Source organism: Hippoglossus stenolepis, chromosome 19 (assembly GCF_022539355.2).
Source record: "Hippoglossus stenolepis isolate QCI-W04-F060 chromosome 19, HSTE1.2, whole genome shotgun sequence".
Lineage (NCBI taxonomy): Eukaryota > Metazoa > Chordata > Actinopteri > Pleuronectiformes > Pleuronectidae > Hippoglossus > Hippoglossus stenolepis.
The window spans coordinates 6,110,678-6,686,721 of record NC_061501.1 but is presented as its reverse complement, the minus strand read 5'-3'; the positions used below and the strand labels follow the sequence as shown (position 1 = coordinate 6,686,721).

General features: G+C 40.9%; 26 protein-coding genes and 1 non-coding gene across 48 annotated transcripts; 8 read left to right on the top strand and 19 right to left on the bottom strand.

The window, feature by feature from the left end:
• Window positions 1-12,688: 12,688 nt before the first annotated feature.
• rnpc3 (RNA-binding region (RNP1, RRM) containing 3) lies at window positions 12,689-28,730 on the bottom strand. 2 transcript variants are annotated; one of them, XM_035142992.2, is made up of 16 exons: window positions 28,631-28,730; window positions 28,062-28,244; window positions 27,932-27,979; window positions 27,669-27,778; window positions 27,124-27,213; window positions 24,761-24,872; window positions 24,034-24,102; window positions 22,153-22,298; window positions 21,285-21,410; window positions 20,732-20,880; window positions 17,844-18,029; window positions 16,908-17,002; window positions 16,686-16,744; window positions 14,843-14,975; window positions 13,167-13,244; window positions 12,689-13,038 (listed from the first exon to the last, which is right to left on the bottom strand). In XM_035142992.2, the coding sequence occupies exons 2-15, from the start codon at window positions 28,212-28,214 to the stop codon at window positions 13,176-13,178; spliced, it is 1,545 nt and encodes a 514-aa protein (XP_034998883.1). In that variant the 5' UTR covers window positions 28,215-28,244; window positions 28,631-28,730; the 3' UTR covers window positions 12,689-13,038; window positions 13,167-13,175. The 2 variants fall into 2 exon arrangements, with proteins under 2 accessions (XP_034998883.1, XP_034998884.1); XM_035142993.2 differs by having other exon boundaries at window positions 12,689-12,753.
• Window positions 28,731-47,393: 18,663 nt separating this feature from the next.
• Window positions 47,394-122,482, top strand: col11a1a (collagen, type XI, alpha 1a). 8 transcript variants are annotated; one of them, XM_035142942.2, is made up of 67 exons: window positions 47,394-47,779; window positions 52,370-52,531; window positions 52,793-53,006; window positions 55,659-55,821; window positions 63,325-63,450; window positions 65,624-65,713; window positions 67,022-67,120; window positions 68,658-68,942; window positions 70,057-70,122; window positions 70,304-70,345; window positions 70,449-70,511; window positions 71,859-71,933; window positions 72,021-72,104; window positions 73,048-73,104; window positions 74,263-74,316; window positions 74,435-74,488; window positions 75,354-75,407; window positions 75,545-75,598; window positions 76,761-76,814; window positions 77,212-77,256; window positions 77,472-77,525; window positions 77,626-77,670; window positions 78,722-78,775; window positions 79,532-79,576; window positions 79,883-79,936; window positions 81,787-81,831; window positions 82,218-82,271; window positions 82,399-82,443; window positions 83,975-84,028; window positions 84,123-84,230; window positions 85,878-85,931; window positions 86,870-86,923; window positions 87,469-87,513; window positions 87,654-87,707; window positions 87,920-87,964; window positions 90,118-90,171; window positions 90,802-90,855; window positions 93,850-93,903; window positions 94,022-94,129; window positions 96,390-96,479; window positions 97,649-97,702; window positions 99,956-100,063; window positions 100,169-100,276; window positions 101,092-101,145; window positions 101,339-101,392; window positions 101,758-101,865; window positions 104,733-104,786; window positions 104,868-104,921; window positions 105,116-105,169; window positions 105,688-105,741; window positions 107,512-107,619; window positions 108,013-108,066; window positions 108,206-108,259; window positions 109,301-109,354; window positions 112,079-112,132; window positions 113,443-113,550; window positions 113,854-113,907; window positions 114,298-114,351; window positions 115,261-115,368; window positions 116,844-116,897; window positions 116,993-117,028; window positions 117,131-117,184; window positions 117,284-117,530; window positions 118,293-118,405; window positions 118,648-118,716; window positions 120,413-120,646; window positions 121,123-122,482. In XM_035142942.2, the coding sequence occupies exons 1-67, from the start codon at window positions 47,665-47,667 to the stop codon at window positions 121,267-121,269; spliced, it is 5,430 nt and encodes a 1,809-aa protein (XP_034998833.1). In that variant the 5' UTR covers window positions 47,394-47,664; the 3' UTR covers window positions 121,270-122,482. The 8 variants fall into 8 exon arrangements, with proteins under 8 accessions (XP_034998833.1, XP_047193852.1, XP_034998832.1 ...); XM_047337896.1 differs by having other exon boundaries at window positions 52,790-53,006; XM_035142941.2 differs by having other exon boundaries at window positions 52,367-52,531.
• A 21,617-nt stretch (window positions 122,483-144,099) lies between these two features.
• On the bottom strand, window positions 144,100-145,662 carry LOC118098957 (tubulin alpha-1C chain). The gene is made up of 3 exons (XM_035143251.2): window positions 145,472-145,662; window positions 145,231-145,379; window positions 144,100-145,123 (listed from the first exon to the last, which is right to left on the bottom strand). The coding sequence occupies exons 1-3, from the start codon at window positions 145,590-145,592 to the stop codon at window positions 144,146-144,148; spliced, it is 1,248 nt and encodes a 415-aa protein (XP_034999142.1). The 5' UTR covers window positions 145,593-145,662; the 3' UTR covers window positions 144,100-144,145.
• Window positions 145,663-148,100: 2,438 nt separating this feature from the next.
• On the top strand, window positions 148,101-170,386 carry olfm3a (olfactomedin 3a). The gene is made up of 6 exons (XM_035142604.2): window positions 148,101-148,368; window positions 165,479-165,622; window positions 166,130-166,285; window positions 166,934-167,153; window positions 168,809-168,915; window positions 169,133-170,386. The coding sequence occupies exons 1-6, from the start codon at window positions 148,300-148,302 to the stop codon at window positions 169,808-169,810; spliced, it is 1,374 nt and encodes a 457-aa protein (XP_034998495.1). The 5' UTR covers window positions 148,101-148,299; the 3' UTR covers window positions 169,811-170,386.
• A 40,121-nt stretch (window positions 170,387-210,507) lies between these two features.
• tecrl2a (trans-2,3-enoyl-CoA reductase-like 2a) lies at window positions 210,508-220,418 on the top strand. The gene is made up of 13 exons (XM_035142913.2): window positions 210,508-210,704; window positions 214,129-214,179; window positions 214,511-214,562; window positions 215,024-215,068; window positions 217,040-217,143; window positions 217,568-217,683; window positions 218,387-218,492; window positions 218,681-218,753; window positions 218,833-218,876; window positions 218,970-219,027; window positions 219,204-219,292; window positions 219,384-219,429; window positions 219,595-220,418. Exons 1-13 carry the CDS (start codon window positions 210,681-210,683, stop codon window positions 219,720-219,722), a joined length of 936 nt encoding a protein of 311 aa, XP_034998804.1. The 5' UTR covers window positions 210,508-210,680; the 3' UTR covers window positions 219,723-220,418.
• LOC118098777 (retinal-specific phospholipid-transporting ATPase ABCA4) lies at window positions 220,408-252,724 on the bottom strand. Of its 2 annotated transcripts, XM_035142909.2 has the most exons (51): window positions 252,613-252,724; window positions 252,066-252,177; window positions 251,178-251,271; window positions 250,916-251,057; window positions 250,499-250,638; window positions 247,828-247,955; window positions 247,191-247,388; window positions 244,726-244,815; window positions 243,408-243,642; window positions 243,098-243,237; window positions 240,296-240,412; window positions 239,410-239,607; window positions 236,856-237,061; window positions 236,594-236,770; window positions 236,200-236,422; window positions 234,435-234,656; window positions 234,109-234,313; window positions 233,881-233,958; window positions 233,565-233,759; window positions 232,779-232,956; window positions 232,530-232,661; window positions 232,243-232,382; window positions 231,910-232,047; window positions 231,461-231,639; window positions 230,821-230,923; window positions 230,174-230,379; window positions 229,905-229,959; window positions 229,702-229,782; window positions 229,101-229,276; window positions 228,794-228,918; window positions 228,551-228,649; window positions 228,265-228,454; window positions 228,027-228,121; window positions 227,717-227,749; window positions 227,427-227,532; window positions 227,238-227,312; window positions 226,944-227,113; window positions 226,521-226,698; window positions 226,304-226,419; window positions 225,507-225,654; window positions 225,285-225,408; window positions 224,520-224,649; window positions 224,047-224,167; window positions 223,885-223,947; window positions 223,687-223,793; window positions 223,304-223,445; window positions 223,055-223,189; window positions 222,787-222,890; window positions 222,033-222,125; window positions 221,642-221,891; window positions 220,408-221,296 (listed from the first exon to the last, which is right to left on the bottom strand). In XM_035142909.2, the coding sequence occupies exons 2-51, from the start codon at window positions 252,129-252,131 to the stop codon at window positions 221,177-221,179; spliced, it is 6,966 nt and encodes a 2,321-aa protein (XP_034998800.2). In that variant the 5' UTR covers window positions 252,132-252,177; window positions 252,613-252,724; the 3' UTR covers window positions 220,408-221,176. The 2 variants fall into 2 exon arrangements, with proteins under 2 accessions (XP_034998800.2, XP_034998801.2); XM_035142910.2 differs by lacking the exon at window positions 229,702-229,782.
• Window positions 252,725-253,864: 1,140 nt separating this feature from the next.
• arhgap29a (Rho GTPase activating protein 29a) lies at window positions 253,865-287,556 on the bottom strand. 4 transcript variants are annotated; one of them, XM_035142608.2, is made up of 23 exons: window positions 287,344-287,556; window positions 285,432-285,832; window positions 271,131-271,274; window positions 268,282-268,378; window positions 267,503-267,575; window positions 266,967-267,027; window positions 266,334-266,480; window positions 264,915-264,979; window positions 264,728-264,838; window positions 264,511-264,591; window positions 263,665-263,847; window positions 262,871-263,008; window positions 262,587-262,777; window positions 261,035-261,204; window positions 260,704-260,832; window positions 259,135-259,233; window positions 258,720-258,883; window positions 257,747-257,935; window positions 257,053-257,190; window positions 256,518-256,753; window positions 256,114-256,402; window positions 255,910-256,018; window positions 253,865-255,738 (listed from the first exon to the last, which is right to left on the bottom strand). In XM_035142608.2, exons 2-23 carry the CDS (start codon window positions 285,730-285,732, stop codon window positions 254,795-254,797), a joined length of 4,059 nt encoding a protein of 1,352 aa, XP_034998499.2. In that variant the 5' UTR covers window positions 285,733-285,832; window positions 287,344-287,556; the 3' UTR covers window positions 253,865-254,794. The 4 variants fall into 4 exon arrangements, with proteins under 4 accessions (XP_034998499.2, XP_034998498.2, XP_034998497.2 ...); XM_035142607.2 differs by having other exon boundaries at window positions 253,865-255,741; window positions 255,910-256,015; XM_035142606.2 differs by having other exon boundaries at window positions 253,865-255,741; window positions 287,344-287,555.
• A 3,255-nt stretch (window positions 287,557-290,811) lies between these two features.
• On the top strand, window positions 290,812-328,603 carry prkdc (protein kinase, DNA-activated, catalytic subunit). Its single transcript, XM_035142133.2, has 86 exons — window positions 290,812-291,032; window positions 292,708-292,784; window positions 292,869-292,973; window positions 293,799-293,873; window positions 294,064-294,172; window positions 294,265-294,377; window positions 294,812-294,911; window positions 295,156-295,211; window positions 295,527-295,557; window positions 295,642-295,799; window positions 296,554-296,700; window positions 296,929-297,093; window positions 297,230-297,398; window positions 297,741-297,790; window positions 297,905-298,027; window positions 298,198-298,347; window positions 298,751-298,860; window positions 299,276-299,432; window positions 299,642-299,728; window positions 299,840-299,959; window positions 300,060-300,219; window positions 300,304-300,413; window positions 300,946-301,033; window positions 301,167-301,330; window positions 301,472-301,624; window positions 301,972-302,079; window positions 302,794-303,020; window positions 303,212-303,306; window positions 303,598-303,700; window positions 303,894-304,027; window positions 304,163-304,393; window positions 304,943-305,169; window positions 305,248-305,456; window positions 305,623-305,755; window positions 305,965-306,123; window positions 306,996-307,199; window positions 307,280-307,468; window positions 307,667-307,771; window positions 307,896-308,063; window positions 308,240-308,367; window positions 308,567-308,774; window positions 308,984-309,162; window positions 309,254-309,422; window positions 309,563-309,628; window positions 309,709-309,772; window positions 309,987-310,135; window positions 310,317-310,457; window positions 310,600-310,719; window positions 310,825-310,968; window positions 311,178-311,329; window positions 311,898-312,029; window positions 312,276-312,387; window positions 312,637-312,758; window positions 312,861-313,010; window positions 313,529-313,702; window positions 313,901-313,999; window positions 314,144-314,354; window positions 314,465-314,639; window positions 314,819-315,022; window positions 316,089-316,204; window positions 316,321-316,452; window positions 316,552-316,728; window positions 317,166-317,374; window positions 317,834-317,972; window positions 318,078-318,266; window positions 318,962-319,186; window positions 319,332-319,440; window positions 319,628-319,730; window positions 319,828-319,990; window positions 320,079-320,253; window positions 320,715-320,908; window positions 321,112-321,295; window positions 321,953-322,113; window positions 322,524-322,735; window positions 322,833-322,920; window positions 323,001-323,144; window positions 323,725-323,932; window positions 324,037-324,104; window positions 324,197-324,417; window positions 325,109-325,201; window positions 325,610-325,690; window positions 325,868-325,939; window positions 326,029-326,230; window positions 326,664-326,852; window positions 327,141-327,280; window positions 328,155-328,603. The coding sequence occupies exons 1-86, from the start codon at window positions 290,870-290,872 to the stop codon at window positions 328,357-328,359; spliced, it is 12,330 nt and encodes a 4,109-aa protein (XP_034998024.2). The 5' UTR covers window positions 290,812-290,869; the 3' UTR covers window positions 328,360-328,603.
• An 851-nt stretch (window positions 328,604-329,454) lies between these two features.
• garem (GRB2 associated, regulator of MAPK1) lies at window positions 329,455-338,676 on the bottom strand. Of its 2 annotated transcripts, none has more exons than XM_035142135.2 (6): window positions 338,146-338,676; window positions 336,663-336,803; window positions 336,105-336,235; window positions 334,645-335,838; window positions 333,797-333,951; window positions 329,455-333,524 (listed from the first exon to the last, which is right to left on the bottom strand). In XM_035142135.2, the coding sequence occupies exons 1-6, from the start codon at window positions 338,264-338,266 to the stop codon at window positions 332,663-332,665; spliced, it is 2,604 nt and encodes an 867-aa protein (XP_034998026.1). In that variant the 5' UTR covers window positions 338,267-338,676; the 3' UTR covers window positions 329,455-332,662. The 2 variants fall into 2 exon arrangements, with proteins under 2 accessions (XP_034998026.1, XP_034998027.1); XM_035142136.2 differs by having other exon boundaries at window positions 329,455-333,521.
• A 960-nt stretch (window positions 338,677-339,636) lies between these two features.
• Window positions 339,637-344,740, top strand: ncf2 (neutrophil cytosolic factor 2). The gene is made up of 15 exons (XM_035142683.2): window positions 339,637-339,890; window positions 340,112-340,194; window positions 340,370-340,478; window positions 340,681-340,815; window positions 341,146-341,253; window positions 341,438-341,497; window positions 341,827-341,870; window positions 342,255-342,396; window positions 342,512-342,577; window positions 342,987-343,041; window positions 343,210-343,253; window positions 343,394-343,542; window positions 343,633-343,744; window positions 344,357-344,480; window positions 344,568-344,740. The coding sequence occupies exons 1-15, from the start codon at window positions 339,717-339,719 to the stop codon at window positions 344,657-344,659; spliced, it is 1,497 nt and encodes a 498-aa protein (XP_034998574.2). The 5' UTR covers window positions 339,637-339,716; the 3' UTR covers window positions 344,660-344,740.
• On the bottom strand, window positions 344,741-350,561 carry dph2 (diphthamide biosynthesis 2). 2 transcript variants are annotated; one of them, XM_035142684.2, is made up of 7 exons: window positions 350,328-350,561; window positions 349,295-349,471; window positions 348,170-348,282; window positions 347,179-347,399; window positions 346,404-347,093; window positions 345,530-345,712; window positions 344,741-345,376 (listed from the first exon to the last, which is right to left on the bottom strand). In XM_035142684.2, exons 2-7 carry the CDS (start codon window positions 349,442-349,444, stop codon window positions 345,249-345,251), a joined length of 1,485 nt encoding a protein of 494 aa, XP_034998575.2. In that variant the 5' UTR covers window positions 349,445-349,471; window positions 350,328-350,561; the 3' UTR covers window positions 344,741-345,248. The 2 variants fall into 2 exon arrangements, with proteins under 2 accessions (XP_034998575.2, XP_034998576.2); XM_035142685.2 differs by lacking the exon at window positions 350,328-350,561 and adding an exon at window positions 349,616-350,301.
• Window positions 350,562-350,834: 273 nt separating this feature from the next.
• Window positions 350,835-356,187, bottom strand: mcur1 (mitochondrial calcium uniporter regulator 1). The gene is made up of 9 exons (XM_035142686.2): window positions 355,822-356,187; window positions 354,243-354,359; window positions 354,046-354,149; window positions 353,088-353,189; window positions 352,665-352,706; window positions 352,499-352,570; window positions 352,243-352,296; window positions 351,973-352,087; window positions 350,835-351,668 (listed from the first exon to the last, which is right to left on the bottom strand). The coding sequence occupies exons 1-9, from the start codon at window positions 356,090-356,092 to the stop codon at window positions 351,613-351,615; spliced, it is 933 nt and encodes a 310-aa protein (XP_034998577.2). The 5' UTR covers window positions 356,093-356,187; the 3' UTR covers window positions 350,835-351,612.
• Window positions 356,188-356,952: 765 nt separating this feature from the next.
• Window positions 356,953-361,568, bottom strand: LOC118098642 (regulator of G protein signaling 9 binding protein). The gene is made up of 3 exons (XM_035142664.2): window positions 361,002-361,568; window positions 359,572-359,878; window positions 356,953-357,903 (listed from the first exon to the last, which is right to left on the bottom strand). Exons 1-3 carry the CDS (start codon window positions 361,095-361,097, stop codon window positions 357,527-357,529), a joined length of 780 nt encoding a protein of 259 aa, XP_034998555.1. The 5' UTR covers window positions 361,098-361,568; the 3' UTR covers window positions 356,953-357,526.
• Window positions 361,569-362,188: 620 nt separating this feature from the next.
• On the bottom strand, window positions 362,189-369,446 carry zgc:56231 (uncharacterized protein LOC406257 homolog). 3 transcript variants are annotated; one of them, XM_035142984.2, is made up of 18 exons: window positions 369,048-369,446; window positions 368,799-368,894; window positions 367,908-368,027; window positions 367,116-367,254; window positions 366,838-367,022; window positions 366,620-366,713; window positions 366,303-366,458; window positions 366,092-366,203; window positions 365,938-366,000; window positions 365,235-365,381; window positions 364,808-364,973; window positions 364,522-364,701; window positions 364,236-364,375; window positions 363,902-364,067; window positions 363,591-363,690; window positions 362,929-362,999; window positions 362,706-362,825; window positions 362,189-362,503 (listed from the first exon to the last, which is right to left on the bottom strand). In XM_035142984.2, the coding sequence occupies exons 1-18, from the start codon at window positions 369,135-369,137 to the stop codon at window positions 362,288-362,290; spliced, it is 2,361 nt and encodes a 786-aa protein (XP_034998875.2). In that variant the 5' UTR covers window positions 369,138-369,446; the 3' UTR covers window positions 362,189-362,287. The 3 variants fall into 3 exon arrangements, with proteins under 3 accessions (XP_034998875.2, XP_034998874.2, XP_034998876.2); XM_035142983.2 differs by having other exon boundaries at window positions 366,303-366,461; window positions 369,048-369,445; XM_035142985.2 differs by lacking the exons at window positions 362,189-362,503; window positions 362,706-362,825; window positions 362,929-362,999 and adding an exon at window positions 363,330-363,512 and having other exon boundaries at window positions 366,303-366,461.
• Window positions 369,447-370,708: 1,262 nt separating this feature from the next.
• Window positions 370,709-372,834, bottom strand: rps20 (ribosomal protein S20). Its single transcript, XM_035142986.2, has 4 exons — window positions 372,677-372,834; window positions 371,792-371,891; window positions 371,533-371,606; window positions 370,709-370,929 (listed from the first exon to the last, which is right to left on the bottom strand). The coding sequence occupies exons 1-4, from the start codon at window positions 372,677-372,679 to the stop codon at window positions 370,747-370,749; spliced, it is 360 nt and encodes a 119-aa protein (XP_034998877.1). The 5' UTR covers window positions 372,680-372,834; the 3' UTR covers window positions 370,709-370,746.
• On the bottom strand, window positions 371,678-371,745 carry LOC118098974. The gene has a single exon (XR_004694231.1). It is a non-coding gene; the product is annotated as a small nucleolar RNA U54 (small nucleolar RNA).
• Window positions 372,835-373,291: 457 nt separating the features above from the next.
• On the top strand, window positions 373,292-384,600 carry LOC118098575 (ankyrin repeat and SAM domain-containing protein 6-like). Its single transcript, XM_035142552.2, is given in 20 exon segments — window positions 373,292-373,956; window positions 374,655-374,873; window positions 374,986-375,184; window positions 375,389-375,539; window positions 376,425-376,469; window positions 377,032-377,236; window positions 377,414-377,520; window positions 378,219-378,370; window positions 378,499-378,736; window positions 378,890-378,939; window positions 379,672-379,866; window positions 379,964-380,126; window positions 380,246-380,319; window positions 380,322-380,396; window positions 380,436-380,477; window positions 380,573-380,765; window positions 382,180-382,247; window positions 382,499-382,615; window positions 382,896-382,992; window positions 383,120-384,600. Coding segments are annotated over 20 exon segments (2,772 nt in total). The 5' UTR covers window positions 373,292-373,624; the 3' UTR covers window positions 383,170-384,600.
• Window positions 384,601-391,767: 7,167 nt separating this feature from the next.
• Window positions 391,768-457,478, top strand: ahrra (aryl-hydrocarbon receptor repressor a). 2 transcript variants are annotated; one of them, XM_035142109.2, is made up of 10 exons: window positions 391,768-392,121; window positions 392,496-392,588; window positions 394,395-394,576; window positions 440,150-440,265; window positions 445,603-445,692; window positions 448,492-448,636; window positions 449,001-449,134; window positions 450,651-450,862; window positions 453,380-453,708; window positions 453,811-457,478. In XM_035142109.2, the coding sequence occupies exons 2-10, from the start codon at window positions 392,521-392,523 to the stop codon at window positions 454,524-454,526; spliced, it is 1,992 nt and encodes a 663-aa protein (XP_034998000.1). In that variant the 5' UTR covers window positions 391,768-392,121; window positions 392,496-392,520; the 3' UTR covers window positions 454,527-457,478. The 2 variants fall into 2 exon arrangements, with proteins under 2 accessions (XP_034998000.1, XP_034997998.1); XM_035142107.2 differs by having other exon boundaries at window positions 453,380-457,478.
• Window positions 457,479-464,035: 6,557 nt separating this feature from the next.
• pigm (phosphatidylinositol glycan anchor biosynthesis, class M) lies at window positions 464,036-469,343 on the bottom strand. Its single transcript, XM_035141862.2, has 8 exons — window positions 468,963-469,343; window positions 467,743-467,916; window positions 467,488-467,608; window positions 467,169-467,409; window positions 466,831-466,934; window positions 466,060-466,214; window positions 465,667-465,768; window positions 464,036-465,512 (listed from the first exon to the last, which is right to left on the bottom strand). Exons 1-8 carry the CDS (start codon window positions 469,131-469,133, stop codon window positions 465,345-465,347), a joined length of 1,236 nt encoding a protein of 411 aa, XP_034997753.1. The 5' UTR covers window positions 469,134-469,343; the 3' UTR covers window positions 464,036-465,344.
• A 2,671-nt stretch (window positions 469,344-472,014) lies between these two features.
• LOC118098621 (leukocyte elastase inhibitor) lies at window positions 472,015-480,397 on the bottom strand. 2 transcript variants are annotated; one of them, XM_035142631.2, is made up of 10 exons: window positions 480,273-480,397; window positions 479,410-479,591; window positions 477,116-477,235; window positions 475,975-476,115; window positions 475,621-475,738; window positions 474,652-474,794; window positions 473,677-473,754; window positions 473,310-473,399; window positions 473,047-473,227; window positions 472,015-472,908 (listed from the first exon to the last, which is right to left on the bottom strand). In XM_035142631.2, the coding sequence occupies exons 2-10, from the start codon at window positions 479,584-479,586 to the stop codon at window positions 472,679-472,681; spliced, it is 1,278 nt and encodes a 425-aa protein (XP_034998522.1). In that variant the 5' UTR covers window positions 479,587-479,591; window positions 480,273-480,397; the 3' UTR covers window positions 472,015-472,678. The 2 variants fall into 2 exon arrangements, with proteins under 2 accessions (XP_034998522.1, XP_034998523.1); XM_035142632.2 differs by lacking the exon at window positions 477,116-477,235.
• A 338-nt stretch (window positions 480,398-480,735) lies between these two features.
• LOC118098625 (leukocyte elastase inhibitor) lies at window positions 480,736-486,380 on the bottom strand. Its single transcript, XM_047337926.1, has 8 exons — window positions 486,230-486,380; window positions 485,015-485,107; window positions 484,781-484,897; window positions 483,980-484,122; window positions 483,006-483,083; window positions 482,639-482,728; window positions 482,376-482,556; window positions 480,736-482,213 (listed from the first exon to the last, which is right to left on the bottom strand). Exons 1-8 carry the CDS (start codon window positions 486,378-486,380, stop codon window positions 481,984-481,986), a joined length of 1,083 nt encoding a protein of 360 aa, XP_047193882.1. The 3' UTR covers window positions 480,736-481,983.
• Window positions 486,381-489,393: 3,013 nt separating this feature from the next.
• LOC118098624 (leukocyte elastase inhibitor) lies at window positions 489,394-496,547 on the bottom strand. Its single transcript, XM_035142635.2, has 9 exons — window positions 496,437-496,547; window positions 495,601-495,782; window positions 493,189-493,329; window positions 492,848-492,965; window positions 492,015-492,157; window positions 491,043-491,120; window positions 490,701-490,790; window positions 490,438-490,618; window positions 489,394-490,275 (listed from the first exon to the last, which is right to left on the bottom strand). The coding sequence occupies exons 2-9, from the start codon at window positions 495,775-495,777 to the stop codon at window positions 490,046-490,048; spliced, it is 1,158 nt and encodes a 385-aa protein (XP_034998526.2). The 5' UTR covers window positions 495,778-495,782; window positions 496,437-496,547; the 3' UTR covers window positions 489,394-490,045.
• A 3,264-nt stretch (window positions 496,548-499,811) lies between these two features.
• LOC118098626 (leukocyte elastase inhibitor) lies at window positions 499,812-507,980 on the bottom strand. The gene is made up of 9 exons (XM_035142637.2): window positions 507,846-507,980; window positions 507,450-507,631; window positions 504,199-504,339; window positions 503,853-503,970; window positions 502,918-503,060; window positions 501,944-502,021; window positions 501,585-501,674; window positions 501,322-501,502; window positions 499,812-500,891 (listed from the first exon to the last, which is right to left on the bottom strand). The coding sequence occupies exons 2-9, from the start codon at window positions 507,624-507,626 to the stop codon at window positions 500,662-500,664; spliced, it is 1,158 nt and encodes a 385-aa protein (XP_034998528.1). The 5' UTR covers window positions 507,627-507,631; window positions 507,846-507,980; the 3' UTR covers window positions 499,812-500,661.
• Window positions 507,981-509,294: 1,314 nt separating this feature from the next.
• Window positions 509,295-516,170, bottom strand: LOC118098622 (leukocyte elastase inhibitor). Its single transcript, XM_035142633.2, has 10 exons — window positions 516,044-516,170; window positions 515,549-515,730; window positions 514,036-514,137; window positions 513,035-513,175; window positions 512,530-512,647; window positions 511,984-512,126; window positions 511,259-511,336; window positions 510,869-510,958; window positions 510,606-510,786; window positions 509,295-509,961 (listed from the first exon to the last, which is right to left on the bottom strand). Exons 2-10 carry the CDS (start codon window positions 515,723-515,725, stop codon window positions 509,735-509,737), a joined length of 1,257 nt encoding a protein of 418 aa, XP_034998524.2. The 5' UTR covers window positions 515,726-515,730; window positions 516,044-516,170; the 3' UTR covers window positions 509,295-509,734.
• Window positions 516,171-516,511: 341 nt separating this feature from the next.
• LOC118098623 (leukocyte elastase inhibitor-like) lies at window positions 516,512-522,721 on the bottom strand. The gene is made up of 10 exons (XM_035142634.2): window positions 522,565-522,721; window positions 522,053-522,234; window positions 520,445-520,537; window positions 519,755-519,895; window positions 519,237-519,354; window positions 518,449-518,591; window positions 517,692-517,769; window positions 517,409-517,498; window positions 517,148-517,328; window positions 516,512-517,004 (listed from the first exon to the last, which is right to left on the bottom strand). The coding sequence occupies exons 2-10, from the start codon at window positions 522,227-522,229 to the stop codon at window positions 516,775-516,777; spliced, it is 1,251 nt and encodes a 416-aa protein (XP_034998525.1). The 5' UTR covers window positions 522,230-522,234; window positions 522,565-522,721; the 3' UTR covers window positions 516,512-516,774.
• Window positions 522,722-523,330: 609 nt separating this feature from the next.
• Window positions 523,331-530,837, bottom strand: LOC118098619 (leukocyte elastase inhibitor-like). 2 transcript variants are annotated; one of them, XM_035142628.2, is made up of 10 exons: window positions 530,684-530,837; window positions 529,023-529,204; window positions 528,048-528,188; window positions 527,216-527,377; window positions 526,690-526,807; window positions 525,907-526,049; window positions 525,200-525,277; window positions 524,330-524,419; window positions 524,061-524,241; window positions 523,331-523,971 (listed from the first exon to the last, which is right to left on the bottom strand). In XM_035142628.2, exons 2-10 carry the CDS (start codon window positions 529,197-529,199, stop codon window positions 523,745-523,747), a joined length of 1,317 nt encoding a protein of 438 aa, XP_034998519.1. In that variant the 5' UTR covers window positions 529,200-529,204; window positions 530,684-530,837; the 3' UTR covers window positions 523,331-523,744. The 2 variants fall into 2 exon arrangements, with proteins under 2 accessions (XP_034998519.1, XP_034998521.1); XM_035142630.2 differs by having other exon boundaries at window positions 527,216-527,356.
• Window positions 530,838-533,690: 2,853 nt separating this feature from the next.
• snx16 (sorting nexin 16) lies at window positions 533,691-552,677 on the top strand. Of its 3 annotated transcripts, none has more exons than XM_035142433.2 (9): window positions 533,691-533,852; window positions 535,317-535,829; window positions 536,442-536,528; window positions 539,864-540,012; window positions 541,471-541,540; window positions 544,121-544,257; window positions 544,468-544,590; window positions 547,878-547,918; window positions 550,083-552,677. In XM_035142433.2, the coding sequence occupies exons 2-8, from the start codon at window positions 535,458-535,460 to the stop codon at window positions 547,894-547,896; spliced, it is 957 nt and encodes a 318-aa protein (XP_034998324.1). In that variant the 5' UTR covers window positions 533,691-533,852; window positions 535,317-535,457; the 3' UTR covers window positions 547,897-547,918; window positions 550,083-552,677. The 3 variants fall into 3 exon arrangements, with proteins under 3 accessions (XP_034998324.1, XP_034998322.1, XP_034998323.1); XM_035142432.2 differs by having other exon boundaries at window positions 533,692-533,852; window positions 547,878-547,923; XM_035142431.2 differs by lacking the exon at window positions 547,878-547,918.
• Window positions 552,678-576,044: the final 23,367 nt, after the last annotated feature.

The window sequence follows — 576,044 nt, the reverse complement described above, 5'->3', positions numbered from 1 at the left end:
TCTTTAGCCTCTTTTAGCTCTTTAAGTTGTAATGCTTGAACTTTCCACAGGAACCAGGAACCTTTGCAGGAACTCCGCAGGAACCAGGGTCTGAATTAAATTCTGTAGAAATCTTTTAACCCAAAAGACATCCCTGCTCAGGGGGTAGAGTGCTTTATGAAATTACAGGAACCTTTGGGGTGGGGCTTACAGTGCTCAAGAAATTTTATTTTAGCTGGGCAATCTCTGCAATCACTCGTAAAATAGGTTTCATTAGTTTAACTCCAGCATTTTAGGTGTTTTGAAGATGCTTTGATACCAGTGTTGACTCAAAGTCCCATTTATCAAGCTTTTAAAAATGTCTCCATTTTTATTTTGTTGTAGTTGCTGGTAGTGCTGCTGGATTTATATAGCGTCATTGTTCTTGTATAATTTTCTGCATTACTACCACTGGGTGGAGTGAAGTACAGCTTGTTGTACTAGTTGTTTTTTTGTTTAATCTCCTTTGGTCATTAGACCGCAGTGGCAAAGCAGGTAAACAGATGTTCCAAGAGCTAAAAGTTCTGTCTGTCCTGTTTGTGTAATGAGGTTGAGTTTGAGCTACTGTCCTCACCCCCCATAGACACATACAGCACAACATAGCATACAAAGCGTACTGGGGTGGAGCATCAAGCAGCCTCGCAGGACCTAGATGTTCCAAGAGTTGGTGGAGAGCAGAGTTCAAAGAGGGAATATTGAACTTACATTTGTCAAGTGGTTAAAAAACACGACTGCAAACGAATGCTAATGTCTCGATGTGTGAGTCGGTGGCTCTTGGCAAACACGTCAGCCATAAAAACTTCACAAGCTGTTGAAATGCGGTGGTGGCTGTGGTTTTGTCGGAGCAGTAAGTCCCACTTACTGCAGAGCAAGTCACAGTACTCGTACATATGTTTGTTCTCTGCAGCATGCTTTTTAAAAATAATTGTTGGTCTTTGTAGCTACAATCTCTAAATAAGCCAAGGACAAAATGTGACACCCACACACACACAAACACCCCCACGACTGCTGAGTCAGGTCCCTGTTGGGTGTTGGCTAATGATACCAGCTCATAGTAGATGGATAGCGAGGCAGCGTCTCACTTCAGAGGCGAAGGCCAGCTTGGCCGTATTAAAAGCACAACAGTGTCACCATAACGCTCTTTGGCATGCTGCTCGGCCTCCGTGCGTTAGTCACACAGAGTCACCGGGGGAATACTTTCTACCTCCACTGATCACCGGCCTGCACCTCCTGGCCCTGAGAAATCAGCGGCCAGGATTTATAGATTTACCTTAGATTGGCTGTCCCACATTTGTACCCCCATAAATACTTTTACAGCTTTGCTAATGCCACTGTTGGGAATAAACAAGGTTACGGCGGACAAGATGAGGCTGAGATTTAGTTGGCACCTCAGACAGCACAGGGTAGAGCTATGAGAAAGGAGGTGTAATGTCAGAAAAGGGAGGAAGCAACTCGCAGCGGGGACGAGCACTTTACAGCAGGCGTTGTTTTACATACCGATGGAGGCTTTACAGCGCTGACGGAGATATTTCACCACATCCACTGCATAAACTCAGAGGAGACGAGTCTCCGATGAAAAAGCATCAACATTAAGAGCTCTAATGGGAGAGCTGGATTATTTCATGTCATTCCATATGTACCAATCACATTTCCATGCATACGGCTCCATATATAAACAAACTATATATGCAATTAAGATTTATAAGTAAACTTCTCAGCTTAAATAAAACTGATGACCTTGGTCACATTTCTTATCAAAGACATTGCGGTTAAATTATTCAAGCACATTACTTCACTTCAGTTTTAAATGCTACTCATTCGGACAACTTCATGAAACTTGCAGGGTTTAAAAGCATGAAATATGAATGGTCAAGCCATCACCTTCTTCATTATGAATAAGCATACCTTAGAATTGACACATTTGCTCTCGGAAAGACTTGTTAGATTGACGACCATATACACACTCTGGAGTTGACTAAGCACTGTGTGTCTTCCCCCACTGTCCCCCGCCCCCCCGCCTTCAAAGTCAGCAAAAGCTCAGAGTTAAGTAGGTCCGGACAGGAAGCAAATTCGGTGAAAACTCTGCGACATTAATTGTTCATACTGGCTTCGGCTTCAGTTCAAACGCAGGTCAACTCGTCAGTGTTTCAGAAAGCGCCTCATGTGCTGTATATACCATGATCTGATGCGTCCTGACAGACAGCCCGTTCTGTCTGCCTCTGATTTAATTTAGCCTCTGATGAATTGCATAAATAGCATCAATAAAAGTATCAGCAGGCCGTCGAAGCAGCTGCAAAGCGCGAGGCACATCTGCAGCAGCATTTCTCAAGAGGAGGTTAAAGTTTATCACCGATTCCCCGTCAGTCGCCTCAGACGAACTGTAGTCTTGAATGTGCATTTGAGTGCAGACTCGACCGACACGCTGATGACACGCAGTGAATACAATCCTACCTGTCAGCGACCTCTGTGGCCGCGGCCATGATCAATGTGTAGTAAACCACCCCCCTCCCCCAGGATATTCATCATTTAAAGGTGAACGTGTACAAAAGCTTTGCTGTTTATTGATGTCAGTGTGCGGCCGGGGATTTAAAGCCTTTCAAGTGAATGCACCTTGATTACGTCCCAGCCACAGAGTACAGAATGTGACATCTGTGTTTTTCTTTGTTCATCATCACACCGTGCTGACTGCTCTCCACTCATTAAATGTTCAGACTGTGCTGACTTGTTTTGTTTTTCTACAAGAAAACCACTTAATTGTTTGGACGCAGAGCCCCGACAGAATTAATCAGCATGTGATGCTGCAGAGGGCGCTGTTGCTCAGTAAAGTTTACATAGTGTTGCTTTAATTCCGTGTAAGAGGCAAATTGTACTTGATTCTATCGTTATTTGTTGATTGAAGATTTTTATTTTGTCATTTTAGATCTTGTGTGCTTCCTTTACATATATTGATATTACTCCCTCTGGTGGCCACATTTAACTTCTTTGCTCTTAACTAAAATGTAATACTTTGTGCTAGAAATATTTGGAAAAATTAACAAATTAATAGTGATTCCATGATGTTTACTCCACTGATAAATAACCATCAGACTGACTTTCTACTGTAGAAAACTAGTGGAATAAATGGACTTTCTCCAAATTCAAACTGATTTATATGTGACAAATTAATCTACACGTAAAAACATCCATTAGTTGCTTATATGAGTTCTTGGCACAGGCATCATGTAGCTGAAGTCACCTCTTTGCTTAAAATCTTCCATCTGAGCCAAATCACAAACAAATGTGCACAGAGAGCGTTTTATATTGACAAACTGAAATATGAATATATCTGAGGTTACACTAGATCTCATTAGGCCTTTTAGAAACATGGGGTTCACACTGAATGTCATCTGCTGTGTACACAAGCAGAGATGTGGATAAATTAGACTTTTTTACAGCAACTTCAGACTTATAAGACTTAAGAAAACAGAATACGAACATCAGTCAGCAACGAATGAATGTTAAAGCTTTGTGGGACCGAGTATTTACTAATAGACAGTATATAAAGATGGACGTCTTTGTCCCACTAAACAGAAATCAAGCCAAAATATCCCTGATACAAACTTGAGATGCCGTTTGGGGCCACAAGCTGTTTCACCCCATTTTTACACCATTAAATAACTCATTAAATGTACCATTAACCATAGATTATATATAAAGATGGATGACATGACCACCCACCAAAAGTTAAAGTGTCTCGATTGCCACCTGGTGGCTGGCTACAGTACAGTCCAAGTCCGGCCTCCTCTATGTTAGTGGATGGGATAATTTTCTCAAAGACTGTTTCTATCATTTTAGGTAGGTCTTATCACACTGATATGTACATCTAGTGAGTTTGATTTAATTGGTTTGATGTTATTAGTTAGTTTGATGCTGTAAAAACTTGAATGATTGATGGCTGACACGTGATTATTCGAGCATGTGTGTCATTGGGACTTCGCTATTGCGGCTCCATCCCTCGTTCACTACTGTGCAGATTCCAAATGAGAAAAGATGGCGGCTATCACAACTACCTAAAATGAGAGAAATCAAGTTTGAGAAAAAATGATTTGACTTTTCAGTGTCTCATCAACTAACATATAGGAGGCCGGCTTTTGGAACTATACTACAAGCAACCACCAGGGGGTGATAGAGACCCTTTGGCTTCACTTTTGGGGAGTGGTCGTGTCGTCCATCTTTATACACACAGTCTACGGTTTTCCTTCGTTTAATAAAACGCTTCCACTGACCAGTACGATGGGATGAAACACTCAAATTAACCTTTGTTTTGATGATGTAACCCCACCCACCAGACAGAGAAATAATTTATAATAAACTATGACTCATCTGATGAAATAATGTTTCATTCATGCATCATAGTCACTGGCTCATTCACAGCTAATGTCTAATCACATTAGCAGGTGTTAGCTGATGCCATCTCCGCCTGACTGTTTATTACTGTAGTGACCGTTGCTGCTGCAGCTCCCTCTGTCCTCCGGCCTCTACTTTAATTAATCTAATTGAACCAAAATTTGATTCTCAGAATTCTTGATAGCCAGCATCTTTGTGTATAGCCACTTGCTTGAAATGGTCAAGTTGTCGACATGTATCCGATAAAGCCTTTCTCCCCGATGTGACCACAGTGCCTCGCCAACACGTCTCAACCAAGGGGCAACATCCCGGGCTGAGCGATGAGGCCAATACGGAAGTGCAAAAAGCTGCAGTTCACTGGGTGGCCACTTGAGGCTGGCTCCAAGAAGGAGTCAATTCCCATTGACTCCCATGTTAAAAAGCCCGACTTTAGAGCAGAATTAAACCTGTTTACATCCTGGTTCAAAAAACGGTTTTAGTCTCAATCACTAAGTTCTTCCTTCATGACAACTCTGACGGGGGGTGAATTTTTTTCTAACTCACTCGTTTAAATTATATAGAGGTTTGAAATTATGAATAATTATCACTTGATGGACATCACTTGATGGCCGACCCATTTGACTTGACTACGTTACACCGATTATTATTCTGCAGAAACCGATTTACTGTGATCAACTGAAACGTGAGTATTTAAAGTCACATCTGCATTTTAAGAGCAGCTGTTTAAAGTAGCGTTACGTCTCCTAAAGCTCTTTATTCAGAGTATTGGTGTTGATGTGTTGTAACGTGTTAGTTAAAACTAAACCTGTCGGCTACATTCAGTTTTTACATCGTTAATCTTAGGCAGACTTTACTGAATTATTGTGTTAAATAAGTGGACATGCAGAATAATGTATTTTTTTGTCACATAAATAAATTATAGGAAGTGTAACTTTACTAGAATAGACATTCACATGAACCTGAGGCTGATTTCCACCACCTATTTCCTAAGCTGAAATGATTATGATCTGATGCACTTTGAAGTAATAAACTTTTATTTTTACCATGTAAAAGTCTGTTGAGGAGTTAACCTGGCACATGTATGACTTTACGTATCTGTGTATTTGTGTTGAATGTTCCTCTAGGTGACTCAGACAGCCTGCACCTGTGGATGTCCAACATGAGACACAACTGGAATCCATCCAGACTGAACACTGAGGGTCATCACTTCAACACTGACTCCAGGTACAGACCTGTTTTCATAACTTACAAACAATCAAAGCAAAGTATTGCACATAATACATAATGTATCAAATTATGCAATACTATTAATGTGGAAGAACTCCATACTGTACATTCATTGTCTTGGTAGTGCACTGTTTAATCCAAAACCATATTCAAATACATAGTTGAATATCCACAGAAAATAAGGATACAAACTTTGTTCATAAGTAACACTTCCTCTACAATAATGCCATACTTTTATGTTTCCTGTCATTTTATTAGGGACGGACGAGCCTGAAGGACACAGCTGTGCTGACCGTGTTCTGTCTCTTATGGCAAAGAAGAAAAATAAAACACTGGGTTTTTATCTAAAGTGTATCAAATCAGAAAGTAAAAGATAAACATTGTTCTGATAAGTGTTCATTTTTTTAACCAACCATAATGAATATAGAAATTAACTCTATTATCCATGACACTTAGCAATGACTCTAAACAGTTGCAGGCCATCTTTAGTTAAGGGAGGAAAACATGAAGTGTTGTGCAGATGAAGCTGGTGCAGGTCGTCCTCATGTTGACCAGCCTGAAGCTGCCGATCTCCACCATGTTGCTGCTGCCACAGTGGATGCTGAGGACATCAGGTGCTGCAGTGCTTCATCTAATGAAAAGAAGAAACTCACTATAAAAGGATGTTTTATGTTGTGTATGTTCCAGCAAAGACTGGTTCTTACAGTTTATTCTGTGTTCAGCAGGTGGAAGCACCACCGATTTCAGACAGAACCGATGTACTGGGCTCTGGGTTTGTACCCTCATGGTTAAATGCACATATTGTCGCTTTGGATAAAGCATCAGCTAAATGAAATGTACTGAAAGAAATAAAACATTGTACAAATAGATAAAATGTCTTTCTACCTCATCTGTAATATTCAAGGTGATAATCTCCCACAGAGCTGTTGATAACAGTCCACATCAAGTCTCTCCACTTCTCTCAGTGTGAAAACATGATTATATAATAAATATGAGAACCAACAGTGGTGTGTGGAGATTATAATCATATCTAAACTGTCTAATTCACTGTAAATTCCATAACAGGCTAAATAAACAAGGTGGCAATAGTAATGGTGGTTATACCAGCATGTATCACAACATTTGTGAAACATATAGTTACTATCACATGCAACTTACACATGTAGCGTATTCATATTAACTTATTAAAATTAAAATCAAGTCACAACCAAACACACGACTGTAGTAGTGTAGTTAATTTGCTTCAATCTGTTCATTACACGTGTTAAATAAACGGTACCTTTTATAACAATTACATATTAAAAACCACTTGAGGCATGTAAGCAAATGATTATGATAATAGATAAAGCAATAGGTTTTGTTGTTGTGTAGTTTCAAGGTTACTTACCTCTAGTGAGTTCGTTGTAAACATCGCGACCATCCTGAAGCAACAACACCGCAGCGCTAGCCGGTTAGCAGCCGCGGGTAGCATGTAGCCTAGCTCCTTAGCCTGAGCTAACCAGGTAACGTTGAGCTCCTCCTCTTTGCCCATTTATTGGTTAGCCAGGAACTAGGAGGAGTCAGCACCGGCAAGATGGCGCCGGGTGAACGCCTACTACTAGCCTAATTTTCACTCTTCAGAAACCAACGGGTGACGTCACGGACCCTACGTCCATTATATATACAGTCTATGGTGTGTACACACACACCAAAGAGAACTAAGCAGCTAGTCTGACATCATAGCACCAGGCTTTAGCACCAAGTTCTCTTTGGTGTGTGTGTTTCCTTTGGTGTGTGCTATAATCTCATTTCTGATATCTCCTTTGTCCTAGTTGATCAGTGTATGGTAGGGGTAGTACACGGAGAACAGAGAGAGCACTTCCGACAGGAATACTACGATTTTTAAAAACTAAGCCAATAAGTTTGAAAAACAATATCAGAAACATGAAGATGGACATCGACAGCATTCTGCCCATTGTGACGTCCTTTTTCCAAGGCATGACATCAGAACAATGGAATCTTTCGAAAAAAGGCAAACCTGATGTGCCACAATGACCATACTCGGAGAGAAACTGCTGGAAATTGTCATTTTGATGACACAATCCATCCTAAAGGATCTTGAGAGCACAGCTGTGCCTGTGTCTGAGAAGAGTGTGATTTGCTCTTTGGGCAACACACTTCCTCAGGTTTTTGCTCAGGCTCTTGACGTTCCAGATGAAATCAATCTTGTAAGTTCAGAGAATTTGACCCAGTTGACTGCTAAAGAGATTGCAGAGTGTGTCAACTCTGTCCTTTCCATGGGCGTGGACAGTGTAAAGGCAACTACTCCTCGTGTCACACCTCCAAAAAGACTACAAGGTATGATTCAACAGGCCGGCAAAATGATCAAGGGACTCATGAGGAATCTGAAACGTATGTGTGCACCTTCTAAGAGCAAAAGAAGGTCTACCAACTGGCCAATGAAGATGACAGTCAGTCATCATCCTCATCCCAGAAGACAATCTCAGAAGACAGGAAAGTCTTCTGTCTGCAACATCCACAACTGTCCAGGAGATCATTAAGGAGGAGGTCTCTCAATACACAGAATCTACTAACGATGAAATATCCGACTATGATTATGATCAGTTGGAATCTGGCTCCACTCTGGAGATTAAGAATGTTGCAGATGACGTTGCTGAGGTGATTGTGGATGAAATCATGTCGCAAAACAAAGATGATCCAGAAACAGCCCAGAGCACACCCTCTCTGAAGAAAGTGTCTGAAAGGATTAGGACAATCGCTGCAAAGCAGTTTGCCCAAGCGTCCATTTGTCGTATTGTGGGCAGACTGAATAACAAGTACTTTGACAGCCTTTACAACCCGGCCTTTGACAAGGTTTTGGGTAGGCAGGTCAATGCAATCTGTTACGAGTGATATTGACGCTCTGCTTCCAACAGCAGTTGGTGAGATACAGCAGGGGCAGAATGGGTCTCAATGGATGGATGATATTTTCAGTGGTGAAACCTCGAGTTAACCAACGAGCTGAATAATATCCTCAGCAATCACATTGATAGGATGAGATTTAAGATGAGCTCACGACCAAAAGCCTCACAAGCACGGTGCACAAGCATAACGGTTTGTCCGCCACGTGCTATAATATCAGCTGACATCCTTGCCATTGTGTGGTGTTTCCTTGAGTAATGAGGTGGTGGCTTCACACACAGTCAGAAACTCTCACTTCCACGGTGATAACACATAGTTTAGAAAAAGCTGTGTCAGAGGGCCCGATTGGTGGATCTGCCTTCTGCACCGTGGCAACGGGTTGGGCCAGAAAGCAAGGTGACCACTCCTGAATTCAGTGAAGAATACAGAGAAGAGCAAGAACCAACAGTGGAAGGAAGGAAATTACCCATCAGGATAATTGTTCTGAAGCTGGTTTGGAGGATCTTTGCTAAAGCAAAGTTGTCGAACACTCTCAGATCACCAAACACCATCATCGATCTACTCGAAAACATATGGGTCGAAATCAAGGATGAAGATTTTGAGATCACCCCAAAAATGATGAAACAACTTGACAAAGCCGTTTTCAAAAAAATCTGCAAAAAGTGGCAGGGGGTTGTAAGTCTAATGTTAGAATTGGAAATGGAAGACCCAACACTGGACAAATATATTGTCTCTGTCGTCAAAGATCTGCTTGTGACACCACCATCAAGATCCAGCGCCATCAGCAGGTTCTTCTCCAGACTGTGCAACGCCTTCTCCAAACCTTTTTAATCAAGAATCTTGTTACCAGATTACCAGAATGAAAGTGTGTAACTTGGATAAGTTTTAGTCTTTAGAAAATAAAAAAGAACAATCTATCAATAACAGTGACCTGTCCTCTGTCTCGTGATTCCAGAAAGCTCTGTCAGTATGTGACTTGTATATCTCGAGAACTGTTCTTCTTATCAGCTACACACATGTTTCTTCAAAGGCCGATTGAAGAGCAGTTTTTGTGACTGTTGTGATTTCTTTTTTAATAAACTTTGAATAAACAGACAACCAGCGCTGTGGCTGATGTTTGGTCCACAATCAAAATGATGAAAACCAAACATTTATATGTAAAAAAAAAACTAAATATCTATTTATATTTTATTCCTTTGTATTTTAGCTGGAAAACACACATTCTCCGCAGCACTATCCTTTTATTAGATTTAATTATATTATTTTGAAAGACACTGACAGACTATGTATCTACTTAACTAAGGTATGTTTATTTAGTTTTTCTGCTTATTATTCTGCATCAAAATATACAGAGGCTGTACATCACGTAATAACTCCGCTGCTGAGATCACATGGTTTTGTTGACACCCCATCGACACCAGTGTCGGCTATCCTCACAACAAACTCTCTTTACGTCTTCATCCCCTATGGTCTCAACCCAAAGCAACACAGCACAACAAGGCTCACAGCGACAGTGTCTCAGTGGCACAGGGAACAGACTGACGGACCGACTGACTGACAGTGAGCTACACCAGCTCGTGGAGGCATTCAAATTCAGTTTCCGTGTTGCACAGAAGCCCACAGGCAAACTCACACATAGGTGTTGTCACTGGAAGTGTCTGGAGAGACCTTATGGCCCGAGGCATGTTGATGTTGCCTTGAGTTTTACTGGCATTTTTTTAGAAAAAGTTTCATCAGGATTATGAGTAAACATTGCACTCAATTTGTACAGGTTACCCTGTATAAAGGCAGAAATGAATGTGAAGACAGAAAAACAGGCCACGTGTTTACGGCCTGAAACTCTTCAAACACTGGCTCTATCCACCGAACAGTCCACACACCTGCTTGAACCCAAAATAAGAAGCGGATTTCCACGATTTTACCTCTGGGTATTACACATGAGAGACAGAGCCGGAGCAGGGACAAGGCAGAACATACATCTTTATCTGCGTCCACTTACAAAAGGTTATCTTTCATATTGCTCAAATGTTGCCTGATAAATGTCCCGGTAACTCTCAATATCTCCACTGCGGGGGGCCCATTTGTCATCGTTGAGATGGCGGGCAGAGTGGGGCACAGATGGGAACTCCTCCCTCACACTGGCGTTGACGTACGAGCTGCGGGTCGGAGCAGACGAGCACATGTGATTAATAACCCGCCGTGTGGATGGTAACCAGAGAGAGGCCGAGCTCACGAGCAGAGCTGGGACTTAATGAACTACAAACCTATTTTGCACAAAAATAAAAAACGGTAATGGATTTGTTTCCCCCAAACCTGAATCCGACTCATTCTGTGAACCGTCGTGGTAAATCAGTGGATGAAAGCTGCAGCTCTGTGAGAGGTTAATGACGAGGTTTATGAGATGTGAAATAAACACCGACACACTTTCAGCCCTCAACTCGCAATTAAAGGACGCTCAGATAATTGTTTAATTACAGTGATTTCCCCTTGAGGATGCCGGGGTCAATCGCAGCTCGTTAACCCGTCATTGTTGCATCTGCAGATTAAAGCGGCGTCAAATCAACGACATCATCGCCACATTAGAGGCCAGATGTGATCCAACAGTGTGATGCATGCACGATGAGGTCTTCAACAGCACGGAGCTCATGATCTGCAGAGGAGGAATATTCAGGACAATTAATACTAGTAATTAAATCCATTTTTTTTTTAACATTTCTTCTTCAAAATAAAGCCCTTTTACATGTCAGATATAAACATCTGAACAAACTGGGCTGATGCTTGTGTTTTATCGAGGATGTCCTGTGGTGTCATGGCTGCCTTCCCACAAGCTGTATTTCAGGGTGCTAATATTCTGAATGGGATCCAAAGTGCTGCAGCTCCATCACGAGTCTTGACACCTGGAAGTCAGTTTGGGTTTTCCAGCCACAGAGATCCCTCAGCTGAAAAGTAACTAAAATGTGAATGGAATTTGGTCAAACTTAAAAAAAAAAAAAGAAAAGGGTATTTGATTCAGAGAAGCTTCAAAGTCTGATGCATAATGAGATAAATGTGCTGATGTGTGAAATCTGGAGATTAAAACTGTCTTTGTAATTTGAGCTAAAATGGGTTTTCCAAAATCGAATTTTTAAAAAAGCCCCTGAGCCCCACTACTTCAACTGAAATTTCAATTCCCCGAAATTACATTATAAATAATTCATATACAAAATAGACTTACATTGCAGATCCTACTGACTTACACATTATATATTGTGTTTCTGATGTATAATTTAGTAGTTTAGCTTTTGTGAGTATATATTTATTAGGACGAACGATACAGTAAATAAAGACAGGACACAGGACACAGGAAGGGAAAGAGAGAAGGGGAATAGTGGTATTAATAAAGTAGTAATAGTAGATAGGCGTAGTAGTAGTTTAGTAGTAATAGTTAACAGTCTGGCCAATAAATAATTCCTATAAGACTCCATGTCCGCTGCTTTTGTCATTACCTCTGTGCGACAACCAGCTCAACGGGAATTGCAAAGTATTAAGTTAAAAATACAAACTCAAGGACACGCTTGTCTATTTGTATACATGCTATTTTGTTCTGTTTCTGAGGGTTTCCACACAGTGTTGTCTATGCACTGTGAACCTGTCATATTTGCCTTCCAAAATAAAAGCCTCTACAAGATAGTACTGTAGGTTTACAAGCAAGCATCGTCACTCCTACTCTGAGAGTTGTGGTTTGGTTTCAAGGACCTGATGCACTATAGATACTTGCAATGCCATCAGTGAAGAAAAGCGATCCTGAAAACCCACAGACCCCACAGAGCTCTGACTGACACACAGCCAGATGTGACGATGCCGAGGGGCGAGTCCACCCCCTGAGGTTTACTCTATACAATCACACATATGGGGCCAGGCAGGGATTGAAAAGGCAAACTAACCCAGTCCCATCTATTTCCCCACACACTGCGGTGTGTTAGGTTTGTTTGTCGTCTCCTCAGGACTGTGGCGTTACCATTGTGTTGACAGCCCACCATCTGCCACACAGCCAATCTACAGCTCGGTCGGTGTTTCAGGACTTGAAGTTTGAGACTTAGGATAATCAGTCATGATTGTGTGGAGTGTACACACATAAATTGTGACATATGTGGACGTAAAGAACACACGGCACAAGTTATTTTAATAAAATACTTTATTAAATAACAAAAGAAGAAGAGGACGACGGCTGACGACCATCACCTGAAATTCAGTCAAACAAGGAACATTGTAAAGACACGTTTATAAAAGACTCCTAAAATAGCACAAGTAAACAAAACGACAAGACAATAACACAATAGAACGAGACTCGGGAACAAAGCTCGGCGCTGAGTCCTTAAATTTAGACTGCTGTTTGAAATCCAACTGTGCCGCAATAACTAGAAATAAACAGCCCACATTTCCTTCTGATGGTTTTTATCTTCCAAAGGATATGCCACAATAAGGATACAAATGCTCCTGCAGGGCCACAATATCAAGCCTTGGTTTCTTGAATACATAAAGTGTAAACACAAACGTAAAAGAAAACACCATTACAATGATAATCAGGGCTGGTTCTTTTTCACATACACGATGGTACAGTGGTAAGTTTGTTTTGCTGTTGTGGTAAAACTCACCTGTTGAGTTCATCGCTGCTTCGGGCCTCTCTTGGTCTCCGTGTTGTCTGGTTTTGGTCGTGCAGATCTGGCAAATTGCTGTGGATTCATAGTTAAGGTCTTTTGGCGTTTACATTGAAGAGATACTGCACAACTAAATCATATGACTGTTATTTGATGGAACAGATTAATGCTGGTTTTAATATCACATTATTTTAAATGTAATAACTTTTATGGGTTGAACATGGCTCAAAACGCCACCTAGTGTTTCAAACCCTCTTACACCTTGCAGGGCCAATGCTTACATAGAGTCAACCTTCTGAGATGCCTCTGCGTCGTGACATTTATATACATTTAAAAACCCTCTGAACAAAGGTGGGCAGCCCCCCCCACATCACCAGAGACCGCTCGTGAGAGGGACACACACACACACACACAACCCACACACAAAAACACACAAGAAGCCTTCCTTTCAAATCAAAGCTTAAAACCTAGTTTTATCATTCTGCATTCCCTAAATTTGACCGGTCTACTTTTTATTATTGTATCAGGAGCTCATGCTTATATTTCTGTCACACATTAAGTGTTTTTATTCTTTTATAACAGTTTTATTTGTTTTTTTTGTCAATTTATATCTATTTTTACTTGTGTTTTTATTTGTGAAGCACTTTGTAACTTTGTTTAGAAAAATGTTATTGAAATCAAGATATTTTTATTATACATTCTATGTGTGTGCATTTACAATGATGTAGTTGAAAGACATGAGGTTTCTTTTGAAAAATTATTTGCTCCCATTTATAAATTCACCTTTCTTTCTATAGATGTAATTCACCAGAGGTATTACAGAAAATACAAACCCCGACCACACACCAGTTTTTCTTTCAGCACAGCTTCACAGACTGATCATTTATACTCGTATAAAGTCATGTTTTACTCCCGCAGCAGCTTTCAGCCACAGGGGCCCGCTTTCTTTTCGACACTCGCCACCTCACGTGAACTTAACTTGAGAAATGGTGACAGCTGTTTGCTCATAAATGCCACAGGACTACTGGCCAAAATGGACCCTGTAAGAGTCTGACCTTTGTCCAATGACAGCGACTGTTGTTCACTGGTTTTTTAAAAAGTGCTCATCCCTGCGAAAGGTTGAAGAACAGGGGGGAGGAGCCACAAGTGTGAGGCTCCGCGGCTGAGGAGCTGTTTGTTAATAAAACCTTTACACTGTAAACTGGTAGTTTTTATCTTCCAGCTCACTGAGGATGCACGGCAGTGTCAGGCCGGCACTGAGAAAATCATGACAGGGAATCTAAATTGGGTCTTGCACAAAGCAGAACGCACATTACGGTGCTACCTGCGCAGCTGTCAGAGCTTTTTTCTGGAAATCTAACCCCAGGTTTGATATTTTCACAAGAAGCCATTTAATGTCTGTATTCTGAAATTACCTCTCTATCTAACAGTTACTGGTAATGGTTTCAAATTGCTTTCCTTCCTGTGAGGGATGCACAGGAAACGATAATCTAGCACAGTTTTTCTCTTTGATACGTTTTCTTTGGCCCTGTGTGTCAACTAAATATCTTTTTATATTAGATTTTACAAATGAACACCTGATTGTGTGACTAATATACAAATATGTCAGCAACTCAACACACTAAAAACCCCAAACCTTCGTCCCAGTTTCATCTGGAGGGATAAAAGGATACGACCACCAGGGGTTTGTCAAAAAGAATGTAGCCGTTGGTTTCCCGCAGGGCTTTCTCTGCGCTCCACTCGCTGGGGAGTCCTACGAAGGCCTGGCCTTTCATCCGCCCCTCCTTCATTAACACGACGTCAAACCTGAGGAAGAACAGTGAAGCAGGGACACATCGTCATCATCACCACACTGATTCAACACAACAGATCCACAGATAGATGCTTAATCAATCCCGAAGGAATTTCAGGCATCCAGTAGCTTCCAACACATGTACGGGGCAAGAGTTAAGGACTTAAGCATAATGAAGGTAAGTCAAATTGTCAATGATAAATAAAAATATAAAATACGGAAGAAAAATGTAACTAATACAAGGACCAAACACATTGTTCATAGGATTACTGAGGTAAAAGTACATGTCTATGAGGGCTGTGCAAAGAGTCAAATCATTAGATTATTTTTAATACTAAATTTAAATAATAAAAAATACGTTTATGAAATACGCGGATTTCATTAGTGTTTCCAGGTAAATGTCTTTCTTCACCAACAAAAACAATACGCCAATATTCACAACATATTTCTCATTTATACTTTTCTGAACAGAACAAATAAAAAAGGTTATTTTATAACTGTAATGTCATCTGAATGTCTGTACATAAACATCAAAGATTAGCTGCGATGGAAAGACCCTGTTAACTCTGCTCCTGCACGGCCCCCCGACCCCCTCCTCCCTGAGCCTTTAGCTTTTTATCATCAGCACTGAAACAGCAAGACGGCATTTCTAAGATTTATCCACTCTGGAGACCATTTTAGAAAAGCTACTGTGTTGGATGAGACAAAAAAAAACAATTATTTTAGGTGAGGTTTGGAACACAGAGGAAAAACTATATATATATTCTTTAATTTAATAGGGTTAATGTGGAGCCAGAGTTTATAGATTCTCTTAGGGCTAATACTTTGAGCACTATAGTTTTCTGCTAAATAATAAATAACACTGGACAATAAGAGTGTCAACATTGTGCAGTATGTGCAGAAGTCGCAGACACAAAAACTACTTTGCAACATCACCAGTGTGTGTCTATTACTGGTGGAGCAGGCGAGATAACAAATACCACAGGTTTGTTTTTGGCTGCAGATGTGAGAGGACACTGAGCTGTAGAAAACAGAGGCGTGAAGCATGTGCACAAAATGGTTTAGGCTTGTTATAATGTTCCTTCACATTTATTTGGTTTCCTGACTGAACCAAAAACTACAAACCTTTGAGACGAAGACGTATCCAAGCATGAATTGTGAATTGTGAGTGTTACAGCTCTGTGCGGTCTGCCTTTGTGTTTGGAGGACAAAATAAAATGATTTTGGGGTTGGGGTAGGAGCTGGTATTGTCGAGGTTATGACTTCTACAAACATTTGTTTGCGTATAAGTTTTATGAAAATAAAATAAATTGGAGTAAGTCCGAAAGGGTCAAAAAGACACAATTTAGAGTCAGGTTAGCAGAGGACAAGCTGTTTCTCTGGCAGAGCTACACCCTCCTGTTTATCACCGACATCTGAGTTCAGAGTCTGGCCTTCTCCCAACATAAGCGCCGTTTGATGACTCAGGTGGACGATTCATTTGAAGTAGTGCTGATGCGCAAACATAAAATGTCCCTCATGATCTAGACGTCAGGTTAGATACTTATTAATAACACAACACACAGTCAGCATGAATTACTAACATCTCTCAAGAGGAGGCGACAAATTGCTCGAGTCAGAAATAGCTCCGGAAGAGAAAATGGAGCAAAGAGACACGCAAAGCATGTCCATTAAAAAAAAAAAGGAAAAAAAAGAAATAATTTCATCAATTTCTGATTACGTACATTTTTCTCTCGTCTTCTGACAAAGGGTTGATGAATCTCCCGTATATGTACTTCAAGTCCTGGAAGGTAAATAACGCAGAAATTAATATAAGTGCATTGTTGATGACATTTACATACAATTTCAAAATATTACAACACAAAAGGTCTGAATACGTATAATGAATTTAAGCAATAAATAACAAACATTAACATACAAGTGGGTCAAGTTCTATAATAACCTACTTTCTCGTCCACTTGCTTCGGGATGTTCTTGACGTACAGTCGGCAGGTCGGCTCGCCCGGTTCATAATTTTTAAACACAGACATGCGTTTCATCTCTGATTTAAAGAGAGAGGGAAAAAAAAGGTGCGTTTCAAAAACAAGTACAAAAGGATCACAGAGCTGCCTATACACACAGTACACACAGTACACACAGTACACACAGGTAGACTCAGAGCCACTGCAACTCAGTGCTTTACAGAAAGAGAGACTGAAGACGTTAAAGCCGATGAAGTGATTATTGATCTCGGCAGCAGCCGTCCTGTTTAATTTTAGACGTGACTTGGACGTATCCGGTCTCAGCTGATGTGTAACACTATTTGTATGGAAAACATGTCTGAGCGATGTGTGCAGGAGGAAGGACAAAAAGTAACACAACCCATTACTCTTAAGCTGATACTGCAAAGATGCTACCAAACAGATGATACACATCCAGCAGTTCCGTCTCGGGTCACCTGACACATGTAAAATATTCCTTCTTCTTTTACCCTTGTTTTGCACTTCTTCATCTCCTGGGGAATACATGCATGTGCCTATTTAGCTGCTGTATGTTTTGTATTGTTCAGCCTCTTTGATACACGACAACATTCATTCAAAGGTCATTATTCTATTCTACAACGAAAATCCCTTTGTAATGTTTCTCTGCACAGAACCAATACCTTTTAGTGGTTATCAGGGTGACTTGTTTAAACTGCATTGTGCTGTACGGCTGTTGAGGAGGTCCTCCATTGTGTCGCCTCTGCTTGTTTACACTTAACTAAACAAAGCCGACATAATGCAGCCCCACTGTGTGATCGCACAACAGTGTTCCAAAGACGACGGACAATTTTCATTTAGCCAAGATTTCACCCAGGTTTGGACGTTTTTTCAAAGTCAAAGCAGAGTCCTGCTTTTATTTACCGTCTCTTGACAGCCGTCCTTTCTCCAGCTCCTTTCTGGAGATGACACCCGAGGTGAGATCCTGATCGTCGTCGCTCTGCTCCTCCTGCTGCTGGGACTCCTGGGCGCTGGGGTAGAGCTTCCCAAAACCTTCAGTGACCTCCCGCTCCTCGCCGAGAGAGGGAGCGACCTCCATCTCGTCCACTTCTGAGGGCACAGAAGATGATTTAGGAGCAGTTAATAGCACAAACAAAAACAATTCATTATATTTTATGTACAGCTGAGTTGGTTTAGTGGGGAATCCGGTGGATTGTTTGACACACAACAGGATGAGGACTGTCTACATGCAGCCCAAATACAGATGGAAGTTTTCAAAGTGTCTAGAAATAGCAGATGGTGAAATAATCACTTCCACGATGTTTACTCTCTTCAGTAAAAGAAAAAAAGAAACAAGCTCAGGATGGTGGAGAGGAAGAAAATCCTCTTGGTCATAATTAGTTCAACATGTCAGCGTTTAAAATTTTAAACAGCATTATTTAAAACTGAGTGTAATGAAAATAATCATTACGTCATGTGGCTTTAATAAAATAAAGAGAGAAAAATGTTAGTCAAAAGTCAACATTAGCTGCATTACACAGGCAGTTAACGTCAAATTACAAGCAGTAATCAAATCAAACACCTCATGTTTCACGCAACTTTCTTGATTAATCAATTAGTTGTTTAATCCATAAAACAGTTTTAAAAACACATCGATCTGTGTTTCCGAACCCCAGAGGTGGCCTCTACAAATGTTATGGCCACAAACCAAAGATATTCTTTAGTGTCAATAGAGGCGTAAATAAACCAGAAAATAATAATAATAATTAAAAAACACTCAAAGCAACTAATCGAAGATCAAAATAAAATAACTTGATTACTGATCAATGAATCGATTACTTGTGTACAAGTTTGAAAGGCGGAGTGACGGAGAACTCTGGCCGACTTCTGAGAAGCGCATGCTCGTGCACACACACACACACACACACACACACACACACACACACACACACACACACACACACACACACACACACACACACACACACACACACACACACTAGATGGAATTACGAAGAGCAGTGAGCCCGTACAAATCCAAGGAGGGGTGGGAAAAAAAAGCTTGTCATCCACATAAGGTGTATGTGTGTGTGCAGTGGAGCAAGAAGTGTTGGGGAGCTTTCCTGATACACTCTCGGCAGAGAACTAGACCACAGCTTTCAAAATTATCCTCCTCCTTATCTATCCCCCCCCCCACCTCCCCTTTTCATTTAAATAGCTTGTTTATCGGATCCCACACCCTCACTTCTGCAAAACAAGACTAATCCAAAAAGCCACCTGTCATAGTTTATCTTTCCCCCTGCCTTTAGGAAATCTTTTGTGTTTGACTTTGAGATCTATTTTACTTCTCAGGGGCTTGCCAGGGAGTGAAGTTGTAGTTAGAGAGAAGCGAGATAAGGCGAACGGGGAACTGCACAGCTGACAAGTAACACAGGCTGTAGCCCCAGTGACATTTCCTCATACAGATAATGGTAAAGCCTTTTTTGGTGCAAGTTTCTGCTGTGATATACCGCTGTGTTAACACTCTGCTCAGGCCACCCCTGGTAAGGGCTTTAACTTATGTCAATAGGAGTATCAAACCACCTCCTGCTTCAATGTGATAATAAACATGATGTACAGTAACAATCAAATTCCTACAGTGTCTCTCCTGCTTCCACAGAACTTTTTTTATACGGATTCCCCCACCCATGTGTTTGTAGATTACAGTATCAGCCTGATTTATTTTGACTGGCCAATTGTGAGAGTCGCAGTTTTGTTATATTTGTGACTCAAAGCGACCAAATTTGTTTCCACGGCCGCACTTCATTAGAGGATGGGAGATAGTGGATATTATTATCACAGTGTTTCCCACACAATTAAATTCCATCTGTGGTGGTAGCTGCCCCCGAGGGTGGGGGGAGGCTGATTAGTGAGACACGGCATACTCTCATCCCAGATGACTGCAGGAAGACACGCAGCTAAAGAGGAAACTACCACTGTTGTGCCAAGAAAGAGTGAGAGAGAAAAAGAGGAGAAAAAGAGAGAGAGAGAGAGAGAGAGAGAGAGAGAGAGAGAGAGAGAGAGAGAGAGAGAATAACATTTTTGCAGTTCATTGTGAAACTGTGGCGAGACCATTGACTGTATATAAAGATGGACGACATGACAGCTCCCCCAAAGTGAAGCCAAAGCAACTCAATCACCCCCTGTTGGCTGGGTGCATTAAAAGTAATGAACCCTGCCTCCTCCATGTTAGTGAGTGGGACATGGGCCAAACTAAAGAGTGTTTTATGTTTTGCGGGGGACCCCAGGAAAACTAGCATCAACTGTGTCCTTGCAGCAGGGAAAAATGATCTATTTCTATAACACAACTGTCACTATAACATAGTGACAGTACGTGAAATAGATTATATAGGTCCTCCATATAGGACCTATATATATAAATTAAAAGAACATATAAAATATAAGCAATAATATTCCTATAATAATAACAGACGAATGGTGGGGACTTAGATGAATATGTATGTGGTTTTTGGAAACCCACACAAGGCAAGTGAAAAAAGCAATCTCAGCAATTAGCCTTCTCTCCTCCCACAGAGTGAGCTCCCATGTCCCTGTCTGAACACACACCTCTGGAGCTCTTCCAAATACTGACTGAGACAGGAGTGACAGCCTATGTGTAGAAAGTGAATAACATTTTTTTATCAACAGTCCTAAAATTAAAACCACAATGCATCACTGAGAATTAGCTAGAACTGTGGAATCAGTGCATCAAGGGGTAAACAACGAATCGACTAATTGTGAACTGAAGGAAGTGAGTGTGAGGGAGCACTTACCTCGGCCCTCATCAGCCGGCGCCTCGTGACCTGGCCCACTTCCCTCCACTGTGGACGCTACCTCTGGAACCGAAATGTGGAATTCAATTTTCCTGGGCCCAGCAGGGTGGGGCTGCTCAAACACATCGGAGGGCTGCAGCACCGGAGCACTGAGGAGAGCAGAGACAATCAGCGCTCCCCTCCACAGCAGCCTCTAAAATGTGCCCACAATAAAACCTGGCTCCTGAGCGGCTTAAGGGTTGAGATATTTCGCTCTGGTCAGCTGGAGATATTTCCCAGTCCACAAACAAGAAGCCAGGAGACACTGAGGTGTGTGTGTGTGTTAGTGTATTTATAGTTTAGAAACAGAGTTTGTGGCCTGTCATTAAGGCAGAGTAACTGTGTGTGTGTGTGTGTTACTGTGGCACTGAAACAATAAGAGCCACACAAGGCTGTCTTTATGAGGAAGATTTATTGTCTAGAGGGTTTCTGTCCTTTTTTAGCAGCCTATGAATACTGTCTCGAGATGAGCTTTGCGTGAGGACTGTGACATGCATGAGTGCCTTTGCTGTACCTCTGAGAGTCTGGTTTGGGAGCATAGAGTAGATCCTTGATCTTGGGCTTCTTTCTCTTTGAGGCTGTTTTTGGTCTCATGGGTCTCTTGCATGCTTGGTTGACCAGGCCCATCAGACGAACAATCCTGAAATAAAGCAAGCATAAGGAATAAGGGAAAATAATGTCTACCTTGGAATGAAGAAAAGAAACAAAACCTGCACACCAATGGAAATTTAAAGACATTTCCCTTCAAGCCACTTCTGTGTGCAGCGACATTATTACTGGTAAATGAATCCTGAATAGAAAAGTCAGTAATGCAGGAGTATGACACGTCCATGAGACAACCAATCAACCTATCACCTTTTTTGTTCATAAACTTTTTGTTACTGATAGCTATAAAAAGAAAACACAAATATAACTAAATCTATTGAACTGAACAAAGAAAATACAGGATGAAAGGCTTATTTTGGCCGACTGGTAATCATCCTTTTGTTATAATGGAAGAGGAGAATATCAACACAAAAATGTGTGTGATGCATCAACTTCATTAACATAAACATTTGTTCAAGTGTTCTAGTGGGATAAGCTGATGGTGCTCTGGACTGAGGCGTTAAAGAAGATGGTGTTGTGAAAACTAATGCATGCGTAAAAATCTTATTTTGAGACAAAGTCTTAAAACATTACAACTGCTTTTTTTAAATTAGATTTCACTGGTGGTTATATACATGTGGTTTGTATGTCCTGGTCTCCACTGAAAGGGCATCTCTGTGTAATGTAGTATACAAATACAGTTGGAGCCTGGTGTTTTTAGCCTGAAATAACAGCCCTGGGCATTGCCGAGAGGCTACACTGGTCTAACTGGACTTTGGTGGTTATCTGCGCCTCACCTCTCCTTGTCTTCGTCATCTCCGCTATCGTACTCTGACTCCTCTTCACTGGACAGCTCCATCTCCTCCTCTGGTAAAGGGGGGTAGTCGGGAGGGTAGGGAGGGGGCATGGGGATAGGTGGTGCGGGAGGCAGCCGCTCAAACGGCTGCAGACAACACAAGTTGGATTACCTTACAAATACCTCAGGGTTCAAATGCTTTCATGTGCATCTCTGCACCAGGTCCCTGGTGAGAGCAGGTCGAAGTCAGGATTCATTTATGATCCTAGTTGTGGTGATCGATATTAGGTTTAAATTAAATCACAAGGTTCTGAGACTTATTCCAATGGTTCAACTATTACCCACAGCAACAACAAAAAAGGCTCAAGCTCAACATTATTTTCTTTGTTGATTAATCTGATGAAACATTCCTAAATTAATCATATATTTAATAAAATTGGTTTACAACAACCTAAAATGATTTCTTTAAACTGTTTATTTTGTCAAAAAGTGGGAAAGCTCAATATAAAAAATTTAAACAGATGAAATAAACAGCAAATCTTCAACTTTAAAAAGATGAACTAGAACATTTTAGGCATTTTTGCCCAAAATGATTAAAACTATTGCAGAATACTTTTCTGATGATACACTTATCAAGTGACTCTAACACTTCAGCCCTGTAGGTAAGAACATTGATTTATTTTTTTACTTAGAAGTGGTGAAAATCAAGCTCTCGTTAAACAGACTCTCACAGAGTGTCTCCTCACATTTAAGATGACTCATTATGTCTGCCTTTCAGGCTTACTTGAAAATTGAAGAATAGGATTTTACTGTTGAATCATAACTCAGATAATAAAAAATGGTTTAAAAAAAAAAACTATTGTAGCAGAAAATATATAAAATATGTCTGCAAAAGAGTGAAGTGAGTGGCTTTGTGTCTATTGTAACACACGTCTTCAACGAACATCGATTTGTTTTTATCATCATATTAAATGCCAAGGAATTAAAGTGTGAAGTGTTTGTTGCTCTTTGTTCATTGCTAGGATGTTTAAGCACCACCTTGCAGAAAAACATATGTGCAGCTGGATATTAGACGACTATTAAAGGTGGAATGTTCCTCTGTTCGTGTTTGTTCAAGCAAGGAAGTTGTGACAATTTAACTAGGTAAAAAAACTATGGTCCAACATGCAACACAATGCAAGAAAGTATTTTTCTTTTCAGCAAAGTTTAAGAGATGAACTCGAAAATGTCTTTGTCAGGAGTTTTCCTTTAACATATGAGCAGGAGCAGAAGATTCTCCAGTTAGATGACAAGGAGCGATCAAGCGAGGGGTGGAGCCGTATGCAAGAGGTAGGACACAACATATAAATTCCTGCTGCAGAGATCACATATTTTTGTTTATAGGACATTACACCTGGCGTCAGCCATAATAACCAAAAGCCCTCAAATCTCAGTGGCTCTCCAAGTTAACATCTTCCTCAAGATGTCCTCTTTTCCATCTTGACATATTTGCATTCGCATATTTGCATTCGCTCGCAGTTAATCAAGTATTTACTAAGGGACTGGCAGGGGAAACTCCGAGCCTCTGAGTGGGACAGTTACGTTCTCACATACAGCCCCTCCAGATAATTTTAGGAGATTAAGCAGAATTTAGTGTCTGACAGCAGCTTAAGAGATATGTCATGTTCGCACTGCATAAAACTTAGTATGGAAATCAATAAGCTGCTGATTTCAGTGGACAAACTTTGAGCTGGTTCACCGCCTCCCTTATAGGTGAAATATACTCACATTTAAATACTAGTGTCCTTATAAAAACACAGCTTTTCTTGTTCTATGTCAAAGACTTAAACAGGCCATGATCCTGTTCTTTTTCTTCATCTAAAGATCATGTGTTCCAGCTTACCAAGGGGGGTCTGGGAGTGACATGGCCAAACGGACACGGTAAATTCATCTTGTTCATCAGATGAAGCACCTGTATAATTGGAATAAAGAGCATTAGAACAGCAGCGGTTGCATCTCAAGACTCTTACCAAGAGCTGGTAATATAAATACACTGCTGCCTACAACCCGGGCTCCATATGTAAAACAGATTGCATGGCTTCTGCATTTTCATTTAAAATACATGGATCAAGGTGAGATTGAGGCTGAGGCGAGACACCGAGGGCTCCTCTGCAACACACCAGCACCACCAAGATGTTGCCACTGGAAGCAGCAGCAATGAAAATGCAGGCAGCGCAGCTCCCAAGGAAATGTTAAACCCATAACTCATGCCTCCCACTTATGGTTTATTATTAATACTTGCTTCCCCAAATTGAAATTTAAAAGGCAAATGTTTGCGGTTTGATCTTTAGGAGGTTGGATGCAGTTCAAAAATCTCTGGGGCACTTAGTCCAGAATTGTATTTCCATTCTACATGCTCAATCTGAAGGTTACACATGCTGTCAACTCTGCATTTCTTCTGTACAGATTCACACTTTCCAAAAAACGATGAGTATGAATTCAGGGACAGTAAAACATTTTAAAAAAGACTGAAAGATACAAATACATACACACAGATGACCGACATCTGCCTATCAAAGGTGTGATGGTTCTGGATGAAAAATATGATGAGAGAAGCCGCAGTTACTCACTTGAACGTAAAACTTTGGCACGCTCACGAGGGCGTGCGATATATTTGTCAGAATGCCGCCAGAAGGTGGTGGGTATAAATATTTCAAAGTGGGATTGGGTTGATATTTCAACCTGGAGGAGAGAAAAGACAGAATTACTTAAAAGCAGATTCTGCAGCCAAAACTCGCTGCCTTGAACACAACAACCCCTTCGCTTAACAACACACAAAATAAGTCAAAGTAATGGAGACACATGAATATGTGCTTTAGCTGGGTAACTTATTCTTTATGACAAGCACTCAGCCAACAAAATGTAAAATCCAGCCATTAAGGGACATTGGGACCGGCCTGCCACGTCAGCACCGAGGCTAGTCCACATATAATGCTAACTTTTATAAGGCAGGACTGAGAGGATAAATCTTAATATTGTGGCTTAATAAGGAAAGGTGAGGGCAGAGTGTGTGTGTGTGTTCTATGAGCTGCCGGTGCTGCTGGGACTGAAAACAACAATCAGAAATATTAGTCATAGCTCACTTGGTAACAAAGTTTACTTTTCTTTTGATGTTGTAAATCTTGATTCTATTCATTGCCTGTGAAGCCCAATTCATGCGTCTGCGTCGTCCGGCGTAGGCTACGGCGTAGAAGCATGAGTTGGGCTTTAGACTAAGTTGTAAAAAACATGTTAAGACAAATACATCACAATTATTAAAAAGGTATATTAACAAGTAAATAGAAGAATACAATGTTGAATAGTTTTCCCAGTCTAAAACTTTAAAAAGCGAATGTGTCTCATCAACACTGTGGTTTTTGTACGGTCCGGTGTTTTGAAATTAGTGATGTGCAGCTATTGTAGTTATGTCTTGGCCTGTTGTCTTCCTCTTGTCCATCTTAAATGTCAATCAACCAACTATTTTTATAGTCCATATTAACATATCACAATTTGCCTCATAGGGCAGAACAATCCGTACGAGGTGCGAGATGCATTTTCATACACATTTGGAATTAGTTTGTTACCAAGAAATGCATTAAGATTTGGCTGTTGTTACAAATCAATGAGCAGGACTTATTTTTAATCTTATAGGAGTCACTGTATTAACATGTATTAAATGCCTGTCCTGTCAATTTATTTTCCAGAAAATAAATTTGCTTCTACATCTGACAGAGTGATTTAACCTGCATCACTCATCCTAAAATCAGTAACACTGATGCTAGAATTAGCAAAACTGCCACAGCTTTTCCATTGTTGGCTGCTCACTGCTGGAAATGTTGTGTGGCCTCTACAGAGGGATGGATACAGCAGCAGAGCTCCTGCTGTGCTTCAGTGCAGTTTCAGATTTTACAAGAAAGCCCTGAAGATTAAAACTCTTCTGCTCGGTGTGTTTACGAACCACATTTTTTTCTGCAGTGCTGCTGACATTAGACATCAGCATGGTGACAACTGGGAAGACGAAATCCCACTGAAAATTGATATCGTTTCTAAGAATCATTGAGTCAGTTTTAAAGAGTGCAGTGCTAAAAACATTTAATACACAAGTTTTGGAGGTCATTAAGAACAGTGTTACTTTTGGACACCTGGATATAATTCCACTCTATATTCTCATCAGATCAAAAACATTGCTTTTTAGTGATAAGATGCAAGAACTCGCAACTGCAACATGAAACAGGAACATTTTTTTCCATAATCAATTTGTGTCTGCAGAATACCAGGGGGTTGTTGACACTAGTGAATGCAGCCTTTATTAAGAAGCCAATACAGGCTCAATATATTGATCTAACTATAATCAACTGACACATTTCCACACTCAGCATATTATAACTAACATTAGAATATGATGCTTTTGAATATGAAGCGAGGTGAGAGTGGGTTGCAGTACTGAAGGACAAGCTCAGAGACCACCTGGTCCCACCAACTGGCAGGAGTGACGCTCTGTCAGACACCCTGTGGCAGCCTGACCATCTAATTGGACATGATGCCGCTGCTCTCAGATTCTCACCCAGGTTTACTGTCAGTTGGCCTCCAGGCAGCTTCTACCCGACTGAAGTGACAGCACTTTGGGAAGCATGTGTCACACGTGCATATTTTATAGTATGAAGTCTAATTTGAGTGCGGAATGACCTTCACCAGTTGTCACCAGGAGTCATGGGGAACTGCTTGTTACCAAATCACAATGTAATACAATATATATTTTTATGACATGAGGCAGGGTGAGAACAAATCCTGAGACGTTTGAAGAGTAACGCACTAGAGAATGACAGTAACACACGGACTAGCTGATCCACTTAAGTGTCTACATTTTAGAAACTCAACATTTAAATTAACAAAAGGTTAAAATCACAAATCAACTGTACAAAAAGCTGAATAATGAAATATATTCAACACTTACCCGAGGCTCGGTGCAATGCCAGTTTCTATAAGGGGAATATTTGGCTTTCGGGTCTGTTTTTTCTTCTTCTCTTCTTTCCCACCTTTTCCACTGTAGAAAGAAAAAGGGAGAAACCTGGTTCTGCTCTGCAATGCTTACAATTTCGATCTTTAGACCACTCAGACAGAGGCCAGTGTCTGGCTACAAGTCACAGGCTTAACATGGTCCAGTATATTACTGCTGCCAAACTGTGTGTTTGTTTGTTTGTAAGCAACATTACATAAAAACGTAAAGACAAAACTTAGAAGGGTGCGGTATGGGTCATGGAAGAACCCATTAAATTTTGGTGCAAATGCGGATTTGAGGAATTTTTTCACACTTTTTAACATTATTCATGATTTCCCTGGGAATAATCGATAGATATTAACAAATCTGGCATAGTTAGGGGACTGATATCTATGAGTGTGCAATTGGGTGCATATTGAATTTGGGGGCACTATTGGGCCTTGGCAGAGATATGTTCTCCCCTGAGCATTCTAGTTTTACATAGAATTCAAGCAACCCACCTGTCAGACACTGGTGGATCCTTTAATACTGTCACATCCTCTTGGTCTTTGGCAAACTCAGCAACAAGCGTCTGATCAAGGACCTCTAACTGGTGGAGCCTGGTAAGAGCCTGAAGGAGATGTGATGGATATTCATTACCAAACAGGGAGAGAAAATCAGATCATGTTGAAATTTCTATTAGCTTGTATCTACAAATCTAAACATGCACGACTTTCTGAATCTTTAACTGCAATTGCTTTTGACAAAAAAAAAAAAAACTCACCTCTTCTGCTGACTTCTCACTTCGAAAGGTGGCAAAGGCAGTGTGTTTCTGTGGGAAGCGAAAAAAATGTCATAAACCTCAGCGTGGGCAGAAAATCCACTGACTGTGACCATGTGACAACACCACCTACCAGACGACCCCTTTTGGAGAAGACCCTGACGGATTCAGCCCCGAAATACTGCAGCAGATCTTGCTTCTCTTCCTGGCTGAGCTCATCTGGCAAGTGGCGGATGAGCAGAGTCTTGCTGACGTTGGTCGACACCGGGTCCTCGTTCGTGTCCATTTCCCCGCAGGACAACAGCCTCGGTTACCTCTTGTTGAGCAACACAGTGTAAACACACGTTTAGGAGCTTCACAGAATGCAGGGAGGACCAGCACAGCAGAAACACATACTGACGAACTCAAGAAGAAGTCCTGCTGATGCCTCAGATAACACCGGGCATTACGTGTCATTTCTGTACGTTTCTAAACAGACGAGGCAAAGTTTAATTTTGATTTCTTCAAAAGAAGGATCGTGGTAAGCTGCAGGGGGCTAGCTACAACATTAGCTCAGGGCTAACTGACGTCAATGCACCACTTCTATGGACCGCTGTTGTTTGTTATTGAGTGAATAAAGCCAAAGCCTTTAAATGACCCAAATAAGTAAATCTTTACGCATAAAAAACAGCGCTAAACGAAGATATTCCAGCGCACACTTACCTCCTGTAGCATCAACCAGTGAACAGATACACTACCGCTTTCTGCGTCTTCTTCGTTGGAAATTACATGTGACTTCGAGCTTTACCGCCCCCTGACGGACTGGAGGACGGGAGCGCTAATCTGTGCAGTGACCAGAGGGTCAGAGAGTTCGGTGTTTGCAGACTGGATGAAGAATTTGACATCTTTACAGCTGTAACCACATTACTAAAAACTGCAGTTCCTGCACTTTACCCTTGGATAATCTATTCTACTAGCAAACTGTGGTCTCTCCACTTTCTGATCAGTTTTATCCTTTGTTTATTTAAGAAAAGTACATTTGATTATTAATAGTTTATATATAACTGACAGAAATCAATTGAGTTGCTAAGTTATTATCTATTAAAGACTGTTTATATTCATTTTTTAAATAACATGACATATTAATGTAATAGTATTACTGAAAATCACAAACAATCACTGGAGTCATAAATCAAAATCAGTACACTTATACAACTCCTGAAAACAGTACTGTTAGTGTCTATGGCACAGGGTGTTGAGTGCTACAACTCACAAGTAAAGAGCACAGGCTGATATTGCTTCCAAGTATAGTGATGACTTCTGAGTATATACGTAATAATGTAGCAGTTACAGCTGAGTACTCATGTAATAATGTAATGACTGCTGAGTACTCATGTAATAATGTAATAACTACTGAGTACTGGTGGGTTGAAACCGTACTGGGTCTCCAGGAACTCTATTATTATTATTATACTTCATTAGTATTAAAAAGGTATTAATGCTCATGCATCTATTTCAATAATATTTATGATGCACATTTTGTTATCAAGCAATATAATCTCGTGCACCAATGTAAAGCTTTCTGATTAACAGCCGGCCGACACATGGACAGGCTAGTTGCTATTTGTCACCAGCAGGTGTCAGCGTAACCATATGTAATAACAGCTGCTGCAGTAGTGATCAATGTGATATTTCCCGCTCCTGCATCTCTGATATGAAATGTACTTTTCCCCTCTCCAGTCATAACATAGTGTTACACAAACAGCCATACGTTAACCCAAATTAAGAATATTATGTTTTAAGACTAATTTGAAAATGTCCCTTATAATTCCGATTTCAATGATGTAAAAAGAATGTTCATTTAGATTTGATGTAAAGTAGATTTAAATGAATCACAAATATTTTCCTTCTAGTCCTGAGGTGATTTTATTGTTTGATACTAATCGATCAGAATCACATTTTATGAAAACCGGTTTCGGGGTAAGGCCTGACTTCTGTCCAGCCTTAAAGAAGGCCTTCAGCTGACCATCCCAGCCCCCGAGAAAATCCCCCCTACACTTCTCGAGATGCCTCCAAATTCCTGGCCAAATGAAGCCTTTTCTTTGAGGAGCGACGCAAGGGCATTCCTCCTCAGGGGGACACAATACCCCCTTTCACCGTGGCCTGGTTCTGAAATTTCACAGGTGATAGGAGGAACGCTGGACACTCGATCCTCCTCCCTCCATCCCTCCATCCCTCCATCCCTCCATCCCTCCATCCCTCCCTCCCTCCCTCCGACGTAACACATCAGACTTAGGGAGAGGAAAAGGGAGAGAGAGATGCTGATCGGAAAGAAATGAGCTGAGTGCGAATGGACGAGTGACTCAGTTTCAATCAGATGGGCTGATAGGAGGCTTTGGGGGGGATGAAGCTGCTGTAAAACATTCAGATTTGATGACCATACCTGGAAAGGTTGATACTAACGACAATAAATCTCATTCTTATTAAAATGCCAATCCCAGTGCAAATCTCAGTCCAATAAAAAGAGCTGAGGGAAGAGGAGTTGGACCACAGCGGAGAGGAGATGAGTAAAATCTGAAAACAGACAGGAGAAGTGATGTTACCGCCTCCATTGGCAAGACGAGGTAACGATAGAGGCAGAAAAGGGCCTTTTGCTTCAGTCAACGAGACCTTATAAAATACACTGCAGCCGCCATGATGAATATTGATGTTTGTATTGTAGTCACTTAGCTGATGCTCTCACCCAGAGAAGCTTAAATCAATTGGCAACGGATTCTTATCCCAGTCAGCAGGACTTTTGATAATTCATTAGAAAAACGAATGGAGTCGTTAGAGAAAGGTTAACACACGGTGTTAAACAGCTTCCTCCATTCAGGTGGCATTCAGAGACACACAAACAGCAAATCATTTTTGAAATATCTGTCAATAGTGCTCATTCTGCTAAATACCTTGTTCCTCCAGGTCACTCCCATGTTTGTGAATGAACATCGTGAGGTTTTCATGTATGTGTCTTATCATTCATACCTCAACAGTCACTATTCTATAGGAAACCCAAATTTGGGCAGGTGAGGATGGAGTCGGGATAAGAGAGAGGAGGCCTCCGTTCTTCTTTCCTTATCTCCTTCAACATATACACTGGACCATCCTTTATAAATAGAAAAAGCCTCCCCACAGTCATTACACCATATAAAGCAATACATTTGTAGTTTCTCTACAGCAGGCCCTCGTAAATATAGAAACAACAAAGCATCGGATTTATTTCTCGTGACACGATCCAGAATTTATGGTAATCTTTGTGTGGTTGGCAGAGCTCCAACTCCATAAATTTAGATTTCTTCTTTCATATGTGTCCAGCCAGGAGTCATGTTGAAGAACAAGCATATTGAATGTCTAGCTACACAATGTCATCATCAAAACAAAAGATGTTATTATGTATGTTGTTTCACTAAATCTCTAGCACAGACACCAAAAATAATTTTCTCTGACAAATGTATAAATAGGTCAAAGAAGCCACAGCAACAAACTCTAATAATACATTTTCATTATTACTTTAATGAGTCAACCGTCTCTACTTGTATGTTCTTCATGTTACAATGATTTCAACTTTCAGTCCTTTTTGTTTGGTTTTTATTTTGTTTTAACTTTCTATGGATACTCTATTGAAAACATCCTTTCTGGACTTGGATAGGAAACCTTATTTGAACTGTAGTTTGTCACTGAACTTATCTTCCATGTGCTATAAATGAAGTTGGTTGAAAAAAAACCTCTTTTTCCTCCTGTTGAATTCTCCATTGAACATCTTTCCTCTTGCTGTTTTGCATCGAGTTCAAAGAAAAGTGTTGAGGACATTTTTCTGACTTTACGACCGTAGCCCATCACTTATTCTGCGAGAGGTTTTAGAGCCTACCTCTACTGGCAATCAGTGGTACTGGCTGCAGTTAAGATCATAAATCTCTTCTCCTCCATGTTTGCGACGGGGACCTGAGCCAAACTACATTTTTCTCAAAGTTTGTTTCTGTCATTTTTGGTACAATGTTTGTTCAAGTGTTAATTTTTACGGTAAGTTTGGTTTTAATTTGTTAAGCAATATGATAAAAATCGGGTGGAACGTTGATTGACAACTGAGACTGACTCACGATTGGTCGAGTGGATGTATCAATGGGACCTGGCTGCCCTTGGCTCCATCCCCTGATCACTACTGTGTCAATTCTGGCTCCACTGTGTTCCTATCTGGGATATTTTTACTTAATTTCTGGATAGTGGGAGGAAGTGGAGATGCATTGCCCATCTTTATATACAGGCCATCGTATAAACAGTTACAGTGAATAATTCAATTCATTTAACAAAGCCACCACTTTAGTGCCGCCCCTTCAGATCGGGGAACCTGGACAGGAGCTGGGATCGAGGACAGATTTTATGAACCTTTCCGACATGATATCTTGGTCACACATATAACTTGCTCTGGTAAGTGTTGAAGTTTCCACACTTTCCCACCTGTTTGTTCAAAATGGCTGCCTAGAAAAAACAAGGTCAACACTCGAATGCTGCTCATGTCTCCCCAGCCTTTCATCTCCTCTCTGATGTTGTCCACAGGAAAACTTTCAAGCTAGGTTCAAGCCTCAGAGGAAGAAAAAAAACCTGGCACCTACACACGTCTCTTCCTGTTTGTGATTTTCAGGGATTTACCAATAAAAAGAAAATTGCCCGAAAAGTCCTTCATAGATTTGCAGCATGTGACACATATGAGGATAATTACTGTCATAAGCAGCTGGAGTTTAGTGTATATTGGGGTAAACAATATGGAAAGTAGACTTGCAGAGGTTTGGAGAATCTCCTCGGACTCTGCACTTTCAACAGGGTCCCATACAGTCCTGATCATAGCCTTTGCTTTCCCAGCCTGGCCACACAGGGAAGGCTAAGACACACTAGACAGTAAACCCAGGTCAGGTCCAGCTCGCGAGGCTATAAATTGACTCTTTCATGGTTGGAGCATTGAATGGAGCAGTGGTAAAGTGTGTATTTCCAGTGTGGCCTGCAGGGAAACTACGTTGAAAACCTCCATACCTCCATTGTGCCTCTACAGATTTGGCAGAGAGAAAACATACATTATGGGGTTAGCCCTGAACAAAAGCAAACTTTTTACACTTTGCTTTCTGTACAGTTGAAGAAACAAGATATAAAGTGTTTAGCAGTGAGCTTTAAGGCCCGTTTATACTCAACGGTAGTTACGTATACAGGAACAGACAGAGCCTTCTGTCTATACTCTGTGTTTATTTTGTTCGTACTTGCGCACGTCTTCCGAAAGCTTACCTATATGGAAGAAATCAACAAAATCAAGCAGTACCACATGAAATTGTTGGGGAAAGTGTAGCTCGTAGTTCAGGCAAGATGACTGTAACACATGAGACAGAAATTTGGCAAAATTTTTCAAAAATTTTGAGGAGAGACTTTAGGAGTTTGCAATAAGCCACAGAAAAGTCTGATGTGAATGAGGAATCTATTTGCTCGTCTCACTCTGGGGAAGAAAAGAAACACATTTCCCACAATGTTGAGCCGAGACCTTTAGCTGCATCAGCATGCAGAAGCCGCATCCCTTCCTCTTCCTGTCTATCTGTTAAACACTGTGCATGTGTGAGTGTTTGACAAAGTCCATCTCTCGGATTGGTGTGGAATGCTGGTAGTGACTTGGGCTTCAAGTCTGTGCTCTCCTCTCTCTCTCTCTGAGCAGTGCACTCATGATTACAGACACATACAAGCCAAGCTAATTGTTTGAACAGCCTATTTATACTGTATGTTTGCACAAAGTAGGTTGTGACTTTCACTGGGACTTTCACAAATTCAGGGACTCTCCTGATAGATGAGCCCATGAAGGGATACAATTCAGTACACTCTTGCTATGTCTATTTAAGTGGTTTTCTTAACACAATCTGCAATATCCTCCCAGACTGTGCAGATGAAAACTAGAAGACTATGTTCATTTATAGTTACTGCTCACATACATGGAAGATTGACTGTTTCATCACAAGTCTTCTGGTAGGAACTCATACACAGTCACGCTTGCGGCTCCGAAAGGTTTAACTGCACAGCTGAACACTACATGCTTATGTTCACCAGGTAATATCTACCAGTTTCACCACCTTATACCCCATTCAGACCGACACAGTGATGCAGGTTAAATCAACTGATCCTCCCTCATCACCCTCCCCTCCACCAGGGTGGCTTTGGATGCTGAATTGCTGTTGCTATCGGGAATAGAAATAAACTAAGTGATAGTAAAATGTTTGGATGATATTTAACTGACTCAGAGAGAGGGGGGCTTGGGGTTTGAAGGAGGTGGGGGAGGCAATATGTATTGGTTTATTTAGATTTTTTTTATTTGATGTGTTAGGAACACCCAGGGTCCCTACTGATCTGATGTTTTTGTATATCATAAGTCATGATTTATTCATCAGGTATGTTTCAATCGCACTTTGTTGCATTGTGCTTGAAAAAATTTGGCAATTTGAATAAAAAGGGATCAATACAGCATCAGCACAAAAGAATCATCAAACTGTTGTCTGTTTATTTTCTCGACATAAATCATGTTTTTTCAGCTACGTTTCTTGTTTCACTGCATATTATTTCCCTGGTGCATGCACATCAACCAAACTGTAGTTATCAGATATATTTCAACCAGAAACAGACACACTATGCTGTTTGTATTGTGTTTAATTCATGTCTGCGTGGATACCAGCCAACAAAGCCATCTGAGTACTGAAGACGCATGTGGCCAACAGATGTTCCATATTGTTTGTATTAAGCTGACAATGTCATTGTTATTATGCAATACGTTATTGATAGATTTTGCTTCTATCGGGTAAAAAGATTTATTGGTCATTGTTATTATGTGTCCTCAGTTACATTCGCACAGTTACTCTTTGTCACATGAAATGACTCAGAGACCTTCGGGGATAAAAAAGATAATTTCTGTTTTTGTTTTACACTAAACAATGCTTAGAAAAGGGAGATGGGATGTGCAAACGTAAAGCTGCACATTCTGGATAAGACAGAGGCTGATAATCATGGCATGTGGCAGGTTCGTGTACGGAGCTAGCCTCTAATTCTGGGGCGTCCCCGCAGCTGATCAGAGTCCAGGCTAAGTCAGAAATAACAAAAACTGTGGTTAGTCTCTGTTTAATCAGAGCTTACCAGAAAGCATTTGATAGACGGTGATGTAAAGGAAATGGCCAAGTTCAGCCTGTCCGGTTCACATGATATGTGGGTTCAGCATCAACCCAAACACGCACAAAATATACAGTAGACATAAGACATCCCACTGTGGTGCAGGCTGCGGCTATGGTCACTGCAGACATCACCTCAAGCTTCTGTTTGGTGCTAGCGTCAAACATTCCGCAAGCACAGGTTCAGAAGTCAAATGCTTCCTATTTTCAATCACTGTCTGAAGCAGAGTGAGGAGGTATCTGCTCTTAGCTGCTCTCTATGATTAATGGTAATGAGGTCCTGCGCTCCCATTGGACAGTCTCAAACCAGTCCTCATGTTTATCTCCTCCTGGGCACAGAGGAGCAGGCTCGGTGGAGAAAGGTAAGAAGTGTGCAGAGGATGAAACACGGTGTCGCCAACCGTGGAAGAAGACTGCTGAGGTTGAGGGGAGGTCAGGAATCCCAGGTTGAGGCAGAATGTGAGGAATGTTGCCTGCAGACCTCAACAGTGAAACCCAGTGACCACAGAGAGATACCATCTAAGGATTTGCGGGGTAATGGCTCAGGGTCAAAGTTACAGGATGAGTGAAATTAGTCCAGGTCAAAAAAACATGACAGATGTTTTGCATTATCCAAGACGCCATAAAAATTGTATCCAGCAAATTATTATTCCACTTCATGACGTGTAATTTAAATCACTTGCACAGTAAATTGTCACTTCAAACATTTCCTGCCCTCTCATCATCTTGCTTTGACACTTTTACATGTCCTCAGTCTAGTCTGATGGTTATGGCACCACAGATGGTTTTCCTTTGCACAAGCCTTAACCAATCATTATCATTATGATTCAATCCCTCATATAACCTGGGATATGACTTATCTGGTATAACCAAGTACAGTACACAGGAAGAGGAAACCTTTTAATCGCCCAATATGTTTTCCTTTAAACTAACTTTAAACTTTAGCAGGTTCCTTTGTTTTAACAAGACTAACTGGTTGCAGCCATGTTGGGGTCTCTGTGAGTCTATTATGCTGAACTCACATTAATATGTTCTACGCATTAACCATCTGCTAAAAGGAGGCTCTAGCCAATCAAATCATGTTCAAACAAACTGTGAAGCAAATCATGTTTGCTGGTTAACCTGCTGTGTTTGTCTGGCTTTGGTTTTCTCCTAAGGGAAACAGGCATGTCAAAAGGAAAACTGTTATGATCACTAGATTAAATAGTCGTCATAACTCAGAAACCATGAAACAATACACAGGAATCCATCTGATTTCTTTTGTGCCAGTCAGTTGAGTTGAAGTGTTGACATTTCCCTGGATTCTTTAAATATTTTACTTTCTTTTGGTACTAAATAAAAAGTTAGGAGATTGCCAAAGTCATTAAGATTATTCCTCTGGGCACCATATGGACATCTGTACCAAATGTCATGTCAGTCCATCCAGTTATTGTTGAGATACTGGCATGACTAGTCCTACAGGTAGTGTGAAGAATCCTCCTAAACATTTTATAACCACCCTCTCTCCAGAGATGAGGGAATACATCATAAATGAAGGGTTGCTTCATTTATATACAGTCTATATTTGAGCTTCCTGTCAGTGAAAGTACACACAAAACACACCCATCCGTAGAAATGCAGCCCCTTTAAACTCAATGCATGCTGCTCTGTACAATTGAGTCTTATATGTTCTATTCTTTTCGGTGTTTCATCTCTCCGAGTCACTCCAATCCACCCGTTCAGCCAGACTGCCCTCTCCAAACTGCTCATTATCTTTCTAATGCAGAGGCACCTCCCTGAGTTTGATGCGACCATGTGGAGAATGGAGGCAGACAGATGGACTACAACAGGCGTCGTCTTATTTCTTTGGGAGAAATAATGTTTTCTGGCAGCATTGCAGATCCTTTGAAGTCTCTTTTATGCAGAGCTGGCTTAACAGCAGTGGATGCATGTAAGAGTTATGCTTTTTGGTCTTGTTTGGACACTATGAGAGAACTTTCCATGTAAATCAACGATTAATTCGACTTTATTTACTGTCAACACCTGTATGGCTTTTCTCACGCCTTCAGATCATTTCTCCAACTGGATCTCCAAAGGGACACTGACTGCTTTTGTGTTAATCTCGTATTAAACAACAGAGATCTCTGTATGAGAATAGTGATAAAGGAAAAACTCCACATTATTTTGATGGGCAAGCCATAAAAAATGCCCTCTGAGTGTGAAATGCCATCAGCAACAAAAGGCTGCACATACGGAGACCATTCACATCTCTAAGTGATTCCAGACAAAGCTCTGCTCACACCATCATCACCATAACCTTCAGGGAGGAGGATTTATTGCAGGACTGTTGTCTTGGGCGGCATCAGTTTTAGCGATGTGTTCCTAATAAACTGAGTCTACATCGTGCATAGACTCACTACCAAAGATTGGTTCTCCTAAGATAATGACTTTCTTTAGCCTCACTGTTAAGCTTCACCCTTTGCTTCCAACCACAAAGGTTGGAAGCAAAGGGGCCAAGACTCCATCTGCTGTTTGCTGTAAACTGACAACAGTCTAACTATATTGTTCTCCAAACAAAACGTGTACAGTGTTACTTTTTGTCGATGTTTTAGGTCCAGACGACATTTTGGCTAATCTCTATTACCAGCTGTCTGCATATGAATACAGATCATTTAAAAAGCCCATAGCCGTTACTTTTCGCTCAGTGTGTTCCATCTCTTCTGTTCTCCACACGTGCTGTTTACCTACAGGTAACCAAAGCCTGCTCAAATGTGATGTCAAACAATCAATGGAAACCAGAAGGCTTCGATCCCCAAAATCTTGTCCCACGCAGATTTTGCACATTCACATGCAGAATCTGTTTATGGAGATTACATCTGTTTTCATGTATCACCAAGTCTGAATGCAGCTTAATCGGTTTTAAAGAGAAGAATAAATAAGGTGGCGGTATTATCATCTTACATCTCAAGTACTTCTGCTAATGACAGGTAAAGTACAAAAAACTGTTGTTGACATTTTCTGACATTTTTCCCCCGCAGCATACCTGAAGGGGGGGGGGCAAACCTGCCTCAGCCTGACGGGGTAAAGGAAGAACAGAGTTCTGGCCGGAGGTGAGTGCTACATGACTCGTCTTGAGCTATGTGATGACCTCTTCACCAAGCTCCCTGAGGGGTCGAAGGTCAAATGGGGCAGCTGTACTCAACAGGAGCATGACAGCTTTTTTTCAATTAGTCCACTGACAGTGAGTTAATGATTTTCTGCGCCAAAACTAGAAGTGATTACACAAACAGGAATTTAAAATGTAATTATTTTGCGGTCTGAAGTGATAAGAGCAACTCCACCAAGATGAGTTGTGAGTTTTCATGTAATTAAGTTGTGCAAAGACTTGCTTGAGCTCAGTGGATTCTGTAAAGATAAATGATAACTGGAGCAATGTCAGTTTTTCTCACTTATAATTTTAGAAAAAGTATATATATATATTTTTGATATACTGTAATACTTCACATTTTTATGGTAACTATTTGTTATAATGATTTGTATATCTATATTTGTGAGGCACAGTTTTCTCTGCTAGTTTCTGCCTTTTCCTGACTGACTGACTTTACACATGATTAGGTTGGATGCCTTCATGTCATGCTTCTCTGCAGATTTGCTTGTGTTTTCTAGTTACATAATACATTTACAAATGTAATGTGACTACATGGTACTGGTATTTAGGTACAAGTCAATACATTTTGATACTTACAATTGTTCTAAAATTTTAGAGGGTTAGGCACAGTGGCAAATTTTTTAAAACTAAACTAGCCAGTGATTTTCTCTATCTTCCAAGCTACTGCTTACAGGGCATGAGTGGGTCGTACATGCACTCACTTGCAGATACATGTAAGAGGCTTGGGCTTGACATACAGTGGGTGATCTATCACAGTGAAAGCTCGCTGTCACTTTTACTTCATGTCAAAAATGTACCCTCATTGCATGGAAAGGTTTGGTGCTTTCAGGTGTTACTGGGGTTTACAACATCCCAGTCTAATGAGATGCTGAACAGAACATTTTTGGGGTAGAAGATGTTCCAAATCAACATTTGAAATGTCCCGATTAGAAATGTTTTGTCTTTGGAATGAGGAAAGAGGTGTAAGTCAGAGTCAGTTGCTTTCCCCCTCTTAAGTAGAGCAATTCAAAGTGGTCTTTGTTATTTTAGGTGACGTGGAAGACGAGGGACCAGCAATGTAACTTCAAACTTGAAAATGGCAGAAGAGGAAGGAGCACATGTGATTGGCGCTGATGGGTGTGTCCATGACACGTGAAGGGGGGACACAATCTACACACAATCTTAATTTAGTGTGAGTGTGCAAGGGCTGCATGTCATTTGAGACACTCAAATCTACACCACAGTACACCATGTTCACAGTGTACTACATGTGAGTGTACTGTCTGAAGTCAGAGTGGACCGACTAAGGATCCGATCTGAGACATCAATGCAAATGGTTTGCATTTATACACAACTTATTTTGGAAGCAGCCTAACCCAGCATTATACACTGTATAAGGCTTCTTGAATAAATGCAATTTTATGAGCTAGAGCTTTTGCACTTGTTTTAGTTTGGAAATAGCCTGGAAACCAGACCAATCATCTAGCTGCTAGCTTACATTCACTCACGTTTGGACCAATCACAGCCAACCAATCAAGTAGGGTGGGTTTTATATAATGATTGACAAAGGAGAGCATTTTATATTACACAACCCGGTTTGGAGAGCTCTGTTGAATTGGTTATTGGGACAGTGTGACAAAACATTTTCTGTAAAAGAAGAACAAAAACCTGCAGAATTTAATGATGAGAAGGATGTGTTTTCCGTATGACGAAAAGGAAATGGTTTAGGTTTTTCTGTACTTCTGTACCATTGGGAGCTGTGTGGTGAAAATTACTCAGTGCTAATGGATTACCATCTAGGATACAGGACATACAGTAATTACAAGAGAACATGAACAAGGACCATGTGATGATGAAAAAAACTTTGGTAACACTCATACACTCCCTTACAATTACAGACAGGCAGACGTTCATCAAACCTCCATCCAGACTCTACCACATCAGATCCCTACAGAAGCAAACACACCCTGTCATTTTGGAATATGAATAGTGACACACATTCGCTCAGTGCTGCTCCTGTGGGTGCACACTGCTCCAGGACGGAGCTCAACAACCCACTGAGAGGGTGGGAGGGAGACACGGACACATATGAAAAGGAGCTCTGTGAGCGAGGCCTGGCCTCCAATGTCCACACAGCAAACCAGGAAATGTGAGAAAGAAAATTTTAGTCAGTACTGGCTGAAAATAGCAAACCTCTGTTCTATATTGGTAACATGAATGTTTTATAATTGCTTTATAACAGTATTCAGTGTGTAAAAATATTACAAATTATACAGGACATGTTGTGTTCATCACGCCACATTTAGCACAGATGGCCTCACATGTGTGATATTGCAAAAATTGATATTTGCAAATCATCTCCAGTTTATCGATACTGTAAATTTAGTCTCAATGTGTAACTGTCAATATACTTTCCAGTTATTGGTCACATCTATGGACCTTGTCAACCTTCACATGTTTGTACTGATGATAATTTATTATTACGGCTATTTAAAGCTTAATACTTTCCATGCAGGTCTCAGTGTCAGTGTTGAATCAAACGAGTAACAGTGTGTGGCTTTCTGCTGGAAACTTCAGCCTTTAAATCATGAATCTGCATGTGCAGGAGTCATGATGACTGGCTCTGTTGTTAACCTATCAGACCACCAACACACACACACATGCACACACACGTTTATCTATCATTTTGAGGACACTCAAGCTGCTTTCAGACATGCAACTCAAGTAATTTCCCTGAAATAATCTGGAGAGGCTGTATGTGAGAACGCTAATGTTCGAGTTAGTTGTTCCTGACCATTTCCGGAAATTCCCAGCGAGTGAGTGGCATTCAGTGGCATTCCCTAGCTATCACAGCTACACACCTAACCCAAACCACTACCCTAAGCAAAGCCAAATTCGAACCATAACCCTGAAACCCTAAAAAGTCGAGTCAAACAGCTCTTTGAAGTTGTGAGTAATGGCCAAAATGTCCTCCCAATGACTGTTTTGAACCAAAATTTGTACTCAACACTATAGACTAAGACACACAAACACGCTCATATTTGGTTAAATTACATACACCTACATTTATTCCCTGGAGACTTCCCCTAACTGTAACCACTGACCCAAGAATGAGCTTTTTCCCTCATGGACCAGCCATGCCCATTTCACTGGCTGTGAGTCCCCAAAGGTAGGCTTTGGCCTATGAGTGATACTCACACACACACACACACACACACACACACACACACACACACACACACACACACACACACACACACGCACAAAGAAAGCTAAAGAGACTTGAGGCCACCCACCCTCATTTCACAGTAGCCCTTCTATTGTCCCATTCAGCCTACGTATTGCCCTGCTTTCTTCTCCCCTGCTGCAGCCACTTTCACCTTGACACCTGTAATAAGGATGCTGCAACAGAGTCTGTACAGTGTATTTGCTGCAGATTATATCTGCTGTCTGTTTTTTAACAGCTCCACATACCAAGGTCATGCAACTCTCCTAACTCAACATTTTCATCCTGAGGGCTCCCTGGAGATCCGCCCCAATCAGGTGGTTAAAACACATATTACCTTCAGTACTTTCATGATTGGCTCAAAGCAGAGCATTGCAGTTGGTGATAAATTGTTCTATTATTGGAGGGAAATTGGTTTAGCAGTCAAACTGTCCATGAGGCTATCATATAGAGTTATTGGGCTGTGGGTGCACCACTGCATTTTTTCCAAAATGTAATGGCTGAAATGTAAGAAATTTGAAGCTTAAGGAGCACAAAGTGAGAAAGTTCAATGGCCCAAAAATGTTCTCATAAATATACTTACCACAGATCTGGTTACAGCCTGTTGGTATTGCTGTGGCTCATGTGCCTCATACAGCATCAATAAGAGTGTAATTACAACATCATCTCGCATAGGCGCATCACAGCAGCCTTCAAATCACACTTTTACTGGCTGAAGCCATCATAGATGCCTCTCAGCTACGATGTGCTCAGACAGAAGGACATTCCTGACTTTTTGAGACATTTAAATGCCTTGTTGCATGTCTGGCTGCTTCCTTTCTCTAATGCTCTGAAGCATTGGGCTGCTTCCCATTACAAACACCTGTAGCCCAGACCAGACTGACTTCAGTTCATGACATAGTCTTTTGGCCCCGTTGAGACAGTCCTGTGAATTTAAGTCAGTGTGAAGAACATAAAACTGCTGGGAGAAGCTTTCCCATGTACAAGCTACAGTCATATTAGATCTGATGATTTAAGTCGATGGACGAAATTACTGCTCCGCAAAATGTGAAGCCAAAGTGCCTCGATTGCCACAAAGTGGTTGGCAGTATAGGTAATAAATCCCTCTCTCCCATGTTAATGGATGGGGCATGGACCAAGAAGTCTTAAGTAAATGTCAAATTCAACTTACTCAAAGATTGTTTGCATCATTTTAGGTAGTTCTGATCACTCTGATTCACAGTGTTTATGTTTCAGGTAATATTGCTTTGGTTAATTGAGCATATACATGGCATTCATATCCAGGATATCTTAGCTTCATTTCTGTATAGTGGGAGGAACTGGACAGTCTATGATACAAACATAAAAAAAATAGCAACAGGTTAAATACTAAAGAATGTTTCACAAATTCGCCTGATCGAGTGTTCAGATTTATAAAATCAGAGAATATGCCATCTGAACCAACACAAGTACTTGCTCTGAAGTCACAGATTGCTGTACAATAAATTACTTATGTAAATGATGTGTAACAAATAAGTGGAACTAGTCAATGCTTGACAATCTGATACCCGAAGCATCAGGTCTGCAGCTGCAGCTCATTTCTGTCTTATTTCTCCTGCACGAGCCCTCTGAAGATGGAGACAGCATTTAGCCAGATGGTAATTCTGGTGTGCCACATGGTAGACCACATTGAAAATAAATGGTTGTCACTGGCAGGGCATGACATGAAGTGTCATTTGAATGGCAAAAATATATTCCTCAAAAAATCCCAAACCATGGCACAGTAACCTCAAAACAAATGAAGCCCAGGTTTTCCGCACATTACCTCAAATTAGCCAATACCAGGTTAAGCTTTGAACAGATGCATTTCAGTGCCACGATGACTAAACTTACCAAGTGATACAAGATTATAAAGCGTATTCATGCCACAAAACTGTGGTGGCCAAAAATAATGTCAGCAAAGTCAGGGACCTTTCTCTTGCTTGTCTTAGACAGAGGGCTGGAGCGAGTGTGAAGAAAGAGCTCTTTATGCTCCTGTGTAGTGTGTAAACACTGACAGACAGTGGCCGGTGGTAGGCTCGAGTGTGCCTGTGAAAAGTGCGTGTGTTTCGATACCATGTCACGTAAAACTCACTGCACAGAACAGCTCTTCTCATTTTAACATTTCGGCTTATATGACAGCCAATAACCAGAATCTGAAACCAGCTGTCTTTTTGTAGCACATTCTGTGGGTCCTGTGTGTTTTTGTTTTAAAATGCTCCCCTCCGACTGGGGCTCTGTCAACAAGTATTTTTAATCCGTGTAGAATCCCGACCTGTGGTCCCTGCTTTAATGAATTAAAAACGGCAAAAGCTCATATTTTCTTGCATTTCTGTTTGACTGGTTTTGACTCTTTCTGGTAAGCCAGTTGTTAATGATACTGAGTCTACCTTCTGTACACCAACAACAAGACATACTTTCCTGATGTCTTGATTCCACCATTCAGCCTCTTATTTGGTCCATCTTGGTTGACTAGTTTTCATCATACAGCCTAAATAATGTAGCTCTGTGCACTGTGTAAGGTTGAGTACGTTGTATGGCTGCTCATTGGGCACTTGATTCTTGTTTACTTGATTTCAGTCAGATAACACAGAAAAACTACCCAAACACTGCGGCTTTTAATCCCTCTTAATCTGTTTGAGGATAACCTCAGTATATGCTGCTTTTCTTCAGTTTTCACTCAAAGTGAAAGTAGCTTGAAAAGAAGGTGGCTGATAAATCTGCCAGGCTTAAATGTAAGCTTATTGCAGATATATAACAAGAAACTGAAGTATGTAAATACCAATTATGTCCACTAGAGGTTTATTCTTCAACTGTAAAATGCCTAATACAATAGTCACAACAGTTAAAAGTACATGAAGGGAGACTTATAAATATTTGTTAGAGGTTTTAAAAGGAAAATTATTATCAACCAATATATCACTATCTGATTAAATAAACCTCCTAAACATCGATATCAGCTCTGGACATGGACGCTGTGATGAGTATGATCTATGCATGGCTGGAGAATGCAGTAAAGTATGAGAAATCAGATGGCGTTCAGTCATCCTAAAGTCCGACCATAAGGAAAATGAGAATCACATCCTAGTCATGGTGGAGAGCTTCTTGCTTTGATCGACGTGCTGAACAAACTTGACTTTTTTTCCATCCCAGATGAAGAAACCAAAAAGAGGAGGTGCTAAAGGAACTACATAGTGCAAGACCTGTTCGATGATGCTGAATGTTGTATCAAAGGCTGTCAGTATTCAGGGTAACTTAACAGATGAGCTAGCTGCAGCTATTAGCTGAGCTGGACAAGCACAAGGCTTCTTTGAACAGAAAGCAGTCAAAGCAACAATCTGTATGAACTTATATAAGGACTAAGAAACTGTCAGTTTGTGCTTTTCCGTGCCCCAACAACATGGGACAGGAAAGATAAACACCTCTGTCCCAGCATCCCGATACTGAGAGCAGCACAAAACCAACACTTTTGTGGAGTTGAAGACTTGATACTCAACAACGTATGGCTTAATCAAGGCTTTGCACAATGGTCTTCAAGTAAAGGACCTGCCCACCATTATGGTGCAGAATGTATCTGCGGAGTTGGCAACATAGCAAAAGATGATTCCTCACTCGTATGGCAGCATTTAGTTGGTTTTGTTATCTGTTAGTTTTTAGACCGTCTCATCTGTGGAGGCAGGACAAATTTTGGACGAAGGCTGATTGTTATTAAAGTCACAGCTGCTAACACTTACATGCACATGTTCTCAGGAATCACAGGAGAACATCAGACTCACAATATGTTTGGTGAATCATCAGCGATTTCTCCTGAAACCTGACTGGTTATCACAAAACTTAATTTCTAAACCTGTAAAAATACAACATAAAAAATGAAAAGTTGTTAGCTGTCATAGTGACCTGCAGCGGACATGTTTGACTCCAACTACAATTTTACCCTGATGCACAAATGGTTGCTGCAGCTGTGAGTAAAACAGCTGGAGATGCTGCTCTTACCACTGATACTGCCACGTTCATAATCAGCTGACTCAGCAGAAATAGTCTGTGACTGTACAACTGAAAGTTAGTTGTAATTGCCCACACTGTACATTATAGTTATATCTGCGGTTGGTCTTAATGCACCTCTCAAAGAATTTAGTGTGCTGCAGTCTTTCTTGAAAGAAGAGGTGCTTTTTCCAGATTTCCTCCATCTGGTGGGAAATCAAACTGAATCAAATGTGTGCCTCAACATCCCTGAGGCTACCATCTGCTGCTGCCTACCATCCTTCAGTTGCATCAGTCATTAATGACCAATATTTTCTTTTGCACCCTGAGCCATCTCAAGTAAAGTCTGTCAATGGTTTCATAAATTGAAAAAGTCAGGAAAAGTCGAAGGAATGCTTAGCACTGCTTAATTCATTATTTGGAATAATTTCCTGGGAATCAAAATCAGTTTTTTACTCATTTTAAAATGACCTCTACAAGAATCAATGGACGACACTGAAGCCCAATTCATGAATGAATCTTTCTGAACCATGAGGATGAGAGCATGAAAACCGGCTCGGCTTTCTACCGCTGGGCATCCATGAGGAGCATCTGATACGGTTTGTCTGGAAACAGGCTGAGTCTGGCTGCCTGGCTGGGGAAGGACGAGCTGGCTGACAGACGGAGCCTGGTCAGGATCCATGCTTTCACTGGAGTGAGCGCAGAGATACAAGGAGCTGACTGTCCTCTGGAGTGACCCCTGCCTCTGAAAGGCCATTAGATGAGGAGCCCTGGAATCCTTCATCCCCTTGCAATCAGCCTTTTTATGGTTCAAAAGTTTGTTTGTGCGTGTCTTGTTTCAGGATGTTCACACAGTAGCAGCAAACTACTGAGAACAAGTGGAGTTATCTCACACTGTTGGCACATGACCCCATGTGTTCTGTGTGCAGATGGATTTTAAAAGCATAGTGACCCTGTAGACCTATTGTAAAAATAAGATGTTTTACAAGCATTTTTGTAGCCATGTTATAACTGTATAGTAATGACACTCAGTACAACATGGCTCACTGATATAAAACCAGCATGTATGATATATATACATTAGTTTATCCTCATTTTATCTCCTTGTCTGGTGGTATTTCTTCCCTGTAAATACAATACAGTACAATTTTATTATTTGGTTTAGGGCTAGTAAAAATAGATAAAAACAAATCCCGACTTGCACTGACAATAACACAATAAAACACAATAAAATATATGATCAGTTGTGTTGAGCTAAACATGCCATTTCTTACAAATAGTAAAGGTCATAATATAGAAAGAATTTCACTTATTATTCTTGTTATTATTATTATGACTACAGTGAACTCCCCAGAACAGATTCACTGCACCAGGAAAGAGTCTGAGAGGGATGGAAATCATTCATTTAAAAAGATCATGATGATGGTGATGAAGAGCACTACCCACAATCTTCCATAAGTGTTCAACTATAGGTTTAGATATGGTGAAAGTGAAGTTCACAGCACTGTGTGAATCACTCAGTCATCCCTGAATGTCCTGAATGGAAGCATCTGCATTTGAAATCTGCTCAGCTGTTCCTGCAAAATCTGAATTCTCATTTCTCTGTCCCATTTAAACAGTTATACTGCAAGTAACACTAATCTACTACTAGTGTAAGAGCAGTGGACTAAATCGGATTGCTATCAGTGTTACAGAAACACCTTGCCTGCGCCTTTCTGCCATTTCATGGTCCCCAGGTCGTCTCCAACTTTGTCCCTGCTTTACTCCCCCCGCCCCTCCTTCCCTGAGACGCACCCGGGAGAGACCTGGGGGCGCATTACAGAGCGAATGGGTGGACCCGAAGGAGACTTTCCAGCCCCGTGATTTGCTAATCGGGGGCTGGTTCCCTTGTCATTCCTCTGTAATCGTGGCTCTGGTTTGTGGAGCCTGCCCAGCCCTCTTGTCCGCGGACGCACCAAGTGTACCGACTGCACTCTGCGCGTTCTGGTTAAAGCCCGACTACCTTCACTGTGAAGGCTGGGCACTGGGAAGGTGGATCGGGGGCCTCGTGGCTGAGAGAAGAGGCTGAAACACATATGGCTATTTTGTAGGACAGTTTCCATCGTCGTTTGGGATTGTGGAAGGGACGTCACTGAGATTCACCTGAAGTCGCTGAAAAGTTTTATTCACTTGTTGGCGCTCGATCATGGAGATGCAAAGGTGGTCCACAAGGTGGAAAACGAAAAGGTGGCATATGGATTCCACTGTAACCGCATTCATCACTTTAACCCTGGTTCTGCAGGCTGCCATTGTCACAGCAGGTAAGAATATTAGGGGCCAAAACTTGTCTAACGAACTTTATCTGCTCCAAAGGGAACGCAGCGGCTGGAAACTCGGGAACAGATGATGGAGATTGAGGGATTAACTCATATACCTGGAAACAGCGGCGTCATACTTTATTTACAGTCAAATATACACGATTCTTCCTCAGCCAATTTTAAGGCTGCTCTGCGTATTTGTGCGTTCGAGCACCAGCTAAAAAGCTTGGCTGCAGTAAAGCTGTACCCAGCTCACACTGTACTGCAGTGAAGTGGTCGCTCAAACTCTGGTCGAGAGGCAATTTAGTCAGTGCACACTCTCAGGGGTAATTATTTGAGGTGCGCACATTTTATTTCTGGCCAAAAACACTGTAACAATTTACCGCGGGGCTACTTTTACGCATGAATGGAGAGGGTCGAAGATGAAACACTTCGCCAAATTTAAATTGGTCCTAAACCGCTGGTATGTGCTCTGCAGAGATCAGGACTAGAACTCAGCAGTGATCCCTGCGTTTCTTAAGATTCCCTTGTAGGCTGAGAAGAAGCTCTTTGTTTGAAGTGGGGTCCGCTGGGTGGATGTGGACACGGTTAGCGGGGTGGATTTCCTCAGCGAGATGACGCCGGACGTTTTGTCGGACCCTGGGCTTTGCCTGGGCTGCGCTGAAAACCATGGTGTTTCTCACGTTAACGTGCAGTGAGATGGTTGAAGGGACACTGCGTTGTGCTGAGACTTACACTTTTAATGCTGACCCCGGTTGTCAGCGCTCTCAGAAAGCAGCTGTCTCTTCAGAAAGGATTGCAGTGAGGGTCCATTGACCATAGATGGGGGGGGGGGGGTTAATTGGAGATTATGAGGTACATAGAAGTTTTTTGCAGACATGAAGATGTTCTGTCAGTGTGCAGCTTTAGTGTGATATTAAATAAGAATATGTAATGCACATTTTTTGCAAAGGCCTCCTCACTGGATCTCTTAACTGTCAGTGCATATAGCGCAGAGCCCTGTGTGTGTCAACAGGGGGCTGAGTGGTCAGGCAGGTTCACCCTATCTCCACAGTGCCCTGGTCCACACTGAAGCCCAAAGGCTGACCCCCCTCACCCCCCCCTCCCCACGCTCTACCAACCCCCAGCCCACCGGGTGCCCACAGCCCTCACCCTCAACTTTGCACTTGTTTGGTGAACTGCAGGAGCGGAGTGCAGTGTTGTGTGAGCGGTGGGAATGCTTCCTCTCCTAAGTACTGAGCAGTTATTTGATGATGGTCCTTGTTGCACTTCCCTATGATTTCAGAGCCTTCAAAGAGCAGGCCCAGTGTATGGGCCTAGCCTGCAGCCATAATGGTTACCCGTCACAGGGTCCAGGATTACACAGGCCTTATATTTTATCCTATAGACAAATCTGCAGGGATTTATTGTTATACACACAGGTATAGGAAAAGATTTAGGAAACAGTTTTAGGTCATGAATGATGGAAATTCAGTCTTGTATTTTTTATTAAATGCTGTGTTTTAAAAGGGTTTCTTGAGCACATTGGTGGTTAGATGTCTCAACCTTTTAACCAAATAATTAGTGATGTTATAGCAAGTTAATAGAGTTTCATTGCTGTTGTTTATACAGCACAAGTCAATTTATGTCACTTTTAAGGAGTTAGGATTACAACCTGCTCAGGAGATACTGGACTGAAGTACTTCAGATTGTAAATCTCATCTTCACAAACTCATCATCTCCTGCCTCTATTTTTGAAAGTATTGTGCTGCAGGCGCTGTTTTCCAGGGACTCAGTCAGTTTCTCCTGAGCTCTTTATGGCAGTCGAAAGCTGTTCCTGCAGGGTGCCCTCTCCATCTTGCAGTGTACAGACACGTTTTCTCAGCCCCCCCCCGGGCGCAGGCTCAGATGTGCATTCCAGGAGACAAAGCTAGCGTTTTCAGAGTCCTCTCCCCAATGTGCTCAACCAGGAACATCAGCTAATCAGCTCCTTGCTGGACCTTTGTCCTGCTGAAGCTGTCACATATTTATATTCATCGTTGGATCATTTGGTTCCGCAACACAAAGCTGTGAAATCACGCGCAAATTCTTAAATTGGGAGGAACACAAAAGACTTTCGAGTTTGTGATAACATGACCTTTTTTTGGGATTTTGAAAAAAGTATGAAACGCTGTGTGGCAACATACACGTATCCATATGGAGGGATAGAGTAAAGGGAGTTAATGAGAGTAAATACAAGGGGAGGGGAAGAGTAGAGGGGAAAAATGCTTTGAAAAACATGGGTAGGTCTTGGTGAAGTTTCCTTGGAATGACAGTAGTATAAAGCCGTCTTGTTTTAGCCGCCAGCATGGTGAAAGTTAAAAGAAGGAGAGAGGGAGACAGGGGGTGGGTGGGTGTATATATTTATATACACATGTATAGAGAGGGACTTTGTGGCTGAAGGTATTTTTGGAGTCTCAGGGAGCTGCAGGTGAAAAGGTCCTCCTCCATTTACCAGCCAATTTCACCTTTGTGTAAAGATATAAAGGCTGAAGATGACACAGCAGGAGGGGGTTATAATATCAGTATGCTTATGTCTTACACTGTTTGATAAAGAATGCTGAGACTGTTTTTGGCCTCTGTCCTAAGAATGGTGTTACATAATCTCTTGGAACACACTGGTTACACCTGTGAACATGACGGAGATGCTATCAGATTATTCCATCTATGTATTATGGTAATGTACAGTACTGCTCCTCCTTTCTTTATGCTTCTGCATAAAGATCCAGCAACCGAGCATTAGAGGCGGTCTCCGCTGATTTAAGGCTTAGCTCAAATTTTCGGTCTCCTCCAGACTTTGGAAGGTCCATCTTCCGTGCCACAGTCAGTTCTGCTGGTATCCACTGTATGTGGTCTGTTTGCTTAGCCCTGAGGGCAAACTCACACCAGCTCTTCAGATGCACTCTTTTAAAACCTGTGCACACTCATTTGGTCACCTTAATGGATGGGCCAGTATTGACGTTTTCTCAGCGCCCTGGTGTGAGGGTCATAGTCTGGCCAATTGGCCACATCTGGAACCTATGAGTCCTGGAGTTTGAACTGAAAGCAGCTCCACAGGAACTCACAATGAGGTTCTCAGTTCACTCTCCAAAGTAAGTAGCCGATTCATCCTCACAAGCTCCAAAAAAAGGCCAAGTTGACTTTAGTCATTCCTATAAAGCAACACTGTGTTCGTGTCTTATATAAAATTGCTTGTCTTTGTCTCCTCTGTGCTCCGCTGAAATGGGAGAGAGTGGGATTGTGGTGAGTTGACAGTGTGTGAGGACGCTCAGTTATTCTAGCTGAGCTCGATGGTCATTTATATTGGTGGGCTGCATACAGCTCGGAGTTTAGTATGCTCTCTCTGTCTTAATTATAAAGTGCATCGGTCTGAATATTGTGCCCAAACCACAGTATAATCAGCTCTAATTATTTTTTGATCTCGTACAAACATTTGCACGAGCAGTGCTTGCGGCAACCTTATATTGGGAATACATTCATGTTAAAACAGGGACTTATCCCCAAACCAAATGCTTCTCTGAAAAGAATGAAACAGGTCTTAATTTGCTTTTCCTTGCCACAGCTGGAATTTTGACCAGAGTGTTTTGAGATCAACATTTTTTAAGGTCCCCTTTTAATAAAAGAAACTTTTATCATGATTTGAACTCTACATGCTAACCAAAACAGTGGCTTTAGAGCCATCAGAAAAGGGGCATTGATGCCTTCAGGCACATTGGCATGCTCACTTACCTTACAAAAACAGATTAGTGAGATTTAACAGTCTGCCATTGTGTTCAGTCAGATGTGGGTCTGTATGCTCTGTCCAATGGGATGGCCTGATCATGTTCACCAGGCTAATGTATGACACTGAGAGGGTGTTTTGAGAGGCATCATTACAATCTTTTCCCATGGGTTTCCTTTATGTCAAGTGTATCAGACTGAAGAGATTGGGAAACCCAGAGAGGCTCTGGTGAGGTAAACCTATCCAGGTGTTATAGAACTAGACCCCAGTTTGTTCATTATGCTCTTTGATTGGCCCTTGATGGAGACGTTCCCAGTTAGAGGAAGCTGTAGAGCCACAGCAAGGCAACATTCCCTGATTTAATCTTGACTTTTAGCGGGTACAAGAACACATTTAGAATAATAATATATTCCAAATTGTAGAGTTAAACACAATGAATATGAGGTGTAATTTGTAGATTTATTTATATTTGCTCCAAGCTAAAGAAATACACAATCTATTTGGGAAAAACTTGAATTTGAATAACGGCAGATTCATTTCACCTGACTCCTACAACAGGCCTGGACCACTTATAAATTAGGTTGGAATCTTCAAGAAAACTCGAAATACGACAAACGTACGACAATGAAATTACAGTAATAGTTTACTGTTGTGTGAGAAAGGCCCCTCCATATTAATGCCTTTCAATGATATTTGTATTGATCATGCAGTGGTTGTCGACAAGGATTCATAAATGTATTTAACATTATGGAACAGTATGAAAATAAGATTTACTGTGGTCATCCATGTGCTTGATCACTGTGATGAAGTACCATGACCTAACTGATGTTCTATTTTTGCTCCCTGAACAGCAGAACCAGTGGATGTCCTAAAAGTATTAGATTTTCAAAATTACCCCGAAGGAGTGACGAAAACCTCAGGATTTTGCACAAACCGAAGAGCATCACAGCCGGACTCAGCTTACAGAGTTGCCAAGCAGATCCAGATCAGTGCCCCCACCACGCAGTTGTTCCCCGGTAAGAGAAACCTCTTGGCCTTTTCCTTGGTCACTATAATGTGGTATTAATGTGTTTCAAAGTGAAGACATGCAAAAGTTTTAACTTAATTTACAACCATGATTTGGTCCAGCCTAGTTTCATGAACGTGAATGTGTTGTAACCAAAACACGACATGACAGTACAGTTTTAACTAGTTAGCCATGTTCGGAGTGTCCTAGGTCGCAACAACTCCATCCCATTCACGTGTCCTTTCCACTCTTCATCTTCCTGTCTTAGCAGGAAGTGTCTTTCCTGAGGACTTCTCCATCCTGACAACAGTGCGCCCCAAGTCCGGCCTCCAGTCTTTCCTGCTGTCCATCTACAACAGGCAGGGAGTGCAGCAGCTGGGAGTGGAGGTGGGACGCTCACCTGTCTTCCTGTATGAGGATCAGACTGGTAAACCAGCTCCGGAGGACTACCCCCTGTTCCGCAGTCTCAACCTTGCGGACGGAAAGTACGTCAGATCTCAGATGTGCACTCGTGTACTCACATACTCATAACACGCCCACGCAGCTTCAGGCTCATGGCTGAAGCTGATTCAGAGGGAAAGGGTGTTGTAGCATGCAGGCAGGGAAGTAAAATCCTTGTTGGTGAATGAGAGTGTTTGAAATGGTAAATGGTGCAGAAATGAGCGCACCAAGTTTAATCTCCCTGGATTTAAAATTTGACCAGGCCGTCCAGGCCCGGCCAATCTGCAGCACTGAATGACATGATAGAAAGTCACCCTGCATAGACAGATGGTCCGAAAAACTGCCTGTGGTCCTATTATTGATCATATATTTTTGGATGCAATTGATCTGTGTATTGGTTGTCAAAGGAAAACCAGCATGGGTTGTTCTGTATTCTCATTGAATTTGTTCTGAGAGGTGGATTTCAGTGGCAAACACTTGTTAACTAACTAAATCAACTGAAACATTCAAACAATCAGATATAGTCTTATTACCACCAACTCGTTCTTCTTGATAAAAGCAAGAAAACAACCTAGATCTTCCCATTGTTGCACCACAGGTGCTCATCACCGGATTATCCATCTCATCAGGGGTCCGCGGGCACAGAGACAGGTCAGAGACAGGGAGACACTGGATTATTGGGGCACAGCAGGGACTGCTATGGGCAACCTGACCTCATCCATGAACTCACTGCCTCTGTTATTTTAGAAAAGGGGGGGAAAGGAAGGAGGAGGAAATGGGGGCGGGCCTAAACTTCCTTTTTTACCCCCTTGGATTACCTCACCCAACCAGAAACAGAACTGCTAACCTTTTAACATAAACCTGATTATCTGCTCCCAAATTCAGAAATCCCTGAATTCTCGCTCAGAGCTTCAGCTTAGCTGACATGAGCCTGTGTCCTGGGGCAGAGGGGAGAAAATACACGAATGGGAAAATACAACATGTGAATTAGTATTTTATGGTGTAATATTATTGACGGTTTTCTCACTCAATGAACATGCTAAGAGAGTAGTATAATAGAATAGTTAATTTTTACCTTTCACAATATTTTTGTGTCCTCAAATGCTCTTAGATGAGATCTAGTGTGGACATGATTAATAATGATGGAAGAAAGCTCATGTCATGAATAAATCCTTTATGTACAGGTTATGACAAAGAGAACGTGTTTACAGACAGTTCTGTGTTAGTTTCTTTGCCTGTTTTGTGTAGTTTTTGTGACACACTCTTGAAGAGGCAGAGGGGATTTTTATCACCTCTCGGCCTGGATCAGTTCCAGCTCCAGGCCTTGTCTAAATCTTCAGCTCAGGCTTCGTACAGTGTGCAGTCCCTGTGGATGTATTGTTACTAAGAAGCAAAGGCCAAGCTTGAAAAGAGAGGCACAAAGATGACATTGATGAGGTGAAAAAGAGCATAATCCCTCTCTTTACAGGGACTGGGAGGGCTTCTCGTTAACTCTTACACTGTATACAGTTGGGCTTATAAACTCTTGAAATATGTTTTCTGGAAAGACCTGTCTTACATTTTCCTTTTCAAACACAATGTTACTCGACTTCTTCCGATCGTAATGCGCTTCAAGAGTTTGAGATATTCTTCAAACCTATTGAAGTCAGCATTTGCTTTTCTGCCTTACAGTACGAAGTGACAAGTAATCCTTCCTGCTGTAGCGCTAAGCCCACAGAGTTTTGCATGCTTGTTTTCCTCTAAGCTTCACTGCCTGCGCTGGAATGTCTCTCTATGATCTAGCTGTGTTCAAGGGAGTCGGGCATTTCCCTCGTCTGATAACAACATATAGCACCATAGAGAAGTAAAAGAAGTATCAGATCTGTGATACTCGCTTCCCATGCAGCCATCTTGGGCTACAGTGGTGCCAGGTCTCATCTTCCACCTCAGAACAATGTTTTGACTGTGTGTCTCCTGCTCTGGCAAGGCAGGCCTTCCTGGATCCTGACACACACTTTCCACAATGTTCACCACGTCTGTCATGCCGAGTAACCCAGAAGGAGGATTAAGTTTGGAGTTTAATGAGTGTAATCCCGTGTTAAACAGGGCCAAAGTGTGGGGGCAAGAATGTGGTCCACTGCTGCCTGGTATGCAATAGTCCTTCCTTAAGTGCAGTGGCAAATGGTCCAGAGGCGAAGGTGTCAGACTCACGTGTGACCTCGATTAACCCTTTGCGTCCATGGGTGTTGTTGATCCAAATGTGTCATTCATAACTCTGTTGTTTCTTTTCGCGTTTCGTCCTGTAATAAATGCCATCATTGCACAGTTGCTTTCTTATTGAGGTGATTTGTAATCATTAACATGATTAGAATCCCATTAGAAGTGCTGATAAAGTGCCATTATAATCAAACGCTCAAACAACATGTTATTAACTTGCTGTTGAGATGACATCATTATCACACAGTTTCAATGTGCAGTTGCAGTGCCTCATGTGCGCCACAGTAACTAGTGTTTCAGGATTATTTAGTGAAAGCAGCTGCGGTACTTTGATGTAAGTGTGCGATTTCATTTGAATTCCTGAAAACAATTTGAAACAGGATTAACTCTTCCAGCTCTGCTCTGCGCTCCGTCCCAGTAAAGTTCTTCCTCTGATGCACTGAATGACCCAGTGGCCTCTTTTTGTATTGCTCACCTCTCCTCACTGTGTCCTCGACCAGGTGGCACCGCGTGGCCATCAGCGTCGAGAAGAAGACGGTCACCATCATCGTCGACTGCAAGAAGAAGATCGTCAAGCCTCTCCTCAGGAGTGACCATGCTTCCATCGACACCAACGGCATCACCGTGTTCGGAACCAGGCTCCTGGACGAGGAGGTTTTCCAGGTAAAGTTGTCGGCTGTGGATTGTGAGGTCATATCATTTAAGACAGAAGAGGAAGGATGAGCTGCGTATTTGGCCTTATTGCTGGTCTGCTTTTTGCCACATGAAATGAAATGATGTAGGCTCTACAAAGGCTTTCCCAGCAAGCAGTGTTTTAGTCTGTTCTGAATTTAAGTCTTCGTGTGTTGTATAGCTTTTATCTTTGTGTACATCTAGTCATTCAAAATAATAGCATTTATTGTGTCCAGATTTCCCCCTCTGCCAAATATTGCTTCAAACTCTTTGACTCGGGGGGGGGGTTTCAGTTGAAGTCCCATGGAGGCAGCACTGGTTCCTTTTGATGCTGCCAAAAAGGAATGTGGAGATGATAGAAACCAGGGAGGATCTGGAGCTCCTCACGTCTTTTGATTTTATATGCATCTTCTAGATATGACACATATATCATAGATATTACAGCGCAGAATGACCCTGCACAGACGTGTTCAGCTTTCCTTGTTGTAACTTGGTCAATGTGGTGCTCTTAACTTCCACCTGCGAGCAGTTCAGATTATATGTGGAGATCAAACGGACGCATAGCCCAGTGTTGCTGCTTGGGTAGCTTTTTAAAATCAACATAGATTGAAAGCATGCACTACTACTTAGAGCTTAGTTTTAATGGCATGAATGTTGGGAGATGTTGTGTTGTGGCTGTGTGTCTTGGAAACGAAGGCCTATGGAAATGTGATCTGGATGAGTTTGAAAAGATCAATTCTCACCTCCACACATCAGCTGAGGTGCAGCGTCTACCCATAAAGTCCCAGCAGACTCTGACAGTGAACAGATGGTGATGTAATGGTTTCTGGGAGTTTTTTTTAAAGTCATCTTTATCTGGTTACCTGACTGCATTTTGTGATATTTTGGGATTCGGACCTAAGTCACGTGTAAGCATTTGAATGTCTTTGCCATCTTTTGTATGTTATCATTGCCTAATTGATTTTTTCTACAAAGCACACTTAGGGTTTTGCTAAACCTCTCAGATCCTTTGTTGAAGCTTCTCTTTACCCTGTAATTAGAGACACTTAGAGGCAAAGGAGCCCCCTTTCCTGGCCAACAGCTAATTGTTGGAGGTTTACCTAAGAAGGCTTCTTTTGGATCGACTGTTAATCTGATGATGTGCAAGTGAAGTGGTTGAAGTGGCCAACCAATGGATGGCTTTCTAACTTATTTTGGCAGCCATGTTGTATTTCACTGACAGAGAGAAGTGTACCATAGTCAGCCAGTTTTTAAATCCCTGCTTTTGACTACAAAGCTGTCGGTTGTTACTGTCCAGCAGTGCAATAGCAGTCCAGCAGTGCAATAGCAGTTATGTTGTATTTGTCCTTTTTATTAACTTAAATGAATAAAACAGTAGTTATAAAAATCTTATTATCTTCTCATGGAAGTATATGATACTTGGCACTGGATGAGAAAGACACTTAGAGACTCTTACTTTTAGAATAGGTCAGATGTAAGGTGTCACAGTCTGAGTCGTAAGATAGAAAGAAGTGACACACCATCTTTACCAGCCATTCAAATCCTGTTAAAACAAATCACATTGATGTGAAAGAGGAAGCAGAGGCAGCTGGTGAACATGGTGTGATTTCATTTTCTGTGTTCCTGTCTTTAGCATTGCATTGGTAGCTAGTGTGGCACATTAGCACAAAAGCTTTGTTTCGTGTCCCAAGCATGATGATCAGGCAGGCACCAAGCTTTAGGTACACCCTCTCTCAAGAGTTAATAAAACTGAGTCCTACGTAACTGCAATAGCCACATTATATACTGGCATTATATACTGGAAACACTGCGCCCAACCAGTTGGCACAGATGATCACTGCTCCATCCACCAGGTATCAGAAATGCAGGTAGACAGAAACAGTCAAATTTCCCCCAAATCCTTTTACTGTGTCTCTAGCAGAGAGCTAAAACTGAACTAAATGACCTATTAGCTCTAAATAAGTGGTGAACACTGAAGTGACGCCTTTAAACAGAGCTGCTGCTGTTGTGATTTGGTTGAACAGTGGTTGAATCCTTGTTGTTTCTGTTATTAGTAGTTTGTGTTGTGCTGGGAAAGTCTTCACCTTGAAATTAAATGTTTGAATTCTCAGTCTTTTTTTATCCCAGACTGTTTCTCACTATCATATCTAAGAGCAAATTGATATAAATAATACAAATACAAATCTTTCTGCCAACTTTTTCGCGATGTTGCTGTTACTCCAGAGGCGGATGCTGCCATAGGATCAGGCAAATGTAAATAATTACACACAATGGCTGAATTGACCTGACAGTCGTGGTGTGTGGTGGGAGGTAAAGGTCACTGGAAGGCTGTATGGGGGCTGCGTTTGCTTTGGAGAGAGTGCTGGATTGTTTATGGGCAGTGGGAATGGCTGGTCATTATAATGATGAATGGCTGCTATTGTTTAAAAGAGATATATGCATGTATAAATAGTTTTTGGCATCCCTTGTCAACGCCACAGGGACAGAGCATCCTGCATGTTTGTGCACATGTCTTTTGTATCCTCTTTTTTGGGCATTAGTTGCTCTGTCTCACCTCAGGCTATGCTGTCATTTGGTTTTTGACATGCAGGTATTTGCTGATGAAGTGTTGCATGCAACCTTTGGTATTATCATTTTAAGTCAGACAACAAAATGAAAGAAATATCAATTATATTTTGGAGAAAGCACTCATTTGTTTTTGTGTTGCCATCATACAGGACATATAAGCTATATCAGTTGGAAACTTAGATTTTTGTTTTGTTTCATTCAGTAGTAAACTGACTGGATTATGTTTAATCTACAAATTTTTAATCAAATTTCAGATATCTGGATGTTGCTCAAAATCTCTGCATGAGATTACTGTGTCGTAATGCTCGACAATAAACGAGTGAGAATCTGTGGACTATTGTGCCTTAGCTGCAAAGTTTTATAAACAGATTTGTTTTCATATCTCCTGGTTAGGAACCAGCGTTCATATGAAACAGTGTGTCCAGTCAGAGTTTGGCCAGTGGAAGTGCTGAAAATAGGAGCCATAAGTCGGCTTAACAGGGTCTTCACTGTGTGGTTTTTGGAACAGCTCTCCTGTCTGTTCTCTGTCCCCTGCTCTCCTCTGAGATCCACAGGGACCGGTGCATGCTGGGACATACAGGGGAAGGAAATACCTCGGCCTTGTGCATTCAGGCCAGTGGTTAGAATGAGAAAATAAATGGGTCCGAAATGTTAGTTTTGCTGAAAGGTTATGGGACCTTGGCAGACTTTCCAGTATTTGATTTCAGTACAGTGAATCACCTGTAAGACAATTTTAGGAATGCAAGCAATGTTGTACCTTGGAAGGTACGTTTTTGAATTTCAAGTGGGAATTTAATCATGACTTTTATTTTCTCTGATATTTAAAGTCTGACATTTGTTTTTGCTAGTTGACCTGCATTTTGCATAAACGTCTATTCATGCCGTACCTGCCCCAGGTTGGAGGGCGACCACCGTCGCAAAGGGATCTGGGTTTGGATGAATGGGAGTCTTTCATTGCCCCGTCAGGCCTTCCTCATTTCCTCATCCCCCTCCCTGCATATTCTCCCCCTACCTCACCACCACCACCACCTACTCCTCCCTCTCCACCCCTCCCCATCCTGAGGCCTCCCTGCCCTGTCAAAGCCATAAGACTGTCTATTCATGCCTGGTTGACATTACCTGTCTGAACCGAGCACGCTCACACATACATACCTGCGTGGCCCCTCTATTTCTGGGTAGCAAACACTCATCAGGGCTCAGTCAGGCTTAGCTGAAGGGCTAAATGGTGCTGTGGTGTCTGTGACATGGTGTTAGTTTTGCCAGACGGTGCATCTTGTTTAAGAAGGTGCATCCGTTTGTGGTATTGCTGGGTATTTCTTAGCGTCTGGTTTAGCCTAGAAAAAATAGAGCAATATTTGAAGTGGACAGATGAGTTATTTTACTGCCTAAAAGTTACACATGCAATTAATAGTCTGCCAGTGAATTATGCTGAACACATTTTTATATTGATTTCACTTCCACTTATAATTTAGCTAAACTTATTGTAGTCAGATCTGTGTTTACCTGCATTATAATTTGCTGTTCGTTATAGAACAGTGGCTTAGTGCACTGCTAAAATGCTGAACTTGCTAATTGCTCCTTTAATGTCATGTTTTGGAGGCTCGGTCGTCCAGCTGTCGGGGGTTCAAGCCCATTCTGCCTTTTCTTAGCTCCCCTCTGCTCAGGCCCACTCTACTGTATAGACATTGGGGGAGTGGCTAATTGTTGTGCGGGGCTGTCTAATTACAGTTAGCTATGGCAGGACTAAAGGTATGTTCCCCTAGGCAAAGGTACGTCAAAGGACCCAGGGAGACGACTAGTTGCGTTTTGATTCGGCCAGTGTTGACGTGCGCTCACCCTGTAATTACACCATGTAAGACGAAAGAGCAATCGAAACATTCAAAGCATGGATGTTGTCTTCATGTAGGAAACGTGTGCTTTAACCTTTGACCCCTTCCATTTACATTCATATTTATGTTTGTAAGGTGTCTCTGACCCTGTTTGCACAGCCTCACAGATCAGTGATGGACAGACACTTGCAGCGAGCTCTCTAGTAAAAATGAAGATAGGACATTGTACTAATGCATAGTCACACTTCATATTGTTTTTCCACATTACCACTGAATGTTATCATCAGCACATTAATAATTGTCATGCACTAGCTTGTCTTTCAAATGTTAGCGGTGCATTTAAACACTTTGTGAGCTCCACTGACCAAGAATCCCAACACAGTGGATAAAGCAGGTACAGATTGTCTCAGCTGTTGATCTTGACCCAGCTTCTCTCTTTCAGCCTCTCTCTTCTCGTTGACCTCTGACACCCCGGCCATTAACACACAGCCTCATGGGCCTGTTTCTGTGCTGTGCGATGCTGTGCTGTAGGTAGGAGGGGCATGTCTTTTTGGCTCCGTTCCGAGTTGCCAGAGGCTTTTATCTCAGCTGTCCACAATGGAAGACAGGTTCAGGGCCTCGGCATAACTCTCGCCAGGTGTTTCACAGCGCAAAACATATTTTACCATCCCAGCTGCTCTCTGTAAAGCCCTGCCTGTCTGTCGCTGGATGCTGCGGGGCGTCACCTCACTGAGCTGACATCAGTGTCTCACTCGGCTTATTGCGATCATATTAATTTGTCATGTTAATGCTGCAAATACTATACGTGATCCTGACATGTCGATATCGGCGCCCATCTGTATTTCCATGTGGACGCGTCGGCCATGTTGCTCACGTCCCCCTACGAAACGGCCCGAGGTTTCCTGCTTGTGCTGATCTGATGTGATCTGGGAGTTGAGCACCATGTCTCCGCAGCCTATTTGTGTGCAGACGGGTGGCTCTCAGACGTGGACTAATTAGAGCTGACTCTAGGCAGGGTTCAAGCGTTCAGTGTTGGTCTTTGGGTGACACATGAGGTAATACATGTCAACTTGAGTCAGGGCAAGGTTTGATCTCTCTCTTTCTCTGTCGAGCACACACACACGCATGCACACATGCACACATGTGCATATGCACACAAACACACACTGTCCCCTTCTCATTTTTTTTTTTTCTTCTTTTCGTTCTTTGTAGCATGCAAAACTTTTTGGGGAATTTCTACATGCTGTGAATTTCCACTTCTCTGCTAGCTTAGCTCACTTTCACTGCTAAAACCTAATTTATGTATATGACCATTATTATATAATGAACCGTCATTACCCTCAGTTGTCGAGAAGCTTTCAGACAGAAGGAGTGAGCTGGTTACACTGGGACTCTCGCTACTGACAGTGTAATACCTGCAGTGTAAAAACTTACTGACTGGCAACCCAAATCAGAGGGCTGGAATTATGCATAACAATGAGATAAGATCAGATACTTGGCAGGAACAGGCTAGAAATCCTGATGAAAGCATAGACGATTCAGGTTGTAACTATCCCAGTTTAAGGTTGTCTGCAAATCCATTGTGTTTGTGTAGTCAGAAAAATCGAGGTCTCTTGAAAAGAGTGTCCACCCAGCCAATGTGCACAGAGATGTTGATGGATGGTTACACAGAGAAGGTTTCAAGGACGACTGCTCCTTTTTTTCCATGGGACAAGCATTAACACATGAATGTTTATTCTGAGCTGCATGTTGAGGATCCATAGATCTAGTTGTTTTAAACAGGGAGGACTGACACACCACAGCACATTCTCCTGACAAGTCGCAGCCTGCTTCTATTCACTCTCGTTTCACTGCCAGTCTTCTCTTCTGCTCTTTAACGTATGGTGCCCCCGCTGACACAGGATTTTACCTCTGGGCTTAGTAAAGCATCTCGGTGCGCTCCCCTGCCAAACACCCTCACCGAGGACATGCCTGTTCACCCACCTCACACAAGCCCCCTGAGCTTTCTGTGCAATGTATGAGAAGGCTCAGCAAACCTGAACGAACACGGTTCAAGCAATTACAGAGTGAAAAGAAAAATCCAGATGCTTTCTCCTATATGTTTCACTGTCCTGCAGTGAGCTGTGTGCTTTGGCTGTTGGACTGACAACAAGGCGAGACAGAGCTGCAATGGTGTCGAGCACTGTGGTGTCCGGTCCCCACCACAGAGAGAACAATGTGGTTTGAGGGACTTTTCTCAAACCATGTCTGAGGAGCGCTATTTTAATGGTTTCCAGACAAAACCATAATGCATTGTTACATTTTTAGAGATGGCTTAATTTTAGAACAATCCCCTTTGACACTAATTGCACCTGACACCATCGGTAACCATGTGGGCTTGTGGGATAAGCCTTCAAATTGAAAGCTGCTCACAATCAATTTGATTCAGCGCTTGAGTGACTTTAAACAATATTTTTAGTGTTTGAGTGTAAAGAAAAAAAATTATATTTGTCTTTTCTTACTTAACAATTTTTGCCACTGAGTTTCTGGAAACAAGAAAACAAAACATGAAATACTTATGAACTTATTTCAAGGTCGTATTTCTTCATGCATGTCGAACATACTGTATACTGACATGATACTTTATATCTGAAATAAGAAATATAAGCCAATAATGTGGTCTCACCAATTGTTAATAGTAAGAATGAAATTGTCTCGTGCCAGGTGATAACACATGTTTGTTTCCGGAGGTAAACCTCTCTGCTGATAATAATAATTTCCCCAGTTTCCTCCCCTAACAACGTGAAGGACTCAGTGTTGAGGCATTTAATCATATGAGGGGGGAATTTACTCTGCCAGACTCTGTAAGTGTATGGGGCCGTAAGAGATCGCATCTGTAATTTAAGATGTACATTTATGCCACTTTGCCCAGCGTGTGTAAGTGGGAGAGCAAGATGAGACATGACGCTCTTTTCGGTATGTCTGCGTAGCCGTATCTCGTCTGTGAATAAATCTTCAAAGCGGATGTCTGATGTGTGATCTTTTAAACTGGCATGGGAGTTTACATGTGGGAGAGACCGGAGAACCAACTCATGTTTCTTTTTTCTCTTTTCCGCAGGGAGACATCCAGCAACTTCTGATCGTGGCTGATTCCAAAGCCGCGTACGACTACTGTGAACATTACAGCCCAGACTGTGACACTCCCCACGGCGAAACCCTGCAGGCCCAGGAGCCAGAGGAAGAGGTCAGCCAACCAGGGAGGGTGGGAGGGGGTATTGCAGCAGTTGAAGGGTCCTGATTTATTGAGATTCTCTAAGAGGAGGGATTGAAGAGCTTCACTTAAATCCAGGGCCTGTTGAGGCTTTTTACTTGGTTTTATTTGCACATTTAAGTCTGTGTGTTTAGTCTGAATTTGGACGGAACCCTTATAGGTGGTTCAATGTGTTTACATAGAAATGGCTGTAGCATGTAAGTAAGTAATAATACCTTGGGAAGTTTGCTCCAGGGATAAGTGTCGTTTTCTTGGAAAGCGTCATTGTGCCTTTCTTGTCTTAGGCCAGGCTTTTCTCTCAGTCCGTTCCACAAATACACTTCAGGCTTTACACTTTGGGAAATCTATATGATCCTAGTGTAACTGTACATTAACTGACAGCTACAGAGTAATCCACAGTACTTCAAATATTCTATACAATATCAGGAGAATTAACATATCACATATCAGGTGTGGTAAGAACAGACTTGTGTGAGTGCTGTTTATCAATATCAACTGATTCATTTGATCCAATTGTATAGCACCGTCCTTATTCAGTGTACTACACATGAAGACAACGCAACAAAGAACAGTATTTCAGCATTGTCATATGCTCTGAATTGCACCACCACCTCTAAAGCGTGAAGAAACACTAAACCAATAATTGAAACTTCAACACATGGTCCCCACCTGGCCACACCCTGAATCACATGATGTCACAGCAGGTGTTTTCCATCGAGTAGGTAGGTGGAGGTAAAACGCCTGCAGTGATGTGCTGGACTGGAGGTGTGGCCAGATGTGCACAGAGGGCAGCGCAGCAGCTGTGACCCGCTGTGCCCTGTCAGATTAAGTGTGTCTTCACACTTCAAAGTTTCACCGTGATGACATAATGATTTACTGATTGCTGTGCGAGCACTCAGGAGTTCGATCATGTTATGAGCGCGACACATGACAGCGCAAGATTTTAATTTAAAAGGTTATATTGAAAGGAGCTGAGAGGGTTACGTATTCTGTTCTTCTCATCTCTTCCTCTGTACCTAAGTTATCTATTAACAGCTTAAGGACGCAACATAAAATTCTATTAACCCCAACTGTTTGCTCACAGTTCTTATTGTTGTGCAAGCAGCAGCCAAGGACACATACATCTTAATTGATCACACATGTAAACATGTCTGACTTAGTGCTTCAAGTTAGTCCTGCTTCTTATATATTTGTCCATGTATCATTAACATGATTATTATGGGCTCGCTGAAACACTCTTGGACACTGACCAGCTGTAAAATAGTTTTGTGTTAACTTATCCTATATCAGGGCCAATTTAGTTTAGATACAACTACTATAATTAATTAGATAATTTGGTAGCACACATGTTGCTTGATACCATGAGCTGTGACTTTTAGGTAAGCATGGTATCATGTTCAGCATTTAAGCATGATAAACTTCATGTTGCTATTATATTAAATGGTTTAGTTTTTGCCTCCTTGATAAAGGACTGGTAGAGAACTACATGTCTAAAAAGAAGAAGACGGCGAGGAAGCTGCACTTTGTTTAGATCCGAAACCTTTAATCTTAAACACTCTGAGGTGTATAATTTACATGCTTGCAGTGAGAAAGTTCCATTACCATATCCCTGAAATGCAGCTGGTGATTTTGTCTTTGAGGTTTCCCTGTTGTTTTCCTTTGTTTTATGAGCTTTTAAACTTCCCATCTGTTGAAATGTTTGTAGGCGAGGGCCCACATGTCCTGTTTCAACGTGTGTTTACTTGTTTGTTCTGCGTATGAGGAACATTATCTGATTTAATCGCACTTGGCTTGGATTACTTGAGGGTAATGATGATGTTTTTTCATCATCAATGAACCATAATATGTTAACGTTTTATTAATTATTTATTTATTAATACATAATAACATTACACTTTGCAGCTTGTAGCATTTTGTATGATGCTATGGATATAATATTATTAATACTGCACTGTTTATTCAGCCTCTAACAATAATAATGTGTTTTATCTTTAATGCTCAAGCCATATTCAAACTTAAACTGCTTGAAGGATGATATGTGTATCATCTACTTCTTCTGCATCCTTGATGCTAATGCTAATGCTAACACCAACACCTCTCTTCATCCCACCCTCTCTCCTCTCTCTCTCTCTCTGAACCTCTCCAGTACACTACTGATTTAGATTACTCTCAGTTCTATGATTACTCTGAGGGAGCCACAGACACCGTTCCCACCGATGAGTATTCTGAACCGCAGGTAAATGAAAAAAGGAAAAGAAAAGAAAATGAAAGATGTTTTCCCTTTTTTGTCCACCCCACCCCACAAGTTTGTCCTGTGTGTTGTCTGCGTCTCAGTGTTATGTTCATGTGCACACGGATTTACTGGGAGTAATCTGCTTTACGAGAATAAGAGTCCTTCAGATTTTCGAATTGTTTCTGCAAAATGATCAAAGAATCAGGCTGGAGTTTTGAGCTGATTATGCTTTCTCCGATGACCTTACAGTGACACAGCAGAGCTACAGTAGACTCTGGTGTGTGCGTGTCAACATACTTGTTGTGTCAGTCCTTCTTGTGTCTGTTTTTATGAGGCTGCTGCTTCCTCTCACTGGGAATGCCATTTGCTTTGAGTGCGTTTTTGCATTTCAGCATGTCTTTAAACTGTTCCTATATATTACGAGATATCAGCAATATTATACTTGACATTTTGCAAAAGCAAATCTAAGCTCCACTGCTGCTCTAAAGTGTTGCTGAAAGGCAAATCCTCTGTGTTTTGTGTTTGTGTCAGTCCCAGATTGATTAGCATATACAGTATGTCCCTAAAAGTCTCCTGTGTGTCACATGAAAGGCTCAGTCCCCGGCTGTTGTACAACACCCTTTCCACCCAACTGTCATGTAATCTGAAGGTAGTGTTAATATGACCAGCGCTCCAGTTCCAGCCCTTGTAGTTGGTTAACATGGTGTCATCGGGAAAGGACAGCATGCAAACCAACTACTGTACATGGGCTGCTGCCGGCAAATGGAGCATGTGGTCTTTTGGCAGTTGGAACGGTAAAGATTCTGTGCAAAAGTCGCAGACTGTGCCTTTAAAATCGTCATTTCCACTTTTGAATGTTCCATGTTTGTCTTGGTCTTCTTTGTCGCCGAAACCTCTTCCAGAGAAAGAAACGTAGTGTCTCCATGAAAAAGAAGAGGACCAGAAAGTCCCTCAGTAAAACTAAGGCCAAGCCCTTAAAGTTCTTGGCTGCCAAAAAATCACCGACTAAAAAGTTTGCCGCTAAGAAGAAACGACAGATGCCTGGCTACCAGGCCACAGCGCCGGCACGACCCAGAGGCAATTTTAGGGTAAACGTTCACGTTCAGAAAAGATCAAGTCCCATCAAGATCTTCCCGCCCTGAACGCTGAAGGGAAAATCTGTGATGGCCAACGTAGAGCTCCCTAACCTCCTCTGTGTAGAAGTAGCTCAGTCTGTAGCCAGCTTGAGAGGAACCCTGGCAAATAACCTTGATTTGAGCCTTTGTGTTAACCCTCGCTTTATTCTTCTTTCCTTTTTTCAACATGACTCAGCTAAACAATGTAGAAGGAGATTACAATACAGACAATGACTACGGAACTGTAGATGGTTCTCAAACTCAGTCCCCCTATGGCACGAGTGGACCCCACGAGGTAATTTTCATCTTTATTCTCATCTACTTTTAAAAACCAGTGGGTTCTTTGGGGGAATGTGAGCAAGGAAGAGTTAACCAAGGAGGCATCTGGTATGAAATGTCAAAGACACAGCCACTCAAGTGAACGGATGTGTCTTTTGACTTAATTTTGGTGTGGACAGGAGGAGTTTTTATTTAAGTTTCAAAGCTACAACCCACTTGTTTCACTGCAGACACGCTGTTGCATGCTTAGAAAATAATGCAATGGACACTGTGGAGTTCATTTGTGGCATTATGTTGACACTCAATTTTGGCCAAGGCTGCAGATTTTATTAGTTTTCAAGTTAACATCAGTCTTTAGTGATTAGTGATGGATTGTAATAGAAAAGACAGATGAACAAGCAGTTTCTGCCATGCATAGTGTACGTTTATTTACCTGGAGCCAAAAATGTGTCCAGAATTATTGTCCCAGTCACACCAGCTTGTCTGCTTTTATTACCCATGCACACAAAGAGAGGAGAGTTGACAAGACTTGCAGCCTCATCCAGGACTAAAGGACGCTGTTCATGGCAGAGCGTCTCTTAGCCAAGTCACTGACAGTAAATGATACTGGATTTAAAAAATTAGATATGCCCTGTTGTCCATCACATGAGTTTGGTTTTGATCAGTAGTTCTGCTAATTACCTCTAAAAGAACTATGATCAACGAGGATGAAATCTCATCACAGCCAGCTACAAACATACACTGTCTACTGCATCTGACAAAGTGGATGTGATTACACAGGAAGTTCTAAATACATGATTCGGTGAGATGGGAAGTGGGAAATCCTGCCAATTGTAACTGTGTAATTGCATCCATTCTGTCGCTCTCTAAAGCTAAATCCAGAGTGATCACAGTTTGGAGGGAAAGACAAAATTGTGGTTGCAGCACTTGTGCCAAATACAGAGCGTAACAAGGGAAAGTGCCTCCAAAAACCAACAAATTCAAATTTAAGTGGTTATATATCATGATGCACTCTGTGTATCTGCACAGCTGCAACAACCTGGTGACTGATGTGATGTTTGTGCAGATGCTGCTGGTGTCAGACGTGTGTTTCAGCCTTTCTTTACTGTCTGTGTCAGTAGACAAGAAAGCTGAAATAACATCACGTCTGTCCACGTGTTGGAATCACAAACTTTTGATCATCAGAGTCAGCCAGACAGTAACACTTCATTTATTCCATTGTGTATTTACTGAGCTTGTGTTGCTTAAAGTAACTACATAATATAAGTAACACAATTCAGTACTTAATTTGGCTAAAAAGATAAAAAAGCTGCTGGATTTAAAAATCCTAGTTACAATCATGCATCACTATCAGGTCATCAAATTTCCTCTTTATACTTGGAATAAATAAAGTGTTGCTGCTTTGTTTTCTGCATAATATGCTGAATTCATTTGCAGTCTGCTTTAATAACATCTTAAAGTACACTGTTCACCTCAACTGCTTAATTAACATCCCTTTCTCCTTGGTTGCTCACCATTCCTCCCCCCTTCCTATCTTGGGTAACGCCTGAAAGGCTGCGGAGGAGGATGTTGTCGGTGCGTATGTCACCGACGCTGCTCCCATTGCCGCCGAGCCCACCGCTGTCCCAGAGACGGGGGACAACTTGGACACTGGTGCGGAAGCATACAACTTTAAGGAATATGTCCTAAACGAGTATGACTTGGGCGATGTTGACAACAGGTTGTATGATTACGGGGCATATGATGAGTACGGCCTGGCCCCGCCCAAGCCCACGACAGCCTACGAGGATGAGGTGGGGCCCGGGGTTGCCGCGGAAACCGACGTTTCTGAGAGCACCGTAAGTATCACACCCCGACTCTGCTGACCGAGGGGTGTGTGCATGAAGGGCCCGCATCAGGGACTCACTCTGTCCTCCAGTGCACGCCTTACTAGTGGGTTGCTTGTCATGGGATACGTGTGGAGTCAGTAAATGCATTGTGTGTGATTTCTGATTTAATGACTGACAGTTGTCATAGGGACAGTGCATGCATCTGGGTGTAACTGATTTTTTATTTGGTAGTTTTCATTCTGGCTGAGAAGCACAGGAATGATTCACACTCATTATTTTCTTTCTTTCTTACAACTCATTATCCCCACACACATTCTTTATTAAATTAGTGTATGTCGGCCCAACCTGCAACCCTCTCAAACATACCCAACAAGCCCCTCCCCCTTTGTCTATACCTCCATTTTGACAACATGACAACCCTCCCTGCATACACTACAATTATCCTATAACTCATAGGCAGCTGCCTGCACAGTGAGTGCACACACATAAACACACGGTTGTATTGAGGCTGTTATAGATTCCTTTCACTCTCTTTCATGCCCAAACTTTTGAACCCTACCCTCACAGCTCATCACAGTTTGTCGACCAGTTAGTGGAAACATCTCACTCACATCCTTCTCCACACTTTGTCTTTATCTTTATTCATTTGACCCCAGCACTGTTTAATTTACCTTTTTTGTGGGGTTTTTGCATGACAGTAATAACCTGCTGGTGTTGGGTGTGTTTTTTTTTTTATCTGGTCACCTTCAGCCACACTGCACAATGGTAATGCAATGACAGCACTGCTCCATTTCAAGCACAGCACAATGTAGAGGTCCATTCTTTCTCAACGTGACTACTAACTCTATGTTGCCTGTTTTGTTCCGTAACGTTATCTCACTTTTGGTGCAACTCTTCACTCACTTTTCTGTCTCTGACAAAGCTGCAGTAGTTACAACTAAGTATGTGATATTGATTGATCTCTGTAAAACATTTCGTTCAAGCGTTCCCACACATTCTTTTCCCTGGCTGAGCTGCCCCCCCCCCCACAGTTGCCATTGCTCATCGCTGCCATTCATTCACCTGTGAACTGTGTGACTGCTGTGTGAAGAATGCCACCTCTGTGCTCGCTCTGTAACTGCAGGTCGCTGGTGCCGCAGGAGCCTTCGGAGAGAAGGGAGAGAAGGGCGAGCCGGCAGTGATTGAACCTGTAAGTCCAAGAGTCAATGCTGATACGTGCCTGTCATTTTTTCTAAACATGACATGTCCAAATGTCTGCAGTGATATAAAACACTTAAAACTTGCATCAGAATTTGACTGCTCACTCATCTTTGGCTGTGTAGGCCAGCATTTGTGGTGTGAAACAATGTGTTTGTTTTATTTTTTTAAAGGGCATGCTGATTGAAGGACCACCAGGACCTCCTGGCCCAGCTGTGAGTATATTGATTTAAGTCCTGAGCGTCATTAATACACGACCTTTGTCTGGGTTTAAATGTGCTGGCGTGCCGGTGGTCTGACTTAGCGGCGTCTTTTCAGGGTCTTCCAGGTCCCTCAGGCCTACTGGGACCCCCAGGCACTGCTGGAGATCCCGGTGACAGGGTGAGTTGAAATTTATGTCTCCAAAAAACCCACTGTTTTGTTTGTGTGTGTATGTGTGTGTAAACTGTTTATATAGTGATTGATGGTGCAGAGATGGCTTATACCCCTGAATACACAACTATGAGAGCTACATATTAATACTTACGAGTACCTCATGCCTCATGGGAACTTAACCTTCGTCTACTTCATTGCATATGCACACAGTATTGTAGAATAAATTCAAAATAAACCAGCCTCCTAAAACGAATTCACCAGCCCATCGGCTAACATGTCAAATGAAGCAAAGTGCAACTTGGATCTGCTTGTGCCAAATGTAATCACATGCTGCTCCTGTAAAGATCCAAACAAACCCCAACAGTTTAACCGTCGCTACAAATCGGTGCGCTTAGTTTTTTAAACAGTAGTAAACTAAGCAACACTATTTGTGCTTCACATGATGCGGTGAAACTGAGCCGACCATTAAACTGGTAGATGGAAATTAGATACCAGTTTACACATTAAGACCAGAATGAATCCTAACAGGTAAGTTATTAGGGTCAAACTGTGGAAGTTTAGAAGCTGGAGAATATTTGCCCTGGGTTTTCCTTCAGAAGAAGTATCCATCTCTGTTCCGCAGATGTGCAACCCACTCCCTCTTTCTCTCACACGCATGCATACACACACACAGACACACACTCAAACATGGGCACCAGAATTCATGGAAAGGGATGTTGGTTTTGGACTGTAGACAGTAGCGGGGTTTACAGATGGACAGGCTCAGTCTATGTGTGCTGCAGGAGGAGGAGCACATATTAATGAACCTAACAAACAGCACACCTCCAGCATTTAGTGCCCCAGCTGTGTGGTGCGTGTGTGTGTGTGTGTGTACTGTGTGTGAAAGTATGTGTGGCTCTGTTTGTTTTTCCCTCCACATTACTGCCACTGTTAATCACATAGGAGCATAGCACAGCATCAGGTACATTTTTCACAACGTCTGGATACGTATGTCTGTACATTTTGTCTGCACAGATTTCCATAATGATCAACGTCATTTTAATTCTCAACAACATTTACATCTGGATTAAATCTTCTCTTAAAAGCACAACACAACATTTGTGGCGTGTGACAAAGCCTAGAGAAAGGGCTTTAATTTAAACAACACATGTCACTAATATAGATTAACTTGTCTTCTGAAATTCAGAAATTTTAATATGATGATATCTGCATTACTTTGATTTTTATTTTTACTCATTATTGAAGAGTCACTGAAGGAAGAGAAATTGTCTTTATTCCCCTTAAACATTTTCTTTTCTTCCCTGTGTCCCAGTAAAACTTAAAGTTGATTTTTCTGTCTCTTCTGTGATACAGGGTCCTACTGGTCGTGGTGGACTGCCTGGTGCTGATGGTTTGCCTGGACCTCCTGGTACCATGCTGATGTTGCCAGTAAGTGCTCGATATAAGAAAAATATTTTTTTGCGTAAATTCCAAACAGAGTGAGTAACGTTTTGTTTGTGTGTTTGCGTTCAACAGTTCCGTTTTGGTGGAGACGGTGAGAAGGGTCCAGTGGTGTCTGCCCAAGAAGCCCAAGCCCAGGCCATCCTCTCCCAGGCCAGAGTAAGTACACAAGGACATTAAACAAGCCCCCACGTAGCAACCCCCACCCCCCCCACCCCTGCCTGGCTCCCTACACACAGCTGTAGGGGGAAAGGAGGGGAAGGATGAGGGAGGCAGCATTTTGGTGGAGAGGACAGGGGAGGGGAGGGGCGCACACTGAGTTTAGTTGACCTTGCGAGGCTAAAAGGAGACGTGCCGAGCAGGCTGAAGTGCAGCAACATAAAAAGGCCACTTTGAACAGATGGACAGGAGAGACTGTTAAAAATACTCCTGTGGCTCTCGACCTGCGGGTGGGCTAAACCGACAGGTGTAGGAAGTGTCTCTGTGCATGTGGGAGAGGAGAAAAGATACAAATCTAGACTTGGTATTTTGAGAAGCTGTCGGGTTCTCCGCGAGATCCCACATTAATTACGCCCTCAGACACCACAGTGAACCAAGAGATGAGGGTCTACTGCGTCATAAGACAACATTATAAAACAGCAGTTAGAGAATGTATACAGCATGGAAATGAGCCAAATACATTATATAGAAAATGCGCAAAATGAAAAATGGTTACTGTCATGTATATTTTGCTCTGCTGTAGAAGTATTTGTTGTGTAATCAAATATGCACGTCATTTAGAATGAAAACATCTTAGTAAAATGTCCATAACAGAGATTGTTACTCTAGATGCTCATATACAATAAAATGAAGTAACCTCCTTACAGTGATGATTCATTTTATTGATTTGAATTTAATTCTGTTATAAACTCCTGCCAAATATTCATCACTCAAGGCCAAATGAAACAAATCAATCTATATAAATCTGAAGCATGACAGAGGATGAAATCAAAGCTAAAAATACATGCAAACTTGGTTCAAACGTGTGTGTGCTCTACGTACAGTGTATAGATGTTTGACTGAGTGGAATCTGACCTTGTTCTTGCCTGTGTCTGGCCTGCAGCTGGCTATGAGGGGACCCCCAGGGCCGATGGGCTTGACAGGAAGATCAGGGCCAGTGGTGAGTCTCTCTTCTTTTTTATTTTGTGGTTGCTTGTAAATTTGGGTACATAACTTTTCCACCTCATGCTTACTGTCCAATCTATTGTGTTTGCAATTGATAATTAAAGTTGTCACATGTGCACAAACTCCAATTGGATCAAATTGAAGATAACTTCAATCAAAGCTTCATGCTGTGGTGTATACTTTTCTGTGACTTTCTACAAACAGCAATGTTTCAACAAGTTTAAAATGACTTTCAGTATATTTCCACTTATCTAATTGTCAAACTGAAGAAAGCAGATGATTAGTTTTGTAATGTGCTGTTGCATCAACACCTGGTGGCTCAGTGGCCACACTGCCTGTCTGCTAGGTGTAGTACCTGCCAAGAAAATGTCATTCTGTCCCCCATTCCCCTCCCCTCCTCTCTCTGGGGCTTGTTGATACACGATCCCCTATTTATATGCAGGTAAAGGCTCGGGGAACTTTCCCAAACTGCTGTTTGCAAGCTAAAGGGCCAAGTGTATTGATCTGAAAATACATGGCAATAATCAGATGCAAAGAATAGTGGAAGACATTTTAAATTTGTAGCTGAAAATATATATACGTTTTTTAAAATTACATGTTGAAATGTCAGTGTTTCAGACAGTAAAGCTATGTTATGATTCTAAAACATCTGTCTGTAACTGCCAAATCACCAGCTTCGAATCCATGCCTGTCTGCAGACAGATTACAGAACACAGTGTGCCCCACATCTCGGCCTATACCGACAATTTAGGATCGCACTTATAGACTTTAAATATATGCCATAAGGCTCCCAGGGGAGTTAGTGTGCCTGCATGTCTCTGATGATCCTTTTGAGATATATCAGGGTAACGTGATATGCTAGAAACAAAGCAAAAGCAACGTTTGTGTCAGATGCACACAATCCAGAATAAAAAAAACAATCTTAGTGATTACTAAGAACTTCATCATGTCTCCGACTCTCTTTGCAGGTACTTCATGCATTCGCAGCAAAAGGAATGTGTGGATCCCTTTACTTCCGATGAACTTGCATAGATAATCTGCATATTAAGCTAAACATCGCCATCTGCTGTTTCCTTGAAACTAATTTTGCTCATCAAAGTGCATGTGTGACAAACTGAAGGAACTGTATTTGGTGTGTCTTTTCTCTGTTTAGGGTCTACATGGTTCTACTGGACTGAAAGGTGAAGGTGGAGACCATGGTCCTCAGGTGAGAAAAAAGTGTTTCCACTGCTCTAAGGCATAAAAATATCCCTCACCAGCTACTGTGGGGCCAAATTCAAACTGTTTTGTCTGTCGTTCACTAAGTGATCCTTGTGTCTTTGCAGGGTCCCCGTGGCGTCCAGGGGTCTCCAGGACAAATGGGAAAAGCTGGCAAGAGGGTGAGTGAACCCAATGACGTGTGTGTGTGTGTGTTCACATGCCTCTGTGTTTGTTTTTGTGTGGTTGTTTGTGCTTGTGGCCACTGCTCAAACGCTGAGAGGCTTACTTCCAGTTCAACAAACAATTGTGTGATATGTGCTTAAAGGCCTGCGCAGCCTCCAGTTCTCGGATCAATGGCCGGTCAGCTAATCTGTCTGAAAATGCCCAAATGGGAAAAAACTACGGATGTGGGCCGCAGTCAGTGTCACAGGGCAGACCCAAGTGGTTAATTAACATAAACCAGTCATAGGCAAATAAGTAATTCAAGCTTGATTCATGGGTTAGTTGTCAGCTGATTTTAATGTTGAAAGCTTCACAAGGTTTAATACATCTCCTCCAGTGTTGGAAACTGAAGAACTGACTCCCTGTTCCTCTTCTCAAGTGACCAAATACCAGTTATTTGTGTTTGCAAAAATTGACTTGACTTCTTGCTCTTTCATTCCAACTTAACGTTTACTGCTTCAGGCTTTATATCCTCCATTTGTCTGCCGCTTAAAGAAATATTAAATTTTTCTTATTACTGATAAGATTTTACCTGCACCCCAGGAAGAGCAGGAAGAGCAGCTTCCTTTTAAATCAATAAACACCACCATTGCATAATTGTTTTGATAAAATGGTCACATTTGAAATAATCATACTTTATAATTTGACTTTATAACTGTTTTCTAGAAAAAGTTAGATGATGCTTCACCTTTATGTAACAACAAGAAAGCAGAAAAGAAATGCTAAAAACTGTTTGTATTTAACATCCATGGATTTTCTTGAATTTCAAGGTTGTTAAAATACATAGATCTTGATATATGTTTAACTTTTTTTCTTTTTAAGGGTCGTGGTGGAGCTGATGGTTCTCGGGGGATGCCCGGAGAGTCAGGTTCCAAGGTAACAACTATCAGCACGCCTCATTTCATGTTTGTCACTGAATTCAAATGAGAAATAGGAAAAGCCTTTGTGTGCAGGCCATGATGAGTTTGATGCTGTGATTTACTGGTGACACTGTCTGCTCTTCTTCATCACAGGGTGACCGAGGCTTCGATGGACTCCCGGGACTGCCTGGTGAAAAGGGACACAGGGTGAGCACAGGGTGTTCGATGCCACCACTTCACTTTGTCAGATTCCCGCTGTTCGATTTCCATACTGGAAGAATAACAAAACAGATTTATACGGAATCCTTAACAACAACAAAGTATTGTTTTTATAACTCTTGTAAACAAGCTTAAGAGCAAAACACAATTTCTTTGTGTGATAAGTCACAAAACTGGCATCAAAACAAAATCCTCTAGTTATTGCAGATTTGTCCTCTTAGTTTATTTTGGTTGTCTTTTGTAGATGGCAAAAAAGATTGGGATGTTTTGGCTGCAGTCGAGACACCTCTTAAATAGTGTGATGAGAGAATATCTGCAATGAGTAATTGAATTAGACGTTTAATTTGTCTAATTCCACTAATGTGCCTGCAGTAATCAGACAACTTGGAAAGATTTTGTGAGGCTGTTGCACAGAGGCTATGTCTGTAGAATAAACCACATTATTTCGAAAGTAGAAATTACATCACTGGAGGGCAGGGGAAAACAAAACAAAGTTATGTGGGATATAAATTTAGACTGCAACAGTCTGGTGCACTGCTCTGATAACTCTAAATGAATATAATGTCTCCTATCATTATTCCACCAGCCTGTGGTTTTAGTTTAGTTTTTTACGTTAATTTAAGTGTTATCCAAAAATAAAAAAACAAACCAACAAAACAATACACTTATTCATTTATAAATATTCCATGAATAAAAAAGGAGCAGGAAGAAGAAACATCTTTTACTACCTGCTCCTTTCATATAAATAGTATAGTTTTTTAAGTATATTTTTTACTTTTACAGCCTTTATTTAATCGGACAAAGTTAATCTAGTGATGAAAGGGGGGCAGGGAGAATGGGAGACGATACGCAGCAAAGGGCAGCAGCTCTACCAGACCGAACTATACGCCGCCCCATGAATGATACATTATTCATCCTCATTATATAGGCATATATAACATATTAGTTTAAATGGCTCTTTAGATTTGAGAGCTGCATAAGCAAATAACAATGTAATACAGCAAGAACAAATAGAAGAGTGGAGAAACAAGGTTTTAACTTAAAGTCCCCAAGAGGAGCAGTGTCAGTGAAAATCAGTGGTGGTTTATCCCATATCTGTCGCTTTCTCTCATCTTCTCTCTCTTCTTTTCTTCCACTCTTTCCATCTCAGGGGGAGCTTGGACCAATGGGACCCCCAGGTTCCTCTGGAGAGGATGGACAGAGAGTAAGAGCTTCCTCTTTTTACTCAACATCCACGAACAACTTGTTGGAAAACCGTACTGAGCTTAAGTGAACCACCGACATATACGTTTACATCAGCTGTTATCCACCAGCTCAGCCCTCAGGCTGCAGCAGCAGGGTGGAGACTATTAACTGGGGAGGAGGGTGGTTTATGATGAACCTTTCCTCTCCATGAAACTAACTATACCCACACACCCCCACAACTAAGCTGCTACTACGTTCAACTATGTTTGATTTGATGGAGATTAAGCCTTCACTAATAAGAGCTTATGAAACTTTGGATTCTCCATGGTGATAGCTGATATTAAATGTGTTGAAAGCGTTGAATGAATCCCAGTTCAATAAACGTCTCTCTGACTGGTGTCTTTTTCTTTCCTCAGGGCGAGGATGGAGAGATCGGGCCAAGAGGATTAGCGGGCGAGAGTGTAAGGCTTCTGATGGTGTTATACCATCGCACCTTCCTCAATGTATAGGATTCCAACAAGCTGCAACAAGATCCTCTTAAATCTTCCTTTCAAGTGATACGTGATCACTCATTGACAGCCGTGTCCACTAGGGGGCAAAAGTGGCACACTGAAAATGTAATTAGCATTGAATGATTTGCATTTTATTTCACGTCATTTCTTCTCACCCTTCTTAGGGTCCAAGAGGTTTGCTGGGACCCCGTGGTTCTCCAGGACCTCCTGGATCTCCTGTACGTACCATCAACTTCACCTTCACCTTCCCTTTTTTGACATCACTTCCTGTAATTGATATGTGGTAAACATGAATCTTCCCTAATCTGTCTCTCTTAGGGTGTTGCTGGAGTCGACGGGCCTCCAGGTTCCAAAGGAAACATGGTATGACGTCCTGTCAGTAAACTGTCGGAAATATTGCTCCAGATCAGTGCACACTTTGAGTCGTACCTCACTGTTTGTGGAGGCTTGAACAGTGTAGATTACTCTGTTAAAACCCCTGTAGGAAGCAAAGCTGTGAGGTTAAAGGCCATTCCTAGGTCTCAGAGGAGGTCAGAAGGAGAGTGACCGCTGAACGCAGTGGAGGATCAAGTGCTGAAGTGTACCGCCGCCCTATTTCTGCCATATTATAATGAGATAAATAAAGTTTATTGACAGGGTAGGTTTAAATTTCGCAACAGCTCCTGAAAATAATCCTGATTTAGGGGCACTGATTTACCATCAGACACATTTTATCAATGGCCTGTATCCATTTGTTACAATCATTATCTTCCCACCACAACTGTAGTGCAGTTTGATACCAGAACGGAATGAACACATCCTTCTGATGTCCCTCAGGTGCTGTCTTAATTGAGCTTCTAATTTGGCTCTAATGTTTTACACTCAAAAATCTTATTATGAGAGACAGATCTTTATTCTCTATATTCTGGCAGCCCCCTGTGTGAATCACTATCTATAGCAATTACATGATGTGTCACTTAATGTAATGGAACACAAAGGGTTCACGGCACAGTTCGTTAAGAGGCAGGAGAAGATGAGGCAGGGCAGAGGGAGAAGTTACATCACTTCCTCAACAGGTTACTATAACTACCACTAGGACTACTAATGCTCCTGCAATGACTGAACCTAAAACTGCTACACTATACCTCCATCTGCTTTACATTAGTCATAAAGGTAACATAATGTGGAATTAATAGGCTGCTTGTATCTGTTTAAATAAGTAATTCAATCAGTGTAACTTATCCTCTTACAAGTAAAGTTTTGAGGCCACTTGTGACTGTGCACAGCAAATACAAGCATGTTCTAGTGCCACAGTCTTGTATGCTGTTGCTGGGCAGACAGCTGGTGTGTAGTCCGGGGTAATACTTGGGAAAGGGGTTTACTCTGGGACTAGTGTTTATTGTTCTGTTTTCTCAGATTCTATCTTATTTTTTAGGGACCCCAAGGAGAGCCAGGCCCACCTGGGCAGCAAGGAACCTCAGGAACACAGGTAAACAAAGAAATCATGCAATGTCACAGCTCCCCTTGACAGACACAAAGTGTGTAGGAATAGATGCATGCACTGCACATGATGTGTAAATACAGTGCAGGGGCCATTTACACCCTGGCTTTAGTGCATTGTATCACCACAACCTCCACGCACAAAGAAAAGCTGATTTACGTTGGATTGACTGTTCTCAAATACATTAAAATGCTCCTTCCTGCTGGGTTCCCACACTTCCCTCTCTTTTGCAGCAGCCACCTCTCAAGATACACAAACACACACACACACACACACAAACACACACGCAAACACACACACTTTTCTGAAATATTTTTACTTTTTTTTTTTTTGGGGGTTCAGGGTTAATCATTTGAAAGCATCTTATTCATGTTGGTGGAATTCCTGCGAAGCTGCCGCACATGCTGGAGCAAGTTTCAGCGCCTCAAATTACACTGCGACACACACACATGCACACACACACACTCATCAGGTAGCCACCTAGAAATGTATACACAGAACATGTCCACAAATATTTAAGTGTATTTCCACAAGTATGCTAGATGCTAATACGCCTTCTGACCCATCACACACACAAACACACCAGCTTAACATTCCTTCACAAGCTCAACTATTTACAGCTCTAACAAACTTTAGTTTATCCAGCCTTTGTGTGTGTGTGTGTGTGCGCGCACGTGTTTGAGCATGCTTGGTGTTGCTATGGCAACAGGCTCTCATGTATATCTATCTGTCTCTTCCTCACAGGGTCTTCCTGGACCACAAGGCCCCATTGGACCACCCGGAGAAAAAGTGGGTTCCTTTTTTTGGTTTTCCATAAGAATTTAGAACAATATGTGCCATTCTAATAACGCAGAGGAAATATCATGGTTTCAGTTAAAGAACTCATATTTCGTCATCAGAAATTATTGATTAGTCGCTTTTGCTTGTTTGACTTTTACCTTGAGTTGAATTTGTATGATTAAAACAACTTTATTTGCCTTCGATCAAAAAAATGTCAAATGTTCAATAGTGCAGAATAACTGTGCTGCACTGGAATCTAGTTGACATTGCCCCCTGACCTCTGACCTTTTTTTTCATCATCTTTTCCTCATGCAGGGACCTCACGGCAGGTCGGGGTTGGCTGGATTACCTGGAGCTGATGGGCCTCCTGTGAGTACTCCTATTTCCCATGTACACACAGTATGAGTTTAACAAACACAGAAATGACACCACTTTACTCACAGAGGGTCCCACACTTGCACAGGATGTGGTATAATGTCCCTGTTGAGCGAATAGCTAAAATGGTGGAAGTAAACGTGGACATAACCTTTGCTCAACCAGCAGGTCTTAACACAGATCAGACCTTTGAATGACCCTTTTTATATTCACTTTGATGGCCGATGATATCCTCATTGAGCTTTTAACACAATATGTGTGCTTAGGACTCAGGTCAGGTAGTATGTGACATTGTTTTCTCTACAGGCCGAACTGTCATTTTTACATATTCTCAAACCCCAGATTATAGATTATAGAAATAAATAATAAGTGAACTATAATGGCAAGATAAAAAGCCAATGTAAAAATAAAGGTTATCTATGGATATAGATGACTTAATAGAGCTTTAAAAGAGGACACCGGAGTTGTTCGTCTAGTGAAAGGCTAAAGGTCAGCGCCTGACTTTGTCTCCACCCTGAACCTGGGGACAAAAACAACTGGTCATCGGATCTCAGGCTACGAGCTGGCGAACAGAGGGGAGGTCTGCAGTGTCGGATGGGGCAATATCTATCTGTGCTTTTAAAGCCACATGCGGCCAGTGACAGGAAGCCAAAAACAGTCGGAATATGATGATATTTTCTTGTTTTTGTGAGAACCCTGGCAGCATGACTTTGTGCAAGCTGGATATTTGAGGCAGCCACTGAATTTGGAATTACAATGATCCCATCCGCTGTAAACAAAGGGCTGCAGTATCCTTGAATTAAAGAAAACAATCCTAACCATTCTCCTGAGCTGTCTTTGTTATGTTATGAAAATGAGAAGAAAATAAAACTTAAGGTCAGAATCAAGAATCGCATGGGTAAGTTAGTGACTTCATTTATGGCCAGACATATCTGACTATCTTCAACATAACAGTGAAATTAAATATTGTTTTTTCAATTATACCAATGACATTTTTTTCGATTGATACATTTTATTTTAAAACAAATTTTTCATTTTTAAACCATGACTATTAGTGTCAACAAGAAACTTGTCTGTACCCTTGAGGTGCCTGACACACACTGACCTGTAACATACTGCTGCACTGTGTGTCAGAGATCCCTCAAAGCATTTATGGGGGGTTGTTATTCCAGACCTGTAGTTTCTCTTGTCATTCCTGCCTCTGCCCTCAGTGTGAGAGGTGCGTAGGTTGAAGAAGCAGGCAGCCCTCAGTTCCCCTCAGGCCCCTCAGGCTGGGAGTGCCAGGTGTTTGCAGCTACACATATATATGTGTGTGTGTAGAGGAAGAGGGGTGTATTGAGCTGTTCACCTACTTCATCACTCAACACTGGCCGCCACACAAGTGTCTCAAACTGCCACAGAGACAGTCCAATTTCCTTTTCTTTACTGACATACACAACATCACTTATCCTGCTATGGTGCCCCGATAATCACATAAAAGTGCAGTGATGTGTCGGCTGTTTGTGTGCACAACAAACAGCAAACAAAAGAAAAGTGTGCACAACAATCCTTTGTGACCTGAATTTGTGCAGTGGGAACGTACTGACCTGTCTCTCACTCAAAGCATTATGGGAAATCCTGTCTTGTTGCTGGATCAGATAAAATATTTAAGTTTCTGACCATGTTTGCTGTATTGGATTTATCACAGCTGAAAATATAATGCTGCTCTGCTTGTTTGCAAAGATGCTGCAACTGTTTCATTCAAAAGTTGAATAAGACAGATTTGTTTGCGTCCTTATGTTCAGTTTAAATGTTTCTCTTGCAACCACCACCTTAAACAACTGTGTGACTTGTTCTTTTTACAGGGTCATCCTGGTAAGGAGGGGCCAACTGGTGAGAAGGGAGCACAGGTAGGTTTATTGAACGTGTGCTGATATCATTCTATCCAAGTAAACATGATGTTTTAAATAGTTGATTATATACAGATACAAATCATTTATAAAATACAACTCATCTCACTCCAAAGATAAACCATGTTTGTTTCGATAAATCCAATTACGTTTTATCAATCATTCGTATTGGGAACAGTAAATAACATTTTCATTCATCAGAGGTTTTATCATACTGATGTGTCTTTTGCTACTACTTAAACTAGTCAGTATATTTAAAACATAATTGCAGTTAAAAAGAAAAAAAAAAACTAGTAAAGAGTACTCCTCTCGGCTACAGTAGCTGAAATAAATTGAACCTACATTTATATTCTGATAAAGAGTTCTCATTTGTTTCTTCTCTCCAGGGTCCACACGGTCCACAGGGTCCAATCGGTTATCCCGGCCCTCGTGGTGTGAAGGTACGGTTTCTGTTCGACCATGTTGCCATTTGATTAACAAAGTGACCCTTTAAGCAAGTCCTCTCTTTTCTCATGTCGCACATAACTGTAAAGTGTTTCTCATGGTTGTATGTTTCTTTTTCAAAAGGGAGCTGATGGTGTCCGTGGTCTCAAGGGAGGAAAGGGAGAGAAGGTAAAGCCATTGTTTCTTAATTCAGCCCACCTTCACTGGGCTGAAGCCATTGAGCCAAAAGAGGCCATGAATCATATGTATACTAATGTCCTTGCAAAATAAATGAACCTTGTTGACAGAGAGTTCTGCGGTTGTCAACACATTTTCTGGAAATAATTAACTTTGAATCAAAATAGTGTACAAACATAGCAGATGCTTCATTCTGATTTGTGAACTTTGCATTTCCCAGCCTCTAATATTATAAATCTACCTGAGGTCTGTGTCTTGTGCTCTTTGATAAAATTGAATTAGCCGACTAAATCAGACTTACTTCAAAGGGTTCATTTCTGTCAAAGACCAAAATTTTATTGCGGTTCAGACAGGATTTGTCGAACTTTGAAAAGAAGGTGAAACGGTAAAATAAAAGTTTGGGTATATTAGCAGTATATGCATGTCCCAGTTGTTCTTTCTCTTGCTGTGGCCACTACTTGCACTCCCAACTTTGTTTTGAACCCTTTGAGCTGCAGAGAGTGGCTGAAAGCCCCATGCAGAGGTCAGTCGATAGTAATCTTCAGTGGAGACAGAGACTTTCTTAGCGTGACCCTCAATCGGTTTTTGAAGTTTGTAAAGCTGCAATGATCGGGACTTCAAACAACACTGCGATCCATCTTGAGCGCTTTTGAAGTGTTTGCGCGTGTGTGTCACCATGTAGAGATTAATCCAAGCTCCCTTTTAATATGCCTGACGTTTATGTAAGATCAATACAGTTATGCCGCTGTATAAAATCAATTATCTGACTTAGGGGTGTTGTTCTGACTGCGGTGACAGGTATTCATATCAGTTTTTATTGAATTATTTATAGCAAGAGGTTCAAAAGCCAAAACCTTGAGGAGAAAGGGTTTGTTATGAATAAAGGATGTGCCTTACCTCAGGTGTCTCCGCGTGTGTGTGCGCATGTGTGTATGGTCTTCGTGAAGCGAGCTGCTGGAAACAGACATGCTCAGTGCTGCATTATGCATAAGATAGGGTCTCAAACATGGACAGGTGACAGACTAGAAGCACAACGTGTCAAAGAAAAGAAAGATCAAGCTGAACTTGTACAGTGACCTTCAGCATCCATTTGGTTTTGTTTGACAGAGCTACGAACTTTTTAGTTTTACTTAAAAGAATGTAAAACATGTGCCTTTGATACAATTTTATAATTAAATAATATAATCCAAATCCCAACTAAGACTAATGCTGGTGCTTAATGTAGATCATGTTAATACAACACAACTCATCGAACAACAGCTAAACAGGAGGGCCTAACACGTGCTATTTTACAGTCTGACCAGCAGGGAGCAGCATCGATCCTGTGATACACAGAGGGAACATGAGCAGGCTGAATTTTTAACAGATGCTTAACAAACACAACATGTCGTAAAATAAATAAATTTCTGTTTCCCTGTGTGATGAAGAGATGTGATGAAATTAATAGATGATTTGAAATGACAATGGAATGAAATACCCAGTTCCTTGCAAATGCGTCAACTTCTTCTTTGTCTGATTTTAGGGCGAGGACGGTTTCCCAGGTTTCAAGGGAGACATGGGAATCAAAGGAGACCGGGTGAGGAGCTTGACTGAAATAACATCAACAGTCTCATGAATACGCATGAAAACATTGACGTCAACTCAATGTTCTTTCCCTGTTCGTGCTACAGGGAGAGCTCGGCATGCTTGGGTCCCGTGGAGAGGACGGTCCTGAGGGTCCTAAAGGTCGATCTGGACCCAACGGAGAAGCAGGGCCCCTTGGACTTGCCGGAGAAAAGGTAATCCAATTGTGTGTGTAATTGTGTGCTCTAATTAACTCAATAAATATCAACATTAATAAGTCAACAACAAGTGAGTATGTTCCCCGCAACTGTAGCAACACAACATTTCATTCAAAATGATGACATTTCAAAATATCAGACTTCAAAGCAGGAGTGAAGTTCTTGTTTATCCTTTTTACAATATAAGTTAGTCCCTCCAAAGTTAGACAGGCTCCATTGGGGTGCAGTCAAATCTTTTTGGCTTGTGACTGTGTAAAGTCATTGAGTAGCAACTGCTGCAGACCTCAAATAAAGTGTTCAGGGTATATTCTGATTACTCAGAGTTTGGCACTTAAAGGAATTTTATTTCCAGTTATAAGCCTTATAACCTTATACAGCCCCATAATAAATAAATTAAAGCAACTTTTCCCTCTCAGCACTTTCACAAATATCTGGAACATTAGGGCAAGTTTGACATAACCCGTTTGAATTAAGCACTTGTATTGTTGTTTTCATTGGATATTATCTTTTATATCAATTCTCCATGTCTGGTAGTTCTGCAGTTTCAGACAGTGGAGGTACAGTTTCTTATGTGTGGATACGTTATACGATTCTGTTGCAGAAAATATATATATTTTTAAATATTATCTAACTCCTCGCACATGTAAAAACATGGCAAGATAATTTCTTTCTTTAGACCCATCTGAGATCTTCTCCACACCACATCTTTAATCAATAACCTGCTCACCTGGGTATAAAACAAACGTTAGAATGCAGCTGTACACCAACATGCTGATGCACGGAGTCCAACTCAGATGGGTTTTTCTAAGAAATTGATTCTTCTCCTGTTTGACTTTTTAACCTTCGCTGAATATACAGTAATTGCAACTGAAGCGGAAGACCTGATGTTATCAGCTCGAAAAGGAGCCACAGAGAAACTGTGTTGCTGATCTGAACTAGGATTATCATTAACCCTCCTCTTTCCTACTTTAGATTTAATAGCCTTAGTTGGAGTCTATCCTTTTTATTATTCCATTTGTTGAATAGCTCATCTGGCATTTATGATATTTTGGGACCATTCATAGACTTAGACATTTGGATTAGTCAGGTTAGCATCTCCTTGGAAACCATTCTTTTCACCTCAGGGCTAATTTTAATACATGCTGACTTGAAGTTGTTTCTATTGTACATTAGATTGCATTACATTGTGGCTAATACAAATGAAGTCAATAAGTGATTATCCTTTTTAGCTGATTGCTAAAAAACGTCAATATTCGTCAGTATCCCAGCAGTTGGGTTTGTGTACAAAACTACCAAAACTCTGAGGCACATTAAAAGAATAGACGCTGCAAACTAGATTCCTTTTGAGCATGGATAATCAGCATCCCTATATATCTTCTACACTGATCAAGAATGACTTCAGCAAATTGTAGTTGTATAGATTGTGTGTATAAATACAAGTACAGCCCTAACATAATTATTGTATTGGAGCTGACATGACCATCTTTCTTACAATCTAGCTACTTCTCTCAGCTCCCTAAGTTTTCAGTTTGTAATTCTCATTTGAGATATTTACATTTTAAGGGAAAAGGGAACATAGCTAAACTACTAAGGATGTTTTCTATTTTCTTTTTTGTACTGACGTGTGTTGTTTGTGTTTCTCAGGGTAAACTTGGTGTCCCAGGATTACCAGGTTATCCAGGAAGACAAGGACCAAAGGTGAGTAAATCTGCATTAGTGTTTTTTTTATCACTAGACACAAAACAGAAAAACGTTCCCATTGGACAGTTTACTAATTGCGTGTAAATGGATTTTAGAAACAATATATTTTACCATATAAAGTATCAGTACAAACTGCACAGTGGGGAAAAAACATTGATCGATCAATCAATCAAACAATCAATCAACTTATTCTGGTGGGAATAGTTGATTATTTGAATTTTGTGTTGTTCTAAGGGCTTTTAAAATCAACTCCTAATCTCAAAACATGATGACAAAAACGTTAAAGATTTACTCATTTATAGAGACAATAGTTTATTAGACAAAGCAGAAGAGTGATGTATTTTACATCTGGAGAAAGTTACTGATTTGAGTCTTACTCAATGTTACCAATGCAACATTTGGTGAGGCGCTGCACAGTAGGTAAGCCCTTTTTAAAATCCTATGTTCGGCTAAAGAAAAAATGTCACCTTATCTTGTGTTTACAGCGGCCCTGTGCTAAGCGTTTTGTCTTAAAATCCTCCTGTGTGTTTGTGTGTGTGTGTGTGTGTGTGTGTGTGAGAGAGTGAGTGAGTTTGGGAATTTGATGTGTTGTCTATGGAAGGCAGGAAATATCATTTTGATTTAAACTTTTACCTGCAGGTATATTACTTAATGTGTTTTTTGATTAGAACATTTTGACTCCATTAAAGAGAGCTTTAATAATCTCAAGAGGAAGGAAAGTGTTGAATTTGGTTTAATATGACAAAGCTTGTTCTAAATTCAAAGGGATTTTACATGGTGTTGAATGCGTGAAAGTGACTGGGGATGACATCCACCCGTTCAATAATAGTGCAGATAAATACAGGAAGAACGCTCATTATCATGCATGCAGTGACCCACCCAGCCTCTCGCTTGATTTTCTCATTTCCCTCCATATCTCCCTCTCTTATTGACAGGGCTCGAGCGGCTTCCCTGGGTTCCCTGGAGCCAACGGAGAGAAAGGAGCCAGGGTAAGTAAACACACACCCACACACACACACTCTCTCTGCCTGTTTGTGTATGAAAGTCACCACTCCATCATATTCTCCCAGAAAAGAAAATGTATTCCCATTATGAAGGACAAAACAAAAGACGTGGACACAATCATGCCTCCATGAAACACCCGGATTTCTAGACTTGGAAAAATCAGTGTTGAGTGCCGAGAAATGGTTCAAGGCACAGGTTTGACTAAAACTATTGATTATTGGCAACTGAGTACATCAGAGTATTCAGGGACACTTTGAAGAACATCTACGAAAGTATGAAATACATTTTTCTCAATCAAATTTCGTCCGGTGTCGACTCAGAGGCAGAAAACCATTTCGCAGTGAGTGTAGAAACGTTTTCACTGGTTATATTTGGCGGCTGTTTCTGCTGCTGTCGTCAGCCGAGCAGTGGAAATATTACCTCCATTCAAAGAGTGCTTACTGTAGCTGTGAAGACACAACTCTGGGACTTTTTGTTGTCATGAAGAAATTAACTAAAGTGTACTTTTTTCCAACAATTATTCCAATAGGGTGTTGCAGGTAAAGCTGGTCCAAGAGGTCAAAGAGGTCCAACGGTATGTACTGTACTGTGATCGCATAGTGTTAAGTCATCTTTTAATGTTTATCCACTTGAATGATATATATATACACTGACAGTGTTACGGTTTGACTTCATTATATTACACGGTTGTAACTTGTATTTTTTCCTCTGTAGGGTCCTCGCGGTGGACGAGGAGCCAGGGGTCCGACAGGAAAACCAGGTCCCAAGGTACAATTTCTAAAACTGTCACACTGACTTCGGGCTTCTCCCTGGGTTGCACTAGTGAAACACTGTATTCAAGATAAAAGTGAAACTTAAATTGAACATTGTGACATACGTATATCTGAACTTCAACTGCTTCCACCAAGGCCTTCGCCACATATGCAAAATGTAAAATTGAAGCTAAATGTTCACTGATGATATATTCTTGTGTGTTTCAGGGGACATCAGGCCACGATGGTCCTCCAGGCCCGCCCGGTGAGAGAGTAAGTCCATATTAACACACAGTCTGGGATGGTTCCAATGCATGTGAAAACAAACAAGCATTTTGAAATACGTTTTCAGTCCACGCTTTAAAAAAAATTACGCTTACAGTGGCTCCATCTCTACTATTAAGATGTCAGAGTGTGAATTCTCTTCAATAGAGGAGCTTCTATTCTGGTCAAATCCTCCAGCTTTTAAAGATAATGAGAAGGATTTAAAAATGACCATAGTCCCACTGTGAGTTCCTAATCAATAACGAAAATGTTTTAGCTGCCGAAAGTTTTTTTTTAGGAAGAATAACTTTTTATTCTGTGATTTGGGGTTTATCCTAAATTTCATGTTCCTATCTTCCTCTTACAGACAGCAGTATAACTGTTCTTTCCCTTCGGCCTCAGTCCTCAGAGTTTTAATTAAGTACATCTCTCATCCGAAGCGTTTTGAACTGATGATCAAACAGAAGACAAAAGAAAATGGTCCAGAGTTAGATTTACAGGATGATTTCTTCGTAGTGTGGAAGCCCTGGGTGGCGAACTCAGTGGCAAAATTAACAATCTCTGCAGTTGCTTCACAGTAAAAGCCTTCCAGCGGTGCCAGCTTATTTAATACCCGTTATATTTCCAGTGGAGTTGTAGAGCAATTCGATTTTTTTTTTGCTGCCTAACAAAGAAAATCCAAGGAAGACATGAAACAAAACAGGCAGCTGCAGCGTGAGCTCAGTTTGTGTTCAGGCTACACACGGAGAAGCAGATTTTATTACGACTCTGACAGAGCTCGACAGGGAGCCTGTCAGAGAACATCCTCCCCTCTGTTAGATAAAACACATAACAGGGATACAAGAGTGTAAGCAAACACTGTAAAGGCACCTCTTGCTTTCTATATTGGCCGCACAGCCAGGTACAGTAACTCAGTGAGGACAAGGTGACTCATCATTTAATAAAAGTTTAGTCCCAGTAGACTTAGAACCACTCATCTGCAAAACACTACTGAGGTGGTGTTTGAGTTGGTGCCTTACGCCTAGACTATCATTATCTCTTGTTTTGAAAAATATAATATCAAATCTGTGCATATTACTCGATATCAATCAACCCCAATTTAAGTATCAGGGGTTAAACGTTCTCCGGGAACATGTGGCTAAAACGTGTGGAGCTTCTTATAGAGTTCAGGTTTTCACAGGACTTTCATATGTGATTTATATTGCACCCCCCTAGATGCCAAACTCCTCAACAATATACTCTGTACCTTTCCAGAAACACATTTTCACATCATCAACATATTTCACCGTAAAACAAACTTCAACACACAACTCTTGAATATGAACATCTCGTCAGTTATGTTGTGTAAGTTTCGCACTGACCAGTTTTTCCTCCTGATCCAAACCTTCGTTCTGTGTGTCGGATATTTTATTGGTTTCTACTTTCCTCTCTTTTTCTGTCTCGTTTTCACTTGTTTTCTATCTCTCTGCCGCTTTAAACCTAATAGCTATTGTGTATGTATACAGTTTGCAATGACATATATAATTGGCCCTTCTTAAAACGTCACAAGTTCTATTAGGTGAGGAACTTACAAGATTTATAAATGTATTATTATTAACAATATGTTAGAATACAATACGATCATTCTGGGTCATTTAATGTGAAGTACACGGGAAACACATCCAGTGATTCCCTATGATTTGGTTTATATTACATGATCACAGCCCTTTGCCCTTTGATATTAACCTGTGGATTTGAAAGAGGCTGACCTTTACCTCATCAAGCAGTACTCGCTTACTAAGGACGGAAATCTTCCCCTTAAAAAAATATCACTCCTCAGGCATTTGCTAACTGTAAGATTAAACCAAGTTGGACTAATGAAAAGACAGAGAGACCTTATGATTCCACACTTTACTCTGCAGCAGGACAGGGGATGAAACCTTTTCTTTTATGCATTGTGCCACTCCAGCGTGCTCCCTGTAATGAATCAGTATTACGAGCATAGACTCCGTGGGCTGATGAACAGTGACTCACTCACCCTTATAATTTTGGTTCATTTTCTGTCACAGTCACCACATCCACACGATGTCCATGCAGCTCCCAATCTTCTTGGTACATTTTGTGTTTTTGTGTTTTTCTTTCTTTGTGCATCTCTCATATATCTGTGTCTGTGCTGATTGCAGGGACCTCAAGGACCCCAGGGACCCGTGGGCTTCCCTGGACCAAAGGGCCCCCCTGTGAGTATTTCTCCTCCACCAATATAAGCCATCGACAGCTCAACATAAAAAAAAAAGAAGCGTGGAAATTATGCAGTTTGAAGCTCATTCCTGGGGCACAATGTCTACACTCTCACTTCCTTTACTGTATTAATAGCAAATTAGCCTCATTTGCAAACCTTATAAGTCACGATTGATTCAATCTAAGGAGTTCATTGGGTGCGATGCAGTAATATATAGCAATATCCATAAATCTGTGCAGGGATCATTAATCTAACTGTTATTGAAGCAGAACCCATTTTCTCAGTCTCCAATTGAGGCGGTAGACAAGTGGTAATTTCCACCTATCGATTCAGGTTTAGATTCATAGCTTCAACCAGTGATCTGGTTCTTAAAAAAAAACAAAAAACAGAGCCTGTTATTTTTCCATTAGTGTTCCGTTAGTCTAACTATAATTATGTTTGTACTGTATATTGCGCCCAAAGCATTTGCACAAATTTGCAACAATAAAATCTCATTGCTCAGAAAAATAAACCTTTAGTCCAACACCAGGGACAATTTCGAGGTGCCATCATTCTCAACCAGATATGAATGTGATGATAGTGAATGTACTGGGTTACATGGTAGAAGTGACTTTTAATTTCTACACAGGGACCAGCTGGAAAAGATGGGCTGCCCGGACACCCTGGCCAGCGAGGAGAAACGGTGAGTATCCTGTGTGGCCTCTGCCTCTAACCTCTCACCAAGTCTGGAAACATAGGACCTCACGTCGCGCTGGGAACTCAGTGTTATTTTTCACACTCGGGACAGATTCATTATATTTCCACAGCGGTTGCAAATAAAGGATTGTATCTCCTCCTTTATAGGTTTTAGAATTAGTTTTTCCAAAAATGAAAGTGAAAAAAAATGAAAATTATTCCCACACACACACACACACACACACACACACACAATTACACCACAACACAGACACACTCCTCCTCCACTTCTTAACTCTATTGCTCTTGTATCCAGGAGATTTGAATCAGCGATACACATGGGGCAGAGCGGCAGACATGTCTACCAAAGACATGAAGTCTGATGATATAGCCCCTTGTGAACTATCTGCTTGTCTCCATAGACTCACAAACATGCACACTCACACACTTCATTCTGTCTGAGGAAAGCCAGACAGTTCAGACACTGATGGACAACAGGAAGCTGGGGAAACATCCTTCTTCTGTGTTATTGTTAATTGGCAAGTTTACAAATATCCACTGGCAGGAAACTGAACTTTTTGTCCCGTTGCAACAAGGCTCTGTGACAATTCCTTCTCTAAAATATCTGAGCAATAACAACACTAAGTAATATTTGTTTTACGACAGCATGGAGTTTTTTTTATCAAGAGAAATGGTTGTGCTAAATCTGCACCGATGATGCATAGACGCCGTATCCAGAAGACACAGAATTCATCAACAACAAAAGAAAACACCAAGCAGAGTTTGGTTTGATCACACCTAGTTGCAATCTCCTGCTCTCGGATTCGATTCCCCCTCACTTGGTATGCATCGGTGCACCTTGGTTTGATGAGGCTCAGAGGGAAATAAATTCCACTAAAAGCTTGACAGATCATCGCCTCTATCATTAAAGCTTCCCTTACCGCTTGCCTCTTTCCTATAGATAACGTAATACACCACACACACACACACACACACACACACACACACACACACACACGAGTGCTTCCCTGCCTCTGCTGCTATACAAGTAGCAACGCAAGAGTCTTCATTAAGGTGTTTATGGCTGTAGATTTATGGTCTGATGAGCAGGCTTCACAAGCATGCAATATGAGAATTGATCACAGCAATAAAGACGCTCAAAGCCCCGGCAACACACGTTGCATTTGAGGAAGTGCAGATAAAGATTTGAGTTGCTGTCTGTGAGTCAGGGTCGATGCCGTAACTGAACGGCCTGAGGGTTGCATCACCATAACTCACAACACGCACTGATCAATGAGCTTGGAGTAGTAAGTCAGTCAGGATCGGCCTTCTCAGAGCTGGGGTTTAAAGACTTTGATTGGCTGTGGGATAACAAGTTACAGATGAAATGAGTTACAAAAGCGGAACATGTGGGGTTTGATGACCAGGGGATCCAAAGATCAGTCGGGAATCAGAATGAAAAGTCAGCGTACAACCGGCACTCTGTCCATGGAGCATTAGCTCAATGCTAATCACTGTCTGTCATCACTAACCAGTTACGTGCCTGGAAATACACTAGCATTTAGCAGATTGTGATTGGTCTCCATTGCATTATGAGATCTCTGTTAAGGTTACCAGTCTTTCTTTGTTTCATCTGTAGACTCTTGCTGTATTGATTCAGTGAACTTCTAAGCTTCGTGCTGGGTTGGCATTTGGCGAATACACTGTAGAGTCATTGGATTGTAGATACTGTAATTGGAGAAAAGACTCAAACCAATGCAGATTGAATTGCTCCGTTCCCAGAAGACGGAAGTTCATCTGATTTGTGCTACAGTGTTGAGTCCTATAGCGTTTTTGCCTTGTCCTGTTCTGCTCTTTGAATCACAACATATCCATAGGAAACACTGTAATGCAAATCAGGAAACTTGTAGCATAACTTTATCATTCAACTTCTGTGATTTACCTTGAAGAACGCTGTGTTAACTCTTAAAGGACAATCATTATTATTATTAGAGTCGAGCAAGCAGGGTATTGTTTTCACCCGTCTCTGTGGTAACTCTGAGACCACTTCCACAGTCCCAAAAATTACATAGTTCAAAATACATTTTACAAGGTATTTCTGTAACCTATAGGACTAGAGACACCACCTGAAGCTTATAGAACCAAAAAGAGTGTATGATTATATAGTAGGAACTTGCTATGAAATCAGAAAATTCCGTAACATAGTATCATGCAATTTACTTTTGCAACCAATAAGAATTGAAACAAGATCAATATTGTTTTTAAGCTTAACCAATCACTCGTCTTCATATGGTATAAATTACACAATTACATCACTATGAAATGCCATTATTAGACCTACAATATTAAAAAGTTAGCATTGCCTAATAAGGATATATATAGAGTGTGTCACCTCTCTGAAACTGAGCAATAACTAAATCTAGGTCTACAGTGGCAGAATGATAATACCACTGGCTTATGAAGTTGTGGTTTATGAGGTAGCTAGCAGATGCATAATTACACATTCAGAGGAATCTGAGCATCATTATCGTCTCTAAGGAGTCAGGTATCTGGATACTAGGCTTTTTGCTCTGGGTTGTTTTTGTCAACACTGATTAAAGGAATCTGGTGCTGTTAGATGCTGTATGTTCAGGTACAGTAAACAAGATTAATATGCATCGCCTGAACGTCTGGTTTGATTCCACCTCACGATCGTTGTCTCATCTCCACGTTTCCTATTTCTTTCAGCAACTTTCTAATGATTGCAGTTTTTAGATAATGAACAGTACCTGCAGCGGTTTATTGCCCAGAATTTCAATATAACAGAATCTGTCCTTGATTTGTGAACATAACCTGAAAAAGCCTCTTGATCCTACATCAAGGAAAAACCCACAACCTAAATCACTGCTTATCGGCTGAAACAAACTCAAGTGGAATCAATATGCTTTCTTTATTTTTGACTTCATTAGATACACTGTGTGTTTCTGTTGCTGTTATAAACCTGTTGTCATCTTTCTCTCAGGGTTTCCAAGGCAAAACTGGTCCACCAGGCCCAGGAGGTGTTGTTGGACCCCAGGTAATGTAATGTTACATTTTAATAAGAAGGATTTCATGTGCCTTTTTATCAAGGATTTATATGGTATTGTTGATATGTTGAACCGTAAATAATATAAAACTGTGTGATATCCTCTCAGGGACCCACTGGAGAGACCGGTCCTGTTGGTGAGAGAGGCCACCCTGGACCCCCAGGTCCACCAGGAGAACAGGGTCTTCCAGGTGCTGCTGGCAAGGAGGGAGCAAAGGTAGAAAAAAGAAGACTAACATTTATTGTTTAGAGCTTAAACTGATCATATACATTTCCTGTACTTAAGGACAGTAGTTAGCTGTCTCAAAATTATTAATCTGAAATAAATGCTCATTTATTTTATCATAGTACCACAACATCCCCTTCTCTCACCCACTGGCTCAAAGATACACATCGTAATTCATAAAAAGAAAAAGAGCAAGCTCAGCTTTTCTCATGAGCTATAATAAATTTGTGTTAGTTACACAGAAGAGACGGAGCCAGTGAGGTTGATATAGAGATCAACAGCATATAGGCAGGCTGAAAATTGAACTTATGCAGTTGCAATTATTGTACATGATTTGATTTTGCAGAAGTAACCTGCTGCATTCGCAAGCAGTTATGTTTCTTGAGGGCATGCAAATCTCAGTAGACTACTGGATTGCTTAAATAAAACGGGGAGAAAGCCGGAATAAATCTGTAGCAATAAATTCACCCAGAAACGCCAAAGCACTGAGTCTCGCCATCACTCTCGCTCTGGCAAGCGACTGTGGAAGATACAGTAGCTGAGATCCAGGGAGCATCTGGCGACATTCCCTCCCTCCCTGGATCTATCTGCCCGGCAATTGAGTGCTCATTAGGAGCAGACAGTGGCCATTTTGTAGAAGTATGGGCTGCTCCAAACCACCACCCTGACTCCCAGGAGCACTCAGCATGGCCCCGCTCCCCATCCCCTCCTTCAGATCCTCATTTTCTCCCCGTCTTCCCCAAGCAGACAGTTTAATCAAGTCCATCGGCTAACTCCAAACCCTCCGCCACTCACAGACCCTCTTCCCTCCCCGCTCTGCTCAGGCCGGTGCATCAGTATGCCAGGGACACTTTGTCGAGGTCTTGGCAGCGGAGCCCAAATCCTCTTATACCTCTCAAGCCAACTCTTCTGTGCCTCCCTGTTTGCAGATAAAGTCAGCCTGCCAACAGAAAAGAAAAGAGAGAGAAGTCAGGAGTAGGTTTTTCTGAAGTCAAATGTCTTGGTTTTAGAAATGTGTTGTAGAAAACAAACCAAGAACTAAATAAAGTTACCTTGCAGCAAAGTGTTGGCATGGTTCCTTTGAGGAGGCAGAAAACAAATGGAGTTTTTAGAGTTTAGTCTGTGAGCTGAAGGAAGATGGAGGAGTGTGCGAACAGCTGCAGAAGCTGACATTTTTATACATTTTTTTGGTAGTAAGCATTCAGAAGTTTCCTTCCACATATTTTTGGAGTCGCCCCTGAACTTTTATTTATTTTGAAACCTCTTACACAAAAAAAAGAATCTGTCTCCAAACACACATTGAGTGTAAAAAGGCCGTCATCTGTCTGCTTCTTGTTGTGGCTGATTATGTGAACGTATAATCAGCGCTGAGGCTTGTGTATTGACTGTGGAGACGGCGCTAATGATTCCACGGAATACCTACATACTTCAAACTAATTGCAGCTAATGGCCCATTAAGATGCATGTCAGCTACAAAACAAGTACACATCTGTTGCTGGTGTGATGTACAAAGCCATTAGTGTATATAATATTTGCTTCTCATATGCTTTTCAATCTGTATTATTATTTTTTAGAGCCCTCTCTTGTTCAGTTACCAGCTGTGCATGGTAGTGCTTCATGTTTAATACATAAATGCTGGAACATGTCTTCATATACACATTTCGCCAGGGGGGCTCAGAGGAGGCAGACATTTCTGAAGTTGGGTGTGCTGCAGTTTTCAAGAATTAGCTGTCAAATGCTTTGCATCTCTAAACCCTTATCGACACCGTGTCAAGACCAATTTATCATTTCACAAGAAAAAACGTCACATTAAAATTGAGTTTGTAGATGACTCAATTTTAAATAATAAAACAAGAGAGTACTCTAAAGAGGAAAGTTCCAGTCTCTGACTTTGAATTTGAACATGGTAATGACTGATAGACTGTCACAGAGTGAGCAGAGAAACAAAGTGAAAGAAACAAACTCAAATTTGTAGTTATTCCATAGAAAGTACCTCTGTGTGACCAAAGGTAACATTGTTACAGCAGTAGATGACAAATAGTCTGTATTTATATAAATAACATTCATATAAAGAAGATTTGAACTAATCTTATCTTTTCTTATCTATCTTGGAAAAAATTTTGCTCATCAGATATATATAAAAGAAGTTTTCCCTGATATATAATATCAGAACATAAAAGTGTTATGATATTGTATGATGCACCATGTTGTGAACCACACTAACCCTGACTATGTGTGACTGTGTTATTAGGGAGACCATGGACCACAGGGATCCACAGGTAAAGACGGTCCCCCTGGTCTTCGAGGCTTCCCCGGAGAGCGAGGTCTACCTGGTGCCACGGTAAGCGCTCCCCTCCACCTGCACTTCTTCATCATTGCTTCCCGTTACATGCATCTGCTAATAGAAAGTGACAGAAGGTTGCCACATTACACATGAGCCAGGAACTCTGTAGAGCCACTGACTTCATTAGAGACATCGGCCTTGGAATTCGCTCCGAGCAATCAATCCGGTGCGGGAGAAATCTGAAGCGACATCTTACAAATGAATAGGCGTGCCTCTGCATCGCTCCAACGCCACTCACACCACTGTTTTAACCAAAGTAATGCATCATGGGCCTCTGTTATGGAAGCAGGCAGTTGTTTGGAAACGAATTGTTAAATCTTTCCCCGAGTTTAGGTCAAGGTCTTGAATTGTTTTCCATATTTCAGTGCCATTATTTTCTCGGGTCAGCAAAGATATTTGTTTTTTCCTTGGTATGCATTATTTACTTAATAAATTATTAAATGGGACACATTAGCAAATAAACTGTGGCGGCTGTACTGTGGGGACAGGTAGTGATGTGTGGAGCCTGGATCCTCAAGGTCAGTCAGACTCCGCAGGGCAGCAGCACCCCTGATTGTTTCCTGCCGTTGTAATTTACTCCAGCACACAGCCACGGCCAGCAGAGACTCATTACCCATACTGCCATGCGCTCTTTTGTGGCCCACAAGGGAGCAACACACACACACTCACACACTCTTTGGGTATTGACAAACAGGAAAACTCACATGCATGAAATGACACTGTACACGCAGCTGCATGAAAACCACAGGTTAGCATGTGCAGAACAAAATAAACACTGTATAAATTCCACATACACACAATCATGTTTATCCACCACTTATGTGCAATGAAGTCCCCCCCGCCCTCCAGCTACAGTATCCGCAAGAAATGATTGATACGCCTGGAGGGATTGTTACCCATCATGCATGTGGGTTTTCCATGTTGTATGTTTTATGGCCTCTGATTTATGCTGGTGGTCTCTCAGGATGAAAGTGACAAGGCAATGATATTTCCTAGGGAAGTGCTCACAGGTGGTGTTTGGCTGAAGTGACAAAACAGTAAAGGAATACAGGATTGGTGCCTGATGATGGAGCTGTTGAAATGCAAGGCTGCATGGGCACATATAACATATTTACAGCTCTGCCAAGAAAGAATACTCACGTCTTTATTGTCCTTCTTTTCCTCAGGGTCCTGCAGGTCTGAAGGGAGGAGAGGGGCCCCAGGGTCCATCCGGTCCTGTTGTAAGTACACTGTTACCTGAAGTCAAAGCCCCTTCGGGAAATTCACTAAAAAAATGTCCTTCCTCAATGTATTGGATCTTTAGATTTGTGTTATTGCTTATTGCGGGTGCTTGTTCAGCATATTTCAAGTTGTTGTGACCTCTGCATGTGCCAAGAAACAGAGATAGTTCACATTTTGGCAGAAAAAGCTTTAAAATAGGAATTTAATTTGCTGTAAGAATTTATTTTGGTCTGCCATACCCCACTAAAAAAAGAAAAGGATAAAACCTGCTTAGTCATCTTTATGTTTGCTGGGAGGTTTTTGTCTGTATCAGGCAACACAACAAACAGTAAGTTATTTATGTGTTTGAGCCTTCGTTGCCTGGGGTAAAGCTGGATGAGACGTATGCTCTTTTTCCGCTGGCCAGTGTTGCCAACTCTTAAATTTATACTCACTCGCACATTCTTCAGATGTCCAGTGCATATCCCACTGCAGCAGATAGATTAGGTGTTTTGCTTGAGGACATCACAACTGCTGCTAAACAGAAAGACATGCCTGACATATTTATTTTCAGTAGGAATCAGATCTGATGAAGGAAAACAAGGGCAGAGACAATAAAACACAGTAAATTAATTAAATTGCAGCAAGTGAACTAAGTACACGTGTAACACTTATATAAAGTCATTTAGCCATTGTAGTCACGTCACCTGCGGGTAATTTACAATTTTTTATTCATCATTTCATATCATCTCGTCCCACTGCACACAGCGACTCCAAAGCGATGTGCGAGAGTGGCTGGGTATCAACACTGTTTGCTTCATTGCCTCCTGGCACACGGACCCAAACAAACACACACACACACACACACACACACACACACACACACACACACACACACACACACACACACACACACACACACACACACACACACACACACACACACACACAACCAGGAGAAAATCCATATGGTGAGTCACAGTGTCTAGTCATCCCGGGCGTCGCTCCAACACATCCCTCATCAGTCCCAGCAGGTCGCATCCTGGCACTTAGGCATCAGATCGTCACAGGGAGATTCTTCATGAAACACATTGCGTGGGCAGCATGATGTCTCAGAGTGTTTCTGTCACAACAGTTATTTCTTAATCCCTAATCAGGACAGGTGTTTGCTTTATTCACTTTTCAACCACGTATGTGTTTTGTGAGCAACCGAAGTAATAAAAAACTGCAAAGCAGCTAAAAATAGGACTTTGCATGAAACATCTTTCAGGAAAAACATGTCACGTTGTCAATTAGCCAGAGGTGTTACATACAAATTGTAATTGTACATTAAACAAACAACAAAATCAAATATAGGGAAAGGTTAATTGCAGGTCAAAGTCACGTTTCACACCTTAAAGTAGATTTATTTGCCTCCAACATTTACCAGGGGAAACTTAAACTCACATTCTGTTAAGGATAGTTTTGTGATTCACGTCTTCAATGACTTTATCATAGTCTTTACGTCAGGAATGCATCTATCTGTCTACTAATACAAGAAAACACTGTGTGTATTTGGAACACAGGTCACTTTTACAGTTTCAGAAACAAAGCTACATTTCAAACAGGCAGGCTTAGAGCGGGAACTGCACTAGTTAAATAAAAAACATAGAACTGTCTATATTTCTGCTTTGGTTCTGCTTTTACAGTTTGCAGGTAAGGTTGTCTCCCCGGTGGAGATAAAAGTAGTGTGCATGCAGGTAAACAGAGTGTTGACATAGTGCAGCAGAAATAAGAAATGCTGAGTGTCATTCTCCATGATGTTTTATGGATATTGGTGAATACTGAGCTCCTGTATGAGAGTACTGATACACTGCAGCAGCAGCAGCAGCAGCCTCTTTCTTTCTTTAAGAAATGCATTTCCAGCAGCAGGAGCGAGAGAGAAACCGGGACGTCATTTTGCCAGAAGCAGATAATGCCGGCTGCTTTCAAGGAGCATCGCTGCTTTATTAGAACTTAAAAGCCAGGTTTTACTGTGTGTGGCCCCTGCTGTTTTTTAATTATTCCTCTGGAAATGTTTTTTCTTCGGAGGTGTGTTGATCCATTAGTGGACGAACTCAGCTCGCTCTAGCTTTGTAGATGTCTAATGGTTGTTGTCCAGGATACAGGGATTCTATTTCAAACAGCCTTACTAAACATGAAATATGTGTCGTCTCTACAATAAAGAAAAACCTGCCTTCTGCATTCTATGGATTAAACTTATTACTCATCACGTCTCTTTCTGTCTCACACAGGGTTCTCCTGGTGAGAGAGGTTCTGCTGGTCAAGCTGGTCCCATTGGCTTGTCTGGTAGACCTGGCCCTCAGGGTCCTCCAGGTCCTGCTGGTGAGAAGGGAGCACCTGTAAGTATTTGTTTTTCTCTCCTAGTCCCCTTTCCTTCCTTTGAACTTCACATCTGCTGTTTGTGTTTTCAAAATATAATTCAACAGATGTCGTTGTTCCTCTAGGGTGAGAAAGGGCCTCAAGGTCCGGCTGGTCGTGACGGTGTCCAGGGTCCCGTTGGTCTGCCAGGGCCTGCTGGACCTCAGGGTCCACCCGGAGAGGATGGTGACAAGGTCAGATCAACCACACTATAAATAAATATATAAAGATGAAAATATACAAATGTACAAAAAAAAGGGTCTGGAGCCTAGCTACTATAAATATACATTCGTTACTATTAACCCACAATTCCACATCCTACAACTCCTCCACATCTATTTTTCTGCTCGGGTCCCTTTTAAAGCACATTTATGTCTAATATCCAACAACCATTTTTTTTTATTTGTAGTTTTTTTAATCATCAAATACCAAAGAGAAATAAAAAGCTGCTAGTTTTCCCACCATACAATTATGTGATGTCCTGGGTGAAGGCTACCCATGTCAGACTACATGACATGTCTCACCCCCACCCATCAGTTACTGCTTCTCCATCCCCAGACTGGGATGCGTTTTAGGACTGAACAATTTTACCAATCAGTTACCCATGTTACCCAGTTTACCCATGTCCTCACTCAGACCATCTGTATGGAAATCTGTTTCTCTCTTCTCCAAACTGTTCCCAACCCCTCCTTATCACAAAATGTGCCAGTGCAAATTGTAAAATGTGTCAGAAGAGATGTAAAAGTAAAATACTGTTGCTTGTTCCCTGCAATCATTATGTCCCTTCAGGTTTCGTACCCAACCATATGTCACTGCAGTGGTTTGCTATGGAATTAACTAGATGATAAAAACAACAACATTTTCCATAGCTGTGCAGATAATGGTTGTTAGTGTTAAAAATGAGGCTTTTCTGTGATTTTACATAAGCTGTTGACATTTAGAGATGAAGCAGAGCTGATCTGAGATGGTTGACTGTGTGTGTGTGTGTGTGTGTGTTTCTCTTTCCCAGGGAGAGGTTGGAGAGCCCGGTCAGAAAGGAAGCAAAGCGGACAAGGGAGAACAGGTGCGTTATGGGAAGCAGTGTCCATTCATTTCTGTGTCACGCACACATTTCAACCCTTTATTCGCTGTAATTAAAGAGTCACTGATGTGTTTTGCTTACGCATCACAAAGCAATGCATGATTGCTGTTACTTGTGTGCGACCATTCTGGGATGTTGTGGGACCAACCTTTGTTTTTTTGTTTCTTATGTTCAGGGTCCTCCCGGCCCAGCTGGTCTCCAAGGTCCCATTGGTGCCCCAGGTCCTGCTGTAAGTCCTCTACAACTGTCCTGTACTGCATGGATGAACCTGCTGTAACTGGCCATTAATGTGTTGTGTGAATAGCGAGACAATCCTGACAGAAAGACAGACAGGACAACGTGCAGTTGATAGTATTTCCTAATAGGAGACACTGCAGATAACTGAGATTTGTAATTAATTTACACTTACTTCTCCACGAGTTGTTTTACATCAGTAAGCATCACACACATATTCTCTATATATGAGGATTTCAGTGGCCATGGGATTTTATGCTGTATTGTTTTGCCAAAAACAAATTAAAGGTTTGTGGTGTGAATAAACAATTCAGTAATAATGTTCAAATGGAGAGTAAACGTGTGTATGTGTTTCCTCAGGGAGGTGATGGAGAGCCTGGTCCCAGAGGTCAGCAGGGTATGTTTGGACAGAAGGGAGATGAAGGCTCCAGAGGTTTCCCTGGACCACCTGGTCCCATCGGTCTGCAGGTTAGTGCCGGTCACATGTGTACAGACCTACAAACACATGCTACATACTGTTATTACAGTGGCTTAGCAATGTAGTATTCCTGTTTGTGTCATATAAGCACTTGTCTCAGTAGCAGTTCGACATTTTCTACACAGCAAATCCTACAGACTGGTCCTTTAATGTCATATAATATGAAATGAGACAAAATGTATCATTTAGATGATTTATATATCATGAAACTGTCTAGAGGGAGACCAGCTAATGTAGAATAATTTATAAAAATGGTTTTATCCGTTTCACCTACATTTATTTCCAACAAATATCAGCAGCATATGACATCAAAAAGATAACAGTGTTTATTTTCAGTGTGGCGATATACAGGTGTTGGGAAAGCACCCACTGGCCCCCACTGTTACCACACGTGCCACCATCATATTTTCTGTCTGGTATAAAGAGGAGTCAAAGCTCCAAAGGTTTCCTCAGACTTGCTCCCACTATGCTGCAACCATATTGTAACTGGTTTACTGATAGCGTGTCTTCTTCTGTGGTCTCGCAGCAGTCACAGGGGATGAGAAACTCACCACTGAAATATAAAAATACAGGGTCCTCTGTAAGCCACAGACTAGGCTTTCTCGAGATAATAATAAAAAGACATTTCCTGTGGAGCTACATGTAGCTGCTGAGATTGACTCTTCAGATGAGGAATAGCACACAGCAGGAAAACATGAATCCAGGGCATCACTTCTAAGTCATTTGATATTCTCAATATTGTGTTTCATAATCTGTTCTATCCTGTTGCTACGCATCCGGTTTGTGCTGTAGGAGGCACATGACGTAGAGCTGAATATAAAGTGCTGTGGACCTTGATAAACCAAAAGTAAAGGAGTTAAGCATTCACCCTTATGTCATTTATTCTTAGCCACAGCAGTTTTCATTTTGCCCATAGTCGAAGCAGCATCTACAAGTTATGAAAAACATTCATACATTCAATATGGGCAAAAACACGCAGTTGCCTGCTCAGTATACGCTGCTTTAATAGGATCTGTAATGTGCATTGTATCCTGACCTTGCTTTGACCTTCAGTGATTGCATCTCTCTCTCTCTTTCAATGGCATCCTCCTCCCTCCATCCCCTCCTGGGATATGGCTCAACGTCAAAATGTCCACATGCCTCGTTGAGAATTCACACACACAACAATGAGCCTTTGTCAGAGTGAATGCTGCTTCAGAATGAGGCTATTCTTCACTTTTATAATTAGCTTTTTGATATGCAGCATTTATGTTGGACAAAATATCCAGAAATGCAGTCTTGGCAAGACAAACTTTTTTTTTTTGGCACACCAGGATGCAGCACACTAGCAAACCAATCTACTCTACAACTTTGTTTTACAGTTTTGTAGCAATGTAACAATAATCTACGAAGGTAAGACCTCCCCTCAGTCCGAGTCTATTTATTAGTAATCATCTGTTTATTACTGATCAGCTCCTTGAGCTAAACACTATAAAAGTTCACTGCAGAGATTGAGGTCAGTGTTGTGATGAAATTAGATAGACGACCGCTCATCGTACCAAGGTGCTATTCTATCTCTGCGTGATTGTGTTCAATGGACTTTTAATTGGAAGTAATACACTTCCCATTGCTATTCCATTAATTGCTTGGACTGACCTGCTCTGATAGTCAGTTCCTTGTCGAACACATTTACCGAGCTGCATAATTAGTAGCACAGCTAACGATCTCAGACTAGAGGCGACCTTTACACAGATGAGATTTCTCAGCACGGGCGGAATCAGCATGAAGCTACACACACTTTGTAGCATAGAAAATAGATGCAAACACGAGCACGAAAACACAGTGCGCTTTAGACATAGCTCGATGCACACAAACACACTTTTCCTCTGCGTTGTGAGTATTTGGTGTCAGCGCATGTAGAGGAATGAATTGATTTAGATTTCTTCCCCGATAACCTTCCACCTTACACTGATGACAAACTGCTTCTGAATCAAGAGCAGACACACACAGAGGGCAAAGCACACTACAGCAATTTAATCACAGCAATTACCGGTAGAAATGTCAGGGATCAAACGCACGTATGAGGCCCTGACCACGCTGCTCATTTAACATGCATCGGTGAGCAGGACCTGCCCGGATGTCTGCACCTCGCAGTGAAGATGAACAAGTCACTGACGGCAACAAGGAGAGCAAACAGACAAGGAGGGTTGCGCTACATGTTTGCTGAGCTGGGTGCAGAATTGCTGAATATAATCATCTCAGCTTCATCTGAGTATTAATACAGAAGATTAAACTCCCTGCTGTGCTCACACTCTGGTGTGGAGATACCTGCTACCTGTACATCACAGAGTCCCTCATGTAAAGAACCTATTGATGAAAGTCAAATATTTTGATGCAGTTCTTTGAAATGTTTAACATATTTTCTTGTGTTGCCACTAAGCTGTAGTGCGTATGATACTAATAGTGCTGAGTTGTGTGGTGTATCCACTCGAGAGTGACTGATTTGAGGGTCTACGCTTCATCTGCTAGTAGACGTGTTGTTGACCTTGCTCAGCACAGGCTCACTAGATATAGATACAGATAATAGGACTAGGCCGCAGTTAAAACATAGATTCACATGATTCATTAATGCAGATTCTGGCCCAAAGATATGCAATGTTTAACATTTCAGTACGCCACTACAAATTTATTCTAGCAATCAAATCCAATCTCCAATTAGATCTCAAAACAGGAACAGCTGCTGTGAACGCACTTAACAGCAAAAACAAATTCAGATCATTAATAACGCCATTGCTTATTCATGCAACAGCACCTTGTGACTTGTAACATGATTATTTTCTTTTTTGATAACTTGCTTGTTCGTTTCTCTCATCCTCAGGGGCTTCCTGGACCCCCTGGTGAGAAGGGAGAGAACGGTGATGTTGGCCCCATGGTATGAGACACATCTGCTTCATGTGCGTCCTCTTATGATAGTTTAATGCACTTTAAACAACACTGTGTCTCTCTTCTGCAGGGCCCTCCTGGTCCCCCTGGTCCCAGAGGTCCTCAGGGTCCTAGTGGAGCTGACGTACGTATGGCTAATTGATAAAAATCCGTATTCCCAAATTTTACAAATACAATCAGTTTCATGTAGGACTGTGAGGTAAGTATAGCTACATGTTTAATGGCTTTACCTCACCTATCTTATTTTGAAAACCTTGGATATGATCATTTGTCCTCTCCCAGGTTATAACTAATCTCTTTCCTTATTTCCTGCCGCAGGGTCCACAAGGTCCTCCAGGCGGCGTGGGTCCCATGGGATCTGTGGGTGAGAAGGTAAGCGCCATTGCACAACAATGCACCCAGGGTGTTCTGCCTGCCTAGCATGATGTCGGGCACTGGGACTGAAATACTGCTGGGAAACCCCATCCAGCTCTCTCTCTCTGTTACCACCTGCAGTCTAATCACTTCACACGCTCAGGCATTTTGTCTCAGTTAGTGAGTTGACACTATTAATGTCTATTTTACAACACTTCCAACAAGATTCGTCCATTTTTTACGGCCATTTGGCAGACGGCTGCACCATAAATACTTAATGCTGTTAAAATGACTGTGGAATATGAAACATGAAAAGCTACCAACACTTTAAGAGGGCACTTGGAGTTACTGTAACTTTTAACAGCCTTGTAATCAACTAGAGTTTAAGACTTGGTTTTTCTCTGGCTCCTGTAGTGGTGTGTAAGGACATTTCTTGTAGTAGATGTGACGTTAAATGCTTTGCCTGAGTGTGGAAGCTCTGCGTGTGTGAGGTTGATGGTTAATCTGTCCAGACACTGACATTTGTTTAACCACAGGGCGAACAAGGTGAGGCTGGAAACCCAGGAACACCTGGAGAGCCTGGAACTGGGGTAAGTAAACTCTGTTCTTGTGTTACTAATGTGTAAAGCTAAATATTTATGTGCTATGCTTTACGTTTGAACATCTTTATGTATTTCTTTACATTTGGTGCATCTTGCTCGTATATTCTCAGTCTTTAGCATACCACCCTGGTAGCTGTAGCTGAAAAAACATTTTGAAAAGTCATTTCTCTTCACCTTAATGTGCACACCACTAAGGTTGGCGGGATTTATGTTTGCTACAGTAAGACAGGTCACAGTATCAGCCACATCAGGTTATCCCCAGGAAAACAGTTTCTTAATGGATAGCTTTAGGCAAATATAGAACAAAATCCCATTTAACGAGACAGTGACACTGTGTATTCATCACAGAGAAAGCTCATCACATTGAGGCTGGTAGTTCATCTCAACTTGGCTCTCCTGCTTTGCACACCATGTTCACATGGCCTGCCAAATGAAGTGTCTTCCCAGACTCTTAAGACACAATTACCAGGGGGAAGTGACTGGTGCTTGTGTCCTAACGAACAATGATTGCAGACACCGTGAAGCAAGTTGGCGGCAACACATCAGACACCCGTGTTGCTGAGCGCAGCCTTTAGCTGTAATTTGGCCTGTTTTGATAGACCCACTGAGGCAGTAGTAAACTCCAAGTTTTGTAATTCCTCTCATATGTCAGAGTTAATTATAGATTGATTAATTAAAATTTGTAATGATTTATCATATCCACATGCTTGCGTTTGTTATTGCCAAAAAGAAATTCACGACACTTTGATCAGCCTTATGTTTTTTTTCTCTAAACTTTTACTAAGCACCCATCGCTCATGGCTTGATAAGCGCTGCGGCCTCGTTTATCATTATTGAGGTACAACAGTAGATTGTAGAAGATGGCCGAGTGGCAGAGGAGCCTGATTACAGACTTTTACATTGTTCCCTGCTTGTTCCCCGTCACACTGCTGGTGTCAGTGACATCTCCAATGTCAGTTTGCCATTTAGGTTTCCATCGTGAGCCCAGTAACAATCCAATGTGTTTCAGGTTTTCCAGGTTTTTACATACAAGTGCTACATTTAGTATTGGAACAAACAACTAAGAGAATAAATTAATGGAATTAGATTTACTTTTAACCATTTTTTGGCTTTATTTTGTTATTTTTGAAGGAAATATGTAGAAAATTCAAGTAAATTGTTGCTGTTATCTATTTTTTATATTTCAGTAATAACATTTAAAGCCACACAAAGGATTAAACTAGATTTTGTCTATGTGAACATTGGAATCAGTAGAAAAAGCTTCCCCTGTTGCTGCAGTGCAATACAACACAAATGTCCTATTTAAAACATCAGCTTTCACACCATATCACAATTTTTGAAATTTACCAGATTTTTTCATGCCACAAGGAAAATCATATAGAACAGGAAGAGAACTGTGTTTTATCAGCACAAATTAAGCTATAGAAGATGGAGAGAACAAAGTTTTCGACCGATTAATATGAAAATCACGTCCAAAATATTAATTGTAATTGGGGAATATGGATTCATTGGTTTTGATTGTATAAAGATGAAGCTGTGTGTTTGTATCAGCTCTGTCGAGTAACAGGAACATCATATTTAAGAGCTTTTGGTGCTGAAAAACACCTGTTGACTTTTCCCGACACCATTCTCCTTTTGTGACACACACTGAGATCTCACCACATGACAGTTTTTATCCCCTATTCAGTTCAATGTTAGACTCTTAAAAGGCTGCCCTCTGTGGTACTGGTGTAATAAATGTGCTCCCGTCCACCACAGGGACCCAAAGGTGAAAGAGGAGAGAAAGGAGAGTCTGGCCCCCCTGGAGCAGCTGGACCCGCTGGCGCCAAAGGACCCCCTGGAGACGATGGTCCAAAGGGCAACCCTGTAAGTCAGCCAAATCTGCAAAGGAGGTTTTCAGTCACACAGACTAAAACATACGGCTTTAAAGGAAAAGCCCCCCACCCCCGCACACCCTGGAGGCAGGCGGCAGTTTTATCTTAGAACATATTTGAGGGGTAAAAAGCCTTTTTATTACAGGAGATTATATTTTATGCCTGCATGGTAATGGAATGCAGTGAAGCCTTTTTCTCATGGATTTGCAACATCATCATTAAGTCCATCAATTTGCCTTCAGTGGCTGTTAGCAGGTACACCAGGACTAAATCACTGTCTAAATTACTAAGCATGCTCTTAATGCCTGGACCCAGGGAGATTAATTCTCGGCAGCGGCGCCTTGCATTTCTTCTGCTAACCTCATGCATCTCATTTCTCTTAAAGGGTCCCGTTGGATTCCCTGGAGATCCTGGCCCTCCTGGAGAGGCAGGTGTTGCTGTAAGTACATCTTTAATCAATTATTACCCCATAAAATACCCATGTTTAGTAAATTGTGTGGGTCTTTGTGTTAAATCCATGAATTAAACAATCTATTTTTCCAGTGTCATAGTCTAACCTGCACATCTGTCTGTTGCAGGGCACTGATGGTGAATCGGGAGAGAAGGGAGAGGATGGGGAGTCCGGTCAGGCGGTAAGTTGTGTTCAGACTGAACAAATGACTAAATGAAAGTAGATCATGTGCTTTTCACACTTCATTGGAGGGATGTTTTACAAAGACATAAACAGTAATCCAATTATCTTAATAATCAGTCACCTTGTCTTTCTGTATGAACGGGTATGAATATCTCTTGTTTTTGTTTATTTTATAATGTACTCATCTACCACCAGTTTCCCTGCAGTAAAAGCTGTAATTATATTTAGTGAGTAAATAATATACACTACAGCATTTTAATTTATGATATTTGCCTCATTCTCTTGGGTGTGAGGTAAATGGACTTTTACTATATGCTTTGCAGATTCATTAAGTATAATTAGAAATAATAGGCAAATGGTAATGTGCTGACCCTGTGTAAAGTGCAGTGAATCACAACTCGCCGACATCGGGTAGATTAGCAAGCGCTTTAGTCGAAGCTAATGTGGATCGGAATAAGGGATTCTCATTAACATTAATGAATTTAAATTAGCCAAAGAAAAACAGAAAATGTTTACTCCATGAGTATCACATTTTTGAGTTGTTGTTTGTGAACTCTGATTGCATGCTAAAACTCTAAAATGGAAAATAGTGTTTAGAAGGCAAATTAACATATGTTCAGTTGTTCTTGACAAGAAAACATATATATGCTTTGGTTTTTCCCTGCATACAACCATGTACTCAGCTTATAAATCTCTTCTTTTCCTTTTTAATTTTCGGGAATATTTACGAATGCAAATGATTAAACAAAACCTTTGATTGCTTGCAATTAGCCCAGAGATAATTGGATGACAGTGTCCCTGGAAGCACAGTATGTTATTTCAGGCACTGCAGTGTCTTATCCATCTGTGGGTTTGGCCTGAACTCTTTCGACTATTCTGTGTCCGAATATTCCCTTAAAGTTAATGTCCTTTTACCACACAAAATGAGAGGTTTGGTGAAGCAAGCTGAACACTCATCAGAATTCACAGCTCTGATTTGTTTGTGAATACAAATTGTTTATTTTAATGGCACATCTTGCTTGTCCTTGCTTGTTTTCAGGGACCTCCAGGTCCATCAGGAGAAGCTGGCCCACCTGGACCACCAGGCAAGAGAGTAAGTATTAAATCCTATTTTATTTCAGTATTAGTGTGCGTGCTCCACTTGTGTGCCTCCAGCTATAATCCAAAATTGACCAGTCCAATTGTCGTCGTTGGCATTTCTTAATTTCAAGTTGTTTGACATGAACTCTCTTTCTGACCAAAGCTTTTGTCATGATGAAACTACGGCTCGATAAGTTCATGTGAAATGTCGTAGCCCTATTTTAGAAATAAATGAATGTCTGCCTGTTGGCATTGCCCACTGAGGCCTCAGCCAGTGGACCAGTTTCCCACCTCCTCAACAACTCAATCTTGGCAGTAAAGCAGGAGATTCGTTTTTGTTAAAAACAGAGTGAGGCAAACAAAGTGGAAATTTAAGCGGTCAAGGCGAAGAAAAGCTGTCTCAAAGACGACCCAGAGGTGAACGTCGAGATGTAAAAAATCATTCACCTTTTTTTTCCCCTAGCAAGAAATAGAAAAGACTTACCAAAAACTAGCTGCGGAAAAAAGGTGCTGTAGGTCCCAAACTCATTTATGTCCTCAGCAGTGGGAAGAAAGCGAGAGAGATATAGCAAGTCTGACACGTTATTGATCCATGGCTCCCTGACTGACAGCTGGAGCACAACAAAGGCATAACATGGACGGGGTAAAGTTGTTAAGAGGTTATGAGAAGAGAACGGCAGGCTTTCGGAGTGACCAACAGAAAAAGGAAACTAGAATGGCACTGCAGTGCAAACCTCCACCACGGCCCAATAACCCTCCAATGATAGAACATAAGTGCAAACAGGCATTGGTTATCAGTCCCAAAGGAAGTTGTTAAAACATTCTAGAATCTATCCCTCTTAACAGATCTGGCCCAAAAATTGATAGGTGCTCTCTTGGCCTAATCCCTAACTGGTTGTGGACATTGGTTGAGTGGTTTTTAGATAAAACATTTAATCTTTGTGTTGATAGTGAAGTGGTTAAAGTCGGTCAGCCGTTACTTCTACTTTGAGCAAACTTATCAAGGTTACAAGTCTTAAAACGAGACGTAAAACTTTTAACACATTAAAAGCTGACGTGTCTTTGATGTGTCTTCACCGTACAGTTGATGATCACTGAGACACAGAGACACTGAGATATCAAAGCAGCCGCTCTTTTTTTAATGCATATCTGAGATGAAACATTAACATTTCTTCAATCTGATGTGAAAGCTCAGTCCACATGAAAACGACCAGCCATTCTCCTGAATTTCAAAGAAAAGTCACAATATGAAGTGAGCGGCTGTGTTTCAAAGGAAGACTTGGCGGCACAGGGAAACATGTCTTGCATTTTGAAACCAGAGTTTGTTCATTTTCTGAGGAATTTTGCATTCGGAGCATTTAGCATGGTATCAGCATATGTTCCAGCTAAATGGCCTCGGGATTATGGTTAGGAAAAGGGCTATTTTATCACACATGGCTCTTAACCCACTTAGAAAATAAATGGGTCTGTTATGATCCGCCACAGGTTGCTGCCCTGAATACATAATCACACAGTTTGGATTGTATATGATCGGTTGGCTTGTGGGTCCTTTCAGTATTTTGTTGAATTTAGCTCCAGTCATAATTTTCTCCTGCCCAGGTCCTGATTCTGAACCATTTCATTTTTAGCGTAGCAGCGGATTTAGTTTCATCTGATTTGATAAATGCCTTGATACTGGAAATGTATTCAACCTTGCTTCTTGAATAAAAGAAATATGAAAAAGATTATTACTCTCATTCAGCTATAATAATATATTTTTTTGTTCAGGTCGCGCCTTTGTTTTTTTGTACGTTATTTATCTTTCCTCAGTAGCAGGGAGCAGTTTAATGCAATTCAGAGCAATAATAAACAGTGTCTCATACTGTTGATGCTGCAGAGCCAACACAGAAAGATGGTCTGGCAGCCTTGGAAAAAAATGAATAAATAAAGAGCTTGCACACTCTAATTTTCACTCTCTGATGGCACCACTGCTCTTCATCGGCCCGCTTTGTTAAGAAGAAAACACCTGCCACACTAGCTGCTGTATATCGTGCTACAATTGTGCTGATCAAGAGGCTGCCTTTTCACCACCAGTAAGAGGCACGTATCAGGAGAAGATGAAAGCTCGAAGACAGAAGGTGCACTCCCACTACGGGCTCTCAGTCAGCAGCACACTGGCCGCGGATCACAAGTGGAGTTTGGATGGAGAGCGAGTTTAAAGAGGGACGAGTGGAGGTGGAGTTGAAAGAAATCATTGTGGGCCTGAAAGATCCTGACCAGAAAGAAAAGATGGCCTGCCAGCTCCGGGTGTGACGGATGAAGGCTCTGTGTGTGTGTGTGTGTGTGTGTGTGTGTGTGTGTGTGTGGCTGTGTGGTTGTATGTTTTCACGGGCAGACAAAGGCTTGTCCAACTCATTCATATAGATCTTGACATAAGTGAAGTAATGCGCGCTCAAGGACAATGGATTACCTTTCTTCTTCAAAGGCAGCACCCACCATGTATTTATCAGACAAGACTACTGGTCAAACTGAAATCTTTAAACTGAAGTAAATTGAAACGCTGTGGAGACGACCTGGCAGCTCTGCAGCGACTCCATGTTTTCATGAAACAAACCAACATGTAAACAGATCCATAATGAATAGATCTCTGCTTATTTACATCCTGGTGACAAAGGTCAAAGATGAACGTTCACCTGTACAGTTTTGTTTTATTTGCTATGTGATGAAATACTAACGCAGTGTCCCGTCTCTTCCTCAGGGACCCCCGGGAGCTGGAGGTTCAGAGGGCAGGCAAGGAGAGAAGGGCGCTAAGGTAACACAATCAATTCATCCTTTGCACATTTAACGGCAGCGACTCCCTCTGCTGCCCCCACCACCCGCACCCTCACATTGTTACCCCTCTTTAATTAAAAGCACAAAAAAAACTCAAAAGTCATTTCACTTGCACCATAGATGAGATGGAAATTTATGGACGCAGCCTATTTGAGTAAAATGAAGATTCATTTGTTTCGTGCATTGTGGTGTGGCTTAATTTCAAGGCCGACGAAAAGGAGATGACGCTCTTTATGTCGAGCCCTGGGGTCTTCAGAGTGACTGTGCAATTCTATTTTAGTGGGAATGGGAGCTCAGGGAAATTTTCTCCCCGTAGTTCCCTCTTGTTTTACACAAATCTCCATGTTTCTAAATCCATGCATTTTTTGCATAGATTTGCATGTAAAATCAGTTAGCATCAGACAATTCATGTTTTATATAAGTCATACATACTATAAAATGACTTCTCTTTTCTTTGAAATAAAACCTAACATTATGATAAACAGCTTTATGCCAAAATAGCCGTTGTTCTGTTCGTATCTGCTTAATGTGAACGCATTTAGACCTGTAAACATGTTGCACCTCAAACATGACAATCATCTTTCCATGAGCTCTCTGCGTCAATATTGACATCGTTCAGATTACAGCCGGTCAGCACTGTCACTGTTTGTCTTGTGGCCATGCTGATTTTTTTCATACACTAATGTGGATTAGCAGGAGCTCTTTCCCTCATTTGGCTCTTGTTTGCTTGTTCCCATTTACCGGATCTGCATACAGCAAACTGTCTCAGCATAAATTAAAGCTAAGAGCCGCCCGCTGCTGAATTCTGATAAAAATATCCAGCGCTGCCGAGAGGCTCTAAAGTGCTGCAGATTTCATAAGTTGGAGCTGATGTTTAATTCTGTACCGTTACCAAACATTACAAATTATTATTATTTTCAGCAGGTTTTAATGTTGCCTGTGCACAATCTATTTTAAAGTTTTCAAGTTTTTAATCCTATTTAACCAAAGTTTTTGTTAAAGACATTCATAACTTCAGGGATGTCTTGTTCAATGTCTTCCATTACCGGATGTTTTCTGCCACCATGAGAGAGAAACTGAAAACTAAATAAATAAACTAAATAAATTTGATGCTTCTCAAAATGTCAGTGAAATATCAGCATCTTTGATCCGAACATGTTAATACTACACTTTAGGTAAATTCTACTGTTACAGTTACAGATTTATTAGTAGTATTTCAACCCCATTGGACTCCTCAGATATTGTTTAGCCTTTGTCATTCTCTCATGACGCTTGTATATCCACATACAGGGCGAGGCTGGTTCAGAGGGTCCAGCAGGTAAAACAGGACCAGTTGGGCCCCAGGGACCTTCAGGAAAGCCCGGTCCAGAAGGTCTACGTGGAATCCCCGGTCCTGTTGTAAGTCTGATCTTTCCCTCTTAAATGCAACATATACATTCAGCTGCACTCTCACACAGGCTGAAACTGAAGCACACTCAGTGTGTGCACACATAGAAAAGTCCTGCTAAGGCATGATGATGGACTTCATGGAATAATCAATACTCCCATTTGGCTTATAATTTAGTTTCACTTGTTTATTCCAGCACACTTTTTCCCCCACTTTGGGCTATTAATCATTGGGCTGAGCACAGAAAATCAATGGGAAGCGGGAGAAAATACAGCAGGCTATAATGCTCACTACAACTGAACGGCTCTTTACAGGGTGAACAAGGACTACCCGGCTCCCCAGGACAAGATGGCCCACCTGGTCCCATGGTTAGTATGCATAATCTCTCTCTCTCTCTCTCTCTCTCTCTCAGTATTTATCTATCCAACTCAAATTGTTCTCCTTAGGAGCAGGTTCCCTCTCCTAGTCCTTAGTTTAAACTAAACCTACAGTGTCACTGTACTGAAAATGTTGCTATTGGACAAATAAACAATCTTAGAAATGTTCATTCATGTGTGTTTATATGTTTCTTCTTTTCTGTTTCCGTTCCATCTCATTAGGACTCTTTTTGTCTTCCTCTCTTGTCCCTTTTATGTTTCTTTGTCTTTATTGTCTCGATCTGTATTTCCAGCTTCTTTTCCTGTGTCTTTGCCTCACACTTCCCTTGCTGCCTTTCCTCTGCAAAACTGACTTTAACCTCTGATGTTGTTGTTGTTCAGGGTCCTCCCGGTCTTCCTGGTCTCAAAGGTGACCCCGGATCTAAGGGTGAAAAGGTGAGTGTCGACCTTTCTTCCCTTTCCTTTAACCAAGTTCCACATCGGCAGAAATATACACCTGAGAACAGCGACTGGGACCTTTGGACACTGATCCTGAGTCTGCTGTCGATTGCACACAGCCTCTGTTACATAACACATCTTTTGGAATTACCAAGCAGAGTTAATACCAATGCAGGCTTATGTTAACATTTAGGAAACAGAATTAGTTTCTGAACAGGACTGGATATGAAGCACAATTGTGATATATAACTCTATAAACCGTCTAATCTTTTCTTTGCTGCCTCTGTCGAATTTGCTGGTGAAATATAACTGCACAGGACATTCAGACAGCACACATTACTCTATCTAAATTGCCTCCCACACACTGACATGATGGCTTGAAAGAGAGCAGTTTCAAAGCGCACAATACAGGCACCATGTTGGATGTTTTTAATGCTGTCAAGCCACCGGGCATGGTCGGGGCTTTAATTTTTCAAAGTCATCATCCTTGTGATGTGAATTGAGGCGGCTGTGGCCATGGAGGTAGAGTGGGTTGGGAGTTCAATCCCTGACTCCTCCTGTCCACGAGCTGCAGGGCCCAAAGACACAAGACCCCAAGCTGCTTCTGATGGCAGATTGAGTGTATGATTGCATGTGTGAGCGTATAAAGTTACTAAACCGAAGTCCAGTTTGCATTTCTTCAGAATCTTTTTGTTTTACTTTTTCTTTTGCTGAACAGACATTTCAATTATAAAGCCTGAGGATTTGTATTGTAATGAAACGTCACCGTTCATAGCTCCCCGTTTCATTTTTAGCTCTGACCTTGTCAGACTCGTATGCAGTGGCTTTAAAGTTTGACTGCACAAAGGGACATTGCTGTAATCTTTGCTTCTTCTCTGTGTGTTTACATTTGTTTTCATCCTGCAGGGTCACCCAGGTTTGATCGGTCTGATCGGACCCCCCGGAGAGCAAGGAGAGAAAGGAGACCGAGGTTTGCCTGGACCCCAAGGTTCTCATGGTGGCAAGGGCGACGGTGTAAGTGATTGATGGCTCCATTCCCACGCTGGCCCTCCACCTCTTGCCATCTTTTCGGCCCCTTTGCCCATTTCTGTGGCCACAAGTCTTGCTATGGTCATTTGCTGTTGACTGAAACCTATGTAGTGCATTTGAGTGGTGCAGTGCAGTGCACATCTGCTCCCTCAGCATATTCACAGAGAGCAAACATTCTGTTTGTTCTAGCTTTTGACAGACTGGTTTATTCATTCAAATTGCTCTAATGCAGATGAAGCTTATACACATGCCTCTGAGGTATCTTGTTCTGAACTCTTCACTTCCTTACTTATTTATTTTTGTATTATTTATTTGTATTAACTTTATTTCTAGTTGTCCACTATCGGCAGGTGTCCAACCATTGTTCTTTGAATATTCCCTGTTGTCCAGTGAGCAGTGCTATAACAACTACTACAACTACTCAACAGTGTTGAAAGAAGGTTAAACCTCATCTCGACAGAGCACTGATGGCAGCCTTCATCCATTTTTAAATAAATGTTGCAGAATGACTGAATATCTGTCCTGCTGTGTCCTCAGCCTGCCCTTACTCAATGATTTAAGGTGATGGGCGCGATGGAGCGTTTTGGGATTAACCCGAATGAAACTGTAATGTCGCATTTTGTCAGAGCACAAAGGGGCTTCAAAAAAGTTTATCAAGCAGTTTACCATTTCTGTTTTAGGGCCTCGAAGTAGGAAATCTGTTGTTATGCCTCCATTTATGTTTTCAGATAGTCCGTCCCTTGTGAACAAGATATCTTAGTAATGAGTGACTTTCTACAAATTTGATACAAGGATGAACTGATGACATTTTGGTGGTCAAAGGTGAAGGTGACTGTGACCTCACAACACTGGCCACAACAATGGCTGATACAAAACACTCATCTTATTGGAGGGACAAAAAGTCATGACCACACCATCATTGTTCTTGCCTCCCTACACTCCTTCCCTGTTTTATTTAGATTTCTGGCTTTTAAGGCCTTAAACAGTCTCGCTCCCAAATACTTTTTTGATTTATCTGGTGTGTGCCCTCTCGATAATGGAGCCCTGCTGGTTACTCCCAGATCACAGCTTGTGTCTAAGGGTGACCCAGCTATTAATGTTGATTTGAATCCTATTTAATGGATCTTCTATCTATTGTATTGTTTCTAATACGCTCATATTTCTCTAACATCTAATAATAGATAATTGCGATATTTCTAGTTTGGCTTTATTTTCGGACAAAATCTAACCATGAGAGTAGAACTGCTGAGTTCAAGGAAACAAGTGCCGGGCTTTTAGCCATCCCTTAATGGCTAAAATAATATTATCTCTATCTCAATGAATAAATAATTCAAAATGCCATTCTTCTTGCATTTTGCAAAGGATTATGATCCTTTTTATTCAAGCATCATAATAATCTTTTGTCTCCAGTGTTTCTTTGATTTCTATTTGACTCCAGCTTTTATCTCATTGTACAACAGGGTATTGGTGGATCTGCCGGTCCTCTCGGCCCCCCAGGTCCCCCTGGTCTGCCTGTGAGTCTTTTACCCATTCTCTCACTCATTTAGAGTCCACACCACATATAGAATGACTTTGCTAAATTGCTGTGCTTTTGTCCTGTCTAATGCAGGGTCCTCAAGGTCCCAAGGGTTCCAAGGGTTCCTCCGTGAGTAGAATCATTGTCTTTTTGAAGGTGTACTGTCACTGTGATAATACGTGTTGATGTGAAATCCAGCCCGGATAATATTTCCATTCATGTCTCACCTAGGGTCCTTCTGGTCAAAAAGGAGACACTGGTATAATTGGTGCTCCTGGTCCTCCTGTGAGTATTCACTACTCTTCATAGTATCACTGTGCAAACATCCCCTCTCTTCCGACTTGTATCAGATCTAAAACATTATTTCGCATCCCCACTCTGTAGGGCCCACCTGGTGAGGTGATTCAGCCGCTGCCCATCCGGTCACCTAAGAAGACAAAGCGCTCGAGTGACATGCAGTCAGACGCCGCAGGCACCATCATGGACTACGGCGAGGGCATGGAGGACATCTTCGGCTCACTCAACAACCTCAAACAGGACATTGAACGCATGAAGTACCCCATGGGCACGCAAAACAACCCCGCCAGAACGTGCAAAGACCTGCAGCTGTGCCACCCAGAGTTCCCTGATGGTAAGTCGAATCAAAACAGGAGAGTTCTTAGCTGAATGACTCGTTTATTAGTGTTTCTTTTTGGTATAAATCAAGTAAATCAAATCAAGTCAGTTAGGAGGAGCTTGATCAAACATACACAAGTCCAGACATTTTCCCGAGGGGCTGGATATGAGAACGCAAAAGAACGAGTTGTATGCTCTGGACTTTAACTGCCAGCCCCCTGGTAAAATGTCTGTAAAATGTCTGAGTGAGCCCATGTGAGAATACAGCGGGAAAATGACCATAAATCTCAGGATGAAAAATAGGTGTAGAAGATTCCGGCTAAGATGTCCACTTGGAGAGACAGCGACATTCAAGAGCTTTTGGTGACAAGTACAGACGCTAGTGTCCATTGTAGTAAATATCTGCCAACTGTTGACACTTCAAGTTTAATGCAGAGTTTTATATAACTTCTGGGTGCTCAGTACTGCAACAGGCAAAGTGGAGCAATGAAGCTGTTCAGGACAAAGATGACTGTTACAGAACTATGGATTGGTTCTCTTTGGAGGAAAAAAGCAACTAAAAATGTGTTGCTCACATATTACAACCTGTTTCGGGTATAATAATGACACTTTATCCATCAGCGTGTCAGCCAGGAAAATGAGTAGTAAATTACTCCTAGGCAGAAAAATCCGCCCCAGATCAAGGAACCCATCACACTTCTCTTTGACATGAAGCTTTGAGCCATTTTCTGTGACATCAGTAGAACAGCGTGTTTGAGCGTTTCTTGGTTCTCCTCAGGCGAATACTGGATTGATCCAAACCAAGGCTGCTCGGGGGATTCCTTCAAAGTCTACTGTAACTTCACCGCCGGGGGCGAAAGCTGCATCTACCCAGATAAGAAGTCCAATGGAGTAAGTGACACTGGATTTGACAAACACTAGATTCATAACTGCCTCTTTCTAATTAGGATTTCTCACCAAATTTTGGGCCGTCGTGTTAAGCTTCAGGGCCGAGCTTGGAGACGTTTGATATCTGCTCTGTTGCTACACAAAAAACTACCAAAAGGCAAATTTCTATGGTTCCCTTGAGGCTGCGCTTTAAGGGAACCATGTTTGGTGCATTATTCATAAAAAATGTATGTCTGTTTCTACAGGTCAGAATATCTTCATGGCCCAAAGAACTTCCTGGGTCGTGGTTCAGTGAATTTAAGCGTGGAAAAATAGTAAGTCGTCTTTTTTTCCTCCCTCTCTCATCCACCTCCTTCCTTCTCCTTCACTCAGAGGTCTAGTAAATGGATTGAACCCCCAAACCCCCACCAATGTTTTTCCGGCTCTCTCCCATGAACCTGTGCAGGGATTCCGCATAATGCCAAACAGATTCTAATAGCATCAAATGGCAGCACCACCCATGAAATTGTGGGGGAGTGACACAAAGTCGCTCCCCATAAAGAGCCACCTAATGGTTTGAGGGTGTTCACTCATTCATTTTAGGCACAGCCAGAACAGAGAGAGTATCAGTGCACGATTGGTTTTTAGTTAAATAATCCACCTCCTTTTGAACCACTGCCCCATTTTCAGTCATTGCAGGCACATTACAATTCTTAGAGCGTTCCATATAAAGAACAAAGCATTAAATAAAACATTGCAGAGGATTGGAGCAGAATACCTCAGCAGTTCAGCGTTCCAGCAGTCAGCCCTCACTCTGCCCTTGAACAGTTTCTCTGCAAACATCTGCTGCTGCTTCTTTCTGTCGGGAATGAAAGACGCACATTTGTCGCGCTCCATCAGACAGTTGTGTACGTTGATGTACAGAGAATACACAGGACGTCACACAGCTTTGTGGGATCAACAGTACCGCCCTCCTCACCATTCTCTGAACTGAGGGTGCTTTCAATGCACATGTTCACACAAGGTTCACATTAAGTTGATGTCAATATCAGGGTCATCGGAGATGTAGGGACCTTGGTTATCCAGCTTCAAACGTTGTAGAAGAACTGAACAGGGTGGGAAAGTCAAGATTTATTATATATATTATATTCAACTGAGAATCAAGTTGTCAAACTTCTGCACAGTATAAGTGTACATACACAAATTACAGCGTGCACACCCGACATGAAACCCCCGACCGGTCCAGACGGTCTGGGCAGGGTCCGGACAAAGATGTTGAAATGATATTCGGACTCGGTCCCATTGGCTGGGCTGTCTGAACATCTAAATCGACTTGATGTTTTGCGCTGCACGTGCATGTAATCGGAAAGAACACTGGGTTCGGTTCAAGCTTGGTTAGTTGTCTCTGACTCAGTTGGGTTGGAAGAGAAAAACGGCGGAACCAGCTGCACTCCTCCACTCACACAAGCTTTAACAGTCTGTCCCCCAGTTTTTCTGTTGTTTAAACTCTCACACGCCAGTTTGTCCTGTCCTCTTCATTGTGCATTAGCCTTCTAAAGAAGACTCTAAATTGAACGTAGAAATGAGATAACGTTGACCATGATAGAATGAAAGAACTAATTACTAAGACTAATTAATTCTTTAGAGTAAGTCCCTCATGTGGCAGTGTCTCCTCGTGCTGCTCTGCCGTGTGGAGGTTGACGAGATGCTTGAATCAGATGTCAGTAGATGAATTGTGAGCAGAGCGGATGGTGGTGCTGACAGTTTATTTAGTAATGTTTTAAGTACCCGTGACAAAGTGACTGGTGTTGCCTTGCAAAAGCTATGTGTGCATCAGATGTTTACTCTATATGGTAACTGGCTAAATTACTTCAATACAATCATCTTTATCCGTTCATGAAATCATTGCTTTGTTATACATAGCTTTATTATTATGTTTCAGTCTTACTTCTTATTTGACATGTCTATCTTACAGTTTCTTTTATTATGTGGATGTTTGCTTCATATATTAACTCTCTGTCTCTCTTTCAGCTTTCCTATGTTGACGCAGACGGAAACTCTATCAACATGGTGCAGATGACCTTCCTCAGACTACTGACGGCCTCGGCCAGGCAAAACTTCACCTACAGCTGCCACCAGTCTGTGGCATGGCACGACGCCACCAGCGGCAGCTACAACAAGGCGCTGCGCTTCCTGGGCGCCAACGACGAGGAGATGTCCTACGACAACAACCCTTACATCAAGGCTATCTCAGATGGATGCGCGGTAAGAACCGTTCGTAGATCTTGTTTGTCTAGGAGAGCAGGGAGGGATGAGCTCGGACTGTTACCAGCATTATTCAAACTGAACAAGTTTGTTACTGTGTACACTTTTTGCTGTTAGGTTTCTTTCAGGTTTGCTTTTTTGGATGAGTAAACCTCGTTATTGGGAGATTTTAAGAAAAAGTTTTATGCATTTAGAGATTGTTTTCCACAAACAAATCAGGCAAGATCGGACCCATTTGCCCCTGTGATATTTCAAATGAAAGTTGAATAGTCCTAAGTGTCTCATCAGAAGTGTTATTCCTTCAATTAAATCACATTAGTTTTGCATCAAGGAGCAGTGTAGAGCTGTGATTTGAAAGCTTCTGTTATTGAAAGGACTGACCTAAAGACAGTTAGAAATGTGCCAGTGTGTGTATTTTTTCTTGGATGTGCTGTTCTGACTGTTTGCCTTCTCCCTCTGTGTCCCTCTTGTTGCAGACGAGGAAGGGCTACGGAAAGACTGTGATGGAGATTAACACTCCCAAAATCGATCAGGTTCCGATCGTCGATGTCATGTTTACTGACTTTGGGGACCCTAACCAGAAGTTTGGGTTTGAAGTTGGGCCCGTCTGCTTCCTTGGCTAAATAAAAATGAAAAAAAGAGGGAAAAAAAGGACTTGATGGGGTCAGCAAAGAAAGTCAAGTTGAGACGTTTCGGGTACCACCAAACCCCATTTCTAGCCCCCCACCCTTTTCTATGCCACATGCAAGTTTTGAATAAGAGATGGTGTAGCAAACATGTCTTTCCATGTATGTACGTGTAAACCCAGGAAAATACTTGTTGCCCTTGTAGGGCTCGAACCACATGACTTAACCACGTTACGGAGAAAAGGTGAAGGACATCAGAACGCGTGGCAGAGGAGGGTGAATCGGAGGTAACCAAGAGAGGGGGTCAGGTGACACGAGGGGACACGGACCTCCTCTCTGGATCTCCCGGTGCTGTATGAAAACGACTACAATGGTGCTTGTTCAAAACACACAAAAGTATAAAGAGGTGCTAAGAAAGAAGGTGTATTTTGATAATTATAAAAAAAAACTGTAATTATTATTTTGTACAATACTGTTATTTCTGAATCCACTTTCAAAACTTGCATGTGTATCAGATTCTGCTTCTGGCTCTTTAATTTCAATGTTGGCTCAAAGATTTACAGTGTAAGTTTAAGACATCACGCAATCAAATATATTTCTCAAGGTATTTGTTATTGTTCAACACATAACTGTGTGTACCTGTCACGAAGGAAATAAAGTGAGCATTCAAACAATTCCCCATTGCTAAATTAGACTGTATGCCCTTTGTATATATTGACAGTCCAAAGCTTGAGGATATTTGCTGTTTCGCCCTTGTGACCAGAGGCGAAACAACCGGAAGTATCACACCAGCACGCGTACGGCAACATCTCCCACTAATGTTGTGATCCTGTGCTCGTAGGAAGCGACCATGGCATTCATCTTCCTTTATTTAATTCTATTTGTCGTTTTTTTTTTTTCTGTTTTGTTTTCCGACAGGCTTTTTATTTTGGTTGTATACCTCAAACTTTCTTGATAACCTTTAAAATGCAAGGATGCTATGCCCTGTATATACCTTGGTTAAACAATTAAGTTTATATATTTTGGGTGGGGATTTATTTTTTTTTAAAGAGAGAGAAAAATACATTACCTGTTAAACATCCACTGTTCAAATCCTTCTATGAATGCAATGAGAAGCCCTTTAGGTGACCCATTTTTGTAACTAAAATGAGAAAATGTTTTAATGTGCTTTTTATAGTTCATTTAAATATTAAAAACTGGATTCAGTGAACTTAATGTCTCGATGGTTTGTGTGAGATGACGTTGGGGGGGGGGTGGTAGATCAAACTACTGTACATTTCAAATGCTTTAAAATTGAGGATATGTTGAGTCGAGTTTCTGGTTCTCTCTCTTGAAACCAATAAAGAACAATCTTACAGTAATTTGCTTTTCATTCTGAGTACATGAATGGAAACGTGAAGAATGACGACAAAAATGTCCTCTTTTCTTTGTAAGAGAAAGAATGGAAGAAAAATCACGTTACTCTTTCACTAGTGCCACATGTGCTGCTTATTTCCATGTGTGTCTCAGAACCATTAGCTGTGGTTTAATATGTAGCTGGAATATACTATAAAAATATATATATATGTATCTGAGTGTAATATATGTCACAGACACACACACACACACACACACTCACAGCCGCTCACCATTTTTTAGAAGAGAATAGAGGAAAACACTGAGGCTCACTCCAGTAATCTCAGCATGTGTGTGACAGAGACAACTGTGAATTATTTTCAGTGACTCAAGTCTTTTCTGCAAAACCTGAATTACAGTAGTTAAAGAAGAACTAGGCCTGTAAGTGTTTTCTTTGTTTGCAGCGTATAAAGCAGAGAGAGCATTGTCTAATTTGTAATGTGTGATCGTTTTCTTCGGCTTGCGGGAGGGTGATAACACTCCAACACGTGTTCAGTAAACAGTGGTTTCCAATCGGGACTAGGCCGTCCCCTTTCAGAAAATATGTCCATTCATCCTGAGCAACAAGGGCTCCAACAGGTGGATCCTTCTCAGGCCAACCTATCCCAGAATTCATTGCACTCCAGTTACTAACTGACCAAAGTGTCCGATGCCTACATCGTCTACATAAAACGTTCTTGGAGTGTCCAACTGCAGCTCTGTTGCTAGGCGACAGCGATATGAGGGTGGGACAAGCTGGCGACACGAATCATGGAAATTCTTCGTAGACCAGAGTGTCATTTCAGATCGTCCTTTGCAGTCTATGCGGCCCATGAAGGCCGACGGATGCCTCTCTGACTTGGAACACAGCGTCTATGTAGCTAAAACACTAAGCATTAATACTGGAGCAGCACCACTAGAGGTCACTCATGCACACATGGCTCCCTAAAACCATACAAAAAGCAACTATCTGTATTTTGTAGAGGTCTCTTTGGTGGTTTGTTGCAGGTTTGCATGTTCGTCTCAGACAATTGAGTCAAGCAAAGGACCATTTATTGCAAATGGCTGTATTGGAAGAGGCTCTACTTTGGTTTCAAAGTGCAGAGCTAATCCCACTTAATAATTACACAAATGAAAATTGACCTTGGTGAAATCAACGAAACAAAAACAGCACACATGAGCTCAGGAGGACAGAATATTGATGAGTCCTTTTCTTCCTTAAAATTCAAAGAGGACAGAGGAGCTGCAACACAGTTTTAAAAGGATCAGAGTTAGAAATAATTAGCTACCTCCATCCCAGTTCAGGTAAACAATCGATATGGAGGATTTGCTTTTACACACACACACGCACGCACACACACACACACACACACACACACACACACACACACACAAAACGAACACCATGTATCTTGTTCTTTTCAACTTTTTAAAAACTGCCAAGACAAAAATTCAACTATTTAAAGGACATTTTGTGTATATTTTCTCCACAAGAATGGAGTGAAACAGAAACTGACACTGTTTTTATTATATTATTATTAATTAAAAGAGCAGATGCAACTTGGTTGACAAACTGTAATCTCCTTGTCTTTATTGCTGCTGAACTCTTATATTTAAGTATTTTACAGATTTCTGGGACCCGTAACATTTAGTATCAGCAGGTTGTATATCTGCTCCCAGCCAAGATAGACTGGTGCATAAAAACAATTCATTATTGGATCCAGTCCTTTTGCTAAGTGGCTGTCGGCTGTGTGTTCATATTTACTATTCAGATATTACATCTGAACATTAAGTTTTGGCAAGAAAGCCAATACTGTTAAACAGTTTCTCTACTTCTTTCATCTATGTCATTGAATTAATCCCGTGTTTTAAATTTCATTTCAACATTACACATTGTTGCAGCCACATCACTGTAATATTCTGTCTCTTTGAAAATTAAGGGAGAAAAGCAAAAAACAGGACAAATTAATTATTCACTATACGTTCTTCCTGTGTCTCCTTGAAACAAATGTCGACGACGGCCCCGCGTCACTTCAAAAAGCACTGACCACGGCGGAGCCTTTCATTTATTCCTCGAAGAGCGCAAAAGGAATCCACATAATGACAAGTGACAAGTGTGTGCGGAGCGGCAGAAGAACCGGGCTTTGTATTGTCTTTTTATCTGCCTTTCTTTGGGGAGGAGGTCTTTGTGGAGAGGCAAACCAAAGCGAATACTCATGTGGAACCACACACAAGGAAAAACATCAAGACACACTCCCCGTGGCTTCAGAGGAGGATTCAGCTCCGCAGTCTTCTTATGCTTTCAACTCGCTTTTGAGTCCTTTGACAAATACTGCGTTTGTCTCGGGAGATTACTCGCATCCTTAATGGCTCTTTTTACCCATTCAAGGGCGCTCTCTTCATTTAAATGAAGCAATCAACATTACATGAGCTGTTGTGAGAGATCACAGTAATAATCTCCCACATTACCATATTAATAAGTGTCACTTTTGTTACCAACTAAAACACAATAGCCATTTGAAGTGTATGCACTTTTAAGAGCGTTTACATTTGCTGTTGTAAACACTGTGTGATCAGTCCTTTCTGTGCAGCCTCCACTCCACGGGAAGAGGTGTTCGTCACTTCTTTAGCCAATACAACCACCAACACTGAAGCTGTGTCCCAATGTCCTTTGGAGGATACGGGCTAAGCACGGTCAATATAGGGGCGGGGACCACGAAGGCCTTAGTGCTTTCATTATAGCAACAGAGCTGCAGTTGGAGAAAACAAGAACGTTTTAATGCCCGTTGCTTTTTAAACATGTCTACCGTAAGCTGTTCGGTTGAGTTGAAGCGCAATATTCAAGCATTGGATGTGTCAGTGCTTGCCGGCGCCATAGCTTCTGCGAAAAACAGTTCATCACCGAAGCGCAATGAATCCAGGGACAGGTTGGGTGGAACCTTCATTTCTCGGGGATGGAAGGATGCATTTCCAGAATGCAGCCCCTGAATTGAGACACAGCGTACACATCATCAGACCATCACTGCCCTGTATGACTGACATGACAGCTGAGAGGAGCGGAGCAGAAATACCACGACTGTCTGTCAACAACAAAGAGCAGCTGCTACGTTCAAATGTCAAGAGGCAAAAACCCATGTTGAGATTTCAAAAGGAAATCGCACGCCAAGAGATTTTCTTTTTTATTACATTTCTGTCCCTGAGTGGCTACCATCCAGGTCACACTGGCTCTAAACATCTACACTTTTATAAATGCAGTTTATACATTACAGTTACTGTTGCTATCCGTTTGCAGTATGTACATAATTACAGGGACGGTAACTTCCAGGGAGCGTTTAAGCTTTAGAAAAACTCCATGTTGCACCAACATAAAAGAGGAAGGCAAATTGCTCCTTGGTTCCTCTGGATCAGAGGATGTGAAGAGATTATGCAGCAGCCCAGGATCACACAGTGACTTCAGAGTCACACAGTGGCCTTTAAGAGAAGCTGCGATACTCATCGGAGACAGGAGAGCTGCAATTTTTCTATTTGGAGACATCAAAGAAGATTTGAACTCACTTTAAATCACCCTGATCTACAGCAAGCAGGTTCCTTTTAATCTCAGGTCAAAACTAATTTTACTAAATCGTAAAAAAAACAACAACAAGTAAAAGCCAGTTTGTGTTGTTGAGTTCCTCGGGTAAAGTTTTCTTTGTTGATTTTGGTGGTAAAACGGGTTAATTATTCACATTCTGCTGCAATGAGCTTTGCTTGGCTTTGCATTTTTTCTAATATTTGAAGCCTCTGTTGCTTATACTCTTAGTAGCGAATCCCCCACGACCTTCCTATGATAAGCGGTACAGATGATGGATGGACCTTTATACCCCCTCCCACCCACTATGAGGTACAACAAACTGTATTCTTCATTATTCCAACATCACCCTTTCAAGAGATAATTTTTGTTATTTGCAATTAGTGAAAAAAGAGAGGCCAGCAAATACAGTGCACACAGCCCAGGGCGCTTAACGTCGGGGGGTTTATGTCTCACTGGGCATATTGGAAAATTAAATTAAATGCTTTGTGTTGCTCAATTATAATAATTCTGTTTTCAAGTAGAACGAGAATAATGCTCTTCATGATGTTCCACAAATAAATGCAATTTAGTTAAAAGGGGTTTAATTGAATATATTTCTAAGACTGGGGAGTTGTCACAGTCTCAGTCCCAGTAGTTGGCTCGCATCAGTCGATGGCTGCAGCTGCTCTGGTTCACATGAGGCCCAGCAGCAGCCGAGAGGAGGCTCCCACTCAGCTTTAATCCAATCTAACTTCTCTGGTGACAATCGATATCAAATTGTGATGCTGCTGGCCGGAGCCTGAGAGTAGCTGGAGACACACAGGATGTTTGTCACAATGCAACGAGTGGCCTTTTAATGTCTTATTCAAACTTATAGGAGGGTTTTAACTTCTATAATGCACACACACACACACACACACACACACACACACACACACACACACACACACACACACACACACACACACACACACACACACACTCTGCTCCCTCACTCAAAAATAAAATAAAAAGCCCTCTCATATGCACTGATGTACAGTATCCATCTCCCCGCGCCACGTTTTATACCGTCCATATACTTTTTAGATCACCTTTGCTGCACAACACATACAGCAGGGAGCCTCTCTGCATAACACATGGCTTTTCAGCATCTGTCATCTTTACTATTCCTATACGACTGGCCAGAGCAGTGCATTAAACATGCAGGCAGAGTGCTCGGTCAGCACAAATCAGGAGCTGGTGGCAATCCACAGGGCTTCTCAGAAAAGGGAGCCTGGGAAACCTGCTCAATACACTGACTGCATGGTCGGGAAACATGGGATCCTCCCTTCTTAACTCCCTTGACTTGACAATTATGTCACGGTCACATCCATACTTTACCAAATGCTGTGTGGATTTAATAAGCTCTTTCTGAGATGCAGTTAAGTAGCAACCTGATGATGCTTTATTGTGAGCCAGAGAGATTGAAATTAATTCTATAACAACTCACAATTACCTGTGTGTACATCACTGTCATGTTTCTGCCGTGGGTCTGTACAGAGTATCTGCTCTTCAGACTCTTGTCACTCTCCGTCCTCTGTTCAGACTGACGTTAAAGCTGTTCTCTGATCAGACAAGTGAAAAGCAGTTTGCGTAGTGATTCATACTTCTGTCCAACTTTGACAATTTTCGTAACAATTTGAAACGTCCTGCTGAGAGGAAACTGAAATGTGAGACGCAGTACGTGTCAAAAACATTGCTTTTGTCATCTAAATATTCTCATCGCATACTGGGCGCATCAGCCACAACAGGATGGAGCGAACGTCAAACACAAAAGTACGTGGGATTTCCAAGGATTTAAGTGGATATGCATTTTTCCCATCAACACTTTACTCTCTCTGTAAATCAGCAGTATGTAACATGCTGAGGTTAAGTTTTAAATGGAAATGCTCCTTAGTTTTCTTAAAGCATAAACCTTCAGATAGGAAACCATATTGAAGAGAAGTTTGAGTTGAGTTGTGAGTGTTTATAATCTGTTGTTCTCTGACCCATGTACATCCATTCACATTCCATTCCAGATCAACAGGTTTTGTGCAGTTGGTGTTGTTGTTATATTTAACATGCACGTTGCACATGTGGTAGCTGGGATATATGCTGGATCCTGACCTTTAAGTGTTATTTCAGGTGTGGAGGACCAGACCATAGACTTTGAATAAAGATGGACAACTTGTCTCCACCTCCCCCCACTAAGCAGAAATGAAGCAAAAACATCACCGATATGAACACTGCCATCTTGGGCTGGTTATGTTATTTTAAACCAGAGTCTGTGCAGTTGTGATTTTGGAATGGAGCTGTGGTCCCACAGATACATGTGCTCAACCAATCACGAGTCAGCCTCTGCTGTCCATCATGACAATTCACCCATTTTCTATAGCATCAAATAAACAACCAAACTTACGAGAAAAAAACAAACATTTATTTAATAATAATAATAATAATAATATATTTTTTTAAATGAAGTGCCTTTCAAGGGACCCATGGACGCTTTAGATATTTACATGTACTTTGACTTTTTAATCTGGTCCATGTCCCATCCACTAACATGGATGAGGCAAGGTGTATGGCATATACTGCAGCCAGCCACCAGGTAGCGATTAAGAGGCTTTGGCTTCACTTAAGTGGAGCTGTCATGTCATCCACCTTTAAATAAAGTCCATGGACTGTATGGTCTCAGCAGTGAGCACAATCAAAACCAGAGCTGTCAGTCACCACCTGCACTGGTTCAAGCAGAACTTTTTAAACACTATTTAAGGTTGTGATGCTATCGTCGATATGTCTGATAGTTAGTTTGGTAACATAAAAACTGAGTAAGGAGAAGTTGAGAGTGCAGCCTGTAGCTGTTTCCTGGAGGCAGAACGTTCTAATGGTAACTCTATTTGTATCAAATTCACAAAAATTCAAATCAAATACACCTTACGTTAATGTCAAGACTGGAAAGAGTTGGTCTCGCACTGTGGAGAATTAAAAACATGATTCACCAGCACCTCCTTATCACTAATCACCATGTCATAGCTCCTTTTTTCCTCCGTACAATATCATTTCCTCAGATTCCTGCCTTTGTGCTAAACTACGCTGACCAGCTGCTCCCAGCAGCTTCTTCGCTGCACAATGACTTTGTCTCTGCTGACATGACCTCTCATAAAACCACAACTACTGTTCTTACACTTAAGACATCTGTAAAGATTAATAGCTCCCCCCTCCTCTGTCAGTCTTTGTGCTGCACTGAGCTAACATCTCCTATAGCTCTAGCTAATGTTAAGCATTAGAGATATGAGAGTGACATTGATCTTCTCATCTAACTTTTGCTAAGACTGAGAATATTTCCCAAAGTTTTTCAAGGGTATACTTATTATACTTAAACAATTATGGTTACCTGATTGTTAATAGATGGTATCATCTTTTTCTGCAGTAAACTGTCAAGTAATATTAATCTCCCAGTGGCTGCAGGGGTGATAATAAGATAGATTATGACTGTCAGCGGTGAGTGTGTAGGGGTTTTCTGAATCCTCTGTAGCAGCCAAAGTGGACTCCTGGCATCAGTCAACCCCAAAACATCCTTGGAGGAAAATCCTTGCAGTCATGAATGATTCAGCGGACTACATGACACTCCTGTGGTAGTGGTGAACCTCCACCTAGTGTACACAGCCCTGTTCTGTGTTTGCCTTTCAATATCCTCCAGAGGACTTCAAGGCCACGTGTAAGAGTGGGGATAAAGAAGCGCGAGGGAGTGATCAGAGATGCACACCAAGTGATTGTGAACTGGCCCTGAGGCACATGCCAAGACTCCTCTCATTAGAAAACCTGAGACTGTCAACAGCACAGTCCACCGGGGGCCCAAAACAAAGCTCACGCCTCGCCCTGCTTCAAAGACACGCTCTCATTTGAATATACGTTCAGATGAGCCCCCGCTGTGCACTCTTCCCCATCCGGCGGGTGAGGTGTATCGCGGCCACGCGGGGGAATGAATCCTGAACAGGACAGCAGGCTCTCTGACCTCCCAACCAATAAATCCTAAAGTGCAAATCCACCCGGGAGCTAGTGAGCCGCTGCGCACTTAAATAGCAGGTAAAGGGACAAGCGTGAAGATTGTGTTTACCAGCCAAGGACAAGGGAGGCAAATCTCCCAGGGCGGGGAGACGGCGCAGGATAGATCTTCGCAGCACCTGATAAAACATTTAACAGGTATACTTTTTAAAAGCCATTTCTTCACTTGAAGGTGGTGAAAGCGGATTCAGAGGAAAGTGGAAGCGGAGGAAGAGGAGTGGGCAACACAAGCAGGGGATAGCTGTCCATGTTCACGTTTAATGAATCATGTTGGAATGGGGATTAAGTCCAACAAATCTGACTGTGGGGAAAAGCTGTATATACTGAAGCAGTGTAATAACAGTGCTTTGGTTAAACTGGCACCTGTGGGTGTATTTTGGATGAAAACACATCGAGTGAAGCTTGTTACGGACGCTGCGCGTGTCTCTCTCTGTGTGACCAGCTGCACAATTGATTGGCTCCCTGTAAAATTCAGAATAGAATTCAAGATCCTGCTCCACACACACAAAGGCCCTAACAATCAAGCCCCTTCATATCATATTATCCAAATAGATCACTTCACTCCCAAAACACAGCCTCTTTTGTGGTTTGTAAATACCCTGAAAGAGTAGAACGGGAGGTAGAGCCTTCAGCTACCAGGCTCCTCTCCTGTGGAACCAGCTCCCACTCTGGGTTCGGGAGGCAGACACCATCTCTACATTTAATGTTAAACTTTAAACTTTCCTTTTTGATAAAGCCTAGAGTTAGTTCTGGATCAGGTGAGCTCTGAACCATCACTTAGTTATGCTGCTGGGGGTCTAGACTGCTGGGGGAACTCCCATCATGCACTGAGCACTTCTGCCCTTCTTTCTGTCTCTCTGCCCACACATTTATTTAATTTACTACACGTCACTAACTTTTAGTTTTTTCCATTCCGTAGTCTCTCTCTCTCTCTCTCTCTCTCTCTCTCTCTCTCTCTCTCTCTCTGTGTCTCTTTCTCTCTTTATTATTTGAATTGTTGCTGCTATCATTATCATTGAATTGATTTTGTGAATCAAGTGTTCTGTGAAAAGGCTGTGGCTGGTTGGATGAGCAATAATCTGGTCAGTGTGTGTGTGTATGTGGGATATTCCATTTCCCTCTTTTGTTGCTCTCTTGGTTTTAAGATTTCATCAGTATATTCTTTATGAGCAGTGAAACCTAATTGTGTTTTGTTTGGTTTTACATATTCACATCCCGGTTTTCCAGCTCATGAATCTTACACAATCAATCATATCCCTGTTTATAAGCTTGTTAATGAGTTATGAATCTTATATATGTTCACATTCTTATTCTGTACATTAACATCTGCTTCAACTGGTTTATAATTTGTTTCTCAGCCTGAGGGATTCTCGGTAGCAGAGGCCCCATCCACACTAATGTGGATATTTATCATAATGAACTTTCCTCAGCGTTTGGGCCTCTCATATTAAGTGACTAAAACTGGGATTTTTACAAACGCCTTCCAGAGTGCAGATTTAAAAAAAACTCTGATTTAGGTGTGTACATGTGAAACAGAGCACTTTGGAAATGATATCGTCACAGCATCCTTCGTGCATGCCCACTGTTGCATTGGGTAATTAGCGTGAGCCAGAAACAACAACGACAATAGCAATTGGATTGGAACAATAATATTTGTAAAAATGTGTTCCTTACTGTGAAAGTGTACCATCTAAAGTCCAAACAATAACTCGGAAAGTCTGCGACTTTTTATCATTTAGTTGCTGATGTCATCATATATAAACCATTAAACATAATTTTACAATAAAGAGCTCTAAAATAGAAGCTTTTAATGTAAACCTGTCAAATATATTTTTTTTACTATTTATTAATAGTCACTTACAGACTTTATGTCCTTCACTCACATGTGCATGATCAAAGTTTGTTTACAGCCACACTGCGACTTCAAACTACACAAACACAAGTCAGAACGACCACAACTTGATGCATGGGACCTTCACAGTAAGATTACTGAACGTGCTCCCTATGTTCTTCTCTGGTATTTTCACGGATCGTAGACTTTATCGCCACCCACTGACCTACTTGAGTGTCTATAGTCGTTTTGTATACTTGTCTGGAGACATTTTGTGAAAGGAAGGTCGTGTGGACGGAGATTTTTATTTTATTTTTTTAATTTTTGAGCAGCTATTCATAAAATAAAGTAGTGTAGATAAGGCCTGAATGTCTTCGGTTATACCGAAACATTACACAATGACTTTGGCCAAAAATAAAATAGACATGAAGGTGAATCAGACAGCTGTAAAGAAAGTGAAAGAATCAAAGAGTAATTCATCCCTGTTTCCACCTTAACAGATGCTGCTCTGTTGTCACAGATATGAGAAATTGGTCACCTCCGAGACAAGTTGGAAGAAGGTTCTACACAAGGTCACAACTATCGACCTGCCTCTGATGGATTTGATATTTAACCAACGTCTGCTCTACAGCCGTGTTCACATCAAGGCCATTTGAAGTCCTGTCACATTCAGAGAGAGGAAATATTCCACCTGAGAGATTGGCATTTTCATTTGGAAACAGACGATACCCCAGGAAAGAGCTGTCATTATTTTGAAGCGCTCACATTATGTCCACACCGCTTTTCTTCCCCCCCACCGTTGAACATTATTAGCATTTCTGGTTCCCATTAACTTTTTTTACCTTCGTTGAAATTGCGTTGATCTGCAAAGGTGACCTCAGCACAACATTCTGAAATAACAACATACGGTAATAAATAGCACATTATTACACTGCAGCTCCAGTCTGCAGCCTCAAGACTCATTCATCTGACTTACATGATAAAAATCCATATTCAATCCATAGATTCTGACAAACCGGTCAGAGCCGACATATTTAGAGGCAGTGGTCGTGCACCTCTATTTGACCAGGCGATGGAGCGCTTATTTAAGCTAAATCCCCTATTTGAAGTGAAAATTGATGATGTCACACATCAGTGGTCTAATCCTTTGCGTTGAAGAAGCCCTCCGAGGCCACACAGTGTGGTCTGTAGGCTTCTGGTTGTACAGTACGTCCTGATGTACCGTTTAGCCCACAAGTGTTTATACCAATGCCAAATTTAAATTTATAGTGAATTTCTATTTTGCCAATATGATTCATGTGCCTGAAAATGACAGAGACAAGTGGCAGAGGACTAAAGGTATTGTGTTAGAGATGTTCATAATATTATTTTACAATTTCTATGTTTTTACTCAAAATGCAAAACTGATGCAGTGGTCCACTGGTTCATTAATATTCAGTAGCTAAAACAGAGGCGGATCCAGCCACGGAGTCAGGGGGCCACCAGCCCCGCCCCTGGCCCTGCATTGGCCCCAGAAGTGCACCTGTCCAATCAGTAATCTTTAACAAATAAAGGGTTAGGGTTAGTATAAATATCTTTGGGTAAGGAACAATTCTCAAAATATATTCAGTTGTGGCTTCGCTCAAAGCTATAGAGCGACAGTAAACAAGGAATGACTTAAAGTAAATGACTTACTTATTGGCCCCTCTTTGTTAATTAAGGCCCCTTTATGGCCCCTTAATTCGAAAAATCCTAGATACGCCACTGTGCTAAATTATGAAAGACTAAAACCAAAGAATATACTAAAGTCAAATTCCACACTGTAAAAGCCTAAATTGACCCCTGACATGGAACCAACGGCGGTGTGAGAGGTTAAAAAGAATCTGAGAATCCCCACCAAGGCCACTCTGATGAGTTGAGTAACATCTCATCCTAAGGTAGACACTCCAACAGACACTGCAAGGAGTGTGCACAATGGATGCCGACCAAGACGGGCAGAGGAAAGCTCATCTGGCCTTTGCTGAATCTCACCTGGACAAAGAGGAAAGCGTTCAGTCATCAATTTCATAGTAGCATGAGACGAAAATGTAGTTTTTTAGACACAAGGACAAAGCTTTTGTTTGGCGAAAGAAAGGTGAAGCTTTAAACCCCCAGTGACAGCCTCCCCCATGCAGGGTCAAGCAGTGATGGGAATGTAATGCTACAGGGGGTGCTTTTCAGTGGGCCAGGCAATCTTGGCAAAGTGGAAGAGAAAAGAGGACACTTCTAAATCTAGAACGTCAAGAAGCAAATCCCATGGAGAATTTATGGTGGGAACTAAAGACCAGAGTGATGGGGAGAATGATTCCAACCATAAAGACCTGGAGATCTTCACAAAAGTTAGATAGAGGTCCATAATCCCAGAGGAGACGTGCAAGAAGTGTGTTAGCAGCTACAAGAACTGTTTAAATGTGGTAACGCCAGAAAAAGAATGAAAAAGGTGAAATTCAACACATTTGCAATTGTTCAGAACAAAAATTGGTATCATTTTGAATGATTTTGGGCTTAACTGCACATATTGATTGCTATTTTCAGGTTTGGACACCTTTGAGTTACTGCAATTTGGTGATAGTGCCACAGTATCAGCTTGTTTTTCTGACTTTTAAAAGCCAGAATGTGTAATTAAATGACATGATGTAATCTAACCTCATTCAGCGTCACTCTGTTAAATGGCAAGTCATTTATCCGAGACATACTGCGATGTGATGAGGAAAACTAAATGTGGCTTCGAGTGCCACGAGAATCACTTTGCATTTTATTTCCATCGAAAGTTGAGAAGTGAGGCCACGGAGCTGCTTCCACACATTGTGGAGTTTCATTTCATCACATTTTCAACAGCCTGATCACTTCAGGCCTTGTTGATTAAAGAGGGGCAGCGCTCTGTGCCTCTCAATGTAGCTGTATTCATTCACAATAAATTCCAGTAATTGAAGATGGCAGATAGAAGCAGAGACTATATATCTGCGTTTAAATCTAAAAGGTTGATTTTCTATTGTGACTGGAAGAAGGGCTGATGGTGAAGTGAAAAGCTTTGACTGCAGAGAGATGATGAATTCACTTTTATCGAGCGTTTGACCATCAGTTGGCCAAGCTGACACTTTAATGGCTCATTGCAAGGCTAATTTTCCTATGGTCAAAGAAGGAGTCACAGAACCTTTGTCCTCATCTGCCCCTCACATTAATTACACATACTCATCATTAGAAAAAAGTGTGTGTGCCCTAAAGCTTTGAGATAATGAGGGGGTGACATGTGCTGCTCTCTTGATCCAGCAGAACCGAGCTCACACTGTGTCCAACCCCAGATGAACAGGACAGAACAAAAGATTTATTTGAACTCCGTTTTCTCTCTGCAGCATCAGAAATATGATTGGCTGTTTGCTAATCCCCACCCCCATTAGTTATATATAGCACATCTGTGTATTTGCAATGACACCTTTTGTATTTTTACCACGCAAAACAATGTGTGACTCATTTAAAAACCAAGCAGTTTCGAATTTTTTGTGACAATGCAATGGCAATTCAGGGTTACTAGTAAAATAATCCTAAATCAAGAAGACCAATGCCAGTGGGGCAAGACATTTTTCGTTAAAACTGTAGCCACATCAGGCGGCATGAGGTCACAGCAAGGAGGTTTCTGGCTCTAATCCCAGGTCCCAGTTTGTGGAGTCTCGTGAAGTTTCAAGTCATTGAAAAGAATCACATTCTAACATCACAATATCAGACTTACTTTAAATACAGTTTGGTATCATTCAAACAACCTCACAAGTGTGTCGACAGATCTGCCTCCTCACAGGGTGGAAATTCTTCGCAGGAAATGTGCTTAACCATCTGTGGGGTAACAGCAGGAGTCCTGCATGAACTTCTTTCTGTCTTACTTAGGTATATTTTCTGTGTTTTAAGGTTTCGACCTGGTCTAATTGCAGTTTCAGAGGCTTTTCCTCCGTGACAGGAATGAACAAGGATCAGAAACAAATCAATGAGAACGAGGAAACATGTCGGCTGATTCTCTGTTCAAATATTAATTTGATGCCAACTTGAGAAAGTTGGAAAGTCCAGCTGCCATTACTGTTCAAATTAAAAACTCACGAATCCACTATACTGTGCAAGCATGGACCCAAAAAGCGTTACATTTTTCTCCTGCCAAACCACAATACATCAGAGCCAGAACAACGGGTATTTTTAGAGCAGAAAATCCAACAGAGATGAAAGTTTTGATTAACATGAAGAGAGAGGCAGCTCATAACAATTTGATGCTCAACTGTTATGAAATAATCTCTGCATGAAGATGAAGGCGTTTTGTGCAAATGTCAGTATCAGCCCCAAAAAATATCATAATGGAAACATCTATCCTCGAATAATCTCAGGCTTTGAGGTTTGATCAGCCGATGATAATCAGTGTATTCCAGGAGTCGCTGTGGAATGAAATGTTGCAATTTACTCTGCAGTCGCAGCCTCTTTCTATTTACTTCTCTTCTCCTAATAATGTCCTCTGTTTTCCCAGGAGGACTTCAAACTATCCCCAGAGAGCAGGCCTAGACTTTTTGCATCCAGGTTTTGATTAGAAATGCAAGTAGAAAGTGCAGGACTGCGGCCGACGGCACAAACAAGCAAATGAGACTTGTGGGTGGGAAGTGTCTGAGCTTCTCACCGTGTTGACTGGATTCAGATGTGATGGAAGTGGAGAATCAGGTGCTCAATATGCATTAGTGTTTGACTGATATATGGGGCCAGTGCTGGACCATTAATTGCTGCCTCTGAGTCAGTTATTCAGTCGTTAGATGGAGTCAGTGATGGCTGAAGGTAGCTTTAATAAATAATGTTTCTGCTTTCAAAAACTTTGGCTGAACCTTCATATACAAAGACTATGAAGCAGCTGTTGTTCAGCATAGGCAGACAATAGAATAGAATGGAAATCTTTATTGCCCACTCCTAGTGCACGACTCCACCAATCGTCTCTGGGGGCTCTTTATAATCTTGTGGTCTGTATAACCTTAACCAGACAAACATTTTCCATAAGTCTTGAATAGGTAATTAAAAAAAAATTGTATCACCTTAAAACCCTGGGTCCCTCCACTTTTCCAAACTTGCGAACTGGAGCTTGGAGGCTGTAGATGGAGGTTGTGTTACATTGACAATTTTGTAATCATTTATCTTAAAAACAACATGCCATTAACACCTGTATGTCAACAGAATCTGGTAGTAATGGTTGAAAGTGCTGCAGAGCTGTTGTATTGCATGTAGCTCAAACACTTAAAAAGTGCCTGAGCTTATAAAGAGAAATGGAAATGAAAACTTAAAATCGAAAACCTGAAATCAGTTTGTCAATTAAAAAAAAAAATACATAAAGAATTTCAACATATAAAAGAAATTCATGAAGTGCAATTACTACAAAATATATAAGCATAGATGAAGCCACAAGATAGAAAAACTCTTATTAAATTGTACATTATCTCAATTGTGTGCATACTTAGTGCAATCTATATCTCTTAAGTGACATTCATTTGTATGCACTGTAAAATCAAACAGATCTTTATTTCTAGGAAATCCAGTGAGAGGATGTGATGTTTCCTCTCAGACATGAGTTTTAGTTAGTTATTTGATGGTATAAAAATGGAGTGAATCGCAGGGTGAAACATTATTGTCAGCTGAGACGATTAGCGATTGGTCAAGCACGTGTATTGGTGGGACCTCGATACTTTGCCGCCATACCCCGATCGGTACTGTGCAGACTCTGGCTCCTTAATGTCTTAAATGCGAGAAGGCCATGTTCATATACAGGATATTTTATCTTCATTTCTGGACTCGCATTGTTCATCTTTATATACATGGTTGAAACATATCTTATCAGTCGGAAATAAAAATGGCAGTGTGGGTGTGTGTGTTCTTTCAAGTCTTACACACATTCTGACCAAATCTTGCAGCACCTTTTTTTGGATGTCTTTAAATGTTTTGGTGGCGGCAGCCTCCAGTCTTCTACCTCTTCACTTTAACGACGCTTTAAAACCTTTTACAGCCGATTGCTAACACCAGCTGTCGATACACACTACTGACGTCAGCAGTCCTCAGAAATCACTCCTATTATAATGGAGTGTCATAATGTGCATCCAAGTCACTGTGCAATTGAATAACAATGATAATAAAAAAATACAGGGAATCATCCATCAAAGATCAATGCTACATCACCACGCGTGTTGAGAACCTCCACAGGGCACCATTAACCAGCATCAGGACCTTTTTAATCCCAGTTCCACTCACAGACCCAAGTGCTTTTCAGGTCAAAGGACCCCTCCCAGTGAATGTGCCGTTTCTTATGTACCATCACATACCACTTGATGTTGCCGGGCAACTAATGCCAGAAAATAGCAAGGGTGAGAATGGAAAAGGGAAAGTGCAGCGCAGGGAATGACAGAGGAAGGAGGAAACTGCAGCAGCACATAAGGTGTCTTTTTTTTTTTTTAATGAGCTGAGCAAAAGGGCAGGAAGGCAATTCTAGAACAAAATGCTTCAGAGAAGAGAGGAGCAGAGAGAGCAGCAATGGAACCATTTTCATGCTGAATGTAATGTCAAGCCCCGACAGGACAAACACTGGCTTATCGGCTTTTAGGATATATGGGTGGCAGCCTATTGTCTGTCACTCATTGTTTTAAGGTAGCAGCAGCAACAGCAGTAGGAGGGGTTCCTGTATGTAATGAAGTCAATTGATCCAAAAATCAATGCTTTTCTTACCAGAGCACAAATGCATTATCATATAATAGTTCACATAGAGCTTCACCATAAAGTTCGTTATCAAATAAATGAATAAAAGCTGTATCTGGTTATATTTTCGTAAGTTTATGGTGTCTGTTTTAGCTTTGTGCAATTTTCCTTCATGGTGTGTATGTGTGGGAGCGTACATGCATATGTGTGGGAGCGTACATGCTATGTGTGTGTGTGTGTGTGTGTGTGTGTGTGTGTGTGTGTGTGTGTGTGTGTGTGTGTGTGGGTGTGTGTGTGGGTGTGTGTGTGTGTAATAATTGCCGATGAGAGCCGGCTTATTTGTATTCTCTGTAGGTGATGTGGGGTCGAGAATATTTGAAGAGTGTCCGATGCAGGACAGGTGTATGTCCATCTGAAATCTGTTAATGTGGAATTCTACCCCTGAGCTGAAATCCGAGTGTAGAAGCGTGTCTTCATAAACATCAGTTAACCCGGTTGTGCTTGAACCCAGCTGGGATGTTCTCATGTGTCATGTCACAGCAGAGGAGGGGAACTTTTGAACGATTCAAGTGCATATCTCGAATTAACCCAGCTCAAAGTCCAAGTGGCCCTCTCAGCTTCTTTGGTTGCCTCAGATTTCCCTCTGGTTTGCACAAGTACTGCTCTGCTGGTGGCTTGCAGCACTTTTTTCTCAGAAGGGGTATCGAGAAGGGACACTCGAGTCAAGCTTCATTTTCTTTTCATCTCATCTCATTCAACATTCTCTAGATCCCATCAACCACCGCCTGGGGTTTCTAGAGTTTCCTTTACTACGCAGCCACACCCCCTTTCAACATTGATAACATCACACAGGGTTAAATGCAACACAGACTCTCATTCATATGATCACTCCAATCTCTTACTATGGTTGGCAATACATTTAGTTCATTTTTTAAATGAAATCTCTCCTGATTTAATATGTGATGGTGCAGTATTACACCCAAATATTTTGCAGGCAGGATATGGTTCTGATTGATTCCATTATGTGTCACCACTGTGACTAACTGCTGCACTTTCAGGTGGCTGTTCCAGTGTGTTTGGTGGGATTTACAACATGTGGTAAAACCTGCAATGAAACCTGCCTTTTAATAAGCAGCTAAGCCACCTAAAAGATTTTTACTGACACTGCTTTAAGTGCAGTTTGACAGAGTCATGGGAGCATCTGATGCATCAGCAGTTTCCTGCAAAACTCAACTATATACACAGAATCTCCTGTCAACCGACAGTCTGTCTGTGTTTGTGAAGCATTATGCCAGTGACCCAGATCATCCTGCTGAACTGGTCCTTCAGTAACTGTGGTGTGCAGGGAGATGGGGAGGTCATAGACGCCTCTCCTTGAATAAGCTGAATGCAGATTAGGGCCATGCTTTGCAGATACTTGATACCTCGGGGATATGTGATGTTTTTCAAAGTGTTCCACAGCTCATTAACATATGTGACAAGTGTAGGAGCAGAAACTCCCGAGGCAAAGGTTGTGTTGTCACCAAGCCTGTTTGGACGGACGGACATGCTTCCTCTCAGCTGTGTGTTCTTACCAGTTTGGAGATGACAAATAACATTAAACAGCAAGTCCTTCATGCTTATTTAAAGCTGCAGGGGGTCGTGTTTAGAGCAATAGCATTGGAAGACAACACTGTGGTTGGTATTGCTAAATCTTGTTTACCAAGACCCAGATTGACTCCCTCATGACACTTCTTTCTCCCCAGACAACTCATTAGACGTCCTCATGGGCAAATTAATGCAGATGAACACACATGCAAAACACACACACACACACACACACACACACACACACACACACACACACACACACACACACACACACACACACACACACACACACACACACACACACACACACACACACACACACTTATCCCTCAGTGATGCATTAACCTTTAAGCAACAGCTCACGTCTGATATGTGAAATCTGCTGCCATTAATGTCCTGTGTTTCTTTAAATAATGGACACATTATAGACCTAAGCTCTTTTATGAGTCCGCTACAGAGCGACTGCTGTTGAGGACTCCTGAAGAGTCGGAGCCCTTTCCAGGTGTGAACAAGCAGAGATGAGACAGATGTTTAAAATTAGCAAGATAGCACTCTCCATTAAATGGCCTATAATGGAGTGTTAAATAATGCAGAGGCGTTACACATAGATGGACATGTGGGTGAAACACAAACAAAAGTGTCTTAGGAAGGTGTTGTTGCCATCATGAGCCACCAGAACAGCTTCAGTGCTCTTTGGCTTTGATTCTACAAATCTCTGGATGATACTGGAATTAAACACACTGTTATTCTAAAACATTTTTAATCATTTTGTCCTAATTGTGCTCCAGTTTTGAACTTTTTATGACACTTATTGTATTTAGACTTTTTTTGCTTTACCTTTGTGAAACGTTCTGTTGTAAGTACTGTTTACATTATGCACTTCTGATTTATCTTTGCATTTTTAGTTCATTATTTCCTCTTTTATTTTTACTTTTTATAAACTTGTATGTCTCTCTCTGTGTCTCAATTCAATCCTTCAGAGGACGTTGTCTATGCAGCCCATGAAGCCTCCTTCTTAGGCCCCATAGACTGTGAAGGGCGAACCAAAATGAGGCAGTCTGGTCAAGAGACAGATTATTGGCATCAACAACTTGTCCTATCCTTATTGTTGTCGCCTAGCAACAGAGCTGCACATTAGGATTTTTTTTAATTGCCCTTGGATTTTTAATGTTTCCTGTTAGTTGTCTGGTTGAGTTGAAGTATGATACTAACTCTTACCGCTTTGATAATTCATTTGTCAACGAGGTGCAATGAATCCCTGGCATGGGTTGGAACGGGAAGGACCCACCCGCTGGAGCCTTTGTATCTCAGGGTGGAAATAATGCATTTATTGGCTGCATTAGAAGGAGCTGGGATAGCCTAGTTGCACCACTGTCACACAATCGGTCTTCAGGATGCGGCCCATGAATTGAGACACACCTAAGGTCTCTGTGCTTACCACTCTCCTCTGTCAGTCACTTTAAGTTTGCCTGCTTGCTTTATCAAATACCTTGGCCTACGGAGTCTGAATTTGGGTCTTCATCTTGCATTGGACGTGACACATTTGGTGTTTTGATGGTGTTGGGGGAGAGCACCGTCTAACAAGTCGGTCCTAAATGGTGTTCAACTGGGTTGAGATCTGGTGCCTGTGCCACGGCATGGGATTCTAATAATTTCCTTCTCATCAAATCATTCAGTGACATCTGCATCTGCCATGTTTCTGCACTCATTTATTTTTAGGATTTTTCCTTTAACTTGTCAATGACTGTATGCTAAATGCATTACACATGACAAACAGCACAGCCTGGAGTCCTCAAACACAATCTTCTGAAAGAATATAGAAATTAGCCCATTGGTCTCCTCTAGTAGGTCTATTTAATTTTAATTCCCCCAATTTACCTGTCTGAAGTAGCTCTATTAAACCTGCTCCATCATACTGCTGTTAAGACATGGCATCATTCCCAAATCTATTTTATAGTTTGGATTTAAATAATTCCTTTCATCAGTTCACCAAAAACTAGAGGCCATGCTTGTCTAATTAACATGCAAACATGGATGTAAGCCTATTTCCTTTTGAATGCCAAAGATTCCTTTCAACTCTAAAGCAGGATGAGTCGAAGGATCTCATTGGTAGGCACTGCCTAAAGTGATTTATTGAAAAGCTGTTTCATTCCCTGTAGCTTTAAAGTATGACAGGGGATTTTTTTCCTACCTGCCATGGAGGGAGCGCTGTGCTGTAGTCTGAACACAGCATGTCACCTGAGAACAGCACACTGCTTAAAACATAGCAGATATAGTGCATGAACTCTCAACTAAAGTAAAAGACCCATAACTTTGCTGCTGTGAGTAAAAATGGGAAGTAACAAAGAGCATAAGAAAATGCAACAAACACCAAATACAGCAAGTATCTGTGGGTTAAGAGAACATGAGAAGAACTACTGTCAAATCCTTCTAATAAAGTTTTTAGAAATAAAGTTTCTATCCTACACCAGTGGTAAAAGTTACCTACAGGGGAGCGTTATGATAAAGTTCTGCATTTAACTGGCATCACTACATTCAAGAACTGATCTTACAAAAGACAAGTTCTTTGAGTCATAAAGAGTTTGAGTTCCACATACAGAGTACGCTAAAAGAAAGCCTGGCTACCACTCCAGTCTGCTTCATCACACATTTACTTAGAAAACACTATGCAACAACTTCCACACAAGAATTCTTTGCAACTTTTACTAAGGATATTCTCAAGTACTTGTAAACTTTTCTAGCATTTTTCTCCCATATTCTGAGAATATACTCACTCTTAGATGGTCAAATTTACTCAGACTACTTTGTGTTTTAGGATTATTTACCTAACTTTACTTAAAATAAATCAAATTTAAAAGTGCAGTGTGTCGGATTTGGTGGCATCTGGTGGTGAGGTTGCAACCAACTAAGTATCCCTCGGCACATCTCCACTCCGAGCATGTAGGAGAACCTACAGCAGCCTTCAGGTAACATGAAAATAGCAAAAGGCCCTCTCTAGTTTGGTTTGTCCATTCTGAGCTACTGTAGCACGGTGCTGCAATATGGCCGATCTGTGGAGGTGGATCCAGTCCAAATAGACAGAAAGAACTCATTCTAAGGTTACGGATTTATTTCCAGGTGATTATGCACAAATGAAAAAATAATTTGAATATTATTTTCCATTTCTGCAAAAAAATTCCCCAAAATCCGACAAAAATTGGCCTTTAAGTAATATTGACATATGATGCTTAATTTCATCTGATGCAAACTCAGCGACCTGGGTGAAGCCATGGATTTCCTACAGAGCAAAAGTCTTCTCTACATGAAGGTGCCTAATAAAAACATTATAACAGCATATGTTGAAACAAACAGTCAACATCTACACCAAAATGAACACAATCCATTCTATGTGTGTTGAAACAAATGACAGATGAAAAGGATCGTTAGAAGAGTCATCAGGATTCATCCTCTCGGGAGCATGGATTAGAGCCGGGAGTGTTATATTCCCTTGGTATGTATTAATGGGTGCCGACCTCTAAAGTACGATGTTAAACTATATATGTTTATGGTTTTACTGTGCGTTAAATGTAGCTGTTGAGACAAATAATTTGCAGATTCAATGTTGTTAAAGCCTCACTGACACTTTATTGAAAAAATTTTTTTAAATAAAGGAAACAATACTGCAGTCAACGAACACAATTTATTAAGAACAAAATGACAATGCTCAGGAAAATACAAGGGAATGCATGTGTTTAATAATCCCCTTCCTCCTCATCATCCTCTCCCAAACTATCAGCTCCGACCTCTTCGTAATCTTTCTCCAGAGCTGCCATATCCTCTCTGGCCTCAGAGAACTCTCCCTCCTCCATGCCCTCACCCACATACCAGTGAACGAAGGCACGCTTGGCGTACATCAGATCAAACTTGTGGTCAAGGCGAGCCCAGGCCTCAGCGATGGCGGTGGTGTTGCTCAGCATGCACACAGCCCTCTGGACCTTGGCCAGGTCTCCACCAGGAACCACAGTGGGCGGCTGGTAGTTGATGCCGACCTTGAAACCAGTGGGGCACCAGTCCACAAACTGGATGGTGCGTTTGGTCTTGATGGTGCCGATGGCAGCGTTGACATCTTTGGGCACCACATCTCCACGGTACAGGAGGCAGCAGGCCATGTATTTACCGTGGCGAGGGTCACATTTCACCATCTGATTGGCTGGCTCGAAGCAGGCATTTGTGATCTCAGACACCGTTAATTGCTCATGGTAGGCCTTCTCGGCAGAGATGACAGGAGCGTAGGTGACCATAGGGAAGTGGATACGGGGATATGGCACCAAGTTGGTCTGGAACTCGGTCAGATCAACATTGAGGGCACCATCGAAACGGAGGGAAGCAGTGATGGAGGACACAATCTGACTCATCAACCTGTTCAGGTTGATGTAGGAGGGATGCTCGATATCGAGGTTCCTGCGGCAGATATCGTAGATGGCCTCATTATCTACCATGAAGGCACAGTCAGAGTGCTCCAGGGTGGTGTGGGTGGTCAGGATGGCATTGTAGGGCTCCACCACAGCGGTGGACACCTGGGGGGCTGGGTAGATGGAGAACTCCAGCTTGGACTTCTTACCGTAGTCGACGGACAGACGCTCCATCAGCAGTGAGGTGAAGCCAGAGCCGGTGCCACCTCCGAAGCTGTGGAAAACCAGGAAGCCTTGAAGACCAGTGCACTGGTCAGCCTGAAGACAGAGAGGTTGACGGATTAAATATGAGAGACAATATTAGGATTTAGTCTGACGTTTGTCAAAATTAATAAAAGTTTAACTCCTGATGTAAAGTTACCCACCAGTTTGCGGATCCTGTCCAGCACCAGGTCAATGATCTCTTTGCCAATGGTGTAGTGTCCACGGGCGTAGTTGTTGGCAGCATCCTCTTTACCAGTGATCAGCTGCTCAGGGTGGAACAGCTGGCGGTAGCTTCCAGTGCGTACTTCATCTGAAGAGACAGAGTCAGTCAGAAATGACTCAAGAGTTATGATTTTAAGGAAATCAGAGTAACCGTGGTTTCTACTTTTCACAACAGTTTACCGATGACAGTGGGCTCCAGGTCGACAAAAACAGCTCTGGGGACGTGCTTTCCAGCTCCGGTCTCACTAAAGAAGGTGCTGAAGGAGTCATCTCCTCCTCCAATGGTCTTGTTGCTGGGCATCTGTCCATCCGGCTGGATCCCATGTTCCAGGCAGTAAAGCTCCCAGCAGGCATTGCCAATCTGGACAGCGGCCTGACCAACGTGCACGGAGATACACTCACGCTGCGGAAAGAAGAGAAATATGATTCAACCATGTGCATTTATTTATTTTCTTTGAAGAATTGTTCTCACACTTTTAAGGACTTGCCTCCGCTGTATCATTAGCTGCATTCCTCTCTGACATTTTTCAAACATTTGCTCCAGAGAGGAGACAACGTCGTCATGCGAGCGAAACAAGGCACAGGATTGGCTGGTTTACTGCCCCACCTTAGGAGACGCTGCCACAGTGCGTGATGTGTATTATATGAGACCAGACTAATTGATTATTTTTATTTTTATAATCGATTAAATCTTTTAGTTGTTGCAGCCCTGTATTCAAAATCACCTGACAGATTCTGTACATTCATTATTTACCCACTGAACAGATAACTCTGCATGGACACACAGCAGCATGGAGGCATTTAGTTTTTTTAAACTTGAAGACATGCTCGTCATTTACATTAATTGTATTGGATTTGGCTGCACAGAAAAACACACATTCTGCTACTTTAGTCACTCGGAGCGTCGCCATGTTCACTTCCTGTATTAAAGCTGCAGCTGCTTCTTGAACTGAGCTAAACTAAACTCCAGATATTTTTGATCACATGATTTAAAGAGTGTTTTCCTACTCACCATGTTTCCTAGGACACTGAAGATTAAATAACGAAGATGTTGATTTGCTTCTGGCTACAAGACTCAATCTGTCCTGTTTTTTGGATCAACTGAACCAGTGCAGCCGTTACACAGAGCTATTTATTACTGGCGTAAGGACAAACTCAAATCGTGGCAGCGGTAGCTCGTAGAGGCACTTCTGTTTTCAACAGAAACTGCCACTGATGTGTAAAGTCAGCTGCTTTTGATGCCACACTGTTTAGAGGCAGTGTTTTGGGGCAGTTGTCACTGCTGCCCACTGTCTGAGAGCAACTAGCGCTGTTTGGATTTATTCAAACATATACCAGTACTAAACCAGTATACAGATATATATATATATACTGGTTTATGAAAGTTTATTTCTGCAAATGCAGTTCACAATAACTAAATTAAAGCATCAAAAATATCAAAGGTATTGTAGAAAGGACTGGGTTAAAGTGACTTTAATATTAAAAAATCTTTGAAGTTCACAAGGCACAAACATTAATTGGCTAATGATACATTAATAACAGCTTCTCACCATCATCATTTCAGACAGAGGAGTAAAGTCATAGTAAATACGAGTCTTTTTATGTAACTCATTGAAAAGAAAGCAGTGTTCCAGTTTCAGTCATTAAGCATCATGTTCCATTGACATCACTGCCAAGTGTGTACCAGATTGTTGTACATCGTTTTAACAACAGCTCAACTCCTTGTCAAGATCTAAAAATGATACCTGGATAAAGGTCATTACGCAGAAAGACACACCATTCCCGTTGGCATCAGAAACTGGTTACATCACCAAGGCAGTCTTGACATGATTTGCCCAGAGACTGTTCTGTGGATTGGAAAAGTACAACTGACTTAGTATTTGTAATATAAAACACTATAGGCTTACACACCTTGAAATTGTCTCTACCGCGAAACCTAAAGCTGTTAGACGGTTTGCTGCACGTAATAAGTCCACAGACGTATTTGTCGTCACCGATTTGTTTCTTGAACATAAATTCCTCTAAATTGATGTCGACTTCACCTCATATGAAATGCGGCTGGACAAGGCTGGGTAGTCAAAGTTTTAAACATAAATTTGATATCCACCAAGACTTTAAACTTTTCCGGCTTTTAGATTTACAGAGACTGGATTGGATGTTTTATTTAAAATTCTTATAGCTTTGTTTGTTGTGCATTTCCCCACAGTCTGTCATTTATTGGAGTATGAAGAAACAGTTTGAATTAAAGCATCATCTCATCAAAGCATATTACATCTTTTAAATGGTGACACATTTTATTCTAGATGTTAAGTTGTGTAAAACATCTAACATGTAAAACTGATTAAAAGGATAAAGTGAAAACACACTAGTTCTGGTTGTAGTCTTCACTGAATAGAGGTGTTGGTACTGATATCAACAGGATTTCTTGGATGGTTAAATTCAGAAGGTGAATGTGAAGGTCACCAAAATGTTTCATATTGATATAGAGATGAATGGATAGAGTTATAGAGTGACAGACAGACAGACAGGTAGACAGATAGATGGAAAGATAGATTGATGGATGAGTAGTCAGAAAGATAGATAGACAGATAGATAGATGGATGGATGGATAGATGGATAGATAGATAGACTGATAGACGGACAGATAGACTGAAAGACGGATAGATTGATAGACAGACAGACAGATAGATGGATAGATAGATAGATCAGTCATGTGACCCTCCCCTGCAGTGTGCTGGATCTGGATGATTTGAATATTTTTTCTCCACCTCTCTCCAAACTTTTCCTCCCCGGCTCTGCCCTCAGTCAGTCCGTCAGTCAGTCAGTCGGAGCACCGGGCAGCGCTGGGTGTGATGCCGGAGAACGTGTGGTCGCTGTGCCCGCCGCCTGAGGACTCCCTCTGCGGTTCGACGCGCTGAGGTTGAACTATAAAGGAGAATAAGGAGCTGTGTGTGTATGTTATTTTTGAAGGACTGCGCTTCGGAGAGAAGTGGCCGGAGCCCGTCAGCATGCGACTCCTGTTGAGCGTCCTGTACCCCGTCCTCTCCCTCACAGTCTTCGGATTATATCCCTCCATGGTGAGTTTGGTTTTCTGTTTTATTGCCTCTTGTTTGCTTTCAGCCCGGGCTTCAGCTGAGGACGTATAGTTCTTCATGCAAATAGGCTTTAGTGCCGAACTTCACTCAAAAGCCCCTCAATTTAATGTTGTCTAATTTACCCGCAGAGATAAGGGAAGTGAATTAAAATAGATTCAAGGGAATTTACACGCCCACAGGAAACACTACAAATCGGGGTAGGCTTAATTCATCTACCTCTTACACTCAACTATTAATTTAAACTTGGAATAATAACCAGTATCCCTTCAAAAAGCAGCAATCCTGAAAACGTCTGACTTTTTATAATGCAGTTCTAGTAACTAGATTTAAGAGTATGCTTTTCCTCTAAGCTAAAACATCATTTTCATCCACATTTTCAATGCAGTTTCGCAACTGTTTGGTCCTGCATCAGTCCAACAATTATAATAACATGGATCCAGCATCCATAGATGTTTTCTGCCTTAATTATAATGCAGCAAATGCAGGGTTATGCTGTATTGTTGTGACAAATCCCCTTTTTTTTTATTCATCTATTTTCTTTCCCAAGTAAACTGGTTATATTGAATGCAATTACATACAGCCACGAAGGCATTTCTGTCTCAAAGAGGCTTCCATTTGTGATGGATGAAAATATGTTGAGCGTGAGCGGTGATATAACCTCTTCACCCCCCCCCTATTTCTGCATTTTACATCTGCAGGTTTTGCCTTTGTGCTTAAACTTCAAGCAGATTTGAGGGGACATGGACTTGAATGTGCATTGACTTGTAGCTTTGCACTGAGCGGAGGATGGACCAGCGGCGAGTGAAGCTGACAACTGGGCTCACGGTCTCATAATTCATGGATAAATCAGTGGGTCTCTGGCGGTGGAGCTGTCCGCTCTCTAGTGCTGAAACTTCAATGCACACGAGTCTGTGGCTTTGCAGCAGCTTATAGAGGAGGATATAAAAGCTGTCCATCCTTTTACATGCAGGTTCAGAAGTGAGTCTGTGTGTATTATGATCATAAAGGGGAGAGTTTGCTCATCGGTGGTGCTGGACAATAAGAAGCCTAACCCTAACCCTAAAAATAATTTATTAGTGACCACTCAACCAAGTTGGTGGAATCCCTTTATGTACAGCATGAAAATAAGCTCATCTCAATATGAAAAATAACACGGACATCGACACAGACAGTAGTGACACGTGAGTAAAGAATATAAACCGGACAAAATCGCATGCACTTACATGAAAGTGCAGATAAAACAATAACATTATAAGTTTAACCAATAGTAATGTAACAAAGGTTCAATATACAGTTTCTAGCCTAGTGATACGTTGGTTATGCATTTTGCACAGTGAGGAGGGATGAATCAAAACTGACCTACCTCAGATTTGTAAAATGTTTTGCTCCTTGTCATAAAGGATAGTTTAAACCCACAACCTTCACACAGGAGCAAAAAAAAAAATCAGTCTTTAAATTTAAAGCTATTATTTGTCATTATATGACCATGTTGTCCAGCCCTGCTCAACAGCACACAGTGCTTCATTCCTAGGGGTGAGGTCATTGATCCAGTCATAGCCGCAAAACAATCAGATAATTGATCAATTTGTTCATGTGCAGAAGGTGAACTAATGGCAAATAGAAGTATGAAGTCTCTCCTGTTAACAGCTCCTTAAACGGGAGGATTTGCTGCTTTGTCTGTTTCACATTATGTCAGATGCGTAGCACGGTGGTGCAGTAATTCGCACGGTTGCCTCACAGCAAGAAGCTTCATGCTTCTGTGTGTAGTTTGCATGTTCTCCCTGTGTTTGTGTGGGTTTTCTGCGAGTACCCCAGCTTAATCCCACAGTCCAGAGACTTGCAGACTGTAAAATGATTTTAGGTGTGAATGTGAGTGTGAATGGTTGTCTCTGTATGTTGCCCTGGGATGGACTGGTAACCTGTCCAGAGTGTATCCTGCCACCTGGGATCTGTATAGATAATGGATGGATAAATTATTTCAGATGATTTTCTTATTTGTCTGATTGGTATAGAAATGGATCAATCAATTCATCAGTGAACACAATCAACCCTATAGTTGACATGTTTTCATCATTATAGAGCTCTGGATCTCCTGTCTGTGTCTTTTCAGTTATGTTTTATAAATGTGATCCCGCAGTGTTATACCTCTGATGACTATTGCTCTGTTCACTTTCTGTCTTTCATCTGTTTGCAATTATGTCAATGAATGCGGACGCGGCCATTGAGGAATTTGAGATATTGCTCGGATGAGGGCTGCATGCAAAGTGGTAGCTCGGCCCCCAAAGGTCTTTTTCTGCTTCAGTGTTTAAAAATTATCTGGAAAGGCAAACCTTTCATGGTATTACACTAAGCTGGAAATTATTAAGCTGTCACTCACTGGCTGTCAGGCCTTGTACACAAGGCTTTGCTCATTCCGGTAAAGGGAAGCAGCCGCTGCCTCTTGGCATTTAAGTTTATGCTTTATGGCTGCCTCCCCCCTCCCACTCAGTTTAGCACCATTGACACAATCTATCATCAATCTGAATAAAGTGGTTAAACTGAGGGCTAATGGTAAGGATTTCCCTCCATCGACAGGGTGGCATGATTCGCGTTTGGCAGATACCTCAACTGATCCCTAGTGAGCCTTTCTGAAAAAAATTACATATTTGCATAGTGTAGTTTTCCCTTATGGTCGGTGCCAGCCTAGTAATTACACAGTGGTTTGCTGACGGCACTCTGTTACACTCATCATAACCTCAATGATGACTGGAATTTGTGTTTTATGATGACACATTATATTCTACACCTGGAGGACATATCGATTGAAGGAGAGACTTAATAGACTTCAGGAGGCTGATGTCACAGCGTTGCCACTTAAAATTCTATAGGCACGTCTTTGTCTAGTTTTAAGCTAAGGCTCAATTTTAGGTTGAATCACAGTTATTTTACATATCTATTATAACTCGTATATGATCTGGTAATGTCGGTATTTAACAAGTTAAAACTTGTATTCATTTATTTGCTTTCTGTTGGATATCATTAGGGTTAGGTTATATTATTATGTCAAATCAGTGCATCTCCACATCTAGGACTACAGTATCTCCAGGGTGATGAGTTTGCTCATTTGAAGTCTGGACTTAAAGGTAGGGTTGGTAATCTTATTTGTTGAAATCCTGCTCACATCCCAATAGCCATCAATAAATAAAGTCGTCTGAAGAAAGAAATAAAAAAGCTGGTGTTTCTGTCGGCAGTTGTCAGACAGAGCAGGTTCAGGCTTAACTTCTACGAGAGGGCCAATGGGAGGGGGTGGGATAAATCGGTTGCATATTTTCAAAGTGTACCTTGCTTTTGCTAGCTTCTCCAGGATTACCAACCGTAGCTTTAAAGAGTGACTTAAACTATTTCAGCTGTGCTAAAACAACCAGTTTACATTTGTAGAATCCAACACCAACAGCAAAGAGGTGCCTTTTGCCTTTTCTTATAGTCCATCAATCAGTCAGTCAATCAATCACTTTGTTTGTATAGCACTTTTCATGCAAACACAATGTAACACAAAGTGCCTCTAATAAAAACATGCACACAGCAATAAATTACGTTATAAATAAAGACACCAAATAAATACTTCCTGTATTCATTGATTCTTTTTACTTTGGTAATAAAATGCCATCATAAATCTTCAAAGGCAGGATATAAAATAAAATGAAAAATAGCAAACCTACCATAAACCTTGATTCCTCGTAATATGTATGAGTCTTTTTGGCTCAACAACAAATAACATGCACGCTCTTCACCAAGGGCAACAAGTTTGTATATATTGTTAATGTTTATGGATAGTTTAATCTTGGGGATTCGGCTGTAGCACCAGTGGGATGGAGCTCTTGTGTGGGCACTTGGCCTCTGTGTTGTAATGTGAGTAGGTGGCAAGCACGCATACACACGCCCACATGCACTCACACCCGCAGTCCAATCCACTTGTGCTGCATGCGGCAGCTCTACCAATTCACTGAGGTACAGTTTTCAAAGAAAGAGAGGTCTCAGGTCAAATAATTGGACTTTGATCACTTTGATCATAACATGGTTAGAAATGTGAGCACAGCTGCAGAGGACCTGCAGATGAGATGTTACTTGCTCTCGCTTAAATGGCATTCTGTTGATCATTAATCATATGAGAACACCAAAAGGCATTCTTTGAAGTTACTGTTTATCATCCGTTTCAGCGCTGCATTAGCATTTATGTGGACGGCACACTTAGGCTTGGTGGGGAAATCTGCCTTGGCACAGATGCCGTATTAAAAGATGAGAGATGCTGCGGGCACACACCTACACACAATATTTAGCGATTAAATAAAAAGAAAAACATTCTGGAGGTTTCATTCTTCACATCAGCAGGGGCTTAATGAAAGATGACACCCTCTAACTATGTGTCAAGCCAAACAAAGCAAACGTGCCAACGGGACGGCCGGCAAAGTCATTACAGCCGAGATGCTGCGTGTTTCATGTGTGAAGCAGTGAGATGTTTGATCAGAGCTGATGGAGTGGAAATAAAGACAGGAATTCCAGTGACGGTGACATGTGTTCACTCAGACCACCACCACCACCACCACCACCACCACCAGCGACAGCAGCAGCAGGGTGAATATTTGCGCCGTCCTTCTTGACTGTTTGAGCCTGCTTGATGAGTTTTCTGTCACTTTCTTGGAGTTGGTGGTCTGGGACGTGTCAGTTGTATGTGGGCACAATTTTTGAGTCCAGCTTACTTTTGTCAGAGAAGGGAATTCATCCTGTTCACGAGTAATAAGATGCCTACGTACTGACTGTGACAGATAACCCCCAGTCACCTCGGCACAATTTTCTGCTTTCACTTTGAGCCATTTTGCCCATTTCTGCACATTTTGCTCCAAAAAGAGATTCATTAAAACAAGCACTATTATTACTATGTATAATGATGAAATGCTTGAAATTGCTGTCCTTTTTACATATGATTATCATGACTTTAAAATGACTTTCCAGCTCTTTTTCCTCCTCTGGGTGAATGCAGCTCAGTTAATAAGCATAATTACAGGAGTAGAGACATGATGTTAAAACTACCAGGGGCATAGTTAGGGCCCTCTCTCTCTCTCGGTTTCCCTTATGATTACTGTAATTACAGCCCAGGCGTTCACAGCAGACACATATCAGTGGATGAGAGCTGAAAGGCTGGTCCTGAGAGGGATGGTAGACATTGTGGTCTCAATAAATTGATACTGTACTCAATCAACCTGGGAGATCATTACAACCTATATGCTTGTTAAGATCTTATAGCGGAGATAAAATGCAATATCGCTTATAAAGTAGCTTTAAATGGCAGGCTGAGACGGATGATGAAGTAGGTAGAGTGGAGTTTAATTAGAGTTTGATATGAGTTCCCTTGAAGTTAAACATTTGATTTAAGATAAGGTACATCACAAAATGAAAACTTACTTTACTGCTTCACTGACAAATCTAAAAAGTGGAGGCAAAACATCTGGAATACCCCCTGGTGGCTAGTTGCAGTATAGGTCATTAGTCCCACCCACTCCATGTTAACTTATATTTTAGCTAGTTTGTTCCAGTGTTGTCTTTTCCAATAACTTTGGTTTTAATTAGATATTTGCCATAAAAACGGGGTGAGACATCATGATTGACAGCTGAGATTGACTTGTGATCGGTCAGAGGGCGTATCCGCAGGACTTTGATGCTATGACTCAACTCCCCAATACTCGGGCTCCGAATGATTATAGATGGAGACAGACCAAAACTGGTGTTTCATTCATAGGTGGCAACAGTTTACCCAGTTCGGCTAGCAGAATTAGCAAGATCATTTTGTAAATCTTTCTAGGTGACCCACAGAGATCTAAGGGGTTTTCACCAACTGCCACAGAAAAATAAGCACAACAAACAAATGAATCAGCAACGTTCCTTTTGTATTTAAACAATATATCTGTCAGAGGACCTAAAGAAAGAAAAGACAAGTGAGGCTAGTGTTAATGTGAAGTAAATTATAAGATATTAACATATTTTTTATTATAGGATTGTTTAAGGTGACATTTGGACGTCTCTGCTGGTTGCCTTAAGGTCTGATGTTAATGCCCCAAAACAACCTGTTGATTCTGCATTGACCTCTGAAGTCGGTAGGCAAAAATTCTGGTTGTAAAGATAAAACTATTTGGATGCAAAATTGCAAAAATGTCATTCCACCACTCAATCTGGCAATTTCCTTTCTGCAAAATAAAGAATACAATTATTAAACCTTCAAAACAACCACATTTTATCCTTTTTTTTTTTACCAAACACACAAAGAATTCACTGCCAGAATTTCATGTCATCTGTCTGACAGGGAAAAGTCACTTCAAGAAAAACAACAAAAAAGGGGAGAGGTACAAAATGGAGCCTGGCACATTCTCAAAATGAATAACACATGAAACATAGCTGGAAGAACATGGTTTTGCTCATGACTAGTGATTCTTACTTCAATTAGTCAATATCTATTCATAAAATCCCAAGATGGAAGTTTGCTTTTTTGCCTTTTCTCCGTAAACACATCTGCATACAGCACGTCTGTAGTGAGTAATTTAGAGCTACATGATGTGCAAAATGTTTAATGCAAGTTATTTTACTGTTATAGAAATAAAATTATTATTTTTAAAGTAGATGATAGCTGCTCCTTGAGAAGCCTCATTATAGATCCAGGCTGTGTGTACCCGCGGCGGTTTACAGGAACGTTGTGACTCAGGGTGGTGACCTGACACTGGACAGCGCCTGAAAAACGTCAGTGTGGCGTTTGTCCCTGCTGCGGAACAAACAGCAGCTAACAGCTGTCTGCAGATAACTGGCTGTTGTGTTGTCAACACAAACAGTGCAGGTGAATCAGTGAAGAGACGCGCAGTTGCCTTACTGTCTGTGATAATACTGATCATTAAAGTGGACGTCTGTACTTACTTGAATCATGTGCTGCTGACAGCCCTCAGTACTGTACTGCAGTGATGCTCACTTCCTCCGGCTATCCATTCATTCAATTTAATTAAATAAACCTTGAACGTTATGTAACGAACAACGTCATCTTGCACACATGGAGACAGAGCGTGCGCAGTTTAAGTCTAAGTTGTCAATCATGACATTTCACCCCATTTTTATAGCATCAAATAACTAATTAAAACCAAACTTTCAGGGAAAACAAGCTCTTGAACAAACAGACCAAAAATCTTATTAAAAAAAAAAGTTATTGTTAAAGTTATTTGACGTGCACTTTGATTTTTTTGATTGGTCCATGTACCACTCACTAACATGGAGAAGGTAGGATTTATGACCTATACTGCAGTCATCCACCAGTTCATAGTTCAGCTCTGTGCTTCATGTGGCAAAATCTAAAACTTGACCTGCTGTGGTCGCTTACTTTTGCTAAGCTATGATAGGACCATCTCGTGTTCAGGGGAGGGGATTAGCAAACTGTGAGCTGTAGTTTTCCTGGAAAGCCATCGTCCACAAACTACTACCAACTAAGTTCTGTATATTTACAGCCCATACCCATTTATCTTGCTGGTATTTGAAGGTGATCTGAGAGAAGTCATTAACTGAAGAAAAAGTATAAAGTTACAGCAAATACATTTCAATGTAACTTCAAAGGAGCTCCTGGAATGCACTGAGCATTTTAATGTGACCGTATCTTAGACTTTAGAGCTGCGTTCAGATAGTATAACTTTTATCCAAGTAGATCTTATAATTGCAATTGTTGCAGAGGTGAAAACTGAACCAGAGCCAACACAAGTTATGCATAATCAAATTTTTCTTCCTTTAGTCTCAGCAGTGGGTTCTCGTTGCTGCAGCTTTAATATCAGAGCATGCTGACAACACTGCTGAGCATAATTAAAAGGACAAAATTCAAAGGTTACTAAAGAGCAAGAAATAATCAGGAGAACTGCACCTGCTGCAGCAGTTTGTAACACGTGACCTCGTCCATGTCTGTGGATCCTGTGACGTTAATGTGGCAGCAGTGTCCTTTTTATACATTTGAGTTTCTTATGCAGTACTAATGATCATGCTTCTAATTTAAAATCACATACCCTGAAAAGAGGACATGTGCACGTTGATGCACAGATTTGTGAGCATCGATTAAAGAAGGGTGCTCATCCCAGTAGGCTGCTCAACTAATTACGATAATAAGTATAGATTAAAAGTACAGGGCCTCCTCTGGTTAAATGTATGCCAAAGGAGTAAAGCTTAAAATTAAGGTGGTTACATTTTTATAAAATACATTCATATGTTGTAATATTGTGTTTTATTTTTGGTTACACCGATTTACCCCATATACACAAATACAGTGGTGGGCGATTCTCGCAAAAGTCCTTTTTAATACAATCATGATTCATGTTCGGAATTGTGATCTCTCTTCAAATATTTTAGTAAACTCAATTTCTACCTTCAGATGCTTCCTTTTACGGTAGTTGAAGAGATTTGTTGCAGTGTCGGCCGTCATCCAACAAAGTGTACAGATAACTTTGCTTTGAGAAACATCTGACTGTGCAGAGCCAAACCATTGACACGCTCCTGACACTGCATCCTTCTTCGGCACCTCCTCCTGACCTGAGCTGCTGCTAGTTCATGTTGAACAAATTGGTTTCGTCATGCTTGATAGACCCTGTAAGATGGACACATGATATAATCTATCTAATAATTCCACATATCTCTGTCTGTCTTCAGCAAGTTGTCTTCAACGTAAAAGCACAACATACATTTTGTGGTTGCTTTATATCGAGCTGAATTACAGAGCTTTTATTTGGTACTGAAAATTGGGTTGCTTGCCAAACAAGCCTTTGAAAATGTTGACACAAGCTGACATGTAATAGCGATGAACACAACAGTGCATTTCGCGACAACAACAAAGACAACTGAGCCGTGGCTTCGGATAGAAAGCTGCAACCAGTATCACCACAGGCCAAGCAAACAGCCCATTCCAAACAGGCAGGTGCAGAACAGACACTAGGCACTAGTTTGTCTAGCTGGACATTGTTTTGAATGTTGTGTGGATCCACGTTATCAGGGTTGACAGAGGGATGTCATGAAATGTCACAAATGTTTCTGCAATTTGCTTGAAACATAGATTGTTGACAACGAGCATTAGTGGTAAATATAATCAGTGAAGCTTTAGACATGGCTGAACCTGGATTTATCTTCAGTATAAACACTGTCACAGCTGCTTAGTATTCTGCCTGTGTATGCATGTCCATCCACTATGTGGCCTGCAGAGCTGTCCACTGGCTTTACTCCACCGATAATGTTCGATGACTGTTTCATTATCATCCTCCATGATGCCTGTGACTGACGGGTTGTGTAGTCGAGGCCCATCGGAGCACACACCCCAGAGAAGAAGCACAAGGGTGTGAACAAGATAATGCCGGAGCTCATTCAGAGACAGTCTGGGGCAGGACGTGCCGAGCTCCTGTGCAATTATCTATTCAATCTTTTCTTCGCCGGGGTCAAAAAAGGCAGGAAGGTAGCACGCCTCTTGGAAATTAATCTCCCTGCAAGTCTTTCATCACAGTCACATCTGAGAGAAAAGATGGCCCTCTCTTTTTCTACCTCCCCTCTCTCTAGCCTCAGAATCTTTGTCTGGGACCTTCTCGGTGTCAGGATTAGTGCTGCCCGGATTGCTGCTGCTGAGTTATGGGGTGTTACCATTTGTCATTGTTGTCCTAGACGTCTGCATCAGTCTGGTTGCAGAGCTGGCTGCACATGCGAGTTCATCTTCCTCTGCCATTACAGCTAAAATGTTAACTCATTTAAGCCGTATGATCATCAGTTACAGTACTGACATGCGCATTCCACTTCACTTGCCTCCAATACCCTGGTGGCTTTTTGTTTGGACAGGTTGATAGATTACTGGATAGATAGCATCTGTTTAGGTCTTTGTCAGTGGCAGGCAGTGCGGAGGTATTATTGTGATATCAGATTTAGCTTCATTGGCACCTGGATTTGCTTTCTAAAAGGCTTTTTTTCACATAACATCGCAAAATTCAATTTTGACCTGCAGATCCAGGATAAAGAGCAGATTGACACAGATACAGGACTAATTCTTAACACATTTAAGCGTTTCTGAAAATGTTCAATGTAAACAAACAGAGCACAGAGCAGATTCTAAACACTGGCTACAGCATGGTGAAATAGACTTAATTGCCAGTTCTGATGCAGTATTATCTAATGGACAGGTAGTGAAACGAGGTGTGACTTTTGAGAGTTACTTCCATGCAGTGCTGCAATAAAGCTCAGCATTTCCAATAGATGATTTCAATCTATGGTGGTAACAGGGTGCACATGCGCGTTCCAAAGGTCACTCTCACGTCCAACAGATTCCGAGTGACAGGTACACAGAGTAAAGAGAGAAAGATAAGTTATCCTGTGAGAGAAAGAACTGCAGCGATGCAACAAGTGCAGCTGAAACTATAAGTCTGACTGTCTGCGTGGACGGTAAAAATGTTCTGGACAAGAACAGGAACACGTGGTAGCTGCTCATTCGTGGCCTTTCTCGCTGCAGCTCCAGATGATGCTGTTGAGGGTGTTGACTGTCTTTCGTGCTACTCATCTAGGCCTTATATATAAAATATTGATTTCTAACTATTTTTTATTTTTATTTATTTATTTTCTAAACTCCAGCTTCTCACCTGTTGTTTCCCTCCAGGGAGTTGCTTATACTGCCAGACTCATACTGCTGCAGTGTAGCTAATGGAATCAGACATTATGAGGCTGGCAAAATAAATTAGATCAAAAGACCAAGGCGACACACAGCAGGAAGGAGAATGGTGAATCCTGGCAGTGCATAAAACAGATCCCATTAGCACTTAATAGAATCATTTCCTATGCCAGACACCAACTAGTTTGAGAGAAGAAAAATCCTCTATCGAGTCATAAGTGCTGGGATTTTACAGACATGTTATTCAAGTTTAGTAAAAAACTACCCAGAACATCCTCAGAATGAATCTCACTGAATTATCTAAAACTGGAAACAAAAATGAAAGAAAAGACCAAACCTTTTAACGGGAACCAATTGTATGCCTTCTAATACACCCCCAACCAACAACCCCTCCATCCTCTTCAACCGTCCTTGACGAGGGCGAAGGACGTGGTTTTGAACCGAGGACACCAGCTAATTCTCCCTGCCATCATTTATTAGCTCAGTATTAAGTGTATTATACCAATATTGACCCATTATTTTAAGGGCCACAGAAGAAATGGGAAACTCAACATCTTGTACCATATCAATCCAATCTACGACCTACACATTCAATCGTAATACAGTCTTGGAGATATACAAACTACATAAGTAGTTCTGTAATTTCCACTGAAAGTATATTCTTATGATTTATAAAACACATTGAGGGCTCTAGAGAATAGTACAAAACATATTAACGTCTCTTTATGTATATACAGATGTAACCCGAGTCTTAAATCTTATTTGTAGGGAATTTTTAAAGAAAAAAACATTAGTATCAAGGCTATAGAGAATAGACCACTATAGCCAACCTATACATGATTACCATTACGAACCATATCCTTACTGTAACCAGACACATTTCTATATCCCACTTTTGAATGCCTTAAAATCTATTATCTCCTGAAAACTAAACAGTGTGGAAGTGAGGCTTTTGAAGAACTAGTTTTGCAGATGGACGACACCAAACAAACCTTTGCCTGGAGACAAGATAAGAAAAATTAGCATTTCAGGTCAGATTGTGTTAATACCACCTCAATGACTTCCTGTCATCTGGTTGTTTCTCATTGGCCCAGTCATAATGTACATTACTGTAAATGTCACTCAGGCATGTTTCACAACCTGGCTCAAGGCTGGACAAAGTAGGGAAGGCCACACATGATTTTAAACTAAAATAAGTTTATTTCAAGAAATGAAAAGGACGTTTAAATGAAATCCAATCACAATAGAAACCAAATGCTGTGGAAGCCATGGGGGAGAGGGAGACTGGCTGAATGCCACCAGCTCATAACCGCAGCCAGACCAGGTGAGGTGAATCTACCTGACCACCAAACTCCTCCCATCAGGCTCCTGAGGGTCATCATGTCTGCACAATGTTAATCATATTTAATTTAGTGTGAGTCAAGTTTTTTTGTTTGTTTGTTATTTTGTTTGTTCATATTTTTATTTTGCACATGTCACATAAAACCACTTTTGCATAATAAACTCACTTTTGTTACCTGGAAACTGTTTCTGAATCTGCCTCCTACCAGTTTTAAAGGCCATTCTGGTCCGCTCCTCACCCTGACCTTGTGCTGCAATAAATGTAACAAAGTCAGGATCATACATTATTGGTGGCCTCTGGACTGTTCCAAGTCTGTGAGTTATGTCATAGTCGATTATATAAGAGATTATATAATAGTATTTTCCATTAATGGCCAATTGTAGATAACTGTGTTCGATATTTGGAACATGAACAACCATCACAACTTTGGTCAGTGCTTATTTATTACTCCATTATCTCACAAGAGGCTGAAGTGCACCTAGTCTAGATAGAACTAAAAGCATTAATTTTTCCCGGTGATTTAAAATTTCTCTAAACTACTCTCTAATCTGCTCTTTATAATGACCTCATGAATCTAAGTCTTTTATGTGTTCCTCGACACGCAGCTGTTGCTTCTTCTGCAACACTGAACTTAAAAGGGCAATCAGCATGTGTGACGATCTGCAGTGAAGGGCTTCTCTCCTGCCTCAGTGGGTGTGTGTGTGCTCATCTGTCTCACTCTGCTCTCTGCTCAGACACTCAGATCTATTTTCTTAGTATTGGAAGGTGGCAGGATGCTGCTCTGGATTGTTGTGACCCGCTTTAACTTCTGCTTGAATCCACGGACAGATTGGAAATGAATGAGGGGGCAGAGGGTGTGTGTCAGTAGCAGAGAGACAAGAAACACTGCAATATGGATGTTTTTTTATAAACTACCTCAAGTCAATATCCTTTGTGTGTGTCAACCACCTCCAGAGATAATGGGGGTCACACGCCTCTGACATCATTTGTTTTGGGGTCGGGCGGGGGATGAAACATTTGAGAAACCCTATTGGAGATAGAAAGAGGACAGAGTAGTACATGTTTCATTTACAATATAAGATAGAGCCTATGTATCCGTCTCAGTTTGTTACAGGAGGGCGAAAGGCCTTTTTGTTTACTTTGTTGTAGAAGAAACTTTGTAAAACTCCCCAGGAGGTGAGTTTTGATATTGCAGGGCTCACTTTTTAAACTGCCCTAAACTTTATCTGGCAAGTCTTTGCTTTGTTGTGCAGCCATCTGAGTACTTCTTCCTAAAAAGCAAGTGAAGTAAGAGCTGGGGGTGCAAATTTATACAGATATATTATATACGTTCCCCACTGGCCACATGTGGCTGGTCTTGTGTTTCCTCCCTCAAGCTCGGCTCTTCTATAGAGACCTCAGAGCCTGAGGGTTCTGTGCAGTAGCTGTTCTTAGGACTGAGCTCTAATGGACAGAGATCTCAGATGTTGTTTCTGGAACCTGCTCAGTTTGGGGGTTATAGCCCCAAGTACTCATACTTATTTTTCAAGCTTCTCATGTCCCTTCTTCTTGATGTTGCTGTCGCTTAGGATGGACAACATCTTTCACTACTGCCTTCTTCTGCCGATTATCAACCACCACAATAAAAAAATATATATATATAATATTAAATCGCGACAACATGGCGTTTGATTGTGGTTGTAGCACATTTTTGAATGGAGTGACTGTAAAGCAAAGGGATACTTCTACTACTATCCACTATCAGCTGTGGTAACGCATCTCAGTGCTGATTGGGCAGTTATTTTGTTTCATTCATGTGAAGCATGAAGAAAACGCAGCCTCAGCACCACAGGGTCCCGTCTGTGATGAAACGTTTTGCTGCTCTTTCTGGTTTTGACTGTAAACATATTGAGCAGTGGCTCCAAAAAATTGCTTGTTGGCAACTTCACTCCAACGAAATATTGATGAGTGCTGTATATTAGCCCTCAAAAAGCCATGAGTCAAACCTTGGCAAAGAGAGACTGGGAGATCAAGAATGAGCATCTTGGCAACTGGTTTGTGTTTGTGTGTACTGTATGTAACCACTCAAGCGTGTGTGTGTGTGTGTGTGTGTGTGTGTGTGTGTGTGTGTGTGTGTGTGTGTGTGTGTGTGTGTGTGTGTGTGTGTGTGTGTGTGTGGTGATGCGTGTGCAGAGAGCAGAACCCTGCTGGGTGGCTGGGGAGAGCTTTGAGCTGCTAGATGCTGTTTTGTGGGGATGATTAATGACCAGACGTTGGCGCGCAGCTCTGTGAAACCATTGTAGCCTTGGAGCCCGATCGTTCTTCTATCTAACATAGATAGAATGAATTGAAAACTAAGTCCTCACCTCATCAACAAACACAGATTTACAAACAAAATACTCTGTACGAGATCAGTTAAACACTACAGCAGTTTACGTACAAGGCTAAAACAGGAAAAGGTATGAACCAGTCTTTACATTAATCAGATCAGATCATGGCTGCCAGTGCTTGTATAGAACTGGTTGTGTTTTTTTATGTCTGTGCTTTTGTGCATTAATAAGGCGAGGACATTTTATTCATAAAGCAATATTCAGACACAAAGCAATTCGAAGTGCTTTACAATGGCATTGAATTGCATAAAAATACTTTCAGAAGACGTTAAAATTGCACTTAAAGAGAGGCCTTTACAGAAGTGCAGAATAATTAAAGATATCATTTAAAAATAAAAAAGTATATTAATATAACTGAGATGGACTTTACTGCTAATGCTTTTTCTCTAGTACATGCTGCTTGTAGTTATATATGCTGTCTCTGTACTTCTCTGCAGTGATATATCTGCCTGCATGCCGACGCTCGTAGCTCCGTCTCCCTTTCAGTCACATCGGCTTTCTTTTTCTTTGTCCTCTCCTCTTGTTTCTTCTTTTATCAGCTTCTGTTTACTGTATCCACATCACAACCTCCTCAACTCAGCTGTCTGTTCATTAACTCTTCCCTCCTTTACATTTACCTACTATCCTTCTGATACGCCACTCGGATTACTACAGTGGATGACAAGGTTTACCAGCAGAGTGCTGCAGTGGCAAGGTACATAAATATTTATATGAATACAAAGCGTCCCAGAGCTTGTTTGTCTCTTTTTGCTTGATTGAAGTGTCAGTCAAATCTCTCTGTTGCTGGGAAAAGTGCGTGGCCACATGTCCTATGAATAATTGAGCAAAAGCACTTGAAGTCACATAAAGTTACTCAAAGTTCACTTCTTTAGTTTTCAAAGTTTTAAAACACTCACAAGACTTGGTTTGAAGCACAGTCTGTGGTAAGGGAGAACATTGATTCTGACTGGACAGAACCTGAATATCATTTAAAGAGAACCACAGTTCTCACGGGGGGCTGGGGCCAATCCCAGCTGATGTTTGGCGAGAGGAGGGGTACACCTGACAGGTTGTCGGTGTATCACAGGACCAACAAACAGAGACAAAGAGCCATTCACACCTATGTTCAATTTAGAATCTCCAATTAACCAAACCCTAATCTGCATTCGACTGTGGAGGAAGCCAGAGTACCCGGACATAACCAATGCAAACACGGGGAGAACATGTAAACTCCACACAGAAAGACCCTAGCCAGAATTTGAACCAGGAACCTTCTTGCTGTGCACCTGTAGTGAATATTATGAAACTTAAACAAATGTTTCAGAAAGATTGTTGCCTTTTAAGACTATTATGAAATTAAATTTGGTAAATTTATGTTAAAATATATAATTTAAAAAAGGACAGTATATATGAGATCCATGCAAAAATCCACCCGCCCTCAGTGTAACTAACTAATCCCGCTTCCCTGACCAGTGATGGTTGAATAACAGTTTAGCAGTGTCCTGCCTGGAAAGCTTTGGATTCATTGTAGCACACTGTAGTGTGTACAGGCTGCATAAAGATGCATAGCATATAAATATAAAAGTCTGTATGGTGGTGTCTCCTTCTTTGACTGTCCATATATGTATTTCCATATATGTGTATTCCCATTTGTATATGTGTGTGTGTGTCTGCTCTAACACTGCACATATTTGCATGTCCAGCTAATTGTAGTAACCTGATCCAGTTTTTAAGGCCATGCAGTGTTTCATACTTATATTTAATAAAAGTCAGGTAGTATCTGGAGCCTTAGGTGTTTTATGTCTAAAGATGACAAGATAGATGTTCATGGTGTATGAGCCAATCCTGAGATCAAAAATAACCTCGGCCTCTCGAGGTAGTGAGAGGGCTATTTTCAATGAGACGTGCAATGGCTGCCTGTTACAATTCAAGTAGAGGGGCAGGCGGCCTCCAGGTGTTTTAGAATGGAGGCAGCCACTTCTTTATGAATTATGCCCACAATCCAGAGCTGAGCTTGGCTTGACTCCTCGTAATGTTTTCCAAAAAAAGTCTTCTTTCAGTTTGTTACAGCAAGTTTTCCCTGCAGCTTTTTGTCAAGTGTATTCCCGATGTGCTTTGAGAGAGAACTTGCCAGAAATCCAGGTGCCTAAATGTTTGTAATAAGGGTAAAGCAGTAGCTAAAATATTCATCTGAGGATAAGACTAATTAGTGTGTTTAGCCACAGTGAGAAACTCTGTGTTTATCTGTGTTCATCTTATAATCATCAGACATAAAAAACATGGGCAATTTAACATGGTTTTAATAACCACATCATTATATGCATCACAGATACATTTACTGTATGATTGGTAGCTGAACTGTTACTAAAATACAATGTGGACCCAATACTGAACCATGGGGCACACCTTTGTCTATGCATAGGTTTCTGTAGTAGTAATTTTATAAATCAGACCTGGACATTTTACCAAAAAAATAAAGTTATTATTGTACTATAGCATTAACCTTGAAACTATGATAATTGAATGCAGTGTGTGTATCTGCAAACCACTGATGGAGTCTTCAAAGGAAGAACTTGAACCAGCGTGTCTGTGCTGCTATGCTTAAAATTACTTGAGTTTCACAGCCTCCAAAAGAGCACCAGTATCACATTAATATGAAATCAATGACATAGAAAGTCATTCATAGGTCCAACCTAATTGTGTGTTTGATTGTACTTGCAGACTATCGGCCCAAAGGAGGGCTGGCAGGTGTACAGCTCTGCCCAAGATGCTGACGGGCGCTGTATCTGCACAGTGGTGGCACCAGAACAGAACCTGTGCTCCAGAGATGCCAAGAGCAGACAGCTCCGCCAGCTACTGGAGAAGGTAAAGTGGATTTTGCAACACTTCCACATATAAGCACACACACTCCTTTTAAATATGGGAACAAAGAAAAACAAAGCTTCATTCTTCTTTTCAAGTGTCAAATTCACTCTAGTGCTAGTTGTTTTAACACGAACATTTAACATAGGTACACTACTGCAAGGATTTGTCATGTTTGTTCTTTTTCAACAATAGCCTACTGCACATTCAAATACACACACACACACACACACACACACACACACACACACACACACACACACACACACACACACACACACACACACACACACACACACACACACACACACACACACACACACACACACACACACACACACACACACACACGTTCACCAGGGAGAAGCCATCAAAGAGCCTTTCAATTAGCTGCAGTGAAAGGAAGCAGAGAAAGGGAAGGCATCATCTACTCACATGCAGGCTTAACTATTAAACATCCAATTTGTGCGTCACATTTTTTTTTTTTTATCACGGCTTGTTTCATTCTAGGTGCAGAATATGTCTCAGTCCATTGAGGTGCTGAACCTGCGGACTCAGAGGGATTTCCAATATGTCATGAAGATGGAGAACCAGATGAAGGGCCTGAGGACCAAGTTCAGACAGATTGAGGATGACAGGAAATCCATCATAGCCAGGAACTTTCAGGTATTGTACAGCAATGGTTTATCACAGCCTGCTTTAGTCGAATGCTCAGTGGACCTTTTCTATTTAGTTTCTACTTATTTCAGCACCAGAATCTGAATGATGTTTGGTATATATATTATTATTTATTTTCTTATTGAGTATTGTTGAGAAATGAAAAATACAGAAAATACATACGTAAATGCACCATGGGCAAACGTTCCATTAATAAAGTTAGAGAACAACTCTGAAGTTAAATTCAATAAATACCATTTTATAGTTGCTTGAGTCGATGATGAAGGATTAAATCATAGACTGCATATGATGGATGGCATGACTTCTCCCCAAAAGTGAAGCCAAAGTGTCTTGATAGCCCTGTGGTGTTTTGCTGCAGTTTAACCCTAACACTGCTTTTAACTTTCAGCATGTGCCACTTTACAATTTGTGCCCCATACTGGTGTGGCAAAATGATTGACAATGAACTGACAAAAAGAACTGAGCAGGGAGACACATTAGCATGGCAGGGGCAATCAAAGCCATGGTTAACCACCAACAAATCTGAATATTGCATTAACAGTGTATCATTGTATGACAGTGTACCACCACAACTCTCTGCTTTTTGTTCACCTCTCTCTGTTTTCCATCTCTGCCGCTGTCATCGCCGCTTGGCAGGAGCTTAAGGACAAGATGGACGAGCTGAAGCCTTTGATCCCCGTGCTGGAGCAGTACAAGATGGATGCTGCGCTCATCACCCAGTTCAAGGAGGAGATCAGGAACCTGTCGGCGGTGCTGACAGCCATCCAGGAGGAGCTAGGGGCCTATGACTATGATGAGCTCTATCAGCGAGTCCTGCGATTGGACAACAGGCTCCGCAGCTGCATGGGCAAACTAAGTGAGTATAGTGAACAACACAGGCAGCTATTAACATAAGTGACAATTGATTTTACTGTTATCTGAGTTAACTGATATATTCTAGTATTTCTATTAATCAAGGTGCATTATGTCACACTCTTATTATTGCACTAGGCCACAATATTTACGTGATATCATGAATTGTCACAGTCATATTGTTGTCATAGTAACAGTATTTTTTTATCCATGATATACTGTTGTTTTTCAGCCGCAGAGAAAAATAACCATAGGGGAAATGCAAATAAAAAGTATTGTATTGTAGATCTTGACAGTTCCTTCCTTTGAAGCATGTGCGTACAAAAACGTCTTTGTGAATTCAGAGGCACCATCCAGGTGCCCCTTCAAATCCTAATGCTTTTCTTTGTTATATTGCCTTAACATCGCACTGCAAAATAAATGTTTAATAGAAGTATTTTTTCACCTTACTTCACCTTGAGCAGGTGAAGAAAAGTCTCTGTTCTCGTGGACTGCATTTGGTGCATTGACAACCTTTCGCTGTTCAAACAGGACAACGTGCCTGAATCTTAAGGAAAAGAAAGCTGCTGAAAGTAACAGGCTTTACCTCATCACCTAAAAGGAGGCTGTTTGTTGCTTTAAACATTTTTTAATCACACCAGCTGTCCTTAGGTTATTCATCATGTGAGTTTCCCACAGAAAAAGGGGATAAATAATCACACAGCGAAGACACGGTGAAGAAAAACCCCTAGAAAAAGATTTCTAAACTTTATGAACACTAAAGATGGAAAGTCTGGTGTATTTTGTATAATTCAGGCGACTGTTTTACACAGATTTATAAACACTGCTGCTGGACCACATTTTTATTTGACTGTAATTAAAGACTAATGAACATTTCATCAGCTGGAACCAAATCTGTGGCAGTTCACCAAAATGTCTTCTCATTAATCGAGACTTTGGTCAGTACACACATGGAGCTCGTTCCATTTTTAAGACCCTGTCCATACGAAATGCAGATATTTTGGAAAAGAAAACTTTTTGCTCTGCATATGGGCTCCTCCTCCACAAGCAAATGAAATTCACTTAAACAGAGATTTCCAAATTGCAGATTTTCAAAAACAGCTTTTCTAATTATCCGTGTGTACATGTTAAACAGAGTGATGACGACACCATTTACTTTGCACATGCCGGCTGTTTGCGTTGTAAGCATGCGCCAGAAACAACAACAATGGTGGATACATACCGGTTGACAAGAGAATATAAGATCATTGAGAATCCTCACAATGTTCTTCTCTGGTATTTGTTCGATTGTTTATGTAGACTTTATCCTCACCCACTGGCCCAGCATGCTTGTTTGAGTGTTAGTTGTCATTTTGAGACATTTTTATATCTTTGTTTTGAAAACAGGTGAAAACATTTGTGAAAAAAATATCCACAGCAGAGTGGACGAGGCCTGAGTCAAGGCTTATGGGATTTACATATAGGAAAGCTGAGTTCTGCCACAAGCAGCAGTGGCACCATTTTGCTTCAAGTTAAATAAAGCTGCTTGCTTCCAGACCTATGTTAGTATGCACAGAGGACAGACTCTCTGGTGGCACATGCATGAAATTGGCTTGAGAAATCTAGTTAGAGACAAAAACCACCACAGCACATCTTATCGCTGCATTTCTTTATCAACAGCATGTGGGAAATTAATGAAAATCACTGGACCTGTTACAATGAAGACATCTGGAACCCGGTTTGGGGCATGGATGACTGATCCTCTAGCATCGACCAGAAACAACAGGGTGAGTTATTAAAAAGCAGCGGCTGTGCACTGTGCACAATGTCTACGTTGTGTTTACAGAGGAGGCAGAATATCACAATAGCTGAAGATAGGGCCGTTATCATTTGATGGCTTTTTGTAAAGAGTCATTGTCCTGTTTGATAATTTTTGGTGACTGTAAGATTAGTTTTGGCAAGTATCACATAGGAGCTTTGTTCTTTTTATCCTCTCTGCTGCAGATTTGGTACATGGACAGTTTCACCAACAGCAAGATCGTGCGCGAGTTTAAGACAATGGACGACTTTGTAGCGGGCGTCGTTTCTCGAACCTACAGTCTTCCATTTAAATGGGAGGGAACCAATCACATTGTGTACAACGGATCGCTTTACTACAACAAGTACCAGAGCAACATTATTGTCAAGTACAGCTTCGAGACGGGCAGCGTGCTGGCCCAGCGAGCTCTGGAGTTCGCCGGCTTCCACAACATGTACCCATACACGTGGGGCGGGTACTCCGACATTGATGTCATGGCGGACGAACTGGGAATGTGGGTCGTGTACGCGACCAATCAGAACGCGGGAAATGTCGTGGTCTCTCAGATCGACCCTGACACCCTGCATGTCCTGAAGACTTGGAACACGGAGTACTCCAAAAGGAACGCGGGTGAGTCATTCATGATCTGTGGGACACTGTATATCACCAACTCCCACCTGTCAGGAGCGAAGGTTTACTACGCTTACTCTACCAAGACTTCATCGTACGAGTACATAGACATTCCCTTCCACAACCAGTACTTTCATATCTCCATGCTTGACTACAACCCCAGAGAGAGAGCACTGTACGCCTGGAATAACGGACACCAGGTTATATTTAATGTCACCCTCTTTCATGTCATAAAAACTGACGATGACTCATAGACATTGCTTTATAGCCAAAACACCACCGTGCGTGATACAAGGATCTCCATGTTTCCCCAAATAACCATATTTTCTTTTGTCAAACTGGTCTATGGTATCGTCGTTACTTGAACTTTTCTAATTTGTGGCTCTGGATTCTTGGCTGAATTGAGCATGGACACCAATGACTTGATACCTTTCTGGAAAACACACTTCTTCATTGCTGCTGCTCGGACTGGTATGCCTTATTTGCTGTGTGGGGTCTGTCAGCCAAAGACTCTTGATGGCTTTTGCATGTTCACATTTTATCTGCAGTGATTTCCTGTAGTATAGATGTGTTTTCGTTGCAGATCTGTTTTGCATTTTTGTCTATTTAAAGCCTATTTAAAAGTATTTAAACCTCAAAGGCATTTGCTACCATGTAAAGTTAGCTGATTATAAGATGTTGTATGCAGTCTTTTAAAGATGGGCCTGTAAAATATTGCTGTTATGTAAGTCTCTGTGGAAGAAGAACATTTGTATTTTTTATAAAACTAAACCATAGAATATCTGTGCATTTTCATTAAAATAAAAAAAAAACTATACATTTCATTAAAATGGTCTTGGCTGGTAAAATTAATATCTGATCTTTTGCAGTGATGAAACGTTACTAACATGTTGATCATTCTTTTTTGTTTGCCTGGTTTTTGTTAATAATTGATGCATGGTCTAGAATAGACATTCTGCTGCTTGGAAAGGCACACAGCAGAATGTGACATACATATCCATGTATTCCCATTTCTAATAACACCCTATGAACTATGGATAATTTCTTAAATTTAACTGGTGTTTGTAAGAGTGAATTGTGAACTGTGGAGGTAGTTTACTGAGTTAGTTGAGAGTAGAATAAGTTACACAGAGGCTGCACTAATTAATTTAATGCTTGGGTATAGCTGTGTGAGACATAAACTGAAAATGAAAAGTATAAGTAATAACTGAGTCAACAACACTGTCTCTGACCTCCACCATATCAGCGAAGTCAGACTGTTACCATCAAAGCACAGATATACTGTATGGTTCTAACATGCAACAAGCTCTTGTCCTCAAATTAACCAGAATAATAGTAGAGTGCATAACTCCGCCAATTATTTGGATCTGCCCCAAAGTGCACACACACATAGATATTTGTCTCACTAATATAGATTTTTCATCAAGATCCATGAATTATTCTTTGACAAATCAATAAAAATGTGAAAAAACACCCTGTCTCACAATGTTAAAGAAAGTGAAAAAAGAAATTCGGGATCCATCCCCCTTATTTGGATCTGAACCAAAATAGTATGGGTACTTCCCTGACTCATACTGCATCCTTCCACCAAGTTTTGTGATAATCCATCCAGAAGTTTTTTTCATGATATGCCAACAAACAAACATATTCTACTTGGCAGAAGTAAATATGGCTTTGAAACAAAAAACATATACACATGAAATAAGATGAATTGTGATTTTAATGTTAAGTCACATGGTCATATCTTTGTGTCTCATCAGATGTGGCATTACAAATGGAGCTGTGTTGGAATAAATCATCATCACCATCACCATCATCATTATCATCACCACCACTGTCATTAATATATCAAAAGAAGGTAAGTCCAAAAGAACTTAGCTCTCTTGCTGCTTTTATAAAGTCTGGTCCCAACACCTTAAACAAATCGTATTACTATGGAAATAAGCCTCAGAGCTTTTCACCTTTGGTAGCACTGGAATAAAGTAGCTACACATGCCCCCCTGTTATTCAAAGCAACTTATTCAGGTCATACTCTCCTTGGTTGTAGAAGGCAGAAGAGATCGCATTACTCCATTTAAGGCATGACAGGTTGTGTTACCACATTATTAATTTCATGGTTAAAAAAAAAAAAACCTCTTAAGAACCAGCAGGCGTTGCAAAGTAGCACCCATAATTCTCCTGGGGCTAACAACAACATGGACATACATAATAAAAAAGCCTCTTCCTGAGGATGATGGAGAAAGGAAGGCATTTGTGATGACTTGAGAGGCATCCTTTGGCTTTTCAATCAGCATGAAGGGGCATATAACTGCTGGAATGATTCACTGTAATTTCCATCCTGTCTCTATCGTCAGCATCAAGGTGACATTCACCTTAGGGCACCTGATGGTTGGTTCCGAACTTGTCACAGTGTGGCATCTCTCTTTTATGGGTAAACACACAGTTACCATCATGCGACACACAACGAACATGCCTGAGGCACACAACATTTGCGTGTTGCCTCATAAACAAACACAGACACACAGCAGGAGGTGGACTGTAATCTGCAAATTGAATCAGCCTCCATCAGACATCACAGGATACTGCTGGAGCCTCTGTCATGACCTTCAGGGGCCTTTGGTTCAAATTAGAGTTACATGATCACTAACTAAAGCCGAAAGTAAGCTAATAAGGGAAAAGAGAGAACAAAAAGATAATTTATTACCGAGATACCTGCAATAAAAAAAGCTTTGTAATTAGCTTGTTTGGATGAGAATGAAGCTTTTTAGCCTCTGTAGTGAGACACTAAAGCATCACGCCTGAGCCACACATGGAGGGTATGGCTGCTACGTGAGGTTTCTCGTACAACTACTGTATATACTCGAATAAAAGTATGTGCTCAACTAAATGCCAAGAATTTACAGTAACAATAAAAATCTTGTTTAAAAAAATAGAATGGATTCAGTCAACAGAAACACTTTAGTGCTTTTACTTTGAAAGAGGTAAAGGAGGTGCTGTAAATACTTAAATATGTGACATATCCGACAGACATAGACATTGAAGCTGTGGTGAAAGATCATTTTCACTTGGTAAGTAAAACATTCTAAATCCCTAATAGGAGTTCTTTATATCACGACCTAAAAATCAATCCAGGTGTAGATTTATTACCATAAATACCATCAAAAGGTACAAAGAAAATAAGAACCCTTTGATACAGACTATAATTCGGTCAAGTTTTAAGATGAAAAAGCATTAAAGCCTGCTATTTAACAAAACATGATTGTCTATGAGAAACACTCTGGGACTTGATCGATCCCAGCGGGACCTTCCTCTGGTGAGGGTGTAAAATGATAATGGAGCCGAAACATCCTATGATCCTGAGGTTCACTACTAACGATGTGCCCTAAAAACTTGAGAAAGTTCTCCTCCTCCTGTAGTCTAGAAGTAAGCGTCTACAGTAAGTGTAACTTAGTAGATTTCAGGGCCTGTACCTTTATACTTTTACTCAATTTCATTTTTTTATCATTTTAAACACAGAATCTGTGTACTTATATATATATGCTGACTATGTGATATATACTGACTATGCGATTTGGTTCTATATTATCCCTCAGTGCTGTCTTCCCTTATTGATTCCGCATCTAGGGATCCCCACAGTAACTCACACGCCTCCCCACAGTAACTCCACCGCTAACAACAACATTAAAAAAAAAAGAAAACAAACAGAAAACTTCCCGTCAGCGGATCTTAATTGAATCAAGAAATGGCTCATGCAGAGAACTCAATTAGCATTGATCGGCCCACTCCTCCTCCTCCTCCTCCGTGTACACAGCACATAGCTGATTGGATGGTTGGCTGCTTATTCATACAGCCAGAGCATTGGATCGAACTGTGCAGGTTTCGCCACATACATCTTCATCTGGGTATGCTCCAGCGGCCGCTCTATCGGGCTGTACCTGAACATGGGCTGTTGGACTCACCTGGGATGTGTTTTTGATTGCACGCATTTGGATTCTTTTAGGGTCAGAGCTTGAAATAAAGGTGCTGTGCAAAGTGTGTCCAGGCCAAAGCTCTGGCATGTCTGCAGCTGTCTGAGTAGAATAGTGTTGGGATTAGTTGATGTTGGAGTTGGCGCCATTAAGGGAACAGATTTTAGCAGAAGAACACCATTATTTAAACAACAGGAGGAAAGCAATGGGGGATAATTCATTGATTCCTTAAAATAAAAACCAAAATATGGTAGACAGTCCTTTCTTGGTGAAACAATAGACTGTATATAAAGATGGACGAAATGGCTGCTGCCCAAAAGTGATTCTTAAGTGTCTCGATCACCACATAATAGCTGGCTGTGGTATAGGTTATAAATCCCACCTCCTCCATGTTAATTGATGTTGAAGTGTTCATTTTTCTGGTAAATTAGTTTTTAAGTAGTTATTTGATAACATTTAAAACAAGGTTGACTGAGACTCGTGATTGGTGCATGTATCAACGGGACGTGGTCGCTAATGAGCACACTCAAAATTAACAAGATGACCGTGCACATACCCGAGATATTTTAGCTTAATTTCTGGATAGCATGAGGACGTGGAGACATGTCGTCCATCTTTATATTCAGTCTGTAGGTGAGACTGTCAGTGTATATTATATGCCAACTGTCATGCGTTTGCGCTTATGATTTAAATGGTGGGAAACTTGTGACCTTGGTTTGAGAGGTGTTATTCATAAAACACAAGTAATATCAGCATGTTGTAAATTTTAACGGCATGTCAAGTACTCTAGATGAGGACTATGTTAAAATTAACTGCCACCACATTTAAAATGACCAAGTGTAATGTCACTTGCTGTAATTTTAGCTCCTTTAGAAAATCCTATTAAATTACAGAGGGGAGAGAGCATTTGCACTGCTCATTACAAAAGCCTGTTAACACTACATACATGCTGCACAAACAAAATACATGCACAGTAGATAATGCCCATATGATTATTTCAATTACTCTATATGCACATTTCTTCATATATAAGAGCCTTGCTTTGCTCCAGAAATGCCAGATATTGACATTAATGTTCTTCACATGTGTTCTCTGTCGCTCTCTCACAGTCGTTAATCCTTATCGAGCATGTTTTGCACCGTAACGCTGCCTTCTTGTGTATTTTAGCCCAGGGGATCAGTTGGGACCTCTCTGTGGTTCCCTTTCATTGATCCAGCGGCAGCCTTGCAGGGCTGCTGCACTGTTCCATTTCAGATCATTTAATGGAAGTTCCCAAGAAAAGTAATTTTGCTCACATACTGTAATGACTCAGTGGTATCTGTCAATAATCCTGCTGAGCTCATAATTAATTTCTAATTCACCTGATTGTGGATTAGGCCTATACAATCCAGGGTGCCTTGAAACTTCTCCCTCAAAACCACAGTAAAACTTTTACTCTGATGGGCTTCCACTCTCAAGCTTTAGTTTTCACTTCGCTGTGACATCTGCCCAGATTTGAGAGCTCGGGGCCCTGTGATGTTTGCCAGTTCCCTCTGAAACTAGGAAGCTATAGCTATAGTGTGTGCTGTATCTCTGTGAGACTGTAATTTCCTTATAGGAAAGGGGGCAGGAAAAAGCTGCCAGAACCAGTTTACGTTCACGTAACAGAACACAACTTCTATCTCGGCTGACACGTCGACAGACGATACTAAAGTTTCTTTGATATATTCTTATTGTATTGTGAAATCTCACCCCTCATCTCCCCAAAGCCCTAACGTAATATCCATTTTATGAGAGACATCCACATCCACTCAGAGTTTCTGTGCCATAGTAGGAAGGCAATCAAATGAATGCAAATTTTTTTTGCCTTTTGGATAGCTCTCTCTCTCTCTCTTTCTCTGTCTCTGTCATTTAAGTTTCATCGCTCTGAAAAAACACTGGAAAATTAACCACCAGACGAGAATAGGCCTCTCGGCACTGGTTGGTTGCTGCAGTAGATAATTATCATGTCACCCAAGTAAAGGTTGCGTCTCTTAACATGACGTGCCTCGTGATGGAGTGAGAATCAGTCTTTAGGAGGGGGCCGAGAGATTGAGTAAAAAACCAAAGAAATGATCATATTAAGCTTACATCACTCTGCGTATTAATAGACTGTCAGCCTTGAAATGGTTTCCAAAGCTTTTTAAATCACCATCACTTCTTCTGAGTACATGACTGTAGAAGTCCTCGGTCCATAATAATTACATGAACACACTCTTTACTTTCTTTGGCTTCTCTTTGATGCTCACATTTACAGTTCACAGTTTTATTGCTAATATACAAGGTGTGATTAACCTTGTAGAATTCATGTGAAGGATCAAACTAATAATGATTCAGTAAGGAGTTTGAGATCTGTGTACGAATAAGTAAAGTGACGAACAAACATAAGTTGCAAGTCTTTTGAGAACCAGTTTGTTTCATAAATATACATGGGTGTTAATAAAGAACAAACAAGGTTCCTATCAATGGTTCAGTATGGTGTCCTCTTGTAGTAATGGTCTGTATTCATGTAGTACTTTTCTAGTCTTGACCACTTAACGTGTTTCAAAGTACAGTTTTGCCATTCACACATGCACACACACATTACTCACACATTCATACAGCGCATCTATGTGCAGCACTTTCTTATCACGCATTAATCACACACTTCCAGCACAGCCGTCAGGGGCAATTTGGGGTTCAATATCTTGGCCAAGGACACTTCAGCACACAAGAGGGGGAGACTGGGATTTAACTGCCGACCTTCTGGTTAGAGGACGACCTGCTTCAGCACAGCCGCCCAATTAGTGACCCCATTATCTTTGTTCATATTAAGATCCTGGGATATAAAAGATCGCACTGACTTAATTCATATTGAATCGAAACCTGAATAAATAAATGTAACTTCATTCTTTCGAAAAAAGTTATCAGCCAGTGATTCATGCAGTAGAATGTGAATTGCATTGCTAGAAGAAGCCCTTGACGAAGACATACACTACCCCCGGTAGATATCAGCAGATCCATGTAGACGAGATGGAAATAAAGAAGAGGAGATGTTTTTATGTTGCACCTTATTTTTTAAGAAGAACAGGGAAAAAATATAAGATCATAGACCAAGCTAATATATGCTGCTCACATTAGAGCAGACAAATATACTGTTTAATCCATCCCTTGCATTTGCTCATGTCGAGCCTCTGGTGTTGTATGTTTCAGCCGGTGGACGTAGTCAAAGACCTGTGCCCAAACCTCATCCTGATTCATGTTTGAATTTTCTTTTGGGGTTTTGCGTGTGTATTTGTGTGTGAATCCTTGTTCCATCTCCGTATATACATTATCCAGGTTATTGCATTAATCTGCAGGATGGTTGTAACATGACCTTAGCTGACTCAAGATTTCATCCAGAAATCTACAGTCCCATAAACATCCTTGCAGCGAGCATTTATTAAAACCCCTTAATGATCTAATGAGTTGAGTCTTGTGGGAATGATGCATTATGTCTGGAAGGGTTCACGATGGCCTTGAAAGTACAACCACAAGGTTAAGATGATTCGGTTCACTCTTATTTTATTATCTTTTGCTCTGAAGATTAAATGAATGAGCTTGTTTTGAACAAACCACGTCCAAGTGGAGCTGAATACCATTAATCTTTTTTTATTTTTTTTAAAGGCAGCCTTAAAATATATTTTAATGAAAATGAATGAAAACAGTAACGTGTGCTTGAAAAGTAATGTCTCTATTAGGGATTCTTGCAATACAAGAAGAAATAAAGAAGTGAGTGAAACAAGTGAGACATGTTTGTTTTTACATTTTATCATTTTCTTCTGGCCGCTCAGAGAAGAGAGAAGGTATCCATTTGTGATTCAGCCTCACTAAACTAAAACAAAGGTAACTGAAACCTCATATCGGCACCAAGGTTCCATTTTCATTTCATGTCCACATCTTGTGCTGATCTCCATATAAATCACAACAATCTAGGTTATTTTGCTGTTGTGGGTGTCCTATACACAACAGTTGGCACTGGTATTTGTATTTCCCCCCTGGCACGCCCCGAGTGTGTTAAGAGTTGAAGCACCATGTGGAAATAACTGGGATGAAGTCTGTCCCCCGGGGGAGGAATTTGATCACTGTCATAGAAGCCGATTTTGGAAAGTCTCTGGAAAATAATGCCATCTTATTACTTTACTTTTTTCAAAGCATCCTAAGTAGTAAGCAGTTGTCACCTGAAAGGAAAGTAAGAAGACAGAAAAAAAACACAGTCACTGAACATGGAACTGCAAGGCAGCAAGTACACGTAGCTTGTTAATGACTATGTTTACATGGACAACAATATTACAACTATTGACATTATTCATTTCAAATATGGTGTTTACATGAGTCGCTAATACAATATTCCATCCATGTGACCGAGCACAGTTTGATTAAGACCCATTGCATTATATCCACTACTCCGTTACTTCCGTCATTATTCCACCAGTAAAGTTTTGCCGTTCACCCATTCTCTCTCACACTCACGCACACACGCACACACGCACACACGCACACACGTACATGTTGTTTACATGACTGTTCCGTATTCATATAATTGTCTTAATCGTGTTAATATCAGAATATTGGTTTCCATGTAAACACAATCAATGACATTTCAGTATCATGATGCATATGTCCAGGGTGTGCTGATATTCCAGGGTGTGCTAATACTCTTCCTCTATGTTAGAGACATTCATATTCTCCTGCCAGAGTCGCCATCAACAAAGCCGCAGAGCAGCCCAGCGAGGGGAATGAGTGTTTACCTGGCTCCTTGTCACTTCTGCCGACCGAAGACAAGAGATGATATTGAGCAAACACAACAGGTATTACATCTTCAATTACATCTCATCACAGCAAACAAAGGCTGCGTCTGAGCTGATTGGATGGTGCAGGCAATAAACAGAGTCATATTAGCTCAGTTTCGCAATAGCATTTTAATGTGACCATTAAAATGACACATACTGTGTTCCTTTGGTGACAAACTGGTGTAGACACTGGTTCTAGTATCGCAGCCATTGATAATCATGCTTTACAGGTGACATGAATTTGTGAAGGAGAACCGACTAAACCCTGAACTGACAGACACACTGTGAGATGCAGTGAGTGAGACATTTAAAGATCTTAGACCTCCAGACATGTGAGACGAATGAAAATAGCATGATAGCGTGGGATTATGGGAGTTGCTGCTATTTTTGCAGTCTCCTTGTTTGGATTCCTTCACTTTTCATGGTTTGGGAGGTTTATACCAGAATCTGAATGATGTCTCCGCTGCTTCAAAACAATAGACCTGGACCTGAAGTTTTCTCAGCTTGTTTCTCCGATAACTCAAGAAGCTTCACTCAGTTTACTAAATAAAATCTGAAAATTATTATATACATGTGATGAAAAGTGAAGGAAGAAAGAGGGTATGAAGCCAATGAAACACTGTTACCTTGATAAAAAAAATGTACAAATTTTCAAGGAAAGTACACAACTCAACAACATGTGTAATGTTTGAGACATTTTAACTTGGAAAAGTAAATAACCTTTGAATAACCTTGTTAAAATCACATCTAAGAATATGAAAATTGTGTATTTCAATGTCTCTTACTTGACAAAGTGCACTGAAGGGTTCAAGTCACCACATCACACGTACAGTATATAGCTTGCATATGGGTTAAAAAACAATCCAACTCATGATGTCACACAATCTGCCTTTCCACCGACGGCGTAAACTCAGATAAGGTGAGCGCAGAGAAAAAGCCTAGTGCACAGACATCTAACAACAAAGTGAAGGTCAAACATCCGAGGCAACAATAGGATGACTTTTAAAAAAGCATGTATTAAATCAAAAAAACACCACAAAGAGAGGCTGTAACAGGAAGTTGTCCCATTCATCATAAATCGTAAGACATGCCGTAGATTCATTTTGTTTGCCGGAATGAATCTAAGACAAAGAGTCACAATAATTCAGAAAAGGGAACCAAAGACAAAATATCAAAGCCCTTGAGTAAAAATTTTGCATCATTCCTGATGCTTACACATTCTCTCAAAACAAAGTAATAAATCTTTCAGGGATGTTGTCATCATTTATGGAGCTCAGTTTGCATTTATTCTCAGAAATGTCATCATTTATTCCTCTTTGCATCACTAGAAATTTCACCTTCATTTCATCACTTGTTTGATCGCTGTTCTTCGGGCTTCCCCTCTGGAATAAAGATTGACAAACATTATTTCTTACAATCCAAACCAAAGACACATTCATAATTCCTCCGTTGCTGTCTGTGGCGTTGCACACAAAGCACGTCGCTAATGTGCCACTTCATGAGCTGTCGTGACCTCACCTGTTGTTGTTGTTGTTGTTGTTGATCAGACGATGAAGGACTTTTAAATCCGGTTAGTGGCGTGACAGTGATACGCAGCAGGTGATAGGATGTACATCATAGCAGAGTGGAAGTTCACAGAAGAGTGCGTGTCTCTAAAGCCAACAGCGCTATAGCTTTCTCCGATTACCTGTTTCATCTGCTGCTCTTTCCTCTTCGAACTAAAATAGTGTTACTTTCATTGCAAATCACAGCAGTCTGTAAAAAAAGGACTCCCTCAGAACACTTGGTGTAAAAACCAAACAAGTGTGAGGATCGCTTACTGAAACTTGAAAGATGAGCGATCACCGTATGATTTCCCAACAATTCAATCCCATAACAAATGAGCAGCTGTCATTGCCAGCATTGATTTATTCCCACAGGTGTGCATTAGTTTCAGAGCCGGAGCTTCTTCATGGACAGCTGCCAAAGATGAACTAAGACGCATCAATATGTTTCCGAACGGGGAGATCCTCATTAGATTGCTCTTACTTTGCTGTCTCGGCTACAGCTCTGCTTTTATTACATTCTCTTAATTTCATTCATGGGCTTTGAGGAAGGGTAAGCCTGCAGTCAGCATCCCTGTCACTTACTGTGGCTTAACTTTTCTTCCACAGAGTCCAAACTTCATCTGTAGAGCCACTTCCAGGAGGAAATGCAGGCCAGTATGGGTAATAAAGAATTGGATGATTTCAGTCTTTTTTTGTTGTTGTTTGTGTCACTGATATGCGGGTTTTCAATAGGCGCATTTTATTTCTGTGAGCACAGGACGATATCTTGACTAATCTCTATCAACAGCTATCTGTATCTGAATACAGTTGATAGCCAATGCAACACAGACGATGTGTTCCGTCTCTTTTGCTCTTGGTTTACCTGCAGGAAAACAAAGCCTGCTCCAACATGATTGGTCAAACTACAAATGGAAAACCGAAAGCTTCCATAATCTTGTTCCTTGCCTACAGAGTCTGCATATTCACATGCAGAGTCTGTTTATAAAGATTACTGCAAAGTAAGCCTACAAAAATGGAATGAGACATATTGTGCTTTCACAGTTTGTCCCTTACTTCAAGGAGGTTGTTTGTGTATGTTAAAATCTCCAAAGATAAAAAGCCAAAAGTCCCCTGTAAAGGAACCGCCTTTTCCCCATGCAAAAAACACTGCTCCTGAAGGTCCTGAAGCATCTCTTCAGTAATCCACCCGATACTTCCTGGGAATCATGATGACACATGACATCACAATACACCACATTTGCATAATGCATGCGAAATGGCTCATCTAGCACCCCCCCAAACAAAGCCAGATAAACCAGAGCTTCCCTTTTCCCACACATGCTGGAAGCGGTTAACCAATCACAACTGATTGGGTCAACCGGCCAATCAGAGCAGACTGGAGTTAAATTTCACTCACCGACTAAAAAGAGGAGCTGCAACAATGGACACTATGAGGGAACGTATGTGATTTCTGAACATTAGAGCATTTAAACATTTTCAAGTAATAACCCAAAGTAAAATTACCGGTATATGAGCATAATACTTCAAATCAAAAATAAACTACTCTATATTAGAACCTATAATTGAAAAAGTAAAGGGATTTGTGAGAATAAATGAATGCAGTAAATTAAATTAAAAGAGTAATGACGTGATGTTTGATAAGTTAAGCCAGAAAAGAATTATCCCTCAACAGAGACACTACTGGTGACAGTGAGTGTCTGAAAATCAAGTCTTGCCATGTTGTCAAACCTTGTCATTATGTCCTCATCGATGCATCGTGTAGAATCCTAATCTGCTGAAGGACTGCAATTCCACCTTTACTTTATTGGGTCCCCTGATGCAGTACGGTATAGAGATACTTTAATGTCGGCCCGACACCTTTCTCACACACAAAGTGTTCTCTGGACGTCAGGATGATTGACACTCAAATCATGTGCAAATGAAATGAAACCCAGAGGATGGACTCTTCAAGGATGCATAAAAACAACAGGGATTTTAGGCTGAGAGTAATACTAGTGCTGAGAGAGAAAAGGTGCCAACACAAATGTTGGGGAAGGAATTAATACAACAGAATGCTCAATAATAATTACACTGACACTAATTACATTTTCTCCACAAATGCTGAAGAAATAAATCTTTTGGAATGGGCCCCAGTCTGTTGGTGCAGGGTTTGGTGCCCTGCAGGATCTAAACTCTGATGACTTGCACAAAATTGTGCTGTGTTTTCTTGATGAACTGAACTGTTCAATTATACCCAAATAACACTTACATTAATTGACAAAGGAGCTTTATTTACAAAAACGATAAGAGTAATAGGCTCAGCTTTTGTATTTAATTTTTTTACGTGAAAATTACCCCATTGCTTTTAAGGTACCAGATTACTTATAAGTGTATAACCCTCTTTCCAGATTTAGCTTAATGTTTATTTGTTCCCAAACAACACTGTTATTCTCTAACATTGGACTTTAACACTTATGACTTTTAACTATGGATCTTCTGTCGTTGTGCGCATTTCACTACACTAACTCCACACTTTAATAAGTATGCACTAATTGGATTGTAATTGGTGAGCTATATCTACAGCCGTATCATTCCTGTCCTTTACCTTAATTCCCTGACTTTGTTCTGTAGTGTGGTCACTTACATTTTAATAATTTAATAACCTCAAACCATTCAGAGAATAAAAATGGTATAACATTTTTTTTTTAAAGGATGATAGAATGAAAAATATGGATGCATGTATGGGACCTGTACATAGACAAAGAAAAAAGACCTGCACGTGGAGTTACTCAAAGAAAATAATAAGAGTGATGATTATAATAAAAACTTTGAGTTCATTTTTATCTAAAAAGTCCTTTGGCTATTGTTTTGCAGCGGGACAATGGTGATTGTCCATATCTTGGAAAGCAAGGTAAGATAGTGAGAGCAGGAAACTGTGACAGGGAGAATGTTGAGTTGCAAGTGTGAAATTATGACTTTACACTGAATATTCCCTGAGGTGATGGAATAAACAGTTGAAAGATATACAGGATTTAGAAATTAGACCCACCTCCAGTATGAATTCCTGCAGATATGAAAGTGTGAACAAAAATTCTAATTCTAATTATTAACTGTGTTGATGTTTTTGGTCGAATAAACTGCATGTACAGAGCTGCAGTGTTGAAGGAGAAGAATAGTTTGTTCTGCTGGATTACTTTAATTAACCACTGCATGAGAGGATTCATTAATTAAAAGACTTTTATGACAGCGTGCACTTCTTCATGGACTCAGTATAAAGCCATTGTCATTAAGAAGCTTAGCAAATAAACCTTTGCTGGATAAAATATTACAAAATTTATAATTTTGTAAAAAAGCTACACACAATTTAAAGAAGTCCTCATGTGCTACCGTTTGCAATGTTATTCTCAGATATACTAAACACAGTGCAAATACTCTAATGTAATTTAGCCGTCTGATTGCAAAGTATGGCAGAGCAGAAGAGCGGTGGATAAGTTCAGCAACCTCGCGGCTGGTCTTTATCGCACTCATAAAAACAGAGGAGAGAGTAATTCCACTGATAATGAAATGTGACTCCACATATCCACCGGCCTACTTGTCATTCCGCACACACTCGGCTCAGCGTGTCACTTTTTGGGGTAAATGAATCATTCCAGCTGTTATTTACATCCAGCGTGTCCACAGTTGTATCAGCCAAACGACTGTCATAAATCTCACTGAGGCTGGACGCGGTCTCCGGTTTGGACGTGTGACAGAGCTGCGTGAACTTGTCCGCATCAAAACTTTGAGTCTCCAGATGTTTTCTCCTCTTATTTGCAGCAATAAAAAAGTCAACTGTACTGATACGAGACTTCACAAGGGCTTAATGAACCTCCTCTTTACAAAATATCCCTGATGATTAAACACAGCTAAACAAGCTCAGTGAAACACTATAAATGCAAATGTAGGTGGCTGAAATGCAAATGGGGCCCAATTTGCATGGGAAAAAGTCACATCCAGACTCATTTCTTGTCTTTATTGAAAGGTCTCGCATTGTTTCTCTGCTAACTGGGTGAAGTGGTGAACATAACAGAGCATCGCTAACAACGCCACTCTTCTCGTGGGCATCTTATGATGCTTTGCACATGATAACAGACATGTTGCTGCAGATACTGCACCAGACCAGGGCTTGTAATCCAGCATGTCTGCTCCTGAACCGATCTTAGTGTTTTACAGGTATTTGATGAATATTCAGCACTAGATTAACATGCATTCAAATTTACTCCTGCAACCTGTGTGTGTAATTAGCTCCAGATTTACTGAGGTAGCAGCCAATTTTGCAGTCTGTGTCAGGGACTGCCCTCTGGCCACACTCTGAGAGTGAAGGCGAGTTTAAAAGGTTCAGATTAGCACTGGGATTTACCTGAGTTCAAGAATGTCGGACAGGTAATATCGCTGCATAGAGATACTGATTAATGAAGTAATGAGAATTCAAAAACATTTACAAAAGCCACCTGAGAAAACTTACCTCTGTGTCGTGTTCATAGGAAAAAGGAGTCAATAAGCCACCGACTTTGAGCTAGGATATGGAATACAAACTAAATTACATGATAAGGTTCATAAATATGAAAACATGTAGGTAAAAAACATTTTTAAGTGCATGCAGCAGGTTGTGAAATGGTTGGTAAACGTGGTCAGACTGGAGAGGTTGGATGATTTCATTAATAAAACACAACACAACAGCATGAGTCCAGCTATGCCAGTAGCTCAGTTGGCTTTTACACAACTGGTCTCTAACATCCCCATTTTTCTAGTAGTTTCTGAATTGTACAATGTGTGATGTTTCAGTGTGAAATTAAAGCATAGAACATGTAAATAAGAAATATTTTGAAAGTTTTGACTCCAAAACCTGCAGAAGTTCACACTTCTGTGTCGCACTTGTTCGCTTTGTTTCTATCTTGGGTCAAACCAGCTCCATGTCTGGAGACTCTGCTCCTGTTCATCATGTGAAGCCTCCATCTGGTTCTGTTCTAATGATGTGGCTCATTATGTTGCTGCAGGATTGAACCTCTGACCAGTCTGTCTTCATCTGTTAGTGCTCTTATTCTCACCATTCTGACAGAAACACACAGTTCTGCTTCCTGCAGTTAAGTATTGTCCTTAAAATGCATCAGAGGCTGTAGTAACACAGTTTGTGAGTCGTCATCTGAAATGAATACATTTAAATTAAAATGGGGGTGTTCTAAAACTCCAGACAAACTTAGTAACAGCTGTACTAGCTGATATCTGGAACATACTTACAATGACAATGCCACCATGTTGATTTATAGAAGCTAAATGTTGACCATATTTACCATTGTAAATCTCTCTAATGAAAGTTTAACTGAGGCTGATGGTGGTTACCTTGTGATTACAATCATCCTGAGGTGAACATGAATTTCTAAAACCAGGTTTTATGTATCATGGGAATCAGTCCAACAGTTTTGTTTCATTGGATTAGTGAAAACTTAAACTTCTGGAGCTGCAAAAAGGAAAGGTCAGAGACTCACTAAAGCCAATAAAGTTCATCCTTTGGGGACTAAGAATATTGGAACCAAATTACAATTCATCCAGCTACTGTCAATACAGCTATCTAATAATTCCACAAATCTCTGTCAGAGTGTCTGTGGCTCTTATATCTCGAGAACCATCTTAATAGTTTTACACTTGACATGTGTATTGTTCAGGGCACAAGGAAGCGCAGTGTTGTATTTGGTGTGATTTGGACTGGCAATACGTTTAATGTTAACAAATGTATTCATAATTTATTAATTTATTATTATTTGAACAAACAGTCGACCAGCTCTCTGGAGCAGCAGCGGCTGGGACTCATTTGCGTAAGTGACAACAACAGCATGTTTATGACGACTGATTCTCCACTTCGAGGTCCTGTGTTCTGAGCCGAGCATCAACACACTGTATGTAAACTGGTGAACAGCAGCGGTGGCTTCAGGGCCCCAAGGACTGAGTCCTGCAACAGGTCTCTACTTGCTGCGGCTCAATTGCTGCTGGTCACATTTTACATTTTCAGAAAGAAAACTGCAAAAAGCATTACCACAGGCCAAGCAGAGAGCCCAAGCCAAACAGGCAGGTTTAGTACTGGCTCTTTACTAGTTTCACTAAAAACAGGAATGTTAAACTCAAAGGGTCATTCATCCTTTTAGTAACATTGATGTCTTTTCAAATTACATCAAATAGCTGTGACATTTCAGTCAGGACCAAAAGTCGGGGCAACTGACACGCTGACACTGCAGCATGGCTGAAAAGGTATTTTCATGAATTGACATATTTAACATAACAAATTCATAACAGTACAGCTCTGGTTAGCAGTAACTGGCAGTAATGTTGGAGCACTGTCAGCGGTGTGTGTCCAGTCCACATCAGGCGTGAGCTCATCTATTAAACTGGATGTGTGGGTGTAACTTGGGATTGAATACAGCCTGACCGCATCCTGTGCTAATTCTTTAAAGTGTCTATATCGCCCAGAATGCTTTGACTTCGAGGAAAAATGTGTCAATCACCTGAAAATCCTGTTGAACCCACTCCTCTCCCCCAGCTCTTTAAGCTGTCAGGAGCGTGTAAGAAAACACTTGATCTTTTCGTGTCCTCTGTCTCCCACAGAAAGCACTTGTCCACACTTTTAATTTCCATTTGAACAGGTTGAACAAAGTGCATATTAAGGCTGTTTGAGTTGTTCTCCTATGTCTCACCCGCTATCCATGATAAATATCCTTGTTTAGCATTCAGGACATGACTGAATTGCATTCTAGTGAATCCTCTTGATCAAGAACTCTATCAATTCAAGCTGCCAACACTAACCATCAGCTGGAGCTGAGTGATAACAATTTGAGTGGACAGGCTCTGATGTGAAGAATCCCGCAGGTATTCCAATGACACAGAATAACCCACACAAGGCACGTACAGCATGAAGTTCAAGAGACAACACATTTCATTGGACAACAAACAGAATAAACATGATGCCGCCATCAACAACTGATGATGCTGCCAGTGGAAAAAAAGTTCAAAGAAGATTCTTGTCCCGGGTTTGGTGTCATAAATGAAAAACCCTGTGGTGTGATTTTACAGTTATCTCACAGTACATGTAACCTCACCAAAACAGAGGACGATATAAATTAAACGATAGGAAGCTGAGAAAATATTTCTATACGCTCTAAAAAAAAATAAACTTATGAGTGTTTTGCATTTGTGTTTTTGATTTACACATGATCAACGTTTCTCAAAATATGTACACTTTCTTCCCAAAACTAAAATATGTTAAAAACTGGCCAAATACTACACCAATAAGAGATTTGGTCTATGCTTTCACAAATACATTTCATTTTCTGTGAAATTTTGAACGGTATTGATTACTGTGAGATCAAATGAAAAAATGAAAAAAAAAAATTTCTGTGAATTTCCCATGTGTGTTTGAATGGCTGACTCCATCTGTAACAATGAACATCATACAGGACGGTAATTACAGAAGGTAATGAAAAGCATTGGAGGGGCGATGCTTACACCCTGCGCCCATGTCGTTTATTCTCCAATCAGGCAATACCCATAAAACTATTTCATAATAATGGCGTGTCATAGTTGTATCATCAAGATGACATTCATACCATACGATGATGAATGATTGGTTAGTCTAAATAAGCTTCAAATTGTGTCTCTAATCATATTTGTTATTAATAATATGAATCTTGTCATCATATCATATAATCATTATAGGTTGTGTCTATAGTCCTATAGGATGCAGAGATATCTGATATGTTCAACATCATTTTATTACTGATTTGTGACGACACAGGTACAAATTTAACCTCATCATTCTCATTGTAGATGTATGATGTGTGCCGTCTTCAGCCTGCTCCCCCCACATGCGCACATAGAGGAAACTTCAAAAAACTATTTGTTGTGTGAATGTTGCTTAAAGCCAGCCTCCTTCCGGAAGGCCGAAATGCAGTATACAATAACCTGCCCTGAGGTGTGTAACTCATCGCAGATTCCAAAACGGAGCTTGGAAACTCCTCTGGTTTCATAGAGCTGATTTGCATTCAAGTGTGCAACAGCAACACACCATTGAGGGAGCACACAAGGCAGAACATAGAGAGAGGAATACAGAGCAGCGAACGGCAGCTTAACAAGGAAATAAGATGAGGATATGTTGGACCCGGCCACGGGTCTACCCACACGCCTTGGGAGCCATGTTGTTCAGGTTGCTCTCCCCATCCATGTTACAGCATGTATGGTCACCATTCCTAAATGTAACTGCCACAGTTACACGGCATTACGCTCTCTGGGCTTGGATGCACTGAAAGATTCTCATGCATATTGCATCTCACATAACCATGTCACAGATTGTCATTGTCGGTTTTTGTCATCCACTCCCTAGATGACAGGGCAAGGACACGGTGTCATTATCACATCATTATCACTCATCACATACCTCATCTCTGAGGCTCTACCTCTCAAGAACTCACAAGATCCAAATTAAAGTAATCTTTTTTGATAAGAAACTGTAGGATGCCTCTGTCTCCATCAGCTTTTTTGGTCTGTCTTACATTTGCAGCTTCCTTTGCAAAATATTTTTTGCCAACATCTTCCATTCAAATAAAATGTTAATCCATTCTACCAATCAATTACTCACAGTGCAAAGAGCAGTCAAATGCATGGCAGAGGCTCCCAGGTACTCACAACTCACCTTGTGTAATGTTTTAGTCAGGGGGCTGCAGTGCCACTGCGGTACGGGTGAAAACATGTCCTTGATTTGGAGGGATACTCTGTATTATCAGCGGACTCAGCGATGGCATCAAACTCAACCAATCAATAGCTATAAAGGTTCTGCACACCAGGCCACAGGATTCAAGGGATTTTGTAAGGAGACTGGTGACCTTGTGTAGAAAGTGAGTGAATGTAGCACAGAGGGGAGAACACATGGTTACTGTGTTACTTTGCTACTCCATGGGAAACTACAAGTAGAGCTGTTACCTCCACCAAGGCCCAACAGTCCCCTTAAATTCAATCAAAACACATTTCACACACTCATGGATATCAGTTCCCTATATGTGCCTGATTTCTTTTTTTTTTTTTATCCATTTTCATTTATGTTGAAAAACAGCCTATGTTAAAAAAGTGTAAATAAAAACCTGGATCCACACCAAATTTGTATGGGTTTTTCCATAACCCTTACTGTATGCTTCCACCAAGTTTCATGGTAATCCGTTTGGTTTATTTTCTGTTATCTTGCTGACAAACCAACAAACCAACGGACAGGGGTGAAAACATAACCTCCTTGGTGGAGATAACTTTTACTGCAATTGGGCAGCTTCTGACCTCTGTCTCCAGAGATCCACTGTGAGCTTCATACTTTCTGACTTGTCTGTAGAACAAGTCAAGATCAAAAGGAGAAGAGATGCTGCTTAAAATTGGTTGGAATCACCCAACATTTTGATGAATTCCAAGGACTTCCTGTGTCTTAAGATGAATGCTGATGCTAAATTTCCATTGCATACCATCGCCAGCCAACACACCCATGTACAAGGGGCTGTACATCATTCAACATATGGATACAAAGATACCTTTCCCTCTCTCTGCCTGTCCATACAACGCTGCATCACTTCTTTAGCCCACATTCATTTCCCCTGATTTGTTTGCCACAAAACAACCTGCTGGGTCAGAAGAAGGAACCAACCAGAGCTGAATCCATCCCAACCAAAACTGCTCAATGAACCAAGACATTTACAGAGAACAACATAGTGGGTTTATTCACATTCACAGCCAAAAGAAGAGGAGCAGAGGTGGGGGAAAAAAAGTCCAGTCAGGCCTTAATTCCTTTCGGCTTAACCAGATCCAGGTTCCTGGCATTGTGCAAGCTTAGTCACTGACCTGCTTTACAGGGACACATAAAAAGCCTCAAAATGTGTCACTTTACTTTCTGCTACAGCAAGTCAAAGAATCTGCTGTGAAAAAAAAGGTGTTACTTGGTATTCAAAAGAAATCCTTGACCACATCCCATTAACTTCGCGACATCTATGGAGACAGTTCATCCTAGGTGAGGGCGGAGCACAGTGGAGGCATCTACCACAGAGAAATAGTGCTGGCAACATCATGACTTCTCATAGAGGAAAAAAAAATCCCCTCTATCTGTTGTATATCTCACCAATCTGGGATCTTCAGTGGCCTCACTGACTTATTTTGTGATGAAGCGTTGTAATTTACTTTCCTGGTGCCTCATCCTCTCCTATTTCAGTTCCTGATTTTCTATATTCTCTCAAAATTACCACTTGGGTCTGTGTGATGGAAAGTTTTTGTTTGTGCTGAGAAAAAAGTGAGGGAGAAGAGAGGAAAAATGCACAGTGGTGTACCCATTTGTTCAAATCACACGAACGCTGTCAAAAACAATCTTGTTTCCCACATGCTACTGATAACAGATCCTCAAAGCTGCAGTTTAGTCAAAGACATTAAACAATCACATCTTCATCCTCGTGGAAAAAACAAAAATAGGTTCTTATTATTGTTTACTTGGTGAGTGTGATGTGCAACAATCATAAAATATTAATAATAAAGTATATCTTTGTTACAGAACTTTTAAGAAGTTGCTCTAAAAGACAATTTTTCTTCGTTTAAATTTGTCTCTCACCAAAACCTGACCTTTTACTGTTTATGTTTTAGATACAGGACCCACTACAGGATTGCTGCTGAAATCAAGATGCTGCCAGACATAGGAACAAAACAAGAACACCAGTCTGCAGGCGTACTTTACAGTGTCCTCTATCTAAGTTTTGTAAGTTAGGATGCTGGACCACCGCTGTTAAGACTAAATCGAAGCTGATGCAGATGGAGATGTGGGAAGTACCAAAGGACTTTCTGGGCTTGATCATGGGTTAAGATAAAAAGTAAATTTCACTCAAGACACAAATGTATCCAGTGATTCACTTTTGTGTGTGTGTGTGTGTGTGTGTGTGTGTGTGTGTTTGCTGCTGCTGCACCCGGTGCCTCAGCTCCAAGTAAGTGTCCTCCAGTGTGTCAGCATTCAACACCAATTAACCACGTTTATTTGCCTGTGTGCCCATTTTGGTCAGTGATTAAATGTGTTTCTGTTGTTGAAAAATGAGCTGTATCATGTAACATCACTGTGTGAAATGATTGCTGTGACCTCTGTGATAATAACAGGCTTGTGAAACTTCCCGCTCTCTGTGAGGAAGGGGAATCACACATGCTGCATCCACACTATGATGTTTTTGTTTGCTACGGATTCACCTGGCATCCACAACACTCCAGAGTTATAGAGCTGCTAAAACAGAGAAAACGTTAAAATGCTGCTGGCTTCATTTCACTTTGAAAACTACGGGACTGCGTTTTAGTCTGGAATGGCAGAAACTGAGATGTTTGGAAATGATGATGGAGACATTCACAACTGCTTGCTGATTGGGTCTTTTGGGTCACATGCCTGCCTTCTCGAAGACAACAACCAACACTAGACTCAGCTACCAGTGTAAACCACAACATAGATAAATCAATTACAAGAGTTGCTAACCCAGCATTTGTGCAGTAAAAGTCAGAATTTTAAAACGACTGCTTACATGTGTAGGAGACAAGCTATTGTTCAACAATCTAAGCAACTAACAACGGAATGCTTCCTGTGTACACCAGCATGTGGATGCCCAGTGTGCGGGCAAATTAAATTATAAAAAATATACGCAGTCGTGTGGAGAGAGATCATTTAAATGAAAATGGATGGATGGAGTGTTGGTGTCCCTTATTGTCCTTGTTGTTACAGATTGTTATAGTATGTTTGGGTAACCTTTTAATTTACAGGCCGTTAATTACGTAGTAAAATTAAGTCTGTATGACGTTTGTCTTTATAATACAATAAGGGATGCATATGGTAAATATTCAGTAACTACCAAAGTATTACGTTAGCCTCTATGGCAGCCTGAAACAACCCCACTGTTTTACCCCTTAAATGTGGGCTGTGTTATTGTAACAATTAATTCCCATAGAATTACAGACCGAACCCCTCTATTCTGCTTCTATTTTACTATGTAATCATCCGATAATTCTACTGCTACAACTTGACATTAAAATGATTTTGCCGATTTGACTTTACTGTTACTTAACAATTTCTTCATATTACTACATAATTAACGGCCTATAAATTATTGGGTTTCCAATGTTTTCATACAACAGTAAAACAGGTAACTGGAATGCAGCATCACTGTCAACTGAAATGCAGCATCACTGTCAAAGTTGAGCCTTGGCTCAAGACCAAAGTTGATGAAGTCTCGTAAGTCCCAGGACTCTGAAACACCCTCTTTTATCATTTTTAGGTGAAGTAATCCTTTCTACAATAAATCGTATTAAAGCCCACTTTGATAAAATGCTTCTATAATCTCTTTTTTTCCCATTTACTCCTGCTACCCTATTCTCTACTGCTAAGCCCACACCAGTCACCTTGTGGACAGACAGTCTTTTCTGTCTCCTGAAGGCTCCAGGTTTAATGTTCCAACAATCAGTGTCCATTAACAGACGTGTCCTGAGGAAAAGCGACAGACCCCCTGCCTGATCTCACATTGTGAACCACCAGAGTGCAGCCAAAGTTTAAGTGTACAGTACTTCTCAAAGAAACAGTTCCTCTCTGCAACAGTCGAAGATGAAACAGCAACGGAGACATCATTTTAAATAATGTATTTCTCTTAAATGATCAACTAGGGGGAATTTCTGCCTTTGGCACGACACAAGAGAAAAGGGAGTTTTGTGCTGCCTTCCACCCAGCACATGGTATGCTCCTTGCATTAACCCAGACACCATTTCCTATTGAAAGTGCAGTGAAAGGGGTGTACCTGCAAGTTAAGGACAGTGACAAAAAAACGAGTGAGCCCAAACACCCCAGGCCATTTATCAAGGAGTTATATATGTGAACATCACATTATCTCTCCATCTCTGTATTTCTCTGCCTTTTGTCTGCTCAGTCCGGTCTCCTCTCGCTGTCCATTAGTCTCCCTTTGTAAGCATGCATTTGGCATTTAGAGAAATACACAATGTGACATTCGTATAGTACACACTGAACATTAACGAGAAAGGTCACTCTGAGCAAAAAGGGGTAGGGAAGGGTGTGGCCGTAGGCAGGGAACAAGGTGAAATCCAGTAGCCGGTTTAAGTCAGCACATACTGTACGTTATCTGAAAGCAACACCCGCTTCTTCAATGGAAATCCACCTCCCCTGATCGTTACGGAGCGGGATGAGGAAGTAAGACGTTTCCCCATAAGGAAATCCATATTCTGTGGACTGAAATGACTGAGATTTGCTTGGTCTGCAGTGACATTTTTAAGGGTCAACCATAAAAGACGAGAAACATGAGATGGAAGAAAATCATTACTCTCCCGGTCTGCACTTTCTTATCATGCACCAACAGCCTATGCTTGGGAAAAGAGAAAGAAACATATTCTTGTGCACATGGGGCGTCTAGGCTGCAACTCAAATTTCATCTCACTATTCCCCCTATGCAAATATAAATTACCTACTCATACCAAAAACTTAGATGCTGCCAGTAGTTGAGAGATACATATGATATGTCTGATGCATCTGGCAGGATGCGAATAGATCACACCACGGGACTGTTACATTTTTAACTGCTCTTAATAAATCAACTCAATATAGCGCTGAAGAGATTATTCAAATGATCTGATGATAAGTGTATATCATCTACATCGAGGCTTAGCAATAGAGCATAACAGTCACAAAACAGAAAAATAGGTTCAAGACTGTGTATGTAATTATTATTATTGTTATATATATATGTTTGTATATTATTGTTATTAAAGAGTGAAGGAACTACGTATCCCATTAACCATTGCAAATGATCCCTTTCCAACAGTTCTTTTCCTCATCTCTAAAAACTGCTGCATGTTAGAAAGGGAAATCACGGTTGCTCTCTGGTAAACATAATGTGATGCTGAATGATCTGATCGCAGCCAACAAAATTTTCATGGTTGGGATGAACATTTCCATGGTAACAACGAGCATCGCTAATCACAGACATCGCTATTACACCTGAGGATTGTGGGTAATGTGGTACTTCTCCGAGACACTGCGAATATAAATGTTTTGCTTAAAATTTTGTTGACAGCGTATAGACTTGTGGCTTCTAGGAGCATATAACATTGTTTCACAATCTAATGTGAAAAAAAAGTTGTCTCTATACAAAAAAATAATAGGATTTTTATTTCCTGACCCACGCTGTAGTGCTGTGTGTTGGTCATGGAACAGACACATCTCATTCAAGACACATATATACTATAAGTTTCATGCCCATCAGAGGCCTAAGGAGTTGTGGTCTTCAAAGAGCTAACCAGCTTGTCTTCACACCATACATGCTCATGCTACCAAGCTGGAAGCATGAGAAAAATAAGGATGAGCCTTTTCCATCCTTCTTTACTGAGGCAGGCTTGGCTTTGCCTCTAGGCTACGCTTTGTCTTTGCCTCGTGCTCCCCCACATCTGACAGTCCTCTGGGGTTGGTGTGCATGAAAAAGTAAAGGACTGATTGAACTTATGGAATACTGCTATATGCTTAGTTTCACTGACAGACACTAGCATACAACAACTGTGTGAGAACAGCAGATTACTTCTCTTCGGGCTAAAACATGAAAAAGGACGCATATATAATGGTATACCGCAACAGAGTGTTGTATATTATGGATTCAGTCGACTCCTTTCCTTATCGGCAGCAGCTCTAAGAAGAATGGCAGATTGTTTGTGGCAGCATAGGCAAAGTTTTTCTCACCGTTCTCATTAGCTGCCTATAGTAGTGCAGGGCTTTTAGCTCTAATACACCAGGGAAGAGTTTTCATCAGTTTAACTGCTGCACCTCTTAGTGGCTCGGTTTGGAAATTCGTGTGAAATATTGGTTATTATACCTCGCACACTGACCCTGTGGGATAACAGTCAATTTGGGGATGCACACAGATCATTTAGCCTCAGGCTAGGTCACCTCCATCCTATATACATAGAGCTTTAATCTGACTTCACTGAGAGAACAATAGCCTTCAGGTCACCTTTACTGTCAAGACTCTCCTCCTTGCTGAAAAAGTGACAAGAGGAGTTCCGTTTGATGAGACTTCAAAGCACACAAAGTTTAAATAATTGAGGTATTTCATAATCATATTTAAAACTTGAGAGCAGACTTAAAAGTGTGTGCTGAAGCCTGCACTGTTTTGGGGCTTCCAAGGATGTTAGAGGAGCGAGGCTTACATTTTTAATGACCCCCTACAGGTTCGCCATTATCTAAGGCGGGAATTGCAGAGACACTTTTCTGTGGATTTCGGAAAGAAACTCAGCTCAGGCTGTGACTGGCAGTGTGCAGCAAATTAGAGGTGGTATCACAAATCACTTCCCTGATCCGAATTGGTTCAAATGAGCAAAGAAAAAAAATGATTTGAAATCGCTGACTGTGTGGTGCTGTGCTTCTATTGAAAACATTTTTTACGCTCCGAGACTGGGCTCGGTACTGAAAATCACCACATAAATACAAAAAAAAGAAGATACAATACTACAGCACTTTTTAGAAAGGAAGCAAAGTGCTCTACACAAAGAACAAATGGAATAAAAGAACAGCAATCAAAAAAGACAGATCATCAGAGTGGATCTATTCACTGTATGATGTAAGGATTAATGGCACTTTATAGTACTGCTTCTTGTTCTTTTTTATGTTTGCATGTATGGTATGCAATGTGTATGACATGTGTTATATCTTGTCTTTTTCTTTATATGAAGTGTTCCTATGCACAAGTGGATGGTGCTCTAAATTCCCTTGTATCATAATACAATGACAATCAAGGCTTTCTATTCGATTGTGGTTAAAGATAAGTGAATAAGGGGGCCTTAAAGAAACAGGAGCTCAACACAAGCATTTCAGATGGAGGCTGAAAAGAGGATCTGCAGCAATAGACAGTATGAAGAAAGTGATGTGTTTTCTGTACATAAGAACATGTAAACCTTGTGAAATAATAACCCAAATTAAAATTCTGAATCTTAATATGAGCATAATACATTTCCTTTAACTCATGTCGACTGTTGTAGCATGAGATCCTACAGAGGCACTGAAAGCCATCGCTGCAGCTGTCTGCAGGGTTTAATATCATAACCATATCCTGACCGGAAGACAAGTGTCAAACACCCTGACAGTGTATCAAGTACAAGAATCTGGCGTGATGAAAACACTCATCCCACAGAGATATCATTGTCGTTTCATCCGCTGGAGAGAAGAAAAAAAAAAAAAAGAACAGGGTTCCTCAGCTGTGAGCTATGAGTTTAAATGTGTGGACAATTTTTGCTTTATGCCTATAAGACAAAAGTTTTGATTCAATCAATGCTGACAACAAGCAACCAGATCAGCCTTTAAACTTACATGTGTATGGTTATTGTCAGCTAAGCAGTTCATATGCAGAGGGGAGAGCTAACAATTAGCATGCTAATCAGCGCTGTCCGGCTGAGCATCACTTTCTAAATACTCACGTTGGCAGTCTCATAGCTCAGCACAACTCAGAAAGCACCTCAAGCACTTTTTGTAGCTACAGTGCAGTTAAAACAAACCCCAAGAAAAAGATATGGATTTTCCAAATGTATGATAATGCCTCAACTGCATGTTGCCTTTTAGGGAAAGTCTGATGAAATCTACAGCAAGCGTAAGAGCAGTCCTTGCATGTTCCTAAAGTGTGCTGGATACTTCATCTGCTTTTTTCCCCCTGAAAAGTAATTTTGAAGCGTATAATGAGAGCGCCAGGGAAACAATTTCAGTGCAGCAATAGAGATCATATGAGAGTCACAAGGAAAAAAGGCCTTTACCAAACTCTAGGAGCAACTCGGCATCAAAAAGCTTTAAAAAGTGTCACTGCAAGACACACTGAAGAGGCTCCGTCACAGAAAGAGCAACTAACTTTTAAACAGACAGGAAACTCAATTCAAGTCTTTCAACCAAATCCAACTTTCCCATTGAAAAGACTTTGAAAAACTTTTAGGCTAAGATAGAGACCATGAGTTGTTTACTGTGATGGATTGCCTAGGTTTATTTAAATTAACCAAAACTAGCAGGTAGGAATTCTTGAAATCTAGAAACTTGGGGTGTAAGTTTCTTATTGTGACACAAACCGGTTTTGGATTCGAGAGGTTTGTACCAGCATCTTGCCATATGCTTTCCAAAGCATATATGCAATGGAAAAAAACTTTACAGTCGTATAAAGTGATTTGCAGATTGTTCTCAATGGGCCAAAAAATTCTAAACGACAAAACAAGTCTTTTGAATCCACCAGTCTGACCCAATATTAATGAGACTGACAACCACAGTGTCGAGATTAGTTGACGTTAGTTTGCATGTATTGCCTTTGAGTGAGATCCTCATTCTGGATAAATAAAAAAGGTAAATGTTGATTAAAGGATGGGTTCGGTAGTGTTGAAAGATTTAATAACGCAAGATTAAAATCTCCAGCTTTGTCTTACATTTAAGAAATAATCAATTCACAGTGGGGATTATGGGAAAGGAGTAAAAGAAGACTTTCAAAATGTCAGCTTTAAATAAAATCAGAAATTACCTTTAACGTCAAAAACATGGTTTTATCGTTTCGGACTACAGAAAGAGAAGTCGCTGTAATGCGGTTTTAGTAGTTTTTATGCCCTCCAGCCCAATCAGAGGAATTTCTTTTGACAAAAAAAAAAAAAAGGATAGATTTCCAGATTGTTTACAAAGGGATTACAAAAATAAGCTCAATGAGAAATATCACATTTCTGCAGTGATTGGTTCGTAGAGAGCACAGGAGACTCTAAAGCCCCAGAAGCACACTGTGTGAGTCAGTTGTGTGAAATGGTTTTGGAAATCACATGGTTGGGTGATCCTAGAATATGTGACTGCATCTGTGCACCATCCCCGATTCCTTCTGATTTATACAAGATTAATTGCAAACCCTTCTGAAATGAACACAACTTTAACACAGTTCACAAGGCACATTTTTGCACTTATTGCGATGAACAATACTATATGTACATGTATAACTTTAATTATTTTACTTTTTTCAATGGACTTGATGACCGAGAGAACATTTCTATAAAGCAATGTTTAATTCTGGCTACCCTGTGGCCAACTATGTGGAAGACGGATCATGCAGGTATTGTTCAAGTTGTTCGATCCGTCTCAGGCCAACCTATTACAAGATTCATTGCCAAGGTGGCCAAACTGCAGCAAGCGCAGTAGCAATAGGCAACAATTAGAGCGGAACAAGCTGATGACATAATTAGGAAATGCTCTACATGGACAAGACTATTCCATTGCAGTTCAGGACTACTCCTGGAACCCCCAAATTGGAATAGAGTTTATATCTTTTTTCCCTCCACAAAAAAGTAGACATGCTGTGGTTGTACAGGAGGTTATGTGCTGGACTACTTGGCAGTTTTTTTTAAATAATCCAGTGCAATGGGGGAAAGCCCCTTTAAATGTAATCTATACCTTAGGAAAAGCACTTCAGTAAGAGAAACAGCACAGAGCAAACCAGGATGAATATTTACAATTTGTTTCTACAATTCCATAACAAGGAACCATATAAAATGCTTTGTTTCATAGGCCTACTTTCGCACAGTGATTTTACAACATAGACTGACAGAAAGCAGGAAAACCAAATGTTCCTTTAAAAAAATCAAATAATCCCTAAAACAGGATGAAAATTACAGTAAATGTTTAGAAGCAAGGCTGCAATAAAATGACAATCAAATTACCACCATACATTAACATGCATGCATGTAAATCAAGAGGTGTCCCAGAGTCAACAAGTGTGGACACTCTGTCTCAGTGCAGGAGGAAACTCTCTACTGCTCAAAATACCACAATTCCCACATCACACATACAAAAACAACATCCCACAATCAAATCAAAATTTACACCCAAGATTACAAGACCACCAGGAGAGTCACGTAGCCTCCACCTCACTCGCAACTGGAAACACTGGAGTCCTTTTATGCAAGACGCTGACATGGTTCACTAATTGTCCCAATTCACCGCAGCTGTATGGTTTGCACCTTGCAGCTCACCAGGAAGCCAGAGGAGAGAGAGAGCGGGTGATCAGACACTAATGCTGTGTCCGAAATCACTTACAAATCACTATAGTTCGCCATTTTGTGGTGGTGTCGGAATGTTTGGTGAAATGTTTTATCCCCCATATAGTGCACTTATTTCCCATAATGCATCATGAAAGTAGTGAACAACAGATGGTCACTAAGGGAGCAATATATGCCATCATCTCGAGACATGAGGGAGGGAAGCAGGAACAGCCCGACCTGAGCAGAGCAGCGCATCACTGCAGCACAAACTGCGGCAAACAAGTTTATTTCTACATTTAAAGATGATCATGCAACATGTTATTTACATAAGGGCATTAATAATAAGTGTAAAATAATATATTGTAGGATTTTCCACCAGCCAACGTTATTGTTGTTGTACGTCATAATCCTGCGACAATGACGCCATTACCGGCACAGATAAATTGTGCAGAGTAGTGTCTGAAAGCATTTTTTCATTTTCTAAAGAGCTCACTATCAGTGCTCTGTAGAAGACTATATAGGGGTTGGTCAATGAATGGATGATATCGGACACAGTGTAAGATTATCAACACATTATCCCACTTTACTCCTTACAACAGTTTGACTGCTTCCTCTGTTCAGAACAGAATAGAGAAGAATCTATCTTTATTGTCCACCAAGGTAGAAATGTGTCTTCGGCTCACCAAACACAAAAAAAACAACAACAGAAAAAGCAAACAAGCAATAAGTAAAACTATGTACAAGGTTATATGATACATAACAAAAAAAGTTCATGTCAATGTATGGGGGTACGTCTCATCGGTCACTTTGTAGAGTTCAGGATATTGATGGCAGCTGAGTTTCCTGAGGAGATAAAGTCGCTGTGAGCATCTCTTGAAAATATACATTTTCCAGTCTTTATGACTGCTGGCTTAATAGAGACATTATAGATTTCTCAACTCTCTGCAAGAAACACCATAAGCCCATTTCCCAAAAAATCTTCCCAACACATGAATGCACCACAGCACAATATTACAAGTCATTGCACGCAGACAACACAACATCCTGCATATTGTTACACATTATTATCGGAGATGCATGAGTAAAGAAGAGGCAAATCTGAACTCACTGTTCTGGAGCCAACAGATCAGATGGACAAGGAGGTGATAGACTAAATGTTGTAGGTTGTGTCAGAGCGCTCGGCTCACCCCTGTTGATGAGGCTACTGTGTTGTCCTGCTAAAAGAAAACACAGGACAGATGTGGCCGTTACATGCTGTGAACCACATAAAAGATTTATTTCATGACAGTAAAATCACTATGGCAAAGATTCAACGCAGCAGCAGAGAAGTTTAGGACTGAATAGACCACTGGTGTGAGGACGCGGGGAGCCATCTGTTCACACAGCATCAATACGTGGCTCTTTTTGTTGTATTTTTGGTCGCTTTAGGATAACAACACAAAACATCGAGAGGAATGAGAGGAACATCGTAATAATAACAAGCACTATTATTATTATTATTATTAGTAGTAGTAGTAGTAGTAGTAGTAGTAGTAATTTATTTCCCCTAGTTTTTCTTTCCAATAACTCATTTTATTTCTGGGAGGCTTGCACAAAAATTATAATTTATGATCATTATATATAAAATAATTACCAGTGAACATCAAGTAATACAGATGAAAAAGACATGAGAAATTAAAAACATTTCACCTTCAACATTTTCTTATTATTAATTCACCCACGTTATGCTCCAGTTGTCTCGTTCCAGTTTTTTACCCCACACTCTAATCTCCTCCGCACACTATTATTGATTTTTATCTGTAATTTGTCTTTTTCTTCAAATACTTTGTCCTTGTTCCGTCTCGTCATTGTGTTCCTCCTCTAATAGAATTCTGAGACTATCCATTAAGGTGCTCTTGTCTTTCTGCCTCTTATCTGATGTCTCTCGCTGCAGTTTTCACTTCACATCTGCTTTGGTCTTTTTTTTTTTTATCTGCTTCCATGGGTGGCTTGTCATCGTCTCTCAGCTGTTGCCGCTCTCACTGTTTTCGGCTTCTGCTTTCTACTTGTGCCCGAACATCCCGTGTCAGTGGCTTTCACTTTTCTTTGTCTGCTGTTCCACTTTCCTGCTCTTCTGACTCTGACCTTTAACATACTCTGCTTGTGATTGCCCAGAAGGTCAATTCTATTTCCTTTTTACTCAAGGCTCTTTTCTTACGGTTTAACACCTAGATTTCTGCCTCAGGTGGATCTTAGTCAACAAGGCTGTCAGAGGAGTGCAACATCTCATTCACAATAAGCCCAAGGATTTGATGTTATCTCGAAGCCCCGCTAAGGTTACCAATTATTTAAATATAGACGATACGTGACATGTCATATAGACCAGTTAGTGCTCTTATATAAATACAGTAAAATATGGTGTTAAGGTTTTTATTTTATTCTATTTTACATTTGGGAGGTGGGTAATAGGGTTGGGGACTGTTCCATTAGGTTGTTTTAATAACAATATTAATAATAGTAGAGTAGTAATAATAATAATAGAGATAAAAGACCAATACTAGCCTGGCACTCCAAGTAAATTCAGGAATATCCCTTCTGGAAAAAAAAGGATGTTTTAAGAAGACACGTCTGAGACAACTTTTTTTCCTCAGGCAATTCATTCCAGAGTCTTGGGGCCCTGATGGCAGATTTGTGTATTTTTTTTTTATATACAGTAACTCAAAAACATGTCTTGGTGCTGTGATCTCCTGCACTACTACTGCACTCGTGATACCTCCTGTAAACTGTATGTCAACTCACGTCAATAAAGTGTTGAAACTAAACATAGAGTTAATCCCTCCATCTGGTGGCAGGTTTCCGTTGATCCGGTGATCTCTCCACCTGGGGGCTTACCTATGCTTAGTCAGGGATCTCCCCCTTACAAGCACAGGAAAGTCATTTGTTTATTCACATTCAAGCCTGATCTCCACATCACCATCCATCCCTCATGGTGCTTTTTGTTCTAATCATGCCTCCTTGCAGAATTCACTAATTCATGACGTGTCAAACATTTTTACAGCAAAATGTTGTTGATACTACAGAATATAATGGCAATGTGACTAACTGCTTTATTGTTTACAATGGGATCATCCATCCCGGCCATCTGTGTCGTCCCCTTCATGGATGAGTGTGAGTGTTGTTCTTTTGGCAGTAGTCTTGGGCGTGCCTGTTTATGCATATTATGTTGTTTGCTGTGAGTAAAAAACAATAGCCATTCATTTTAAATTGATTGAAGTGTTATACATTTACAACACAAGTACGGAATACTTTGTGGTGTTGCTTTATCAAAAAGTAATCCTACTCAGTTATAAATAAACTAATATGTCCATAGTTCATGGTCGTCAGCACATTAACCATGGAGAGAGCTGAGGCTAAGATCTGCACCAGAAGTGCTGCTTCACAGCTCCCTCGTCCTGCTACAGTCAGCAGTGACCTGATGGAGGACATGTTTGTCCAGGTGATGCTGAGTCTCAGCTCCTGGAACATGCATCATATATAATTTCAATTCAAAGGTGCTTTATCTGCATTAAAGTTTCAAAAACGGTTCGCCAAGTGGTTATGGTTAAAGTTAGCGCAAGTCTACAGGAAATGAATGTGAATGTGAATGTGAATGTGTACTGTCCTCTGGAGTCATGGAGGACAAACAGAACACAAGTGATATTAATGGATTTTGGTTAGAGGTGTAGGACAGGACGTGTGTGTGTGTGTGTGTGTGTGTGTGTGTGTGTGTGTGTGTGTGTGTGTGTGTGTGTGTGTGTGTGTGTGTGTGTGTGTGTGTGTGTGTGTGTGTGTGTGTGTGTGTGTGTGTGTTGTTACTCTTACTGTACATTAGGATGAGCCCAGCACATATGGACCCTCTCTCCAGACGTTGCCTCTGGAATTCCATTATGACTGTTATTAAGGACAGACAAGCTGTGGTCCTCACCTCACAAAGACAGTGTGTGTGTGTGTGTGTGTGTGTGTGTGTGTGTGTGTGTGTGTGTGTGTGTGTGTGTGTGTGTGTGTGTGTGTGTGTGTGTGTGTGTGTGTGTGTGTGTGTGTGTAATACATAATACAGCTTTGTCTTTTACCTTTTTTTGGGCTTGAAACGCTTAACAAAACAAATGCATCACTGCAGAACAGTGAAGCACCAGATGAAAATGTAAAAAAAAAATTTAAACTCTCACCTTTTCCATCCCCACTGAGGAAAGGTCACAAAGTGAGTTTTGAAAGTCAGAAAAGCCCTTGGCCAGGTAATCACTGAGTCACTGGTATTGATCGACAACTCTATCAAACCTGCACAGATATAATATGATCAGTTTGTACTTTGGTACGTAGAAATCTTTACTGCACCCTTTCTGAATTTGGACTTTTGGGAATTTGAAGGATAAATGTGTGAAGGAGTGTAAATTGTAGCTTCTGTTTGATGTGAAGTGCTTGCACTGATGCAGTCACATTACTGGCTGTCACTCGAGATTTTAGTCTCCTGGGTACTGACTCGTTTCCTCAGGAGTTTTTTAAAACCCTGACTACGGCCCTGCATGTAGCCATTCTGGAGGTCACGAGGCACCGTTTTATCCAAGTTCAGAACTCCGTTAAAGACACATCAAGGTAGGAATCAATAAACTGAGAAATTGCTTTCGAAATTTAAAAATCATGGTCGTGGGGTAAAACGAGGATCAGAGGCTGTCAGCGATGACCCAATCAACAAATACAGAGACGTGAACTGAAAACATGGAACGTCAGAAAACGAGAGGGGCCAAAGACCCTGAGAGACATTAGTCAAAAGAAATTCTCATTGGTGCTTGTGTCAAACTGAACCCGTATACACAAGTAAGTTACGGTTACACTTTACTTTCTGAACTACCAGAAATCATTTATGAATCCTCGAGAGAAGACTTAGATTTTCAGTCAAGAAAATTAACTATAAAATGGTCTGGTAACTATTTGAGAAATCTACCTACTAATTCCACAAATATCTGTCTGTCTCTAAGTGAAAAGCATATTTCACAAACAGTTCAAGTAACTGACTTCACACTTGGCATGTGTATTCTTATTAGTACAGGAAAGTGCAGTGTAAAATTTGGTGCGATCTAGACACGTGATGCAATATTAATACACAGATATGTACATATGGGAATAAAGCAAATTAAGTTTTATTTTATGAAGAATATTGACCATAAAATTGGAGAGAAGTTTAATTCATCATAAGCCAAAAACACAAAAACTGCTGCATGATCTACAAAAAATGTAATGGATGAAAAGGACAAAGATGGACAGGATTCATCATGGGGGGTTGAGCTTGTGGTTGTTTCCACTGTCTGGAGGCTGCAATAAAACTTTCCTAATGGCTTCCACTGCAACTGACTGCTTTACCATCTGTCTATACAATGACAATAGCATTACACAAGTAAAACTCATGAAAACAATGATGTGTGAGGTGGCGGTGACATTTCGTAATATGTTGACTGATTACTCGGCATCTCTACCGCAGTGGTTAATATCTTCTCCCCTTAGCACTGACGGAGAGGCGACACAAAGCAGGAGCGGCATCCCACCTTATGAGTGCCTCGGATCTGCAGTTAATGTGGCGAAAACATTCCCTTCATCTACGTTGTGATGCAGAACTCTGTGTTGTTAGCCACAGACATCGTTGTCATGGTCTCAATTGCTTATATGCTGCAAACTCATTGATGAGGGCAGCTGATGATCGTGTGCATCAGAGTGAAACATTTTACTTTGTGTACTTGTTACTTTTAAACTTGGTAATAAATATAATGAATAAAGACGCCGCGGTAAACACGTTTTTATTTTAATGTTGCATTGAGGGTTCGGTTATTTTTATCAGAAGAAATACTATTAGTGGCTAGAGTTACAAAATACCAGTGGTGGATCTTGGATTTTTCTAAATCAGGGGCCATAAAGGGGCCACAATTTACACAGAGGGGCCAATTCTATGTCCAACACTAATGCACAATTCCTGATTCAGTAAGAAGCACATTTAAGTCATTCATTGCTTACTGTTAGCTCTATAGCTTTGAGAAAAGCCACACATCATTGAAAACATTTGAAAATTTGTATACACATTGTAAACTTAAGAAAAGCTTAGAAAATTAAAATTCATGACAACATATCATATTGATGGTTTGTATTGTTGGTAAGTGACTAGTTTATTTTTAAAAAGACTACTGACAGGACACTTCAGGTGCCCCCCTGGCCCCACCCCTGGAACCACCCCTGCAATGCCTGTATAATCCTCCAGTGTCATTATTAGATCAGGTACATTATTCATGTTCATATTTTACCAGGTTTTATTTTATACCCCATATTGACTAATTTTGAATTGATTTGGTCTGAGTTAGATAGTGTCAAATCACTTCACTCATGTTTAACAGCAATTCCACTGTTAGAGCAAAAATCAATCCATCTGACATTGAATGCTTGAGAAGGAGATACTTTTCCTCCCCGCTAATGGATTTTAATTAAGGTCATTTTAGCGATATTTTCTCAAAATTTAAGTGAAAGGTTGTTCTTACCTTGGAAGGTACATTAGTGCTTTTCTTCCCTCAATTTATTGGTTCTTCACTGATAAGGAAGTATTAGAGGAAAATTCCAAGTAGGTTTATTACACTATCCTGTGGAACAAATAGGGGGAAAAATGTACCAATCAAAAATATTTATATTTACATTTGATTATATTTATGATCAAAAATGTCTTCCATGTGTTAATGGAGTAAAACCCATAATTCATGCTAAACTGTTAATTATATGATACAACAACTCATATGTCCCAAACTCATTCATAAATCAGGGGTAGATCCAGGGGCGGGGCAAGGGGGGCTCTGACCCCAGCTGAAGTGCCCCTTTCCTTTCAGTAGTCTTTCTTTTATATATATATATATATATATATATATATATATTTATATATAAACTAGCCACTTACTAATCATAAATATAACAATTTGTTAAGGATTTTTTTGAACCACATAATGTAACTCAGTAATGAGTGGCTTTGCTCAAAGTTAGAGCCAAATAGAAATGACATAAAGGTGCACCTTACTGAATCAGGAATTGTGCATGGATGTTGGACATTGTGGCTCCTGGGTTAGGGTTAGAAAAATCCTAGATCCGCCACTGTCATTAATTATCCTTCAGCAAAACAGCACCTTCCTTCACATTATTCGAATCTGATCTAATTCACCTCCACCCGCAGCAGACAGCTAAGTATCAGTTCACTAGTCTCCTTCATGAGCTACAGACCTGAAGACAAAGCCGACTCTGTGAAAGATCAAATGGACAAACATGAAAAAAAGCAGTTTAAGAATGTAAGAGATCCCTTGTCTTGTCTGTCCAGTAACAGATTCTGCTGCCAGGTCACTATCTCCCCCTACTGGAGACACAACAATTGTACTGGTGTACAGTCCAATCAAATAATGTGCAGCAGACCATATTAGCCTGATATATATTACTTAATAGATTGAAATTTCTAGCAGGTGCACTGCAGATCATAAAAAGGCTGGTACAAAAGTGTAAGACTCTCATGGTAAGTTTTAATGCAAAGCAGACTGTTGTACATCAGGCAGAACTGCCAGGATTGTTTGTATTCCTGTCCATAACCTTTCAAGAGGCCCACAAGGGGCACCAGGTGGAAGAACTGGTGCAGGGTGACTAGCCCTTCTATGTCATAGAATGTGTGGACAGCAGTTCAGTGCAGGAATGAGCTTTTGGTTTTTATTGATGAATATTTCCTCGGAACAATTACAATTTATCAGAGGATAATATGAACATTTGGAAGAGAAGGACCAAGGAAAAAAACCTGCCTGTTAAACATAACAACTCTAAACACAGGTACAGACCCAGAGGTTAAATACCTGAAACCTTCCATTAGTCAGTTGAACAAATGTCATTATTACAATATTCAAAAGTTAACAGTGCATATACGATGAATTTGCAGGGTATGCATTGCCCCCTTGATGTTTTCTTTTCTTTTTGGGGGGGTGGTCTCAGGTTTTTGCACGAGCAGGGTCTGAATTTTGTACATTTTATTCCAGCCTGCCTTTGCTGTGTATTACGTCGTCATATAGGTCAAATTACCAGCTGCCACTTGTGCCATGGTTTTTAAAGGTGCACATTGCGAAATCCAGAGCACAGCAGTTAATTATCGATGTGTCAATTGGTGACATACATTCTTAGTTCAATTAAGAGATTAAGGAATAAAATAAACATATAGTCCAATTTAACATTGTTATATTATTTTGAAATAGTCAAGATAAGCACTTTAGGGTGCCCACACTGTCATAACCATCATTGCACATGTGTCTCGCCCACAGTGCATTTTTCTCCAGCATCATGACAATGTCTCCACCACATCAATACCAATCTTTACAAAGTGGAAGGAGACTTCAGCCACTGGGACATGCCCTCACCCTGCAGTGTGCCGATTGGATTCAGCTACAGCTTCCAGCCCCTTTCATCTAAACTCCACATGTCGACACCACATTGCAGTTTCCAGCAACAAACAGCAAATACAAGAAAAGAAAATAAAAGCCCCCAAGCTAAGATGAGCTGGCACCCTCAGAGATTAGATGGTGATGCAGACTGATGGAGAAGTCAGTGATTGGCCTTCTATATAACCAGCAGGAAACAGACTCTGACTTTTGATCATTGAAGGCAAATGCCAAGAACTGCTTGAATCGAACAACATTGTGGCTGAGTTCCTCAAACCTTTTTTACCATAACTCAAGAGGATCTTTGTTAAGAAATAAAAAGAGACCAAACAAATGAAAAGGCCCAGTCTTGGGTACTTACGGGTCGCAGTGATCCAGGGCTGGGCCAGAAAAAGCCTGGGTCCTGCTCCAACACTGTGTCCAAGTTCACTGGAGTCAGAAAAGCACTTAAAGAAAAGCCACTGGAGCTGTTCAAAGAATGTTGCAGTGGAGTTTAAGAGTTTCTAGAAGACAGCAACCAAAATAAACCTGAGCCTGAGTCTTTTTCTTAAGTTTTGTCGGACTGGTTCTTTTGTAATGGTGTAACATCACATTGAAAATGATATTGTTTTTCTTCCAGTTTACAAGGAAAAGCAAAATATGCTTCCTCCCAGAGCTGAATCCGTGTAAAGGATGTATTTGTCTTGAAAACAATCAAAGAGCTTGGCATTGTGGAGTAAATGCAGCACAGTATAGAAACATATATAAAGCAGTCGACAATAATCAGCACTAATTTCACCCAAAGGTGCTGGCCACACTGACCAGTAGAGGACAGTGTGGTCCCTCATGGAGGATGACTGAATAATTGATAACGTTAGATCCCAGTTGCTCTATGACTGACTCACCTCACTCAACAACAATAAGACACCATTTAGAACTACAGTTATACATTCTAACTATAGCATTAATGGTTGAGAAAGAATTTGCTTATGCTTTATACATAACATTTAGAACTTCAAACTTTTGTAACTGACCCAAATAGCTGAGAAGAAAGTGTGAAACCCATGAGCTGTTATGAATGTATATCCAACATCTATAATTCTATTAGTACCAAATATAAAGGGAACACCTGGCACCAAGACATTGTTCTTCTAAAGGACTCATGACTGATCTATAAAACATTTAGCAAAAGATTCATTAAAAAATAATTTATTAAACACTAAAAGAAAATACCTACCTATCTCCATTACAAATACAACTGTCACTCTTCTGCATCTTTATTTTCTGTGCATGAGTCAGACCTGTGTATCTCTTGCAGTCCTCTAATGCCTCCTCATGGGATGTCTAAAAAGAGGCACTGTTCATCCTCTGGAGAGCCTGACTGTGACATGGCAGTAATGAAAGTCTAATAAAATCTTCAATTTTTTAATACGATTTTGGCTTGATGGTGACGCAAGAGGAAAGATCATGGTTCATCTAATACATAGAAGTCTTTGTAACAAATGAATGTCAACAGCAACTTTGGTGGTAATCTGGTGGTATGGATCCAGATATGGAAACTTGACATTGAAAAAGTGTTATGGAGATGTACAGTGTTTTGTGTTCATATTGACAGTGGTGGAGGAAACACTCAAACATTTTACTTAAGTAAAAGAAGAAATAAATGGACACCAAATGAATACCTCACCTTTACCTTTTGTAGTGCGTAGAAGAACACACAATGGCCTTCAGCTAACATAAAAACATAAAAATACCTATTAGGTTTATCTATTCTGGGCTACTGTAGAAACATGGCGGTGCAACCTGGCCAACTCCATGGAAGAGGTACCGCATTCATTCTTTATGTTAGGTGATTATACACAAATGAAAACAACACTATGAATATATGATACATTTCTGCATATGGATCCACATACTTCCAAGAACCTTTAAGTACAGAAATGAATGCATGTTGAACAACCATCCAATGTTCAACTGTAGACAATAGTTCTCACCTTTTCTGTCATTCAGTACGAGTTAAAAACTTAAGTATGGGATCAAGCAGAGAGTATAATGAGCTGCTATCCTCAAATATCATCATTATTCTGTAAAAGCTGCTTAAAAAACAAGACAGTTCATGGGCACAGAAATAAAATCAATCCAGAGGACATCACTAGAAAGTATATGAGGTGAGTTTTAGATGATAAGGAAACCGTGAAGTAGGAGCCTTAGAAATCTATTGTTGTGCTCGAGGGAGTTGGTTCAAAGCACTAAAGCAAGGACACAAGGTATAAGGTTGACGGGTTCATCTCTAAGAGAATCACTTTACACAGAGTTTTTTACCTTCCTCTTTTGTAACTACATATTGTCCCTTAAAAAACAGGCACCCTTGAATAATCTGTATGTTTAACCTTTATGCATGTGAAGTACACTTTGTCCCGAAAGATATTTTGGTGCTCAGCCCTGCCCTGGTGGGTTCATCTTCTGCTGACACGGCTAAGAACCACAGCTGAAGACGGAGTTGGTCAGAGTCATAAACTTTCCTGCTGGCATTTGGTGAAACACATCCCATAGAGAGGTGTTTTGTTACATGTTAAATGGGTATCAGTATTTTTGTACTTTTCAGGGGTGAATATCAGTTGGCTGCTTGTTGTCTAAGCACTTTTTCTTTATTTTTCAGTTTGTATTATTTTTGTCCTCTGCTGCTCCTATTACTTGGAGCTCCTTTGCCGGGCCACTTTCTCCACAGAGGGTTTCCAAGTTTTGTGTCATCTTGTATATTTTATCATCCCCCATATTCTCCTGTGTTCTTCTGTTCTTCACATGTTTCAGTCTCAGGTGGACTCCACCAAAGATACCTCAGCAAACAGAAGCAAGGAAATAGAAGGGAAGGTGGAAAAGAGAAGCAGGAGGGTGAGCATGTGCAGGGTTTCTGGAGTGCCTCTGGAGATTCTGTGTCCCAGCACTATCTCAGATGAAGACAGAGAGCAAGAGAGTGAGAAAGTGTGTGCGTGTAGTGTGTGTGTGTGTGTGTGTTTGAGGGAGGGAGAGAGAGAGAGAGAGAGAGAGAGAGAGAGAGAGAGAGAGAGAGAGAGAGAGAGAGAGAGAGAGAGAGAGAAAAGGAGGCAGGGAAGATTAAGGGGTCAGTGCAGGGATTGTCCAGGAAAGGAGAGGAACTATGTGCTGGGAGGAATGAGTGTGTCTGTGAGTGTGTGTTGTGTTTGCTTGCACTGATTTTGAACGTCATTTTTGTCATCGTGCACACAGAGGATATAATAATAATAATAAGCCACCCACAGCCATGAGCCGGACCACCTTCTTTGAGGTAAGTCCACTGTATTTAGGCGACAGAATGAAAAGGTCAACTGACACTTTTGAGTTCTGATAGATTGATGTCATCGTATACTTTGTTTCACAAGGTCCACTTGAGCAACACACTCATTAACACACATTTAGTAAAGGTCAAGCAGAGATAGGGAAATCAACAATAAGTTGACATTAATAAAAAAAAGAAAAATTCAATCATTTTGACTCTTTGAAACATCCTCAGAAACCTGTATTCTTTGCAAAAACTCTTAATTGTAAAAGTTGGAGCATCTTTTATTTACAACAAGCAGGATGAACTTTTGGACAAGTTTATAAGTGAATATCTGTCAAGCTACCAAAACACACGGAGGGATACTTCAAGAGCTTAAGTAAGTTCAACTTTTAGAAAGTGTCAGTCTGACGTTGGGGTGATCTTTCTGCTTTGCAGCCTAATGGTGAGTTACAGAGACAAAATTATTTCTGGCTGATACAGAAGGTTTCAGGTAAACAAAATTAAGCCGCAGCTCCTTTCATGATGTGTCTCAGGCTTCCAGTCTTGTCTCTCAGGGCCCATTGAGCACTGAGGTAATTCTCTCTAAGTGCAGCAGGCCTGTGGGATGCATGTAGGGTCAGACTGAAACAATCATTCAGTTCTGTTCACACAAACCAGCAGGCCACTAACTTCTTAAGCTAACTTTGTTGACGTATAACAACAGTTTAATTTAGGATGGTTAAACATAACCATCCAAAAATTGAGTTTTTAAAGTACAGTTTTTAATGACTGTTGGTGAACCTTCAAAAAACTTATTGGAAAACTGCCTATGACAGCACATACACATGCCAAACACACAGATTAATGAGCCTTCACTTTATTAAGATAATGAGAATCAAAATGATTCACACGCACAATAACTGAACCTGAACAGAAACAACAGTTTAGTCAGTTTAGTGTTTTTGACTGATCTGGTGAATATTTTTGCTAGATTTTGCAGCATTTAGCTGCATCTGTAGCAGAGGCCTTTCTCTTTTTCATTCTCTGGCTCCACCTTTCCTCGTCTTCTGAGCACAACAACTGTTCAAAAATCACAGAAAATGTTATCGAGGGGGATTGAGAAGCAGGATGGTAGCTATGTGTCTCACTGAGAGATGTGACGATGTGAATTTTAGCATGTGCGCCTGATTTGTGGATTCTGCTTCCTACTTGTTCCTGTTCATCGCACAAATGGTCACAATGACCCTCAGGACACCAGGATATGTCCGGTGTCAATTGGATGACATTCACCAAATAGTTAGATCGATGGTTCCTGAGAACGACCAAGGTCTCATGGGCAACTTGCATCCTATTTCTAAAGATATGTCTTTTATATTGAAAAGTAGTTAAAGTTTTTCCATTCGTTTTGTCAATCAACCTTACAATAATAGATTTGCATTTTGGGAAATAACCTTTTTCATATACTTGCTGAGAGTTAGATACCATTCACACCATTCTAGTGTTTGTAATCTTAAGATACTTGGAAACATATCTATTTATCTTTAAGGCAACACACTTGTATAGCCCAGTGAAAGTGACACTGATGGAAACCAAGGTTAAGACCATTTGTGAGCACTACAGTCGCTGGGGGTACAATCTTTTTTTCTGAGAGTGTGCTGGAACAGATGCTTGTGGAAAATTTAGGGCCAGCTGTCAATTGGCAGCGTGCAGAGAGACGGCTGAGTGCTTAGTTGATTACTTTCCTTGATTGAAAGAGAAATTCTGTCCAGTTTGAGCGAGTGTGAAGGCAAAGGGGACGATGGTAAACAGTGGCCAGTCGTATGCAGCTAATCAGCTTCGATGGTATAATGCTCAGAGTTTGAAGTAATGAGTCTGTGGTTCAAGATCAGCCATTACACTTGTCAGTGACCGCATTAAAGAGTGGCCACGCCTCTTAATTATATAACAAAAACAAACCGTGCATACAAAAAATAAGTGTATGTTTGAAAAAGAGACTTTATTCCCTTCACAGACACAAAGCTCAAAGCCTCACAAGCACGCTCTGTACATGCGCTGTATGACCTGTGTTGTCAGCAGGGCTCCGTATACCCACGAGAGGACTGGGGCGCCTGATAATCACATTTACAAGGGCACAGCACAACTGAGTGCACAGCGCTTTACAGCACACAGTCGTTATGACACCCTTGATGCTCCTCGCTAAAACAACATGTGCCCCGAGAACGCAGCTGCAAAGGTTAGCAGATGGAGAGCAAAACAACCGCATCTCCCTGGATGCCCTCCACTGGAAGCATGAACACACACTGCAGAGACTGACAAGATGAAATTGTCATATTTTAAATCTAGAACTGGGACATTGATGGATTCCATAATATTAACTTCAGGGGGAAAGATATTTGTTTTTTTTGTTTTTTTTAAAAGAATGCTAATTATTTGTTTGATAGTGTTGATGATCTAATGATAATGAAAGCGCTGCAAACACAAATCACGAAAGAACAGAGTTTGGACACAAATTAAATGACAAATGTGTATTTTCTGCAGTGCAAACAGCTGATGTTATGTGTGTATAGCTCTCTCTCTCTCAGCTGTGCACTCAGCAAATCTTTAGCTATCCATTAGCAGGTTATTACACTGTCCAGTAAGGGAGCCAATTTAGCCGGGACAGCTCTGCTGAGCAGCACAGTGTGGAGGGCTTTCAGGGCAAATTGTGGGCCTCCGCCCACCATCCTCCATGCGTACGCTGTACATCACTATTGACACGGACTAATTAAGATGAAAAAGATGTGTGCAAGCAGGTCTGCAGGACAACATGGTTCCTGTTTCTTTCTCCAGATTGAGAATGAGGTTATTGTACTGGAGACAACAGAGAACTGATGAGAATGTCAGCTGTGCTTTATCACATCTGCAGATTTTAATTGTTTTATTCTTATGTATGAAATCACTATAGGAAAGTGTAGAGAACTGAATAATCATATCTTTTTGAAAAGATTTTGTCAGAGAAGTGTTTTCTGCAAGAACATATTCCTTAGTCAGTTGTCTGTATTTTCCCCAAAGGTGTTGGGATATGATTTAGTGTTTTTTATAACGACAACTTTTCCATCAAATCTCGAATGTGTAGATATGCCGTGAGTGAAACTTGGACGCTATCTTTATTAGAATTTTTTTTATCTGTATGTGTCCTTATCAGTATATGAATGTGTTATCATGTCAACATTTAGAGACTTTATCAAGGTTTGCTGGATGGCATTTAAACTTTATTACAAGAAAAGATACTCTGAGATACAGATGAAGTTGAATGTACTTCCAGTCTTATAGCCCAGGCTCTTAAGGAATGGATGGATGGATGCTCTCTGTGGCTTAATTTACCACATCCTCAATTTCTATAGCATTTGAAAAATGTATGTGTGTGTGTGTATCTTATTCTTTCTAAACGTTACATGTTGTGTTTCTTCAGGTGGAGGTCCTGGATGCCAAGACAAGAGAGCAGCTGTGTTTTTTAGATAAGGTACATTGACAACGCTGAGGCCTCAATGACAGCAGTGAAGAAATTTGACTGAGACAGTACTTTAAAATCCCTGAACATAAAGTTTTAAAAGTATATGTTTAACATGTTCCATGTTTTCTGGCTGCACAATCACATATGCACATGGTACCTTTGATATTTCCATCTAGAATTTGAAATTAGGTTTAATGGGTTTAAACAATGTTTGGATGCACAGCATGAAGTACACACTCATTGTAATGACAGTGAATTTCATTTGGTTTTAACACACACAATCAACTGCTTCACTGATATTAAATCAAGGTTTCATTCTTCATGTTTCTATTGTATTCAGGTGGAGCCCCACTCAACAATAGGGGACATCAAGAGCCTTTTTAACAAATCATGTGAGTTTGGTGAGCCTGTGTAATTTTTATTTTATTTTATAATGTGTCCTTTATATTTTGACATTTGAAAAAATCTTGTGTAATATTACTCTCATTCACTTAAAGCTATATATTAAGCTCATTCGTTTAGATATCTGTTTGCTCAGATAAAGCCCAGTTTTAGTATTATTATTATGTTGAATCTTTTATTACACATTTACCACAAACTAAACGTGGCATTTCTGTGTTTTTAGCTATACATGATAATCCTCAGTGGATCCTCTGACAGTACACTGTGCACTTTTAATAGAAGCATTTTCATGTTCAGTCTGAAGTCTGCAGTGGTTCTGCCATCAGTAGGTGTTTGGTCAGAAAAGTTACAGAATGTATGCCAAGCCTCAGGCCGGTTTTCCATTGTGTTCAATTATTATTGGGCCTCAAGACAAACCCGGTGTGTGTGTGTTTGTGTGTTTTCTACGCAGATCCTCACTTGTATCCAGCAAGGCAGGCTCTGAAGCTCGATCCTAGTAAGTAGCCATGTTCTGATTATGTAGTGATTTATGTATTAACATTACTGCACAAATCAGGGTGGCTCCAACAAAAACTGGACACCATTACTCACAAATACTGTGAGGGGGTACCAGTAAACTGTAAACAGAATTTGGATGTTTCCATCCAAAATGAAAGAGAGGTGCAGAGGTTTGGGCTGACTGGTCTCTGAGCTGTCGATGATTTGACCTATGAGAGCAGCCTGTGTGAGAATGTGATGCTGTTACAGCTTCAGTATGAGGTGAAGGCTGAAGAGGAGGTTCAAACACTTGGCCTGTGTTCTATGGTGTGTTTATTCTTTGGCTCTGAATGAAGGAGCTTGTTGTGATTTCGCTGGAATCATCATTAGATGGGGAACGTGAGGTCAATTTAGGCATGAAGCTGTTTAGGAATTCAAATGGGATGGGAATGGTGGGAATGGTTCTATGTTTTTCGATCTTTATTCAAGAGCATGGCCTTTCAGTTTGAGAGCAGGACTTGATTGATTTTACGTTTCAGATTTTGTAATGCTTTCACTCAAAAACGACATAGACCCTGCTTGTGCTATGATCTGCTCTGCCTTTGCCGTCTTTGTTGTTGGTATGTGAGCTTTACTTCTTTGAGAGTACCATACGGACGGTTACTTTAACCGGGTTCACGCACTCCCGCCCTCTGCGGCTTTATTATTAAACCGGCTTCCCGTTGCTGCGCTCGAAGACAAAACGATGACACCTTCATGGAGCAGGTGTCCAGCAGATATCTGGTCAACATGGAGTGGCAAAATCAAGGGTCTCAAGTTATTTATGTCATGGGAATACTGTTGCTGGCAACTATAAAAACAAAATAGATGCCGCCCTGTTTCTTTTCCTCCTATATTTTATGGGAACAGTACCAACAGCAAAAGTGACCAGAATGAGGGTGGCACAATTTCACTCGTTGACACTACACAGCTGGCATTCTATTCTATTCTTTATTGTGGCACAAATAAAGTCCAATCGCAGAAGAAAGAATCCAATCACAGAGGAGAAATCCGAGAGCCGACTGAAGGCTGAAGCTGGAGCACGGGAAATATGTCTAAGCAACAGTTTGAGCACAAGCAGAGCAAATCCAAGTACAAGTAGGGACTATTTGTAAAAATCAACGTGTTCTGCTCTCAAACTGAAAAAACACGCTATTGAATAAAGAGGGAATAAACCTCCATACAGTCAGCAATAGCTTTGGATATATGTGTATAAATAGTCCACTCCACAGAAGGTGTCATGTCAGTCCATGTCCCTCAAGGCTGCTGGTATAATTTGACATTGAAGCAAATTGGAGTATCGCTCATGTTTAAAAAATATATGCAACATCCTTTCAAACCCAGATCTAATCAATGGGTAAATTTAATAGAGGATTTTGTAATTAAATCACATTGAAACCCACTTTCCTTAACATTTACATTGACCTTCACTGTGAATGGGCCATAAACCGCACTGCACCTCTTCACAGAGCCGCATCACTGTGGAAACCATTGTCTGTTCTGTCTTTGTTTCCACCATAGAAGAGAAACTATTTAACTTGGATCGCATTTACATTTATTTTATCTGAAATTAAAACAGGCAATCGCAACATCTAAAAAAAGAAAATGGCATGAGGCTTTGTTTTGAACGAGGTCTATCTTGTTACTGAAAAGCACAGAGAGGAGTTTTGGGTAAAAGCTATCTGGGCCAGTTTCCCCCTAGGATGCTCTAAAAATGTCATCCAATTAGTACGGCCTATTATCTGTGGCTGCACCCCCATGAGCGCTGCCATGTACAGAGAACGTGTGCTGAAAATCTGATCAGGAATTCATTAAAAACATTCTGAAACAGTTTCAACCACTGTGCAGAGCTGCCAACAAGCTTGATATTCTATAGAAACCATTAGGATCATTATTTTACAGCAGTATGTCAGATGGATGTATCTGCATACGTTTTGTTTTACATTTTCAGAAGGAAAATTACTGAGGGAGGATGAAATCTTACAGAATCTACCTGTTGGGACCACTGCCACCATGTACTTCAGAGATCTGGGTCCACAGTTAGGATGGACAATGGTGAGGACCACAACAGAATCAATGATCAGTGTTCTGTTTTGCTTTTACATATAATTAATGTTACCTGACACGATTTTGGAGTCGGATTCTCAATTAGTTTCAGGCAGGGGCCGATCCAGGGGTTAGGGTTAGGGTCAACCATGGAGGGCACCGGCCCTAGCTGAAATCTGAGTGGCCCCTAAAGTACCCCTGTTCTGCCTCTAGTCTACTTCTTTTCTGAATTCCTGAATCAGGAATTGTGCGTGGATGTTGGACTTATAATTGGCCCCTCTTTGTAAATTGTGGCCCCTTTATGGCCCCTGGATAACAAAAATCATTTGCCCTTTAATTTGGGTATCACTTTTTACATCAGAGATTTCCATATAAAATACAGTAATATAGTGATAGAATGAACTCTCCGCTTTTCCTCTTCTTTTGTTCTCAGGTGTTTCTGGCAGAATACATCGGGCCCCTTCTCACCTACCTCCTCTTCTATTTCCGAGTACCGTACATTTACTCGCACAGTTATGCCTTCACCTCCAGTCCCCACACTGTTGTCACGTAAGTGGGAGACAAAAGTGAACTACAGCGCAGATTATGACAGATTATGGCTATAACAAACCCTGAGGCTCAACATTGCTTGCTGTATAAATAGATTTACAGGGAGAGGATTGATTAATTGTCTACAAGAATATCCCAGTTGAACTTTTGGAGTATTTATTGAAGTCCAATTCTTCCTTCTGGCGTAATGTGCCTCACAACAAATTACCTCTATTATGGAGCAAAAGTCTCAGGAATATTAAATCAGGAAACATGTAATCTAATGTCAGTGTACAGGCTTCTATAACGAGTTGGGTTGGTTACAACCATCACTCTATTGATGCAACCACAAAGGCATTATCGAATCCTCCAAATTTTTATGTAAACTATAATGTACTTTTTTCATTATCATAATTTAATAACATACTTAATCTATGTAATTAATCTTGATATTCTGGTCTTGCATTTATCTGCTTATCGTTGGTTTGTTCTGTTATTTACTGCACTTTCTATCTATCTATCTATCTATCTATCTATCTATCTATCTATCTATCTATCTATCTATCCATCTATCTATCTATCTATCTATATCTATCTATCTTCTTTCCTGCATCCCAGACCTTTTGTTGCTGCACATTGGACCAACAGTAATCGTTTAAGTCTCCTTTTTTAAATCTGCTGTGAAAGTTGTGAGATGAAGCCTCTCCTTCCCTCTGTCTCTCAGACGAGCCTGTGCCTGTCACACCTTCCACTACATGAAGAGGTTGATAGAGACTATCTTTGTCCACCGCTTCTCTCACGGGACCATGCCCCTCAGGATAATAGTCAGGGTGAGGACATGAATACCCTTGAAGCAAAGAGCATCGCCTGTGCTTCCCTAATTTAAAATGTGTGGCCTTGTTTTCTCCCTCTCTGATAAGGATTTTAGCCCAAGCTGCTCATATCCACTGTATAGGCTATATGTTTCATTTATAAATATTCATTGTTTGCATTCTGTACTGTTTGTGCCTTCTCTCAGAATTGTGCCTATTACTGGGGTTTCTCAGCTTGGTTGGCCTACCACATCAACCACCCTCTGTATACACCCCCATGTAAGTTCTCTCATGCAGAGATTTTGTTTCTCTACATTCTGCTGCACATTAATTCCAGACTAACCAACTATCTTTACAGCATACGGTGAACTGCAGGTCAACTATGCACTTGTCATATTTGTGGTGCGTATATTTTGAAATTATGAATTCATGTGATTATGCTGCATATGACACATGGTGACTGTAAAGAGTGAAATGCATACATTTCTGCTCCAGATGTGTGAACTGGGAAACTTCTCCATTCACGTGACTCTGAATAATCTCAGAGGAGATGGTGAGTTGAGCTTGATTCTGTAGTTACCACTAATCCATGCATTTAGTATTCAATGTTAACACTATACTGATCCTTCATAGAAGCGTGGATGATCAGGGTGTCTATATTTACAGCATTATGAGAAATGCTACATAAAATCCAATTTAAATGTTGTGAAAACCAAAAACATTTCTCAGGACACAGGAGCAGAAGGTACCCGAGTCCAAATAAGAACCCCTTCACGTGGCTATTTTTCTTTGTATCCTGTCCCAATTACACATATGAGGTAATACAAAGTATTTACAGTGATTTAGTGAATGTCACAAAGGTTGTGTATTTATCTCTTTGTCTGCCTGCATATCTGAAACATGCTGCAGGTTGGAGCATGGGTGAGCTTTTCCATCATGACGCAGTGTCTACCAGGTATGTACACTGCACTATCTTCACACCTCTGCACCAGTGTAGCATGTGCATACTGTACAAACTTGCAGGACCAAAAACAGTGATGAGAAATACTGTTTCAAGCCTCTGGCAGTTTTGATATTGTTAACATACATGTATATGTTATTCTCTCCTCTGTTCTTCCAGTGGCTTTTTACACATTATTGGGCTTCATTCAGATGACCATCTGGGCCAAATGGAAGCACAAAGCCTACAGCAGGGAGTTCAAGGACTACCCCAGCCTCCGGATGGCCATTATCCCCCTGATCCTCTGACAGTGGCTGAAAAATCATAGCATATAAGAGCTGCACATTCTCTCCCTACAGGTGTGCCACTTACAATGAATATGCTGCTGCGAAGTCCAGCACTTTGCAATTTTTTTTTTTTTTACTACTGAATGAAGTGAGAGGGGTGGGAATGGGAGCAACAGTATCGTAGCAATATAGTGGAGCATTTAAAAGCAGCTGGCAACATTTTAATTGCCTGTTCAATTACAACAATGGGCTGTAGTTTCTTGGTATGAAATAAAGAAGTAGATTAGATATACTCTCATTGCGGTTATGTATCCACAATGGTTACACATAACAATTGTTTTTTTGATTTTTTGGAATGCTTAAAGTGATCAGGTAAAGTAAGAGAATTGAAATGAACTCTCATAATAAAGTGCCTGTGGCAGAAAACTATTAGATTTGAAATGTCATGGCATCCATTTAAGAGTGCAACTTCACTTTTGAGCTCTCAGGAGGAATGCTGATGACATTTCATTGTGCTCATAGTGAGCTTCTCCACTGTATATGCACAATAGTTTTCTTCAGAGAAAATGCTATGGTAGTGTCCTTTATCAGGTAGACAGTGATAACGACTGTGGTTCTCTTGCTCTTTCTGTCTAATCTCAGGTTTTGAATTCAACTGTTTTCTACGTGAATGTGAGGTAACTGTGTCTGAATAAAGCTTTACATCTTAAGGAAAAATCCAACTTTATTTGACATGGTGCTTCCTTTGAAAACTTTCATGACATTGTGTCTAATGACACCAGTAACTGATGGAGTAATAAAGCGCAAAGATAAAACAAGACATTAGCAGCACAAAAATATGAAATGGTATCGAAATGAATTTCATAGCAGCAAGAGGAATTTGTAGAAATGATTATCTATACAACACTAGCAGATGGCCAAACATCATTCAGTCCAAGCTGCATAAATAAAGTGCTAAGGATGCTATGCTTCTCTGAGTGCTTCTTTCACTCATCTATAGAAGGCAAAACCATTTAATCTTGCTTGGCATCTGAAGCAAAAAGTAAAACAGGACCTATACTTTCTTTACAAATTGCGTCCAAATCTGGAACAAACAATCATGTCAAGGTCCATGGTCCTCGTTGTACATCTAGTGCTATGTTGTGTTACGTTTGGAAGGCCTACAAGGTGAGCAGGAAGTGGAACATGCAGCAGGCACATAAATGCTCCACACTCTCCAGATTCAAAGCCCGTTAACCCTGTGTACTGGCAGAGCACTCTTGTCACATGTCAAATCTTCAGTCAAACCTGACATTTGTCCTATTTGTCCCTCCCTTGAGGGAAACATCAACTTTACCCTCCATGACCTTTACTAGTCCAACCTGGTTATATGCACCTGGTGCTTGTCTCTATGAGGCCAGTGTCGGGACTTTGTGACGACACTCCAGTGAAATGAAAACCAACGACTCCTCCGGGTTGAGCTTGTTGAGGTACGTTCACTTCCCTAAAGACTTGATGGGTGTTGCGTCGACGTATAGCTGTGCACCAGCAGCTTTTGGATGCAACACTATGGTGTCATCCTCTCCTGACTGTTTCTTGGCGAAATTTACAAACACCTAGAGGGATGTCAAAACATTAAAACAAATTAAATGTCAGTTTGAAGCAGACAAAAAAATCAAAGACATAATGTAGAAAAAGATTCACAGCTGATGATGATTTTTTTGTTTTTATAAGAACATTATTAATGTTATTAATTGGTGCTGGTATTATTGCTGCTGCTATTATTAATACCATTATTAAAGGTATCACTATTATTTTATAGTTTTTGTAATTATAATATACTGTAACTATAATATTGAAAGGTCTCAAGATGCACTTTGTAATTGGCTCCATGCAAATAAAATAGAACTGTGTGAAATTCCCATTTCATGGTGTTTTATGTTGTGTTTTTCTCTGTGTACCTGATCGAGAGTGGTCTGTGATACTGTGTAGTCCTCTATGTTCAGCTTGTCTTTGTTGGCCAGGACCATCTGAAAGATGCGAGCCAGAGAGGAGGAGGGGATCTTGTACTGCAGCGTGTTGTAGTGTTTCTCACTCTGGATGCAGCCGGGGAACGTGCTCTCCATGAAAGCTTCAGCGGGATTCAGGTCCGGGGTGAGGCCGGGTTCCGCTGCCCTGATCTTCATGGTCACAACGTAGCCATCGCCAAATCTACGTTAAAATCGATGCCCGTTAAAGTAAAAGCAACTATCAGATATATTGATTTGATATATTGCATTCAAGTATATTTAATGTAGAAGGAAAAAATATCATATATTGATTAGCAATATATGTTGAGGTAAGAAGACTCACTTGTATTTAAGATGCTGAATGGTTCCCAAACACTTGAAAGACCCATTGACCATAATGGCCAAACGGGTACAGAGCGCCTCACATTCCTCCATGCTGCAAATATGAAATCAAATGATTATAATCAATTATCAAGATCACATCAATGTAAAAATAATCCTTTGCAAGTAAAATGTCCTGCATTGAAAATAACGCTCACATTTAAGTATAGTAGTAGTATTTGCAGCTAAATACTAAAACTACTCATTGTACATTAAAATGTGCCCTGTAACAATTTTTTTGATATAAATGTGTGACAGCATTTTACTGTCATAGCTGCTCAAGATGGAGCGAGTTTATACTTTACAGTTAGCATACAGTTAGCTAGGTTAACACAGTGATCCAGGATGACTGGATACAATATGTCTGAGAAGATGTGAGAATAATAATGAGAGAGAAAAAAGAAGAAAAAAGAAGATATGAATTTTTCTCTCCTCTTTTATCAACTGTAAGATTTGGATAGTTTTTTCTCATTGGATCTAAAATATTATAGAAAAACATTTCAAGAGTTAAAGAAATTACTATATAATTTTATATAATATATATTATGTTATTTGGTGGAACTGCTAGCAACTTGGACAAAAATAGCATGGAACTCCAATGAGACACTGTGTTTTTTAGACCTCAAAAGTTCAGAGACAATAGTTGAATCATCGCCTCTGCAATGTTTTCATGAAAAATGAAAAAGTGCACTACTTTGCACAGACACACAATTTACCTGTGTGAGGTGAGAACCACAGCTCGTTTGTCCTGAATAACGCTCATAATGGAGTTCCAGAGGAAGCGTCTGGAAAGAGGGTCCATACCTGTGGTGGGCTCATCCTGATGTCCAGTAAGAGTAACAATACATGCATTAACACAAACACCCACACACACGTCTTGTCTCCTCACATCAAAATAAAAATGCATAGTCAATGTCCAGCAACTCTGGTCCTTGTCCTAAACTTCTAACTCAAACCCATGAATATCACTTGTGTTGGCCTCACCAGCAGCACCAGAGCAGGGCAGCCGATCATGGCAATGGCTGTGGAGAGTTTCCTCCTGTTACCTCCGCTGTAAGTCCCAGCACTTTGACCTGCACACTCTGAGAGACCCAGCTTGTGGATGGCCCACTCTGCAACCTGAGCGCGAGGAGGAGAATTGCCTCAGTATGAAACATAAGTAAAGGAAGGTGAAAGTATGTGCTACTGAATATTACTATAGTAAAAATATTGTTATTTTTAATCATAACTCACCCTGCTGATCTCAGACTCTGGGACTCCACGCAGGCGGGCGTAAAGGTGCAGATGTTCTCGACCCGTCAGAAGCTCATCTATGGCGTCAAACTGTGGGCAGTATCCCATGTTCTGGTGAACGTCCAGGATGTTGGTTAAAATGCTGCCGGGACAACATAAAACAACAGTAAAACAGTTCACTCTGAGATGAATTTTTAACAAATTTATTTTGTCTTACAGTTTGTCATACACTGGATATTAAGCTAATGATCTGGATTGAGTGAATTCCTACTTTGACATAAGCTTTCATCTTAATCAAGATTTAGAGGGAAATTCTTGGCCTTAGTATTGATATTCAAGTCCACAGTGTTGCTTCTTATTCCTAATAACATTGTTTGACTAACCTGTGACCAGCAACAGAGGCTTCTCCTGAGGTAACATCAATGTCTCCTGTCAGCATCTTAAACGTGGTGGTCTTGCCTGCTCCGTTCACTCCGAGGAGACCAAAGCACTGCCAGAAAAACAAGCATGATAAAATGAATATAATGTGACCAGGAGGACTCCCTCCATGCTGTAAATCATATCGATTTCACCTCACAAACCTCTCCAGGGGAGACTCCAACACAGATTCGGTCCACTGCAGGGATGATGGTCCCTGTGTACGTCTGACAAGGCAGGAGAAACATCAGGAGAAAAAAATGATGTTTAAGTATTTTGTCAATTGTACGTGATTGATCGTATTTTGACCAAGAAAAATGTCTCACCTTAGACAGTTCTCTTGTTCGTAAAATATCATTTGTATTTCCGTTCTGGCAGACTCGCCCTCTCTCCTCAGCAACATCTACATCTTCGTCCAGAATTTGAGGCTTTGGGCAATCTGATATCCTGTTGATAGAAAACCAATCAGCAAATCAACCTTTTATATCAACAATTACTTTAATTACTTTCATTTTCTGTGTATTATTAATATATATATATATATTAATATATTATATAAAAATAGCACCCTTGTGAATCCTTGACATACTGAGAAAAAAAAGTCTGTATGTGTTTTTAAACCCTGTGTACTTGGAAAGTGATGATTGTATTCTATATATTTGGACTGTATTTTGTAATTTATTTATTTTATTTTTATACTGACATGGACCTATGTCTGAAATAAAGCTTAACTAACTAACTAACTAAAAGACCAGAACATAAAGTACAAATAGTGAAATCTTAATTCAAGCCCACTCACCAGTGATCTAGGAAGAAGCGATACTGGAAGAGAATGTTAAGGATGAAATAGACAAATCCTTCAACAGCCATGCAGAACAGGTTCTTCCCGATAAAGTTCCATTGATATGGATCAGGACTGTAGTCCTCACCTGAGGAAACATATAAACACAACACATCTGTGACCTTGTGAAAACATTTACATTTTCAAGAGCTTTCCCCTTTTTTCAAGAAGAAAGCAATCAAAAGTTTGTTTCTAACCCTAACCCTAATCTTAAGAAAGAAATAGAACAAATGCTAAAGAACATATATTTCATATTTTGTCATGTGTCAGGTGTTATGTGCCGACATAAGTAATGTTTAGACATGACCTGCGGGTAAAGTCCGGAGAAGTGGACACAGAGTTTACCCGCAGTTTGCTTTTCACAAATGCACAACAAATGGGGAGGTTCTCTGCAGAGACACATTTACAACAGTATCAAATCCTCCTCTCGCTCGCAGTGAATCCAGTGGGGGATCCCCTGCTGTGTTCTCACATCGAATTCTCCTGAATTTCTATGGACTTTATACTTGAGGGACAGGCAGAGAAAGTCTGCAGATAATCCGGAACCTCTCACTCGACATCTGCATTCACATATGCACGTCCTCCGGAGAAAATATGGAGGATCTGTGGAGTTCAGTGCATGTCCGAAAGCAGCTTTCGTGGCTGACAGTTGGTGGCTCCTATTGCTACAAGTGTTTGCTTGTTGGCCTGTGGGGGATGTGAGTCTGTGTGCTGTGTTGTTACCAAAGCGAGTGTAGATATCTGTAATGGCCTGGTTCATAGCCATGTCTATGAGACCTCGTCCCAGGCAATAATGGGGGAAGATGAGCAGCACGGTCTTCAGCAGCTGATTTAACTTGTACAGAGCCTAGAAAAAAATAAAACAATCTGACGTGAATGAATGAGGATGACATGGAAGAAAGATAGATAAATGGGCATTTAGAGACAAAAGAGGCCTGGTCTTACAGTGGTTCCCTCAAAAAGGTCCAGGATGAAGGTGATGGCGCTGCTGTTGATGCCAATGAAGAGGTTGATACATGACAGAGACACATAGGCTGTGCTCGGTACGTTAAACATGTAGGACATGGGGTACATCATGGGTGTCACAGACCAGCTGAAAGAGAGAGATCAGAGCAAGAATCAGTAAAGCACAATGAATGTCACAATCTGATGCAAGACGTTGAACATGAATATATACATAAAAATATAAGACACATGAAGTTGGGAGCTCTGAATGCTAATCAACATATTAAATCCACCTTACATAAGAGGGGGAGATTTAATTTAGAATTTAGTGTTTTGAACCTCTTCTTTATAGGCTAACAAAATACTAATTGCTACCTTGATTAAACAGCTGAGTTTACATACATACTGTAAAATTATCTACATTTATAGGATATATTCCAATGCTGATATTTTGACTGTTGTCATTAATCGGGTGGATCCAGCAAGTGTGAGCTGGAGAGTAAACTCAACCCTTAATAATGACCACTGACAGTAGGTTGCATTAAGGCATCTGACTGTCTACCTATTTGTCTTAATTCATATTTTTGTATTTGTTCAGATCCAGTGAAACCAACAGAGGTGAACTCAGTGTTCATTTATGTCCACTTGCTACAGGATACAAATGTGAAATTATTGATTATTGGCCGTTATTTGCAGTCTCACTTTAAAACTTTAAAACACTTACAATTAGTCTAAATACAGCAGCTTTATGGAAATTTTGCTTATTAAGTTTTCCATAGTTTTACCCATTTTCTTACCCATAAAGCAAAAGCAGGGCGACAAGCGGCTGGAGGTTGGTTGGTGAGGTGAAGCACTTCTTATCAAAAAAAAGGAAAACTTCCACCACCATCGCTGCACTGATGGAATAATTCACCTGGAGGAAGACCAGAGTCACAGACCTTTTCATTACATCCCACTGATACAGCTAACATAAACCATTGGTGCACATCTGTGCAGGTAAAAGGGTCACTGTACCATGTCCCAGAGGAAGTTGGCCATCCAGTAAACCAGTGGACTGACACCGCTGACAAACTGCAGGTGTTTGGCTTGGGTGACCCTTTCCTGGATGAGATAGAGGACAAAGCTGGCCGGGACAAAGGACATGGCGAAGATGACGCAGATGGCCACCACTGCATCCACTGAGGTGGTCAGGCTGCAGAGAAAAGGACAAAGAAGGACAGAGTTTCCATAGCTAGTATAACTGAAAAATCATGCTTTTCCAGAACTAACCACTGTGAGCAATGTTTATGAGAGACTGACTCGGATACAATAAAACTGTTCCTGCACACGTGTCACACCAGGGTCCTTCTCCTCAGGGGTTTTCCTGTTAAACACCAGGGGAAGTTTCAGGCCTTGAGCTGTAATTGGATGAGGACTATGTGGCTACTGGTCACTCACACTGTGATCTCAGAGAGTTGCTCTTTGGTGAGGTTCAGGGGATGGTTGATAGCGGTGATTCCATATTCGTCCAGGGTCGCTCCTTTGGCCAGGTTTGCACGGAGGATGGCGTTGTTGGCTACGTTCATGAAAGATACCATGGCGTGCCAGCCCTTATTGTTATACCACACCTGTGGAAAGACAATAGTTGATAGAATTTGACAACTGGAGATTTTAATCTTTTTCCTACTTACTTACACTACCTGTATACAGTCTATTATATTATGTCATACATTGACGTTTTGGTGGACATACCTTGACATTGTTAGGAGTCTCCATGTACCTGAGGAACGTCCCGATGTCCTTCAGTGTTTGCTTAGAGTGTTTGCCCTATGACCAACAATCCATTACAACAGAAACCACAGAAGAAGGTGGTGAACATACACAAAAACAAAAGTGCACATAAACATAAGCCACACATAATGTTGACTTTTACATCCATACCCCAGTAACATTGAGCAGTCGTCCCAGTTGCGCGGCCACATCTTGTAGGGTCTTTGGCTGCAGCTCTAAAACAGGAAGCTTCCCTCCGACTGATATACCTCCATACCTGGACACCCCAGAGAAAAGCAGCCTCAAGGTACATGTATGTGTAACTTAAAACTTAAGGTTGTAGTACATCATAATAACCACTGGAGGGAGAACTGCACCACTACATAAACACAGGTACAGGTAAGTAAGGTACTGTATATCCCTACATGGACAATTGGCCTTTTGGTACAAATTGAAATTACCTTTGTTCATTCACCCAATATTTGCTCTTCAAGCTGTAAAGAGATCAAGGACAGAGATGGAATCATAATCCTTTCTCATGTTGAAATACATTTCAATTAAAAGCATTCATTTATATGTGTATCTTTTACTAAAATGTCAAACTTTGTTAACAATTTCTAAACTGTTTATAACATGTAGGTGTCTTGTATTGAACTACACTCTAATTCATTTCAACATTGTATTGTATCGTAAACACAAAAGGTTTATGTTAAGATCTATGAAGTATCTATTAAAAGTACGTTTTTTCAACTGGTGCCCATGAACAAATACCTGGTTCTGATGAGGCTGGGGTAGGTCTTCACCAGGTAGTCAGAGATGTTCCTGCCTGTTAGGTCCAGGAGAACGTCTCCTGTTGACTGGATCCTCTAGTGCACAAAATGAGCACTCATCAGATACTCGTGGGAAGCAGGTGACCTATGATTGTATCTATCTGAATACATGGGAATGGGAAGAATCTACAGGTTAAAATATTGTGATCATGTTTAGTATCAGTGACCCAAACGCCTACCTGTGGAGGTGGCAGGCCTCCAGCTCCCTCGGGGCACACAGGCAGCATGGTGAGTTTCCTGGGTGTGCTGCACTGACAGTCTGGTGACGGGGTGAGGGAGTTCCACTCTGGACCAGCCAGCATTTCTATCAGGGCAGGGTTAACCAGGGTCATCTCCCAGTCTGTGGTGATGTTGTTACATGGGAAATCTCTGCCAGGCAGGGAAAGCGAGCCATGTCGTCAAACAAAACACACAGGGGACGGTTGACGGAAATAAAATACATCTGAAGCCGTGGAGGTTACTTACTCCAGTGGTTCATCCACCATGCAGCGAGTCCCAAAGCCAGGCTTGTCCAGCAACACCTCACCAAAGTATCTCATCTGAGCATCCATAGGTTGCTCATTACTGCAGTGGACGGAATTAAGAAAATACAAGATTAACCAAACCAGATAAATCTTACAAAAAAAATACATTTAGACTTTTTAGCTAAATTCTGTTAAAAGTATTGTACTTATTTTATTAAACCCACTGAAACTCCTTTATGCTCACCTGAAGAAGGTGTACTGTCGTCCATACATCCAGGGACTGAGCGTCAGACTTGGATATTCTCCAAAAGGTGGAACGATCAGAGTGAATGTCAATGCCAGGAAAACAAAACTGGCTGGCAGCACAATCTACCACAAATAGAGACCAGGGTTAAAAATTAGATTTAATGAAAAAAGTATTACTTCAGACAACTGAAGACAACTTTGCGGTCAAAATCAAAATTTCAGGCCGTAACTAATAAATGGAAAAACATATCAACACTTCAACCTAAAACATAAAATGCAGGTGTAATAGATTATACATAGGATACCTGGGCAAAGAAGTCTTTGAAGGAGCGGGTGGTGTGATGCAGCCTCTTTATCAGCAGAGCGAAGAACTGTTTGATGGTCAGACACAGGCCTCTGACCTGGTCCGACCCCCTGCCTGCGCTACCGTCTGAGACATCACACGGGCCCTGGCCATTGGCGTGCGAAGCTCCATCCGCCTCTGCAATACAGAGTTAGGGTCAGGTCGCACAGCCTGACTTTCACAGACAAAGTCAGCAAGTGTGAAGAGGCCAGCCAGGGAGCCAAGCATGTTCGGCGTATGCATTTTCAGCATTGCTCTACCTGCCTATGTGCATATAATTAGGCATCTGTTGCGTGTTACCAGTGCACAAGTGACAGCTCCAGACCAGAACATTTGTTTAAGATAATCCATTTAAGCTGAAGCTCTCTGCATTACACTGTTGTCAAGAATAACACTCTTGCCAAAATGTGCTGTCAGGAATTTAAAAAAAATGTTTATCCTACAAAGGAAGTTTTTATCTTTCTGAACGTGTCAACCCCCTGTAAGTTCCAGAAATCCATTGTTTTTTCACAACAGCAGCATCTGTCCCAAGCTCTAAACTCTAAGCTGCAAGCCACTGTCACCTTTTCGTGGCTCCATATCAACAGCCACTCTGTTTAATCCACAGAGACTAGTTCGACAAATCTGCTGCAATGTTTTCTTGTCTGGGGGAGTTAGAGAGTGGAATACAAAGGATGTAACTCACAGGAGGAGAACACAGGGGTTGTAGAGATACAATTACACAACAAATCAACGTGTTGTGACGCCATTATTCTTTTCTTTTTACCTTGTAAACATTTCCTGTTGGTTGCATTCCCATCAGCAGTGACCTTTAGGAAGATCTAAAAGAAAAAACGATGCTCTTCTTAACAAAGCTTGATGAAAGAGTGCGCAGTAACAGTGAAGGTGAAAGTGAGGCAGTGATGTATGACAGATTGCCTCACTCCTATTGTTTTCTTTTTAAATTGCTGCAGCAATGATAATAAATATATATATTTGTACTCTTGCAAAATGTTCATTTGTAAATGTAAATATTTTTGATTTATCTTTGTGCACCTCCTCCAATGATGTGTCTGACACGCCAAAGCTGCTGAGGCCGATGTCCCCCAGGGTTTCCTCCAGCTCCCTGAAGAGGCTGGCGTAGTCCCGGGGCTGGAAGTCGCGGTTCGGGAGCAGGTAGGTCAGCTCTTGGCCGATGGCCTCGATCAGACGAGCCTGCGGCACATGATGGTGGATCAGGGCTGTGATTCTTTCCATGTTACCTGGAGATGAGTGGAATTAGCTGATTATTCATACATTTTCATATGTTCCTACTTGACATGGCATCTGTGAAATTCGTTAACTCTTTGCTGCATCTTATTATTATATTTGTTGGTGTTGCAACATCTCAAGGTTCTTCTTGTAATGTCTTTCTTGCCTTGCCTTCAAGGCCTTATTGTTTTACGCCCTAAAAGCCCGAGGTGTTTGGCTTTTAATAAAAACATAGAGGGCACACATGTGACAGAATACAGTGTGTAGTGGGTGTTGCTAGGTGTGTGAAGTTTAACAGCAGGTACAGAAAGTGGACTGACTACAATCCAATGCAAATGCACTAGTCATTAACTAGTCTCATTGTTTCACTTCCTTTGCAAATGAATAGACTTTGAAGAAAGGGTGACGAAGAACTTGGCATGATACACTGATATTTGAGGCGTTGATCTTACCGTCCATCTGTCTGCCTGCAGCCTGCGTCTCCTCTGTGTTCATTTTGAACTTAGAGCATTTGGAGCATTTACAGTAGCAATCCTCTGTGCAGTCGCAGCTAACCTGGGGGAGAACAGGTGACTTTTTTAGTATCATCATATCTCATTCATCATTTTAATATCTCCTTATCACAAGGACTCATTTACAAACAAACTACATTGTTAAAACCATAGTATTAATCTGATGTTAAATGTCTTTAATTCAATAATTAGATGTTATTTCCTCTGCCATGTGGATACACCCACTTCAGTAGGGATACATATGAGTTAATTGTTTTCTGTGCTAATTTACTTATTATTCTTAACAAGGGTTTAAGGCCAGAATTTGCACATACTGGTAAATGTGAGTGTGAATGGTTTGTCTCTACATATTAGCCCTGTGAAAGACTGGTGACCTGACCATTGTGTACCGAACTTCTCCCAATGTAAACTGGGATTGGCTTCAGCCCCCCCTTGACCCTCAAAGGATAAGTGGTCTTGATAATGATTAGGTGGCTTTCCAAGTACTTTGTTTTAAATTCCTTCCTAGACCTACCTACATTTTAATATAACTTTCACATTTCTTGTCATTTTAACCCAAATACACACCAACATTGCTCACCTTTAGAGCGTCATGTTTCATTCGCCGTACAAGAGTGAGGTAGAAACCGGCGCCGAAGCAGTTCTTGAGGAAGATTGGGGAACCGCAACAGAAGAGGCGACCCTGTGAGATGATGGCCACCCGGTCACTCAGCAGGTCGGCCTCGTCCATGTGGTGGGTGGACATTATCACTGTGCGTCCTGTGAATCAGGAGACAGAGCGGCACAATGAAGAAGTGAGGAAGAGAGAGACGTTACATAAAGAAAGATGTTTGATGATTCTGTAATGTAAATACCAAAGAAATCCGACCAAAAAATAAAATAAAAACAGGGATCAATATATGTTGTAAATGCAGGGCAGTGTCTAGTTATTGTTTTTATTTGCAGATGACAGCTATTTTTGCAACATGGTAAAACCTCTGCAGTACCATGACATGAGGACCTCCACTAGACCGCAGGTGTCTTTGTTACCTGCACGGTATTTCAGCAGCAAATCCCAAATGGAGCGTCTGGAGTAGGGGTCCACCCCTGAAGTGGGCTCATCCAGGATCACCACTTTGGCCCCACCGACAAACGCCAGGGCAACTGACAGCTTCCTCTGCATGCCTCCTGAATCAGAACATGATACAGTACTGATGGTGTGTGTGTGTGTGTGTGTGTGTGTGTGTGTGTGTGTGTGTGTGTGTGTGTGTGTGTGTGTGTGTGTGTGTGTGTGTGTGTGTGTGTGTGTGTGTGTGTGTGTGTGTGTGTGTGTGGAAACAGTTTAAACAATACATTCATGTGTACACCTGCATCTAGACAGACCTGAGAGGTTCTGGGTCAGTTCGTCTCTCTTGTGAGGGAGACCCAGATCCTGCAGCATGTTCTCCACCTCCTCCTCTGCTTCCGCTATTGGACGGCCTTTCAACAGTGAGTAGAACAGGATGTGCTCTGCTACTGTCATACTGACAGACAACAAGAGAACAAGGTGGAAGCAATGACCGTGTTACCGGTGTAAAACAACACATGACAATTGATGTGCAGCGTTGAGGCTTTTGGCTTTTTTTGCCTCATTATACATGTTTTGATGAAACATGAGGCAAGTTACTTACTGTTGAAAAAGGATGTTGTGTTGGGGACACATTCCCAGAGACAGGCGAATGGTATCCATGTCTGTGCGGATGTCCTTGCCATAGATGGTGGCCGTCCCAGAGGTGGGAGGGAACATGCCAGTCAAAATAGACCTGGGAAAGAGAGGGAGACACAAAGGGAGACAGGCAGAGAGAAGGAGAGAGACATTATAGACAATTTTCTAAACATGGTCAACATTTAGTGTTTAGTACAGCGTCTGTGTGACATACATGGTGGTGGTCTTCCCAGCACCATTGTGGCCCAGAAAGGCAGTAATCTGGCTCTCGTAAAAACTGATGCTGAGGCCATCCACTGCCGGTCTGGAGCTACTGCCAAACACCTTGACCAGGTTGTCGATGCAAACCCCCTTCACCAGGCCGGCCGGCTCTGCCTCAAAGAACAGCTGGCCTGCACACACCAAAGAAAAAAGCATACACTGCATCTTACTACTTTATCTGGACTGGGAGTGAACACCGCTTCTGGAGAAAAGCATATTTAAATACATCACAGCAGACATACTGTACCGGTCAAGCAAACAAATGAATCAAACTTTATTTATATAGCACCTTTCAAACTAATCAATTGCAGTTTAAAGTGCTTTAAAAGTAATTGACAAAATATATATGCATATATCTCACAAGTGTTAGGGTCAGCAGAGGCTCAGGGATGAAAAAGTTTTATCATCTCAAACAAATAATCAATAGTGACACTATCAACATCTCATATTTCTTCATACTATTCTTTTCAGAATATAACAAAGGTGTCATTTTATGTCCTGAACATTTTTGCAAGAGCAGGACAGATATGAGGTCGAGGTATTGGAATGCAAAGAAAGCAGCTTCCATCACTTATTAACTAAGCAAACTGAGAAGCTAGTGCTTTGTGTATTCACATATGCCAGCAAGTGCAAATACACACAAGGGCATTGAGTTCCCACACAACGAAAATGGCAAAGTAGGAACAAGTTCCCAGACACAAAAGTTACAAAGATTTTTCAAATATAAAAGCTATTCTACCCTCTTTTTCTTGGTTCTCCTCGCCCTCAGACTGGTTCTCCTTCCCAGGCCTCTCCCGCTGGTGTTCACATGAGTTGGCCTCCTCCTTTGGTTTCTCCTGTTCCTGGCTTTCCTCCTCTTTTTTCTGCTGCTCTTCTTGCTTCTTGCTCACTAGGTTATCAAAGCCTTTTTTATCCAACTCAAGCTTGTCGTTGCCTTTGAGAAAAATGGAAACAAATTAAAATGGACATGCAGTCTGGGAGCTCTGTATTTTACACATGTATTACACATTGATTTCATGATGAACCTGAGGGTAAACAGTGAGTGATGCACTAACTTGAAGCTGGAGCCACAGTGTTGAGCCAGTAACATGGCAGGAAGGGGAAGTAAAATGGACGGCCAATTCCATACTGTCCTGTGAAGGAAAGAAGAAAAGATTTAATCCCTGAGCTACTTTAAACATGTAAATAACTCATGCATCTTGTATCCCAGAAATTATCTTTAATAATTACAAATATCAGCAAAAGTTGTAACCAAACCCTTCATCTGTCTCTAATACACTGACCGGGGAAGACATTGTCCAGGTACCAGGCCAGTACAGCGTACAGGACAGTGTCCAGGCCCATCATGCAGATGGAGGTGAGGAAGGAGAACTCGTCCCCCTCCAGAGGACTGGTCTGGATGTTGTCCCACTGCAGACCCAGACCCTGTTCTTCGTACCGTGACAGGTACTCCGTCCCAAAGCCAAACGCCACTTGGGACAGCAGACTCTGAGGAAGGGGGCATGATAGGGTTTGAGACTGATACGGTAATAATGGACTACACTCACTTTGATTATTCAATATAATATCTAGTTTTTATGCCTTTTACTCTCTTATATTTCACACCCACCACCAGGATCTTCATGTCTTTGGTGATGCGGTCTTGCCAGGTGAAGAAGAAGATGTGCGGCAGGTAAAGGGCGAAGTAAACGATGCCGCAGCAGGCCGCTGCCAGGTTGGCATGGTTGAAGAATACGCTGAGGAGGAAGCACTGCATGATGGTCGCAATAGTGAAGGTGAGCAGAAAGAGGAAGAGGAGGATGGGATTGGTGTAATTCAGCACCCTCCCTCCCTGTAGGACAGAGAGAAACAGACAAAGTGATGTTTTAATTACAGGAGAAAACCAAACAGAAGTCAACTTCATAAATGATTTTGTATATCACTTAATAACGGAAAGTTGATTGGTTTTGGGCAAGTTGTTGATACAGCAGCTAAGCTTGTTAACACAGATTTTCCCTTTGAAACAGTTCCTTAAGTCCTAAAACTAAGAAATTGCATGTTGATCTACACTATATGCAAATTTTATATATATATGGTATTTGATCAAATTTATTAAACGCATTTTGCACCAAACTAATTCCGATAAACCATATTGAACAGAATTTAAAAATATTGTTTCTTAACCCCATTCACGTCACACTCATATACGTGACATAAAGCTCTGGATTATAATGATGTTAACCTGACATGTCGCCAGACCCCTGATGTACCCTCATCCATACGTTTTGGTCATGACTGCCTTAGATACGTATTGGATAAGAATCTCAAACTGAATTTCAGATTGTGTTAGGACTCAATTTGAACCAACAGTAATCACAGGATTGTTTAGAACTGAGTTTTTTACCTTATTTAGCCAGATCTCAGATTTTACTGAGATGATAATCACCTGTGCCTTCCACAGCAACAGCTTTAATTGAATGTCTGAGCTGTCAGTGTCTGGAATGTTGGTAATTTATTTTTCGCCATTGTATAAAATCTGTAATTTCTTTTAATCATTATTTGGTGACAAATGTGTAATTTCTTTTTTTTAGTATTTAGATTTAAATCTGATTTCTATTGCACTGTTCAAATTAATTTGTACTGAACATCATAGCTTGGTAAGTAACCTTTTAGACACTTACATGCTGCCTAAAATGTTATGAACAAATTTGGGGTACAAATTATTTAAAAATAGTTCCAAGTAAATTCACTCACTGTAAATAAGGATAAAAAATGAGTGTCATGAAATACACACCTCTTCAGGGTAATCATCTGTAATCCATGGGGTAATATCATTGCTTTACACAAATACACCACTAGAGGTCAGAGCAGCCCACTTTACCATAATGAGAGGAATTTGTGACTTTAACAAGGTAGAAGTGTTCTAAGTTGACAAGCTCAGTCCTGCAAGGTCACCGACAGACATCCCATGGTGTCATGGTATTCACAGTTCTTTCATTAATGATTCATAGGGTAAGTATGAAGTCAGTGAGTCACCATCATTAATCATGCCATTCAAGGGAAAAGATAGATTTGCAGGAAAACTGGTTGATTTCTTGATGTTTATAGCCAGACTATCGACTGTATACTGTAGTTCACATGAACAGAGACACGCAGAATAAATGATTAAGGGGCCTTAGCATTGCAGGTGGATTAAGTTTATAATTTGAAAATGGCAACTAAATTCCATTACAGCGGAAAAAAAATGTATTAAGTTATTTTGAAATGTGATGGAAAATTGGGGAGCAACATCTACACACATTATGGGAGCTGATATACATATACAATACATTATAAGTACACTTTCCTAAATGTAATATTTCAATATGAGATAGAGAGAAGAATTTTTTCCTCACCATGATGATGGCAGTAAGGAGAGCAGTGCTGGTGCCCATCATGATGAAGCTGTCAATAAACCAGGTGGACCAGATGACGCCATTGGTGACCCCCGTGGCCTTCAGGGTCTCCTTCAGTCGGAGTTCCTTCTCGAGAACGATACTCTTGACTATCATGGACACCGAGTAGACCCAGGCCAGTACCATGAAGATGGGGAAGCAGCGGTTAAGAGTCAGCATGAAGCTGGATGGATGAGGGGGAGAGGAGATAAAACGCATGAGAATAACATAGCAACCAGAATGCATGTAATGACAACCATCAGCTTCATTACCATAAAATGCTGTGGTTATGAATTCTGCTATGGGTGTTAAATGTGCTCGAACTGTGTGACCAGTGATCAAGTATTCCACTCACAGGTCATCCACATAACATGGGTAGGGCATCTGCTGAAGGTAAACACCCAGCGGCCACTCCTTCCCCGTCTGAGTCTTGATGATCCCATGCTCTATTATGTCCTGGAGGTAAGCGAAGCCGCCCCACACATAGCGGAGGTCATCCATAGGATCAGCTCTGGGGCCAGGGTCCCAATACCTGAGCACATACACATTCATGTTTAGTGTCAAAGTCTATCATCATTGTGCTAAACCCATTATTTCCACTTGACTTTGATTCTAACCTGTCTTTGACCTTGTTGGTGCGCTCCACTGCATCGATATCCATACGGATCTTGAACTGGACATGAGGCGGGACACTGGTGGTCCAAGGGTACATATTTAGAAAGACGAGGCCTGCCCAGAACTTTCTGTCCTCCAGCAGGTCCAAGGCCCGATGGGTGATGCTGTCCTCATCACGCAGAGCCACAAACTTATCCAGGATCACACACTGGGTGAGGGAGAGGGAACAAGACAGAGACTGGTGTGTTAAATGAACTGATCTCAGACCAGGGTCAATCCTGGGAGTCAGGGGAGGCTCAGAAAAAACAGCATTTTGCATGTAGTAAGTGGTGGGGTTAAAATAAAACTGTATATAGTACAGCAAAGAATTTTGATTTCTACCCAAATTTCTATAATTGGTGAGTCAAATCCAATGGCACTTAATGCAACAAGAATGAGTCCCCAGCCATGCTAGTGGGAATGTGAGGCTGCAGAACAGAGCTCAAATGCAAAGAGTGATAACACTAACATGCTTAAATATAGCTGATAAAGTTTTTACTGTATTCACCATCTCAGTTTAGCTTGTACCATATTGTACCATACAAGTGGGTAACCTGACCTGATGCTGGTGCTAGATGTACAACTCACATTAGGATTCATCCCCTGAGAACCAGGAACGTCTGTTAAAATGTAGGTGTTGAAATAATTCACCAGATTATAGTGAAACTTCTGAGAGCTATGCTGCTGGCGTGGCTAAAACCGTATTAACTAAAATCTTATTTTATTCTTAGGTCAGTATAAAAAGGGTGTCAAATCCCTATGGGCCACACTCTACTTGCACATTTCCAGTGAAATTTGATCAGTGGTTGTTTATCTCCTGTAAAGCATGTCTGGTCCAGCCATTCACTGTAGGCTAATGCAAATAGGGAGGGCTTTGATCCAAGAGGAAGCAGTCCAAAAACAACAATTTAACACTGAGATCCCACGCACAGATACCCACCCAAACACAAAGCACACACACAACTTGCCGTGCAAACAGAGACATGCATTCAAAATACTGCATTTTACAGACATGGTATAGTCTAAACAAACACAACAAATGATTCAAATCTTAAAGGCCGTCCTGTAATTTACCCAAAGCATTCACTTCTGCCCCACTGTGCATGCATGCCACCAACATGCAGCCAACCAGCCGTCAAGCCCACGGTCATTGTTGTTGCTCTATAAAGGATGGTGGATGGAGTGGCAGCTGTATCTAATCGGCCTCAATCGTTCCCACTCTCCCTGTCACACTCAAGTGCTGTAAGCTTCAACGTGGACAAAAACAAAGAGCACCAACCATCCACCCAGCCATGCCCCCAGGTGCCCCCCGTGTCACCCCCCAGAGCGATAGGCCTCTCATTCAGATTAGCCCCTGCAGTGAAACGGGTGATTTTAACTTGTTGTTTCAAATGAACTGGCCCACTTTAAATGTGGAGGGTCTTCAGGGGAGAAGGTATGTGATGTGTTTTTTTTAACCCTCCACTCCATCAGCAGTAAACAAAAGCGACTCGACAGCTAGTGTGTTTCTGTGGCTCTCGCCCACCTGGGTGGATTTCCATGTCTCTGGACAGGGAGACAAATTGCAGAGCGCAAAGCTGACATCAAGAGTGCTATTGCGCACACAGTGGTATCGAAATCAACAAGTGACAATACCTGTGCCTAACTGGATTATTTCGTGAATAGACCTGCCTTAGAGCTTGACATTTTAGGTAGAGTAAAATGCGCAAAAGCAGTCCACATTCTTTCTGTCCAACAGGGGATAAGATAAGAAAAGAAGAAATAATTATCCTGACACCTTATTTTCACCTGGATATTTAGAGCCCTCTTTGACAAGTCAGCAAAATTTGGTACGCTGGTACAGACACTCAGCCATTACACTACCATCACAAGGCAGGTTGGGTCCAAGAATTCTTGCTGTTGACACTAAACTCTAAACCAACCATCAGCAGCCTCGACGGGAATCCAGACTCATCAGACCAGGCAGCGTATTTCCAGTCTTTAACTGTCCAGCACTGGTGAGTCTGTGTCCACTGCAACTTCATATCTCTGTTCTTGTCTGTAGAACTTGGCGTGGAACCTGGCATGTTCTTCTACCGCTACAGACCATCCACTCAGATGCTTTTCCCATTGCCACAGTTGTAAAGAGTGGTTATCTGAGCTACTGAATATTTGTGTCATCACCAACCTGCTGCACACTGGCTCCAATCTACGTAAAAAATTGTGAGATTCCAGGAGATCTGCAGTGTCTGAAATACTCAAACCAGCTCATCTGACACCAACAATCCTGTCACAGTCAAAGCCACCTATTTTTTATCATTCTGATGTTGAACTTTAACTGAAGCTGCTGACCTGTATTTGCAGGATTTTATGTATTGCACTGCTGCCACACATTACTGGCTGAATAATCTGGTTAATAGACATTACTAATAATGTACATGAATTCCAGCCTGTATTTGAGAAGCACAAACATGATTTGCACAAAATGTTCTGTCCTGCACACACAAAGTCTCAGTGTTTCTAGTAATTTCCACTCACATCCCCATATTGGTTGAGCATCCGAATGACACGGTCAGTGAGATTGAAGATGTGTCTCCAGTCAAAATCAGGCATGTCCTCTGGGCGGTCCTCTGGTGGGCCGTTGTACAGGAAGTTGAGTATGTGCTTGGAGGAGAAGGGCGCCTCCTCAAGACTTCTGTCAATGAAATCCATTACTGATGGATTACAGATGGAGTCCTGAAACAAAAGGAAGCAGGAGAATCACCTTTATCAAGGAAAAGTTCCATGTTGATGAGACACCTGTAAGATCACAGTAACTTTTCATACACAGTAATCTAAGTAGTAAAAAAAAAGACAGAAAGCAATAGTGAATAATTTAATTTAAAAAGTAATCAAAGTGATGATAATGTTACTAGGTTTGTTTAGGGATGAGTGGTCATCCAAGTATTGATTTGTCCTATATTTATTTATTTATTATATCAGATAGAAAAAATTGAAAGGGCTGATAGCAAAGCTTAATTAAAGGTAAAGGAGAGTGTTACAAACAGGGTGATAAATAGAAAAAAAAAAAGGTGGCATATTTTGCAAAGATAAGGAAAACTTGACAAAAATGATCGGTGAGTAAAATATCAGGAGAGTTGTTAAACATTGGATGTCAACTGAATGGCAACATGGAGGTAGAGCCTGATCATATATGCTGTATTTGGCACAGTAAGGCTGGTATGTAGGTGTCATTTTAAACCACAACTTAAGTTAAAGTGATTTAAATGCTGTGATTTTGCATAAAATCTTGTGTTTTTTTTCACAAACTATTCCAATATTGAACAGAAAGTTTCTACAATTCAGGCAAAAGGATTGATAAACTGTCCCTGTCCCCTCTGGAGTACTGTTTAATTCTTCGATGACACTACGAAGATTGTCCTACCCGAATCATCTTGACTTGGATTCCATCTTGGAAAAAAGCCCAAATCTGAGGAGCGACTTCCTCCCACGCCTTCCCCATTGTCCTGAGCCTCTCCAGCTCCTCAAATGTAGTGTTAGCCTGCAGGAGAGATGGGAATACGTGTGTGTACATGTGTGCATGTGTGCATGTGTGCGTGTGTGCGTGTGTGCGTGTGTGCGTGTGTGCGTGTGTGTGTGTGTGAAAGGAGAGAACGGGAAAGGAGAGAACGGGAAAGTTTTATCAAAAACAATCATTAACCCAAAACTGTTCTCACAAGTGTCCTCACTTGGGTGCACAACAGTTGCAAATACACACGATTTGGTCACATAGATAAAAATGAACATCAAACCCACACATGTATACACGTGCACATGTGTACACAACACTCTCGAACTCAAACACACACACACTGTCACTGTCCCTCTAATCTCCCGCTACATACCATTCCCACATTAAAGTCTCTGTGAAAACAGGCTTTTGAAAAGACAACACACACATTCTCACACAAAGAATTCCCGCGGGCCTGTTCAGATAACCAGCAACAGTGCAACAAATGCAACCAGTGCCAAATTGTCAAATATTTACTGCACGCTTATCGTTAAAACCCTGGATGTATGCGGGTACAGTGCTTTGTGTGGCAAATACCAATCACTGGCTGGTTCAGTATTCAGTCATGTGCAGTGGGGGATGAAAGCGCTCAAGAGTACACCCAATTAAACGCCTCTTGTGTGTGTCTGATTTTGGGTGACAATGGGGACAATGGTGCCGGAGTGATAATGGAGGCCGTTGGTGACAACTGGCCGAACGCATTCAGCCTGCCCAGTGAATCTCAGTCAGGTTCCCACAAGTGAGCACTTCCTCATTCCCCCGGGGCAGTTTAAAATAGCAGGGGAAAGAAGAAGGAGGAGGGCTGGGCAGGGTGGAGGGGGGGCAGTCGGAAGATCTTGTGGCTTTAGCCAAGATGTAGGATGTTCTTCGCATACGCACACATACACTTAAGTAAAAAATAACATTGCAACAAATTGAGTCACTTCAACAATTATCTGCTAAACCAAATATTAATACTGTTCATCTCTGACACACTAAAGCATCTTAGCCTCAAATCAGCCAGTGGCAAACACATCAAGTGGCTGCTGCCTGATTGTGATGCTGCACTTGTTGTGTTATACTAATGTTTCATACCTTGTGAGTATTGTAACAGTACAACAACACAGTGAAGCCCAGGATACTCTACATGAACACAATGCAACTCCATTAAAAACTAGAATGGCACTCAGTAGAGCGCATGCCTCATGCCAAGGCCGAACAGTGCCCTAATGAAAACACATATAATATCACTACATAACAGACAGACAGACACAGACCAACACAGACGCATAACCTCTCTTGTGGAGCAAATAATCTGTGAGACAACCTGGTCATGAAAAGTGACTAGGTCTTGATTCCCAGGTAACTCCTAAGTTATCACAGAGGACTTTCATATTTCCATATTCGATAAAGTGCTGGACAGCACAAAGAAGGATGCTCAGTTTAAATTTAGTTTATTATTATTGGGATTATACCATTTTAAGTGCAAAACAAGCAATAAAGTCTAATGTATCTTACAGTAAAATTACCTAAAAATTTCACTTATTGAAAATCTTAAAATTTATCAAACTCAAATGTCAAGCTTGATGATTCATTGCAAAACTAAACGTCCTGTCGTAACTTCCTTGTCCTACCAGTGTTTAGGAAGAGTAAGGAAATACAGCAAATAGCTGTATAGCGGAAGGATGCAGATAAGATACTATTTTACATTACACAAGAGTGGCCACATAAGGCATAACAACATATGTTTAAAGCCTCTTTGAGGTCTCATGAAATGCACTATGCATGACAGAGTCAAGAGGAAGACGACAAATGGCCTGTTTAGGTTATATTTTTGGTCTTGTAAAGTAAAGTAATGGATTAACCCCCTTGGTCATTACTTTCTTAGTGCAATTAAGATCCCAATCTACGGGAAGAGGAAAACAAAGAGGGCATTAAAGGTCAGGAAGGAGGAAGTACAAGTGTGTGTGTCCCTTTGTGTGTGTGATCACACGTCTATAAGGAGAGACCCTTGCTGCTTCCATAACACTGAAAAAGCCATGGCGCCACTGGACTGTGTGGTAGTCACCACAGTCGATCGGCTTGTGCTCTTCCATTGCAACCAAGCCATCCATGACTGCTGCCCCTCTGAAGGGCTTTGACCGACTCGTATCTACATCTAGATACAAAGGGCTGGACATGACATGAGGAAAGCTGATCCTCTTTTGAGGGGAAATGCTTTGTTCACTGCAGTATGGCTTGCATGTTCTAAAGCGAACGATAGGGAGGTCATGGAGTTATCGGGAAGTGGTGATCTCTATAATCTTGTTTATTTATTTTCTTAAACAGTTTTCATTATCTCTCCATTTTTAGATGGTGCTTTTGACCTTATAATCCACATACTTATAACCCTCTTATATTCACTTAAGCTGCAAAAGCTAAAAAAACTAAAGAAAACAGTAAAGCACAACACCTGTCTCAAAAACATTCCCCCAGAGAGTCGTACGGCAAGCAAGTTCTTCCACAACCCCTCATTGTGTTATATCAATCAACAATAGGCAGAGTCCTGGCCAATTGGTTCAACCTGTGTTGCTCTGCAGAACGTGGTATTAACAGGGTTATGAGATTTTGATTTCCACTATATCAAATATGTATTAAACCATGCTACTATACTTCTTCGGTTGCAGATATATGCTTTCAACAATATGTGTTGCTTACATTTCGTATGATCTGTCTGACAGCGGGCGAGTCAGGGGCGTACAGTATCTGTCCCATCAGCATGGGCTTCACAGAGTTCCACACAATCCTGGTGGCAGGGTTGGACTCCAGTTCTCTCATCAGATCATTGCAGAAAGGAGCTGGAGGGAGAGACTGAACATTACACACATATACAAATACTACAAATACTACTATCCGAAAATGCTAAATGCCAGAAAAGACTGGATGAAATGTGTTGGACATGAAACAAATCCAGGAATTATAAACCTGAAAAGCTCCTATAAATGTCCTCTCAATGGTCTATACTCACTGGTGCTGTTGTCATATGTGTAGTGGCCCTGTGCCCTGCTGCTGCTGATACCCAGGAAGGCCTTGTAGTTATTGTCTTCATACCAGTTAAAGGAGGTCACTCTGGAGAAAGCCCCCTCGGTGTAGCCACATACCAGGCGGGAGGCAGCGGCCATCACCTCCCTGAAGGACAGATTGTTCTGGAAGAGAGGAGTCATGACCTGGAAAAGCTCCCTGGTGCTGCTCCTCTGGAACAACTGTGGAGAGGAAAACAGCGCTCGTGAACATAGCGGGGAACTTTTAGATGAAAGGCCACAGTTCTGTTATGTAAGAGACATGTTCTTGGTGTGGATTTACACTTCCAGAACCTGCTGCCCTGAATGCCTCTGTCTCTACACAATGAGAAAAACCTTTCGACATATCGGACATTAGATATTTACAAATGAGAAAAATAGGGTGATACAAGGAAAATGTGGATTTACATGTTTAAGAACACTATTTTTAAACCTGTGTCTTATTTTCACCTGTTTTGGAGTAGAGATAGGATGTGAGCGATAGGGACAATAATCTTTTCCATCCTGAAAAAGGACAAAGCTTAAAACAACTCTTGTTTGTTGACTTGCTTTTTTGCAAGACAACAATGCTCCGCTAGCAACCATTCATACTTTTTGTCCTTGTCATCTTCCAAAAGTCACATCTGATTTTTATACTGTATAACGTGAGGTATGACCGGCGGCTTACGTCATCTTTCCCGACGACAGAGACAAGTGTCTCGCCAACAGGATGTCAGACTGTCAGCGACATTAAATATCCCATGGAAACATCCACAACAAACAAAGCAGAGTTTCTACTCATCCACGCGGTGTTAAAAATGCAGGTAAGCCACAAATTACACGGATAACTGCACAAATACAAACCTACACTGTAAAACACTTCACACAAGTGAACACATGGTCGCACTGATGTGGGTTATCCAAACTAAATAATGAGCAACGCCTTAATGTCACTGAGAGACATACTGACAAATAAACAGATCATTCAATCATCGCTGCTGTTTTTTTCATTAACCTCAATGTGTGGAGGCTTCACCTGTTCATGTGGCCTCCTTGTTGTTTCCATTTGGGATGGTCCCAAAATGATGATGTATCTGTTTTTGAGGCTAAATTGGCCTGTGCTGGATTTAGCCTTCCTCATACGCACTGAATGATATCCCCCCACTGTCTGTGTTTGCGTAAAAACTCTCGAGCGAGAGGAAGCAACTGTTTCCTGATAGCTAAAATTAGTCGGGTAGTGAACTTTTCAATGGAGCAGCACTGGGGCCGCTACGGGCCGCGTCTTACCTCGTGTAGTTTGTCAGAGACGGCAGAGATGACCCGCACCCAGAAGTGAATGTCAATGCCTTCAGAGTGGTTGTCCAGAACAAGAGGAAGCTAAAGAGAGACATTTATAATTTTAATGTGAATACTATCACTCATATACACATTTTCCTTTAGATAGTAAAAATTTCGAAACTTTCTTCCTGACACAAAGCTGTTATTAATGCCTCCACTCACTGGTGTCTCTTTGTTTTGACCTGAGACAAGGAGCTGATACCGGCCCTTCATAACACCCAATATGCAGCAGGAGCAGGTAACATGATAAAGCTGAAGGTATTTTTGATGAGTAGTATTCTCAAATTTAGGTTTCCTGTTGTTTTCGGTCTCACAAAATAAAAATAACGTTTTGTGGCATAAAGCATCATTTACAGTATTTGTTCTGAAGGCAACTTTGCTCTGGTAAGTTCCTGTCTGTCCCCTGCAGTATAACAATCTAAGTCATGGTCTTGTTTCCTTTGTTTTTTGCTATTGAAACATTTAATAGTCATCATTGTCAAAGCAATTTTATTATAAACACTAAAATGGCACTCAGTAGAGTTCATACATCTCGCAGTCCCCTTGTGAAACTAAATTCACTAGATCCAGATTTTTTTTTGGAACTGCAACAAATGGCACACACTCAAAACATCGGTCCCCTAAATTGAATGCCTGATTGAATTATTATTATTGTGCTGAAAAGGCCAATCTCACAATGTTGCAGAAAGTGAACAAATTTGACATGTTTTGGTATATTCAGTATGTTTCCATAATATCTGCTGAGCACTGCTTTTTCTTGAGGATCTGCTAAGGGATCTTCCAGCCTGCTCACAACACAATAGGCACAATAATCAGGAAGTAGCACACGGCCAAGACACAGAGCTGCCAGAGAAGACATCCTTCCTGTTTGGCGTGTCTCCTTATCCCTATGTGTGTGTGTGAGAGATCTACATAGGGACAATGTGTGTGTGTGGTTTTCCTGTTACTTCACAGATAGACAGACTAAGAAACAGAAAACTAAATACACTTGGCCTGGGATTGTGCCTGGACAGAGATGAGGCAAAGGGCAGCCATTGTTGCCGGCTGTCTCACTGTGGCCCGTGTTTACTCTCGGTGCCCAGTGATTACTAGTGAGAGGAGTGTCTCCTTGCTAATCGAATTACATAAAGAGGCCAAGTCTGTCTGCCCGGCTAATGCTGACGGGCTGCCTCAAGTTCTCGCTGCTATTTGAAGAAGCACGTAGACAGCCTCGGAGCGCTGTCTTAAGTTAGTTGTATAAACTGTAAATGAGGCCCTGCTTTTAAGTTATGAAGAAGAGCATTTCCACAACTTATAGATGTAAAAAAAAAAAGAATTACTCTGAAACTGAACAAAAGTTTCAAATTTTATGTATTTTCATATTTGTAGTAACAGATAATGGATGCATATTGCTATTACATTAATATCGCAGCCTATTAGAAATTTGCGCCAGTTGCGCCTATAATTTATCTTTCATGCTAATCTGTCAAACACACCTTTCCGTTTCTCACAATGTTTGTGAGTTTCTTTGACAGAGAATGATGTAGTTGTATTATTAGTTCACTGGAAGTTCATGAATTTATTCACTTGAAAAGACAACTACCATTTCCCAGAGACATATTTGTTCCAACCTATGAGTCAAGGCTCTAACAGCTGTTAATCCATTGTGTCTCCTGACTATAAAGATGCTGCATGTCACACAACAGCCCTGTGTCAACTTGCTGTGATCAGAGCCCATACATTATACTGTGTGTAAAGAAATTAAAGGGCATCTTAATTTTTTTTTTCTATGGGACAGTTACATCATTAATGAACTTGACAACCTGATTAATGCATTCATCAGACACATGCTGTGTCAAAAGGTTAACACTTAAACAACCCTGCTGAAAAAGGCAACCATCCTGCCAAATCCCGTAATGCCTCATGCCAGCATATCCTTAATGCATTCAGCCAGCACTTGGATCCGCCTTATGTAACTGACCCCTTCAGAAATAAAATAAGTTAATAAACATGGCAACATCCAAAATTGGACCTGATACAGCCCTACAGGCCTCCACTATTCATACACTCATTGGATCACTCTATCAATGCCATATGTATGCATATCACACATGTATGAGCTTTGTATTGTCAGTGAATAGCTTCATCGTGCCAAGAGAAAGACTCTTGGCATGAGCAGTGTGTAATTATAGAGATGGAACTACAAGTCTTTTTATGGCAGAGTTTTGATCGATTACTTAGAGGTTAAGTTAATAAAAACGCAAACATTAGATGAAAGGGAATTATTTAAGATGATAGTCATCTGAGGAAGTTGATCAAAAACAGCATTTTGTCCAAGTCCATAGCTGTGTACCTTTGACAAGATCAACCGTTTCAATCCTATAAAACTAATGTTCTTATCAGCAGTCTAAATCCCAGGACAAACAAGCACTGACCAGCCGGAAGAGCTTGAAAAAGTCCACATTGGTGTAGAACTTGTCCTCGATGATCTGCAGCCGCTGCGGGGTCAGGATGCACATGGCGTTGCGAACAGCGCTGAGTCCCCGACGGCTGGGGAAAATGAGGAAGCGCTCCAGCAGGTTCAAGTTGCAGGCGATATCTTTTAAATGCAAGTCTGGGACACCAGAGGCGAACTGGAAAAAGGGTGGAAATGTAGGTTACGGGAATGTCTTTTATACAGGCTTACAATTACGGGTAAAGTTCGTCTTTCATCGAACGAAACCCAAAGCACTTAAACTCCTGTCAATCTAATTCCAGTGAAAAACTAAAAGTAAATCAATGCCAGGATGATCAATAAAGTCTTGCATTAAATCTAAACTGAATGTCAATTGCTTTCTTGCGTTTTAATTTTACATTTAAAATTTGCCAAAAGCTCTAAAGGCCTTCGATTAATAACAAAGGGGAAACACCCTGAAGCAGCTGCAGGATCCAACCTAGTACCATGCAACACTGACAGACGTTGACACTGTTTGTGTTTCCAGCGCAGGTTGTTATTAAAATGTTGCAACATGTACCTCGGTGATTCATCCCCATCATGTAGGTGTGTGTTTATGCAAGTGTGTGTCTGTGTACCTGTTCAGGCCTGATTTGAGCATTGACTAACTGATAGACCACAGATTCCGTCAGAGGAATGTCTCTCAGCAGAAACGCGGTCAGAGTTTCATCGTCCTTCAGGATCGTCTCCACTCTAACTCCTCGGCCTGTACAGAGAGACACAGGCAGATTGTGGGATGACTGGTTTTTAATTACTGTACATTCTGCTGTTTCTTTAACGACTGTTTGGAATCAAAGGTCCGTTTGAGTTGTGAAGTAGATAAACTGGATATAGTGGAAGACTCTGGAGACTTAGTGGCACATATCTTGAGCAAGTTGTGACATATCTGCAGCATTAAAAGAGATACACACAGGATGAAGACACTCCACCTCTGCACTGTGTCATTGTTTCCTGTGGCCTGTCTGTGCATGAATAAAGTTTGCTTGGCTACACGAAGAGTTGAACTGCACTCAGTAGAGCGCATACCTCTGCCAATGCCAAACAGTCCTCATGCTGGATCAGTATGAAATTGCACACACACATCAATACCACACCCATAAATGTGCTTGGGTGTTTCCATCAAGATTCACACCTAACGTCCTGAGAAATCAACAATTATGTGGAAAAGAGGAAAAAGTTGATTTCAGAAGCTCAGAAGAAAGAATGTAAAATCACATCGAGCAACATTTGATTACTGTCAAGTCATGGACAGCATATCACTGAGTTTCAGGGCATATTTGTCATCAGCCGCGACATCTGATAAGTGGCTTCAATCTTCAATCATTTCCCATCCATGCACTTGTGCCTAATAACCGGATTTTAAATGTGAACATAAAGTCCACTCCAATATTTCCTGTTTATTATGACCTGTCATGAAGAGGCAAATCTATCAGTTACATAACTTGATGCTCAACAGGGTTCATTTTTTCACAGGGCCCCTGGGAACTTGTGCGGAATGTGGATGCGTATCTCTCTTAGCTCTGTTGGTCCATTTACGTATTTCTCCATGAGAGTGGCCGCACACAATCATTCACAGGCGGGAATTCTCTTGGCCTCATTCCACTCCCATCATGAAGATTTTCTTCGTCAGCAGGGAAATGTGCAAGCACATTCAGTACAGATGTACTTACATGGCTCATAACAGGAGGCAGCAAACTCTGAAAGGTATATGATTGACAGGGGTTATGTCAAGTTACCTGCATTTTTACACCACATAACCTCTCGCATGAAAAACAGCCACCTGCACTCGTCCAGACTAGTTAGACCGAGGCTGCTATGAAAACCAAGAATTCAGTAAATAATTGGGTGGAGCAGGACAGGAAATAATTATAAGAACTTGAAATTATATTCATAGAAATATTATGTAACATGAAATGGTAGCGTGTGTCATCTTCAAACAACGACAAACCATTCCTATGGACAAAGTCCCAGCACATCACATGAATTGGATAATTAAACCTGGTTAAAATCTCTCATTTATTTTCTGTTCTACCCTCATATACTGTGACCCTTATAACATCTATACCGATGCATAGATTTCTCAAGTGTAGTCTTTATATAGATGCCAGATTAGATTAGATAGATTTTTATAATAGACCCTGGAGTTGCAGAGATACACATATTTATTGCAGGCATATCATTTGCCAGCAGGGGCCTGAGAAAAGGGCATATAGTCAATAAGAGGTTCAGCAAAACATTTAAAATTATGTTATAGATCTAAATTTCAGGTCATGATTTTCGAAAAGACTTGCAAACCTGGGAACATGTTACTGGAAATGTGTCTGCTCATGGTGTGAGAGGACAGGCGGGTGAGAGGAGAGACTCTGCTGACTACTCTGAGCAGAAAGCATGGTAATGAAACAAATGACAATATCACAGATGAGTGTTCATAATAGCTGCTGCTGCAGCGCTGTGTTGCTTAACAGGGTTATCAGATGTTTTAAAGGATTGCTGTAATGTCAAGTTTTGCTGTAGTTTGGCTGTAGTCAGTGGACAAAGCAGGATCAGTCAAAATATTAAATATAAATATAAATAAAAGAAATAAACTAATTGAATTAAGAAAATGCCCTTGCTCCACTTGCTATGAAGCTCAGGCACCTGTCACTACATGTATGGGTCATGCATGTATTATGGTATAAGTACACTTGGACAGAGGGTTGTAAGCATGGTGTAGTCTCTTCTGTATGTTCTGTCACGGGGGGAGGGGGAAGTGTGAACAAGGCGCACGTGAATTTGCTCTCCCACCAAACAAACAGCACACTGGTGTTGGAAGTAAGCAGCTTATGTTACGGGCCTTTCTTAAGTCCATGTGATGTAATCCTGTTACACTGCACAGACACACTGACTGACGGGGGAAAGGTGTGAGGTGTGATGTAGACTGACATGGTTCTCCACCAGATGACGGTTCCAAGCTTTCATCTATCAGCACGCGTTCAAAATGAAAAGTGCAGCTTTTTGCTCAGTTTGTTTCCTTGCTGCTCGTGCATCCACTTTCTACTAAATGTGCAGCCGTGTTTTACAAAAAGGCATGACTCTAATTTGCATATGCCTGCAAAAGTGTGTTATTTAGGTTTATCTGAATAAAATACAACCGCAATACATTCAGAAACGAAACTTTGCCCCTCGAGCTGCACAAGTGACCTGGAATATGTAGTCAAGCTGTTTGAAAGTATGGTTGGCAGCATGTTGACAAAAGTCTGGAGCTCTGACCTGAGATCTGTTCAGGATGTGAGCGCAGAGTATCCATGAAGTTACTCATGGTGTTCAGTTCCCTCCAGAGGCGCCCGAGCTGCAGAAACTGTGGATCGCTGACAAGAAGCTCCTGGGCATCTGAGTAGAAGCGAGCCAATCTGCAGGAGCGAGGGTTATTAACAGATCACACACATTTAGTACTGTTTAACAACACGCACACACACACACACACACTTATGGCAAGTACATTAAAGTGTGTGCACACATAGACTGAGGCTTAGGAACGAGTGAAGCATAATCCAGAGACATTTGAACAAATTCTCTTTGAGTCCATTACATAAGTCTACCTTTTCATCTCAGATCAAATGTTTCATAAGGAATTCATCATCTCTGGCTTAAATTCACCTCCCTGTACAAGCCCAGTGTGATGCTCACATGGAGTTGTTATAGTTGGACACAAGACCAGGAGATTCACCACGGGTGGGGTACTGGAAACAAGGGTTGTTGGCATTGCAGAAGATTCCCTGGATCCAGGGCAGGACCCCCGTGGAGGGCATGGCCTTGTTGGGAAAGTGGCCTGAGGGGAGAGGAGACTCTTGTTGGCTTTCAGTGCTTTGCATAAGTCACAATCAACATCAATAGGATGCCATATGGACCACAGAGGAAATCACTCTTGAGGACAGAACTGTCCACTTACATTCATGTTGACGGTAAAGTGGATTCACCCTCCTTAGCCACACCAGTCCCATGAACAGCATTACAGGCCACATGATCTCCATGAAGAATCGCACCTGATTAAACAGCAGCACATTCATTTTATAAAAATGAACAATGTGGACTTTGGCAGAAGTGAGTAAGTCATTTATTTAACGTGTCAACACATATTAACCTGTGTTAATATTAAAATTGTTTTTGTGTACATCAGATATAAACATATCATAAATAAATGCAATAGGCCATAAATTAATTAATTAAACTCAATATTTTGAGTAGCACTAGCAGTTGTGAACCGTAGACTGTATATGAAGACTGACCACAGCACTTTTAGTTATAACTTAAACAATGAGTCTAATACAGGTGAGATCGTAGTAATAGGAAGATAACAGATATCAAAATCAAAAGGTCCATAAAATATTATACTGAGAAAGTATCACAAACTCTTGATTAAAGGTTTAATAATTTATATGATGAAAAACAATATTGAGTAATGGACAAATATAATTAGACACTTTAGGATTGTATTTTACTTGGAGACAACATTATTACTTTCAAAATGTTATGACTGACTCCCCTGATCAACTTTCCTAAAATATGCTATAGGCTTGTAAGATATTTTTGTGAAATCTGAAATTTGACTGTCATATTTTTCAATAGTCAAATATCAACTTTGCAAATTCTGCAAACTTGGAATCACTGATAATGCTTTAAAAATCATATTACTTCTTCAGTTCGGTCATATGTTGTACAGACTCTGGAGCCCCCTGATGCAAATTTGAGGGTTCCTTGTTTTGGATCTGTAGGAATTGTAACTAACTGCAACACTCATAGGGGATAAATCCAGTGTGTGGTTGATAAATGATTTTACCCTCTGCCTCCTGCGGATGGTCCAGTTCTTCCACAGCAGGAGTCTGACCTGTCCTCCTGCCCCCATGGCTCCTCCGTTTCTCCCCCGCAGGGGCTGGCACCAGCCGAAAAACCTGCATTTAACAAGCCTGCTATTTTACTATGATCTATATGAAGAAATGACTTATGTACTATATTAAAAAATGAAATGCAACTAGGGTAATTTGTATTTTTTTTAAAGTATTTTTGTGAATAAACTGTGCTGTCACACATTCATCCAAAGAGTATACCCCATATAAAAGTTAGCTCTATAATGAGTCTATTAAGCTACACATTTCACATGGTTACCATAACAATTACAGAACTTTCCACATTATACAAACATACCCTCTGGTTAGTGTTAATGGATAATGTCACTGTCTGAACACACTGAATATTCCACGTTCCTGGTGCATATAACACAAAAAGCTTTAATCTAGGTCAGTCGCAGGTGTTATGTAATCTGTTTGGCTACATTTGGCTAATAGCATACTGTGACTTCACATAAGGCAGCAGATCATATCACTTACCTCAGGAGAACACTTGCACTGCAGACAGAGATCCAGTAACTAAAGCATAACACCACATATTCTACTGAGTTGCTCCTTGAGGTTGCAAACACAGCTTGTTTCCAGACCTTGTGAATAGTTAAGCAGATTGATTTAATCTTCTTTCAGTGCTGGGAGACTGAAAACGCCTCTCATCCGTTTGTAAAGGCCTACCTGACCTAACCACCTGGCCCTCATTATACTGCGTAATCCTGCCACTGTTATAATCCTCTCAATGTTAAAGAGGAATATTTCTGTTTTCATTATCTGTTCACAGGCTCAACACTGCATAAACACTGGTTGTCATGGAAATGTTCAGAATAATTTTAAATAAAGTTTTTTTCCCATGTTTTAAAAAGCTAGTACAGTGCCCACTCTTAACGGGTTAATGCTCTGGAGCAACTCCAGAATTATTGCTTGTCATTAGTGAGTCCTCCTCAAACAGTTCTACTCTACAATATACTGTCACTTTTTTTGTGTGCTGGACGTTGTGTGCAGTTTTTTTGTAAACAGTCTATGATACAGAGTGAAGTTAGAAAACTTTGTTTTCATCCTACCAGGTTTGTTTGCAATGAAAATGAAATAGCCTTAAAACTGTTTGTGTGTGGCTTATGTATATATATATATATAAGTTTTAATGATTTACTGGACTTCCATACATTGCATGTCAGTTATTTTAGAGGTTTGTTGATACAATCTTTAGAGCCAACTTCACAGCTTTTCATGATGGAAGCTCTGTAATTCAGCTATATAAATATAAAGCCTTGCGGCAAACAAACAAACTCTGGGTTGTAACTTTGAAGATAACTTGACAAACAGGAAGTGATTCTTTCAATGTTGTTATAATGATGGAGATCAGTGTCAGTGACTACTTGCTTCAGTCCGGTATGGTGAAATAAAATAATCAGATCATCTACAGTAAATGATCTGGTGAGACAGATTATTGGCCCCAGGCTGCCAGTTTCCAACCACTGCTGTAGTTTATCTGAGGATGTAAAAGACTGAAGGTGCACTGCCCCCGCCCCCGCTGACTGCTAAGGAGCGCTGGTCGCCTGTTTATTCAAATGTTATTAATAGTGAACATATCGCATGTCCAAACAGAATCAAACTCGGCACTGCACTTTCTCGAGCAATTTACAATAGACATGCCAAGTGTGAGGTCGATTAAAGGAACGGTTCACGAGATATGTGTTCCACAGACAGACAGACATACAGATACAAACCATCCCAGTTGGAAGTTGTCAGATATATTTTAATAAGTTACAAAAGGGTGTTTGATTTCATGTACCTGCTTTTTTTCCTTTTTTACATTGACCTTTTCAACATTCTGTCAACCTTGTACATTACCATGAAAAACAGATAACATTTAAATAAATGATGCATTCACTATTAATTACAAAGAACCTGTACGATTTAGCTGACTGATAAAACTACTTCAGTTTAAAAAAAAGAAAATTAATAAAACTTTGGCTATTAAAAAATGTAGATGTTATATTAAAAAAAAGGAAAGATAATTCCTGGGCATTTCTAAATGCTTTGCAGGACAATTAGAGTTGATACCGTACAAGTTCAACAGTATAAAATGGATGTACACCCTTTGCAACTGGTGCTTCTTAGCAAATGCCAATACAGATATTCAGTAGAGCAAAAGGGTCATTATACAGTGTTGCTTTATACACAAGTCATTAGCATGATTAATTATACCCTAAATGTAACGCTTTAAAATATTCTGACTCACAGAGGATAGAAACATGTGGAAGAGTTTTGATGTCAGGTCAGTGCACCAAACTTTTTTTGCAGTATAGTAATAAATCAAAAAGTGTTTTTGGTCTATAAACATACAGAGATAGTGAGCGTGTAAGAACTTTATACAAAATGGTCAAATAAAATGTAATTGCACAGTTTAAAAAAAATATATAAATATTCTGACCAAGTGCCAGAGTGTACAGAGCAAGTGATCGGTAAATGAAATATAGTGAATCATATTAAAAATATACAGCATCTTAAGTGCATCCTGTTTGTCTTCTGAGGACCAAAGGGTACATTTAATTCTCCACACGTTGCCCACAGTCTTAGTACACCTGGAAATTGTCTTTGCAGAGACTTTTCTTATTCTTTCTCCAAAAGAATATGGCACACACTGTTCACAATCGAGCACCGTCTCTCAGACAAAATGAGCCTCTCGATGCTCGACCTCCTGGAGGCGTCGTGGCCGTAGTCTCTGGTACACAGGTTTGCCCTGGTTTTGGCCCAGTTCCTCGGGGCTAGAGCTGGGAGACTGAGACATGGCCACCTGCTCGGCCTCGATGTCCTCCTCAAGAGGCTCATCCACAGACACTTCTATCTCAATCCCCAGCTCCTCATCATCGTCATCCTCTTCCTCCTCCTCGTCCTCCTCGTCCTCATCTTCTTCCTCTGCGCTGTTGGCTGATGCACAGTTCGGCAGTGCTATAGCTTTGTTCCCCGATGGGGGCTTGTAGAAGGTTCCTGGGGGGGGCTGGAGAGTCCTGGGAGCTCTGAAAGCTGTTGCAATGGGGCTGTACTTGGTTACATTGTCCTCTCTTCTTAAAGTCCTGCTTGGTCGCACTGCGACTGTGTAAGGTCTATTGGGGAACAGGGTGCTGAGAGTGCTCCCAGAAGTTCCCAGGGAGAGGGTTGATGGCACAGAAGCTGATAAGTTGCTGATATCTTCTGACGTGCTCTCTGTGGATGAACTGGCCACGATTCTGACAGTCCGAGAAGCAGCATCCTGTTTGTACTGTTTGTCCCAAGTTCTGCGTAATGTCTGGGTGTCAATAAATTTACTCCGGTAATGTGTGGCCACGCGCAGTTTAGCATTTTCGGTTTCATCCACCTCTTCGATGGACTCGTCAAAACTGCTGCCTTTCCTGACCTCTTGGTCGGCGCTGTTCCGAGTGTTGTTCTCGTCGACTCGGCCTCGGCTGAGAATCCGCTCTACCGGCATGCTGACCGGCCGGGAGGAGAGTTTGTTGCGAGGGTGTCGCAGCTGGACCCTGGAGACAGTGATATGCTGGGGGCGACAGAGCCCTCTCTCTCCAGGTTTTGGGACCTCAGGGACCCCATTGAAGGTCTCTGAATCCACTTCATCTGCTTTAAACAGAGAAATAATAAATAGTTTAGACATTAACATAGGAAGTAAAATGAGGTAGACTTCATAGACAATATCCTGCAGATTGCTTTACGAAACAAAATAATTATGGAGTAATATTGGCCTCATTATATTGCTCTTTAAGGATTATCTATCTTTGTAACACTGACCAGGTTCAAAGTCACTTCCATCGAGGCTTGGTGTTGTCTCCTGAACCTCAACCAGTAAGTGGGAAGAAGGATTAACTGAGGAATGCCTCTTATACACCTTTGAGGACTGCTGTGATGGGAAAGAAAACGGAGGAACACACTGAATGATTTTTACATTCAATAATATTACATGCCATGCAAAGTTTTTGCATGAAAGCTAATTACCTCCTTAATGTCTCCCAGCGACTTGGAGTGCCTGCTCAGTTGGGTGTCATGGCGGGGGTGGGTAACCGCCTCTGTGGGCGAGGTGCCGCTCAGGGGACCGAGGAGGGTGTCAAAGACCATCTCATAGTGTCTGATCAGCAGCTCCACAATGAGAGCCTGATAGGGGTAATCCACCAGAGAGGAGAGGGAGACTTCAGCGTCCGCTTGCCTCGGCTTGATCAGTGTCGGGCCGAAGATGATACCCAGGTTGCTGGCTGTCATCTTATTTTCCTCTGACCACTCTGTCACCCTGGAGAGGAAGGTTCATTTAATTATCACTTATCACATCCCTCATTGTTAAATTAACATGTTCACTGTTTGCACTCAGCAGAAATGGGATTATGGATTATGTGACTGAGGCCTACCTGTGCAGATGCTCGATCAGGAACTGCAATGTCTTGTAATGAGTTGGCGGCAGCTGCTTCAGCAGGTCCTTGATCTTGAAGAGGACCCGGTTGAGCTCCACGCTGACCTGTGCTGGGGTCACTGGGGTGGGACTGAGCCGCAGCGCCTCCAGTTCCTCCACTATGATACTCTGGCTTTCCTTGGCCAGACCGATAAAGTCGTTATAGAAGCGGAACAGGATGAGCGGCTCTGGAAGCTGCCACGGAAAGCATGGATGACAAAAAGAGCAAGTAAAACAAATGAAACAAGGAAGTTAATAATAAACAGAAACAACCAAAATATATAAGAAAAACAGCAGGGGAATCAGGGGATGAGAAGTGGGAAATATGGTCTGGGCCAAAAATAAACAAAGACAAATAAACATAACTGCAGTGAATGTGTTCTGCAGAACTCACTTTATTCCAGCTTGTGTCTTATTTGGGCGACAATCAATGTAAATGTAAAACACCTCAATATTGCTTATATTGAGGATAATGTTTCGTAAAAGCAGCCCACCTGTCTCAGGTAGAGTTTGAGTACGTTGCTAATGTCGTGGGGATAAAGGTCGGAGAGCTCCACCAGGTCCTTTCCATTCTCAAATGCCTGGCACAACTTTTCAACCCGAGACTTGGCACCATTCACCCGGTAGATACCCTTCAGGGCACAAAAACAAAATGCATTCAACTCAAGAAAGATTATGCAATTTTCTGGCTCACCATGGTGACACTTTGTAATCACAGTTACTGAATATTTGGATACTCCAAAGAAAAATAAATGACTTGAACTATATTATATTTACTTCAGAGCATTTTCTTTTTCTCCATTTTTAAATGGTCATTAATATTAGTTTGGTACAAACACCCATATGTAGCCAGGTAACGAGTACATCATAATTATTTCTCAGAAATTAAGTTCAATTTGAGACTTTAGAATAATTAAAGTCAGTTAAAGTTAATGCTGACAACACCAGCAGCCTAATAGTCAAAGTTTTATATTCTAAGTCACCGTAACCAAATTCTTTGAAGTGAAGCCTAATAGAAAACTTGTAGCAGCAACATCCTCTGTTCAAATGGAGCCAACTGTTTTTTTAAAGTAATATTGTCATGAACAAAACAAATGGTATGAGGTATTATTATTATTATATTTTTAGCAATTTATTAATTCAGTAAATTGAAAGTAAGTTGATTTAAAAATAATCAAATCAAATTACCTTTATGTTGAGCGCTCTGTTCTCGATTTCCGACGTGCACTTCTGTATGATGAATGGGATGCCGTCCCGGCTGTTCTTAGCCGCCTGCGTGAAGTCGATGCCGAAGAGGTGGAGCTTCCCCTGGAGCTTCTTGTGGCCACACTGGATGGCTAGGGTTTCCAGACACTTCTTGTGACAGGCCAGCGAACACTGCACACAAGTTGACAAGTATCTCAGTCACACAACATTTCCACTATAAAAACTAAAACAATTGCAGCATGTGATCCTACAACACACAATTACTGGGACTATTGGGACATCCCATGATCCTCTTCTGAAGTTAAGCTGAAATTGCATGATGATGGGGACCAATAGACTCCCTGTCTCGATCTCTCTCTCGAGCCATTAAATCCAGAGGGTACTGGGTTTGAAATGTGGATACACAGATATGTTCAAAGTAAACCACCATTTGAATTACTAAATGGAATGATTTCAACACACTGCAGAGTTATTTTTTTATGTCAGCTTCTCGTCTGTGTTTCCCATAATTACATAACCAAATCTTTCAAAGTATTTTTTTCCAGCACCCCTTTTGTTATTGTCTTGTTCGTTTTATGTTATAAATATGGAAAGACACTGGATCTAAAATAAACAGGGGTGGGGGGTACAGGGTTGATGGAGGGGACTCCTCGGAAGACAAACAAAAGGTCTTTGGTTTCCATTGCCCGTTCCCCAACTGAGACCAGTTGGTGGATTTGTTCTCTGGGGAGAGCTTGTGGCCAAATTCAACTTTCCCCTTTATTTGCTGAGGGGAGAGGTGGTCTCTCTCTCTTCTGTCTTAGTTAGATTTTTTTTTCTTGCATGCCATTACTGATAAAGAAGCCGTTGTGAAACTTTGGCAATGTTCAACCCTGTTCGCTGTGGGCTCACCACATTTTCTGACAGGTCCAAACAGAGGATCGTGGACGGGTTGAAAAAAAGAAACCAAGGTTACCTCCTCGCACTCTGCTCCATGAAACACCACCAGGCCGTCACACTCTCGACACTTGGAGGGCGCTCTGAGCTTCCTCAGCTTGTGGGTTTGAGATGCCTTGGACATCTGGGTGTTTCTGAAGGGACCTGGGGAGCTGGCTGTCTCGATGACCATCTCGCTTAAACCTACGGAGTGAGAGGGGAAACAGCCTTTAAAACCATCATCTTCCATTCACTAATATAGTGTAAGAATGCACTTGAGAATAGGGCTATTCTCATACAGAAAATAAAAGAAATAATAATAACCCTAACTACAGTAATATTACTGAAAGAAGTTATATATATGTGACGTACATAAAAGGAAACCGTAGGAACTAATTAACAGTTAAAACATTTGTAACAGTGGTCAACAGTTGTCAGTGTTAAGTCTGAATCACCGTTATCAGACAGCGACGGAGGCTCTCTCTCATCCAGGTCATCAGCAGAAGACATGGTGCCAGTGGATGGGGTTCTGGGTAATCTCCTCTTGAAGTCTCCTGAACAGTAAGGCAGCACACACCAGTAAGTCCACATCTCCACAGCTGTTCTTCCCTGGTCTGTTCCCTGTGTGCTATTTACAGTGTGATGCACTGAGACAACTTCCAGTGCAATGCACCAGGTGAAAGGGTGTGGTCCACTTGCATGTTGTTGACCCCCGATTGTCAGGTGATTCGCACACCCATTGACTGATTAATGGGTTCCTATGGACCTCAGTTAAATAAGGTTTTTGACTTATTGATGAGCTGATCAGGAGGCTCGTTATGAGGGATAAACTCCTGCAGCGTTAACACTCTGGGGGTTGGTAGGTGGAGGTGTCAGCATCACACACTTCACCATTTGCTAAAAGTTGACTGGTGAGCTACCACGCTCCCTCATCCAAGAACACATAGCAGAGGGAAGAAAAGAGGAAACCATTTTCTACATTCTACATTATTTTATCTACAGGATGTGTACCGTCAAACTGTCAGACTTTAATTATTGAATAAGCTGTAGTAACTCACCTAACCTATAGGTAACACATACCTAAAGGTCTTACATAAACTGGCACAAGTTTTAATAAATGTTTTTATCTACCAAACACTTGTTGGTGGTTTGATAGGTCCTGATTTACAATCACAATACATTGTGACACGTATAATAAACATATGTGCAGTTGCACAGCAACTGAGGAAACACAGAGAAACCTGGCCACCAAACCTGCTATTTTATGAGTGTGTGTACATTGTCGACTAATACAGTTGCATAATGTTAAACAAAGAGGCACCAGTGTCAGTGGTTGCTAAGGTCCTGGATTCCCAGATAACATGCCAACAAAGTTGGATGAACATCAAGTTCATAGGAAAAAAAATGTGCGGGCCCCAGGGGAGTTTCAGACAGTCAGTGCTGAGAAATGCGCCTCCTGTCGATTATCTGCACCATGCTGCTGCTATATCAATGACATGAGACAGACCCAGCTGATATTTAAATCTAGGTGTGGGGAAAACCTGGTTTATTTGGCAGTAAACATGATAGCCTCACAGGAAGTAATGTTTTTTAAATTGCAAATATGAAAGTAAGAGAAGATTTATGCAGAATTCAAATGATTACATCAAGCTGTTGGATATTTATTGTAATGTTAATTAGCAGATACCTTGTTGATTTAGATGGAACCTATGACAGCATAGTTAATGCAGACAGATGTGCTAAAAGAAAGTGGTGGAGCCAGTGATCTGGTGGGGAAAGCTGCTCATGGGTTTATTAGCAACCTGACTATTAAAGCAAAAAAACACTTAGAAGACATGTTGGTTATATCCTTTCTTTGAGAACGCCCACACATCAGGGTGCAGACCAGAGTGAGCTCAACCACAGTACACCATGCTCAAACTTGTACAGTGTGCGGAATTTAATTTAGCTGGTAAATAGAAATGAATTTAGGCCCATTTGGAGGTAATGGTTGTTAAATGAAGTGTGTGTCTCTGTGGCCCTACCTGGGCTTGCAGTGGGCGAGTCCATGGACCGAGACTCACTGCTGCCTCCAGCACTTTCTGAATCGCTGCACATCCCTCCACCCTGGCTGGCTGAGGCCCAGGGACGAAATGGGGCCTGAATCCGAAGTGCTGGATAAATAAAAAAAAACTTATTTGAGCTTTGAAAGACTAAGATGAATGAACTTTTACATTTATTTTCTTTTTAGATTGCACATAAAGTATCACTGTAACCGGACTACATGTCTAACCATTTCAACAGGTACTTGTTCAGATATTATGAGACACTTTATATAAAAGCAGCTGCTCATATGCTAACTTTAAACCTGTGCACCTTGGATGTCTGTGCTACTGTTGGAGCGCCTTTCTGCAATCTTGGCGTGCTGGGCATTGATGGGACTGTCCACCTCCTCTCCACTCAGGATGTCGGAGGTCACGGACGCTGACGACAGGTTACTGTGGGACGAGTGGCAGCCACTTAGCGAGCGCTTGTTGAAAGGCATCCTGGGAAGGGAAGATGGTTACAAAAAAAGATATTGTTTACGACAACCCTACAATGCCTAAAAGCCACAGAGGTTTGAGCATCTATTTTAACTTTTGGACACTTTAACTTTAAGTAAATTTTGACAAATTACAAATTGGTCTCAGTGAACTCAAACTATATAACCTACAGTTCCCTCTGTCAGCAAAGCCCTTTCATTTAATTAAATCTAAATTTCTCCTTTCTTGGTCCATGATAAACTGTGAAAATGCCATCTAAAGATTTTTTAGTGACATAAGTCTCATATTTGTTTAAATCAGATCAATATCTGTAATTCCTAAAGTGTTGGATCCAATTATCAAGTATGTGTGTCAATAGTCAGTAATGAGAAGTTACCTGAATGATCATGATATCATGAGATCAGCCCCACTTCCCCATCAGACAGCAATTAATTACATTGTAACGATGATTAACTGACTCAGATGGGTGAACCATGCCAACCATTGTTAATGAAAGTATCCCGCTTTAATTCTCAATATACAGTATGTAGGTCAGTGGTCTATATTTAACCTTTTGAAGACCAGTGTTGCATATGAGCATTTGTGTGGGTTTCATTTCCTCTCAACCAAGTTGAATTCATTTGATCAGGCGGGGATCAGAGTTGGGGGAAAAAACTAAGTGAGAACAAAGCACTCTCTTATTTCCATCTCTCTCTCTATGTGTGTGTGACCTGTGTCAACAAAACTCCCTTAAAAAGGAAACTATCTTTTATTAAGTGATTGGTGCTAATAATCGACTCCTAAATATAGAACGATCTCTGTTTTTTTCCCTTTCAGATAGAGACGATGTGCATCTAATTCCAAAGCTACTGAAAAACGTTCAAAGAGGTTCAGTGAAACCGACCGTGAGCCCACTGCCGCAGCTCCTCTCTCCCGTGACCGCAGTCATTTCCGCAGGAAGCCCCGGCCTACCCAATTGTTTTATGGCTTCCAAAACAAGCTCTATCCACCTCAGAGGTCTACAACCACTTGATTACCATAAATAAAAGTTCTTCCTCCTACAGAATCCTGTGGCGCAACATTTAAGCTTCTGATGCTGTATTACAATAATAGATAATTGTAAATACAAGTAGAGACTTAACATTTCAAATTAAATACATGAGAATGAAATTAAAAATAAACTTTGTGTGTGACTGTTAACCCCTCCGAGAGCTCATTATCTGTCAGTGATAAAATCTGAGTAAACAAATACTGATAACAGAGGACAGAACATTTCGCATCACATTTCCATTCAATTCAAAAGGGAATATTCCATTAGGGTTCGTGAACTGTACATCTATAAAAAGAAACATGCAGAGGGTGTGATCAGATCAGACGGTGACAACAGAACTATCTTGATGTCTCACCCTATGCTTAGTGTAACAGGAGAATCAAGCGAGAGCGACTCCAGACGAGGCCCGTCAGTGGGCAGACTCCTGACAAAGTCGATGTAGCGCTGGCCGGGCTCGTACAGCTTGGCATTTTCACACAGAGTCTGGTGGTTGACGGGGAGGGAGACAACCTGAGCCTGTTGGAGCTGGAACCAATTGACCGTCACCTATGAAAAAAAGGAAACACACATTATTATCATTCTTCTGCACATTTCTGACACATAAATTGTGGTTTTGTTTCTGTTATAGTCTAAACTCACAGCTTTGAGGGTGAGGTCGCACTGAGAGACCATCTCTCTGATCTGAGTGATGATCAAACTCTTGGTTTTGGCGAGATCCACTCTCTTCACTCCAACATCGATCTGACAAGCTTTGCAGTGCTCCCTGGCCTCCTCCGCCTGCCGAACAGAAGGAAGATCAATCATTACAGCTCTCTGCTCTCTGAACTGAATCAGTGTCGATGAGTACGATGGATTTCAGTCAAGACTGAATTTAGCTTCAACTGCTGTGCACTGAACCCCAGATGATCTCCTGAAATGATCTAGATGGGCACTATGTGAGAACGCAAATGTTTCAGTCAGAGGCTACAGATAATGCTCGCAAGCCAGTGGGCACGTTGATTATGTTTCTGACACGAAAAGGACACAAAAACAATAACAAAATATCTCAGGATGGAAAAGAGGTGCCACACACATAGAAGATGCAGACAAAGATGTCAACTTAGAAAGACAAGAAGGATTTTGATGATAAAGGCTGCATTATTAGTATGTGAAAGGCGAACTCTGGAGAAAGTCTGGACCTCATTGTGTGGATATTTTCTGGAATTCATGCCTGAAAACCAAAGATTCTCATGGGGTATGTTTTCACATTTGTCTTCCCCCAATTCCTTTTATCTATGGCACTAAATAAAAGGTGAACTGAGAGCTGATAACAGCCAGTGACGTCATATTCATTTGCTGTTGTAGACAAATTAGGCTAAATTAAACCCTGTGAAGTGTACCACATTTCTGCACTTTTGTGCCGAGCCATCAACCCAACAGAGGAGCTGCTGTACCTTCTGCAGGGCCTCCTCTTCCAGCCTGCGCCTCTTCTCTAGCTGTTTAGCTGCAGCTGCTCCTCCACCTCCTCCGATCTGCTCCTCCTCCAGGCGGCTAGTAGACACCTTGGCCTTCTCATATTCCTCCTGCCGCTGGACCTGCAGCAGCCGAGCCTTCCTCAGTGCACTGTCCGCCTCATGCTGGAGATGTACACATTTTAAGTAAATACACAAAGATAAACAATAATACCTCACATACAGCATAATTTCCACATTTTCTCCTTTATCCTTCTTCCACTGAAATGAAAATCTGATTTAAAAACACATAACATAGAACAGATCAAACCAAAAGCAGGTGAGGCTTATAACTCCAACAATGATAACCAAACAAAAATTTGGCTTGTGATGTTATAGCTTTACAGAATTATTCAATAATGTAATTTATAGAATATTACATAAATAATTAACTTTTAATGGTTGTTTCAGGATTGAGGGAGATAAGCTAGTTGTTATTAACATCAAAATGTTAAAAGACAGTTCATTTTCCATCGATTAATCAAGACCAATCATAGTGTTATTAAGTGTTATCAACTAAATCATCCATTAACTTATTTCTGAGAAATCAGCGCAAATGTTAAAAATAGCCCTATCTCACAATATTTTAAAAAGTGAAAAGAAAAAAACATCTAAGATGCAAACAAACAAATGTAGAATAAAGTATAACCTCCTTGGTGGAGTAACAAGGCACTAGTATGGATGCTTTGGATGCTATTATATCATTAGGCAATCTCAGACCAAGTTGAATTCTGTATATATTTGTGAGGGACCCTCTTCAGAGTGCAACCTCTGTAACAGTCGACTCACCATCTTCTTTTGCTCTCTCTGCCACTGATCCTTGACCTCTTTTCGCAGTTTGTCCAGCTCATTCTTTCTGGTCAGGAGAGGCTGGAAAGAAACACACCCCCAAACAGACACACACACACACACGCACACGCAGTAAGTTCTTTAGTTTCTATTAAACAACCCAAGGCAAAGTCCCATTTCTGTAATGTATTGGGAAGTAGTCGCTTTGCTGGATTACCTGCATGAATTTGTTGCTCTGGAGCACAGCTGCAGTGTGAAGCACCAGCTGGCTGTATTCAATGTCATGTTTGAAAGCAGTCATGTAGATCTCACGGAAAGGCATGAATTCCTTAAATGAAGAGGAGAAAGTCTTAGTGCTGATCCTTAAGAGCATACAAAAAAAATCAGCAGCAAAATCTACTCACCTGCTGACTCGCAAGCGTCTTGGCAGACTCGGCCATTTTGGCGTAACTCTTCGCACACTCGATATCTAAAAATAGATAAAATTACTTGAATTTAACATCATAAACAGAGTTTCCTGCTGGACTGTACATTGTCATTTATGTGTGTGCAAATATTTGTTTTGTCTGAAGGAGCTATTTCTGTTCACTGTTAAATCCTAATTAAACACACATAAATGATTGAAAATCATTTAAGCGATATCTGATTGAATCGCACAATGTCCTTGAGTCATCAGACAAATTGACATACAGCATTAGTAAAAGTGTATGTGTTAAACAAACACGCCGTCTGTTTGCCTGATAACACTCGACTCAGTGCTCTGTCACTCTGTTGACCGAGTATCATTGGGTACGCAACAAAAGCTCTCTCACTGCATATTCAACCTTGAGTCTGGATAAGACTCCCATTGTTTTCGAGTTTACTTCAGGTGATCGAGTAAAATTTTATCAAAAATTGGCCCCTAATTAATTGTCACATTTAACCTGAGCTAAATTCTCTGTGTCTAGAACATACACATGTAGACAAGTTAATCACATTTTCATCCACCCTGTGCTTCCTAGTGCTACTGTATGTTTAAGATCAACTGAATGTATGAACAAATAAATACTTTATGTTCCGTTAAACAGCTAATGAAACAACTTGTAAAAAGGACATTTGCATTCAAACAACACCAGGAAATTAATTTGATAATGAAGAGTATCCCCAATGGAATCGATAAAAGTAGATGAACCCGAATGTACAGTGAGTACAACTGTCGAGTGCCAGTCTAATTTCACTGTGTGTCTTGATGTCTCTCTCTGTTTGTTTGTCTGTCTCTCTGTTATTTAGCAGCATTACACAAAAACTAATGGATGGATTATCAGGAAACTTAAAAGGAAGGATGTGGTACGGGTCAGGGAAGAAGGCATTACATTTCGGCTGTGATCTAGATCAGGGGGCAGATCCAGGATTTTGTTCTTACTATCTTAAACACATTTTTTTGACGTTTCCACTTATTTCCCAGGGAATCATGCATGAAAAAAAAACAGGCATACTTAGGGTACTGATATTTGAACTGATATCAACGAGTGCGCAACACTATCCTGAGTGCTATTCTAGTGACTTTTATTTTCAAATTCTGTTTAAATTGAATTATCAGTTGATTTGTTTTTCGTCTAGCATCATCACTTGGATGACCGTAACCATGCAGAGTGATGACGACTGTTTGACGCAGGAAAAAAAGCTAAAATGTTCTCTGTCACCACATCTAGTCTGGAAGCCAGTTGAGCTCCACTTTGCAGCTGACTTTTGTTCTCGAGCTTGATAGATGCTACTTTACTTCACTGCTGCCTCCCTACATGTCATACTCTTGTACTTATGCCTCCACCTGTGTCCTGACTCACCCATATTGAGACGCTTTTCCACCCATGCCAGCAGCTCTTTGGTGTACTTGGACCAGGCCTTGGCGTAGTGCAGCGCCGACTCCACCCCGTTGTCCTGCCGCTGCAGCGTGGCGTCCACCTCTTCGGGCCGAACCGGCGGACACGGCCCTGTAACAACCGCAGGAAACCCATGGTGGAGATTGATAAAGTTGGACTTACAAATGACCGGGGGCAACCAGCCCCCACCTAACATTCCTCCCACCACTGCTGGAGGTGTTGCATGTGTGCTGAGCTAACAACATCTGTTACTGAGTGAGTCAGTGAGAAAAGCGCACAGTGACCTTGCCTGAGTGCGATATGGGTTAATTCCACTTGAAGGTAAGTAATGCTGACATAGGCCTGACTGCTGGATGTATTAATAAGTGGTTGACTGCTCATCGTGACTTAGGACGTAGTAGTGCCATAACCACAGATAACCAGACAGACACTGCTCTATGGCAGTGAAGCAACACAGACAAGGCCAAAAGCAGCAACAGTAGCTCAGCTCAAGACAGATTCCCCCCCCCCAATAAATTAGAAGGATTAGTTACCCCACACACTTGCAAAGAGCAGCACCAGAGTACAGTAGCTGTGTGTTACAGAGATCTGTCTTACCTGGCGGATCATCTTTCTCGGGACCGGATCCTCCAGATTCCACAGAGAGATTCTCAGAAGACTGAAAAACAAACAGATGAAAAAGAAAAAAAAAACACCAAGGGGGGTGAATGAATTTCCTACTCAGAGCACAACACGTTCTGCAAACATCGGAAGCTTATCAGAACCTTGACTTCCTCTCCTTAGAGCTCTTATAAAACCTGCAGCAGGAAAACAACAATACGTAGAATTAATTTATCATCTGCAGAGATCATTTCAGGAACGTGCGTCAACCTGCAAGCAGCTGAGTGATTTCTTTGAACGTTTTGCTTGACAACTCAGGCAGTAGACCACATCCTGGCGGAAACAGGACAGTGAATGAACTAATGATGAATGTGTGTTTAAAAAGAATGAATACACCAATATTAGCCTTTTCGTTTTGATTCCAAGTGCAACTATGAGGGGATTGATTTGATATTTAATTTGCACTGGATTAAAATTATGTGTTTGATTGTTATGGATGTTAGAACAGAAAATAAATATTGCACTTTTCTTACCCTGCTTCTCTTAGTCAGGGGGAGCCCCAACACTGATCCATTCTCTACATCTCCCATAAGGAAGTCAGACACTCTGGAGGAAAACACAAGCCAATACACTGGGTTAGGTAACACATCAGATACAACATTTGCAAGAGGTTTAAAAACATAACTGGAATTATGATTGTGTTTTAAAAGGGATACTCCAGCACTTACATTAAGTTGGGACACTCACAAGAAATGGTTAAACCAGATACACTAATGGCCAAGATATCCTGACTTTAGCCAGGTTCAAGCTTCAAAAACATCAGAAACTACAGTTCCCATAATGCAACTCAGTAGTGACTCTCCTCCTGCCTCTTAAATGCCTACTTTCTTTCAAATTCCAGTGTAAAATGCCAGACTTCCATGTCAAAATTATAAGTTTAAAGATAAACCTGATGATATCATGAGGGTGTTTATTTTGTTTTTATAAACCTTGCAAAACAAAATTAAAGTTGAGATCAAATTTGTACTATTGAATTTGTTATCCTATTAGGCATAGATAGATATAGATTATTTTTGTATTATTGTTATTATTATTATTTATCTCTGGACCTATTATTCCTTTTAATTCCTTTACTTTGAAGGACATATTTTTCCTAATTATCCCATTTGCTTTTGTGATGATAGCCAATTGTTGATTTGTGCTTTCAGGTTAACAGATTTAGTGATTTACATTAATTATGTGCTCTTAAAAATGGTCCTTGATTGACAATAATAATATAATCAACTCATAAGCAATTTGACATGATACTTACACATTGCCAAACGTGAATGCCAATGTGTCGATCGCACTGTAGATATCCCTGAAAAGCTTCTGCTTGTTCTCTTCTTTCACCTCCTTAAAGTTCACTCCTGTCAAATTGTGATGAAGAGGGATAGAGTCAAGCTTTGGTAGCAAACCACTGAAGACATCCTGTGATTGAGGCACGAATCCTACGGCATGATTCATCATCCTGTGCATGACGTCAAATGCAGAGTCAAAGAAAAGTCTCCTCTGAGTCATGCTTTACTCCTCAAATCACATCGGGAGCAAAGGAACTGTTCATTTCACAAAAGTGCAGACATTTTCAAAATTCAAAGGTCCCTCACAGGCATCCAAAAACAACTGTGTACATTAAATCAGAAGAGATAAGCAAAGACTGCAAGTGTGTATATTTGGCTGTAATCTGGAAAAGCAGTAGTTTCCTGCTGTGAGTCTAAACACAGTGATGACTGAGGACAGAACAGGGGGGAAAACACCAGTGTAAATACAGCTGTAATCAGTCTTCACAATAAACTTCCTGTCCTGACTGAGCTTAGAGAAAATAAATGGGGAGAGAGAGATGATCTTGAAAAATTGAGACCAAACACAGAGCAATAAAATCTGATAAGTCCAAATGGTGTTGAGCTAATTCTAAATTAGAGTTTTCAAATTTTAAAGGAAGGCTCAAACAGCATCCTCACATACACTCCAGGCCACATAATGAAAATCAGAGAGCACACTCCCACCAGTGCCAACCAAATACTAAGATATTTCTTTGGTAGCTATTACACAATGTCAGATAAATATATGTACAAAAAAAATACCCACCTCAATAAAGCTTTTCTTCTCCTCCTGTTAAACTGAAATAAGACTTCCCGATCATAAGGTCATCATTCAGGTAAATTTTCTGTCAAAACACCAGAAATTCACCATCGAAAAAGTTACCTCTTTTTAGGGGCTGTGGCAATTTGTATCTCTATCCAGCAAAAGAAAAAAAAAAAGCATAAAGAAAAATCCAATCACCTAAAAAATCTTCTGACTTGGGTACAGGAAGTGTTAAGGTTTTGTTGGAAGGGTTCAAATAAAGTATATTTGTATATTTTATCAGGTCCAGAGTCCGCGGGGTCCTCTGAGCCTCTAGTCAACTCCAGACCAGCTACTGTGGCCACCACCATTTAAAACACACAAATCTCTTGTGCTTTTACATCTCCTCTGCTGTCCAGCCCCCTACCCCCCAACAGGACATCCTGAGGCTTGCTGGAATACAATGCCAGTACTCGCTCAGGCCCCAACCAGTGGTCCAAACATGGAAGTTACATCATCGGGGAAAAATGGTATTGTTTCACTGGAAAAGCACAACACTCTCGAGACCCTTGTCAGCTGTAAAGCTCCTACCCAGAATTTAGATCTTGGAGGAAATTTGATCCTAATAACAAGAAATATGGAGGTATAGCAACGGATGTGATTGAATATGAAGCATCACAAAACAGGGAGAAAGTCTGCATGAACAACTATTTAATCTAGTATTGGGATATACAGCAGCTCAGAGTGTGATGAAGTAGAGATGTAACACAAACTCCACAACGAAAATATCGGTCTTCTCTCACTCTTGCAGCGAAACTGTAAAAAAACTTTCTTAGTGAAAAATTAAGATCAGAACACAATAAAACTTCACATGACTTACTTCCATATAACCACAATCAATTTTTCCAATTTATTGTTGCATGGCGATAAAGTTTTCGGATTTAGTTTCTGCACAGCTGATCACAACTTGTTGCTGTGTGGGGGTCATGAAGCGAGCAATTCTGGCCACCTAGTGGCAGATAGGCATTATAGCATGCTTCACTGCACATACTTACAAAAGGAAACATAAACACAGCTACTGTAGATGTCAAATCTGTTACAATTACTTTCAACATAGGCACTAGCTGAGAGGTACAACTAACAATGATTTCCTTAGACCAATCACTCTTAATAATACAGGCTTAAAAAACTGCTCCAATTATTTTACCGCATCCAAAAGAAAACTTGATGCTTCAAAACCTCTATAGAAGCTGTCAAATCAAAGTTTCTCCTCTGTATGTCCCTTCAACATGTTTGAACGCTACCACAATAGTGAAGTTCCTCCATGAAAGAGGGAACCTGTACGCAGCTTATAATTGTTTATGACACATACGCCCAAGTGTGTGGACTCCTTCTAAATGTTTCAGTGAATCTAAGCTACATTCATATGCACACACTCCTCAGACTTTGCTCAGCTGCCTGTGTCACTGTTCCTTATTAAATAAAAGCCCTTTTCAAAAAGCTTTGCAGCCCCTCAATGCCCCTCTTTGCAATGCAAATGGAGACGAGGTATACTCTGGGGATTCTTGTGTGGCGGCCAAGTTAAGAATTGACCTGCATGCCAGATCATAATCTCACAGAATGAGAGATTGAAAAGGATTCCTCGGTGTAGTTCCCTCTGGACTGGCAGACGAAGCACAAAGGACACCCGCTTCCCTCTGCCCCCTTGAATCAGGTATCTGACTCCTGAATATTATTTTCTTGCTCTCTGTATGGGGTCTGAAACACATGCTGATGCATTCTAAGCACTTGAGTGACTTCTGAAGGGCTGCATTGCTTTGAAGCTGAAAGAAACCTCCTCAGAAACCTTCCCAGGGGAAGAACTTTTTGAGACAGTGTGAGAGTGTAATAGCGAATGTCCAGGAGAGAAAACTGTCAAAGGAGGGGGGGGGGGTAGATAAGCAGAGACAGAAAACAGACCAAAAGAAGATTGGAGGAGTAGCTGGTGTGTTTTGCAGGATAGCCGTGAGGTATGTGTGTGGATCTGTGTGTGCGGGAGAGCTGGTCATCACAGCTCACCTTTGACCGTGGCGATGACGGTTCCAGCTGTACTGAGGATGTCCACAGAGTTGAGGCTCTGGTGTTTGCTGATAATGGCCTTTAGGACTCGCAGCAGCTCCCCGAGTCGCTCATGGACCGCCTGATGGAGACAGTCCTGGTGCTCTGGAAAGGGATACAGGTCGTTTGATTATGACACGTGATGTATGCTCATCTTCCCACATTAAAAAATAATCATAATTTACGTTACATTCAGTTTACCTTGTAATAAACTGGTAGGGCTGCACAATTAACCGTATATACATCTTGATCTCGAGCACAACAACCCTGCCCCTACCTTCTCCCAAAAAATCTTTGCTTTCCCCCTCAGCCAGTGACAACACAGCCTTACCCAACAGGATGCTTCGTTATTCAAATTTTTTCCTGACTTACCATGTTTTATTTATTCAGGGTTAATAGCATACAGCTGTCGGTTACAACATTATTATGGCATTGGAATTGCAATGATTATTTTATTATATTGTTAGTTCTTCTAAATTTACTGATGTTGCATCGTTACTTGATATCGGCTGATGTGCAAAGTTCCACATATTGTGACTGGTATTGGGAAGGGAGTTTTAAAAGCTCCAAGTCTGATCCATCATGTAATATTGGTAATTTGGAAATGTTTAATCCCCATCAACAGATGATCAATCATTTTAATTATTGATAAAAGACTGAAAACATAAACAAACATCATGTAACCAAAATCCCATGGCTGATTCAACAGTGTGCTGTGTTCCTATCTGCATGTCATTACATAATATTTCACTCTTTGTTGACAGTTTCAGTTTGCTATCAAGCCCTGAGATCTCAATGACAGCTTCTACGTCATCCATTAGCCTTGTTAACCTTTGACCAATAAGATGATAATAGATCAGTATGATCTGCCACAATGACGACAAGTCACTTCACAACTAAGCTTAAATGTGGGCTTCAGAGATACTACACACGTGCACGATTTTACGAGTCATGTAGTCACTTTTATAATTCATTAATTACAGAACATGTCCGGTATTTTAACACTGAGGCTGAATGATAAACAATTCATCGTGTGATATAAATCCTGAACAGACTAGAGGGCAGCTATTTAAAAATCTCCCTTCTTTAGATGAATGGTGCAACTTCACTGGCAACAGAATTACTACATGACATTCCAGCTTTGTTGGTTGAAAGGGTGACCATGGCAGCCATGTCAGACTGCTGCCATCCATTCACGGCAGCTCTAGTCAACACTGTAGCCGCTAATGGTCTGCCCGGGCAACTGGACCATACAGCAGAGATAGCAGAGGCATCATTGCACACAACTCAGCAAACCTACACAGAGAACTGAAACAGTGCTAACCTGACCACCGAGCGAATAAACAAACATGACCTACTCTGCTCTTTCTGCAATTAGCAGTTAGCTAGTCAGTTAACAGAGGAGAATATGGCATCTCAGGTATGTGGCTCTGTGTACTCGATGGGCCTTTTACAAACAGTGAGTCATCGCCATTTGCCAAAGCACAAAATGCAGTTTGCTATCAATTACCTTGGGTAATGTGCTTTTGGCATGGTCAAGGAGTGAGGTCATGTGTGAGTAAATGAGTACAAGAACTAAGGTTTACCCTAAGTATTTTTACGACTTATAGGAAAACGTACAGAGTGACACAGAGAAGTGTGACTACCTTCTGACACAGCTGGCCCAGGTGGCTTTCACAAGGATAAAAGATACGAGAGGGAAATGATGAAACAAAGGATCTTGCATCTCTGTACCCCCTCTCTACTCCTCTTACACACACATACACACGCACACACACGCGCACGTGCACGCGCACGCACACGCACACGCACTTGTGGCTAAATGTTCCAGTCCTGTAATCACACAAAATACACTGTGGGCTGACTGGCAGGTTGTTGCTCATTCTGTTTCAAATGTGTCACATGTGTTGTCACATGTATAGACAAATTAATTGTAATCGTCTTTTCTAGGTCACATTTTTTGCTTGCAAAGTCTCTCTTAAAAGTGAAATAAAAAATACACACACATATGCATATACACACACACACACACACACACACACACACACACACACACACACACACACACACACACACACACACACACACACACACACACACACACACACACACACACACACACACACACACACACACACACACACACACACACACACACACACACACACACACACACACAAACACCCACAAACATAATGGATACAGGCAGTCAAAGCCACATTTTGTGCTGACGATCACCCCTGGATTACCCCTTCATGGAAGAGGGGATCAGAAAGACTTTAGCTGTCTCCCATTTTTTCTTTTATTCGTCAGCCCTCTTTTTGGAGTGGGACAAATAGTGCCGCCAGTGAGACTAATAATGCTGGGTCTGTGTTGCCACCATGACAATGCTAGCTGAGGCCTGACCCGGAAATCCAGCCAACTGACCAGCAGGTGACAAGTTCACATTGGCCAGCAGGTCACAACAACACCACAATAGTCCAACATTATGAAGCGTGAGAAATTAAAGTGACTAAATATGCAGCCCAATTCACCAACTGTCAAAAAAGTAGTGACTGCATTTGTGTGTTGTCTGTATATACATGTATAATTCAAGCTTTCCTGCAGGACTCTGGCAGACCCCCATTTTTCCCCTCGTTGAATGAGACACAGCAAATTGTGCCAAATGGCCAAACATGCTGCTGCTTTACTGACAACTTCATATCAGCAACGGTCCACTTAAAACAAACCGAAAGACCTGGAGTGATCGGGTGATGTGCGGTAATTACAGGAAATAACAGCACAAGGAGGTCGAGAGACAATTCCAGGAGACAGACGCAGCAAAATGATTAGAGAAGACAAGCACAAATTTCAGATTGTTCCCCCAATACTTTAAGTACTCTTTGCCAACATGCCCTGCTGCTTCTAGCTTGCCAAAAGCTTCTCCACAGGACCTGGAGAGTCCTACCCCTCTCCGTAGTAACCATCTTCATCCATCTTAATCAGATGTCATGTGCAGCTCTTTCCAGAGCCGAGGACCCTGTGGCGTTTTGATGATGAAAGCCTCTCGTGCTTTTGTGTCAGCTGCCCAACTACCCACGAGGCAGGAATAGGGCCGGTGGTGTGCTACTGGCACAACCACACATCAAACTCAATACTTCTATACAATCCATGCACATGGGTGTATACAGACAAGGTTGTTCCCACTGATTGTAGCCTGAAATATTTTGCCGTTTGAAAAGTGACTAAAAAGAGTAAAAGGGAAAAGCTGTGATTTGTGATTTTGTAGTGGTGTGGCACATTCTCACATAGTTCCCACCAGAAATCACTGAACGTTGTCAACATTTCCACAGGTTCTACGTAAAAACTCTCAACTGTGGCTGAGAGGTAGAGCGATGGTCCTCCAACCAGAAGGACGGCGGCTCAAATCCTAGCCCATGCCAAAGTGTCCTTGGGCAAAATGCTGAACCCCAAATGGCCCCTCACAGATGTTGAATGCACTAATTTGAAGTCGCTTGGGATAAAAGCGTCAGCTAAATGACATGTAATCAATCAAAATACTGTAAGGGGGGTCTGCATTAAAAAAAACATGTCATATATACTTTTTAATAGTGCAATAAATAGAACGTTGAATATCAATCTCTTATCTTTTTTTTTTATCCTTTACTGTTCATGGAACGCAGTTTTCCCAAAGACCTTATCTCTCGTGGGGACCCCAACCCACAATGATTTGATAAGGGTCAAAGTTTACAACGAGCTGCTTCACCCCTTAAGCCCTTAATTGGTCCTGGTCAGTTTAGATCCCATTTATGGGCATTATGTGTTGAATGACAAAATACACACAATAGCCTAAATCATCCCCACACAGGCTATACACTCCATTCAGTGCCCGAGTAACTGGATCCTGAGTCCTGGAGGCATCAAGCCTGCACAGGCTAGAGGTTTATTAAGGACAAGCCCAAATCATGAATGCCCACGAGACAGAGGGTCTTCCTTTGCAAAAGCTCCATAGGCTTCATTCTTCAATGGCGGCTGTGTGGCCTATTGGACCATCCTAAATGGAGGCTAATTAGCAAGACATTATGATGCGTCCACCAGCCCAGCAGGACACAGGATAATGTACAGAGACTGATTATTTAACCCCTAAACTGCCATTCTGGGACACAAAGAGAAGAAGACTTGTTCCCACCAGAGAGAGCTGGTTAAAGGAACATCCAAGTATAGCACATTAGTTTCAGCAGGGGCATAGTCCTTTTAAAGGTGGGAAAGTTCTGAGAGGTCTTCTTTTTTGCAAAAAGCGGCAATGACAGAGCATGTTTCGGAGTGAAAATATTAGTTGAGGCCACCTGAAAACTGACAAAAACAAGCAAGTTGCGGGGAAGATCATAGTGTTTTCCCCAGGGAAGACCACAGAGGTTTAATTGAGGACTGCCGAGAACTCACCGTTGTCCCTGGGGCCACTAGCAAACAGTGGGACTGGTCACCTCATGGGCCTGCCACATGAAGCATTTATTGAACAATAAATCACATCGGCAGCTTTTCACTTTTCACGGGAAAGGATTGTGTGTGTGTGTGTCTTTGTCCATGTGAGATGGTTAGAGGTGGGAGGATTGTAAGGAGTGACAGGGGAGGAGGAAGGGGGTTGTGTGTGATTTGGGGTAGTACTCTCCCTTGGGATTTGTCCCAAATTTACCCCTGCACCCCACATCCCTGCCTCAGCGCGGGTTATGAGAGAAGGAGAGTGAGAGACATTCCTGGGCATAATAAGCCATGGTGAATGAGGGCTACAGGGGGATCAGACTCTGATCCTGATGAGGAGGAGGCCGCGGATCAGGAGCTGCTCAGAGGCTGCCAGCAACACATTGCCAGGTTTTTACTTCATTAGCGTCATGGAAACCCAACATTCCAGCCTCTTGTTTGGGAGCGGGGACGGGAGTTGAAGGAGTGAGGGGTGGAGGGGGATCCATAATGAAAACATTGTCAGATCATTCACCATCGTGATGACACCTCAATACCAAAGCATTCTGATGCCGCTCTGGAGCAGAGACTCTCCAACACTGGCATGTCAGAGACCTCCTGACATTATATACTAACACTTTTTCCTGAAGAACTCATACAGATCGAAAATGTTGATTTGTTGTTGATTTACACAGTCTACACAGTTGTTTAGTAAAATGATTTCTGCACCAAAGTTCAAGACCCTATGACATAATGGTTAAGCCTGACCAGTTTAAATCAGATAGTACAGTAGAGTTAGATTTACTGATGTCATACGACAGACTAAAAAAGAGGGAGCTCTGTTCTGACCTGCAATATACACAAATACCAAATATAATAAATGGAAAGTGTAGCACAGTTAATAAAAAGTGCAACATCTGGAACCTACAGACACTCCGTACCAATGGGAAGCTATGCTCATCCATGCTGTATTTTTAGGGTTTTGCATTGGGTCTTTATATTCTTGGTTAGCTTACTGGATGGGTCATAGTTAGTTGCACAAAATTAAAAGCCAGGTATTTGCGAGGAGTCAAACTATTTTATAAGTGAAAAGTTTGGTAATACTCCTACAACATTTGCTCACGTTGTGCACCATAAGGGAACGTCCCTCACTTTGACTCTCTGATGGTCAAACCTTCCACTAGGGCCTGACACAATATGACTTGGCAACATTCCTTTTGCTGTGACCCTAGCTCTGCTCAGTCATGCATTGCAAATAATGTGAGCAATGTGTTATTTATGCTTCAAAACATTTGAGAGAACGGAGGGGTGCTTATTGCCACAAAGCAAGTGTGAAATCACTAAACATGTCACAACTGGGTCCGCAGAGGTCCGATCAAATGGAAGCAGCTCACGGCAGAGGGGGCTAAATAGGATGTTGGCCAGGCTAGCCATGACTAATGTCAATCAAAATCTCTCCATGTGTCCTATTGAGTCAGACCACAGCTGGACATTCCAGCCACTCAACCCTGAAATAACCAACCAGGACTCTCTAGTTGTTTCAAAGAAATTGGGCATTCATCAAAAGCCATGGTGTGGGTAAGTTTCAAGGGGCTCCTTTGAGACTTGCCCCCTCTTCAAAAGACCAGTAACCAAATGCTGGTCTAATAATCAATCACTGTGTGACTCAGTAACCTTTGTTTTGTTCAAATGAATTCTTCTTTAATTGGCTAGGGTGAAATGCCAAATTCTTTCACATTTCCCTCTTAGTAGTATGACATCTCACAGCTAAAAGTGACCCTAAGGTTTCAATCCAAAATTCAAACTATTTGGCCAAATATAAGGGGGTCTTGCAAAATGGCTCCACTTAACCTTTAACTCTTGGGCAGGGTCACTGCATTGGGTGGCCCAAATGGCCTTTGATATCTCCCTCCTCAACATACTTCTTGTGGTCAGTGGTCCTGGTACACCTCTGTCGACAGACCACCGGCGATCCACTCCACGGATTAACAGATTACACGCAGCTGGTAAAAGGCAGTGGAACTTTGCCTTCCCAGAATCCTGTGCTCATACCGAGGCATTCCCTGTTGATTCACCTTTAAAGCTCGTTTTCCCATGACTGCACGCACAAAGACCTTCCGTTTAAAAAAGAGCCCTAGGCTAGACACGCAGCACCTTCCATCTAGGTGGGGGGCTTTTATGTTCCTACTCTGCAGGCTATTGCCTTTGTCAGGCTTGTTAGCTGTTAGCTCAAGAAAACAAAAGCCAATGGAAAATTATGCTCAATAAAGGCTTAAGACAGGAAATGCAGAACATTAAGGTATGACATGATAGAAAGGACTGCATGATATAATCACATATTCAAAATGTTAATCATAAACCAGTTGGCTTAAATAACAAAGATTTCATGCAAAGACATTGACAATTACCCTGAAATCTGGGGGTGAACGGTTCCAACATCTCTTTCTAGTCAACAGACCAGTCTACCCTTGGATATTTCTCTCTTTAGTCATTTGCATATAAATGAGATACCCAGTGGAGAATGAAGAATTTTCCCCCTCTTTCATTTCTCTTTGGAGCTGTCTGTCACAGTGAGGAAAGACAGGCAACCTTTCCCTCCCGATATCGCCACACATCACCACCACCACCGCCTACTGTTGATGCAAAGTTATGAAAGCTGGCATTTCAACTATGCTTTCTTTAAGAGAAACTGCAAATCCTCCCACAGTGCAAACTCCAGTTGGCATCCATACTGCTCAGGCATTATCCTGTAGAGACTATAGCCGCTCCACAAACTGTGTAATGCAGGCAAAGAAACATCAGCAGGCCAGAGAGTTGGGGAGATCTGTCCAACAACCGCGAAGAAGGGCCCCTTTAGTACACCTGTCAAGGGGCAGTACTGGGATTTGAGGGGGCAGAGATTGGGGAGCAAACATAGCATTGAGAACAAGAGGACACTGTTCAGCTTTACTAGCATCCAAATCCTGAGAAAAAGGGCTTTGTGTGCATTAGAGCTTGCAAGGAGACCTTCAAAACAATATTCTCATAACTGTCAAGGCATTAAATTGACTCAATTGTACTGAATAGGACCAAGTATCTCAGAGGGTTTGAGGATGTTTCACTTTTCTGTAAGAAAAACACCAAAACAATTCAGGGCTGTAGCGGCAATGCTGATTAACACAAAATACTTCATATATTACTGCTAGGGAGCCTCCTGCATTAATGGAACCCCATGCAAAATATGCAGATTCAGAGGCTATTGACTTCTGTGCTAGCAACTGGTGAGATGTAAAGAAAACATTTGTTCTAGGACACCATAATCAGATCCAAGAGATAGGTTTTAAACAGACATACAGGCATTGCTGCTGTTGTGCCATATTCTTTGGCAGGTTCAATCCCACCATTTCTACACCTCAATGGGACATAATTTGAGTCTCACAAGACAGGACAGACCCCAGTTGGTTCAGGCTATGCTTCACGCTTAGTCTGTTTACCTCAACATCAAACAGGGGCTCTCTTCCTTTCACTGAGCACAGCAACTGAGTTCCTAAACTTTCAGGGTGTTTCAAACAAAGACAATGGCTGGTTATCCTCCTCTCTCTGCCATCAGCTCCTTTGGCCTTGAACAAGTTATGAGCTGTACCCAGCACGGGGCTGACCCGGTCACATGCGAGCCTGCCCCAAGGTTGTCTCCGGCAGAAGAACAAGGCCAATTACAGCAAATTTAGCTCTTTTTACAACAAAGGGATTTACAACAACAAATAATGGAGACAAATTGCAGGTGTGAATAAAGAACATTTAAAACCTGTTTCCCCAAAAGATAGATGAACAATAGGCTGGGATACCTGCGCTGTGTCATGAGTAGCCTCAATCAATTCTTGTGATAAGAGAACTGGCCAAGTGAGCTTTTCTCTGAAACAAGAACAGCATTGTAAAAGTCATCACTGACCTTGATGCCATGCTGTAACTGAATAAGCACCTGTCACCTGCAGTTTAGATTTGCTCATGAATGCAAAGCACACAAATCTGGATATTAAATCCCCCCCAAAATTACATTGTGTTTTTTTTAATTATTGATAATAAATGTGAATTAATTACATACATGGACAAAATTAACTGAAGGTTTTTTCATACATTTTGCAGCTTTACTTGTATATTCACATCTTAAGATCGTATTCGTGGATTTATAATTTGCAACAAATATTTGTTTAAAAGGAAAAGACTTCAAATAAATGCAGCCTTGTCTAATCCTACATTATTTTAATCCAATGCAGGAATAGACGCCACAGATTCAAGGGCCACTTAAGCTTATACAGGGGATAAATTTCCCATTATTGCTGCAAAGCTTTAATCCAAGAATGGCAAGGGGAGGCCGTCTGATCACTCAAAAGGGGGGCAATGGTTAAATCTGGCATCTAGGAAAACAGTCGGACATTAGTATTGTCTGCAAAGTTCCCCATCTTTTCTGTGTGTGGAAAAGACAATGCAGTATGCCAATTGCTTTATAGTTGGATAAAGAAAAACTGAGCTGTGTATTTAAGCAGACTCCAGTTCTGGGGTTCCAGCTCCTGCCCACAATCCTTAGCTTTTCATGTGTATTGTGGGAATCCTGGAGTTCCATCCTAGTGTGTGGCAGACATCGGCAGCCTCCTGTAACAAAGCTGCCCCGGGAAAAAAAAAACAGTGCCCATAACCATAAATCTCTGCAGGGGGAAGCAAGGAGAGACACACAGAGAGAGAGCTCCAACTTGAAAACAACTTACATATCTTCTAGTGGATTTACGCCATTAAACTTGACATGTCAGCATTGTTTTGCCACCTGTATACAACATGCACTCGTTGCACACACTGTGGTTTGCCAAAAAAGGGCAGATTTTCAGCTGACGATGGTCGGTACAATATATCATTTCATCTTTTGTTTCCTCAGGCAGATGGATATAAATGGACCTTCCATATGTCACAATACTCTGCACTTTAATCCTGCTGGGTAACAATCCAAAGATCTAACCCTAGCATGTCAGCTAATGCTAAGACAATGTCTGTGCTATTAAACAAGGATCCCCCCAAAACAATTAAGGTAATGTAATAAATCCTGTGAGACAGCTTAGTTGGCAAGATAAGTATACAGCATTAAATCAAGATCTTTGGGAAATTTAATTTGGGACCACTGGTGTAATTTGATCTTCAAGAGATGACTTTAAAGCAGGGAAGGGTAGTTGTCTCGCTCTTGGGATAACTTACAGTGGCTTTAGATATGGGCACAGCAAAAGAACCATAAAAGGAACTTTTTGGAGGCAAGAAGAAGCTCACAGTGCTTTACAGTGGATCCCAGACCCGGCGGGACAGACTGTCTAAACAGAGCACAGTTACAGCTATTAAGAAAGTCTGGAATGGTTAGTGAAAAGCCCAAGTAGGGCTAAATTTAGGCTGCTATTTCACAAGGGGTGATTTAGAATGCAAATCACTAAAATAGCATTTAGGCTTTTTCTCTGAGGACCCAGAGCAAAATCACTTTCCCACAAAGCTTAAGCATCATATTCAGACGTCCAAAAAGAGAAGGGAAAAAAACACTTCTTTTCCCACATTTTACAGCAAAGGCACAAAAACAGAAGGAGAAAAAACAAAGTCAAGCTTAACATCAATATAAGAACTGCACTATTTTGTATAAGAAGAATGACTCACTTTTTTGATAACATTTTTGGTTCCCTGCCACGCGACCCTTACTCACTCAGTGGTCAGGTACATTACAGTGCATCATTGTACATTACACAACACCTGTGGAACATTTTTAGCAGCTACCTGTTAATCATTAAATCCCCAGAACCTCACGTTCAGTGTGACAAGAGAGGCCTCAGAAACCAACACTTATTAACTGAGGACACTTATGACTCGAAGCAAAACACACAGCTGACTAAGAGAGCTGAGTGCACACACGAGTCACACATTAACACTGACAAATTAAAGCTGTGAGTAATGAAGATGGTGCTGTAACCTCGCTCCCCCAGTAATCCTTCATAGAAAGACTGACTGAAAATATGCAATATATGAGAGTTAGTCAGGCAGAATGACAGAGAGGTTAAAGGTAGTAATTCGTGTGTTGGAGGAGGCTGCAAAGCAACAGGTGGGTGTTCTGCAGGAACCAAACCCAGAATCACAGGGAAATGTATCACTATGCATACAACATGAGCCTTTCACAGACATATTGGTGTCTATGTTTATGTTTGCACAGATATGATAGATGCAGAAAGGATTTGTGCTTTCATTTTACGTAAAAATGCTGTTATAATAAAGTTAATGGTTAAACTGTAAAATATCAAGCCTCAATTGCATGTCTTTGTCACGTAACTTCATCTTTTTAATATATCGGCCAATATAAAGGTATCATTATAATTAACATTATTCCCCAATATCAGTACTACCCCCAGAAACGCCATAATGGTCAGCCGGCCTCTAGTGACAATATGTCAGCACAACAGCGATCAACACACACAACAAAAACAGACTGTCTGGCAAGTGCAAATTAACAAGGAGCTGATACATGAACAGGTAAGCAGGTTCATGTCTCTAAAGGAAACAGCATTAAGTTATTACAGTCTTTTATAAAAGCCTAAATGAATGCCATACATCTGTCCTCCTTAAAAACAACATCAGTGTTGTGCAATTACAGATTTTGATTTTGATTACTGTTCGTTGTATACATGCAGTGCAGCATTCAAATTAAAAAGATTTCTTGTGGTGTTCAGCTTCAGTGAGTCACCTGCTTGCTGGTGCAGTTTTCTTTCTTAAGCAGCTGACACACAAAAACTGGCCATCATTCTGCTTGGCAGAGCCGCAGCACGACACAACCGATGACACACCTGTCCTCGCCCGCCAGACAGCCAGCCGCGGTGATAAACCCTCGCTCTTCAAAAACACGAGGAGACGCACAACAATCCACTGCAGAGCCTGTTGAGTAAATGGCGAGCCGGGGCAAAATGTTTGTTACGCTAATCTTGTGATGGAGAGCTTCTGAGGCCCCGCTCACCATCAAACACAAAAGCCGCCTCCACAGCTCAGCTGCTCTCCAGACGTCCTCAGTGACCCTCAGGTAAGGACCAACCTTCCAAGACAATAATCCCCTCCAATTATTCTCGCGAGCAGACACTGGACAAGGTTGTGACCTCAGGAAAGAGTGTGCATATCTGTCCCGCGGTGAAGATGCTGTGACAGGTCGTCAACATTGACCAGAAGACGATGACGGCACATAAAGAGCTCTTCTCAGACATGAGTAAAAAATTTTTTTTTAAAACTCAGTCATGCGTCACTGACCACAGCTGAAGAGACATGTCGTAATAATTACCATGTAAGGCAACCCTTGAAGAATACACTTCTTCTGTTATAAATAGAGCAAGGCATTGGTTAAGAACCCCCCATCCCATACCCCACTGGGACTAATCCCGCAGACCGCAGCTATTCTCAACTTGGGAAAGTAAAAAACTCTGTAAAAGCTGCCAGTTAGCAGCAGCATGCGAATCCAGAGATGCCTCCTGGGACAATGGGTGTCAGACTCACATCGTTGACTGTGAATACAGGCCATCCTGAGAGGGGCACAGGGTCCTGAGCTGAATATTGCACCTGATTATTGACCCTGTGTAGTAAAAAAAAAAAAAAGGCCGGGGTAGTGAGAGGTCTTAACTATTGTGGAGAGGCACTGCAGACACAATAGGGCCATAAATTATCGGGGGACTCAAATTCCATCCAATCACAGCACAAGTCAGCGCCTCCCAACAATCTGTTAGCATGCTCTGCTAAAGAGGGCTAAACCTCAACAATGACACTTTGAAGATTTTCACTGACGAGGTGCGACCGACATATAAATAATTTAAAGCTAAACGTCTGTATTGGCTGAAAAGTAGGGTGTTGGGTGCTTGTAACATATAGGGACATGCGGGGAACTCATTTCTTTAGTTATTCCCACATCAATGCACAATTACGAGTGAAAAAAAACAGTCAGATGTTTTCTTGGAGTTCGGAATCACTTGGAGACACAATGGCCTCTTTGCTACTTGAACAGCTCTACATTGTATTTAGCCAAAATAAGACATTTAATGGGAATACTCGGTGACGGCATTTGCATAATTTAACCTGTGCTTACTGGACCTGTAAATGATGTGCAATAACACAAGTTTGTTTTTAAGTACATTTAAATTATGATGTTACCTCTACACACACAATCTGTGCAGGTATATTTTGTCGACGAGACAAATTATAAACTGGTTTCTCAATGACGAGGAACAAAGGCAGAATGTCTAGTATGACAGCTATGCAGCCTCATTACACAGCAGAAACCGTATATGCACGCTGTGTCACCATTAAACACACAAAACATCACAGGTTGAATTTGGTTGATCACACACCAAGTCCGATTATGAAAACGCAGAACTACACAAAAGTATATTTCTTATCCAAAACACGTCTTTTCAATGAAACAAAAGCACAGGCATTGACGTGTTGCACAGGATGATTGTCCACCTTGATCGGTGTCGTGTTGACAGGTCACAGCGAGTCCTGCTCTCCACACTCCCGGCCAGTCCAGCCAGGTCAAGCACCTTTACTGACCTCTCCAGAGCAAGAAAGAAAAAAAGAAAAGCCTGGGATTCCTTCCTCCTAGACTTGGGTGTTATGACACAGTACTAATGGAGGGGGGTAAGGGCACAGCCACCCACAGAAATAAACAAGTTTGCACAGAGAAGCATTATGTCTGAGCCCGTCTATACGCTGGAACCGTCCATGTCATCACTGACAAAGTGAAGCCTATTCATTTATGATTTAGAGAGTATTTTATTATCTCTAAAAGGTCAAATGTTCCTGTTGGAATGCTGCAGCAGCAGTAACACACCCGAATGTTTTGTTTTCACCAGATTATTACCTCCGCCAAGCAGGTTATGTTTTCATCATGTTTGTTTGTATGTCAGTTGTCAGCGTAACACAAAAACTACGGGACAGATTTCCAAGAAACTTGGTAGAAGGATGCAGTGTTGGTCTGAAGAGAAACCATAACATTTTGGTGCAGTTCTAGGAATTTCTTTTTTTCTCTCTTTCTTTAATATGGGGAGATAGTGTGTTTTTCAACATTTTCACTGATTTCCCATGATTTTCCCAGTAGGGTTTTGTTTATTTCTCAAAAACCTCAAAAAATATAACTAAAGACAAATGAATGCACATAATTTTTCTGCTACACAGAAAAAAGCCGCGGGTTCAAGAACAAAACTAGAGATAGAGAGATAAGGTTGGGTGAGTGACCGACCAGCCAAGGCCACAGCAGGACAAAACAGATAGACAGGTCTGCCACTGTGTACACTGTGGTGAAAGCAACAGTGTGTGCACAACAGCTGACTGGCAGCTACATTATAAATGCACCTTACAGCATTCCATGTAATGGTTTTCCTGCCAGAGGTTCAGACTTTAAAATTAAGTATGCATCTTTTTTAGGCGCCAAAAAAAATAAAGAAAAATACAGGAAAAGCAGAGTTTAACCACAAAGCTCATTCAGGTCAGTGAGGGAAACCGGGAAACCAGATGATGTTCCTAATATGTAGAAGCACTCACATGCGTAACTTATTGAAAAGCCCACATGCACAATGGTTGATTGTTGTGGCCAGAAATCATTAACAGGTTCCACAAACAAAAAGCAGCTCAAGTAAGTAATTGAATCTTTTTCGTGTGAATAAATGTAACTGACAGGAGAGACATCAGAGCCACACGTTCTGTTTAAAGATCACTTTGTGATCGCCACTTTCTACCATCAACAGAAACTCACACAGCAGAAATTCACAAAAAGACAGTGCTCACTCTTTCCACACTTACCTTTGGAGTTGAACACTTCTTTGAGTTGTAGAAGCACATCGGCAAACTTGCGCACGTCGCTGACCAGCTGCATGATGTAGTGTGGGTCCGAGGCAGGGATGTCTGGGCTCTCCGAGCTCTCCAAGCTGCCTTTGGACTCCCTGGCGGAGCCTGATGAACCCTGGCTGGAGCCGGAGAGGCGGGAGATTCCTAGAGGGAGTTTGGTTCCACCGCCACCTCCATCCGATCCTCCACCCGATCCTCCACCCGATCCCCCACCCGATCCTCCACCAGTGCCCTGGCGCAGCATGGCGGCCAGCATGTCTTATCGGTCTCTTGGCCCTCAGACCTGGTGACTGTTCTTGCCGCTGTTCGGCTCCGTTCTCAGGGCTGGCACTGCACCACGGAGGAGATGATGGACGCTGCGAAGGAAAGAGAAGACTCTTAGTGCTGAGAGCATGCAACCACAAACACATGACATGACTGAGTGTAACTGGATGTTATGTTTGTTGGTTTGTTTCTATGTAAGCAAGATAACACATCTATTTCTCAGGTAATAAATCATGGATCTTGATGAAAAATATCTTGCACACTTATGGGACTGACATGTATGCGTGTGAGTAGGTTTGGTGCAGCTTGATTGACTTTAAGGGAACTGTGGGCCATGGCTGAGGTATGTGCTCTTCTGAGTGTCATTTTAGTTTCATGTATGACAGTTGTATAACACACACATGCACGTCTCTCTATAGTTGTTAGGACACTCATTGACATAATGCATTCCCCAGCCCCTTATTCTACCTTAACCATCATAACTAATTGCCTAACCCTAACCTAATTCTGACCCCAACCCTAAAACCAAGTCTTAACCACTCAAACAGCCCATTGGATCAGCCAAAATGTCCACACAATGATAGTATTGAACCACAATTGTCCCTCATAACTATAGATAGACATGCACACACGCACACACAGCAGCAGACCTGGACTATTCTTGATCATGGATCAATTTGAGGTTTCTCCAACAAATGGCTTCTCTCTCTGTCAGGTGTTGGCAAAGTTCAACAAGAAGCTCAAATGTCCCTATAAAGTGATTCAAAGTTTGGTGTGTAGTTGTGTCAGTCAGATCCTGAACAGTGTTGATGTCTGTCTGTCTGTCTGTGTGTGTGTGTGTGTGTGTGTGTGTGTGTGTGTGTGTGTGTGTGTGTGTGTGTGTGTGTGTGTGTGTGTGTGTGTGTGTGTGTGTGTGTGTGTGTGTGTGAGACCATTTCAAAACTCAGGGATGAAACACAACTCAAAGCATAAAGCTCCACCTCTTCATTCATGTTACAACTCCCTTGATGTACATTTTCTTTAAAAGACTTACTGTCAACATTTTGCAGATGAAAGAGGAGAAAATGAAAAGTACAATAGATCTTTGATTTCTTCGTCTGCTTGTTTAAAGGTCTATAAACAGCAACACCACACTTCTCATTAAAAAACACCATAACGGGATTATTTCGTGCCGATTGCTGAAAATAATTAGATTAGTTAAACCCCCTCTAATCCCTCTGATCATTAAGGTCGGTTTGTTAATTCGGCTTCGATCAAATCTACCAGGCTTCAAGCTTTTGATTTAAAATCTCTACTTTAAGGAGGAGGTTGTCCAAGCGAGCGTTTCGACTTGAACTCGAATAAAAGTGTGAAATCATGACTCTGTGGTGAGATTTAGAAACTTGACGTGTATTTAACACGAGCCGAATGACTGTGGCCAGAGGCAGGAACAGACCAGAGGTGAAAACAACACAAATCTACGGCTGAACAAAGCGGCAGCACCGGAGCGAACTTTAATGTGAGCGGAGTTCAGGCGGAGTTCGTTCTCTGAGAAACTGGTCGGTAAAGTTGGGGTCTGGTAAAGTCTGGTTTTAACGAAACAAAATGTCAGACTCTCGCTCACCTGCCGCGGAGTCCTGGAACATCGCAGCCGAAGAAGAACGAGCTCCAGAAGAAGAAGAAGAAGAAGAAAATGAATCCACGAAACCCGGAGCTGGCTCCTGCTCCTCAGCTGATGATGTCCGCTCCTCCGGAGAGTTTCCTCACTCACCTCCGCTCTGCGTGTGGAGCTCAGTGTGGGAGTGTGTGTGTGTGTGTGTGTGTGTGAGTGTGAGAGAGAGAGAGAGAGAGAGAGAGAGAGAGAGAGAGAGAGAGAGAGAGAGAGAGAGAGAGCTCAGTGTGTAGGTGTGAGTGTGTGTGTGTGTGTGAGTGTGTGAGAGAGAGAGAGAGAGAGAGAGAGAGAGCTCAGTGTGTAGGTGTGAGTGTGTGTGTGTGTGTGTGTGTGAGAGAGAGAGAGAGCAGTGAGAGAGAGAGAGCTCAATGTGTGTGCGTGCGTCTATGTCTCCCCGCGTGTGTGTGTGAGAGAGTTCAGTGTGTGTGTTTGTGTGTGTGTGTGAGAGAGCTCAGAGTGTGGGTGTGTGTGAGAGAGAAAAAGTTCGTGTGTAAGAGAGAGCTCAGAGTGTGTGTGTGAGTCTGAGAGTGTATGACTGTGTATGTGTGTGTCAGTGTGCGTGGGACTGAGGTGGAACAGGTGTCTGGAGTTTTTAAGTTTCAAGCTTTCCATTATTAAACGATTAACTTCCTGTTATACCCTTTCAAAATATTATCATTATTATTACTATTATTATTATTATTATTATTATTATTACTATTAATATTGAGACATGATTTAAACATTTCAGGACTGAGGTGAATAAGAGAATAAAGTAATACAATAATAAAGTAAATTAGAATAATAATGGCGAATAGTAATATGTGTGCCTGATGGTGTGTTGCACACATAATAAAATAAGGCATTAAACAATAAAATACTCAAAAGATAATAGGTAATAAAATTCCGTACTAAAATTAATAAATAGCTTTTTTTTATAAGTTTTATTTATGTTTGTGAGAATGATTTGTTATATTTAGCAATTCCATCTTATCCAGAACAAAACATCATCACTTGTTATTTTAGCCAAGTTGTACATTCATGATATGAAACTTCTGTCATTTCTAAACAAACAGATTTTAGTGTATATCTTCAAACTATAACATATCAAAAATCAGTAATAAAATATGAGACATGAACAAATATATTAACTAATAAAAACATTATTCATGCCTGGTTAAGGAAACCTCATGTGTGTGTTCTTATCTATATCATTTAGTGTACTTTTTTTTCTTTTTGGTTCAATTATTGCTATTTATCGTATTTTCATTTATGTATTAATACTAAATGATTAAAGCATGCTACTAATTTTTCCTTAAGCAGTACGTTAGTGTTTCAACTGAAAAAGAAAAACTACTGTGCGTCAGTAGAAAAGAAAAAGTAAAAAGATACTATATGTATGTATATATATATATATACAATAGTTGTAGTTAATTTTTCTTATTATTTTAATTACATATTAATTTAAATTATCACAAATGCTACTGTGTCTCAGACAGGTGGGTAATATTGTAAAGTAACATGGGGGAAGATGTTAAGATGGAAAAATAACAATGAAGCTTTTTGTTATTGTCAGATGTTTAAATCTATGACAGGAAACAGAGTCAGACTTTATTTTCACTTGGACATTCACAGGTCTGTGTCTTTAACACTTGTTTTGCCCTCATCGGATTAGGAGCAGAGCTACAGCTGAATGTCAACAAGTACAAATGTTAACTTCATGCACCACAAGCATCATTTCCTCTGACGCTGTGAAGGTTTCATAACTCTCATTAAAATACTGAATTTCCATATCTGAGCTTATATTTTAGAACATGAACATAACTCTGCTCTATCTGATGTTTGGAGAAGCTCTGAAGATGGATCCAGTGGTGGAGCCCTCAGATGACACAGTGGATATAACTGCCATCTGCTGGTGAAATGTATGTAGTGCAACCAAATAAATCAGACTCACACAGCTTGTAAATAAATGAATAAATATTGTAAATGAGGAACTGGTCGTCAACATGTGCTTTTTACATTTTACTGCCATTGTGCTTTTTACATTTTCAGATCTTATGCCCAAATATTATCTGTGTAAATGTGAGAGTGTGTGTGTGAGTATGTTTGTCCGCGTGTAAGAGAGCCTGTGTAGGTGTCCCTGTGTGAGCGTGTGTGTGTGTGTGTGTGTGTGTGTGTGTGTGTGTGTGTGTGTGTGTGTGTGTGTGTGTGTGTGTGTGTGTGTGTGTGTGTGTGTGTGTGTGTGTGTGTGTGTGTGTGTCAGGCCATACAATAAATCACATGCTGCATATTTCTATATTTCACTAAAACTTTATAGTTGCGATGTCAGATATTTTTAAATGACTTCAGTCAGAGCTAAAGACATAAATATAGTGTTGCATATAAATACTGAAATCTCTGGTGAACCACAAACAGCTTCACACATTGCATCAACCAATGAAAATGTATTTTACTGTGTAAAACTGTGTCGTTCCCATGAGCAGGAGTGATTAATACAAAAAAGCGAAGTCGTCCACTTATGTGAGTGTAATTGTTTTCGATTTAAATTACAAGATTTCTTTCTAAAACTTTCGAATTTGATTATGTTTTATTTTGAGAGACTGACCGGAAGCCTTAGTGTGTGTGATATCTGCCTTGACAGAAATGAGTATGCACTGCCATCAAGTGGCCACTTAGTGTAATTACAGGTTTACTTAGTTTAAAGATTTTATTTTGAAGGTCTTTACCGGATGTATCACTGTGCTATTATGTCTAGTTTTGCGTGTGGTTGAAGTTCACAACTGTTACCACGAGAGGGCGGTAAAGACTCGTGATTTTTTTGAATTTCTGAATTAAGAGTCTTAAGGCGGTAAAATCAGGAGACGGGACTCCCCCCTGTGGTCAAAGTGGAACTGCAATATGTCAAATTTAATCAAACTAAAATTATTGCAGACATAGTAACGCTTCCGGTCAAATCTCCCTCTCCTGCCTCCGCATCCTGACACATCGCAACCGAAGAAAAAAGTGAAGGTTGTGTGTGTGTGTGTGTGTGTGTGTGTGTGTGTGTGTGTGTGTGTGTGTGTGTGCGAGGTCCACTTTTAATACAATATTTTAATCATCATTATTATCGTTGTTGTTGTTGTTATTATTGTTCTAATCAAAATGTAGACATACTAGCAGAGTAGCACTTCCGGTGTAAAATTTAACTAAATAATAATTACTTTTATGAATTTCATAGACTGAATCATTCACAGATTTTTATGATTATACTAAACAATATGCAGTTATGGTGTGTATAGTCCTGTACAACTATCACTGCATGCTACTATTGCTGTGTAAAGACAAATAATGCATTGAATCTGTATATGAATCATATTTTGACTTAACTTTAGAGGAGTTTTACTTTGAAACTTCCTCTGTTTCTGCTCATGAACAGTACTTCCTGATGTGTTGACGGAGGAACCGCCTCCTCGGTGTTGTCTCTGGCCGCTGTGTGGTGAAGTGTGTTCGCTGTGTGGTGATGGATTCCCTCGGTGGAGTCTCCGGGAGGATCCATGGCCTCCTGCTCAAACTTCATGAGGGTCTTTCAGAGGAGGACAGCCGAGCAGCGGCTCTGACATGTCACGACACAGTGACGGACCTGGGGCAGGAGTGCATGTTGACAACAGCCCAGAATGAGCTCGGTAAGACGGTGGAGTTCATCACACGCTCCGCTCCTCACTGGGACATTTTGAACCCGCGCCAAACTCCATTGACAATCTGTCGGTTTTAAGGTGAACCGCGCCTCTGTAGGTGATGAGTGATGAACACGGTGCAGGATGTGAAGCTGGATTAAGTTTTGTGAGCCGCGCATTAGTTCGTCTTATAGAAAGTAGATAAATAACGTTGGTGAGTTTCCATCAGGTTCTTCCGCCAAAACCATCAGTTGGTGGGCGGGGACGCTCGATCAGAACGTGTTATCACAACCACGTGACTCTGACAAACAAACCACAGCTCACAGCAGAACTGTCATGGCTCCTCTGCAGGTTTGCACTCTGCAACCATAGACTGTATATAAAAACTACTCTGCAACTCTAGACTGTATATAAAAACTACTTTGCAACCATTTATTATATAAAAACTACTTATCAACCATAGACTTTATATAAACAGTACTTTGCTACCATAGACTTTATATAAAAAGTACTCTGCAACACTAGACTGTATATAAAAACTACTTTGCAACCATTTATTATATAAAAAATACTTATCAACCATAGACTTTATATAAAAACTGCTCTGCAACTCTAGACTGTATATAAAAACTACTCTGCAACCATAGACTGTATATAGAAACTACTTTTTACCCATATTACAACTACAAAGTTTGTCCCAGTATGTTAACAAGCGAGTCTTTAAAACTGCACACCCACATTCGCACGTGAAACTGGTTTTCTCATTGTGCAGATGTTTTTGTTGGTTTTGTCCCGCTCAGACAGGAAATAGTGAGGTGAGACCTGATAATTATATTCATTATTGACAATTGAACCATTGATTATTATTATATGTCGTTTAGAAAACACTCCGCAGAGAGTAGACCTCCAACAAGGCCAAACAATCCAATTTCTTAGGAGTAGAAATATAAAAGAAAATAGGAAGTGGAAAAATAATTCATGGATCTGCACCCGCACCAAAATCTGATGATTTTTTCCCTCCACCGAGTCTGGTGGAAATCAGTTAAGTAGTTTTTGCATAATCCTGCTAACAATCAAACCAACTAGAATGGCACTCAGTAGAGCGCCTACCTCCACCAACAGTCCCCTTAAATTCAATCAAGCTCCACCAAATTTCACACACTCATAAATATCAGTTCCCTTAATGTGCCAGATTTTTTTCATCGAGATCCAAGATCAAAATTATTCTCGGAGAAAATGGTGAAAAAACGCCCCACAATGTTAAAGAAAGTAGAAAAAGAAAATTGCAGTATCCACCCAGTGATACAGATCGCCACCAAATTCAATGTATTCCTTCCTGACCCATGATGCATCTTTCCAACAAATTCCGTGGTAATCGGTAGGTTTTAAGTATTGCTGCTTTTAATCATACAAATCAACAAACAAGGGAACAGGATGGTGGAGGTAAAAACAAATTATGAGGTCTTTAATTTGTATGCTCGTTTTTATTTTTGTTTTGTGTTTTGACTTTCTAAAACCTAAAGATTTCAATTTTACCATCACACGTGACAAAGAAAACAAGCAGGTGTTCACATATGAGAAATTGAAACCGGAAAATATCTGGCTTCTCTGTTTTTGTCAAAGGACCGAAACGATACATTTTCTGACGATGGTCTAATTGTTTCCACATGATTCCGTCTGGCAGTTTTACAGATGTCCCTGCTGTTCTCCAAAGACTATGGACTGCTCAGTTTCCTCAGAAAGTCGCTGTCGTCAGATGAGGTCGGTATCGAGGAGCATCTCGAGACAAATAATGCAAAGAAAATCAAAAGTCCTTATGTTTGACACAAACCTTCTGTTTTCCAGTTCAGGGAAACCAGAGAGAAGATCCTGTGTTTTCTGGGGACGTTCTTGGACAAGGTTTCACCCAGAGTCAAAGGTTGGGAGAAGACCTACGCCACTGACATCAAAGTAAGTTCTCTGGTTCTACAAGGGGTACATGTTTTTCAAAATGAAACACCTGTTGACACTGGTAGTTCAGAGTTGAGCTACAGTTCCTTCATCCAGCAGATTCATCAGTGTTTAACGTGTGTGTGTCAAATGACTGTATGACAACAACTTAAGACAGGGAGAGTTTCACTGTGACGACAATGAAAGCAAAGGAGACGTCAACACATGTAAAGATGTAAATGGGCTGTTTCTACAGCACGTTTCTAGTCTTATCTGCTAAAAGCTCAGTATAGTATACGTCACATTCAAACACTCATTCGTACAGCGCCTCTATGTGTGGTGCTTTTTCTGTCCTTTACACACATTCATACAGAGCTGTCAGGGGGCAATTTGGGGGATCAGGGTCTTGCTCATGGACACCTGTAATAGTGAGCCACAACCGCCCATGTAGTGTTATTGAGTTTCCAACAAAGCAGCCTCTACAGGTCCTTTTCCAACTGACGGTTCAGATCTGCATTCACTCCCAGGTCAAATGACTCTGCTGCAGACATAGGTTTTTTCAGCAGTGATGAAAACACGAGGCCATGGTGAACGTTCGTGACGTCGAACATGACGCACAGGGCGAAAAAAACTAAAACTCCTCTACCGGCAGTGGGAAAGAAGTTAAACATGTTTTTTACCCACATTCAATAAACCCACATGTTCCCACTAATTTCGGTATAAAAGAGCATGTGTCTGCCAACTTCTCAGTATAACACACGACAAGTCAGCAGCACCACACACTGACTGTACAAACCTTTGCATGTGCACACACACTCTAATATTTGTATTCTCTCTATCATGCAGGAAACGTGCATGGTCGTGTATACAAAGGAGAAAGTGGCCAAATGTAGGACTCTGGTGCTGGAGCTCCTCATCAAGGTTGGTGTTTCCTATAACATGAGAATCATGATATAAGCAGACTTTATAAACAGGGTTTCCTCTAACTATAATCTCCACAAGAGAGTTTGTTTGATATTTTTGAATTTATTCTTATATCTGATGCTGTGTTTTAGATGATCATGTTAAAAGCGAATGGTCGGAGCTTATTCTTGTTCAATCCTCTCTGCAGGTTCTCCAAACTACGAAGTCTTCCAGCGTCGCTGCCAACTTCAGAATCTGCGAAATGTTCAACAAATTCTACAGCGAGCTTTGTCAGAAGAGCAAACTGCCAGATTCGGGTGAGAGTTTGTTTTATATTATACGAGGAGAATAACATATTTTCTGGCTCTGAATCATAATTTTTTTTCTGTTTTTTAAACTTTTGGAATAGTACTCGGAAAAATCTACGAGTTGCTGGGAGTTCTCGCAGAGGTTCACCCCAGTGAGATGGTAAACAACTCCGACAAACTCTACAAAGCCTACCTGGGGGAGCTGAAGGAGCAGGTTTGTAGCACAGACGATAAATCAGTCAATCAAAGATCAAATGAAATGGAAAGAGCTGGTGGCAAAATCAAGTATTTTGTGTTTTTTAATAAATCACTAATACAGCCAGAGGAATCGACTGCTGTGGTTTTTCTTGGGAAGGTTCATCAGCCATGATAAGAGCTGCTCCATTTCTCTAAAGGCTGAGGAAAGGAGCTTCTATCCTTCTTTTCTTATCTCCTTTAACGTAAGAATCACTGAACCATCCTTTATGAAAGGAAAAGAGATAATGTCGTCCCACAATTCCTTACAGTAGCAGCATTTATAGACCCACATCATGCATCTGCAGTGTAAGTGCAGTCTGATTCTCTTTTCATGGGTCCTCATGAGTTCTCCTTCACGAGTTCCATTGAGGTTTTGTAAAAATTGTGACTTCTTGTCTTTCTTTTTTTCAGATGACATCTTCAACAAAGGAACCAAAACTTTTTGTTGTTGCTGGATGTTTGATAGGAATCACCGCTCTGATGGTCAACTTCACTAAAACCATGGAAGAAGGTGTGTTTCTCTCCCTCGCCCCGAGTCTGTGCATTGTCTTTCCTGTACATATGCAAATTAATGTTAATGTTTTGGATCTTATGGTCCGATAACTGATGTTGTCTAAACGCTCTAAACATTTGCCTGCGCTGCTGTCGCATCGAAGGAAGACATCCGATGGGCTGCAGTGCAACTTGGTCCTCTATCCAACTTTTACAATGAAAATTAAACGAGTATTGTGTGTCTAAGGTTGTGTCTCTTGCAGATCCAGCAACGTCGAAAGAGATTTTTCAGTTTGCCCTGAAGGCAATCAGCCCACAGGTAAATGTCTCCCAGTCGTTAATAAAGGTGGAATACTGGCTAGTATTCTCCTCTTGTGGCTATGCAAGTTATGTTTACATCTGCGTTTTTGTTTGTTTGTCTGTTCGCTAGCAGAATTTAGTTTGAGATTATTAATAAATTCAAAGGACGGAAATGTGGCTTCCACGTTGAAATCATGGAGCATGTGACTCATCCTATTGACTCATATTTGAGCTGTTTCGCGACTACTTAAACATTTTCCATGTCATGTAATGTTGTGTAATGTGACTGTGACTCCTTGTTTTTAAAAAAAAAAAATTTCAATTTCTGTTGTAGATGGAAATGACTCGCTATGCTGTCACGTTTGGTAAGGCACGCCGTTTCCATAGCAACACGAAGACAAAAACCTCCTTAAGATCTAATAACATGGAACACTCTGTGTCTTAAACAGCTGGGCTGAGGTTATTTGCCAGACACGCCTCCCAGTTCAGCAGCTGCCTGATGGATCACTACAGGGCTTTGTTCGAGGTCATGTCTAAGCTCTGTGGACACATCAACGCCGAAATGAAGAAGTCCAGTTACTTTGCACTTGAGGCCTTCCTCAAACAGGTAAACACTCAGAGGCTCGTTCACTCCGGCTCAGACACAGTAGACAATCAGACTGACCAGTTCATACCAGGAGTTAGGTAAAACTTATAACCCTGTACGCTGCTGTTGCAATAGACAGATTTTTACCAAAAGTTCAACAAAATATTTTGTCGGTCGATATCTCCAGATGATTAACTTTTTGAGCTCATAGGTCAAAGTTCAAGGTCAACAAAAATATGGTCATTTTCAACTCAACAAATAATTTAAAGAAAAAGTATCATTATATAATAATAATTTTATATTGATAAGAAAATGATTCCCCATCATATCAACCATCGATCTTCTATCTACTAATTCTGCATATCTCATGAACCTTTCATCTTATCAGCCTCACGCATTTGTATTGTTAAGGGCCCAAGGAAATGCAGTGTTTACTTTGGTATGTTCAATTTTAATATAAATTGAATAAACATTCAACCAGCACTTTGTAGCAGCAGCGGCTGGGACATGGGTGATGTCGATCAAGACAACAGCGCGTTCACAACAACGACAACTGATTCTCCAGGTCAGGGTTCTGTGTACTGAGTCGAGCTTCACTGAACTTAGAATGAACAGGTTAACAACCATTTGTGCAGCCGGTCTTTATTCACCACGGCTCAATTACTGCAGGTCACTTTTGCAAACTGCATTACCACAGGTCATGAAGCCAACTGAGTAAAAGTATTCCTGAATTCAGATGCCTCTGCTAGACACTTCTTCTACAATCATTTTTCAGGTTGCATTGCTGGTGGCCGAAAACACAGAGGAACACAAAAGTAAGCTGAAGTTCTTCATGCAGAAATTCTGCGGCATCATCAAGACAATGGACTCGACACACAAAGAGCTGTCCATTGCCATTCGAGGATATGGATTCTTTGCAGCTGTATGTTCTCAGCTTCCTTTGCTCTGACTGCTGCAGTAACATAAATGTATTGTTGTAATCTACAATTCCCTTGGTTGCTTGCATATAATGTCATGTATCTGCATTGTTTCACATTTAGTTTCCTGTACAAGCCATTGAACAAACTAAAGTTTTGTCTTTGAGCTTCTTCTACTGTTCAGTTTCAGCCTAGACATCTTAATACGAAATTTAACTTTTTTTTCTTTGAAGCCATGTAAGAAAGTTTGCCCACAAGACGTGGACCTGATGTACACCGAGCTGATTCAGCGCTGTAAGCAGATGTACCTGACGGAGTCTGACGGGGAGGAAGACAGCTTCTACCAGCTGCCCAGCTTCCTGGACTCTATAGCCAGTGTCCTGATTCACCTGGAAAAGGTAACAAGCTCACAGGCTGTCAGCTACTTTGACCAACTGTCGGACAGCAGTACCCGAAGTACCCCAGATGGAGAAAGACACACTGCACCCTAATGATTTTCTCATTTGATCCCCTGCTTTGTGTCCCTGGCCTCAGGTCCCAGAGGTGTACACACCCCTCCTGGAGCGTCTCCTCGTGGTGCAGATCGACAGCTTCCCCCAGTTCAGTGAGAGAATGCAGACGACTTGCTGCAGATCCATTCTGAAAGTGCTGGTAGCCATCGCCTCTAAGGGACCTGTGCTGTTGAGTTTCATCGGCTCAGTGGGTACGGTGATCTTGATGACAACATTATAGCTGAATCACATGGCCAAGGTTTTTTACGCCGAAACATTTGGAATAGCTGCTACCAACATCTTTAATTGTTGCAAACAACAAGCAGCAGTTGCAGCATTTGTAGAGAATCCATTGTGTTCACTGAATTTCTAAAAACAGCGGGTTTCATATACACATTGCTCCTGGTTGGGCAACATGTCTGACCCACCAACCAAATAAGAGAAAACACAATAGAAACAGTTGTTTTCAAAGTTATTTTCAAATCATCCAGTGTGCTGTTTGTGTCATGGTACTCAACGTCTGCTAATAAAATTCGCTTTTGCTTCTTTGTCAGTTCACCAGGGCTTAATACGAGTCTGTTCGAAGCCCATCATGGTCTCTGAGGTCAGAATCATCTTCTCACATAAAGGAATCAATGCACAGATCTGTTTTTTATTATCATGGAAATTCATTTTGTGATCGATAGAAGAAATATGACCTTTGTCCTTGTTTTCCCAGAACAATGAAGGTGGAAATGATTTATCTCAGTCTTCCCAAGTTCGAGTCGGAAAGTGGAAAGTTCCATCTAGTCACAACTACCTTGGTCTGTTTAAAGGACTTTTAGACTGTGATCGTTTGAAGGTACAGTTTGTAAAACTTTGGGGAATAGAGGATTTGTTTGGCATAGTCTCTTGTATGATACTGTTCATTTAGCCATCTAGCATTGTTTTACATGGATCACCTGCTGTAACTCTACTTTGAAATGCAGGTGCTTTAAATCAGCTGCTTTTGATTCTCGTCTTCCTGTGCAGGATTCAGGATACTTTGACGGAGCTTTTCAAACCCAGAACGCTTCTCTTGTGTCATTGAGCCGTCTCATTTACGACGAGTTGGTGAAGTCGATTCTCAGAATTGTGGAGAAACTGGACCTTTCTGTGCAGAAAGTGACAACAGGCGAAGAGGTGAAATCTCACTCTGATATAGTTCATTGACGTTGGTTATTGATTGGCTAGTGTGTAATTTTTGGTAATATTGTTTACGTCACTATGACGATGTCAAAAAACACCTTCACTATTAATGATGAATAATAACATATCAACTTTTGGATTTCATTAAAATATATAAGGTAGGGATGCATGATAATTATCGGGGAAAATATGTTCTTTTTTATTATTCCCATAATGAAATTTAAGCCTCTAAAAAAAGCTGATAATTACAATTAGATCACTAAGCCAGCGGGTGGCAGGAATGCACTGTATTGTTTTAACACAAAAGAAATCTTAAAAGATTTTGTTTCATTTCTATCGGCAGCATCCTCAAATTCTCACAATCCTTTCTGTCTATTCTTGCCTCCTTGTCTGTCAGGCCCTGGATGACACAACACACGTCCTGCCTTCTTCTGACCCCACAGCTCATTTGTTGCCCAATAAAATCAAAGACTTCACAGCCTTTATCAACTTGGTTGAGTTCTGCAGGTGATGGACACACAGCATGACACAATACTCTCAGCTGTGCAGGATACACCTCACATCTGTGACACTGTTTATCCTCCCGTTCACATCCAATCTGTGTGAGCGAGGAGGTCATGAAAACATTTGTGGCGAAGCAAATTGCATCAGAGTTCAGCTTTGGAGAACTTTAACCTGCGATATTCGCTTCGCATTCATGTATATGTGACCATTAGTGAGGGATCCCTCTCCCAACATGGACAGAATTGCAATACATGTTGTGTATAACAGAGCACATCAAGAAAATAACAATATTTAAAACATTCATGAGAAAGACTGAACCTTGCCGTTCTATTTGCATCCTCATTGTTATCATGCTGGAACTCTCCTTTATTCTTCCAAATATTAATCATTAACAATATCTCTTTTCTTGTCTCTGCAGTGAGCTGTTGCTGACTAAACACGTGGAGTATTTTCACTCCTGGATGTATCCCCTAAGCCACGAACTTATCCTCCATTCCATACGGAATCCACTCGTCAGTGGCTTTTACAAGCTGCTCTCTGTCACCATGAAAATCACCAAGAGAATAAACAACCAGGTAATATCAGTGCAAAGCTTTTTCTGTGTCGTCCACTTAGCAGGGATATCAAATGGTGTATCCCAACTACTCTTACAAATTCAGTGCATTACATTAGGTTTTTAGAGCATTTAATGTGAATCAGAATTATAAGTTATAATGTCTTGCAGTGCATTCCTCACATTGAATATACAGCAAAATGAAAACAGCAACATTTTGCCTTTGAACAGGGAGTTGGCCTAAGAAGCTCTACCTCCGCCCAGAGCGATGCAGAGAAAAGTGCTTGTTTCGCACTCTTCTCCAAGTTTGGAAAAGAGGTAGGAAGCTTCTCTCTCCTATTTCATGTTAATGTAGAAACTTAGGAGAGACGAGACATACCAGGGAAACTAATGTGCAGAAGATGTGAGTGACATGTGGTTTCCTACTAGGTGTGTGTGAGAATGAAGCAGTACAAAGATGAGCTGCTGTCATCCTGCTTGACATTCGTCCTCTCGTTGCACCACAACATCGTAGCTCTGGACATCAAGGCCTACTGTCCTGCTCTTGAGGTGGGATTCTCCTGTTTGTTTCATCATGTGTTTACAAGCCGAGCTTAATATGGTTGAATGCAGATTAAAATATAAATATGTGTGTAAATCTGTCATCTAGGCGGCTCTGAAACTGGGTCTGAGCCATCCTCCTCTGGCCAACGCAGCCCTAGATGCTCTTGAGGACTGGTCCTCCCACATTCCTCTAGAGACTCTGCAGCCCTGCTACGTCAACATCCTCCCTCTTCTGGACGGATACCTGAAAACCACGACCAGTGACAGTAAGCCATTCCAATTTCACAGACGCTCAAGCGCTTTGATAGGGTGATGGGTCTAATGTCTGATTTGTGTGTTGTTGACTTCAGACAACGACGACAGCAGCTGGGAGGTGATGTCTTCTTTGTCTTCAAGAAGTGACAGAGGATACAGCAAAGTGATGACGAGGCTTCTCAAGAAATCCAATCAGATCTCTACGGTAACGGAAAACATGTTTCAGTATTTTGGATATTATTTTTTGGTTCACTTTTTAAAAGGATCAGTCTTGTTTTTAGACGTAAGTTTAAATTTCGTTTTTTTTTTATTATTATTTAAGTTAATTTAGTAAGGGCTCCAAGGATGCAAAAGACTGAAGCATAGGAGATCCAAGTGTTTGGCCAGCCTCAGGCTTCAGCTCATTCAACATGAAATAAAATGATGTAAAGATAAATAAATAAATAAATAAAACACCTCTTTAAGTCAAAGTAAATCTTACAGATATTATTCATTGATCAGTTTGGTTGCAGATACTGTAACAAGGATAATGTACTGTATTCACATAGGTCCATCAAGCACAGTAGAAACACCAATGTTTCTAATGACTGCATGGATTTACACAAAGCAGAAATGACTGGGAGGTTCCTGCAGGAGTGATTTCTTCAGGATTTTACAAAACAGAAATTGATCTTAGTGCAGTAAGCTTATGTTTGTGAGAACACTGTATTTTACTTGTTACTTGTATCTGACTGTAGGAAGATGCTCCTATTGTCATGGTGAGGCTGCGGGTGGTGAAGTTGCTCGGCCACCTGGGAGGAGAGCTGAACAGGAACCTTGTGACCGGTGAGGACTAACACAGCCGTCCTCCTCATTACCTTGTACAATGACGTTTTGTGTGTTTGGTCCATGATGTTCCAACAACACTTTGAAAGGCTGGCTGTTTTTGTTGACCCGATGTCTCTGCTTTGGTTTTCAGTGGTCTCATCAGAGGAAATGATGAAGAAATTTGTGGCCTGGGACACTGAGAAAAGGCTGAGTTTTGCGGTGCCATTCACCGATATGAAGCCGCTCATCTACCTCGACCCATTTCTGCCTCGCATCAGTGAACTGGCTCTGTCCACGAGTGACAGACAAACCAAAGTATGTCATCTAAAATCAGACAGTTTCCACAGTCAGGCAGTTCACAAAATATATTTGATGCAAACATCTGATAGAGACTGACACGTCATGCAATAGAAGCAAGTGAATATTGTAATCCAGTCGGTCTGGTCTTTGATGCAGGTAGCGGCCTGTGAGCTGCTCCACAGCTTGGTGGTCTACATGGTTGGGAAGAGTGCTCAGATGGTGGAGGGAAAGAATAGTTTGCCGCCAATGTACAAGCTCCACAAGAGGCTGTTTCCTGTGTTGCTGCGTCTGGCCTGTGATGTTGATCAGGTACGTACCTTCATAGATATTTACTTCAGTTCACACAGGTCAGAACATGTCCTTCAATGTCATTGACCTTTATTTCTGATACTTAAAGTAATATTTGTGATGACACAGACTTCGGATCTTACCATTTTCAATTTTGATGCAGTACTTGTACTGCTGTATGTTTATTTATATAGACACTGAAGTAATTGTTGGACATACTTGTCGACATAGCAGCTTCACGTGTAAATAGTTGCTGCACGTCGTTTACAGTGCTGGTTAGTTCCACACAAGCAAATGAATAAACACACGGGAAGATTCTGATGTGCCCAGGCTGAAGTAATGTCTCCATCTTTGTGAATTTCTTCCAGGTAACCAGGCAGCTCTTTGAACCTCTGGTCATGCAGCTGATTCACTGGTTCACTAACAACAAGAAGTTTGAAAGCCAAGACACAGTAGCTGTTCTGGAATCCATACTGGTAAGGCTTGATTTAATCATTTAGGATCAACTTTCAAACATAAATGAAAGGTAAAATCTGTAACTTTCTCATCACAATGTCAAAATACAACTGACCAGTGTTTATATATTTTGTTGAGTTATGAACTTACATTATCCCCATGTTTCCAGTAGTCTTCAAATCTAGAGAAAACTGTAATTTTTAATCAAGGGAAAGGTCCACTTCCTAAGGTTGTGTTTGTTTGCCAGAAGAATGAAAATACTTTTTTAATCCAATTATAATTCCCATTTTTTACAATACATTTTAGATCTTTGTGGTTTTTAACTACATATTTTAACCAGATGAAGGCTTTTAGTTCTCGGACATCTGCATCAGAGCAGAGATCACAGCCTAACAGCATCGGAGAATCACTGACTTTTAACACAAAGCTGCTTTATTCAGTGTTTTTACTGGATTTATCTAGTGGGTTTATTTGGAGTGGAGGAGACTTCTGTGAATAACTCGGCTCCCGATAAAAACCTCCTTAACAATGAGAACTGAAGGAATCCTAACTGTGACGGCAATGACTGCAACAACTCTCATGATCTCACATTCCTTCATGACACCACCAAACTGTCTTTTGTTATTGTTTTGACTGAGAGTCCCCTACTGTCCTTTCCACCATCTGAAGTATACATGTTGTTTGTTGTTTAACTGACTTTTTCTGCTTCACCTGTTTGTTTGTCTTCTCCGCAGGATGGTGTGGTTGACCCCATGGACAGCACCCTGCGAGATTTCTGCGGCTGCTGCATTGAAGAGTTTGTCAAATGGTCAATCAAACAAACCACCCCCAGGCAGCAGGAGAAGAGCCCCACTAATATGAAGTCCCTGTTTAAGCGGATCTACAGCCTGGCACTCCACCCCAACGGGTTCAAAAGACTCGGTGCTGCCTTAGCATTCAACAGCATCTACAGACTTTTCAGGTACAATCCTGTTTTGTTACATTGGATACTTAGTTTTCATCCAACCCAGACTTATTTGCCATTAATTAAATTCCTGCTGATATTTAGTGATTGGCTGATTTAGCTCAGGATCTTTAGAGAAATGGCTCCATATTATAACCATGTGGTGTTCTAATGTAATCGTCAGAGCTGCTGTCTCTCTGTCTCTGCAGGGAGGAAAAATCCTTAGTGGAGCAGTTTGTCTTCGAAGTTCTGGTCATATTCATCGAAAGTCTGGCTCTTGCACACTCAGATGAGCGCTCTATGGGTAACTGTTCTTCCACTTCAGCTTTATAGATAAGTAGATTCAAAATCTTTGACAACTGGATTGATGTGATATGTCTGAATTATTTCTATCAACGGTAGTTTAACCTTCAAAAGAAGCTCTTTCTTTGACAATGATATGTGCATTTCAAATTTGGTTTATTACATTTATAAATTGTCCTGAATCTTTAATTGAGCTTCCATTGCAGTTAAAGGAAAGTTATGCGGTATTGTCGGCTCATTTTAAATTAACAAATGTATTATGAAGCTGCTTCTGCCACTCCTCCATCCTCAGGTACACTGCAGCAGTGTAGAAGTGCCATCGACCATATCAAAAGAATCATCAAACAGAAGGCCCTCAGTCTCAATCAGCACAACGCTAAGAGACGTGTCCCAAGGTTGGTCCTCTGTGTACATGGACAACAGTTTATCTGTTAACTTACATCATAACTTAGGCTATATTACAAGATAGAATAGCTTAAAATGAAATCGAGTAGTCAGCATTACTTTTCATGTAGCAATGTTAATGATAAGACAAATAGATGTAAGATTTTCCCATCTTTTTCCTCTTTTATTTCTCTCGTATGCCAGGGGCTTCCCTCCTGATGAAAAGCTTCTTCTGTCAGATGTGGTTTTATGGCTTTTGGAACAATGCGGCCGCCCTCAGGCCGAGTGTCGCCACAAATGCATGGAGCTTTTCTATGAGTTTGTTCCTCTCCTCCCAGGTGAGCAACCCTGCACAGTGCTACATCATGAAAAGAAAACCAATATCACCATAGATGTGATTATAGGATAAAGAACACTGTCATCGATCCTGCTATTCTGAATTTACATTTGACTTTGTTCATGTTTGAACTCAGCAACGCCGTCTCCACCTCAGTGGCTGGATGGCATGTTAAAGGATCACGGCGTAAGCTTCCTGATCTCACGGTTCGAGGGTGGAGGGCTCCTCTCCCAGCCCACCCTCAAGGACCTGACGGGCCCTTTCAGCGTCAGAGCCACGCTCCAGTGGATGGACCTGCTGCTAGCTTCCCTGGACTGCTACAACACCTTCATCAACTTACACATCATCAAGCTTCAACACATGCTTAGTAAGTCCTGTTTGTGCAAGACGTCATATTTTATACTCTTAACTAACTCTTAGTTACTTTTAAATTTAATCAGGCTGAACCAAATTGCACACACTCGTAAATATGCCTGATTTTTTTTCAGCAAGATCTTGAAATATTCCTTGGGAAATCAGTGAAATGTTGAAAAACCTCCTATGCTTCCGTATGTTAAAGAAAGTGATTTTAAAAAGAATAAAAATGTAATGGGTTCTTTTCTGACCCATACCACATCCTTTCACTAAATTTCGTGGAAAGCCATCCAGTTTTGATATTGATAATTGCTGTTGCTAACAATAAATTACATACTTTTTAATCTTTAACTAATTATTTTCTTGCTTGTCTTGTAAATGTTAGTGTATTCTTAAATTGTCTTGTTTTGATTGTATTTCTGTGCCTTTATTCGAATTGCCTTTGTCTGAATGTTGCTATATAAATGAACTTCCCTTGCCTTACTAACATGAAAGTTCTTTTGATGCCATGTTGGCCGTGCTGTGATCTCTATAAATGTTTCTTTTTCACCTCATTTCAAAGGCTCCAAAGACGAGTCGAGTTTTCTGAAAGCGACAAATTTCTTTTTGACTGAGCTGGCAACCCATGATCTGGCGGCAGCAGAGAGCTGTTTCCCTCTTGGCGGGAGGAGCGCTCATTTCAGCCCGAGAGAGGTTGACCAGTACAACTACAGCAAGGGCACCATCATTGTTCGCCTGCTGGAATTTGCCACAATGATTCTTGTAAAAGGAGACCAAGAGTTTTGGAAGGTATTTGTTTAAGATGCTCAGACTTGCTCAGACAAAAAAAATGTTTATTTGCTCACTATCTCCTTTTTACATTCACAGTTTCTGGAGCAAGATTTCTTTTGCAAAGTTTTTTTTGAGTTGACTGCGCTGGTGGTGTGTGAGCCATCCGCTGTTGGCTTTAACATGGCCGATGTGGAAGTAATGAAGAACCTACCAGAAGTGTGTGTTCCTCTGCTGAAGGCCCTGCTGAACTCAACGTACCGTGCTAGTCTTGAAAGCAGCTTGCGGACAAAGATCTCACGTACAAGGTCTGTAAATCGCCTTTTATTGCTCTCACTTTGAGTGAATAAAACCCCTCATATTTGTGGTCTTCTACCGAGACATTACACTTGATCACATTCTCTGAAACCTCCATCATCATGGATACTTATCAGTTTTTCCTCTCCTTCAAACTTTCTTTAATGATCTCCATAGTGTGGAGGAGTTGTGCACTGTGGACCTCTACCATTTAGGCACTCTGAGCCTCCATGGCCAGATGGAAATGCTTCTGTCTTCCTGTAAGCAAATCCACAAAGCCGGCTTCCTCAGCTCCATCCTGCACAGTGAGGTATTTGTCCTTAAGTAACCCAACAATAAGCTGAATATTTGTCTCATAAATGTTCTGCTGTCCAAATGTATCATGTCATTCAGTTCTCGTGACCATCGAAATTATTAACCTAAAGCTATTGTTTTTGACTTGTGTACTGGTGGAATGTATTAGTATTTGTTCTGTTCACATAGCCACCACACGTTTATTTGTGTTTGTCATTCTTAAAGGATTCAGCCTATGCCAAGTCTCTTGGGTCCCGACTTCTGATGACGGTGTATAAAGGCATAGCACCAGGTGAGGAGAGGAAGGCCCTTCCATCCATGGACATAAACACCAGGAGGGTAGCAGATGGTCTGCTTCAGCTCTCCTTCTCTCTCAGTGAACAGGTCAGTGCTTCCACTCTTTGCTTAGGTTTGATAAAATCTGCTGTTGACTGACTGCAACAGAAAAGCTCCAATTAGACTGTAGCAAATGGATAGTGGATGCCTTTAACATAATTAAACTCACAGTTTAAAATATACAGATTACCAATGTAGGAGAGAGTATTAGGGCCATATGAAAAAATATATGAGATTTTATAATGTAGTTTAATTTTCAAAAGTCACATTATAACATTAAAGATGTAATTAAATGAGGAAAAAATACATAATATTAGAATAAAAAAATAAGTAAATAAGCAGCAAGGAGAACTCATGCTCACCATTGTTTCTTGATAAATTACAAAACCTCTTTGAATATCACACATATGTAATCAACGATAACCTCACAGTCGACCACTACCAAATATGTGACAAAAGTAACACCTTCCTCCAAGTCTGAGTGGTTCTTTCTCTGGAGTAAACACAGTTTCTTGCACACTCCTCCTGATACTTATGATAATGTGGTGCTGATTAGCCAATATATATATATATATATATAAAATATACAAAATATTTTGTTATTTGTGAAACCTATACTAAAGTATAACTTAACAAGGTGCTACACATCATTAATTATTATTGGTAATTATTTTCACACAGGCAACAGGCTGATCATCTCATATTCATCCTCTGAAAATACACATTGCCTAAATAAAGTCATAACATTATGACTTTATTCTCATAATCTCAGATTTCTTCCTTTAAGTTGCCCTAATACTGTCATACAAATGCATAGTTTGCAAAAACATAAAATCTGCATAGACCTCTACATAAAGTCCAAGAATCACCAGTGTTTCAATCTTTGCTGCCTCCTGTTGTACATTATTCATTCCCTGCAGAGTGAGCAGCTGGTGGACTTGCTGTTGAACACCATCATGCTCTCTGTTCCAATATCTGGAGGCCACAGCAGTAGCTTCCTCAGCTTCTCACATGGCGAGTACTTCTACAGCCTCTTCCAGACGACCATCAACGCCGAGCTGCTGAGAAGCCACGATGCCACAGTTCCACGCCTCATGAGAGCTTCCTCCCAAAATCCCGGCATGGTAGCTCTTCCTCATCTTATCTCACACGTTTAAATTTGTTTCAGACGGTGTTTGATGGATGGTTTTCTGTATTTCATCAGGTGAGTGTGTTGCTGAATGGCATGCTGGACCACAGCTTTGGAGAGCGCTCTGTGAGGAAGACTCAGGGAAAGCAGCTGGTGGAAGAGGTGCTGAGAAGGTGGAGCAGTCTGCAGCCGTGGTGGGAAGGACAGTCTTCCACTCCAGAAAGCAAAACCGCTACTCTCTTACTGCTCTCCAAGCTCCTACAGGTATGATGAAGATGAAGTTACTGCTGTATGACCTCCAGCAAAACAAAGTCTCTTTGTAAAGGAATGAATTAACACACTTGAGTCATAAACATAAGAATCAACATAATTTTTAAAAAACAATAAAATGCAAGCTTTCCCACTGTTTGTCATAATTTGTTTTAATCATTTTGTATGTTTTTTTGTTTTTTTTTACATCAGATTGACTCGTCGGTCTGCTCCAATATAAACCATGAAGCATTCAGACCCGTGTTTTCCACTTTCACTGTGCTGCTGGTTGACATGAATCTGCAACTGAATCTCAAGGTAACTTAGAGGGTACAGTAGGGTAAAGTATATTAGATTACTTCATTTAGCTGAACAATTTTAAGGAAGTAGAAAATATGAAACTGTATACATTGTTTTTTTTGGGATGTTTTTATCTGTTCAGAGTCAGGCCCTGTTGGTGTTGCCCTTCTTCATAACCCTCCCGGAGGAGCAGCTGGCTGAACTGCAGAGAGCCCTTGACGCCCTAGTGGTGTCGCACTTCCCCATGCAGTCTGATGAGTTTGCGAAAGGCTCGCTTCACCGCAACAACTACATGGACTGTATTCGAAAGGTGAAGTGTGATACAGCTTTACCACAGGCAGACACCATTCAATTTTAGTAAAGTGTAGAGTCAGCATTAAAGATAATATGTAAAGACAGGTGAAGACCAAACTCTCTTTGATTCAACATGTTTTGGCGTTTATAATTTTGCATGAAGATAACAAACTTAAAATGTCTGCCTTGTAGTTGCTGGATGCCCTGGAGCTTTCTCAGAGTCCACTCCTGCTCAAACTGATGTCAGGGATTCTGTGTCGAGACAGAAAACACATCATGGAGGAGCAATTCCAAACCTGTTTCCAGAGACTTGCAAAGCGGTAAGTGAAGCCTTCACTTCACAGCTATTCTTCATTCATGTGAGTTTAGGTGTCGTGTTTTGGAATTGACGGCTTGTTGAGCATGATAAAGTTATCACAGTTATCAAGTACAGTTGTAGATGCCCATATACAATATAAAGTGTGTATAAAAATGGACAAAGATGTCAATTTAGCTTGGTGTATTTCGATGTGTGATTAGATCCAGCAGTGAGCGGCAGCTGCAGCTGCTCTGTGCAGTGTATGGGGTGGTCCAGCAGGGGGATGTGCCGGTGAGCTCCATGCTGCAGGCCATGATGGAGAGGGTTGTGCTGCCTCTGGCCTCTGACTGCAGCACCAAAGCCCTGACCGACTTCTTTGTGGCAAATGTCTGTGACATGATTGCTTTTCTGCTCAGTCGCTTCACCAAGGTTAGCTCCCACATTTAAGGATTTATTTGAAGAGATAAAGATAATTATAATATATAAAATAGATCATCCATATTAATCTTTTACATTTACTCTGGTAACTATGAAATTATTGCTTTCCGTGTCCTACATTTGTGCTATTAATCTGGTTTGTTTAGATCAGAGAATCCTCCTGGAATTCAATAATAAGCTAATTTATGTATTCATTTCAGTTAACTGAATCAACATTTGAGATCCAGTTGCTGAAGAAGATCGGCTATTACAAGCTGATGGAGCTACTGTATTGTCGGATTCCCAAAGAAGAGGTTTACTCCAAGGAATCCCGCATCAATCAAGCGTACTGTCGCTCGGACAAAACCGAGGGGAATGAGTTGTCCAAGACACTGATCAAGTATGACTCTTGGCTACTTGAAATATTAGAAGTGACACGACAGTGATGTAAAATGAATAATGGCTCTTGTATTTTATTAATTTCACAATAGGTCATGTTTTGAAGCTTTCACTGAGAACATGGCCGGTGAGACTCAGCTCCTTGAACTCAGGCGACAGCATCACTGTGCTGCGTACAACTGTGCCATCGCGGCCATCAGCTGCAGCTTCAGTGAGGCCAAGTTCTACCAGGGCTTCCTCTTCAGTGAGAAACTGGAGAAGGTACAGACTAAGGTTTCCAACTCACTCTAGTCTGAATCGATTCAATCAATCTTATCCTTCATCTTTAGAATGAGTTTCATGTTTTCTCACCAGTGGAAACAGACCTCACCATTTTTCTTTTTTTTTCTTGTCTTGCACAGAATCAGTTCATTCTGGAAAATATCATTGATGTTGAAAGGACCTATAACTTTCCAGTTGAAATTGAGGTATGTTTTATGTGTCTGTGTAACAGTTGTCTTTGGGTTCCAGATGTGGTTTATTCATTTGCTGTTTTTTATCAATGTAGGTCCCACTTGAGAGAAAAAAGAAATACATCATGATTCGAAAAGAAGTGAGCGAGGAGAATGGAGGTATGAACTATGAGTTGCACACAGCACGTGACATTTTTACTTTACAGCATGCTCTGACTCAACCCCACATTGTGCAGAGTGAAGGAAATAAAATGTGATCGGTCTGACTTAGATAGTACACAAAGACACAAAGATCGAACTGCAGTGACTCACACCAGCGTTTTTTAAAAGTTGGTGACGTGCGCTTGTGTTTTTTATGTCGTTGTTTCCATAGAAGCACCAGTTTACCTGTCCTCCCAGTCTTACATGGCCGACAGCAGCTTGAGTGAGGAGATGAGTCAGTTTGATTTCTCCACCGGTGTCCAAAGCTTTTCCTTCAGCTCCCAAAACCCCGAAGGACAAAGACGAACCGTGGTGAAAAGAGTTAGTCACACGATTTTTAATGCATATTTACACCCACACTTAATACCTGCAGTTACTTACTCTAGGTTCTGCACATGATGTATATATCTTAGTGTGTTCATTTCATTTTGTCGTATTCATATATATACTCCCCACTGTGCAACGACAATGAAGTTGAAGCTAATCTAATCCAAAAATGTAGGAGACAGAGGAAACAAATCCTTCCCAGGATGCAATGGTGGATCTAGAAATGGATGAGCTGAATCAGCATGAATGCATGGCGACCATGACTGCTCTTATTGGACACATGCAAAGGAACAACATCACTCCCAAAGTTGAACAGGTCAGTGGTACTGAAAAAGGGCAAAGCAGGTTTTTGAACTTTCTTTGAAATAAATAAGATCACATGAAATATATTCTGTCATCAAAATGATCATCTATAAATATGACTGTTGACTGTTCTGTGTTCTTTGTTTATGAAACAGGGAAACATGTTGAGTGAACTTCCTCCATGGATGAAATTTCTACATGGAAAACTTGCAAATCCAGCGACACCTCTGAATATCAGACTCTTCATCTCAAAGCTGCTCATCAACACAGAGGAGGTGAATGATTTCATATACTCTCGGCGACTATACAGTTTTTTTTTTTTAAATATATGATACCATGTCTCCCTGTACGTTCACTTTTTGGACTTTGCGTCTCCTCAGGTGTTTCGACCATATGCCAAGCACTGGCTGGGGCCGCTCCTGCAGCTCGTTGTCTCTGGAAATAATGGAGGAAAGGGGATCCATTTCATGGTGGTGGATATCGTGGTCACAGTGCTCTCTTGGACAAGTCTGACCAGTCCCAAGGTTGTAAAAGTTTTTTTCATTACCTACGCTCACATTCCAATATATGTGAACAAATCCACTGCACTTTAGTTAATTCTGATTGAAAAATCTGTAACTGTGGCACATTTTTAGGAGTATAACCAATTTCCTTTTTCATTCTTGCATTGTATTACCGTATGAAATTACCAATTATCACTAGTGGACGATCATAACAGTACTGTGTGTCTCAGGGTAACCCCAGAGATGAGGTGCTTGCAAACCGACTGTTGGAGTTCCTGATGAAGCACAGCTTTCACAACAAGAGGGCTGTTTTCCGACACAACCTGGAGATCATTCGCACTCTGGTAGAGTGCTGGAAGGACTGTCTGCATGTGCCTTACAGGTAATACTCTCAATGACACATGTATTGTGGCCGTAGTTATGAAGAGAAGAGGCAAACGAGTGGTACTGGTTCACTTTAATGTCTGTGTGTGTTTTCATATGAATGTTGTGTTGTCATTGTGTAACTCTGAAAGAGAAAATAGACAAGATTGGATGCATCTTTGCTGGCCCACACAGTCTACTCACTACTTCCTGGCTGCTTTGTTACCCTGTGCCTAGTCCAGTGTTGCCAACTATTTTCAATGAAAAGTATTTAAAACATGAATAAATAATATATACATATAAATGCATGTTTAAAAAGTATTTAGTATTTTTAGGAAAAAATAAAAGCCATTCTGACCAATCCCCAAGAGAATCTAATGGAAGAAGTAGAATTCAACCTGTGTCTATTTTCAGACACAGGTTCAATTCTTAATTGTGTGTCATCCCTCAGGAAAAACAAGAAAAAATAGTCCTGTCTTTAAATGTTTTTGGACATTTCAGCCACCACCTTTAAGTAAATCTAAGGAAGAGTCAGAGTTTGAAAATTATGATGATTCTTCATGGCTCTCTCTCTCTCTTCTTTCTAGTCTGATATTCGAGCGATTTTGCGGCACCGACTCAAACAGCAAAGACAACTCGGTTGGACTTCAGCTGCTGGGAATCATCCTGGCCAACAACCTCCCTGCTTACGATGCTTCGTGTGGAATTGAGTTTGAGAGGTACAATACACAGGGCAGCTAAATGGCAGCATGTGAATCCCTAATTTCCCTTGTTAATACAAATGATTTTGTTACTTTTTAAAGTTGCAAGCTGCAGGTTCAGGTAACGGCCATCAATCGAAATGGAGAGTGGCAGTATATCCACACATTTATGGTTTCTTTACAAATGTGGGTACATGCTTGTTGTAGCTGTTGCCATCTTGTTGAGCAGGCTAAATAATTTTTGGTTGGTGTTTTTTCCTACAGGTACATCCAGTCTCTCACCAACAACTTGTCCTTTGTACGGTACAAAGATGTCTACTCAGCTGCTGCTGAAATTATCGGCCTTATCCTGAAGAATACAACCGAAATGGACAATGTATGAGCTTAGTTTCTTTTTTTTCTCTTTCTATCTGATGAGGACTCAAAGCAACTTGTACTAGAAAAATCTCACTTGGAAAATCATTTTTAATCATAAGTTAAAGCTTGAATAAATTCAGCTGATGTGGATCTTGGTGATCAAATTCTGTGTTATTTTCTTATATTCGTTTTTCTTTTATTCATTGCATTTATTACATGAATGTCACAACCTGACAACATTTTCTCTGTGTTTTGATTCTTATTTCAGCAACATCAAATCATCAGTCTTGCTGCAAGTAAGATAACAAATCTGAGAAAAACGGACAGGGACGACAAGTTCATTATTTGCTTGAACAAAGTGTCAAAGCACTTTCCCCCATTTATGGATGGGTGAGTTTGTATTTCGACTGGATAATATGAATCATCTTTGTCATTTAATGTATATTTAGTTTTGTCCCTGCCAGAGGCTTAAACAGAGGCTTTACTTTTCAGGTTTGTCAATCATGTGTTCTTCCTGCTGCCAAAGTTGCACGGCATCTTAAAGACAGACTGTTTGGAGTGTGTGCTGAGCCGAGCTGACTTGATCCCAGACATCTTTCTGCAGCTAAAAACCACAGGCTTCATTCAGATGATGGGTCACAGGTAGGTCCTGACTCCTGTCCACACTCATCTACATTTTGCGCAGGTTTATTTCGTCTATGAACTGATGAAACCTGTCAGCACATACAATGCATTGCCCTTGTTTTAGATAGACATGCTTTGATGCACATGGTGCTAAGGGTTTAAGCTTCCCTGGTAACTACATGGGGCAAAAGGGTGATTTCACTTCCAACATGTTTATCCTCTGCAGCCAAAGATTGAATGATATTAAACAGGTATGTGATACATTGGGATTGGTTTTAAAAAGCATTGATTCGCTTTTTTGTTCCACTCTCTCCCACTTTGCTCTCATTTGTGTACAAATGGGTACGGCTCTAACAATCAGATAAACATTTTTCTACACAAAATAAAATGTCAGCAAATGTACAAAAAAAACTAAAAGAGATTGACATTTGTGGCATTCTATCTTTAGCCTTCGAAAAACAAATGTAAATGAATAATTCAATATGAATGTTTATCGTGCTAAATCATGTTTCTGCGTGTTGCTGTTGTTCTCTCAGGGATGAAGCAAGACAGAGAATGTGTCTGGATATCATCCACAAGATTATTGGCCTGCTGACTCCAGTTCAGCTTCAGGAGCTCCTGGGAGCTGTGATGGCTTTTGTCTCTCATCCATCACCAGTGTGCAGAGAGAGGATGTACGATATCCTCATGTGGATCCAGGACAACTACAGGTCGGGACTTCATATCCCACATGCTGCTGTTATGAACAAAATGTATACGTTGATTTAAAAGTGCAAACTAGCAAGCAAGACTAGGAAATAGTGCAAATTCTTTTTATGGCCACCAAACTGCATTTTTTAATGGTTGTAATAGACGTGGTGTTGCTAAAAGTCTACATTTAATGTTGCACTGTATCTTTATTCTTCCAGTGATGCAGAGAGCATGGAAGACAACATCTCAGTCGAGGTTTTGAATGCAGCCAAAGAAACACTACTTCAGGGACTGTCTGAAGAAAACCAAGGCCTTCAGTAAGAACCTACTTCACCCTGTGTTATGCTTTATTTTTCATACACTGTCACTGTCTTTATCTTATGTCAACCTTTCTTGTATTGTGCAGGGAAGTGTGATCCCCATCAGTCACAATATAATATCCCTGTCTATTTTGTTTTCAGGCTTTATGTTCGTAACTTCTGGAGTCAGGAGAAGCGCCTTCCCACTGCGACCCTTGACCGAATGTTGACTGTGCTTCGCTCCCTGTACTCGTGCCAAATAGAGAGGTGTTTCTTAAGCTTGGTGACCAATCTGCTGCTGGAAATGACTAGCCAGAGTCCTGACTTCCAACGAAACATGTTTGAGTATCCTCTTTCAGAGTGCACCTTTCAGGTAGGCAGCATTTATTCCTCCCTTCCTCTCTGGGTGAGTTTAAATGATCAAAATGATGAACTTGGTGTGTTGATTATGTTTTTCCATTCTTTTTTTTGTTTTTGTTTTAGGACTATGTGATTGATTCCAACTGGCGCTTCAGGAGCACGGTGATGACTCCTATGTTTGTCGCAACCCAAAGTACTCTAAGCACACAGGGTGTGGCAGCGTCGCAGGCCATAGCCATGAAGGGGAAGCTCAGAGCCACTCAGACGTCACTGGAGTTCAGCCAAACCCAAACAGCAGGTACCACTCTAATTACATATCCCAATATTAGAGCAGCAGGTTCAAAAATTAATTAAGAACTCCACAGGACATTTCTGTACATACACCTTTTTTCTTGTATCTTGTATAAACCTATTCCATTTGAAAGAGTATACTATTTGATTTTAACTGCTAAATCTTGTTGTCTTTTTCTCCTCCAGGTCGACGCACAGCATATAACTGGCTGACAGGCAGCAGTGTGGATACTATGGCAGAGTACACACCAGGCTCTGAATCTCTGTCGTCACTGATGGTGTTTGATAAAAAAGCAGAGAGGCAAACTCCTGCAAGACGACCAGTAGGGGAAGGATTCGGGCTGAAGCGCCTTGCTGCACCAAGCGATGAGGTGGACAGTCGCACTAGAGGTTAGTCTCTGAGAAACTGCACAAACATATTATAATATTAATCACTTCACACTCATGTTTCAAGAGAGAAATATTTGACGGGACCTTTCTGGTAACTAGTCCACTGTTTAATAATGAAATAGATTTGTGAAACTATCTAATTTAACAGGTTACCCAACTAAGCAAATAGGGTTGTGGGCTTGAAGCTTTATTTTGTTGGCTGTGCAAATAGTCAGTGGAAATTCAGCACAGATGGATCAGACCAGTTATGAGGCCTGTTTTAACTGTCACTGGATATCATTTATTAACCTTCCAAAGGAGGTTATGTTTTCAGTAGTGTTTCTTTGTGCATTTTTTTGCTGGATTACACAAAAACTACTGAACCAACTTCTGTGAAATTGTATAGGGGGTCAGACATGACCCAAGGAAGAGCCCATTACATTTTAAAGTAGATCAGAATTAACTGTTGGATCCAGGATTTTTATTTCAGTCTTTCTTTATGGCAAGATAGGGAGTTGGCCTGAGAGTAGGTTTCCTCTTTGAGTGAAACTAAGATAGAACCGATAGAACCTATGTTAAAATCCTCTTTAGCTGCTTTCGCACATGCACTGAACTCCGGTGAATTCCCTAAAATTTATTGGAGAGGCTGTTTGTGAAAATATGTCAGTTGCTCTGGACATTTTCTGGAACTTTTCCTGCCAACACCCTAGTAAACTATTAGAGTGAGCCCATCTGGGAATACAGCAGAAAAATGCCCAGAAAATTCACAGCGAGCGAGTATGCGAGTTGATGATGTTCTTAACAGCGCAACAGATGTTAAACTGGAAGAATACAAATATCTCAGGATGAAAAATAGGAGCCATACCTGTAGGGGGAGATTGTCCGCTGACCTGGATAATCTCTTGTTGCATTCTTCAAACTCCAGGATATATCCTCACCCAATTTTCCAGACATTTTCCCGAGTTCATGTCTTAAAATAGCTTTACAGTAATGATTTGAATCTGTGTTGGAGACTTAATTTCTGTGGACTACCACTGATGATTTGTTAATGCCTTTTTTAATACCTTTTATGTCTTCATGTCAACAGCAAACAATGAGCAACGCAATAACATCCTAAGATTGAGACGCAGATTTCTAAAGGATCAGGAGAAAGTCAGCATCGGTTACGCGCATAAAGAGATCAGACAACAGAGGCAGAAAAAGGTATCACACAGACAAACAATATACAGTACCGATGCTGTTGGAGGGCAGCTTAAAAAACATGTCTTGATTGAATTGTCTAATCCAGTGCTTCAACAATCAGTGTTGTGTTTCCCCAGGAACAAAAGGCTGACCAAAGGCTGAGAAAAGAGGCTCAGGTGACTCTCTATCGTAACTACAGAGTGGGGGACTTCCCAGACATCCAGATCCCGTACAGCAGCCTCATCACCCCCTTACAAGCACTCGCCCAGGTAAGACGACCGCCTCTGCTTTCTGCATCCTACCCTTTTAGGGCCCAGGTTGTACAAATACATATGATTTATGTTTTTCTCTCTGCATGTTCCCCTTAGAGAGACCCAATTTTAGCCAAACAGCTCTTCAGCTCCCTGTTTGCTGGTGTCCTCCAAGAAATGGACAAGCTCAAACCAGGGGAGAGTGGGAGGATTAAAGAAGAGCTGCGGTGCAACATGAACACTTTCTTGAGCAAGAGTACGCTCTGCTTCCCTCCGTTTATAGCATGTGTGCAGGTACAAACCCAAAGCATTGTTTGATTATGCTACAAAAGTCATGGATCTGAATTTACCATAGCATTTATTGATGGTGTCAAAATGAGAGTATTTGATTACGCCTATGTTTTATGATATTTACATTTATGACGCCTCCTCCATAATACCTTATTCTCTATTCTGTATATATATATTTTCTATATTATAACATTAGTAGTTAAATTTGTGTCTTTTTGCATTTATAGAAAAACAAATGGCCTTGTATACTCGTATAATGACAATATTTAGTCCAGCTATATTGTAGTTTACCTCTACAGGCACTTACAAAGGAGCAAGAAATACAATTTGCCATCTAAATGATCCATATCCTGTAGAGCCTGGGTTATTTATTATAGCTTGATTATTAAAGTCAACCTCAAAACTATAAATATATAATAATCTGACCATTGTTTCTTTAGGACATGTGCTATCAGCATAAGGAGCTGCAGCAGCTCGACCCAGCAGCCATCAGCTCCACGTGCCTGGTGAGCCTCCAGCAGCCGTCGGGCATCCTGCTGCTGGAGGACAGCCTGCTGCACGCCGGCGTCCAGGATGAACCTCCCGCCAAACGGTCACGAGGACGCAGGGAAATCCCCCCAGACACCAACAAATGGATCCACCTTGCAAGGTATGACAGTGCTAGTTCTGCTGTTGGCTTGTAGATGAATGTTAGAAACTATATGCTATTGGTCAGTTTGTCTATTTTATGGGTGCAATATAAAAGAAAACACAATGTAAAATACAAGAAAATAATAAAATAACAAACTAGCATAAAATAAAATGCTATGATGTAGATCCTGTCCTTGGATAGTTCATCATACCTGTGTTGAAGGTTTCATTAATAACTGATATAATATGATATAATATACATAATTGATTTTATGAATGCATTGATTCCTTCTGATTTGTTTTAATACTGATTCATCTTTGCAGCTTTCTTTTTCTTGTGGTGACGGTTACATTAACACTCTCATGCACGTTGCCTCTGGTCCATCAAGTTTCTGTCACACTGTAAATAGCTCCATTACAAATACATGCCAGTCACTTGTGGATAATTGTAATTGCTTTTGTTAAATGTGATATTTAGGCTTTACAGGTCTTTGGAGGATTACGATGTTGTGCGCAGCATCTTCGGTGGTAAAGTTGGGACCAAGTCAATCACCTGTGCTGCGCTTCAAGCTGAAGCCAACACTGACTATGCAGAAGCTGTGAAGCTTTACAATGAGGTACACGAGTCATCGCTAGCTGTGTGTAAAGCTATGCAGTGTTAAGTTTCAGTCTTTCAAGCGGGATAGAGTGAAAAGAGTGAAAACTGTCCTGTACACTGACAGGCCCTCAACACTGAGGATTGGAGCGACGGTGAGCCCACCGACTCGGAGAAGGACTTCTGGGAAGTGGCAGCGATGGACGCCTACAGTCATTTGACTGAGTGGAAGTCTCTGCAGTACTGCTCCACGGTGTTCATAGATGAAACCTCCCCACCCGACCTCGAAAAGATGTGGTCCGAGCCCCTCTATCAGGTGACAGTTCTCAGTCATGTAGCAGGGTGGGCAGACAACCCACAGGTTTTAATTCTGGTTTTACCACAACTGCATTCTTCCTCATGCTGAAAGTGCAGTGATGGCTTGAAATGAAAACATACATTTTGTTATCTCAGCCGTTCTTTGTATTGCAACTTTAGAGATGTGTGGTATTTGAACTTAAACTTAGCATTGTAAGTATAGAAGTCCTATAACTTCTTTAATGTTAGTATCAAGTACCTGCAGATGATTTTTAACTTCCTTCTGGGTTTTTTTTATTGTTCATTTGATATTTAGCAGGATTTCACAAAACTACTGGACAGATTAGCACAAAACTCGGTACCTTGAAAGTTTGGCACAGATCTGGATCACGGAGGCGTTTTGTGTTTTCCCTTTCTTTGATATTGCAAGATTTTTGTTTCAACATTTACATTTATTTCTCAGAGAATAATTTATGGATCTTGACCAAAAAAAATGAAGCATGTTTAGGGGTGCAATTTGGTGCAGATTGAAATAAAAACCTGCATCTAGTGAATTTAAATGTGGTTTCATAAGGAAACTGTTGAGCCTTTGCAGAGATATGCATGCTACTGAGCACCTTTCAAATTTTTTTATTATTTTCATCTGCCTGTGTCAGGTATGTGCACGTGAGTTGTGACACATTGCTCACACTGATCTATTTGCATTTGTGCCAGGACATGTACCTGCAGCACATGATCCGCAGCATGCTCAAGCAGCTGCAGAAGGGCGAGAGCGACCAAACACTTCTCAGCTTCGTGGACAAAGCCATGAGGGTGGAGGAGCGTAAGAAGCTCCTGGAGAGTCGTTACAGCCAGGAGCTCAGCTTGCTCTACATCCTGCAGGAGGACTTTGACCGCGCCAAATACTACACCAACTACGCCATGCAGCTCTTCATCGAGGTCAGCTTTTAGACATTATTTTTGTCAATCACCTGCTAAAATCATTATATATTCATTCTAAAGGCTAAAAGTTGATGATGTGCGTTGTTTTTTTTGGGTCAGAAACTGGGCTACAGTGTGTATTCATTCTCTTTGCCTCACACAGAGTTACTCCAGTGTGGACACACTGCTGACTCAGAGTCGACTGACCATCCTGCAGTCAGTGCAGGCCTTAACTGAGATCCAGGACTTCCTTTTCTTCATTTCAGGACATGGTGCGTGTGTGCATTCTTAAAAACTCGATCAACAATCAGTTGAAGTAGATGTTTCCTATCTGGCCCTTTAATCTCTACTATTTTTTTAATAGAATGCAGAATTATTTTTCGGCAACTATCTTAGTTATACTTTGAATGAAAAAATGTTTGTCCCACTCTCAATCTATTATTGTATTTCATTCGTTAGTGTCAGTAAGCGGCCTCAAACGGCTCATCAGATTATGGACTGAGCGGTATCCTGACCCTAAAGTAGATCCAGTGAACGTATGGGACGATATCATAACATCTCGGTAAGAGAAACAGGTTTTTAACATTTTGCCTACAAATCTTTTAAATTGAGGAATAACAAAACGTGACACGGACTTATGTTTAATGTCCACGATTCAGATGCTTCTTCTTGGACAAGATCAGGGAAAAGTTGAGAGGCCACGCCCCCAGCGACAGCATGGAGGTGGATGGTTCAGAGGACCCATCGGGGGACGTTGACACGTTAGTAAATGACTGCAAGTTCAACATGAAGCTACACATGGCCAATAGTGCACGGAAACAGGTGAATATGTTTGTTTTTTTTACTTTTAAACTGTCAAACATTACTTGTTTAACCACTAGCTTATTTTGGATCACTTATGTTGTTTCAGAATAACTTCCCCGTCGCTACCAAGCTGCTGAAGGAACTTCACAAAGAAGCCAAAACTAAGAGAAGCTTGTTGATACCGTGGGTCCACAGTTTTAGCCAGTACTGCCATAAACGCAGCCAGACTCAGGGTCCCGTTGAGCAAATCATCACCGTGCTGAAGACTATCCCACTACTGGGTAAGAAGGGAAAAATAACCCCTGTACTTTATTAAATAACAGAGAACTTCAGATGTCGATAAACACGATTTAAGTATATTTGTAACTTGATCAAGTTTGACATCCGACTCCGAGATATGTAATAAAGTAAAAGCTGCTCTTTCAGTTTTTGTCACCAATACACATTGTGAGTATACTTCAGTGCATTTAAGACATTTCCGAATACATTTTTTGATTTTAAATTCTATATCCAAGATTGCTGATGCAGGCTGGTCTTTCAGAGGTTTACCAGTGGTTTATATCTTGTGGTGAATCATCAAGTTTACTCTTGATTGTTGATGAGGAAACATGTCCGCTTATATCCCGGAGATGGTTCTAAACTTCTTGGTTTTTCTTCATCATACAAATCATTTTCTGCTCCTCCATAACACTTGTTCAGAAGGCGACTTTGGCTCAGTCTTGTTTCCATGTCAACTTTGCAGAGGACCTTCGACCTGACTGTGAGAACACCACAGCTAAAGTATTCCGAAATCAAAAGATGCTCCAGGGTACGTCCTTCCACATCCTGGCTACAGCTGTAAGCAAGAGCCCCTCGGTCCTGGAAACTACTGAACCTGACAAAGCAGAGAGAGTTGTCAGGCTTTCTGGAGCTGCTTGGCCAGTTGAAGATCCAAAGGTATTCTATATTATACTTTTTTTTTTTACAGTATAATTTACAAGAGCTTAACTAGGATTCATGTATATGAATTAGAATCAGACAATCACAGCCAATTATGTCCTGCTAACCCTGCTTTGTAGTTTTTAAGTGATGTAACCAGACAATGTGTAAAAGAGAACGAGATGATGTCTTTTAGTTGCTGAAGACTATTTGTCCTGCAGAAAGTGGAGGAGGGGCTGCAGTTACGAGCACTGAAGCTGCTTTGTGATGCCACCAGAAAGGCAGATGAAGAGCTTCAGTCTTATAGTCAGGACTTTGTGGAAAGCAGCAGCATCACCGAGACATACATGGCTTTGGCCAACTTCAGTGACAAACTACTACGAGAGGAAGAGCAGAGGGACACCGGTGAGAAATAATTATGTACAAATAATTAATGATGTGCTTTTGTTGAACAGTTTTATCAATGACCACATTCTGGAGAATTGTATTTTCCACATTAGTAACAGAACACTGCCTGTAGAGGGCACTCCTTCTATACTGTCACATTTTATCCCTGTCTGTCTTACTGCATTTATGTGGTGTTGGAATATTCTGAAAAATTATTTGCGAATGGTAAAATTCACATAAACGCTACCTCAAGTCATAACAGTGACTCGGAAAGTCTGTGAAAAAGTTTGTCCACTATTTGCCTACGTCATTACTTATGAAGCAATTGATATAATTTTGCAAACAGTTAAACATTACCTTCTAATGTGAACTTGTCAAATGTTACACTTTAGTCTATGTTTATCTCTCACAAGCACCTAACACCACTTTCTAACTATTACAGACGTTTTTACGATTGATTTTAAATTATTAATATGTCTGACACACCCAATCCTTTTTCTTTGCTTTTCAAGTTTGGAAGGACTTTGCAACTCAAGTAATGGGACCTTTCAAGGAGCAATCAAATAAAGGGGAAAATTCCAAAAAACGCTTAAGAAGAAGATTGGGTGTCATGTCAAATTTATTGCACTGGTTACATTATGTATGTAAATATATGTGTGTTCTGTTTTGTCACAGAGAGTCAGTTTCCAGACTTTCTGACACTGCCTGTTCATGTAGTGGATAGCATGTTGAAAGCACTGAAGATGAACTCAGAGGAAGCTCGCCTCAAATTCCCACGTCTGCTGCAGATCATCGAGCTGTACCCCTCGGAGACACTGGACCTCATGACAAAAGAGGTTAGTATGTTAAGACCAGGTATGTACAGCAGGACAAACAGCCCACACTTCTATCCACATATGCACACATTTAACCTAAACATGTCGTTTGATTCATAGCAGCTGTTTTTTATATATGCATTAAGTGCATTTGTTTCCGCTATGTGGTAAGGTCTTTAAGCAGGAAGCATATCAGTAATGTATGGATTTCAAGGAGGTAACTGTAGACAGACAATCTGAAAAACTCAGTAAACGACAAATATCTTATCTGCAGTGGAAACCAGGCCAATCAATCATAAAATAATGATGAGCATTTTTAAAGCCTTGTCAGTTAAATTCGACATCACTGCTGTCATGAGGACCCTTGATTTTAACTTGATAGTATTCTATGATGTACGTGTGCTCCAGTTGACAACACTGTCTGTATTTAGATGACATCAATTCCCTGCTGGATTCTGATTAGCTGGATCAGTCAAATGGTCGCCCTGTTGGACAAGCCACAAGCTGTGGCAGTGCAACACTGCATCAGGCAGATAGCAGAGTGCTACCCTCAAGCCCTGGTTTATGCTCTCATGATCAGCAGCGAGAGTTTTCAGTTTGAGGACTCGGCAACAGGACACCATCAGCAGGAATTTGTCAACAGGTAAACTTTCTAATGTTCTGCCTGAGGAGCACAGAAAAACTACATTGCAGCAAGTTTGATAGTGTTATTTTTATGAATATTGTTTCTGTGTCTACAGGCTCAGGAGCATGCTGGATAAGGGAGGAGCTGTGAAGACATTTGTGGACGCGCTGCAGCAGCTCACAAATCCTGAGATGATTTTTAAGGTAACAAGTTCAACTGTGAGTTAATCAAGCTGCCAGCAATTCGTTCATGGGACTTGATTGTTTTCATGTGGTCCCCATAGGATTGGTGGGATTGCGTGAAAAACGAACTGGACAAACCGAGCTTTGACAAGAAGCAGATATGTGACCTGTATGACGAGATGCGCTCTTCGCTTGGGGATCAGGACGCAGATGGTCAAGGGACGTTTCGCAAGAAATTTATCAAGGTTTGTTGTTAACTTTGATGGTTCAACTTGGTATAGATAGTGTACATGACAATAGATGCAATGACAATTTATCATAAATATGCAAGTTTTCTTTCTTTTGCTAATCACCAAATAGTATAACATGAAGGAGTATTAGAGCATGTTGAAGAAAAGAGATGATAAAGCTGTAATTAACCAGACACTTATTATATTCTTAGAATTAAGTCTTAATATTATAACATTCAAGTCTTAATATTAGAAGAAAAAAGTTGTAAAAATATACAGTCACAACTTTACGAGAGTAAAGGGGGTGCTCCCTGGAGTTTCACTCCTTCTGGATCCAAAATCTTGAAACAGTCTCATTGTTTAACTATTAAACCTCTTTGAACATCACACAGATGTTATCAAAGAGACAGTCCACCACGACCAAATAGTTCTTTCTCCACAAAAGAGTCAATTTCATTCAAGCCTGTGTGAGTTTTTTTTTTTATGGTTTTAATACACTAATACACAAAAGCTTTCACTGTAAAGATGCGAACAAGACATCACGTTATTTGTTTCTGTGTTTTTCATTGCAGTCGTTTTTCCTTTGATTTCACAGAGATTTGCCAAAGATGTGGAGAAGCTGCTAGGAGCTAAAGGCAGTAAGCTGTTTGAGAAGAGGAAAGACCAGTCGTTTGTGCGGAAGGTGGACGAGCTGGCGGCATCCATGCGTGAATTTCAGACAGAACCTGGGAACTTAAAAGAGTACTCACCTTGGCTCAGTGGGTTTAAAGCGGACCTGTTCAGCAATGAGCTGGAGATCCCAGGTCAGTAGTTCAATTGAAAAAGGAACACCACTGATATCGGGGTCTGGAAATATTGTGAATTGTTGGTGTTTTGGTCAGCCAAAAATGTTTTCCTCTTTTTATAGGACAGTATGACGGCCGATCAAAGCCTTTGCCAGAGTATCATGCGAAAATAACAGGCTTTGATGAAAGGGTATGCTTTTATTCTTGTTAACTTTAAACTAATTCAGTTTAAATGTTTTAATAGTCCAATAGCATGTGATTGCGTGAACTTTTATCCTGCAGGTGAAGGTGATGTCCTCCATCCGTCGCCCCAAACGTCTAATCATCCGTGGGGATGACGAGCGGGACCACCCCTTTCTGGTGAAGGGCGGGGAGGACCTCCGCCAGGACCAACGCATCGAGCAGCTTTTTGGCGTCATGAACATTTTATTGAGTTACGACGCTGCCTGCACATGCAGAGGCTTGCGGCTCCGCACCTATCAAGTCATTCCCATATCCAGAAGGTAGTGAGCTTTTTTGTCCACCAATTTCTCTATTGTTACTATTGCAATCAACGAACGCATTATTTTTTTCTATCTTAATCATGAGCGTGGTCTTTCACTTTGAGAGCAGGATTTATTTTCACTTCAGGTTTTGTATTTCCTTCACTCAAAACCCCGCGCTCACACTCAAATAGCCCCTGCTTGTGCTCTGATTTGCTCTGTTCGTGCTCAAACTGGGCACTTGCACTCAGATATTTTATTGCTTGGACGGATTTCCTGCGCTCCAGCTTCAGCTCTTCTTCTCGCGCTCACCCTGCGTCTGTGCACGTTTGTAACGTCTGCACTCAGTATTCTCGTCTGCGCTTGGATTTTTTTTTTTCTTCTGTTCTATCCAGTTTTTTTTTGCAACTAGTCTTTCAAAATTCCCCAACCAATAGAATGTCAGGTGCAGTGTTACACGCCCTTGTTGTAGCCGTGTAAATGAAGCGAGGGAAGTACTTGCTGTGGAAGTGAAATCAATAGGACCTGCTCTCAAACTGAAATAACACACTCTTGAATAAACAGAGGGAAAAAAAACATACAAAAAAAACATTTATTTATTCTTTAACTATGTCTCTTTTATTTTTGCCAGTCATTGCAACCACGCCCTGGTCGACACTCACCCCCCTATTGTTATTGTATAAGATACAACAGGAATTTTATGTGTTCACAGAATTGGTCTGATTGAATGGATGGAGAATACGTGTACTCTGAAAGAGTTCCTGTACAGCACAATGACTGCGGAGGAACAGCAAAATGCACAGAGGTACAGTATTGACGTTACACTCTAATAACTTTCTGTTGAACACTTTCAAATGTGTTATTCATAAAATATTTTAAACAACAACAAAATGTTTTTCAAAATAAAGGTCTTCAAGCCTCAACAAAAATATTGTCCTCTTACATGAAGTGCAGCTGTCAGGGGATTTCATCTTTTCTTTATTTAACTTTTTTAACGATCTAATGAAAATAATCAGTGTGATCTATGTTAATTTCTAAAAAAAATGGGATTTATATTTAATGATCATAAATATATATTGTGTGATCATAAAATACATTTATCAGTGGCATTTATAAAGACACTATAAAGACTTTTACAGTGTTATCCATTATTCTAATAATTGGTTATTGGAACTTTTCTCTTCTGATCTGATGATGATTTCCTCTTCTTAAGGGTTCCTGGAGTCTACAATAAATGGCTCTCAACCTTTGCTCCGAATGTGAGTGGTATCAAACTGTATGGTCACGCTTACAAGTAAGTCTATTTGTGATGAGTTTTGTTCGTAAAGCACTGGTTACAGACAGTAATTCATTCGTAATTAACAGATTCATTTAAATTTTGTTGATTATAATTTACTATGCCCAGCTCTTACAATCTGAAGCTACTTCTTTAACATATGTCCTGAGCATGAACATATTTATTCTTTCCCAGGAAAGCAAAGCGTGCCGATGCAGTGAGCAACTTTTTGAAAGTGTTGCAGCATGTGCCCAGTGATCTGCTGAAGTACGTCAAGACTCTCTGGATAATAAAAGTGTTCATTATGGTTGATACTTGGCAGGAAGAAAACCTTATTTCTCTTTTGCACTTTTTAGGAGAGCTTTTCTGAAGATGTGCAACAGTCCAGAGGCCTTTCTCTCCCTGCGATCTCACTTCATCAGCTCTCATGCTTTGCTGTGTGTGAGCCACTGGATTCTGGGCATTGGAGACCGACATCTCTCCAACTTCATGATCAACATGGAGACAGGAGGCATGATCGGCATCGACTTTGGTCACGCATTTGGTTCAGCCACACAGGTCATTCAAACAAATACAGTACTTTAACTAGGAACTGATTTTTAAAGCAACTTAAAACAAATGGAAGATAATCAATAGAATATGACTAGACCCATGTGATCAGTTATGAGTCTGGGTTAATACACACAGGACATGGAGCAACAATAAACCTTTTTTAAGAATTATAAATGAAGGGACAGTGACGAAACACACAGAAACCATGAATATAATATATAATTTAATAATCTACCTAGCATGTAATATGTAATATGCATCGATAAAAAGGCAAAAATCTGTTAAGATTCAATGCATGAAAATTTCCAGACTCTACCCAACACACAATTAGATCAGTCTAACATAAATCCCAACAGTCAAAAAGTGTGTTTTTATTTGTTCTGTCCAGCTGTGTAAATATGAATTGACACTGTATATAAATTTATCTCTGTCCTCACAGTTCCTCCCTTTGCCGGAGCTCATGCCTTTCCGCCTGACCAGACAGTTTGTCAATCTGATGCAACCCTTGAAGGAGTCTGGTTTGATCCAGAACGTCATGGTTCACTCGCTGCGAGCCTTCAGGGCTGAGCCGGACCTTCTACTGAACACCATGGATGTGTTCGTCAAGGAGCCATCGCTGGACTGGAAGGTAACTCTCACTCCTGCTTCAGAGATCCCACTAAATGTTGAGTGTTTGACAAGTGAGTAGGAAAGATAAAACGTCAAAGTCTCAGTAAGAAAAGTTAATTTTAGTTAGTCTTGAGTTTGTTATATGTAACAGCCAAACTAGCTATTTGTATAGTTTTCTATTTTAATATTTTGCAAGAAAGGTTGAATTCATTAACTGTATGTTAAATGAATTCTGTTTTTAACCTTTCCTTCCATCATACAGTAAAAAATTGTGGTACCAGTGATGTTTCTCATCGCTTTTACACAGAACTTTGAGCTGAAACAGCTGAAGAAAGGAGGCTCATGGACAAAGGACATAAACACCAAAGAAATCAACTGGTATCCCTTACAGAAGGTGAAATTCGCAAGAGAAAAACTAGAAGGAGCAAATCCAGCTGCTATAACCAGGTAGGTCCTCAAATCATGACGTTAATTAATCATTAATGTTGTTTTTTAAGTTTAAGATGAGTTACAATTAAAGGCACTGTTGGCGTCCAATATTGTGGATTGACTGACTCAGCTTTATAAGATTGATATTGTTATATAATTTTATAATAGTGAATTTATAACACTTTTTATGTCCATGTGTCAGTTTCTTCAAATTTGGCACAAACATTCACTTTTACTCAAAGATGAACTGATTAGACTTTGGTGGTCAGAGGTCAAGGTCACACTGACATTACAAAACACACTTGTGGCCATAAAACAAAAATTAAGTCACAGAGATTGTGACAAATTTCCAGACAAATGTCGAATAGAATACAAAGTTATTACACTTAATCTTCAAAGTTCAAAAGGTCAGCATCAATTTGACATCATAATTTTGTGTTATAACACTTTGCTGGTCATCAGTCAACACCATAGAGTGTATATGAAGATGGACAACATGGCAGCTCCCAAAACGTAAAGCCAAAACACCTCTATTGCCACCTGGTGGCTGGCTGCAGTTTAGGTCATAAACCCCGCCTTCTCCATGTTGGCATGATGATGACACATGAACCAAATCAAATAGTTAAAGTGCACGCAATAAATCTTTCTTAAAGATGGTTTCTGTTATGAAAGTGCTACAATAAAAACTACCTGCTTGATACAATGCTCAGGTTTTGTTACAACTCTCAACTCTGATTAAAAAAAAAAAATACAATATATTGTGTCCATTCCTTTGTTATGTCATCGGGCTGTTCACCATGATCTAAATTCTGCCTCCGATGCCCACTTATACCAATAACTACAACTGGTCTTAAATAAGACATTTCACTTGTGTGTTGGTTTATTTTGTCAGTGAGGAGCTGAAGCTGGGCTTTGAGAAGGACCCGGCCTTTCCCGGGATGCAGTCCGTGGCCCTGGGATCTCAAGAGCACAACATCCGTGCTAAACTTCCACCTGCGGGGCTGTCAGCAGAGAAGCAGGTGGAATGTCTGCTCGACCAAGCCATGGACCCAAATGTGCTCGGCAGGGTTTGGGTGGGCTGGGAGTCATGGTTCTGATTGTTTGATCTGGGTCGTACAAATATCTAGAAATTTGTAGGAAAGGAAATCTGTGATGTTTAAAGATTCTTGTAATCTCAAATGATTGTACCTTTGATTTCATGTATTGTGTCATGGCAGAGTTTGTAAGGCAGGATCCACATACTATCTCATACTGAACAAACAAAAGCTTGAAAGAAAGATGGGATTTAGTAATTGTAATAGATGAAGATCTTTTTTTACTTAAAATAAATGAGTAATTGTTGGTGTAGACTTCTTCATTCTGCCCATATCAGAGGGAAGCGATTTGGTTTCATCTTGTTTTAAGTTAAGTTTTTCCGTTTAAACCACTTGAAGGGAAAAAGCTGAATTGTTGTTACTTTAAACTGTGAGTTTCAGGTTAGTGTCTCAGAGTTTTAAGGTAACCACAGTTCTGCTCTTGTTTTGTAAGGCAGGAAATGGTGGCTGTGTGTCTACACTAAAGCAGAAGTGATGAAGCACCTACTGGTTCCTTGGAAGCTTCTGATCTGATCTGCAATCTGTTGCTACAAACCAGCAAACTGCTGAACCCTGATTAAATGTGACTGTATCAGAAAAATGTCACCTTATATCTGAGCTGAGTAGGGCTGCAGTGCAAGATACAATCAATTAATCTCTCAATTATCTAAATTAATAATAAAAACAGGAAAATAAATGTCCATCACAATATCCCAAATAATTTATCAGTGTTGCTTTATCGAATGAAGAGTAAGAATGTGATAAGCAGGTCATCACATTCAAGGAGGTGAAATTGTTTTGTTACCAATTGGAAAAATGGCTGAATTGACTTAAAAACTTCAGATTATTTGGCCATTGACTGACCAAATAATCATCCGCCTGTTAAAAAATGTACTTCTGAACGCACAAATTACTGATCCTGTTTCATTTGTATTTTGTGATTAAATATAAAATGTAGACAGATTTAAACAAGCATTCTGATCAATCTAAAATTGTCGTCACACATTGTTTTGCTTAGACAGATCCCTTCCATTGTTCATAAAGTGCAAGTGAACAATCTCGAACTAATTTCTTGTCTCATGTCACTGACGTGTAGATTTGATTAAATGAAACAAGGACATTAGTTAATCCATTTTTAATAGAATATACATTCAAATATAGGGAAACGAGTTAAGTTGAAAGACAACTGTTCATAACTCAAGATTTCAGACCAATTCGTTCAAAATTGCCATCAAACCCACTGTCAGTCATTTCCCTCCTGTTTGCACTAATATGGCAATAATCCATCAAATCCTTAGTCCACAGCTGTTAGGCATTACCAACATGGAATGCTCTTTTGCATTGACTGCCTGCTGATGATGGTGGTGTGAGTGTGTATGCGTCAATGCGATCGGGCTTTTTAATCGTAGTGTGCTTCCAGTTTGCATCTCAGAATTATTCAAGAAAAATGACTGACGTGAAAAAGATTCCTTCGTCCAGCATGTTTTTCTCCAGAAATTTAACACTGGTTATTAAAACACAAGTAAATACTCCACTGACTTTTTCTGTCACTCTAACACGCAGTTCTTTGTTGCTCCTCCGCATGGTCCCTTTCGAGCACCACAGCTCTTGCATAACTGCCGTGAGATAATAGTGTCAAGAGACATTCCCCATGAAAAAATATGGATACTGTGGCTAAGTTGCAAAGAAAGCAGAAAAATAACCTGGACACATGGCTTATCAACATAATTTTTTTGGTCACTGTCCATGTAATGAGATTGAGGCTGGCAGGTTTTCTTTCTTCATGAATGTTATTTTAATGCGAGTAGAACCCAAGTTTTTTTTTTTTTCATAATAAAAAAAAAAGTACAGAAATTGAACATTAGCTTTTTCCTTAACAAAAATAATTAACATTAGTAATCACTTAAAAGAATTTACAATAACTGCATTTACATACAAAAAGAAAATATCAAGAAAAATATGTAACACCCCACGGCAGATAGTGACGGGGGAAAAAACAACAGCTGTTGGTTGCTGAGGCACCTTCATATATCACCAACACAAATGGTCGAAGAATAACTGTTCTGCATATTTCGTGTTATGTCAAATAACTGCATAAATAAATCGACTCTGAATCAAGGCTATAAGGAAAAAAAGTACCGTATATAAAAAACATTATTTCTCATTATCGCACACATCAATTTTAATCTGAGCTCACATGTCTCTGAAGGTTGTGATACACACTTGACAACATTCCCTCAGTTCACGATGAGAGGTTAGAGCACATTCTCATAACGAGAGACTGGTAAAATGAAAACCTTTTAGCTAAAGTGAAATATCACATATATATTTTAAGGTCTCTGGGTTAAGGCGCGGAAAAGCTTTTACTTGTTTCTTGCATTAGGACACTTGTAATACAGACAATGAGGACACTGGAGACGTACCATTTTAGTTATGAAAAAGTATGTAGTGCATTCACTCTCCCTCAACACAGACATTCTTCTTTTATAGGTTTATATTGTACGACTTTAACTGCAAGTAATGAATCAACCAAAGTGCATGATGCATGTTAGTTTTTAGAGTAAGGACACAATTACTTTTTTGTTATAAATAACCTCAACTTGGAGATGTTTTTTTTAGGTAAAAATAAGTAGTTATGTAGATGAATTCAATTCCATATTAAAAAGGCATCAAAGAGAAATAAGACCTTGCATGAGAAGAGTTGACAAATACAACATCTCTTCAGAGACCATCATTTGATTTGGCTCACTCTTAACTAACATGTTCTGTAGTGGACAATGTTACACCCAGAATAGAGATGTAATTTCTTATCATAACAAAACCCAGTTGGTTTAAATGCATGCAACAAATCTTCTGAAACGAGACGAGAAAACGACAGTTAACCGACACTGTAGTGATAGCAGACTGATGTACAGACAGTTCGTGCTCCATTTACATTAAAACTGATTGACTTTGTTGTTTTATCCTCTGAAATCAACACATCTATTTAGAGAAGAAATTAAACTCTTATTTACTACGGTCGCCCTCCAATCCCACTTTTCCCAATTAACTGCCAAAGGAACTTTAAATCAATCAGATATAATAGGGTTACAGCACTGTCTAATTCTTGCCATGTAGATAAGTGAAACAAGAGTTTTCTGATGCAGATGAAACTGTGTAAAAACCAGGTTAGAGGGGTAGATTTTTAAAAGAGCACAAGTAAATTTTGTTTTGAGCCCGACCGATGTATTGGTTAAAAATATCAGCCGATATAAGCCATTCACTGATATCAGTGTCTGCATTTATGTTTGCTGATATAACCTTTTTCACAGAATAATACATTATTACACATTTTTAAGGACAATGTGAACATGCTAATTTTCTAAATTCAAGTTCTACACATTTGATTCTATTTGATTTTTCTTCCTATTTGTAGTTATTTAAACTAATGTTTATGGTTAAACTGCAAATATCAATTCAATCATTTTCATAAGTTACATTTTGTTGTCATAAGGGAGATCTTTGGAACGATTGCCAATTACTTTAAAATATATATCAGACGATATGTATCGGAAGAACTCCCTAATATCAGTATCGGCATCAACTCCCAAAATAATCCATATCGGTCAAGCCCTAATTTTAATACATGTTAGCAGCATATAGGCTAAATCAACTGTTGATGACTGATTTATGATGCAAAAATGAACTTTCAGTAACTTTTAATCACGTTGTGAAAACTGTGGGACTATATCCCATACATAAAACTAAAAACAGTGCATACATCAAACGTCACTAATTGTAACTATATAGTTACATGCTCGAGACGCAAGTTTATAATTCGATTTTTTTTAATAATAAAAATATGATAATTTTGTGGGTGTTATTATATCCAGCGAAATTTGCAACTATTTATCTATAAACTGTTTTTAACAGTTCTCAGTGTGTTAAATACACATATACTACAGTCCAATGTGTACTCTTTTAAAAATCATTAAATTGGCAATTTACCTTGAAGAACAGAATTACCCATGTCCTCATCAAGCAGATTCTTAATTATAATGTTTTCCTGTCCTCTCCTCATCTGTGTTTGGATTTAAAGTTTGCATACTGACTTGAAAACATTTCTGTGGGTGAAAAACATAAAAATGTCTTCATCAAAGTGCCACATGACTTCATACAGTAAGTAAATAGCAGTCACAGATTTTTTTTAGTGGGTTGAGAGGAACCCAACAAGTAAATAAATTCATATTATACAAAAGAAAATCTTTGTGGCTTGGTGTGCATAGCATATATACTGAAGGCATGTCTTGCTCTGCTTTACAGCAGGCGTTAGTGTCACATACTATAGTTATATCTTGGGTCTCCATCCGTTTATGAACTGCATTAGTTTCTTCACCTGCAGTTTGCTTAGCTTGAAGTCCTCAGACAAAATCTCCTCAGTGAGCTGCAGGAGTAAATTGCCATCTATCTTCTCAAACACAAAAAGAGTAACAATGTCATCTGGCAGGCCAATGAATCTCAGAGATTTGGACACCTCTTCAATGGAGAGGCCAGCAAGGCTGGACGGAGGCTGCCACTGTGCACTGGCCGACACGGATGGACAGTTGGGAGTCAATGAATCACAGATGGAATATATCTCTTTGGTACTCTGCTCCTGTTGAGTAAGCGAACAATCTGAAGTTTCCTGCTTTGCGTCACAAGCTGACACTGGCAGGAAGTCTGTGCAGTTCTTTATGGCATTTGATTTTGGCGTTCTCGGGGGTAAAATGGGACAAGAGAGGCTCTGCTTGGTGTTAGATTCTTCTATTGGCTTGTCTCTGTACACCTCTGAATTGTAACTCGAAGATTTTGTGCAGACCTGATTCAGAGAAGCGTTCTGCAACATGAAGTCCTTACTGCTTTGTGCGTGATCTCGGCCTTCAAAGTCGACAAGGCTTGACGTACAGGTTTTTGGGGTGCTTGGGGATCTCTTCCTAGGGTAACTGTAGTAACTCCGACAGCTAGCTGGTAGAAATTCCTCCATACAGTGTGATTCTCCTACACTGAAATTGTTTGGCCACGACAACCTGGAGGACATCCCATCTAGTGACAGGCTACCAGTGGGCAAAGTGTCATTTGGCTCAGTGCTGTTTGATTTACCCCAGTTACAGGGGTAGCACACGTGGCTTTGCTCTTGTGGGTCGGCTGCTTCTTCTTCACATGCTCCACTTCTGATGGGAAAACATAGTATTTAGTAGTAGAAGAGGAAACTTCCTGTAGGTCTCATAATGACAAATCATTTTTGAACCTCACTGAAATGTCTCATTAAAATACTTCATCAACACAGCTAACCACACAGAAAACAATTCAAAAGCATGTAGGTGGATTTGGAAAGCTGAACAGAGAACATGGTTGTCTATGACTGTGAAATGTCAGCATATATCACTTTAGTCAAATGAAATATAGAGAAGTCAGAGTGTTATGAAACGCTTCCAGTTCTTACATGTTGTGGAGACCAGAGGAATAATAGGAGAGCGTTGGACTCGGAGAACGAGTCTCTTGCTGCCGAGGCTTTGACAGGATGGGCACCGATGGCATCTGTTTCAAACTTCGTGGAGGGATTGGTGGGGCATTCAAAAGACGACATTCTTCCTTCACCTACAAAGGAAATGACCTGACTGTGAAACTGACAGCAAAACTAACATGTTCACTTTTTAGGGTTAGACACAGCATTCATTTATAATCCATAAGGGTTTTATTCAATCAAAACCTGTTTTTGATACTATTTACAGTCAGCATTTTATCTGCAAGAGCAAAATCAACCTATTTACTTTCTCTATATAGAAATTATATTGGGAGAGGTGGAGTCTGCCATTCATGCACTGTATTGAGATTGCCAATTTCATCTTATTCATGACATTCTCACTGTTAACACATCAGAGCTGTATGAAATTACAGTTCGAACATTGTTTGTCTGAGCCTGTCTGTGTCTGCGAGAAAACTGAATGAGCCTGACCAGAACCCTACAGGGACTCTTTTTTTTGTGTCCAAACCCGACCCAAGGCCGATGCAGTTAAAACATAACATTGTCACCACAGATGATCTTCAGCAGAAACCAACTCTACTGTGGCCTGCTGTTGTCTGAGGTAGGAAATCAGATTGCATGTGCAGTTATTACTGACTGAAGTCTTTATCAAAACAGTGTGAGCTTGTTTGATTGTGCAGTAAACTGACACATTGCATGACCCGGTCATATTTCTGACAAAGTTGCTGCGTTTGCTGTAACCACTGTAACCACAGATGCAAACAAATAAACCAGGACTTAAACTTTACTTTGAGAATTTTACTCACAGCTTCAGATTTGGGTGGGACCGGTGGTGGAGTAAGAGCGACATCCGAACTGGTTATTGCTCCAAGAGGACAAGTGACTGGGTATGACAGGGCTGCTGTTGTGCCGCAGCCATTGTTGATGCCTCGGATTCCCTCACTTGAAGAGGGTTTTGGGATCTGACCTCTCAAGTGATCTAACCACAGCTCCTCATACGGAACATCCGACTTGTTGAAGGGCGGTTGTTGGCTTGTGCTGTCCAGCAGCTCAGGGAAAAAAATGTCATTTTCTCCAGAGTCTGAAGGAATGCTATCGGAGGGCAGAAGAGCCCAATCCCCACATAGCGTCATACAGCCCTGTAAGTTGACCTCGCTGTTTCCATGCAGGTTGCTGCCGTATACGCACACAGAGAGTCTGTGGAAGGACTGGGTGAGCTCATCCCGGGCATAAGTTAAAGAGCTGGGAATCTGCACGTGACCGGGACACCCATTGGAGCTGCTGCTGCCTCCGCTGCAACTACCATTCCCACTGCTTTTCTTAGGACTCTTACCATCGTCGTTCCAGTCTGTCCGCACATTCCGCACGGCGCGGGAATAGTAGTCTATGTCAAACTGCTCCTGGCAGAAGGAGAACCAGCGATGCACCATAGTTTCTAGCCACAACTCTCCCTGCAGCAGTTCTTCTGGAATAATAAATCTAGGCATGGCCATATGAAAGGGAAAATGGATGGGGATTATTTTGTTGCTTCGCAGAATGCAGCACACAACCACCGTCTTTGTCTGAATGTTGACCAGTTTATAGCGATGGCCCTCGCGGATGAGGTGGAGGTCATGCTGGTTGCGTGGTGGACTGCTGGGTACCGTGACATTGACTGGGAGACGAGTTTTCTCTACAATGTTCCTGATGATGTGCTCACCGTCCTGCATCTGAAGCTCCAGAGGACTACAAGTGCTGAATCTGCCTTTACACTGGAAAGGCAGGCTGATGCTCTCGTTGGTGCGATGGTTCATGCAGATCAAACACGGCATCTTGCCTCGACCAATCTTACTAATTGAGTTCAGCTTCCCGATCTTCTTTAAAATGGTGTTGAATCTTGATTTTTCTTTGAAGGACCTGGCATAGAGGATCTCAGCCTGGCCCATTAATGTCAGCTCATCGCCGGTGCTCAGTGTGATGTTGTAAACTTCTGTGTCTTCATTACATTCCCCTGAAGCCATCTGTGCAAAAAGGACATAGAAAAGAATAAACCATGAGGCTGGTAAATAAAAATTTGTATAAGAGTGAAAAGAAGTTCAAACTAAAAACTGATCCCAACAAAGAAAGGGTGGGAAAATACATTTTAATACATTTTTTATTTATGGAATACTCCTGATGTCAGAGTTGGGAGTTCAGGTAGTCAATAGTCAGAATATAGAGTAAAGTAAAGTAATACAACAAACTCCAAAAGCCATCATAATGAAACACTTTAACACATCAAATGTACCTTAACATTGAAAGTGATTTCCTCCATGACATACACTCTCTCAGGGAATGCTTTAGCCACCTCCTCCACACTGTTGAAGTACTGCACAGGCTCCTTGACATCTCTGTCCTGCTCCAGTAGCTTAAACTGGCCTTAAGGAACGAAGGAAAATACATATTATCGCAACTGACTGGGTCAAGCAAGCATTGAGGCATCATTAACTGGACTGTAGTGCAATGCAACCTACATCCTCCATTGCATTGTCAGAGTTTGAGAGCAAGCATTGAAGCATCATTAACTGGACTGTAGTGCAATGCAACCTACATCCTCCATTGCATTGTCAGAGTTTGAGAGTTTGAGGGCTTTGCTGTGAATTGACCTCTGGAAATGATTCCATCTTACAGGAGAGTTCATGTAGCTTTTTTCATATGCCCTGAAATTAAATACATGCCCCGAGATATTAATGCGTTTTTAACAAGTTTTCAAAAGGGATAGTAATGGGTAGTTCATAAACAGATAAATGTTACCAAAAGACAATACTGGGCTAAACGAGGAAGATTCTGTCTAGATGTGTCTCACCTTCATAGTGTACTGGGATCTCTATTTTGGGCCCAATGACATAGTGGCCCTCCTCGAGACTGTGAGCGGTGATCGTCGTCCACTGACGGCAGGAATGAATCAAGAGGTAGTCATTGTCTCTGAGCCCTTCCACCAACTGACCTGCAGGAATGAAAACAGGGAATCAATTGTGCATCTCAAATAAAAGAAATATAGACTCTGCTGAGTCCCATTCTAAATCTACCATTACCATTGCCCAATTTAATACTATCTGCCTGAGATGTCATACCTGCTGTTTACATCAATCATCATCAACACTTTGTTTATACGCTCAGCTTCTTTAATGTTATGTTGTTCTCACTGGATGTGTCAAATATTAGTTGAAAATTATAATATTTCATGACTTTAAACGCAAGCCTTGATTGTGCAAAATGGCAGCATACATCAAGAAGTTATTCTGAAACTTAGGTATATGTAGTGGGAATTGTATATGCTTTTGACACTTTTTCTCGTGTTCCTTGCAGTATTACAGCATTTCCTGGGTTTAATCTGGATAACGAACACACTGTAGCTCCCTTCCATGCAGTTTGAATGGGTGCTTTGCTTTCCCGATCCATCCTTCCACCAAGTTTTGAGAAAATCTGTTCAGTTGTTTTTGTGAAATCTTTCTTACAAACTAACAAACGGAAGGTGAAAACATAAGTTCCCTGGCGGAGGTGTTGAACCATAATGATCATGGTGATTGCTCCCAACATTTAAACATCACGTATGAGGAAGACCATGGCGACTGTTTCCTTTCTTAGTGTCACTTGAAGCACCACTCAGATCATTGGCATTGGATTACACAGCACTCAATTCACTTTCCTCCACAGACAGTGACTAATGCCCTAATCCATACCCCTCTGAAACACAAGCATTACAATTTAAAAGCACAATGCATCAGCACAGTTCTGCTAAGGAGTGTGACAGAGGACTGGATCATGAAGACCAACATGATAACCCCCTGCTGGTGTCACAATGGCTCCATTGCTGTACTAAACGTGAGCCTAACCTCATGTTACATTACATTTCATTTAGCTGACGCTTTTATCCAAAGTGACTTACACTGGTCTATTTGGTTGCAGGGTCATTGTCATGTTAAACTTCTTGATGAGGTGAGTTTTAAGCCTCTTCTATCGAAAAATCAGATAAGGGCTGAAACTCAACCTGCAAAAAATGTTATATTGCACTGGACATTTATCTTCACAACAGTAATCTGGTGCTTTTATATGCTGTCCCCTAACATTTACCTATTCTTCTTTTACTCTAATGTATCGGTTTTAATTCCACAACTACAGCACACGGCATCTACACAATAACACCATCTTTATCCAACACAAACTAAACCATGTTGTTGGACAAACATCAAGAAAATCGGCTAAGTTTACCCTTGCTGCTAACCAGCTGCTAGCCACCGCTGCTAGCTGTAGCACAGAAACTTGGCCAGTGTCAGAAAGTTACTAACCGTTGTCCAGCTTGGCAATTTGTGGCAGCCTGTATGCGCTGACGAGTTGATCTAATGGCAGGGACGTCGTGCTCCACGTAACTTCTTTTAAATTGTTGTACAACATAGTTCCAAGGTCCATTTTGGCTAGCTGGCATTAGCCAACCGGGGGAGCTACTGGCCTCACTGCGCGTAAACACGGTCGCAAAACGCTACGCTACGCTAACCAGCTTCACAACACGCCGAGTCTCCATCTATGGCGTCACGTTCGGCATGTGTCTAGTTTACCGTCGCATTGTCGTCTGCCGAGTTAAGACGCGTTGTCCGAAAGCGTAGCACAGCCATGTTTGTTTAGCTAGCGACGGGTGCATCGTGGAAAGTTAGCCACACGAACAGCGGAAACACGTAATTTGTTCTTTTAAAGTAAAATCTTTGTTTACTTTGAGAGTTAAACAACACGAGAAAACACAATGCGGCTCAGTGTGTGCGTGGTATATTTGCAAATGGGAGAACATTGCTTCCATTAAGCGAAGATTTTGCTTTGTGAAGTTTAGCACTGATGCTGAAGACAGACTGTCAAAATACATAACAGTCTCTTCCAAAATAAAACACCACCTACTGATCAGTTATAAGGCTTCAGAGTGATTATAGAAGAATACCCACTTCATCCTTATCTCTGTGTACTTACGTCGTTGTTATACTTTCTATATTTTTATGTTTTCATGGGGGGGGGTTAAGTGTTTGAGTCCACGAAACACTTTAGGAGTTTCAGGGGTAAACAGCTTTGCAGCCAAATCCAATACAATTGAAGGAAATGGTGACCACTTATTCTAACGTATGAAAACAACATAATACAAACACGAAATGGCTCCATACTGCTCCTGTGGTGTCATCCCTAACCCTAACCCTAAGTGTCCCTAAGCCCCAACACTTAATTTGACTCCACAAGGTCATTTACACCAAGTTTTTAGTCTAAATGTCCTCTGATAACCTCCTCGCGCCACGAGACATTTAGGCTTAAAACATGATGTAAATGGCACCGTTTCGAGTCGAATTTAAATGCCTGGGCTTGCGGACACGTGGATGACACCATAGGAGCAGTATGGAGGCATTTTATATTTTCATTATGTTGTTTTTATACGTTAAAAGAAGAGGTCACCATTTACTTCAATTGTATTGGATAAGTCCCCAAAACTATTATTTTACCTGGACCACACACACACATACACAAATACATTTATACATCTATCTTAGTGAGGACAAACATTGGCATATTGCATTCCCTAGCACCTTACCTAACCTTAGCCATCCAAACTAAATGCCTAACCCTTACCCTAACCTAAATTTAATTTGAACCCTAACCCTAAAACCACACACACACACACACACACACACACACACACACACACACACACACACACACACACACACACACACACACACACATGCGCACGCACAAACACATACACACACATTGCATAGGTGGTGGGTTTGGCATAATTTACATCATCACACTTCCTCATCTCGCTGCTACAAATCTGTGGAGTTTCCTTAATCTGCTCTGAAGCACTGTGCACCCTGAGCCAGCCACTATGTCTTTTGTCGACACTCTGCGTCAATGGGATGAGGCCGTCACCTGTGTTGACAGAGAGGATTTGTCCGGAGCATTCAGGATTTTCCTGTCAATCGAAGAACCCAACTCCAAAATTTGTTTTGACATAGGCTGTCTCCATCTTCTTAACCAAGACCTGGATGCTGCTGAAAAGGTATGTCTGACCTATTGTTGGTAAAAATGCTGGCTAAAACACGAAATTCTTCTTTTAATATTCCTCATTAAAAAGGAAAATCTTGTCTGCATGTAGGTGATAATGGCCAAGAAGTATTTTACTGTCGAAAAAGAGCAAGTCATTGAGAAAGCAGAAGTGGAATTTACAGTTTCTCTTTTCTTCAGGAGGAAGTCACAGTGTTTTCTCAATTTTCTTCTCAGGCGTTTGATTGCACCATACGCAAGGATGAGCATATGGCGGTTGCCTTCTTTCAAAGAGGAATCACCTTTTACAAAAAGCAGAGGCATGTAACACCACTCATCTCAACAAACCTTTCATATTTAACAGTGATTTTAAAACATTTTATAACAGTGTGGTTTTATTATTAGAAGAAGTGATTCCTATCACTTCTTTTTCTTTTACAATGTTGGTGGTTAATTACATGCAAAAGTAGTAAACTGGATTCTTCCTGCTCAAAGGTATGAGGAGAGTTTGGGTGATTTCCAGTATGCCTTCAAAGCACTAAGAGGAAACCAGCTGATAGATTACAAAGCACTTGGACTCAGATACAAACTATTTGCATGTGATGTAAGTATTTAAAAGCTTGCAAATTTGTATATGTTCTTGTTAAGCCTCCTTATTTTTTCACAAATTATTATTATTCCTACATTCTGTCTACCAGTGTTAAATAGTTCAGAGACATTCAGAGTCAGTCTCAGTTCTGTGGTCTTTATGAGAGATAAAAAATAGTGACAAGCTACTTATTCAATATCAATGTTTCCTGACACAGGTTCTCCACAATATGGCCCTGGCTGAGGCTCAGCTGGGCCACTGGGAAAAGGCCCAGGAAAACCTTGTGAAGGCTCTTGATTACAAAACAGATGCCAAGCTCAATGCCATCGACAGAGCTCTTCAGTCGACACTGGTCAGTCACAATGTGGCCAATAATATTAAGATATCATCCTTGTACCAATTAAAACAAATTTTGTTTGTCAATATCTTTAAATGTGATTAGATTCATAACAAGAAATTGTGTTTTTGCATGAAATTTTATTTTATATATCGGAATGGAAAATGGGTACATTGACCAAGAGCATTTGCTAATTAATACATATATACAGTACATCAACCGAACGCTACTCTAAAACAGGTGGTCAAGGATAAGCAAAGTGCAGTGCTGCTGGTAAACCCCTCAAAGTGACATTCTATTTGTCGCTGAATTTGAATTATACATGTGATGCCATTTCACCAACAGAAACAGAAACTTTTCAAACTGGTCGAGTTCCCATCAAAAGTTCTGTTCAAACCCAATAAGCACTATGTCGCTGAGCTGGAGAAGAAGGACTATCTGGGCAAAGCAAAGGTAATACTATTAGAATGTTGCACAGATGTTACTACATGAACACTATTAAACTGTCATCCAGTCCTGTGGAATGTCAATCACACAGCCACTAATGTTTTCTTTATACAAGACATTTTTACTTAATGAATATATTTGATATCTGTTTTGTGATAGATTGTAATAAAAAAATGTACATTGTTTTTAGGTTGTTGCCTCTGTGGTTCCTCAGGATGACTTCTCTGGGTTTGCTCCATTACAGCCTCAGGTGACATGGGTCTAATGTAAACACCATAATGATAATTCTGCCTTTCAGCAGCATGTTAGGTTAAATATATCAGAAAATACATTACTTATTTTCAAAATCTTCTGAGGCATTTAATTATGCTAAACCTGTTTTGGTAACTTAAATAATAAATTAAAACATTAACTGGCATGTTAAAAAATGACCATGTCAGATACAGTTGTTGAAATCTTTTTTAGAAAATAATACACTATCACGTGTTGCGTTGTTATACCATGCTGGGGACAAATGCTTTTCAAACTGTCTACAGGAATATTGACTGGATGCTTTGCGTTTGTGTTTAAATTTGACAGGTTGAAGATGGACCAACTTGTCCAAAGGAGCCAGAGGTTCTCAGGTAGAACCACAGTTAGTGGTCCCCATCTCACAGGAATCACCATACAGACTAGAAGAGGCTCACTAAATATGCATCAAATTTACAGTCGTCTGTAGTTGTAATTTAGCCTTGTTGCGATCAGTTTCAACTGACAGCTAATATGTGAGGGGGCAGTGTAGTGTAAAGAACTTTACCCCTTATCCACTGTACATGAAGGATGTACAAAATGTGTTTAAAATCAGACCATAACAGAAAATGAACTATTAAAAAATATGAACAGGCAATTTAATTAATAAAATACCTTCCTCAGACGAAAATGCTGGATCATTGAATAAATGTAAGGAAGAGACAGTTAGGTTTGCGTGCTGTCTCTCAACAGCAGGTGGACATCTTCTATCTTCACAGGGCTCTGGAAGGAGACCCCCACACTGTCCTGTTTGAGTTTGTTCCTGAGACCAGTGATGAGTTGGCTGTTGTGCCAGGCAATATTGTGTTTGTGCTGCACAAAGCTGCTGACAACTGGGCATCTGTGATCTTCAATGAAAGAGTAAGACCACCACATCTGCACCCTATATATGTTTTTCTTTTTATAAAAAGTGCATTAAACCCATTATTCATATTACAATAAAGTTCCAACACATCTCAATTTCTGTCAATTCTAGAGGGGACTTGTTCCGTACAACTACCTGGAACGTTTGGAGATCTCATTGGCTTCTAAACAGAAGGAGGTGAGGAAGTAATTTATTTTCCACTGTTTGTGGTGTCGTTGACTGCTAAAGTAATGTTAATACCTTTTTTTACAGCCATTAGAGAAGTATGAATCATATTATGTTCTAAAGGTATCTTAATAGTATTTTTAGAATCAATTGAATCTTCCAACATTTAGCTCAGAGACTTTTAAAATGTCTGTTAAGTAAATAATCAGTGGTCTTTGTCTTCCTAATTTGTAAACATAATCTGCTGATTTCTAAAATGGCAAATGGCGTGTGAGGACATGTGGTATTTGTGCAAGTTTTGTAGTATGGTGCAGGTCACCAGCTCATGTCCGTATGAAATCAATTGATACTTCCTGCATAAAGCATCTTTATTACTTTGTAATTTGAATGGCATTGTTTGGACGGGATTAACCATGGACAGGAAATGCGTAAAGCTCCAAGTCGAGAACCTCCAACCAGACCTGAAAGGAAACAAGGTAGACAAGGCTTTTCTTTCATAGATATGATACAATAACTTCTACAATAGCTTCTGTAATTGACGATACATGACATCAGTATCGGTAACATCTTGTTGCACAAGACACATTCACAAATTGTATTTGACCCAATACAAGAACAAAACTCTTTTCTTTTCTGTATTCAAGGTCTTACTCCAAGTGACAACAGCAGTGGAGACATAAAATGTAAGGTATGTTGAGTCAAATCCCGGATTTGTCCAGTCTGACCTCTGAGCCACAAATTGTTCCAACAAGTATGACAGCAATTAAGATGGATTTTCCTATTGATTTGATTGAACAATCTGACAATTTTTCTGTTCATATTTTCCAGGATGCTCAGTCTCCTGATGATTCCTATATTGTCAAAGTCCATTTTACATTCAACTTGGCAGTCTCGGTACCACCTGGGTCTCACTATGCCACACTGATAGAGAGAATCAGTAAGAAACTGAATCTCCCCTCTACTGCAGTCACCTTGAGGTACACTGCACATAAAAAAAACATCTACAAGTTTAACCAATGTATTGTGTTACTGACAAGTTCAAAATTCAATCCTTTCATTTGATGTAGTTTGACCTCCGACGCCGATGAACAAAGTCTAATTAGTGCCGACACAGAAATGGAAAGTGTGTGGAGTCGTGCTAATGGTAGGCGCATCACCTTGTGGTGTCACAACAAAGAGGTAAGAAATGGTAAGGTAGTTATTCTGGGTGATACTTCAGTTTTCTACAATGGGGATTAAGATGATAGCAATATTTATGAATCAAACCTGCTTATGACTTTTACTGATAGTCTTCAAGCGTTACCTGAGAATTTGCCTTTTTGTCATGGAAAAACACCATTTGTGCTAATGAAGTCTTTATTTTGCATTGACATCTGAGCAGCTTCACACAGACATGTTTCATCCTATGTCACGGTCCTGCAGTTCAGTTCTAAAACTGTGGTGCAGCACTATGGGAGAAAAGCACATGATTTCATCCATACGTCTTGTTTTGTTCTGTTTTTCAGTCCTACAAATTGTGTATTTTGTTTAGATAACTGCTATAGAAATAAAGTTGTATTATTATTACAAAATAATAATATTATATTATCCTGATTTATTCTGCACTGAGCACATAACAGCAGATAACTAATGTTTATGTTTTGGCCACTTTCTGAAGGAAGTTTAAGTAGAATCATATTGGAAAAAACGTAAAACCAGTGCAAACTAATACAACTAGTTTCATCTTGAGTTATGATGAAACTCAGCAGAAATGGCTGATGACAAATGTTGGTGTGTGTGTGTGTGTTTCAGTTCCAGCAAACTGATGGAAAGCCAAACAATGACATCCACTTGGTGGCACTTCATTCCTATGAGTCATCAAATCCAGAGGATCTCAATTTCCATCAAGGGGATACAATCACATTGCTCTCAAAAGGTGATAATCAGTTCTTTTGGCCATATACCTTGTGAATATTGAGAAACCAAGACTTATGATTCTTATCCATATCTTCTTTTTCTTCAGTTAACCAGGATTGGTTTGAAGGACAATGTAATGGGAACACTGGTATATTCCCTGTATCTTTTGTGGAAGACGTTCCTGTGAATGCCCAGTAACTGATGTAAACAAACACAAAAGTGATTAAAGACAGTTGTACAGCTTCTCCCTTCAAAATATTAATAAAATAATAAATTCTGTTTCAGTTCATTAATTCATTTATTCACGTGTATAAAGTGCAATACAAACTGTTCTTCTGCAACACTGCTTGTTCACATGAAAATGACTTGCTTCAGCATCCATAATATAGTCATAATCTAATGGTTTGGTTTATTACGACTGTATCTGTGCAATACTCAGGTGAAATACATTTTTACATAACCAGTGTACTTTTTAGATCCCCTTCACTGAATTTATGTAAGAAAGTCACTCCAACAGCTTCATTCAAACAAACATGTTTTGAAAATTCAGAGTATCACGATTATAGTGACCAAATTATCTTGTCGTCTGTATTATCACGGTAATAAGCCAAAAATGTTCAAAAACTACTGACACACAAAAAACTAAAATAACAAGAGGTGATCACTGTATCGGTTTATTAATTACTTAGATATTCCTATAATTACAAGTCATATACTGCACACTTGTAGCTGCAGGTAGTGATGATTAAATAATCGATCGATGACCTTGTGGATTAAAGGTTAATTATCATGAAGACGTTCCTTCCTCTTCATAGGCAATAGCTATGCCTCTCCTGCCCTCTACTGCCTTCACCACCGGGGTCTCTCCCAACTGCTGCTCTAAGCCACGCCAGCTTCGTCCTGCCAGAAATGAGGCTGAAAAGACCAAGCAAAAATGTGAAATTGTACATCATGCATTAAGTTGCAAAGTGTAAGAGTAAGTGCACAATTCTGCAATAAACTTGTGGGTGTATAGAAATGAAAGCAAACACTGCGAGAATTTAACGGTACTTTCTGACTGTCCCGTACCAGCAGAGTCTGTGTTGGCTACGATTAGCGCCTGGTTCCTGAGGACCACCGAGGACCCATGTGAGGACTCTGCAGGCTCACTGTTCAACACGCAGCGACTCCGCAGAGCTCCAGTGATTAAAGACACGTCCATCTCATCGCCTTCCTCTTGCTGATCAGCCAGAGGCACATGACTCTGTCCACCTAGATCAAGTTGGAGATAAAGAATCTGACATCATTTCGACTGGCTAATACATAAATGTGTAGAACTCTTATCTGGGACTGTGTGAAAAAAATATCCAGCTTAATTAACATTTTTGATCCTTGAATTATTGGACACCCTCCCATAACAGTTAGTACAACTAAGAGGGAAAAACGTAAATTAAAAAATTTAAGGAAAATCCAATTCAAAAGAATGAACATACATTAATGGGATGATACTAATCCCAGTAGCCACCAGTGCAAACTACATTATTCATGAAATAGACAATTTCCAATTTATAGCAAACTGATTTTTATATTATTCTTTTGTAGTTATTCTACTTTTTAAAAAACATAAAAGTTTAACTTTAATAATAATATTGGCCACATTTATATCACACATTTTACTTTATATTGTATCTGTTAGATCACTGTACATGACCCACTGCACAAAATAAAGCAATCATTTCCAACTGTTTGACCTTTTCAGTAATTTTACCCTGAACATGGAAAGGCTGAAATTTAAATTTGGTGTGGACATGACCCAGCTCACAGCTTAATTCTCCCAAAAAGACACAATTCAAAATCCTCAAGCAAAAATACCCATCCCTCCCAATTAATAATTTCATAGTCCCTAAATATAAAGTTAGAAAGAGATTTAGAGTTTTGTGATATCAATAAATCCTAAACTAACCTGGTATGAGATGTCGAAAGTCCGTGACATATTCCTCTGACCACTCCCTGTTCTTGTTGCACGCCACCTCCATCTCAAACGGCGTCACTACAGGTTTATAGAACTCACCTGAGTCCAACAGTGAGTTCTCCGGACAAGCAATTAACACAAAAATGTCAATTTCCAAAAAGTTTGCAAGTTTGGGCACGTTCAGTTTCCCCATGGCAAACATGTAGCTCTTCTTGCCAGCCCTGGCGATGGTCTCCTTCAGCTGCTGGATGATGGTGAGGTAGTCGGCCACCCCCAGTGTACCGACCAGGATGCCAACCACACTGGCATCTTTGGCCCTTTCTATAGCGTAATAGCGCTTCATTAGCGCACGGTTGATGCTAACTGACTCCTTCCTACCCATCATAGTTACTGGGTCAAAAGAACAAAATGAGCAGCGGTTCCAAGTCATCATGAAGTTACGCAGCGTTGCTCCTTCCTGGCCAACGTAGAACATACTGTGATCTGTTATGTTTGAACCACTGTTCAAGGGGAATTGTCTCCCAAACTGACAAATCACCTGGCTGTTGTCTTGTTCCGACAGACAATTGTCATAATGTTTTCTTTTAATCTGGCTGTGACTGAAACGCTGTTCCCCTTCGACAACGAGATCTGAGGCAACGAGGTTTGGATACTCCAGAGACAGAAGTTCCAGAAGATCGCCTGGAAAAAAGAAGTGGTGTTGAGTTACTGAAAGGGGAATAATTATTATCTATTTTTACAGGGGAGATCTTGTGTGAGATCTTACCAATCACATGAACATAGTTCACATCATACAGGATGATGATGTGACTCTGTGTGTCAGGGTAGAGTTCCCTGAAGGCAGAGGCGCACTTCTCCACGTCCAGCTGTCTTCTCTCAAACACGTACATCAGGGGCAGCCTTTTAGAGGCGCTCAGGCAGGCTCTGCCATAGTGCACAATGCAGTCTGCTCCAACGTGCTCTGCAGCTACCTCATCCACACAGCAGCTGCTCAAAAGAGTTCAATGAAGTTTAGCAACACCTCCATTAAACAGACAGCCAACCCACAGACACATTTCAACTCACAATAAGGTTAAGGTTCATTTATGCTCAACGTTAGATATAAACAGTTGAAACAGAGCAGTAACACAGGAAATTATGTAGGGGCAGTGAATCCAATAGATTAAGACATTAGAAAAAACTTTACAAAAATAAAATATATTTATTGACTTTGTAAGAAATGACAGGCATCAATATGATGTTACTTCGCCTGAGCACAGATACATTAACAAATCCTCCTCTACCGTCACCATAACATAAAGGAAACATGGAAGTACATGGGCAGTGATGGCTACATCATTTGAAATTAATGAATTTCTTTTCGTACGTAAAGGGAGCATAAATGAGCCTTAAATTAAAACCTTGAAGACAAATCTATGTGCCTAAACATCAAAATAAAATTCAGAGTGTGTTGGCAATGGCTGGTTCTTTACAAATGTAACAACTCCCTGTGCTAAGGTATAACATGTTAATGAATTAATAAGCTTACACTGACAGAAGCTTAACAAACGTGTTTACTAAAACACTTAGATATGCTATTCTAGGTTAAAAATACAACATGGTTGTGCAGGATGAAAACCTGGAAATCGGCACATATGTAGAGGATGAAATGACTGTAAAAGGGTGAAAGCCTTGTCTCTTCACTTTACACAAAGAGCCAAAGCATGGACAGTGATTTGTGGCATGTCTGCAGTATGAAACCAAACCTGGTGTGTTACCTGCCATAGGATGTATCTCCTAAAATGAACGTCTTGGCATTACTGTGGTTCTCAATCTCTGCTGCCACTGTGACGGAGTCCACCAACAGCTCATCAGGAAACTGCAGAGCAACCTGTAGACATTTAGGCAAATTAGGTTCTCTAATAAGTATCCAACTCAACTTAAGCTGTTTCACTGATCAGCAGCTCATCAAATGGGCTGCAGTCTGACGTTCCACTGGTCGGTCGAAATCCACTTAGTGGTCAGACAATTACCGGTGTTACATTGATAAGGAGAAGCACATTATTGGGTGGTAGAAGGGACGGATTGGCCCAACCTAACACAGACTGTTTTATGAAACGTTTACTGAATGTTCACTCTGAGTTTACCACTAACTAAATGACACTATGTCAAAGCAGTGGTCTGTGTGTGTGCATATGGTTAATATGCAAGTGTTATGAAGCTCTGTAAACTTAGTGTTTAACATCTATTGCTTTGAGTGTGAACAGTTTAAATTTGGCATTTTACAATGTGTCTGGACTAATTATGAAAAATCAACGTGCAAAAACCAGTTGTTTATGTTTATTTAGAAAAGATTCTCTCCCTGCTGGTGCTGTCAATGATCCTCTATAATCCCTTTCATATTTCATTGCTTATCATATTCACATTTCTTGTACAATTTAATGTTAATTTTCCTTTCAATTTAATGTTTTACTGAAAACATTAGACCTCCTATAAACATTTGCAATTACCAGCAGATGATAGCTCTCTCTGCAGGTATTTGTTAAGCTTAGGTAGTGAAATTACCCGTTGATGCCCATTTTGACATCATACCAGCAACAGTACACCTTTCAGGAGTGACACAATTTTATATTTGTAGAATAAGTCACAGAGACGTGAAACATTAGTTGTGTGTGTTTGTGTCTATCTCGCTCTCTTTTATACAGATAAATATAAAAACGTTTGAATTGCATTGATTTTTTTTGAATATTCAAATTATATTTAATTCTGTCCATGAGCACTAGCCCCCACCACTATTTGATTATTTGAAGAGTGAGAGATTTTTATCTGTGAGTTTTTGGAAACAATGGAGTGAAACGCTCACATTACCAGAAATTAATATGTAAAATAATTCACATCCTCACCTTTTGAAATTGATGCTGACTGATAAAGTCGCAGGTTTCCTTTATCTGATACAACTCCTCAAGTTTCTCTGGCGGAGTATTTGTCTTCACTGTGACGTCTACCACTCGCTGGAGCACTGTTTCCGAGCTGCTGCTGAACGCGTCGGCCATTATTGCATCGGGAACACTAAACAGTGTCTGTAAAAATACAAACATACATGAAACCCATGTTCACATTCAATAATCAAACCTGGACTGTATTAGTACAGTAGCGAGGAAACAATTCTGTCTATTTTTTTCTGACAAAAATATTTTTAGTTGTTAATTATGAATATGGCCTACCTCAAATTTCAAGAGAAACTCTCATTTAGTCTTCTCAGAGCATTGAAGCAAACATGTCCCAATCCAATTCTTTATATTTGGGTTTGAGACATTGGGAAATGCTTGTGTGTTTAAGTAATAAACAGTAGATGGCATTGTTATTAGTTTGTCTGCTTTGCAATTGCATCCTCTGTACTTTGGGATTGTTCAGATGGAAAAGACCAGGATTTGGAGCTATCTAAAAAACAGCAGGGTATTTTTTCTAATGAAAAAATCTCATTTCCTTTCAGATTTGTAAAACCTTGCAGACCTGGTCTGGATGGGGGAATAAAATCCAGAATCAAATATTCACAAATTTGAAGCTGTGTTTTATTTTGTGTCCCTGGATGATCTAGTCCAGTCTAAGTACAGTATCTTTTAATGTAGACCTGGTCTGATGTGGTCGAGACAGGACCAAAACAATTACATTTTCTTCTTCTTTTTTTTAACAAATTAGTTTTAATCACTATTTCAACCCCCCTGGTCATCTGGTCCAGATATGACAGATGACCTAGACCTGGTGTGATCTGATGCGAGTCTGTGGTAAACTGCTCTGCTGATGTGGTCCGGAGGGAGAACACTCAGATTTTGAAAGTAGTAAACGAATCCAACAGTTTTACACCTATAGTTCAGCCTTGAACACGCTGGCAGTTGGAGCTGCACCACTTTCTAACAAGACAAGACGAGCACCTACCTGAGCTCGATCTGTTAGCTTAGCCGCTAGCTGTCATGACTCCTCGGTTTGAGTCAAGACAACCTGTAACATTAACTCATGGCGCTTTTTACACACATAAACACACACACATGTTCCCCCACACTTCACTGAGAGAGAGAGTGTGTGTGTGTGTGTTTACTGACAGCTGAACTCTGCTCTGACACATACACACGTGCTAGTACCCAAAAGAGGACAAACACTTCCGGGTCAATGGGTTTTTCAAAATAAAAGTCAAGGGAAAGGTTAATATGTGGCGTGGCTGTTCACTGTATCAGGACATCTGATGTGTCTCATACACCCATCCATGGCAGCCACAATTACTCGTCAACCACACTGTTATTATCACTAATACAACATTTTCAGGTTATTATATAGAAAAACATACTGTAAATTACATTTTCTGTCACTATATCGTTATCAGTCTTTTTCAATTCAGTAAATCAGGTCTTGTGCAATGACCAGTCTTCAACAATACCATTATCAAAATCCTGTAAGCTCAGTGTATATTTATTAATTCATTTCATTCAAATAACATCAGTCCAAAAATCCAGTTAAAACAGCTAGAAAGATAAATTAAAGTAAAATATATGTGATAATATAGTGGTTACATAAATTACATTAATCCCTTTTGAGTTCCAGACCGACGGCTTATTTTACAGCATATTATGTCCATAAATAAAATATTTACATACCCCTTAAAAAGTTTGACTTCAGCTCCAAACAGTATTATATATCATTCATAAAGGTAGACTTGACTGGCACTTCTTTATCACTGTGCACTGTTGAGAAATTATAAATCAACAAAGTAACAGCAGATGAAATATCTCTAGGCAGCTAAAACATCAAGTATTTGCTATTTATTAAGAGATTGTATGTCTGTAAAAAACTGGTGTAATTATGTTCCTTCCTTTGCTTCTTCTTCTCAGTTTATCATATCAGAAAATGATGATGGAATAAGGTAATAAGGAGCACAAACAAAAATTCTGATCATTGAAATGCAACAAAATAAGGTCAGACATGAGAAGGAATTGGTCTCTGAATGCTGACAGATTCAGAGGAGATGCTGAAAGTTCATGTTTTACCACAGGTAAACAGTCCTTATGCTTGTGTGAGAGAAGGTTAGAGGTGAGTAAGGTCAGAGCTAGAGGACGGTGTGTTCTCCTCTGATGGCCCACCCTGATATCCAGTGCAGGGCTTAGTGACTGGTTGAAATGAATACTGGGCTTCCAGAGGAATGCTGGAGTTTCTGTGTACTGATAACAGTTTACATCCAAACACGATAGAAACCCAGGACTACAGTGAGACACGTGAACACAGAACCTAAAAGGAGAAAATAGCATAGATCATTAATTTTGTCAAAATTTGCTTTTTCTAACGAATTATGCTTTAATTTCTAAACTCGTTGCCATATGAATACGATATGCAATATCACATACATGTATTTCATACGTATGTAGGAAACATACAGCCTTTGTGGCATTGAGGGTTAAAAGTCCCAGACTATAAGACCCCACTTAAATCCCCACTTCTTTACCCTCTACAATAAAATCACTGAACAATAACCATTAAAACTAATCAGCAGATTACATTGTTGAGTCAACAGTGCACCAGTGCCAAGTCCCACCTGCAAGGTATTTTATTGTATCCAGTTTATGTGACTCCAACATGGTTTTCAAACCGGCCGCTTCAGTGTCTATTTTCATGTTGGTCTGAGTCAAATGACGATCTTGGTCAGCAGTCTGTAAAAAAAAACAAGGAAATCACGGATAAGCCCCAGTAAACACCAACCAGATGTTTATAACACCTGCTTCTGTCCATGGCTGCGCCTACTGTACACTACAGAACAACATGTGATAATTTAGGAAACATGTAGGTGCACTGCATATGTACAAACCATTTCCATGATTTCAGTTCGCATTTCCAGAAGCATCTTCGCGTGCTGTGATTTCTGGAAATTATTTTTAAAAAATGATTTAGAGGAGGAACACAAGAACCTGACCTGTCAGCTTCATGTATATGCCCATCGTCCCTTTAATTCTCAAAGTTTAGGTATTGATTATCATAAATCACTACGAGACAGCTAAAAAAGTGCAGTCAACAGATTTTCAAACATCAACTTAATCCAATACATGATTTCTTCAAACACTTACCAGTTCCTTTACATGGCTTTTCTCTAAATGCATGTCCAAAATAGTGTCTGAGCGAACTTTATTCATGACATCCTGCAAGGCGAAGACATACAAAGGATATTCATAAGTAATGTTTGTACCATAAAATATAAAACATAATCTGATGTGAGTAAATCTAACCACTTACAGACAGTCCGACTTTCAGCTGCAGTATTTGGATCTTGAGTTTCTGGGAGGAATTTTGAAAAATTGAAAAACAAATGAATCAAGATGTTTAAACAAACATACTGTACAGTACTCAGTCATTCATGTTCCCACTTTAGGCAAACACGTCAAACATAAAGCAACTAAATTATAACAGTCTTCCACTTCCACTATTATCTGGCATGACAGATTTTTATTCATATTAATTTGCCTTAATTGTGCATTTTGCTTTTAATCTAATGGTCAAAAGACATAGTATACAACATTTGGCAAAGCCCTCGATTAAATATTAACTTAAACATGTTTACGCTTCAACTTTACAGTGGATAGATGGACGAATACACATTGATGGGAAATCAGTGACCAAACATGTCTGTCATCAGCACAGCAACGACATAAAACGTACCTCGTTCTCTGCCAGTAAAGTGGAGAACTCGCTCTTCTCAAGAATGATCATGTCCTTCTTCACAGATGCAATCTGAGACATCACACGCTGCAGCATTATCTCCTGCCAAAAATCACACAACGCATACTAGAGTTAAAAAGAAACACTAAATATTGCAAATGAAAACATTCATCTGGTGAATCACTGGGCATGAGCCAAAACTCTTTGGAAGCAATTTAATAATATGGAATAAAAGTAAATAATTCCCTTAACAGCAAGTAAAATAACGTTGTAGTGACTGAGTCCAATAAATAACGTCTCTACTGGTTGCTGATTGAGCTTTGTTTAGACGTGTACTCGTAATTAAATTAAATCTATCTTTCAAAACATTTTCCAAACAGACTTTGGAAAACCCCAGTCTTCAACACACATCCCCTTATATACACTGGAAATTACAAATCAAATATATGGCTCCAACAGACATTATTTCTCTTCTTTCCTCAGCCGACATTACACCATGGCCACTATGGTTTAATAGTTAGACAGCTACAATCTGTTTGCACAATGTGGTATAAGACATCCCTGTTACTGGCACTACATTTCACCAACTGTGCAACATCATATTTATACCTACAGCAGAAGTTTTAAGTATTGAATGTATTGTTAATGAAGGTGGCCATAAAAACCTTTGATATTAAAATACAGATAATATATTTTTCTTTTATTGCAGTGACATGGATGATGAGCGCCATATCCGGGTGAAATTTATTTTATATTATATAAATTCCTACTTCTAATAAAAGAAAATGAACATGATGAAGTTATGAAATGTCGGCTTAAATTTGAATTATTTTTATAAACAAATACTGTTCCACATAATTACTAAACATGTGCTTGACTAAAAAGTTGTGTTTTCCTAAGATATAATGTGGTGTGGTAGAAACATGATGATCATGGTTCAAATGTACAATATACAAACCTGCTGCACTTTGGTGACCATGTCGTTATAGATGACGTCCATGTTGGAGTTGGTCATCCTCACCAGCACTTTCACCATCACCTCAGCTTGCTGAGTTGTGAAACCTGTTGATGTTTAAAAAAATACATATTGATGAGAGAAATCACCAGAGGTTTCAACTCAGAACAAGTAAAATGAGGCAACAGAAGAAGCCAAACCATTGTCTTCAAAGAGTCGTACCACCGCATGTGTGTCAAAAAACAGCTTCCTGCCTTCAGAGTTAGGTACTTCTGGTTTCAGATCGTACTGGAAGGTTCTGACAGAGGTGCTCAGTTCTGAAATCCACACAGAGGAGATGGTGGTTACACAAAAGAGTTATTACACAACTTTTAGCATCAGTAATTTTCCCCTTTCTCTCGTTTTTGCATTCATTACAATACATGTTTTTTTAAATGGTTGTCACAGATTTGACACTTTATTAAGAAATTTGGTGGAAGGGTGGGGTGTGAGTCAAGGAAGAACAGATTAACGTTTTGGGGCAGATTTGATTAATTTCTCAAGAAATGATGCAGAGATCGAGATGAAAGGCAAATGTAGGGCGCTTATGAACAGGTGAAATTTGGAGCGAATACATATTCATGTACATGATATGTATCCGATCTCAATACATGTATATGCAATATGGTGATTAAGCCCCCAAACAGCCTTGGAGGAGGTATGGGCCTTCTGAGGGCCTTTCTATTAATAATATATGCTGTGCATTTTTTTTGCTGTTGCAATAAACCAGAACATTGACATTAGCAACAAAATGTTATATTGATTTAACAAAATCTGAAACTCCTCACATTATTCACATAATGTCCATTAGAATCAGAGCAATCATGAGCAGTGATCAGGTAAGGGTTGGACAGGTTGAATTTAAAAATGTAAACAGTTCATATGCACACACAAACACACACACCAACAATACCACAGTAAAGGTGACACATCTGGGCATTGGTGCATATTGCATAAACACTGTGGATGCGGGTAAAGGTTTCTAATGAAAACATGCAGCATCAGGGTCTGGCTTTACACTCACTTGTATATAAGAGCTGTAACCATAGGAGTGTGTAGTTTGGAATCTGTGGACGTAATACTTTGTTTATTGGCCTATAATGCTTTGACTTTACTGTGTCTACTGTATATTCCCCATAAAAATGAGGGGATCTGCCTAATAATAAAATATATTTATACTGAATGTCAGGTGTGGTGTGTTCATAGTTTATCACGCAGAGTGGATGAGCATTCATACCAGTGAAAAGTGCAATGACCAGAGGTGACCAGGCCTTTTCTGTCAGGACTCCCACCTCTAACAAACTCTTGAACCTCTTTTAAATGTCTCTTAAAGACACATTTTATACGTGTGCTTTCTCCTCATTTTTTATCTCACCTTCTATTCTAATATATTTATTTTCATTCTATCTTGTTTCTACTCTTTTCTCATTTGTAACACTTTTGCTTATTTCTGTATCTGTGCACAAATGCTGTGTGATCTTTAAATACTTTTTTTTAAAGTTTCTTGTTTACTTTGTTTGACTTCAATTTTAAAGGTGATATATAAATAGAGTTGTTTTTTATCCAATATTATTATAATGACCAGTATAATGAGGTGTAGTTATGGTGTGCTGCATTTGACCTCTCTGACCTGTAAAGGACTTTTATTTTGCCATTCATTCGACAGAGCTCATTTGATGATATAAGTCATTTGTTTTGCAGCAGTGTCTTTATGTTCAGTGTTGATCATCCTTCAGTTACCTCTGACAGACATGTGTGCCCCGGCAGAAACCTGTGAGATCCTCCGTCCAGCAGCTCCCCCCTGTCCCCGCGGCTCCTCCTCACAGCCGCTCCGAGCTGCCGCAGCGAAACCCTGGAGACTCCGTGATGTGTTCACGGCCGTCACAGGCGACACGGTGGCGGAAGACCTGCCCGCTCTGTTCCGGTTAAAAGCAGAAGGCTCGCGCCACTTCTTCCCTTGGTGGTTCAAGACAAAGAGCTTAAGTCGCGTATGACACTGTTTCACCACCATGGTCACGACCTGCAGCCGCCGACACTCGACTTCACTGGAGCACTTCCGCCTGAGAAGTTGTGACAGCGGTCGTCAAACTTTTTGTCCCACAAACTGCCATAAGTCCCCCAGTGTCCGGTTATACCTTTCAAAGTAAAGCGTTTTTCAACCGCTAAACAAGAGTGTATATAACTAAGTAAACACGTTATGTTTTTGTTGAGGGAGAGAAATTGATTCCTTACTGTTCGATTCTTGTAAATGTATTTGAAAAATGTGCAATTACTCAAATATATTTAATGTGCCCCAACAAAATTATGACAAAATGGGCCAAGTTTAACATGTGCATTTACATAAAATACACATGAACATTAAATTCACATTACTTTCAGGAATTTCTGATGTGCAAATAAAAAGGGAGGGTGTGTGTGTGTGTGTGCGCGCGCGCGCTGTCTGGGGGCACACACGCGCACACACATTCGCCCGCTCCTGGTATTTCATGCTGGCCTGATACGATGATGATTTAACAAATTAACGTGAACGTGAGTTCACTGTTCGCGAAAAATATGCGCGACATGCACAACACTGTACAGGAGCCGCTGCAGAGCCGCTGCTGAGCCGCGGGTTGCGACCCCTGGCTACGGCGAAAGAACGATTTGTTTACTGGTCCACCGTTAAAGAGATGCGGACGTCAAAACATTAGTTCCGCCTCACATTTCCCCCTCCCGGTCGCACACAGTATGAGAATCACTGCTTTAATGTAAACATTTTGCACTAAAGCAAATTAAAACTGTAAAGTCCACAGCAAAGTCTTTGTTACACTCCATCTCACATACAAGCCCAACATTGCTCATCAATAAACATAAATAAAAAGCAACACAATGTTTTATCAAAGGTGAAACTTTTATAAAGCTTAAATCTACATGTTGTCAGGTCTCTACAGCACAGATTATATACACAACACTTAATCCCCAAAATGTCATTGGAAATGAATATTCATCTTATTACAGTAAATCAACTACAAGCATCAGCACCTATATATATATATATCATCTTGATGGCAACAAGGAATTAAATGTGAAAGGTGTCTGACATTTCAGAAAAGTCAAAGAGAACATACTGCATGGGAACAAAAGGTAAAAACAAGCTCCATCTTTTTACAGTTATGTAAAATAAACCATCGCCCTATTATAATTTAATTAAATATGTATCACTTCTAATTGGCAGCATCATGTTTTTATGGTTACTTTGTTCAACAAAGATAATGTAAAGTGTGTTGCAGCTTTGCATTCATTGCAACAAATGGCAAAAGTTTGCATCCAGATTTATTTCAGTGTGTTTCTGTGGACAAATATCTTATGCACTAGTAAATAATTGAATTGCCATTACAAAAAGCAACACTGGCCATTTGTGTACAGTGTTACACAAATGGCCAGTGGTTGAGTATAGACATTTTGCTCATGAGAAGAAGACAACACAGACAGATAAAGTGGCTGCCAACAGAACAACTGCCATCAGCAGTAAGAGCACAAAGATGTGGCTGCGCTGGCAGAGGGGCTGGTGTCCAGGCTGCTCCTCGTCCACAGAGAGCAGAGCCAGGGAGGCGCTGTCGGTGCTGCTGAGCGGGTCTGCGTACTGCGGCCCTCGGGGCTCCACCATCCAGCGCAGCACGTTGACCTTCATCTCCATGTCGTCGATCATGTGATCGAGGTGGCTGATCTCCTGCTCCATGGCGCCGCGCTCCTGAATCTCCAGGCCGGCATCTGGGGCTGCAGTCTGGGCCTGGTTCAGGTCTGGCAGACTGAGGGCCCGAGCTGCAACCTCACTGCCTCCTCCTGAAATGGCCAACATGAAATCTGGTGCTTTAGTCCGTACAGTGCTGAGTTCAACTGTTAACAAATAGTTAGTGAATGTGAGAAATTATTATTAAAAACTGAAGAGAATGTCACCAATTGTCAGAGTCCTGTGTGTATTTAACTTTGTCATGCTGCAACATGCTGTTTATAATAATTAATCATTTTCCCACTGCTTTCACATTATATACAATGACTCAGAGTTATATATTTTTATCTATAGCAAGTATTATTAGGATTGAAGAGGCATATTTCTGTGCTTCACGGAGGTTAATGCAGCTACACCTGATGTTCACAGCTGCACTGAACAACATGAACATTAATTACATTACATGAAAGTTACTCACACAGATAAAACATATTTATGCTGTCAGATTATTGTTTTTTTGTCAGACTGTTCATTCGTATGGTATCAAACTCGTATTGAAAAGATTTATGTCAGCTGCTTCTAAAAACATCATTTATCTCTTGCTATTTATATTCAAACATTTAGGCGATCAAACCACTGAATAACCAAAACTGGAGCCTGATCATCCAGCCTGGTAGATTTGATTGTAGGTGTTTTCATTTACTACAGGTGGTTACATATATTACATTACTGAAACCGATTCCAATTTGTTTCTATGCATGTACTTGTATGTTTTTACTTTGTATGTTTTTAATCTGTTTGCTGTGTTTAAGAATGTTTTTTATTTGTGTGCGAGCGTAATATGTGCCTAATGGTGAATAAATAAATAATTGACAAATGCACTACTATGGACAGCACTACTCAGATGAGTGGCACTAGAAAATCCCACATGATACGTGCACAGACAAAAAACCCATCTCCACTGATGCAGTGCTGATGCCTGATTGAGAACTTGTTCCAGGCATTTCCACAGAAATAAATCAAGTGAGATCTACTGACGTCAGCAGCTTTGGGAGAAGCCACAGCAGGAAATTCTCCAGCTTTCTAAGAAAAAAAGGGCGAAAGCAGCAGCAAGACCCTTTCGGAAATTCATTCTAATGCAAGATGTGATGACTTTAAAAGTAAATTTAATTTATATCCACAGTTGTGCTCTGTTAGTTGTGATTTCGTTCCAATGGAAATGATGTGCCACTACACAACGTCCTACTTTTTTTCTTCTGGTGGTTTGCAAACAATGAATTGGGGGCTCTCCGCACTATCTCGGTGTAAATAAAGAAATGTCGTGTTGCCCCTCAGGGTAATCAGTGTCATTCATACAATGCTAAAAAGCAGAGAGAGTGCAGGAGAGAGGCAGCATCTCCACAACACAATTCCCCACCGGTGGGTGTCTGAGCAGCTTTGAACAGAGACAACACTCGATTTAAGGACAGGAGAGAAACTGACTTGAAGTCAGTGCTCAACATATAGAATATTTGATAAACAGTTTAGCTCAATCATTATCAATGTCCATTGTGTTATTTGATTATTTTAAAGAATTAGGAAAAGAAATCACAACCCAAATAATCTTTGAAAATACTGTGTGCAATTATTTCATTGGTTATAGTTTCAGAGTAATTTATTCTATCTGTCATCGGATTAGAGTTGTTAAAATCTTTTTCACATTATTTTACTTCTCTTTGGCTAAGTGACCTCTTTAATTTTCAATTTGCATTTGCAGTAAAATGTATAGGATTTGCATTCACCTTGAAGGCCAGTTTGCACCAGTGTAGCAGTGTTTGCCAGACAGAAGACATGGCCCATGCTGAAGACTTTGCACATGTCAACATGGAGGAGCTCCAGGCTGGAGGAGAAGGCCACCCAGAGGAGCTCCATCTCCTTGCGCTGCTCCTCGGGCAGGCTCTTGTCCCGCAGGTGTGAGGTCAGGTGGCGGCAGATGGACACGGCCAACTTTTGGGCCTTTTCTCTGGTTTGCCGCAGCTCGTCCCTGAGCTGCAAGCTGTCTGTGCATCCACCGACGCATGATGCCAAGTGCCGGTAACATGCCACCACCTGTATGAAGAACAATAAAGAAATATTTTATTATATTGTAATCAATATGTGGAGCTTCTGAGGAGATATCCACGACTGTACACTTCTCCAAGACAAATGTATTCACACCCAATCAGTGCACGTTGACAGAAATAAACACTAAATGGTTTTTAATGGCTGATCAGCATCCACCTCAGTTTAAAGCTGCATGAAACAATAACTGGAAAATGGGGAGAAAGGAACAGTTAGTTTCATGATGTCAATCATTTTACACCTGCAGGATTAGCAGCTCTGGTTTCAATGAAAAATATTATCAATAATCTCATTATCGTTGATCTATTTCTAGATAAGCCAAAGCAACCTTGTGTGCTCAGAGTACCAGCGGCTCATTTCAAGACGTGGACAGAAGAGGAGGAAAGAAAACAATGACAACTACATTGTTTTGTTGTGTTAATTTTTAGTTTTCAAAATTGTATTTTTATAAGATTTATATCTTTGGTACTAGTAAAAAAAAAAGAATACCTCATACCTACTCTACAATAGCTTACATTATCAGTTTGTCATTTACTTGTTTGTGTTCCACATACAATACACTGCTGCAATTAAGTTCATTCAAGAATAGCAATACAATAATATAACATGCAGTAGTTTTCACTGCAAACATCAATAGGACCAAGAAAAACATGAACCACGATTGTTACAGTACATAAGTACTCTTCAAAGACAGTACAGTACATTTTAGTAATTGTAAAGTAAAATATTTGCTTGTAACGGGGGGGAGCTTGACGTGATCCTGACATTATCTAACACAGACGCTCGAATGATCACAAAGACGCAGTGGACCAAAAATGTCTTTCATTCAGAGTGCCTTTTTAGCCAAAGGGGAGACAAAACCTGTTTCAATGTCTTTAGTCTGGGAAAGACTCATGTAAGAGTTACAGAACGGAAAATAGTGAAGATGGTGTAATTAACAATGCTGAACATAACATAATACCCTTTTCTTCAATCTCATGCAATTTTTTACCATCTTTCTATAGCTCATTACAATATTGTAAAAGCATTGATGGTAACCTGCCCACAAACTACAGTAATGAATGTAACAAAGGAAAACACCAAAGCATAAACTGCTGAAATATGGATTTACCTTTATTAAAGACCCCACCAGAGCCTCTCCATCAGCCAAAGCCTTGTCCGAGCCGCCTGTGCAATCATCTCCCACTTTGTTATTCACAAGTGGCATGAGGATGACTCGTCCAGAGTCTCGGACCAGACTCTGCCACAGCAGGCAAGATGCTGGCCCAGCTGCCCCTTCACTTCTCTGGCTGCCCCTGCTCTGGTCCTCCTTCCCCTGGAAGATGCTTCATTCAGTGGCAGAGGGTCAAGATGCACTCAGTCCTGAGGCCTCATGATGCGTCGCAGTATATCCACTCACCTTTAACTCTACTAAACATACTTTGGAGGCTGGAAGGGGGGAAAAAATGACCCACAAAGAGCAAGAAGTGGGAAAGTCAAAGTAAGGAGGTAAAAAAAAAAAGAAAAAAAAAGTGTAATAAAGTGATGCAACGCTTTGAGCAAGGTGCTAATCCTGTGACTGACCCCTTTGCACTGAGGCAGACTAAGACGAACAGCTAATCTCATTAACGAACACAGAGCAGAGAGACAGAGCAGCAGCTGGCTGTCCCCCACAATGGCCCTTTCACTCACTGAAGTGAGGCTGCATTACCTCGTGCACACCACACTGGATACACCTCATTCACTTACAGGTCAATATGCAACATATTTCATTAACATGGTGTATACATTATCTTCATATTTTCAATGTTATATTGGCAAATATCTAAATATTTCTCACAGACTGAGTTTAAAAGAGATTAATAAATCAAAGTTGTACATAGCATCTTTGTTCCTGTCAGGGTCTTTTGTGGTTCACTTCCCCTCAGGCCCCACAGATAATGGACAGCCTCGTTTGACCAGGCGGATGAAAGGTTCAGCGTGTACTGAGCGAGAACTCCCTCGCGTGATGTTTCTATAGCAGAGTATGTAGGCATGTAATGCCCTCGTGTGATGTTTCTATAGCAGAGTATGTATGCATGCATGCATGCAATTCCCTCGCGTGATGTTTCTATAGCAGAGTATGTAGGCATGTAATTCCCTCGCGTGATGTTTCTATAGCAGAGTATGTATAACAAGCTTTTTATCTGCAGAAATCACACCTCAAAGAGAGAAACCATACATTAGTGAGCTGTGGCCATGAGATAACACCCAGCATGCACTGGGGCTTGACGCATCAAATAATGCGATTAAATTAATCACGATGGACGCTTTCAGGCCTCTAATTAATATTTTTTTTATTTCAAATTTAAAAGAAAACATACATTCTACTTTAATAAAAACCAATAAATGAGTACCCTAAAAAACGTAATAACCCTCTCAGTGGTGTGCAGTCCGAGCAGTTTTCCTGGGCGTTCGGACAGATGCGCCCTTCCTCGGAGAGGTCACCGCCTCCCTGATGTTGGCAAGCAGGCCTCGCTTCACCTTGGGCTGCACAGGAGACTTCTGGGAGAACTTGGCAACTTCCACCTTCAGGGAGGCAATCTCCCGGTCCTTCTCAGCGTTCTGCCGGAGGACGTCCTCCACTGATTTTTTCTACAAATATTCAATCCACATACAACAATGATTTCCATTCTGGGGACATGTCAAACAGCTCAAGTTCTATTATTCTTGAGGCCATTTTAAGTGCAATAAAAATTCTTGATGGTTTTTCATACATTGTATGTTTTCATCATTCACTTGCTGCCCTCAAACCCTTGCCCCACTTTGCACATGCCTACTTTTAAAGGATTTTCACCTGATCATCATATTTCCTCTGTAGAACCTCCAGATCAGCTGATTTCTCCAGGAAACCATCCCTGACCTTCTGAAGTGTTTGACTTAGCGCCATCAGTCTTTTCTCTAGAGACAAAATCAACTGAAGACCAAATATTTTATGTTAAATCAAAGTGACTACATATGTAGATCGAGCACAATATTGACCAGGAGTCATTAAGTTCTTCAGATTTTGTGATTATTACCTCTTGTTTATCCTCACACATCCTCTCGATGGCACACTTTTCTTTGAAAAGCCATTTGTGTCTATCGTCTCCTGTGTGGATATAAAGAGGGATCTCTGCTATTATGGCGAGGCACCACGGGTGAGTAGGGTAAAAGTGTTTACTGATAGATATTCCCATGAAACTTCCCAAGCTGATTACTTAAGTTAAGACAGTTATTTGTAGTGTTCTGAAATTTTGTATTTATACACAGATAAATTAAAATGTGATGATTTAGGAACATTCACAGAACAAATCAAAATATTGAATAAAACCAGATTCAAAATTTTTGTTTTAACAGAGGGGATTTTAATCACTTCGTAAAAAGAAAAATATCCAATGTTTTTACAGATAAAAAAGGTTCTATAAACCTGGTTGTGGATGATGTATAAACAAAGTTTTCAATAAAAAAGAAACTTTACAAAACTAGGAATTAAAACTGGAGAGTTTGGTGAATGTAAGTGATACTAAAGTGGAGATTTTTGACCCAGAGAATGAGAAAGAATTCATTGAGTACATGAACAAAGTTGTATTTTTGCTTGTAGTGTCACTTCTTGTAAATCCTCCTATAAACACAGACCCACTCAGGTTTAAAACAAAGTTGTCTTTAGAGGACATTTCCTCAAAGAGCGTCACACACTCACCTGAAGCTTCTGGCGTTTTGTAAGTCTGACATGACTGGTGTACTGATGGAACTGAAGACATTCTTCTGCTGTCCATCTCTGACACTTTACATCTAAGGGCCTACACACAAACACACGGTAAGACCCAATTCTGATGCTTAAAACAAACAACTCCAAGAACTTGGTTTGATGACACAACACTGGACATTACCAGGCTGTTATAAATCCAGTCTATTTTTTGACAATTCAGCATCACACATCTATATCTTTGACATAACCTGGAGATTTGAATGTGCACATCTGATATTAAGGCTGACCTGTTAACAACATACCTCTACTTTCTCCTCTTCGGCGATGAACTCATCCAGAGGCACGTAGTCGTCTTCCAGATTGTTCATGGCACTCTGGTAAGCATGCTCTTTGATGGCATCCTTGTACATCTCAAACGTGTTCTCCAGCTTTTCTTGGTAGCTCTCCTTCAGCTCATCAATCCGTCGACTAAACAAACACAAACACACACACACACACACACACACACACACACACGGCTTTACATTAAACAATAAATAAATGCATGTATTAAAGGCTTATGTATTCTGCACCAATCAGATAAATTAGCCAAACAGACTGAAACCACACTTGCCAGAATAAATAAATTTGACATACCTGCGGAGTTCTTCACTCTCCATGAGCTGCTGTATCATTGCATCTCCCATTTCCTTGCGAATCTCCATTTCCAGCACCAGGTTTCTTCTCCTTTCAGCCAGGAGTTTTGTTCGGAGGCTTTCAATCGCATTCACAAGCTCCTGAGAAAGTTTTAAAATAAAACGTTTACTCAAGAAATGGGCACATCACTCTACAATCCCCAATAAAACAGTATTGGATAACTTCTAATATGTCTGATATGTGTATGAAACAGTGTTTGAATGTGATGTGGAGCAGTAGTTGTTACATTCTGTGGCAGCAAAGACATGTCGGCCTCATCCTCCTCATCAAGCAGCTCCTCTTCAGACAGGTAGCTCTCCAGGGCCTGGTTGTCAATCATCCCGTTCCTAATCAGAGGTTTGCCATCGCGGCCGACCAGACAAGGAGCCAGAGATCCCAGAGGTTTGTCGGGGATCACCTGCAACACCTGCAGCCAGAAGAGCAGAGGTTAGTGGTGCACTGGATCATCCTACAGCTCACCGAGATTCTTTCATGGTCTGATTCCTCTCACACCATCATGTCGTCAGACTGACCTGTTTGGCCACGGCAGAGAATTTCATAATGTGGAGAGTCTCATCATAGGTGGAAGCACACTGGTTGATGTTGACGATCATAGACGATCTTCCCTTGCCGCAGAAAACGGCCTGGAAGAGCTTGGTGAGTTTGCTCTCTCGGAAGGGAATTTTGCTGCTCTTCATTCTGATGAAAGCAACAGTACAAACCATTGACTGTATATGAAAGATGGACGACACGACCGCTCCCCATATTTTAGCCTAAATTTTGTACAACGGGAGGAAGTGGAGGAGTGTCTTCCATCTTTATATGCAGTCTATGGTGCAAACCTACCAAACTATTCCCAGGTCATGCATAGTTCAACAATCAGCATCTCCAGCAATCTGCTATAGCAGAACTCAGTCATTGACAGTTTAAACGTCGGGCATATTTATAAATTTACTGTACCGGTCCGTCTGATTGTTGCGCAGCGCAGTGATGCACTTCCCCAGAATGAGCAGGGAGTTGTTTATGTTCCCCGCCTCTTTCAGCCTCTCTCCGAACGTTTTGGTTTTGTTGCATCTTTCGGAGCCAGCCAGGTCACACAGAGAAAACCTGAGATACAAAAATAATTTATTGATTCCCTGTATTAAATCTCTGATCATGCATGAGTATAGTAACACCCAACACCTCATGTAGGCCGATCTAACATTTGAGATGATTCTCATATTTAATGTTGATTCAGATATGTTAATAAAGTGGCAGCAATTTCATTAGATAAACAATGAGGAAAATTTATGTAATAGTATTTCAGTATGTAAAAGTGAGTAGGCTGTGGTTCAGGAGATAGAGCAGGTCGTCCACTAAACAGGAAGTTAGCGGTTCGATCTAAGTCTCCTCCATTCCGCATAGCGAAGTGTCCTTAGGCAAGATGTTGAACCCCAAACTGCCCATGACGGCTGTACTGGTGAGAGTGATGTATGATAGGAAAAAGCATTACATATACATGCACTGTTTGAATGTGTATGTGAATGAGTGGATGGCAAAACTGCACTGTAAAGCACTTTAAGTGGTCATAAAGACTAGAAAAGTTTAAATTAAAATTGACCATTTTACAGTATGCAGGATGCAAACAAAAAAAGTTCAAATGACAACTTGACAAGGTACTTACTCTGACATCCTTTTAACTTCATCGTCGTCAATCTGGAGTAACTTCATGGTAAAAATGCTGTGGCTGTAATGAAAATTGGTATGAATTTTGAAAACAAAGGATGAAAGCATTTATAGAAAAGATAAGGTGGAATAAAAAAAAAAAAAGAGATTGCCTTCGGCTTGAGGACTGGTTCATCTTGGTGGCTGCAGCGCTTCTGTTTTTATTCCCAAACTGCAGTAGTTTGTCTGCTTCGCCCAGGTTCTGGATGTTGATCCACCTCAGATCTTTAAAAAAATATAAGCACATTTTAGCAATTCTTTGAGCAAAATTAAAGATATATACTTCTTTCTCATTCAGAACTCAAGATCGAAGCCTTCTCCAACCTTTAACGTAAGCATTTCCTGCACCGTCATCGCACACGCGAAGAGAAGCACGTTTCTTGGACTTGGAGCACAGGGAGAGTTGAAGCAGATCATACACGCACTCGTTGTAGATTTCAAAGAATGCCACCCATAAAGCAAACTGGCTTCTGCCTGCTTCTGCTGGTTTAATGGCCAACAATAAAGTAGTAAGAACATAGATAGCACAGAGGACAACATAAACTTAAGAGTCCTGCAGTGGCACCTTTATATTTCCGTCCTCGACAACTGAAATTGTACGATAACTCACATGTTCACTGTGTTGATTTAATGAAGGCTACCTGTTTGATTGTAGGACAAAGAGGAGGATGAATGTGAAGTGGAAGCACGGGGTAAACACACTGACCCACCACTGGCTCTGAGGGGATCACACTCCTAAGATGGAGGCAAAGACAGAAACATGTTATGACGTTCTTTGCAGAAAGCACTGTAGTTGCTGTGGCTCAATCCCCAGAAATGTTGTCTTTTTTGCAGAGCTGAGGAAGCATGAAGTCCTTACATCTTTAACTGAAGCAAAAATGGCAGCTTTAGCGCTTCTCTCCTGCTTGATTTGGTCAGAATCCAAATACTGTGCGTCATTCCTGAGGTAGGGTTTCAGGTCCATGTCCTCATACTGGTCGCCTCCGATGTGGTGGAAGGTGGCGTCCAGCACTCGAGGGAGTATCCCCGGATCTTTAGGGGTTCCTGAAACATCAAAACACACTTAAGCCTTTCACCAGAACGTTACAGGACTTCTACAGCTCATTATCATGTTCTTGCGTTCCTGTTTTGTTTAACCTTGAATTGTGAAGGTTTTCCCAGCGTTGGTGACACCGTAGCTGAATATCAGTGCATTCTTTCCATCCAAGAAATCAGACATTTGGCTTTTGACCGTGTCCTCAAAGAGCTCAGCCTGTGTCGTCTCTGGTCCAAAAATCTAAAATTCCACAAGTGGTTGGATGTAATGAAGTACATTTACTACTTCACTATACTTAAGTACATGTTTCATGCATCTGTACTTTACTTGAGTAGATATATTTTCAGGTTAATTTTATTCCACTACAGATATCCGCAAATATTTGTACTTTCTAGTCCATTCAATTTTTTGTATTAATATATTGCATTAGAAGCTCAATAACTAGAAGGGAATTGATCCAATCAGAGCAGGCAGATAACATTAGACTTCGCCTCATGCAGCAGCATCACTGGTTAAGAAAATCTCCCAGTTTGGGGTCAATAAAGTACATCCATTCAAAATGGATTTAGGGGAGTCCACCGCTAGGACTCAGCCATAATAATGTGTCAGACTGTTGCATTAGGGAAAAGGCTAAACTCATCATGTACTTTTACTTTTAATACTAACTAAGTAAGTAGTGAAATATACTTATCAACTAGAAAGGTTTATAATGGTACTTTTAATGGAGTACATTTGTCTATTTATTTGTACTTTTACTTAAGTAAATTGTTTAAGCACATCCTCCATCACTGCTTGAGTATGTATGGCTGCTCAGTAGCCAGTCATGATTGGATAAGCATCCTTTTGTGTTCAGGAAAATTGACAGCAGTTCTCAGGTTTGCGGTGCTGCTGACCTGTGAGAAGGAGAACTTGTGGATCGACAAGCCGATGCCCTTCTCGCTGCTCTTCATGGTGGCCGAACCCTTCGGTGCATTCAGAGTCACCGTCTGGATGTTTTCAATCACCACACAATCCTGAGAGAAAAACAAAAGGGGAACATTAGTCACACAATGCGAGTCAAACAATGAGAAGCAGTAGAACTTTGTCTACATGTACGGACTGTTCACTAATTATTAGGAGGGATAAGAGAAGGTTGATGTAAGAATGTAAGTCAAGTTTTAAAGTTTACTCATCTTAGATCATTTTGTGTCAAAATTATTGTTAAAACGCTTTCATCATATCAATGGCTGTTGTGTGCACCATGTGGTTTAGCCCTGGATCTTTATTCTGTAGTTATTAGTGACAGAGCAGCATTTGTTCTTTACTGAATAAATGAAAAGAAAGTAAAGTAGAATGCATTGTATAAAAAAAACTTGTGATTGCAGGTCTAGTTCCTTAAACTCTCCTAACTCTGATGTCATGCAATCGGTTCTATTGAGACAAACACTCAGGCGTTTGATCTCCAACACATTAGGCTACATATACTATTTCTATTAGTTCTTCAAATTATAAATGGAACTAAACAGTTAAATCTGACAGCAAAAACTGCACCACCTACAAAAAAGCACAACATTTCAATAACTAAAAAAGCTTTCAGGGGGTTTGCTCCTACTTTATACAAAAATAAATCAAATTGAAGGAAGTAAATAACATTGCACTTCTATTGCATGTTTAGTTCAATGCACTTGAACAGTTCTTTGTGTTTATTTGCAAATTGCCTTCGGGATTGATAAAGTTTTATTGTATTATATGACCGGTAGTTATTATACTGAACACAACATGGACTGGATGATCAGATGTTTTACCTGGTCTTCATTGTCAGACAGCTCCACTTTAGAGAAGGGCCTGACTCTGAGGTAAACTCTCATCGTCTGCTGCTCGGCACCACCTGACATTTCAGTCTGGGAACAAAGAAGAACAGAGTCAGACTGGAAACTCACCTCAGAGCAGAACAGATGATGTTTAATGCTTTATTCTGGACATGTTGGATCAGTGAATCACATGGCTTTAGTTGAAATGATCAGTGACTGTAGCTTGGTACAAAAAAACTTTACCTGCTGGGGTGAAGGGCTGACGGGAGGAAGGTTACAAGTCAAGTCCATGTCTTCAGACTGATGGAGGGTTAGATCAATAACTGCACTCATCTTGAAACTGTTTGATAATTGGTCTCATTCACTGACTTCAGCCACTATAAACTGCACAAATAAAAGCTGCGACAACTTCTTACTCCAAAAGAGACAATTCACAAGATATTTAGGTCTTAGAATGAAGGGTTAAAGCGTGATGGACTCTACTGCTCTGCTCATATTCTCACACTGAAGATCAGGAGCAGCTCCTCATCACTTTTAATTGAAGGCAGGTGAGAAGTGAAGGAGTGAGATCTGCTCCACTCAGTTCAGTCATTCACAGTCTGAGGCTTGTCACTGACTCCACCGAGGTTCTGAAGGATTCGGCTGCATCATGTCCACAGCTTTAACTATTTGCAAGCGTAGAGATATGAATCCAAAGATGGGAGAAAAATGATCATGTGACTGTTTAAAAGATTATCATTGATATAAATCACCTGGATACACTTTAGACTTTTTGATCCAAGTTCATCCAACTTCCTTAAATAAGTGTCAGAAAAACATGCTTATGGTTTCACTGGGCTAAAGCCAAGGGAATGAGGTTGAGGCATTATCTTTTTAAACAGGGTGATGATTTGGGTCTTTAACAGTTCCAAAATGGAAAGTGGTTCCTAAACATTCCTGCATTTGAATGGTCATTTTAATTATCTCCATAATGAAAAAATTAAAGCAAGCTTTGTCAAATTATGTAAAACCATTTGGACTCAAAGGAGAGCCAGAGTGTGAGGATCGGTGTATTTTATTTGCACAAAAAATAAACAGTATCTCTGATCGCATTAAATGAGCAGAATGCAAAGAATGATTTTGGTGAGAAATTCATAGTATGGAGTATGGGAAAATGTTCCAATATACAATTTGTCTGCTGTGGCTCAGGAGGTAGAGGTTGTCCACCACCCAGGTTGATGGTTCAGTTCCTCCAGTCAGCATCCTTATCTTTTTCTCTGACACACTTCATGAAACTTTCTGCAAAAACTTGCTCCGATAAAACAAACAGTGGCGACCTGTTGTACCGGCACAGCCCCGGTTCTGTTACTCCTTATCTTATTTATTTACATATTCCACTTTACATATGCACATACTCTGCACTTTTACTGCTTTTTTTTGCACTTCTGGTTGGATGCTAAACTGCATTTCATTGTCTCTGTACTTGTACAATGACAATAAAGTTGAATCTATTCTAATCCTGATGTGCCCATGGACAAGACAGTGAACCCAAACACTGGAAGTCTATGAAGTGTGTAAAAGAAAAGTGTATAAAAGCAATGTATGAATGAGTTTATAAATACATGGATGTAATTTGAAGTTTATAGCGCTTTAAGCTATTGTGAGGCTAGAATAGCACTAACACAATAAAATTACCAGCAGCCCCTTTATTCATCCCCATCATGCTGTTGCCTGATAGCTTAGATTTCAGGAACGTAGATTTAATCTGTTACAGTTCATTACTGATTCTATATAAAATATCAGTGAAGTTAAGCTCATCAGTTATGATCCATGATTGTGGCATAAAACCACCAGATTACTTTTTAATATCAGTCACACTGTCAATCTCATACGTCAAAATGTTAAGAAGCCAAAAAACACATCAGTTTTCTTATTCGTTTCTTTAATGAATCATCTGCATTGTTTATGCGTCTGCGATAGTAACTTCAACCTCTACACCAGGTTCGATGCTGATTGAGGTGATCTGCTTGACGATTTCAGAGGGGCTGTGCAGATCGATCAGGCGCTTGTGGATCCTCATCTGGAAGCGATCCCATGTTTTGGATCCCTCACCACAGGGGGTCTTCCTGGTGGTGATACGCAGAGTCTGGGGCAAAACAGACAAGAATTTAGCTTGATCCAAAGTGAAGACCCTGAATAAACAGGTAGTATACCTCAATCTGACTGTACTGTTCCTGTGTGGCACAGAGGTTGTATTAAAACTGTTTAAAAATTAAGAGCATGTAGTGTTACTTCCATGTTTTGTAAAGAAGTTTAACTATCTTCTGAGAGTGTAAATTGTACAATTCCTCCTTTCTGCTCTGTTTAAGCCTGAGCTTTAACAAATACATTGTGAGTCTTCAAATACACAAGTGTGTAGAATAAACTATTTTAGCATTGTGCACTCTTGATTTTTGACATACAAGACAGATCTCAGTTGTTTATAATTAGCAACAAAGAGGATTTTAAGACAGATGTGAAAAGCAGGAAGAGCGGATACAAAACATACAGAAAATGGGAGAGATTGAAGAGCTTATTTATTTCATGTCTACATGTCAAACATCTTTATTCTCCACTGCACAAGTGTCCAGTGGTTCTTATGTTGGGTGCAGAACGCTCTTAAATTTGAATACAAAATGTAAACCTAAAAAGGCACATGTGTTGTAGCCTTGCATTAGAGTAAATGTGTCTGGCCAGTGTCCTTCAGTACCTTGGTTGGCATACGGACAGGTCCTTTCACCTTCAGGTTCTTTTCCTTAGCACCACGGATCAAGTCTGCGCAGACTGAGGGTGACAAAACAAATTCAAAGTTGAGAAGCCAGAAAACATCAAATCACTACATGATAGCTATATAAGCATAGCTCAGAATAGCGTATACAGTCGTCACGAATTATCACGATGGTAATTATTATCCTCATTGCTCAGGTCCATTATTCATTCCCTACATTTAATATTTTAAGCTTAATTACCCTTCTCCAGAGACTTGACGTTGCGGCTGGTGAGGGTGATGCGGATGCGGTGGATGGCAACCTCAGCCTCCACAGGTGCCTTACCAGTGTCCTTGAAAGCCTGTTTGAGCAGAGAAAAAAGTTATCAAAACTGTGGATCACTCTCTGAACACCCAGTGTGAGGAGTAATGGTATCTTGTGTACATAAAGATGCTGATGAGCAAAGTAGTTTTACAATTTAACTTAACATTAATTCTGTTCACTTACGTAGTGACGTGAACGTAGCACCGGCTAAAGAGCACGTGGTGCCAACATTTTGAAATAAACAATTAAAAGACGCTTTGTAGGTCTCAGGTTGTCCATTAAAAACTGGGTTTAAAATAAGGGAGATTCTCACGATTTCTGCGAACTAGCGTTTGTCTCGATGCTCGTTTAAAGTCGTGGTTTAAGTAGGATGAGTTGTGTTCTTGTCACTGACAACTTCAAACAGACCTTAATGTCAAACATTAAACTAATATTAGTATTACAATTCGTTGTAAACGCCTCGATTCTACCGTTTAGATGACCTATTGCATGAGAACAAGACACTGAATTTTTACCTTCAATAATATACATCTGGTGCATTGTTCAGTTTGCCGAATAGTAGAGTTCGCTCTAAAGACTCACATGATACAGTATCGTGTGTGGACTGGAGCGACAACAGTAACATTACACATATCATAACTCAAGAGTCGGCTTTGTGAACGGGTTGTGGCGGGACACACTTCGCGTGACTGTAGCTACCAGTGCTAACGTTAGCTTTGACACTCCGTAGAATTCTTAGTAGAAAATCGCATATAAGACGATGATATTGCCATTTAAAGGTTTCACAGGACACAACCACGTCTTTGTATGAAAACCACGTACCATTGTGATTACTCCTGGCCGACTTATTCGGAAGAAAAGGAAACGAACAGCGGTGAGCCAGGAACGAGGACTACCACCGTGGTCAACTCTTCAGCAAAAGAACGAGGTGAGGCCGGAGCCTTGCTTTGTACGGTCCATCCGGGTTACTGTGTCTTCTTCTTTTGTTTAACATGAACCGTGAACCACAGCGACACTTACCGGTGGCCACACCACGCTGTAGGTTCTCACTACCCTCAAATCCAATGATACTGACACATCCGGTTCGTGCGATAAAAATAAAAATGTAAGAAAAGTGAAAACAGGAAAAAGGAATTGAGCCATTTTCATCATTTATTCATTTGATTGTGTAATTTTGGTTGATGTTTTGATGACCAGTTCTGTCATGTAATCACAGACAAAGGCCGAATAGTACTGAACATACTATGCACTACATACTCCCTCACTGCAAGGGAAAGCTAGCCACTCAACAAAATCAAAACTGTTTGCTGTCCTGGCTCTTAAATGGTGGAACGGGCTGTATTGTGTTTTAAAACAGACACATGACCGGTACTACAGCATCTAGCGTTTAAAAAGTCAGAGTTTAAAAACACGGAGGCTTTTGTTTTAAAAGGTGACAGCGGAAGTTGAGTGCTGTGCTGTGATTTGTGAACGAGTAACGGAACCGGGGCTGTGCCGGTACAACAGGTCGCCACTGTTTGTTTTATCGGAGCAAGTTTTTGCAGAAAGTTTCATGAAGTGTGTCAGAGAAGAAGAAACGGAAGAAAAGGAAGAATAAGAGGAAGAAGAAGGATAAAGAGAAGATGAAGGACGGTCATGCTCCCGGAGACTAAACTTTATTTCACCGTGCGTCATGATTTCTAAACACAGGCCGCCGCAGACTGACAGGAGAAACTTTACTAAAACCCAAATAAATTTTAATGGAGACGGAATAACGCCGCAGATGAAGAGATGAATTTCGGTGTTGCCGCCGATTCCCTGCTGCTTTTCCGTGCCTGCGATGAGGGTGACTACGAGACGGCCCGGGGCATCCTGGAGCCCGGAGCCCCGAAAGAGTCCGGGCGGCAGAGCAGGCTGCGGTCCGAAGCGGGCTCGGAATGCTGCGGCGCCGCGGACATGTTGTCTCTGGTGCCGGTGGACTGCACGGACGAGGAGGGCAACACCGCCCTGCAGTTCGCCGCGGCCAGCGGACACGAGAACCTGGTCCGGTTCTTGCTGCGGAAGGGAGCCTCGGTAGACAGCCGCAACAACTACGGCTGGACCCCGCTGATGCAGGCTGCCAGGTAGGTGGAACTCTTCATTGTGTTCTGAAGCAAGGGTCACACCGGTCACACCAAAGTCCATTAAAAATCTGCTAAATTTAGTTGTTTTTCTAAATGTTTTTCCCAGGGCTGGAGAAAAAAGGATTTTACAATAAGGTTCATGGTTAAACTGTAAAATATCAAGCAATATCTTATAAATTGCCATATTCTTGATATGTGCATCGGCTGATAGAGTGCATTTTACTACCTAATATCGGTATCGCATCGGCCCCACATATCGGTTGGGCCCCAACAACATTCATAACAAGGTTATGATTTGTGTTAATCAACTTCAACTAAGAGTCATTGCATTTTCATTACCCTAGAATAATAACTTAGCATTTACATCAGGAGCCGGTACTCTTCTAGAGTCCAACATGTTGCACCTCCTAGGATCTAGAAAGGTTTTTCCCATGCAGGGCTGTACCTGAATTTCATCAGTCATAGCATATTGGACTTTTCAATACAAATGGTCAACAATTGGTGCCTTTTTTTCATATTGACCGTCAAACGAATTATTTCAACTGCCAGATTCTTAACCCCCTTAGAGTTGATTCCGCTCAAAGAGGAGAACCAAAATAAAAATCTAATGCATGATGAAACATCTTAATCTGGGTGGAAACTAGATATTTAAGTTCCCCTCCCTCTCTTATTCTCCTGTGTCTCTTTTCTCCTGCCAGGTTTGGTCACTTGACTGTTGCACACATCCTGCTGGAGAATGGAGCTGAGATCAACGGACGGAACAGGCTGGGTGCGAGTGTCCTGACTATGGCCGCCCGTGGGGGACATACTCACGTAATCAAACTACTCCTGGAGAGCGGGGCCTATGTGGACGACTATGATCATCTGGCTGTCACTGCAGAGGCGGTTTCCAATGGCAACAACAACAACAGCTGCAGGTTTGGGCTGTTTTTTAGGAGCCCACACTTAGAATAAAGCAGAATTCAGTTTAGAGGTGGAGATTAGAATTACATCTTAAGTCTTGTACTGGTCTGAATCCTTTTTCCACAGTGCGGCTGGTTTTGGAGGGGAGGGTTGTCCTGAAGGAGGAAGTTGCAGAGAATTCATGGACATCACAGCCTTGATGGTGGCGTGTCAATTTGGCCACGAGGCCACGGTGCGCCTGCTGCTAGAGTGGGGCTCTGATGTCAACTTTTCCCAGAAGACCACTGGCTGGGGACCACTCATGGTGGGAACCCTCAGTGGGAAGGTGAGGCTAATGACAAATGGTTGGTTGGAGAAAGCAAAAGATGAAATGGACAATACGTTTAATTTACTTAGAATAGGATCGCCGTACGTTTTGACCTTACTCATAACAAAGTAACAGCAAAAGTCTGGATGGAGTAATATCTTGGCACTGTATATGAATCTAACTTCTGTAGAAGAAAACAATAAAGTCGTGTCTGTTTTGAAGGTGGTTGTAGCTCAGCAGTTGGTGGAACGTGGAGCTGACCCAGATCGAATCAATGTTCTGTCTAAAACGGCATTTGAACTGGCCATGCAGCTGAAACAGAGAGACATCAAGGCCTATCTGGACTCCATCACCACTGTCCGACCACAGACAGGTAGGACCTCACTCCCCAGAAACACAGTATTGTCAAAGCGTGCTACTGTACTTGGTTTACAGTGCAAGTATAATTATATAGAGTGTATGAAAAAGGCAGCATTGTGTTGACGAATGACTACACTATAAAAACATACTATACCATACTACATGGTGGTATTTATGATCATAGAGATGAATAATTAAAAGAAAAAAAAACTGAATAAAATTTAAGAAAATAAATACAATAAAATAAGACTTTATCAAAAGCCAGGCTAAAGAGAGAGGTTTAAAGCTTGAGTTTAAAGATCTCAACCCTTCCAGCTGTCATCAGGTCGTCAGGTAGAGTTTTCCAGTGGCTTGGAGCATAAAAGCTAAAAGCTGCCTCACCAAAGGATTTTGTTTTGCACTTTGGAACAGCTAACAGACTCATACCAGAGGACCTGAGGAGCAGTACTGGTTCACTGTGAATAGACATAAATGCTGGTGCAAGACCGTTTAACAAGAAGTGTTGCTCTGTCTCTACCTCTTATCTGTGTGCTACCACAGTTAGAGTTTAGGAGTCTTGCATTGCAGTTAACACTGAAGTGAGAGAAAATCCAATGTCTTTGATGTTCAAAAGCTCTTCTCAGCAGAGGATTTAGGACAGTTTAATTGCAGCGCCTGTGCAGGGATCTTTAAAAATGCTCTTTTTTTCTTGTGTTCTTTCTCTGTTTTAAAGTAGTGATTATTGTTACTGTACTTAACCCCCATAAACACACACACACACACACACACACACACACACACACACACATACACACACATTGATGGTGCTGAGCCATGTGGAGTCTTGGCCAGTAGAACTGTTGTTTCAAATGATGTCAGGCCGCTCTTCTCCTCTCAGTCTTCGCTCATTTCTTCACAGATGACGAGAGAAGAAGACCAGATGTGTTCAGTGCCCTGAAGTTGGGTAAGTTAAATTACATTCATGTCCTATCTAGCAATGGTAAAGCAAATGATTATAAAAAGTTCCTGGACTCGCCCCTTTATTTGGATCAGCACCAAATGTACAAGGGCTGAAAAAAGACTACCCCTATGAAACCACATTTATATCTGCTGGATCTGGATTTTTATTTTGATCTGCACCAAACTGCAAACACATAGATATCACTCCCCTAAATATGGGACAAGATCCATAAATGATTCCCTGGGGAATCTGTGAAAATGGCAGAAAACACCATATCTCACAATGTTAAAAGAAATTATGAAAAAATTCCTGGATCTGCCTTTTTTTCCAGATCCGTGCCAAAATTGAATTAGTTCCTCTATGTCCCACCCTTCCATCAAGTTTTGTGGAAATCTGTTCTGGAGTTTTTGCATAATCCTGCTGAGTGAACATAGACTCCTTGGCAGAGATAAAAAACAAAATTCCAAGAAAACGGCATTTTGGCTGAGGACATTGACAAGAAAACACAGTCAAGTCCATATATTTGTATAGATACTAATCATATGTATGGTCTATGTTAACTCAGGGAATTCCCAGCTAGTCAAAGAGATCTTGGAGGAGGATCCTACTCAGGTGAATTCATCCAGCCAGGAGGGAGCATCACCTCTGATGATGGCAGCGGTGAGCGGCCAGTTAGAAGTAGTCCAGCTGATGGTGGAGAAAAATGCTGACATAGACAAACAAGACTGTGTCCATGGGTGGACTGCACTAATGCAGGCCACCTATCACGGGTAAGACAAGGCAAATGAGGGATAATGGTGATAACCTGTTTTTCACATTTTAATTAAAGTAGTAAATTGATCATTTAATGGCTCACTATTTAGTAAAAACAGGGAATTTGATTGGATATGTAATTTGATTTTGTACTTGCGTACATTCTCTCCTCTCTTCCTCCTTCCTTCCTACAGTAACAAAGACATAGTCAAGTACCTGCTGAGTCAAGGCGCTGACGTCAACCTTCGAGCTAAGAATGGATACACAGCCTTTGATTTGGTTATGCTGTTGAATGACCCAGGTACCCACACTATCATTGCTCTGTTCTTCGGTGCTTCAGGAAAATGTTGAAATAAACAAAAAAAAATCTTTCTGAATTTGATATCTGATATTTGATTTTGAATCAGAGAAATTCTTTAAATGAAAAATACCAAATACCTTCTCAAATGTGAATATTTGTATTAGTAAATTAATTTGAACTCAAGGCCCATTTGCTAACTTTCTCAAAAGCTTTCAACCACATCTCATGATCTTCCATTGTCTTGAATATTAGTATTTTATATTAGTGTTTCTTAATAGTACTGTAAATGATTATCTGACTGATAATTTCAGCTTGGGCTATGAAAAGTTGTGATGGAGGTTTTTCAAACCAAATTATTAAAGCATTAATTTGAGAAAATAAATCATAATGATAAGAATCATTAGCTGCAGCCCAAATAATTTGTCCCAAATTTCACTCAACTAACTCAATCATCACTGTTGTGGCATTTGATTGAAAAGCTGTTGTTTCAATGGGGACTTCAACACAATTCATTCATTAAAAAGGACAACCAGAAAGCTGAAATCATTTTCTAATGAAGTTATGATGGATTTGTCTTTATTGTTACAAACATGGAAGGAAACACTTGACACAATCTCTGCTGTGTAGTTTCCATGGCATTTGATTATCAAACACTGAATCCTTTTTTTCTTCTCTGTGTCGACTCTGGATTTTCTCAGACACGGAGCTGGTGCGTCTGTTAGCATCAGTGTGTATGCAAGTCGATAAAGACAAGTCGAAACACCGTGGCAGAGCCTTAGTGACTCGCTCCAAAAGTCGGCAGTCCCTCAACAACGTCCCTGTGCCACCTGATGACAAGGGAGGCCTTAAGGTAAAAGACACATCCTGTTACTTAAATATTCTGTGCATTTGTTAACGCTGTAAATTAAAAATCATCATTAAAAGGTATAGAAACCATATATACGTGATGCTTACATGTTTGACTGCACCCTCTTACAGTCCTGGTGGAGTAGGATGTCAAATAGGTTCCGGCGGCTCAAGTTGACTCACACCCTGAGGCACGGCCTATCGTCCAATCGCCTGGCTCCATTCCCAGACGATGCTGAAAGCTCACTGGATGCAACAATGAAGGCGAGTAGAAAACCTGGTGCCGTGACTAACGGGGCGCTAGCACCAACTCCAGCCCTGGGAGGAAACGACGTCAGCACAGCCTGGGCTGTCAAGAGCAAAGATACTGGTGAGCCATCGTGGTAACGTCAATCTGTTAAACATTAATGACGCCAGATGTTTAGTGTAAATGTAGTTTTGCATATGTACATGATCCATGTAGTGTACATAATAGGACATGCAAGAGAGAATGTGTAAATGTGCTTTATGATCCCTTTTCCAGGTCTTTGCAGGTCATCCTCAGAGAAGGAGGACTTCCTTATAACCACACTGGTAGGAATATTTATTTTTAAGTATGTTTCATTGTAGATTTCATCAAACTTCTTTAACAAAATAAATTACCTTATAGAACCTCAGAAAGTTAGAGAGCTTAGCTGGACTTGTTTCAAACAGTTTTTATGGCGTTTTGTGTCGTAGAATACAGTTGAAATGAATTAACTAAGTCTGAAGTTGACTTAGCCTGAGACAAATATTAGCCAAGCAGGACCCCGACACTGATTCTTTTTTTGTGTCCGTACCCAGGTTTTCCCCTGATTACAGGCAGGTTAAGTGAAACAAATCAAGTAGATAGCCCAGTCAATGTGACAGAACCTGACCGGAACCTGAATATCATTAAAAAAAAAAATAGTCTGAGCCCAGCCCGGCTTGGATCAGGTTACCCAGGGAATGTTCTCTCAGGAGCATGATTTCTTCAAGGACGTCTCTGTATCTTGCAGTATTCATCGTTCCATAAATTCTGACCAGGGACCCTGCCTGGCCCACCTCTAGCCTGGTTACTGGTTATAGATTTACTGGACGGAGAGGTTTAGGAAGAATGTTGCCAAATTGTTTAGTGTAGATTGATGTGCAAAAATGCTGTCTAAATACTTCCTGAAGCCACTGTATATATAGATTATGTATGGGGTTTAGTGTTAGGATTGTTACTTTTATACAATATGCATATTATTTTAACAGGTGCTGTATGAATAAAGATTATTCTTATAATGTGTTTTCTATCTCCTGTAGTTGAGAAGTGGTGCGCCTTTGACCCGTCTGCCCAATGACAAGCTGAAAGCTGTGATCCCTCCCTTCCTGCCTCCATCTAACTTCGAGCCGTGGAACTCGGACCGTTCACGTCTCCTCAGGGAGGGAAAGACTGAAGCGCCACGCCTGCCCATGCCGCCCCAAAGGAAACTAAACAGCAGTGGAAACTCAGATATCGTGAGTGTTTGTATATGATGGACTGGAGCTGGTGAAACCCCTCTCTGCATTTCGTCATCATTTGCTATCATCTCCTCCTCTTTCCTTTATTTATTAGACGTCTATCAGTCGTGTGGTTAGCAGGTCCATGAAGTTTCCCAGCATCCCAAAGGGGCCCTCCTCCTCCTCTCCTTCTAACTCTGGTCACTACCACTCCCCCCACTCCTCCGGTGGCTCCAATGGAGTGGCAGGGCTCAACCGGGACTCTCACAACCGTTCAGGTTCAAACAAACACAAATCAACTGCAAAACGAAACACAGCCATTATCTGCAAGCATAAAATCTAAGTATCATATATTAACTAAAATATTATCCTTACTCTGACTTCCTCCATCCACCAGGGGGCAGTGCAGACAGTGTTCTCTCCCAGATAGCAGCCCAAAGGAAGAGAGCAGCTGGCCTTATAGATGTGAAGGTCCAAGCTCCAGAGAAACAGCACAGCCTGTCACAGAGCCAACCCCCACTGCCAGCCCCAGCACCTGGCCTGCCACTGCCTGATATCAGCCTCCCTGACATCCAAACTCACACAAGCCTGGTCGCCTCCGACATCCACTCAAGAAGGGTTTGTGTTGTGTTTCCTTACTGATATCACTGTGACAAGTGTGTAGGAAAGCCAACGTTAACATGTCATTGAAGTGGTGTTACTGTCCTCCTTTGTTACTTTGTAGAAGATGGAGTTGAAGAAGAGACCTCAGTCAGGGAATTCCTCCACCTCCAAGAGCACGTCCCCCACCTTGACACCGTCTCCTTCCCCAACGCCAAAGGCTCCTACTGGGCAGGGAGACTCTCTGTCCTCAGCCTCTTCCCATCCTCGCTCCAAGAGCAGTGGAGGCTCCAGCAGTGGGACCATCACTGATGAAGGTAACAACACAGTGAATGCAGGGTTATTCTGGAATTATTGTGTGATAGGAGGGAGACCAATAGATGTTGATAATCCACTACGGGTGGACGGTACACCTGTGTCATAGTCCTCACCAGTGTATTAGTGCACCACGACATGGATTGTACAATATTTTCATCACCATCATACATCAATAGCCTAATCATAAAAAATAAAGCATTTTATTTTCCTCAAATGCTCAGTTGTGGTTTGAATACTTGTCCTTATACAGTATATCTTTGTATCAAATGAAAATGCCCCTTCATGAAAGGGGCATTGTAAAAAGAGAACAGCCCCACTGATCAAATAAAGCATAAACATTAAATCTTAAAGAGTGTCAGAACCAGGCGGTGACACAGAGGCGGGCACAGGAGAGGAAATACTTGTTCCACTAAAGGAGGAACCTCATTTGAGTGCGGCTCAGGTCGCATTTTTCTGTCTGAACCTTAATTAAGCCCGACCCGAACTTCAATGGTAGGCATTTCATTTTTTATGTCCGCACGCGACTCAAGCCTGATGCAGTGAATGCAAGCTGCAATGAGTTTGTGTTACCCTGTCCCAGACATGCATGGTTATTGCATGTTTTCACAGATTACAGACAAGTGCAGTAAAAACATTCAAGTAATAGATAGTTCAGCCAATGTAACAGAACCCGACCCAAACCTGAATATCAGTTCAAAATGTGTGTACACATCTCACCTGGTCCCAATGGGCTCGAATCGGGTATCCACACTATTATGCAAGCTTTGTCACTGTGTCATCATAGCAAAAGATGGAAACACAAGCAACCTGTTCCACTTTAAAAAAACTCATGTCCATGAATTTGAGGAGCAACCAGCACCAGTGGAGCATGTCCCAAAGCCACACTGTGTCACTCTTGGCATCGTTTACCACTTCCACACTTTAACGACAAAACCAGTTACAGAAAGAAAAATATAAAAAGGTGAAAAATTCTGTTATTAATTCTAGGTCGTATCACCCACCCCCTCAACATAGGGGTCAATAAAGACCAAAAATAATTTAGTGGAAATAGAAAAACTATTTTCTTGTGCTGTATGTGCTTAATTATTTCTGCCAGTCTTTGTTATTGACAACTTGATGATTCCAAGGGTTGCTCGTTTATAAGTTACATCAATGTAAAATACAGTCTAACTTAGTTGGTTAGACTTTTAATGCAACTTTATTTTCTTATTATAAGAACGCCTCAATCATATCTCTTTACATCTACACTTCTATCTATAGTTAAAAGACAAAATACTGAGATGCATTTTTTTGAGCCATATGGCCCAGTTCGACCAGACACACACAAAAAGTCTACCGGCCACATGTGCCAAGTTTTTAGCACTTGCATCACATCATAGATTAATTTTGTCTTTGTTTTTTTGGGAAAAACAGATGAGCTGTCAAGTATCTTGAAGAAACTGTCCCTGGAGAAATACCAACCCATATTTGAGGAACAGGAGGTATTCTTTATTTTGTGTCCAAAACATTTCCCTTCAACTATAAAGTCTGTTTTCCTCCTTTGTTATAGTAGAGTTTGAGTTTTTAGTTGTCAGTGCGAAGGGAAGTGTTTTCCCCTGACTGCATCACTGAACAGTGTCCATCGGTACTGCATGGAACGGAGTATACCAGAGTTATACTCGTGTTAAATGTTTAATTCATAGCATGTTTCATATAATCTTTTGACCCTTGTTCTTCTTTTCCCTCCTTCTAGGTGGACATGGAGGCGTTCTTGACTCTGACAGATGGCGACCTGAAGGAGCTGGGCATTAAAACAGACGGACCCAGACAACAGATCTTGGCAGCCATATCAGAGCTCAATGCTGGAAAGGTTCATTTAGTTCAAAATAGAATATACTGCTATGCTATGTGTTTTACTTGCAGTGGTGTTTCCAGTGCTCTCCAGTGCTCTCTCATCTGAATGTATGGTCTTTCCACTTCAGTTTTTTCTTTCAACATTGTCTTGTAGCAAACTGTTTAGCCAGCAGAGACAGATCGAGTTATTTTAAGCAAACAACTTACATGGATACTTTATAAACAGACACTTTATTTCCTTCAAGAATGTCATATTTTCCTACAAAAAGCTGTGTATATTTGTTGGCTGTCACCAGGGTCGAGAGAGGCAGATTCTTCAGGAGACCATCCATAACTTCCAGTCGTCCTTTGGTAGCAGTGCCAGTAACCCGAGACAACCAGGTGAACCACGCTGTGAGTGTCAAATGTTAACACTACGTTTTGCACTCTGATGCACTGAAGTGAGTACATGCAAAGACGACATCATAATCTCTCCCTCTACCTCTTTATCTTCTTCTCTCTCTCTGCTTGTCTTTATCAGCTCCAACAGGTTGGATGAGGCACCAAGTTCGTTCCTCCAGCAAGAGGTAGCCAGCAGCCCTGATACCCATCAGGGAGTTCACCAAAGGTACTTAAAAATAAGAGTGACGTTGCTGCTGACGCATAACCAAGGGGAAAATAAAATGGAGTTTCCTGGACGACGGTGTCTCAGACCACTAGAGGACACTACAACAAAACGACCAAGCAGGCCCTGATACTCTGCCTTTACAGGACCTCGCAGAAACCAAACTACCTTAATGTTTTCCTCTTGGATCTTAAAGCAGGAGCGGTGTGACGCAGGGCTGGCTGAGTCCAGCACCCTGCCTCGGTTGGACAAAGCGCGCCATGTGTGGCAAATTGTTTGCCATAATGAGTCGGTTGTCTCATCGAGTGCTAAAGCAGCACACAAGTTATATGGAGAGGTTACAGAGCAGTAAGTGTGAGCCTGGAGAGTTTGTTTTTATCTTATCTGAGAAAATGTGAGAGATCCAGCATATGTATTGTAAAAGTGGTAAATCAGGTGAAAGAGAGATTATGAGTTTGATATGTATTATTACCTAGTAATAATGTGACTGTCGACCAATTTAAATGACTGAAAAGCTGCAGAAGGAGTAAAACTAATGAAGAAAGTTAAAGGGACATAAGCCAAACTATATTTTTAATCATCCTGTCTTTTCGACTGCTTTTTTGTTGTTGTCTTAATTTGTCTTGAATTCACGGACCACTGCGTAAACAGAGGATTTTCAGTCAAGACTGTGCTGTTATGATGTAATAAGTAAATGTTTTTTTTACTGTTTAAGATCCTGTTGGACTTGAGATGAGAAGATATTGGCAAAAACATTTTTGGGAGCATTTTACAATTACATTTTTTTTTTGGGAAGAGGTACATTAAGCAAAAGTTTCCACTGAGCCTGTTCTATGTTTGTGCATCTGGCTCCAGCATTTAAAAGACGTTAGATCCATATTCAGACAGATGGAGCCGCTATATCAGGTACTTACGATCCATGTCTTAAATCCAAATGATGGGCTGTGATGAAGGTCAGGATGGGTCGGTTAAATATCAGATGACAGCATATCCTGTTTAGTCATGTAGTGTGTCAGGAAAACATGAATAAACACACTGTGCTCCTTTTTAAGGGACTCTTGATGATGACTTGAATCACAAAACAGAAATGAAATGTGTGTCAAAAGTAAAAAATGCAAAATGAAACAAATTGAACTGAAACAGAATTTATTCAATAGGGTTCAATAGTTGGTCCAGCTCTGTTTATAGTAAAATGATACAGTATGTAAAAACAAAAACCATAATGTAAAACCATCTGTATGCCACAAGATGGCAGCGACCTTCTCTTGATGCAATAAATGACCACAGTGAAACTGTCGCGCTGTAGTGAACACTTTAAGACCCTGCTCTGCATATGTTCAGACTAAGGGCTCTCCTTCAGTGTGGCAGTCACATTAAAGTGAAGAAATATGACTTTGTTCTCTGGTTAATGATTTATTTTTATCTTTTGCAGTAAAACTCAGTCTGAATTATGTATATACACTCAGGAGTTTTGCTGCTAAAGCCTCAATTCTTCTGGTGCGATCAGTAGAGTACGTCTGTAATTTTAATATGGATCTATCTGAGCAACTTTGCCAGTTTGTTGACTCAGCGATACTTCGTTTTTGCATTACCATCATGCTGAATTGCCACATGTAGCCACAATGTAAATAGGCTAAATATAATACAACAAGGCTGTAGTCTCCATGTCACAAATTGGTCGGCTGGATATTGGATACTGGCTTTCCTGCCACAAAATCCTGCTCGTACCAACACGTATAAAACTTGGATTTCAGCAGATGAAGGTGAGAAGGGCCTCTTTGTGTCTGACTGTTCATGTTTGCTGAGAAACACACAGTTTGAACCTGGACCTGATTAATGCTTTTAGGGATTCTCAGTAGCAAATGACGTTTCAAACATGTTTGTTTTTGTTTGTTGAAGCTACTGTCACCATGTGAGCAAGAGCAGCTGAAAAATGTGTTGGTTTGCAATGACTGCGATTGCCTCAAACCACTTTGACCAACATTCAGAAAAGCAGATCAACCCCAAACACGACCAAATCGCAACACACTGCCGTTGCTGAAATGATTATTGATGACCTGGTTATAGACTGGCCCGACAGGCAGGCGACAGGGTTCCTGCAGAGTTTAATGAAAAGCATCGCTCAGTGCAGGGAAGCTTTCCTCTCCAGGACTGTGGCAGATTGAGTGCTCAGACGTACAGTACCATGTGTGAGCTGTAACAAACTGGACGAGAGAGAAATACATTTGGAATTTATTAGCATCACTGTGGCATGTGGGCAGCAAATGGCGTGACTCATTCAGTTTCCCCTCATATTGTTTTCACTCACATAAGGTTTTGGTTGGATTGAGTAATATTTAATCGCGTTGACTGTAACTGTCAATACGGTAGTCATGTTGTTGTCAGAAACTATGGACACAGATGCATGGAGGTCACAGACTCAGTGATGTTAGTAATAACCCAGAGAGAAGACAGTCACTTCATTAAGGATTCAAGAAATAGAAACCATAATGTTTTCCCTTTTTGAGGAATTTGAACCACCTCTGCTACTAGGCAAGGTGTTTGCCTCATAGGTTTCAACTGGTCTTGTCTGTGGTAAAACCGGCTGATAAAAGGAACTTGATTCTGTCTGAATCCAAATTCTAAATTCAGGAGAGCTCACGGAGCATACAGTAAGTATCGATTGGAGCAGTTAATCATGACGTAATGATCGTGAGAAAATGTGTCCCACTTCGCTTCTCTCAGGACTCCTATCATTGTTTCAAAAGAAATATACAATTTAAATCTTCATGAATTGTGATGATGCTTTGCTCCATCATGGTTGTTTGTGTAAAATTTTAGGCTGAGATGAAATGCAAAGGAAGTTTCTCCCAGTGGTGCCACATTTTGCCAACCCAATTCTGTCGGATATAGAATCCTGCCGGCGACAGCTGCGGCCGGAGGTAGTATGTTTTCAGGTTGTCTGTCCGTCCCATACCTGTGAACACGTTGTCTCTGGAACGCCTTGAGGGAATTTCTCCAAATTTAGCACAAACATTTGCTTGGACTGCTATAAGATTTTGAAAGCCCAAAGTCAGTGTGACCTCACTAGGCACATTGTTGGAGTTAACTTGAGAATTCATACTTATTAAGAAGCTAAATCACACATGTCTCATACATTAAATAGGTTTTTATTTTCAAAAGGTCAAAAGTCAGCCTCACTGTGATATCATAATGTAAATGATAAATAATGTAAAAAATATTTTTCTAATTCTAGTTTGTCCCAGTCTGTCAGAGTCTTCTCCAGAAGCTGGGCTGCCATTACCGTGAGATTCACTTTGTGGCCATCGGCCTCTGGCTGTACAAGCCAGTGTGGTTTTCAGATGTGCATCACCTAGGGCTATGATGTGTGTGTGTGTATGTGTGCATTTCTATCTGTGAATGTTGGTGTTAGGGAACATGAATGCGAACCAGCCAAACTGAGGATAACTGGGTGATTTAATAGGGTGCAGGGATTGGAGGACTGAGCTGAACCCTCTGGAGCTTCCACTCTGAGGACACTGGACCTCATATTTTTCACTTTCCCCATCTGCTTTACCTTCTTTCTGTCTGAGGACCTGACAGCGCTTTCACACATCCATCAAACTGCTAACATTTTAAACTGTTGTTGATGACAGCTGCAGCATATCCAATAGTCAGCATGCTCGACTATCATAGCCTGGGACTTGTTGGTGCAAACTGTGTCCAAACAAAGAGTTGCTGCCTGAGTTCACATTTGCCTTCCGCTGTCAACATTCATTTGTGACTCATTTGCTTGCAGGGTTTCCCAGCTTCCTTGGTGTTACATAACACTGAAAATCTTTTTATGTCTTTCTCCGTGTGCCCCTCTTTTTTTCTGTGGACTTCGCACATGAAAACAGAACAACACACATGGTATGGAGCAGGTTGAGGGGAGCAGAGGAGGAAGACAACCTCCATCTGACCCTGGTACAGACCATGAAACAACCATTGAAAATCCCAAATCCAAATGTCAACAAAAGATTATCCCCACAGAGGCCCGACATAAGATTTTCCCTCTTAAAGCGACTGACACAGCTCTTGATACAGGGACTGACAGAACCGTGACAGCAAAGCACAAGTGTGAGATGTATTGTGTAGTATTTGGCTCCTGGGTGATACAGCTACGTGACATGTAACAAGCATAACACCAAATACTCATTTGGAGCTTATTACAACATAATGGTGAAAATGTTATTTGCAGGAACAAAGACTATAGTTTTGGTGATACATGGTGGTGGTATTATACTTGCACAAGAGATGTACACACTTTAGAAGTCCCAATACCCCTCAGATATAATGTCCTGTTCATGGGCTACAATTATAATATTGAATCTCAAAGCCTTACAGATCAGTAATGGAGGATCAGTCACGTCTCATTTTGTAGTATTTATATGATGTCAGCACCGCTATTTTGCTGTGTGCCTCTTTGTGTAAATTTGTCCTGGATTAAAGGTGTGTATCCTATCTAGTCAAAGCTGATCTAATTCTTGCACCCTGAAAAACATTAGACTACTCAGCTGTGATATCAAACACTAAAGGCCCAGTGTCTCGGTGGACGAACAAGAACAGCTGAAACCGCACTATTGTTTATTGTATTCATGAAAGCATGCATGCATACATGTGTCGTATGTCTGTATACCGTATTCCCTGCAGGTCTCGGGGGTCCTGACCTCACAGTACCACTTGAGCTGGTCTCGTCCATTAACAACTCAATGCTGACATGGATTACACTGCAGCTCAACAAATCCTGACCATGGCATTCGTGCTCTGCAACAGCACAACTACACCGGTCCATTCTTTACCACTGTCAGAGTTCAGGGTCCTCTGTGACTGAGGTCAGCCCCTCTAATGACCCCACCTAGACACGGTTAATGATGCACATGGGCTTAATTATGAATATGGTCTAGATATACTACTGTATGCGTGAGTTTGACTGTTTTGTCTCACTGAGCAATCTCGTATCAATCAATGACACAAAGGACTTGCCCTAAATGACAGCGACAGAGATGTAATTAGTGTATGTTTGGTGCTTTCCGGCATTGACCCTCCCATTAATAATGAATGTCCATTAGAATCAGACTTCTCACGTCACGGCCATGCACGTCTCCTGAAATCCCATGGTGATACTAACGGAGACATCTTAATCAATGAGAGACACACTATTGCACCTGGTAGATTGCCTTCACTGAGTGCTGTTTTGCTCTGCGCTCATTATTCTGAAATGCGTATTTAGCCACATACTCAAACTCGTACTGCATGCACACATGCGCGCGGGCACAGTGGAAACAGCCGTGCGCCCACACACACACATGTGGTTTGCGTGCAAAGGTCTGTCCCAGCAGTGTTAGTGGAGCTTTAAGCCTGGGCTAATCTGGAGGGCAGCTTGGATAGTGTTGCCAGTGGATTTACATTGATACCAAAGCCCCCCTGTAACTTTAATGGCAGCCATTGACAGTGTTAACATGACCTCAGGACCTCCGCAGATCCCCAACCCCACCTGTCACAACAAATGAAACATCACACAGCACCATGACAGGCAGCCATCTGCTCTGTCAAAGGTGCAATCCCACTGTTGCGTAACAAGACATTCTACGTTTTGAAGCAGAGCCGGGAGAGAAGGAGAATGAGGTTTGAATTTTAGATGAGTCAGGTTTCATTGTCACATCAATGTCAGGGACAAGGGGTTGAGTCCTGCTCCTCTCATACACTGACTGCATTAGTTCTGACATTGATGAGGACCAGTGGTGATTAAACAGTGATTTATTCTGAATCCCTCTGGCTTCTGTGGGTCTGCGGAGGTCTCCTCATTTTACAGATTAAAGCTTTAGTTAGACAAACATTTCTCAGAGCTCTCCCAAAATAATCTCGGTAGGCGGAGCCACATCACATGGCCACATATTGGTCATGTGACCACAGACTGTCCTGCTGTCTTTGAGTGCAGATCATTGCTGTGTCAGGGTGCAGATATCACAGGGCTGCACAGAATGTGATCCAATTCTGTCAATTTGTTTTAATTATTTGTTTGTCAGGGAGAGCATGTCGTGCAATGGTATGTTTAGATACTGAATTTAATAGAAGTGAGTGATCACATTTGCCTTGATTATGGTAATTGATCGTTGTGCTTATAAGTTACTGTGTTGTTTCCACTGGCTTCTGTTTTCTCTTTGTTCTCCGCTCATTCAAAGCATCTCAACACACACTGATCTCCACTGCCTGTGTGTGTGTGTGTGTGTGTGTGTGTGTGTGTGTGTGTGTGTGTGTGTGTGTGTGTGTGTGTGTGTGTGTGTGAAGGTGTAATCACATGTGGCACATCATCACCGAGGGGATTTTCCTCTACTATGTCATCTTTATTTAAAGAATAAAAGTGTATCTCTGCCATCATCCTGCATGATTTACTGCACATAAATACACAATAAGCTGTGTGCGCTCAAAGGGTATACTTGGCTGTTAGTAGTGCATAGATTTGTCCACTAGGGTGCAGCACAGTGGACTGTCATGCAGCCTACACACGTGCATGTGCAGGGCTGATTATCCAGGACAACACACAACTGATCCAATATATCGTATGTCACTTTTGTTGAGTTAAAGTCAAAGGGTATACTGTTTATTTCTTTACAAAATGAAAGCACACAAAAACATGTTGGAATTATAATAGCCGAGCTAAGTGTTTCTTTTATCAGTAAAGCATCTGATTTATTATGTGTGTCCTTTATTTACAACTGCATACATCCAGTGCAGAATCATATGAGCATAGCGTAACAGACAGATATCAGAGCTCTGTGTATTTGCAGCTATAGTGTCGATGTCTTGTCCATTTACCTCTGCAGGCATGTGCTCAGCAGCAGCACCGAATAGAAACAAGGAAGTTCTCCAGCAGAAAAAAAACATGTGCCTCGAGATCAAATGTACAATTGATGCTTTGTTTTCAACCCTTTACTACTGTGTCATTTATTATAAACTTAAATTTGCATTACTTTACTGTAAATCTGCTATAACCGGTAAACAAATTCAATATTTCAATTTGTCCTGCAGTGGTTTCAGGGCACATAACTCCACCTTTTATAAACACTGAGCATCGTCTGTCGCTTGTCAATTAATCGAACGATAATTCAAACTGAGCCCAGTCAGTTCAACCTGATGATCACAACACTTGTAATAACAAAATAAAATGGTATAGATTTTGCACTTTAATTATTAAGAAACTCAAAACCATCAACCATCATTTCTGCACATGAGTATCGATCACATTAGATGCTCAGTTATTCCTGTCACACTCACGGCGGAATCACATTTTGTCCAGCGCCTCGATTTAGATCCGCGCCACATTAATGCTTTTGTTTTGGTTTTAAACACATAAAAACATGTCCCGCAGTGTCTGATCGCTTCGTCCGCTCCGGTCCCGTCCACCCTCCGTCCTTCTTCCCCCTTTACCGGGCGCCTGCAGCTCCAGCCTCCGCTCCTCGAGCCGCTTCCACCGCGGGCAGCCTCGCTGTGAGTCCCGCAGGTCGGTGTCTGATCCGCGCGCTGCCCCTCGCGTGTGATCCCTCCTCTCGCGCTGCTCACTCTGTGTGTGTTCGCCGCGCGCGGCTGTGCGCTGAGGTCTCCCGCTGCGTTCAATGACTCCTCGGAAATATGCAAACGTAGAGGGAGCTCAATAGGGAAGCACACGCAGTTTAACGCAAGTGGGACATAAATACAGTTCAGAGTAGCAATACAACCCTTTTTTTTTTTTTAATGAATGAAAATACTTGGCTGGCCGAGCAACTGCCCGGTTGCCCTCTTTTGACTGAGTTGCCCCTCTGGAGAAAGTTAAATTATTATTGTGGCTGTATAAGTAGGAGTAGGCAAATAGTTTGCTAAAGTTTAAACACATTAAAGTCTGATATCATGCAAAGCAATGCCATTTATCAAGTGACGCTTGTTAACAGTCTATTTTTGAAGTTTGAAGAATGTAGTTTGCAAATCAGAAAGGTGACAGTGTTAAAGGTTCAGTGTAGAATTTAGTGACATCTAATAGTGAAGTTTCATGTTGCGGCTGAATACCCCTCATGCACCTCAGCTTCCACTTCCAAACATATAAGAGAACCTGTGGTAGCCTTCAGTTATCATACAAACTCAAAAGGTTTTTAGTATGTCCAGTTTAGACAACTGTAAAAAACATGGCAGCCTCCGTAGAGAGGACCCACTACTGATGTAATTATAAAGTATGTAAACATAGGCTAAAGAAAACAACAATTTGTACAATTTAGAAGATCACACACTAGGGAAAACATCACTAGGATTAATTTATATTCAGTTTCTGCCAATAGATCTCCTTCACCCAAACCTTACACACTGAACCTTTAAGATCAAGACGCAATATCATATCTCTGCTTAAACTAGCGCTTAGAAATCGGAAGCCTGCATGAATGTGTTATTTCACATGAGCATGGTGTGTGCCTTTTTCTCTCAGGTCAGAGCAAGCTCCCCTCAAAATGTCTCTGTATCCCATTTACAGGGAGTTCTTGAATGCAGCATAAGCCTCGTGTGTATGTGCGTGTGTGTGTGTGTCGCTGTTGTGTTTGTGAGGCAGAGAGTTGCGTGCGAAGAGCTCGACATGTCATTCAGTGGAATCCGCCACCTGAAACGCGAGGAAGTGAAGGCGACTCAATTGGGTATAAAGCATCAGCCAACATCTGCCCCGAGCAGAGCGCAGCTGATGAAAACATCAGCTCGGAGCGGAGCACACAGGACCTCTGCGCTTTTATTTGATTTCCTTGGACTTATCATCATTTGGCGTTACCGAGCCGGTGCACCCTGTGGGAGACGCGTCTCTCCCTTTTTTTCTGCACTTAGAGTGAATGTGGCTCAGCGGCCAACAACACTATACTGGAATTAACTGACATCCACACTGATATTGGGTGAGTGGACTTTATTTCTTTTTTTTTGGTGTTATTTTATTTTTGAATTGCAAATAATATTTCATTGCTTTTTCATTAAGGGTCCAGCATGTCTTTGCACTGTTATGGATGTTAAATAGAAGTTGCACCGGTGTGTTATTCTTAAATCTAAATGTGTTAGTTTTTTACGCCACCAATCTCAACTCTTGATATTTTGTTGATTTAAAAAAAAATCTTTTACTTAATTAAGGTGATTTTAAGTTCATTTTAAAGATGAGCTAACTGCATATTTAACCTCAATGTGTGACTTGTAATGTTCAGCAACGTGTGGGGACGTGTTTCAGTAATCATGGCTTTTACATGTGAACCTAACGTCCCCTCTGTCTCCTCCGCAGCGCACCTGTTACCTCCGCGGAGCGCATGACCATGATCCCTCCGGGAGACTGCATGTACGCGGGCAGAAAGAGGAGGAAGCCCATCCAAAAACAGTTAAGGAGCTGATGCTTTCATGGGTTTTTGTTTTTGTCACATCAGTGTTGTGTAGTTTATAGGGATGCACATTTTGTTGTTGCTTTTTTCCTAATCATTTAACCTGAATGGAAAAACACAAGTGTCGACTTCATGAATTGCTTTTTTAAAGAGTAGATGACAAAGGCGTGAGCTCTAGTTGGTATTGAATGAAATGTTGTACCGAATAACAGGTTTACAGATGTAATACTAATGATCAGAGCATTTTATTGCATATATATATATACTATTATTAATTCCCCACATATTTAAAGTTCATTAATTATAAGCATCTTACGACTCACCTTGGCTTACTTTTAAATATTTATATCCAAATAGGTAGAAATGGGAGTGACTTATGGGTAAATTGAGGTCTACTTTTTTTGGACTAACTTGTCAGCTGAGGCCATGAATAGTGAATGTAGGTTATATAAGATTTTGAAGAGGGAAGTGGTAATTTAACAAGGCCTGTGGCATTTATAAAGTTTTCATGTTTTGCACCGCCTTCGCTGCTGATCTGAAAGGAAATGTTTGCCACATCAAATCACTATTGTATGTGGACTGAAATATGCATTTGGAGTTCTAGTTTGCCTCTAATGCCACTGGATGTTGTAGAACTGTGAATTATAATTAGGTGCCATTCACTGATGTTTCCTTGTCTAATTATGGATTCAAGATTTTATGGGTTCTCTGTGCATATTTTTTAAACTTACAAGTGAAGTAAACTTTTGCAGAATGCTCTGATTAAAACTTGACATTCACATTTATTCCTTTCGATATTTTTCAACAGTAACAAGTGTAAAAATGGGATTATTAGTTGAGTCATCGCAAGGAAACAAAGTCCATGCATTCACGTAAAAGTTTTCCGTCTCTGTTGAGATGGACAGAAATGTTCAGCTGCGGAAATCGGAGCTGACCATTACATATGCGGATCATGTTGAGTTCTGCTGGTAAAGCTGTGTACTCCATATTAAAATACACACACAACTCTGTGTCCAAGCACACTTGGACATCCTCTGCGGCACTGAGAGGGACAGTGCCGTGTATTAGCAACACTTTATTACCAATACCAATATCAGGGATCACTGAGAAGATTGAGATAGCTGCAGTGGGTATGATTAAATACAGATATTTTACATAAATGCTAAGATTGAAATGCGTCTCGTGAGAAAAAAAGAAAAGATCATTGGAGGAAGCACAGTGTGGTGCATGATGTATAGGGGAAAGCTGAGTCAAAAGGAACTGCGGTTTATTTGGTCATGTGTCTCTTGTTGTCAAGGGAGCTTACCGTACCTCATCAGTCCTGTAGTTGTTTCCCAATAATGACGAACAACTATAACATTAATGAATAAAACTTAATTCCGGCCAATTCTTCCTTCGAATAATCCAAAAATCGAATAGGAATACAGTGAACAATGAGTTAAGTACACAAAGAGAGTTTTTGGAAGTTTTTATGTTAAGACCCATAAATACAGGGTCTTGGCCACAGTTTATATATCACTGCTGATAGCAAGGAGACTGTAAGCTTTATGAAAAGGCCTGTGTGATGTACGAATGTTCCCGTTAACAGAAGAATGACTCCAACAAGTGAAGTCAAACAACTTTTCTGTGTCTTACTTCTTGTTGAGGTGGTTCTCCACTATGTTTGGACCATATAGCTAAAACCGCAATAGTTTGCAGCTTATTTTAATGTGTGACTAATGATTAACACACACACACACACATTCCCCGGTGCCCTCTGAACCCCTCTCTTTCTCTCTCTCCCTTCCTGTCCGTGTCATCCTCAGGAAGCCGTCCTCGAGCAGCGAGAAAACCAACCCGTCCAAGCGGCACCGGGACAGGCTGAACGCCGAGCTGGACCGGCTGGCCAGCCTGCTGCCGTTTCCCCCGGATGTCATCTCCAAGCTGGACAAGCTGTCCGTGCTGCGCCTCGCAGTTTCCTACCTCCGCGTGAAAAGTTTCTTCCAAGGTAGGGGGAGTGAAAAAGTTGTCATTTGTTGTGGAATGGGCTCGAGTGTCTGGTTCATGTGTGCATGTGAAAGTGTTTGGCTTTGAGTTGATACAAGTTTGACTGATATGTTGTTGATAATAGAATATCAGTGCCTGAAAATTGGCATAGAGTAAAATGGTTTATCTTTGATAAATATATAGTAGATATGATACAGGGAATTTGAATATGCTGCCTGGCCATGAAAACCCATTAACCTATGTAAATTGATGTTAGGAAACACTGATAACATTACATATTTAAGTTATTAATATGATTAGTATAGTTACAACCTTATAGGGAGTTTTATCCTGGTTTCAGGTTAAAAAAAACCCTGCATTTTGTATCATTTTGCCACAGAAATAGTCACTTAAAGATGTTTAATCTTGCTTCCCACCACACACTGTCATTCAAACCCTTGTTCATTCAGCCTGGTGTACGTGTGATGTTCAACTAATGTTCACGCTCTTAAATATTTGTCAATAGCTTGTGACCTCTAAATCCATTTAAAATGCAACTAACGATAAGAGGAAGAGGACTGATAATAGTGGCCTGTTACATTCTGGTCATCTCTTAGAATCTGGGAATAACCTGTGAATTTATTGTGTCTGCGTCATGAGTAAAAAATCCTCTGAGCTCTGTGTCATGAACTGACTCTGATTCAAAGGAAGAGATAATTCAAAGATTAAACAGCACAAATCTCTCTTCTTGTTTTATGGTGCAACTGATATTTTGTTTTTGAGTAGCTTCCTTTCTTTGATTTATAATTGAGGTTTTATTAAGATGACTTGAAGAAAACCTCTGCGGCAGCAGATATGAAGTACTATTTGTCTTATAGTCACATGTAATTAAGAGGTACACAGAGGCCGCACACTTGTTTTCCCACCCTCCCACCATGCACTGAACACCTCCCTCCTTATTCTCCACAATCCCCGTCAAATATTCATGGGAATCTTGTTAACGTATTTAGTTGCTGGTGGCCTTGGTGGCTGCTTCATCAACACGTCAGCCACTGGACAGCTGGATGTGACGGCTCAAGAAAATGAGCATCGAACCACCGTCCCCGTCTTTCTGGAAAATGTGCGCAATAAAGTTGAAAGAGGGTGGGGGGGGAGGGAGGCATGTTAGGAACTTCACTGCCTTCAGGAAGAAATTCCTCATGTAAAGCTCTTTTCTTGGTTTTTTTCTGAGGGTCTAACCAGCTGAGAAAGTTTTGCAGCTGCATCTCCATGGCTTTCCTCTTCTACCTTCTTTACCCCTGATCCTTACAGTACCGTTAATCTCCATCATCCGCTACCCTTGGTTTGGCATGGCACCCAACCACTGGCATCCTGTTTGGCTAGAGTCATGCAACTTTAGGATCACACACACACACACACACACACACACACACACACACACACACACACACACACACACACACACACACACACACACACACACACACACACACACACAAACTAACATAACACTCAGTTATTGTACCCACAAATGCTCATTTAGCTTAGCCATCACGCAAAGACGCAGTACAGGTGCTAATCGGACTTATTAAAGGTGCCTTTCCTGGATAATGGCTCACGCAGAGAGAGAGAGAGAGAGAGAGAGAGAGAGAGAGCGAAAGACCGCACATCACGCCTCAAGGAAGAGTGATGATGGCTGTCACAGCAGAAAAGTGAAGAGCTGGAAAATGAAGACGGTTCAGGCGTGTGTGTGTATGTGTGTGGAACTGATAAAAGTGTTGAAAGGTGTGTAGAACCTGTTGAAAGACAGAGAGGTGATATTGCTTGTGTATTGTTTGGCAGTGTTAATGGGTCACCTCAAAGTTGCAGTCAGAACCGCAAAGGTGGCGTTTGTCTGTAAATATTTCAGGATCTTCCACTCTGAACTGTGTGAACATGCATTAATGCCAAAGCTTGTAGCTGATCGCTCGGCCTCTGCTGGATGCCTTGTTATCAGTGGCAGAAGTGACCAGCTTAGCTGTCTTTTGATGCTACACTAATGGGATTAATTAGAGTGGAACATGGGGGATTTGGTTCTGTAAGCATCTCGCTTCGGTCCACTCACTTGACTCTCCCAATTACAGTTTCCCCCACTGATATTTAAACCTTTAAAAGTGTAAAAAAATAAATAATTCTAAGATGAGCAACACGTACACATGCACATCCTTCCTGTGGTTTGTAGCAACAGTCATAATCATCTTTCCTTTTCCTTTTTTTTTTTTTTTTGGTGGCTATTCAGTGACTAATGCCCTGACAGCATGACATGAAACCATGAAAAACCGTAACTTTAAGGTGTCATTTGCCTTTATAAATGGTTTTCACAGGAAGAATGACGATTTCTCTGCTTGTATGTGATGCAGTTCTTCTGTTTGTCCACTGGGGGGGACTGTGTGGAGTTGTTACTGAGTCAAGACTGATGTCCAGTTCAGTTAGTTGTGATTAAGTGAGTACAGGATTTGGCTTCGGGTTGGGTTGTATCACCTGCCTTGCCCTTTTAAGACTCTGGTTTATTGACTTATCGGTATCTCGTGTACAGTGTGTGAGAGGGTTTCAAGAGTGGCAGGTGGTTTTGGAAGCACCTGAGATTCCCCCTCTCTGTGTTGCATGACTGCTCATGGGTGGAGCACAGTAAATGATGTGCACCTATATTCAATACAAATAAAACCCTTCTGCTTTTTGTGTGCATGTGTTGATAAAAAGCAAACATACAGAGATTCACTTAATCATCATACAACATCATACTCCTCATGCCTACCTAGCAGAACAGTAGGCATTAGTGCCCAATTATGCACAAAATATTAAATTATTGATAAATTCATAAACACATGCAGACTTAAAACTTAAAAGCAGGAGACACTGCTTCCTCTTTCTTTCAGTGCTTATGCTGCAATAGTTATCTGGACACAATAGAAATACATATAATCACATTTAAGTAATCCATGGCACAGGTGAAGCCTGCAGAACGGACCACATGTCCAGAGAGTAACAGTCCTACAAAAAACAATCCTAATAATACAAAGCCAAAATCATCATTTCATAGCTTACAGGCTGTGTGGAACTCTTAGTCCAATCTTTTTTATAACATTTTTTTATTTTAGGTCAGCGTATCGATACTTTTAGCATTTCTAGTCAAATACCCAAGCCCTATAGGTCCATGAGGACATGTGTGTTGACAGTCAGCAGGCTGTAATTCTCTTCCCCTCCATGTTAGTTCTCTGCCCTCACTGTAATTGCTGAGCTTGTTAAATATTTACCCTGAGGATTAACTATCCCTCCTTTGTCTTTCTGCCCCGATTGCCTTTATTTCTCCTCCGGTGATGTACGTGCTTTTAAAGTCTGATTTGCTTGATCGTGTTTCACTGCGTTTTAAAAAATCTCATTATTAAAACTAGAATTTTGCTTTGTTGAGAACTTTTAATTAGGTTACAACCATATTTTTAGAGAGGATTTCTTTATTAAAAGCACATTTTACAAGGAATTCTTTCCATTTTAAAATTGTTATTAATTTGTGTTATTGCTGAGATGCTGACAGGGTGTTGTATCATAAAACACCTGCAAAAGACTAAATAGATAGAGGTCTTAATCCTTTCTAAGTTTCCTTTCTTTCTGTCCTCCTTTCCCCCTCATCCGCTGTAGCTCTGGTGCCTGTTGGACTAATATAAATTGAAATAGGCTGTAACAAGATGAGAAGTCAGCAGAGCTTGTGATGAGAATCAGATGGGAGTTTTAAGAGCGAGATCCTGGGGACCATGTAATAAAGGACGGAACGTCCTCCCTAATGTGCTGCCTGTCATCCTATAAATAAGGCTGTTGTATTGCTCTGCCATGGGCTTGATATCAGTTGATGTAATTTGTGGTAATGCATTAAAAGTAGCTGCTGGCATGATTTGTATGTCAATATAGTTAGTTTCTTTTTGTGGGTATTGTTTGTCTGTAGGGTGGAAATGCATTTTTCCTAATAAAAGTTGTAAAATATGTAAACTTGTTACCACCACTGGTCCAAATCCTTCAAAGAGGTCTGGCATTTCTTCTCCTTAAAAAAATACTACTTATGGCGTGCCCCTGAGCAAGGTAGCTTTTAGACTTGAATGTTGGCACCTGCGTTTTTGCTAGAGTGTGTGTTTTGCAGTCTGCACGCCATGGTGGCTATTTTGACAGCATGCGCTCTGGTTCTTTGATGAGGTGGGACAGAAGCTTAGTTTGACGACATCTGTCACAGTCTCAGGTCTTGACCCGCGTGGTGCTGCGATCAGATTCACATCACACCCCATTAATCCATATGTATTTCTCATTGCACCATGTCTGTCTCTCTCCCCTCTCTCGCCGTCCTTATCTTCACTCTTGGGATCAGATATTAGAAGTCTTTCCTTCACCTCCTCTAGCGTACCAGCTGCACACTGACTTGGTTTTGTCTATCTTTTAACCTCTTCTTTGCATGTTTTCATTAAGTATTCATGCATTTAATTCATATAGTTTTATATCTTCTTCTTCTGCTCTATATTTTCAAAGCATCTGCCCAAAGTAAAGGGACATGCCTGAGGAAAGTTCAATTAAAGTTGATTGGTGGATTTCAGGCAAGTTTAACAACAAGAGCAACACTGGAGAAAAAAAGCTTACAGAGGCTTGTTTTTATGATCTGTGACCAGCATCAACCTTCAGTGGTATTTAACACCTCAATCGATTAAAATCATCCATAGTTGTCACATTTTACAAGAAGCCCACTTTTTTTCAGTTTTCTTGTTCTCACAGCTGTTCGAACACTTGTTTCCTTATTGTTGCTCATTTCAAGGGATTGTAAAATGACTTGCCAGACAAGTGGGATTATCTCACACTCAATGGCTCCAGTTATAGTTGTTAATATTCCTGTATTTATTAGTTTTACCCAGCTATCATACTTCATAAAAATATATTTATGTTTAATTGTGCAGAAGCTGAGTTGCATTCTTCCAGCAGTTTCTGTTCTATCATTTAACTGTGGCTTTTCATCAGTAACACAACTGTTAGTTGGATGGAGATAGTTTGTGCACTCCAATGCAATATAATTATTTCCAGCCTGAACAGAGAATGACCAACCATATGATTTTTAGAATTTAAGCTGCAGGTGATAATAATCTTTTCCAGTGTTATTCTGGTTAATTTAACCAGTATTCACATGAAAACTCTTTTTATTTTTGTATCTTAAATCCTCTAAAACCTTTGCAGAGGTAAACATAAAAAAAAAAACTTTATGAATGGACACACAAACTATCTAGATGACTTCAGTGCAGTAACGCTTGGCTTTTAGTAAATGATCTGCTCTGAAATTTGCCGTGTATTGCAATAAATCATAACAACCCCTAAAATTACCACCAAAACAAATCTCATGCCCAAATATAAATGCCTGTGGTGTAAGTGTATCCACATCATAGCGGGGTGCATTTATAAGTGTGTCTGTGTGTGTGTGTGTGTCTAGAAGTCCTCAATTATGGCTGTCGGACCAGTCGGGGTGTTGACAGGGAATGGTAACACACATATAGACACACACAGATGTGATGAGAGATTCGAGTGCAAGTGTACCCATCTCTGCCAAGTTTGATAACCTATATATATTTATATACAAAATCCATAGAGCAACCATATCTCTGAATGTGTTCGCACCACATTCAGGATGTTTACTGTCTGTCTATTTCTAAATACTGGGTGAGCTACAGCAAAAGAGGAAGAGAAAGGCCACAGGCAGACCCGCACCACGCATATGCCTCTTGTGACGTCAACCGACAGACAGGAGGTGATTTTGTAACCAAGAGAGGAAGGGGAGAACAAGGCAAAACCATCAGTCTAGGTCCTAATTCTCACATCTACAAATTTAAGATAATTTCATGGATGTAAGCCCCCTTTCACCACTATTTGTGGGTTAATCTTTTTCATGTCAAATCTGTATCCAATCGAGTCAACACAAGTGCAGACCATTTAATTTCCCAAAGAGGGAAGTGCTGCAGTGGGATAGCTGTTCCTGAATGGAGTCTTTGCTCAGGGGTGAAAATGTGCTCAGGTCAGATTATAGATGGTCTTTGTGTTTACTAAACTCTTGGTGACCCTGGACTTTTTCCTTTCCCTAAACTCCACAACCCAAATGCAGACGAGACGCTAGGGCAGGGGCCAAGACAAATCAGCGAGCTGCACAGACTATAAATGAAGTGACAAGGCTTAGCAACAGAAAGGTCAAGACATGGTCACTTGAAGTAAAATGCCTGAGCTATTGAAATTTAAGGTGAACCATACACTACGACCCACACATTTTTCACATTCTTATTCAAAGTGTGATTGAATTAGCAGCTTGTTCACTTTGTCTATGACTCAATGAAGCCCTTGCTAGTACACATGTATGTTTGTCATCTCACTAAACTCATCAATCTTTCTTTGTTTGCTCAGTGTTAGCATGCTGACATAAGAAGTTACCTCAAAGCACAGCTGTGCTCAGGTACAGCTTCAATCAGGCTTTTGAGAATCAGGATAATTTGGGTTGTTTGAAGGAACCTAGTGGTCAGCATGGTGGTACGGTGGTTAGCACTGTCGCCTAATAGCAAGAACGTACCAGGTTTGAATCCCATATTTTTGTGTGGAGTTTGCATGATCTTCCCATGGCAGTGTGGGATTTCTCCAAGTCCTCTGGCCTCCTCTCACAGTGTTCCACACGCAGAAGAGGATTAGGTTAATTGGAGACTCCAAATTGTGTGAATGAGAGTGTGAATGATTGTTTGTCTCTGTATGTCGGCCCAGCGATACGCTGGCGACCTGTTGAGGGTGTACCCCTTCTCTTGCCCAATGTCAGCGAGGATCAGTCCTGTTCCCCTACAACCCTCAAAGGATAAGTATAGATAATGGATGGATGAAGGAATCTACTATCATAGGCTCCCATAATAGGTACTTGGCTGCACAGCTCATTAACCCATTTCTTACATCTGTCGAAAGCTTTTTTGAAGTGAACACTCAAACATAGCGAAGGTCAAACCCTTAGACCTTTTCATGCGCCCCTGTTGTTTGACCCAGTCACAGAGGGGACTAGGAATCACTTGGAATCAGTTAAACTTCACAGGTAATTAGTATCAACTCGACGAGCTGTGAATCAATGCTCACACGCTGATTTGTCGATGCTTCATTCACGCCTGACGATTGCACATTTGAGGCCTCCCAGCACACAGTGCATGCAAGCTCGAGGGATGCAAGGAATTCCACCCATCAGCCCATCATATCAGTTAAATGTCATATGTCACAACAAGCCTGAAGATAGATATAAGCTGACTGGCCAGAGCTGCACTTCGGTTGGTGGCACGAAATCCCCTGTTTACCCTGAGCTGTTAACAGACTTTTGAAGAGCAATAAAAAGGTAATGCTTAGTGTCACAAACTGAACGGACTGACTGACATTAGTTATTTTCATGAATCGTCTCATCAGTTTTGGTGATGCAACACACATCACTTATTATTTTAGTATTTATTTGTCCTCTCCATCCTTTGAGCATAACGCATGGATGACCTGCCTCCATCTGGACCCATCCTGGGCTTCGTGTTGGGCCTCTCCCCATCTCAGACCTTTCTCATTCAGCTCTGCCATCACAGTTCGCCGACATACTGCTTTGGGTTTGTGTTTTCTCTGTGGTGTCTTAGCGCAGTCCTTTGTTTGCGGTTCTGCAGTCCATTCTGAGGACATCCCACTGTATCTACTCTGGTTCTTAGTCTTCTTGCAAGGTTCTTCATATGAGACACATCATATAACCCTTGTAAAACACTAGTTTTGTGTTTTGATTCAAAGCATCATCCCAATTTGGTGTGTTGGTATGTGCTGAAGCAGAGAAAATTTGCATGTTGCGTGAGTGTTATTGTGAAATGGACTCACAGACTCACCCTGTCACACCATTTCTGTCACCTCTCTTATTAACTCTCTGTTTATTCTTTCTTCTTAAACACAGTTTGACCATGACATTTCTGTCCCTGTCTCCTCCTCCTTCTCCTCCTCCTCCTCCTCCTCCTCTTCTCCTTCTTCCTCTCGATGGGGTTCTGCCCTTCTGTTTGTTTCGCTGACCTCTTTGAAAGAAAATCACCTCTCGTCTCCATGTGTTACATGGAGAGTGCGTGATCAGGCTAAATGCCACTGCTCAGGCTTTTCTCCTTCCTCTTTCCTCCACATGCAATGTCTGTGATTTCGTGCTACAAGCTCTACACACAGAGATAGATGTATGGCCGATTTATATGTTTCTAGGGTAAAAGGTAAAATGTGTTCTCACAAACTTAATGCCAGTGCTCAGGGTTTAATCATTCCTTTCCTTTGGGTTTGGGTGAAACAAAATGATGATAATTTTGGCAGAAGTTCACCCCAGACACCAGTAAAATGGTTGGATAAGGTGTGATGAGCCTGTTTCTGCTGAATGTGAAGCTTCATGCATATTTGCAGTTCAAATGTTCTTATATTTACTTGGTTGCAGCTAACACAACTATTACCAGCCCTATGATTTCATGCTAAATTGTGCATTAGTTGCATGTCGGCTCACTCTCCCACCCTCTTGCATGTGTGTTTGCCCCCTCTGCAATAATCATCAACACAATAGCTGTTAACTAGCACGACAGGCCAGCCATGCTAATCCCTTGTATGTGTCGAGTACTGTGAATGGAGAAGCCGCCTTATGCATTTAGGATCCTCACAGCTAACTCATTAGTTGCTTGAATCAAAGGCATGACACTGGCTTTGTCCCTGCCTGGCCTCTCGTGCCACAGACACTGAACTCGCTTGAGTGGAGTTGGACTCTGTTGGCCTGGGGGACCAGTGGAGCCCCCTGGGATCACAAAAGGCCATAAGTGAATTACTCAAATCAGTGCCGAGGGGGGCCCCCTTCGACGCTAACTGTAACAGCTAGTGGCGGCTGCGCGGCAATGGGAGGTGTGTTTGTGTGCAAGTGTGTGTGTGTGAACAGACGGGTAGAGTGTGTGTTTGAGTTTGAGTGAGTGTGAATAGACAGCCAGGACTCATGCAGAGGGAGCAGAAGCCTTTGTTGGCCCAACACTATTGTTGGGAGCTGTCTTGTGTAATTATTGTCACAGCTACCGCCTAGCACGCTGCTCTGCCTGAGCAGGAGAAGCACAGTGGGACGAGGAGGGAAGCAACAAGCACTAAGTCCCCTGGAGATTAAGATGATGATTATATTATGGAAGCAGTTAAAGCACGCAGTGATGCTACAAACATGCTGACAAATCCCAGCTGTTGTTTTACATATTTTGTAATATCAATTAGAAATTGTACATCCCCTCTCTGATGTCGAGTCTGTTTTAACCTACAGCTATTGAACGATAATGTTCTTGGCAGTCATATTTCTTATTGCAAACATTTGTTCTGCTCTTGGTTTGCAGTGTGCTATTTTTACAAGCACGTCACTCTAACCATGCTGAACCCCAAACTACACCCCTTTTGGCTAAGATTAAATAATTTCACATTGCCAATTTATATTCACCCCCTCCCCCCCCCACACACATACACACAACAAACAAATAGACTTTGTTTATCTCCATGCAAACATGCACTATAGCTTACAGATTTATTCCTGCCCAAAGCCACATGTTGAAAACCCATTTGATAACTCATTAGGGCTCGGAACAGTAATTTCTTCATTTGTTGTGGTGTGCTGGAGGCTCTTCTGCGCAGAAACAGCTTCCTGAGTTTTCTTTTAGAACAATTGTTGTGGGATCAGTGAATTTGAGAAAACTGAATTCATTTAGCAACAGTGCGGGAATCAAACAAAGAAAAGTCTTATAAATTGTTTTGAAATTGTAAGACAATGTAAATAAAAAACAAGTGGAATCAAAGAATAATATTTATTATTGGCAAGCTTGCCCTGTTTGTGTACCTCTATTGTCCTTTTTGCATGGCTTAGACACAAATCACAATCAGCTGACTGATGGTATGACATAGATTCACTCCCGAGAACCGTCATCCTGGCTCAAATGGCAACCAGTTTCCTCTCGGTGAACACCCAGGCCCTATTAGCTACTGCACAACCAATTTAACATGGCCACCAGCATAAAAAGCTCAGCGGTGTCAGTAATGCGATCTGTTGATGGCTAAACCAAGCGAATGGAGCCGCTATTCATAGCGGCTGATGAATGAACTCCGTGACACTGTTTCTCTGGCACGATACGGGCCAACATCTTACCAAGACAAACCACTAACCAGTGAAGTGGGTGTGAGGGGAAGAAACCAACTAAATCTAAAAAACTGTCACAGCTGTCTCTCCACATTTTGTCGGACTTTATTTCCATTTAGGAAACACAGTCTATAACCTCAGCCGAATGCATCATGATTCTGGACACTTACACTAACATTGCAACAGAAAGGTGCTCTAAATGTACAGATACCTGAGTGATGGAATGAATGGCGAGGAACTGGAGTGTATGCTCTTTGTAAGCAACACAACTGGTAACAATTCTGACCATGTTGTTTTTCTCAACAAGGTTACTGTCATGGCATGATCACTACAACCGGTACACTGTACTTCAGACCGTTTGTTTTGCCTGTCACCTCCATTTAACTTAATTGAAGCATGCTTGGGTGTACAAAAGTGTCCGGGCCCGGACCCTGCTGTTGTTCTCTAATGTAAATCGATATGTTTCCATGCGGTTGGAAAGATCACTAACCAAAGGTGGCATCTGACCCGATACAGCTCGATACACTAACTACCGTCAGCCAGATGAGGTCCCCTTTCATCAGCATTTGATATGGGAAAACAGGAGCACGTTACCCGCCTGAGTAAAAATAGTTCCTGAGATCATGTCATATGAAGTTAGGGTTATTTGAAGAAGCTTTGGGTTCCGTTTTTTTCAATTTCAGATGAGGTTGGCCAAAATGTAAATTCACCGTACATAAGTTCTCTCATATTAAATCCAATTAATGGTGCTGTAAAAAGCGTTTGTTTCAGTCAGAACGGGCCAATTAATAACGAGAGTTAATTAAAGAGAACAAAAAATGTAATACAAGGGGGTGTTTAAAAAGGGTTTTGCGTGGCTTTTATTTTTTTATTGCCTGGCAGGCCTTTGCTGCGCTCGGTGCATCGGGAGCAGCCTGAACTCTGAGTGAACTCCTGCTCTCTGCTGAATTATCATCGAATGAGTGAGCCTGACAAAATATTTTTAGGGTGGGGAGAGACGTAAGCAGAGGGTACAGCGAGCGAGACAGAGGGTAAAGACAATCGTTCCTCTCGCACACACACACACACACACACACACACACACACACACACACACACACACACACACACACACACGAAAGACACACGAAGCACACACGAAGCACGCTCACTCGGGCGCTGCAATGAGAGACAAAGTGAAGGTGAACATCAGTAAACAGCTGCGCGATCGTCTTTGACTTGACAGCGTCCAGGCACATTGTTTAAGAGGGAAAGCTCTGCAGGGCCAAATGTCTCAAGCAAGGCAGTCAGGTATGAAGGCAGTCAGGCTGGACAGTGTGTGTGTGTGTGTGGGGACGGGGGCCATGCAGGGAGAGGGAAAGAGAGAGAGGGAGAGGAAGTTGCGTGACTTGTGCTTGGCTCAGACCTTCAGCCCCCCAGGCGTTAGTTGTTAGCCAGGAGAAAGGAAGGTATATCTTAAGTGTTCAACAGTAAACAGAGCCACGACGGGGCCCTAGTGCTTACTGGGATTTATTCTGGATGTGTGTGTTTGTGTGCATGTGTGTGTGTGTGTGTTTGTATGCACTGTACAAAAAATGATGAGCAGGGGCGAGGGATTTCATCTTGAATCCCTGTTGTGTCAACCTGGCTTCAGATTTCATCACATTGTTAAAGTCAATCAGAAAAACTCCACTGGGGTTTGACGATTTTGCACAACCACCCACACACACAAAAATGTCGGGTAAAACACGGTTGACTCAAGACAGACGTTTTAAAGTGTTTCCTTTATTTATGCGTTAAGACCATTGATTTCTACTGGAGGCATGTGTGTGTGCGGACATGAGTGCATGTGTGTGTCTCCATACTGGATCATTTGCCCCCAGTGAAGGTTTTCATGGACACCACCAGCATTAAAGGCCCACTGGGGGGAGTGCATGGTAAAAGCTCTCTGAGGCTTTTTGAGTTGCAAAAAAAAGAAAACAGTAAAACATGTAGCGAGTGAATAATAAAGGAGAAGAAAGCTATTTTTAAAAGTTGCTGTCCTTTCTTGAGTTGAGTTGGTTTTGTCTGCTCATGATATTCTCCCTCATATACACCACACAAGCTTGTTCAAGGCGGGAATGTTGCGCCTTTATTCTCGCTGTTCTGTATGCGGTACGAACACGGAATGAAGGAGGGACTTTGTTTTTCTGCCTTTAAGTTGGCAGTGGTGGTCATAGAGCTAATTTGACTTCCGTGTAAAAGGGAAAGCCATCATGGCGGAGACAGGACGCTCATGCTGTTGTTGCCAGAATAAAAATCACAAAGTGTAAACAAGCAGAGTGGCATAATGGCAGACCTCTTCACGGCAGTAAAGTGAGATCTTGTTTAAAAGGGGCTGCTTTATTTTAAAGGTTCAGTGTGTAGAATTTAGTGACATCTAGTTGTTATAAAAACTCTTTGTTTGTCCAGTCTGGACTACTGTAAATAACATGGCATTTAAATATAAAGGGCCCATTCTAGGGTAAAGAAAACAACAATTTGTACAATTTAGATGAAACACTCTGATGAAAACATCACTAGGATTATTTTATATTCAATTTCTGCTAGATCCCTTTCACCTAAATCTTATACACTGGACCTTTACAGGCTGTTAATTACACTAATGTGGGTTTTAAATACGTTCGTCACTCAACTGCAATGAATCCTGGCATAGGTTGGGCTGGAAAGCATCCAACCACAGCCTTTGTTTCTAGGGGATAGAAGTATCCATTTGTCTTTCTAGAGGGGATAGCCTAGCCATGCCACTGTGACACAATTTGTCTTCAAATGCATCCTCTGAAGGATGCAACCCCTGAATTGGGACACAACTATTGTTTATCTGATTTAACCTCCATTTCTACTTTCTACTCTACCACAGTCCTTACTTAAAATGTCACAGTAGCCTATTTCAGATATTTCAAATTGCAAATGAAACAACGTTTTCCAGTTAAATATTAACTTCAAAGAGGTTCCTTTGTGTTTTTCAGTTTATTAGAAATTGAGCCACAGGCATCATCAAACCTCCGGACCTTCCAGCGACCTAGCAGCTGATGACTTATTCATCAGGCGCAATGTTGTGACCTCTTAAAGATGATTCATGACAGGGAGCAAAGAGATAGAGTCAGATCCTCATATCGGGTACTACTGCCGCGTCGCTGCCAGATAAGTGAGCTATATGGCTTATATCGTGGGCTTGACTTCACATTTAATGTCAGCTCATAAGCAACACATGAGATATTCCTATATATGAACAATAGGAAAAAGTGTAAGGAAGAGGGAGAGGATAAGGAAGAGGGAAAACAAGGACATGGAGAGAAAATGACAGAAAGAGGTGGTGAAGAGAAGTGTCAGACTCTGTTTCTGTCCCTGAGGATCGTGTTTAAATTGGCATGTTGCAGAGAGAGCACTGTTAGACCGAATTTAAACAGCTGCCGGCTTCACCCACAGCAACACACACACACACACTGGGGCCCTCCCCTGCTCTAAACTTGCGTGCGGAGCCGGGAAATTCTCCATGCTAATGTGCCAGGGTTTGTTTTCATCATCAAATTGCAAATGTTTTAAATATGCATCACACACACTCGCGCACACACACACACTCACACATATACCCACATTTATCCAGTCACAGCGCTGACAGTCTAATCCTTGTTTTCATTCAGTGTCATCTGTCACTTCCACCCATGTTTATTTTTCATACACCCCTCCCATAATTTTTCTATCACATGTGATTTTCTGATGCAGCGCTTCTTGACCTATAAGGGCCCGCACTGCTTTCCCTGGCTGTGTCTCCAGATTCACATGTGCACAGGCTTTTTTCAGTGCGGGTCCGGGATAACAATTAGCTCGAGTACAGGGTGATTAAAGGGGGAAAGAGTGTTGGCATGTTTGCGCAGGGACTGTACAGCCTGGAATACCAAACTTTCCAAGCTTAAGCCCTTGAACTGTGAAGCACATACTTTAAACAGAATCACAGTTTACGTAACTGTTGTGTAGTTTTAATACAAAAACTACAGTGTTTTTACATATTTAATTTTGTGTGATAAAATTTGTCTTTCCTAAATGTGACCAAGTTTCTCAGTGTGAAAAGTTAGCCCAGCCCCTGCAGCTTTCTCACACGGAAAAGATGTAGACATGACAGTTTTCACCAACGTTGAAAGCTTGTGTAAATATAGCTCCAAAATCAAAGCTGAGTCACATCCACTTGTCGTCCATTGCTGCCTGCCACCTGCGTCATTTTATCTGTTTGATACCAGTTCAAAAGAAGCTGTTTTCACATATATTCTTTCTGTGCCATTCCATCACATTGTGGAAACTTTGGGTTTGCTTAAAATGATGTTGAACTTTGCTACCTCTCACACATTATTGCCTGTCAAATGTTTGCCAGGAGGCCTTATTTGATTTTCTGCAGAAAAGAACCTGCAAATCTTGGCTTAAAGATATGGATAACCCAGTTCAGACTCAGGGAGTGAGAAGTGCATTTTTTGCTCAGAGTTAAGAGCCGAGTCAGTGTAGGGTTATCATTTCAAAGGTTATATTAGTCCATTGCTTATTGCTTCATGGACTTTTGGTTAGGTGCTTTCCCATTACACCCCACAAAATTATTCTCTTTTACTGATAAAAAAACCCAAGTATTTCCTCATTGTCCCCCAAAGCCACCCAATTTCCCTGCTCACCAAATTAAATAATTGTTGTTAAAAGCACTCTCTGCAAGAAAAGACAAAAAATAAACCTTCAATTATAGCTTTTGGATAATTCATTATCAATCTTTTTTAAAGGGGACGATAACAAAATAAAACGTCTTAGCCAATTTAAAGTGAAATTTAAGCAGAGATTGGTCAAAGCCCTACCATGACTAAAATTAAGGGTAAACAACAGATCACTAGAGACTCCTTCCTTGTGACTCATGAGCAACGAGTTCTCAGAAAGAAGAGAGAGAGAAAGAAAGAGAGAGAGAGGGAGAGAGAGAGAGAAACAGGCTTGGGGGAGGATGAGGAGGAGGAGGGGGAGCACCATAATAACATCATTGTGGCTGTTTGAAGTCGCATCAGGCCTATTTCCCAGATACAGTAAGTACAGGCTGTCTGCATGTCTACTGGCCTCTCGCCACTCAAAGGCCACATTCATGGAGGCGCTGCCGCCCTCACAGAGGGCAATTGGATCCACCGGATACCCTTCCCTTCTCACGCAATGTTGTGTAAACCCAGGGAAAATGACCTCAATATGTCCTAAACAAGTTAAGGATGAAGATGCCGCACCCGCTCACATGTCTCAGGCATGATAATGTGGTGATAGCTTTATAAATACCCACTCTCATGCACACACAGAAGCAGCAAAAACTGATTGTTTCCCTGCATCTGTCAGCGTGTCTCGCTTGAGCTGATGCTGCTGTTGGATCCCTTTAAAGGCTAACAGCTCATCTATACCATCTGTTCATATTTGAATCCTTTGTCTTTCATGTCGGCATAAACCAAAGAGTTATTTGTAGCGTCTGGTGGAAAACAACTTAAGAGAATTAGCCACAAAAAACACTGAACCAACTAAATGCAAAAGGGCGTACTCCCTTGAGTTTAATGATGATTGTGTTGTGAATCAATACAGAATATTCAGGAGGAATTCAGCGAATCAATGCTCTACATTTTGAAAAAAACAAAAACATGTGGTGGCTACTGCGGCGATGGCCACGAATAAATCAAAGTATGGGAAACACTGACAAGTGTGAAAATGCTTTCAGTTCATTATGAAACTGAAGCAGGTCAGAGGAGGTCAGATGAGCTGACGGGTCCTTCAGTAAGTGTGGTCCATGCATTTGTCAAAACAGCTGAGAGAATGTGGGCACATGCATCCCAGACCACCTCCAAATGTGGGATAAGTCAAGTATAAAACAATTTTAGGAGAGGAAAAACAAAAAAATTTCACCAACTGCTCATCTCAATCACTTTCACTGGGTTTCCTGGGGCTCATTCTAACATCTGACACATAAATCTGGTCCATTATCATTGCTTACGTCAAAGGGTATTTTTTACACACAATGGCATCCCTTCTCCTCCGACAATTCCTCCTGTACATCTATAGATAAAGACTCATGTATAAGTAATATCAAGTTAGTATAAGTAATCAGAACTAAAGCCTGACGAATCTGAGGGGCGAGACGGACCATAAATCTTCTCAATTCATCTGCATCAAACTCTCAAGGTTTACAATCATTTTATGGCTGTTATGATATCAAGTTCTTCTGGGGTCTCTTGACCTTACATGTGTGGTGTTCCTACTCGCTGTGTCCTCTTGCCTCCTATCATTTTCTTACCTTTCCTCTGTGCAGGACTGGGTACAGGAATATCAATATAAATGGCATCAGTTTGACTGGTGGATGCAGTTGAGTCAGTGCGACGTGTGGATGTTGTGACTGTATGAGTTTTGTTGTTCATTTTTTCCCAGCTCCTGGATTTGTGGGAGCAGCTGTCAAATTGCCTGTGATTCCCTTTTTCCACTCGCACAGAGGCCACCTTTTCTCTCATGGTTTTAAAATTCTTCTTACATTATTCATGCTATTCTTTTACCATTCAACCATGCCTTTCATTATCAATCACTTTTTTTTCATTGTATTCATTGTGGGGTTTTTTTCTGACTTTGTTTTGCCATCTCTGAGCCGGTTAATCTTCGATTTAATCCTTCCTCTCGAGTGGTGGCACCACTCCTTGGCCTTGAGGCCTGGACAGCCTCAACTCGACTCCATGCTGACATGGGTTTAGCCTGCCTATACTCTCTCTCTCGCACTCACTTTTCATTTTGTAACCTTTGTACTGATTCTTTATTTTTCTTACTTTGCTTTACTAACCGGGCTCATTTATGTTATCCTGCCCTGAATGATTTTTAACATGAAGTGGATGTTGCCTGCAAGGCAGAAAGGAGACATTAAATAGAAAGAGAAAGAGAAAAGGCCTGTTGCATAATTCATACGGCCATCACAATGCCAAGTCTGCATTCATCCATCATTGGAGAAGCATCTTTATTAAAATGTCAGATGGGCCAACTCATGTAGAAAACTCAGAGGCTTGACCTAATTGGCAGAACCACGTGGTCGCTGATGAGACTAAAGCTGCTGTGGTGGACAATTAACTATGATTCAGATTTTCCAGAAATCTGATCTCAGTCATTTTGTTGAAATACTGCAAATGTTTGACTCTTTTTCTTTTTGTTCAGTCTTCAGTCAAATGTTTCGGAGCTTTTGCACGGTGCTTAACTCTAAATGGAAATATTACTACTGTTCAAACTGTTCATTAAGTCGTTTGAAGATTTGTTTCGGGTCGGCTGTATCTATGGCAAAGACTCTCAGGCCGAAATTGCACCTAACTCTAGGGTCCTAAAGTGACACAGACACAAGATCCTGTCCAACTTTCTGTAATAAGTCTTACTTACCAAAACAAAACAAGTTACTGTCATTCTGTGGAAATTAGTAGAAGCAGACGATTACAGAGGTTACAGCCTGTCTGTACAGCTGATAGATCCTCATGTAACACATCCCATGTTTTTAGTCAGCAGCTGGATGGATAGCAGAAACAAAACACCTGCCAAAAGCCTTCAGGCCTGATCCTTTTCTCTTGGCAAGCCGCTCCTCCCCGCTACTTCAAGTCCTTCTCCTTCTCATGCAACCTCTCCCCGGCCAAACTCTCAGTCAATTTCCAGGCCATATTGAGGCTGTTTTGTGGCCTCCCCTCCCCTGCTGGTGATGTCATGACAAAAAACACAAACTGAGATTTGATGAGCTGGAAAATCTCATTCCTGCGTATAAAGAATTATTGTCCACTCTGTGCAGAGTACATGTCCAAACGTCAACTGTGATTAAACAGCTTGGGCACAGGTTACAATGTATGAAATCGATCAGGTTTGTGTGTCCAAGCATATAGTAAATCTACACATTTGGACTTCGTGGTACCCTTCTGTGCAACAAATGAACCTTTAAAAGTGGAGACGAGTGATTTTCCAGACATAAGAACAGATGCAAGCTTTGGATTTCTCAAACTGGTTTTGAATTGTGTGCGGGGCTGCAGGAAGAGAGATAGGACGCCGTGTATAAACTGTTAAACTCTTGGTTTCTTTTAAAACCTTCTCTAAAACGAAAAATACATGAGCATACATTTAAGGAAATGTAAGAAACAGTCCACAAATGTAAGCTACAAACATACTGCTAACTGGATAACCGCCTATACCAAACCAGCCGTTACCTCCAAAGTCAGGGGCATTTCATTCTGCATTATTTATGGCCATGGACTAAAAAACACCTAAAACATCCCTGTTCAGGATTTCCTGGAGGATCAGAATTTAGGCCAATTTATTGGTTTAACTCCAGCAACCTCAATCCACCATATTATTTGATATAGTGTTTCCTTATTAGTCAATCTAAAAGCCAGTCACCCACTGTTTTTGAATTGTTATAAAATAAGGCTAAACCTGCCACAGTTATGATTGTATATCAATAAATCAGTCACTGTTTATCGCAACAACATGTGATCCAATAACAGGCAAGGCTTACTGCAATAGACAAGCAGGCCTTGGCAATGAAGATGATGAATACTGTTTGTGCAAATTCAACTGACATGACTGGCATTAATCTTTAGGCTTGAAAAAGCAAGCGCATTCATCTTAATGAACACTTGGGGAAACACCTCAATCTAGTCGTAGTTCGAAGGTGTGTACTGAAACCTGAAATATGTTGGAACAAGCAGCCAGAATGCAGGTAATGTTTTTTTTCTTTCTGTTGGCATCTTTTCAACATAAGTAATTTTATACTGGTGTCAGATTTCAGACACATCTGTCATACGGTAAAAAGGAGAAGTCTAACAAACTAGAGCTTTGTAGGAATTGGAAAGTATTTTACGGGACCAGCAACAAGAATGGTCTTTTTGTGTCTCTGTCCTTAGACCACTGGCATCCCACTTTCTCTCTGCCCACTGCCTCTTCCTCTTAGCTCCCTGTCATCTTCAGTTACTGCATTTTCCTCCTCGGGCTATCCTGGTGGTAGAAGGGTGGTGAGAGGATAGAGAGGTGTTGGGAGAAGGAAACAAGACAGGAACAAGAGGACGGCGAGAGCGAGGGGGGGGATGGATGGGCCCGGTCAGGAGAGGACAATGTGATGCTCTGTGTTCCGGACACTGGAAGAATTCAACTACTCCATGTTGCCATCACCGTGTTACACACACACACACACACACACACACACACACACACACACACACACACACACACACACACACACACACACACACACACACACACACACCCCACCCCCCCACAGGCATCGTAAGACCATTAGGGATCAGGAGAAAATGTGATTTTTTCCCTCCTTTGTAATCACTGTAAATCCACTGTATGTGTTTTTGCTAAAGAAAGAATTAAATTGTTAAAAGTGATAAGGAATCAGCTTTAGCTGGTGTTGCTCTCCCACTCTGCGCCCACAGGTTGCACGTGTGTTGCCAGCAGCGTTGGAATGCTTTCAGCGTGAAGAGCCAAAAATAGACATGCTGACCCTTTCAAAGCGGAGTCTGTAGCATGTTGTGGCTGCTGGGAAAAGAGTCGCACACTGTCTCTTTAAGACAGGGTTTTGTGTGGTGTAGTATTGCTGTGGTAGGAGTGAGTGCTTGTGTGTGTGATTGTGTGTGTGTGTGCATATGTGCATGTAAAGCTGACTGAGCAGGCGAGGGGTTGCGTGACTACTGCAGACGAGGCTGTGACCTCAGAAAAGTGGTTATGAAAACGATCTGTCGAACCGAGGGGAGAGACAGTGAGTGAGAGAGTGGGTGAATGAAAATGAAACGATGGAGCGAGCAACATAGAGAGAGAGAGAGAGAGAGAGAGAGAGAGAGAGAGAGAGAGAGAGAGAGAGAGAGAGAGAGAGAGAGAGCAGCCCTGAAGAAATTAATTAATTTGCAGCTTACAGTACACTACACTGTCACTGAATGACACTGGAGATCTGCCACACACACACACACACACACACACACACACACACACACACACACACACACACACACACACACACACACAACATACATGCATTCCTTAAGGTGTTCAATGCATATGCACATACACTAACTGTCACACATAAACGCATACACACCTTCAGGTCTTCTCCATACTTTAGAAGCAGCTTCTCTCTGTACTGAGAGCATTTTAACAGAGCATTTTAACAGAGCCGTGGAGTGACCGACAGTGAAGGCCACTTCACACAGGGGAGTAGATTGCGTGCTTTGACGGAGGCGATGCAAAAAGTCAGAGATATAAAAAAAGAAAGAGAGGAAGGGAATATTTTCGTCACCGAGACTCAGAGGGGAAAAAAAACAGGAGGGAGATGGAGAAAGAAAGTCAGGTATCATATTCCTACTGTGGAAGTGGCATGCTCTGAATATCCAGGAGAAATTCCTGAGGCAGACCACATGGAAACAATTGGAGACGGATAGAGGACAGGAAGGACTCACACTTTACTGCTAAATTACATATGGCTATATTTGCATATAGTGCTTAATGTTGGAATTCATATAATTTACATTTTAATGAATAAATACATTTGACTAATTCCTGTAAGAAAACAGTGATTTTAACTTCAAATACGTGAAAGGTTCAGCCTTTTTTGTTTCTGCTGAAATAGTGAAAGAAGATCAAGTTGGCTTCTATGTGATTGTGGTAAGACGGGCAGGCTGTTGACCAGCACTGTGTAATCAAATAAAATGTGCTATTCATAATCTTTATCACAACAGTTACTGCACATTTTTCTAACCAAGCTTTCAGGACAGAAGAGAGTAAATGGGCATCTGTGAATGGGGTTAAATTCCTTTATTACCACAAAGCCATTTAGTCACTTAATACAAAAAAGTGTACCATGAGGGTGGATGCAATTTCAAAGGATTTCCTTTTTATTTGTTGGTGTAAAAGATGCATATGGTGAGAAGTTTAAATATTACTGAAAGTAGAGCAGCTCTGTCTTGATATTTTTTTTTTAAAAGGGATGAAAGATGGAGGAAAGGGAAAAAAATGGGAAGGAGAAGGGGGGGGTGCATATCGCTGCTCGGTGCGGATCGCGTGTGAACAGTAATGCTAGATTTCAGAGAGCACAGTGGAGCACATTGTATCCATGCATGAGTCGCTCCACAGGGACAGTGGCATGACGGAGAGAGGGAGGGCATACCAGGACAAGGGGCTGAGAGAGAGATGGAGAGGACAGGGAAGACGGGTGAACGAGGCTGTGTCATGACAATTGTGATCTTTGTAAGCGGTATTGCTAGCTCTCACGCTTTATTGCTCAGTCCCACACTCTCGTGGTCCACTACTTGCACCGGGGTGAGTGTTATCACAAAAACAAAGCTGGTATAAAATATAAAAACATATATTTTCCATTGCATACCTTGGAGTTACTTTGTTATAGTAGCAACCTAAGTATTTTGTTGAATACGGGGAAAGAAGCAGTGACAACATCAGCTCTTATACATCTCAAACTGTATTGGCATGATTTGCTCCATGGGGCCAAAATACAATAATATTATAATGATCTAAGGATTACATTATAATATGAAACCATTACAGTGAAAATTGAAAATAGCTTAATTGACATAATATCAAATATAAATATGCATAAATAAAAACGGATATACCCAGAATGTCACTCTTGCCCCTAGTCACACTCCAACAAGTTCACTGAAATTGGAAACCCTGTTTTTGAACCCTCTCATTAAACACTAATAGTGTAGAAATTGCTCAATAATGAGGTGAGAGCAGAAGAAAAGTAGCTTAGCACTTGTTAAATCCTGGGCAGCTGTGAGTACCTTGGCAAAATTTAAATCCAATAAAAGCTTAGTGCTAAAGAATAGTTGTTCCAGCTGATGTAATAATAATGATAACAATAATCCTGAATTGTGTTTTTTACACATTTTTATTTAAGAAGGCAAAATAGACTACAGCCATTGAAAACACGTCAAGGTCCGACATGATGATGAGGCAACAGCAGGAACATTTAAAAAGTGGCACTCTTAACGGAAATATTCTGAGTCGTGTTTATTGTGTGATGATCGTCGATGGTAGGGAAGTGCATTCCAGAGCTGGGGGATGAGCTGAGCCGAAGGCCCGGTCCGCCAAAGTGTTCGGATTATTCATGGGGCCCAAAAGGTCAAGGAGTCATCTGATTTGAGCCGCGTGGTGTCTGGGAGTTCTGGCTGTGAGCTTCTGTTCTTCTGTAAATAGCGGACATTAAATGGTCAGGGGAAGATTTAAAAAAAAAAAAAATAATAATGAAATATTGGAGCTTGTGGAGATTCCTGGTCAAGATCCAAACAGGAGTACACAATCGGGCCTCAGCCTCATAACGAATAGCATCACATTTTTAAAAGACAGAGGGAGTGTGAAATAGAGATGAGTCTACAGATAATCTATATGTTGAGAAACATTCCAGAGCAGTTGTAATGACAAACCAAAAACAGAACAGTAACTTAAGCCGTTTTCAAACATGAAGTCCGAAGGGTGTCCGCACAATGGGGTCTGGACTTTCTCCAAATGAACAGTGCAGCAGGAGATTCTCCACTTCACAACATTAAATCTCCAGAGCATTAAGGTGAGGGATGGCATAGGCAGGAGATAACATTTCAATTCAGCCGCAGAGATCACGGGTAAACGGTATGGAGATCCCAGGTTCAGTGCATGTCTGAAAGCAGCTTTATAGTCCAGACAATTGAGGGCTTTTATGACACTATTCTCCTGTGTGTTGTAAAGGTTCAGAGAAAAATCTTCAGATGATTCTAACACCAGTGTAATTTTTATTTCGTTTCAGTAAGATTCAGAGCTACTACAACAGATGCATGGAGAACTTTAAGAGTGTGTGTGTGTGTGTGTGTGCGCGATATCATTTCCCCACTGGTGCAGCATGACTGTTTTGCCCTCCTCTGCAGGGTCAATATTTACAGTTCATCCTCTCCTGCAAAATCACTCTGTCACACTGCCTTACCATCTCGCTCTCCCTCCCTTACTCCTCCCTCCCCTCCCCCCTCTCTCCCTCTCTCACCACTGCTTGTCACATTTACTGTATGTCTCAATGGCTGAGCGTGATCAAGGCCAATTACAGCTTGTTTTGAGCATGCAGGGCATCCTGTGGAAGCAATACATCACTGGCAACTCGTGCCAATCCATCCCTCCCTCCATATGTGTATATCCTCCCATCCATCTCGTGCTATAGTACTACATGTAGTAATTCATTCTTCACACAGCTGCTGCATCCAGTAGGAATGTGGGTAAATGTGAATTTAATGGTGTGTCAAAGAAGCATTTTCTCTCTTGTCCCGGGGCACACCATGAGGATGTTTGATACCCTCACTTATGCATTGCCAACGAGGATTCCAGTCGTTCTGTGTCTTGCACGGTATCATGTGGATCTGGTGACCAGACCTAAAAAAATGGGACCTTTTGTAGATTTACTCCTTGGATGCTGCAAAAAACACACACATTGAAATCAAAGGAAGAAGGAGGTCCAGTGTCAAATATTCCCGATTTAACATGAGAAACACCTGGCTTTAGATCCCTGCACTGTTGTGAAAGGGTTGCAGCTTGCAGTTTTATGAGGCTGTGTGGTGTAAAATCGAGATTTCACGCCACAAAAATGTATACGTCGGCAACAACACATATTATTGATTTCATCTAAATGAGTGTGATGTTTCCCCGCAGCCATAACGGATGAAGTGAAGTGCCTCGTCATCGTTATGTCAACTGATTTTATTTGCTGATCTTATTTCACAAGAGTTGATGTTTTTGCATTATTCTTTAACTTACTTTTCACTATATTTCTATAAATTTTCCACTGTTAAGAAAGGCAATAAAAACAACCCCCCCCCTCCCTGAATGTTTGCTGACAGAAATCAGGTTATTTTTGTGTCCCTATAGTTTTTTTGGTGAAACAGTAACACAAACTTAGAAGCACTACAAAGCGCAGACCTTCAAAAGAAAACACTTTCTATTGTTGTGTGTCCGTTTCACTCAAAGCATTGGTTAGGCAGGAGGTAGGAAGGATACTTTATGTGGACACGTACTCACCAACACAATGCTATGGTTTCCCTGTGCTTCTCCACAGGATGCTGTCTGCTTACACACACACACACACACACACACATGCACGCACCTGCATGCAGAGTCAGAACAATGGATCCAGACATGCTGCTTTTATTTAATCTGATGCTGCTAGCTCTTCTCTCGTAAAAAAACCCTCACATTTAGTTAATAGATTCACATCACCTGCTGAAATCGGTTCTCAGGTTTCCCATCAAATGCATCTTAAAAGACAGAAGAGGATGTGGAGAAGAAAGGGAGGAATTTCACATTTTTACTGTGCCTTCACACCCCTCGTTTCCACAGCTCTGTTGAATATTTCTATCTACACTAGTTTTAACAATGTTATTGATAAAGATTTTCACTCTCCCTGCAGTTAATAGACCATTTGGAGCATTTTCTTTTTTCCTTTATTTAGCAACTCTTGTATTTTACGCAATAAAGATTTACGTCAGTCCATGAAGGGGACCAAACTCTGTATAAACGCTTTTAGTTGTGTTTCCCCTCTACTTCCTAATGAGGCCCAAACGTCAAGTGTGATTTCTTTTGGTTACCACCTTTGGGTATTTTAGTATGTATTTTAATATTCAGTGCTGCCAAATTCACAACGCAATACCTCTAAAATTTCAATTGCATTATAATGCTGTGCTCCTGACATTAGTATAATCAAATAATGAGAACACACTTCCACTATAAACAGCTCTTTGTGCCAAGTTCCCCACACACACAAGCTGAGCGCTGCTTAAATGAGCTGAAGTTTGGCAACGTATTGCTCAGTTATGCCACATTATGCCACATTTAATGCAATTTGAGGTATTTAAGCATGTTGTGAAGATGAATTTTTTGAACAAGGAGAAATTGTTGTCTCTAAGTGATGTGTAGTAAATTGGTTATGAATCTGCAAGTCAACCCTTGTGTCTGGCTTCCTGCCTCTCCGGTGTGGAAGTGATTCCATGAAAGTTACACAGCATACCTCAAAGAAGCTGTCACATGTTTCCTATCAACCGTTAAATACATGCTTTCATTCAGCTCAGGTGTCTCCCATGGTTCCAGATCATCACCTCATTATTCGGATCGGAGCCTTTCATTTTGTTGCATTGTCATTATCGTTTGTTCCCCCCCATTCAGTCCAACTTTCTGAAGATTTCCTCCTATTTTCATCAATGGCTCTAAAAGTAGAAAACATTGCGTGTCCCCGCTGCAGCGCTAAGTCTATTTAAGGCGTGGACTTATGTCAGGAAAAAAAACTCGGTGGCATGTTGCTGACCTAATAATGTCTGACCGCTTTCCCTGTGAGCTGCTCAAGTGCTCCTCTGGGGAATAAGAGGGAAAGAGAGAAGGTAGAGAGAGATTCAGGGAGAGAGAGCGGAGAGAGTGGAGCCGTTTGGAATGACCTCTCTGCCGTTGCGTGCCACGGTTTGTTTTCAATACTGGCCACATGTTTGAGGATTGCATAACTTCTCAGATGTGGTTTGTAAATCATGAAGTGTTTTGAGGTATAGAGGTGTGTGTGTTTGTGTGTGTGTGTGTGTGTGAGTGTGTGTGTGTGTCTGTGTGACAGCCAACTTACCTAACAGCTTTAGTTTATTTATCTTCATGGAAATATTTTTTCATTACTTTTTGCAGGTAATTCTCATAAATGCAGATCACACCATTTAAAAAACTATTTACTGACTGGTTTATGTAAGGAATTGTAATTTTCCAGTCATTCAGATAGTTAATCTCTCTCCTCTCTGGTCTCACTGTCCTCACTGTGGGAGCTGTGGCTCAATTAAAGGCTAATTAAAGGGCTAGTCCGTTGAAAACAGGGATGTCTTTGTAGTGCTGTTGACACAGGTGGCGTGCATCACATGTTGCGGCGGTGTCAAATTTACACATCAAGGCTGCACACATGGACAAGCATTAGCGCTCATGCACTGTACACTTGTAAAGAAATGAGGCGGGATGCATTCTTTCAATGGCATCATTTATTATGCCTCAATTAAGTTAATTTACACGACCCGTATACACAAAGTGTTTAACAAATGACTCAGCCTAGTAACTGAACAGTTCTGAGATGGGGGCTGTACAATTGTCAGTTCTTATCTACACTACCTGTTACCCAGTAGTTTAAAAGGTAAATGGGTGTGTCCATCATGGTTTTTCTCCAGATTATGGAGCTGTTCACTTACTGAGAGCATATTCTGGAGGTTTTCAAACAATTGATTATCAAACTGTCTCAGTCCTGTACATTTTACATTTATGACATTAGGACAGAACCAGCATCAATAGAAAATGTGGAAACTACATTGCAATAATCTACCTCAACTGAATCCCAATTTGGATTCAGATTTCAACACTTTCAAATCAACAATCCAAGCACAAGTCTTTCTTTACCCGTGCCTTTACGGTATGCAGTTCAACATGAAAAGCATTTCACTGAAAATAGCTCGGAGGTGGAGAACCAACCATTTCTCAGCAATGACATGTTTTGGCGTAGTCGACCATAATAGGCTGGACTCTCACCCTCAAACACACATCCAGCACCGCGACACAATCTCACACACACACACACCCAAACAGTTGGACTGGTATTTTTTTGTCAGTGCTCTGATCTATTATGGACTGACCACCCACACTGCAACCAAAAAACCTCCCCAGCATATGAGATTCATCAACCTGCTCTTTAACTCCTAAACCACATTTGGCTTAAGGTGTCTCACCCATGGCAAAATTACAAACAGGCCGAGGAAAAATTCAGAGGCGTTTCTTTCTAAAGGCAGGTTCACTGAATCAGTGCCTTTACGTTTACATGCGATACAGGTAAGTGTTGTTCTGTGTTTCGCGGAATGCCGCCGCAAGCTTACAGGGTATATGCATTTCCACTGACACACAGTTTGGAGAGAGAGCAGGGTTGAGGTTAACCAGACGAGGGCTGTTATGGAGATAAGAGGTCGCGTTTGGTCACGGAAGGACCAGCTATGGATTTAATGGGGATGACAGGTGAATAAATGGTTGGAATCCATTAACCCTCCCACGACACCAGCTTAAACCTTGCACCTAGCTATTACACTTGCCTCTGTTACAAGCTGTTGTCTACTGTATATGTGTGCGTATGCGTGTGCGTGTGTTTGTTTTGGTATGTGTGTGTGTGTAGGCGTGGTTTAGCTCAAGATTCCCACCCTGCTGCACGCAATGCCTGGGAATCCGTGCTGGTTGAGGATTTACTGAACACGCTTTAGGGAATCCCAGCTCTTCCCCTCCTACACACACACACGCACACACCTTTTGGATCTGGGCCTGACATAGTTAACACTGATCAGGTGGAATCACACGCAAAGATGGCACTCGTATACAAACACACCTCTCGGATACAAAACCCTGATGTGGCGAAGTCTCACATGCTGCACTCGTGCACACTCGCTCAGTCCCAAACGCCTTCGGCTGTCATACCTGACACCGATCAGATGAGATCACACATAACAACACAGTCATCACAAACACACCCACACACAAACACTGACGCTGATGATGCAGTGTGATTGTGTGCCAGATGAAAAATGTACACTCGGCTCAGATGTGATTTAAGAAAGAGTTAAAAAAAAAAGAGGCTCCTAAAGCACAACAGTGTACGTTCCAGTTGGCAGCATGTCAATCAACTTGTTTGGCTTAGAATCAAGAAAAAAGGGCGACTATGGCATCGTAACTATAGCAGAGTTTCCATCCAGCTGCCAAGCTCTTCTAAGCAAACATTTGACACATAAGAGAAAAAAGGTCCTATTTTGTACTGGGAAAGTTATTATGTTTTTTCCAAATTTTGGGCACGCTGTAGAAAGATGGAAAAAAATGCACATTCCGTGACAGCACTCTGTCTTTAATTTAAATCCAAAACCATGTTTAAATTCTTCAGCATCATTGTATTTTCTGCTTTTATGTGGGTTACATTTTTACCAGAGCAATGATGGAAAGAATGTGCTGAAATTAAACTCAACATTTATTTCTAAGCTTATTTAGCTTATTAAAATCACTTTGTCGTTCTCTCTTAACTGTCCTGTCTTGACCTCCCTCCTGCCTCAGCGGTTCGCCACTGGCGATTAGAGGTGAATTTCACTATAGTGAAATATAATGAGGCTAAATGTTTAGACAGGTAGACACTGAGTGAAGAGGACAGAGGGAAGGTAAAAGTGGAGGTGATGTCAGGTGCTGACTTTGACATCAGAGAAGTGTTGACATGAGAGAGGCAAGGCAAGGCAGTTTTATCTAAAAAGCACAGGTAATTTGAAAGGCGAATACATCATCCAGCCCATAAAAGTGAGCACATGTAAGTGCTAAATCAAGCTCACACGAATAGCACAAAATGCATGTAATTACTACCTTTAAATTAGCAGTAATGATGAGGACTTGGAGCGTCTGAAGTTGCAGATAGATCAGTCTAGACAGGGATGGCGGTTCAATGTAATAAATGGGTTCATCATCTTGTTGGTGGTTGCGTAATGAATCAAAACGACCAATTCATTTGGTTGGTGGTGTGTCCAATTACCCTTAAAAAGATAACTGTGCAATTAGGGTAAAAAAGAAAGACGATCGCTCTCTATCTCTCACATTTGAACCATCTGGTTCTGTGTGAACGTGGGCCAGACTGGATTGGGTTTAACACAAACCCTGGGTCTGCCTCTCTAAGACTTACTAAGTAGCACAATGAAACTCGAAGCATGTTTGAGACACATCTGGAGCTCTCCTTCATAGTGCAGTGGAGCCACGGAGGATTTCTACTTCACCTCTAACACATACTTCTTCACGTTTTATTGTCTGGTGGGGAAAAGAATTTGAATCTCATTCAGTGTTCATTTTTATGACAGTTCCCACCCTAGATTCTTTTTATCTTTTCCTCTTTCCATTCTTTCTTTTCCCCCTCTTCCCTCTTTTTTGTGTGTTAGTCAGAGTTTTAGTCAGTAGCATGGGAATGGATGCCTGAATCGCCACATCATATCGAGCCACCCCTTTCAGTTCATATTCAATTGTTCTTCCATAAACAAGTTTGTGATGATTATTAGCACACGCCCAAGGGGTTTGTCCAATCATTATCTCAGTGTTGTCAATTAAACACATTTTGGTTTGTGCTTAAAACAGGAACCCATCAGGCAGTTTTCCTTTACCTTTACTTTGTGATCATTGAGTAAATTGCCAATCAATCAATCAATCAATCAATCAATCAAATTTTATTTGTATAGCCCATATTCTCAAATCACTATTTGCCTCTTCGGGTTTAAGAGCCATATTGTTAAAATAACATTATTTACAAAAAGGAAAATGACTGATGAAGGGTGCACTAATGACAATTGTAATTATAGAGGTATTGCCATGTGAGCTAGCATATTGTATACCGAAGCAATCTAGTTGTAATAATCCATCATCCACTGCCACCACGATCCAAGATCATGATCCACGATAATCCACGATGATCCATAATGTGGCCGCAGCTGCGATCCTGGATCTGCAACAATAAAGCAAACATGTATTGATGAGACAATAATGTGATGAAGAGCGGGAGGAGGAACGTTGTGATTGATCTTTTAGTGGAAGCACCATTTAAAATTACAAAAACATATAAATGACTTTCACTCTCAAAAATCTAATTTTAAGCTCATTTAAACGTTTTCCAGGAGTGTGCACCTTTTCCACCGATGTTGAGTGTCCGTCATCGTGTGTGTGTCAGCCCAGAGAAAAGATCTGGCCTCACATCTTTTTGGATTTCAAAGTGCACAGGGCGTTAGACCATTTGGTCTGAAACTGGATGTGTCTGTGCTTGAATGCACAGATTATAGCAGGCTATTTAAAGATGAGAGGCCACAGTGGAGACAAAGCTTGAATGACAAGACCACACACTGCTCTGGGAAGAGAATGGTAGAGCGATGTCTCTATGTGTGTGTGTGTGTGTGTGTGTGTGTGTGTGTGTGTGTGTGTGTGTGTGTGTGTGTGTGTGTGTGTGTGTGTGTGTGTGTGTGTGTGTGTGTGTGTTGTGTGGGAGAGATAGAGGCAAAAACCTCTTTTGCAATGGTATGTCTAGTCCTGTTTGTATTCGTGTAAATGTCAGCGTGAGTATCTGGGATTCTTCACTGATAATTTGGTGCCACTTGTTGATATTTCTTTCTTAACTTGACCTTTATGTCTCCAGACACAATGATATCATCAAACATCCCTACTGTTAGCACATTAGGAAGCGCTCCATCTAGAGTTACACACCAGGTGTCCTCTCCTCTCATTCTAACTGCTCTGGACAGACACAAAGGTGTTTTACCAGCCTTGAATGTCTTTGTGGTGCTGGTTATAATCACTGGTGTCAGTGGGGAAATCAGCTGGAGATCGGGCGGCCGCAGGGCTGAGCACTTCCCGCTCGACTAAAATGCATCGTAGGGGGTTGGAGGGTGGGGGCAGGCAGAGCTTGACCCCAGAGCGACTGTTGCATTTAATCTATTCCTACTAATTTTCCATGAAATGCTTTTATGTCAGGAACCAGCACTCTGTTATTTACTACATTCATCCTATTGAACTCCACTCTAATTTGACTGGCTTTGTAGTCTGCAACCTTCTCTTCTCTTCTCTTCTCTTCTCTTCTCTTCTCTTCTCTTCTCTTCTCTTCTCTTCTCTTCTCTTCGGAGGAGTCAGGGTAAAAAAAAAGGAAAAGAGCGAAGAAACAGGTTTCTCTCTTTTTCCCTTTTGACATGTAAAGCGTGAAAACTTGGCAGGGCCAAATTTGTTGATTGCAGGCCACTGATGTGACCCATCTGGGGCTGAAACATTGCATTAGGTCTTCGCACGCTATTCGCCGTCACTCCCTCGGCTCAACAGCTCGCCCTTCTTCTGTCACATGAGGAACAGTTGCAGCACTGTTATTGGGTGAGGAGGATGTGGGTATTCGGTGTGTTTATATTGTGTGTGTGTTACGGGAGACTAGCCCCTAACTCTATGCTTCAAACCCTGTAGCAGCTGTTCAACAGGTGAGCAAGACACCACATCGCTAAAATGTCCATGTGATTGTGTGTGTGTGCGTGTGATGTGTGTGTGCAATGAGTGACATTTCTGATGTGTGACAGTGCGATAACTTTCTCTTTCTCGCTTTGTCTCCTCTGTGCTTCCTGTGTGAAAGGGATAAAAAGCAGATTAAATCAAGAATGTGTCTTTTCCAGAAACAGCTTTTTCAATCTTCTCATCACTTTGTTAAAATAAGTGACTTGAGCTGTATGCAGCATTTCAGCTATTAATGCATTCATTTGAACTCCATTACCTTGAGCCAACTATCAACCATTGTCCCAACTCCGCCCCTTACAAAGTGAGTCAGCATGTCTAAAGTGTAAAGTATAGAAATGCTGTATAGTTGTGTGTGTGAATGAAATTGGTAGTATAGAAAAGCTCTATATAAAAACAGTCAGTGCATGAGTGACTGAGTTTCCCCATTGGTCCTTGCCCTTTCAAAATAAGTTGATATTATCAGACTCTTTATATCATGTGCCCCCTTAGCAACTGCAGAATAAGACATAATATTAGAACTGTAATTTGTAGCTTCGTAAGAAAGTGTAAAAGCATTGAGAACACAGGACACTAAACCTTTAGTTCAGAACTGTACATCAGAATCAGTAAATATCTCTCAATTCCTGGTCATTGTCCTTGTTTATTCAGCTGACACTGGTGGAAATCAGTCCAATCAGATGTCTTCATGAAAACAATGAGTTAAAGAACAGAAGAAAAATCACTTTGGCATTGCACTGCATCGCGTGAGTCGCTCATGGTGACACCACAGTGTTTTGAACTGCTAATACTTTCCCCAAATCAGAGATAGTGCTCTCGCTCCGGAGACATCCTGAAGCTATTGCAGAGGAATTTTCTGCGGTCCCGCTCATAAATCAGACTTCGGCCTGCAGGGGGAAAACACTGGAGGACTGGCCTGCAGTGTGACAGTGTATGGTACAGTGCAGCACAGCAGCTATGGATAAACTGCTGCATGGTCGTCACTTTTACCTCAGACTTATATGGTTAGAGGTGATCCGCAGACAGGTACTGCAGCCAATCATTTCATTTGGTCTAAATGAAATTAGTCGTGTTTAATTTCAGTCCTGCGAGGGTCACAGATGCTGGCTTTAAAAGAAATGTATCGATACCTAGAGAGGATTTCAAACAAGATAAAAAGTGTTTAAGTAACAAATTTAAACATGTTTCAAGAGTCTTGTAAATGTTGCTGTCTTACAGCTCACTTAGTGCCACAAATAGATTTGACTAGATGATGATGCAGAATCCTGAACTCAACAAAACTGGGTTTTTGAAACATTGAAGGAAAGAGGAGATGAGAAAAATAGAGACATTTTATGAGACTTGATGAGGTGCAGCTACTCATGAAAGAAATTTGGATTATGTCAATGAAAGAACAAAAATTATGTAGATGAATAGATGGGGTTGAGTAGCACTGTTAAATAAACATTAATAACAGAATCTTACCATATCAGGAGCAGAAAGCTCGGTTTTAGTTTAACAGCCCAGGAGGTTCAAGAGAATTCCTCAAACCCATAGAGGCACAGAGACTGATGTACAACCACCAGCATGAAAAGAGCCTAACTGCAGTTACAGATAAGTGGATGCGGGCGCTGGTCCAGCAGCGTTGCCCACAGGTTTCAGCTGTGGGGCGACACCAAAGATTCGGAGCGGAGGTTTACCAGCTGCCGAGGCCAAGTGGTGGTTTACGGACACAGAGAGAGATGTGAGCATCATTAGTGTGGAGGCGATAATTGCAGGGGCTGTTTGAGAAGTGTGTCGCACATTAAGATCCTGATGTTCCACATTCAGTATACGTTATGATTTCTGCTCAAATGTTCAAGCTTTCCCGATCTGAACCTTTGGATCTGTGGCACTCACTATTTTTAGAAAACTAAAACACTTCCAGAAGTCATGTAAGGACTCCGTGCCCTAACCAGTGGTGTTTTTTGAAGACTGATGGATACGTGCATCCATTTCTGTTTGATTACATTTCTATCTCCATCTTGAAAACAAATATCAGATGCACATAATCTCATCTTGCATTTCATCCAGCCGCTGCCTTCATAAGTAACATAAATCTCCGCAAATCTAATTATGTAATGACTGGATGTTACCTACTTTTTACATAAATCAAATTAGCTTGCAATATTTTTTTCAGTAACTTTTTCCACATTTTTCTTCTGCCTCTGCAATACAGTGCTCCTCTTTACCATCTGGAGATGCCTACGTCGTACACAGCACGATTTAGCAACTGAATATTTTAGATCTACAGTTTTCTTTTCAAAACTCAAATAAAAAAACTAAATTTCTCTTATTAATCTGTTTGCTAAATGACAATTGAAATGAAAAGAACTGGAGGATGTTTTTTGTCACCTGCCATCATTCTGCAGCAATCAACCTTTAAAAGAAGAATGAAAACGAACGTGATCGCCCCAGTTTCAGTGGTCAATCTTGTTTTCCTTTAGTGCGAACAATTTTCTTCAGCTGCTTTCCTTCCACAAAGAACCAGCTCAACGTACAGCTCAGGGTTTGTGTTTGTGTCTGTGTGTGCGCTTCAGGGGAACAAAGGCTTTTGGGTCAGTGGATAGGGACACTCAGCTGTGTCTGCTGACCCTGCTGTGCCCCGCTGCAGTCGACCTCGCTGTCCAAAACAACCCCTGCCCTTCTCTGATTCAAATACACAATAAATATACACAAATATTTACACACAGATAAAAAAAAAAAATGTTGTAGATGGATTTTTGTAAAGAAAGGGAATCGGTATTGCAAATGTTTTATTTTAATGGAATATCCACAGGCCTTACAGTGATAAATGGAAAACTCACAAGAAATATATTTAAAGAAAAAAACTGGTGTAGCAGAATTAATTAATCAGTCAACTTTATTTTTAACCTTTTATCCAGGTGAGTGCAGTTCAAAGTGCTTCACAATTGACTGGTGAGCCAAAAATAGACAAAACATATATAAATGTTGAGGATTAGATATCATAAAATAGATTTTAAAAGTTATAAAAAACAAATCTAAACATTAACCAGTACAATAAAGAAGAAATAAGTGTCAATAAAATGGGATAAAAAATACACATACTAAAAATCCTAACAGAGTAAACCAGGTTAAAAAGTCAGGTGTTAAGCTGTTTAAAGATTTCAACACTTCTGGCTGCTCACAGAACAAAAAGAAGCTGCGGTATTTTGACTTTTCTCCCGAGGGTCAAGTTTCAAAACAGAGGATCCTGCGTTTCCCATAATGCACTTAAGATGACATCATCAGGGTTATTAATCTTCCAGGGCCACGGAAAACAATATAGACAATAATGTTTGTCTAGTAAAGTATAGTAAACTGATGTTGATGAAGGATTTCTATCTAAAAACTTTCATCTTCCTTGTGCACATCCAGCTCGACATCAGTCAGTCTTCCCTCCATGCAGTCAATTTCCTCGAGAGGGATCATGGTAGAGTGCGCCACAGTTGGCGGCTTCGCATGTTCAGTGAGGAAAAATAGTCTTCCTGTTCGGAGCGACAGCCTGTTTGGGGGCGGGCAGACAAGTCGGTGTTTGTTTACACTCTGAAAATCTCCTCAGTTGGTTGGGAATTAAACACACACATACATATATACACTCGTAGCATCACGCTAACACCAGATGCCAGGAAGTCGAGTGGCAACTGAGTGGCATCTACAGCAAAGCCCTACCATGCGTGACTCTCCCCTGACTTTGCCTCTTTTAGCAGGCTTGCGTGATCCCACCATCACTCCCCATCAAGCCCATCCGCCCGCCTATATCCTTCACTCACACACAAACACACACACTCACACACAGGCACCACACACCCATATACAAATATCGCCTGCTGGGCGATAACACAGGGGGTACATGTCCTCCCTCCCTGTGCCAAATGAAGTGATCGGTGCAAATACTGTTAGTATAAACAAGCTTGGATTAGAGCGCTGCGATGACATGCAATGGGCACAGATGGGAGAATGTGAAGTGGACAGTCACGATACGTCCAGAACTGACAGTAGGTATCAGGCTGGACTCACCTCGCTTATTTTCACCTGCCCACTGAGCAAATACCAGAGGTTTCCAAGAGTTTGAGCTATTGTTGCTGGATTGATGCTGCCATGCAGCTGACTATCATTTGTACTAGTTCTACTAGTTTTAATGTTATTAGGGTGGAGAAGCTTTAAGAACACTGATTAGATCATCCTGGGGCAGAAAAAAAGTTTTTGATAAGATGAATTTGAATGAGGTTTTAACAAATATCTATCAAAATCAGAAGTTAAAAAGGCAATATTAAAGCCAAGCACTTTTTTTCGAATTGCATTTTTGCCATGCATGGTCGTGTATTAGTTTTTCTAACAAATGTTTGATTTCCTGATGTCATGGCAGATGAGATGCCTGTGGGATGTTCCTGCGAACATCCACCGCCCCCGGGGCCTAATACCATGCAGCACAGGGCGGAGGTGTTAGGAGCAAGATAATCAGATTACTGTTGGGTTAGCGTGTCGCTTAATGAATTAGCTCTGTCAGAGGCCAAATTGTTGTGTCATATTGCTGGTGAGGAGCACGGGAGACGAGTCACTCAGGTTAAAGTGAAGCTGGCAGGTAACGTTAAGTAAAATCAAATCAGGTTGGAGCTGTTTGGCTGCACACAAAAAAAAATGTTATTCATACCTTTGTCCAGTGCAGAGATCCTGCTTTTCGATAAACCTGTATGGAATGAGAACAAATTACTTTACTTATTCTAACCATGATGGAGTTAATTCTTTTAGAATATGAGATCATAAATGGATAGATGTGACAAAAATATGCTTTTATTCTGAAGAGACTGCGTTGTGCTATTGCTCTAGGTTACCTGATTCACGGGTTGCTCTTGGACACACACTAGCACAATAGATACATAACACCTCTTACAGTGTGTTCTGACTGACAAGTTAATGGCTTTCATGCATAAAGCATGAGTAGCATCATTGCTATCACTTGATCCTGCTCAACCCTGGACACATTAACCACCTCACACCCATTTAATTACACATTGGTGGGGCCTTTTTGTGTCCGTGTGTACGTGTGTGTGTGTGTGTGTATTTATGTGCCTGTGTGTGTGAGAATGTACAGTAAACAGACTATAATTTAAAAAGTTAAGGTTTAAGTGTGGTTTCCTTCTTTTTAGGCTTAATAAAGCATTTTAATCCCCTTTAGAATAAATATACTGTCACAAAGTTGAATACTGGTTTTCACGGACTTCACAGCAACATTAGAGTATTATAAAAGTATTTCTGGGCTTTTTCCACCCCTCTCTGCTTGGCTTTGCATGCTGTGGTCATTTCACCCCAGTACAACTTAACTCATTAGAGCATTAAGTCCTTTTCCTCCACAAATATGATGCTTTCCCAAGTAAAAGTTCAGCAAACCAGTAGGACTTGTTGAACTTGTAAAGCACTCTTTCCATAGTCGTCTCAGTGGTTAGCATTTGTTTAGCATTGCGTGCTACAGCGGCATTAGTGTAGTTACCCTCCCATATGGATTCAGCCTGCGGGACCATCTGCCCATTATTATTTGCCTCAATGAGCCGAAACGGCACCATAATCTTTTTAACAGATTACCTCCTTGTTAGGGAGAGGCTGTATGCATGACGAAAAATGTTTGAAATCAAATTTTTTTCCTTTCATTAATAGGTGTGGTTCTTTTCCAGAAAAACCTTTGCAGTGTTCTGTTTACAGTGACCACAAAACAAGTGACGGTTGGTTGTGACAGGGGAGGAGGATGTTCGAGGGATAATCTGAGGCTTGTTGTACTTCTCTCTCTCTCCCTGTTATTTTGAATATTGTGAGCGACACTAGTTGTCACGCAACATGTGGGACTGTATAACCTCTCCTCTCTGTGTTTCCTCGGCCCCCCCTCCGCTCTCTAGCAGCACTGCCGCAGGTCTAAAGGGGGAGAAAACAAATAATTAGTCACCTGAGTTTAACTTCTTTCTTTTTTCAGCTGGAATGAGCAGGGGAGTGAAAAATATTGTATAGCTGGTGCTTTTTTGATGAAAAACCTGTTGTGAGCTTCATGTTAAAAGACTTGTATATTGTCTGAGGCCTTTTGGTTCTTTTCATCTGTCTATTTCCCCATGAAATTCCAGAGTTTTTCATAAATAATTTATCCAAATCATACACCTCGCATAACCCTGCCTGTGTCCAAGCCTGCTGTCTGTTTTTGAATCATGACACATTTAAATTTCAAATGAATCTCTAATTAAACCGTAGATCAGCGTGATGAGCTTTTACAGCAACTGGCCGATGTGCACATAAAGTTTGCTATTTTTAAGTTCAAGCGTCTAAATCTCAGACTGCTTGTGTAAAAAGAGATTGTGCAAGTGCAGAAATAGCAGCCTTGTGCTCTATTGTGGCCAGGTGGGGATCCTGAAGCGACCTTTATTTACCACCAGCTCCTTGAGAAAGCAGCAAGCCACAGTCATCCTCATCAAAACAAGAATTCTAGGAAAAGTTATTTATGGCATTACCACGCAAATACACACATGGAAGTACACACATGCAGGAGCAAATGCTTCTCAAAGTAAAGCAGTGGATCTTAGATATGAACCTCTGCATTTATTTTCTCATTGATCAAGTTGTACTATCGATTACATTTTTCCCCACAACTCATCTGGACACTGAGGTTCCACTGCACAGATCATGTTACTATTTGAACGATACAAGTGGAGAACTCCAACAAATCACACTCCCACCATGTATGTTTGTTTCTGCACCAGTGTGTGTACATGTGTGTTGTCCTTTTGCCTACAGGCAGCGTTATATGTTGATATATGTGAGTCATGAGGGAGTTTGTAGTTCAGTGCCCCCTAGCTGAGCTGACCGAGGACCAACGTCGATGTTTGTCTGGTGAAACATTACGGATCCCCGGCAACTAAACAAAACTGTAGCGTCTTCAGTTAGAAAGTACACTATTGACAGTGAAATAAAAAGGCTTCCCGGCATAACTGCCTCATGTCACGCAACATGAGCCTGAATGCTGGCTGTGTGTGTGAGAGTGTGTGTGTTGTTTGTGTGCATGTGTAGAGCACACTCTCCTTGGGCCTCCATCCATTTGCATTCTGTTAGTTTTTGTAATTGTCTGTGTAAATATTGCACCACGTTTGCCTTATGTTGTGGTTAATTCTCCCAAGGCTTGACAAGCTGAATTTAGGAGTGTTTAGACAGCTCTTTAGCTCGCTCTGCTTGTGCATCGCTCCTTCGCTGGGGTTCATCCGAAAAGCAAATTTTCCCAGAAGACAAAACATCACGCTGCGCATTAAAACATGTGCTCCGCAGTCAGTCATCATGTCTATTTATAGTAGCATCTAAATTACTTTCACATTATGATTGCTATAATAGCACACAATACACAATAACAGTGTGTGTGTGTGCATGTGTATGTGTGTGGAGAGTGCATGGCGCCGGTTTTATGATGCACCGTGTAGTTGAGCCACATACAGTAGCAGTGAGAAGTTGCCATACAAGTCTGTTTTGCCCAGGGCCTCGTGTGAAGACACGTTACTCCTGCACAACATGGTGACGAGTGCGTCTGTCTGCCAACCAAAACAGAGAAGTGGAAACAATCGAGTTTACATCCCGACCTCCAGTCTGTGTGATCCCACTTGCTTTGTCATAATATCACTTCCCCTTCTCACTAGTGTTGAGGTGCACAAACGAAGCTTTTGTTTATGACCTGCATCAGTGTTATTTTCATGCTTCCCTTCGCAGCTCCACATGCACAAAAAACACGCACTCACTCACATTATAATCTCCTCTGAAAGATGAATATTTGTGATTCCACGAAAAGTCCTTTTTTGTTTGTTAACAGACAAAGGGAATTGCTGTAATTCCTGGCAGTCCATCCCTTCAAAAGTAATTTTATATGTCACAGTGGAAACAAAAACATTCGCAACCAAAAACAATATCAGAAAGATTATAACCCTCAATCCTACATTAATAATGTGATCAAGGATGATGGATGATCGAATCAGTGTGGTGGGAAAACAAAACTCCGGCCCCTGTTTGTCTTTAGAAAAAGTTGAAAAAAACCAAAACTTTCTCTCAGGGACTCGTTCTGTTTGCCACATTTCAAAAACAAGAGAAAAAGTAGAAATAGTGAGGCGTGGATTTGGACGGGGCGAGATCCGGACATTTTTGATCGGTGGCATAATGAAGTATTAGCTTCCATTACAGTGCAGGCTTAACCTTTTTGCGGAGCAGCATTGAGCTCTTGCCAGCAGTCATCAATATTTAACAGCTGTTGCTATTATGAAATTCTTTATGGGCTAATGTGGCTCGCCGGCTTGCACGCAAGGCCTTGGCAGTCAGCCAGCAGCATGTCAGGAGGAAGGGGGGGAGGATTGACAGACGGCTCGCTCGCGTGACAACCAGCCCTTGATCAGCCAGCTTCTCTCTCTCTCTCCCTCTCTCTTGGTTGGTGTTGCTCTCTCTCCACTGTGGATTTCCTGTGCCTGCGGAGAGAGAGAGAGAAGAGGAGCGCTGAGGGAAGGGGGCGGGAATAGGCAAAGGAGGTGGCTGTAAGCCAACCCAACCTCAAACACACACATATGCACACACACACAGTTTTCTCTACTCACGCAAGCCTTGTGGGAGAGGTGGGGAGGGAGGGAGGGGGGACTGCTGTGCTGCACAGTGCTGCCGTGTTCAGGTCTGCAGCTCCTCTTTAAAAAAAAGCAAACACACAACAGAGGATCAGCTGCCAAGAGATGGCACCAACGCTGCTGAAGTCAGGTGAAATCAGATATTATGGATGTGAATTTGGACAAAGTAACTCAGGGCTTTTTTGATGGTAGAAATGTAATGCTGAAATAAAATAGTATTACAAGTTAAAGTCCTGCATTAAAAAAGTCACTAAAGTAAAACATCTGAAACTAAATGTACTTTAAGTATGAGATGCATAACCACTCATAAGGCAGAACAATGACCCCATCCATCCATCCATCCATCCATCCATTATCTTTACTGCTTGTAAGAGGGGGGGCCTGGAGCCAATCCCAGTTTACCATGGGGGAGAGGCGGGAGGGTAGACCCTGGACATTAACTGATCTATACTGTAGTATTGGATTATCATTACTCATCCATCGATGTAGCATATGTTGACTGTTGTAGTTGGTCACAGTATATTTTATATAGCGTTGTGTAGTTTAATCTACATCAGTGTATCATGGTCATTGATTTGTAGGACAAATCTAATTAATCTTTATAACAACTAGTATGTTCACTGAAAAAAATGTTTGCCAATGTAAATTAAATGAAAATAATTGGTTTAGAGTTAAGTTTTTTCAAATTAGACCAAACTTGATTCCTTTGTGTGTTGACAATGGAAGTAATATTTTTTAAATTGGTTTTCGTTTTGCAGTGTAGAGTGAATGCACCCAGTTACTTTCATCGACTTTTGTTAAAATGACCTCAGATAGATAGGGAATAATTTCAGCCTCAAGTATAAAGCTTTCGACAGTGACCACCTGTTTGTGTGCAGGCCTGCTTTGACCGTGCAGCAGCTCCTGCTGTGTCTATGAGCCGCCACCACGTATGAACACTTAACCTGCTCCTCACTGCACATTTACGCTGGACAAGTTGCAAATGCTCAAGGAAGGACCTGGAGTATTATCCGCTCCTTCAGTTCAGTATGCATGCTATACTCTTGTATTCGCGGTTTTTAAAATGGTTACAGTCATGTGACTCTCCTCAGGAGCACGCTTCAACATAATGTCATGCCATACCCTCATGCAATCTAATGCTCTAATGTACAGGATGGCATTGAAATATTCATCCCTGCTTCTTCCATCATTTTGCGAGACATTTCTTTGTGTTTTATGGCCATTATCTCCAGAATAAAAGCATGTCAGTGACACTACAGGCCCGCAGGGACAGCCGCCCCCTTACTCCCTCTTTCAGCAGGCTCTCTCTCTTCTTACGGAGGGTTTCTGTTTCTGATAGTGTGGGAGGAAGTGGAATCAAGAGTGTTGAAAACAGAAAAGACACGCCCAGACTGTCCTGTACACATCCTTACGCTTCCACTTTACCTCCTAGAGGCCGCAGAAATTACAGTGTCATTAGTAAGGACCGTGTACCCAACTCACTCACACACTCACACACTGGAAACAAACTGGAGTGAAAGATTTCACAACTTCACCTGTTTTTTCACCTGAACAGGAGCAGCACAGATCATTCTTGCAGCACGCAGCAGTCGAAAGCAATCACTCACAAATCTCTTCACATTTTATAACCAGTCTTCAGGGGCCAGATCAGGGGCCTGTAATACCTGGAAGGATTAGTGGTTATCAAGGTAACTTCAGTTTTTAACTCTGGGCTATCAGTGTTACGAAGCTGGTTCACTTCGTAATCACATCACAATGGTAACTTGCGCTGCACATCTAACCTGCCCCAGAGCAGGTTAAGTTCAAGATAACAGATCAAAACCTGTCAGTGGCCCAAGTACAGACCAATCATATCACTGGATAACCAGATTCATGGATCCACAGGATCCTGACAGGGAAGAAGTCCACATCTGTGATGATTATAAATAAACTTTTCAGTTGATTGACTGCATTACACATAAACTACTTCTCTTCTCGCTGCTATGGCAACAGAAACCCTCTGACATCTTAAACTTCCAACCAAAACAGTTTGTTTATCATCAGATAAAAAAGCAAAAACTTTCAGTCACTTGAGTGTTTCCTTTCTATTGATCATCCCTCCATTACTGCTTTTACAGCCTTTGAGGGTCGTGGGGGAGCTGGAGCGAATCCCAGCTGACAGTGGGCGAGAGGCGGGGTGCACCCTGGACAGGTCACCAGTGTAATGCACGGCCAACATACCTCACACTCCACATTCACAACTACGGACAATGTAGAGTCTCCAATTGCATGCATGTTTTTGGACTGTGGGGGGAATCCTGAGAACCCGAAGGAAACCCTTGCAGACAAACGTCACTTGAGCAAATGTACCTGTAGATATCAGCGTTACTTCTTATATCATTCTAAAATCTTTATGATTTTGCTTGAAATTGCAGATTCAGCCTTTTCTACGTGAACACACTCATAGCCAGAAAACCCAGTTAACTGAGGAAGTTGTAATCCAGCTCCATAATATCAGGATAGTTTATGTTGGGTGAAGTGAAGCATGATAATGAAGATATCCGGGATAAATTGAACTTGCTTCATATTAGAGGACGCGGCCCTCACTCTTCATCTCTTTCCACCACACGAACAAATCAGACTCATCTCCTCCCTGATCCGAGGTGTTCTCTGAGCAGGATGAAGTCCTGAGACACTTATGACTCAACCTGTTCAAATTTAGGCAAACTGTAGCTTGATATTTACTGGGTGGTCCCTAATATTCTGTGTACTCAGTGGAAGTGGAAAGACGGACCTGGCCGACCAACGGAGCTAGACTCTTTTGAGCCTCGCCCTTTGGCAGCATCCACATGCTTCTCCTTTTCACTTTTTACTTAACACCCCGTCCTCACACACATCACATAAACGCCTCGCCATTACCTACTCTGTTTTCCTTGTTAGACCAAAGAGGGAGAAAATACAGGCAAAGAAAAGCAAAGTGCTAGACGCGAGCAGTGATGAATAAAGCCTGCATTGTTGGCGGAGGAAGTGCCGGTGCCGATAATTAATCATGCCGTGTGTTTGTCTTTCCTGACGCCGCATCCTCTCCAAAATCTGCCGTAAGAGAGAAAACAAAAATACACGAGGCGTTGAAGAAGAAAAATAAAGAAGCTTATTAGATTCATTTCCCTCCGCAATGGTTTCCACTGGTGTGATGGTATTGCGGTGATTGAAGCAAATGGTTTTGTGTGTGTGTGTGTGTGTGTGTGTGTGTCTGTGTGTATGGCTGTCTGAGTGTGTTTGTTTGTGTGTGTTTGCACCTAGCAAAGGTGATGACACAATACTTAACATTATTACTGGCATTTATGAGTTTATTAAGCTGCCTGTCAGTGTTTTCATCAGCCACTGACCAGATTTATTATTGCAGCCTTTTCGTCCACATATAGCGTGAATAAACCTGCTGTTGCAGGGGAAATGAATGATTAAACTTGAAAAAAATTAATCCAAACAAAATGTATGGATGAAAAGAGAAAAAATAGGCGCATTAGCATTGCGTGCTTCGGAGTGGAGTTAAGAGTAGAGGAAACTCTTCCAGTATCACGAAATCGGTTGTCGATCGCCTGCGATGCCGAGTTGAACAAAGAAAGGGTGGCGAGATGAGGAGGAGGAGGGTAGAAGAAGGGTGGATGGGGGGAGGGAGGGATAGAGGACAGGACATGGTAAAAGGTTAAAGGGGGAGGAAGGGAAGCCGTAATGGGGTTATTTGGTGGGGGTGGGGTCTATACGAAGCATCGGAAGATTCATACATACATATACACTTAGATAGTTTTTTCATAATGAGGCTATGGTGTGTGAATATATATGTGTGTGAGTGCATGTGCGTGTGTGTGCGTTGCGTGACTAATCTGTGCCTGCTACAATGAGTGACGGAGCGAAGGGCTGATCTCTTGGAGTGAGCCACATGCCCCCTGACAGCACACCCATAAGAGAAACACGCAAACATGCCTCCAACACGCAACGCACACATCACCGATGCACATGTGACAGTTCTGCACGCCACAGTTTTATAGGCTAATTGCATACACACACTGGCATGGTAGTAGGCAGACCGTCTTCTCAGAAGGAGCGAGGGGGGGCAAACAACATATGGTTAGGTTGATGAATAACGAATTACGTTGGATACTTGTTTTTCTTGTTTTTTTTGTTTATTCTTACTTTGGCGGAGCAGGACAGGACAGAATTGGAGTCCAGCGTTTAAATCGATCACATCGAGTGAAAATGTATAAACTGTATTTGTCAGATAGTAGAATTAGTCTTCCTCATTTAGCATTAGGCCCTTGAGGACTCTTCAGGAGACCCTACTCTGAGATTCATGGGTTTTATTTTCTCTTGTGTTCCACATAAAGGTCAGAGGTCAGGCTCAGAGTACAGAACTGCAAACCGGTCATAGTTTTCACTATAAACAACATTGGCATTTATTTTTAAATATTGTAGTTTTTTTGTCTGAAGTACATGTCTGTCCATGAAGGAAGAGCAGTGTCTCTCTCCTGCTGTAGTTTGTTCCATGGATTGTGTGTGTGTGTGTGTGTGTGTGTGTGTGTTGGGGGGTATCTCAGGATAGAGGCTGTCAAATACTTTACATTCAGTTTTATTAAATAATAATAATAATAATAATAATCAGTAATAGAGTTAAACAAAATAGAGGAACAAAAGAATTGACAATTAGCATTTTGTTGTAAAACTGTTTTGCTTGTATGACACCTCATTTTCACTATAGATACAAATGTTTTGTCTGCAAATTAAGTTGGATTTATAGGGTTGATATTGATAGATTTAATTAGACATAATTTTTTGCATCTACATGTTTCTGCATATGTCACTACTCACTACTTAACTATCACAGAACACAGCACTCTTTGTTTACTTACCTCAGAAAAATGTACAATGACTAGTATACACTTTGTTCATGGAATTAGATTTTCTCATTTGTCTTAAACATACAATTTGTTGATTATATTTGAATTAAAAACAAAAATGTAACACTTTTCTTTGTGGTGTTAACCTTGTGTTAACTAACATGTGACAAAAAAAACTTGAAACTTAATTGAAACATCCCAAAATACACTGGATTCTGTCCTCTACCTCACTGTGAACCTTAGAGCCGTCCATGTGGTCGTATCGTGTGAGAGCAATCCTGCAAAGTCGTGAAATCCTCCAATGTTTGGTCTTGTTAGACAGGCCCACCAAGCAGACTAATACCTGGAATTAGTGCTGAGCAAAAGGACTGATACAGTTAATGTGTCCGCCACATGTCTGAGTGTCGGTCCAGCTCTCTTGCTGCTGTATCGCTGTTTGAGGTTGTCGGGGGACTGGGGAGCATGCTCTGGAAAACAGAATCATTATTGTTATCGTTCTCAATGTTTCCTGTGTTGACACTGATGTGTGCTCTGCATTGTGTGTGCAGCAGAGCAATATATTATATTTGACCTGTATGAGGTGTGCATGGTTTTACTTCGCAGTGCTCTAAACAGCAAATACATGCACATATCCCAGCTTGTATACAAAAATGTTCGATTTCCACATGCACTTGTAGCCGTTATAATGCAAACTTTTGTCATCATTTTGTATCCTTAAGCCCACTGGTTACCATCACTGAGTCCCTTTTGTCAGTCTATTTACGTTCTACTTCTTTCTTTTATAGCAAACCAAGAGAAGCCCTCCAGGAAGCACATCATCAGCCCAGCATCCTCTAACCCTGAACCCAGGAAAGAGAGTCTTCCACTGGGCAACATCAATGAAAGCAGCCTTCTCCTGGAAGTAAGAAACCACGTGGCTGTTGTTTATATATGTTTGTTGTGGAATATTTATGTGTGTGTGTGTTTGTGTATCATGTACAAATATTGTCCAAAAGGTGCTTTAATTACACTTTTTTATTATTAAGTCACTGTGAATGAAACAATAAAACGCTCGCAGGCTTGCAAACATGCCAGTCAGGGGGCCATTTGTGTTTGTATGCGTGTGTGTGCGTGTGTGTGTGTGTGTGAGTCTGCCCTTCGCCCTCTGCCCTGACCCCCTTTGTGGAGCCACGGTGTTGCGTGACATAGGGGTGAGACAGGAGTGTCAGAGCTGATGAAGGAGGTGGGGACTTTAAGCCTGTGAAGTGTGTATGTGTGCTTTGTGTATGTGCGTGTCTGAATCATTGTCTGAATGCATGCGGCCATGTGTGAAAGTGAACATAAGAGAGTGAGAAGAACACACCAAGCCTGTCAAAAGTAATCAGTGCAACTGCAGATTAATTATACGTACATATATTTCACATCATTTTGAAGCACATATTGTGTCTTGTTACTTTGACTTGACATCAGGACACACCTGCGCATGACAAAATGTTTTTGAAAATATTTGACATAAAACAGCGTAAAGTCGTGGTTAGATTCCTCGAGAGGCCTTTGTTTCTGCCGAAGGTATCTGAACAGACAGGTTGTCATAATCAGGATACAGGGGGATTGCTCAAGCATCAGATCATTGTTGCACGCTCAATATCCCTAATGGCTATCTGTCAAACAACAAATTATGACACTGACCATTGGCCAACGACTGTGAGTGCACACACACAGAGCAGGGCAGCGCTGATGCACTGATGCTTCTCTTAACGTGTCAGGTTGTCTCAATGGGATGGTAAACAAAAGGCTAGATTGACCGTAGTGATGCGATGCCTCCCATTGCGTGACTCAACCTGCGCTGGGGCCTCATAGCAAACTGTGCATTATAGTTGTTATGGTGATGGGATCCTAAGAGAGGGAAGAGACAGATATCTGTGTGTGCGTGTGTTTGGTGGCATTGCATGTGTTTGTGTGTGTGCTTTGGTATCCTGTCTGTCTGTGTGTGACAGCTGCTTCTGCTTGTGCATGTCTGAGTACAAACGTTTCACCAATACGTCAATGCAAAGTATGTACATATTGCATATTCTATTGTGTATGTAGTTTTATATACATTTTCAGCCCCTCAAAGCAATGCTGTGCCTTGTTATTAAGAATTTTTCAGTTTTTACAATCTATAAAATATTATTTAAAATAAAGTATTGTTAAAATGTATATTAATATGATTAGAATAGCACCTTTGTATATGGGTACATTATATGTGCATATATACATACACATTCATATATATATATATACAAATATATACACATATATTGCACTGATGTTATATTATTCTATATAAGTACGATATACATTGAATAAAATAATACAAATAAAATATTAGTATATAAGTATATAAGTATATTTTTTTAAAGTTCTAAAACAAACTGAGGGGCTCACAATGACATTATGTCCATTCCAATGCGCCTGTTTTGCACATTTCTAATTTTCTTTTAAAGAAACAAGAGTAGAAACAAACCAAAGTCAAAACAATTATTAAGATATCACAAAAGGTGAAACTAGTGATTTGGACTGAAAAGGAGGCACAAAATAATATATGACACAAGAGTAAATACCGTTATTCCATCAGGTTTGACACATTAGTTTCGTACATTTTCCTTCAACTCCCATTTCATTATCTTTGTCAATTAGTTGGAAATTGGATGAAAACTTGGGTAAAGATAACAAGGCTATGTTAAGCAGGGTGTTAGCATTGTTGTCTATGAATATCTGCCCCAAACGTCACAGCAATAACCTGAGACTGTTAACTCAAAACAAAAACTGTGCATTCCATGGTAGCGCAAGAGGAAGAGTCAGGGATCAACGATATCATATAGGATTCATATTCTAAGCATCAAGAACAAACACATCAAATGTCATGGGAGTGCATCCAAAGGGATAGAGATGACGGCCTGACTTTACTTTTTACTGAGCCACTAGAGCCGCGATGGAGCCTTGGCTCAGAACATAGCTGAAAATTAAAAGAATTGTTTATTTATGTTCTGCAAAATTATTCACATTTAATACTGTGCTTTCATCGTAGTGGAAGCTGAAACTCACTAGCTGATATCCAACATGTGTTTGAAAAAAACCCATCTCTCAATATAGCAGAATCCCATGATGTTATAACCTACAAGTACATGTGTGTCGGATGTGGGTGTGTCTCTGGTGGTAGCAGGCCGGCGTGTTTGTCATGACCTCATCAACGCCACTTTCATCTCGCTCTGACAGCGAGACAGCAGGAAGACCAAAGAAACCCTGTCGAAACACGAGACAAGGCTGCCCCACCACCACCGCCATCACTCCTCCACGCCCCCACCCCCGCCCTCGCCCCCGCCCCCTCCCTCTCCACTGCTTCCAAATCTAGTGAACATATATTTTATTTTGGGCTCTGCGTGCAAAGCGCCTCTTAAGATTTGTAAGTCAAAGCTTTTAGTCTCCCAGGGGTGGTTATGGGAGCCGGGGGCGTTGTAGTTGCAGATATGTGGCAGAGCAGGCCAGCAGCAGGTGCCTGTTTCCATTACCTAAAGGCTTCAGTATGTGCAGAACTGAGCGAAATGTGAATGGAGAAAACATACAAAAACAGCATGCAGTGCAGTGCAGCCAGTATCAGTTGGTTCTCACTCTCCTTCTGTATGTCTGGAACTCGTTTCCTACTTTAAAAGAACAAGGGCTGTTCACATGGGCCTGCTTGTTATTTTTAATTAAAATAGAATAATGAGTATTAAGGCTGAATAGACATTTTTTCAGCTGCTTAATCTGTAAAATAAATGGTCCTATTCCATCATGAACATCTGTATTCATCTGTAGTGTATAGTTGGTATTCCATGTTTGTAAAAGCAAATACGAACTATACTGTTTTTGCCTGCACATACTCTTTCAGGTCAAAGGTCCGGAGTCTATTTGTTCCAGGAGAATACAAATGTCAAAGTCCCTTAAAAAGACTACGTGTTGCAGGAGTTTTCGGTGGCATTTTACTGACTAGGAAGTAGAATGGAGAAAGGTGAAGCGGTTAAATAAACCTACATGAACCCATCATGTAAATCGTGGCCTTTTTATGGCCCCGTAGGACCTCATAAAGGCAACGTCACACTCCAGTATATTCAGGACATTGTTATGCCTGGGGGTTTGGACTCTAAATATCTCATCATTGAGTCACTGGATATTTGAATTACCCACAATGTGTGACTGGAGAATCATGTATAGATATGAATGAATCACCAAAAATTTAGTCAGACGTTCAATGTCACAGCTTTGGATTGAATCACTCAGCAAAAAGCTGCAGTGCCTAAATACCTCATCCCACTGTAGACATATGATCATCAAGTATTGCATCTCGATATAAAGTAAATTAATAAAATGTAATAAAATTTGGCCTAGAAATGATTGACCAACATATAAATTGTGGTAATGTCCACTTCATCCAGAGGTTCAGAGTGGACCATAGGCGACTGTATGCCTTTAGTCGTAACAGGCTCATAGTTATCTCTGATATTTAAATCCTGCTTGGTGCACAACTAAAGTGGCATCATTTGTGTGTGTGTGTGTGTGTGTGTGTATGTGAGTGTGCGTGTTTTTATGGGTCTCACTCTCCCCCTGGACATCGCGAATATGTGCCAGTTAAACTTGTCAAACACGATCTTCTCCCACGCCACCCACAGCCCAATCTGTGCGCCCCCCCATCATGCTCTCTTATGTTATTCAGATATTGTATTAAAGTTTAGACATGTTTCTGTCACAGTGTTGCATTGTCACAGTATGACTCAGATAACCTCCAGGTTTTGAATTTTAGGACAACACACGGCTGCAGATATCAGAGCACATCATGTGGTCAGGGGGGAGGGTGTGCAGTGAGCAGAGCGCTGCACCGTTTGCTAGGGCAATCAGATCACTGCTGGGAGAAACTGAGAGAGGGAGACGTAGAAGAAAAGAGAATATGAGTGTGAATTTAGAGGCCGCAGGGGTATACACCACGTAAAAATACACACACAACACACACACGCTCACCAGGGAAGACCTGCATAGTCTCGCAGTAAAATAGAGGTGACAGACTCTGGCAGCCGCAGTCACGCAAGTCAAGTAGCCTTGCAGTTGTCACGCTATCGCAGCTGTGCACACACACACACACACACACACACACACACACACACACACACACACACACACACACACACACACACACACACACACACACACACACACACACACACACACACACACACACACACACACAAAAACACACACTGGAAGACCTTTCCACGTCTCCCTCGTCTGCTGTCTTTTTTTCCTCTGCTGTCTTTTTTTCCTCTCACCCTCTTCCTTCCTTCTCCATCTGTCCATCCCTCCTCATTTGACCGAAGCCAGTCATGTGTTTATTTAAAATTTTCTTTTTAATCAACACTTGTCTGCGTAAGCTGTGCTGGCTAAACACATTATTCCCACTTGTGTGCTGTGTGTGTCTGGAGTTTCTCTGCTTTTAATCAGTGTGTTTAGTGTCACAAATCAAAGCATGTTACCAGTCAAACAGACTTAATTATCAAAGTATCTAACTTATGAAATATATTCGTTTAAAGGGGATCAAATTGGCGTGTGTGTCATTTTTAAGTTAACCGCTTTCAAAATACCATGAATGTAAATTTCCCCAGAAAACACTCTTGAAAAGTCTTTCAAAGGCAATACTTTGGATTACAAATCAGAAAGTTTTATTTGGCCCAATCAGTCCCATAAACATCTGTCTTTCATTCCTTCTCCAGTGTTGTATTATTCCATCTTTTCTTTTCTTTTTTATTGTTATTTTCTGATCTGAGAATTGTGGAAAGAATGATATAAATCGAACATTGAACTATAAAGACGTCCGGCTCTGGCTGCATATTGTCGGGGGCTTAAAAAAAAAAAGGAATTATACAGTTGGGTCACAAATTCATCTGGACTCTGTTGCCCCGTGTTACTGCTGGGTTACATACGGAGCATGCAATCTAAAGTTAGCTTTGCAAAGATGGCTCAAGTAAAATTCAGTTGTTTGTGTTTGTCAATTATGTATTTGTTTTACTTGAGTTTACTTTCTGCATGAGCTGCCCTGAGTCACAACTTATTTCTGTCCCTCTCTCTCCCTCTCTGTGTGCGTGCCTGCGTGTGTGTGTGTGTGTGTGTGTGTGTGTGTGTGTGTGTGTGTGTGTGTGTGTGTGTGTGTGTGTGTGTGTGTGTGTGTGTGTGTGTGTGTGTGTGTGTGTAGTCTCTGACAGGGTTTGCCTTGGTGGTGAGCAGTGATGGGATGGTCTTCTACGCCTCCTCAACCATTGTGGATTATCTGGGATTTCATCAGGTAAGTTGATATGAGTTAGTATATATAAGATGTACAATGCTGTAAATGATCCTCCCTGAGGTAACCTTAATCCATGAAATGCACCTGACAGCAAACCCAGCCAATATGAAAGGGAGAAAATATTCAGTTTCCAGTGGCTTTCTTTGCTGTTGAGTTTTCACTATCTCTGTTCTGTTGATACACACTTTAAAGAATTAGTTTGACATTTTGGAAAATATTCATGTTCGCTTTCTTGCTGAGAGCTAGATAAGATTGGTACCTAAATATGCAGTAGGCTACAGCTAGTTAGCTTAGCTTAGCATAAATACTGGAAACATTTCGAAACGGCTAGCATGAGTCTTGCACTGGTACATTTTTGCAGACCCGCACCTGCAAAGCTCTGCACAATACCTGACCTGTTACCTGCTATCTCAAATTTAAAGTCCAAGTCTTGCACTTGGTACCATGTGGATACCCAGTATCAAATTATACCTTTAATGGCTTCACAAATGAAAACGTAGAGGTGAACATCGGTGTAGATGCCCCTTTTTTTACATGTAAGTTAGTTTTGACTCAACAAGTGTCAGAGATCTGAGCTCTGCCGTGATTCACCATCATCCTTTTTCTTATACCCTTGGTTTATCCCTTCTGGTCTTCTCCATCCATCCAGTGCACCTTCTTCTCCTGTGCATCCCACATCTAATGAGCTATAAAAAAAGTCTCTCTCAGTTCGCCTCCCAGCCACCTGATAACTCTGTATAGAGGGCAGAGTGAGCCAAGAGGCCACAGAAAGGTGAAGCCCTCCATTTCACCCGGAGATATAACTGTTTAGGCGTCTACACGTGTGTGTGTGTGTGTGTGTGTGTGTGTGTGTGTGTGTGTGTGTGTGTGTGTGTGTGTGTGTGTGTGTGTGTGTGTGTGTGGGCACTGATAAGTCACCAAAGATTTAGCTTCCTTCCTCTCCGGCAGCAAGGCCCAGCCAGTCATTAATTATGGATGATATCAACACGGACTCGCCTGTCCTGCAATGCTGAAATCGTCCCTCTCCTTCAAAACCATGAATAAAGTGCTTTTCGGTGTTAAAATCTCCTTTGCCCTCATGTTGGCTCAGACACACACACACATGCTACACATACAACACACACACATACAGCCGACCAACACTTTGAGGTAGAAATTCTTCTGCTACAGCGCTCCCACTTGGCTTACAAGCAGACGGGGGCAGTAACCCAGCGCCATGAAATCGACATGAAAACCAAAGTGGTCTGAAAGATCCTGCCTGTGTGTGTGTGTATGCAGGTTGGCATGGAGGCCAGTACAGACAAACAGAGGAAATTAAAACTGTAAGGTGTGTTCTGTAAAATACGTGTATATATATATGTGGCTCAATCAACACTTTTTAATTTTGTATGTCTGATGTTTCCGTATGTTTCTAATCAAAAGAACTTTTAAAATGTTGCAAACTTCTGATATGAATTGAAGTAGAAAGGTCAAATCAGGTAGTTTATTTGTGCTAACCAGCCGATGCACATAGGTCTATATTTAAAACCCATAGGATTAAATGTGTAGTTGATAGTAAACAGCAGCTGAGAATTTAAAAAAAGAATTTAAAAAGCCACAGGTCATCATGTTGAGTTTCAGAGACATCAGAGTCACCAAAACAATCTCAGACTTTCTCACATGTTCGGTTCCTGCGAAGCAGCTATTGGTTGTTTTTGAGTCGCATAGTTTGCCACTAAGGCCCTGACAATATGTCACATAATTTTAAACCCACAATTGTAGTCAGAAGGACACTTATCCCTAATATACCACAGGAAAAGAAAAGAGAAGAGAGAGCCTCACTAAGTAGCACCACAAGAAAGCCCCAGAGAAGGGCAGAAAACCTCCACTGGCCTTTGATCCTGTTTGTTACTGGGGCAGTTTGCCTTTGAAGGCCATGAAAATATCACTTATTCTCCATTTTCTCCTCTTCTTTTCCTCCCTTGTGTTTTTTACGAGAAACATAAACAATAGTCACTCGATCCGTCTGTCTGCCTGACTGCCGGTAGGGAACCAAACCACAGGACGAAGCGCTCGGCGAAGACGGTGGGAACAGATTGTGTTTTCAGAGGCAGGCGATCAAAAACCCTCGCGTGCCACCAGTGTGGAAATTATGGAGAGAGCAGGGAGGGGGGAGAGGGGGAAGAGGAGAAGGTTAAACATTTTAGTGAGGAATCTGTCATGGAATGACAGAAAGCACAGCTAGAGCTGGAAAAGAGAGAGAGAGAGAGGCATGATGAGAGTGGGCTGGAACCCGACTCACTGTGTGTGAGTGTGTGTGTGTGGATAGGGAGGGTAAGCTGGGCTGGACTGCTGTTCGGGAGCCGGTGTCACGCGATGTTTGACAAACACAGCTGCCCTCACTGGCCTGCAGCTGTCCGTAGACTCTTACTGTGCTGGCTAAACGTACTGCCTGTGTGCATGTGCAGCCATATGTATGCATGTACAGTAAGTGTGCATGTATGTGACTTCCAGTGACTTTGTATTTACAGTACGGTCCTTGTGTGTGCGCGGGGGAATCCTGAGGCAGACTGAGTGTTTCTGAGCCACACTGACAGGACACCCTCTCCCTCCAAACAGCAGCTACCAGCTGCACTGATGGCACTGAGCAGCAGAGCACTCTGGGCCAAAGTCACTGAGTCGATGGTGCTGTGAACACGCGATCTCATGTGTATAAAGACTTTGAGGAAATTACACGTCCGAGACTAAAAGTAGAGATGATGGTGATGTTGGCACATGTTTTAACAAACTACTCAAGTTCTACTTTGTTTTCCCCCACAGACTGACGTGATGCACCAGAATGTGTTTGACTACATCCACGTAGACGACCGTCAGGAGTTTAGACGCCAGCTCCACTGGGCCATGTGTCCTCCGCAGCACCAGGGGACGTCGGCACACCAGGACACCCAGCTGGGTGCAGGGACTGGTGGGTAGTTCACTACGAAGGGTGGGGGCAAATTGTGGATGTTTTGGTCACTTTCATTTTCATCGCTTCTTTTTTTATGTTTTCTGCTGGTTATTTCTGAGCCACATCTGCAGCACATCAACAAAATAACGGTCACACAGAAATCCCTTCACTATATAGTGTAATGAAGGGATTTCATCAAAGCTATATACAGCACTTCCATCTCTAAAATACAATGATAGAATCAGTTTCATCTTCTACAACCTGATATCGTTGGGTTACTTTGGTTATCCTGTGAAGAGTATATTTGCATTCAATTGTCAAGCTATTGCAGTCTACTGCTTTACAAATTAACGTATTCTTCTCCTCCTCTATTCATCTCTAGGTGAGGACTTTGTGGTCAGCAGTCAGTTTAACTCTCTGGAGGCCGGGGGAATTCCTCCTGAGCTCTCCTGCTTCCTCAACAGATGCTTCATTGCCAGAGTCCGATGCCTCCTGGACAGCACCTCTGGATTCTTGGTGAGTGGTCTGGACCAAACTGAAACCTAAGCTAAACAGTGACTTGAGTTTTCAGTGAGCTAACGTTATTAAACATTAATTGGAATACAATGAAGAAAAAGCTGCCTGCCCTCTGGTAGAAGACCCAGGCCTATAAAAAGGATTATGACCCCTGTGGTGCAGCAAAGCTTCATATTTAATCGTAATGTGTGGGGTTATTCATAGTTGTATTGCAAGACATTATAATATAATTGGGTGCCTGGACACAGCAGTAGAATAGGGGCACGATTCGTCCCTCGTGGCTGTGACTAGGGCGGTTTGGAGAACAACAGCGGAAAAGCTTGAGGTGCTGATGACAGAGCAACGAGAATATGGGTTTGGACCATTTGGTCAGGGTGAGCGGAGTTCAATGTCACTAAGTCCACTCTTGTTGCACTCATGAAACTCTAGATGGCAATTTCCTGACATACGTAAACTGGAAGCACTTTGTAGCCAAGCAGTGAGCAAATATTGGTAAGATGTTTTCCTCATCAGTCAACATAATTGCAGCAAACACACACAAATTGTTGTGTAATGCACAGTCCACACCCTGCAAGCAAATAAAAAGACCAAAGGATCTTCATATCCTGTTAGAAAACTAAGATACAATACTTTAGATAGAGTTGCAGCTGGCCTTGTGCATAGGAAAAGTCAGTCAGACGGTCCACCACTTGGTCCAGATCATCAACTTTATATAAAGATGGACGGCACGTCTCCACTTCCTCCCACTAACCAGGAAGGAAACAAAAATACCTCTAATACGAATGCAGCCGTCTTGCACATTTGGATCCAGTCTGTGCAGTAGTGATCAGGGATGGAGCTGTGGTAGTGAGGTCCCGCCAATACACATGCTCGACCAATCACGAGTCAGTCTCAGCTGTCAATCAAATAACTAATTAAAACCAAACTTACTGGAAAATGAACACATTAACATACAACAGTGTTTATGAGAACTACACAAACAGACAGAAAACATCTTTGAGAAAAATGTATTTAACACTTACTTTGACTTTTTAGTTTTGTCCATGTCCCATCCACTAACATGGAGGAGACATGATTTATGGCCTATATTGCAGCCAGCCATCAGGTGGAGGCTTTGGCTTCACTTTTGGAGCTTTGACATTAGCTTTTGTCTAATGTTAGCCAATGAGCTGTCAAATATGTTGTTTAATCTTGAAACATGGTCCCATGACCCTTTAGATTTTAACTATTCATTACCTGTTCAGTTGCTGATCAGTTAGAGAAAACAGATTCCCTGTGTTAATGTGTCTTATAAGCCTGGATCACAGCTGTACAACATTATTCTGAGCGTGATGTCAGAGGAAAATGGCCACCATGTGAATATGATCTCTTAAAGAAAAGTTGACACACTCTTAAATTGAAGACCAGTTTGAATTAAAAGGAAAAAAAGGAATGAAGGAAGATGAAAAGACCAGTTTGGGAGTGAGAAGCATTGGATGCTTCCAATCCAATAAATTCTTCCCCTCTTCTCTCCCAGACCATGCAGTTCCAGGGTCGACTGAAGTTTCTCCAAGGGCAGAAAAAGAAGTTGGGCTCTGGGGCCCTGATGCCTCCCCAGCTGTCTCTGTTCTGCATTGGTGTACCACTCCTACTGCCCTCCATCACTGAGATGAAAATGAAGAACATGTTAATGCGGGGAAAGAACAAGGGAGGAGGAGGTGGAGGAGGTATCTCTGCACTGGAGCAAGGGTAAGAGGGACATAAGCCTTAATTGACCAACATCCTTCAAACTTTGTAAAACAAAACTGGAGGGATGATGTATATTCACACTTTGTCCTATAGTGTAAAGCCGCTGGTTTTGTTTTGATGGGGGTGCTATACTGTCATTAAAGGTCAAGCTTTTTAGCACAAACTTGATGTCTCGGGTCATGCTGGTCCAGAGTTGATGCGTTTGATGCATTTTGGCACCGTGTTATGGCCTGTAGAAAATTACATTTATTGGCCTATTGGGGGAGCTACAACTAAAGGTCAACATTTTAAACACTGAAAGGCCACTGCTCCTACATCATCAGTTTAAGTTTTGTTGAAGCTTAAAGTTGTGATGCACTTTGTCACCAGTCAGCCCGGAGTTGCTTCGATAATTCATACAGGATGACGTGTTTGCTTTGTGTGCATTGATGTGCATGTAAAATCACGCCTACTGTCAAATATCAATGAGACAAAAGGTAAAGGACACACATTCCAAACAGTGTGAGACTTCTAAAACGAAACATGTGCAACACAAGCGTTTACCCTGAGAGCCAGTCACTAACACAAACATGACACCTGTCCTCGCCCAGCAGGCTCTGACACCAAACCCAAACGAGCGCTGGACGCCTTACCTGCGGCCAATTAGGAGCAAATACATGTCTGTGCTTCATGCATCATTACAAAAGCTTGACCACAGCTCCAGAGTTGAGCTCTGGTCGGCGGGCAGAGGGCTACCACCCCTTCTTTTTCTTCATTATCCAGGGCAACAATGGATAATGTCCGTGTATATTTATTTATTTGGCAAAATACCAATTACATTTAAGTGGACAGCAGGTTGGCTGGTTAGAGGGGAGGCTATCAGGTTTCTTAGGGTAGTCTAAGCTTATACATGGCATCTGCTATTATAAAGACTATTATGTTGGCAATTTCTGCTGAATAAAGGGCAGAGTCAACACAGGTCTTTCTGAAATTTGATTCGGCACCGACAGATGGACTCACATCACACACATGGGATATGAAAATGAGCAAGATAAGGAATAAGGAAGAGATAAATTACCTAAAGCTTAAAAATTAGAATATATTTTCTATAGTGCACTTATAGTCAATATTTCAATGTGTGATGTTGAAAAGACAGAAATGAACTCCCATGAGTCAGGATCACTGGAAAAATATTATTGCTTATTTTCTCCATCTTTGCCGGATAAAATTTGATATGATAGAAGCTCTTTTGATCATTTAAAAAATGTTGTTAGTGAGGATACACATACAACCACACAACATACACTACTTTACATAAACTCATGAGCAGTACGACTCCATATTATCTTGTCATTACTATGTTTAATGATCCACTTTAATGCCTCTGTCTGATTACACTTGGGGGGGCTTGAAAATGAGTGGGACTTATGGTGGGAATGTATGATGTGACAAAGCTTTAAGTACCATTAATAATGACAACAGGTCAACAAGTCACCCCGTCCAAACAGGAGAGCGAAACTGTCAGTCAAACAATTTGTCTCCACCCAGAGGTCAAATCTGAAAAGACCTGTGTGCGTGAAATATAGGTGTGCAGAGGCTTTAAAGTAAAAGTTGTCTTTATAACCAAAAGTTAGAAATAGCACCTTAAATTATAGTAAGGATTTTAAACAATGTAGCAGTATGTAGTGATGAAAATGCATTTGTGAATAGATAACACAGGGGAAGTTTGATTACTGCAGCAGAAGGTTCAGATACATTTTAGAAAAACAATTGTTTTGAGGTTGTTGAAATCTTTCTCTTGCTAACAAAATGTGAAATATTCTGCATTTTTCAGTGAAAGTCAAATTATTTAATTCAAGCCAAATAGGGGAGAACAGACACAAATCTTTTTATTTGTATGTATATTTTGAGTATATAACTATGTCTAGTTTCTTCTTTAATCATCGGGTGTTAGTCTTGTAAAAAGCTTCCACTTACATATTAATCAGTCTGATTGGAACATTTAATTTGTCATTTGATCAATAAATCATTGAGTCAGTGCAGTTTTATTGTGACGTTCACACTGCAACAACTTCAATGGGGGGAGTTGATGTTTACAGTTTAAAAAGATTGTTGCAGAGGCTAAAACATATTTCCTGCTGCAGTGTTTTAAGAAAACACGAAGATCAATCAGGAGATCCATTGATCTGATGTTGACTCTGTTCTCAGGAAAGATGAGACAGATCCTGGAAAAGATGAGTCACTCTTGGAACAAATATCTCCGGAATTGAAGTGAACCAAACCGAGATATTTATGCTTTGAGTCATTCATCAATCAGTAGAAAAAGGAGGAAAATAATTCTGAGAACTTTGTGGGTGTTCCTATTGTGATGTCTGTGTGGACGAACGATTTTTTAAGAGACTGCCTTTACTTGAATGTGGTCAAAGAACAGAGAAACTTTCAGATTTGTCCACAGGATCTGTGACTAATCATTTCATTCTCTTTTTTACGACCCCTCTCTCCTCCCCACCCCTCTTTTCATGCTGTCTCTCATCACAGAGAGCGAGGGGAACACCTCCGCAGACACTCCTTCAGTGGAGGGATGGGCGACATTGCGGACCCTCTGCTCCTCTCGTGTCCCACTCCTGGTGGCACCCAGCGAGGTCACCACACTCCCTGGACCCCGCTCTCCAAAGACAACGTCAAGTACCGCCCCGATGGCTACTACAACCAGGAGGAGCCCCTCAACTACTGCAAGTCCTCCATGGCGTCCCACAAAGGTCTCAGCCCGGGCCTGGGGGCCGGCTGGCCCCTGCGGTCCAACTCGGGCCCCATCCGAGCGGGCCAGGGCGTTGGCTACGTCCCTTCTAACCGCATGAACAAAGCTGGTCAGTATGGGAAGCCATACCGTCTTTCCCCGAGTTTCCACAGCAACAGAGGTGGCGAGGTTTTTGTGTCCAAGCTCTATGGTAACATCCAGATTCCCACAGACCCAGATGCTTACTGCGTGGACCTGGTGAAGAGCGAGAACGGCTTTGGAGAATGCTACGACGGCCATCTGATGCCCGAGATGCCCCCCATCAAGGTGGAGCACGACTCTGACTCTGAAAATGGCTGCGACGCCTACGGCCGACCCTGGGCCTGCCGCGACCCAGATGCCATAGATCGTCGCTACGGTAACGGGATGTACGACCAGAGCACTGGCCTGCCACTCAAATCAGAGGCCGATTATTATGATCCACAGTTCTCGACCTGTCAGCGAGGGAAGGCAGGAATCAGCCCGCCTTACAATAACGGCAACTATCACAACTATGCAGTCAACAACGGCGGGAATACCAACGCACGTCTGCTGAAGTGCGACAAAGACTTGGAAAGCAACAATGACAACAACCAGTTTAGTCCTCAGAGACTCTCTCATTCAGGGTCTCTTTGCAGCAACCAGTCCGTCAACCTCATGGACTCGCACGTCTACCCGCAGGACCCTCACAAGGCCTACATGCACCCAGACTACAACAAGCACGGCTCCTACGAGTTCAAAGGTCACGGCCTGATCCACTCCATCAAGCGGGAGCCCATGGACTCCCCGCCGTGGTCTGAGGGCGGCCATGACATGAACCAGTCCATGATGGTCGGTCCAAGGAACGTTATGCCATGTGTGATGAGCGCAGGGCACCATAAGTCCAGTCCTTACATTTACATGCCGTAAGAATGAATGGAGGGTGACCCATGCATACACCCAAGACAGACACGCACACACACACACAAACGCACACACACACACTCACACAAACACAAACAATCAGTGTGCGTTATAGTACTTTGTATTATTGTTGTTTTCATACACATGCACCAGCAGTACAAAAGGACAGTCTTTGGTTTTGAGGATTCCCAGGATGTCATGTACTTCTTCAGTTTGATGAAGAGGTCAGAAACAAGGCTCAGGTTTCTAGTGTTAGTGTCGTGACAATCAGAAGTAAAAAAATAAATAAATAAATCCAGTGTATGGATAGATGCTTTTTGTTTTTAAAGAATACATTTTGTAGTTGGTTCCAAGCACTTTTGGAGTTAATGACAATGAGACAGATTATGTCTGGAAACACCATTTTATTTTTTTTGTTTTATGTGTTGTGCACACCTGGCTTTTGTGGGAGGAAGAAACATTTTTTGCTGTAAAAATACTTTTTTAAAACTTTGTACACAGGCGATGATTTAACACCTGCCACTGGGCTTATGCAAGAGACAAGGCTGATCATGAGAACTCACATAGGAGTCAGTTCTAACAACGTGAAGCATCATCTGCCTTGAAGATTTAAAGGAGCTTACTGGTGGTTTTGCATGTTCTAGTGCTTTGACTATACATCACCTACTTTCATCATTACGGCCAGAAACAACTTGTTTCTATGCATTTTACAAATTTTTGTTATCAACATGCAAATACTTGAAACTTACTTGAAATCCACTGCAGTACAAATTTTGGTTATTTACAAAATAATTGCATCAGCATAATTCTGCTAATTTACAAACAAAGACAGTCCCCTTATGAGACTGCATTTACATTCACTAGATCCATTTGCTTTTTTTGGGATCTGCACCAAACTGCACACACTCAAAAATATCAGTGCCCTAAACATGGTTGATTTTTTTCCCGGAAACATCCATGAATTATTCTCTGAGAAATCAAGTAAAATGATGCATAACGCCCTATCTCGCAATGTCCACCCCTCCACAAAATATCATGGAAATCAGTTGAGTAGTTTTTGCGTAAGCCTGCTAACAATCAAACAAATGTAGACGAAAAAATAAACTCATTGGCGGAGGTAACAATACATTTGCATCTCGGGTCTGTTTCCACCATCCATGAGATTATTGAGTGTCTGCTGAAAAGCATTTTTTTTTAATGCATGACAACCAAATTCATATTGTATATTTAATAACTGTTAGTGTTCTGAACCCGATTTTCCAAGAGCATACTTTACAGAACATTGCTTTTATCCGAGAATCCTTGAATGCACTATTAAGTGTAGTTTTGAAACGGTTTGCAGCAGAATCCTCGACAGTGACGTTAAGTGCAGTATATGCAATTTATAGTTAGTGGACCAAAACATAGAAAAATATTGGAGTGGCCAAAGTAGTTACAACCTGAATAAACACGTAATGGCAGCAGGGGGGCACAGTGAGTGTCCCGCTGAAGTGCTGTAGAGCAAGGCACTGAAATTCCCACAGGTAACCAACCGCTCTGTACTTGCTCCATGGCTCTGATCGCCTTGTGGAAGGTAATTAACGACAAAACTGATTTAAAGTCAGTCGCATTTAACGTTAAACATCAGTAAACTGACTTGAAACGAGAGAACAAATTAAATCACGCTATAATTGACCTTTAAATCCAACTTGGACCCAAGAAAATCTTCTGCACCAGTTCATTGACTTCATTAAATATCAGTTGAAGGTTTGTTTGCACAAGTGTTAGACTGAATTGAAGGAAAAGAGTCTGTCGTTACAAGGTTCGAATTTCTTTCATTGCGCACAATATTTCATTTCTTCATCATTTTTCAAACTCCGGTTGAATGTACAAAATAATCTTAATTTATGTCATTTTTGTGTCACATGCTAACGTTGTACATTGTGGAGCTGCATCTCGTCCCTGTACAAGCTGTCTCACTGCAGATGTGACATGTTTTCCTTTGAGATGAATATACACAGACGTCGTCTTCACAATCAGTGTTTTTTGCACAAATTAAATGAAAAGCACCAAATCGATTCAGTGTCGAGAGTCTCGCTCCTGTGACGCTACTGTAGTGGTTTCTAAATTGCACTACCCGTTCAGCTGAAGGTCAAGCCGACCCAGACAGGTTTTTGAGTCAACGCACACAGTAATACATGGTGTCACTGATTTGAATTTGTATTTTTTTTTCTCTTTGTGTGTGTTCATTTCAGTAAGTGTTTGATGATTCGTATTTATTGTAAGAGGCAGATGTGTATAATTTTAAAAAGAAAACTACAGTTTTGAAGACTTTTTCTGTTTCACTAAGGTAAATGAATATGGCTTTTTTTCCCTCGCCCTCTTTTTGATAATTGTTAAAAAAACGTCTCATGGAGGAGGTAGCTGCAAGGTAGCGAACACAGTGTACATATGCAGTGTCTTCCAGTGTTTCTATGTGTTTTTGCAAATGGGACTTATCTATTAAAATACTTTTTCTTTGTATGGAAAATCTGGGTGAAGTGTTTTTCTTTTGCCATTAATCACACGAGTGAAGTGCCCGTTTTAAACCTCCCTGTTTGGAATGGCCTACTCTCTTGGCCTGTGGTAATGCTCCTCAAACAATACTGTCACTTTTTATTGTTTGTGTGCTGGATGTTGTGTGCAAAGCTGTTTTTTAAACAGTCTATGGTGCAGAGTGAAGTTAAAAACCTTGTGTTCGTTAATCTGCAGTGAAGAGTTTTTAGTAAATGTTTTTCATAAAATGAAATAGAATTTGCTTCATTACTGTTCACGTGTGTGGTTTATACATAAGTTTGAATGATTCACTTAACTGCTGTTAGTTTTTCATACATTATATGTTGGAGAGGTCAATGGAATCTTCAGACCCAAGTTCACAACTTTTCAAAATAAATGCTCTGCAATTCAGCTTGATGTGTAGCATTAAAGCAATGAAACAAGTATAGTGCTTTTACTTAATAGACAAATTGCTGTGACAGAAATCAGAACCCGCAACATTCGTGAATGTCTGTGTCTTAGTGTGATATTGTAAAACAAAAACAATCAAAATCATATGATGGCGACTGTGACCATCGGTTTGACCTAGTTGTCGACCACTGCTGTAGTTTGTTAGTGGATGTAGAAGAAGACATGTTTAACTCTGTCCACAGCCAGTCTTAAGTGTGAAGCCGATATCATGAACCATATACAAGATATACGTTCCACATACACACCGACCGGCAGAGCTTTGTGAAATTAGAAGGTCAATGATGATATGCAAAGCGAGTAACATGTGAACATGCGATGGACTATTGTAAAAAACATATGTGAACAGATTACAGATGATGAGTTACTTAGAACATGAATATTACTCAGCTGTTAATGTCAAGCATTTCTATTAATGATTTAGAATGTGTAATAAATGTGGGAGCAACATGTAAGAAATAGAACAGGGACCACCTGGCTGAAGCAGATGTGCTGACTGGATACACAACTGGAGACGGATTAAACATGAGCATCATAGAGATTCAATAATTTCCTTCTCTCGTAAAGTGAGAAATGGCCAAATTATTTAGTTCACTCAACGTCCTTGTCTCTTTAGTAGCTTCTGAATTTTTCACGTACAGCAAATGTGGTCTCATCCTTCAGATTTGTGTCTCTATTAATAATTAATAACTCAGCAGAACAGGATACAGAGTATCTCTGGCCACATTGCCTGTATGATTAATGTGCTGTAAAGTTGGCGTGACAGCTCCTTCACACGATCTGGGGAAACTTAACACTTCATCTCTTGCCGCTGTCTGGGACAAGGGCTCAAGCCAGGGGACCGCCGGCACCCACAGAGACATGGAGGTAGGGGGCAGAGAGAGAAAGAGATGTAACCCCTAAAAGCTGTGGTCAAATACTACAGTTCGCGGGATTCTCAGGAGAGCTGGACCCTGAGTGTATTTATCCATTGTTCTTCTTCTCCTTGAACAGGTTATTTCTAAATCGCACAGCTTGGGTGTTAAATAAAAGTTGCATTGTGACAGAGAGATTAATATCTCTGTTACAATGCAGCCTTTATTAAAGAGATTATAATAAATGATATATATGGACGACACGCTCACGGTTCATAACTATCACTTTCTATACAGTAATAATAATAAAAAATTGTTTGTTTAATACTTATTGCATTGACCCACGGTCCCTGTTTTTGACACGTATGTTGTACAGTGCACAGTAGCAGGCCCTCGTTGTGATTATAGGTCTGCTCACATAACCTGAATGTTAATTCTGAGTGGCTAGAGTCAAACTTATAAATAAACACTTATTAATGATAATTATATACATTGACTATAACAATAATAATGGCCCAATATCTATGTAAAAATGTATTAAAACAAAACTCCCAGGTTCATGGTTTAGGAGACATATAGGAGATAAAAACAACAAATTCAGTGACATAGATAACAAAGGAGAAACAAATGCACCACTGTAAAATGGAAACCGTGATTTACAGTGATTGGTGATACGTATTTATACTCCACGCTAATAAAATAACAACCATAAAGCACATACATGAAATAGAATATTATCCATTAGGAGTATTATTAGGCCCACTCTATGTTTAAAAGCTACCGAGTGTAACATTGAGATTTTTTTCTGGCTCTCCTTGATCAGGTAAACACACTAGGAAGTGAGCAGAACTTTTTCAGCATGTGCTCCTCATGCCGTTTTCACTGGAGTGGAGAGGTCGTTAGAGTGATTAGTCCTTGGTTGGGCCTGACACCAGAGCCTCTCCACTGATTCTGCAGCTATCGTCAGAGTGCAGCTTACAGGGAATTACAGGATACACCTGATCAGTTAGCAGAAGGATTTTCCTGATTCGGATGAACGCCAGTGTGTGCGTGCATGTGAGTGAGTGTGTGTGTGTGTGTGTGTATATGAGTAAATTAATGTAATTATACATGTATTTAAAAATTACATTTCCAGGACCATCATTAATATAAAGATCAGTCTCATGTTTCTCTTTGCTGTGAGACATAGATCTAGCTTTGGATTTATTTCCCTTTTATCCAATTTAACACAACATGAAGAGAAGCAACAGAACAAACTAAACCTGAGAACAAAGTTTTCTAAAATGTCCATGTCCACTTCTCCACTGTCCTCCACTACGGTTCCACTTACACTCAAATATCAGCAGGAACCAGTCAGTGTTTTAATGGCACCAGGTTCATTCATAGTGTTGAATAAAGGAGAATTTAGAGCTCAGAATGAGACGTCTGTGGCTGAAGCAGCCTCGACTGTCACTGGATTTAATACAATGTATATGATTCTGCCCCAGTCATGAACTTTTGAAGTATGGACTTTTTGACTTGTTGATTTATGTTATGGTCTCAGAAATATATTTAGTTTGTATCTGAAGTTCTTCTTTATTTACTTGTTTTATTTTGAAATGTCTTTCCTTTGGCGTCTCCCTTGCTTTGCTTCCTGTCTTTGTCCTGTTTCCCATGATCACCTGCACCAGTCCTCATGTGTTTCACCTGTGTTTCATTATCTTCGCCTCCCTCTTTGGCTATATAGTCTCTGTGTTTCCCTGAAGGCTGTTTGGTTCAGTTCTGACCCGTTTGTTCAAGCCATGTGTGTTCCACCTTCGTTTGGCTGCTTGAGTTTTTAGTATGTGACTGTGTTAGTTTGAGTTTTGAACCTGTAGCTTCATATCATCCAAACCACAAAAGTCACTCAGTATATCAATATGAAAAATGGTGTACGGTTGATACGAGTCAACATCTACAAATGTGTGTTCTGATCCAAGAGTTGATCCTGAAATGTGGATCCAGTGTGTCTGTTGAAATAGTGCGACAGTATTTTTGATATGAAACTGAGTTTCGTGTTGGAATGAAGAACTGTGTGAGGAGTTTTTGAAAAAGTGACCTCTGAACTCTGGAGAAACGCATGTTACTAACTCAAATTAATTCCTCTACAGAACAGTGTTTTGCTTCTTCACTATGTGACATGTCTTGCGTGTCAGTGCTGAAGTATCATAGACCCATGTAAACCCCAGCAGTTGTACAGAAGAAGAACTGTTCACTTCCTCTTGGTTTAAAAAGGGCAAATTAATGATCCTACTTCCTCCTGCAGTTGAGGACCTGAAAGGAAACACTGCAGCCAGTGTTTTGGACCTTTTAACTGAAAAGAGACTTATAACATACATATTTCACCTGGCCGGGGCAGATCCAGAGGTGGGGCCAGGGGGGCACTGAAGCCTTATTGGCCCCTGAAGTATCCCTGTCCTGTCAGTCGTATTAAAAAAATGAAGTGTCCTCACTCACAACACTATTATAATGTGTTTAAACAAGGAATGACTTAAATGTGCATTTTACTGAATCAGGGATTGTGCATGGATGTTGGACATATAATTGGCCCCTCTGTGTAAATTGTGGCTGCTTTATGGCCCCTGATTTAGAAAAATTGTATTCCATTTCATAAAGAAAGAGAAACAGTGGAGGAAGTGTATTTATTTGTAATTTTAAGAGGTTTATAACTTTCAAATTGGAAGAAATCATTTTTTTAACCAGACTAAACTCATTCTGTGGACAATGGATATTAAAAAGGTTAATGCAACACGCAAACTACACTAACCATGTGACTTTAAATGGATCCAGCTCTTTAACATGAATTACAAATGCAAACGTGCGTCTCTCTTTCACAAAGCGCTCTCTTCCTAAGTGACTAACATCTCACTTGTGTGAAACACTGTGTTGGGTTTTCCTCTCTCTATCCCCGAAGGAGCGCTCTCCTCCTTTGTCTCATGGCTGATGACATGACAATGAACTTTAAATGTTTAATATTCTTCAGCACGCACGCAACTTGCATCACGCCATCTGTACAACACTTGTTCTGCACGGGGAGGAGAGAGGGTGGGAATGAGAAGGGAAAAAATGAGAAAGAGAGAGAGAGGGTGAGAGATAGATGGAGAAATAACAGCGAGAGGTGAGAAAAGAAGTTGGCTCAGGAAGAGGGTGAAAACAATGAAAAAAAACATCCAATCAAGAGAGAGGAATGGATGCTTCAGGCAACTGTAGTGTAAGCAAAGTGTTTGATGCTTGTTGACAGCTGTATCTGTGAGGGGGAGTGTGTATTAGAGAGTGTGTGTGTGTGTGTGTGTGTGTGTGCAAACCAAGACCTATAATCCTATACCATGCAAGGTTGCGTGACCGTTCATACCCCACTCTTTGCTACTCCACACACCATTTGCCCTAATTGGTCACGCCGACTCTTGGTGTCCTTCTCACACACACGCACACACACACACGCTGATACACACTCATACAGGCAGATGCACCAATGCATATATAGAAACAACAAGGTCCACATCTCTTCTGCCCCGTATCCACGGTGACAATGAGGGGACTCCTTGAGGGTATGTCACAAACACGCATGTAGATACACATATGCATGCACATCATCATACCCTACTAAGCATATGGGAGACAGTCACGCAATCCCCCTCGCCCGTAACCCCCACAACCTTGTCACGCCTTGACAATAATTAACCGATAAACAATAAACGGGACACCTTGCCTAACTAGGATTTTAAACTGGAACATGATTTTAGATGATGTAAAGGTGGACTTTTTGAACAATTACTTTCACTTTACTGTTGGGCCACCTTTGTTGAGATTAACAGCTACTTTTCGAGCACTGCTACATGTTCAGGCACTATACACCCGACTTTAACTTGATTACAAATATGGGTATACAGTACACTTTGAGATAAAATTATAATTGTCATATTGTCGAATACGTTTTGTACCCTATGGTTGGAAATCAGTGCTCTAAAGCAGAGGCTTTCAAAGTGGGAGAGGGGGCCTCCACAGCTCCAAGGGGCCCTAAACAGTTTTAGAATGACACTCTCTGAATTAAAGTGAAAAGAATTACATTACATCAGTTTTAACATGTTACATATCACAAGGTCCCCAACTACCTGAACAGAGCTGCGTTAATCAGCCTTCTGATTTCATGCTCCACATGTTTTGAATGAGCTGCAAGACGTCCTAAATTTAGGATTATTACCGTCTCTTGGTTTTGTTTAAAAATCCTTTCAAATTTGTTTTCATGGAACAATGTCATTGCTTTTTATTTTCCATGATTCATTTTAGCAATTTTTCTATGTATGTTCATTGTTTGAGAACTGTTTGCTGTGTTTAAGTTTGTTTTGTGTGTGTGTGTACTTGTTTTCATTGCCTTTGTAGGACCTTTTCGAGCATGAACAGTGACCTTGTCAGGACCAGTCGACCTCATGGGGACTAAAGCCTGGTCCTAATGAGGCAAGACATTATTTCTCCTCCTGGTTAATGTTAAGGAAAAGACTTTGGTTAAGCCATCCACAATAAATGGAAGTCAATGCAGAGTCCTAATAACAATACGTTTGTGTGTGTGTGTGTGTGTGTGTGTTTACATTTTTTATTTCATATTTCCTTGCTGCACATCTAGACCAGGACTCCCTGGCAGAAGAGATATTGTATCTCAATGGGACCTTCTTCATTAAATACAACACGTAGATTATGTAGAACTAGATATTGTTTATGTGCAGAGTGAATTTATGTCAAACAGCAATATTGTAGGCTTTCTATTGTTTAGCTAAACAAGTAAAATGGGGGGCATTTCGCTGAGGGGATGCCCACAGTGTGACTGTGAAAACACTAAAAATATTCTATAAATAAAAATCAATCCTGAGCCCTAAGGATTAGAAAAATATAATCTACTGAACGTGACGGTGTTTTGTGTGAAATTGAAATCTTCATGTACAGTATGTGCCCGGGGACGACTGGCCGGTTGAAAGGTTACCGAGTGCAACCTGGTGATTCATGAACTAGATATGCAGGCAGCAGCTGACTGTGAGTCATCCTCATGCACGCACATATGCAACACACAGGAAGGCAAACTCCTCCACCCGGATACCCAGACTGCTTCACAAAAATGTCCCCTGAACGCCACGAATTCAAGCCTAACCACTGTGGAGCATCTCACATTTTCTTACACACACACACACACTGTATATTTCTTATTGTTACACACTTCCACCATCAGTCCTGTGGGGCAGGGCCAGCAAACATGAATGCTCCAATAACCTCCATGTGAGATTAGGGGGAGAGTGTACAGTGAGATTATGGAGCCACTGCCAGCAGTGTTTGTTTTGGTTGTGTTCATGCTCTAGTTGACAGATTAATCTGTGAAGGTTACACAAGGATAGACGCTGACGCCGTTCCACTTTTGCTGGGAAATGCTCCCACCTACTGGTCACAATGTCAAACCGCGGCTGAAGAGAAGCCTTTTACGCATCTGTTACAGGTCACTGAGTGTTTTAGGACAACACTACATTCAAATCAGCCACATCAGTTGAAATAAAATCTATGATAAAAAGAATCGTGGACTGTATTCACATGGTTGATCACCTGGGTTCATTGGTTCCATACTAATTCATTTTTATTTATCTGTTCATTACTGGACCAGAGGGATGAATCACAGAAGTATAGAAATAAAACATTTTAATCCAAACTCCAACTCATTTCAGGCTATTGCACTTTATATTGATTATTTGCCTGTTTAACACATTGGTTAAGTTTTTGACAATGAGCTGATGAGCCTTTTAAAATATGCAAATGTTTCTGTATAGAGATTATATTCCTGTATACTCACATAAACTAGAAGGCCACTCTTTCACAATGTTGCATTTACATGTATTGAGATCAGATACATATACCATGTACACAGAACTATAAAATACAGTACTAACATGAAACCCAGGCAAGATGTCCATTCTTTGATACAGTTGAAAGGAATATTTGTTACCATACAGTAACTGAATAAAGATAACCCCTCTAAAAATACTTATATCATAGATATTATCATTCTACACATGCCAGATTCTTAATTTTTTCACAAAGACATTTCACAGAAATGTCAAAAAAAGAAAGTCCTATCTCACAATATTAAATAAAGCAGAGAAAAAAAAATCCTGGATCCGTTCCCTTAATCAAATCAGTTCCAAAAGTGCATGGGTTCTACCTTGGCCTATACCTCTCCCTTTCACTAACTTTTAATAAAATATTATGGAATTGTATTATTTTGCAAAATCCTGCTAACAGACAAACAGGATGAAAGCATAACTTTGTAACAGAGGTAAACATTCAAATATCACGTTATATAAAAAGTGCATTATTTTACCTTGAGGGTCAGTGTCTCCGATCACACCACAGAGCACCTCTTTTATGTTTGTATCAGTAAAGGTTGAATTTAACGAGCCCTAACAACACTTGTTTGTTCTGGTGAAGCAATGAGCATCAACATTTTAAAGTATTTTCTCTAAACTGAGAAAACTTGCCTGGTTCATGGTTGTTTAGACTGTGAAGGAACTTTGTGTGATTCTCTGATCTACATCAGGTATTTTGCCCCCTTCAGCAAATGGAAAATCTCTGATTGTCATGAGGTAAGGTCACAGGTGGAAGAGACTTGAACGTTGTCAAAGCAGTTTTATGTCCAGTGTGAGACGCTGAGGATTTAAGGGTTTTGACATGCAGTGGCAAGCATTTAATCAGTGGCTTTAACTCAGAATGACTGGAAATACCTCTGACATTTATTCGCCCCAAAAGTGGTACGACATATGACTGGTCCGTACCAGGAATAATGAGGTAACATGACAAAGTAATTACCAGTAAAACACTGGGGAGATTGAACAAACTGTAGTCCATCAACTCCAGGTAAAGCCACTGAAAGGTGGAACATCCTTTGAATCTTTATATTGAATCTGCGATCAGAGTGGAAATTCCTTCCACATTCAGATCATTCAACCTTTAGTCTCTGAGGAGTTTGTGCTGGTTTGTAGTGGACTATGATCTGAATCAAGACGAAACAGTTGATGATCAAGAAGAGCAGTCCAGCGAGCCAGATCAACAGGAAGGTGTTGTAGCCTTCAAACTCCAGGAAGTAGGCCGGCCCCAACCAAATACCCTGGGGGAGAATTGGAGAGAAAACGGGTTTTCTTTCATACTAAGCTCAATTGTAGCTGTTTCACTCAAAAATTCAGTAGTGAATCTACACAGATAACATCAATATCTGGAAGGCAACAATGGATGGTCTGGAAATGTGCTTTGGTGAAGTTTACCTGTCCAGCAAACCAGAGGAGCAGCAGTCCAGCCCCCTGTTTCAGAGACAGACTCAGGCGAGGGATGACCAGAGGAAGTAGGCACAGGTACCACAGGAAGTACTGTGAAAGGATAACATGTAACTTTGTTAAAGTATGTATGAAGATACTTCGACAATGTAAACGACCCCAATACAGACTATGAATTCTTTAGAAAAGCCCAAAAACAATTTTTGGATGGTCACAGTGATATTTAACCACCAAATTCTATTTGGATCATCCTTGAGACCAAGTGAATGTTTGGATGGAATTTTAAGATAAATGTCACCATCATGGAGACACGAAAACAAACAAACTTGTACCTTTCTATCGGATCCCTGCCTAAACTCTGTTTGTTGATGGTGGTTCATGTACCTGTGAAGTGCAGACTTTGTTGAAGGAGACGAAGATGGCTGTGTGAAGGAAACAGGAAAAAGCCAGGTCGGCGCGAAATGCCCACGATGCTGCCAGCAGCAGGATGAGCTGAGGGAGAAACGCAGCCAGGCCAAGCCACTGGCTCCACCTGCTGTCTGCTCAGACACAAGACAGAAAAACCAGACCAGTCTTAAAAAGCTGCATTACAAACACGCATCATGGGATAGCTTTGTAAACTGTATACTTTTTATCCAGTCATCCTAATTGCATGAATGTATTTTGTGCAGTGGTATACATCTTGCGCTGTGTAGACTTTTGATTTTTTTTTTTATTATCTAAACTAGCAGTTTCATTGGAGAGTGCCCTGATCGCAAAACTGAAAAAAACTAAAAACAAAAAGAACACAAATATGTCAGAATGAAAAAGCGGTGCCACACACGAAGAAGACACATCCAAGATGTCAAGAGAATTTTTGCTGATAAGGACCAACACCAGTGTTGATGTGGTGCAAACAAAAACAGGTGATCTCAGCAGCGGAATTCATACATTACCTCCTGCATGCTGCACCACCCCTCCCCTAAAAGATCCGCAGATTTCTCTGTTGTTATGAATGTGTCTGTTGTAAATCTGCTGCCTTCTTCGTGTGTGAAAGGCAAACTCTGGAGTCCAGTCACCATTTTGAGATTTCCATTTCCACAGTGTATATCTGAAAACAGCTTATGAAGCACTGTGACAAACTAGGAAGCTATAAAAGGTTGGACGGATGAATACCTGCAGTGAGGTAGAGCATGTAGAAGTATGGAGAGAAGTTGTGTCTGATGTCTCTTCTGGTCAGGTGGTACAAGTAGGTCTGATGAAGGAACTCCCAGCCATACCTGAAGAGACAGGAGAGGAGTCACATGATCTGAGCATTTCTATTCAAACCTATCAAAAGTTAGTATACTTGTTCAGATAAGGAAGTTAAATAGATATATTTTTACTATCAAATAACAATAAATACTAAAAGTATTTAGCATTATTGTAAGAAATGAATAGAGCACTTAATACTTGTCTGTGCAGCACTATGGAAATCAACTCCTGTGTGTTTGTGTGCATCTTGTTCGTCTCACATGTGATAGAAGAGGGCTGTGAGTCCACAGAAAACTCCTCCGGCCACAGCTGCAAAGAGGAACAGCTCAGTGTTGAGGAAGCTTCCAGTGAACCTGATAATTCTCCTCCACCTCTGTTTGTCCTCTGCTCGGCTCTCTGGTGTGCGCAGGGTCAGAGCGATGGGCAGAGCATACGTACCGGGGTAGATCTTCATATGCACCGACAGGCCGTACAAGATGGCTGCGCATATGAGATGTCGGCCTTAAAGAAAGAAGAAGATAAAAGTATCAGCACAGGAGCAGTATTTTACAGGGCTAAACACAACATCCACTCACTTACCTTCCATACAGAGTAATGTCCCCAGCACCAAGGCTGCCAGGATGGACTCAGCGTTCCCTCGGGTGGACACTCCTATGGGCAGTGGGTTGAGGAGCCACAGAGAAGAAACACGACATGCAGTCTGAATATGAAGCACATAAAAAACACACAACGTTAACTGCACTGTGCAAAAAGCGTCTTGGCTCCATCTACGTGGATTTGACAAAACAAAATGTGTTTTCTGATCAAAAGATTTCAAGTAAAAAAAGATCAAACCTCAGAGGTCAGACCTCGCAGGCGCAGGATTCTGTAGATGAGCAGTCCCGACAGCACGTCACACACAACGAATAGGATCTTGCCAAACACCATGCTGAGATAGATGTTGGGGGTGAGAAGCCAGGCCAGCAGAGGAGTGTAGCGGTAGGTTGATCTGTTGTACGGGGACTCGCCCTGAAGGTATGTGGAGTTAAAATCAGAGACATGTACTGCACCTCTTACTGATGCAATTGTTGACTGAGTCAAGTTCTGGAGTTTTCTGTTGGATTGACATCACATGTTTATTTTGATAAAGCTGCTCATCTTCATACATCAACGTATAATATGTATAGATGAGAGTCATAGATAAGTATAGATATAAAATATATAGATAGGGTAAAGTACAAAAGCAGCAAAGTGTATCAAGAGTAATAGATCTCATTTTGCAAAATGGTCACTGTCTTGTTCATATTATCAGTTCATCGGTATTGATTTTTTATTATTGATAATTGATATTGTTGCCAGATGAAAAGGAGCAAATTTTACATGCATCACATAACTTCTTAAGGACTATCTGTGACAATGATCATATTTTATACACTAATCCCACATGTATTGTCTCTAAAATCCTAATCTGAAAGGCAACTCCTGACTTTAGTTGAAGGATATGTGCGGAGGAGTAAATGTTTCCTTTGTGAAATAAAGGATTGAATTTGAAAAAGGCAGCTAGTGGCGTTGAAGGTGCACATTAAATAGTAAATTAAATTGATTGAAACACTGTTATTTTGTTAAATCTCTTTAATTATTTCTTTAACCTGTGACACTGAAGTTAGTTTCTAACTCAGCAGTTCATGGGGAGTATTTAAGTATTATACCATGTCTATACCATGTAAAATATAAATCTATAAATATAAGATACAAGATGAAAAAGTGTTTCAAAACGGTTAAAAAATGTATTGTCGTTCTGCATATTTTCACGGTTTTCTAATGCATATATTTATTGTGTGTTACTACTTTCTGGTGTCATTTATGTGAAGCTCAATGTGACTTTGGTCTCTCAAACTTTACTAAACTACTTACTGACTGACTGACTTCTGATTTGTGAAAACAATCACTGATTCTACACAACACCAGAGCAACTGCAGAGCACAACACCTGCTGTTCTCTGACTTGTCAAATGTCTAAACCAGGACACAAACAGTAGCTATCTGCTGTTACACATGAGGTCATGGTGCTGTCACCTCAGTGATGAACCTTGCAGCATCCGTGAACACATGGTAGTCAATGTCCGTGTACTTCACCGCCATAGTCCGGTCCTGGTGGTCTCCATAGGCGACCAAAGCCAGTCGCACAGCGAGGGAAACCGAGAGCAGTGCGTGTTTGCCGGTGAGCATGGAGGTCAGCCGCTCCATCGCGCAGGGGAACCAGGTCAGCACTACAAGCTAACTCTGGCTAACTAGAGTAGAAAACTGTCCCTGCCTCCGCGGTCACATTCAACTCCCAGACACGAGAGCAAATATTGTTATTATCGGCACGTTTCACTGACAGGTTCCGCTGACCAGACTCCGCACTCACTTCCTGTATTTGTGTCACGTGGGTTGAGGGCGTACCATTGCAGCGGCAGGTCTGAAGTGGACGAGGGCACACTCTTCTTCTTTTTGTTTAATGGCGCGTGGCACCTAACGTCACAGGTGCATTACCGCCACCTACTGTGCTGGAGTGTGGGTCTGCGGAAATACATTACTAATAATAATAATAACAATCATACTACTACTACTACTTATAATAATAATAATAATAATAAGGACAAAAAACAACAACTTAAATCCTCCTCATTAATCCAGTTTCATTTAAAAACTCAAACAAGGCTTTTTATTTCCATTCCTCAATACTGAATACTGTGTTCACACTTCCACCCCACATTCATCTATGTGGCTCAGTCATGCTGAAAATAGAGAATATAAATGCACTGTTTTGTTTAATCCTGTGTGTCTTATTCTTAACCTTGATATGACTTTTTTCTCTCTGGTGTTTTTCCCTATTTTCATTCCTCCCACTTTTTGCCTTATTTGATATAGATGGCATTCTTTACCTCCATCATCCCTTTGTTTTTTACTCCTAATTGCTGTTTTGGCCTTACTGAAAGGTACCTCCATAACTCTCTCCTGTTTTAAAATTGTTTAGCGACTGAATCTGCCATTTCCTTACCCTCAATGCACCTGTGAGCTGGGATCCACATGAACCTGACTTCTGTTTGTGTGTGATGTAGTCTGAATAGTGTTTCGTATATATTTCATGCAGAATATCTGCTCTGCTGTGACATGGACAGTAATGATACCAATGCTGATAGGATGTCTGAACATACTATAACCTCCTGAATCTCGCTTTGCTCTGTCCACTGTAATGTCAATGCTATTGCTAACATCACAACTTTATATCCTGTCAGGTGATCTGGTGTTCTTTCCTTTATATTATATTTAACTCTGGGACAACAAAAGCAAACCTTGTCCTTCCATTCTTGGAAGGACAAGAAGGCTCCTTTGATCCATCTGTATATATTGGGAACAGAGTATTGTGTGTAGATCTTAACCTTCCCTCTTCTATCACCTCATCTCATTTGCCATTTTACTTGCTGTTCAAGCATAACACTCAGTCTTTGCTTTCCCACTTTCCCAGCATGGTCTAAGGGCCCTCAGGTGGGTGATCTTCTTCCTTGTGTCCTTGTAGGTTTGACAAGTAATTTAGCATTAGCGGTTTGTATCGGAGATTCAGCTGCATTTCTCCCATCTCCACTTGGACAGCTATAGTTGGAGAAGTCTTAATAGCCCCACAGCATATACTGTAGTCTCAGTGCCGGATGTTGTATTATTTTTAGTATCTTTGCAAATCTTTTGCTCCTGACCTGTCTACCACACATCCATAGTCAATCACTGATCCTATTAAAGCTATATATATATTCTTCAACTCTTTTCTACCAGCTCCCCATTCAGACCTTTTGAGACATCTCATTACATTAAGAAGCATTTTTTCTCTATCTTATTTATATGTTCATTCCAGGTCAGCTTTGTGTCAAATAAACCCCCCAGATATCGGAATGTGTTTACCTGCTCTGACTGTTCCCCAAACATCTTTAAACCAGCCTCTCTTATCTTCTTATCACTACTTTAGTTTTTTCCACTGAAAACCTAAATCTCCATGAATATGACCATTTCTCTACCATTCTGATTGTATTTTGTATCTTCCCCTGATATACTGTTCAGTATTTATAACTATTTAATAAAGCCCCATCAACAGCAAATAATAATTTTCCTATATCAGAGATTACGTCTGAGTACACATCATTAATCATGATGGAAAAAATTATTGGGCTGATCACACTGCCCTGAGTTTTATTATAGGGATGATGCCTGCTTCTTTCCAGCTCGTAGGTAATTTTCCCTCTTCCCGTATTTTATTATATATCGCTAAAAGTTTAGTTGTCTGCTTTCCAAAATGTTTTAACATTATATAACAGATTTGGTATTTCCCTGGAGATGTCTTTCCTATGGCTCTCCTCATCTCTTGTAAAGTAAAAGTTGTATCCATCACACCATTTGTTCTTTCTCTTCTCTGTATCTTATCTGTTTCTTCCCTCCCTCGCTTCCTTTTCTGTGTTAGATTGTCAGAACTGTGAATTTCCGCAAACATCTTGGCCATTATTTCTGACTTGACTTCATTTCTTATTGCTGTTTTCTCTCCAACTTTTAACATTGGGTCCTGCCTCTCTCTTCGGATTCCCCCCAACTCTTTTATCATTCCCCATACATTGCCTATAGGAGTTATCTGCCTAATTTAATGCAGAATTCTCTCCAACATTCTCTCTTTACTTTCTTTTAGTAAATTGTGGGTTATCTTTAATTCTTTCTTTCATGGTTCTACTACACTCCTCTGTCCACCATGGGACTGGTTTTCTACTCATTGTCCCTTTGCTTCTAGGGATTGATACGTGTTGCTTTGACATGAACAAACAACAGTCCATCTATAACTGTTAAAAATAGTGAAGTTTTGTGCAGCAGTAGGTCGTGATTACAGGAAAAATTTGTAGTCATTATAATACATCTATTCTTTCATCCATTCGTTTTGGTTAAACATTAACAGTGACGTGTAAAAAACATGTCATGAACAACAAGTGTAGTATCATCTTTATTACAATGATTAAACTGCATTATATCCTTCTTATACTCACTATACACTGAACTAGACAAAATGTGAATGAGTTATTTTCTTTTTTAGAAAAAAAGTTGACAAACAATATTTGGGGATCACACACTTTTATTCCATGTGTAAAAGCATCAAGATACAGAAACATAATTGGTCAAAACTTCATATAAACTATTTTTTATGAATACTCATTAAATGCATAGAAGTGCAATAACTAATATCCACCAAGCACACATCTATCTGCAAATATACTCATCACAATATTCTCTTTGGTTTGCTGAATATATAAAATAATGATATTGCATGTTATATAGAGACAGTGCAGAGATTCTTTCAACTCTTTCAATATGTTCACCTGGTATACAAGTACAGTTGACCTCTGTGCTGCCAGCTTAGAAAGGCATAACAAATGTGATCAAAGGCAAATTCTTCCAAAGAGTCTGAGGTACAGGATAACAAATTAGACTGTAATGGTATAGATGCTGCAGCAAAGAGGGCCAAATGTGTATTAAAGGGATAAAGTGACCAAAATCTGAAAAACATCAGATTGGGTGCAATGTTAAAGCAGAGCAGAGAGCTTGTGTTCAGGATAAACACAATCACTCATGTGAGAAGTGAGGCAGACGAGAGCCACAGTAAAAAAAAATCCAAAATAATAGTTTCTCCTCATCATCCTGATGCTGCAAATATAGGACGGGAACTTGGGATATGATCAAACTCTAGAGCCGTGTTTCTCAAACGCTCAACAATGTAGTTCTCACTGAGGGGAGCAGAAGCGGCCGGCAAACAGAACACTCATTGTGGGGTTATGTCGTATAAAGAAGAGGAAGGGATGGTCTGCAATGAATCTGACTGGAGGCATTGGAAGACAGCGCAGCATCATGACGGCAGCAGTAGCAGCAGCAGCCTCGGTTCCCTCCTCATTGACCTCAACAAAAGCCTTGTGGACGACCTTTGACAGCACCAGGTCATTAGAAGGAGACATGCCTGTCACAAAAAAAAGAGGGACGGAGTATATTTCATGAATGGAGGACACACTGACTTGGGAGAACCTCAGGATTCTTTTATTTTTTTCCTGATGTTTAAATGATGATCAACTAATCTGATGTATGGTGCATGTCCTACCTGAGAAGTCACTCATTCCCATATCAAAGGCATCCACCATGCCCATGCTGATCAGGACATCCTTCATGTCATAACTCTCCTCCATCTTGAACCGAGGCAGGCCCAATTGAACCTCTCCTTTATCCATCATGTCTGCACGAGTCCACTCAACAAAGTTCTCATAGGTCAGCTCCTTCTCCAGCTGGGGTCGTAGACAAAATCAATTATTAGTTTGTCTTGTGGGTTTCTGTATGTGTGGAAGTGCATGTGTGTGCATGTCCTACCTTCTCCAGACCAGTTGAACTATCGTCTATATCCATGGGGAGAAAGATGAGCATGCTGAGCTCCTCCCCTTTGTAAGGAATCTCCAAGACCTGAAGAACAGCGTGTTTCCATAATGATAAATATATACTGAATACAGTTGATATGCAAAAATCCAAAACAATAATCAGTAGCGAGTTTCAAAGTTACAGTAAAAAAAACTCCAGACATGTCATCCATTTTTCTTTGAATCATGATTCGCCTCATTCATATTTAATAGAACTTCGTAAACTAAAGTAATGAATTATCAATTTTGTTCTCTAGTCAATTTACAGGTGGTTGACGAGACACACTGTTTTCACTGACTCATTAAATGGATGTCTTGATTACCTGACAGTTGACTTCAGAGATGAAGGTCAAAGGGAACTTGGTTTTCTGATGCATCATCTTCACCGGCTTACTCTCATTCTAAAAACAGCAAACAGGAGAAGCAGCTGAAAGCTTGTTCACATCACTTTGTTGCAGTCATGCAGAAAAGCAAGGTATAGTGAATACACTGTGACATCATTACTGAGAGAACAAAATATGGGTTATGGATAGTGGTTGTTAAATATAGTGTGCTTTTCTAGTCTTGATGACCACTCAAAGCGCTGTACAGAAAATATTGCATCTTTGTGCAACACTTTCTCTATCATAGATCACTGCTGAGACAGTCAGTCATCTTGCTGAAGGACACTTGGGCACGTGGAACAGGACTCTGCCCACCTTCTGGTGTATGAACCACTCTACCTCCTGAGCCACAGCCACCACCTTAAACATGTTTCCTCACCTGTTTAAGATTTTATATGACACTAGAAACCTTGTAAACTGCTGCTACTAAATTGGCAAATTCCATTATTGAGGCACTGGATTGCAAAACATTTTGTGCAGATCTTTTTATGGAATTGTCAAAAGCTTTTGACACAGTGGACTTCATCATCTTGGTGAATAGACTCGAAAATATTGGCTCATCTGAGCATGCTGTAACTTGATTTTCAAACTACTTGTCAGCTGGATCATAATGTGTCCGGGTTGATTGGTCTTCCTCTTTTTTCCTGCCTGTATCAAAAGGCGTACCGCAGGGTTCCATACTAGGGCTTCACCTTTTATGTCAATAATCCCTGTGATAATTTATCAAATGCTGCCATTCTTATGCAGATGACATAACTGCTACTGCTCATCCAACTCAGTACTACAACTGACTACTGTACCACTCTTGAATTCCTGCTATCTTCCTTTGATGTTATTCCGTCCTGTTTAAGTAAACTTAAGTTGGTGTTAAATGCAGACAAATCCAAATTCATTTTATCTTCCGTCCAATTTTACCTTGTTGATTCTGAACTGAGCATCTTTTGTGTCACTCTCCTTAAACTGCTTGTTCCAGTTTCCTTTGAAGTAGATGGCATTCACCAGCACCAGCCTGGTCATGTTGTCCACCACACCCTGGGCCAGCACATCCTGAATTTTACCTAGGATTTTGAAGTACAAATTTGAAATGATGAAGAAATGACAAGCTCAGTCACTGTGTTCCCTCAACAGAGAAATGAGGTAAGCTATATTAATTTGACCAAAAACAGAAAATCTTAAAGGACTGGTTACCACATTCCACTAATACCTGTGAGCCCAAGTGAACATTTGTGCCAAATTTGAAAGGATTCTATCGAGGTGTGATGCAAACAAAGATTTTGTGTGGTCATTGACCTTGACCGTTGACCACTAAAATCGAATCAGTCCATCCTGGAGTCCAAGTGAATGTTTGTGACAGATGTACTGAAACACCCTATGCAGGTTCCTGATGTTTCATTTTCACAAAAACACGAGGTCACCTTGACATTTGACCTTCAACCACCAAAATCAAATCAGATTGTATCAGATTTGAAGTTGTTGCGTTCACAAGACCAAAAACGTGTTTTGTAAGTTCACAGTGACCTCACACTTCGATTGCAAAAGTCTAGCCAGTGCATCTTTGACTCTAATAAAGCATTTGTACCACATTTGAAGAAATTCCCATGAGGCATTCTTGAGATATCATATTTACAAGAATGGAAAGGACAGATGGACAGACATACCGACCTATGTACTAACGGACAGTCAACGTGAAAACATAATGATTCTGTCACTGGTGCGGAGGAATAATAAAACTGGATTAATCTCTCTGCCCCTTCTGGATCATCATCTTTCAAACGGCCAAGTGCAGTTTTGCCAGTCTGGAAATAATTTTTTCTGTTCTTTATTTGGATTGCACGGAGGGATCATGCAGGCCTATTAACATACTGGTGAATGTGTGTGACCCACCTTGAGTCTGCTTCTCCACCCACGTGTTGATGTTAAGTCTTGCCGCCTCATGGCTGGTTTGGAAGTCCACAGACTCCAACTCTGCATCGTAGTGCTTCCTGGTTTCTCCCAAAAAATCCTGAAACCATCAGCAACACATTTACTGATTCAGATCACACAAACAAAATAGTCTCTTCACTTGACTTAGAAGAGTTTAAAGTCGTAACAGCAGGAGAACATTTGCACAATCACTTCCTTGCTTGATCATTTGCTGACCTTCTATCCACTCCCTCAGTCATCATTCCTTTGTACTTGAGCTGAAAGATTCCTATCTGAGCCTCTCACAACACTCCACACCCCATTATGAACACACACCTCTACAAACTGGTAGGACTGCTCCCCGTACAGTCTGTTGGCAACACTGAGGGAGTATGGAGCATCTGCCTTGTTGAGTGCATTCAGCAGTTTACTGAAGTCAGCGTGGACGTTGTCCTGACAGTGCTTGGTCTTCAGACTCTGTAGAGAAATTAGACAAAGGCATGTTAGAGAGACACTCTGAGCCAGTAAAAGACCAGTCTAACTGGTCTGCTGGTCAACTCCCTGTTGGGTGATGAGAATATTGACAATATCACCATCTCTTACTGATAAATATTTTTCTTGTTGATCCACCATAAGTTATGTATGTTTTTGTAGACTGTAACTGACCTAAAATATTTCCAAACATAAACCTGATGTAGGTAGTTATAAATCTCTCTCTTATGAATCAAGTGGTCATAACAACAAAAACTGAAAAATGTCTGGTCTATGAAATTTGCCTTCGCCATAGATCCTGGTACAGCACAGTGTATGGACTGGTCCATGATAATGACTTAATGGATAAGGTTTTATTTACTGGTTTAATCTGATGGCTTTCAGTATCTGTATGTGAAATGCTCATAACTATATGTGAATATGGATGCACAACATGTCACCACTGACTGAAAATTAAAAACATAAAAATACAATAAGGAGGTAACATAGAAAAAGTAAACCCATGGAAATGCCTGCCCAGGACAAACACACATCCCTCCATGCACCAGCGAGTTATTATTTACCCAGGTTTGATATCCTTTCATGAGAATTTAGCATGGAATACCATCTTCTGGAGACTCTCATAGTGATGCTTGCTACATTTGGATGTATCCATGTACAAGAGCAATATCAGAGTAAAGAGGAAACATCTTAAGTTGTGTGGTTCCGTGCAGCTGCTTATAAGGGTTAAATACCACACCAGAAAGAAGCCTTTTAACAGAGAAGCCAGGACTACATTCCTGTGATTTATGCAACACTATGAGGTTTGGATCTGACATTCAAGGCACAGCTACTCCCTGCATTGTTATGTTTCTCTAAATTCATTAGATTAGGAGGTTAGTAAAAAAACAAGAATCCCCTCACCACATGACACCACCCAGACCATTTATTAGTAAAACACCCCGCAGTTAGTTCATCGTTCCTTTGCTCTTGGCTTTGCTACCACCTTCAGCAGATGCAGTGGCAGTGTGGACTGGACCTGCTGCTGCATCTGCATCTGCATCTGCTGCTGCTTCTGCTGTGCTCCTGCAGGCTGCGGCTTCTCTGCCTCAGTGAAGCTGAGGACCTGGCAGGATTGTAGTTAAATTAAGACATCAAATGGCTATGGCTGTGCAAAGTAACCTACATTATCATCATGATGTGTAGGTTGAGTCACATTCTGTGGTCCGACATTTAGATGCTGATGAAAACATAAACTACTTGCTGGAGGTAACTATTCACCTGTTGAACTCACATACATTTCCTAAATTACATCAACTGGAAAACTGTTGAGAGGAATTACATTGTCATCTTCAGTCATTGCTTTCACTGTTTGTCTTCTTGTGTGAGTCTCAGGGTGTACTGACCGCACCCTGACTGTTTCTAAGTAAGTGCAGCAAAGCGAGACTTTCCAACCCAGCAATGTTTTCTTATATGCATTGCTCAAGTTTGTCTTCAAGACAGCATAAAAAAAAGTACTGCATGGATCAGATTTATGCAACAGAATTATTTACAAAGGACTTTTGTTGCTGCACTTCATGGCTTTAAAACAGCTCAGATGTATCTGAAAACTTTTCATTAATTTGTCATTAATTTAGTTCCAGCCATTTAAAAAACGGCATAAAATTGGTATTTGGCGAAAAGATAAGTGACAAGTTTGCACAAATTCAGGTAACCACAACGCTGACTCGCAAACGTCTTATTCCCATCAACTGACTGCAATATTTGTAGAGTCGTTGTTGGCCAGCTGGCGAATGAACAAGTTACAAAATTAGAACAGTTCACACAACTGGACTTTCTGGTCACTGCCTGTTAGAACATGCTCACTGCAGCAGCTCAAACGTATTTCTGATAAGTCTGCTTCATTTCATGCTTATACTAACTGAAGGAGCAAAAATTATTGGTAGCATGAACTCTTATTTTGTTTCAGCTTTAAAACCTCGACACTGATATTATCTCGCTCTTGACCCACCCACCATTGATCCTGGGTGCAGCTCTGGAGAAGTTAGACTGCTGTCAGCACTTTGAGCTGAAAGGTGAAGCAGCCCAGCCTTTTTACTTCATAAATTCAAACCAGGTTTCATCATGGCTCTTTGAAAAGTGAACTCTGGCACAGAAGGCCTGATCCTGTTTAACAGCCAGGGAATAATCCTACTGCTACCGTGTCAGACGACAGAAAGTCATGAAAGGGACAAAATACATTTTGTTCCTTTCATTACCAGCTATTATATTGCATGATGTATCAATTGGCACATGCTGTGAATAAGTTTGTCACCAGCATCTTTAACTTATCCTTTATTCCCAAAGACATTGAGCTTTTGAGTGAGTGGAATTGTTTCCGAACCCCAGAGATGTGATGGATTAAGGGCCAGGGACCCGCCCTCACACATACTCTCGTTGTCATTTCGCTCATTTTGTCTTATCTGGGTGTGTCATTGCTGAAGCAATCATCTGGAAAAATGTCACAGAATGTTCCCGTTTTTCAATGTGTCAACTTCCACATACAAATTAATGACCTCTGCTGAATGCCTCATTATACTGGTGATCACCAAGATTTTCTGTCATTCATTCTGGAATACAGAGTTTATTATTATTATTTTATATAAATTATTATTTATATGTCCCAAAACTACTCAATAAATATACATTTAGCTTCTAAAAGGGTTTTTCTCTGAGGATCTATACACTTCTTAATAAACAAGGGATCAATTCTAATGTAAAATATGTGATACAATCAGTGACTAAACTTTGAGAGTAATGCCCAGGTAGCCAGGTGTGGATGTATGGGACATATGCACACAAAAGCTGTGTCTCAATTCAGTGGTTGCGTCCTTTGTAGGAAGTGGTCTACCAGATAAGGTGTACATATTGCTTTACTGAACCTCGGACTTTATTGTTTTAACACTTCCATAATATGTAGCATGTTCCTATAGCAACACATAACATAGCTGCTCCCATAAAACCTTGTCAGAGTCTGAACAGCAGATCTTTGTCATTGTTAGTGACTCTGGAAGACAAAGCTGGTGATTCATGTTGAACGTGGGCTGACACTGATGCAGTGCTCTGCTCTTTGTATTCTGACACACAGTGTTTCTGTGTCAAAGTTCCTTTTCGTTCAGAATCGTCTCAGCGAAGAGTCAAAATCATGGGAACGTCTGAAGCTGCAAGTTGTGGAGGTGCATTTTAAATCTTTCTGCCCACTAGAAAAGAAACAAAGTGTGTGTGTGTGTGTGCGTGTGTGTGTGTGTTTGCATGTTGCACCTCTGACATCTGTGTGTGTGTGTTGCCTCTGGCCCCCAGCATCACCATAGCCAGGGCTGAGGAGATGCTAAATGGAGAGTAGAAGACATTTGCTGCCTTGTCGTTGTCACTCAGCTTCTTGAACAGATCCAGACAGAAGCTGGTGTTGGCCTTGGACAGAGGGGCTGATGATTCCATTGTGTCTACAAAGAAAGCAGAGCATTAATTATTACATGACTCATTTTAAATCAGGCTTTTATCTCTTTATCTTGCTGTCATTGTGCCAAACTCCACTGAAAATCTAGTTCATTTAGCATTACATGGATTGTCTCTGAATATAAATACCTGATTGGCAAATTATTAGAACAATTTCTAAACTGTCAACACAAACAGAACACACCAAGCAGCGTTATGTTATATTTTAGTTTAGATGTGTGATTTCTACTTCTTGGCATTATAATCTTATTCAAAATCATGTAAAGCACCTTGTAATAGAGCTGTTGTTAGTGAGATTATTATTATTAAAGTAAAGTGGTGATTGTTGCCACTAGTTAATTATGATTCTATTGAAATTAAAAGTGACTTTGGCGACATGATTGTAAGTTGATCAGCAGACTAAAACTAAATATACATTCAACACATCCTGAAAGTATTAAATGTACAGACTTTCTAATGGAGTATGCTGGAAAACAAACTGTTAGTATCGCAATGAAAACGACTTTATGTTAAAAAACACCAATAATTACATATAACACCATTTGTATAAACTATATTCTGCCCATGACGCCAGACCGTGAATGAACCTGGTTTCTAACATGAAGCGTTTAAAACCAGTTCGAGCAGAAATCATGTGTCTACAATCTAAGATCTTAGTCTCTACTTACATTCAGACAGCTTCCTTCAGAGTCTCAGTGTGAAGAGTCAGGTTCTTTATTTACATGCGCAGCTGACACACCCCGAAAACACCGAGCTACTTCCGCTTTCTCGCATGTCCGTGTATGGAAGCCGAAAGGAACTTTATTCGCTTTATTCCATTATTTTTAAATCCATCTTTTAGTCGTGTGCTTTAAGGGTAGACACATAACACTAAAATAAGTTTCTATAACATGTTAAATATTCTTTGTATAAAACTAATCAAAGCCTAGTTAACGTTAGATATGAACAGTAACATGTTCCTGTGTGTAGCATGTTACTATGATTTTAATATGTGTCCATGACTTGTTAAAAACTTGTCATGGACAACCAGTGTAGTATTAACACTTAAACAATGATTGATTAATCGTCATTATATCCATCTGGTCCCACTTGTTTCACCCAGATCTGAGAAAAAAAAGTTTGTATACAACATTTGAGAATCACACTTTTATTCCATGTGTAAAAATCCAAAAATCCATAAAATGACATCTTGAAGTCTTGACAATGAGCTGATGAACCTTTTAAAACATGCAAATGTTTCTGAATTGCCTAAAAAGAATTTGACAAGATTATATTCCTGTATAATCACATAAACTAGAAGGCCACTCTTTCACAATGTTGCATTTACATGTATTGAGATCAGATACATATACCATGTACACAGAACTATAAAATACAGTACTAACATGAAACGCAGGCAATATGTCCATTCTTTGATACAGTTGTAAGGAATATTTGTAACCCAACAGTAACTGAATAAAGATCACCCCTCTAAAAATACTTCAGTCATGTTGAGCCACATGGACCTCAAGCTGGTTCCATTCCCTCCACATGCGGCTACAGATCACCAAGCATCCTGAGTTGGTGTCTGCGATACATTACAAAATTGAACATTGAGATAATTAGACACCTACCATGTTCAGCCTAGTCTGGTACATCTTTGAACCACTGTAATGCCATTGTTATTGCTAACATCACAACTTTATATATTGTCAGGTGATCTGGTGTTCTTTCCTTTATATTATATTTAACTCTGGGACAACAAAAGCAAACCTTGTCCTTCCATTCTTTGGCTCCTTTGAGCCATCTGTATATATTGGGAACAGAGTATTGTGTGCAGGCCTTAACCTTCCCTCTTCAATCCCCTCATCTCTTTTGCCATTTTACTTGCTGTCCATGCATAACACAGTCTTTGCTTTCCCACTTTCCCAGCATGGTCTAAGGGCCCTCAGTTGGGTGATCTTCTTCTTTGTGTCCTTGTAGGTTTGACAAGTAATTTAACTGGTCTACAGGTACAGTTGACCTCTGTGCTGCCAGCTTAGAAAGGCATAACAAATGTGATCAAGGCAAATTCTTCCAAAGTCTAAGGTATAGGATAACAAATTACACTGTAATGGTATAGATGCTGCAGCAAAGAGGGCCAAATGTGTATTAAAGGGATAAACTGACCAAACTCTGAACAAGAACAGATTGGGTGCAATGTTAAAGCAGAGCAGAGAGCTTGTGTTCAGGATAAACACAATCACTCATGTGAGAAGTGAGGCAGACGAGAGCCACAGTTCCAAAAAATCCAAAATAATAGTTTGTCCTCATCATCATGATGCTGGAAATATTGGACGGAAACTTGGGATGGGATCAGACTCTAGAGCCGTGTTTCTCAAACGCTCAACAATGCAGTTCTCACTGAGGGGAGCAGAAGCGGCCGGCAAACAGAACGCTCGATGTGGGGTTATGTCGGATAAAGAAGAGGAAGGGATGGTCTGCAATGAATCTGACTGGAGGCATTCCAGAAGAGCCCAACATCATGACGACAGCAGTAGCAGCAGCAGCCTCGGTTCCCACCTCATTGACCTCAACAAAAGCCTTGTGGACGACCTTTGACAGCACCAGGTCATCGGAAGGAGACATGCCTGTCACAAAAAAAAGAGGGACGGAGTATATTTCACGAATGGAGGACACACTGACTTGGGAGAACCTCAAGATTCTTTTAGGCGACAGTAGCCAGATCAGTTTTATTGTTTCCTGATGTATAAATGATTATGAACTAATCTGATATATGGTGCATGTCCTACCTGAGAAGTCACTCATTGCCATATCAAAGGCATCCACCATGCCCATGCTGATCAGGACATCCTTCATGTCATACTTCTCCTCCATCTTGAACCGAGGCAGGCCCAATTGAACCTCTTCTTTTTCCATCGTGTCTGGACGAGTCCACTCAACAAAGTTCTCATAGGTCAACTCCTTCTCCAGCTGGGGTCGTAGACAAAATCAATTATTAGTTTGTCTTGTGGGTTTCTGTATGTGTGGAAGTGCATGTGTGTGCATGTCCTACCTTCTCCAGACCAGTTGAACTGTCGTCTATATCCATGGGGAGAAAGATGAGCATGCTGAGCTCCTCCCCTTTGTAAGGAATCTCCAAGACCTGAAGAACAGCATGTTTCCATAATGATAAATATATACTGAATACAGTTGATATGCAAAAATCCAAAACAATAATCAGTAGCTAGTTTCAAAGTTACAGTAAAAAAAACTCCAGACATGTCATCCATTTTTCTTTGAATCATGATTCGCCTCATTCATATTTAATAGAACTTCGTAAACTAAAGTAATGAATTATCAATTTTGTTCTCTGGTCAATTTACAGGTGGTTGACGAGACACACTGTTTTCACTGACTCATTAAATGGATGTCTTGATTACCTGACAGTTGAATTCAGAGATGAAGGAGTAAGGGAACTTGGTTTTCTGATGCATCATCTTCACCGGCTTACTCTCATTCTAAAAACAGCAAACAGGAGAAGCAGCTGAAAGCTTGTTCATATCACTTTGTTGCAGTCATGCAGAAAAGCAAGGTATAGTGAATACACTGTGACATCATTACTGAGAGAACAAAATATGGGTTATGGATAGTGGTTGTTAAATATAGTGTGCTTTTCTAGTCTTGATGACCACTCAAAGCGCTGTACAGTAAATATTGCATCTTTGTGCAACACGTTCTCTATCATAGATCACTGCTGAGACAGTCAGCCTATCTTGCTGAAGGACACTTGGGCTAGTGGAACAGGACTCTGCCCACCTTCTGGTGGATGAACCGCTCTACCTCCTGAGCCACAGCCACCCCCTTAAACATGTTTCCTCACCTGTTTAAGATTTTATGACACTAGAAACCTTGTAAACTGCTGCTACTAAAATGGCAAATTCCATTATTGAGACACTGGATTGCAAAACATTTTGTGCAGAACTTTTTATGGAATCGTCAAAGGCTTTTGACACAGTTGACTTCATCATCTTGGCGAATAGACTCGAATATATTGGCTCATCTGAGCATGCTGTAACTTGATTTTCAAACTACTTGTCAGCTGGATCATAATGTGTCCGGGTTGATTGGTCTTCCTCTTTTTTCCTGCCTGTATCAAAAGGTGTACCGCAGGGTTCCATACTAGGGCTTCACCATATATGTCACTAATCCCTGTGATAATTTATCAAATGCTGCCATTCTTCTGCAGATGACATAACTGCTACTGCTCATCCAACTCAGTACTACAACTGACTACTGTACCACTCTTGAATTCCTGCTATCTAACTTTGATGTTATTCCGTCCTATTTAAGTAAACTTAAGTTGGTGTTAAATGCAGACAAATCCAAATTCATTTTATCTTCCGTCCAATTTTACCTTGTTGATTCTGAACTGAGCATCTTCTGTGTACCTCTCCTTAAACTGCTTGTTCCAGTTGCCTTTGAAGTAGATGGCATTCACCAGCACCAGCCTGGTCATTTTGTCCACCACACCCTGGGCCAGCACATCCTGAATTTTACCTAGGAATTTGAAGAACAAATTTGAAATGATGAAGAAATGACAAGCTCAGTCACTGTGTTCCCTCAACAGAGAAATGAGGGAAGCTATATTCATTTGACCAAAAACAGAAAATCTTAAAGGACTGGTTTCCACATTCCACTAATACCTGTGAGCCCAAGTGAACATTTGTGCCAAATTTTAAAAAGGATTCTCTTGAGGTGAATGACCTTAAAACCTAAAATCTAATCAGTTCCTCCTGGAGTCCAAGTGAATGTTTGTGACAGATGTACTGAAACACCCTATGCAGGCTCCTGATGTTGCATGTTCACAAAAACACGAGGTCACCTTCACATTTGACCTTCAACCACCAAAATCAAATCAGATTGTATCAGATTTGAAGTTGTGGCGTTCACAAGACCAAAAACGTGTTTTATAAGTTCCCAATGACCTCACACTTTGACTGCAAATGTCTAGCCAGTTCATCTTTGAGTCTAATAAAGCATTTGTACCACATTTGAAGAAATTCCCATGAGGCATTCTTGAGATATCATATTTACAATGGAATGGAAAGGACAGATGGACAGACATACCGACCTATGTACTAACGGACAGTCAACATGAAAACATAATGATTCTGTCCACTGGCTGTCACTGGTGCGGAGGAATAATAAAACCCACCTTGAGTCTGCTTCTCCACCCACGTGTTGATGTTAAGTCTTGCCGCCTCATGGCTGGTTTTGAAGTCCACAGACTCCAGCTCTGCATCGTAGTGCTTCCTGGTTGCTCCCAAAAATCCTGAAACCATCAGCAACAATCACTTCCTTGCTTCCTCGTTTGACTCGTTTGTACTTGAGCTGAAAGATTCCTATCTGAGCCTCTCACAACACTCCACACACCATTATGAACACACACCTCTACAAACTGGGAGGACTGCTCCCCGTACAGTCTGTTGGCAACACTGAGGGAGTACGGAGCATCTGCCTTGTTGAGTGTCTTCAGCAGTTTACTGAAGTCAGTGTGGACGTTGTCCTGACAGTGCTTGGTCTTCAGACTCTGTAGAGAAATTAGACAAAGGCATGTTAGAGAGACACTCTGAGCCAGTAAAAGACCAGTCTAACTGGTCTGCTGGTCAACTCCCTGGTCAAACCATCAATCTCTTCCTGATTGATTTTTTTCTTGTTGATCCACGATAAGTTATGTATGTATTTGTAGACTGTAACTGAGCTAAAATATTTCCCAAAATAAACCTGATGTAGGTGGTTCTAAATCTCTCTCTTATGAATCAAGTGTCATAACAACAAAAACTGAAAAATGTCAGGTCTATGAAATTTGCCTTCGCCATAGATCCTGGTACAGCACAGTGTCCATTATAATGACTTAATGGATAAGGTTTTATTTACTGGTTTAATCTGATGGCTTTCAGTATCTGTATGTGAAAACCTCATAACTACATGTGAATATGGATGCACAACATGTCAAGACTGACTGCAAATTTAAAACACAAAAATACAATAAGGAGGTAACATAGAAAAAGTAAACCCATGGAAATGCCTGCCCAGGACAAACACACATCGCTTCATGCACCAACGAGTTATTATTTACCCAGTTATGATATCCTTTCATGAGAATGTAGCCTGGAATACCATCTTCTGTCGACTCTCATAGTGATGCTTGCTACATTTGGCAGGTCTACCTGCTAGTGCCATCCAGAATGCAGCAGCTCGACAGGTCTTTAACCTAATTTCACTCACAGTACTCCGCTCCTCTGCTCCCTTCACTGGTTACCAGGGGCTGCCCGCATCCGTTTCAAAACATTGGTACTTGCGTACCGTGCTGTGAACAGACCAGTCTACATCCAGGACATGGTCAAACGTTACACCCCAACCCGTTCACTCCGCTCTGCATCTGCCAATCGGCTTGTTGCTCCCTCACTGCGAGCTAAACACTCAACAAAATCACGACTGTCTGCTGTCCTGGCTCCTAGATGGTGGAATGAGCTCCCCAATGACATCAAGACAGCAGAAAGTCTTTCTGCCCACGAGAAAAGAAACTGTGTGTGTGTGTGTGTGTGTGTGTGTGTGTGTGTGTTTGCATGTTGCACCTCTGACATCTGTGTGTGTGTGTTGCCTCTGGCCCCCAGCATCACCATAGCCAGGGCTGAGGAGATGCTAAATGGAGAGTAGAAGACATTTGCTGCCTTGTCCTTGTCACTCAGCTTCTTGAACAGATCCAGACAGAAGCTGGTGTTGGCCTTGGACAGAGGGGCTGATGATGCCATTGTGTCTACAAAGAAAGCAGAGCATTAATTATTACATGACTCATTTTAAATCAGGCTTTGATCTCTTTATCTTGCTGTCGTTGTGCCAAACTCCACAGAAAATCTAGTTCATTTAGCATTACATGGATTGTCTCTGAATATAAATACCTGTTTGGCAATTTATTAGAACAATTTCTAAACTGTCAACACAAACATAAAACACACCAAGCAGCGTTATGTTATATTTTAGTTTAGATGTATAATTTCTACTTTTTGGCATTATAATCTTATTGAAAATCATGTAAAACACCTTGTAATAGAGCTGTTGTTAGTGAGATTATTATTAAAGTAAAGTGGTGATTGTTGCCACTAGTTAATTATGATTCTATTGAAAGTGAAAGTGTCTTTGGCGACATGATTGTAAGTTGATCAGCAGACTAAAACTAAATGTACATTCAACACAAACTGTTAATATCGCAATGAAAACGACTTTATGTTAAAAAACACCAATAATTACATATAACACAATTTGTATAAACTATATTCTGCCCATGACGCCAGACCGTGAATGAACCTGGTTTCTAACATGAAGCGTTTAAAACCAGTTCGAGCAGAAATCATGTGTCTACAATCTAAGATCTTAGTCTCTACTTACATTCAGACAGCTTCCTTCAGAGTCTCAGTGTGAAGAGGCAGGTTCTTTATTTACATGCGCAGCTGACACACCCCGAAAACACCGAGCTACTTCCGCGTTGTCGCATGTCCGTGTATGGAAGCCGAAAGGAACTTTATTCGCTTTATTCCATTATTTTTAAATCCATCTTTTAGTCGTATGCTTTAAGGGTAGAAACATAACACTAAAAGAAGTTTCTATCACATGTTAAATATTCTTTTGTATAAAACTGATCAAAGCCTAGTTAACGTTAGAAATGAACAGTAACATGTTCCTGTGTGTAGCATGTTACTATGATTTTAATGTGTCCATGACTTGTTAAAAACTTGTCATGGACAACCAGTGTAGTATTAACACTTAAACAATGATTGATTAATCGTCATTATATCCATCTGGTCCCACTTGTTTCACCCAGATCTGAGAAAAAAAAGTTTGTATACAACATTTGAGAATCACACTTTTATTCCATGTGTAAAAATGCAAAAATACATAAAATGACCCAATCCCAGTTCAAAACTTCATGTAAACTCACTGTCCATTCAGTTTATATTTGTTACATGGATCTGGCTCTAGGGCTTACAGAAGTGATCCCCACTGTTATAGCAGTGGCAGCAGCAGCCTCGGCCAGGTGACATGACTGTGACATGTCTGAGTACACATCATTAATCATGATGGAAAAAAGTATTGGGCTGATCACACTGCCCTGAGGTGTTCCGTTATCGACATTATACCTGGTAAATATTGTTGTTCCCATCTTTACCTGGATCAATCTATCAAACACTTTTTTTAAAAATCCAATTAAAAGTTATTCCTGTTATTTCCATTTATCTAGTTTAATCATTAAACCAACTTTCCATACCATATCATAAGCCTTCTCAACATCAAAGAACACTGCCATTATAAATTCTTTATTAATTTGGGCTTTCCTCATTTCTGTCTCTAAACAGACGACTGGATCCATTGTTCCCCTCCCTTTTCTAAAACCTCAATGATAAGGAGATGACATACCCTACTCTCTATATGGGATGTCATTCTCTCACTGATCTTCCTTTCCATTCATTTTCCAATATGCGATGTAAGTGCAATTGGTCTGTAGCTTGTTGGATTTGTCGGGTCCTTTCCTGGTTTTATTATATGAATGATGCCTGCTTCTTTCCAGCTAGTAGGTAATTTCCCCTCTTCCCGTATTTTATTATATATCGCTAAAAGTTTAGTTTTTGTCTGCTTTCCCAAATGTTTCAACATTATATAACAGATTTGGTATTTCCCTGTAGATGTTTACCCAGTCTTTCCTATGGCTCTCCTCATCTCTTGTAAAGTAAAAGGTGTATCCATCACACCATTTGTTCTTTCTCTTCTCTGTATTATCTGTTTCTTCCCTCCCTCGCTTCCTTTCCTGTGTTAGATTGTCAGAACTGTGAATTTCCGCAAACATATTATTTCTGACTTGTCTTCATTTCTTATTGCTGTTTTTTCTCCAACTTTTAACATTGGGTCCTGCCTCTCTCTTCGGATTCCCCCCAACTCTTTTATCATTCCCCATACATTGCCTATAAGAGTTGATCTGCCTATTTTATTACAGAATTCTCTCCGACATTCTCTCTTTACTTTCTTTTTGTAAATTGTGGGTTATCTTTAATTCTTTCTTTCGTGGTTGTACTACACTCCTCTGTCCACCATGGGACTGCTGTTCTACTCATTGTCCCTTTGCTTCTAGGGATTGATAACTCTGCTGCTTTTAGTACAATTTCTCTAAACCTTTCTGCCACTTTTTCTATCTCATGTTTCAGGTCTATTTTATCCATTCCTCATCTAACATAAGTATTGAAATTAATCCAATTTAGCTTAGCTGAATATCCAATTTACTTCTCTTTCTTCTACCATTTATAGTATTATTATTAATTTTACAAGTTTCTAGAGAAAATTAAAATGGAATGATTTTGCTCCCATATCAACTCAAGCAATCAGAAAAAAAACAAGCAGAAAATCAAGGCTAAAATGTGTGCTGTATACTATGGCTGTATCTAGTGTTGTATTGTTGTCAACGTGATGCTTTGGCATGAACAAGCAACAGTCCATCTGTAACTGTTAAAAATAGTATAGTTTTGTGCAGCAGTAGGCCGTGATTACAGAAAAACATTATAGTCATTATAATATATTTATTCTTTCGATAGAACTGATTAAAGCCTAGTTTTGGTTAAACATTAACAGTGACATGTAAAAAACATGTCATGGACAACAAGTGTAGTATCATCTTTATTACAATGATTAAACTGCATGATATCCTTCTTATACTCACTATACACTGAACTAGACAAAATGTGAATAATTCTTTTTTAGAAAAAAAGTTGACAAACAATATTTGGGGATCACACACTTTTATTCCATGTGTAAAAGCATCAGGATACAGAAACATAATTTGTCAAAACTGCATATAAACTATTTTTTATGAATAGTCATATGCATAGAAGTGCAATTACGTATATCCACCAAGCACACATCTATCTGCAAATATACTTTCATCACAATATTCTCTTTGGTTTGCTGAATATATAAAATAATGATATTGCATGTTATATAGAGACAGTGCAGAGATTCTTTCAACCATCATATGTTCACCTGGTATACAGGTACAGTTGACCTCTGTGCTGCCAGCTTAGAAGGGCATAACAAATGTGATCAAGGCAAATTCTTCCAGAGTCTAAGGTACAGGATAACAAATTAGACTGTAATGGTATAGATGCTGCAGCAAAGAGGGCCAAATGTGTATTAAAGGGATAAAGGGACCAAACTCTGAACAGGATCAGATTGGGTGCAATGTTAAAGCAGAGCAGAGAGCTTGTGTTCAGGACAAACACAATCACTCATGTGGAAGTAAGGCAGACGAGAGCCACAGTTTAAATCCAAAATAATAGTTTGTCCTCATCATCCTGATGCTGGAAATATAGGATGGAAACTTGAGATGGAATCGAACTCTAGAGCAGTGTTTCTCAAATGCTCAACAATGTAGTTCTCACTGAGGGGAGCAGAAGCGGCCGGCAAACAGAACGCTCGATGTGGGGTTATGTCGGATAAAGAAGAGGAAGGGATGGTCTGCAATGAATGTGACTGAAGACATTTGATAAGAGCACAGCATCATGACGACAGCAGTAGCAGCAGCAGCCTCGGTTCCCACCTCATTGACCTCAACAAAAGCCTTGTGGACGACCTTTGACAGCACCAGGTCATCGGAAGGAGACATGCCTGTAACAAAAAAAAGAGGGACGGAGTATATTTCACGAATGCAGGACACACTGACTTGGGAGAACCTCAGGATTCTTTTAGTCGACAGTAGCCAGATCAGTTTTATTGTTTCCTGATGTTGAAATGATTATGAACTAATCTGATATATGGTGCATGTCCTACCTGAGAAGTCACTCATTGCCATATCAAAGGCATCCACCATGCCCATGCTGATCAGGACATCCTTCATGTCATAACTCTCCTCCATCTTGAACCGAGGCAGGCCCAATTGAACCTCTTTTTTATCCATCGTGTCTGGACGAGTCCACTTCACAAAGTTCTCATAGGTCAACTCTTTCTCCAGCTGGGGTTGTAGACAAAATCACTTATTAGTTTGTCTTGTGGGTTTTTGTATGTGTGGAAGTGCATGTGTGTGCATGTCCTACCTTCTCCAGACCAGTTGAACTATCGTCTATATCCATGGGGAGAAAGATGAGCATGCTGAGCTCCTGCCCTTTGTAAGGAATCTCCAAGACCTGAAGAACAGCGTGTTTCCATAATGATAAATATATACTGAATACAGTTGATATGCAAGAATCCAAAACAATAATCAGTAGTTAGTTTCATAGTTACAGTAAAAAAAAATGTCATACATTTTTCATTGAATCATGATTCGCCTCATTCATATTTAATAGAACTTTCAAAAATGACTTGTTCTCTGGTCAATTTACAGGTGGTTGACGAGACACACTGTTTTCACTGACTCATTAAATGGATGTCTTGATTACCTGACAGTTGAATTCAGAGATGAAGGAGTAAGGGAACTTGGTTTTCTGATGCATCATCTTCACCGGCTTACTCTCATTCTAAAAACAGCAAACAGGAGAAGCAGCTGAAAGCTTGTTCATATCACTTTGTTGCAGTCATGCAGAAAAGCAAGGTATAGTGAATACACTGTGACATCATTACTGAGAGAACAAAATACGGGTTATTGATAGTAGTTGTTAAATATAGTGTGCTTTTCTCGTCTTGATGACCACTCAAAGCGCTGTACAGTAATTATTTTGCAATTCACCAATTCACACAAATATTGCATCTTTGTGCAACACGTTCTCTATCATAGATCACTGCTGAGACAGTCAGTCATCTTGCTGAAGGACACTTGGGCTAGTGGAACAGGACTCTGCCCACCTTCTGGTGGATGAACCGCTCTACCTCCTGAGCCACAGCCACCCCCTTAAACATGTTCCTCACCTGTTTAAGATTTTATGACACTAGAAACCTTGTAAACTGCTGTTACTAAAATGGCAAATTCCATTATTGAGGCACTGGATTGCAAAGCATTTTGACACAGTTGACTTCATCATCTTGGCGAATAGACTCGAAAATATTGGCTCATCTGAGCATGCTGTAACTTGATTTTCAAACTACTTGTCAGCTGGATCATAATGTGTCCGGGTTGATTGGTCTTCCTCTTTTTTCCTGCCTGTATCAAGAGGCGTACCGCAGGGTTCCATACTAGGGCTTCACCTTATATACAGTATGTCAATAATCCCTGTGATAATTCATCAAATGCTGCCATTCTTCTGCAGATGACATAACTGCTACTGCTCATCCAACTCAGTACTACAACTGGCTACTGTACCACTCTTGAATTCCTGCTATCTTCCTTTGATGTTATTCAGTCCTGTTTAAGTAAACTTAAGTTGGTGTTAAATGCAGACAAATCCAAATTCATTTTATCTTCCGTCCAATTTTACCTTGTTGATTCTGAACTGAGCATCTTCTGTGTACCTCTCCTTAAACTGCTTGTTCCAGTTTCCTTTGAAGTAGATGGCATTCACCAGCACCAGCCTGGTCATGTTGTCCACCACACCCTGGGCCAGCACATCCTGAATTTTACCTATGAATTTGAAGAACAAATTTGAAATGATGAAGAAATGACAAGCTCAGTCACTGTTTTTCCTCAACAGAGAAATGAGGTAAGCTATATTAATTTGACCAAAAACAGAAAATCTTAAAGGACTGGTGACCACATTCCACTAATACCTGTGAGCCCAAGTGAACAATTGTGCCAAATTTGAAAGGATTCTATCGAGGTGTGATGCAAACAAAGATTTTGTGTGGTCATTGACCTTGACCTTTGACCACTAAAATCGAATCAGTCCATCCTGGAGTCCAAGTGAATGTTTGTGACAGATGTACTGAAACACCCTATGCAGGCTCCTGATGTTGCATGTTCACAAAAACACGAGGTCACCTTGACATTTGACCTTCAACCACCAAAATCAAATCAGATTGTATCAGATTTGAAGTTGTTGCGTTCACAAGACCAAAAACGTGTTTTGTAAGTTCCCAATGACCTCACACTTTGACTGCAAATGTCTAGCCAGTTCATCTTTGAGTCTAATAAAGCATTTGTACCACATTTGAAGAAATTCCCATGAGGCATTCTTGAGATATCATATTTACAATGGAATGGAAAGGACAGATGGACAGACATACCGACCTATGTACTAACGGACAGTCAACATGAAAACATAATGATTCTGTCCACTGGCTGTCACTGGTGCGGAGGAATAATAAAACCCACCTTGAGTCTGCTTCTCCACCCACGTGTTGATGTTAAGTCTTGCCGCCTCATGGCTGGTTTTGAAGTCCACAGACTCCAACTCTGCATCATAGTGCTTCCTGGTTGCTCCCAAAAAATCCTGAAACCATCAGCAACACATTTACTGATTCAGATCACACAAACAAAATAGTCTCTTCACTTGACTTAGAAGAGTTTAAAGTCGTAACAGCAGGAGAACATTTGCACAATCACTTCCTTGCTTCCTCGTTTGATGACCCTCAGTCATCATTCCTTTGTACTTGAGCTGAAAGATTCCTATCTGAGCCTCTCACAACACTCCACACACCATTATGAACACACACCTCTACAAACTGGGAGGACTGCTCCCCGTACAGTCTGTTGGCAACACTGAGGGAGTACGGAGCGCCTGCCTTGTTGAGTGTCTTCAGCAGTTTACTGAAGTCAGTGTGGACGTTGTCCTGACAGTGCTTGGTCTTCAGACTCTGTAGAGAAATTAGACAAAGGCATGTTAGAGAGACACTCTGAGCCAGTAAAAGACCAGTCTAACTGGTCTGCTGGTCAACTCCCTGGTCAAACCATCAATCTCTTCCTGATTGATTTTTTTCTTGTTGATCCACGATAAGTTATGTATGTATTTGTAGACTGTAACTGAGCTAAAATATTTCCCAAAATAAACCTGATGTAGGTGGTTCTAAATCTCTCTCTTATGAATCAAGTGTCATAACAACAAAAACTGAAAAATGTCAGGTCTATGAAATTTGCCTTCGCCATAGATCCTGGTACAGCACAGTGTCCATTATAATGACTTAATGGATAAAGTTTTATTTACTGGTTTAATCTGATGGCTTTCAGTATCTGTATGTGAAAACCTCATAACTACATGTGAATATGGATGCACAACATGTCAACACTGACTGAAAATTAAAAACATGAAAATACAATAAGGAGGTAACATAGAAAAAGTAAACCCATGGAAATGCCTGCCCAGGACAAACACACATCGCTTCATGCACCAGCGAGTTATTATTTACCCAGTTATGATATCCTTTCATGAGAATTTAGCCTGGAATACCATCTTCTGTAGACTCTCATAGTGATGCTTGCTACATTTGGCAGGTCTACCTGCTAGTGCCATCCAGAATGCAGCAGCTCAACTGGTCTTTAACCTAAATTCACTCACAGTACTCCGCTCCTCCGCTCCCTTCACTGGTTACCAGGAGCTGCCCGCATCCGTTTCAAAACATTGGTACTTGCGTACCATGCTGCGAACAGATCGGGTCCAGTCTACATCCAGGACATGGTCAAACGTTACACCCCAGGTGGAATGAGCTCCCCAATGACATCAAGACAGCAGAAAGTCTATACATCTTCCGCCGCAAACTAAAAACACACCTCCTCCGACTATACCTTGAATAAAAGAATCAAGTTTGCTCTTCCACTGGCTCACCACAAGGGTGTGTGCTCTCTCCTTTGTTTTGTATCCTTTACAAATATGTGTCAGAGCTCTTTAAAGATAGGATCATTTTAAATTATGCAGATGACTCAGTGATTGTGAGTCTGCTTCAGGCAAATCAAAACAGTCATCGACCTGTTGTTGAGCACTTTGTTAAGTGGTGCAAGGAATCATTCCTCCAACTTAACATTTCAAAAACCAAGGATATGGTCATCGATTTCAGAAAACAGGTCAAACTGTGGAATGTGTGGAATCGTATAAATACCTTGGGACTATTGTTGAGTCCAAACTGAACTTTGAAGCAAACAGTGAAGCTCTGTGCAAAAAGGGTCACCAGAATTTGTACTGTTTAAGGAAAATGTCCAATTTTAATATTTACTAAACCATGCTGACACTTTTTTATCATGCTTTTATTGAGTCTGTCTTATCTTTTTCTTTGGTGTCATGGTTTGGTACCCTGTCTTTAATGGACAGAAACAGACTGAGTCAGATGAAATGGTCCAGTCGGCTGATTGGTGAGCGTCAGATGAGCCTACAGTCCCTGTACACCAGACAGCTACAGAGGAAAGCCAGCTCCATTAGCAATGATGACTTGCATCCTCTACATGGGGAATTTCAACTTCTACCCTCTGGTCGAAGGTTTACAGTCCCAAGGGGTAAAACAAAACGCTACAGAAATAGTTTTGTTCCATCTGCAATTGTTCACTTGAACGGTTTATAGCCAAATTTGCACTTTTGTCCCTATCCAGTTTTCTATTGATAGCAATGCATTTGAGCACTTTTGTCAATGGTTTTTGTGGTCTTGTCTTCTGTCTGTGTGTTTATAATTTTGTACTGTTTTGGATGGATGTCTTCTCTTTCTGTTGCTGCAAAACAAATCTACCTACGGTTACAAATAAAGTATCCTTAACCTTAACCTTCCTATAGCAAAACATCACATATCTGCTCCCATAAAACCTGGTCAGAGTCTGAATAGCAGATATTTGTCATTGTTAGTGACTCTGGAAGAAAAAGCTGGTGATTCATGTTGAACGTGGGCTGACACTGATGCAGTTCTCTGCTCTATCTCTTCTGACACACAGTGTTTCTGTAGTGTCAAAGTTCCTTTTAGTTCAGAATCAATGCAGTGAAGAGTTCAAATCATGGGAACGTCTGAAGCTGCAAGTTGTGGAGGTGCATTTTAAATCTTTCTGCCCACTAGAAAAGAAACAAAGTGTGTGTGTGTGTGTGTGTGTGTGTGTGTGTGTGTGTGTGTGTGTGTGTGTGTGTGTGTGTGTGTGTGTGTGTGTGCATGTTGCACCTCTGACATCTGTGTGTGTGTGTTGCCTCTGGCCCCCAGCATCACCATAGCCAGGGCTGAGGAGATGCTAAATGGAGAGTAGAAGACATTTGCTGCCTTGTCCTTGTCACTCAGCTTCTTGAACAGATCCAGACAGAAGCTGGTGTTGGCCTTGGACAGAGGGGCTGATGATGCCATTGTGTCTACAAAGAAAGCAGAGCATTAATTATTACATGACTCATTTTAAATCAGGCTTTGATCTCTTTATCTTGCTGTCGTTGTGCCAAACTCCACTGAAAATCTAGTTCATTTAGCATTACATGGATTGTCTCTGAATATAAATACCTGATTGGCAATTTATTCGAACAATTTCTAAACTGTGAAGACAAACATAAAACACACCAAGCAGCGTTATGTTATATTTTAGTTTAGATGTATAATTTATACTTCTTGGCATTATAATCTTATTGAAAATCATGTAAAGCACCTTGTAATAGAGCTGTTGTTAGTGAGGTTATTATTAAAGTAAAGTGGTGATTGTTGCCACTAGTTAATTATGATTCTATTGAAAGTGAAAGTGTCTTTGGCGACATGAGTGTAAGTTGATCAGCACATCCTGAAAGTATTAAATGTACAGACTTTCTAATGGAGTATGCTGGAAATCAAACTGTTAATATCGCAATGAAAACGACTTTATGTTAAATTACACCAATTATTACATATAACACCATTTGTATAAACTATATTCTGGCCATGACGCCAGACCGTGAATGGACCTGGTTTCTAACATGAAGCGTATAAAACCAGTTCGAGCAGAAATCATGTGTCTACAAATTAAGATCTTAGTCTCTACTTACATTCAGACAGCTTCCTTCAGAGTCTCAGTGTGAAGAGGCAAGTTCTTTATTTAAATGCTCAGCTGACACACCCCGAAAACACCGAGCTACTTCCGCTTTCTCGCGTGTATGGAAGCCGAAAGGAACTTTCCTTCGCTTTTTTCTAAAACACAAATACAACACATCTACCTCAGATTTGTAAATAGTTTTGCTGTTGGTTGTTTTCAAATGTTTGTTATTCTCTGCTCATAAAGAAGATTTTAATACTACAACCTTCACTCCGGAGCAAGAATCAGTCTATGAACTTAAAATAAAAAACAATGTGACAATGACAGAACAATACAAGAAGGATGAGAACAGAAGGGAGTGACAGAGCAGAGTATGTTTGTTTGTGTGTTTTATTCTATTTGAAAAACCACCATTATTATTGTTAATAATAATAATAATGATAATACTAATCTTAATTATGTTAACTTAATTATTTTATTTATCCAAAAACAGAGATAATAATCCTGTTATTGCAACACTAATCTCATGATATGAACATATCATCCAGACCTTTAATGAACACAGAGAGGAAAACAGTTTCAGAGTAAAATGCCTGGAGACTTACTCACTTATCTGGAAGCACTGACTCATATCAAATATTTTCCAATTCATTCACACAGTGTTTCTTAACATGTCCTGATGACACAACCTCCACCCCATGCAGCACCAAATCTGTTAGAGAACCCCACTGTGTTTGAAAGATCTTTTCCTGCTGGAAGATTATCTGAGTCCATCAGTTCCTCATTGGAACCTGTCTGCCACCCTGTGTGATAGATATGAATCAAATGAATACACACACACACACACACACACATATATATATATAAACTCATGGTGCTCAGTTAAGACTCGACAAGGTGAAATTGCCTTAAAGAAACACCCACTTAAAGTAACACTTATCAGCCTTAGTTGGGACAGTTATGAGTCTTAGCTAAAGAGCCGGTTTGTTCAAAGTTTATTAATATTCAACATATCCAGTGTCCAAATTGTACTAAACTCCACAGTGCACTGCCTTGGGCCCTTACAAACACACATGCCAAGTGTGAAGCTGAAAGAAACTCACGATACATGACAGGAATGCAGAGCACGATGTCACCTTTATATTGATTATTTGCCTGTTGAACACATTGGTTAAGTTTTTGACAATGAGCTGATAAGCCTTTTAAAATATGCAAATGTTTCTGTATTGCATAAAAAAATGAGACAAGATTATATTCCTGTATAAACACATAAACTAGAAGGCCACTCTTTCACAATATTGCATTTACATGTATTGAGATCAGATACATATACCATGTACACAGAACTATAAAATACAGTACTAACATGAAACGCAGGCAAGATGTCCATTCTTTGATACAGTTGAAAGGAATATTTGTTACCATACAGTAACTGAAGAAAGATCACCCCTCTAAAAATACTTATATCATAGATATTATCATTCTACACTTGCCAGATTCTTAATTTTTTCATAAAGATCTCTGTAATATTGGAAATTTCACAGAAATGTCAAAAAAAGAAAGTCCTCTCTCGCAATATTAAATAAAGTGGAGAAAAGAAAACCTGGATCCGTTTCCTTAATCAAATCAGCAGCAGGATGAGCTGAGGGAGAAACGCAGCCAGGCCAAGCCACTGGCTCCACCTGCTGTCTGCTCAGACACAAGACAGAAAAAACAGACCAGTCTTAAAAAGCTGCATTACAAACACGCATCATGGGATAGCTTTGTAAACTGTATACTTTTAATCCAGTCATCCTAATTGTATGAATGTATTTTGTGCAGTGGCATACATCTCCGCATATATATATTTATTTAAATTTGCATCACTTATAAGTGTAAACCAATAAAAATCTAAATCAAGATGTACATCTGCAGTAGCTATATCTTCCTGCTGGTCTTTGCTCTGTAGTTCTGTGACGCTGCTTTCAGATATGCACTGAACTCCGGATAATCTCCGGACATTCTGCGGAGTTTCTCCTGCCAGCCCGCTAGTAAAAGCTCTTGATAATGTCCGAATGACCCCATGTTAGAATACAGCAGGAGGACCTCCGGAGGATTCACCACAAGTGAGTGGATATGTTCATGATTATTCTAACACGCAAAAGACGCAAAACTGAAAAATTTAAAATAAAAAAAGAACAAACATATGTCAGAATGAAAAAGCGGTGCCACACACGAAGAAGACACATCCAGGATGTCAAGAGAATTTTTGCTGATAAGGACCAACACCAGTGTTGATGTGGTGCAAACAAAAACAGGTGATCTCAGCAGCGACCACTTCCCGTATTTTATGATATATCGCTAAAAGTTTTTGTCTGCTTTCCCAAATGTTTTAACATTACATAACAGATTTGGTATTTCCCTGGAGATGTTTACCCAGTCTTTCCTATGGCTCTCCTCATCTCTTGTAAAGTAAAAGGTGTATCCATCACACCATTTGTTCTTTCTCTTCTCTGTATTATCTGTTTCTTCCCTCCCTCGCTTCCTTTTCTGTGTTAGATTGTCAGAACTGTGAATTTCCGCAAACATCTTGGCCATTACTTCTGACTTGTCTTCATTTGTTATTGCTGTTTTCTCTCCAACTTTTAACATTGGGTCCTGCCTCTCTCTTCGGATTCCCCCCAACTCTTTTATCATTCCCCATACATTGCCTATAGGAGTTATCTGCCTAATTTAATGCAGAATTCTCTCCAACATTCTCTCTTTACTTTCTTTTAGTAAATTGTGGGTTATCATTAATTATTTCTTTCGTGGTTGTACTACACTTCTCTGTCCACCATGGGACTGCTGTTCTACTCATTGTCCCTTTGCTTCTAGGGATTGATAACTCTGCTGCTTTTAGAGCAATTTCTTTAACTTTCTTCCACTTTTCTTTCTAATGGTTCAGGTCTATTTTATCCATTTCTCATCTAACACAAGTATTGAAATTGATCCGATTAAGCTTAGCTGAATATCCACTTTACTTCTCTTTCTTCTACCATTTATAATGTTATTATTATCTTTAAAAGTTTTGGAGGAGAAAAAGAGAAAATTACAGTGGAATGATTTTGCTCCCATATCAACTCAAGCAATCAGACAAAAACAAGCAGAAAATCAAGGCTAAAATGTGTGCTGTATACTATGGCTGTATCTAGTGTTGTATTGTTGTCAACGTGATGCTTTGGCATGAACAAGCAACAGTCCATCTGTAACTGTTAAAAATAGTGACGTTTTGTGCAGCAGTAGGCCGTGATTACAGGAAAACATTGTAGTCATTATAATATATCTATTCTTTCAATAGAACTGATTAAAGTCTAGTTTCGGTTAAACATTAACAGTGACGTGTAAAAAACATGTCATGGACAACAAGTGTAGTATCATCTTTATTACAATGATTAAACTGCATGATATCCTTCTTATACTCACTATACACTGAACTAGACAAAATGTGAATAATTCTTTTTTAGAAAAAAAGTTGACAAACAATATTTGGGGATCACACACTTTTATTCCATGTGTAAAAGCATCAAGATACAGAAACATAATTTGTCAAAACTGCATATAAACTATTTTTTATGAATAGTCATATGCATAGAAGTGCAATTATGTATAACCACCAAGCACACATCTATCTGCAAATATACTTTCATCACAATATTCTCTTTGGTTTGCTGAATATATAAAATAATGATATTGCTCACTACTTCTGCTTCTGCTTCTGCTTCTCTGATGACACTCTGAAACATTTGAGAGCACATCCACTCTCTCTCGTTATATAGAGACAGTGCAGAGATTCTTTCAACCATCATATGTTCACCTGGTATACAGGTACAGTTGACCTCTGTGCTGCCAGCTTAGAAAGGCATAACAAATGTGATCAAGGCAAATTCTTCCAAAGAGTCTCAGGTACAGGATAACAAATTAGACTGTAATGGTATAGATGCTGCAGCAAAGAGGGCCAAATGTGTATTAAAGGGATAAAGGGACCAAAATCTGAAAAACATCAGATTGGGTGCAATGTTAAAGCAGAGCAGAGAGCTTGTGTTCAGGATAAACACAATCACTCATGTGAGAAGTGAGGCAGACGAGAGTCAAAGTAAAAAAAAAAATCCAAAATAATAGTTTGTCCTCATCATCCTGATGCTGGAAATATAGGACGGAAACTTGGGATGGGATCAGACTCTAGAGCAGTGTTTCTCAAACGCTCAACAATGTAGTTCTCACTGAGGGGAGCAGAAGCGGCCGGCAAACAGAACGCTCATTGTGGGGTTATGTCGGATAAAGAAGAGGAAGGGATGGTCTGCAATGAATCTGACTGGAGGCTTTGGACGACAGCGCCATTTCATGACGGCAGCAGTGGAAGCAGCAGCCTCGGTTCCCTCCTCATTGACCTCAACAAAAGCCTTGTGGACGACCTTTGACAGCCCCAGGTCATCGGAAGGAGACATGCCTGTCACAAAAAAAAGAGGGACGGAGTATATTTCAAGAATGGAGGACACACTGACTTGGGAGAACCTCAGGATTCTTTTAATCGACAGTAGCCAGATCAGTTTTATTGTTTCCTGATGTTTAAATGATTTTAAACTAATCTGATATATGGTAAATGGTTTTGTAATTATATAGCCCTTTTCTAGTCTTGATGACCACTCAAAGCTCTTTACAGTACAGTTTTACATTCACCCATTCACACACACATTCATACAGTGCATCTATTAGCAGCACTTTTTTGTTCTATGAGGGGCAATTCGGGGTTCAGCATCTTGCCCAAGGACACTTCGGCATGCGAGGAGGAAGACTGGGGATCGAACTGCTGACCTTCAGGTTGGAGGACAACAGCTCTATCCCTCAGCCACAGCCGCCCCATGTGGTGCATGTCCTACCTGAGAAGTCACTCATTCCCATATCGAAGGCATCCACCATGCCCATGCTGATCAGGACATCCTTCATGTCATAACTCTCCTCCATCTTGAACCGAGGCAGGCCCAATTGAACCTCTTCTTTTTCCATCGTGTCTCGACGAGTCCACTCCACAAAGTTCTCATAGGTCAGCTTCTTCTCCAGCTGGGGTCATAGACAAATTCAATTATTAGTTCATCATGTGGGTTTCTGTACATGTAGAAGTGCATGTGTGTGCATGTCCTACCTTCTCCAGACCAGTTGAACTATCGTCTATGTCCATGGGGAGAAAGATGAGCATGCTGAGCTCCTCCCCTTTGTAAGGAATCTCCAAGACCTGAAGAACAGCGTGTTTCCATAATGATAAATATTTACTGAATACAGTTGATATGCAAAAATCCAAAACAATAATCAGTTGCTAGTTTCAAAGTTACAATAAAAAAACATGTCATCCATTTTTCTTTGAATCATGATTCGCCTCATTCATATTTAATAGAACTTCGTAAACTAAAGTAATGAATTATCAATTTTGTTCTCTGGTCAATTTACAGGTGGTTGACGAGGCACACTGTTTTCACTGACTCATTAAATGGATGTCTTGATTACCTGACAGTTGACTTCAGAGATGAAGGTCAAAGGGAACTTGGTTTTCTGATGCATCATCTTCACCGGCTTACTCTCATTCTAAAAACAGCAAACAGGAGAAGCAGCTGAAAGCTTGTTCATATCACTTTTTTTGCGGTCATGCAGAAAAGCAAGGTATAGTGAATACGCTGTGACATCATTACTGAGAGAACAAAATATGGGTTATGGATAGTGGTTGTTAAATATAGTGTGCTTTTCTAGGCTTGATGACCACTCAAAGTGCTGTACAGCAATTTTTTTGCAATTCACCAATTCACACAAATATTGCATCTTTGTGCAACACGTTCTCTATCATAGATCACTGCTGAGACAGTCAGCCTATCTTGCTGAAGGACACTTGGGCTAGTGGAACAGGACTCTGCCCACCTTCTGGTGGATGAACCGCTCTACCTCCTGAGCCACAGCCACCACCTTAAACATGTTTCCTCACCTGTTTAGGGTTTTATATGACACTAGAAACCTTGTAAACTGCTCCTACTAAATTGGCAAATTCCATTATGGAGGCACTGGATTGCAAAACATTTTGTGTAGAACTTTTTATGGAATCGTCAAAGGCTTTTGACATGGTGGACTTCATCATCTTGGTGAATAGACTCGAAAATATTGGCTCATCTGAGCATGCTGTAACTTGATTTTCAAACTACTTGTCAGCTGGATCATAATGTGTCCGGGTTGATTGGTCTTCCTCTTTTTTCCTGCCTGTATCAAAAGGCGTACCGCAGGGTTCCATACTAGGGCTTCACCTTTTATGTCAATAATCCCTGTGATAATTTAGCAAATGCGGCCATCTTTATGCAGATGACATAACTGCCACTGCTCATCCAACTCAGTACTACAAATGACTTTTCCTGCTTCCTGCTATCTAACTTTGATGTTATTCAGTCCTGTTTAAGTAAACTTAAGTTGGTGTTAAATGCAGAAAAATCCAATTTTACCTTGTTGATTCTGAAATGATCATCTTTTGTGTCACTCTCCTTAAACTGCTCGTTCCAGTTGCCTTTGAAATAGATGGCATTCACCAGCACCAGCCTGGTCATGTTGTCCACCACATCCTGGGCCAGCAAATCCTGAATTTTACCTATGAATTTAAAGTACAAATTTGAAATGATGAAGAAATGACAAACTCAGTCACTGTGTTTCCTCAACAGAGAAATGAGGTACGCTATATTTATTTGACCAAAAACAGAAAATCTTAAAGGACTGGTTACCACATTCCACTAATACCTGTGAGCCCAAGTGAACAATTGTGCCAAATTTGAAAGGATTCTCTTGAGGTGAATGACCTTAAAACCTAAAATCTAATCAGTCCATCCTGGAGTGCAAGTGAATCTTTGTGCCAGATGTACTGAAACACCCTATGCAGGTTCCTGATGTTGCATTATCACAAAAACACAAGGTCACCTGACATTTGACCTTCAACCACCAAAATCAAATCAGATTGTATCAGATTTGAAGTTGTTGCGTTCACAAGACCAAAAACATGTTTTGTAAGTTCACAGTGACCTCGCACTTTGACTGCAAAAGTCTAGCCAGTGCATCTTTGAGTCTAATAAAGCATTTGTACCACATTTGAAGAAATTCCCATGAGGCATTCTTGAGATATCATATTTACAAGAATGGAAAGGACAGATGGACAGACATACCGACCTATGTACTAACGGACAGTCAACGTGAAAACATAATGATTCTGTCCACTGGCTGTCACTGGTGCGGAGGAATAATAAAACTGGATTAAACTTTCTGCCGCATTCTGGATCATCATCTTTCAAACTGGTGGCATTGCAAGGCCATGTGAAGTTTTGCCAGTCTGGACATTTTTTGGGGGGGGTTCTATATTAGGATTGCTTACTGGTGTGTGTGTGTGACCCACCTTGAGTCTGCTTCTCCACCCACGTGTTGATGTTAAGTCTTGCCGCCTCATGGCTGGTTTTGAAGTCCACAGACTCCAGCTCTGCATCGTAGTGCTTCCTGGTTGCTCCCAAAAAATCCTGAAACCATCAGCAACACATTTACTGATTCAGATCACACAAACAAAATAGTCTCTTCACTTGACTTAGAAGAGTTTAAAGTCGTAACAGCAGGAGAACATTTGCACAATCACTTCCTTGCTTGATCATTTGCTGACCTTCTATCCTCCCTCAGTCATTCCTTGTATGAGCTGAAAGATTCCTATCTGAGCCTCTCACAACACTCCACACCCCATTATGAACACACACCTCTACAAACTGGTAGGACTGCTCCCCGTACAGTCTGTTGGCAACACTGAGGGAGTATGGAGCATCTGCCTTGTTGAGTGTCTTCAGCAGTTTACTGAAGTCAGCGTGGACGTTGTCCTGACAGTGCTTGGTCTTCAGACTCTGTAGAGAAATTAGACAAAGGCATGTTAGAGAGACACTCTGAGCCAGTAAAAGACCAGTCTAACTGGTCTGCTGGTCAACTCCCCTGTTGGGTGATGAGAATATTGACAAAATCATCAATCTCTTCCTGATTGATATTTGTCTTGTTGATCCACGATAAGTTATGTATGTATTTGTAGACTGTAACTGACCTAAAATATTTCCCAAAATAAACCTGATGTAGGTGGTTATAAATCTCTCTCTTATGAATAAAGTGGTCATAACAACAAAAACTGAAAAATGTCTGGTCTCTGAAATTTGCCTTCGCCATAGATCCTGGTACAGCACAGGGTATGGACTGGTCCATGATAATGACTTAATGGATAAGGTTTTATTTACTGGTTTAATCTGATGGCTTTCAGTATCTGTATGTGAAACGCTCATAACTACATGTGAATATGGATGCACAACATGTCAAAACTGACTGAAAATTTAACACATAAAAATACAATAAGGAGGTTACATAGAAAAAGTAAACCCATGGAAATGCCTGCCCAGGACAAACACGCATCCCTCCATGCACCAACGAGTTATTATTTACCCAGGTTTGATATCCTTTCATGAGAATTTAGCATGGAATACCATCTTCTGTCGACTCTCATAGTGATGCTTGCTACATTTGGATGTATCCATGTACAAGAGCAATATCAGAGTAAAGAGGAAACATCTTAAGTTGTGTGGTTCCATGCAGGTGCTTATAAGGGTTAAATACCACACCAGAAAGAAGCCTTTTAACAGAGAAGCCAGGACTACATTCCTGTGATTTATGCAATACTATGAGGTTTGGATCTGACATTCAAGGCACAGCTACTCCCTGCATTGTTATGTTTCTTTAAATTCATTAGATTAGGAGGTTAGTAAAATTATCTTCAGTCATTGAAGTCACTGTTTGTCTTCTTGTGTGAGTCTCAGGGTGTACTAACCGCACCCTGACTGTTTCTAAATAAGTGCAGCAAAGCGAGACTTTCCAACCCAGCAATGATTTCTTATATGCATTGCTCAAATTTGTAACTGAAAACCTTGAACTCGTTTAAATCTTGTCATTAATTTAGTTCCAGCCATTTAAAAAACAGCATAAAATAACTTGATGTGAATTCCAAATGAAATCCATGATGGCAATTCAGGGTTGTATTTTTCGCAGAGCAGTGTGTATGTTGTATGGACACACAATGTAATTTACAGGGAACTTCATGATAGTTTCATTGCAGTTTCAAAGTGGAAACACTAAGTCATGGAGTAAACTGCTTATTTCATTGATGTGTCTTTTTTCACTGGAGGGGTTATTTTGAGATTTCTTCAAACTAAATATATCCTCATGATGTGTCAGCATTTACACCTGAAAGCTACATGTTGTTAATGACTGTGTGTGAAAACTAGTTAGCAAGTGTAAAAGTGATGTAAAAATGGTTGTAACGTCCAGCTTCGGCCAATCCGGCTCATTTTAACAGTTTGAAAAATATCCACTTGTGTAAAGAAGGTAGAGTTAAATAACATCCAACACAATATCATTGGTTTTCAGACTTACAATCTCACCTTATTTTGTGCTGCAGTTACAGAAACTGGTTTAGTGAATCAAATTGACTGTGATTTAAACTTGTTTCTGCAGGTACCAGTGTTGCACAATTGGAAACTGGTTGGTATTTGGCAAAAAGATAAGTGACAAGTTTTGTAGAGTCGTTGTTGGCCAGCTGGCGAATGAACAAGTTACAAAATTAGAACAGTTCACACAACTGGACTTTCCGGTCACTGCCTGTTAGAACATCCTCGCTGCAGCAGCTCAAACGTAGTACTGTTAAGTCTGCTTCATTTCATGCATATACTAACTGAAGGAGCAAAAATTATTGTTAGCATGAACTCTTATTTTGTTTGAGTAGGCCCCATCTAGTGTCTGTGGCTGGGTGGGATTAAAAACCAGAGGGGGCTGCCTGGAGGGTGTGGGGGGAGCAGGAAGAAAAGTCTTTGACCTCACAGCCTCAAGGCTGCAGAGACCCTGCTTTAGAACCCTTAGTTTATCTTTAGAATCCATATTTAGAACAAAAATTTATGAAAATGTTTCTTTGGACATAACAGAAAACATTTACCAGCTATTATATTGCATGAAGTACCAATTGGCACATGCTGTGAATAAGTTTGTCACCAGCATCTTTAACTTATCCTTTATTTCCAAGGACATTGAGCTTTTGAGTGAGTGGAATTGTTTCCGAACCCCAGAGATGTGATGGATTAAGGGCCAGGGACCCGCCCTCACACATACTCTCGTTGTCATTTCCCTCATTTTGTCTTATCTGGGTGTGTCATTGCTGAAGCAATAATCTGGAATAATGTTACAGAATGTTCCCGTTTTACAATGTGTCAACTCCCACATACAAATTAATCACCTCTGCTGAATCCTCATTATACTGGTGATCAGTTTTATTATTATTATTTTATATAAATGATTATTTATATGTCCCAAAACTACTCAATAAACATACATTTAGCTTCTAAAAGTTTTTTTCTCTGAGGATCTATTCACTTCTTAATAAACAAGGGATCAATTCTACTATAAAATATGTGATACATTCAGTGAGTAAACTTTGAGAGTAATGCCCAGGTAGCCAGGTGTGGATGTATGGGACATATGCACACAAAAGCTGTGTCTCAATTCAGTGGTTGCGTCCTTTGTAAGAAGTGTTCTACCAGATAAGGTGTACATATTGCTTTACTGAACCTCGGACTTTATTGCTTTAACACTTCCATAATATGTAGGATGTTTCTATAGCAACACATAACATAGCTGCTCCCATAAAACCTTGTCAGAGTCTGAACAGCAGATCTTTGTCATTGTTAGTGACTCTGGAAGACAAAGCTGGTGATTCATGTTGAACGTGGGCTGACACTGATGCAGTGCTCTGCTCTTTGTATTCTGACACACAGTGTTTCTGTGTCAAAGTTCCTTTTCGTTCAGAATCGTCTCAGTGAAGAGTCAAAATCATGGGAACGTCTGAAGCTGCAAGTTGTGGAGGTGCATTTTAAATCTTTCTGCCCACTAGAAAATAAACAAAGTGTGTGTGTGTGTTTGCATGCTGTACCTCTGACATCTGTGTGTGTGTGTTGCCTCTGGCCCCCAGCATCACCATAGCCAGGGCTGAGGAGATGCTAAATGGAGAGTAGAAGACATTTGCTGCCTTGTCGTTGTCACTCAGCTTCTTGTAAAGATCCAGACAGAAGCTGGTGTTGGCCTTGGACAGAGGGGCTGATGATGCCATTGTGTCTACAAAGAAGGTAATACCGCAATGAAAACAACTTGTTATTTATGCAGCATTATGTTAAATTACACCAATTATTACATATAACACCATTTGTATAAACTATATTCTGCCCATGACGCCAGACCGTGAATGGACCTGGTTTCTAACATGAAGCGTTTAAAAACAGTTTGAGCAGAAATCATGTGTCTACAAATTAAGATCTTAGTCTCTACTTACATTCAGACAGCTTCCTTCCAGCAGAGTTCAGGAGTCTCTCAGTGTGAAGAGGCAGGTTCTTTATTTAAATGCTCAGCTGACACACCCCGAAAACACAGAGCTACTTCATCGTTCTCGCATGTACATGTATGGAAGCCGAAAGGAGCTTTATTCGCTTTTTTCTAAAACACAAATACAACACATCTACCCCAGATTCTTTTTCATGTTTTGCTGTTGGTTTGTTTTCAAGTGTTTGTTATTCTCTGCTCACAAAGATGATTCTAAAACCACAACGTTCACTCCGGAGCAAGAATCAGTCTATGAACTTAAAATATATAACAATGTGACATTTATCCTGACGATGATCGATATGGATGATAGGAGACTTTGTTTTGGCTTTGCAGGACAAGTGATAAGACAATGACAGAACAAAACAAGGAGGATGAGAACAGAAGGGAGTGACCGAGCAGAGTATGTTTGTTTGTGTGTTTTTATTCTATTTAAAAAAAACACCATTATTATTGTTAATAATAATAATTGTGAGGGTTGACAGCTAGGAGTTAGAGCACCGCCCTGGTAGGTGGGACTGGAGAGCTCTCCGCCTTTATAAGGACAGGTGCGGGCAATCACTGCCTCTTTGTCTGATGCCTGGTAGATGGTGACTGCTGTGTTTGTGCAGGTAAGGGAGACTGGGAGAAAGATGTTTGATTTACCCGCTTGAAATCTAATGAGATGTTTTATATATTCAGTTGGGTGGCTGTGTCTCGATCCAGGTTTCTGTGGCACCATGGTTGAGTGAAGATACAGGGTTTGCCTCTCCCCCTATGTGATGCTATAAAAACGGGCCGAAATGTCATGATTGACAACTGACTCGTGATTTTGCATGTTTCTTCATCCAACGAGACCAAAATAAATTTTCAAAAGCACTGCAAAGAGACATTTTCAGAATTTATGATACCCCACTTTTATTATGTCTTGCAATAACCACAATGGTACTTGCAATTTGTGTGGTAAGAAAAATCTATATTTTAAACGTGCTTTTATTTTAGTAAAGGGAGTGATTCTCTCTTCTACCTTTGCTGTTTACTTAATCCCCTTTAACAAATCACATAGATTATAATTAGACGTTAGCTGCACTCTTGCTTTAGTATCCATTATTTTTAAATCCATCTTTTAGTCGTATCCTTTAAGGGTAGAAACATAACACTAAAAGTAGTTTCTATAACATGTTAAATATTCTTTGTATAAAACTGATCAAAGCCTAGTTAACGTTAGATATGAACAGTAACATGTTACTGTGTGTAGCATGTTACTATGATTTTAACATGTGTCCATGACATGTTAAAAGCTTGTCATGGACAGCCAGTGTAGTATTAACACTTAAACAATGATTGATTAATCGTCATTATATCCGTCTTGTCACACTTGGTTCACCCAGATCTGAGAAAAAATAGTTCGCATACAACATTTGAGAATCACACTTTTATTCCATTTGTAAAAATGCAAAAATACATAAAATGACCCAATCCCAGTTCAAAACTTCATGTAAACTCACTGTCCATTTAGTTTATATTTGTTATATGAGTAGTAGTGCAATTACATATGCCTGCACTTTGCATAGTCATGCAAGGACACATATATCTACTAATATGATTTCAACACAGGATAAACAATGTGAATCACTGAAGTTAGAAGTGATGCAGACAAGAAACCACAGTTAAAAAACACTAAATTATTGTTTATACTCACCATACTGGTGCTGGAAATATAGAATTGGAACTCAAGGTACAATTAAACTCCTCTAAAAAATGTTTGCAACCCCGGATTCAATGATATACTGTTCGTATGCAATCGTAAATGTACTGTAACGCCCCTCCGGTTGAGAAACACTGTTCTTAACAATGTAGTGCTCACTGAGGGGAGCAGTAGCGGCCGGCAAACAGAACGCTCTTGGTGTGGTTATGTCGGATAAAGAAGAGGAAGGGATGGTCTGCTATGAATCTGGCTCTAGGGCTTACAGAAGTGATCCCCACTGTTATAGCAGTGGCAGCAGCAGCCTCGGTCCCCTCCTCATTGACCTCAACAAAAGCCTTGTGGATGACTTTTGAAAGCACCAGGTCATTGGAAGGTGACATGCCTGTAACAGGAAAGAGGAACAGAGAATATTTTATCATATTTCATAATACTAGTGCAGTACCTGTTCTAAACTTGCCTGTTTGGAATGAGCTGTTTGCTTGGCCTGTGGTAATGCTGGTTGCAGCTTTCTTTCTGAAACTGTAAAAGTGACCTGCAGTGATTGACCCGTGGCAAGTAAAGAGCTGACTGCTGGAGTCTGTCCACAGAACCCTGAAGCTGCACCACCACTGCTGCACATAGAGCCGTTCATCTGTTTATTCAAAGTTCAGTGAAGTTCGCCCCGCACACAGAAACCTGAGCTGGAGAATCACTGGTTACCTTTGCGGTGAATGTGCCCAGTATCGTAAACGTGCTGTTGTCATGATCGACAATGTCACTTATAGTTATGAGTCTTAGCTAAAGAGCCTGTTTGTTCAAAGTTTATTAATATTCAACATATCCAGTGTCCAAATTGCACTAAACATCACAGTGCACTGCCTTGGGCCCTTACAAACACACATGCCAAGTGTGAAGCTGAAAGATGAATAAAGATTTCTGGAAATACTAGATAGATAATGCCTAAACTCACGATACATGACAGGAATGCAGAGCACGATGATGACACCTGACATTCATGTCCTGATTTTGATTTGTTTCATGTCCTACCTGAGAAGTCGCACATGCCCGAATCGAAGGCATCCACCATGCCCATGCTGACCAAGACACCCCCCATGTCATAACTCTCCTCCATCTTGAACCGAGGCAGGCCCACCTCAACTTTAGAGTGAGACAACCTGTCTGAATGAGTCCACTCCACAAAGTTGTCATAGGTCAGCTCCTTCTCCAGCTGGGGGTGAAGACAAAATCAATTATTAGTTTGTCTTGTGTGTGTCTGTATTTGTGGAAGTGCATGTGTGTGCATGTCCTACCTTCTCCAGACCAGTGGAACTGTCGTCTATATCCATGGGGAGAAAGATGAGCATGCTGAGCTCCTTCTCTTTGTAAGGCATCTCCAGGACCTGAAGAACAGCGTGTGTCCAAGATTACAGCAAATATATACTGAATAGATCATGAGTTTATGAAACGAACAACTGATTATAGTTTTAAATTTTTGCTTGTAGTTATGTTAAAAAAAGTCTGGATCATACCCAACTCCCATCTAATCTATTTCGCTTTGAAACATGATCTGCTTCTTTCAGATTCAATGGAAACTCATTGACAAAAGTAAAAAAATGATCAGTTGACTTGTTGCCTGGTCAGTTGACAGCTGTTTGAGACACACTGTTTTACCTGACTTATTAAATGGACGTCTTGGTTACCTGGCAGTTGGGTTCAGCGATGAGGCCCAAGGGTAAAGTAGTATTCTGATACATCATCTTCACTTGCTTGGACTCGTTCTGAAAACAGCAAACAGAAACAGCAGTGGTATATATGATCCACGGGGTTTACAATTACAATACCAAGCCATTCCCAGAACATGATCTCTTTTGATTTGTGGGAAAGTTGGGAAGATACAAGTCCAAACTAAGTCCTAGGTGACCAATCTGAGGGTATAACTTGACTGGTCTGTTTGTGTTAAGCTTGCCTCCCTTAATCAACGGAAACTCAACAATAAATGTTTACTCAACTCTACAAGCCTGTCTACAATTTTCTTTTGATCAACCACACAGAAAAATGAAGAGGGTTTTTAAGTGTGCAAATTGAGACTAAATAAACGCAAATGCACCCTGTGACAACATTGTTGAGCAAGCTATTCTATATACTAAGGCAGCAAAATATAGCTTTTCAGCCTGAGGATAATCTACCTTAAATTTCCAAGGTCTAAGGTCCTTATATATATATATTTTTTTACTTTGGTCAATCATTTCTCAATAAAATAAAACAATGTCTGATCAGTTGGTGGTACCACGACATGGGTGTGTCTTCAGACTCACATATTTGTATAACAGGTGTATTACGTGGTGTACTGCCCTGCTATATACAGTAGTTTCATAGAACTACACTGACTGACTAGTGTTAGTCCCTTTTCTCTGTCCAGTTTTACCTTGTTGAGTCTGAACTGAGCATCTCTCGTGGCACTCTCCTCAAACTGCTTGTTCCAGTCCCCTTTGAAGTAGATGGCATTGACCAGCACCATACGGGTCATATCGTGCAATGTACCCTTCAGCAGCAAATCCTTAATTTTATCTAAGAATTTAAAGCACAAATGTGAAATGATTAAAGGGTCACTGTGTAGGATTTGGGTAAAAAGGGATCTATTGGCAGAAATTGAACATCAAATAATCCTAGAGGTGTTTTCACCATTGTGTTTCATCTGAATTGTTGTTTTCTTTACCTTAGAATGGGCCCTTTATATTTGAGGGTTAGGGTTAGGGTGTTTCAGTGTGTGTGAATGTGAATGACTTTTCTAGTCTTAGCAACAATACTAGAAAAGTGCAACATAAAAATGCAGTCCATTGACATTAATATAGATTATTTCTGTATTTATACTAATAAAGCTTGATCGAAATAAACCTTTCTAACGCCTGGTCCCTCCTGGTGATATGCAGGTCTATTAACATGCAGGTAAAGGTTAATGTTAGTGACCCACCTTGTGTCTGCTCCTCCACCCAGCCATTGATTTTGAGCCTTGCTGCTTCAAAGCCGGTTTTGAAGTCCACAGACTCCAACTCTGCATTGTAGTGCTTCCTGGTTTCTCCTATGAAATCCTGGAAGCATCAGAATGTATTTACTGATTCAGATCACCCAAACAAAATAGTCTCTTCATTTGACTTAGTGGAGTTGAGTCCTTACAGCCAGGAGAACATTGTCACTATTACTACAGGCCTTCAGTATTGTTTGGGTTTAAGAAGGGCTTGTTTTTTTCCCAGGGCAATTAGAAGTTGAAATTTAACACATTAACTGTCACACACACTGCCAGCTCATATCCTTAGCATGAGGTCACGCCAGCAGTCAAACAAGGTCATCCATCTGCTGTCAAATGTATTATTAAGTTTGTTGGGTTCCTCCCTGCCTTCTTCCTCTCTCGGTTCACTGCAGGATTGCAACCAACAAGGTGCATGTACACTGTACCACACCCCATCATGAACACACACCTCTACAAACTGGTAGGACTGCTCCCCGTACAGTCTGTTGGCAACACTGAGGGAGTACGGAGCGCCTGCCTTGTTGAGTGTCTTCAGCAGTTTACTGAAGTCAGCGTGGATGTCATCCAGACAGTTCTTGGCCTTTAGACTCTGTAAAGAAAGTAGAAAAAGGCAAAGAGAGACACATTGAGACAGTGAAAGACCAGTCTAATATACAAAGTCTATTAAAGTGGTCTGTTGGTCAACTAACCGTTTGAGTGATGTGAATATAAACAAGATCATCAATCTTTTCTGTGTAGATTATTGTCATGATCCACCATAAATAACGTATGCATTTGTACACACTCACTTATTTATAAGGTTGTAAAGCTCTCTCTTATGAATCAATTGGTCATAAAAACAAAAGCTGAAAACTGGTCCATAATGACTAGTTTTATTTGCTGGTTTAAGTTGATGGCTTTCAGTACTTGTATGTGAAAGCCTCTGAACAATTTCCTCGTGAATGTGGATGCACGAAAGAACCTTTTACACTGTCTTTTAAGAACCCATAGAAATACCTGCCCGATCTTCATGAGCCTTTTCACAAAGATTTGTTAAAACACGCTCATCCCTCTACTATTGTGTTATTTACCTGATAATTATATCTTTTAAAAAAATATTTAGGGCAGAATGTTTTTCATCAAATCAACAAGACATAAACCAGAGTGTTAACAGAGTAATTCACTTGTCAATACAGACACCCCAAAGGCAACCACTTAAATTTGTGTGTCCTCAATTTACCCAATGCACTTTTGGGTGGTTACCATTATTTAAAACCATTGTAGGTTTAAGTCGCACTGCGGCATGAGCCGGGATCACATTCCTGTGACTTATGTAACACAAAGGGTTTTTAGATCTGACAGTTGACACATAGACACAATAAACCTGAGGCTGAGCTACTCCCCCCACACAGACCATTTGTTAGTAAAAAGCCCTTCAGTAAGTTTATGCAGTGGCAATGTGGACTTCACCTTCTGCATCTGCACCTGCTGCTGCATCTGCTCCTGCTGCTGCATCTGTTTCTGTTTGGCTCCTCCAGGCTGTGTCTTCACTGCCTCACAGAAGCTGAGGACCTGATGGTGCAATTGGTAGTGTTCACGGTTAACTTAGATATTGCATGTCTCTAAGTGCTTTCACACTTACCTTATTTGGTCCAGACCTTCGACTTTTCAGTTTCTTTCAGTCCGAACCAAAATAACAGGTTCGGACTAAAAGAATAGTCATACCATGCAATGTACCAAAATTTTGTCTGAGCAAAAGAGGTGATCTCTGTCTGGATCAAACAAACCATGGTTGTACCTGTACATTAACATGGCCAAGTGTTAGTTTGGCAAGGGTAGAGTTAGTTACCCAGGGCATCTGTGGAGCTGTGTGAAAGTTCAAGCCATTGTGGATTTTCTGGTCCCACGCAGTTAATGCGACTATTCTATTGCCGCTTTGTTCCTAATTCTGCGGTGGTTGCGGCCCCATTGACAAATCTCTTGAAGAAAAGTGTCAAGTAGTTTGGTCTGAGAGATGTCAGGAGGAAATCAGATCAAAGCAATGTTGTCTCTTCCCCCAGTACTCCAGAGCTCCAGATTTCCGTCAACCATGTCCTCTAGCCTGAAGGTGAAAAGCTGACTGATGTATGCACGGGCAACCACAATCAGAAGCCTTAGACAAGCCTTAAAACATTTGTCCCTGAGTGTGTGTTACCATGACAAATTAATCAGATTGATTTGGTACGGTAAATGTTTTTTTTGCTTCACGTATGATAAATCAGGTCACTTGTTAAACTAAGCTGACAAAATGGAAACCAGTCTCTTATTGAAATTGATTAAACACATAAAAACTCTTCTGTTGCCTCAAGGTTTATACAGCCCTGCCTCTTTCTCCACCCTTCACTGCCACAGCATATGGAAAGTGACAAGTTCCAACAGATCAGTTGACCTCACTGCTGACTGTCAAATTTCTTATTCCCATGGACCAACTTCAGTAATTGTAAAGCAGATATTGCCAGCAGGCTCAATAGCTAATTAGAAAAAAAGAGCATACAACACAACCACGCACTCACTTCCAGCAGCCTTATCTAGGTGTGTCTTTGAGAAACATGTAATTGAGGGTTCTTGTATTACACAATGTTCCAACTTCTTGGTACATATCACTTACCTCTACTGAATGTAAAATTGTACTGTTGATTACCATTTTCATTCTGCTGTTTATCCTGGCATATACACTCTCTCACAGGCTTTTTTGTATATCAAACAAATACCATTACTTTATCTGCATAATAATTTTCTTCCAAAACTGAACTGAATTGACATAAATTAGACTTGAAAAAGATTTTTACTGAGAATCTCATTACTACTTGATAATTAAGGAATAAAATGTGTGATCCCTTAACTCTGAGAGCGACTCCCAGACAATTGGACTTGTGGGACGTATGCACATAATTTGTGTGTGTGTGCGTGCGTGTGTGTGCGTGTGTGTGTTTGCATGTTGCACCTCTGACATCTGTGTGTGTGTGTTGCCTCTGGCCCCCAGCATCACCATAGCCAGGGCTGAGGAGATGCTAAATGGAGAGTAGAAGACATTTGCTGCCTTGTCGTTGTCACTCAGCTTCTTGAACAGATCCAGACAGAAGCTGGTGTTGGCCTTGGACAGAGGGGCTGATGATGCCATTGTGTCTACAAAGAAAGTAGAGCATTACTTATTACATGACTCTTTTTAAATCAGGCTTTTATACCTTCACCTCATTAGAATCTCACTCTGTCATTGTGCCAAACTCCAATAAAAAAAATGTTAATTTAGACCTGCATTAAATGTCTCTAAATATAAATAACCAATAGATATATTCAGACAATTTCTAAACGGATATGATTCCGTTTTTTATTTTAGCAAACATTTAAAACGGCATGCAGGCTTATCTTGTATTTTAGGTACAATTTCTAGTTATTAACATTGCAATCTTGTAGAGCACTTTATAAAAGTATTACTTACAGACAGACACGTTCCTTCAGTGTAGCAGGTGTTCAGTCTCTCAGGAACACACTGATTCCTTTGTGAGGAGGCAACTTCATTACTTACAGGTGCGGCTGCCAAACCCTAAGAAGACATGCAAACTTCTGCATTCTCATGAAATTATAACCCATATAATTAGGATTTTCAAACTGCCACAAAATGCCACCCCTCCAAAAAATGTGCACAGATGATGACCAACAATCAAATGTTTGATCTTGTACACAGTGAATGTGGACTAGATCTAGATCGTTTCTATGCAGTTAAAGGGGTATTAAAAAAATGTCGAGCTTCATTTTCAACCTGCCACAAATTCCTCCCCCCTTGTCAAATTATGTATACTACTACAAGTGTAGTATTAACATCTTTACAAGGAATAATCAATCTCTACGATATTATTGTCACTCTTGGCTGAACCAGATTGAAGAAAAAAAAAATATACATACAATATTTGGGAATCACACACTTTTATTTCATGCGTAAAAGCAAAAGAACACTCAAAAGAATTTACCAGGTCTTAGTTCAACACTTCATGTAAACTCTTGTTCTTTTTAGTCTATATTTGTTATATGCGTAGTTGTGCAATTACATATACAGTACCTGTACTTAACATGATCACCAAGGAAAGATCTAGCTGCGATGTGATTTCATCACAGTATTCAGGATAAAGAGAACATCAGCAGTATCTCGTATTGTTTTCAGCAATGTAGTGCTCACTGAGGGGAGCAATAGCGGCCAGAAAACAAAACAGTTTTGGTGGGGTTATGCCGGATGAAGAAGAGGAAGGGATGATCTGCAATGAAGCTGCCTCTAGGCCTTAGTACACAGGTCAGCATCATGATGACAGCAGTGGCGGCCGCAGCCTCGGTTCCCTCCTCATTAACGTCCACGAAAGCCTTGTGGACGACTTTTGACAGCACCAGGTTGCTGGAAGAAGACATGCCTGTTGCAGAAAAGAGGTACAGAGAATAATTTTAACAAACTTGCCTGATCTCACCCTACGTGACAGGAATGCACATTGATTTGGGAGAACCTCAGGACTTTTTTACCTGACATTTCATAATTTTGATTTGTTTCATGTCCTACCTGAGAAGTCGCACATTCTTGCATCAAAGGCATCCACCATGCCCATGCTGGCCAAGACAGCCCCCATGTCATAACTCTCCTCCATCTTGAATTGAGGCAGGCCCACCTCAACATCAGAGAGAGACAACCTGTCTGAATGAGTCCACTCCACAAAGTTCTCATAGGTCAGCTCCTTCTCCAGCTGGGGGTGAAGACAAAATCAATCATTAGTTTGTCTTGTGGATTTCTCTGTGTGGAAGTACATGTGTGTGCATGTCCTACCTTCTCCAGACCAGTTGAACTGTCGTCTATATCAGTGGGGAGAAAGATGAGCATGCTGAGCTCCTTCCCTTTGTAAGGCATCTCCAGGACCTGAAACAGTGCGTTTCCATAATAAAACAAATATAAACTGAATAGATCAACACTTTATTCATAATCTGCTCTTTTATATTTCATGGAAACCTATTGAGAAGTGACAAATGATCGGTTGAGTTGTTGCCTGGTCAGTTAACAGGTGAGTGACAGACTGATACAATATTAACTGACTCATTAAATTATGAATTACCTTGCAGGAGATCTCAGCAATGAAGCCCAAGGCGAAAGTATTATTCTGGTGCATCATCTTCACTGGCTTAGTCTCATTCTGAAATCGGCACACACAAACACCATCTGAAAGCATGTTCACGTCGATTTGTGTCATGTAGACATGTACAGCAGACTGAGGGGGGGGGCTGAAGAGGTAGAACGGGATGCCCATTAACCAGAAGGTCAGCGGTTTGATCCCAGGCTCCTCCAGTGCGCATGCCTAAGTGTCCTTGGACAAGACACTGAACTCCAAAATTGCCCCGAACGGCTGTGCTAGCAGTGTGTGAAGGGTGAAGGGTATGTGCTAGAAAAAGTGCATAGTAGTGCTTTATGAATGGGTGTGTGAATGGTTGAAAAGACAAGAAAAACAACCTATAATTCAGTCTCATTTACCTTTACACAGTGACATGATTATTGAGGGGGGCAAAACTTGGCTTTTTCAGCCCGGTGATAATTTACTCTCATAATTTCGTGCATTTCAAGCTGCACTTTGGAGGATTATGTGAAACAAACTGACTTCCTTGCAGAATATATGGTCCTGCTGATCTCACAAAAATCATTCATCACATTCATAATTTTGGGGGCTGACACACAAAAACTCACAAATACCAACACTGGCCAGTGCAAAGAGGTGGCGCTCTGAAATCAAATGAATATTCAGCAACAATATCATTTCATCCAACTTTATGTTGACTGGCTGTATTACTCTGAGGTCCGTTTTCTCTGTACAGTTTTACCTTGTTGATTCTGAACTGGGCATCTTTTGTGGAACTCTTCTCAAAGTGCTTGTCCCATTTGCCTTTGAAGTAGATGGCGTTTACCAGCACCATACTGGTCATGCTGTCCACCACACCTTTGACCAGCAAATTCTTGATTTTACCTAAGAATTTGAAGCACAAATTTCAATAACGATTACGAATTGACAAGCTCAGTCACTATGTTTCTCTAATGTAGAGATAAGTCAAATCATATGTCTGTGTTGTAAACGCGTCTGAGCGGAGAACCTCCTGAACCTTCTGAAAAAGGTTGTCCCGAAGTATTTGTATTTGATTATTGCCCCATTGTTTTCAACTTAATATTTTTTCAGTTCGTTGTTATGATTGCATTGCATTGAAGGGGACAACACCCCGACTGAGGCTTTCCTCCGTAACACTGCATGGACAAACGAATGCCAGTCTAAAAAAAAAAACTGATTCAGACAGGCAGGATTTGTGATGTCACAAACCTAAGAAAACAATCCTGTCATCTTGTGTGTGGGGCTCAGTAGCTGGAAAACGGCTCCTAAACTGCATGTGAGCTGTGAGGGTGGAGTGAAGGTGCCATATCAGCATATTCTTAGATCCTACTCATGATATGAGGTAGGAAGGTGTAGAGTTACATTTAAGCCATTTTAAGGCCATAAGGGACAATTTTTCATGACAAACCTTTTGAATATGTTATGAACAAAGAAGTGTTTAGGAAGGTGGAATACGCCTCAGCAGTTCGGACTTACACATACTGGTAAAGAGTAATCTGTGCGACCCACCTTGTGTGTTCTTCTCCACCCAGCCGTTGATGTTGAGCCTTGCTGCCTCATGACTGGTTTTAAAGTCAACAGACTCTAACTCTGCGTTGTAGTGCTTCATGGTTTCTCCTAAGAAATCCTGGAACCATTAACAACCCATTTATTGATTCAGATCACACAAAGAAAAACACTTTCATCATTTTACTTTGTGGAGTGGAGTCATTACAGCAAGGAGAACATTTTCACTATCATTATTCTGCTTGCTTGTTTGCTGACCCGCTGTTCACTCCCTCACTCATGTTCCCTTTTATCTTATGTCCATGCATCTGTGCGTCAGTATTCATTTCATTTACAGAGCAAGAGTTTTGTCATGTTGCATACTTATGTGGCTCTGTTTTTGCATACTTATGTTCCTTTCTACATATGTTTACACCGGGGATCAGAGAGAAACGGTCTTTAAATCCAATCTATGTCCTCTACATATGGCACAATTGACAATAAAGTTGACTTTGACTATGACTTTGATCATGAACACAAACCTCAACAAACTGGAGGGAAAGCTCCCCGTACAGTCTGTTGGCAACACTGAGGGAGTAAAGAGCGTCTGCCTTGTTGAGTGTCTTCAGTAGTTCACTGAATTCAGCGTGGATGTCATCCAGACAGATCTCGATCTTCACAATCTATCGAGAAAGCAGACAAACTAGTGTTTAGCCAGGGAAAGACCAGTCTAATATACATTTAAAAATTTAGGACGCTATATTCTGTCCAAATCAACAAGGCAAAAACCATCATCTTCAGTCGGCTGTCATAGATACGTTTGCTAACTTTGGTTTCATCCATTTCATTCAGTGTCAACAAAAGGAAACGACTTAACTTGTGTGTACTTGATTTACCAAATCCATTTTTTATGGGTTACCATAGTTTGAAACTTATTGATGGTGCAATATTTAATTGTTGTTTCCTGCAACTGCTTATTAAGGATTGAATGGCACATAAGCAAGTATCTATAAACAGAGAAGCCAGGACTACATTCCTGTGAATTATGCAACACTCAGAGACACACTAAACCTTCAGTTGGGCTACTCTTTACATTGTTGTTTGTGTCTGTGTGTTTTTTAAAAGTCATATCAAGACATCCCCAAATTGGAGATTAGTAGAAAGCCCCTCTCCACATGACACCACACAGAGCACTTGTTTGTTAGTTTTTGCTGTTTCACTGAGAACCTCACCTGCTGCCTCGGCTGCCTCGGCTGCTGTTGCTGCTGTTGCTGCTGCTGCTCTTCTTCAGACTGCATCTTCTCTGCCTCACAGAAGCTGAGGGCCTGATGGTACAATTGGTAGTGTTCACTGTTCAGTTAGACATCAGATGTTGTGTACAGGAAGTTACAATATCATCGCAGTAGGGATGTTTGGGTTGTGTCGTATTTTGTGGGCCCACATTTAGACTGGGTAGGTGGATCAAAAATGGAGCCAACTCAAACGGCTGATCAGAGAGAAGTGAGTAAAACTATATAAAACACTTAAACATGCAGCTGATGGATAAACCCCTGTTCAGCTAAAGACATTGGGATAAAATGGTTGTGGTTACATATCTTATTAGAGTGCTAAATCAAACTATTCACCTTTTTAATGCACATAACTGCAGACCCCACCCTGAGCGCTTCTAAGTCAGAGCAACAAGGCCAGACCTGAACATCGGTCGAAGAGATGGTTTTCACCTGCTGGTCTTTAAAAATGTTGCTGAGGCAGTCAGAAACCAGCACTCATAGAAAAATGGACTGCATGATGTATTTATGATAGAATAATATAAGTAGGGGTTTTGTTGCTGCACTTATAATAAATCGGATCACTGGTTATGAGCTCACGTCTTAGTAGTTGCAAGGGTTAACTAGTAAACGTAAGATGACATTTTAGTTGGCCCTCCACCCTCCATTGCCACAGCCAGAGGGGGATCAGACATGCATATACAGTATATGAAATGAACTGGAGAATGACAAGTTCCAACAAACTCAGGTAACCACACTGCTGGCTCACATTTCTTATTCCCATCAAATAACTTCAGTAAATATAGAGCAGATGTTGCCAGCTGGCCAATGCACAAGTCAAGGTCAATATTCTTTCTGTTAACTGCCTGTTCTTTGATCCTCACAGCAACATGCTGAAACATGATACTATTACCTTTGCTTTATTTCATGCATGCGCAATAACACACCATGCATGCACACGCAGTTTTATTACTGCAACACATGATTGCACTGGCAAGATTATTGCCTCCGAAAAATACCACATTTCCTGTTTTTGTGTCAGTGAAGCTGCAGACATTTTCCATTGTGCCCAAAAAGTAAACTAAAACCCCCATGGACCTGCACACTGACACTCTCTCACTCCCACTTCCTTGTTTTCACTTCTTGTTTCACACAATGTTGTGTCCCATGTAGCCTACATATTAATTACCTCCACTAAATGTCTCATTGTGCTGGTTTTTACCACCCATGTGCTGTTAGGGCACTCTCTCAGGGTTTTATAGTAAATCAAATGAAGAATACTACTGCATGCAAAATTATTTTCACCCCAAACTGAACTGAATAGACATAAATTAAGCTTTAAAAAGTTTTTTCCCCGAGAATCCCTGTATTACTACAATTAAGGAATTAAATGTGTCAAATCTGGGATCCATTCAGTGACTAAACTTTGAGAGTGACTTCCAGGTAGCCAGACAAGTGAAGATGTGCACATAATAGGCACAGATGCAGCATCAGAATAGTCTCAGTGAGGTGTTAAGATCAAATCATGGGAACGTCTGAAGCTGCAGTTTGTGGTGGTGACAAGAAGTGTACCTCTGACATCTGTGTGTGTGTGTTGCCTCTGGCCCCCAGCATCACCATAGCCAGGGCTGAGGAGATGCTAAAAGGAGAGAAGAAGACATTTGCTGCCTTGTCCTTGTCACTCAGCTGTTTGAACAGATCCAAACAGAAGCTGGTGTTGGCCTTGGACAGAGGGGATGATGATGCCATTGTGTCTACAAAGAAAGCAGAGCATTAATTATTACATGACTCATTTTAAATCATGCTTTTATATCTATAACACACTAAGTGTAGTAAGCATCATCTTTGGTGTTAAATTTATATATGTTTAATGGAATGTAGTGGTAAACAGACAGTAAATGTCAATCTCTGAGCTATACAGGTCACTGCATTTAAAATTACTTAAAATCCAGTTTATATAGACTATATTCTACAAATAATGCCAAAATGTGAATGGGACAGGTTCACATCTGAAGTAAACTCAGAACAGAAACTAGGTGTCTCCAAACTAAACAGTTCAGTGCTGATCTCAGTTTCTACTTCACCTTCAGAGCAGCAGGAGTTCAGGAGTCTTTCAGGAACACACTGACTTCTTCGTGAACAGGCAGGTTCATTATTTATATGCGCTGCTGACACACCCACATATACTCCCTTCCGCTTTTTATCTTCCTAGTATAGTTTTTGCCACTCACCCTTTCACACACACATTCATACATCAGTCACACACATGGACTGCCAAATGACATGTAATGTAATAATATGGTCACACACTGTTGGCACAGCAGACAGGTGCCACTTGAGGTTCAGTATCTTACACTTGCGTCACTTAGAAATATTGCTCTGATTTAGGTTTGTTGTCTGTGGCAACGACAATACCAGAGGTTTGACCCCCAGATTCTCCAGCCTGTATCCTGTCCTTCAGTGTCTTTGGGCAAGATACTGAACCCCAATTCAGGAAGTGCTGATAAATACAGTCCATTTTGAATGTGGATAGAGTAAATTATTTCCGTACTAATGACATGAATGTTACTTTGTCTTTTCACTCTTCTGTGAGTGGGACACTGTGTAACAATGTCTGTGCATGATGAACAGAACATTTGATGCATTCATCATATATCACATAGCGTCTCCTCACTTGCAGCTTGCTGCAACTTGCAGAGCAGACAATTTAGTCACTGAAGTTCCAGAGGCAAAAGCTCCCTCTACTGGCCTCCTGCTCCTCCTGCTCCAACCCAAGAAATACTGTTAGCCTGATGGAACTCAGCAGCAACTTTATTATAACCCAAGAAGCATAGAATAAGAGGAAAAACACAGTGTTTATTATATTTTATTTTTCTACTTTTCTGCATACTTTCATGAAACTGTAGCCACAGTCTGAATTAATTAATATTTCGTGTTGAAGATATATATTGTCAAGTTACATATAAAAGCCATTTTATTACTACAACGTGTGAGTGCAATAGCTCAGGTTGGCATTTAATGCAAGCAACAGACTCTGGGCAGCAGAAACTCCGTTTTGTAATTCTAGAGGTTAATGTGAGGGTTCGCTGTGCAGAGCCATCTTTTCCATTCCGATTTCCTGTAGATTTGTGCGCCTGCAAATATAGGATAGGAATTTTACATGTAATTTATAGCTAGAGCAATGCAGAGGATGAATTATCAACCCTGAAAACCCCTAAACTATGTTAGATGTAACCCTCATAGTGCTCTGAGAGGCACGTCGGATCACTCAGGGGAGCAGAATCGACCGGCAAAGAGCACCGCCTTGTTGGTGTTGTGTCGGATGAAGAAGAGAAAGGGGTGGTCTGCGATGAACGTGACAGGAATCATTATAGAGCGCTCCGTCACAATGACTGCAGTGGCGGCAGCAGCTTCGGTTCCCTCTTCATTAACCTCCACAAAAGCCTTGTGAACGACTTTTGACAGCACCAGGTCGTTGGCTGGAGACATGCCTGTCAGCAGAGGATAGAGGCCGTTTTAAAAAAGACACTTTACTTAATACAATAGATACTAATGTAATGTACTATAATGTATGTCTCACCAGAGAAGTCACTCTTTGTGACATCGAAAGCATCCACCATGCCCATGCCCTTCAGGACTTCATTCAGGTTGTAAGTCTCCTCCATCTTGAAGCGAGGCAGCCTCACCTCGACCTCGTTTTGGCCCATTAAATCTGGACTAGTCCACTCCACAAATTTCTCATAGGTTAGTTCCTTCTCCAGCTGTGGTGGACACAATATCATCAGGCTGTTGGTTTAAAATTTTGCGTTTATTTCTTTTTTTTAGTGTGAGTGCATATTCATGTCCTACCCTCTCCAAGCCTGTGGTATCGTCCTCGATCTTGTTGGGCAGGAAGATGAGCATGCTCAGGTCCTTCCCTTCATAAGGCATCTCGAGGATCTGGTCAAAAAGAAATTAAGTTTGAATTTCACGTCATTTACAGATCTGTTTTCCTCATCCTGAAAAAACAAGTTGGTATTTCGAATAAAATCTGATCTTCTATAATCGTTTTCAGACTCATTCTCTGGAAAACATCTGGACTATTGGCTCCAGACATTCTCCAGAGTTTGCCTTTCACATGTGAAGAATACAGCAGGAGACTATCGGGATCAGACGCATTCACATCAAGAGGAAAATGTCCGGAGCTTTCAGTTGAGGGATTTTGACTTTGAGAGGAAGACAGGAAGCAGGACATGATGTATTAATTGTACTGTAACACTGTAATCCTTGTTTTGTCCTTCATTATTTACGCATTTGCATATTTCTTTATTTTTTTGTGTTCAGTTTGTCTAATGTCCCTTGGTTGTTGTACTTGTATCCACTTGTTTTGTTATTGCACAATAAATAAAGCTTTAGTCGCTTGTTGTGAATTCTCTGCACCTGCTGTATTCTCACTTGGGTTTACTCAGACGTTCCCTCAGAGTTTTTAATAGGGGCGTGGCAGGAAAAACTAATAAAATTATCTGGAGCAACTGACTCAGACATTTGGATTTTCACATACGTCTCCTCCAGATTATTTCAGGAGAATGTCTGTTATTCAGTGTTTGTCTGAAAGCAGCATATTAGTAGTTACAGCTATGGAAGAACCACAGGTCTAAAAGAGTTGCTCTGTTGATCATGTTTAATCAGTAGCAGCTTGTTTGCCTGAAACCTGTGAACACTGAGAACCATGGACATCACCTGGCAGTTGACCTCAGGAATGGTGGCGAAAGTGAATTTACTCTTCTGGCGCATCATCTTCACTGGTTTAGTGTCATCCTGGACACAACAGGAAACAAAACAAAACGTTTTTCTGTTGAGGTCGTCACCTTCCCAAAGTTCACACTCTTGACTTTTGGGATAATTCTTTCCTCTGTGCACAATCAGTCTTGTGTTGTTGGGTTTTATTCTTAATCATAGATCTGACCTGCACTATGATACAGACTATGACGATGACTATCCCTTTAAGTCATCCCTTGTTTAATGTTAGCTTTACAGCTTTGAGCAAAGCCACACATCACTGACTATTTTTTGAGAAATTGTTCAAGCATACTGTGAACTTCATAAAAGCTTAGAGAAATAAGAATTCTCAACAAATTGTCAGATTTATTATTAATATTGATGGTTACTTTGTTGATTGGTGATTTTGTTTCAAAGACAACTGACAGGGCAGGAGCACTTCAGGGGCCAATCAGATTCCCACCCTTGGATCTGCCCTTGATACCCGTCATTGGCCACCCCAATGACTCTGCCTCTGTTTTAATGATGTGTATCACATCCAAGTTTGAGGCTACAGTGTAGATTTGATCAGCTTTGCCATGGTCTACCATCAGAATACCTTGTCAGCTACAGTGCTCAGGTAAACTGTGCACTATCACACAACATCATTTTACAAACTCCAGCTTTACCTTGCTTATTCTAAACTCAGCATCAAGAGTAGAATCCATCTCGAACCGTTTGTCCCAGTTGCCTTTGAAGTAGATGGCGTTGATCAGCACTAGCATGGTCCCTTTGTCCAGTGCATCCTTGGCCAGCAGGTCCTTGATTTTATCTGGTGAACAATAAAAAGCAAAACCCCCACCATCATTGTTGTACTCGTCATCCTCATCATCATCACAAAAGCAAGCCAAAAAAGAGAAGAAATTCAAAATGACATAAAAAAGAACCAACATTACGGAACCAACAATAAAAATGCACAAGCAAGTGCTCAATGTGTTCAGTTAAGAACAAGCTTTTATTTTCCTCCAGCAGGTTGTGCCAGAGTCCCGTCACAGTTTTGTTTTTTCAGTCTGAGACATAGGAGCCACAGAAGGGGCCTTATTGGTAGATCTCATGCTGTATGTTAATGAGCAAACCCCACACAAGTAAAATTCTAAACACACGTAGCCTGCATGTGGTGGAAATATCTACAGCACATGTATTGTATTGTTTATATATATACAAAATGAGCTGGAATTTGGGTCAAATGGATTTGAGCTTGTTAAGTTCACAAATGATGCATAGTTTAGTATGTAGTCGTAAACCTGCAAAATAAATCTGCGGGAGAAACTGATTGGACTTTGCTTTGTAACTGGTCGGTTATTAACAGTTAAATTAAATTAGTCTGCTATAAAAAAAAAAACTGTAAAGGAGCAGCTGCTGTGAGTGAAAGGGATGTTTTCAAATTTGTTTTATCAGGTTCTGACGCCTACCTTGTGTCTGCTCCTGCACCCAGCTGTTGATATTGACCCTGACCTCCTCCAAGCTGGTTCTGAAGTCCACAGACTCCAGCTCAGCCTGGTAGTGCTTCCTGGTTTCCTCTAAAAAGTCCTGGAATCATTAGCAGCTCATCTGAATACTCACAGACCACAATTCTTAAACACTCACAAGATTAGTTTGTCTGTTCGTGTAATGTAATTTTTCAGCATGTTGAACAATGGAAGATATTGCAGTATTATTATATCCTTCGAGGAGGTTGTTTCGATTTTGAGAATTCCCCTTTTAAGTTTACATGAATGTTGCACATGTTATTATCTAAAACTATAACTGCTTTTTTCTCTGTTGGTGCTTTCAAGAAACGAAAGAATGTTTGAACTTTGGCTCAGTAATGAGTCGATAATCTTGGTGTAGTTCTGCACAATTAGAGGTACGAGTGTGTACGGCCATGTTTCATTATCCACACATCAAATTTTAGGATTGCAGGTCACGCCCTCACTGAATAAATGCATTCCCACGTACCTTAACAAACTGGTAGGACTGCTCCCCATACAGTCTGTTGGCAATGCTGAGGCTGAACTGAGCGTCTGGGGTGTTGAGTGCGCTCAGCAGCTGACTAAAGCCGGCGTGGACGTCGTCCGGAGAGTCTTTGGGCTTCAGGCACTGCGAACAGCCAGAGAAGACCTGCGAGTTACACAGACACACTGAGACAGCAACAGGTGAAAGAAAAGCGTGTGTTACGTGAATGGGGATTATTGTTCTCCTGTTAAATGATGAGAATCGAGTAAAAAGTCATCACGCTCATGCTCCATGAATCCAAACTGTCAGCCAGAATCACATTTCTACTTAGTTTCTATGTGCCAGCATGAATTAATTTCAAATAATTAAGAAACAGGATGACTTTGGTGGCATAGCTCTCATCATTTGACCTTTGACCCCAGAGATTCACAAGATTTTCTTTTGTTTAATTCCTCTTTATGACACCCCCAGCACCTTTAGGAGAGAATGTGGAAAAGGCAAAAACAGAGCAAACAAAAGTATTAATATAATCATCTTTTAACAAAGTATTTCCACACACAATTACCCACTGTTTACCCACCATTTGGTTGTTATACACTGTCCTCTTCAGCTCTTGACCAAAGAAAATTTAAAGCTCTGCTTTTTGTGGACTGTGAAGACACTGAATTTTCCATCTGTTGCAAACATCTGCTCAGTTAGCTGATATCAGCTTCACATTACGGTTTGTACTTGCAAGAGATTGTAAATTAACAAGCAAACGCAGTGGGAAATTAAGTGCGAAATACTCCCCCACCTCAATCATTAATCATCCCTTGCATGTAGGTTTTGTTACCACCTTGAGCAGATACTGTGGCAGTCTGGACGTCTGCTGTAACTGTGTCTGCATCTGAAGGCGCGTCTGCATCTGTGACTGCATCGGCGAATCCTGTCGAATTTCTGCCTGCTTCGGTTTCTTGGTCTCAGTGAAGCAGAGGACCTTGAGGTGCAAATGGTAGTTTCTGTTAACGTCAGGATATCAAGTTCAACACTGTGTGTGTGTGTGTGAGTGTGAGTGGTGAGGAGGAGTGAGGAGTGAGTGAGTGAGTGAGTGAGTGAGTGAGTGAGTGAGTGAGTGAGAGAGAGAGAGAGAGAGTGTGTGTCCATCCAGAGAAAGGAAATCTCTCTGCAATCTAATGTTACAATCCCACAAACAAGCCAAGACATGCATGCACACAGATATATGTCTTTCATTTCAACAGACGACTCTCTGGAGAGATTATACCTACTAAGTCAGAATGTTACTCAGACACTGTCCACACCTACAGTACGTTAAAATGTCCACCACCCTTTCCATTAAAACTGAAGCTTTTGTTCTGTGCAGTTCAGCTGGACGTTCTGCGACTTTTATACGATTCAACTCAATCATTATAATTGTAGCATTAACGTAAAGGAAATGTGTATGGTAGCTGAAAGAAATTTACTCATAAGAACAGTATTAGATTACATGTATTGATTTCTGGAACAAGAAATGAATGTCTCGAAAGCTTTTCCTTCTTAAATAGTTTTAGTTGATTACACACCCAGTACCCTGTGAACATGACAGAGCTTGAAATCTGAATCCACGCCTTTTTCTTTCTCTGATGCTGGGATATTTGATGAAAGGGTTGTTTTAGAGTTTAGAACTAGGTTTAGGTTAGGGTTAGGCATTAAGTGTCCTCACTAAACCAGGTTAGGGTTAGGGAGAGTGTGTGTGTGTGTGTGTGTGTGTGTGTGTGTGTGTGTGTGTGTGTGTGTGTGTGTGTGTGTGTGTGTGTGTGTGTGTGTGCTGTACCTCTGATATCTGTGTGTGAGTGTTGCCTCTGGTCCCCAGCATCAACATAGCCAGGGCTGAGGAGATGCTAAAAGGTGAGAAGAAGACATTTGCTGCCTTGTCCTTGTCATTCAGCTGTTTGAACAGATCCAGACAGAAGCTGGTGTTGGCCTTGGACAGAGGGGCTGGTGATGCCATTGTGTCTGACACAGAGAGAAGACGACAAAACATCAATCCCAGAATTAAAAAGAGACTCTATACGTTGCACCCCGACTAACAGTTGGACAAAATGCTGTCCCCCTGATTATGTTAAACATGAAAAGAAAGAAGAATGTTACTCCAATCACTTCAACCAGTGAAAGGAAATGCTCTGGAAAAAAAGTAGTTAAACACAACAAGAACTGGAACGGCAGTCAGAGAGTATGGATGAGTATGCTCTGCAAATTGCTCACATTAAACACAGGCAATATATCCATTCTCATATAGTTGAAAGGAACAAAACAAAAGATTAGACCATTAAAGGAGATTATCTTTCCCAAAACTTCAAATACACACATAATGTAAATATTTCAAAGGGTCCTCGCTCCATTTGTTACCATATAGTAACTGAATAAAGATCACCCCCCAAATAGGATTGATTTTGATTCAGAAAATCTGGATAACTATCCAGATATGCACCAAATTCCACCTGTACATATGAATTAGCACTCCACAGATGCTCTGCATTATTTCTTGAGAAATTAACAAAAATGAAGAAAAATGAAGAAAGAAAGTGAAAAAGAAAAAATCCTGGCATTGGCCCCTTAGTCAAATCCACTCCAAAAGTTAATGGGTTCTCCCTTGGCCCATACCCCACCCCTCCGCCAAGTTCTTTGCGTAATCCAACTTACAGTCAGACAAACTGCAATGAAAACCTAACCTCCCTTGTGGAGATAATAAAAAGAAAAAATGTATTATATTAAATTGGAAACAATACGATTTAATACAGAGAATAAAGATAAGGAATTTACAATAGGTGAAGGAACCAGTGAATAAATAAATGCCAGGCCTTTGAATATACAGATGCGATGAGTCATAGGGGTTATGGTTCAGTAGCCTGAAGACCTGCTCAGAGAACTTGTCCCTGCACTGCCTGCCAGAAGGTGGCGTGGTGAACAGTTTGTTTGCAGCGTCGCCACATAGTCCATGCTGACCTTGCACGCTAAGGCAACACATGTTGATGGTAAACATTGTGTATGTCAGAGAGTTATGGTGGTACCAACCTCAGTCTCTTTTATTAGTCAGTTCCTGTTTTTAGACCCAAATGCAGCTGAGATTATAAAAGTAAGAATGTTTCCTCTCACGCTTTTTATTGAGGATAATAAAGTGTTATAGAGACGCTGCTAAATTTGGCCTCTTCGTTTCATCTGCCAAATGTTAAATATATTTAAGTTATAAAATGTGAGCACCCTGCAGGGCAAAACTTTAGGTTGCTCTATCCTTGTTGGTGTTTTCTCTTACATCTCCAGCACATGAAATCCCTGTTCTCTCCTCAACATTATTTTGTATCCCTTCACAGACAAATCTTAAGTTTTTATACAATAAATATCACACAGATATCCACAATAACAGTTGTTAACTCTCCCGAATGACCTCTTTTATCTTTCTTATGGAAATCACGACACAATATTGTATTTACTCACAGACACTGTTCTCCAAGTCACCGAGAGATCCGTAAGCTTTCAGTTACAGAAGCGACTGTTCTGTTTGAGTCAGCTCTCTGTCATGTTACAGGCTGACACACCCAAACTCAAGGAGGCGGCTGCAGCCTGAGAACATGTCGAGAGAAATCACACCCATCGGCTTGTGCCAATGGGTTTGGTGCGGAGATGCCTCTGACATGAGCTGTCCCTGAACAAATGAAGTGATACAGAAAAGGTACAGTATGTATATATGCATGGGTGGATGTAAAGGTGAAGTGAAATCAACAGCTGATCAAGCATTACGGACACCATCAGGTCAAGCAGGCTCAGCAGAGATCGCACTTTCTCAGTAAAATAAAACAAACAACAACACCTACTTTCACTAACTTTTACACAGACAGTGTGTCATGGCACTAGAGCATGTACTTCCGTCAAGGCCCAATAGTACATTTATTTCAATCAAGCTGCACCTTAAACTTAAAGATACCGGTCCCCTAAATATGCCTGATTCTTTTCATCCATATCCAGGAATTATTCGCTGGGAAATAAGTGAAAATGTCAAGAATGCGTAAAATAAAAAATAAAAATTCCGTAATCCAGATCTACACCCAAATTGAATAGGGTATTTCCTGACTGATACCACATATTACCAAAAGGTTTCATGGTAACCCGTCCTGTATTTTTTATGTAATCGGGCTTATACAAACATACAATAACTGAACCTGTGGAGAGTAGTATGGGGAGCTGAGAAAACTGAATTTTCCTCCGCTCTGTTGAGGAGCTTCACCGGACCCGGTCCCTACAGAGGGCATTGCCAGGGATCCTTCATGGCCTCTCTACAAGCAGGAGGTTTCTCCCACAGGCTGGAAACAGACTTTGGACTCACACACAAAGTAAAATTGATATTTATTATATGAATGAACAGTGTATTTACAGGTGAAAATGCAAATAATGTGAGTAAACACAACAGTCCCTAAACTACCAAACCAAAGTGCTGGGGAAAGGGGCGATGAAGGGGGCGAGAAGGGAATCCAGAAGCCAGGTAACAGAACAATGAGTCTAGTTTGGGTGAATCCTGGGGAGCAGGGGAGAGTGATTGTGGACGAGGGCGCTGGCTGAGCGTGCCTGAACACAGCAGGTGAGTATTGGTGATCCTATTTGACGCTCTGACAAAGAGATAGGGATCAAGGCGAAATTAGAAGTGTGGAGTGATTTTCAGGGAGGAGCAGGCGGGGGTGGTCACGCTCATAGCAAAAACACTGAGGGGAAAAAAGGCAAAGCAGGGACAGGGAAACACACATATTCCATCTTACTGATGCTAAACGGACCAAATCAAGCCAAGCAAAATAATATTCATAATGATGTTTTCATTAGTGTATAATCAACTCAAACTAACAATAATTGCGTTTTTGAAAATAAAATGAAAATAAGCCATCCACTATGTTGCACCAACATGTTTCTACTGAAGCCACCATACTGGCTCTATAGAGGGCCATTCATGTTTTTATGTTACCTGGGTAACCCAGGCTGGGTTCTCCATCACGCTTGGAGAGGGAGGGATGATGGGAGAGGTAGTCTATATGTCACTTAATCCTAGACACTGACTCATCAACAGACTGACTAGTGTCTTCATGTCATATACTGTATAGTGCTTTGAAACTGTGCTTAGATGCCGATTAAACGGTCTATGGGGGCTACATGTTGGCCATCAGAGAAAAAGATCAGTGGTTCAGATGCAACATGACTGAAACCTAAAAAATTACTATTATTAGTCATGTATTGTTTGGTAATTTCTGCCTCTTGGCTCCGTTGAGGAATATAAAACTATGCCTGGAACCAACTACTATTTGAAAGGTGAATTTGTTTTGTTTGTGTATGCAGAGCATTTGTGGTTTTTTTGTAGACTCAAAGATGGATCAGTTTATTTGGCTTAAGTATGAGAACAGGTTGTACACGTTTTCTTGGTTTGAAATATTGAAATACTTACAGTAAGTTTGATCACAGAAGGATTAGAAAGTGCAGGGTTACACAGGAATCAGCCAACACAAAGTCTGATTTATGTTCTGACCAGTAAAATTAGATTTAACATTTATATAACATTCTGTATAAACTAAACTAAATTGTGGATGTTTTAGTTGGAGGCTATTGTTGCCATTAGATCAAGTTTAAAGTTTATTTATGTCACTCCAGCCGTATCTGTAAAACATACTGTGGAACAAATTCGCATTTCTTAGAACACGTGTGCACATAGAAATGGTTAAAAGACAATTTTGAAAAAAGCAGCGGTTTCAAAGCCAAGGGCGATTCTCATAAAGGGCAAATATAACATAACCGATCATTTAGGTTACTGCTTGCTCCTCACCGAAAATCACTCCACACTCCTAATTTCGCCTTGATCCCTATCACTTTGTTTCCTAGGTTTCCTTGGGCAAGACACTGAATTGAGATCCAAGGGAAGAGGTCTATACTTTATTGAATTTTATTTAAAATAAAAATAATTTTAATGTCTTTTAGAGTACTTTTAAATGAATATTGTCTTCTAATATCTGTGATTATTGCTCCATTAATAAAGTTATTATAGTACATGTTAGCAGGTGTAGGGACATAACCTCAGTTGTGCACCTTAACGCCAAGTTATTTTTGCCTTTACTTTATCCATGCTGAACTTGAGGGGCACGTTGATACTAAAGGTAAAAATGTACTGTACATATGTTCTTATACATTTACATTGTTTACCATATGTTTAGTCTTATTTGCATCGCTGGAACATCCTTTCCACCCATCAGTGCTGCTTCACATTCTGCAGCAGCAGCATTTTTATCCGGTGCATTGGTTCAGGGAGCAGCAGGTTGAAAATCAACATTAAGTAAACCATAGATATATTTGAACAACTGCATATGAATAGTTGTACACATGTTTGAGTGCAAAGGACACTCCAGTTTGTGGCTCTACTTTCTTTCACTTGGAGCGGCATTAGTTGTATTACAGCGCCCCCGCCTGGTCGCCTTCAGGCACTGCCGCCGCTGCGCTGTGAATAGCAGCAGGCTAACATGAGCAGCACCGGGGAGGAGATGGCGCCGCGGACAAACTGCAACCAGACAGTCACACGACAGACTCCATGTGTAAACTGAACCCGTTCTATGAAGGGGAAGGATTTAGTTTTCCTACGGTAAGAGACGGTCCGTGTCAACACGCCTCGTGTCAGCTTCGTGGGCTCCTAGCTGTGTTAGCTAACGTGAGCGTGATGTGATAGCTTGTAGCCCAGGGGGTCTGTGAGTGGGACAGACGCCAGACGCCGTTCAAAAATGTGTCCTTTATGTGTGAGCGTGTTTATTAATGGTGAAATACCTGAGAGAAAACACCAGAAGACATGTTACGCGCTGCTATGACTTGCTGCTCAATTCGGCCGGAGTATGGTATGATTAGCACCTGTTGTTATTCTAACAATATTTTAGTTAGCCTACTTTGTTTGGGCTTGTGCGACTTAACGAGCAGCTGTAACCAGGAAGGTGTTTTGATTCTTACTGTGTCTGTGTGCAGTTTTTACTACAACACCTCCTCGCGAGTGCTGCTACCTCAAAGTCCCAGAGAGTCCCAGAGGTCGCTGCCATTCGGAAAGCAAGGAGCCCTGATCCTGATTATAACGTGACATATTGTTAATGGGGTTAGCTCTGCTCCTTTAAAAACACCGTCCCTCTATAAACCACCAGGCAGCCAGCGTGCTGTCATGCTGGCTCTGGTCCCAGCTCTGGAGTCATGTGTTTCAGCAGCACGTAAATAGCAGTCTGAAGTAAGAGAGCTCTAATGATGTGTCACATCCCTGTCATTACTCTGTCGTCCTGTTTGTAATCACATGCTTCTTGTCCCATTGGAAAGCCCCATTAGTCAGTGCACGTCCTCAGCAGGTTGTTATCGTTTTCATATCCAGTCCTACAGAGGCAGAGTGTTTCCCTCAGCTCCACTGGTGCAGAATTAATGTGCCCATGGTTGACAGGTAGCTCTCAGCCTCTTAGTCTGAGCAGCAATTGATTTCAGGCTCCAGTCTTCCATGAAAACTCAACACGCAGGTTCCTTTTCCTCAAATCCAACCATCGTGGTTCATACGTCCAGCATTCACCAGCGTGGATGAGAAGCTAGGACGAGATTTGACTCATTATATCCAGATGGTCAAAAGCTTTTTACATATTGGATTTTATACATAGTGTATGAATCCATAAATTATGAATGACATATGGCTTGTGTCAATAATTCATCTGCCCTCACAGTCTGGAAGCCTTATTTTTGAACTACAAATCCACTCATGTGTGGAGTTAACCGGAATACTAATTTTCCATCTGTGCAATTTCAATATCTTATCAATGCCATCCTATTCACATTATATATTGTATTGCTATTTGCTATATCGCCCTGTGTTTATATTTGTTCAGTTATTTATTACTTTTTATAGATTTTTCTATTTTTACCATCTCCTTTTGCTGCTGTAACACGGCAAAGTTCCCCATAATTAGACTGATAAAGACTTATCTTATTTAATAATGATCGTGCATTGCATGTACGTTTTTGGGGAATTGCAGTCTATTTAATTTTAAGTAAAACTAAATGGAAGTAGACTTCTAATTATTCTTTTTTGCAGGATGTTTAGAGTCAACCCCCCAGGGAGAGCTGTACTGCTTCACTCCATCATCACGCACCAAAGCTGAAGCAAAGCAAGGTCAGTTTCTGTGTGGAAACACCTATTTGACGGTGGCGGGGCAGGAGTGCAGATCTTAGGAAGATGGCCTCGCCCTTTGTGCCTGTCCCTGTGCCCATGGACAGAGCCTTTTCAGGTGGTAGAACCAAGCTAAGAAGGCCACAGCGAGCTTCGTCACTAGGCAGCGTCTCCAGCTGTTTGGAAGACCCCGGAAAAGGATTGGGTTCCCAGCGCCAATCCCGCGGCATTGACCGGGGCGGCCGCAGCCAAACGCCGCCGCCCCTCCAGAGCCCTGTGACACGGGCCAGGATTAATGGGACTCTGGAGGCCTCTGTAGAGTTCTCCAGTTGCCCCCGCTCCATATCCGATCCTGTTGGGAGCCAGCAAGACGAGGAGAGACCCATCACCCCCACTGTGCTGGGATATGAAGTCATGGAGGAGAGGGCCAAGTTCACGGTATGAAACCAGAAAAATCTGTTAAAGTGGTTTCATAACAGTCTTTTGGAGTTTGTGTTGTTACATTATATGACACATCTGATTTCAGATTAAAAGCTACGTCATTTAGCATATAATGACCTGTAGGTTGGCAGAATGTGAACACATCTATCTGTTTGCCTAGAGCTATAGTGACAAGAGGACACTTTGTCAACTGGGATTGATAAGCACTCTCACGATTAGAGATTAAAAGCCTAATTTGGTTAGCACACAGACTTTTGTTATTTGGATACAAACAACAAATTTTCCAAACACTTCGCAAAAGGACAAAGGCACAAATTAATTTCACTTTCAGTAATTTTCAGCTATGTTAGAAAAGGGGAGAAGAGAAAACATTTAAACTGTATTACAACATGTCAGTGAAGACCTTGAATGCTCCTAATTCTTTGCTAAATCGATTTAGCAAAGGAGACGACGATACGACTTCACACTGTTAAGTCTTAATTATATTAGTATGTTGTTTTTTGTAAAGATTGGTTGTGAGTTTCACGTTTGTCGCAAGTTAAGTTGGGAGAGGATAATTTCTCTCAAATCCATCAGTTTGTGATTGTGTTGTCTTTTTCCCTACTGTAGGTTTATAAGGTCCTGGTCAGGAAGACTCCAGATGAGAGCTGGGTTGTTTTTAGAAGGTACGCAGACTTCTCCCGGCTCAATGATAAGGTATGACCCGAGCGTGTTCGTCTCTACATATAGAGTATTTGATTGTGTGACAAATGTGTGGGCATTTCCTGATTCCAAGACTGTCTATAGTTCAGTTTTGTGATCCTCCATCCACATTAGTTTTGGACTGTCAGCTCTTTGTTTTCGGCATTGCTTTCTTTTGTTTTTGGGTGGACTGTGGAAGTGATTAGGGCCAGACAAAGAAGCCTACTGTTTCCAAACACCCAACAGGATTGAGCCAAGTCAGGGAATGGGTCTCTCGTGGTTTTGGGACAGTTTTGCTGTAGATTATTCGAGGGACAAATATTAAGCGATGTGATGATACAATTTGAGGAAAAATAGCCGACAGCAAAAGAGATCATTGTTAGAGAGCAGCTACAAACGGACAGAAGAGATCTGTGTTGGCCTGCAGACTCTTGATTATATCTATCAATGCAATGCTTTTCCTGCACAGTGTCCAAAGTTGTAGGCAGTTAATTGAACCCCATTTTGGGTTAGTTTAACATGATAAAACTCTCCAAGACCACCTAGGGGGCAATATCAGTAGATTCATAGCAATATTGTATGCAATATCTTTTATTCAAAAATGTTTTGATTGCTGACACCCTCAATCCAAGATAGCTGATGCCTTGGAGCCATCCACAAAATGCAACAACAAAGAAACGATATATGTAACAGATTGTTTTTTGATTTTAACACAATTTTGAACAATAGAAACTATCAAACTATATTCTGGCCTATTTTGTTTCTCACAATTCATGCATGAAAGGGTGAAAAGAGGTGGAAGACATTCCCACGCAGTAATCTAAGGCAAGGAGAATGGAAACAAGGGTACACCCTACATTCAGCAAGGAGATATAGGGCACAGAGAGGGCGTGGACATCCTTTCCTCCATTCCTGTGGCTTTTCCACAGAGGCAGCTGTCATCTTTGACTGCCTGGAATTGTTGAAATCTCAGGTGCATTTTTCATCCTGAGAGCACACGAGCACAAATATCTGCACGCTATACAATGTTACAATTTTAAGAAGTATTGCGAAAAAGCTATTTAGTAAGTTATGCTGCATGTGACGCAATAGATAAGCCAAACATGCACATGTAATTGAGATAAATGAAAAGATACGTACTCAGTGGCTCATTAGGTTTATGCAAAAAGACACTTGGCAATGTCTTGATATGTACACAATAATAACTAATAGTGACTTTTTACAGAAAAAACTAACCTGACGGTCCTAACAGCTTTTTTTTATCATCATGTATAACATTCAGTTCATGTGAACTCAGGAATTTGCTATGAAAAGAATATATTGTGTTCCTTAATAAAGAACAGCAGCTCTGGTCATTTAGCTTTAGGTCCTCTATAATGGGATGGAGAGTAAGTTTTCGTCTTCAGGAAAAAAAAGGATCCCAGCAGGGATTGTATTATTCCAAACAGTCAGTTTTACCAAAATCTGAATTCTGACATATTCAAGACAGTGTTAACCTCATGCAGCTCAATTTTTTAATGTCAGACCCCTACCCTGAGCAGCTGTGGGGGAGACTAGGGTGAATGTTCCTCCTGTCAGATTCTTTTCAGAATGAGGCTCGAGGTGATACAAGAGTTATCAGCAGAGGCATGTATTTGTTTTCACTCAGCTCTCTGACTGTGGGAACAGTTTGTACAGTTAACTGCAGGGTTTCCAAGAATCATAGACTCTAATTGCCATATAATTATTTCAAAATGATATATATCTATACATTTATGAGGTGATTTGTGAATATAGGCCACACAAATAATATTGTATCTATTTATTAATAACTATGGTATAATAAAGCTATAAGACCAACATGGAACAAATAAACTACATTGGGGCATGTTCTTGCCTCATTTACGGATGATGGAGCAATCTTGAAAAGAATTGGTATATAAATGCTGGAAGCCTTATGTAACAGAGCTGATTGGGGAGCAAGTGGGCACTTAAGATATCAGTATACAAAAACAAAGTATGTTATATGTGGAGAACTGAATGTCAGTGTTGGTTTATGTCCGGACATGCAATTGAGAGGGTGAAAAGAGGTCAAACTCTTGAGGGATGCAGTTTGATGAAAGGCATCGGAAACATGGGGAAAGAACATATAGGCAGCTGGAACAAAGTGTGGAAGGGTCAGGAATGTAAAGTGACCCCTTTCAGGAAGTACAGGGGATGGCCAGGACACAAAGTCAACAACTTGTACAGCAATGATAAGGTCACGATTAGGCTATGGATGTTTATGTTATGGAAACACTCTCAAGAGATAAGACGCTGTACTTTTCGAAATGGGAGAAAAGCCACTGGCAATTTGACGATCAGAACTGTTAATGTAGTACATGAAGGGGAGAACTCAGTACAACAAGTTCTGGTTGGAAGAGGTAGGGGTGGCCCCTATAATCCACTGGCCAGTTGTACCACCCTGGATTTCCCCCACTCCAGACATAGACTTCAATGTCTCACAAACAGTACGAACACATGGTAGAAGTGCTTGTGGAGACATAGTTGAGGAAAGACAAACAGTACACACAAGACCCATAGAGTGGGAAATCAGGATTTACCTTTTACACTCCACATTTGGAAACAATTCAATTTAAACAACCGCCTGAGGGTTTTTTGCTTGATACAGCAGAATTAACGATTGGCATTGCAGTGGATTAAGGAGATGAAGTCGAGTATGTTCAGATTCAGCTTCAGTTCTGATGACTCGGGCTAGGAGCCCAGTCAGACCTGGTGGTGGAGCTGTTGATCATGTAACCTGGGAATGAGAAGGCTGAAGGTGTAGTGGGCACTCTCTGGGTGCCAGCTCATGTGGGGGGTGAAAGGGAAATGAGGTAGGTGATATGGAAGCTCAAAAAAGCACTGAAGAGAGACAGATGTGAGAGTACTCTTTGGGACACATGATTACAGATACATTTTCAAGGCAATCACAACATATGTTTGGCAGAAAGATGGGAAAATGTGAAGAAGCAGCGACACACCTTTTTCTGTACAAAATAGTGTAAACAAAGTTAGTTGTTATTTAGGGGGAGAGAGACTGTTGTGACAAGACAGACTTGGACGCTGGGCTGGTATGGGGTTTGGCAGAAATGGGTAAACACGAAGATGGAAGATTGTTTGAGCATGTCATACAGAAGTGTGTGTGTGTGAGTGCTTCAGGGAGCAGCAGCACCACAGACTGTTTCTGCATTGACTGTCACTAACTCTCAACTTAAGCATTATGTCAATAGCAACATTGTCACTGAATTGTATTCTGTTACTATAACTGCTGTAACTGTATGAGGATCATGTGATACTCACTGTATGCGTGTGTGTGTGTGTGCTGCCAGCTGAAGGAGATGTTTCCAGGCTTCCGGCTCTCGCTGCCTCCTAAGCGGTGGTTCAAAGACAACTATGACACCGACTTCCTGGAGGACAGACTGTTGGGATTACAGACCTTCCTGCAAAACCTGGTTGCACATAAAGACATTTCCAACTGGTATGTGACGTGATGCAATGACTACAGTGTTAAAATGGCGTTGTTTTGCATTTTCTTGAAAACCATGAACCTGTTCAGACATGGTATTAATGTCTGTCCTGTGTGATTCGATCAAAAGTAGTCAGCGCTAAGTAATGATCTGAATGCACATAAATGCTTCCTGAATGCATCCTGAGATCTGATCACTCAAACCCCATTGGGAGGTAGTCTTGGATGCATGTGGCAACATTCTTTTTTGTAAACGCAAATCCGTCTTGGGCCAAATTTGAAGTACAGCCTTCTTAGCTGTGGTCACCACCACAATTTCAACACTGATCACCACAACATGATTGATGCTTTTCTTAAATTGGCATAATCTGTCTTCACAGCAGAGTTGCACGAGTTTCGTTCACACGCCTCCTCGCTCCTCTTGCTCGCTCTCGTGCCAACACACAGACACATGCCATTTTCAGACAAGTCGGGAGAATTGGGTCTGGAGTTTACCCAGATTTCGCCTTTTTACACATGCCCAAATGCAGCTGAGGTTCTCTGCACAGACCCGTTCACAACAGCAACAAATCCTCTGCATTATTCAGGTGAGAGGTGGAGCAGCCGGGTGCAGCAGGCAGAGGCGGGAGGTGACGTATTAACTCAGCTGCGGACATCATGTGATTTTCTTGACAACACACGGGCGTCGGCTCTTTTCCCCACAAACTCTATTAGACATCTTCGTTGATGTCTTCTACGTGTATGACACCGCTTTTTCCCTGGTAGATACTGGTTTTCTTTTAGTTTCTTACATTTTTGCGTCTGTTGCGTGTTAGAAAGTGGGGCTGTGGCTGAGGGGTTAGAGCGGTCAACCAAAGGGTCAGTGGATCGAATCCAGGCTCATGCAGAAGTGTCCTTGGGCAAGATGCTGAACCCTGAATGGTCCCTCATCGATGTTGAATGCACTAATTGGAAGTCGCTTTGGATTAAAAGCATCAGCCAAATGACAAATAATTTAATGTAATGTAGAAGCCTCATCACTCGTGGTGAATCCGGCAGGGATCCCCTGTTGTGTTCACACATCTACTTCTCCTGACCTTCTACAGACTCAGGTCTCAATACATGTCTGAAAGCAGCTACATACACACATACACAGTCATCAGTCACATAAACTCAGACTGGGAAAGCAACAAAATTTGGTCTTCATAAACGCAAATTAAGTACATACAGTTTATATCTGCATATCTACAGCTGAAACTATGGAAGGATTTCTCCCATTGCTGCTGATTGGGGGACAGAGCAGTGCAGCAACTTCTACAATGAAGCAATAGTGTAATACATTAAATTTGCAAGTTTAGATCTTAATATGACAAGTGTTTAAAAAAACCTTTGCATTGTGAATCTGTGGCAGGAAAAATTGCTCTATGGCCGGCTGCCACAGTCTTAATTAATAATTGTCAACACTGTAACACCATTATTTCTCCTCGACAGCATGGCAGTGAGAGAGTTCCTATGTCTGGATGACCCACCAGGACCCTTTGATAGTTTGGAGGAGAGCAGGGTGAGTGTGTGCATAATTTAGTGGAAATTTCTCATGTATACTATACTGGAAACATTAACATCCACCTGGTATGTGAGCTTTCCTCCCCAACTCATTAGTTGTTATCTGCACAGAAACATCCCTTTTTGTTATCATTACTGAGCAAGGCCAGACTTTGATGGACCACAGGACAGCTGTGTAATTCCTGAGAAATCTGGTTCAGACCCATGTGCTATAGGCTCAATTATAAGTGCTTTTCATAATTCTGCTAGAGCATCTCTCTGTTGGTACAGACTGGGGTGTACCTCACCTCTGTGCAAACAGTGGGGTCCAAAAGTCTGACATCACTTTAGGGTTCGACAGTGCATCGAATTCACCTGCATTTGCAACTAAAAAAGACAAAGAGGTTGGTGACTATTGTACCAATGTTTTCCACAAAAAAGAAAAAAGTGACATGATTTCACATGGATCACTCTCTGAGCTCAGAATGAGTCAAACGACCTGCAGGCTGCTGGACCAGTGACGTCCTCTCTTTATAAGCAGACTTTTTTGGCGTAGAACTTAAAACTATTGGTTGGAAAGATGCAGTGGTTCACTATAATGATGATAAACATAAGCAAATCATTACAGAACATTTTCAGCTGCTGCTCCTTATTTTTCTCCGATTCACAGTGTCGCTGTCGTCGTTTAAAACAACAAACTGCCGGTGATTCAACATATCCGCTGTCATGAATTAAACCGCTGTCGGTTTGTGTGCTGAATGCCGTTTTTCTGGACTTGACCAAGATAATTTGTGAGAGAAGAACCTCCACCCCAAAGTGTTTATTCAGTCTCAACAAATCCAACAGAGTGAGGCATATTCTTCCTGTTGAGTCGTGTCAGGTCGCTGTCCAAGGTGGCATTCTCCCCACTGAACTTAAATTCATATCATGAGTAATTTATGCTTTCAAACTTTATATAAGCTCATAAAACCACACGGTGATACACTACGCCACACAAAATTGATTCAAACTGTACTAAAGACAGAAATAATAAGACCTAGTGTACTTTTTCTATTTAAATCAAATAATTTTGCTTGTAAATGTCGTATCCCATTATTCAGGAAAAACAATTTTTTTAATACATTTTCATGGGCCCCTTAAAGTTCTTTATGCGCTCCTAAATCTTTCAACTTGCACATGCTCTTGGGGGGTGGAGGAGGCATTAAGCCCTGAACTTGGTTGGCTTTCACCTCCACTGCACATGTAAAGGATGTATGGTCATGTATGTATGTTACTGCTCCTTCTTTATACAGTATTTAGCCACTAAAGCACATCACCCATTTGACATGAGATGGGTATCACTTCTGAGAACTGACTATGGTTGTGTCTATAGTGGGAAGGTGTTATGGAAAATTTCTGGAAGCTGTTGAAAGGAGAACTCAGGCAGCAGCTGACGTCTTATGCAGAAGATTTTAATGTAGACTTGATCCATCAAGGAGACCAGAAGGTGGAACAATATACAAACGCTAACAGAGTAACATGAGCAATTGTCACCCCCCCAAGTTTGAAGATGTCTCACACAGCATCCCCATATATCTTCCTCTACTTGCGTCACCCATTATAACAACACATGTCACTCTCTATGTAACATGGAGGTGTTCACATCCTATTGGATAGTTAAGCCTAAAGCATGGATTCCTAAATCACATTGTGTCCTTATGTCTTGCCACTGGTGTAATACGCAAAAGAGTTGGCATTGTTTGAGAGTTGAAGTTGGTGCCTCTCTGTCTGGCGCATCTGAATTAGATATGAAAGTCCCTAAGCGTAGACACAACAATGTACTGTTGGTTGGCCCTTTATCTATAACCCGAACTTTGGTATTGCTTGGAGGGAAGGGAGAATGTGTTGAATTAGACAGGCCCCGCTCTCCAAATGGTGTACAGATAATATACATACTATACAGTGGGATATACAGTAATGTGTGAGGATGATCAAAAATTCCTCAACAGAAGGAAACTTTAAAAAAAGACTTGGTCCTCACCGAACTCTTTTCTCAGCAGGATATGAATTGTCACATGCAACTTTTTCATTTTATCAAATTTTTTAGTTGAAAACCCCCCAAAATATCCCCCGTAAGCCGTTCTTGAACTCTAGAGAATGTCAATCACTCACAATTTTATTCAAGAGGAGTTATTGTGTAGCTGGAAGTAAAAATACACCATTCAACACAATATTTGTACTAATTTACATGTCACTACTGTACCAAACCTCATTTATCATATCCCCACTGTAAAAAAGATTAGAAATGATCCCAAGCTAAGATTTTACAGGGATATGAACTGGAGCTCATTCAGTACACCAGATGATGAATATGTATGTACTTGTTCCCTCTAGCTGCCCTTGTAAAAACCACCAACTTGATTTAACCGGGACATTCTCCAGAAAAATGAACGTGCAGACTGGCCTTAGGCTTACTTAAAGACCCACAGTCCTAAATAAGTATTGCTGTCTGCTCCAGCTTTCCTTTATTGCCTGTCTTGTTTGCTCTCAACCATTTGCTTCCACTGTCCACAAACATCTATTGTGGGTTTTTTCCCCTTTTGTTTTTCCTTCCCTCCAGGCGTTCTGTGAGACTCTGGAGGAGAGCAACTATCGTCTCCAGAAGGAGCTGGTGGAGAAGCAGAGGGAAATCACCTCCCTGAAGAGGAGGCTGGAGGAGAAGGAGCAGGCCATCCAGCTACTGGAGAAACACATCAAGTCAGTAGATACACATCAATACAGGATGACGCCATGAATAATGATGAGACACACGTGCAGGTCACATCTGTTTGACACCATGCGCTGCATCATAAGCAGGACAAATGACGAGTTATTGCAGTCCACACACGTCCTTAGATCTGAAATAACATTGAATGTTATGATTAAGTCAATATGAACCACCTGTTTTTCTGCGTGTCTTTGTCCCAGTGGCGGATGTGTGAGTCCAGGGTCTCCGTTTGGACTCTCCGCTCAGGGCAGCGAAAGTAGTGCAGATGTAGAGGTTGAGTCGTCCGCTGCAGAGGCTGATCAGGACATGCCTGGCGACACTGGGTAAAGAAAACCACACGCAAACACAGCACAAGGAGAACATCCAGCGACAAACACCACACATGGAGGACTGCCATCAGTCACACCACACATCCTGTGACAAAACAAATCTCACATAGTTTCAGGTTCAATCAAATAAGTAAAAGTTAAGTATTTAACCTTTTCAGATGAATCTCATTAGACCTAGTGTACACCTCTCTTTTACCTCTTTTACACCAAAATTACGTGGTGTATATAAATGTGGGTAAACCTTCTAAAAAACTGACAATTGAGGGACACCGTGAATATTTTACAAGCACAGACCAGATCGAGCAAATCACTCCCCACCTCCCAACACTAAGTCCCCTACCTCCCCAAATAGAATCTAATTCTGTGGGAAACACTGCCAAAGTTAATTTTCTAATGCTCTTAGGGAGCGAGTCCAGGGTAGAGGGCGAGGTTAATTGGTGAGCGTGTCATGCTGCACGTAAATTATCTTAAGGAGACCTTTGCTTCCTCCTGTCAGTTTAACAGTCTGTCTACACCAGCGTTTTAAGCCTTTTCTCTTAGCTGTCTGTCTTTCCAGTGACCCAGTAATGGCTCATGTCTCACTTGTGTTTAAGGCCCATAAACCTGACAATGACCTGAAGCTTTTTCAAAAGTGCAGCGATTTTGATGATACAGAGCCAAGTCTCAAATAGCTGCTTATGTCTCAAATAGCTGCTTATGCTTCAATACAGTGCATATTTCTACAGTGTTGATATCCTCTAAGGGTTTATCCAGGCTCAAAATGAGTTGAACCTTCCCGGCCACGTGCACACACGTGCGTCTGTACGGTACCTTCAACTGACTCAAGCAGACGCTTTTTACAAGATGATTGAAGGAAATATAACTTAACATGCGTGAAGAGGTTTAACAAAATGAAAACTCGGAGGCTGAAATGTGCCTCAGGTTCTGAGCTGTGGAGATGAAATCAGTGGCTTTAATACAGAGTTCAGCTTCTCTGTAACAGGGGCACATGTTGCTGGTTGAGAAATATGTAAAAGAAAACAAAGGCTTCAATGTTATGTTTATGTTCAAGTTCAACTATAGTGAAAGAGGGTCCCTGTGGACTGTGAATGAAAACACTAGCTTATGTTTCATTCTTAACAGCTTTTGCTGTTCATTTACTGTGGAAATTGACACATTAGCTTTTATGTTTTTGTATGGATATAATTTAATGTTGAACAGGACACATTTATGTCTCATACAATACATGCTTAAAAGTAACATTGAAATCTCATAAACATCGGCTTTGAGTTAAAACACTCTAATGGCTTGGCATCTGAATACCCTGACTTTGACTCCCTGTCCTGCCTGTTGAGGAATTTTTGACCATCCTCACACATTACATGCCACTACATATTATGTATATTATATCTGTACAGGGATGCTGTGTGAGACATCTTGAGACTTGGCGATGACTATTGCTCATGTTACTGTGTTAGTGTTTGTATATTGTTCCACCTTCTGGTCTCCTAGATGCATCAAGTCTACATTAAAACCTTCTGCTTAAGACATCAGCTGCTGCCTGAGTTCTCCTTACACCAGCTTCCAGAAAACTTCCATTCCACTGCCATGCATTCCACACCTGACAATTTCACTGCATCTTGTCAATTCCCTTAATCGCTGCAACAGTGAAAACATTACTCAGATGGGATGTAACATAAATGTAAAACTATTCAAGAGAAGGGATTGGACGCGACAGGAACAATATTCACAAAATTTTCCTGTTTTCTTCCTTTCCCGATTGATATTTAATGTAGATTCAATGATTATTGGCAGTTGGCAAACCAGCACAGCGGTACATTACCAAAACCAAGTGGACTGAAATTGATACGCTCCATTCATGGTTTTTATTCATTGCTATGTTAAACTCAAGTGTGTGCGACACTTAGTGGTTGGATTCATAAATACAACGCTGCTCGTGTAGCTGCCGAAATGCCTCGTCAATAGTCTGGCTGATACTCCTGCAACATCGCGATGTCATGTGATATCATGATTCGCATCATGCACAAGGAAGAGTGGAGACTCACAGTAGAGTGGGACACCTGACCAGTAAGTGCAGACTGGGCTTAATCAGGAGGGGGGGGCTTAAATGGGTTTCAAACTGTGAATTTAAAAAAACAAAAGTACTATGGAGGAATTACTTTAATACTCAAAGCAGGAAGTGGCATCCAACAGAAAATGACCCCCACTCGCCCTCCTTGTCTAAATTCTGCCATACAATTAAACATGGACTGTGCACCCTACAAAAATAAATGGTAAAAAATGCTAAACACATTTTGGTTCCTTCAATTTTCTCTCAGTGAAGTTCACCCAACAGCTAAAAACATCAGGTAGAAGATGAGTTGATTTTACATCAACAGCAAGTTAACATGGCAAGTCAGAGAAGATTGAAAATGACTTGACTGACGGGTCCTGTGCAGGGTGGGCCTCTCCTGCCTCTTCTAACTATGATGGGGGAAGGGTTAGGGTTTTCTAATACTTAAGCATAAGTAACAGTAGAACAATGGAAAAGTATTAAAATGGATGACAGGTTCACTACAGCAGGAAGTGTAATAACAGGTACTACTAGTCAGTACCACTGGTCCTGTTCTTAGTCATTGCCCTGCTGTCTCTTTGTCATCTCAGGTTGCTCTAATAAACCATCTGATCTACTCATCATCTTTTTTTTTTTTTAGCATTTACACAGCATACGATTATGGAATTAGTTGATCCATAGTTTCCAGTTGACAGTGAAGATTCCACCTCTTATCAAAAGGAATAAGTCCTCTCCAACTGCTAGCCTCCTTTTATGCTCTGTTGATTTATTATTCCTTACAGACTTATCAGCTTCTCTTCCCATTTAGATCCAGACAGCAAAGTGACAGACGCATAAAAGTTACTTTGTAATGTCTTGATGGCTGTTTCTACCATCCACTGACTGTGTTTCCCCACATGATGCCCAGATATCAGTGTTCACAGCAACTGATCCCATTACTGGACTTTGAATGGGATCATGTCTCTGGCTTTCTCGAAGAGAAATGCATCACCCAAAGATTTCTTTAAATAGATTTCAGGCCCAAATCCAAGCTTTATGGGACTGTGCACTTCTCTTTATAAACACATCAGTCTTTGTCCTTTAAAAATGTTTAATTGCTTTGTATGTTTATGATTTGAGTGAAAAGATTATTCTTATTCTTATTATTAAAGTAGTCACAGCTGGTAGTTTGCTTCTGAAAAAAACTTCCCCTTCCCTTCTTGTGTTTTTTTGCCCTCATATTTCACAGCAGTGCTGCTCCAATCTGAAAAAAACGAGCCCCCGAAACATGTGAGGTACTTACATACCAGTTCAGCAGGCGATCCCTATTGCATGCTGAATTTTCTTGACTTCCTTCTGTGCAGTAACATGCATCCCACTGTTAACTGCTGTACTTTAATGGAGTTGTAGTGTTTTTACTATCAGGGTGCCAAAGAGTAGGTTCATATTATTTTCAAGTCTGTGTTAATACAATGCTCACATGCCGTATGTGCCGCCACACTGGCTGTACAGATGGCATGTGGGTTTTGTGCTTAAGATTTACTTGTTACTCGTTTGGAGTACTTGCAGTCAGGATGTTTACCGATGTTGGGGTGAGGTCACTTTCAGTGCTCATAATTCAGGTAAACTGCAAACGTGCCTTGTAAACACAAACTTTTAAAAGGGTGTCGAAAGCTGTTTAACACCAGAGGCTGGGGAGTTATTTAAAAGAACAGAATTCCAGGCCACAAAATAAAATTTGATGGCTAGGTGTCACAACATCGGGTCAAAATCAAGACCAGCAGTTATTTCCACTTTTACTAGTGAGCGATCTGAAAATGATTTGTCTCCAACTGAGGTGTGTATTCATTGATCTCCAATGTTCTGTGCTCTGTTTCTTTTTGTCTGTGCCACTCTGCTCCCCCTACATCGTACGTGACTGACACATTGTGTTAGTGCCTCTCCTTCACACGGTGGTGTGTGTGTGCTCACCACACTCAGCGAGCACTTTATTAGGAACATCATACTTATACTAGGCAGTTCATCAAACAGCCTCAGTTCTTCGTGGCATCGATTCCACCTGATGTACGAAACTTTGAGATTCATGATGTCATCATCTCTGCAGATTGGTTTTCTGCTCATTCATGCTGCCAACCCCCTGTTCTACCACATTCCATAGGTTTTCTATGGGAATCCCATCTGGCGACTAGGGAGGACAGCATGTTCATGAAACATGGAGGATGGAGCATTAGCCGTAGATGATCAGTAACATTAATAAGACAGACCGTGACATTCAAACCATGATTGAAGGGTGTTAAAGGGCCTATAGTTTGCAAAGAAAACATTGTAGACTATTACATCAGCAGCATTAGCCTGCACTGTTGACACAAGGCAGGTTAAGGCCTTAAGTCTAAGGGTTCATGTTGTTGATGTCACCCGACCATCTGCAGCCTGAGCAGAAATCCAGTTTCACCATACTCATGTTTGAACAAAAATATATTGGTTCGGATCCTGAAAACTTGGTCCAAAATTGGAACCGACAAATATCAGGTCTTTAATTCAGTGCATTTGACAAATTTTACTAGCTTGACAGTGGTAATGGAGAAATCAACAATTGAAATGGCATGTGTGAAACTGTCAGAGAAAAAAAAAGTTTTGGTCCATACAGTACAAACACTTAGATAGCAGATATTCAATTGGATCCGCCAGCTTGCAGCCCCTGTTTACTTACATCGTGCAACACCCTCCGTTATGATGCATCCTTCATTACAATGGTTTCGCTGGTTCACTTTGTCAAAATTCATTTGCTATCAAAACATTCTCATGTTAGATGTCAACATTAACTAAGGCCCCCGACCACCATCTGCAGGATTTCATGCATTGGACTTCTGCCACATGATTGGCTGGTTGGGCAATTGCATGAATAAACAGGTGTAACGGTGTATTTAATAAAGTGCTCAGTGAGTGTACGTGGGCGTCGTAGGTTGTTGGATCACAAGTTTTCCTGTTTCCTCTTCCCATCCCTGGTCTTCATAGTCACAGCATCAGATATCTTACATTGTGAATTATGTTTTATGACAAAAGTTCATCATTTCATTTCTCATAGTTTATAATAATAAAAACTTAGTATTGCATCCCAGCTAATCATTAATTGTGTGGATTCCCGGTATTGTGTACGATATATTGTGTGTTTTTGTTAAATTTGTGGATGTAAACGGCTGAATGAGATGGGAGAGAGTCAGAGAAGAAAACTTGTGTTCCTGCTGTGTTTTCCAGTGTACTCGAGTCTGTAACTTGCTGGTGTTAATAACATGTCGTACCTGCCTCTTTCTACATAGATGCCTCACAAGTCAGGCTGTAGGCATCTTTTCTCTGCTTCTCACATCTTCCTGGATTATGTCTGTCTGTCTTTATGTTGTCTGAGGTGTACAGTTATCACATTGCAGTGAGTTAATGTGTCTCTCCCTCTCTCCAGTGGCAGATGTGAGGTCCAGCTGGTGAGATCCTCTGCCTGTTGGTGCAGGCCGACACTCAGCGCCTCTCCTCCGGTCATCCAGGTCACCCAGCTTTACTAGCAGAAGCTGGAGCACTGAGGCCGGCGCTGGTTTCTTCCCCCCTTCTATTAAATACTCCTCGTTTGTTTTTTCTGGCCTTTCTTCAAGCTTAATGTTCCAACCTCCCTTTCCCACCTTTCAGATTAGAACTGCTGTTTCACATTTCAGCTGGATCTGAGACAGCCTTCCCATCTAAATCTGTGTATGGGATTAAAAGGGAAAAAGGATTTCTACTGATGCAGCCTGCTCCCATAATATATTTTATCTGGCACCTAGAGAAGACTTCGTTCCGAAGACCTTGTGCAACTTGTGATAGGAATTATCTTTGGAATTACATAGCCCTACTCCTTCAATGTTAATATTGTCTTAAACTGTGGGAGGATTTCTCCATACTCCCACTGTGGCCAAAATTTGGCTTCATGACCAAAAGTACAAGACAACTAAAGATGACAAGGACTCACACCACTGGATGGTTTGATGACTTTCACAACTGTGACAATCTACAGAAACCCTGAACCCTCATTTCAGCAGACGTGCTTTGCCTTAATGGCAAAGCACTCGTCTGTCTTTGCCTCGTGTCTAACCAGCGAAGCGACATGCGTCCACGTGGCTGCAGGAGAAAGACAGTCTGGATTAATGAAACGTCTCAGAAGCGTTAGTAACCAGGTGGGTATCACAGAGGATTGACCGCTTTCTGTTTGCTGATACTTCCATGTCTATGCGTTGTACTGCCAGCAGTTGTCCCTGATGTAGACAGACCTTCTTTCTTGTTTTTTCAGTTTCAGTCAAACTCCTAGAAGTCGACATTCCCTCATATTATTAGTGCCATGCGTCATTTGTCCTGTGAGACTCTATCACACGATGTCCCGAGGGAAAGCCCGAGGAAATGAGGCCCATTGTTTCTTTTTTGAGGAATGCGATGGCCAATGTGTACATTAATCAAGTCATTTCCCATTCGCTCATTGTTCATGCCATGCGTCTGTACATCACCCTAATGGTTTGCTTCTAGGCGCTGATTATGCCCATTTGAGTGCTTGAATATTTACAACACTAAACCTCTTCTGGCGCCTTATCTGTTAACAGTGGGAGTGTGCCAGGACTCGTTTCAGGTTCCTCGGGCTCTATTGTGACACATTTGCAAAAGACACTTTTTTTTTATCTTACCCCTGCTGGATTTTCTCCTTGCTTTATTTGCTTACGGTTTTAAGATATCCACCTCTAAAATATCTGCCTCTATCCCTCAGCAGCAATTTCATTCTTCTTAATCACGCTAATCAACAGATGGCTCTCAGTGGAATTGCTGTTGACTGCAAATTACCCTGAGTGGCAATCAGTGTGGCGGCAGACGTTTCAGAGCCAGCTGTCTAAAAATCCACTTGCACATTGTAAAACTAGAACTGTTTGCAAGGCAAGACCCCCAAAGAGTAGCAAAGCAAGTCTTTTTGGAAATGTACCCATAAAGAGACTCAGAAACAGTCATTCAAATATTTACTTTCAGTCAAAGAATGCAGAAAAAACTTACAGTGCTGCTAATTTACCTGAAATAATCCAGAAGTTACGACCTGGGAGAAACACATGGGAAACGAGGATATTTAGAGCCGGGCCTGTCAGTTTGGTTTAACAACACAGCCTTGGGTTTTAAGAAATCAAGGCCATTGAACCGGTATTTTACAACAACAACAACTGTGACGCAGGTGGCAAATAAACGTTGAGACGTGTTGATACTGAATCAGTACTGAAGACTGTTACCACACCTACATCATCCACAGAAGCCATATTCTCAGACGCAAATAACTTTCGAGGATTCAAATATTTTTTGCTTAATGTGTGCCGACTATTTGTGTTATTTTTTTTTTTCTCTTTCTTTGATGATTATTGAAGTGTTTTATAATCACAGCTGATGTTGAATTATCTCAAGGCCTCGATCAGGTCGTGTGATGCACTTTATGGATGAATGGTGATGCATGATCGCTAGGATACGTTTTTATTACTCAATTTTCATTTCGAGACAGAAAAGTGCCTTCTCTCTCACTGAGTCTGTCTCCATTTCCAACGGAACTTTGTGAATAGGTGATTTAATGAATATGAAGTTTTGTTCATGTTTTTCTTTATGAATTCTATTCACACATAATATTAAGTGCCTTCGTTATCTTTCACTTGTTTTTGCTGTGTGCGAATAGCTTTATAGATTTGTGTCGGACATGAAATGTGTTAAAATGTTAAAAATATTATTTTAAATGACACCCGTATGTATAAGTCATCACTTAGAACAGTCTGAATGACATGTTTTGTGACAGTAAATGAAATAACATGGAGTTTAGGTTCACATATACACCCATAGTTGCACTATAAAAAGATTTATACAAATAACATTTGGTATCACTATAAATAGCGCTGGATTTAACAGGTTAATTCATGGACAAATCTGGTTTGAAGTGGAAACTGTAAATACTGTAACACATGCTTTAACGGAGAGAAATTTTCACATGCAATTAAAAAATATGATGTATTAAAAACACATGTATGTGTCTTATTGCCTCATGTTTGAAATCTGCTTTCATTCAGTCAGATGACATCAGAAGTTTAAGCGTAGGTGGAATAAATTGTTCTGCAGAGAAACAAGGGGGTACAGGTACAGAGGCTCATAGTGTCGCGCTTTCCACAAATGTCTATGTGGAACGCATATCTCGCAAACCGTGCATCTTATCGACTTTATAACTAGCATGTGTATTCTTAGTGGTCCAGGGAGAAGCGGTGTCGAATTTGGTGTAATTTGGACATCTTCAATATGAATAAACTTTGAGTAAATATGTGACCAGCACTCTGTAGCAGCCAGTGGTGCGGGGCCGTGTGCCTTCACCCTGTGGACTGAGTTAAACATGTCTTCTTCATCAGGGGTCGGAAACTGGGTCAAATCGCGGCTTTACGTTGCCTCCAGGTCGTTTTGATCATTTAATTGTTTTTATTTCACTGGACTGAGACAGACATTCACAGGTGTTGGTGATCCTGCCAACAACATTTATTTATTCAATTCCTCCAGTAGAAAAAGCTTAACGCATTTCACCGAGCGGAATGACAGAGCTTTTATTTTGAAAAGCTGTGAACTTGGCTCTGAAAGTTGTGTCGATGGTTTACAGATGTCTGAAATAGCCGATATGCAATGTATGAAAACATATCACCACTTCAGGGAATCATTCAAACATAAACCACATGTGAACAGTAATAAAGCAAATTCAGTTTAATTTTATGAAAAACATTGACTATAAAATCTTCATCGCAGATAAACCAGGTAGGACGAACACAAAGTTTTCTAACATCTCTCTGCACCATTGACTGTTTATAAAAAGCTCTGCACACAAACAATACAAACAGTGTATATTGTCGAACTGTTTGAGGAGGACTCACTAATGACATGGATTCATTCTCAAGTAGCTCTGGAGCACTCTCACACCTCAAGATAACTGCACCCTGTCACTTCTGACACCAACAGGGTGCATAATTTCACAATGCTGTGTTTTTCCTTTCGTGGTCAGGTGGTTCGTTAGTCCTGGCAGACTGTGCAAGTTTTGTTGGTGTTATTTTTTAGAATATAGGACAAGATGGTGAATATCCCTTGGGCTGGACCATTATATTATATTAAGCTATAAAAATGTTCATATCAGTCATTGACATCCATATATATTTAACTCTGTCATATTAACTCAGTAAATCCCTATTTCTTCCCTTGACCTTGTGATGACGTAAGGAGGTCAGGCTGACAGGCAGTTCATCTTTATACTTGTCTTGTGGTGTGTATATTACTGTGTTAATTTAAGGTGGACAGGATCAGTTCAGAGGATCCTGACAGCATCTAAGGAAACACTCCAGGAGTGTGTATCGACTCTTCCCCTCCACTCTTCTTCTGTGACTTAAGTTTTAATAAATCTTTTAACAATGGCTCTTTGATTTTCAACAGAAACAGACTTCTCACACTGTGACTTTTAATTTAATTACTCCTTATTTTAATATAATTATATATAATAAGATATTTTGTTGCACTTTAACACTGGTTTTGATTTATATATATTTAAGGCCTTTCAAATGACATTAAGTTTAACAATGGGAAGACATTAGTTTGAGATCAGGTTTCGTGCCTCTAGCTTCTTCCTAAACAGAGCAGCTACATGCAGACACTCAGATACGCAAACCACTCTCTAAGGATTTACATTTGTATTATGTATACACTATAGCCCCCCAAAGTGAAGCCATAACCATCTCCATCACCTCCTGGTGGCTGGCGGCAGTATAGGTCATAAACCCTCCCCCCTCTATGTTAGTGGATGGGGCATGGACCAAACTAAAAAGTCAAAGTATACGTCACAGTTATTTTTCTTGAAGATGTTTTCTGTCAGCTTAGGTAGTTCTTGTTCAAGTTTCATTTTCAGGTAAGTTTGCTTTTAATTAGTTATTTCATGCTATACAAACAGGGCGAAACATCATGATTGACAGGTCAGACTGACTCATGATTGGTCGAGCCCGTGACTTTGATCCCTCGATCGCTGGAACAAAGACTCCAAATGACATCCTTGGCAAATGTGGCAGTGTTCGTATATCCAGGGATATTTTGGCTTCTTTTCTTTATAGTGGGAGGAAGTGGAGACACGTCCCCCATCTTTGTACAGTCTATGGTTATTGTGTAACATTTTTAAGGGGAAAGGAGAGGGGTAAAATAAAATGATACGCCGATAATGGTGATGTATAATATAATAATGGAAGCTACATGAATCAAATAGCTGTCACTTATAGATTTGACAGCAAAATGAAGAAGCAGAAAGACAGAGACGTATAAACAACATGACTCGACAGCAGCTGCAGCCAACAGACACATTTAATTTTGGGTGATCAAGCTGCTTCCTTCAGTCGAACGTAAAAAGATCAAAACCTGCAAATCCCTGCTGGCGGCTGAATCGTTTTTCTTCTTTCACTTCAGTGCTCTGAGCCCTGAGGAGCACAATGTTTTGACAGACTCCTGATGCAGAAGCATGCGCAGTGTCTTTAACCCCGTTTCATGATTGATTGAAATACTTCTCTGTCGACTGGTTTAACACAATATCCTCAAGGAGGTTAAAGTCAGTTATTGTTTTTTGACAGTTAATGATGAATTCTCTGACATGTCCAAATGTACGTCTATCTGGTTAGTTAGATTTTGTGTGTTCAGCTGTGTGTTCTATGGTATTATACATGCTCGGCTTGACGTGTATCCACCTACATAATCAATGTTGTGTGATAAATCACAACCAGTTATACCTTATGAAAGAGTATGAAATGTTCTGGAACTATAAAGTGTATTTTTATAAAACAGCGGCCCCCCTCAGTATGCATTTTGGTTGTGAGTGACCAGCAATAATTTACTGAGCTTAATTTCCTAATGAGTGTGTATCTGTTACTGTAATTTTCTTCCCCTTGTGGGTCCTTCCAGTAGATGGAGGACATGTGTTGCTGCCAGAAACAGGAATGAGGATGATGGGGGAACGCTGTAATTTGCAGGAGATTTATTGATCTGCACCCAGCGAAATAATTCTCAGAAGACTCCACTAATGGACATGTTTTTCCTTTAAGGGTGCTGGATTTTATGGCTCCAATTTTTTCCGATGGAAAGGATCATCATTCTCTTCTCTTTTTAGGGTATCTTGGGTAATTAGGCTGATTTGTGAACTATTCACGAGGATAATGATAAACTAGGATTTGGATGGAAATCAATTGTCGACATCCCACCTATCTTTGGTGTCATCAATCGACGGAACACGCAAAGTAATTGACCAAGTTTGTATTGTTTTGATTCCTTCTTTTGCACAAGAAGTGTATTGCTGCTTGAGACAGCAGTCAAAAATGACGTTGGTGTTTGGTCGTTGCAAAAAGAGGTGACGTACGTCTTTGTTTGCATGTGGAGACACATTTGAACACCAGGTGTGAACTGTCGCACTTAGAGCTGCCCACTTGTGATCGGATCACCAGAGATGCACATTAATGCCTTTAATACATTAATGGCACTATCGACAGGGTGTGACATACGTCTCCCTCCATGTCAGCTGGGAGTGACTCCACTTCCCCCTTGCAAACCTCAAAAGTCACACGGTATAGCTAATGGATGAAAGAGTGGCGGCAAATGAAGAAAACGTCTTCATCAATTTGACAACACATGTGCAGCTTGTGGAAAAGAATCCGCTGAGCAACAAAACAACCAAAGACACGGGAAAAGCTGCAAAGACAGAAAACAGCATGTGTTGTAATTTGTGTTTTCACCGTGGTACAGTATTTCCCAAAATATCCAACACATCAATTTGATTTGACCACACGCTTGTTTCCTGCACTGTTGTTATAGCTTGTTGTTTTATCCCCACATTATGGCAAAGACCAAAACCTCTCCCCCAATAGTTTATAATGAACACAATAACCAATAAACCACTACTGACAGCTGGAATATAGAGCAAGAGTTCTGGGTTATTCTTCCTTCCCACCAGTTTGAATAATATGTACATGAACAAAACAGCTACCTGAGGTTTGGTCAGTTCAGTCCAAATATTCTGTACAAAAGTTATGTGATATTTAATAAATGCGATGTTTTGAAATCCTCTGCTGATCTGAAAAGCCGTGCTGCTTACATGGTGGTCACTCCCTCCATTCTGGTTTGAATCGCAATATCCTCTCCCTGCCAGCAACACGCACTGCCACTTCCGTACCACCTCCATACCACCTCTGTACCACCTATGTACGACCTCTGTCCCACCTATGTACGACCTCCGTACCACCTCTGTACCACCTATGTACGACCTCTGTACCACCTATGTACGACCTCTGTACGACCTCTGCCAATTTATGTCACACATTTTTGGAATTTTAGCGATGACATCAGACCTGTGTCCTGCTCCTCCTTTTTGGTGTTGTGTTTCCACATTTATAATCTCAAGGTCAGAGGTCCCAGGATATAAAAAAGCTAGAAACATTTAGCTGTTATCTCCGACCTGGACTGATACTTAAAAGAACATTGTATTGAAATGTATATTTTTATTTGTCTTTAAAAAGAATAATCTAAAAATACTTCTTTCTTTAAAGGGGACATAGCATGCAAATTCCACTTTGTTAGTGCTTCTACAGGTTAATGTGGGTATCTGGCATGTCTACCAACCCAAAAGCTCTGGGGAAAAAAACACTCGCGCATTTTGTTATGGTTCCTCTAAGTCAGAAACGTCATGCTTGAGTGACTCGATTGAGCTTCCTGGGTTTTGTGTCGTAACAAGGCACTGGAAGTCTCCCTACATGGCGTTATAATGCAAATAATAAGATGTGTGTTGTTTAATTGCTCTAAACACAGAAATACAACACATTTTGTTTACCGCATCCATGTTTGTTCCACATTCCAACTCCAAAGCACATTAACGCACCAAAGTTATAACAATGATTTTACAACTCTGAGTTAGACAAGCAAACGCACAGACCTGACTTTGATCAGTTTGGGGTTTTTAATATAAAATAATATTCCCATTTCTGTAGAATAATATTACATCGTCAGCCAGACATTCCACCTCCAGTTCCAGTCTCCCTCTCGCATTGTGCTGCTCCTTCAATGTGTGTGTGTGTGTGATTGCCTGCAGGTGTCGGAGCAGAACTCCACCAGCTGCAACCTGTTTCCACAACCGAGAGCTCGACTAAACACTCCGACCTTTCCACTTCCACACTCGGCCAGAACACACACTCTGCTACCAGTCCGATTTGCTACATTTTTGACATTTAGTGTTCCGTTCATTCTTCCAGTGTTTGCTTTCCTGCTGTCATGCTGTCCTCTCTCTCCCCTACAGCCAGGCCAGCTCTCACCCCGGCCTCTGTTTCCCCACCTCACCTGTGCAACGACCTGCAACTTAACGTAATAAAACAGAACTACATTTTTATTAATAACAGGAATTCCTGAAACTCTTAGAAAAAGTTGTCCTTTAGGTTTTAAAAAGTCTTAAATACTTCAAATATTGCAGAGGCTTCTTGCTCTCAAATCTAAGACAGTTCTTAATAATGTTATCATTAATTTAACGCTACGTCTATTATGCTTTAAAATTTGTTTTTAATGTCTGTGCAATCAGCTTGGCTGTGGGAAAGTCTATGGATACTGTCTCTGCCTGTTTTTGTGAGATAATGAGGATTATTTTTTACACAGCTTCTTCATCTTATCCTCAATTATTGGGAAGTGTAAGTTATTCTTGGATTCTGATATTCCTTCATATCTGTTGTTATAGGTTTATAATTTCATTCATTATGTTGTTAGAAAGTCCTAATTTGAACTTGTTGAAACCTGCACACACCCTGAATAACAATATCTAGTTTACAAAACATAAGGTTAGAATTTCTTTAAGAAGTGCAAACATTCTTAATGTCATTCATGTTCACATCAGCATGAGCTCATTTAAGAATTTGCCAAAACACACACACATGCAGATCATGATAAAGTGAGCGACTGATATGGATACTTTGCAAAACAACCTTTTTCCCTCTGTGTTTGCGCCTCTTGCAAAGATTATTACAAAATAGATGGTTTCTGTGTATCCGTGTGGGATCTGTTAAAGAGTTAAAGTGTTTTGGAAACAACGTCACAGCTTACTTCACGGATATTTCACTGTTGTGTGTAATGAGCCGAAACAACAAGCTCACTCACTAAGCATGCCCACAATGTTCTCTGGTATTTCACGGATTGTTGGTGTAGACTTTATCACTGACTACTGGCCTGGCATGCTTGTCTGAGTGTTTATAGACATTTCTATGTTCTTATCTGGATGGAGAGATTTCCATCCAAAGGTCAACAGATGTGGACTAAGATTTTTTTTTTTCAAAAAATGGAGTGGAAAGGCAACTGAGGGAAAATCTGGGGGCAAGGAAATTTGGACACAATAACAAGAATGGCTCTCCCTATGCATGACTCAGCACTGTCCCAGTCTGTTCCCCTCGGTCCCCTTCTTCAGCCCATTCTCATTCCTCCAAGGCCACGTTTTATCCTCAGATCTACAATTCACCTTCCAGCCACTTGATGTCATCAGTCTTTCCTCCCTATTCCCATTCATCTGTCTGCCCTGCCCATCCGAGGCGGCTAATCAGAAGGTCAGGAGTCGATTCTTGGCTCCTACATGCATGCACACCCCAAAGTGTGTGTGAGTGGGTTGCATGATGAGGCAGGTTATATATATATATATATATATATATATATATATATATATATATATATATATATAAGCACCCTATAAATGTCTGTGAATGTGTGAAAATGATTTTGTGTGAAACGCCCTGAGCAGTCATTCACTCTAGAAAAGCTCAATAAAACTGTCAATTTTTCAGGTAACTCCTAAACAGGCAGATACGATGAATTGCAGACATACAATTCCTGTGGGTGTTAATGTGATGTGAGCGTTGATGGTTGTTTGTCTCTGTATGTCAGCCCTGTCATGTCTGTAAGCCTGATATCAGCCTGCTATGTTTCTGCATTTGACTCCTCCTTATCTGTGCTACTATCAGCAAACCTTGACAGTACGATACAACCAAATATGGACTCAGCAGACACCTCTTCAAATTCGTAATCTTTTTTCAAACCATCAGATTCACTCAGATGTTTGTAAAGTGAGAGGGGAAAAGAGGCTACTGGGGAATCAGCATGTGCGGAGGAGTCCTCTAAGGGCGCTTCCACACCTACTTTGTTTGGTCTGGACCTTCAGACTTCTCAGTTTAGTCTGAACCAAAAGAGGTGGTCTTGACCCGGATTCATACAAAAACATAGTTTAGTTTGTTTGCAGCGTGGAAACACTTTTTTGGGTAATTTGGACTTCCGCACAAATTGCAAGAAGTTGAGACGGCATTAATCATTAGAAGAAGAGAAACGAGGTGGCTCGCAGGATTGATTGGTTTTTTCGCCTGTGACATTTTCAAAAATGTTAGATTGAGCTGTTCTGGTACCAATTAGTGCCTGTATTGTACCTGCTAACTCATGGGTTTAGTGTATGTCCATAGCTGAATGGCAAAGCATTAATAAATCAGCATTATTTTCCTCTACAGACCAAAATGACTGCTGTAAGGTTCAGTATTCAGTGTGAAAAAATAGTTTTTAATGTTCTTTCCCCCTGATTTTCATTAAAAAGGAAATGCTATGTTCCCTGAAATTCAAGAAGTTATGCAGGTCAAGGCAGATAGGATGCAGCAAGGCAGTCTGTCAGGAAAGCAAAGGTCTGGTTGACCAGCAGCACTGTCATGCAGAATGAAGAAGTCATAGATGTTGGGGTTCAAACAGATGGGAACCAGATGCCGCTGGAGCTTCTCTTATTGCTTCCCAAATCAAATGAGAGACCAGAGTTGTGTTCTCTAAAGATGTAGTCTCAGGAAATGCATCCATATGGGTTTAACACACCATCTGTCATGTCATCTGATCACAGTGGGTCAGGGCCAGCTCGAGACATTTTGTGCCCTGGGTCACCCCACCACCACCACCAACACCACCAACACCACCACATTACCCCAGCAGCGCTGCCTCCTCACCACGCTCTCATTCTAAAATGGTACAATGGCTTATTATTTGCCACTATCACTGATAATGATCAGCAAAATGACAGCACAATTTGAAATGATAATTATTCTTTTTCATGTGCAATATTACAATGTTTAGCCTCTATGTTCAACATCATTATGTTCAATATCAAGTGCAACATTACTTCCGTATTACTTTACATTACATTAACTATTATTGTTATCTTTACCAGTTTGTATTGCCACTTTAGTTTAGTGTTAGTATATTGTCTCATGCAACTTAATTTGTTTCTATTGTTTTTTGTAGTAGACACAATAGTTCTTCATTTACTCCGTATGCACTTAAAAAACTATATATATATATATATATATATATATATTAAATACACTTGCTACAGTAACTGCAGCTCTTCAGTCTTTGACCAATCACAGCCCATTCTGTCAACAAAGCGATCCATTTAAGTACGACCTCCTCCTCACTGTTCCCTGCTCAGCTACACTGCCACTCATCCTCTGCTGCCGGCAACAGCCTCCACCTTTTAGCACTGACTCCAAACTTGGTTCTGGTAAATGGTGTTCATCTTGAACAAATGTATCTTGCCTGCTAAGCCCACTGGTGGGTTTTGCATGTGTCCCCTGTTTTATTTTAGCATGCTGTGTGGATAATCCAGGCAACATCCAAAGAATGGAGCCATCCGCGCCAAGCTTAACTGTATTCCCATTTGTGCAATAAATGGTTAAATTATCACGAAGTGTTCCTGACTGAAATCGAATCAATTTGTTTTGCCGGGTGACTATAATGGCTTCTTTGTCTTTGTATGAACAGGGGGCACAGAGAGTGCAATTGAGAAATCCCTGAAGGGCCCAACAGTATAGAATGTGTTTTGATGTCCTATAGGTATACTCCCACCATCAATTAGTTATATAAGCATGTAATGTAAAGCCAAAGTTAAAGCCTAGCTGCCTCCCTTTAAAATCAGATTAGCTTTCCCAGCATGGAAAGTGCATATTATTACACATCAAGTACATGTTGAACACAAGAAAGATGTACCGCATCCTGGACTTTAGCCAAACATGTAGTGGGACCAGCGCTGAAACAGCATCAGCACAGCAACTTGAATTCAATTGCAGTTTGATAAGACATTTTTATGGTATAATAATAATCACATGGGGTGTGTACATGAGTCTAGAACAGGTCCAAACTGAATTAGAGACAACATGAAAAAATGCCAAATGAGAAAATTATGTATTTTTTTTTATTAAGACTTCATGTGAAACCATTCTTCAATAATCATCATACAAAAGTGCTACTTGTGAAGGCATTTGATATTTAACATTTATTTAAGTAGCAATGTATGACATACAGCTTGAAACTTTGTGATTTGAAATCAAATCACAAAGTTTGAACCAGACAACCAAATCTGGCACATCTCAGACAAACATAAGTCTGGTCTTGCTTCTTTCATTCTGATTCAGGAACCAGCTCTTATGCTGTAATCTGTAGACTTAACAATGTGCTGTTTGCTGCTCTGCGTACGTGAGGGCACATACTGTATGTGCACTCCTCATGGGGACTCTGCTCAAAAACAGGATAATTTTCGAATAATTTGGGACGTAAAATGTCTTACATCAAATCTACTTGTTTTCTGTACAGTATACGTAAGGCGTTCCAGTTCCAATTTTGTCTGCTCTACTTCTCTTTATTGTATCACTTCCAATTCCCATTGTTTATGTAGCATCATTTTGTCATGTTCCACTTCAATCATTAAAAAATATTTTTGTCGTTACGTTTTGAAAGCGATAAACAGTGTAACAGGTTCATGTCAGGGTCCAATTTCCTGAAGCTAAACTAAATACTACCTAACTCAAACCTCTTTCAAAATCAAATGTGGCAGAAAATATTTTTTATCAAGTGTTATTTACAAGAAAAATCCAAAATGAAAGGTAGCTGCTATCTCCTTTTTCGATTGGCTGGGCTCCAAATCAATAAATGTAGATTCCTTCTCTTTCACATCTGTCCAGTCAGGAGTCATGGTGTAGAACAGGCATATGGAATTTGTAGCTACACAATATCATCATCATAACAAAATACAAACGTTTCACTAAATCTCACTGATCGTAGAAAACATTAAAAATATATATTTCTTTTACAGATACTTTAAAAGGTGGCCATGACAGGAAAGTTTATAATTTGTATTTCATTATCAATTTAACGCCTCATCTTTCTCTGCCTGTATATTCCACATATTATTATATTATTCTAACACTTCTGTCTTGTGTGGTTTTTATTTTTAGTAACTGATGGTTGAATGTTCCCTGTGTAAATTAAAAACATCCTTTATAAGAGGTGTGAGTCTATTCAGGACAGGAAGCCATACTTGCCCACTACATTACATTTGTTATCTTCCATGTGTTATGAACAAAGTTTTTTTTAAAGCATACTTTAGGTGCAGTCAGATTCTCTTTTGCTAACTTCTCCTTCACATCTTTCCGTAACCATAACGTTTGACGTGGTGAGTGATGTTCATTTTTCTGACTTTTGTACCTGCTCCTTGGAGATGGTTTGAGGTTTCACAGCAGTCAGTGTCCACAATGCTACATTACTACCATCTTGAGTTTTTTTTCTCCCTCATCGTCCATTCATTTTAAAGTCATTTTCCAAATCAGTCTTCCTTAGGAAACCCATTTATCGCCTAGAGAGAGAAAAAATAACTTGCTTGACCACTTTTCTTTGACCTGGATGGAAAACATCATGAGGTCAAGGAAAGGTGTGAAAGAGAATTCCCAAGGAGTTCAAAACAGACAACCAAAGAAAAGCTGAGTCTATATATTTATCTATATATATTTATCTATATATATATCTAATATAGCCATTCAGATTAGCCAAATTGCGTCTTGGCCTAATAAAAGGAGTCACTGTTTTGTTTTTTTAATCGAGAAACATTCAACTTGTGCGATAATGTCCAGTGTACAAAGAAACTGTCTACACAGGAATCCCCAAAATCTTGTCCATTGTCCCAAGATGCTAATTCGTAATCAGATGACTGCTGATGGGCTCCGCAATTTGGTTCTATATAAACCACACAGTTCAGAAGTGCCGTCCTACTGAGCTGGCTCTCATGTACCATTATATCCAGTGTTGTCATCTGATATCCCTTCCACCCATATGCAATTACACTAGCCTCCTTGATCTCCACCAGGGGCCACTTTAGATGCCCCCAACTCATCGGCCTCTGCCAAAGTACCACCAGTCTCCTCCTCCCTTGTCTTGCCACATCAAGCAGCCTCAATCAGCACATCTTATTCCTCAGCCATCTCTAGTTTCAACATACTGGAGTTTCCCCAAATAAAAAATATTCTTTCTTTGTCTGTGGCTCCAGTAAAGCAGATAACTTCCCGATATTGATCACAAGTTGATGGATCCTCGCTCCCTAATTACAGCCATTACAACTCTTATGAATTTGTGTTGTTTAAAGAGGCTCTAGTTTATCATCTTCCAGCAGTGGAGCCTGAACTTGACAAATTTAATCTCTTACTGGATCATCTATGTCTCCTCTCAGCTCACCACAATGTACTATCCTATGACCATTCATAAGGGACAGTATGGTCAACCTAGAAGGACATTTAAACAATATTATATCTCCTTAAGGTTTCTTGTGAAGACAAACTTTTCTGTGAGTGAAAATTTGTCAATGGCCATGCTGTTTCAAACCAGAAGAAGGTGCTGCAGAATGAACTTGTGCTTAACATGTTCTGCGCTTGTTGAGTAACCTTCCTAAGGAGCTAGTCTCAGGCTTCCCACTCAGCTTCCCTGCTTGTCCTTTAATGGAGCGACGCCAGCGAGCTAGTTCAGGCAGCCAACTCGAGCTGCGCTGCTCCAATCATGTGACATACATCATGTGACATACCTCACTCTCCACAACCATCTATAATACACACCCACCTTATCAGGTGGTCTATTTAAGCAGAGAGAAATTTCCCATCATCCCCTTTGCTCGCACTGCTGCTGTAGTATTGCTACCAGTTGCTTCCGCCCCTCCACCACCCCAGCATTCACCTGTAGGCTCCATCATTCCTGTGTAATCATATTGGGGAGTGATTAAGTTGGAGCCTAGACGCCAAACACTAAACCTGTTCTACTGCTGCAATAAATGTTTGAACGTGAGTTGTCTGACTGAATTATAATCTATGCCATGGAGGTTATGTTTTCACCCCCTGACCTTTTGTTTGTGTTTTCGTCAGTAGCCAAAACTACAGATTGCCATGAAACTTGGTGGAAAGATGAGACACGGCTGAAGGAAAAATACAACATTTTTTGGCATATATCACCACTTCGCTGCTTGGCCGTCAATAAATAAAATTCCGTCCGAATGAAATGATTGGTGCTGTCGCACCCGCCGGTCACCAACCGACCTGCCTGCCTCCGTACACCCTGCCCATGATTACACTTCGCAAGAGTCATCACAAGCCGGAGAGCTGGAGAAACAAACACCCTTGAACCAGACACGATAGCCAGAGGATAGCGAGTTAGTCACGGTTATCAGGCAGTGAAAATGCATGTGTTCTGGTGGCATAGCTTTGACAAGAAGGCCAATGGGAGGGGGTGGGATGTATCAGTTGCAGTGTAGCCTGCTCTGACTAGCTTTTCCAGTCTTATCTTTAAGCAGTTGCACCACAAGTCAGCAACCTGCATATCAAGGCTCCTCAAGTGCAAAGAAAAGGGACAAATCAAAGGTTAAAGATGCCACTGTTCTACAGGGGTCAGTCTCCACATGGATGCACTGCACCAGAACAGGAGCAGTCTAATAAAAGTTATCCATGTCTATTTCACCAGAAACTGCTTGACATCTAACCTCACTGTAACCCCACTTCATGTCTCTGACCAGTTCTTTATCTCTTACTCTCTCCCACTCTCTCAAACTGACAACCCTACCACATCAACAGACTCTGTACCTGTCCTTCGCAACATTGGCTCCCTTTCTCCCTCCTCTCTAGCCTCCTCTGTTTTATTAGCCCTCCCTTCAACTGACTCTTTCTCACTCATGCATCCTAACTCTGCCACAGACACTTACCGAGTAACTTGGAGAGGATCTGTGTCTGAACCTTGTCCTCTCACTACTGGGGTCCCTCAAGGTTCCGTCCTGGGTCCCCTCCTCTTCTCTCTGTACACCAACTCTCTCGGCTCTGTCATTCACTCACATGGCTTTTCCTACCACAGCTATGCTGATGAGACCCAACTAATCCTCTCTTTTCCCCAATCTGAAACACAGGTAGCAGCACGAATCTCTGCCTGTCTGACTGACATCTCTCAGTGGATGTCCGCACACCACCTGAAAATTAACCTTGATAAGACTGAACTACTTTTCCTTCCAGGGAAAGACTCTCCCACCCATGACCTGACTATAACCTTTGACAACTCCGTGTTAGCCCCCACCCAGACTGCTGGGAACCTGGGTGTGACAATCGACAGTCAACTCTCCCTTACTGCCAACATTACTGCAACAACACGTTCCTGTAGATACATGCTGCACAACATCAGGAGAATACGCCCCCTTCTCACTCAGAAGGCGGCGCAGGTTCTGGTCCAGGATCTGGTCATCTCACGCCTAGACTATTGCAACTCCCTCCTGGCAGGTCTACCTGCTAGTGCCATCCGACCTCTGCAGCTCATCCAGGATGCAGCAGCTCGACAGGTCTCTGACCTACCTAAGTTCACTCACACTACTCCGCTCCTCCACTCCCTTCACTGGTTACCAGTGGCTGCCCGCATCCGTTTCAAAACATTGGTACTTGCGTACCATGCTGCGAATGGATAGGGTCCAGTCTACATCAAGGACATGGTCAAACGTTACACCCCAGCCCGTTCACTCCACTCTGCATCTGCCAATCAGCTTGTTGCTCCCTCACTGCGAGCTTCGCTCACATGAACCCACAGTCTGTCTTTCACCCAGGGTCCTGCCTAAACTGTTCAAAGTGATATTTGTTTATGTCATCTTAAATGATGGATCTAAGAGTACCAGGTGCAGCAGAGTATCTTGGTTTAGAGGGAGTGCCAGAAAAGCTTAAGCTGTGCAGTCGGACAGCAGACAAAAAACACTTGAAGGCAAAAATGTAAACCTGAAAAGTTTCTGCTGACGCATTCCCTGAGAAAAAAATGTCTCAATCGACAGTAAATTAATCTCTGACATGATTATTTTGGTTGTGCAGAATTATCCTGTGGATTGACTGAAGCAATGCATTTGTTTCCAAATGAACTCCTTCCCCAAGGTCCTTCCAACATTTATTCTGATCTTCATTGGATCAGAGAGTCCATTCCTCATCACACCTATTTAAAGGGTTCACTATGGCCCATAAACCTATAGAGCCAATACTGTATCAATATTGTTTGTGTGTGCAGGTTATCGGTTACAATTTAGAATCGGCTGATGTTTTACAAGTGATTTTTAATACACTTACGCCTTGACAGATCTGCAGACGTGTGTGGGCGTTTGTCTGTATCCACCGGTATCCACAAAGTTTTATTTTAACCTGAGCTGAGGTATGGCAAGGGAGGAAGCCATATTCATCACTTTTCCAAATGAGTTTTCTTTAAAAAGTTAAACATTTTTACTTACCGATGAATTGTTCTTTTACACGAAAAGACTATACCAGGTTTTTTTTTTTAAACGATGGTAGGACACAGTTGACAAAATCCTGGTCGTAACACAGAGGGGTGTGAAACTACTGCTTTGCTGTTAACTTGTCAACATAATTATAGCCTACATGAGGTTTCTACGATGAATGCAAAGTAGATATGTAGCCTCCACTTTCTTCTAAAATAACATGCGATTGCTAAAATGGTTATGAAAGTCATAGGCTATAAATCTTTTTGACACTTGTGACATGTCCTACAGATACATTTTCAACAGACATTACAGTGAAAGGTGTCAGTTACGTAATCTCATGCAGGCTATAATTATTAATAATTATTATGATGTTAATAAGTGAAAAGAAAACGTCAGGTGAGGAGCAAATAGACCCTAGAATTATGGGCATTTGTTTTCTCATGTTCTCATCCTGTTGAAGGATGGAAAAAAATTAAATAACTAGAAATCATTGTGTTGAGTGAAGCTCTGGGATGGATTGACTGTGCTTATTAAAAAATAGCATAGACAGCTATTCAACAATTCTATGAACTAACTTGAAAATACCATATATAGTGTGTATGTGTGATTGTGTCCTTTCAGTATATACAGTGTGTGTTGATACATGTGTATATATTAATATGACTACATATACATACGTATGTTTGAGACTTATTCTCCTCTATGGTCTCCATCTGATTTTGTTTTAATTTATCACCCTCCTATATCTACTCTGCTCCAGGGGGTGAAAACCGAAAGAGAGGCTCAGCAGACTTGACAGAAGGATTTCCAAACTTGTGAGATTCACTGAGGACAATAGTCAGACACCATATCAGAGAAGATTTCACAAAAATGGACCTTGTGATAAACTAGGAGGTTGGAAGTCTCACTGGCCATTTGGAGTTTAGGGGAGCAACAAAGTAAACAGCTTTGAACAAATGATCCACTATGGGAAGTTTAAGTGTTAACTTGGGACACAGCCAGGACAGAGACAAAGTCCACTGCAATGTGAGACCAGGAACATCCCACAAACCAGCGGGTGGCTGGTGGGAAGCTTTTTGTGGGTCCCTGGAAGTGTTGCTTTAGGAGGTGCAGGTGAACCGAGCGGTGCGCCCCAGCGGAGAACCTGAGAACAGACGGAGTCAGGCAAAAAGAGTTGAATTCACTCGGGTATGATTGCATTTGTTTTTCAGATGATTTAATCTCCCAGGATACAGCAGCCATATCACATGATGGAGGACTGTGTTTGGATGCCCTGGGGGTTCAGGTTTCACATTTTTAGACAGTGGGTCTGAGTGAAATTAAATCAACCGTAAACACGCCCAAGCAAGCTTGACGTGAGTTAAGATGTTTTGCAGATAAAATAAATGTTATAAGTTTTTATGTTCAGTCCATAGTAGCCAAAGTTCTCCAGGCCCTCAAAGTGAGTTTCACTGCCAGTACATCCAGCACATCTAGATTATCCAAATCAAAGTTGCGCTCAGATGAGGACGGGTGACAGGAAAAGAAGGCATGGGGATGGAGATTCTTGTTTGGGATGGAGCGTTGGGAGAGTATTTCTCCCATCCCAATGTCATCCACCCCCTACAATTAACTGATGGTTGAGATCCAATTTGACAAAGACAGGAGACACTGTGAAGCATTTCTTTAGCTCAGTGAATGCAGCCTCAGGGGTCCAGGAAGAAGGGGTTGAGGAGCAAGCCGGGTATGTGGTGCTAAAACTCGACTCTCATCTCTAATGAAACAGTGCTAAAATCTGGCAAAGAAACTGCTTGAACTATGGTCTTGGCCACTCAACCATTGCCCGTCTCCACCTGCCAGCTCGAAATGATGCACCCCAGAAAGCTCATCTCTGACTTAGGGTCGAATTCACACCTCTCAGCTTTGATTAATGACTTATTCAAAGGGAGCCTTTGCAGCACTTGAAGGTTGTGGAGGGAGTGTTCCTGGAGGTGTCCCGGAGAGAAAATAAGGATTTCATCTGTAGGTAGATGAAAACAAAGAGGATAAGGAAGTCTCACAGTTGACAAGCACCTGGAAGACAGCAGGGGTGCAGAGTGGGTGTTAAAAGCTGTCATACATTAATCTCCTCTCTGTATCCAAGCCAGATGGTACACGTCCCTCAGAGGCATCTTGGAGAATACTGTCTGATGGACTCAAAAGCTGAGTTAATGAAAGGTATGGATATTTGGTTTTATCAGAGATGTTCCTAAAACATTGAAAGACAAGATAGATGCAAGGATTTGTCTGTTGAAACAAAAAACAGCACCAGGAGGGAGAGAAGAAGACAAGATATGAATTATATCTGCATTTAGATTATGTTGGATTACCATGGGTTGTCCAAGTACCAAATGGTGTGGAACCAGATCTGTCCCAGGAATGACACAGGAACGTCCTAGTGTTCTACAAACATGAGATATCGGCAACTGAGACATGGGGAACCCCAGCAATTCTCCGGAAAGAGTGCATGAAGTTAAAGTTTCCAGACAGATGAGATAATAGTGTCCTGATAAAAAGAGACAAGGCCAGGAGGCATAAAGGTGGGAGTGTATTTACATTAAAGCCCACAGACGGAGGAGTGGGTAATGATAGAAAAATGAAAACAGCTCAGTCTGCTTCCTGGGGACCAGCTACATTTTTATTATACCTTTATACTTACAATAAAACTTATATTATTTAGAGTTTTGGCAAATTTTCATCAAATTTTCATCTGCCCCAAATTCTATTTGTTGTGCTCACCAGCATCCCCGTTGTGACCCTCCGCTTTTTGACGGAGAAAACACATGGCAAGAAAATGGCTGGTCTGACGCAGTAAGTGGACTCACCCACTCTCATTTGTTGAGAAGGAAACAGGCGAGCAAGGCACCACTGCATGGATTCACCTCGGGGGGAGACCGGAGACATTGGTGTCACCGTGGGGCAGTTTGGGATGTTGGTCATGAATCGGGGCAAATGACGGGTTTCAAGGGAAAATGTCTGAAAATAGAAAAAGATTAAAGATTTATTTACCAGTTACGTTTCGAGTAAGAGGCTCTTCCTCAGACTTCTGATAAAGAAACATTTTAAGTACCCAAATTCTATTTTGAACAAACATTGTGATGTATCAGCAAAACAGAATATATACAGTACATAACAGAGTAGATTAAGAAAAATGCAAAATATAAACTCGCCTTCACAAGTACTTACTGTTAGAGGCGTCTCTTTCTAGTTATAGTAAGGAGTAACACTATAGATCAATATTCAGGTGGATGTATAGATAGATATCTTGAAGACATAATATCGAGAGAGAACGTATAGGACTCAGGTGAAACCATTCATAGCGATACAGTAAAGTAGCTTATTTTTATATCACTAGTACAGTGCTCGCTCTAAACCTGCCTGTTTGGAATGGGCTGTTCTCTTGACCTGTGTTATTGCTCCGGAGCTACTTCAGAATTATTCCCTGTCACTGGTGAGACCTCCTCAGACAGTTGTACAATATACTGCCACTTTCTATTGTTTGTGTGTATGGTGGGTGTGCTGCAGAGGGAAGTTACAAAAATGTATGTTCATCCTACCTGGTTCATCTGCAATTAAAATGTTATCCTCAATGTTTTTCATAAAATGAAACTGAATTTGTTTATAAATTTATATGTTTTACTGAGCTGTCGATATTTTTTTCCTACATTGCATATTGGCTATTTCAGAGGTTGTTCATTAAGCAACCTACACAGTCTTCAGACCCAAGTTCACAACTTTTAAATATTAAAGCTCTGCAATTCTTCTCGGTATAAAGCATTGAGAGAACAACACAAAGGTTGTGCTATTACTTTGAAGACAAATTGCCAAATTGGCTCAGTGCCCGTCGCAGTCTGTGTCTGTGCGTCAGTCCGATATGGTGAAATAAAAAATAATCAAATTCTCAATATGATCTGGTTTGCGGTTTGACCCAGTTGTCTACCACTGCTGTACTTTATCTGAGGTCTTAGAAGAAGACATGTTGAACTCGGTCCACAGACTGAATGCTTTGTGATACTGTCTCCTGTTTATGCCAATTTTATTATTATTCAATGCATCACATGTCCAAATCGCTCCAAACTTGCTACTGCACTTCCTTGGGCAATTTACAATAGACATGCTAATGAAGCCAATTACATGAACAGTTTGTCACAGACAGACGTTTTTTCGATGTTAGTCCGTAGATCTACTTTCTTATTATAATATTTACATGATTTAGATTTAGATTTTACAGTCTGTGTATCTGCTGTATTAAAACGACCCAGATGCAGACTGAACTAAATGCTTTTAACTGTCTCTCACTTAGTTGTGACTGGAGAGTTACAGTTCACTCCTGGTTGCACAGTGTTGCTACAGAGTGAAGGTTCTTCTCTCACAAACTCTGACAAGTACTGACAACGGCACGCACAGCGCACACAAACCGACAGCAGCCAAGTTTAATTAGTGACAGACGATATTTAAACTGCCGACTATGTTTGTTATTTTAACTGACGACAGCGACGCTCAGAACCGGTTAAAAATTAATAGCTGCAGCTGAATGTTTTCTACATTGATTTAATAATGATTATTATTGTTGGAGCTTTGTGAACCTTCGCATCTTTCCAACGTCAATGTCTGAACTTAGTCACTCTCCGCCGCACCCAAATCATATTTTTCTTTCACACGCCAATTTTCAATGGCGTATGCAGCAGGACACTGCACTGTCTTAATCCAAATGCACAAAATGTCAGCCTGTTCCGACACAGGACATCACTGGCCTTTTTGAAGTTTGAAGTCATTGCTTTGAGTTCAGCCAGCAGTCTATGAGAATTTTTTCTTTTTCTTTCAGCGCTGTGATCACATCAAAGTCATTTTTATTGAAAAATAAAACAGATGCTTTGGCTGGATTTTGTAAAACGTTAAATATGTAAAACATGCTGTAATTTACATAAATCTAATTTCAGTCACAATCAGTGAAACACTTGCAAAGTCAAGCCCTGTAATGTTAGTTAGGATTAGTTTGCATGTGGGACTATCTGTACAAAAGGCTGAAGGCTGCTGCTGAAAAATTAGGGATGAATGAAAACAAATTTAACCTTATTTTTACCTAAATCTGTGCAAAATGTTCAGAAAGCTGAAAATAGCTTACGGTGTATATCACATAGACTAACACACTGCTTGGTGGCTTTCAGGGGGTTTCTGAATTCCACCTGACAAAGCTGACATATCCAAACTTATTTTCTCTTATGTACATATCATATATATATATATATATATATATATATATATATATCAAAGATATTAACACACACTGTATAAAAATGCTTACTTTAGATCGTCCTAACATTACAAGTTAGCCACAGCCGTAGTTGTATTGTGTTTCCCCAGCCCACCTCACCTCTCCCTCCAGGTGTTGTCAGCTGTCTCCGTTTTACCCACACCATGGTTGATCTGCAGGAATGAATCTCCACTCTCTACCAGATCAGCGACGATGAACGTTTTCTGGACTCCCTGGTTACACTGGGTGCTACTGTCACTGCCCCACCTAAAGAAAAAAAAGCTGGACTCCAGCATAGAGGATACACACAGCAATCTATAGGAATATTAAAATGATCCTGCTTTTGAGTTCAATTTGGTGCTAAATTGAAAATGAACTGTTTTGTGTATTATAGACCATAAAATCACAAATTCACAACAAAGCCTCTTTTAGTGAAGTTTTTGTTACATCAAGATCAGATTTTTTTGACAATCTGTGACTTGCCCAGCACATGTAAAACATCCTCTGTTAAAAGATTTAAAAGTAAAATCTCTCTTTGATCCCTAACATCATATCATTGTTATTTCCCTGGATCTTTCCCTGGTGGTGTTCTTGATAGTTTCAACAGGCAGCTAAATTCCATTGTCAGATCCAACCTTTACCAACTCAGAATCAAGCCCAAAACAGACATTTCCTCTCACTCTGATCTAGAGTCATTCAAGTACATCCATGACTAATCTAACTCCATCTACCTCAGGCTACTGTCTCACATGGGACACATGACCCCTATCGTTGCATCTTAATCATGTACTAATCTCTCCATAATATCAATCCTACATATATCTGAGATCTGGTCACCTCAGAGCACCACCTGACCCCTCAGATCCTCCCATCATGACATTTGGGCTGTGTTATTTGTGGATTATCCTGCCAGAGGCCGTTAGACAGGCCAAGTCTCTTGATTCCTTTTAAGACACATCTCAAGATGATTGTGTTTGATGTTTTTTGGGGGTTGCTGCCTCCCCTGGCATTAAATAATGCTTGTACATTTGTTTTTAGCACAAGACCTGTTTTGCTTTTGAAGTGTCATATGAATAACACAAACTTGAAACATCCAATAATGGTTGCTGCTCCTCAGTAAGAAGTCATTTTTATGAACTACCTTCATGTTTTCAGGTGAGCTATGAGTCAGTAAACAAAAAGTGAACAATTATCGTTAGAGATACCAGAGGAGAATCAACTGAAAAGCAAAAGGTGAACGTGCTATTGAAGGTATTTCTTTTTGTTCATTGTCAACAAAGGTTCAGTTAATCTCCTTTTTAAAATAAATACTAACTTCTGCCAAATTCAAGTAAATGACGTGAGCAGCACTTGGCAATTATACAACCTCCTTCCTGCTGTAGGGCAGATGAATCCGTGCCAAGACCAACCTGTTGCCTCTATTTGTAATTAATATACATTTATGATCCACTATAGACATACCAAGGATAAATTTGTAAATGTTAATTTGAAAGCTAATCCTTAACAACTTTCTTTCTTTCCTTTTTGCCACTGGGTTTATCATTTGTGTCTAGAAATCGTTTGAAGTATCTCTTTGTGAGATCATTTACTGTAACTCTTATGGTCCTAAAACCTCTAAAGAGGACGGGAGAAACTTGTACTAATTGTTCTCAGGCATGTGCATCCAGTGATGGCTGGAGAGAATATAGAGGTGCATTAGCTGCCATGGGCAACACATACTTTCGAGACTTGGCTTGTGGATCCCCATAGTGATGCCCACACCCAGGATCTTAAGAGAGAGTTTACAAGCTTAAACTCACTTTGAGGACAGGGAACAGGAAAAAGTCCTGAAGCTCTTGGTTACTGAATGGACTCACTGGCTGGGTGACAAAGGGTTGCACAGAGTAGACACCAGAAAAATACTGCAATACCCTGACTTTAAAAATAGTGAATACCCCATCTTACTAGTAATGGTGCCCTAAGAATAACAGTGTTTAACAGCCGTATTTCCTATGAGTTCCGTCAATGTGCAACAGCAGGGCAGTGTGTGTTTCTGTGTGTGCGCTGTGCTCTGGTTCCACTCCCTGCAGGCATGGTGTTAGTGCAGACTGTTTTAGATTTTCCGGCGACAACAGGATGAGAAGCACGGCCCCTAATACCAGCTCTCCTGCAGACCGTCCACAGCTTAATTGAAGAAGCAAATGCAAGACGGTCAAAGACAACACAAAGCCCGTCTGTAAGAGATTACGGAAACCTACGCAATCCAAAGGGAAATACGTCCAACTTGGCAAAGCATCTGGCCCATAAAAAAGTTTCAAAGAGCAACAAGGTAGCCCGGAAACACAAGTCAATCAAATGTGACTGGTTTTGTGACAAGCAAACGTTTTCTCACCGGTTGAGTTGGATGAAAAAACCTAAGGGCCATGATAATGGTTTAACATCGCTTTGCTATGTCCACACGAACACAGTTTTGTTTGCCTTTCACATAGGAAGAAACACAGCAAGAGATTCTCAGACAAAACCAGTCTGTTCTCCGCAGTCTCTCCTTCTGTTGTCTCACATAAGCTCACTCTGACATCATCTGGAGTTTTTTACAAAGGAGCTGGTAAGAGATGGTCACAGCAACTGACTTGCACATTTACGTTCTCAGCCCCTGTGGATGATTTCAGGAGATCATCCGGAGTTCAGTTCATATCGGAAAGCAACTTTAGTGTCAATAACAGCTCCACCAGGTCATCAGTCCAAGAAAATAAATCCCTGCTCTTTCACCACTGCTGTTTCTCGTCCAATGTATTTTCGATCTAAGCGTCTAAGTGTGCTTCATGTTACTCCTGAACACAATTGACCAGTGTACGTGAATGGTTGTGCATTTGCTGGTGTGTTAGCATGGACAAGTATTTTTAAGCTATGACACTTATCTGGACGGAGATTGCTTTGTGTGTAGGCTTTTTCTTCTTCTTCTTCTTCTTCTTCTTCTTCTTCTTCTTCTTCTTCTTCTTCTTCTTCTTCTTCTTCTTTCATTCACCTCTGTGCAGTATTCTTTATTGTTGCCATTATTACTGTTCGAGTCAATTGTTGGACAGTAGTAGTCAAGTAAGGTTGAACAGGAAGGACAGGGTGGTGGGATGAATTGGATGAGTAGGAGTAGGAGTAGAGGCGGTGTTGTGTTATGCATGCCAGAATAATTCAATAAAGAGAAACTTGGATCCATTTTATCTTTAAAAAAAGAATTCCCCTTCTTATTATAACAGTTTGACCTCTGTACTTTTTTCCTTTGGTTAAGGTGTGTTTGGAAACGGCTTCAATAAACTTCAGCGACAGTCATCAATGATAAAGATATATTTTTTAATTTGTTCTTGATTCATGACTTGTGTAATCCAGGCTTCTACGTTTGTTTTACTGTGAATGAATGGCCGTACTGACATCTGCACTACTGGTGAAGTCATGACCTGCATCTGTTGTAATTAGTCATTAGCTGATGATTTGTGATGATCTCT

Bases quoted from the DNA above. Each gene is read 5' to 3' on its own strand.
- olfm3a (XM_035142604.2), top strand. From the start codon at position 148,300: ATGCGACTCCTGTTGAGCGTCCTGTACCCCGTCCTCTCCCTCACAGTC. The intron at 166,286-166,933 runs GTATTGTACAGC...GCCGCTTGGCAG, and splicing joins TCATAGCCAGGAACTTTCAG to GAGCTTAAGGACAAGATGGA. The intron at 167,154-168,808 runs GTGAGTATAGTG...CTTTATCAACAG, and splicing joins CAGCTGCATGGGCAAACTAA to CATGTGGGAAATTAATGAAA.
- arhgap29a (XM_035142606.2), bottom strand. From the start codon at position 285,732: ATGCTGGCCGCCATGCTGCGCCAGGGCACTGGTGGAGGATCGGGTGGG. The intron at 264,839-264,914 runs GTGAGTAGATTT...TCTTCATTTAAG, and splicing joins AGACGCTTGCGAGTCAGCAG to GAATTCATGCCTTTCCGTGA. The intron at 264,592-264,727 runs GTAATCCAGCAA...GTTTCTTTCCAG, and splicing joins AGAGCAACAAATTCATGCAG to CCTCTCCTGACCAGAAAGAA.
- LOC118098619 (XM_035142628.2), bottom strand. From the start codon at position 529,199: ATGGCATCACCAGCCCCTCTGTCCAAGGCCAACACCAGCTTCTGTCTG. The intron at 526,050-526,689 runs GTAGGCGTCAGA...ATTGTTCACCAG, and splicing joins GGTGCAGGAGCAGACACAAG to ATAAAATCAAGGACCTGCTG. The intron at 525,278-525,906 runs GTAAAGCTGGAG...TGTTGTGTCCAG, and splicing joins CTGAGTTTAGAATAAGCAAG to GATGACACTAAACCAGTGAA.
- mcur1 (XM_035142686.2), bottom strand. From the start codon at position 356,092: ATGGTGGTGAAACAGTGTCATACGCGACTTAAGCTCTTTGTCTTGAAC. The intron at 354,150-354,242 runs GTTTGGCTTCTT...AAACATCAACAG, and splicing joins ACGACTCTTTGAAGACAATG to GTTTCACAACTCAGCAAGCT. The intron at 351,669-351,972 runs GTGGGACTTGGC...TTCTCCTTTTAG, and splicing joins TACAATAAAATACCTTGCAG to GTTCTGTGTTCACGTGTCTC.
- col11a1a (XM_035142940.2), top strand. From the start codon at position 47,665: ATGGAGATGCAAAGGTGGTCCACAAGGTGGAAAACGAAAAGGTGGCAT. The intron at 74,317-74,434 runs GTGAGAAAAAAG...GTGTCTTTGCAG, and splicing joins GTGGAGACCATGGTCCTCAG to GGTCCCCGTGGCGTCCAGGG. The intron at 107,620-108,012 runs GTAAGTCAGCCA...TTTCTCTTAAAG, and splicing joins ATGGTCCAAAGGGCAACCCT to GGTCCCGTTGGATTCCCTGG.
- prkdc (XM_035142133.2), top strand. From the start codon at position 290,870: ATGGATTCCCTCGGTGGAGTCTCCGGGAGGATCCATGGCCTCCTGCTC. The intron at 292,974-293,798 runs GTAAGTTCTCTG...TCTATCATGCAG, and splicing joins CCTACGCCACTGACATCAAA to GAAACGTGCATGGTCGTGTA. The intron at 294,378-294,811 runs GTTTGTAGCACA...TCTTTTTTTCAG, and splicing joins TGGGGGAGCTGAAGGAGCAG to ATGACATCTTCAACAAAGGA.
- pigm (XM_035141862.2), bottom strand. From the start codon at position 469,133: ATGGAGCGGCTGACCTCCATGCTCACCGGCAAACACGCACTGCTCTCG. The intron at 467,410-467,487 runs GTAAGTGAGTGG...TCTTTCTTTAAG, and splicing joins GACATTACTCTGTATGGAAG to GCCGACATCTCATATGCGCA. The intron at 466,935-467,168 runs GTGAGACGAACA...CTGTCTCTTCAG, and splicing joins ACAGCCCTCTTCTATCACAT to GTATGGCTGGGAGTTCCTTC.
- LOC118098777 (XM_035142909.2), bottom strand. From the start codon at position 252,131: ATGGGGGCAGGAGGACAGGTCAGACTCCTGCTGTGGAAGAACTGGACC. The intron at 228,919-229,100 runs GTATCCTATGTA...TATTTGTGGTAG, and splicing joins TCAAAGACTTCTTTGCCCAG to ATTGTGCTGCCAGCCAGTTT. The intron at 223,948-224,046 runs GTGAGACATTTT...CTGCCTTGTCAG, and splicing joins GAACAAGAGAACTGTCTAAG to ACGTACACAGGGACCATCAT.
- LOC118098957 (XM_035143251.2), bottom strand. From the start codon at position 145,592: ATGCCCAGCAACAAGACCATTGGAGGAGGAGATGACTCCTTCAGCACC. The intron at 145,380-145,471 runs GTAAACTGTTGT...CTGTCTCTTCAG, and splicing joins CCTGGAGCCCACTGTCATCG to ATGAAGTACGCACTGGAAGC. The intron at 145,124-145,230 runs GTGGGTAACTTT...CTCTGTCTTCAG, and splicing joins TGGACAGGATCCGCAAACTG to GCTGACCAGTGCACTGGTCT.
- tecrl2a (XM_035142913.2), top strand. From the start codon at position 210,681: ATGAGCCGGACCACCTTCTTTGAG. The intron at 214,180-214,510 runs GTACATTGACAA...TATTGTATTCAG, and splicing joins AGCTGTGTTTTTTAGATAAG to GTGGAGCCCCACTCAACAAT. The intron at 219,028-219,203 runs GTGAGTTGAGCT...AACATTTCTCAG, and splicing joins GAATAATCTCAGAGGAGATG to GACACAGGAGCAGAAGGTAC.
- ahrra (XM_035142107.2), top strand. From the start codon at position 392,521: ATGACCATGATCCCTCCGGGAGACTGCATGTACGCGGGCAGAAAGAGG. The intron at 445,693-448,491 runs GTAAGTTGATAT...TTTCCCCCACAG, and splicing joins ATTATCTGGGATTTCATCAG to ACTGACGTGATGCACCAGAA. The intron at 449,135-450,650 runs GTGAGTGGTCTG...CTTCTCTCCCAG, and splicing joins ACAGCACCTCTGGATTCTTG to ACCATGCAGTTCCAGGGTCG.
- LOC118098624 (XM_035142635.2), bottom strand. From the start codon at position 495,777: ATGGCATCATCAGCCCCTCTGTCCAAGGCCAACACCAGCTTCTGTCTG. The intron at 493,330-495,600 runs GTGCAACATGCA...ATTTCTCTACAG, and splicing joins CACACACACAGATGTCAGAG to AGTCTGAAGACCAAGCACTG. The intron at 490,619-490,700 runs GTAGGACATGCA...CTACAACCCCAG, and splicing joins GTTCAACTGGTCTGGAGAAG to CTGGAGAAAGAGTTGACCTA.
- LOC118098623 (XM_035142634.2), bottom strand. From the start codon at position 522,229: ATGGCATCATCATCCCCTCTGTCCAAGGCCAACACCAGCTTCTGTTTG. The intron at 519,355-519,754 runs GTTTGTGTTCAT...TAATGGTTCCAG, and splicing joins TTTCCCTCCAGTTTGTTGAG to GATTTCTTAGGAGAAACCAT. The intron at 517,499-517,691 runs GTAATTCATAAT...GCACTGTTTCAG, and splicing joins TTGCTGAGATCTCCTGCAAG to GTCCTGGAGATGCCTTACAA.
- LOC118098621 (XM_035142631.2), bottom strand. From the start codon at position 479,586: ATGGAATCATCAGCCCCTCTGTCCAAGGCCAACACCAGCTTCTGTCTG. The intron at 477,236-479,409 runs GTGCAACATGCA...CAATCCTGCCAG, and splicing joins CACACACACAGATGTCAGAG to GTCCTCAGCTTCACTGAGGC. The intron at 473,228-473,309 runs GTAGGACATGCA...CTACGACCCCAG, and splicing joins GTTCAACTGGTCTGGAGAAG to CTGGAGAAGGAGCTGACCTA.
- rps20 (XM_035142986.2), bottom strand. The intron at 371,607-371,791 runs GTAATTAAGCTT...TGTCACCCTCAG, and splicing joins CGTCAAGTCTCTGGAGAAGG to TCTGCGCAGACTTGATCCGT. The intron at 370,930-371,532 runs GTACTGAAGGAC...GTTTTGCCCCAG, and splicing joins CTGTCCGTATGCCAACCAAG to ACTCTGCGTATCACCACCAG.
- ncf2 (XM_035142683.2), top strand. From the start codon at position 339,717: ATGTCTTTTGTCGACACTCTGCGTCAATGGGATGAGGCCGTCACCTGT. The intron at 340,195-340,369 runs GCATGTAACACC...TCCTGCTCAAAG, and splicing joins ACCTTTTACAAAAAGCAGAG to GTATGAGGAGAGTTTGGGTG. The intron at 341,498-341,826 runs GTGACATGGGTC...TAAATTTGACAG, and splicing joins TTGCTCCATTACAGCCTCAG to GTTGAAGATGGACCAACTTG.
- LOC118098642 (XM_035142664.2), bottom strand. From the start codon at position 361,097: ATGCCACTTGTGAATAACAAAGTGGGAGATGATTGCACAGGCGGCTCG. The intron at 359,879-361,001 runs GTAAATCCATAT...TTCTTCATACAG, and splicing joins TGGTGGGGTCTTTAATAAAG to GTGGTGGCATGTTACCGGCA. The intron at 357,904-359,571 runs GTGAATGCAAAT...TGGCCATTTCAG, and splicing joins GGTGCAAACTGGCCTTCAAG to GAGGAGGCAGTGAGGTTGCA.
- dph2 (XM_035142684.2), bottom strand. From the start codon at position 349,444: ATGGCCGACGCGTTCAGCAGCAGCTCGGAAACAGTGCTCCAGCGAGTG. The intron at 348,283-349,294 runs GTGAGGATGTGA...AAATGTCTACAG, and splicing joins GTCAGCATCAATTTCAAAAG to GTTGCTCTGCAGTTTCCTGA. The intron at 345,713-346,403 runs GTTAGTTTAGGA...AACTTGATCTAG, and splicing joins CTTTCGACATCTCATACCAG to GTGGACAGAGTCATGTGCCT.
- snx16 (XM_035142431.2), top strand. From the start codon at position 535,458: ATGGCCTCGCCCTTTGTGCCTGTCCCTGTGCCCATGGACAGAGCCTTT. The intron at 540,013-541,470 runs GTATGTGACGTG...TCTCCTCGACAG, and splicing joins CATAAAGACATTTCCAACTG to CATGGCAGTGAGAGAGTTCC. The intron at 544,258-544,467 runs GTCAGTAGATAC...TCTTTGTCCCAG, and splicing joins CTACTGGAGAAACACATCAA to TGGCGGATGTGTGAGTCCAG.
- rnpc3 (XM_035142992.2), bottom strand. From the start codon at position 28,214: ATGGACACGAACGAGGACCCGGTGTCGACCAACGTCAGCAAGACTCTG. The intron at 24,103-24,760 runs GTGAGTAACTGC...CCAATTATACAG, and splicing joins TGCCAAAGTTTTACGTTCAA to GTGCTTCATCTGATGAACAA. The intron at 18,030-20,731 runs GTAAGTGCTCCC...CTGTGCCCTCAG, and splicing joins GCCGGCTGATGAGGGCCGAG to AAGTGGACGAGATGGAGGTC.
- zgc:56231 (XM_035142983.2), bottom strand. From the start codon at position 369,137: ATGAGTGCAGTTATTGATCTAACCCTCCATCAGTCTGAAGACATGGAC. The intron at 366,204-366,302 runs GTTGGAGAAGGC...ATTTTTTTAAAG, and splicing joins AGGAAATGCTTACGTTAAAG to ATCTGAGGTGGATCAACATC. The intron at 363,000-363,590 runs GTGAGTGTGTGA...ATATCCACACAG, and splicing joins CAAAACGCCAGAAGCTTCAG to GAGACGATAGACACAAATGG.
- LOC118098625 (XM_047337926.1), bottom strand. From the start codon at position 486,380: ATGGCATCATCAGCCCCTCTGTCCAAGGCCAACACCAGCTTCTGTCTG. The intron at 484,123-484,780 runs GTGGGTTTTATT...TCAAATTCCTAG, and splicing joins GGTGGAGAAGCAGACTCAAG to GTAAAATTCAGGATGTGCTG. The intron at 482,729-483,005 runs GTAATCAAGACA...GCTGTTCTTCAG, and splicing joins TCTCTGAATTCAACTGTCAG to GTCTTGGAGATTCCTTACAA.
- LOC118098626 (XM_035142637.2), bottom strand. From the start codon at position 507,626: ATGGCATCATCAGCCCCTCTGTCCAAGGCCAACACCAGCTTCTGTCTG. The intron at 504,340-507,449 runs GTACAGCATGCA...ATTTCTCTACAG, and splicing joins CACACACACAGATGTCAGAG to AGTCTGAAGACCAAGCACTG. The intron at 500,892-501,321 runs GTAGGACATGCA...TTTTTGTGACAG, and splicing joins GGGAATGAGTGACTTCTCAG to GCATGTCTCCTTCCGATGAC.
- garem (XM_035142135.2), bottom strand. From the start codon at position 338,266: ATGGACCTTGGAACTATGTTGTACAACAATTTAAAAGAAGTTACGTGG. The intron at 335,839-336,104 runs GTACATTTGATG...CTTTTTGCACAG, and splicing joins AAATCACTTTCAATGTTAAG to ATGGCTTCAGGGGAATGTAA. The intron at 333,525-333,796 runs GTAAGAACTGGA...TTTTCCCATCAG, and splicing joins TCCTCTGGTCTCCACAACAT to AAGTGGAGCATGTGAAGAAG.
- LOC118098622 (XM_035142633.2), bottom strand. From the start codon at position 515,725: ATGGCATCATCAGCCCCTCTGTCCAAGGCCAACACCAGCTTCTGTCTG. The intron at 514,138-515,548 runs GTGCAACATGCA...TTGCACCATCAG, and splicing joins CACACACACAGATGTCAGAG to GTCCTCAGCTTCTGTGAGGC. The intron at 510,787-510,868 runs GTAGGACATGCA...CTTCACCCCCAG, and splicing joins GTTCCACTGGTCTGGAGAAG to CTGGAGAAGGAGCTGACCTA.